At 39.1% G+C, this 576,716-nt stretch overlaps 13 protein-coding genes across 21 annotated transcripts; 7 read left to right on the top strand and 6 right to left on the bottom strand.

Moving 5' to 3' along the window:
- The first annotated feature begins 30,828 nt into the window (after window positions 1-30,828).
- LOC146330147 (uncharacterized) lies at window positions 30,829-35,323 on the top strand. The gene is made up of 3 exons (XM_084713260.1): window positions 30,829-31,253; window positions 31,844-32,176; window positions 33,812-35,323. Exons 1-3 carry the CDS (start codon window positions 31,190-31,192, stop codon window positions 34,186-34,188), a joined length of 774 nt encoding a protein of 257 aa, XP_084569386.1. The 5' UTR covers window positions 30,829-31,189; the 3' UTR covers window positions 34,189-35,323.
- Window positions 35,324-92,836: 57,513 nt separating this feature from the next.
- On the top strand, window positions 92,837-94,494 carry LOC146330146 (GTP-binding protein Rhes-like). Its single transcript, XM_084713251.1, has one exon. It carries the CDS (start codon window positions 93,086-93,088, stop codon window positions 93,710-93,712), a length of 627 nt encoding a protein of 208 aa, XP_084569377.1. The 5' UTR covers window positions 92,837-93,085; the 3' UTR covers window positions 93,713-94,494.
- Window positions 94,495-98,410: 3,916 nt separating this feature from the next.
- LOC146330145 (phosphoribosyl pyrophosphate synthase-associated protein 1-like) lies at window positions 98,411-115,216 on the bottom strand. Of its 2 annotated transcripts, XM_084715633.1 has the most exons (11): window positions 114,635-115,216; window positions 111,629-111,681; window positions 111,391-111,457; window positions 109,376-109,548; window positions 107,779-107,894; window positions 107,553-107,608; window positions 107,145-107,290; window positions 104,786-104,827; window positions 101,365-101,435; window positions 100,524-100,670; window positions 98,411-98,933 (listed from the first exon to the last, which is right to left on the bottom strand). In XM_084715633.1, the coding sequence occupies exons 1-11, from the start codon at window positions 114,790-114,792 to the stop codon at window positions 98,775-98,777; spliced, it is 1,188 nt and encodes a 395-aa protein (XP_084571759.1). In that variant the 5' UTR covers window positions 114,793-115,216; the 3' UTR covers window positions 98,411-98,774. The 2 variants fall into 2 exon arrangements, with proteins under 2 accessions (XP_084571759.1, XP_084571761.1); XM_084715635.1 differs by lacking the exon at window positions 104,786-104,827 and having other exon boundaries at window positions 114,635-115,215.
- A 1,699-nt stretch (window positions 115,217-116,915) lies between these two features.
- LOC146330144 (uncharacterized) lies at window positions 116,916-124,017 on the bottom strand. 2 transcript variants are annotated; one of them, XM_084713242.1, is made up of 7 exons: window positions 123,831-124,017; window positions 122,097-122,219; window positions 121,800-121,941; window positions 120,587-120,695; window positions 119,597-119,687; window positions 118,563-118,748; window positions 116,916-117,244 (listed from the first exon to the last, which is right to left on the bottom strand). In XM_084713242.1, exons 1-7 carry the CDS (start codon window positions 123,865-123,867, stop codon window positions 117,117-117,119), a joined length of 816 nt encoding a protein of 271 aa, XP_084569368.1. In that variant the 5' UTR covers window positions 123,868-124,017; the 3' UTR covers window positions 116,916-117,116. The 2 variants fall into 2 exon arrangements, with proteins under 2 accessions (XP_084569368.1, XP_084569361.1); XM_084713235.1 differs by having other exon boundaries at window positions 118,563-118,751; window positions 123,831-124,016.
- Window positions 124,018-135,060: 11,043 nt separating this feature from the next.
- Window positions 135,061-150,220, bottom strand: pik3r6a (phosphoinositide-3-kinase regulatory subunit 6a). The gene is made up of 6 exons (XM_084715632.1): window positions 149,558-150,220; window positions 143,283-143,403; window positions 141,174-141,247; window positions 140,063-140,177; window positions 136,388-136,458; window positions 135,061-135,999 (listed from the first exon to the last, which is right to left on the bottom strand). The coding sequence occupies exons 1-6, from the start codon at window positions 149,634-149,636 to the stop codon at window positions 135,887-135,889; spliced, it is 573 nt and encodes a 190-aa protein (XP_084571758.1). The 5' UTR covers window positions 149,637-150,220; the 3' UTR covers window positions 135,061-135,886.
- Window positions 150,221-151,039: 819 nt separating this feature from the next.
- pik3r6 (phosphoinositide-3-kinase regulatory subunit 6) lies at window positions 151,040-183,495 on the bottom strand. 4 transcript variants are annotated; one of them, XM_084715630.1, is made up of 22 exons: window positions 183,390-183,450; window positions 172,785-172,871; window positions 168,482-168,566; window positions 168,157-168,261; window positions 167,456-167,547; window positions 167,087-167,155; window positions 166,006-166,138; window positions 165,313-165,382; window positions 165,001-165,199; window positions 162,934-163,081; window positions 161,433-161,519; window positions 158,826-159,069; window positions 158,175-158,465; window positions 157,174-157,273; window positions 156,677-156,799; window positions 155,019-155,126; window positions 154,757-154,859; window positions 154,555-154,616; window positions 154,181-154,271; window positions 154,004-154,065; window positions 152,802-152,908; window positions 151,040-152,413 (listed from the first exon to the last, which is right to left on the bottom strand). In XM_084715630.1, the coding sequence occupies exons 3-22, from the start codon at window positions 168,537-168,539 to the stop codon at window positions 152,257-152,259; spliced, it is 2,409 nt and encodes an 802-aa protein (XP_084571756.1). In that variant the 5' UTR covers window positions 168,540-168,566; window positions 172,785-172,871; window positions 183,390-183,450; the 3' UTR covers window positions 151,040-152,256. The 4 variants fall into 4 exon arrangements, with proteins under 4 accessions (XP_084571756.1, XP_084571754.1, XP_084571757.1 ...); XM_084715628.1 differs by lacking the exon at window positions 172,785-172,871 and having other exon boundaries at window positions 183,390-183,495; XM_084715631.1 differs by lacking the exon at window positions 172,785-172,871 and having other exon boundaries at window positions 168,482-168,568; window positions 183,288-183,428.
- Window positions 183,496-184,097: 602 nt separating this feature from the next.
- On the bottom strand, window positions 184,098-215,558 carry pik3r5 (phosphoinositide-3-kinase, regulatory subunit 5). Of its 2 annotated transcripts, none has more exons than XM_084715627.1 (18): window positions 215,280-215,558; window positions 204,787-204,906; window positions 198,278-198,393; window positions 198,112-198,180; window positions 196,317-196,455; window positions 195,458-195,527; window positions 194,142-194,316; window positions 193,856-194,024; window positions 193,120-193,188; window positions 192,000-192,871; window positions 191,146-191,271; window positions 190,240-190,371; window positions 189,923-190,016; window positions 189,350-189,426; window positions 188,694-188,787; window positions 187,689-187,771; window positions 186,962-187,074; window positions 184,098-185,601 (listed from the first exon to the last, which is right to left on the bottom strand). In XM_084715627.1, exons 2-18 carry the CDS (start codon window positions 204,884-204,886, stop codon window positions 185,451-185,453), a joined length of 2,649 nt encoding a protein of 882 aa, XP_084571753.1. In that variant the 5' UTR covers window positions 204,887-204,906; window positions 215,280-215,558; the 3' UTR covers window positions 184,098-185,450. The 2 variants fall into 2 exon arrangements, with proteins under 2 accessions (XP_084571753.1, XP_084571752.1); XM_084715626.1 differs by having other exon boundaries at window positions 186,962-187,077; window positions 215,280-215,556.
- Window positions 215,559-223,113: 7,555 nt separating this feature from the next.
- Window positions 223,114-304,049, top strand: ntn1a (netrin 1a). 2 transcript variants are annotated; one of them, XM_084715624.1, is made up of 7 exons: window positions 223,119-223,310; window positions 223,463-224,530; window positions 268,461-268,649; window positions 282,299-282,448; window positions 285,978-286,031; window positions 296,929-297,003; window positions 303,633-304,049. In XM_084715624.1, the coding sequence occupies exons 2-7, from the start codon at window positions 223,504-223,506 to the stop codon at window positions 303,959-303,961; spliced, it is 1,824 nt and encodes a 607-aa protein (XP_084571750.1). In that variant the 5' UTR covers window positions 223,119-223,310; window positions 223,463-223,503; the 3' UTR covers window positions 303,962-304,049. The 2 variants fall into 2 exon arrangements, with proteins under 2 accessions (XP_084571751.1, XP_084571750.1); XM_084715625.1 differs by lacking the exon at window positions 282,299-282,448 and having other exon boundaries at window positions 223,114-223,310.
- A 4,591-nt stretch (window positions 304,050-308,640) lies between these two features.
- On the bottom strand, window positions 308,641-362,983 carry stx8 (syntaxin 8). The gene is made up of 8 exons (XM_084715623.1): window positions 362,830-362,983; window positions 361,608-361,707; window positions 361,405-361,499; window positions 361,003-361,113; window positions 356,485-356,612; window positions 353,506-353,598; window positions 320,579-320,680; window positions 308,641-309,297 (listed from the first exon to the last, which is right to left on the bottom strand). The coding sequence occupies exons 1-8, from the start codon at window positions 362,844-362,846 to the stop codon at window positions 309,233-309,235; spliced, it is 711 nt and encodes a 236-aa protein (XP_084571749.1). The 5' UTR covers window positions 362,847-362,983; the 3' UTR covers window positions 308,641-309,232.
- A 3,353-nt stretch (window positions 362,984-366,336) lies between these two features.
- Window positions 366,337-373,155, top strand: LOC146330138 (TBC1 domain family member 24-like). The gene is made up of 11 exons (XM_084715622.1): window positions 366,337-366,791; window positions 366,999-367,207; window positions 367,337-367,598; window positions 367,759-367,875; window positions 368,450-368,866; window positions 368,957-369,196; window positions 370,485-370,640; window positions 371,404-371,467; window positions 371,584-371,682; window positions 372,325-372,622; window positions 372,740-373,155. Exons 1-11 carry the CDS (start codon window positions 366,586-366,588, stop codon window positions 372,913-372,915), a joined length of 2,244 nt encoding a protein of 747 aa, XP_084571748.1. The 5' UTR covers window positions 366,337-366,585; the 3' UTR covers window positions 372,916-373,155.
- Window positions 373,156-374,470: 1,315 nt separating this feature from the next.
- Window positions 374,471-379,920, top strand: LOC146330137 (uncharacterized). Of its 2 annotated transcripts, none has more exons than XM_084715620.1 (3): window positions 374,471-374,538; window positions 376,085-376,142; window positions 377,408-379,920. In XM_084715620.1, exons 2-3 carry the CDS (start codon window positions 376,094-376,096, stop codon window positions 378,526-378,528), a joined length of 1,170 nt encoding a protein of 389 aa, XP_084571746.1. In that variant the 5' UTR covers window positions 374,471-374,538; window positions 376,085-376,093; the 3' UTR covers window positions 378,529-379,920. The 2 variants fall into 2 exon arrangements, with proteins under 2 accessions (XP_084571746.1, XP_084571745.1); XM_084715619.1 differs by lacking the exon at window positions 374,471-374,538 and adding an exon at window positions 374,687-374,824.
- Window positions 379,921-381,071: 1,151 nt separating this feature from the next.
- Window positions 381,072-396,531, top strand: cfap52 (cilia and flagella associated protein 52). The gene is made up of 14 exons (XM_084713230.1): window positions 381,072-381,256; window positions 382,172-382,371; window positions 382,582-382,718; window positions 383,085-383,213; window positions 383,388-383,487; window positions 383,600-383,716; window positions 384,778-384,878; window positions 385,063-385,233; window positions 386,289-386,437; window positions 386,580-386,725; window positions 387,736-387,887; window positions 388,713-388,815; window positions 395,888-395,999; window positions 396,342-396,531. Exons 1-14 carry the CDS (start codon window positions 381,196-381,198, stop codon window positions 396,521-396,523), a joined length of 1,860 nt encoding a protein of 619 aa, XP_084569356.1. The 5' UTR covers window positions 381,072-381,195; the 3' UTR covers window positions 396,524-396,531.
- Window positions 396,532-399,119: 2,588 nt separating this feature from the next.
- usp43a (ubiquitin specific peptidase 43a) lies at window positions 399,120-569,703 on the top strand. Its single transcript, XM_084715618.1, has 16 exons — window positions 399,120-400,641; window positions 416,251-416,421; window positions 455,353-455,462; window positions 476,384-476,476; window positions 481,914-482,049; window positions 486,985-487,132; window positions 509,249-509,417; window positions 515,334-515,445; window positions 523,838-523,941; window positions 532,918-532,995; window positions 533,222-533,351; window positions 542,800-542,919; window positions 550,630-550,879; window positions 556,934-557,092; window positions 567,327-567,488; window positions 567,603-569,703. The coding sequence occupies exons 1-16, from the start codon at window positions 400,027-400,029 to the stop codon at window positions 568,754-568,756; spliced, it is 3,711 nt and encodes a 1,236-aa protein (XP_084571744.1). The 5' UTR covers window positions 399,120-400,026; the 3' UTR covers window positions 568,757-569,703.
- Window positions 569,704-576,716: the final 7,013 nt, after the last annotated feature.

Here is a 576,716-nt window from a genome sequence, read left to right as displayed (position 1 = left end):
TTGTGTTCTGAAACCCACCCTTTTCCAGTAATTTAAAACTAACACTTGTAAATGTACTGTACAATCAGGTTTATTTCAAAAATGTGAAATTTAACCTGTAATAATGTCCTTCAAGCTACATTTACAGATTGTCTGGTCATGAGGGCAGCAGAAACAAGCTGTGAACATAACACTGACAATCTGATCACTAATTAGGTTCATATAGAGGACGTTTGAGCAAGCAGTTACCTATTTACACCATTCAGCCTTCATCTGGTGTTTTTGTTCAACTGACTACAGTCAGTTCATGATGTGTAGATCATGATGATGAGGATGATGATGAAGAAGTAAATGATGTAGATGATGAGGATGATGATAAGGATGACATGGATGATGAGGAGGTTGAAGAGGATGATGATTTGGATGATGAGGAAGAAGTAGTAAATGATGTAGCTGATGAGGAAGATGATGAGGATGACATGGATGATGAGGAGGATGAAGAGGATGATGATTTGGATGATGAGGAAGAAGTAGTAAATGATGTAGATGTTGAGGAAGATGATGAGGATGATGAAGATGATGAGGATGACATGGATGATGAGGAGGATGAAGAGGAGGATGATTTGGATGATGAGGAAGAAGTAAATGATGTAGATGATGTAGATGATGAGGATGGTGATGATAAGGAGGATGATGATGATGTGGATAATGATTATGATCTGGATGATGATGATGATGATGATGATGATGATGATGATGAGGAGGAGGAGGAGGAGGAGGAGGATGATGATAAGGATGGTGTGGATGATGATAAGGATGGTGTGGATGATGATTATGATGTGGATGATGATGATGATGATGATGATGATGATGATGATGATGATTATGATGTGGATGATGATGATGATGATGATGATGATGATGATGATGATGATGAAGATGAGGAGGATGATAAGGATGATAGTAGGATGAAGAGGATGATGATTTGGATGATGAGGAAGAAGTAAATGATGTAGATGATGAGGATGGTGATGATAAGGGTGATGATGATGAGGATGGTGATGGTGATGATAAGGAGGATGATGATGATGTGGATAATGATTATGATCTGGATGATGATGATGATGATGATGATGATGATGATGATGATGATGATGATGAGGAGGAGGAGGAGGAGGAGGATGATAAGGATGGTGTGGATGATGATTATGATGTGGATGATGATGATGATGATGATGATGATGATGATGATGATGATGATGTATAATCCTGTAGTACAAAGAGAAAACTGGACTTTCCTTTACACCGGACCTTTAAATATCAGTCAGTTATGTTAGTGTGTTGCCTCATTCTCAAACATCACATCCATGCACCAACTCCTTCTGCTGTGTCCCAAAGGAAAAAGGATAAGGGTCAGTGACCTATTATCTAATGTTCTTTTCCTCTGTAGTTCCCGTAATCTTTCGCTGTCTGAGAGGACGTGCTTTGGCATTTACTAAGACAGCCCTGCAGCCATTCTTTGTATTGCTTTGGTAATTTAAGGTGACTGATTTGACCAGCCAGCCTTTGGCAAACACTCTTCTCAAACTTCTATTGATTCTGACTATCACCAGGATTTCCTGCTGCTACTGCTGTCAGATGAAAATGTAAAAGTCAGTGGGGAGCATAACCACTACACTAATTTTGAGACATGTTTCAAATGATTGTTAATATAAAGAATCCATATACTTCTGGCATTTGTAAAATATTTCCCTTCAGTGTAGGCTATGAGGCTCTCTTCTTTGTTGTAATCGTAATGACTGGAAACTTCACACCTCTCTTTCCACAATGAGTCCCCTATAAAAATGGTAGCTGATGTTTTTAAATGTAGCATGGTGGGATGCGTGTGTGTTGGATGGAGGGGTTGAAAGGGAGCATTTCTTGTCTTATGCTTGCAGTTTTTTTCCTTTCGTCCGTTTGCATCCTTCATACTTTCCACTCACCTATTCTTTCGACCACCCACCCTCAGGTGTAAACCACTCTCATCTCCAACAAGGACACCATTTAACACTTCAAATCCACAGGACTTGTTGTCGCAGGAACATATTATTGATGTTTGTCAGGGTGTTCTCCTGTGTTGGTGACCTATAAGGAAAAGATAATGGATGACACCTCTTCAGAGCTTGCTCCCACTGGGGAAATGATCCTCAGTTGCTCGGTCATATAGAGGTGTGGGAGCATTGATAGAGGCCATTTTCATCAGCAGTCAAACAGCTCATTTTATGCACTGTCACTAATGGACAGGGCTATCATTTATGAAGGGTAATGCCTTTAAAGGGGACATCAATGAAGGCTAATGATCTGACCGGCACTCTGTTAGAAGCAATCCTTTGTTGGATGAAATTTAGACTCATATCTTTATGGGGTGCTCTCACTGATGAATGCTGAACTTATCAAAGTTATATTGATGGATGAGTATTGTCAAGAATTCTTATTTTCACTGCTTCATTTACAATAGAGATGCATATCTTGCAGCTGAATAAAAAATACTATAGGATTTGATCCCAGAGGTGGGACCAAATTATTGTTTTGCAAGTCATAAATAAGTCTCAAGACTGTTGACTCAAGTTCCAAATCAAGTCCTGAGTCCTAAACTAGTCACAAGTCATAATGTGACAGTGAGTGTCCTGCCTCATTGATTATTTTTTGGGGAATTTTTTGCCTTTTTGCCTTGCCTTTTTTGCCAGCTGAAGATATGACAGGAAAGGGGGTAGAGAGAGAGGAGATGACATGCAGCAAACGGGCTTCAGGTGGGAATTGAACCGGCAGCCGCTGCAGAGGACTGACAGCCTCAATATATGTTGCACACACCCTACCAACTGAACTATAGGGGCCCCCTGCCTCACTGATTTTACTTAGTTATTTAGCTGTTAAGCTAACATTAGCTAGGCATTACATGGTTGTATAAGGAGAACTGGATACAGCATTGAAGACAGGCCTTCTGGCCTTCGTTCGTTCCTATGAGAGCTGCTCAATGGTGCATGAACCTTCTATACTGGAGCTTCAGCATTGTATGGCTCATAGAGACTTCCTTCTGCTGAGCGGCTAACTTTAGTCCTCCATTACTGTGAATGGGGATAAAATTATTTGGTCTTTCATCACATCTAGACTTTACAAATGTTATTGGATTGAATGGATCAAATCCCGAAATTCAAAAAATGTATCTGCCATTTTACAGTTGCTTCTTTCTAAGTGTAAGTCTATGGGGAAAATACATTTTGGGCTGCAGAGTATCATGTGACGTTGTGGGTACACGGTTTAACAACTATCTCAAATTTGCTTCAAAAGCTGGTGCTCTTACTGTGGGCTAGAAGCAATAGCTCACTAACTATATTAACAGCCTGAACTTACAATTCTTTGTGCATCTTCAAATGCCAAGCAAAGTTGGAAGTTGTTGCATCTCTGTCTTAAAGTTTTGCCCCACACATTCTTGTAGTTTTTGAACTACTGATGAAATTAGCTTTAGTATCAGTTTCTCCAACTGGAGCTCGATAACTCAACATTATGGCTATGATTGGATGCTACTGGATTGGTACAAAACGAAGTGGATCTGGGGTGTCAACCTGCTAGTAATGAATAGCGTTAATGTTAGTTGATTCAGGAAATAAATTAAACTTAATTGATTCGTGGCACACTTTTTACATACCATACTCTTTGATCTTTGGGTTTGGTGTACAGTTTCAAGTATTTCCAAGCCAAAAGGCTTAAGTTCAAGGTAGGTTTTTATTGATTTTGTCAGTTCTAAAGTCATCAACTGTGACTTCAGTCCACACCTCTGTTTGATCTGCAACTTCCCTCTGCTTAGCACATCACCTTTCTCTCTTATACCACACAGTTTGGTTTGTGATGATCAGCTCTCCTTTTGAAACACATATGCTTCTCACACCCATCTGGGATGAGCTTCTCCCCTGTGAATTATATATTTTCTCACTGTTGCAAAACTTCAAATATATACATAGATGCTCCCCGTCTCCAATCCTTTCTTCTTTTCTTTATGCAGTTATTTATTTATCAGACGCATATAGGTTTGCGAGCATTTTCCCATACACACTTACACAGTATATTTACTATAGATGCACCATCTCTCCCTCTCATCACTGCCAGATTAAGGTCCCAACAGCCAATTGTAAACAAAAGCATAAATCACTAACGCTTCTCCTCAATTGCCTGACTAAAATTCATGGTTCCCAGCTCCACTAAATCACAGTGGATGAAAGCCCAGGAGAGGCTAGAAGGCTAATACCCCCTGTCCATGAATACCATCGGCAGTGAGGCCAGTCCTCTATGTCTAAACATAGTCAATTTAGAGATGGATGAGTCTAAGCTAAGCAGCCATAGGGGAGAGAAGAAGCCTTTTAAGCCTTCCAAGCTGTTGATAATTATAGTCAAGTCAACTGTATTTGTATAACTCAATATCACAAATCACAAATTTGCCAACCTCTACCCTCAGAGCCTCTATTCTGGTTGAGGAAAAACTCCCCCAAAAAGCCCCATTCCTCTCCCAGGACAGACAGACATGCAATAGATATCTGAACAGAATGGCCAATGGTCCAACACAGAGAAGCCTGAATGAAAAGAGAGGACAAAGAGGAGAACTAGGGAGATGCTCATATACTTGTGGGAAAATAAACGGAGAGTCAGAGAGATGCAGCGGTATTCAGAAGCTTACAGTATTCTCATTGGCCGGATAAGCATTTCTTAAAAGTACTACAGATTTATTGATATTGAGACAGACCCACCTGAAGGATAACAGTAACAGATCGTGCATCAGCATTCTACTCCTAAAGTCTGTAAATGCATCTGAGAAGCATCAGCCCATAGCAGGGACATGGTTTGCCAGAGGGCGGGTTTATGTGCTATGGAGCTATAGATCGATACATTGCATGTTATCCAATTGGTGCCAACGGAACTGGGAGCAGGCGTTGGAGACAGAGAGGCTACTTCATGTCAGCCACGACTGGTCTTCAGGTAAGCTCACTTTAAGCAAATATACATAAAAAATAGCTATTTTATAAATATGACATAAGTTGGGATTTAGCAACATAAACTGTTAAGCCCTGACCGGGTCTGCTAGCACAGGTGAAGAGCCCAGATGCTGACTCCTAACAGGCTAGCTAGCTAGCTTAGCAAAGGTTAGTTGCTTGTAAGTCACAGACCTGACCAGCAAATGTATCAACTAACTTAATTTAGCCATTGCTAGGTAGCCATATTTCTTTCCAGCACAAGAACAATCTCCACCTGGACAACAAATCAGTATTGAATTTGGGACAGGGTCAGGTAACGTTAGTTAGCGTCAGCTGCTAGTAGCTGGTGGCTGCTAACTGGCAGCTAACGAAGGGAAACTCTGGCTCTGCTCCATTTGTAAACATGGCTCGGTGTAACAATTTCTCATAGTTCGGTACTGGTTATGGGCTATTGTTGGTGTGTTTGCACTGTAAGTGAAGTTAATATCCACTTCACGTAGGTGTGTCTGAGTTTAGTGCAGCGTCTCTGGAAAACACAAGAGACTCCAGTTGTTTCTGTCATGTCCCTCTTATCAACTACGGTGGCTCTGTAAGGTCATACAGTGGCCGGGAAAAAAGGCACAGCAACGTTTTCCTTCCTTGGTGTGTCTATTTGTACGTGTTTATTTATGAAGTATGGGTATAGTATTGTATAGTATAAGTTAATTGAACAGCCTGGGCTCATGTGTTTTGTGTATTTTCTCTACCTTGCAGGTTCATAAGTCTGCCAGTATTCCAGACCGTGCTGTCTGTGTGCGTCTCCCAACCGGTCACCTGTATGTTTTTATCTGTTCTGTCTTGTTAGGGTTCTAACCCCGAAGGGGTAGAACCCTTCTAAGATTGTACCGGTTTATTATTATTTTTTGTTGTCTGCCGCTTGAGCTCAAATTCCCGTGAGCTGGAATGAGCCAGAAACCTGAAACTTGGCTCATTGATTGGAAATGATGTGCATCAACTTTTATTAAAATATGAGCCCAGTCGGCCACATGGTGGCGCTGTAATTAAGGCTTAAAAATGACTTTTTGGAGAGGCCACGCCCCTCACACCATAAGTCTGATTGACTTGAAATTTGACACACAGGTCCAGCTCAATGTCCTCTACAAAAAAGCCTCTAGGACCATGAAGGTCCGTCATACTACGTTTTTTGCTAATTTGCATAATTTGAAAAACAGTAAAATGACATAAACTTTTACAATTTTGACTCCATCAACACCAAATTTGGTACAGAGCTTTGGGGGATGACCAGAGACATTTCTATTACAAATGAGCCAGATTGATCAAAAAACACGGCCGCCACGGACCAATGAATCTTCGCTGTGGGCGGAGCTTAGAATTGATTGGCCATAACTCCCACACCCTTTGACCTATCATCACCAAACTTGGTGGATAGGTCCAAAATGAGACTTGGCAGCTGCCTACCAAAGCATTTTGAGCTCAGCCTATAGGGGGCGCTATAAATGCCACACATCTGTATCTCAAAGACCGTTGGATGGAATTTCACCAAATTTGGTATGCATGCTCTAGGGGTGGCTATTAACCAATATCATGAGTGCCATGTTGACAGGTGCAAGTGGGCGTGGCCTATTCGTCATTAACCGTTCGGAAGGACCTACGGACATGAAACTTGGTACATGGACTTTAAATGACATCCAAATATTGCTCAAAAAAATTGGTCCCAATCGGCCTCATGGGGGCGCTATAACATAGAGTTTAAGTTTGAAAGGGTCTGCCCGCCGCACCGCAAGTGCTATTGACTTGAAATTTTACACACACGTCCTCCCGATAATCCTCTACAAAAAAGCCTCTTGCACCATGAATGCCGCCCTTACGGAATTTTTGCTAATTTTAATAATGTTAAAAACAGTAAAATGAATAAACTTTTACAGTTTTGACTCAATCAACACCAAATTTGGTACACGGCTTTGGGGGATGACGAGACACATTTCTATTACAAATGAGCCAGATTGGTCAAAAAACACGGCCGCCACAGACCGATTAATCTTCGCTGTGGGCGGAGCTTAGAATCGATTGGCCATAACTCCCACACCCTTTGACCTATCGTCACCAATATTGGTGGGTAGGTCCACAACGAGACTTGGAAGCACACCCTAAAAAAGATTTTCAGATTGGCACATAGGGGGCGCCGCCGCCATTCCCAGATACTCCCGTTTTTTCCCCAAACCGTTTTCCCATTGAAAATGAATGAGGGAATCTTCAAAGATCACAAAATTCACCTTTTTTCAAACGGTAACTACCGATTCATACTTTCAGCTAGAAACTCTATTCAAACTGGAAAATGTTCAGCAATTCCTTGACTTTTTACATATGATTCAACTTTTCAATACCATTCAAACTTTCCAAAATATTCAGTGTTTTCTGAAACTTGGTTATAATGGAAGTGGATGAGAAAATCCTTCAAACTCACTCATCTTCACCCACGCTTCACCAACTCATACATTCACGTAGAAACTCCATTCCAACTCTGAAACGTTGACATCGCCGTCGACTTTCAGTGACCGATTCGTATTTTCCATATCTCTTTTAGTTTTTCTACACCAGCTGTTTAAAAATCATGAAATTTTCAGCCCTTCTCAGAATTTATAATGGGTGTGTATTGCGTGGAATGTTGCAACTTAGAGTGGGTGATGTCATCGCTAGAGTGCACAGCACCTCTGAAATCATCAAGAAATTTTCTCTTAAACTCGCCATTGCGGCCACATCGTTCACTCTACATACACAAATTGTACACCAAATTGTAGGAAAAGCCGTTCCGGTCGCAGAGGTGCGACCGCTGAAGAAAACGGATTTAGGGTTTTGGCCGCAGGCGGTCTGAAACAACAACAAGTCTGACCGCCTGCCCCATTCGCTCCCATGTTAAGGGAGAGCCCAAATTTCTGGAAGAAAGCAGACCCTTCCAGTTATGTCCATCGTGGCTCTGGCCTCATTTTTCACACCACAGAAATGAAATTTACACCTTTGCAATCCGCATCCCGTCCTCTCGCCGACGGTGTGCTTTTTGTAGCTGTAGCACTTACGGTTTTTCATTAAACAGTTGGAGTTTGAGAGCAACTTTTGGCTCAGTTTCTGCCTTTTCTCGGTGTATTTAAATATGACTGTGCCATTGCCGACCGGCGATTGGCTGAATCGACTCCAGCCGTTCGGCCAATCGTCTGTGTGTCACAGCACAGAGGAACTTTTGGCTCAGTTTCTGCCTTCTCTCTGTGTATTTAAAGTAGACTGTGCCCTTGCCAACCGGCGATTGGCTGAATCGACTCCAGCCGTTCGGCCAATCGTCTGTGTGTCACAGCACAGAGGTATACTTAACTAAAGACATGCTCTCCCTGTCTGAACTTTCACTTACCTTCATTTAGGTCAAATCATAATAGTACACTCACATCTGTGTCTTTAGCCTTACAGCCTCTCTCATACACAACCATTATTATCTCCACATTTCTCCCAAAATGATCATGATCGTGGAACTGTGATTGCTTAAACATTAAAATACCTATTGAAACTTTGAAATACACATCGATAGGTACAATTTCAATGTATGTTTTGATGTTCAAATGGAGTCTCTGTGTGAAAGTATGCCACAAATGTCATTAGCGTGTAGGCTGGCTGAAAAGCCGATTTCAAGAAATGTGTGACTTGGAAAGAGTATGTGTTGCTCGGAGCTTTCGGGGACAGGGTGGGGAACGTCTTGCGCTACGGCAGATGAGGGTCACGCTGGGTGGTGAGGGTCACGGTGGCTGGTTTGGGGCGGAACAGGTTAGAACCCGCAAATTGCCGCTTGCGGCTATATTTTATCTTTGCTATGCTGGAGTTTTTTTGACTATGCAGTCTGAAATAAATGTAAGGTTATTAACTTGAATCGTTCGTGTCTCTTTGTTTTATTCACACACAAAATTAGGAAGCTATTTTGATGGTCAAGCATATTATTTTTTTATTGTCATATTGCCATATTCCTACGTGCTAATATAATATAATACATACTAATTTGGACCATAGATAGTGAGATATTTGCTGATAGAATGATCCGACCTGAATAAATAAAGGTCATAGAAGCTGTAGAGAGACCGCACTGTGCAGCTTTGAACCATCAGCCAAACATCGTCTGGAGAGCATTTTTGACCAAATGCCGATGTCTCGGCGACATCTTCTCAATGAGCAAACGCTCTCCATATGACGTCTCACCGATGCAACTTTATTCATCGTGCCAACGTCGGCAAGACGTGTGTGCACTATCTGGGAAATTGAAAGTGAAGGCAAAGAATGAGTTCTGACAAGTTCAAATTAAAACGCCTCAATAAAGTCAGTCAATCTAATGTTAGCAGGAATGTTATTCCAGAGGAAAGTGTCAAAATATGAAAGTAAAGTACTGCAAATCAGACAGGTATCAAATTATATTTTTGTAAACCATCAGAAGTGCCTTAAAGTCTGATCTGTCATGAATAGGAAGGCAATGAAATGAAAAAAACATGGTGTGATATGGTTGAATTTTCTGGTTTCAGTTACGACTGTAGCTTCAGCATTCTGATCCATTTGAAGATTTTTAGTCTGGACGTAAAGGGTTAGTTTAGACAAAGCTTGAAAAAAATAGATGTAAAATTTGTAAGAAAATAAAATAACTGGAATTCAACATAGTATATTGCACTTCCAATCCTGCAGGAAAAAAAACTAAAAATAACTTACTGGCAGCTCCTTTTGACTAACTTTGGCTAAGGTGTCAAAAAAGAAATCTAGGATTGTGTTTATTGTAACTGATTAATCGAGAGAATAGCAGACAATGCACCCTTGTAATTAAATACTCATTAGTGCCATGAGAGACAGGAAACATCCTGATTTATGTCATTTGTGTTTTAATCTCCTGCAGGCGAGGTGCAACTGAATCCAGGAGACTAGAAAGAACATGAAGCTGGGGCTTACTCTCTGGGTCAGCCTTAACAATAGAAGGTTAAAGGATGTGGGTTTCCGTCCCTCCCATGCAGTGAAGGCCTTTACACACTGGAAGAGTGTGTGTGTACAACCCCAATACGAAAGAAATGGTTGTGTTTACTTTGATAGTGACGAAGGATGTATGGGACACAATCAAATAGCTGACATTCCCAATCTGGGAGGTGCTGGAACAGCAAATTAATCCCTGGATGGAGGCATGTTTACCACTGTGATACATAACCTTTTCTTTTAACAACACTGCATATGTGACTAAAAGAAACACAGGACTAGTATGAAATGGAAAGTAAACATGAGTTATTTGAACTTTGATTAACTTAAGTTTCAGTATGTAGGTGACCCCAACCTCAACCTTCTTCTAAACCTAACCAAGTAGTTTTTGTGCCAGAACCTAACCAAATTGTGACTGTTTTACAATGTAAGTCACATGTGTAATGTCACACAAGTTATGTCACGTGACTTACATAACGTAGTTAAGGTCCAGTAAGTCTGTCACTGCTAGTACTTTCCGCCAGTCATATATGTTGTCTTGCATAGCCAGACCCCTCTTTACAGCACACAGCACATGTTTGCAATTCTTTAAACCAATCGTGAACGACTTGGGTGCCGCTAAGACCAGGATGCAGCGATGTAGCTGCCACCAAAATAGTGTTGAGGCAGAACTTGTTTTGGTGGAACATTTGCACATTGGGACATGAACTCTGGCATTAAAATAGCTACATCACTGGTAACAGTTGTTGGCTTGTTAACGTTATTACCATAAGGATCCCAGGCACTAATTTGCCATTTTCAGTGGGTAGGTTACAGCTCTGAAGTTGTTTGTTGTTTCCCCGGGACTTTGAAAACGTACACACAGATGCCACGTTGCAGCAAGTAAACAATGGCAGGATTTATACCAGCAGTGTGCATCCAGTGAGTCAGACAATTTTGGGAGTAATTAATAATCAACCTTTCTGTCATGTAGGTATGAAGATGTCTTGTATTTTCTCCACCATGACTGCTACTAGTGGTAGCTTGTTACTAAGCAAATTACCTCAAGTACTGTACAATTTTGAGCCACTTTTACTATACTTGAGTATTTCCGTTTTTTGCTGATTTATACTTCAACTACCTGCCTTTTCAGAGGTAAATACTGTAACATTGTACTCCACAACATTTATCCAACACCTTTAGTTAACTTTGCAGATTCTAATAATTAACAAAACATAATTGACAAATAAAGTATGATGTATTATTACTGACAAAAAAGTAGACTTGACTGTATAAAGTAGTTAAAATTACACTCAGGTGGTCACTTAGTAGAGTGCAGATCCCCACCAGGCAACATATGGTGAAGCACCTACTGCAATGCCAGACACAACCAGCAGAGCTTTACAAAGCTCTGCCAACATAAACATGACCCCCACATACGTTCCCCTGAACTGAAACAAGATTTCAACTGCCCCTTGTAGACTGTTAAGAATAGTGAAAATTTAGCTGTAAATGGTCGTATAAAACAAAATTACAGTTTTATTTCTCTACCAACCAGTCAAGTAGCAGTGTACATCCATGTCTATCCAGACTCATATAATGTATGTGTGAAGACTTTGAAGGAATCTAATATGGAATTTTTTTGATCTATAAGTTTGAAGGAATTTAATAAAAGACAATTTTTGCCAAACTGGAAGTTCTCACTATATATGTGTGATTCCAGTGAATAATTTCCAGTGAGAAACATGCTGTCTTCACTTAGCAAGGACTGACAGAGAGCTGAACATTATGATGTCACAGCAAAGTTGACCTTTGACCTTTTACTGCACTACCACAACCTCCTTAAGTACCTTTGACAGGACAGGAAGAATAGAAATAGGGCAGTAGTTATATATCATATCAGATCGTGATTCCCTGATTTGAAAATTAGCGTAACGGCATAATTGCTAAAAACAACTGTTAGTACACAGCTCATTAAAATATAGAATAGGTCCATTTATTTTATACATTCTAGGGCAGAAATTTTACATATTATGCCATTTATATAAAATATTTGTGTAGAGACCTTTCTTCCACCACTGACTACTGCAGATCAGAAACAAATTTTACAGCCTCAGAGCCGCTAGGTTGACTACATATCGTTCCTCCTTGTGGTTTATCTTTTGTTTGCGATTATGTTGCAACTGGGATGCAGATTCACCTTGTTCAAGTCCAGGTGAAGCACTAAAGCTTAATCAAGGGAGCTGCATTATAAGCACCAGCATATGGACATCTGTACTACCTTATTATTAAATAAAAAATATTTTTTCTGCCAGTCAAGGATGGCTCATGAGGGGATGAAATACGTAGACATCCCTCTGTGCTTTGACTGTAATTACCATAATCATTTCCTTTTTATAATTAAGGCGAATACACCCACTTTAAATGGCAGTGAAAGCATTCTGTCTATAAGCACTTCAGTGTGAAGTGGTTGTCTGAGTGTTGTTAATCACACAGAGGGTCATCTTTTTCACTCAGGCAGGTTGAACCACATTTAATCATTCCATCATAAAACACCTTTAGAAGCGAGAAGCTCATCTGGGAGTTGCGCCAAAATAAAGGATATGTTTAGGCCCAGTAATGCTGCAATAACACATCAGCAACTTCAAAGTGCAAGCAAACAGAAGAGACTAATCCTCTGTGTTAGCAAACATTGGCGTCAAGTTTGAGCATGGCCCTACCTTCGCTAAGAAGGTAGGCCAGCTACCCCGTGTGCTGTGAGCCAGATTAGCTTCCTGATTCTGCAAAAAAAACATGCCTCTGATCTCCTCAGAGCTGGTTTCAGAGTGATAAACTCTCCCTCAAACATAAATTTTTCCTGCATCAAAGCTGCTGACATCACCACTGGGCTTACAGGAGACAGGGGAAATGCATCCAAATATTGTATTTTTACCTATTTACAGTCCAAACAAAAGATAACAAGGATCCCTGAGATGGTTGTTGCTTTAGAGATTAGGGAGAATTATGGCTCAGATAAATCTGATTATGCAGGACAGAATGATGTTGAGCTGGACAAGAGCAACAACCTGAATCTGATGAATCCACACTGTGACAGTGACAATGCAGATGGAGCTAATAACAGCAAAATGGAACACAATAAAAACCATATAGGAATTTAGTGGAATCAACTAATTTTTTTCAAGAACTTAATTAAATTATTGTATTATTTATTCATGTTAAACAAACTTAAAATTTCTAGTATTTGTTTTGAAAACACTTAAGAACTGATAACCATGAGTTCTTCTACTTGAAGTCTTGACTTGAAATGATGAGTTGAATGAATGTGGTCTACAGAGTTCAGTCAACTCATTAAATTAAGTTTCTAAAGAGACGATCAGCGTATTGACAGACTTCCTGGTGCGGTGTATTTGAGACCCTTAGACCCTTCATTTTATAGATTGAAGAAATGATGAAAACTTGCTGTGGGTCTCTAATAAGCGTACATTTCATATGTCATGGTTGTTTGTTTTCACAATAATGAAAACACTGTAAAACATGATGAAGTATTGAATTCAGTCCCTACCATTCAATTTTTGTCTTTCACTAAGGTTCATTTAGTGAGAGGCTCATAACTGCATGTCACCGGTACTGAAACTTAGGATTGATGCATCTTGTTACTGATTGGCCTACTGACAGTCAGAATCAATAATGGAGAATAATGTGCCCACTTGTACTCAGGTTTTGTCATTACAACACAGTAATGCAAATAGTGTTGTTTCTACTGATCTGTCAGTTCTAACTTCACAAAATGTTATAAGGATTTCTTGATACAAACAATGCTGTGAAGTAGCAGCACTGGTCTGGAGTTTCTGTCAGTTGAAACTGGTTTTCTAGTCCAGTGTCTCTAGCAGTTATGTGGATGTGTGTCATTATCCCCTTGGTCATGTGATCGCTTGTGTGTATGTGTACATGTGTGATCAATAGACCTGAAGCTCGTATCTTGAAAACTACTGGACCAATCAGACTATGTGTTTTTGTGCACATCCATGACTGTATATTGAAGAATCTTTGTGATTTAGAATTCTTGAAAAAAACTTTTTTAATATCTTCACAGTTGCAACAGCTGTGACCTGAGGCATTGTGTTTTCAGGTCATCCCATTCTTGTGAACACAATATCTCAAGAACTCCCTGAGGGAATTTAGCACAAATGACCACTTTGACTCAAGAATGAACTGATTAGATTTGGATGTAAACTCTAACTGCAAAGCATTAATTCTATTTTCTGACTGCTCTGTTTTGTACAACTATTGACAGCTGACTTCTTTCTCTTCTTAACCACTAGGGGGCACAAGTGATCAACAACTTTATAAGTAGCATAACATGTACCTTACATAAGTGTGTACGTTATACTGCTTGTGGCTAATATAGCCTCAAGCTGCTAGCCTCAGGCAGAGATGAAGAATGAGCTACAGTTGTCTGAGGAGCTCACTTCTTTCTCCACACCTCTTCTTCCTCTCATTTGTCTTTTTCCAACTTGTATCTTAAAGTTTGTGGTCTTCAAAAATGCCTCAAGTGACATCACATAAGGCAACTTAACAGATTTTGTGCAGCCTATATGTGCAGCAACATATTCCCATGGAACTGCAGTTTACAACGACTACCTAACTAATTATGTTTATTTTGGGCTTTACTGAAGGATACTATTATGAGAGCAGCATAGCTCCAGAGGAACAGGACAGTACCTATTGTGTGTGGAGCGTGCAAGTGAGGAAGAGTGAGCAGCAGACCGAGTGAGAGTGACGATGCTGCTCATAGCTGAGCAAAAATTTGCCAATCTGGCAGTAAATGTACAGTATATGTTACAGCATGTTAGTTAATAAAAGCTGCAGCTTCTCAGCAGCAAGAAAAGTGTGATCTGTTATTTCCCAACTGCTGGAAAGTGAGAAAAGCTGTGCAGGAAAGACTAACGTTAAGCTCATGCTAACGGCAATGGTGAACCTTCACGATGTCGGCTCCAGTGAGGTAATATTCCTCTCAGCAGCTTTGTAATCCAGCCTCGAAATGCAGCATGTTGTTGGCAGTCCACTGGCAATCCCATGATGCCTTGGGTTTAGTGTCGACCAATCAGGGGCTGTATTCCTGACTTGTCAACCAATCAGAGGCAGTGTTCCTGAATTGTCAAAATGAAAGCAAAATGAAAATTGCAGTGATGACGCTAATGCACTCAACCCTGCGGTAAGACTCATATGGTTGTGGTAATGCAGTTACTGCAACCATTCTTTTTTTGTGTAAAATTGGTGGAGTTGCCCTTTAACCATGCTGTTGCTGAAAGAATTTTAAAAGCACTGTCATGTCTTTAAGACTCTTCCTATATCAGTGCTGTTGTCTGGCAGTAATATTTGGCTCTCAGGTTCAATCAACCAATCAATCAATCAAGTAATCAAACAATAAAAATGTATTTGTATTGGCCCTTTGATACAGGTTAGTGCAGTAATGAACAAGCTACTACTGAAAAAACAGGAAATGATAAAACACCAAATAATATCTATTGAAACGCAGAACAGCACTTTGCTGTACTAAAGGTATTGCATGTTTTTCATGTTAGTAACAAAATAAAAGATATGTTGTTATTGACATGACGGTTTTTGCTCGTCTCAAATCCCTCAAAGTCCTCTTCCTGCCAGCTGCAGCAGACAGATGCACTACAATCAAGATTATTCAGTTGGATCCTTTTGAAGCCTGTAACAGCCTGTAGATTATGGTGAGATTGATGTATCATGAGTCCACAGATGGCAAAGCACAATACTCCCTAATGTCTCAATGTTCAAGCACTCGCTGCAGCTTTGAAGGTAATTTCTGCTACAGTAAAGTGTAGCTTTATACATCTACATCGATATAATGATAGGCCATTTCTAATGGTGATGTTGAGACCTTTCAAACATGTTAAGAGGAATGACCTTTAAAATTATATGATCCCAGAGCGTGAACCAATTATCTGCATTTATGGCTTTAAAAATCCTCACATTTTTCATTGATCTGATGGGCTCTGTGGATCTTGCCACTGAGAGGTGACATAAAGTTGATGAATTGCATGTCAAACATGGTCAAAAACTATATAGCCTATCAACAATTCACCATTAACCTTTCCTGTCTACATTTTTTTCTGGTCTGTCACTGGTCTGCACTTTTAAGTTTTTGCTCCTTTTCATTGAAAAGGTCGTTTATGACTGCCGGGAATAAAAGCTAATGAATCATTCATGGTATCACCTCATTTTTCTATTGCGTTGATATTTGCACCCAAAATGCATTTAAAGATATGTAGAAAAAAGGAAAAATGATGGCTGATGCCAGATGGCTTTCTGACATGAAGTACAGTATAACTCTAAAGCAGCAGTGAGCAATTATTTTTAAGAAGGTGGGGGGGGGGGGGGGGGGAACATGAAAAATTGACCAGGTTCTCGTAGGCCTGACAAAAATCTGATATAACACACATCACACTGCCTTACTGGCAGCTTCAGTGAAAAATGATTTGCAATCCATTTCTTATTTAATATCATGCATTCAGGATTCAGTCAACTTTTTGCTTTTTACCACTCATTTGTGCCACTCAACTACTGTACAGTGCAGTTGCTATGAGCAGATATTGGCTGCGATATTAGCTTGCATCATACTTTTTAACTGTAATATGTTGGACTGTGACCACCAGTGGACACAGATGCCGCAAAACTCTTAATAATGACTGAATCTCTAATAATGGCATTGTCAGAAGTGTGCAACATAGGTATTGGTAATAGAAATAGATGTCTATTAGCTTATAGCTGGCTAACACAATCATACACTTCGACTGTTGGCTACCCTTCTTAATTGACATGTGATATCATCATGGTCATCACCATATTGTTTTTATTTGCTAGACTCTAACAAATGTGAGTTGTGGTTCTGATCGTGTTTATCTATAAAATTTCTGGAAATGTAAAACCTGGTGCAAAACAAAGCAAAAGATGAGGATAAAGTGTTACATTTGTTCATGCAGTGTCACATATTATTATCTATTATACATGTATGTATTTCATTATTGTGTGAATTCTCATACCCTTTTGTTTGAAACAAGTGTACAACAGGACCCAGTGGGGTTTGCCAGATTCCCTGCCAGCTCAAAATGCTGACAGACACAAAACATCTTTGACATTCTTCCAATTAAATTAGGAGGTATGGGATGTGGTAGTTCTTTTGTATTGAACTGAAAAAAATTTTTCAGATAGTCATTAAAGTGACTTTTTGCTCAGATGTCATTGTATTATACCAGACTGAGTATAGCCTCCAGATCAAACTTCCTAAATTGGCAGGATTCTGATTTCTGTTCAGTCCAAAACTGACCACAATTTCCGTCAAACCCATTTAGAACAGTTTGTCCCATTCCTGCGTACCCTCACTCTGTACCCTCCAACAAACCCTCCAAAAGACATTAACTGTGAGACAGCCATCTTTATGGGTGGAGACTAGGTCGGGTGGTGTGTTTATGAGTGCAGCAAAGCTTCCAGATCTGCTCATAAATGTGATTCATGATTGTGTGTGATGGAGATGTCCTCAAAGTTAAAGGGCTTAAAGGGCACACACACACACTCAGAGATAGCGGGGGGAGAAGGACAGCGGTGGAATCATATCATGTGTTGTTGTGGTCTGTGCAAGGCTGTGAGCAGAAGATTTCAGGCTCATGGACTTACAGAGTTTATTGGCCTGTGCATGCTGGACGTGTGTGTCTTTTCAGTATGTTAGTCTATCTCAATGTATTAAGGCTATTTATTTGCCACACAGGTATGCACAATCAAATGAAAGCTGTAGTCACATCATGCCATACATACATAGCACATAATTAAGGGTAAAATAAAAATAAAAGTAAAAGTAACCGACTGAAGCAGCTTTAGGCAACTCCCATGTTCTGGGAGGTAAACTTACTAATTTTGCCAGAGGAGTCTTTTTGGCTTATATAACAGTGGTTTCCTGATGGAAAAAGCAGTGAAAATACTCTGAATCCAGCACACACTTAAAATGATTGTAATGTTTTTTTTAGGTGGGTCTTTTTTTAAGTGGCTAAAATAACTTGTGCTGCTGATCCTGTCCACAGCAGTGCCAGTGTCCAGAAGATCACATGCTGGTACTTCTCTCTGCTTCTCTATAACTGGGGGTGTGCCGACCGGCATCTACTGTACCTAATACACTGACTATCAATAAATTCTTCATTCAGCTCGACTTCAGATAATCTGAACTATCCCAAGCATCACCGATCTACACACAGAGTCCACCTGCCCTCGAGACTATAGACATCCCAGGGATGATAGACAGTGTGTTTGGGACAAACAGATTTCCCCCCTGATGCCCCTGGGACAGCTGAGCTAGCTAAAGTTGCTTTGCAAATAACCAGTGGTGGACAAAGTACTCAACCCCAGTACTTGAGTCAAAGTCTAGATACTCCTGATCAAATATTACTCAACTACAAGTGAAAGTTGCTCAGTCAAACTTTCACTTGAGTAAAAGTACTGGGGTACTTGGTTTTAACAATACTTACGTATTCAAAAGTACATGTTTTTTAAAAATATTCAAGTATTCAAAAGTACAAATTACAAAGTACATTTTCTAATATCAATACCTGCTGTATTTTTTTCATGATGCATTTACAGAAGCTTGTAACTCTCTGAAACCATCTAATGATGCACTGACCTGCTTGTAGAACCACTCTGCTACACAAAGTCTATAGAAACACCTATAAAAACTTCAGCATAGAAATGCAATCAAAAACAAATTTCATTTTAATGGTGTTTATCCAAGTAATAACTAGAAAAAATTAAATAAACAACATTTTGATTATGGGGTGATTTAAATTCTCTTCTCAATGGTTAAAATTGTTTTTCAGCACAGTTCCAAGAGTTGTAAAAAAAAAAAAAAAAAAAACTTAGTCTAGAGCTCTGATTGGGTCTGGTCTGGCTAGGTGGTCAGAAGATGTCGTGGAGACTTGAGTATAAAACCAAACCCCATTTGAGTGCATTTCTGTCGTAGGTCGTATGTGTCTCAGCAATAAAGCCAAAAAAAAGCTAAGCAGCTCCCAGCCACATCATCTGCATGTACCACTGTTGTTATGGAATGTCAGTCGCTCTTGCCACCTGCCTGTCAGTGTTCATAAAGTTTGAGGATAATGGTCTCTTCTTTGAGTATCTGATCATATGTTTAAGTGTTTCGGGTTCTGAATGATAGTCAGCATATGTGTCTGTTTGTGAGTGTAAGGATATGTCTGCCATCTTGACAGTTCCAGGTGCATCTTCACAGATAGTGTGGTGTCTGCAGATTTAACTGAGTGATTGTATTTGCTGCTGAGCCAAATCCTTTATTTCTGCACTGCATCTACATATTAAATGCTCTTGAACACTTCTGATTTTATGCAAGTATCTGACATATCTGGTCAAAGAGCGTATAAAGGCTATAGTAACAGCATAACTGTACGACAGGTAGATTAGTATTTTTAGAAGCTTGGGGAGTCATCCCATGTGACCTTGAAACTCGGATTTTAACACTATAATTATACATTTTAGAGGAAAGCAGCATCTTCAAAAGTTTTTTTTATTCGTCTACAGATGTTCATCCAGGATGAAATGTGTTTAGATCAAATTTCCCACAGATTGTGGTGGATTTTCCAGCAACTCAACTCTAAACATAGCTCTGCCCTTTTCTTCTGTGCTTTGTGACCTGTAAACTGTTTGTTACTGTATATGGACGTCCATGCCATTAGCAATAAATGTTATGTATAGCCTTGGGGGAGGTCACGGATTGTGCTATAATAGGAGAATTACTTTACCCTGGTTAAACATGTACTTGTTTCAGTAACCCAAGTGATTATTATGATCTGAAAATTTGCTCTCAAGTTTGCAGCAGCTTCATTTCTGGGAAAGTCAGTTTTGGCTAATAAATGTTTAAGGCCACATTCAGTCAGAAGACAGTAGCAGGTGGCAGAAAAGTTGAAGATTCACCTTTTGGAGAAACGCAGCCTGACGTCATGCTGCTGTGGCCAATCACCTAAGCCAGTGCTATTGAGGCAGAGTTCAGGGACCAAATGCTGATTTTCTCCTAGTTGTGTACAACAAGTAAAGACTAAATAAAGCAGATTACATGGTAGAGATTTAATTGTGCATGTTGCAGAAAAAAACTGAAGTTCACTTTTTCCTAAGAATTCAGAGGTTAAATATTAACAAGTGGGTGTCTCTTTTCTGCACCATGTCTTTTTGCATTTTACGTTTTCATTTTGCTCTGATATATAACAATAAGCCAACTTTAGGCTGTCCTGATTCAAGCATACCTGACTTCAGTCACACTTTACGTCTCTCTCATGTTCACTGACTACACCATAAATACAAATTAAATCAAAGTAGACTCTGGAAACATACTTAATGCTTGAAAATCAATATTGAATTAAATTATACTCCACACTGAATAATCATGTCATATTAATGGTAAAAATCAAAGGCAAATTGCCTGTTTTAGCTTGACTGTATAATGATACATGTTCCAGACACAGGTAAACAGAACTGACTTGTGTTGAGGGAAAGTTCCAAATACACACTGCACCACGCACGTTCAACTCAAACTTCAATTTGCATAAAGAAATCTTGCTTCTCACAGCATGTATACACTCAGTGTGACAGGAATGAGAACACTGTTTGCCTCTAGTCTCTTCAAACTCCTTAAAAAAACTCACAACAGCTGAGGCCTACAATCATCGCCCTGCAGAGATCCACTGAGGAGCTCCTGTGACAGTTTGGGAAAATTGGCTCAATTTTATTTGAGTGGCGAGTCACTTGCTACCTGCGTGCAACCACTCCAACAAAGAAACAAATCTTTTGCTCAAACTGCTTCGCTTCTTCACTCGCAAGATTCGGTACAATTTAGTGCCTTGCACTTCTTCTCCTCTCCTCCACTCACTTATGGCTCTCGCCGGAGGAGGGAGGGTGGCATCGATTGCATCCTGCCATTTTCTGGATGTCACTAGTCACCATTAATGGCTGTACTAAGCACTACAACCATGCCGCCGATGGTTGGAATCAGCAGTCAAACATGCTGAGAAGGGAGGGCACGTAGAAAGGCTGAAAGGACAAGGATAAGAGTATAATGTGAATTAATGCTTATTTGAGGGTGTACTTGATAGACCTGCTCAGCAAGCTTTCCTCTTTATGCGTTGCAGCTGTTCTTCAAGGTCTGACTGTAAAGACAGAGTAACACCCTTCAGATTCTTAGTGCAAAAACATTAAAAAGGAAGGAAAAGTTGAAAACTGGCTTTCAACCTGACCCAGAAAATACCATGTTATTTTCGATGCGAGATCACCTGTGTGCTTATGATTCATTGTCCTGTCATCTGGCCCAGATCCTCCATGAAATAAATGTACTCTAAATTTTTCTGTCAAATGAACAGGGATTCCCAAAGAGCTGAGTTTATAGTGAGATGGTATTGCTTTATAAAGTAGTCATAAATCCTAGGTTCTGGCGGGGCTGACCCGAGCCTTTACCCCCCCACCACCCGCCTCAGCAGCCCCAATTCTATTGGCTGTTGTCAGTGCTTGATCATTTGCGCACGCAATGTCAATCAAACATGCCCAGAATCAATTGTATTTGTTGTAGCTGTGTAGTTTACATCATACCAATGTCAACCTGGCGTGCCTTCACCCTTCTACACTTTACACTTGAATATTCAAAGTAATACAATATGTGGATGACACCAGCACTTATGGAAGCAGTGGAAATCAAATTAAAACAGTAGTATTAACTTGCCACTGCATTACATAATATTGTGTTTTTGTATGTTTGCCATTGACATATTGATATATTGATATAAGACAAACAAAAAACAAACAAACAAAAGAAAAATTATTTAAAGCTCTCTTGTGGGCCCTCTGGTGGCCATGGGGGCCCCTAAGTATGTGCTTAATGCCACGGGCCGGCTTTGGTTTCAGGGGTTATTAAACAAAAAAGTTTTCAATCAGTGATTGGTCTGGCACTGCTCATTAGTAAACAGGAGCTATTTTTACAAAAAGAGTGTTTACTGCACAGCTGACCCAGATAAGAAATCTGTATATCTAAAAAGGAGGAATAAATTAATGTTAGATCTCAGCACTGACCCATCTCTATACAGAGAATAGGACCAGGAATTCAAATGAATTAGCAAGAAATAGTGAATGAATGAATGTGTCAAGCCCAAGTCAGATTTATTGTCTCAACAGGTTTTACACGACCCAACCCAAGTAACTGTCTGGGAGAAACTGAAAGAGCCACTGACTGTTTATATACAAAACAATATTATGACTGAGCTTGAGGCAAAACTTTTATTTTGATGATTCATTTCCTGTTCTGGAAAACCCAGAAAACTACTGCATGTGCTCATTCTGTGAGGGTATCGGTAACAAACTAGAGATCTGGGACATTCAGAAGATGCAGAGATGGATACAAAAATACAGAAAAGAAGTTAAATACACTAGTTCACAATGAGCCTGTTGCTGGACCCCAACAAGACATGTCATGTGATTCACCTGCATTTAGTTCACAGCTGGTTACACTAGTTGGTGTACTACACGACTGCTGCACTAATTATTGTGCAGTTTTTATTTTACAGTTTAAACCTGGAGATAAAAATGTATTACGTAGCACATAGGACGTTTTTCTGTCCACCAAAATACAAACTACAAAATACTCAAAAGTAATTAAATACTTATGAAACATCATATACATCCATCTTAAGTTCTAAGCCCTTATACAAACTTTCAAAATATGACTATGGGCCAAGAAGAAGCATAATGTTTATTTATGACTAAAGAAAAACTTGACAGCTGACACTGAGCTGCAACTCAAATTAACCTTCAGGTTCCCAGCTTTCAGATGATCTGTATCACTTATGGCATAATGTTGACCTCTTAAACCCTGCTGCCTCTGAAGTTCCCCTGCCCCCCACCCTAAAAATGACAAATATAAATGTATGGTAGGGATGAGTGGAGTGGAAGAGCTTAAAATGGAATTTCGCAGCAGTATACAACATATTTTAACCGAGATTCGTATTGAACTTTTAGAGTTAAGTGCCAGCACAGCTTAGATTCTTTAAATCTCGTTGAGGCTGAGCTTTAGTGGGGCTTTGGGGGATTTTAGCAGCTAAAGTCTTCAACAGGAATTAGATACACAGGAATTATGAATGCTACTTGTACCAGCATCTTCAGGACTCTGATGCAATGGAAGATCAACAGCACATGTAGTGCAATAATCCTAAAAACAAGTTTCCATTTCTATCATTTAAGAACCTCACAACGTCTGTTTGGTGTAATTTTATTCTAGAAACACCATTTCATTTACACCCACAACTCCATAATTCCTGTTTTCCATTAAAGCCCATCCAAATCATTTTATATTCGGGGTAATTAGAACATAGTCATTGTTTACAATCTCTGAATATTTGGAGCTGATTCATGAAACAGAAGTGACATCTGTCACATAAATCATTCTTTATCTTGAGCTTGGTGACACTGTGACATTATCCAGGCTCTGTGGAAAAAAGTTTTGTCTAAGTGTGACAATTTTTCAGCATGTAAAAAGCATGTAATCCTTTAACTTCACCAATCAGTAAACAGGTGTTGTGAACTTTTCAACTTAATGCAACAAAATCAAAACGGGTGCAGAGTGCAACTCAAACTGCGCATCTCTCTTGAGTGCAGAATTAGTGTCAAACTTTATTTACCAGATGCTTAACATCTCCAGCAGTTTACCAGACCTATTGCAAATCATGTTAAATCCACAGATAAAACTCAGCATTATGGGTAATCTGGTCCTCACAGCAATTAAGTACAGGATAAAACTTGACATGCCATGTAAATAAGCCGCAACACGGCTGTCATGCAGGGCAGGAAGGGCCTGAGAGTTTCACACCATGGTTTTCCTTCCTAGTATGAGATAGTGAACTGAAGTATAACATTTATGTGTATGGATGTGAACACACAAACACACACAGATACTGCAGGTCCCCACGGTGTCAAATGGCTCGAATGCACCAGGTTTATTTGGTGTCATATAGTAACTGTACCTGGGGGCTTATGTACCCTTAACTCACAATATGATTTCAGTTTATATTTATGCGGGCCTTAATGTATAATTGTGATTAATTGCAAGTCGGGTTAATAACAAAAATGATCTATTAGTAATTAGCATGTGAATGGCTGAGATCTGAGAATGCAACTTTGTTTTTATTTTGAGGAAAATTATAAGAAAAATAAGAACATCCCTGAAAGAAAACCTTGATTTGAACTCAAGTAAATGGAAATTTATTATTTATTGTTCATATTAAGCTTTTATTTTTCCATATATGTGGAATGGTACGCTTGTTTCTTGACAAATTTTATATTTTTAATGTTCAGCAGACCTGCTGTGTACTGACTTAACCACTGCAGTCAAGGTTATGCTTGCAAACAATTGGAATACATTTATTGGAAACTACTAATTAACTAATATTATCATTTTAGCACCAACTTACATAGTCCTGTCACATTCTAGCAAATGATTAAGAATTAAGAAATTAAGAAATCATGGACCTGTAAAGTTTGATTAGCTGAATGTATGTCACAGGTAAATTGAAAGCAAACAATGCAGTTATAACTCAAACTGTCTGTTACATATACTGTAACAGCAAGCCAGCATGAACAAGACCAGAACCCTGAAACCAAAGCAGCTAAATGGAATTCAGCCAGGATTCATTTTATTGTTCTTACACCTGTGCTTTCCCTACTGTGACATTCAAAGTGTCTTCTGTGTGAAAAAAGACCTATGCCAGACGTTATCATTCCCCCACTGTCCAGCTCTAACCCTCAGTGTCTCTCGACTTAAGTCATCACCTGACTCCAGTACCCACTTGCACACCTGTTCCATAACACCTTATCAGCTCCCCAGCATACTTATTGTCCACACTCCTGGAAAAAAAACACACAAAAGTGCAAAGGAACAGTCAGAATTCCAAGTAAGAAAGATCCTTCAGCCCAAGTTCACTGACATAAACACACTTGAGGTCACAGCAACATACACATACATTTTATGAAGCGTTTGTTTTGTTAAATATATATTCAGTTTTCCATTTTCATTCAGTTGATTTATGCTTGAAGTCTCTGCGAGCATGCCGTACCAGCCTCCTCTCATCACATTTTAAGTGAGCTGATCTAGTAAATCAGCTGCTGTGGAAACTTGTGAAGTTCAGAAATGTGCCATAAAAACATCACTTTGCTGCAGCCATCCATGATTTCCTGAGCAGATGCACTGGGACACATTTCAGAATACCAAATTGGAACTACTGATTCCCAACTTGCAACAGACTGCAGCACAAACACTGCCTTATTCTGAATTCCAGACAACTCAGAACTTACAAATGTTCAACCTGTGAAAAAGTACAGTGGAAAGTCTTTACACAAGTATCTGTACTTCTGCTTGAGTAAAAAAAGGTGTGTACATTTAATGTGTGAACTTTTGCCATTGTTTTATATTGTTTTGTTGTCACAAAACAATGGCAGCACCCGTGGAGGTGAACATCTGACTGTCCACACTGCTGACAGTTCAGTTGTGTGTTCACTTGCCAAAGAAATTCGCCACACTCACCCACGTTTTGTTAAGTTTTGGTGTTGCCTGTTTTGAAGTGATAAGTAGGAAACTCCTACCTCTGATTCTGATAGGAGCACAACCTTATCCACCACTCTTCCTGTTTAACTTCTTGCCTTGCATTCTTTCATTGTTTTCAATGTTTTGACAGACCACCTGTTGGAAGACACCGTTTTGAATTTTGGACATACCAGTCCGTCTCTAAGTCATGCTTTTGAATCCATTACTTGTAAAACAGAGGCTTCACAGTGATACACTGCAAAACCTGGGGGCAGGTAGTATTCCAGCACAAGAGCTCTGGTTGATAGAAGTCAGGTTACTTACAAAAAGCACATAGAATGGTTAAAGCAGGATGTCAACAACACACTTCTTCCCAGGGCCCTGTATACATAATTAAATGGGTCAAAGGTTGAATTCAAATCAATAAGTGAATTTATTAAACTTTACAAAAGCACAGTTGATAGAAAGAGGAGAGATAAGCTTTTATTGATGTCCAGAGGGGAAATTAAGCTGTTGCCACAGCACAAGGACAGAAGTAAGTACAACTAAGTAGAGAAAGTTATAGAGAGAGCTATGAAATGGTAGCTACAAATGTACAAATTAAGAGAAGATTAATATTTCAGCAGTGCCACTTGCAGGATTTACAATTGGAAATATGAATCAGCCAGTACTGTATGTGACTAAAGTGTTGGTAGACTTGGTTTATCGGGTACATGACGCTGTAATGGGTTGAATGTGCTGGGTGAGATAAGGGTCAAACTATTGAGTCAATATTAGATAAGAGCCAGCCAGTGTGATAAAAACATAAAAAGTTATTGTCAAAAGCCAGGGCAAAGACCAATACCACAGAAATCAGATTTATGTTAATAAAAGAAAAACTTACAACACAATGCAACAACTAACTGGAAGGGTCCAAACAGTGATGGAGATCCACTGATGGCTCTGGGCAGACTGGAGGTTTGCAGGGCTGCAACACTAAAAGCAAAAGTAAAAGTATTCCAGTACCGTTAGTAATTACCTGTTTAAAAAAAGTAGTCAGTAATCTTATCCAAGTATCACAGTATATAAGTAATACATAAGTAATGTAACTTAATTATTTTCCGTTACTTTTGGATTCCGAAATATGTTCAAATTGTTTAGTCTAATATATTTTGTGTTCATATATGTTAGACCAATTGCGGTAATTATCAAGATTTAAATAATTACATTAATTAAATCTCTTCTTCTTCTTTGTTTAGTAGCTATTGACACTCTGGGACTTGTGTTTTTACCCACACACCATCCTGGTCACCAGCATCACCACCTACAGTCCCAACATATTTTTTCAGTAGTAGTAGCATGGACAGGTTAGCGAGCTAACTGGATATCTGTGTAGCTAAAGTTAGTGGCTGGTCTAACCTGTAATGTTTATTTAAATTAGACATCCAATCTTGGATGATGACAAAGCTGAAGGTAAAACTGTCACTGAACTGTGACGTTGTTCCTCTTTTCTGAATTAAGAAAGTAATTAATCCAAATTTTCCTTAAATGTAACTGTAATCTGACTATGATTTTTTTTTACCTTGTTTTTGTATCCTGACACATTCACTATTTGTGCAGATGCATGAAGGCGGCAGGTAGATGACATCAAGAGCTGTGTCTGCTTGGCTTGTGGAAATGACGCTGTTGAGATGAGGCTGCCAGTGATTAAGTTGTTTAGATTCTGTTGAATCTAAACAACATGAATGCTATTTTTTATGCTGTATGTGGGTCATAATTACCAAAGCTGCTGCAGCAAGAAGAGTTCATTTTGCATAAAACATGCATATTATATGTGCATATGTAAAGTAATAACACAGAGACGCTGATGTTGTAATGCTGACAATAATAGATCATGACAGTAATGATATTAATTCTTTTTTCTTCCATATTTTCAGTAAAATTCAAGGAAACTGGTGAGGGCATTTGGAACACTACATGTACCACTATAGAGTATTACTGCATGTACAGTTCTATCATGACAAGGTAAGTCAAAATGAAGTCCTCGCTAGAAAAACTGCAGCATCATTTAAATGTTCAAATCAAATGATATTTATGTTTTACTCAGAATTCGGTGGTTATGTGACTGTGGTCTCCAGGAAGCGATGGCAGGATCAGTATGACATTATTACAGCACTTCAAAACCTCTTAGGGAGGAAGGACAGTGGGGAATTAAAAGTGTCTGAGTCTGTCTCCACAGTTGCTGTTCACATGCATAACCCATTAAAGACGTGGGAGTTTTTTCAAGCCTACATACCTTTGGTTTCTAATGATCCTATAAACTTTTTTGAGAAAAATATTAGAGAAAGAAAAAGATGATTAGGTTATTGTGAGAGATTCTTCAACATGTGAGCCTCAAAATAGATCAGAGATAAAACCATCTAATCCACCTCATCTGTAAATACTCACCACTATCAATTTCCTGGCCCTCCAATGAGTGTTTGGTGACTGGTCTGACATATCCCAGTCCACTCGGTACTAAAGATGGATTACTTCCAAACAGACGCACACAGACAGCTGTGGTCACCACCACGACACCCCATGTTTCTACAGTTAACACTACAGAGTTTACCAACTGCTGCTCAACAGACCAGATAAATTCATGACATTCATGTGTGCACTGTGGTACCATCTCCATATCTGTTGCCTTTCCCCGACAGGTAAGAATCCATTAAACCACAACCCAATTAAACATTTCCTGTCAAATGTCAGTGATTTGTTGCTCTGTGGTTTGAACACAACAATTAAGTATGCTGCTCTATTTGGGCCTTTTCATGTACTAATTGCAAATTTCCTAGCACACACATTCAATTTAAACCGTAGAATTTTCTTATTTTCCTCTTATTGTTTCACTTAAAAACAAATATAGGACAAAAATAAAGAAAAAAACATGTATGAGACCCACTGTTAAAAACAAAGTGCTACAACAAAGTGCTTAACTTAGTGAAATAAACAAATTAGACAGGATATAACATAGTCACTAGTGTCCAAGGTCCCATGGTACACAGTTAGGTGTTAGCTATAATCATGATCACCTCTTACCTTATCCACGTAGTTGTGGCTACCTAAACTTTAAAGAGTAAGCCATCGATTTCACTTCTATAATATGACAGACTCACAATGGATATTTTCTATTAACAATCAAAATCAATGCTGCAGAACCAGAGATGTCTTACATTTCATTTCACACAAGTCTTCTTCTTTGTCAACACCTGCCACCTACATTACCCACAATGCAACTCAACCACCCACAGTTCAGCTGGAGATGCAGATTTATTATAAAAGCAGCCCTACTGTGCCAGTGCAGTGGCCTCATTGAAATAAATGAGGATGTTATATCTTTCATGCAGTGCTGTTTTCTGTCTGTACACGGACAAAAAGAGGTGGCTTCTGTTTGGAGAGTGGAAACGATAGTTATATATGGTAACTCCGGTCCTGTAATCACATCCCGAGCCTGCTAAGTAGGCTGCATGAATAGGATTTATGCATACTGGCACATTCAAATTTGCATGTGTTGTTCATACTCAGCAGTTTTGTGATTACCCTCACCAGGGGGTCCCAGCAACCTGTGAGATCTTCCTTCAATAACTCTTGTAACCACATCTAGGAAATGTAGCTACAATCAGTTTGTCTTCCATTATTTTATGATTAAAAAAAGACTAATAGGAACCAAAGTAAGGTTTACAAAGAAGAAGACACAGAGTAAACAACTCCATGCTTGAATGACTCTTTAAAAAACAACATTGATTTTTATTTTTGCAGCTGAAGTCTGCTCAGAATTGTTCTGCTTTAAGTGTCTGAGATGTCTTTGGCAGCACTGCTCTGCTCCCTGTCTCCCAGAACTCAATTAAGTAAATGACTACCAGTTACTTTGTCTCTGTCACACACTGGACAAGCAGCTCTCTAATTAACACTCATACTGTAAGTGTCCAAATAAGTGCCCTTGGATTCAATACTTATTATGACTGGAAAGTCTTGTTGAGAAACTTGTTAAGTTGTTTTTAAAGGATGAGGCTGGCATCACTTCACAATTTAAAAAATAATCTAATCAAAATAAAGACATTAACCATGAAATAACATGTGGCAACAACAAAAATGAATAATTTTATTATTTGTTTAAATTGATTTTGCTTTCAATCATTTTATATTTTCAGACAAAATATCACCTTTACATGGACATTTTCTTATGATAAAGAAATATAGTTAATGCGACCACACTATAGAACTCTATTACTGACACTGAAGTCCTCATCTTAAACACTGAATCCCCAGCATCCTCAGTGATGTCTGTCTGACATGCAGTTAAGATGCTCTAAGATTAAAATGTTACAGTGGACAGTTTCAAAATAAATTACATTGGTCATGTTCCCTGCAACAATTTCCCTTTTTGGACAGTAGTGTATTGCTGTGCCAGGGAGGCACACGCAAGTGAAAATAGTTGTTAGGATAAATTCAGTGTTGGTTTTAGGCTTATATATATAGCCCTGTCCTGCATTAGAGAAGTCCACAATTACAACAATGTGTGTGTGTGTGTGTGTGTATATATATATATATATATATACACACACATATACAGTTATTGAGGTCACTATCTGGGTGAGAAGGTTGGGTAAGAAAAAGCATCTCTTCTTTATCTCTTCTCTTGAGGAAAAAACTTGGAAACCACCGTGCTAATCAGCTGCAAGAGGAAATATAAAAATCTAAAGAAAAATACCAAAAAAAGGGAGAGGGCACTTTCCTCCATTTGTTATGTGTTGATGTAAGGTGGTGCAATTATGAGTGTGCTCTTGAAAACCACAAACATGAGTCAGTGTTTTCTCACCACTCAGCCTTCAGGTCACTTGCATATATCTGCCACTCGAGAGTTGGTTTCGCTTTTGACCAGTGTGTGTTTCTGTGTCACTCTTCCATGACTTCTTCCAATGAAATGACTAATGAACTTACAGTAAGTGTTTAACTGAGATAGAGTGATCCTTTGGAATATAACAGATAAAAGGGTTTCCGCTTTTGCTGTTGCCATGGATTTTTGAACAATATTCATAATGACCTCATGGGAAAATTCTATATGACAGTTGAATCCCGGGAACTAAAGAGCACATCAAAGGCAGTTGTACAAGTCTCGACTTGACTGGTTCATGAATAGGCCGCCATTCTCTGTCTGCCTGTTGTTCATTTAACTTTCGCTTGCCCTCCCTCTCTCCCTCTCTCTTTCTCTCTCACACACACTCAAAACATGAAACAATTTCTCTTCGCCTGGCTCAGCACACACCCACCACAGTGATAAGCCTTCCTTTGGTTCCTCTATAACTCTGTAATCATTAATGTTTGCACTTAGGGACAAGAAGGAAGGAGAATATATAAAGGCACCATAAGGACAGACTTTGAGTACTGGAGAAAAACCGAGAAGCACCAATCCTCCTGAGGTCAGTTCCTCTCTGATATAAGATGTAAGATGTGGAAATACTGGGGGTAAACCAGCCTGCCAAGATCAAGGTTTCAACCTGCCTGCACCTCCCTGTAATGCGAATGAATTTAAATTTGTTTTAATCTGTTGTTCTCCATGTTACAGTGAAATGTAAAAGAGGTGACAATGGAGCTCACAGCATCGCATACACTTCTCTGGCTTCTAACTGCTCTCACTCTTACAACACAAGGTAGGTGAAATTATTTCAGATGAGTTTGAACTCATTTCTCATATCTTTGCAAACATGTTGCAGAAACGAATGTTCAAAGTTATCTGGGCTATGCAGGAGGAAAAACAACTTTGTCTTTTAAGAGTTGAAAGGACGATCAGGGTGCAACATTATAATAATGTAACAGCGTGACTGTGATGATAATGCTAACTTAAGGGAATGATCGCACTTTATTATACAGCACACTAATAAAACAAGCTGTACTTTGTATTGAATTAGATGAAAACAATTAGTGTGTAAATAAAGACAGCTAGACCCTTATTTGACTTCATTAGAGGGTAATTAGGGACACATTACAACAAAACTGTCCTGTAATCTTAAATGTAGTATTTTCTACAGTGTGGCCCGGATTAGACTTCAATAAATGGTAAAGAGAAACATCTTACAGCATAACTTTACTGCACACTAAAGAATATTATTTTGTACGGTTTGCCCCTTATTAGATTTCATTAGAGGGTAATTAAGGATGCATTTCAACAGAACTGCACTCTGAACTGTATTAGCTTTTGTTTCTATTAAATAACAGTACAATATTTGTTTTTTGTTTACAGAGTTGGTGAAACTAAATGTGAGCCCCAAGATTACCGCAGAATGTGGCAAACAGGTCACCCTAAACTGCAGTGTGTCCTCATCTCAACATCACCTATCAATCAAACATATGGAATGGTCACGAAACACAACACAGTTATGTGTTGTGGACAGCGACGGAAAGGTTAAGAAACAGACAGACAGACAGAGTATGAGTGACTTCCGTTGTGAGTATAAACAGGGACATTTGTCCCTCATCTTTCAACAAGTGCAGCCACTGGAGACTGGAAAATACCTGTGCAAACTACAGTCAACCCGGGGAGCTCCACATGGATATACAACAGTGGAATTACAAGGTCAGAGTCCACATTTACTCAAACCAGAGCCAAGAGGAGGAGCAGAAGTCTAGTTTCCTCTCAGACTAGTTCAATTACATGATGCTTAGAGGTTAAAATGTTTTGTTTTGGTTTGGTTTGGTTTGTTTTTGCCCAATTCTAAGATTGCCTGATGAATTAAATAGCTCTGTAAAGATAAAGATAAAACAAGTTATGCCATGAACGGGAGCAAAACTGATTTCTTTTAACCACTTGGCAACCCAAGGGTTGTCTGTTTTAATGAGTTAAGTCTAATCTATAAAGCATAAAAGGTCTATTGTGTAAGTTTTTATGTTTTTATTTGAGTATTGTAACTACACTGGTCCAAGGAAGTAATGGGCATGCACCACACTGATGTCTTCTTAAGTTTTATTTCCCTCTTTCAGTCCTCCGCAGACACCATGAAAACTAAAAGAATAAAAGACATAAAAAACAAGGTTTGAAATACAAGTCTCTCAACAAATGCCCAGCCTTAGACAGGCCCAACAACAGTCTCTCATGTGATTTTTTCCTGATAGACAGGTCCCAAAAAGTTATTACAGTAACAGAAAATATATTGAATTGACCTTGCAAAGCCACTGAAACAAATATTACAAACAGATACGAAACAAATTAAGCGCAAAATGACAATTACCATGTACACCTCTTGGACCATGCAGAATATGATTATTTTGGGGCTGTATGTATTTCCTCTGCAACTATGTTGGCTCTCTCTGCAGCCATACTGTCTCTGCCCATAATGCAACAGGAGCACCCTCCACCAAAGTCTAGTCATGTGACCTATTACACTATAGATCAAAATATTTTTAAAGGTGGTACATTTTAAATTTCTTTTTAATTAAAGCTACCTTTTTAACACCTATTTCTTACATGTTTAATCCGTTTTTAATGACAGTGAATTTAAACATTAATGAAATTATGTCAGGAAACAAAATAAACATTTCAATTAATTTTCAATGAAAAAATGTCTCATGGAAAGTTACAAGTGTAATCACCTGAAAATTAGAATTGTGCCTTTGTAACCTTAGAAAAAGCTGTTTATATCCAGTCAGGGAGCGGGTCCTTGGGTGGACAGACGATGCTATCTCGCAATGCAATTATTCAATGGTAGCCCACAACAGGCAAACCAAACTCTATGGCCTTTCGCGTTTTGCGTGAGTTTTACAACGACCACAGGTTCTGCTACACGTTTAGAACAAGAAAGTGAAACAAGGTGTTTGCAATCTGCAAGCTCTCCACCAGATGCCACTAAATCCCAAACACGTTGTTTAATTAATGGTTTATTAGCTGTTAAAGACATTAGTTACAACTTAAAGATCCTTATGAATTACTATAATGCCTAATTAGGATGTTTAAAACCTCAATATTCGAACTTGTCAAATCAGTAAAAAGGAGTAAAAAGTACAATTAGTCCTTATAAAAATGCAGTAAGTATTCCAGTATTTAAATAAATGCACTTTGTTACAAGTACGTTCCACCACTGCTCCCTTGTGATTTGTAAAGATTTGATCATGAAAATCAGCGAGGTGTGGTTGATTTTTGATGGTTTCACATGCTAAGTGTCAATGTTTCGTACATAAAGTGCGTTATTGAAGTTTCAAAACTCGTTCCCCTCAGAGTGCTCCGGGACGTTCGAGGGATTCTCAACGGATGATGGTGTTCACACCTGCATCTTCAACCATGTCCACCCAGACGGAGATGTGGTTTGGCTGCATGGCTCCCACAGAGTCTCAGACAAGTCTCCACACAACACTACTAAACAAGTGGACCAAGGTGGTTGGCTGACTATACGAAGTAGCCTGAAGCGGACAAGTTCACGTGTGCCCTACAACTGCTCTTTGAAGGGCGCCACATCTGGTAGATACATTGCAAGCACTTTGGTTAAGACCCCTGGAGTCTTGGGTGCACACGGGTTCAGGAATGGAGTTGGATCTCTGGGACCTGTGAGGACATTTTTATGTATTTCAGTCTTACTTGCTGTCGCACTGAAATAATGGATTTTCCAAAGTAAATCCACAAGTCATGGAGTGTGATAAGAAAAGCAATGATTAGCATTGATTTGGAACAATGAGGTACTGAGATTTGTTTATTTCTTTCAAAATCCAGGTCAACAGCACAGTCAGCTAAGTGAGTCATCTTGCATGTTCCAAAGGTTTATTATTGTTCCTTTGAACTCTTAGCTTAAGTGAACAAGGAAAGTACAGACTGTTGAGTAGCTGATAATCATTTTATTGTATAAACTAACTTCCTTCTTTCGTTTCAGTACATAATCATGGATGAGGGAGATGGGAATATTGGTTTCATTATACTTCTTCAGAAAACAGTGAATACACACACAGAAACACACTCAAGTGTTCAAGAAATCATCTTGACTACTGGTTCAATTCAGACTTGAGCCATATTTTCAGGAGTAAGTATTAACTTCTGAGAGAGTGAGATGAAAATGTCTGTTGACAGGTTTGTCCACGGCCCACATGGGTCTCCGGGACGGTTGTTTATGTGTGACTGTTGTGTAAATGCACATTTTCTGCAAGAGCGCCATGAAAAGAAGATCTGTCTATCTTGAACAGAATGAAAAGATTTCAAAAGTCAAGTGAATTCCCCTTCAGAAACACAGACACCCTTTGTGTGCAAAATGTCAAATAGCTGGGCACCGGAAGTCAAGCAACAACTCTGTAGTTTGTGGGTAAATGCTACCCTCTAGTGGACTAATGTGATCAGTGAGACATGTAGCTGCTGTATTTGACTACTGTTTCAGAAACACTGAACCACACACATCGGGGGTTAAATAGATGAATTTAAAAAATGTTCACTTAAATCTTGTGGTATGTGGTCATGCAAGCAGATTTCCGATGAGCTCAAGTACAATGGAAGTGAAAGGCTTGTGGTGCTCACAGCAGAGCTGTGGATTTAATTCACATGACTTGGAATCAAGTCACAAATCTGATGATTTTAGACACGACTTTACTTGCAACTCAAACTTGCGCTGATGACTTGTGACTTCACTTAGACTTGAGCCTTTTGACTTGAAAATATTTGATACCTTCCCCCCGAGCCCAAGATGAAAAAGTATGTTATTTTAAAGTATGTTAAATAAAAAGACAAAAACTGTGAAATAACAGACAGAAACACAACAACTTACAACTTCATTCAACATTTGAAGTTGCACAAAGCTAATTAGTCTGTAAGTAGTATAGTAAGTAAGTACACATTGGCAGTTTGAATTAAATTAAAGCTCCCAGGCTTGAAATGCACTGGAATGTTATGTTTGTTGAAGACCCTTCTGAGTTTCTCAGATAAACCTGAGACATATGGAATGACAATGTTATTCCGTCTGTCCTTCTTTACATCCTCCACCAAGTGCATTTCAAGCCTGGTAACACCCTCAGACAAAGGTTGGTACACCCTAAAAAGCACACTCCTCATACCGAGAAGAACAATCTGGTGTATGCGGTCCAATGCAGCGAGGAATGCTCCAGCCTTTTCATTGGGGAAACAAAACAAAAACTAAGTATGCGTATGGCACAACACAGACGAGCTAACTCTTCAGGTCAAGACTCGGCTGTCCACCTGCACCTCAAAGAGACAACACACTCTTTTGAAAATAAAAATGTACATATTCTTGACAGAGAAGACAGATGGATTGAAAGAGGAGTAAGGGAAGCCATCTATGTCAAAGTTGAGAAGCCATCCCTGAACAGAGGGGGAGGTCTACGACACCACCTATCCCCAACCTACAATTCCGTCCTTTCATCCCTTCCCAAAAGATTCAATAGTTTAGCCTCTAAAGCTAACAACACAGTCCAGCCACACCTGGCTCCAGGTGCCTCCAACGACCATCGTTAGAACAGAATGGAACACTAACGAGTGGGGCCCCCCCCACGACTGTCGTTGGCTCACTGGGGTTTCACCCCACTCAACCCTAACGACTGTCGTTAGGCCTCACAATAGGGAGTGAAACCATTCCTGGTCTGGAGGCGGCCTCTCTTAGAGGATAAATATTTGAATCCAACTACTGTTCATCAGACTAGAGCTGTCCTATCTAGTCTGATGAGCATGAACTGATGAAGCCTGCTAGGATGAGAGGCGAAACGTCTTCCAAGACAATTTTTACCAGTCCAGTTGCGATCGATTCAATGCCCTAAGATAACTATGACCTGGATGAATGAGAATATTCACAGGGATAATATTAAATATGTTTGATTTTTTTATTTGGTCTGTTATTAATATGGACTATTTTTTTAGTTTGTTTTTTTTTGTTTTGTTTTGTTTTTTGGTCCTGTGAAAGTCACAGTCCTGAGCAAAACTGTCTATTTTAAACCTGACCAGCCATCTGTGTCCCAGGTACAGCAGACTTGAGAAGACAGATACAGATTTCTCGAAGCCCCCTGTCTCTTTCTCTCAAGGTATAGCTCAAAGCGGGAAGAAAAACCCAGCTCAGAGGCCAAAACTCTGCCTTTTTAATGCTTCGGTGCACCCTCTACAGATGGGACATTTGAGAAACCTTTCAAGTCAGAATGGCTCTCTGCTAATGCTGTCACTAAATCGGTGCCACGCAGGGCCAGGTTGAGCTCTCAGCTTTCAGACGCTGCTGCGGCTTAGAGCTCACTGGAGAAACAAATACAAGGTCACCTTGACTATTCCAGCACACAGGGATGCATCCAGGCATCACACACACACACACACACATATCTATATATATACACATACACAACAGTTCAGACATGCTGACAACTGGAATATTATGAGCTGTTTTGTGAAATAATGATCTCTCAAAGGCCTCATTTTGAGAAATATTGCACCTGATATTTTTGTGAAATATTACTACTGACTAATGACAAAATATGATGTAATCTACTCCTACAGACACTTTGCATGGCAAAACTAATCAATATACATAAATGGTCAATAAACTGCTAGGTGATGAGGGAATCATTCAAAATGGCTGTATTTTTTATGTTTTTTTTTAACTGTGTAATTCAGTCACAGCGATTTATGTTAAATCTATTGCAGGCATGTTTTGGATCTGTTTTACAAGTAGTAATGTCTTTTTCCTGCTGGATGAGAAAGAACAGAGAAAGTTTAAATGAATCACTGTAAAATGTTTTGATTGTAAAGAAATTGCATTCACTGAGCTGTAGTTTTATAATTCCACCTCGAAAAGACCACGTTTAGCCTCAATCCTGTTAAAATGAGCACAGTTAGGAACCTTTTTGTTTTGTTTTTGCTTATTGTATGGAATTTTCAAAACCTTTTAGTTGACATAATTGTTTACAAAAAAAATCCAATGAAGTGCTTGCTGCTATAAGTTTCAGAATGAAGCTTTCAAAGGGAAATAAAGAACAATTAATAAAATGAGCTGTGTAGTTTATTCATGTCATGATTAATGCTTCACCTTGTGGCTTAGATTGTACCTCATTTGTATATTGCTTTGCACAAAAGCATTTGCAACATGAAAGAAATGTAAATGCAATTTAAGTACAAAGCCAGAAAAGTTGAGACATTGTATAAAGAGTAACAAAAACCAGAGTGCTTTGCAAATTATTTTTTGACTTGTATTCAATTGATTACAGTCAAAGACAAGATATATAATGTTAAAACTGATAAACTGAGGGCCAGCGCTTTGTGAAAAATTATGTGGGTAGTAGTCCAACAGTTTAAGAACAATGTTTCTTTACACAAAATTGCAAGGAATTCAGGTAAAATAATTGAAAGATTCAGAGAATTTGGTGAAATCTCTGCATGTATAGGGAGCAAGGGTAAAAATTTAATATGGGCCAAACAGTTTTTGCCTATTATTGCATTATGTTTCCATTTATATTTTACACAAAATCACAACTTATTTGTAACTGGGGTTTGTACAGTAGTGTACATACAATAAATAAAGCCAGGGGTGACTATAGATGTGCCAGAAAGTGATATTTATTTTTCAAATCCAAATTTCGGTGCTCCTTCATAAATGTAACCTTGTTGTAATTTAGGCTACTTTAACCCAAAATGAAGCTATACTTCATTCTGGTAGAATAATAAAAAAAAAAAATCTCATCTGAAGTCCCATTTAGTCACCGTTCTTGAGCTTTTGATGACATTACATGGTCTTCTTTATGCAGAGGGAGTTGACTCAGTTGTCATGGGATCAGAATGAACAAATTCATTTTTTGTCTGATATTTTGCTTTAATCCAAGCCACCATGAACAAGAAGTCCTTAAACAGCTCAGAAAAACAAAACATGAACAAAATCCATGGGCCAATGACAATCATCCAATATGATAGAAAGCTCCACAACAGGTACTTAATGGACCTCAAGACGAGACTGTTTTGTGAGCTGATCTTCAGATTATATTCCATTAAAGTAACACTTTCTTGTGCACATCCAAGCTTCCTGGTTTTCACTTATTCCTAAAATAACAAACGGCGTCAGTGTCTCTCTCTGTACTTGCAGTGTTCACATTTTACCACCAGAGGGAACAAGTTACACATTAATGATTCTGGTTTTCAATCTGATACAAAGCTGCAGGGTTCAGAGGGGCCAAATTACTGATGATTGAACTCAGAGAACCTTTTTACCCTGCTTTTCACTGTGTTGCATGATGAAAGTTGGTGTCAGTACAGTTCAGTATATCACAACAGAGCATACTACAGATCAGATGCCTTTGTTTAATATATATATAGATAGAGAAGACTACCTCATCATATATATCCTGTTTTTATCTTGTTTTATTGCTGCTTGTCTTTGAGAGTTACCCACATAATTTTGTTGTATGCCTACAATGACAAATAAAAATGTGTTTATCTAATATGTTCTACAATTAACTGAATAAACACAAACATAAAATATACTTCTCATTTACAAAATGCCTCTATACATAATTATAGGGCAATAAGTGACCAACAGGAGTTTGTTTGTTACCTCTGGTAACAGCGGCCTTGTTGCGCCCTGCTGCCTTGTTACATCATCTCTCAGTGTTTGAAGTTTGCATCTCCACCAAGCACCTCATCTGGGCAAAGTACACAGTGGGGGTTGTTCACTGAGATGTGTGTGTGCGAGCATGTGAGTGTATACAGGGGCTTCAGGTCAAGTTCCCATGGTTACTGAAAGGTGTCTCACTGTGTGCCCCTGGCTTCATTTGTGTGTGTGTGTGTGTTTGTGTGTGTCTGGCCAATTATCCCAGTGGCCTGTGTTATCTCCTCTCAGAGACGTTTACATTATCACCCTGACAGCCTGGTGGTCATTGGTCAGGTGAGCGTCCACAGATGGTTATATCATACTCAAGAGCAGAGGGCGGGGGGGGGGGGGGGGTGGACAGATAAAACAAGACAAGATAAGAGACTGACTGACCGGCAAAGAGCGAGACAGGATGGATAGATAGGACAGAGAAAGAGGGAAGACAGATGGATGCAGGAATGGAAAGTGGAGATAAAAGCCAGATTCTGTCAACAAATGGGGAGATTTATGTGAAGCACTTATAGTCCGTTACCTAACGTGACGGTAAATGGGAGCCAGCTTGCAATTAATTGGCCCGAGAGCTGATGTACACAAGGATCAGTGTTGTTAGTGACAGCTGTATCGCAGTTTCTGTAGACTGCTGTGTTTTGTCTTACCGTCTCTCTGCACTCTTCCAATGATTTTTAGATCTTGCACATGCTGCTCATGCACACTTTATATATATTGTATAAAATGCTTGTCTGAAAACCATAAGAAACATTGATATTAGTTCAAAGCCTGCAGCACTTGATGTTTTCATTCAGGTCAGCATAAGAGCAAAGTCAAATCAAAAGCAGAGATACCACACAATAAAAATATCAACTATGTGTAAATGTCCTGTACTTAAACAAGCTTTACTTAATAAAAAGTGCCTACTTGCATCCAGGTGAGAATATGCACATGGTAGCCCTTAGTTAGGCTATAAGCAGCCATAAATTCACTGTTAGGCTGCAGTTGTTTGTTGTTATTATTTTCAATTGTCAGTCACACTTTGGTTAGGTTTAGGTAACAAAAATACTCAGGTTTAGGAAAGGGTCATGGTTTGTCTCAGCCACATAGGCTATTTTTACCCAGCCGCAAATAGCATTGTTGGCTATGGACACCTGGGTGTTTTTCTCTGCCACACTAGGCTGACACCTGTGTGTTAATAGCCACACTGGTTATCCCACCCTGGGCTAAAATTGCCACATTGGATATTTCCCACCTGGGTGCAAATAACTAACTGATAGTTAACAGCTCAAACTAGCATGTTAGTTATTCATATGTTCCTTATTTGTTCCCTGGTAACCACTCAATTTTTGTGTATCTTATTTAGCAGTGTTCCTGAATAATGTTGCCCCGTAACTATTTGATTAAATAAAGAACTGTTTCATGTTCACCACATCAGCTTGAGATATGTCAATGTTGCATTCAAGTGGCCAAACAGAGTTCACCATGTCTAAAAATATCTCCAGCAACAGTATTCATTAAACGTTATCCCTTCTTTGCGCCATTAACATAGTATAGCAGATCAGAGAGCATCAGTGACTCAGCTGCCAACATCGACTCAATTTAAACTATCTTGATATTCTATTCTGAATTTTTTTGTACAGACTGTGATCACTCCTGAAAGGCTGCTTCATGTAACAGCTGCTCAATTCATCCTCTGCACTCCGTAGCTTTTTGTTTTGTGTGTAGCATGAAGCGACTGCAGCTTGCATCTCACTGCACAACCCCGTGTTGCTGACTGTTAAATAAATGAACCTTGGACCTTTATAGAGATCAATGCATGAACCCAGCAGGGAGAGCTGTACTGCTTTCACATCTACCACCAAGAGGTTACAGCAGGAGAAATACAAGTGTTGAAAACTATGAATAAGAATAAACGTCTATGTATATTTTCTTAAGCTATGCGCTAATACTGATGCCCCGGTTATTCAGAGCAGCTGGAGACCAGAAACAATGACTGCTGTGTGAATGAAAGATACCCAGTTCATCTGAGTACACCGCCTGTAGAAAGCCTCTAGGAAGACAGAATATGAAGTCTTCTGAGCGCCATAACAAGATTTCAAAATATTACAGCTAAGTCTTACCTCCAGGTGAGACAGCTGAGATCCACTTGTTTGACAGACTAAACACAAAAGTTGTTGCAATGTGTCCTCATTTGATCTTTCTATACACACTTAGAAATAAAATGGTTAACAAGAACCATAAAGGGTTCTTCAGCTTTTCCCATAAGAAAAAAAATCTTTTTTGGTTCTTTTCAGAACGGTTTCTCTTGGAACCCCATGAACTCTTCCACCAAATGAAGTCTGGTTCTTAAACCTGTTCTGTTCAAGATCCTTGGAATCTTAACACTATCTGGTGAATCAGCCTGTATTTCCACCAGTTTTGAGTGGAAACATTGCAATCAAGGATGTAATCAATAGAGGGTGTTGCACACTGCACAACTACCCGTAGAAATAAAACCCCTGCTTTTCTTTAGTACCTGCTGGGAACCAACTTTTCCGGTTACGAACCACGTTTTGGTGTAAATGCACAGAACGAAAATTAGGTACCTAGGACCCAACATAAAGTATATACCAAAACAATCTGTTGAAGGTGTCACCCAGAAACCAGAGAGGTTGTAAAGGAAAACCCTTCTGGGGTTTCTATCCAGAATCTTTCCACCTTCTAAGGGTGCTAACAAGAAGCCACCCAGGACCTTTTCATATTCCAAGGGGTTCATCTAGAACCCACTGAGGAGGTTAAACTGAGTACCCTTTTATATTTCAGTACAAAGAACCCTTGATGAAAAAGGTCTGAACTCCTTCTTTTAAAAAAGGGTGGTCCTTGGATGACAAGGGTTCTTCGTGGAACCCTTAGTCTTACAAAGAATGCATGACGAACCCTTTCTTCAAAAAAGGGTTTTTCAGAAGCAAACGGTTCTGGGTAGAACCTCAGCCCTTCTGGAGAATTCTTACTTCTAAGAGTGTTTTCTCTACCTCCTGCATAATTTTTGAACCCTCCAATGTGGACACAAATATGGATGGCATATGGCACCTAAGTCATTCAATGCCTAAGGCCTAGCACCCATGTGTGACAGTACACGTTCTTGTCCATGTTCCTGCCAGTAATCTGTGCGGAAAGCTATACGGTGAAAAAGAACCACTGACTGAATGTTCCAACAGCAGACAGATAAGCAAGATGCCTCAGATAACAGGCATCATAAGGCTTATGTGTTCCTCTACATCTTACATTTAACCTTTCAGGCTTTGTTCTCACAAGGACATTTCACACCTAGCTGGCGCATTCATACAACTCACAGATAGCAGCCAGGCATGTTTGCTTGGTCGTGCGTGTGTGTGTAGGTGCGCGTGTATCGTAAACATAGTATTTCATGTACTTTCATGCACTCCTGGCCTTGGTTGCCCTGGGAGACCACACATTGTAATAATCCTCACCTCTCAAGCTCTAGTTCTCATTAACATAATGCTCTTCAGAAAATCCAAGTCCTGTGCAGGAATATGCAGCCGAGCAGATCTGCAACATACATAGACAACAACATTTAACATTTAAACATCATCATTTAAACATCAACAACATTTAAAAAATTTCATACATTTAGGTTATTTCACAGCAGAATTAAAGCACTGGAGAGTGACAGAATTAGCCGTGTGTCTTCATTAGTCCTCTGTGTTTAGTAACAGAGTGCTGCAGGGATGATGTATTTTTGTAGGCCGATTCGGAAAGTAGCATCGCTCTGGTACTTTTTCAGTGGATTTCAGATTAGTGCAGACATTACACTTTGTGGTGAACAGTAGTTTGATATTTATACATTTTTGTTCCTCACGATAAAGAAAGAGCCATCTTGACATGAAATAGCAAAGGTGTTATAAATTATACTAATTAATGTTCTGTTTGATTCAGATCAGAGTTTTCGTATCATGCATGTTGGAACAGAACCTTAATTAGCATAATTGGTGACACCTGTGTTAAACCTGCTATTATGTTTCAATATGGCTGAAAAAGGCTTATTAGTCTCTTTCTTTTTTCAGTTAGTTGACTGATTAAATTAGATTTGATTGATTAATATTGATTTGATTTGATTCTTAAATGTAACTGCCAGTAATGGTGGGTCTAAAATCATTCCCCACAGTCTGATTTTTTTGTGTGTTCATTTGTTTTTGTTTCTTTCGTTGTTGTTGTTGTTTCTTGTGGTTGTAATTACAGTATAAACAATATGACATGACCATTTGGTATAAGGCATGCTTCATTTCCACTGATATGAAACAACTGACATATCAGTGACTGACACATTTTGGGCTGTAGGTGCCCCTGAATGTCACATGAGTGAACATTTTGATTTGTCATGCCTGGAAAAGCACAGGTGTAATCAATAACATTTATGATTTATGATGCCATTTAGGTGCTGTGGTACCACGTCTGTGTACCAGTTATTACAACTAAACCTACTGTCACAACACTTTTTTTTTTGTTTTGTTTTGTTTTGTTTTTTTTTTTCAGGGAGAGTTTGCAGGAATGATCACATTGACACCTGGGAACTGCTGTGGTTAAGGACCTCACTCGAGGGCATTTCAGTGGTGGTTATGAGGGAGGGACACACACTGTCTTTCACTTTCTCCACACTGATTTATCAGTCCCAAGCTCGCTTCTCTAACCTTTAGGCCACCACTACTATAACTAAGTAATCATCCAAAATAAGTGTGCCCATGAACCATGTCTTCTGGTGAAAATATGTGACAGACTCAAAACCCGCTTAGCATTAGCTTGTAGTATGGATTTTGGACACAGCTCAGAGCTGCCTGGCAGCGACAGTAAGTAGAATGGATGCATCTTTAATGTCATTAGTTACACCTTTACTTTCCTGCTATGCACACAGTCCTGCTTCCAGGATTTGGAAGTTATTTATTACATGTTCCTACACCACACCAGAGTTTACTTTCTGCTGTACTTAATATCTAAACTGTCTTAAAGAAGTTAGATTACATGTAAGCACCTTTCTAAAAGCAGTGAGCCATCATACTACAGAATTAGCAACACATTTGCTACTGAGGCACAAAATATTCCAGGCATGTTCCTGATCTTGAGTCATGGCTCTTTTTGTAAAATTGCATCCCGAGTCTCAAAGCATGAAACGTTCAAGTTCAATCAAACTAATTAGCTTTTCAGTTCCCACTGTAACAGGATGTGATGTGACATTTTTGAACAGAGCTGAGTAATTTTAAGAAAGAAAAGGGGAGCGGGGGTGCTATTCCTGCCTCACAGCTGATTGTAATTCGAGCCTGTTTGTCATTCATCCTGCAGTGTGTAGCATGACTGGATTGGCTGATGGGACATATTATGGACTTCATAAGAAAAGCAATAAATAGTGTTTGAATCACATACCATTTGGGCCCCAAACATACTGAAACCTATGTGCACATTTTGAACCACAGCTATTTAAAGCTGTTTAAAAATGCCAAATGTGCACCAAAAGCATTAGAACACATGTCAAAGTGTCTTGAAGTCTCTACTATGTCTCTTGTCTCAATTTTGGAATGTCAAATGAGCTCAAACAGAGGTTTTAAAATGTTCTAAAAACTTTCTTTGATCATGAAACTTAAATTCACTCTACAATTATCTATTTTTTCTGTGCAGTTAACTACACTGCAGCCTTGAATCTCTGTTAACAGTAACAAACACAAAGATCTGTGTTGTATGCACTCGCCTGACTGTCCAGGCACTGTCTCTGCCTCTTCATCTCCCTGAAGTTCTTGTGTTTTAGCCCCCTTTATTGACTGTGTAGATGCTATGGCTGATTTAACATACAACACTGTTGTGTAAAATGTTCTCAAATTGTTGTAAATTGTTGCCAGTGATTATTAGATATAAGTTATCCTAACAAAAACATGAATATCGTGCACCATTTAGTATGATGTCATTATATAGTCTAACCTTCATCAGTGCTGTAAACTATGACTGACCTCCAGGGTCCCTGAGAAAATGTAAAAAAAATGTTCCTGATTAGAATGCAACTTTTTTCTAAAATACTGTTGGTTCTGCAGGGTTTCAAATCTGATACTTGCAGTGCAGTATAGGAAAATCTATTGACAAGCGTCAAATGAAGCTTCCGATCAATTTGTACTTTAAATCTTAATGTAAGACATGGATGTACAAGCATGACTTTGTGACATGACAGCTACTTTGGAAGCAAACTGTGGCCTAGAATTCAGCTTTGTGAGACTGAAAAATAAAAGCCAGAACACATGGACAGGAAAAATGCAGGGTCCTAGAGTTTCTGTAAACTTCTGTAAACTTGTGAAATTATCAATATTTGCATATCCATAGATAGGTCCTGGATTTTTCATTGAGGGGAAAGGACTAGATGTAATTTTAACAATTTGTGGAAAAACCATAGTCCACACAAATTATTATTCCATGTAGAGATTCTGTGTGGAGAGGATCTTTTCATACAGTACTGAGTTCATTTGTGATTCATACGGTGCACACTCTGAAGAATCTGCTTCCTCTGCTGAATGTGAGTGGACTGGACTGCAAAATAGTAAGATCAAAGATACTATAGACCTCAACACAGAAGTCATTTAAATTATTAAAGATTCTTTAGAATAACACACAGTAGTGTCTTCTGATCTGACAGCTATTTCAGCAAGACAACATAATTTGTTTGTGGTTTCTATTGGCTTCTATTCATTGTTGGAAAAATAAATTGTTTTTATGATGTGACAACACTATGATTAAAGTGTGGTTAGATTTAGGTACAAAAAAAACTTGGTTAGCTTTAGGGGAACATCATGATATGGATTAAAATAGGTACTCTTGCTGGACGCCTGCTGCCTCACTCACACACCTGAATTGTATCGTACCAAATCATTAGCTCTTTAAGAATTTTTAAGATGCATTATATGGTTGAACACGTATCAAGATCCTGTGGGATTACAACCTGCAGCGGTGAGCCGCTCCACCTAGTTAATGTGGATACATTCATTCAGTGCCTTTTTGTTGGATAACGGCTTCGTGTTTACACAAAATAATCCACTTGAAGTGTGATAAATAATTCAGAACATATTTACGCCAGCCTTTCTGTTGTGCGGGACATGCAAGTGAAAATCACGTCTGACTCACTTGTGGTTGAGACAAGGGGTTACCCATGTTTAATGAAGAGCAATGTTGGACAAAGTCATGCTTTTTGTAAAATATGCCACATGGATTGTAGCATATCACATGATATAGCGTTACAAATCCACCTAGCATAAACACACCCAAGTCACTTACTTAGGAACTAGTTAACCCAGTCCTTCTTTTACACTAATATATAATAATTTTAGGATTCAATCTGTGTACCCTGGTCTAAACATAAGGCATATATGGACAGTGATAGGGGAGATGAGACAGGCAAGGGTCGGGCACCAGTAAAAGAAAGGGGGAGAGACAGTGTGGGAATGACAAGCAGCAAAGGACCTTATGTGGGAGTTGAACCCACTGTCACTGTAGAGGACTCACATCTTCAAGCGAACACTTTACCAACTGAGCTATCATGCCACGAAATTCTCTTATTTACAAAACCCAATGTCGACAGATATAGAGGTTAGCACTGAGCGAGCACTGTTTTCAATTAAAGCTCACCATCAAGACAACTAACCACTGTCCAGCCAGTCTTGGAGAGTGGGTGTGATTGACCTTGTTCAGCAAAATGTTGATTGCTGTTATGTCCTTGTTTATACAACTGCATCCTGGAAGTAAACAAGCAGAAAAATAGAAGAGATGGTGTATGGATGGCGCTGGGTGCAAAGACAAGGATTGGAGGGTAAGAAAACATGCATTTGATAAAATAATGGATTGGTCTCATCCTCTGGGAGATAGAGGTACTGTAGATCATTCGGCCATCATTTACATTACCTCATCCTTAAAAAAAAGCTCCAAGGTCACATTAAAAAAAATCAAACATGTAACAGGAAGAAGCACTGGCATCTGCATGGAATTGCAAATAAAGTGGAAATATTGAGAGACTGTCTAGATATTGCTGTGTCCACAGTACTTCATTAGCACATGCAAACCAATTATTCGTTTAAAAATTGACTGCATCTTTCACTTTGCCTTCCTATGGAGCGGGTATTGGTATTTACAGGATCACATCTATGCAATATGAATATCTTATTGAGCCATTCTGAGTAATATGGAATCGATATCTCATCTATCTTTCAGTGTAGTTGCATCTAAACACATGAAACCAAGCTTACAAATGGTGAGCATCTTATCATATATTGATAACAGTAACAAATTTGAGGAGGCGGACTGTGAGATAACAGTCTGGGCCAGACTTAAATCAAGCCCTTTTGAATCATATATGGATCAATACAGTTTCATCTGCTGTTCTTGTTACATAACACTCGGTCTCTGGAGGATTGCAATCCCCTCCAGGTCTTCCATGAATGGGCTGTTGATTAGCTCATGTCAAAAAGTCACCTCTGTCTTTTCTCCATGTGCGTTACTTTCCCTTTTATCTCAATTTTCAGCTTCAAGAAGAAAGGGAAGAATCATGGTAATTTGTGCTCATTCTCAGAGTTTCCTTTCAATCTAACAGGTCTCACCACCTGCCATCAATTCTCTGCATGAGTGGACGGGTCCGTTCACCAAAGGCAAAACTGGTGTCTGATTGACACGGTTCACTGTGCTCAGAGGATAACACTCAAATGGTCCTCATTACTCAGAGACCCCAACAGCTTTACCATATGTTCTACTGCTTCATTTTCCTGCCACTCTGTGTGTGTCTGTCCAGTTATGTAAGCTTGGATTTATGTAACATCTGGTAACCCTGACCATTAAACTGGCAAAGCCCGCTCCGTATCTTCACTTATTCTAGTAATTGAGTGAAGGCTGGAGAAGCATACCTGGCTCTCAAATACCGTATCCATTAGATGCTGCATACTGTTTTCCAAGTACAACAGATGACTTTGAAGTGGCCAAGGGCATTGGAGGAAAGAGAGGTGGAGTTGCTCGGTGACTGGGTCTAATGTGGTTTCCAGTTTTGATGAAAAAGCAGGACAATTGGTGGGTCCCCTTTGAAAAGCAAGAGACCTTTAATGGAGGTGGCTTACTCTTCAAAGGGGATCATCATCTCAAGATGACAGAGCCAATTTAAAGTCCATTCTGAAATTATTCTACGATATTTTGCAGTGGTAGAAGTTTCTTGAGAGTCACTGTGATCATCTCAACTTTATTTTCACTTTCCATCTGGTGGATGACTCACTCCTTGAGTACAAGTTCAAAAGCTCATAAGGAAATGAATTTATAAAAGTCGAAGCAGGGAATGAAGATCCTCTTGGTAATTAGTCTGTGTGTTGTGTTCTGAACTGTTAATTTAATTCCTGCAAATGACAACCACCTAATTAGTGCACAATAATGACACAACAGAAATCAAATGCCATCTGAGTTGTTCGTCGACAGATGGTGCTCGATTTTCACACCTGTAATAAAATGATTCTTATTTACATACTGAATTGTCCACATTCAAAGGCTTAAACAAGCAAAAGTAGGTCTCTGACACAACCGTTAAATGAATACAGTCATTTTAAGGTTTTCAAGATTTAAAAAAAAAAAAGGGATGACTTAAAGGAGAATTGTGTGATTTCCAGTCGCATCTAACATTCAAACCTTAGATTGCAACTGAGAGGATTTACCCCGACACCGCCCCTCTCTCACCAAGAGTATGGTGGCTGTCAGCAGACAAAATGGCGAGCGAAAGCTATCTCACCACAAACTACAATTATGTGTGTAGGATGAATTACCTGTCCAGCAGAAAACAGGTAACCTCGGCGTCACTGTGAAAACGTTTGTCCTCCATCAGCGATTTCCATCGTGTAAACACTATGCCGATGTTGATTCGTGTTTTTGCCGTTTCCTGTGATGCTTGCGTTTACTTTCTTCGCGTCTCCGCTTCTTGGATGACGGGGATTCACTGTCCGCTGCTTTTTGTTCTGGTACAGTGTATGTATGATCCTCCATTTGTCAAAACTGTGCCAGTCAAGGTTCACAATGCTAAATGGTCTGCCAGCAATCACCCGCGTCTATCCTCCCCGTATACTTCCGTGTTTACGCTTCGGCGTCTACGTAAGGTCGCCATGGGCTTCCCAAGACTCACTGTTAGTGCAGTTTGTCTGCTCTGCGCTGCCGTAGACGGCGCAGGATGATGATCTCCGTAAGTCGACTCGACAATATGTAACTATAAATGGCTATTTCCAAAGTAACGGGAACATATAGATTATGAGTTTACGTTGATTGATAATAATAAATAACATACTTATATATAATATATCTCATTTATGTACATAAATTCCTGTAATTATTACACACTGGTCCTTTAATACCACTTTTTCAGGTCCAATACTGATAACATAACCTTGAGTATCTGTAGATACCAATGCAATACCATCTTTTTTACCTCTCCTAAAAAATAATTGAAAAATATATTTGTATAGATGCATTTTGCTTAGCCTAGCTATTTAAAACACATCGTGCTCTATTATAATAATATAATATAAAAAATATTCTCCTCCACACAGTTGACATGATGTTAATGCTGCTGGGTCTCACTCACACTTAAGCTAGTGTTTATACATGCTGCTCATCTATGTTACTCGAGACAAGTCTCTCTGGACTGAAAGTTCAGTCCTCTAAGTGTCTTGGTTTACACATTGATATAATTTTAACTTCATTTTTGAGAATGTAATCAAGTATGGAACGGTTGTACTGGGAACATTACTGTATCATCAAAATCTAAGTTATCACATTTGGTTAAGGCAGCAATGAAAATTATCAGTCAGAAAGATAATTGTAATCTCCTGTCTCTCTTTGACCAGTGTGTACATAAACATGTAAACAGAACCATGTGGGTTGTCCCAGTTGCTCAGCTGATAGAGTGCACCCCAGATGCTGAGGCTGAGTCCTCTGCAGCTAACGTCTTTCAGTATTAGGGATCAATTATTTCTAATGGGTCTAAACATAATGGGAGTTGATTTCAGGATTGATTTTCACCTCCTGACCTTTTTTCTTTTTTGGGGGGGGGCTGAAGAAATGACAGGAAAGGAGTTAGAGAGAGAGGGGATGACATGCAGCATATGGGCTGCAGGCGGAAATCGAACCAGCAGCAGCTGCAGAGGACTAACAGCCTCAAGACATGGTGCGCACGCCCTGCCAACTGAGCTATAGGGGCTACTGACCTTTTTTTCTAAGCAATCAACTTGACACAGGTGAATCTGGTTGAATGCAATGCTTGGTCAATTTTCATTTTGCACAATTCTCACAAGTCACACTACAGATGAGAAAACCAGCAAATGTGTTAATTAAATGTTAATGTAAACAGTGATATTGCAGGTGATTATACATATAAATAAATACACACTCGGTGTTCTGGACAAATCAACAGGAAATCATCTGATGAAAAGACAGTGGGACGAGAGCAAAGACAGCAGGCCAGACAGAATGTTCTTTGCAAGCACATACACAAGACAAACAGTCATTCACGGCACGAGCAAGCACACAAGTAAACAGACACTCATTACAGTGCACACGCAGAAAAAAAATCACCCACACACACACAAACACATATTTAACACCTCCGCTAGACGTTATGTTTCTATTGACATTGCTGTAGCAGGAGGAAATGTGCATCTGTGCAGTCTTTTCATGATGAGCAAACAGTCTGATTTCATTCATACAACCTATTTTTGGGCTAATGTTTACACAGTGCACAGTACAATACACAAATAATAGCCCTCACATTTCTTTTATTTCCCATACAGACACACAAGATGCAAATGCACACCTGCACATGTATACACACATATCTGTCTACCAGACTAAGTATTGATTTGTGGCAGTCAGTTGTTTAATGTACTAAATCTGTCACTGGACATCCTTGCACAACATCATCTGGCCAATGATGTTTTTTTAAGACAAATCTGCACATGTAACAAAGTAGGTCAGTGAACAGAATGATGCATTTGGATCGCATTCACATCCTGTGACAGTTCATGAGTCACCGCTTCACATCCGACACCCATACACAGAGAAAACAAGACACACACACAGCAACCCTTCAACCAATCTGGATTTATGTAAAACTTTACACCAGTTTTTGCATATTTACATGTTTTTCTTGTAGTTTTGGGAAAACTTTGTGGCGATGCAGTACTGTGAGAGAATGTTTGTCCAAAAACCCAAAGTAAGAAGGGAAAGCAAATGTGTGGACACAACACAATAGTAAGTAATTTTACAAAAAAAAAAAAATTATCTATCTATCTATCTATCTATATATATATATATATATATTTAGACATTTTATAGCCAACATCAGTTACAGATGGACAATGGCACTTTGGATGGCTGCCGTGCTGAGAGCTCACCCATAATTCTCTGTTGTGGGAGAGCTTGAAGCCCAAGCATCTCATTGCCAGCAATGACTGCCACACTTCTAATTAGTGTGCATTTGACAACTAAAAGTTTAACAAAGTTCACAAAACCAATAATCATACACATAACAGATTTTCTGATCTATTGTCAATGCTGTTTATTATTGAAAGGAAGACAAAAAAATGTTGTGAAATGCCCCTTTTGTCTACAAAATTGATTAAAATGGTCGACTTGGTAACCAGCCAACTAGAGTGCATATTGATGTTAGCATGTGCACTATTTCCTAATTGGGCAATTGTTTGGCAGCTCATCTAACAAGCTAAAGTGCAAGTCTGTCTGAAATCTGTCCATGCTTGTAGAAAAAAGGAGATATTTCCACTTAAAAGCTAATGTTTATTGAGTGTTGGGGGCTTCTGATTTGTCAGTGAGTGTCATACAGATGATTACTGCTTCATGCAAATGCAGTAAAATGGCTAGAGCACAATTACTCTATAGCCTATTCACAGACAGCAGCCATTTTCATGAGAGAAACAAATTTAACTGATACTTAACACATGACAACTAGTTTCTGAGCTCTACGCAAAAACCATGTCTTTAAATTACACAGATCAAACTTCAGGGTTGTTGATTTGCTTTGAGTCTTTCTGTCTCCTGGCGGCCAAAATTATTTACTGTAGCTTTAAATGATGAAAAAGGGCTTTTACAAAAGAAATCAGGTTTATATGTAAGTATCTTATCTTATTGCACATCTCAAGTTGCCCAAAGGAATAAAAAATCTATTCAAGGAAGAGGTTGTAATGTCTCAAAATGCAGGTTTAGACCCAAAAGAACAACACTTCATTTGGCGCTACAAAAAAGGCAGGAGTAGGAATAGGCTCGACTAAACTATAGAATAGAATAGAATAGAATAGAATAGAATAGAATAGAACAGAACAGAACAGAACAGAATAGGGAATGAGACACAGGTGAGTAGGAAGATGTAGGAGTCAGTTGACCTTTTGCAAAGTCATCTAGGGGACAGGTAATAAAGCTTGATAGAGATGCAGGGTGCTGAGGAAGTGGACGGTGACTAAAAGGAGGGAAAATGAGGTACAATGGACAAGAATAAACATAACTAAGGCAGACTGAGGGTCTCCTTCACAAACAGTGCATACGCACAAAATTGTGCTTAAACCATGTGCATGAATATTTTACTCACAAATCTTCGATTCATCAATATTTTCCTCCCTGAATTTGTTTGTTCTCTTCACACAAATTTAGAACTGCTCCAATTTTTTGTGCCATGGAAAAAAATGGGAAATTTACCCCACTCATTTGCAGGGTCACTCTGGCCCTGTCACTCAGTTTGCAGTGATATATCAGTGAAAGATATAATAGATTGTACAAGATTATATAAATAGTTTGAGAAGCATATATTTCATAATCCTTCAAGTCTTCACATCAGGGAAAAAAGAGTTAAGGAAAAGTCCTTCTCTGACTTTATACAAGATTTAAATTCATTCGTCTGTGAATTAAACGTCAGGTGGAGTTAGAAGTCCTGGTTGCACAAACAAGTAGACAGAGCAAAAAGCCCAATGTCAATATGACCCTTCTGCGCAACACACACACAACAAATCTAAGGTAAATGCCCAGCTAGAGACCGTGCAGCAGAAGGTAAATGAGGCTGAAGAAGTCTAAGGAGGCTGGTCGAGGTTATTCTGACCTCTCTACAAAGAGAAATTTCTGAGATGTGATCAATCAGGCCTAGCTCTCTTTGCAGAAGCCCTGCAGCGCTTTCCAGATGGATTAAGACCTCAGAACTATAGGTCATCATCTCACACACATGCACACACACACACCTAAAGACACACACACACACAACTGATGAGGAGACGCTGCTGTCAAAACCCTAAATCCTCACTCTTATTACCCAGAGTCACAAAAGGTTTTCTGTTTGTGTGACATTTGATATTTATGCTTGATTGATGTTTAAGGACATGCAGACTGATAGGGGGAGTGTGAGTGTTTAAGCCGGTGTTGTCATTTTTAGTTCTATTTTTGTTTCCATGTCTTAGAATTCGGCCACAGTTTGTGAATTATTATAATGGTCTTTTTTTACCAGCAAAAAGCTGCAAATAAATTGGTGATGAGGAACAAGATGATCACATTTCTTTTAACATGGCAGATACATGTAATTGTGTTGTATTTTTCCAGGCAGCTGTTCCTGTTAATGATTTCATAACCTTGGTGACATGTGATGGTGTTAATATATGGGTGGATGTACATATCCTTCCTCTCTTATGGCAAGTAGAGTGGGAACAATTATACAAGCACAGTGTGTACAGTTCTGTGTTTCCCCAGTGGGGAAAAAACATGCATCACAGGTGGACACAGGTCGAAGGAAATCTTACAGGAAACGTAAAGACCTCAGATGTTAGGCTCTTACATAAGCAGAAAATACAGATGTCACTCAGGAGTGCCACAACTGATATATTGCCAATAAACTGTAGAGGCAACCTGTCACAGGCAGTAACATCACACAGTGTGCACAACAAACATTGCACCGACAGGCCTGCCACTCTTTAAAGAAATACTAAAGAAAAAGCATAAAGTATACAGGGTTAGAACATGTTTGCAGTAGAACCTGCCAACATCAAGTAACTACCAAGGGCACCATGATTCCAGCCCAACTGCAGGAAGTGGCCCAAAAATCAAGAGCTTACAGGTCTAGCCTATGGAGCCTTATCTGTGTGTAAACTGATGTTTTGCTGGACTGATGCCAGGCTGCTGCCTCTATTGATTTTATATTCAACGTTTTCTTCTGTATGGCAGAAGAAACCCAGGGCAAAGAGGCAGACAAGTCAATCATGGTAAGATGAAGCAAGAGACAGAGAATTAGATTTACTTTGACACCCTGACTTCCCTGACAGCCAGAATCTCTAAACTGGCAGGATGGCAGGTTGCAAAAGCAAAATAAAGAAACAAGCAAAACGTACCTTGTGAGTCCTGGTTATTGTTGCAATACTTCAGTGGAAATGTAGCTAGGGCTGGAGCTAGTTCTCCTGGTATTTCTGTTACGTTATCCTTGTTATAACTTGCTGATTAATGTATTTTTGTTCATGTTAAGGCTCATGCTGGTTTGGTCATATTGTGAACAACTCCCCCTTGGGAAAAGCTGTTTAACTTCAATTTTTAAAAAAAAAAAGTGATGTAATGACAGAATAGCAGTCATACAAAAATTAAAAACATTGTACAGTTGTGGTCCTGGCTTTTCCCTGTCATTGCTGCTGATGTCGTCCCCTGTGTCGGCTGCAGTGGTCTGTGAGTGTGACTTTCCAGCTGACTAGCGAGCCTCTCCACTCCGAAAGCATTGGAGCACATTTTCAATTTTCCATCATTTCAAACAGTAGATTTCTCCAAAACCAACCAAACTGGATTTTTGTTTAAGTTTACACCACATTTTGCAGGTTTATCTGTTTTTCTTGTTGTTTTGGCCATAGTTTGTGGCAATGCAGCATTGTGTGAAAATGTTGGTCCAAATGGGAGAGGGAGACCAAATGTGTGGACACAACCCAACAGTAAGTAATTTTTACAAAAAAATATGCAAACAGCAGCAGCCAGCATCAGCTACAGATGGACGATGGCACTGTGGACAGCTGCCATGCTGAGAGCTCACCCACAATTCTCTGTTTTGGGAGAGCTTGATGCCCAAGCTTTTCATTGCCAGCACTGACTGCTATGCCTGCAACTGCTGTGCATTTGTCAACTGAAAATGTAACATTTTATGATCTTTTCTAAAATACAAATGGTCACAAAACCCAATAATCATCCACATAAATAATGTAAAACAGATTTTCTGTTTTATTATTGAAAGGAAGACCAAAAAAGTTAGATCAGAAATGCCCCTTTGGTCTCCAACCCAGAAGAGTAACGAGGCACTATGTCAACAATATTGCATTTATAACAAGAAATGCACAGTTTAAGGTTAGCAGTGGAACTAAAGAAAAACTAAATCATCTTTCAGCATAGAGCCTGACTGACTTTTGGTCAAACAAGTCACCAACTTACTATCTAGCCTGCAAATTGGTATCAGCATGTGTGTTTTTTTCCACTTGGACAATTGCTTAGCAGCACATTGGACAAGCCAAATTGCAAGTCAAGAAACCAATCTGTGCTTGTTGACAAAAAAAGAGATATTTCTACTTGGAAGCTAATGTTTGTTGTGGCTCTTAAGTCTGTGTTGTGAAATTCTGACTTGTCAGTTGGTGTCACACAGATGATAGTTAGTGTTAGTGCCTTATGCAAATGCAGTTTAAAGTAAAATGGTTGTTTGCAAAGCACAAACGCATACACTATCTACATGGACTGTTACCCAACAGCACAACTACTGTATAGCCTTTGCTGATGAGAGCAACAAATGTAAGTGATACTTTGACATAAAATAAAATTATAAAATGACACACACTTGACAACAAAATTAGGAGATCTATGCAAAAAGTATGATCAGTATGAGGTCTGTTTGTTTGTTCTGTCACCTAGCAGCTAAAAAAAATACTGCAGCTTTAAGACATGTGAAAAGGCTTTTACAAGGAAAATCATGTATGTATAGCAGCTGGATAGGTCAGTGGTTAACACTGCTGACTACAACATGAAGCACTGAGGGGTTTGAATCCTGAGTAGGGCAATTCAATCTATACAGTGTGGGCCCTTAGGCAAGGCCCTTGGTGCTGTTACTAATTAGCACTAAACACAAAGTAAAGCTGATAGGAATATCATTAGTTTTGTAGGTATTTAGTCATAAAGCAACACATTGGAGTAACTGAAATGTGATCTGATGAGGGCACACAATGAAAAGCCACTTAATCATCAAAGTCATGAGGATACGTCTCCTGGGAACCATGAATGTAAGTACCATGGCAATTCATCCAATAACTGTCATAACATTACTAAAAAACAAAAATATCAACCTGCTGGTAGCGCTAGAGGGAAGGTCAGGGGTGTCAGTAGACTTCATCGCCTGGAAATCATAGATATTTGTACAATATTTCATGCAAATTCATCAGATAATTGTTAAGATATTGAAGTTTGGACCAAAGTTATCAAGTGATCAACCAACCTGTTGCACATTCTGCGGTTAAAAGCTTTTTCTGAGGAAAAACAAGTAATTGAGGATCACTATTTCTCAGTGTCAACACAAAACACTCTGGCAACACAGAGATCTGTCTGAACTTAACAGCTGACATTTCTTTATGCATTCATGTTAGGTTCATTGTGGTGCTGCTATCTGATATTATTGCTGCGATAACCAGAGCAGACTGGCCTCTGTCTCTGGCCAGGTGGACTGTGTTTCACCTCATTATCCCATTTGCCCGTAAATCAGGTTGGTGCAGAGTTGCCATGGAGAGTGATAAATGTAACAGGTATTGATCGAAGTGGTGGATACTGTGTGAGGGTGAGAGAGCAAGAGAGGCGAAAACGGATGAAAAATTAAGTATGGTGGCACTGATCACTCCCCAGAGCTTAGATATGCGGACGCAGTTCTGTACACTTCATTTACACACAAACATGGAAGGAAGGAGGAGAATGAACACACAAATACAGTGTGAAATAGCTGCTGGCAAACATTCTCCTTACCAAGTCCTCCAGTGTCCTCACACATGCTCAATATACAAGATTTCATAGATGCAAGCCAAGGCAATCAACAAGGCACATTTTGCACAAACATCACCATGAATAACACTCTAACAATGAGGTGATTCACACAACTACACAACCATGCAACAACCCTGCACATGCCACTGTACAACTTTTCACCTAATGCATAGAAGGTCTATCACTATTTAGTCAGAGCAAACATAGGAGATCGAAAAATGATTTTTCAGATTTTTCCCCCATAAGTTTGCTGTTGAGACTTTCAGGGAGTCTAAAGTGTCAATCAAGGATCTCTGACACAGCGATTCGTTGTATTTCACACAATGCACAAGTACGCTGCTACAACTCATTAGCTTGGATCATCATAATCATAGATAATCAATCAGAAAAGTTCACCCCTAGAAAGTCATGTAGGCTTCCCTTTGAAACTGCAAAGATGGATGGTGAGGAGTTTACTCACCTGGGTTCTGGTATTAAATCCTTTTATGAGGTTGTGATTGGCAGCACTTTATTGCGGCGTTCAGTCTTCTTTTGTGTACAACAGATGTGACCTTCGAAGCTGATATTTTCAGTCAAGGCCTGTGGATGAAACTGTAAACAGAAAAGCTTCTACACGGTCAACCAGGCAGATAATTGTGTCAGCAAACAAGAGACCTGTGATCAGTTTGTTTGGCCAAGTGTCTCTGCCTCTGTGTGTAATCAGCAGTTCCCATCTTGGTGGAGAAAATGTGCATGGTGTATGGTAATAAGGGACATTAGCATCAAAATGTGCTCTTGCTATGCTTCTTATTCGAGTGGATGTCCTTTCCACTCAGCACGCGTGCCCCTTTCATGATGTGTCCCCTGCATGCTGCTTTGAATCACATGGACTCTTCAGTATGCAGGATGAACTTTAGCCAATGCCTTTAAACCTTCATCTATGGCTTTTAGCTGAAGGAGCTTTGGGCCTTTTGTTTGAAATAACATGATTAGTGATTGCAATCAACAGTGCATCAATGTGCTGTATAGCTGAAATATCAACTCCAACCACCTGCACGTGGACATGGTGCGATCGTGAAAGCGTGTTCTACATACAGAATGCATCTGTGGGGACCTGAACAATATATGATAATTATGTTCACTGAAGAGTATGAATGCATGCAGTGCACACAGTTGCACACAGCAGCGAGATCTACATGTATTAGCATTTCGAGTTCAGTGGGTGAGTTTGAACGCAGCCTCCATTTTCTGCTTCCAAACGATTTTAAAGTCTGAAATAAATATGTTACTCCCCTGACTTCTCTGTCTGCTCCATAACAGACGGCCACACGATAAATCCAGCCAACTCTGAGTGAAGGCTGTACTTCAGCTGAACTGCGCTGATTTTCACCAGAGCCAAGGATGCACCAGATGTTTCATTACAGTTACACAACAATCCCCCAGTTATTCTTTACATTAACACAACAGATCAGCACACTGACTGAATCAATAAGTCATATACTGCAACAGTGGGTGTAGAGGTTGTATAGAGGTGGTAGTTTAAATGTTTCATGTGTGTAGGAAGGTTCATGGGAATGTGTGTGTACTCTATACCTCTGACAATTTGTGTTTCTAATTTGAGGTTGTGAGTAGGTTGGAGTCGTGAGAACCTTATCGAGGCCACCGGGTCATTTCACAGCGGGATGGTCATGAAAGAGTGCAACGCAAAACCAGTCAGACAGACAGTCACTGTGTTTACATGCATATTAATTTTCCACCATTCCCAATATGACAATTGAATTTAAAATTACTCTGATATGAGTTATATAAACAGCATATATAGTTTGGATATTCCTAACTAGGCCTTATTCCAATTGTAGCATTTTCAAAATAAGACATAGAATATTTTGCACGTCAACTGCAGGTACACTTTGCAGTGGTTTAGGGGGCTCACTGAACCCCCTAGTTGCCGTGGCCAAAAATATACTATTTATACTCTCAGGACTCGAGCGATGACCAACATGGACACAAAATGGAAGCCCTTGTTTGTCCACAATGAAACTGCAAGGCCAAATGACCTGAACTGATTTGAAAAAAGGTAACACCAGGGAATGTTGGTTAGATTTGGAGGATATAATCTGTAATGTGAATTAGGACAGAATGGTAATAGATCCACATTCTGTTACCAAGGTTTTTAAAACTATACACCCTAACAAAGCAACAGGGCCAGACAACATATCTGCTTTTCATCTAAAAACATTTGCAGAGGAACTCTCACTGGCTCGGCATCAACTCTTTCAGTTCTCCATAGACACACACTCAGTGCCAGAGCTCTGGAAAAAATACATTGTAATTCCAGTCGCCAAAACGGTGTGTCCACAGGAGGATAATGATTGTGGGCCGGTGGCTCTGTGTTATGAAATCACTGGAGATGCTCATAACAGATGAACTATGTGACGAGGTAGAGCCATCCATAGAGCAGTACCAAGAAACTACAGTATAAGTAACACCATCTCCACAGTACTGCACCTTGCCTTGAAGCATTTAGAAAGTCATGTTGCTGATGCCAGATGGTTTTTATTGATTTTAGTTCTGCTACTAATTTGATCCATCCACACATCCTTTAAAAAATGGCCACTGTCTTTCTTAGTTTACTCATGAATAACTCCAACATGAGCAGCCACAAAACCACAGTGGACAGGTTTGTGGTGTGATGAGCATTAAATGCACATCAGTACACACTGTAGAAATGTTGCGAGACCCCAGATCATTTGGAGACCTGACCTCTGTAGCCACACATGGTTGTGACGTCAAACAGGTCCATCTTAATAATGATCTTAGCTGGTACACACAGGTGGAAAGTGTCTGTGCAAGAATCCATCAGTGCCTCAATTTTCTTTGAAGACTTGAAGAGTTTTTGGTGTCTGTAAGAATATTATGTTGATTTTTTTTTTTAATAGAGTGACAAAAGAGTCAGTTCACGTTATGGTATCAGCAGCAGGTTTGGTCAAGTCTAAACTCTGATTCTCACTTATTATGGGATTGCCCACACTCCTCATCCCGAGGATCTGTTGGAGCAGCACACCTTTAAGCAGTCCAGTAGGATTTTATCCGGTTTCATTTTTTCTTTTTTCTTTTTCATATTACCTATCTGTGTGAGACCTAATTTGCGCAGAGCTTTATCACCATGAGCTAATGTTTTGCACATGTGACCTATTTAATGATTTTATTTATTGTTTTGTAAACTGTAATGCCCGGTTTGATGCAGCATTTTCCATTTGTCCGAGACAAATTTCTCCTAAGTGAGACAAATAAAGCAACCTCAACCATATATCTTTTATAATAACAACACAACAACTGACAGTATCATGATTGGGTACTAAAGGGGCTTACAGCCTTAGTCATACACAAGCATAGATGGGAATTCACGATCTACCATCCACAAAATCAATTAAAGATTCAGAGAATCCAGAGAAATCTCTACACATAGGAGGCAAGGCTGAAAATTAGCATTGAATGCATGTGACCTTTGACCCCTCGAGCAGCACTGCATTAAAAACCTACATCACTGCTCAGGTGCACTGGGAAATTATTGTCAGTTGTTGTCAGTGATTGAAATTGTCATTCCTTAGTGATTATATCAATTTGTTTGATGATTAGTAGTAGTTATAACACTGGCTTCAACACTAGCGATAACACTAGCTGTAGAATGACTTCATCACCTTGAGGAATATCAGAGCAGGTTGTGATGCATAGACATCAATATCAACTGGTTGCTGGTCGGCCTGTGTCAGCTCGATGACGAGCACGGCTCCTCCATGCTGGCAGGGAATACTTCGGTCCTTGGTTAATAGCTATTTCATTCTAGAGATGGATGCATACAAAACTCAAACAAAACAGAAAGAAACCATGGGAACATTAATCACAGTCGCTGGCAGGAAACTCTCTTTAAGTGGCTGATTGCTCTCTCAAAACTGACTCAGACCAATTACAAAATCCAACAGGCATGAAAACAAATCTGTGTCACAACAAAACCTACATAGCCACAAAAACTCTACAGTCCCTTAAATAACTGCTTACTGTATCATATCAGTTAAACGTATGCTCTAAAATCCTCTGCTCCAGTGCTCTTTACATACACCACAGTCTATTAAGTGTCCTTCGCATTAAGACATCATTTAGATAATTTAATTTACATCATTTACAATCATGAAAATGGATTAATAAATGGGGTAAGAATTTCTCATTATATCAATGCTCTGTTGCATCATCTGCATTAATGGTCAATGTGGAGTGCTTTTTATAACGTATGTAATATTAATGATCCTTGATCATCTGGGGCAATCGTATGAAACCATTTACTAATTTAGAGTTATTGTTTGCTGTAATTGTCCATTGTGTCCATTCTGTCCTAATAGTCACAAAGACATCCCCTCCTAAAGCAATTTCAATTTAAGTAACTGGAGATAAAATCCACAGTCTGTGTTCTGTGTAAAAATGCTTTCAGGACTAAAATCAAATGGGTATTTCCCAAAGTTGTAACCTTTTAGAATGAAATACCCTTTAATTTTATTATCTTTTTAAAGTTGAACAAATTCTAGAAGAAGTAATAAGAAATATTTACATCTCTGCAGGAGTCAAATTAATGCTTCTGGATGCTGAAGAATATTAAAAAACGAAACTCAAAATAATTTCCCTATTAATTGAATTCACTTGTAATGGTGGGAAATCTCCTTCTCGTGACCAGCCCCTGGAGAAACGACTACAATGAAATGTATGAATGTGTGAATGAATAGGAAACCCTCTGAAAATGCCATGGAAACCGATCAGTGGGGCTCATTATCTGCCTCAGTGAAAAGATGGAGAAGGAGGCTGGGGGTTGGTTGTTACAAGAGGTAAGAGACAGGATGATGAGGAGGCACAGATGAGCGAATGTGAAAAGGGTGTGGGAAGAAAAGGAAGAGATAGAAAACGGTAAGAGAAAGGCGAGTGAGGGAATGTATGTCATCAATATTCCCTCTGCTTTCCAGACCAGGGAAACAATAAGACATGCTGAACTATCAGATGTGGGGGTTATAATGAGTTTTATACATGGGAGAAATGATTTATCCTGTATGTGTTGTACACATCCAGGATGAATCACAAGTCATTTTGTCACGCAGTGTGTGACCCTTTGAAACGTCCTGTATGGAGAATCATAGGGTCCAGCTGTGGCAGGAGAGATAGCTTTATCATTTATGAAAAGAGATTTATTCATGGGGTAGAAGCTGGATTATTGATTTAGGAACCTGCAGTGCAGTAACTATACTCTGAGCTGTGTTTGGAAAAACATTGCAGTATGATAATAATTCAACTTTCACTACATATCTTCAGCTTTCCCTGATCACTATGCATGTAATACTTTTCATTGCTTCATGAGTCTAATATAACTTTAAGCTTTTTATGGTAACATAAAACTAAATGACTGTGTAAGGTGGAAGGAGTCGCTTGCGGTGACTATTCATCCAAGATTTACCACTCAGCTGATCGCTCACTGATTTCATCGACCTCTTCCTCAGCAGCATCAGGTAGCTTTTTTTTTTTTTAGCATAAAAGAGATTGTACCAACTCTGCCCTGCACCAAATGAAAAACAGACAAAATGATGAACTAACTGAAGAAGCTAAAACTGCTACCAAAGAAGACCCAGGTATGTATCCCTGCAAGGTGTAACCCAGGCATGCATGTGTGCACGAGTGAACCTATAGCTTGTCCGCAGCTAATCTTTCCTACTACTGGACCCATCAGCCTAATTTCATTGGTGGGAATTCATGACTGCATGATAAAGGACCTCTGTGATTCAGAATTTTTGAACACAATATCTCAATATTAATATCCCCAGAACTATGACTGTTAATTGTACCATAAAACATGCCTAAAATTTATATCAAACATTCTGACACAGATTGAAACCAAGACTTTATTAGACTCATCTTGTACAGTGTGACATGCAATGCACTTTAAATATCTTGATAATGTACAGTGTATAGTTTACACATAGTATAGTATACTTTTAGAAGAGTTGTTTATTAGTTTGCAAACTAATCTTAAGGTAATGATGCCTGCCCAAAATTCAAGCTTGTTAACTGGCTAAGTAAGCAGCAGACAAGCTAGTTTGGCATTAGCTACACATCAGGTGTCCAAAGACAAGTCAAAAGGATAGCAGCATCCGATTTGTTGATAAAATGGGACATTTGAATTTCAATTTTCATCAAATGTAGTTTATATATAGCATATTAAGTCATTAACCTGACATGCCAGATGGTTTGTTATATAACCATTTGGGAAGCCGTCCACAGTAACTGTTTAGAAAAGGGCAGGCACTTTTGTAAAAACAACAAAAACAAAAACCCTAGCAGGTGATTGGATGAGCCATCTGTCACCTCTAACACAGGCTAACGTCAGCCAATCAGGTCAGCTCACCAAGCTGAAGCTGGCCAGAAGAAGAACAAAAACACATTTTACACCAAGAAAAGCTTTCAGTGCCATTCTTTGCTCTTCTTTCAATGAAGAAATAGTCTCCAGTTCTGATATAACTGATGCTTTCACAGTATCTACACTCACCTCTTCAGGAGCTGGCATTTTTTGTTCAAGAAGAGTCATTTCCATGGACACTGTTGCCGCACCTGGAACCACGCCCCTAGCTGCCAGTAGTCCCTCCTAACTGCACACTGATTGGCTCAAAAACCACCATAAACTGATGAAGAAAAGGCACAAATTTGTGCAGAAAAAAATCACCAAAATTGAACAGAATTTCCTGAGGGAGGACCCTTAGACCCCCATTTCATATGCATTTTTCCCAGATGCTAAAACAAAACGTACGCCCTTGGCACGTTTTACAATTCATTGAGTTTAAGTCATGGCTGTGGGTGTGTCAGCTTGTGTAGTTGCCAAAAATCCTTTACTGTAGCTTTACAATTGGAATTAAAAGAGAAAGAAGGAGTTCAACTAAGACAATTTTGAAAAGCTGGGTTGGTCATTTGTTCCTTGTAGCTGGTATCCTCTTTCAAATCATAAAATTAAATTAATACAACATTGTCCCACAATATCAAAATCTTCTACACGAATTACATTTATTTTTATTTGCCCTGGGGACAAACCTGTAGAAAGCTATATCAGTTTAATTAATGTAGCAGGTTTGGTTAGTCTCTTCCCCTCACAAGAATTACCTCAATTTCCAGCAAAGACTCCCATTTCAATTCCACACAGAAGCAGGAAAAGGCAATTCCAGAGCTGGCAATTCCAAGTGGAGTACACCATTCATCTTAAAAAAGTGATTGTCGTCCATATCCTATGAACTGTCACATGCACTTGATTGCTTCTTCAATTGCAGGACTTGCACAGTGATACGCTGTGGCTTTTACCCAGTCACTGAGGTACTGTTGAGAAGCTTTTCATCACACAGTTCAGGTTACAGAATTGAGGTAGCATGATCTAATTCAGCTCTTTGTGTTGGCAGGAACCTTTTTCTGCACCAAGGTATGTAGAAGCTCCCACTTGCCCTGATAGATGACCAACTTACAATGCACTTCAACAGACTGTAATACGCTTAAAGATGGAGCACAGAGGGCAGGATGGAGCTGTCAACTGCTGCCTTCCTCCACATCTTTGGGAAGTGTTCAGAGTTTACTGCGTGCACGAGATAGAAGGAGCCTGAATGTGTACAATGAGAGGGAAGATGGAAAGAGCGTGAAACAAAATGAGGAAAAGGCAGAGGGAGAAATGAGAGGACGAGGTGGGGGAAGAGTGGAGGAGAGAGCAGTAATCAGGATTAAGGTAGACAAAGTGTGTGCTGCTTTGTGTGATAACACTGTGCGTGTGTGTGTGTATGAGCACATATAGGAGCTGATTTCTTCAGATATTTTGCTTCTTCTACTCTTTGCAGCGACACACCTGCTGTTCAGCCTATGGGTTTTTTTCAGGATATCAGTAAGAATGCGTAATCTCTCAGTGAGCGAGGTTTAAAGAGGCCCTGCGGGGCAGCTTGTTGTCAAGGACAACATCATGCTCTGCCGTCAAAGCTGATGTGAAGCTCAGTGTGGTAACAGGCAAAGCATTTATAGGATTTACCTCCATCTGGTGCGATTCAATACAACATTTAGTTGTCTGCAGCAACATTTGGAGTGTTGCTATGCATGCAGATACACACTATGTGACACCCACACTTTCACTTTGACCTTCGCAGGTTTTCTCTGCACCTAAAACCCTGATCCTGGATTATCAGTGTTCAGAAGAGCCTTTGCTTAGTAATAGTGGTTATTTGACGACTGTCAGAACCATTTGTAAGCACAGGTCTAAAGATCATTTCAGTGTACTCTTAAAAAAATATAAACACTTTTGTTTTTGCTCCATATTTCACGAGTTGTAGTAAAAGACCTGAGACTTATTCGAAGCAGACAAAACGTTTATTTCTCTCAAACTTGTCCACAAATTTGTTCAAAAAAATCTGTGTGCACACTTATGACATTGGTGACATGTAGAGATGCTGATTAAACAGTATGATGTTGTACATGCGTGCCTTGGACTGGTCACAATAAAAGACTACTCTACAATGTCTCTATATGCCACATCTGTCAGGCGGATGGATTATCTTGACAAAGACCGTGACAAATTTGTGATTTTTTTTTTAGAGAAATAAACCTTTTGTGTGCATAGATAAAATATTGTAAAAAGGATGTCATACTTTTGCAATGTGCCATTCAAAGAATTTACAACCCTGATTCCAAAAAAGTTGGGATATTGTGTAAAAAGTAAATAAAATCAGAATGCAATTATTTGCAACACCCTTTCAACATATATTCAGTTGAATACATTACAAACACAATATATTTAATGTTAAAACTGATCAGCTTTATTTTTCATTGTAAATATACACTCATTCTGACTTTAATGCCTGCAAAATGTTCTACAAAAGTTGGGGCAGGGGCATGTTTACCGCTGTGATACATCACCTTTTCTTTTAACAACACTCAGTGTTTAGGAACTGAGGACACTACTTGTTGAAGTTCTGAAGGCAGTATTTTTTTTTAAATTCCTGCATTATATATGCAAGAATATTAATATGAATGTTGACGTCAGTTGCTCAACACTCCACTGTCGTGTTTTGTACTTCATAATGTGCCGCACATTTTCAGTGGGAAACAGGTCTGGACTGCAGTCGAGTACCTGAACTCTTTTACTGAGAGGCAGACAATTGTAACATGAAGAATCTGTCTTGGCATTGTCTTCAGAAGACCTTTATAATTCATGAAGTACACACAAACAATGCTGTTCCTTTCCAAACAGTTTAACACTAAAATCCAGACTGAATCTTTAAAAGATGGGAGCATGCTGGGCTGTGGAGCCTTAGGGATTTTGTTTCCCACAAATGTTTATAATATGCATTTATGCATAAGTCACTGTTTTATGCGTAATAATGGATTCTGAGTATACAGAGGAATAACAATACTATAGGACTTTGGTGAAACATGCCCAAACTAAAAGGAAACAGATCAAACTCTATATCAATGCAAAAAACAAAACAAAACAAAGGATTATCACTTATCTGTCCGATTTCTTCTGTATTAAGTATTTATCAGACACAAAACAGTCTGCCATTTATCAAAGCACATGTCGTAGCATTAAGCACCAAAAGTGAATACAGCCAGCACAAAGCTGTCATTAACATTCTTTAATGAGATTAGACCAGCACTCCTTAGTCTCTGTACTTCTGGGCATAAAATAATAAGACTGTTTACATTCTGGCTGACACACCTCTGCATGGTATGTGACAACCAGCTTATCCATTTACTATATGTGAGGCTGAGAAACAATCTGATTAGTTTGTGCTGAGTCCTTTGAAAATAAAACACCTGAATAAACATGTTAATAACAGATTCCCTCCCCGGGCTTTATAGTTTCCTTTGTGGAACCTTGATAGGAACATTCTGTACGTATCAAGAAACACTGTGTGGCATCTTTTCTTCTCCAGAGGCTTTAGAGTTGGCCGGGGTTAGACGTTAGACAGCGGCCAAAACACAGAGAGGAACAAACCCTGAAGAGGTGGTGGACACTGATAATTTGACTGACCTGACAGTCCAAAATCTCCATCCTCTCATTTCACTAATGAAATGTTTACAAAGTGAATCCACTGAGGATAATGGGCATCATTCTCTCTGTGCCTCAGAACACACAGACAGTAATGTTAACATCCCTCTGGCTGCTTCTCAACTGTGTGCTTCATACATCAAAGCCCTTAATCAAAAATAATTTTTAACAGACCGTTACCAACGTCGTTGACCTCTTTGGCTAACGATGACTCACAGTTAGTTTGCCCGGGCATAGATCTGAAATGTATTTCAAAGCTCCCATGGGGCATCTATAATACAGCTACAAATTCATCATTTTTGAGACATAACCTTAAAAGATTCAAAACAACTGAGAGTATGAGGTCAGTTGTGTCCTTTCTATCCTGTCTTTCTTTCTTAATTTATGTATTCATTGCTGACTGTGTTTTGTATTGTCTGGAGCAGATATGGTCTTTACGTATTAAATCTGCAATAACAGACTTTTTTGGCCACTTCAGGGCAGCGGGAACTAGCTGTAAACACATCATTAAAATATAATTACCTGGTAAGTTGATAAGGTGAACTCAATAGCAACCAGTTTCTTATTTGAACATCCAACAGCTTTAGAATTAATTTGGAGTAAAGTCTTCTTTGAAAAAAGTAACTCCAATATACATTTTCTTTCAGCTCTGGTTTTGGTCTCTACCAACACCTGCAGGAAATATGTTCCTTTAGTAGCTAATTGCTCCATCATGTTTCATCAGCTGTTTGCTAACTTCACCTGTTTGCATATGTGGTGTTGGACAGGCGGGGGACTGTGGGTTTTTAGAGGTTTTTTCCCCATGAAAACAGAAAACTCCATTGTGTAAAATGATGCTGATTAGAGTTGTGAGACTGAACCAAAATAGTTAAATGACCAGTGTGTAGGATTTCGTGGTATCTAGCAATAAATTTGAGGACTGCAAACCTCATCCTCCCCTTCCACCTATGGGGACTGTGAAACTTGCAAAAGTTGCAAAAGGGAGCCAGTGTTTGCTTTGTCCTTTATGGGCTACTGTAGAAACATGGCAGTGAAACATGGCAACCTCCATAAGAGAGGACCCGCGTCCTCTGTAGATAAAAATGGGTCTTTCTGCGGTAATGAAAACACAACAATTCTTATAAACTGATGAAAACATACATATGATCATGTTCAATTTCTGCCATATTCTGCCAATAAATCCCTGTAAATCTTACACCGTGGAGCTGAAGGGAAGTGTAGATTCAGGTGATAATCTCAACAAATGACCTCTTTCATATTAGACACAATATGCTGATGCATTGTTCATATAAGAATATGTGGAGTTGTGTGTAAGGCTGTTATTTTTCTAAATCATTTTGTAAAAGGGTGCAGAATGAATTCACAATATTCTTTTTTTCTATTTTTATACATTAATTATACTAATTTATGTGTTCATGACACTGTAGGCCTAATGATCTATTTTACAAACATATATTTTTATATAATTTAAAATGAAGAGAATATATTCCATGTCTCCCAAAAACAATGCACACAAAACAATCATATGCAGGTAATGATCTAAGGGAATACTATATGTTTCAATTGTGCAGCATTACAGAATCAGAAAACAAATGTGTTTAACATTTCTGACACATGCTACCCATCTTCTCTGCCTATGAATGTCCCCAGGCAGTGTGAAGCTGTAAAAGAGAGATGGAGAGAGACTTCAATGTAGACTTGAGATATCTGACAGTGTTACACAACCAAATGTGACTTGTTAGCACATGGATGCCCAGCAGGCTGTTTCCCTCTGCTGCGTCTGACAGCTTACCTGTCAGCAGCACTGTGTCGTGTAAAGGGACTAATGCGAAATGAAAACACCACTCGTCTTAAGCACATACACATACAGTATGTGGCTGTGCACGGGCACAAACACACACACAATGTTTTAGAGAAGAAAAAAGTTATATTAGAAGACAGATACAATCTGGAAGATAAGAACTTTTGATTGATTGATTAAGACCCATTTGTTTAACATTTGATTATCAGTGTTGACAGGACAAAGCACGACCCCTTTTCTCAGCCAAGTGACCCACTTCTGTCCCTGTGTGAACACCAGACCAGGTTTTGATGAAAAAGTGAAAAGGGGGGAAAAAAAAGAAAAAGGAAAAAGCCAAGTGTTTGAGGGAGGTGAGGTTTAATTTTTCAACACCTCTCACTTCTCACCCCAAGAAGAATATTTAAGAATTTTTTGATAAGAATAAATACTTAGTTTACCACAAACTTTATTTGTACAGCCCTTAAATGGGATCAGAATGTTCAAGTACAATAGTTGGTGGCTCATCATCACAAGGTTGCTTTTCCTCTGACTTTTATACCTGTCAGGGATCATGTGATCACTTCCATGCTTGCATGCATGCAGGCGTACTACTGGACCAATTTGCCCAATTTTATTTGAGCACATTCATAACTGAATGCTGAAGGACCAACTGCAATTAAAAGTTTTTGAAAAACCTTGAAAAATGTTTCTTTATGGGTCACACCACACCACAGGCATTATGTTTTCAGGTCATCCCATTCTTATGAATGCTATATCTCAAGAACAACTTCACACAAATGGACTAAAGGATGAATGGATCAAGGTCAAGGTCATGGTGACTAAATATGTTTGGTCATAACTCAATCATGCATATGCTAATTATGACCAAATTACACAAAAATATCTAATAGGATGATGAGGTGATGACAATTTATATCCAAAAGGTCAAAGGTCAGCTTCACTGTATCAGCCCAATCAGTCCTCTGTACTCCTCTGTAAAAATAGCGCCTAAGTGAAGACAACGTTTCCCTGGAAAGACATATGTATAAAGTATTATCGACAAGTTGGAGCTAGTTTTAATCTCTCAGAGTACAAGTAATATAGTCCAGTATATATGAGGAGTTGTAAGATGATTGATGGAGGGAGAAAGAAGAAAAAGTTCTGCTTTACAGTTTTGTTGGCCTATTAATTTTCTTAATTTTCTATTAAGTACAATACTTGTTAAATGCACTTTGAGTACTTAGATGTACTTAGATGTAAATGTACTTAGTTACTTACTAACTTAGTCACACAAAGCATCTACAGAGTAGAAAAAGCAAATTTCAGGTTTCTTTTTTCTATAGCTGCCTCTTTGCACCAACACTCAATAATTCTACAAGATGAAATCCGTCATAGAAGAGATGAAACTCGCCTCAGTAGAGCTGAATACAATGCAGTCAGTGCTGTGAGGGAATCTCTATAATCACAGACACGCTATGAATGAGGCTCACACATCAGCTATCTATCTGTAACTCATTTCCATTGAGAAAACAGTCATTGTTTTTCTGGGGTTTGCTGAAAAGCATCTGGGAAATTTAGGAAGTCACAGATGTAAATGAAGCAAATAAAAGATGACACACACACGTGCACACAAACAAACTGAAGGCTTCGTCACACACTGCTAGAATATACTAAATGTCAGAGGCTGATGTAAAGCTGCGTTAAGACTGACCACAGAGTTAAAACTAGATGGTGTTAATGAGTAACAAATCATCAATAAGATATAGATTCTCTTCTTAATGCCTGAGTACAGAAAGGACCCAAGGAGAATAACAGAAACAGCTGGAGTTCCCAGTGCATCTGAAATCAGTCTGTCTGTACTGTCGCTCACACAGTCAGTTTGTGCTGTTAGCTACAGTTCCTACAATGTCTGCACTGTCACATCCGTCTTTGTGGTTAATTAGTCTTCCATTGTTAAAGTGTTGTTGTCACTATATTCATGCTAACGAACACTTCAGCACAATCAGTCAATAGTCCAGTATGTTGTGATTGACGTTGCTACACAACAGAGGCATTTTAATTAAACAAAATGGACCTTCCCAGCAGCGATGACGAGAATTCCAATTTGTGGAATCGGGTTTTCTGGAAAGGCCAACTATTATGCAGCACAATGTATCTGCTAAGAGAAATACACGGTGTACCTAGTTAGTGATTAAATCTCTCAGCTCGTTGTTTCACACAGCCATTAGAGCTGAGTAGATCTGTTGTTTTACTGCTCTGACCTGGTGAACTCTCACAACACCACAGACCCGCATTCAAACAGGACTTTCCCGCAGATTGACGCACATGTGTGTGAACTCATGCACAGCTGTTATATTGATCTGTCACATAATGAGACGAGGGGAAGCATGAGAGAAGGTGGAAGCGTGCCTTGTTTACGCTGATTAACGGGAGCTATTCGCAGCACTCGCTGTGCTCAGTTATTATTATTAATTATTTTTTATTTTTCAATTCATAATGAGCTTGATTAAATATCTCTGACAAGCATGCAGAGGCAGCTCTGTGTATGCAAGAGCCCTGCTGAGTCTGCACTCTTAGAAATAAGGGTTCCAAAAGGGTTCTTCCAGAAGAGCTGAGGTTCTACCCATAGGCATTTACTTCTGAAGAACCCTTTTTTGAAGAAAGGGTTTGTCAAGGGTTCTTTGTAAGACTTTAGGTTCCATTAAGAACCATTTCATCCAAAGAAAGTGTTTTGGAAGAAAGAGTTTCAAGAATCCTTGAAGAACTCTTTGATGAGAGGTTCTTTGTACCAAAATATAAAAGGGTGGGTTCTAGGTAAAACCTGTGGATAAAACCCTTTGAATATAGAAAGGTTCTTGGTAGAACCCCGAGTGTGTTTGTGATAAAACCCCTTGAATATAAAAAGGTTCTCAGGAGAACCCCCAGGTGGCTTCTTCCTTGCACCCAGAAGGTGGAAAGGTTCTGGACATCCAGGGAGCATTCAGGGTGGAGCCATTACACCACAGAAGGGTTCTCTAGCACCTCTTACAGGCAGTTCTGGGTGAAAACGTTCATAGATGGTTCTAGGTGTAAGCCTTTATGTTGGGTTCTAGATAGACCGGTCTGAAAGAGTTCCTTTATAAATGGCTCACCAGGGGTTCTCCCATGGATCATGGAGCATCTTTGTTTCTAAGAGTGTTGGTCGCAGACACAGCGAGGGCTAACAGTCTAAATGAAGGACAGCGAGACAGACAGAGGAAAAGTAAACCCTCTGAATCATGCAGTGAGCATGAAATACAAGCCTGCGAGCCACGAGATGATGTACTTTTGGAGGAAGTTGTCATCTGCAGTATTCTTACTTCCACTGAACTGTATGAGCCAAACTGACGCCTCATACATAAAGAACAAGGGAAGCGCTTGTTAGACGATCTGAAACTCTGTAGTTTCAACAGAATTATTTATTAAAGCTCAACCATGACTCATCTGGGCTGTCCGGTCCCACTAGATAATCTGGTAAAAGTACATTATTACAAATGAAAAAACAGCGCAAAACTGAAAACAGACACTGTAACGGGACATGTTTGTGGAAATGTAGGAACGTGACATATATGCAGGTAATGCAGTTGCATTAGGGCCCACAACCAATTAGGGCCTGTGTGCACAAGCCTTGAATTACTCATTAAACAAATACAGGCCCTAATTCTCATCAGATAACATAATATTGCGATGTTACAGCTCCTTCTTCTTCAAACTGGCTGTGGACAGCATTTAGAGAGCTTATTCAGTCAAGACACTTAGGTCATGGTGCAAGATAGTTGCTGTCATTCACCAAATAAATAACATTACAATAACACAAACACAAACAAGTTTTACATATATGAGCTTATAGTTTATTGACTAATACGCCTATGTCACGTTTCTAAATTAAGTTTAAATGAGGATTAATTGGCGACTTCTTGTTTGAGAATATACAAAGAGCACCTGTGTGGAATTCTGGGTTATTGCAGTTATGGACGTGTGTGATACTACTGCGAAAGAAAATAAACAGAAAGTTAGTGAGTAAAATGTCAAGACAGCAAGTGAGAAATGAGCAACATACAAACACAAAAGTAAGTTTGAGAAGCCAGAATTGAAAGAAGCTGCAGAGAAAGAAAAAGTCGTTTTCAAAATTTGTTTTCTTTCAGAAAGTTTCAGAAAGACGAGCAGCACAGGTTGTTCCCACGGATGTATTAAAGAGAGTGTACCTATGATGTAAGTGGAACTTACGTATCATTTTATTTGACAAATAATCAACCGACATACTCATGTTTCTGTTTATTTGCTAAAGCCAACATGTAGACATGAAGACTGTTATCAATGTGAAGGTGCACCATCACCGAGTTTACTGTATTTGCAGCTGTTTCAAGGTGCGCTGTCACCTGTTAACCTGTGTGTTTTTCATCCATGTAAAGGTGCACTGTCACTAGTTAGTTTTTATATATGAGGGGTTGCTCCGACAGTGATGATGCTTTAATCTGTTATGATGCTCCAACACCAAATTTTGTCAGGCAGACTAGTTTATCACTGTCTTGTCCTATTATGACTCCTCTATATCACTGTGATGCATTTCACTATTGTTGGTCATTTAAAGCTGCATAACTTCATTTCTTTCATTCACTGACATTATGTTATATTATATCTGATTGTGGTGAGCAGGACCTGGTTTGATAATCTTGCATTAAGGCCTGGTGCTGACTCGTTACGCCATTGCATATATATATTTCACATTTACAATCATTTGTTTCATGTTATTTTTATGGTACAACAAAAGTAAAAAAAAAAAAACTACTCAGCCTCAAAAGGTAATGATTGTTTTTAATTGTTGAAATATTTAAATTCTGGACCAAAGTGGTGAACCAAGCAACAGTGCAACTTGAAAGCCACCATCTGATTATTTTAAAAATCAAAACAAACTAAAAACAAATCAATAACTAGCCAATATTCTTTGTGAAGGTTAGATGAATCCATGAAAATAATTTTAGTGGCCAGAGTAGTATAGATTATCAGTTGGTCCATCTATCCATCCATCCATCCGTAACAGAGTTATAGCAACAGAACTACATAGAGTTGACTTAACAGACTAAACCAACTAGCATGCTACATGATAGACGACAACTGATGGGAGGACAGACTAGGACTGGTTGTTTCGTCAGAGGGGTTCATTCAACATGGGTAGCAAAAGTACACAAAGTAGTATCACACGAAAAACTAAAACTTAAAATACCATGATATGTATTTTTTGTTTCAGTAACAGTATTTATTTCAGAAACCTACAGAACTGCCCCAATCTACGGCCAAAAGGCTGGACGTCTACTGTAATGTAAGACACACATTCAAAACACTTACAAACACACAGTGTGAAAGGAATGTAAGTAACAAGTAAACACATTGGAAAAATATGGACATATTAATAGGACAAATTATCATGCTTTGCATCCAGTGATACAATGTTGAGTCATTCTGTCTCCTGCCTAAATAAACAGGAGCATGAGATTAGTGACAGGCATGGAGAGAAACAGATGAAATCCAGTGAGCCAGACGACTTTGATACTCTCTTCTCTAACGTCATCCCAGAGAACTGGGTCAGACAGGTGGCGCAAAGTTTGACGGATTACAATCCGTGATGCCCACTTTGGACAGATGGATGAATGGTAGCACGTGTGCTTGGGTGTATTTAAGTTAAAACAAACAAAAGTAGACTGTGTGAAGTGGTGCTTGTGCAACTCATGCTGTAGATTTTTATTTATCTATACAAGTAGCATCCTGTTTAAGTTTACAGTTAATTTGTGGAATCCTTAGATCAGCTAGGTGGTTTGGCCGTCCCTGTAGTCAACTGCAATGCAATGTGACAACTTGTGTTTTGAGGCATCTGAAAGCTGCTTCACGCCTCTGAAATCTATGGTCAAGAAAAGTAGGTCAAAACATCCCTTTTACCCGCTATTATCGAAGAAAAAATATTCAAACCACACACACATTCAAATATTACAAGCAACATTAAAGTGATTTTATAGACGAATTATAGTAATTGATAAATGATGAATCAAGGAAAAGTTGTGGTGATGATGACTATTTAGATTAGCTTTTTTATCTTTATCTCACAGCTGATGACTGCATGGCTATCAAAATATCCAATGTAGCCTAATGACACCGTGCCCTAGATACGTCTCCATTAGTGACTCCACTAAATGGCATTCAGGCACCAGCGATCACACACAATTAACACAATAATAGCATAATATAAAGTCAGTAAACGCCAGTGCCTCCATAAGGGGCTGTGAAAAATAAAACTAATTTACATGTGGAAAATGAAGCCTGATAAGGGCCCTAGATGACGCATCAATCTGATGTTTTCTGGGTCAGAGCTTCAGATTTGTGTGTGTGTGTGTGTGTGTGTGTGTGTGTGTGTGTGTGTGTGTGTGTGTGTGTGTGTGTGTGTAACTGATCATCTACCTGAGGGCTGATAAAATGTAGGTCACTGATGATAATTTTTTTTAGTTTTCACACACAAAGTTTGTTTGCAATTTTTTACAAATTTCTATAGCGTGTGAGTATATGGCATGTCATGTTCCAGTGCTTAGTGACTAAACAATCTCTTCAGTTGCTGTTCTTCACATGTCATCCAGAACAAAGGCTGCATTGCATTTGAACATCTGATAATTTTAAGGCAGATGCTAATTACACCCTGGCTATTTACACCCTCAGACACACTTCAGTGATGCTGCGGTGAGCGTGGCAGAGGAAAGCAGGGCAGAGCATCTCAGAGACAAGCACCCAGGTACCACTGACATGTAATTTCATACTACTGTCACATCATTGTTACAGGAATCAGACTCCACTCTGCTGCACAAAAGCTCTCTGCCTGACCCATTCATCCATCAACAGTGAAGTTGTTGTTCTGTATAGTTAAAATAAGGTATTTGGGTGTGAATAGCTGAATAGGTGCTATGTGCCTGTTCATACATGGGTACAAACGAATCGTATTGTAACAAGGACGGTGGAAGGACTGAGGAAAAACATGTTAAGAGCACACAGCACCACCTCCATCTCAGCTGATCAGACCGATTATCTGGCCTTTTGAGATTGGCATCAGCTGATGCCTGTACTCACAAGGCCAATAATCAAAAAAATGTCTGCAGACACCTGCAGGCAGCCTTTTCAGTGATGCTGCTGTGGAACAATGTTTTCGCTCCCCTGGGTGTGTGCAGGAGCCCAACACAAATCACCCTGAAGGGGTTTATTTAGCAATAATGACACACTCGCTGTACATTATTCTGCCTATTTCTTGTCTGCTGACTTTAAAAAATCAATACTTTGACACAAAACATTAAATTTTGAAATTGATTTTATTCATTTAAAAATTATTTTTAGAGTATATGATCAGAACTGCATCCACAGCAATGGTCTGCTACTCAGAGATAACAGACATCACTTCTGACATATCATACCTCACTCTCCCTAAAATACCAGTGTACAGAAAAAAAACAATCTATTTTTCTATTTAATTAATTAAAAATAATTCCATATAACACAACACGTTACTGGCTAAGATAACTATGTATATTGGATTGTACTGTGCATGAAATAATTGTCATCAATCATCACGTATCAGCTATCAGCCACCCCGCTCTCTAAATATCTGCATGAGCATCGGCCTTTGAAAAACCTTTATCTGTCAACCACTGTGTGTAATATTCCCCCTGGGTTGCTCAGACGCCTATTCCAGAATAAAGTAAATCTGTTGGTGTCCACGTCCTTGATATACGTCAACGAAGAATGCCATTATAGTGCCATTATTATTACAATGCCATTACACAAAAACACAGATAGGCAGCAGCGGAAATCTTAGCCTCATTTATCGACTTTAGTGTTTTAAATTCACACTGGACTAAAAACCCCACAGTTTCATTCAAATTGAGACTATAATGTCAAGCGTGGGGGGGGGGGGGGCAGCAATTAGCCTTGCAGCACAGTCTGAGAAGAGAAACTCATCTGTACAGCTATGCCCTGAATCTAATCAAAACTGGCAACATTATCTTTATTTAAAAGATAATCCAGCAATATGCCACCCTGAGTGGCTCATTAGCTGTATGCCGGGGGCAAACGAGCCACCAGCTCCTCTCTTCCACATTCAACTTGCTTCACTTTCACTGCACAGGAAGCACTAACAAAAAGTAGCATTTAGGAGTGCAAATATGAAATGAATGTCTAGTATTAGAAGTGAGAAACAAAATAGTCATATTAAGTTACACTTTAAAATGTTGAAAGCACCACAATTTGAATGTGTTTTAGTTTAACCAGGTGTGAAATTTGAAAACGGGGTAAGGAATCAGCATCAAAGAGTAGGAGGTATAATATGTAGGGCAATGATGTGAGGCAATTACACAACACAGTCCTACTCAGTGACTAACAGTGTCACTCCACGCACACTTACACCCACAAGAGGACTCTTCTCCGCATTTGATGGTGGATGACACTTTTGCTAAATATATGAATATATGACACTTTGATCATTTTCTGGATGAGTGAGCAATTTTACTCAGGTTGTTGTTTTTCTGTGAGGAGGGATTATCAAACTTCTGTCCCGTGGACAGATCAAACAGCCAAACAAGGACACGCAGTTTCATCAGTCTGCCTGCTGAGGTCCAATAGCAGAGAGGTTAACTGCGAGTGGGAATGAGTGACCGACTTACGGATAGATGACATCATTAACACTGTAGTAAAATTTCTAGACAGAGGTCAGTCAGACAGACTTTTCCCTTCTCCTTCCTTCTGTCAGTGTCTCTTGGCTCATAACCTTTTATAGGTCTTCCTGCTTCCCTCTATTGTCCTATCAGCTTTAAAATGTGAAAGACAACTGCCTACTTTGGTCCATCCAATTAAGTGAAACTTCCTCTCACTTACCCACATGGGAGCGAATTACTAATCAGCATGCCCTTTATTAATCCAATTATCTGCTCCATCCGCAGTCACAGTCATGATGGCCAAGGGGAGTTACTGTACGTCGCTGTCCTTTTCTGGGTTCCATCCCCCTCAACTAGTTCAAACATGTACACCAAAATCTAACCTTAATTTGATCGATGACACTACATCTGCTGTCTCCCCCGCTGAACTCAACGCCTCAGTCAATTTGCTACACGCTAGAAGCGAAGTCATCAAATCTGCGTCACTTTTAGTTAAAAAAAAAAAAAAAAGATTCTTCTTCTCTGTCTAAGTCTCTGTTCCATGTGATTTAGCTATCCTTTCTGTGTCATATGAGCCAGATTGGTGGATTTGGCACTGATTGGCTGTATTCCCTCGAAACCACGAAAATCACGACAAACTTTCAGATTACTGAGAGACAGATTTAAGATTAATCCTCGTCAAGAAAGGAGCTGTGACTAAGTTTGCACCTGTAGATGCAAATACAACATACAAGACTGCAAATGCACACACACACACACACACATATTTAAACAGTATATTTATGAAGGAAGACTGGCATTAAATTTCCCCCACATTTTCATTTTCATGATGCGAAACCTTGGATCCTTGGAGCTGCTGTTGTGATGAATCCGACAGGATGTGGCATGACTGATCATCAAACTGTCACACTGTTGAGCTCAATGCAGACTGACAAGCCATCTGACTGCTGCTGACTCACACGTGCACACATACATGTAGACTCTCACACAGAAAGTGGTAAAAAGCTGAACCCACTGCCAAAAGCTCTTTACCCGTTTTTGAGACCATAACTGAAAATGATGAAGGTCAGAGATTCTGAGGTTCATGTGTATAAAATGCATAAAACTGTGTGGACTCAAGACTGAAACTCTATTTACAGTAAAACAAACATATGGATTCACATTTATATTATATTTATAAAGCCATAAATTATTCTGTTTTGTAAATGTCATTGTGTAATTGTGTGCACACGCACAAACCTCAGCATTACACTCCTTAACAAGGATACAGGGTGATTTTATTTATCATTTACAACAAGGTTGCAAAATGAGATTATGATGTAGTTCCCTCTTTGACAGATTAATTGGTTGGAAAAAGTCGTGGAAATAAATAAAAATATGTAACAAATTAATTCATATGGAGTGGTGAGGAGGAATTAAGCAGGAGGAGGTGGAAAGAGGGAAGAAGCTGATCTTGACTCTGGTGGTACAGCGGTGGATATTTCTGTATCTCCTGCCTGATAGCAGCAGGTTGAACAGGCTGCGGCTGGCATGGATACTGTCTTTGAGTATCCTCTGAAACCTGCACAGGCACCTCACCTCCTGATATCACTGGTGCTCAGTAGATGGGTACCAATAATGTTCTGGGCATATTACTTCTTTCTAAATACACATCCTCTGATTTTAGTTAGAATTTTCTAACTTGTTATCTCTTAACAGTGTCATCACCAGTGATGTATGTCAAACATCAGCCACCATTCACAGTAATTACAGCACTAAGTGGAAAAAAGTTAATAAACAGCTAATTAAAAGATAAAATAGATGTAGACATAGGCACCATATTGGCATTGGTTTTTATGCCTCTCCAAAGTTGATACTGGACGTTCAGCAGCCCCCCCAATCTTGAGGCAAAGCAGGAAAAAAATGCAGCTGTAAATCTGTCATAGGCTAATGAATTGGCATTTGAAATAACAAATAAAGTAATAACATGTGCTATAATATGAAATAATAAATAATGTGAAATAATTACATTTTACCTTCAAGCCATTATGATACTTTGCCTGCATGACCGCGAGCAGACTCCCACATATCTCCAATTTGTTATGAGACTTATCCGCGTGGCCACAATCCTTCAATTGCCAATCTACTGTGCATGTGTATCATCTTAGCAGACTCCAGACAGCAATATACACAGAACTACTACACATCTGTGGTTGATTCGTTATGAACACATGCAGATGTATTGCTGTAATCCATTGTAATTCTTGTAAAACCCCATTTGCCCTGCAAAGCCTTAAAATGATTTACTCCCTAAAGAAAAGTTAATGTTAAAAGAAACATTAGTGAAGCCTTAATTGACCCACATTCACCTAACTAATTAGTTGTTTTTAATTAAGATATTCATACTCAGTGCCCCTCAGATAGTGTCACTCAAAATGTACAATGGCTTTGCTTCAATGACTCACATCAACAGAAATATTCCACCACCATCAGCTATGGGAGATAGAGATGTTTTGAATGGCTCCTGGTGTCACTTAACATGATTTTCATAGGAAACATAATACTTCTCTGGCCTGTGTGTGAAACATCAGAGTGTAGCTGTGATACTCTGTCCTTACTTTAACCTCTTTTTGCTTTTAGACAGGCACACAGATTCAACAAGCAGGCATGCTGCTTGCACCGTTTCCAGAAACATTTTGGCACCGAGTCACAGTTCTGCCAACAGGTTGATTGTTAAGCAGGATACATTAATCCAGACTTTTGGTGGTGAGTCATACAGTTGAGCTGCCTGCTTTAGTGCTTTTTGCCTGTTTATGACTTCCTGATGATTCTCCATTCCAGTGTGTCCACATTTTAAATGAAGATGAGAGATAACATATACTTAAATATTTGATTACAGCCCTCTATTTTAGCTATTTATGTTTTCAACTGACTATGCTAATGTGATTTGAATGATAATGAGTGTGTCATTCTGCTGAAATTCAATACAGCTTCATTTTCCAGATTGGTCTCTAACAGGACCTGACAGCAGTGACACCAAACAGTTGTAAGTCTGCCTCCTCTTAAAGCATACCCACAGTGGGGTAGGAGGTCAAAGTACACAATTACTCAGTGGTGGACAAAGTACTCAACCCCAGTACTTGAGTCAAAGTATAGATACTCCTGGTCAAATATTACTCAACTACAAGTGAAAGTTGTTCAGTCAAAATTTTACTTGAGTTAAAGTACTAGAGTACTTGCATTTAAATATACTTAAGTATTCAAAAGTACAAATTAAAGTACATTTTCTAATATAAATACATGCTGTATTGTTTTCATGATGCATTTACAGAAGCTTGTAAATCTCTGAAACCATCTAATGATGCACTGACTTGCTTGTAGAATCACTCTGCTACACAAAGCCTATAGAAACACCTATAAAAACTTCAGCATAGAAATACAATCAAAAACAAAAAGGACAGCTGTTGTCATTTTCTGATGTAACTGTATTAAAATCACTGCATAAAATTATATTGAAGCCGACTGTAAGAAGTTCTCCAAGTCTGTTAAATAACTGAGATTTCTTTCTGTCTTCAGAGGCAGTATATACATGAATTATGCTGTATTTTTCACCCCGATAAAAACAATCCAACTTTAAAAGCTACCTGGAATAATGAATAATTAGAATAATATCTTGAGATTTAGTTTTGTCTTTCTCCTGCCAGCCTGTCTCAGTGTGTTGAAACCTGTATTACTCAATGTCAGTAGCACTTACAGTGACACTGGCCATTGGGGAAAAACTTCAGTGTTACCTTTCAGAATGGATCAGTACCATGCATGTAGTCCAAATGGTTCAAGATAGCTTTACTTAGTTTACTATAGGTATGCCTAAAATAATATTCACCACAAGTGTGAAACGTGAAATAATCCCATTTCACTCTTAACCTGTTATTATACTATAGACTCCAGAGAGTAGTATAGAGAGTACATTCAAGCCTTAATGTGGGGTATAAATTGCTTAATTCCTGTAAAACCCCATTTGCCCTGCAAAATATTAAAATAATTTACTCTCTAAAGAAATGGTTCTCATCAGTGACGACTTAGCACCATCAGCTATGGGAGAGTTGTAGATGATCTTAATAATTCAACAACTTTACCGCAGCATTTTTGTCTGGACCCCCATCCTCCAACATGATTTATCACCTGAGCACGTTTCACTGGGAATCAGTATTCTGAAGTTGTAGCTTGTGAAACCCAGCTATTAACATAATGCCCATGAGTCACTTTTCAGGCATGAGGGCTTACATACTGTACATGCACACGTGCAGCTCACATCCAACACCATACATAATTCAGGCACATTAATTTGGGGATTTTCTCGCTGATTGAGAGGACGCTGTTGCTCCATAATGGTATTGCATGTCTGTTATTATTACACCCAGGGGATGTGTGTACTGTGGAAAGGCAGCTGACATATTTGCAGGACAGAGGGATGTTTGTCTCGTACAACTCCCTGTTGATTTATTGTCAGCTTCCTTAACCCTTCTGCTGAGCTGCTCAGGAGGGCCAGTCAATTATGGTGCCATGGGTGTCTCCGCATGGCTTGTGCAGATTTTTTACAGCAGATGCAGGATCACTGTGTTCTCAAATATGTTCAAAATGCACTAGTTTGAAGTTTTTGGCATGGTTTTACTTTGACATTTCATTATTAAATTTTTATATTGCTGTATTTTTGAAGCAACATTGTTGGAGGTAACCACCAAAAAGAAAAAAAAAATACATGTTCAACATGTCTTTTCTCCATCTCACAGATGCCCAGTGAAGCAAGGATTGTGTGCAACAAAATATTATGACATATGTACACTGCAGAGAAAACAATTTTAGCATACCACATTTGAATGTCCAAAATATATAACAGAGCAAGTGAGGCTGAAAAAGTGCAGCCTCAGGAAACAACCCTAATCTGTTCAAGTAAGAGTGTCTTGAAAATCAGGTGATATTGTGCTTTACTGCCCTGAATCACAATACAGTTTAGAAACATGCAAAAGTGGAGCCCTATAAATAAAGAGAAAGATAGCATCTGTGTAACCTGCAGGACACACGATGAACAAGAATATTAAGTGCCTTCTTTTTCCAGTGCTTTTTGTATAATCTCTTTGTGCATATCTTGAATTGATTTGATTCAGTCACACGAGGAGGGAAAGGCAGACGGGGCAAACATCAGTGGTGTGTGACTTGAAGAACATTTTTATTCCAGTGCTTCAGCTTGTGAAATATTTCTGTTTGTAAGCAGCTAATGAGCCGCTAAGGATATATGTTGTTGGATAGAACAGGTGTCATTCTTGATTAAACTGAAAGACAGTATTAGTAAGCAGTAGATGTTTTTTGTTTCACTATTTCTCCACAGTAAAACTATAATAGTGTTTTTATTGATAAACAAATCCAATGAAAAGGCAAACCCAGTGATGTGTTCCTCTCCAAACACTTCCAGTTTGTCTGCCCTGTCTGTGGCACTCAGCCTCTTTCTACTGGTTCCTATTGAAGACACATTTTGTCACAACTGTATAATTTTGTGTTTTTATCTCCTTCAGAGGTTAATGTGTTTGTTCATGTGTGGTACCATCGTATCATATTACCTTTGACCTCAATGAAAATGGCTTCCATGGGTAGACTCCCCTTTACAGACATCACCACTTCATGACATGATTTAAATCCAGCAGTTTTGTGCAAAAAAACATTTTTTCCATACAGTAAATGTGTTATTTTCTCCTATTCTACAAATTGTGTATTTGAATGTTCCTGCATATTGGGGTCCCTAAACACTAGTGGAATTGTGTAAATTGGATATGAATGGAAAGCTGAGTCTCTTGTGAATTCAAGGAGCCCAACAATATTCATGTGTGATACTGTCGGTAGCCATTTCATTCTTCTTTTTTGAAACTTGAACTTGATACTGGCTTCAACTTGAATCAACTCTGTGATAAAATATTAACATTCTGAATAACCACAACTTCCACTGGGATATGCAGAGTCTGAACTATGAATAGGCAACATCGAGTGTATTATGTTCTAAGTAAATAATCTTAAATTTGAGACGTTTTTAATTATCATCATGTTTATTGTTTCATTGTTTCAATGAGGTGAACCCAGTTCACTCCAATATAATACTATTACATTATTCTATACATAGTAAAGTAAACCGAAACTGTGATATACAAAAACTATTTCTCAAAAAATGTTGCATGCATGTTGATGAGATGCTATACTGTACAAAATACTTTATTCCAAACTTCGCAAATCTTTGTTGGTTGCATCTGGCAGCTGTGGTGGCATCGAAGTAGGTACCTGGTGGAGATCTGCACTTTTCTAGTTTGAAAAGATTAAGCACTTTCCTGAGACAGCTGGGTAATTTTTAGCAAAACTTGCACAAACAGAAGTAAATTTGTACACTTTAGTCATTAGCTTTTTTCAGCTGCAGATTAATACACGCTCAGTGCTCCATTGAGTATTTATGACAGCAGGATGGTTTATGTGGGATTATCCATCATAGTGAACAAACATGTCACTGAGTGCAACAGTGTGGATCACTGATGTATGTTCAATAGTTTTTGGGGTTTTTTTTTTTACAACAAATGAGCTCAGAGGAATAAGCTATACTGGGGTCTAGATACACAAAAAAATCTTGTTAGGATAATTTGATTGTTGGTTTTGGTCTTTTCATGGGATTTGTTGATAATAAGAAATATACAGAATATCACCAGACTTATCTTTTAAAATCAGGCCTATTGGGAAAAGCTGTAGTTGATTTACAAAGGAAAGAGGGTCATCAACATCATTTGTCTTGTTGATACCATGATTAGCCAGGCCAAAGTATAAAAATAAATATGAGAATACAGGGCACATGACTTGCAGTAGCATATGTATTTGGCAGGAAACTCTTGACCCAGTGTTTAGTAACCATTATCACTGCATGTCTATCTGCACACTGACAAAGATATGAGGGCACTGATAGAGGTTGTCTAGTAAGACGTGTGATTGACTGTTGACGTACAATATCCTGACAGACATCCTGTCAGTACATCAGTAAGAATTACACTGCGGTATGATCAATCAGGCTGCAAGCTTCACCCCCAAATATAATAACAGTAGCAAAGATGGCTGTTTTATCAGCTACTTAGGATTATGACTTTACTTTCCAAATAAAGCACTTCTCTTCCAACATGTGAAAGGAAAAAATACATAATTTTTCTACTTAAGGAAGTCATGAGATAAATGGAAGGGGAACAAAAGCCAGCTGTGCAACCATAAAGTCAAAACACAACCATAAAGGTGGTATCATTTCTCCCATTATCATTTACTACTCACTATTTACTCACCTACTGTACATATACAACTCAATTTGCTTCAACAAAGTGAGACGATGAGCCAACACAGGCAGACTGGGAGGCCTTTTAGAATACACCCTGGCACCTTATCAACACGGCATTACAGCCGCTGGAGAGAAGATTTTACAGCGGCGACAGTGGGCTGTCATGACATGCATCAGGGTGGGAAAATAACAAACATGGAAAGTATGGGTTGTAGAAGGATATAAAAAATTATTTCCTTTAACCGATCATTGTGTACGACCTGTACTGCTCTAGATTCAGTTCTGACATGCGGTTTTTGATGGACAGGAAGATCTCATGCTCAGAACTACACAAACACAAAATCTACACAGTAGAAAGGATAGATGGTTCTTGAATGTTATATACAGGTTTCACACAGTCATTTATACCTAGTCAGTTGGATTTGCGCAGCAGCACAGCACCACTGCAATGCCAAGCCCAAAAAGTAAAGCCTGGGGCTATTATATGAGCATAAATTGTACTGTAATAATGTACAATGACTATCAGAGATTGTAAGCATCAAGCTATCAGGCAATAGGGCAGCACCGGGGCAGCCAGAGCACCAAGGACAATTCATAGAGTCAGTGTATGAATGTACTCTCTCTAGACAGTGTGGAGGGGAACTGGGATTTCTCCACTGTTTTACTTAAGGTATAAGGCTGAAGAGGGGCTTTCTACATGCTATTGGTGTAATATTTTTATAACACACAGACAGGCATGAAGCAATAGCTTTGTTTTATGAAATGTTGCATGTTTTAGATGTTTCCCTGCTCAAACACACCTGATTCAAATGATGAGCTGGTTATCAGGCTTCAGGCTGTCAGGCTTCATGATGAGCTGATCATCTGAATCAGGTGAACAGGACTGGTAGATATATGGCATCATCAATAGAAATGTCTCATTTCAATCTCAACACATAAATGTATGAAAATATCATATAAAAGTTTTTTTTTAATTTATGCCTTTAAAAAAAGAAACCCAGGTGGGCTGTCCAAATGTTAAGTCGGGCAGGGGAGTCAAAGTACACAACTACTATGTAAACATGTATACTCCTGCAACGTACCGCTACAATGCTGAGATTCTTGTGTTTCGGAGCCGACCATTTTGAGTTACAATCACAGCAGCAGATACAATCAATGTAACAAACAAACAAACAAAAGATTAAAGTAACTCACATTTGAAGACTCATAGTAACACATCAATCAATAATTCTGACAAAAAAATCAATCCAATCCAGTGTTTGTACTCATGCGACATACTGAGATTTCTTGTGTTGTGTGTACAATCAGTGCTACAACCAAACAATTACAAAACTGAGGCAACTTCCCATTAATAATATTCAGACAAAAACAGTCCTGTTACATTTGAAAAGTCCACTCAATCCCATAACATGTTTAGTCAAGAACACAACATTTCCAGTGATAAACACCCACAAACTGCACGAACAAGCCAGCACAAGTTGTAATCCTCCACTTACAACCATCTATGATGGGATTTTTCATGCAGATAAAGGCGACATCTTCATCTCAAGATGGCTCCTGCAGTCTGAACTTTTGATTAACATCTCACTGTCAGTGTACACAATTACTATGTGAACATGTGTACATGTGTCCCTTGATGCCAACCATTTTGAGAAAAAAAATCAGCAGGTGCAATCAGCACCAAAACAAGCAAACAAAGAATTCAAAACCAAAGCAACTCACCATTGAAGCTCCACAGTAATCCACTTATTGATAATATTCCAAAAAAAAGGCCCCTCTTCATTGACAAAGGTCCAGTCGATCCAATCCAGTGGTGTATTTAGTCCAAAACACTGATTTTCCATCAATAAATAACCACAAACTTCACAAAAGACCCTAAAGAAGTTGTAATCCTCCATTTAAATCCAGCTGTCTTCAGTTTGCTTGCAGGTAGGAGCAACATCCTGGTCTCAAGATGGCTGCTGTGGACCGGCCTTTTGATTGACACTCCACTTGAGCCAACAGGAGCTTCCACTGAAAGGAAGAGCCTGCCTCTCTTCTCTCATGTAAAGACAGAGCCAATGGGAACAGACTGTGCAGATGACTGGCACTTCATTTAGCCAATGAAATCCTGAGAATGACAGCATGCAGTTTGTCTTCTGGATTTTGAATCTAGAACAGAGCAATTATGTAAATTTAGATAGTTTGTTGTGAGTTGCTTTTTATATGAAGTGATTTTCCACCATAGCACTCTTTAATACCTTTTACATGCAAGGGAAATAACACTATAATGTATTTGTGCTTCAGGTACTCTGCAGCAGGTATTTTTTTGGAGTTCTCCAAGTGGCCTTTGTTTTGAAAGATGTCTACATATACCCCCAGAAAAAGATGTGCAAATATTCATTTTCTTTGGTATTGCTATCACATTTGAATGTGGGACTAGGTAAGACTAAAGTGTGTGGTCCCATTATGTTTTCACTCTTCTTTTCCTCATGCTAGAGGCACTTTAACTGTTGTGGAAAAACTTCATAGTTTTGCCTTTCAAAAGCAATCAAATCCATGCATGTACTTTACTTTGGGTATGCCTTGGGGGAAAAAATCATTCTATAATAATAATCACCCATTGTCTTAATTTCAATGGCTTATACAGGAACATAATCCTTCTTACCTTCATGTGTGCGTACTTCATGTCCACAGATTGTAATAGAGATAATTTTATCAATGACAACCAAGATCACACAGGGAAGGGAAACTGACATTGTAAAGAACATCTAATGTATTACCAATTTTGGTATTTTGATTAGTTGAAAAAAAGAAAATCATAAAATAAGACCAGCCTAACCAAACTAATCATACAAAACTTGTAGCTTTTGAGTCTAATGGTGTCATTAAATGTTCCTTCTGTACCCACATCACACCATCAGCAGCCCTCCTCTGCCCCTTCTTAAGAACAAATGTAGGGAAAGAATATTCCAGCAGCAGTGAAGGTTAATTCACATGTAGGGGAACATTTATATTTGGCATCTGTCAGATTTCACCTCCATCATCTTGTGGCATCGTCTTGACAGGATGACAGTGCGGTGCTCATGTTTCCCCACAAGAATGTAGATGCAGATGTTCCAGCCCAGGGGCCAAGACACAAGACATTTTTCATCAATATTCAGAGCTAAGGCTATTCCTGCTACATAAAACACAAGGGGCTCATAGCCACAAGGAAATCTATTTCAAATAAAGATGCACAGAAAACTAACAATGATTGACTTTCTTTGTTTGAAAGTCAGATCTCTGACCAGTGTAAGAAAAAATAAATAAATTCCTAAGAGAGGTCTGAATTTTATTTTTCTTGATTACAGCAAAATAGCATGGTGACTGTGTGGTTTTCCAGTATGTGAAGAAATGAGCAGGTACAGACTGAAAGGAGAAACACAAGCAACACGAGGGCAATTAACTAAGAAAAAAGAGGTTCCATGTGCATACAAAAGAACACACACAAAGGAGAATAACACATTCAGTGAAATAGTGTCACGACACAGGTCATGCCTGTTGAATAGGCATTGAAAACCGAACAGCAGAGCAGATAAATGAAGAGAGAACACAACACATACAGCTATTCTTGAATCATGCAAAATGTGTTATGGAAGCCTTGATCAGAAAAAAATACAGCCTGTAAATAATGATATGTAGGTGTAAATGAATACATTGGAATTAACAGCCATGACAATTTTATAATGTGCAATGGTGTACAATAGTGTCTTTTGTTAACACACATCAGGGCTGAACATTTGCTGCAATCCAACAAGTAATGCCATCTGCTCATTATCTTCACCACAGGGCACCATGACCTTAAAGAGAAAAACAAGAAAAATGTCTGAGATATGAGACATAATAAAAGTACACAGGAAAACACTGTGGCCACAGATGGGAAGTCCATTTTTTCATTTAATTTTAAGCTTTTAATGGTGCTGATTTTTAAGGTAAATGGATTTGTTTATTACTTCATTATGTTTTTGGCATTTCTCCAGTTGCTAGTGGAGTATTAGGGTTTGCAGTATATGAGAATAGACCTTTTTCACAGCAGATGTTTTTAGATTGTCATAGCAGGAAAACCACAGTTGTTATAGCGAGCCAGCATGAACAACACTAGGACCTGAAACTGAAGCAACTAAATGGACTTCAGCCATCATTATTTTTTATTAATTAAGCCTGCGCTTTCCTTTAGTGAGAAATGTCTTTTGTGAACAAACGTCTGAAAGGGATTCTTAAAATGTTTTAGTAAAAGTACAATATACTGCTCTGAATCGCAGAGAAATAAAAATATGAAGCAGTATAAAATGGACAGTAGAGCACCGTAGGTCTTGGGTAAATGTACTCAGACCCACAAAGACATTAACTGTATATTGAAATGCATTCTCCAGTATTTTGTCATTTCAGAGCCGTGAGGTGTGACTACTGTTTCTTCACCAGTGCCAGTCTTCGCAGTCAGAACAATCATTAGCACCCCTCACTGTGTGTCAGGACAGTGGAGGCCACAGCTAATATTCCCACAATCAGCTCTGCTCCACTGCCCATCAGGTACCGCAGCCCCCTGCAGAGACAGCGTATGTATGCATATTAAAAGTGTGTGTTGGAGGGACAGGGGTTAGATTTTTCCCTGCGGCTTATCGTGGTTCCACGCTGTTGCCTAACCTAACAAGGCAGGAAGAATCGCAATCTGTGAGACGATGTTACTCTCGAGGGAAATTTAGGAGGATCATGAGTCAGGCTCACTCCTCTTGCACAAACTGTAACAAACCGGAGGCAGGCAGGACTCGTTCTCAGATGCTTACAGGCAACACATCACTTCTAATTGGACACCAAGGACAACTGAAGGTGATTCAAACAGAATCATGTGTCGCCAGGTGTGACTGAACAGATCTGTAAGCTGGTCTCCCGACAATTTGCATAAGGTTAAGGACAGATACGCATTTTTAAATCATTCAGAATTAATGCCACTGGAAGCAGATCATATGGTTTCAGCTCAGGCCTTTGATCTTTTGTGAATTTTCCTTTCATCTTTATTTCCTTGCTTGGTGATAATCACAGTATTGACATTGATGCTGCTGCGTGCAGTCAAGCTTTTTGGTTACCAGAAGTTAACTCTGTAAATGACTGTGTCTGCAACACTTCACACGAAGATGAAGAAAGTGGAGCATTTTACTCGAGGTCTTAGATCCTTGCACCTGCTTTGTGTGTGAGAGAATGAATTTTAAATTAATTCATTTTAAAATACTATTATTTGTGTTTAAAGCACTGAATGGTTTATTAGTCCATAGTCCACTATGTTAACCATACAAACCTCTTAGATTATCTGGTAGGATACAGTTTTTATGCACCTCATATCTTGGTCTGCACCAACTCAGTGCTTGACTCTGCCTTTTATTTGTATTAGTTATTACTGTTATTGTAATTATAATAATAATAATTATTATTATTATAAGAGATTATCACGCTGCAACATGAAGTGATGCCGGTGGATAAATGGCACGACAATGGGCATCAGGATCTCATCACAGTTTGTCTGTGCATTCAAACTGGCATCAATAAAATACACCTGTGTTCGTTTTTCATAGCTTATCCCTGCCCAAACAACTTCCACTACATTGCACTCTGTTCACAACATTGACATTATAAAACCACTCGCCCACACGACACCACACACTGTCTGCCATCTGGTACAGTGTAAACTAGGATTCATCCATTTAGAGAAGTTCCAGGCACTATTGACGGTGAGGACAATGAGCATGCAGATGAGCTTCTTTGGTTTCGAACAGCTTGTCCAGAAAAAAACAACTGTTGCATCAGTTGTCCTGGTGGCTGGTCTAAAATGACCTTGCAGGTAAAGATGACAGATGTGGAGGCCCCGGGCTGACATGGTTACATGTGTTCTGCTGTAGTGAGGCTGGTTAGATGTACTGCCAAAATAAATTCTCAGAAATGACACTGGAGACCTTATGGTAGTAAAGTGAACATTGATTTTGCAGGCAGCAACTCTGGATAGTCCTGCAGTCAGCTGCACACTCCCTCAAAACTTGTGGCATTGTGTTTTGTGATAAAAACTGCACATTTTAGAGTGTCTTTTGTGACCAGCACAAGGCACATCTGTAGATTAATCATGCTATTTAATCAGCATCTTTATGTCTGTCAGGTGGATGGATTCTTTTGGCAAAGAAGAGGCACTCACTAACACAGATTTTAAGAAATCTATACTCCAGGTTTGAGAAGAAAAAGTCTTACATCTTTTACTTCCTCTCTTCCTCTCTTAGAGCCAACAAAAATCCCACAGCAGATACACAAATTACTTTTTACTTTTGTTAACATTGTGAGATAGGGGATGTGGCCTTTAATGACATACATCACAAAATTCAGCAGATGTTTGAAATGTTAAATAGCGACAAAACATAGCTAACTGTACCAGTATGATGACTCCATCACAATAAAGATTACAGGTACCAGTATTCCTCTGGGGTAGCCTCAGCACTCAGGGACAGTGGTTTCATGAGAAGACTGGTACAAGTAACACTGGCGCAACAGTCCTTTTTGTCAAACTAAGATGTAACAATGGAAAGACACAGAATATACACACATATCATGCAACTAAGTTTACTCTTACTCACATCCAAATGTGAACTCTGGAATAAACTCCACTAGAGATACAAAGGAAAAATGTTCCAACTTTACGCTTCACAAGAACAAACAATTATGTTGACAGAGATGTTAACGCATAAAGATTTGCATATTGTAGAAGATCAGATGCTGATATTGTTTTGTTTGTGTTATGTAAAACACTTAGGAATTGCCTTGCTGTTATGTGAATAAATGTGCCTCTTTATCTTATCAAAATTTATAGACAGCTCATTGTAAGTGTGTTAGTACAAGATAATAGGAAACAAGATAATAGGATGTGATGTGTTTTTCAAAACAGGAAACTGACCTTCAGTGTCATCATGGTTAGAATAAACCAATCGATTCAGTGTCTATTTAATGAAATATCACCTTTCATCTCTCCACAAATGTGAGCAGGACATTATGTAGATTTCCATTAACAATACCTTGCAGGCAATTGTTTTCAATCATGGCACATAAAAAAGGGATCTTGGAAGCAAATGTAAATTACATATATTAATTATTCACCTGATATGCCAGTTAGCATTCTCTCTGCCCTCAGATTTTTACTGCAGTCTAATAATCGGCTGCAGAACACGCAAAACATGTTCATAAAAAGAGACGTCAGAGCTTGGATCATCTGAAATTATGACATCTTGCAGTTGAACAAAGGTTTGTTTATTTATGAGATTATCCTGTCTAATAAAGAGGAACCACCGAGCTCATCAATCAACCATGAGAGCAGGATGGATTCCCCCAGCAGCACTCTTTGTACTAAACTCAACAATAGAAATGGATTTCCTTATATTCACCCATATGTCTTTGTTTCCTTGTATTGTTAACGATGGTCAGTGATGTGTTTCCTCTGAAGTACTCTGTGACTGTCTGACATTATAATCAGGACCCTGCTCAAGCATTTTCCACACTCTGCTTGCTGTTAATTCACTTTCAGATATCACCTCCGTTCTCCCCGTGTATGATTTGCATGCTCTGCCATCATTGGTTGCCTGGATGTTACACTCAACAGGCTGCCCTCTGCTGATAGGCTGCTACTGCAGGAGGGCATGGAAGCTCTCTCACCAAAACAGGCATAAAAGGCTGTGTGTGTGTGATCAGACACAGAGGAGCATCCAATAAGCAATTCTGAGGAGCTTTGACAGAGAGCTGCTGGCAGCTTAACCAAAGTGAAAGGTGGAGAAAAATCAAAGAAAGAAGCTCAAGAAGAAGACTCACAAGAAACCGCCAGAGGGGACATTTTAAAGGCAAACTATTCAGAACAGTCAGTGACAGGTGAACACTGAAGTCAGATTTACAGCGACTTAGACAGTTTTGGGGACAGTTTTCTTTGTTCATTTTGGCCAAAAAAAAAATCCCAGCATGTCTCTAGAGGTGAAGGAGAAGACCCATGTGCGTCTGGTGTTTCTGGGGGCAGCAGGAGTGGGCAAGACTGCCCTGATCCAGCGTTTCTTGCAAGACACATTTGAGCCTAAACACCGGCGCACTGTGGAGGAGCTGCACAGCAAGGAGTATGACATCGGTGGAGTCAAGATCACAGTGGAGATCCTGGACACCAGTGGCAGCTACTCTTTCCCCGCCATGCGTAAGCTCTCCATCCAAAACAGCGACGCTTTCGCTCTGGTGTACGCCGTGAACGACCCGGAGTCACTTGAGGCTGTCAAGAGCCTTCGAGATGAGATTCTGGAGATCAAGGAGGACAAGTACACTCCAATTGTAGTGGTGGGGAACAAGGTGGACCGGGAGGAGGAGCGTCAGGTGTCCAACGAGGACGTGCTGTCAACCGTAGAGATGGATTGGAACAACAGTTACCTGGAGGCTTCAGCGAAGGAGAACGCCAATGTGGTGGAGGTGTTCAAGGAGCTGCTGCAGCAGGCGAACCTTCCCAGCAGGCTCAGCCCCGCGCTGCGCAGACGCAGGGAGACCTTTCCAAAAGACACCAACTTTCGGCCGCCCATGAACAAGACCAACAGCTGTATTCTGTCGTAGTGGGAGTCGGGGCAGGAGAGGCGTTGATTTGTTTTGGGAAGTGACAAGAGACGGAGGGTATGTTGTGCAGCTCAGTGCTGAGGGACAAAGAGAAATAGTAGCAATAGGCTGACTAATTTGGGGGGTGAGAAGTGAAGAGCTGCCTGACTGAGAGAAGTGATTCTGGACTAACAGAGACACTTAAGGGTTCACAACTGGGAGGAAAAGAAACTGGAGAGGTGAAATGAGACTGAACTCGAACAGACTACAAGTGGAAAGAAGGAAGAAGCATTAATTACTCCGTTGTTTACTTGTTGTTGCTGCTTATTTGGTGACATGCTGCTGGTGTTTAGATCAATGTATAGCTTTTGGATTTTAAATTTAAATTGTTGACTTGCATCAAGATATTAAGACTGTTGCTAACGGATTGTTTACTGAGAGAAAGTGTGTGTTTATATATGTGGTATGTGCAAAAGTTGTATGTATGTATATGTGTAAAACTGTTTCAATTTAAAAATTCATCTGTAGCACCTGTTTACAATTTTTTGTATTCAACTGCAATTTGCGATTAAGCATGACATCATTCTTATGTTTTTAAAAAGTGGCGAAATGCAAATGTAAACTGTTAATGCACTTTTCATTTTGAAATGACCATTCAAAATGTTTTTAGGTTGTTTTTTATAAATTGTTCTTTTTAATTATTGCATATTCACACAAATGTTATCGTTTTGCTTATTATTTAGCAAATGTAAGTGGAATGTGGTCCTAAATGTGTAATAAAAGACAGAAGCACAAAAAAGCTATATTTTGTTGCGTGAAATAATTGATGTTTATGTAGGTGTATAGACATATTAACTGATGAGAACCAAATTAACTTTTAAGTAGTAAATTATTAAAAGCAAAAAACAAATAATAATACTTACATGAACATCTAAATAACACCTTAAAGGAAATCATGTCAGTGCAGCAATTACAGGTCATTTCTAAACATAAGTGGACAAGTACAACATAAATTATATTCTCAGTCATCCAGGTCACGGCATTTGTAGGATTATTGTAGGCAACTGTACTTGGTTGGGTACTTGAAGACGTTTCACAAACAGATTATAGATTAAGTACATGGAACATGCTGCAAAAATACTATTTTATGACTACAGTATACAGTGCTGTACTGTAAGACTGCGCCATTTTCATTAGATTTATACATGTTACAGTTCTGGGTTCTCACCCGCTGTTCTCCCCTGTCTGTGGGGGTTTCCTCCCGCAGTCCAAACACATGCAGGTTAACAGGTTATCTGGTGACTCAATATTGTCAGTATGTGTGAATGTGAGCGTGATTTTATCTCTATGTATCAGCCCTGTGGCCACGCTCCAAAGGTCAAGCACTTATACATGATGAATGGGTGAATACATACATATGTTTGAAGCTGGAAGAGTTATGATCAACATCCCAGAACAGTGGGGCTACAACCAATAATTATTTTCATTCTCTATTATTTTCTCAATTAATCAATTAGTTGTTCATAAGGTATCAGAAAATTATCAAACATGTCAACGAATGTCTTGTTTTGTCTACTACCAAAAGATATTCAGTCATAGAGTTACAGAGTAGAGAATCCCTGTCATAAAGGGGTAAAGAAACCAGAAAATAGTCACATTTTTTCTTAAAAAATGACAATTAATCCATTTTCACAATAACTGGTGATGAATTTAACAGCTAATTAATAATCAATTGTTAGAGCTCTACAATACAGAATTGTGAGTTATTTATTTATTTTTACACATTTGAGAGTTGTATCCTTAATGGGGTCATACAACCTTTCTAAAGAGGGCAGCACCAAGATCTGCTACTTTCAGGATAATGCTTGTTAGAACAAACAGATTTTTCGAGGTCATGGATATTCGAATGTCCTTTCAGGCAGAAACAGGAAAAATAATAAAATAAAACTGTGAAATATAGAACAGTAAAGAGGCAGTTCATATCCACAGTGGGAAAAGGGAGCACTGCATGGCTCCGATGGCTCTTTATTTATAAATGCAAAGACAGCAAGATCCAGTAAGTCTTGCTTGATATAAAGTTATGCAGACAACCATGAAAAAAAACCCTAGAATAAGGCACTGATCTCCTAATGAAATAATACAAACAGATCTATAGGCCTTCAAACGGGAATGGTGTTATTTTACCAAAAGAAACAGTCCCTAATCTTTTTTTTTCATGGTTCTCTGCATCACTTTATATCAAGACTTCCAGGACTCTATTGTCTTTTTGATGTAATGCATGTTACAGAACACCGGATACTGATTATTTCATGAAAATGTGACAAAATATGCCAACAAAGAATATTCCCTGGTGTTCTGGTTCCTGTTGGTATCCTATAATATTTTCTGATATCTGTCGCCATCTGTTGATGAAGAACGCACATTACACCCACTGAAACTAGGAAGAGCTCAGCCGTACGAACAATGAGGGTTCAACCTAAAGCCTTGAAATTACATATCAAGGAGAAGCCCAGTGGTTTTGTAACATTAATATTCAACTGTCCCACACAAACTTAACCGAAGAACCGCTGATGTTTTGTTCAACATCAGTCTGGAGTGACTGGATTTGACAGTATGTACACAATGAGTTAACTCTCAGAACTGGCAATTCTGAACCATAAACCACTTTAACATGCAAGAAACAGCTGACAAAAACACTTCTATATCTCTGATGAGATAAGTTGAGATCAAGTGTGACATTCCAATTAACAAGGCAAACGCAAAAGTGCCTTGAGGCCTGAGGGGATTACAGTCAAAGTTCAGTCAAATAAACTGAACTGCCCTTGAGTTTAACATAAAATTTGAATACTAAACTCCTGTTTAACCAGTTGATAAAATGGACCATTGTGCAGTTCCTGAAATAGCTGTGCACGGTTCCCCTAAATGCAACCTGCAGAGCAGAGACAGTTGAAATGCTCAGGTCCGAGCCACCCCCCCCCACCCCACCCCCTCCTCTTCCCCCATCACACTCTCCTCCATCAGATTAGACTGAAACAAGTTTCCTGTTTTAATTTGAGGAAGTAGCCGGGTAAACGTTTGCGGGCAGTTCCTCTTTCAGTCCACATTTAAACATTCTTCCGCACTCCACTCTTGTTCATTTGCGAAGGGAGGGAGGCCTAGCAGCTTCAGTCACGCAGGTGTGTAGATCTGTCATCTCATAACACACAGTTCTACTTTTAAGTAGAAACTTTTAAGTTTAAGTAGAGACTTAGATATTTATTTATTTATGAGATGTTTGAAGTTTTCTGGACAGGCATTTTATGTACAGTACCTTTATTGTAGTATTACTTTTATTGGCATTCAAAGGTCAGATTTTAGTTGTAGTGAGAGAGGCCATTCATGTGGTTAGAACTCATTTTTTCAGATGTCTTTGCCCCTGGACTTGGTCAAAGCTCCTCAGCAGATTAAAGCAACTCTGAGGCGTTTAGAACAAGTTCAGGGTCCTGGACAGAACACAGCAAGATTATTAAATAGTGTAATGAAATGTCAGCACTACGTGTAAGCCCTGAACATAAACTAAGTAGTATTTAATCCCATTCAGATTACTGCAATGAAGGTTTTATGGCTTTTCTTTTTCTTCTGTAGCAAAGTAAAAATAACTGTTGAATGTGTCAGATGTATATTTTTAGTCTGAGCTTTTATGGGTCATGGGTCAGTGTGTGAGACGCATTAGTCATAACTCATGATTTGAGTACATAAGAGAACAAACATATTTAGGATTGTATTTAAAATTGGATAGTATCACCTAAAATGTAATTTAAAATGGCAACAGGATGTCTACATCTATCAGCGAATTAAAAGTAAGACTTTTTAATGCCACCATTTAATTAATTAAGGCCAATTTTGTATGTGAAAAAATACATATATTGTAGGTTAAAATTTTAAGTACGGCAAAATGACAATAACTGGTTGAGTTAAAGAACATTTTTTGAAATATGTTTATTATTATTATAAAGACTAACAGGGTAACAAAGGCATTTAAACTAGATTCTTGCACTTGGAGTGCATTTTAGACTGTTTTATAACACCATGACAGCATTCAATAAATCAATATTTAGGCCTTTCCCTAAGGTCTGTTATTAGTCAATGTGAATTTAAGACACTCATACTATTTAAATAATCTGCCGCCCAGGGTAATTTTGACTACCATCTAGTTATTTATAAAAAAGATTATTTACCTTCTGTGTGAGACATGTCACACATGCACAAGGATTTATTGAAAGAGGAACATTGCAACAGTCAAATCCAAGCACCCTGCTTACGTTACACCAAATCTTTTTCCTTCACTCTGCTGTATGACCTGATAAGTGCCGTACTGTATAATATATTGCCACCATAAAATGACACCTCGTTCAGTGCAGAGCTTTTTGGCAGAAGCCTCGTGGTGGGCACTTTAATCTGACTGTAGCTGAAGCCTGCAGTTTGACAAATCATACTTTTCCATGCTTCATAAAGCAGGCAGCCTCAGCTATGACTGAAACTGCTACTGAAAGTTTAGGTTCAGGTGTGAAGCCACTGTACTGCACACATCTGACAGTTCTAGAAATTACACTTAAAATGCAAACTATGTGTGTACCTCATCAACGCCAGCTGTGACACTGTGCTACATACATCAAGTCATTCAAGTTCATCTAAGCACTTGTCAGTTTAAGTCCATGTGGTTCAAAAACAAAACGAAACTTGACTCATCCAAACATAATTTTTATTTGTCAAATTCTGCAGCGTACTGAGAAGCTGCATTTGGTACAGTATGTTGTGCCGTTTGCGTTCAAATGGTAAGAGGCATGTATAAGTTCAGTGTAACAATTTGAATTGTTTGTACAGTCCCACTATGTAACAGAGCAATAAAGCAGAGTTTGGGTTGCTTCATATGTTACATACAGTAAATAAAGTCAATATCTGTCAACATGTCTATCAGCAAAACAAACAGGAACAACAGGTTAAAGCAGAAACTGCAGTGAACTTGATTCTTGGTCACTGGTGTGTGCGCTCGGTAATGTTTGTTTTGTGTGTGCAGGAATGTAAATTTAAAGTGTGTGTTGCCTCAGTCGTCCACAGCGATGTTGCGGAACAGATAGGCCATGGACTCTCCATTGTGGATTCGGCGGATGGCCTCAGCCAGGATCATACTGACATCAACAGTTTTGATCTTTGGACACTGCAGCTTCTGTACCTCATGAGGCACCGTGTTGGTCACCACCACCTGGAGGGACAATACAACAGACAAAGTTAATTCGTTTCAACCTTCTTCCATGACAATGAGGACTTTGCTGCCCTGAGTCTAGGCTCTCAGGCAGCCACTTCTCAAGCTAAAACTGGCAAATTATAAGACCAACTGTGGGGGTTCTTCTTAACCTAACTCTCTGCACCTTTATGAACCTGTAAATCTAATTATGAGCATTTGATTGGTGGAGCTGGGTGAGGTAGTACATACTGGGCCTGGGCGGTAAAACAACTGCAATAGTGTATCGTAAATTGTCACTTTATTAACAGCAATCTGAAAACAGTTCAATAAAATGTACAACAGATTCATTTAAATGCATTAATGCAAATGGTCATGAAATCACATAAAAAATACACCCTGGTTCATAAACAGCCTGTCATATCCCTTGATAATGGAGAATGCAACAAGTGACATGCAAACAGCCAATCACAGGTGTGTCGTTCAGTTGCCCCGTCGACTTTGTGTCACAACAACAGAAACAGCATAGAAAGCAAAAGTGAGCGCAGAAAGTGAGGAAATTGTTAATGAAAAATGACAGGTTAGCTTGCCAGTAATTATATGTAGCAAGGTGAGGCTACTCTTTTACCCATAATATTTATTTTTCACATAAATGTATTTTTGATTGTGTTTGTATTGTTGTGTTAACAGTACAATTGTTTCCAATGTGCCTTGATAAATAAAGTGGTTAAATTCAACCTCTATTAATGATCCTTTATTAATGATGTCATTAAAAATGACCAATAATTACTGTTATCGACTGAAATGAAACAATTTATTGTGACAAATCCTTCAGCTATATTACCCAGCACTAGTCGGTATCTTGGGAATAATCTATGCATGACAAATGCCACATGGAATGATATTATCATATAACTGTGCATGTAAATCATTTATTTAATGTCAAAATCTTCCCTCTCACAATAGGATTTCCCAATAATTAAAGCCATTCTTCACACTGTGTCTTGCCAATTCAGTGGTCAGGAGGCTGAATTCAGGGAAAACAATCCTTTAACCTCTTGAAAGGGTTTATAATAAATTAACACCAACAAAAGTCAAGACATAAGTCTGCAAGCTCATCACACTGTTTAACTTTAAGTCTATCTGTCATCGGGAAAAAAGTGCAAAAAAATGTGGCATTTGTCTTATGACTGATGCTTTTTGAATTTCTTTTTTTTACGTCTTACATGCTTTTTCTTGCTGCACCTCTCCTTGATACATTAATCAAGACACTTGATGAATGGCATGCATAAAGCATCTTACAAAATCAACATGAATCATCACAACTGGCACACAAAACCAACCTCACCCATTGCTTAAGAAAAAGTCAAAAGATATTTGCAGGGGTGATTAATTATATTATTAATTACTTGAGGAAGGCTGATCTGATCTGCAGTATGTAAGTATGCATGTTTACAAAATGTATTAATTAGAGTTGTTTAGTTAAAGTAGTTATAGGTCAACCTTGTTTGATATATTCAAACACATTTGACATAGCCTACATTTTTCATGCATCTTTGACGTCAGTGATAAGATGACACACATAAGTTTGTTATCCACACATGATTTCACCTCATCGATAGCAGACTCCTCTATTAGTCTTGGTGCGTCTGCAGACAGCAGGCCATGTGTAGCCATGATGTAGATCTTGTAGGCTCCCCTCTCCTTCAGGATCTCTGCTGCTGCAACAAAGTCCTCCACATCATCTATGATGTCATCCTGAGAAAGTGACCACAGGGTGAGGCTTTAGAATAAATGTACATAGATTAGGATCGATGGAAAACTGCTGAATGTTTTATAGTCTATGTATATTTATCATGCAAAATAAGCTAGTTTTTTTAACTTCTCTTCTTGTCATTATCTGTGATCTTTAAAAACCTAATATTTCTTCTTACACCCACCAAGTAGCAGTTGTTGCGTGCTCAGAATGACTCTGTGTTACACTGTGCATTTGACAAACAAACACTTTGAACTTGATGGAAAGCTAAATGTCAGCATTTAGTTTTCTATGATTTGGGTCAACATGAAAAGGAAGTGGCATGACTAACGTGTAGTATTCCTGGTGATTACCACAAAAAAATTTTAAAAAATAAAAAAAAACACCAGAAAAATGCTGGGTCTTGCTGTGATATTAAGTGGTAATCTCCACCTTTTGAGAAACATCAGCAGTCAATTTACAGAATCCCACAAATATAAAACATCTAACAAAGGCCACATGGAAAATTATCTGTCACACAAGTTTGTATATAAGCAACCCCCCAACTAAGTTAACTTAATAATTAATATGTAAAACTCTCACTCTACACTGTACAATATCTTTCCAGTACAGACATTGTGTAAGATCCCATGTTTGGATGAGGAATGAATGAATGTTTTAAGTAAAAGTAAACCACATAAAAGCTTGAGGTCTTACAACAATGATGGCGATTCGGCCTCCTACATCTCCGACAACAGTGATTGGTGGCTTCTCCTTTGCCATCATCACTGAAAGAAACAGATGGGGGAATGTTACTTTCCAGAAAATAACTACCGTCTTTGCCGTGAAGCTCAATCGGGAACGGATTCTTGAGGTGAAGCAAAGTTAGAGGAGATTTGGTGAAAAGGGATTTGGTTAAAAACCTGCAAACATCATGCAAGACAGCTCTACCCCAACAAGCTTCCAGCTACCACAGCACCAGTCCAATAACTGCAGGCCTTTGAAGACCATCTGAGGGACAAATTTGTGCTGCCAATAAATCAAAACAAGAGACTTAAGGCTTACATGATGCAGCAACATGTGACTTTTGGTATAGTGGTAGATGGACAAGTGGGTGTAGAACTGAGCCTCTTTTAGAAACCACAGACCAGGATCGATCATTATTTGTAATCAATCAAACACTATTTTAAACAGTTACATTACTGATGTGACTTAAACAATAACTCTTCTCAAAGCTTATCCAAAATTAAAACCTATATAGTGTGACATGTGTGTTCAAATGTTTAAAGTGCTTGAAGGGATTTCAAATTATAATCGATCCAGATATAGGACCCACCGCATCCGAGTTGTATCCCCCCCCCCCCCCCCGGACATACAGAGGCCCTGACCATTAACCAGTTACCTTCTTCAAAACAATAGCAAGGCACATTCAGAAGTCGGTTCCCAAATCCATCACAAGACCATCCAGCAAGGCCTTTGTGCAAAATGTTTGCATGGTCAAGGATTTCCAGGTCAGCAAGGGAGCTGAGAAATTAGAATCTAAATAGTTTTCTCAAAACTAAATAAAGTCAAGCAGTTTCAGAGCCCACAACTCAAAACTTATCGAGCGAAAAGATGCAAATAGAAAACAGGCAGAATTTTGAAAAATATCTTAAATGTCAGGTAAGGAAGGATATTATTTGGCATGATTATGTTCATGTTAAGCAATTATTGAACTACAATCTCTAGTTCATAATTAATAGTCTGACAAGCTACATGTGATTTTATAACCTAAATATAGTAGGAGGGTTAATTAGTTTTAGTCATTATAAATAATGTTGCTCAATTTCAGACTGCTTGGTGTCTCTACTGGGTCTTTACTCTCTGTATTTAACGGCCTGAGGATTTCACATCTGTGGCGATTGAGATAACAAAAGTCATGTCATTCCCATTTCTCTCTCCAGGAATAATTTGTACTTTCACAAGAACCAGAATAATTTCAACTGAGAGGATGTGAGACTGAGGGCTTCCAATAAATATCACTGAGATGTCAGGAAAACAATTTTCATCTAATGATCCAGATATGCCTCAGTGGATCAGGACGGTGCAGCTCCCTGCTATTAAAACAACTTCATGTATTTTCCCTTGGCAAACGTAAATCACAAACAGACACTATGGGTCCTCGACATAGCTGGTTGATCTGCTGTCCTCACATGTAGAGTGGACAAACCTGGGTCAGACCACTGACTGTATAAAGAGATGAACGGCATGACAGCTCCCCAAAACATCTCTATCGGTCATAACCCTCGACCCCTCCATGTTAGTAGATAGGCCATCTAAAAACTCATGGTTTCTGCTATTTTAGGCCATTCTTATCACGTGGATGTACAGCTGCAATTCCAACAAAGCTGGGACACCGCATAAAGCATAAATAAAAACAAGCTGCAAAGATTTTCATTTTTTTGACTGATATTCAATTGAATGCAGTACAAAGGGAAGACATTTCATGTTCAAACAGTTCTTCTTTGTTTTTTGTGAATAGAAAGTGTGAAGTTAAGACTCTACCATGCAAAGCAAAAGCCAGATATCAATAACATTCAGAAATGCTGCCAACTTCTCTGAGCACATCTGAGATGGACTGACGAAAAGTGGAAAAGTGTGCTGTGGACTGACAAGTCTACATTTCAGACTGTTCAGAAATCATGGAGGATGTGTTCACTGGGCTAAGGAGGAAAAGGACCATCCAGATTCTTACCAGCACAAATTTCAAAAGCCAGCATCTATGATGGTTTAGGGGTGTGTTAGTGCCTCGTGCATACAGGATTTAGAGCTACAAGTCTTTTTCATCCCTGCTTATTTCACAAGACAATGTCAGGACACATTCTGCATGTGTTAAAACTGCATGGCTTCGTAGTAAAAGAGTTTTGGTACTAGAATAACCTGTGCGCAGTCCAGACCTGTCTCCCATCGACAATATGTTACTCTGTTTGAACATTAAATATTGTGTCTTTGTACTGTATTCAAACATTACATTTTGTTTTTATTTTACACAACGTCCCAACTTTCCTGGAACTGGGGTTGTATGTTCAAATTTTCATTTTCCCAACCAGTTTGGTTCTTATCCTGATTAGTTTGGTTTTAATTATATATTTGATGCTATAGAAAGCATGTTTCACATCATGACTAACAGCTGAGCTCCGCGACTGTATAGGTGGGACCTCAATACCGCGGACACACCCTGATCACTACTGCACAGACTCTGACTCCAAGTGACGTCACCAGCACCAAGATGGCAGCACTCATGTCTGGGACATTCTGTCTTTTTTTCACACAGTGGGAGGATGTGGATACAAGTAATCAATCTTTATCTCTCTACAGGTCAGAAGTGTTCCAGTTTTTATTTTGTTCATTACACATAATTTAAATGTGTATTCCTGTTATTGAAAAGTCAAAGTGCTGGTTGAGAGAACACAGCTGGGAAAAAGTGATGCATGCCCTAAATTCCTTTAAACCTCAGCGGTGATGTTGGGGTCAGCGTGTGAAATGCCTTACGTCAATAAGGATGCCATCAATATTCAAGACAGCTTTGATTTAGCTCCAGGAAGAAGCCAAAAATAAAATGGGCTGACAGATTTGCTGCACTGGGAGGAGACATAAACCAACTTGAACTTGTGATGCAATGAAATACTGATAGGATAAATAACAACTTTTCCATATTTTATTGTCCATTTAGGCCTATGCTTCTTGATTTGTGGCACTTATATTTTAGATTTTTCTAATTCCTATCTTTTTTGTTACGCACCAAACACCAGAGCAAAGTCCTCATACATGTAAACCTAATTGGCAATAAACCTAATTCTGATATTTAGATTCTACGTGGTGTGGGGCAATTACTCTCCTTTTGCTGCACAAATTGTTTTCAAAAACAGCTGTTTATCACATTTTGTCCAGCTTAGTTTATATTACTGTTAGCAAAGTTATTTAGTTTTGGGGTTTTTCCCTAGGAGGGCACAGAAATATAATTAACAGCAATCCTAGGACCTTTGTCGCTTTAATTCCCAAATATCCAGTCATGAAATGAAGTGGAAGCCCTCAGTAATTCATTCTGTCAATTCATGCAGTCAAGCATAAACAGGAAGGTCAAGCATTATGATCATACTTGGGAGCTCTATCCCAGGGAAAGGGACATGATGTCTGCCGCCTGCGTTTGCAAAAGATAGGATGGTAAAGAAAATATTAATGCACAATTAAGACATACAACAAACAGACAAAACATTACAAAGCAATTAGAAATGTCCAAAACATCCAAATCCCATCATTTTTCTGTGGAGAAGGAGGTTCTAAATCCCCAAGCAGCTGTGTTCAGCGATAAGAAGCGTTTCTGTACCATGAATTGACATTTCACATAATCAGTGCATGTGTAAAGGCAGAGAGGGAGACGGCTGGAATGAGTGTGATTCAGCATCTGCTGGAGAGAAGACAGAGATGGCTGGCATAAAGCACATTTCTGAGCCGGCGAGCAGGAGCAGGAGGATGGTAAATTCAGCTGAAAAAGAGAGCAGACTGGACAAGATGAGATGAGGAGGGAATAAATCTAGCTGAGAAAGAAAAAGGAGCCAATGTCAGTCACTGCCTGCGGTATTTCGCAGCTGGCTACAACAAGGCCTGAGGGAGAGCTGACCTGAAACATGCTGAGAAAACTGTGTGTGTGACTGCAGGGTCGGTATGGCCGTTACTCTTGTCTTAAGCTGACCATTTTAGGCAGCCTTAAGAGAAACTGTGAGCTGAGGTCAGCCCTGCTACTGGTCCTTACTCTGAGGTATTTGGATCTTTTAAGAACAAGACAGAAAATTAAAAGCAAAACAAGCTGTTTGGGAGTTCTTATGTCCAACAAAACTTTGCTTTATGATTTCCGTGTGGCTAAAGACATCAGCAGAATGTACCTTAGCATTCATTCTTCTCACAGTAAGGTAACCACACCAGCGTTGCCATGGACATAGGCTTTGTACGGTGTTCAGGCATACTCCAGTTACATCATTAGCCCAGTGCCTGCACCATCTTACTGTGTTACTTAGTCTAATGATGGATGCTAGAACTATAACCTCATAGCGTCTCCTCCGTACAGCAGCCACAGCCGAGCTGCAGCACAGAGTAGCAGGAGTCAGATTTCATATAGGCTAATCACAGCCTGACATGAGATTACTTGACAACTGGATGTGGTTGTACAAACTGAAATCTATTGGCGAGACAAGAAGTGAAGCATTGTGTTACTGAGGTGTGGCCAGGCATGAAAGTGAGTAATCTGTTGTTCAGTACATTACCATGAAGGCATTAACTTGTGCTATTTGTCAAAACTAAGGCTAACTTGGCTAAACCAAGCTAATCTTGTCATGGAACTAACATTAACAACCCGCATGTGATTGAAGCCACTGTGGCTAGAAGTGGTAGTATTTTTTCATTAAAACCACAAAATTTAATGTAAAAAATAAAATAAAATCTAAAGCCAAATCTCCTCCTTCTTCCTTTTTAACTGGTTAACTACTCACTGGAAATCCACCTGTGAAAATGTAAACAAAGGCTGATTTACGACTGGGTAACACGCTTTAAGAATAACTGTATAGAAATAGCCAATCTTCTCGTTTGCTTACGTAGGTCATATAGAGGTATCGCTATCAAAATGAGACTGTTTCATAACTGGTAAAAACTCAATGTGGTTGCTTAAACTTTAGTGTTACTTCACAACTCATCTGTAGACATCAGCTATAGCTGTTAGGAACAGTGTGAGTTGAACTTAGTGAAGAACCAACAAAGTAAGGGGAAGTTGGGGGGGACTTTAAAGATCAAAGTGCTATAATGGTACAGACACTGAGCGTCATCACTCATATCTTTTCTTGTAAAATGTCCAGTGAAACCAGTAACTTTACTGTTGTAAAGGCTTTGTTACCATTAGGAAAAATTCTTTACCGTGGCAGCTCTACACCACACTTGAAATTCAAGTCAACTAACGCCCTTGTTGGAACCTGAGCTCTCCACATCACACAGCTAAAGCACAACTGTCTGTCTGTTACTAGTTTTATGAAACCTTGACATTACGGAGGTCATTTCAAAGGAAGGATTTCTGCCTGCAAAGGAAATGGCATTAACAATTTATAACATCCCTACAGTTGTATTCCAGTCTACGGCTGTCTTTATGCTAACTTAATGCTTGTGCACAATGAAATTTTAAACAATTACCCTCTTCGGATGAAGGTGAGTATATGGCTTTCATATCTTGCACACATGACCTGCACTATGAAATAAACAGACTGTTCTAACATTCTGGGGAGAAACAGTTTGTGATTGATCAGAGCAAACACAAAAAGCAACCTTGTTTATATTTACCACAATAGCAGTGGACCACACAATCAGTCATAAAACCGATTTGTTCTCAGTAATGTCAAAACAAATATCTATAAATGTCACAAGTTAAAGAAAAAGAGAAACAGAAGCTGGTATGCTTGTATTGTTGTGCATCTTACATGGCAGCTCCAGGCCGGTGTGTCCTGTGGTGGTGCGGGACAAAGGGGGAGAGTGTCGACCGTCTGCCATGTCCGACTCTGAGTGATGGGCCTCCCCGTGCATCACTGCCAACCCGAGTCGCAGCCTCTCAGCGTAGGACTGAGCTCTGAGACGGGCAGACACACAGGCACACATGAGTCAGAAAGACTGACAAAACATACAAACAAATACGCAGGCAAAAAAGAGAGGAAAGAAGCTCCCACAGAAGCTCGAACATACCTACCTACAAAGACATAAATCAGTAACATGAAAAGACAAAATAATAACAGTGTAACACTTTAAAAAGAAATTATGACATTAGCAGAAGGGAAGCACACGTGTAAATCAGAGAATGAAACAAGAGAGCTTGTCGCAGGTTTTCCCGTTACCTCTTGGCAGCTGAAGGGGACTTTGCAACAATGATGGCATTCCTGTAGTCTGGGATCTGAGGACAGAGAAATATTCTTTTCAGGGATGACATATAAAGCAACCTTTGATCTTACATAAAAATAAATATTGCTGAACTATAAATTATTTCCAAAACTCATTCTGTGTGTACACTTGTATGACACTGGGACACCACCCTGTCCACTGCCCAGTGTAATGCTGTCTCACCTCCTCTTGTATGTACTGGATGAGGAATGGAGAAGCTCTCAGGTTGTCAACAGGGAAGCTGAAGAAGCCCTGGATTTCTTTCTGATGCAGGTCCATTGTGATGATGTGAGTCAGTCCTACAACAACACAAGCACGAGATTTAAATAAACATACACAATAAAAATAGCTATAAGTAACGTTGTGCACTATTTAATACCTCCCCTGGTCAGTGCCTCACACATAAATAATGCAATCAGACTGGCACTCTGTGTAATTTATACCCAGCTGCAAGTGGCTGATAACTTTGTTATGTGCTACTAGAGCTTGAGATAAACCTGAAGATGAGATGAAACTAAAAAGACTGATCAAACTACACATAAAGATTGTTTCCACTAGTGGACTGCAATGGGATTGTGCCCCCATGCAAATCTATGGGTGGGAGTGGGTGGTCAAACAGTTCACTGCAGGTTTTAGCAACATATGAGGTGGAAAAGAAGTTTAAAGTGGATTGCGAAGCAAATCTAACATTTGTGAGGCTGCCCCCTTAAAGTCAACTTAACTTTTTGTTGGTGCCAAGAGTCTTGGTCAACCAATTTTCATTTATTTGTTAGTTGCAGGAAAAAAAACCCACCTCAAATTCCATTTGGGAGCTGCACCTTGGAGCAGCGCCTCAGGATTGTTGCAACACAGACCCTTTTTTCTGGCGTACTGCTGCTAACTGTACAGTAGCTGCCATTAGCAAGTTAGCTCATTCGTACAGGGATACAGCCTCTGAGGTCAATGGAGGCCAGCTGACCAGGGGCAAATTTGGTACATGTGGGTTAAGCATGCCTGCACACCTGCTTTGTCCCTGTGGGACAGGAGAAGACAGGATCCATGGTGCTCTATTATTGTGCCCAAGTGAATTACCAGAGTTTTCGTAGGAGTGGACATAAATATTACAGGAGCAGGCTGTAATAGCCAGAAATTAACAAAACATTTCCATAGACTTGCACAGATTTTATAGCCTTTGACAGTCAGGAAGGAGTGTTAACCTTATGACACTACACGACACACTGAATGACTTAAATTTTGACATTAGACAACCTTGTAAATCACACAAGAACGCCAACTGTTAATGTTCTTGTACCAAAACAAACATGGATGGAAAATGACAGCTTGTATTGTTTATACATACCAACATTTTTGCTGAAAAGGCCAAAATGGAGGGGAAAAAAACTAAAGTTTGGATGAGATGTTGGATAGGGAGCCTGCTTAGCCTACAAAGCAATTTGGGGATTAGTGGACCTTACACAACAAAGCTAACTTCAGGTAGACCTGTTTATTTACAGGTATGTTTCCCTCGGACAGCATACAAGGGACATGAGTCACTGATGTCAGTTGCAAATATCTTTATGAGAATAACTGGCAATGACTATATTTGAAGGTTTAAGAATAGAAACGTTACATGTGACAGACTACATGATTGAATCTGCTGGCTATCAACACCGAGTAACCCAGACTGAGGCAGACCAGATCCAACTTGGTTAATCTGACTTTAATCTGTGCATTCATTCAGTGGAAATAAATAATAAATCAATAAGGAAAAATAAAAGAAATCAAAGCACACAGTCTGTACCAGCTTTAGCCAACATGGATGCTAGCAGCTTGCAAACGATGGATCCTCTCTTCCTCATCTTGCACTGCTTGCTGTACGGAAAGTAGGGAATGACCCCAATGATGTTCTTGGCACAGGATGTCTTCAGGGCATAAGCCATGACCAGCAGCTCCATGATGGCGGTGTTGACATCTCTGAGAAACAACACATCAAGTAGACGATATCAGATATCACAACCCACAGAAGCATTGTGCTGGTGCACAATTAGTCTGAGCCTGTGGTTGTCCACAGACGATGCAAAAAGGCACAAAAGGAAAAGCTGATGGGGACTGATGAGTCAGCATCGTAATGTTTGTTCACAATATCATCATGTCATAAACTGCTGTAAATAAAGAAAACAATGTCCTGTTTTCAACCCCATTGTTTTCACATGGCCTGTTATTGGACTCCACCAACCGGCTTTTCCTCTGAGTCCAAAGCCAAAAATAACCTCGAGAGTTAGACTATGGTAATATAATTGAAGCTTGATCGGCTGCAACATAAGAAACACACAGCTAACTGCACAACTAAATATGACCTAGATAGACATTCTGTTCAGGAAAAACTCTTGGAAGTAAGAAAGGATTTGCTGACAGGAAATCTTTATCCCACTGGCTGGAAATCAAAACTGTTACTGCAGTGATATTCTGATGCACGACCATGATGGTTGTTATTTTGATGACTAGGACAGTTTCACTACTTTAGAACGTCGAAGAGCTGGTGGTGTAACAGAACACTGTATGTAGCCATTTTGTCTTTCACGGCTTGTTGAAACCAGAGACCCCAGACAGGCAGGTCGGTCAGTTGCCTACTGGATCTGCACACACTCAATAAAGGAAGCTCCACCCACTGAACTCGAGGTAAATAACTGATTAACGAGAACAAACAGAAGACCCAACTGGTGAAAGTGAAAGTGACATATTAAGTGTTGCCTTTCATTTTTAACATGCTGCAAAGGTAAACTTTATTTGACCTCAAACAGCCCAGGCAAATGGATTCTGCTATGGGATTCTGCAACATGAAAGACACTTAAGATGTGTTTTGACTTGTTGCAGTTAATTTCACAGTAAAAAAAAATGCAGTGTACTGGCACAGCTACTAGGAATGTAATGATTGATATAAATTGTGCAAATGCTTTGCTTGTCACAGACTCTTTGTCATATGGGTGTAATCATAAGAAGATTCTTAAAAGCAGGTTAAAAGTGCTCAGTCTATTACAGTCGTTTGTCATGTAAATGATGCTTTTTCTATGTAAAACTGAGGTGACAGATAAAATAATAAAATAATTCTTGAATATGACAGACATTAGGAAATGGTATTTGCATGTGTAAATTGGTAAATGGAAAAAAAAAGATCCCAAATTCCATAAATAAAACCAGAATGCAATGATTTGCAGAAACCTTCTCAAACTATATTCAGTTGAATACAGTATAAAGAGTTAAAGTTATTTAATGCTGAAACTGATTCATTAAAATAATTATTTAATTATTAACTTCACTGTTTTTTGTTTGTTTGTTTTTTTTTTAATACACACTCATTCTGAATTTAGTGCCTGCAACATGTTTCAAAAACATTTGGACAGGGGCATGTTCACCACTGGAGTTTTTCTTTTAACAACACTTCGCTCTCATTTTAGCTGCTCTGACCTCCATCAACTCCCAAGAGAAATATCAAGGCCTTCAGCTTGCTGGATGTTCAGTTTTCCTCGCCATTAAGTTGCTAACGTTATCAGTTCGACAGTGGGTTTATCAGAGCTTTTATTTATTTTATTTTTTTTGGAAAAAGCTGCCTGCTGCAGCTGGAAATAAGGGTGATGACAACACTGAACTTAATGTTCAAGTTACAGGCTGTAAATTGATAAGGCAAAAAGATGCTCAAAAAAAAAAAACAGTCACAGAGTTGGGTGACAGTTGGGTGACTGGCCATCACATTTCACAGTGATATAATTCTTTGTTAAAATAAAACATTATGGCACCAAGAGTCTCTTTCTGTCTCACCTGGGAATGGTCTGAATGATGAAGATGTCTTGACCACGGACAGACTCTTTCACATCCACTCTAGTTTCTGAAAACAAAAGAAAAAAAGACCAATCATTGTGGGTTCAATAACCGCAAAGTCAAATGAGATGATAGCTCATTATCATTATCTATCTATGGGCTATCATTAGCCCATAGCTCATTTATCCGTGATGTTCCATGTGGAACTGAGGGACTTGGGGATATTCACTAGCCTTACCTGAGTTTGACTCTTGATAAACCACCGACTTGCCCAACTCCACACCCAAGCGTCTGGAGACCAAACAGACCACAGAGTTAAAAACGTAAACTGGTTAACAATGTAAACTTTCTAGCTTGTATTAAACTACTGACTTTATTATAGTGACCAGCAGCTTGTCTACTGTTCAGCCAGGAGAATCAACTAAACAACAAAATGGAGGAAATTACTTGTTGACTGTAAGAAAATAAAACCATGCCAATTTTATAATGAACAATTTACCTAAGTAATCTGAAAAGTTGAAATGTTTAGACAATTGATTAGTCAATCAATACAAAAATCTGTCAATATTTTTGTACTCAATTCATCATATTTTTTCTGCAAAAACACTCTGTAGTTCAAGTTCTCAAATGTGAGGATCTGCTACTTTTGTTTTTATTTATTGTAAATTGTATTTCGAACTGTTGATCAGACAAAAAAAAAAAAAAAATTAGAAGATGTCAGTTTGGACTCAGAGATATTGTGATGGTAAATTTTTTTCCACTTTTTTGACAATTAATACACCAATCGAATGGATTAATTGAAAAAGTAATCATCAGACTGATTAATAATGAAAATAATTGTTATATAACTTGGAAAACTGTGCAACCTGTACCATGCAAACCTTACACAAAATGTATCGTATCCACCATGAAAAGCAGTGAACTAATGTAACTGTTATGGTAATTTATTCATGGGAGTGATTTGGGAGAAAATGCGTAGGGCATTAAGTTTTTTAATTTTTGTTAGGTTCAGCAGTGTAATTTGCAAAAACACTGTAAATCTATTACCAGGTAAGTTGACAGCAATATCAGCATGTAGTACAGAACAGTCCAGTAGCACCAAGTCAAACTCTAAACAAGCCCAGGCATTACGATTAAAGCTGTGCCTTGGGCAGAAAATCATGCTGTTAATTTACAACCAAACTGCCACATAATTGTGGCAATTATGGAAGAATGAACTCGATGGCTCTATAAAACACACCGCAGATGACTGAGGGCTTGGCTTAGTGACAGTGGGAGGCTCTGCTGATACAGGTAGACATTTGTCTAACAAGAGATAAACCCTGTCTGCAGCCTAATAAACTGCTTTTTATTAATCATATTAAGTAAATTACCTGATTCTAAAAAATAAAAATGAGTTCAGTTCTAGGCATATTTACACACAGCCTGGTCAGCACGTGCACCTCAAAGTTTTATTGAGTACAGTATTCATTAGCATTTTCGGTGTCCTCATGTTGTTATTTAACCTTTGCTCCACAAGAAAACTCGACTTGGCTCCAGAATAGCAACATAATCCCCCTAATAATGTTCTGTAATGTTGGCAAACAGTAAAAACTGAGAAAGCTAAGCTGTTTTTCATTGTGTGAGCAATGCAACTTCTATTTGGCTGTCAGTCAAGTCTGCAGGGCTGGGAAAAAACATGGCTGCTCCCTGAGATCAGCAGCCCAACAGCAAGAGAAGAAACTGGTGTTTGCAGAGAACTCAAGTCAGTCAGTCCACTGATAAATCAATCAGTCAGTTAGTCCATCTGTCAATGTATTCATATACTCTACATGATTCTTCCTATTGTTTTAATTGTATGTTCTTAGCTGGTTTCACTAGTTTTACTACTGAGCCAATACCCATTGAAATGCCCCATGAATCACTGTCGGGTTGCCACAGTAACATCCAGTGTACAGTTTGCATGCCCTGCTTACTCCCTTGACAGAGCAGTGTCTGCACAGTAACCTCCTTTGATCACAAATATTCTCCCTGACAGGTCCTCTGAATCTCCCATGCCAAGAGAAAACCCCAGATTAATATCTAATAATCTTCACTGTGCTGCGGATGTGCAAAGTATGCCTTTCATCTCTGTTTAGGCTTTTATAGTAAGTGATGATTAAGGGAAAAAAAAACTTTACAGGTTCAGTAGGGTCAGGTTCAGGTGATCAATACTTTGACAGCTTGACATAATGTCTACTGAAGTTATTAGATTTTTCAACTAATATTAGTTATTAGTTGAAGCAATATTTTCACAGTATTTTGTACCAACATTCAGTGTCTTAAAGTGGAAAAGCCACTGAAATAGCAGCTGGAACATCAAAGAACACTAACCTCTAAAGGTGGTTAAATAGCAGGGTTTACATCACACCGTTAAATACAAAGAAGTGACACCTATCCTAGAACAGTGCATGTGACTGTCTGGGCGATATACAATATTTAGGACAATGCCGGCAAAGCAATATATCAGTCTAACCTACAAAACCTACAAAACCCACATATCAAGAGCTTTGTTTCAAATTGTAAGTGACAAACTCAAAGTATGGTGCATTTAAGATCGGACAAATAATACATGTAATACAGTCTGACCAATATTATTGGTCCGATATTGGCCTAGCACAGCTATATCAGCCTATATTTGTATTGGCCTATATAGAGAGTTTGATATTTATCCAGCTATGTGAGTCCTTATCCATTACTGTGTACATTAGCCAATTAATATCATCTATAATAATAACTGTGTTGTGAAATTATTATGAATTCTTAGGCAAATGTGTTATAAATGCTTAAATATACAGTATAAGATCTTTGACTAACGTTATTAGAAGAACTAGATGAACATTTGAAAAGTCTGAGCTTTTTCTGGTATTTGCCATAAGTAGCAGGTAATTACTGGTTATCGGTATTAGCTGAAAAAAAAAATCATATCACGTGTCCCTAATAAGTTAAAGGTTTGATCATCCCCTCTGCAGTGGTTTACAATAACACTGGGATGAGTTACTTAATGATTGCCACACTAAACTATACAGTGTGTGTCTGTTTTATTGCCTAAGTGAACTTAATTAAATTCAAAACAACACACACCCACTGGCCTCTTGGCACCTGCAGCTGTGACTCCCAGGTCTGACTGTCAGGACTCAGGACGGGCAACAAACACAAGCCTTCAACATGACACGCATTCACTGACATTAACTGTGATGGTAATGTGTAGTTAAACACCACTTACTCTGTGATCTTCTTGGCTAGCTCGGTGCAGGCGGTGGTGGAGTTGGCAGAAAAAACACGGTAGCCACTTCTTGAAATATTCATTTTGGTGTAACCATAGGACAACTTCGGAGACTGAGAGACCAGAGACCTGTGACCCCCAAAACGCCTGATGGGCATGTTTCTGTGGCGTCAACGTGATGTTTGAATACGCTCCCCCCCCCAAAAAAAACGTCCGTTGTTTCCACACTAGAATCTAAACTCTGGATGGTTTACACTTCTACCGTGCATCCTACGTCAAGTAAGAAAATACAGAGCTCACTGGGGCCGTGTAACTCAACACTGTACATAAACTAAAACAACAAAGAGCACATGCTCCACATGAAACGTGGGAGCAATACTCGTGTTGCTGATAGCGAGTCAACAACCTCCTTCACATCGACCAGCAGCTCCACAGAAACCCCGCCGGGTCTACCAATAAATCGACAGCAGATGTGTTTCCATGCGGCTCACTGAGTCTTTATCGTCTCCAGGACGCACACAACCGTTTATGTCATGTACACGAACTGAACTGTCACTAAAACTTGTTGGACACTGCTACGGTGTGATAAATTCAAAACTCCGCCGGTAGCATTCAAATGTAGCTGCTGTAAACTTTGTAGCAATGCGGTCGCAGCAGGAGAAAAAACGCCACGAGCACACGTTCATTGGCTGGACGAGAGGGAGGGAGTGACGGCGAAGAGAACCAATCGGAGACTAGATTGAGGGCGTGAACGACATCATTTTGACCAGTCAGCGCGTGGAATTCCTATGACCTAATATTAAAGCGCAACGACCAAAAAATGGGGTGGGAAAGCTTTTTTGCGTTAGATTTATGGGATCTTGTCTAGAAAGGAACCCCAGACCCGCGAAAGATCTCGCGAGAGAGAATTTTTTCATAAATCTTATTTATTTTATTTTACTTTTTTGCTCCCTAACCCCAACTAAGTATTTTCTCTCTCCAATCCTCCTAAGATTTTAACCACACCATTGTCACTTTACATGTAATTAGTTTGAACAGGTTGCACAACGAAGAAACGGCGCGGTCAAATCTCGCGAGAGTTTCACAAATCAAGGTTTTCCTTTTTCACACCGTTAATTTATGGGCAACAAGCAAAAAACTGTGAAAAAAAAACTGGACTGCAAGAAAATCCTGCATTAATGCAACTATTACAAGGCAAATAACAATAGTAGACTACTCACTGTGCAGAATTGCAGAATAACATATTATATAACATATATAACAACACATAGTTATGATATAACTATGTGTTGTTATATTATATTATATATGTGTTGTTATATAGTTATGATATAACTATGTGTTGTTATATATGTACGTTTAAACCACATAAAAGTAAAAGTATCTCCGCCGCAACATTCAGCCAATATATTAAGTTATCATTAATAATGCACCAACAGAGGTTCTCATTTTATTTCTCTGCTAAGGACCCTTACAAGAATATATACTGGGGACCCTAAGGTGACACAGCCTGTTGTTGTTTTGACACGTCTACTTGGTTACGGGGAAGAACAACAGAAGAGAAATATATTAGAAAGATATTAGAGATGTATTAAAAATATTTGCACCATGTCAACACAGAATACCTGTAACATAACATAATACACACACACACACACACACACACACACACACACACACACACACACACACACACACACACATATATAATAATCTATAGAACAGGGACACACACTTAATGGCTTGTATTATTTGCAGTACAAAAGTGCTTACCAGTCTATATACAGCAGTTTCACAGTCAGTAAAATATAGTTTTATTTCTATTTTAATCAAAAAGTGGCTGAATAAAGCACATGTAAAGTAATTATTATGTTAATGCTACAGGATCATCAAACTTAACGTCAATTGCTTAAATACAGCTTTTTAGTCATACCGCAACTTTTTTTCAACACACAGCTGTTGGTTTCACATGAGGACAAACCAGTACAGCACACCTGGCACACCTGTCTGTTTTGGCTCAGTGGATTACCACACCTAAGACACAGCACCACACCTTTTCTGCATTCTTTCTCAGGTGACACTGGTTATTGCAGCGCTTTTAAATCCTCATGCAGACTGTGGGATCTGTGGGACTGTTGGCATCTACTTGGATCAGCTTGAGCAGCTGGTTTAGGAAAATACTGCAGCTTTTAAACACTTTGAACAGTCAAGGTTAACAGTGGCTGCAAACTCTGCATTACTGCCCGCCATTTCAAACAATCTCATCAGTTCAAACAGTTCATCTCTTTGATCGCATTTTGTTTGGTTATTTTGCCAGGTTAGTGGCCTGCATTTAACAACCAACAACCATTGATCTTTTCACTTCTGTTTCCTTTGTTTCCTTCCTCTTTTTAGAGGAGTCAGCCATGTTTTTGTCCCATTTTTCATGCTTTGACTGTTTTCAAAGATGGTATTGAAATGCAGGTGATACAGTTTTTTTCTGTCAGCCTTTCAGCACCTTCTCTTTTAGCAGGTCCAAGATGACCTGTCTCTCTTGGCTCTCCAGTTCAAATCTCCGTTCCCTCTCTTTTCTCTCAGCTCCCAGACGTTCTCTCTCCAGAGCAATCTTACCTGAGAGTAAAAAAACAGAAATGAAATCTATGAATCAATGCCTGTTGAGGATGATGACAGCATACAAATCAAAATATGCTGTAATTACTTCCTCCTTTATTTTGTTATCAGTTTTAAGATGACTTTGATCAATTTATCTTCAATGATTACACTGATATGTGACATATATGACAGGTACGTGACTGTAATTTCGCTTGGTTCCTCGAAATCTGCCCACATCTCAGATTTTAACACAAAATGGAAAGTTAGAATAACTATCAGGGCATCATTAATTCAAAATTTAATAAAACTGGTTCCACATTACAGCAGTAGGAAGGATTTATTACCCATTTTAGTCATAATTAAACTGGGTTGCACCAGCAAGAATTAATTGAAAAGGTTAGTTCTAATCAGAGTTTAGCAAAAATAAGTTCAAAATGTATAAATCCACATTTAAAATTAAGCTGAGCTCTGTTGCACAATTAAAAACTAATATCTGTTAAATCCAAGTTTAGTGATGTAAACTGCAATTAAAGTGTGAAACCAGTATGGAAATGCTTGCTTACCTAAATTAAATTTAAACAATTAATAAATTTGGGCGCTGTCAGGACTCAGTAAATATAAGAAGGGTGGGACCATTGACTTTCGGCTGCTTTGTACACCTTAACAAAATGTTAGCCTACGTTGTTAGCTAGCTAAAAGGTTAACAAAACATTATATTGTTCGCTAGATAACTAAAAAGTTAGTCTACAGTTAGCTTGATCAGAGAGCAGAACAGAGAAGTTCTCATTTCTCCTTTGAGAAAAACTTGTTAGCTGAGTCAGTGGAGCAATACGACCGAATAACATAAGACTGAAAATAGCATAGTAAGGAAAAAAAGAGACTGCCTGGCAGCAACTGACAGATTCTTTTAAGGGAACTGGAAAATAAATCGGATTGAGTACGTGCCTTAACTCTCTTCCAAACCTTCAATCCATCTCAAAAAGGCAGCCATTTAAAAATGTAAACTTCTTCAAGTGTATGTTTAAGTTAATACTGGATCACAGTTTAAATTGGAGTTTAACGTTTTGGTGCAACAGAATAAAATTTAATATAGAGAAAAAAAATAGAAAACAAAATGAAGCCATTAAGCCATTAATTAAATGGGCTTAAAAATTAATTCTTGTTGGTGCAACCCAGTAACAAAGTTCTGACAACATAATCTGCAACAACTAACATCAGTGGCAATTAATGAAAACCTGCTTTGCGAGATAGAATTATCAACATAAAATGACGCCTAAAAAATATCTTTACCTCCCTGAATTTAAAATGACATTACACTGCTCTCTGAAAATCTTACTCCGTTGGATCTCGAGCTCTTCCCGGCGCAGAGCGAGCTCCTCCTCCCGCAGCCGCTGTTCCGCCTCAGATCGCTTCTCCAGGAAGCTGAGAATCTCAGAGTAAGTCTGGCAGCAGCACTGGCAGGGCCGCTTGGCCATGGGCGCTGCTGAAAGCTCTGCCATTTCCTCGCGGTCGTCTTCAGGTTCTGCTGTGACAATAATGCCATGAAAAAAAAAAATTACAAATTACAAATGAAGCTAGCACAGATCACTACTTGAAGCACACTCCCTTACACATGAGTTTGACCTTGACATTGAGGGTTTGGGTTGAGGGATTTAAGTTATAATCTGGTAAAGTCTGTATTTAGAATAGGACACACTCCCCTGTAGACCTGAAAGAGGCGCTAACTGCTGGGAATCCAAGCTTACTACAGCCTTTATTCTCCTTAAAAGTAAAACAAAACATGCTCCATTTCAAGATTACAGTGGGTTAATGACTGACTCTTAAAAGGCAGATTTTGAATGGTGTATATTATTATAATTTGTCTTATTAGTTGATTGTCTCCGGTCTGTGGGCAATATTTCAACTGTAGTTGTTGCATGAAGATGATTGGGTGCTAATTTCTGTTTAAAGTAACTTAAAGGTTAAATATAGTTTTCATCAATTTAATGTTTATAGCCTGCTGCCACCACAACGCAAACCCAGTGGTGCTAAACTGATCCAGTCTCTTTAAATCTTCCCCACAGTATAAGAGATACAAACCATGTTACTCACTGGATCTAAAAGTATCTAAAATGAGGAGTTAAAAAAAACATGCAGTATCTGTGACACCAGTGTGGATCACAACCCTCATTCTTGGCAGCATTTCTTACTACAGCCACATTATTCACTGAGTCATACTCCATTAGTAAACAAACTTGCTTCTCAGCAGAATGTGCTGAATGAGGATGATGATGACTTCGGAGGCAATAAAGAACAATTTTCTTTTGAACGTTGCGGTGTGTATCAAGTGACAGAGTCTTGTCCTGTCTTGTGTTCTGAATCAGTTGTTACCTGCAGTGGGCGTTTGCGTGATAGTGATGTTGGGTTTGTCCTGCTCTGGTAGAGTTAGTTCTTCTATGGCTCTTTTTCTCAACTCGTCCTCCTACGCGAAAGATGACGGCAAGATTAATGGTCATTTCCACAACCATAACAGCAAAGATAATAAATCAGGGTGAAGAGCAACAGCTGCAACTGCTTTTGTTGTTATAGTAACAGCAATACTCATGTTAAGAGTAGTAATAGCCTGAGTAGTTGTAGCAGCAATAACAGGGGAAGTTTACTTGTGACTGAATGCCACCATGAGGGAGAAAAGGGAAGTGGCCAAAAAAAGTTATATGGAACATAAAAATATCTGCTGAGCTGAACTTCCAATTTCTCCTCTAGCCTCACTTCTCATGAAGTGCTAGAACAGATAATCTATCACCAACAGAGATAGAGGAAAGTTGTGTATCAACTCAAGGTTTAGTGAAATAATAGGTAGCCCTCATAACAATGAGGGCTACCTATTATTGTGGAAATAATTCGACTCTGAATATGAGCTATACCCAAGGGGAGTTGATTAATCAGAATAAAAAGTATTATCTGTGTTATCTCTGGACTTTAACCAAACCCAGCTTTTTTCATGTGAAATGATCAATACTTCTGACCTCTAACAATTTGTTTTGGAAGAAAAAATCACCCTGGTAGAGCTGCTCATGAATATACGTGGATAGAGAGATATGCAACCTGTGACAAGGGGCTGAAATGGACGATTCTTAATTTTAAGGGGTCACAAGTTTAAAAAGTTTGTAACCACTGTTCTATACAATAATCTGTAGTTTTAATATTCATTTTTTTTATCTTAATTGTGAGAAATAATACACTTTAATTTAATCTTTGGCCAAGAACAACGTCTGTCACTCAGGTACCACTGTCACACATAATCATCTCAATTCATTCTTCATTCATTTTTTTGCCGTGGTGGTTTCACATATGTTTACCTGCTTTTCCCTGCTAACCCACCTGGTACTTTGTGCTTTCCCCACTGGCCAGGAGCCCCTTCTCAGCCTCCAGCTCCAAAACCTCATGGAGCAGATCCTCCTTTTGGGCGTACAGCCTCTCTGTTCCAAACCTGAGCACACCAAGAAGCACACACAGATTAAACATGTTTCTTCTCATTGAGGCTGAGCACATCTCCAAGTCACCGCACGCCTGTTCAAAATAAGAGCTCAAATTTGTCTAGCCTGTCTCCTCATATTAAGACCGATAAAAGACTTTGACCATTTTCTATTACTACTTAAATTCAGCTCGTGAGAAATAGCCTCTGTCTCGTCTCAGCCCGAGACTATTTGAACCCAACTGAATAGTCTCACTGCACTGATCTTAAATGTGTCTTGATTAATCAGCTCTTCATATAACAGTGAGATCTAAAAGAAAACTTGGTTGTCTTAACTGAGATCATAAATTTGTCACGGTGGTCAAATTAAAGTCGTGTTGCTTCATATGGAGAAGCCTCTGAGACACCTATAAGTTCAGCAAAAGATCTCCTGCTTCAGTTTTGAAAAAGTTCTACCAACTACTGGTCTTTTGTTGAGATAATTTACTTTTCTTCTTTAGATAAATTTAAATATTTGAATTTATAAACCCCAAAATGTTGTATTTAAAAAAATATAGCATAAACCATTTAATTTTACGGCAACAAAATAGTAACAAATCAGGTTCACAGTTAACTGTGACCAAATTTTTTAAAATTGGTCAAAATTTTAGTTTCTCTAACTTTAACTTTACTCTAAATTTTTCTAAGGAAGAATAGTAAATTAACTCGACTAAAGGTCAGCAGAAAGTTTACATTTGAAAACGTTTGAGTTGGACACAAAACTCAAAAATCTATCAGTATGTTGTAAACCAAATATTCAAAAAATGTGCTGATATTTCATCAACTAAAATATCAAAAACTATGTCTATGGCTCTGTGTCTTTTCCTCTAAATTATGATGGTGGCTCGTCTTCTTGAGGAGAGTATTTAATAGTTGCGGCTCCAGACAGATTTTTTTCCCCCCTTTTTTGGCCAAAAATGTCTCTTTCGATGGTAAAGGTTGCGACCCCTGGTTTAGGAGAAACAGACGAGACTTCATTCTGCTCTAAATAAGAATCTCATTTATTTCCCATAAGACAAAGAAAAGACGACTGTGAAAACAAAATTTTCCTCTGGGTAGTGAGTGAGTGACTGAACCAACCTGCGCAGACTGGGAAAGTCTTGTTTCTTGTAATAGTCGAGCAGCAGCATGGTCCTCTCCCTACACCTCCTGGCATCCACCTCAAAGTTTTCATCTTGGAGGGCTGCAGTGATAATTTCCCCCACACGGGCCCAGATCCGTCCTGACAAAAGACAAGTGATATCACACATGTGAATACAGGTGAAAGGCCATTGGCTAACATGTCTGTGTTGACAGGACTTGACAGGACCACTCAGTGTCCACATGTTTCATGCAGGAACCGCAGCTCTTTCTGTTTCCTTTAAAGTCAGCACTGACCTGGCTCTTTGGAGGCAAAGGGGTTCTGGGCGATAACCTCCCGCAAAAGGATGATGTCATGCCGCGCCGAGAAACGCACCTGACGCTTTCGCGGGGTCGTGGAAGGGCCGGCGAGGGAAAAACCTTAAGTTAAGAAAAGAATACAACTGAGTAGAAAAGACACAGCCGACAAACATGTTGAAACACTATGTGTGTTTTCCTACCAGAATGTTGTCACACGAGCAACGGTTCTAGCTGGTTGTTTTGCTTCCCAGCTCTTAAAAGGACCAGTAGTCGCTGGATAAAACACTTCACATAAGACAATGTTATGTCATACTAATGTTGATACCGGTGATGTATATTTTGCAAGACAAGTGATGAAGTTCAATGTTTCACACAAAACAACTAAACTACAATAAACCTATGACAAATTGCAATGTTCTCGTCTTATAAAATTATCTTTTAAATTGACAAACATCATATGTGTAAGTTGTAACACAGTTGAAACCACATCAAAAAATTGTTTGTTTCTTGCCATTTACTACAGTTCATTTTTTTCCCATGGGGCACACCGAAAGGGGAGGGACTTCGCCTCTCTACAGTAACTAGCAACTAACTACAAACAGGTGGCAGGAAATGCACCATTTATAGTCACATATGTGACCATATGCGGGCAAACAGAATCCCATGGGGTCACCGTTACCATGCACTGTTACCTTGAATAAATGACAGATTTCTCTGTGTTTTTGTTGTTGTTGTTGTTGTTTTGTTCTTATTTAACATGTCTTTCATTTTTATGTTAGTGTTTTTATGTTTTCTTATGTTGTTTAGTGTTTTTTGCAGAAATACAGCATATTATAGATTTAATATTGTGATTAAAATTGTACTGTGGACTTTTTATTGTGATAATATAGTACCTTGAGTGCATGGGATAGTTATAGTCTTTACATCCTTTATCATTATCATTATTACAATGAACCTCTCCATTTTCATGAACACCTTTGCATTTGATTGACTGCACAAGACATCCATTAAAAATAAAGATAAAAAAAATCCACTCACTCAGACTTGCACTTACTCGTGTTGTTCTCTCACTAGACTAGATTATTAGACTCTTGACTAGATTCTTGCTTGTGTTGTATCAGCTCTCAGATGTACGTTGTTTTGGATAAAAGTGTCTGCTAAATGAAACTTGACCACATGTCAAAGAGACAGAGGTGGCTGAACACACTGTAATCTTGGTAACCAAGTGTGTTTATTAGATCAAAAGCACTATACCTCCTGCAAGTGGTATTAAAACTATGTCAGAAGAGTATTTTGGTCTATTATTTTACTCAGTGGATTTTACAGTCTGTTATAATCACTGTCTCCTCGTGTTATATGTGCATGTAACTAATTAGCCATGGGGAACACACTGGGCCTGTACGTGTTTTGGTGCAGAGAGATGACAACAGCAGAACTAAACTGCTGTTTGACAGATGACAGCAGCTCTGTCTCAGCGCACAAGTGCCCGCAGCCGGCAGCCTGCAGCTACACGAATCCACACAGAGACGAGACAAACAGCCTGCTCAACACTGATGGCCGTACAGAGGCTATAACACGTCCAAAGCCGAACCTATGCGTCAGAGGAGGAGGAGGAGCGTTTGTGCGCGAATCGACAAGAAGCATCAAAAACGCCGTGTAGGAGATGTTTATATAAGTGGTGTATATATAAGTGAAAGACGCGTTAGACGTGCAGGTGGTGTCGTATCTCACCGTTGTTGATCGGTACTTCCACCACCACCCGGTCCATGTTTGTGTTCGGTGCATCCGGGAACCGCCTGACGCCGCAGTACACGTCCCCTCACCAGTACAGGTTCCCCACTGACGTGTAACTCAACTTGGCGGAGGATCAGGATCTGGCAGAGCAGAGGTACCGCTCTTCACTCTGAGCTGCGATTACTCAGTTTGTCCACAAGATGTAGCCAGAGAGCTGCTGGTCACTGATCCTGAGGAGAAGAGGTTTCCAACTTCATCTGCTGCTGACTGAGCGAGGCTGCCACGTTATACTGAAACTCCACTGTCCTTTTTACTCACTACATTTATCTGACAGTTTTTGTTACGTACTACTTTATAAATAAAACATTTTTGCATGCAAAACATAAAACATATAAAATATTTGTCTTTAAATTAAACTACCCAACATTTTACAGCTGAAAGAATTAATGAATTAATTGGTTGAGTTGGTTAGTTGAATGACAAAAACTTAGTTGGCAACTTTTTTTACAAGTTATTTTAAATGCAAAACATTCAGTGGTTGCAGCTTCTCGTATGTGAGGATTAGCCTTTCATTTTAATTATTTTACTATTTTTTCACTTTATAATAATTTTGAGGTCTGGACTGTTGTGAAGGTGTCAGTAAAGGTGTTGTTTTGTTTGTTTGTTTGTTTGTTTGTTTGTTTTTTTTTTTTACAAACCAAGCAATTGAATAATCAAGACAATAATCAGTAATAATCAACAACAATAATAAGATTATAACAATAATAAGAAAGCATCAATAATAATTAAAATAATCACTAGTTCCGTAAACAATTACTAAAACAAAGTAGTTGCAGTAAGGGAAGATGAGAGTGACCTTTCTCAGTGACAAGGATGCTTTTATATTATTCTGTTTTATGACCGCATATTCTATAATACTTGTTACAGAGCAGCAAAAAGAATCACATAGTTTTTAACTGGACATCAGATGCTTGCAACCAAAGCGGATTACCCTTTGACTGAAGAGTAAATACTAACCATAGTTTCATTATATATACCTATATACATTTATATATACAATATAGATATTTTTTAGTTTATCTCTCTGCAGGGTTACTGCAGATTTTTACAGAACTGGAATAGACAGAAACCAAAGGTTAACTGGAAATCAATTGTTGTAACCTTTACTTTGGAATATGGTCAGCATGAATATAAAGTTTACACAGTTTGTATCTATTGCACAAGACACACATAAATCTGTCAGTATATCAATTATATTTACTACTCTGTGGTTCAAATTGTCTTAAGGTCATATAATCCAGTTTTACACTGGCATATGTTTAGAATAATCTCAGTTGAAATGAATTTTGTATATGTTGTTGGACGGATAACACTTTATGTTAAGTTCTGACAAAAACACATATCCTGTGCTGGACAACTGTGTGATTTGGTAGTTAACCTACAGTGCTTATCAGTCTGTTAGACATTAAGATCATAGCTGCTCATCATAACTTCTTTCGGCAGCCGAACATAAATGAAGGGGCAAAATCAGGAGTCAGATTATTCCTCTTCTGAGCAATCATTTATTATAAATAAGAAAAAGGTGAAAAGCTAAGAAGACAACAAATAAACAAGGGAAAAGTAGTAATGTTTCTAAGAATAAGAGTCCTCTGGTCATTAAAAAAAACTCACAGAGGTCTGCAGGTGCTCAGACTCTCACATTCATTTCTACTTTGGGATTCTTCTGAGCAAATGCACATTTGCATGACATTGCTGTTGACATAATGAGAGGGAGATAAGCAAGGAAGCAGACCTGGCAACCTGCTACATCGTAATCATTTGATTATTTGGTTAGAGATGCTGGGGGAGTGTTTTGAGGACACATTGGGAGGGAGGGAGGGAGGCAGGGAGGGAGGACAGGAATGGAAGCAGAAAGAGACAAAGCGGGGAGGGAGGACTGACTGGAGGATGAGTCAGAGCTGGGATTTTTTTTGTTTGTTTTTAAAGAGAGGAAATCAGTTTTGTTTCCTACATTGGTGACTTTAGGGGATAGTTAATGAAACATGGCAACCTTCCAAGTAAAGGTGCGAGTATTGCCCACACTCTCATTACTGGTGACTGTGATGTTGAATGTTGCTGTTATTTAGAAACCCCTGGACTATAAAGAGAGACACGGGACATGAATGAGAAACAGTAGGAAACTTTGTTGAACAGAATAATGACTGACAGAGCATGGTAGGGTGAATCAAATTACTTTTATTGGATGTAATCATAGCCTTCATCACCTGCTACACCGGGTATGCAGTACAAATCATCACTGTGGTTGTGTACATGAAGGAAAAGAGAGCAGGCAGGCTCCTCCAGCTGCATGCACACACACAGCAGCTGGTATCCTCACTGCTCCCATGTCACTGGATTGCTAATTAGCCAGGACACACAGTTCTGGTCTGACTAGGATCAAAGAAGTTTTCCCTTAAAGTGCTTCAGAGCAGATCGACCTTCACAAAAGAAATATGAAGAGTTCTTCCTCTTAGCAACAATCTGACAGCCCCAAATTGCTCTTCTCTCCAGGCTTTTGCAGTGTTGAAAAAGCCTAGGTCTGCCCTTGGACATTCTTCTGTGCATCTGCTCTCCTACTTTGCAGCATTATTATTTTGTGGATTGTACTCACTGTGCTCAGCTGTAGTTATTTCAGTATTTTTTTTTTTCATCTGCTATAACAAACAACCTTTATCCACTAAAGACATACTATGCAGGATTTTCAAGAAAAAAAAAACCTCTCCACACTTATGCTCTACTAGAAGTGTCTGGTGATGTCTGTATCTGCCCACTTCCTTTCCTTCTTTTCTCGCTATTTTGCTGTCCGTGGGAAGCTTCACCAACCCCAAAGCATCTGTATCTGACAATCGGAGAATGAGGTTCAGGTGCATTTACAAACAGCACTGACAAACCCAATTTTTTCGACCTGTGATGGAGGTATCAGTAAAATATTTACTGTTTCTTTGACACAATGTAGTCCTTTGAAATGTATTTTCCGAGCTGAAGTAATTGTCTTTGTATGCCCGTTTCATATTAATTAGACTTAAAATTAAGGCTAGTGTCAAATCATTAATAATCTTTCAGAATGTTTTAACAGTTACATTGAGCAATATCTTTATGGAGTTTTGCAGGCAGTGAGACAGGCAGCCACTTAACTCAAGTCCAGAGTGTGTATTTTCAGAGCAGTGGGCTTTTGGATAACAGGCTTAGTTTTACGTAGCCAGACAATTAACATGGTTAACATTTTGGAGGTTGTTGTTTGTGGTGATGTTGAACTACAAAGTCTACTGCTTTTTCTATAGAGGTGTTTCTGTTATTTACCCTACCATAATTGATATAAATGGGGAGAACATAATAATAAAAACATCTGTCAGTAGTGCAATACAACAACAGTGCCACAAACTGCAGCCTTCAAAAGGACCATACAGCTGAATCATTAAATGATGACGAATCAACTGCACCTTCCAGTATAATAGCTGCATATTAAACACAGAGATTCAGGGATTAATTAATTACACTCTGCAACTGAAATTTACATAATACCCACATTAAAATTTCAATGTATTAGATAAAAAGAAAGATTAATTATGTATAGTGTAAATCAATAGTAAATATTGTTAAGTCACAAAAATATGCAGCTACATTTGTTTTAGTTAAGAACAAACTATGAGAAGCAGAAAAACATACAAACAGAGAAAAACGGCTCCCAGAAACAGACACAAAATAACAAAAGAAAGAAATGTATTAAACAAAACATAATATCCATCCATCTGCCCATCCATCTTCAACCGCTTATCCAAAATCGGGTCCCGGGGGTAATAGTTCCAGCAGGGGACCCCAGACATCCCGTTCCCTGGCTACATTAGCCAGCTCTGACTGGGGCATCCCGAGGCGTTCCTAGGCCAGGGGAGGGATATGATCCACCTAGTCCTTGGTCTGCCCCGTGGCCTCCTCCCAGCTGGACATGCCTGGAACACCGACCAGGTGTCATCCTTACAAGATGCCCGAACCACCTCAACTGGCTCCTTTCTATACAAAGGAGCAGCAGCAGCTCTACTCCGAGTTCCTCATGGATGACTGAGCTTCTCATCCTATTCCTACTTGAGATGCCAGCCACCCTTCTGAGAAAACCCATCTCACACTGCATTGTCCCCTCACTAGAGAAGAAGACCCCGGGATACTTTAACTCCCTCACTTGGGGTAAGGACTCATTCCCTACTCGGAGTAGACAATCCACCGCTTTCCTGCTGAGAACCATGGCTTCAGACTTCAGAGGTGCAGATCCTCATCTCAGCCACTTCAGAATCCAGTGAGCGCTGAAGCTCACAGACCGATGATGCCATCAGAACCACATCATCTGCAAAAAGCAGTTTTGAAATCCTCAGGCAACCAAACTGCACACCCCCTTCCCCATTTCTGTGCCTCGATGGGACCCCCAGTCTTCACTGCCACCCAACTGGCAGTGCACCAGACCCCAGCGGTTCCTCCCGCAGATGGTGTAGTTTTTTTTTCGGGCTGTGCCCGGCCAGGCTCCATGGTGTGCCCGGCTACCAGACGCTCACTGTCGGAGTGCTACAGGCAGTAAATCTGGTATAAGGTCTTATCCAGGTTTCTGAAAGCAGGATAAGCTGTTTAAATGTGCAAAACAAAACCAGGATACTCCAAATCCCAATCATAAGTGTGCATGTAAATGCTTTCATTAATTTTTTCCATATTAATCAGACTGCAAGGGATCCGTACTCATGTTGAGTAATGTGGTAATATTTCCTGTGTGCTCATTGCTCTTCAACTGTACATGTGCTGAATGTCAGCAGGCATTAATAAAGACAGCTCAAGAAGAGGACATTATGAAATATTATTGCCAACAATTTTAAGAACAGGAAAAAAAAAAATATCTAGCTCTTCTATTAGAAGTGAGATGCTCCTTATATAAGAAAAGCTAATCAAATATCAGTTTGATCTCACTGAGCCACACATCATCTCAACTTACGCATGAGTATTAATATGTGGTTATTGTGATCATGTCAGTTTCTGGTGTCATATTTTGTCCTTGTGGTATCCATGGTAACCAGTGGAATGACAAGGCATTTCCCAATTGCCCTTTTCATTCAGTCTCACTCTTCCGCATCATTGTTGCAAAGTCACACACACACTGAGCGCTTCAATCAGAGTCAGATTACATAAAACTACAGTTTGGATTCAGCAAGTGTCTTTTTGAAGGACATACCAGCAGACGGAGAAGATGTTTTCTCACATGCAGCTTCCTCCAAACATACCCAGTTAGAAAATAAGCCTTTCTAACCATCAAAACACCCTGCTGCTACTGAAGAGAGTCAAATTCAACATCAAACATTAAAATTGAGCTTTAAATTGAGCTCTGAAAAGATAAAGCAAATGGTTTTGTGATTGATTTGATTTCTTTTTCTTATCTGTGCAGCCAGAAACCCGCATCAGCTGCTTTGTTAATAACAAGCTGAGAACACATCTGCAGCTTACATAGCTTACGTGTTTTTGATAATGGGGGAAAGTGAAGGACTCGAAGGAAATAAACACAGGGACAACGTGCAAACTCACAGAGAAAGACCCTGACCAAACCGGGATTCAAACCCCCCAACTTTCTTGCCATGAGGCAAAAGTGCTAAGCACAGTGCCTCCGTGTCACCACTTAGTATTTTGCTGGTCACCGCCAAAGGTGGAGAAAATGTTTCTTTGTATTTTTTCCATTCCGTTGCGATATCACAAGTAGCCACTGGGACAAATTAGCAGCAAGACTGAGTGGTGGTAGTTTATCCAGCTCTCTTAATGCCTCTCATCCATGAGCAGGTTGCCAGGCAACCATGTAGCAACTTGACATGTTAATTAAGAAGCTTTAGAGGTGTTTTTATGGATGTATTTTTAAACTATGGAGAAAGCCAGGCAGTTTCCTGCTGCTTGCAGTCTTTATGCTAAGCTAAGCTAATTGCTTCCTTGCTTGTTTCAAATATCTGACAGAACCATGAGAGTTTGGCAACGTGATCAAATTTTTCATTTTGAAAACTTTCAACCTGTGAGAAAAGTATAAACATGCTTTTCTTGTAATAATGAGACTGTATCTTGAGACAAGACTTAATTTATTACATTTTCAACTTTAACTAAGAACATTTAAGAACCTTGTACCCTGAACATTATACAGTATTTTTTTTTAAAAAAAGAGGTCCTTATAGTCTTCCCCCAGAAGATTTACAACACATGCAGCCTTGCATTATAATCCAGCACTTTATTTCACGGCACGACTGAATGAAACAAAAAGTGAGAGTGTACCATCACGTCACAGTAACCATAGTAACAAAGCACTGACAGTTACAGTATTTCTCGTTCCCACCCTTGTGTTCACAGGCACGTAGACGGGCACAGGTGCACAATCTGCACACACACACATACACATTGTATCGCTCATTCATTTCTGCACACACACATACACACATTTATACCATCCCCTCTGATACACAGCAAGGTCTGCACAAGGTGTTCAGGATTATGGTGTTTGAATGACAATCCTGCCCTTTCCACGTGTAGCGTTCACAGGGAGCTGCCCTTATGGGACCTCACAGTGTTTTCACTAAGGATGACTCACACTCAAAGATTAGACCCCCTTCTCAGCCCTGTGTGCCCTCCCACTCTTCTCCCTTTTTTCTTCATCTCCCCTGCTTACGGCCACTTCAGCCTCTCTTCTCATATTATTTTTCTCCCTCTGACTCTCTCTCTCCTGCAACACTGCGTCTCTCCTCAGAGGCTTCATGGTCTTGTCCACGTCTCTAAGAATCTACCTCAGAAAATTGTTGAATCCTGTCTAGCCTTGTACAGACCAAAGTTAGAGGATGTAACAACCCCCCCAGCTGGTGTGAACAGCTGGTTCTGTGTCTAAATGTGAAAAGTGAAGAAGAGGAACATGTCAAACACTCAAGATCCCCACGTAAAAAATAATTACCGATTAGAAGAAGGGCAAAGAGCTATATTGGATTTATTCATGATGCAGCTCAGACTTTTCATTTCTGTATCACCTTATTTGCCTCAGATGATAGATCTTGTGTTTCCAAGGTATTTGTATAAGTTAGCACCCGTTCATCAACCATTACTGTTTCTTTTATTAATCTTACACTCTTAGAAATAAGAATCCAAAAAGGATCTTCATGCAGGGCTGAGGTTCTACCGAGAACCATTCGCTTCTAAAGAAAGTGATTAAGGATTTCTTTAAAAATCCTTTTCATCAAGAACCCTTTTTGGAAGAGGAGTTCTTTAGGTAAATCCTTGAAGAACTCTTTCGTCAAGGGTTCATCAAAGCTTCTTGCAGTACAATATAAAAGGGTTCTCAGTGGAACACCCTTGGTGGGTTCTAGGTAAAACAACTGGAATATAAAAGGGTTCTTAATAGAACCCTCTGAGTAGGTTCTAGAAGAAATCCTTGTAAACTGCTGGCCGGGTTCTTCTTAGCACCCTTAGAAGGTGGGAAGGTTCTGGATAGAATCCCCAAAGAGGGTTCTGGGTGCAGTGATTACACCATAGAAGGGTCCTCTGTAGAACTTTGACACATTGTTCCAGTTACAACCTTTTATGTTTGGTTCTAGGTAGAACTCTCTGAAAGGGTTCCAACATTTATAAAAGGTTCCATTTTTAATCTATACAGATTCTTCTTGGAACCCTTTCAACAAGCTCTAACTACAATCCAAAAAAAAAATAAAAAATTGGATAAAGCCTTTCACAGATGGTTCAAGGTATAATCCTTTTTGGGGTTCAAGGTAGAACTTTCTGAAAGGGTTCTAACCTTTATAAAAGGTTCTACTTTATAACTTTTATAGAGGTTCCACTTGGAACCTTTTCGGAGAAGCAAACACAAAAAAAATTCTACAAGGAACCAAAGTGTTCTTCTGTGGGGACAAGCCAGAGAAGCCTTTATGATTCTAGTTATCGATTTTATTTCTAAGAGTGCAGGTTACACAGTGGTTCTGTTGTAGCAGAATGGATTACACGGTCATCAAACTACACACACTGGAACAAATTTCCTCATGAGAGTGACCACCTCTTCAGAAAATACTTACACATACCCATATAAAAAGTCTTTTCCTGATACAGTCTTTTCTTGTTCTTCTACCATGGCTGTTACACACAGTATTTCAGCATTGCTGGCACACATCTAATTCCCCTGTGGACCCCCATGACAGCACCAGACATGGCTGCTGGGTGATATGTGACCCAAAGCCTCTATGACAGTGCTGAGACTGAATATCAAAAGATCTGGCCACTGAACAAAAGAGACAGCTGTGTCCATTTTTATAGGACTAGATAAAAAAAAAACTGGGAGCTTCACTGAGAAATATATAATCCATAATAATTCAAGAGATTTATTAAGAGACTTTCTATTATCTCCCGTAAAAGCTGTAAAATCTCTGATATGTCTACCCTCCAGTCAAGCAGAACAGCCTTGTGTTTACTTAATCTCCAAATGGCTGTTAGTTTATTTAAAAGGGTCTGACAGGGATTCAGAAGCTTAATTATGTTTTTTTTTTGCAATTTATCAATCTAAGTTGGTTTTGTTATCCCCAGAGTGAATCCAAAATATGAAAATCACCACAACTACAAGAGCAATTTTATTCTGCCTCCTGTTTACCTTTTATTAGGTAACTATGAGAGCGCTCGAGTATTTGTTTTGTCACATCGTCTCTCCGATGCATCCAACCCTCCTCATTGTCTCATTGTAAAGATATGGGGTATACAAGGTTGCTATGGCAACTATTCTTCTTGGCAACACAGAGATCTGCTCAGTAGTTTGATTGGCCATCCCTGTGCCCAATGTAAAGGACGCTGATACACCTTCTATAGGTACACACTCAGACCACATTAAATGATAAAATACAGAGTGGTAACAAATGTACTGTGTTTATTCATAGTGGCAGTGGGCTGAAGAGTTTTGCCCCTTGTCAGCAGTTTAATATGAAGCATAAAGTACACACTCAAAACACGTTGAAGTGTGCCTTAGTGGTAGGTATGATCACTGTTTTTGTCATTGGAGTGGTCTTCATGTATATGTTAAAGTAGGTCTAGTGGTCTACAGTGTCCATATCATTTGAGGAGGCACATACAGATGATACACAACTGAGTGCAATAGAATAGTAGTCTTTATGTGCTGTTACCTCAGTTTGCTCATGTGCTTACAGGACACCATATGGACACCCATGTATGTATTAATACTGTAAATGTCCCCACATAACACTGCTATCGCTATCTTTCCCTACCGTAGTGAACTTCTTACCTCCCTCTGTACTGTACTATCTATTCTCATCAGATATATTTCATAAAATACTGAGGCAGGGTGACTGCTTTCTTTACAACACAGTAGACAAAAATGTGAGTAGTTACTAAGGAGTGAGCGAGGAATGAATCAGGAACAATCTGATAATTAATGAATCATTGATGAGTAATTCCTGAATAACCAGGGTCGCTGGAAGTCTGTCACAGCTGTGGGTGCTGAGTATCACTGTATATAATGCCATCATAATAACTGGTGCAGGATATTTAAGTTTTTTTGTATTATTTTGAATGGCCAGGGCAACTTATATCTAATCAGTGTTATTACAGTACAGCAGACCAAAAACATGAACACCAACATACTATATGCCAAAGCAGCCACAGAAACTATAAAATCAACACAGTGCCTGGATGCAAGCAAGAGATGTGACCTATGACCAGTTCATCATAGATATTACTGCAGCACAGTGAGTATAAAGATGTTACAAAGAGGAGACCATGGATCTGTCTGTCTGTTTGTCACTGTTAACAGAGACTCCAGTTTGCAGTGTGGTTCATACACTTTACTGATAAACTACTGAACTGCAGAGTAACTTTTGGCTTCATGATCAAAGCAAGTTTTTATATCAACGTGCATCACACATTTATCAATTAACATTTTTTATAATGGCTGGTTTTAGGGGGTGCTGCAACCCCCTTAGTACCCCTACTTCTCGCAACCATATGGATAATTGTGAACTGAGGACTATATAGAAAATAATGACTAATTGTCAGTTCATATAATAAACTAATCATTACTTAATGATTTCCTAATGCTGTATCTCCCAGTCTGTTCTCTTGTGACTTATCATTATCTTCCAGGGTTTGGTAGTAATGCTATGCACATGAGTAAAAAAGCAGTTAATTTATGGAACAGGTTCCCTTTTAAAAACTGTATTTTGCCATTTATACCTTGGTTACACCTAGTCATCTCTAAATGTGAGGATTCAGCACGGGGGGGTCACTGGGAAATTAGAAGAAAAAAAAGGACCTGTCTTTTGACCATGATTTGATGATGATGGAGCAAAATCCAAAATAAGAGTCTTCCTAACCAGATCTGGCCTTTCTTCTTATTCCAAAATCTTAAAAAAGATAGTTACAAACAGTTCCAGATCTTTTTACAACTTCTTCTTCTAACCTTAAGCAACTGAAGTATGTTGTAACCTACATACTGTAGGTGAGAATGTAGGCAGTTAGCTCGCATTAGCTATGTTATTTTTGATGTGTAAGGTTAATCTTTGATGTTACTGACATGAACTTTTCTTGTAGCTAGTCTTATGCTGGGCTTTTAAGTTGGTGTGCTTTCAAAAAGCAGTTAACGTAACATACTGCCAACTTCAATGTTTGGTCTTTCTCCTGTCCTTGTGGAAGCTAGATAGAGGACTGTATCTTATGTTAGCTAATGTTAGCAAAACACTAGCCAACTAGCTAGCTAATATTAGCAAAATGCTAGCTAATTAGTGAATTGCAGTACACCATAAAAAATATTAAAATGGAAAGTAATCTTTACCTTCAATAATTTATTAACCAGGTACCTTAGTACTTTTACTTTAGTTAGATTCTAAAAAGGTAGTTTTCACTTTTACTTGGGTCTTTTTTAATGTAATAGTAATTGTACTTCTACTTGAGTATAGATTTGAGTACTTTTTACGTTTTCAGTACTCTAGCAACTACTGGCATTTAGTATATAGTTATCAAATCACAGCTATTCAGGAATGACTTATTAATGATTCATTAATTATCAGGTCATTCCTGATTTATTCCCCACTTCCTTGGTACCTACTAATATTAATATTAATATTAATATATATTTTTTTAATAGTATAAATGCACAAACAGCACGGCAGCCCTCAGTGCTCAGTGTGGACATTGTAAATTGTCACTGACCGAAAAACACTGAAATATGAAAAAGTAGACATCAGTCAAAATTAATTAATTATGATTAAAGGAAAATGAAGCGTAATGAAACATCCGCTCTTTCTTCACAAACCACCAATTTTCAAAAGGTCATACCAATTAGGATCTGGAGTCACATCACAGGCAGCTGCATCCTGACAGAGCTGCAGATTAATGTCAGTTTCATTAGTGTTTTTTTTTTCTCTTAATGCTGAGTTCCGGCAGTGCGTCTAGACTGGCCTGCTGACTCCTGCAAAAAGCAGCTACTTTTTAATGAGGAGATGACAGTTATCACGGCTCAGTTAAGTCTTTAAATATAAAACTTGTAGGCGTGTCAATCCAATTAGTGTGTGTACACTATACGTGCCTGACTTGTGCTATGCTGTTTCTGTCCTTCAAATGCTGCCCTCTCTGCCTGAAAAACAGAAATAAATACAGCATGTTAGGTTGTTCCTTCTGGAAACTGTTAATCAGAAGAAGCTGGCTGAGCAGCGATCATTAAAAGAGTAAAAATGAAAACAGGAGTGGCAAGTGAGGCGTGGGATGAAAACGAAATCAGATATGAAAGAAAACAAGACAGATACAACATGAGACTAACTCGGGTCTTGGCATGAAAAACACACCACATGATCTTTGCAACATCCTTTGCTCTCCCACTGGGAAATTCTCAACTTGCGTCTGTAGTGCTCCGTCCACGCTTCAAAGTCTTTCTCGGACTGAAAAGCTGAAACTGGAAATATTGACTCCTGTGGAATGGCCATTTTGGTTTGTGGCCCCTGTGTCAGCCCTGGTGTGGGGCCTGACATTTTGCATCCAGGCTACATGATGGAGCACGTGAAGCCACAGCACTCCTTCAGCAGAGTGAGGCCTGTCTTGGTGAAGGGAGAGGAGGTCTGCTGAGCCCTGGATGGTGGCCGTCTGGTCGATACACCTGAAGCACAGAAAAAAAAAAAAACAGGAGAAGTAAAACACTTTAAAAAGTTGTGGTGTATTGTGTTATGACAACTTCATCTACTTTATCCAAAGTTTGGCTGATTAATGACTCGACTAAGAGGAGCGCAAACAGGGATCTTTTTTTCAAACACGTCTAAAGCATAGCCTCAGTGCTCCCATTTCTATTTTATGGTGAATCAGTCAGTGGGTGTGTGAAGCGTCATCCTTCAAAGCCCTCAGGAGGAAAAATACCTTGAACAAGAAAAACATTTGGAACAAGGAAAATATTTGCCACTACTTATTTCCTCCTCAGTTCTCAGAACTTGCTATTACTTGTTGATACTGTGATGGGGGACAAAGTTGCAGCTCTGGTTATCCTGAAATACCTGTCTTCTTCATATTTCTTGGGAATTTGGACTTCAGGAAATCTGCCATTTCTTTATCTTCTTCCTTCTCCCTGTAGAAATCAATAAAGATTGATTTAAAATATGTTGGAATACAGGAATACATAAAGACTCAAATTTAAAGTGATCATAGCCTTAAAGGGATAGTTTGGATTGTTTGAAGTGGGGACGTATGATGTACTTCTCCATAGTCAGTGCACAATACAGTAGATGGCAGTTGATGCATGCCCAGTTTGGAGAAGCAGCAGGAGTACAGATGTAAGAACTTAATCAATATACTGCTGTGGACGGTTTTAACCACATATATATATATAAAAAAAAAACACTTAAAAAGTCAGTATCAGTTTAGAGGTACTCTATATTTAGAATGTTTCACTGCTTTACCTTCAGACAGCCGTTTCCAGCGGGAAATTGCCGTTATCCAAATATGCCAAACATAAGTCTCTCCAAAGCCGCTAGACTCTGTGGTTAATCTGAACTGACCCTTTACAACACCAAAGTCACACAATAAGAAACAACCTAACAGATCGAGGCAGCAGCAGATCAACTAGGTTAGGTTAGGTTGCAAGGTTAAATTACTGGTTTTGTTAAAGGAGTCTGGTGGCTTTGGTCAGGGCAATATTTTGCATATAATTGCGGTTATCTTTCAGAAAAGGCTGTCTGACAGCATGATATAGTGGTGAAAATATTCTAAATATAGTCTATATGTTTAAAGTGATTTAATCTTTTAGGTGGGGCTTTTTAGGCGGTTAAAATATGTGTTTCTTTGCTTAGCTTCCTACACTTCCAACAACTACTTCCTCAAACTGTGGGCACATTGACCGCCATCTACTGTAGGTTTAAGATCCCAAATCAGAAGTTGGCTAAAACACACCCTGAAGGGAATCCATCGTTACACAGATGTAAAAGTCAAACCTGGTGTCCTTTACAAGCTTTACACTTGCTGGACTTCCCATCTCTTCCACAAGTACTGAATGAACAATTCACCGAGGGCTGAGTTTTACTGAAGTGGAGAGATGAAACACCTTCCCAAGATACCCACTGGATAAGAAACCTAATACAGTTCTTGCTATCGGAAAGGATTAGATTTACTTGGAGAGGTTCTGTGGATAAATTCGATAAATCTGGCAGCCACTGTGTGTCTGCAAAGACATTCTCATACTGGATAAACATATCCCGCATATGTGAATATGTGGACATTAGGATGTATGTAACAGATATATACTGATATCAGTTACAAAGCTAACTGCCATGTCTGTCCTGCTTTGAAAATAAAAACTACAGAATTTTCTGTTGAAGGACAGTCAGGGGTAAAAAAAAAAAAAAGAGACATGGGCCTAACAATAGAAAGATCCCTATATTTATCAGCATTGACAACATGGCCTTGAGCGCCATCACAGCCGCTCCTCCCTGTGATCCATTACCACACTGTTGTTCTCCTGCTTCCTGCCTCTCACCTTCCCAACAGCCCTACAGCCTTTTCTCAGTTGCCAGCACAAAGTGTTGATCACACAAGCGAACAGCGTTTCATACTGTCTAAGAAATGGGGTGGTGAGAGGATTAAACCTAACAAATTCTGTCTACCACATCTGGTTGTGCGCTGTCAAGTCAAATTAGATTACAAACTGAGCATCAAGTTGAAGGGACAGTTCATCCCCAAATCAAAAATACATATTTTTTCCTATCCCTTGTAGTATTATTTATTAATCTAGACTATTTTGATATGAGTTGCTAAGGTTTAGAGATATCAGTTATAAAGATGTCTGCCTTCTCTCCCATATAATGGAACTAGAGGGCACTCTGCTTGCTCAAAGCACCAAAAAATACATTTGAAAAACTCAACAGCAATGTCTCTCTCCAGAAATCATGACCTGGTTATTCAAAATAATCCACAGACCTTGTAGTAAGCAGTTTTTTCATTTTCTTTCTTTACAGTTTCCGACCATATCACTGTGCACTGTTACATCCTACTCTTAGGGCCATTCATGACGTGCTGAGCTGTGCCGAGTCACTTCCACACACATCTCAGTACTTCTGTAGCCTTTAACAGATTCTTTGTGGTTTGTAGTTCTGTGGCTCTCTCTGCTGTTTTACATCCAGGTATCTGCTTTATTTTACTGTTTCATGTTGGTTTTAGCCAAATAACAATTGCGTGAAGTTACAACTGACGAAAAAACACAATTTCTGGATTTTGCTACTTCATAAGAAAAGCTTTTAAATAACAAAAAAGCAGAGAGCTTTCACTGTAAATTTAGAGGAAATTGAAGGTGTTTGTCCACCACTCGACTCAAGATGAGCACGCATCATTTCAGAGGCACTTGAAGCGGACTATTTTCTGCACAGTGATTCGGTTGATGGGTGCAATTGGATACAAAAAAAGCAGTTCCTGCATGACAACTGTGTCTGCGGATTATCTTGAGAAACCAGGCCATGATTTCTGGAAAGAGACATTGCTGTTGAGTTTTTCCACATGTCCAAATGTTTGTTGTTGTTGTCGTTTTTTGTTTGTTTTTCTTTGGTGTTGTGAACATCACAAGCTAGTGCCACCTAGGTCCATTATATTTGAGAGAAGCCAGACATCTCTATGGCTGATATCTCCAAATCTCAGCAACTCACACCAAAAGATGTGAGATGGAAAGATGGATAAATAGCACTTCAGGTACGAGATCAGCAAGTAAACAGAGATCTATTCATTTCCTGTTGATATTATGTTGTGTATCAGTGCTGCAGCAAAATATACCCACTATGGTGAATATCAGCCTGCTCTCATTCCAACTTATCACATGCCAACGTTTTGTTACTGCCCATCGGCATCTCATTCTGAAGCACCTGATACCTTGAAGTGGCTCAATGAGACACTACCAGAAAGTCTCTTTTAACCTTTGGTTAACATGGAGAAATGGTCACAGTTTGGGTAGGTGAAGACACAAAAACTACTTGAGTAGGTTACTATGTTACATTACATTTACATTACATTACATTTTTCACACAAGACATGAGGCTCACTCTCCTGTGTGAAAGTCCTGTTTGTCTGAGCCATACCATGTCAAAAGCAAAATTAATAAGCAGTAAAAACCTGCATTTAACAATGTGCAAAACAACCTTTTTAATATTTTGTAAAGATTTCTGTAGTTTTTTGTATCATGTGTGTGATGACAGTGAAATTGATTTGTTGTGTCTGGAAGGATTAAGACTTTATTTTTATTTTTTTAACCAATGGCAGCTCAACTTGCAGTTCTCACTGACACATGTTGACACATCTTTAATTAAAACGGCTCTCTGCTGTGCGCTCTGCAGTACACTCCTCACAGCGCTGTGCATGTTTCAGTGTTTTAATGGAGCGCAATGGGGCAGCTTTGTGGAAGCATGCATATGGATGACACTGAGCTAAGATACAACTTCAGCAGCAACGGAGACTCCAACCTGAGCCCTATCAGTCACTGTAAGAATGTTAATGAACGATGAAAAGGTGCGATCAAAGATCTGCGCTCCTCTGCATGAAAAAGAATCCCCTTTAGCCTTTTCTGGGAATTTAATGTGTGAACTGCTGGTCGGATTTCATTTTTTCCATTTTTAATTATTAATTCACAGCCTATAGTGTGAGACACCGAAGGACTCCTACCCAGCTGTAATGAGACCATCGAGGCAGAAACCCACCTGAGTCGTTCAAACTCCACATCGTCCACCAGGAAGTCTCTGGTCTCGACCAGCTTGTGGATCTGCTGCAGTAGTTCCTCTTCCTTCTGCCGGTCCTCGTTGGACTTGTCGTTATCTGCAGCACAAGACAATTGAGTATCTAGTGTTTGTTTAGGGTGTGTGATTATTAGTTTCCTTCCTGAGAATTAGATGAGAAGATCAATACCACCCTCATGCTCTGGGCATTAAAGGACCGGTGTGTAAGATTTAGTGACATCTAGTTGTGAGCTTTAAGTTTGCAATCACCTCATTTCTCTGTGTGGGAGAACCTGGCTGAAAAACTTAGGAAACATGTGAAACCATGCAACAATTCTTATTTTTAAGTATACACTAATGAAAACACACTCATAAATATTCTATTCAATTTCTGGTATATTCTGTCAAAATATTCCCTCAAATCTGTGTTTATGTTTGTGTGAGGATTAAAAAAAATGAGATATAACAAGTTAATTGCTGAACTTTAGAGGTGTTGGTAAATTTTTGAACTCTGGAGATGCTAAGCTAAGCTAATCACCTTCTGGCTCCAGCTTCATATTTAATGCAGAGCATGAGAGTGTTAACAATCTTCTCATCTACATCTCAGCTAGAAAACTAATAGTCATATAATAAATTAATGGATGAATTTTCATGTCAAGCTGGCAGAAGTAACAAATACTTTGTTATTGTTTTCAGGTATCTGTATTTTACTTGAATATTTATTTCTCTGACATTTTTTTTGTGCTCCCTGCATTTTAACACAAATATCTGTACTTTCTACTCCTTTTATTTTCAAGACGTTTGTTACTTTAGTTGTAATGCATGCATGTAATGCAATGCAAATTATTGATTCTTTTAATTTTTCAGAGCCTGTACTTTTTCACTTTTACTAGAGTAAAGAAGCTGAATTAATACTTCTTTTTTACTGTCTGTACTTCTATTTGAGTAAAGAATATGTATACTACTGCCATCTCTGAGCAAAGGTAGTCATGAATGTGGGATCTATATTCTCAACTAATTCTTGCAAGAATGTGAATCTCCCTTCAACTTGTTTTTACCCTTTATCCGTCAACATCAGTGTCCAGAGGACTCTTACCTGGTACGGACACTAATTTGTGCAGCTCCTTCTTCAGGCGAGTGATCTCCTTGCACAGCTGAATGTCATCCATCCTGCGCCAGCATGATCAAACACAAGAAACACACAGACACTTACAAGCACTGCACATGCTGCATATCAGCTCACTTGTACTTTAAAGGGTAACGAGGAATGCAATCTTGACTCTACTGTTTGGGAAAATGAAATTCAAACAAAGAAAGCGTGATTTTGGTCTTACAGGCTGTTTCACACAGGAGATGACTTTTCTGAGCAGAAATCCCTGTGACGTCTCTGATAGCTTTCACTCTCTGCCTTTCTGTATCACCGTCTTTCTCTTTCAACGGCCCTTCAAGTCAGTGAATCATTACTGACACTGAGGTGGGGTGGAAGACTCTGTGCCTTCATCTTCTGACGGAGTTAGAGGCCCTCATGTAACCCCAGTATCACAACAACCGAGTCTTTCTTTGAGACACAGACACACACATATACAGGTACTCACAAGGTCAGACACCAAATCTCCCACACTTACACACATTAATCAATGTGCTGCTCGCTGCCACCACTGGGCTTCATCTACCTGTCTTGTAAAGATGCTCTCCACAGATGTGTGGGTGGAGAAATGGCCATGAGGTTTGGAATACAAATGATTCGCTCACTCGAGGTAAACACACCTTGGGGTTTTGTTTGTTTGTGGGCTGCAGGGAGAAAAAAAGGTGCTTCAAACCGTGACTCTCTCTCATCTCCGTCCTGTTCCCTTCCACCTCCTCCTCCTCCTCCTTCTCTCATGCTCCCATTTTATCAGCTTGACTCGCTCTTGCTACTCCTCACACGCCACTCCTCCCAATCCCCCGACTGTCTGAGCAGTATCTTTCAGAGGAGTGGGTGAATAAATATCCATGCATTAGCCTGCATAAAGGAAGCAAAGGTAAAGCCATGGAAATTTTGATGGGTGATGGGGAGAAATGAGGGGAGAGAATAAACGGCAGTGGTGTGTTTCTGATACCAAGGTGTGTCTGGAATTGAAAAATGGCTGAAATAATTTGAACAGCTCTCTCAGGAACAGTGGGAAAGAGAGGGGATGACATGCAGCAAAGGAATGCAGGTTGGTATTGAATCTGGACCACTGTGTTGGGGACATAGCCCTGGACACATGGTCTACCTGGTGAACTACTGAGGTACCCCAAGTTCAGAAACCTGACCTTTAATTATAGTGCAGCAACTCCGTCGGTCAGTATGTTGTTTTATCAACGATGGATATCAGTCTGTTGGTCCAATACTTTGGTTCAGAGTGAAATATTTTTTGCACAAATAGTCATGGTTTCCCTGAGGACAAAATATTTTAATCCAGCACCACAAATAAACCAAAATTATGTCCAGCGTACTAACATTAGCATGTTTACATGGAAACATCAGGGCATTACTTCAGCTCAAAGAAGAGCTGTAGAAACTGTAGAATGTAAAGCTGAGCCTGAGGTGTCCTAAACAACCCCAGTGCCGTCAAGAACACTGGTCAATGAGCGATTCCACAATGACACAGGTTGTGTTCAATGACAATCTTTTGTAATGTCCAGCTGTTTTTATATGTTTGTTTAATTGTTTAATTATGACTAAGGTGTCCCCAAAGGGTTAGACAATGGAGGAGGTTGTATATTAGTGGCATCTAGTGGTGCGCTTGTAAACATCTTGTCACACTCTCCCCTTCCAAGCACATAGGAGAACCTACGATGCCCACAAAGCTTGTGTAAAAAACACTTAAGTCCGTATCTAAAGCCAGTGTTTGGTTTGTCCATTCTGGGCTACTGTAGAAACATGTCGGTCTGCGGCAGACTTCTTGGATGAGGACCTGTACCTTCTTTAGATATAAACAGCTCATTCAAATACAACCTTGTTTTTGGGTGATTAAACACTTATGAAAATATATTAAAAACAACCAAAATTTATGCCAGGATGCAAACTCCAGGCTCCTGAATGAAAGCTTTGCTCGTCCACCACCCTCACCTCCACAGCCACACTTTCCACCTTGTCACATTATTTTCTGCACTGGCTCTGAACTTTGGCAGTGGACTGAGCTGCAGATGGCAACCATGAAACCAAATTAAAGTGACTCACATGTATCTGAGCTCTGACTCCCTCCTGACCAAGACGTCCCTGATCCTCTCGATCTTAAAAAGCTCCCCCTCAATGTCGTCCACGGTGATGGTGGAGTCCGCCATGGATATCACGTCGTCCTCTGACGGAGAGAGAGAAAAAGTAGAACAGATTTTAGTCTCGGTGAATGTTGTAAAAGACCATGTGATAGACAAATATGCAAAATATCTGACAAAAACTCAAATATATTTAAATTCTTTTCTTTATTATAGCGTGTTAAGAGCATGCTAGTTTAACTGACAAATACTATACAGAGACAGGCGACATGCTCAGGAGCTAAAATTATCCAATTCACCGCTGCAGAACAATAACTGCATATGAATGTGCATTCTCAACTGTATAAACAGCTGCAGCAGATGTACTCTCAAATCACTGCTTGTTGAGGTGCAGAGCATCACAGCCAAATTACCATGTGTCAGTGGTTGGCATGACTCAGATGGCTGCTCTGTCTCTCTCTCACACACACACATGCACTCATGTACACACACACACACGCACACACACACACACAAAACTGATTAACTGCATAAACCCAGGTTGGTGGGTCAGCCCAGGAAATTATCCTCCCTCCAGTATAGCTGTCGGTTACAGACTGCAGTCCTGTCTACCTGCCTTGTTCTGCTGTAGAGAGATAGCAGTTTACTGTTCAGTCATTCAGTGTCAATCTTTCAGCACAACATAATCTCCCTGTGCAATCACCACCAGAGCTGAAGTTATTGGTGGGATAATCAATTGGTCAGCTGACAGAAAATTAACCGGCAACAACACTAGGAATACACGATATGGATTTTTTTTTTTTTAGCTGATATAGATAACCAGTAATAACCTGCTTCTCACGACCAACACTGATAAGATAAGTGATCATTTCACATTTAATATTTAAATCTAATTTAATATTTCATAGCTCTGACCAAAACAAATCTAACTGACATCACCTTTACAACAAAAACAAAGAGCATTTCTTACTGTTCAAATGTTTTTCAATTTTTCCTAGTATAGCCCATCAAAAAATGCAGGAAGTACTCAACAGAAAATTAAAGGCTTTTATAGAATCATAAATCTATGACTGCTTAGTCTGGAGATATAACTAAGCAGCCTAACCTTCTCTTTAAGCTGTGGTCAGCTAAAGAAAATCTTGGTCAACTTAAACTCTACCTATTCAAGCAATCAATTGGTCCACGGGGAAAAAAATTTGATGTTACCTCTAGATTAATTAAAGCTGCCACAGTGCACTGAGTGTGTTGCTGGTAGCCTAACAGAGGCTAATCAGAGTTACACAACGCTGGCAAGGAAATTAATTCCTGATGTTTGACCATTTCTTTTTCACACTTAGCTATATTGTTAAATTCAGTGCATGTCTATCGTTTGACCAGAAGGCCTCAGCCGTTACTGGCAGATCACAAACCAGCATTAGACTCATAAATATGATCCTTTTCAATCATCAGTTTTGACCCACGACAGTGTGTGGTGGTGTCTGTATTGGTAAAGACACTGCCCTTTAGTTGCACAGTATTTCCTTATTTTTTCCCATTGTTTTGCTGTATATGGGACTTTGATTTTGTATTATTGACTCTATTCATCAGCTGCTTTCATTATCAGAATATTACATAATAATAATTTATTAACCCGATATTGTGGAGTCCTAATTTATATCATTGTTTTGTCATTTACCAAACAAAAACTCCTTTTATTTCATTGTAAACTGGGTTTTGTTTTGGACATTTGGATATTTTCCACTATTTTCTGCAAACTTACTGCTAAAAAAATTGATTAATTGAAATAAATTGTTAGTTCCAGCTCTAAGTAACATTACTTATGAGTAATTGATGCAATTAATGGCAAATCTACACACAGAAGCAGTTTAATGTGATATAAGGATTCACCTTGCTTGGATCTTGGTGGAAAACACATCTGTAATTACAGGTTATTCTATGTTACAGTTTGCTGTCTGACCATGGTACAACATTAAATGATAATTTAAGACAATTGAATGTTACACAAAACCAAAAACCAAGAGACACAACTTTTTGTTTGTAGGGTCAGAGTAAAATCAAGATAGAAAAAAGTCTACATCAATACTGGTTTCAAGCATAATCAATGGGCAATGAATAATTGAATGTACCTCGCCTCAAATAATTTCACCATACTGTATGTGTATGGGAGCAACAGAATGGTTCATGATTATTTCAACAGACCAATGAGATGATAGTAAGTAATCCCTGTAGAAATGTCTCACACACAGCAGCTGTGCTTTCAAGCAATTAAATAATCACATACTAACTGCATAGAGGATGACTTGGTGAGTAGAAATAATAAACGCAATGTTAAAGTCTGTGTTTCAAATAAAACATACATTTCGTAATGAAAAATCAATCCAAGATCTAACATAAAGAATCTGCTCCAAACAGCTCTGTAATACTTTTTAATGAATCTGTCCCAGGGTCCCTGCAGTATAAAAGGACATCAAAGCGTTACACACAGTTAGCTGCATGAGAGGCAAATACACCAGCACATCAAACATCTCACACCACCAGCTTGTACAGGAGTATCTGTTTTAGTCATGCACATTAAAATATACACAATAGATTTAATTTAACCCAGGATCGAAGCATGGTTGACCTTGCTGAATGTAGATGATCAAAGACCTCCAGTGACTGTCGCGACTGCAACTGAAGGAAATCACCACCGCCTGCTCTCGAATTGTTCCATTTAACAGTCCTGGATAACTGTCAGCTCCCGCAGAGAGCTGCACAACATGTGAACCCAGACAGACACAAGCAGGGAGACACCAATACCACCACCGACAGACTCATCCTGGGGCCCTTAAATGCTCCTTACATACACACACCATTACTTAGTAGAGCTCCAGCATGAAATATCTCTATTCTAGTCACATTTAGCCTTGGGGAAGGTGGGAGCTGACTGGGTTCAAAGTGCTGTGAAGACACATCTTCTGCACTGGCATGAAAAGAGGCAGAATAGACGAGAACTGTATCATAATCATTCAGACTGGGATTGTATGACTGCGGGGTTGTAGTAAAAGCACCCTGGGAAGCATTAACCATGCTTGGTGATAATTACTGGTTTACATTGACTCATAGCCCTGCTGGCATTAATTCTTTGTTTGGGGGCTTGTGACCGCAGTTTGTTTTGTGTGGCAGACAAAAAAGGGACCCTGAGGTACAGGCAAACATCTTTATACACACTGTTACTATGACAAAATGTGGCTGACATCAGTGTAATGTCAATTCAACCTTGACGTCTTAGAGGAGAAAGCACTGAGTGAACTGCACAGTGACTGTTAGACTGTGTTAAGTATCTTTGCTTCCCCATTTGTTTTGAAAATGTTTAAGTTAATTAAAGTGCATTGCATAATAAAGTAGTGAATAATCATTGTCTCTAAGGATGCTAAGTTAAAATATAAAAGATTATTTCCCACTAAAATGTAAGAGGACTGCTTGAAAGCAGCATAATTATGGAGTTAGACCCCGAGGGCGATTAGCCAAGCTTAGCACGAAGACCAGGAGAAGGAAGATTCCTTTCCAAGATTTTTCTTTTCAAGTTTACAACTTTAAAATGACAATTTGCTATTAAGTAGGCCTACAATTTGAATTATTATCCAAACTATTAACAAAGTGGACTTTCTCACTCTCAAATAAAACAGCTGAACAGATGCAGCAAACACTCTTAATTGTCAAGCACAGGTATCATGCATCACTACTGATTAATTGCTGGAACGGAGCCCTCGTTAGTGTTATTAGTTTCACTTGTGCTTTTCTGCTGTGCTCAGATCAGTAAGACAAGTGTGAAAAGGTGATGGTTCTATGATTCTAACAGACTGAGTGGACTATCTGATTCATGACATTATCACAGAACATGTCACTTGCACGGCAGAGGAACACATAACTTGTCATAATGATTCACGTCAAAAACCAAATGTGTGTCTCACAATTCAGAAAGCTTTGACGAGGTAAGTGTGCACATTTTACCTGGACAGGAAGTTGTGTTTAGTTCTAGTTGTCAGCATTGATTCTCTGTGTGGTGTGTTTTTGTGTGTACCTGAGAGTGAGAAACTGAGAGTGAAAGAAAAAGGAAAAGTGTACACACTGTTTGTATTCTCATCTCAGACTGCGCTGTGTTTTCACGCTGCATACTCATTACTTTACAGCTCTCGAGATGTGGTGTGAGATAATTTACCAGCAGTAACACCTAACTTTATAAAGCAGATGATCTGCTGACAAAACATCATATCTCAGCCATCACCACTTAATTAGTCATATACTGGTCAACAAACTTCAGTCACTGAGTTCAGGTGTTTTTTTGTTTTTTTTTAATGAATGAAATGTACGTCCTGAGGGTTGTTAGTATATTCATCCATCATTATAGACAACATGTTTTGCTGCAGAGGCTCTCAAGGACAGGTTATTCTGCCACTGAGCAGTTATGACTCATCACTAGACCTCAGTGAGACGTTCTCGTCTTTACACTTTCTCCCCTTTCTCACTCTCTCGCAGTTTAGCGTTGCTCATCATCTCCTTTTGCTTTTCCTCATTTCACCCCATACCTCCCCTCCTCTGCCCTCTCTTCATCCAAACCCCCGAAAATGCTGCGAATTACATCATGGGCTGAGTTTACAGTCTTTTTACGCCGCCACAATGCGCTTAACGCCTAATGAGGTAGAACAGCATCCTGACAGACAGATCAGCCAGATTAGAGACCAAGAGGCAGAAGAGGAGGAGGAAAAGAGGAGGAGGGCTGAGGAGAAGGGGGTGAGATGAATAAAGACGAGTGAAATCTTCCAGTGAAGAGGAAAAACAGATTGACTATGATTCTGCACAGGTTTCTAAACTTCCCACCTGACTGATCACATGAATGCTACAGATGGTGTGTTAGTATCAACTGATTAACTGTTTCACTTTTCCTTTTTTTTTATTGAATTTCTTTGGGTTTGGAGCTTTTGGTTGGACAAAAATTTATATTTTCCTCTATTTTCCGACATTTTATAGGTCAAATGTTTCAATACATTTATGTTTTTAGGCTGTTCAGCGATATACAATATATATCTCAATATACACAGTGTCTAAAATAATTCTCACATAGTGCAAATAGATGATGATCTTAAAGAATATGATGCAACCCAAACATCTTCTTAAGTATCAAAATGAGCTCAAACAGCTACAGCAGTGAAATGCAACATGCACATAATGCAGCAGTAATATTAATCTGAAAACATAATATATAGTACAGCTGTCACAATACCAGAGTTTTAAACTTCAATACAACATACAACAACGTATAATATTGATAACTCTTTCAAAAAAAAAATGCCCTCTGCACAATATTAGGTAACTTATTTCTTATTTCTTAACTGAAGGCTTCGATGAGTATAGATGTTTTTTGTTTGTTTTTAAATAACTTTGGTACTTATGATACTATAATTAACACACATTGTATCCTTTTAAACACATGATACTGAAAAAGTACTTAAGTATTGTTACCTGGAAAAGTCAACACTTATGCCGTATCCCAATATTACAATATCCAAAACAGTATTGAGTCTCATATATTACTATATATCTATATTATATCAATATACTGGCCAGCCAAATGTATTGTGTTTATTTTGTGAAAGCACAAATAGTCCCCACAATATTGTTGCAATACTGCTAAATATCAATATTAATGTATTTGGCCAAAATTATTGTGATATTTGTTTTTGTCCTTCTTGTCCAGCCCTACTCAATATGCCATAAAGAGCTTCAGTGATTCCTGACCTAATAGTCTATTGAATGCTGCAGAGGGGTTCAATGTCCTGCCAAGTCCCACATGTGGGTCATTATTTATCATTTGAAGTGCGGGACACTGAGTAATGGACCCTCACTGCTCTCTTACACAAGTCTGGACGCACACACACACACACACACACACTAGAAGAACAGACACCTGTGGATTCTTGACATTTTCAGAGCTGCTGGTTGTGATGCAACTGGAAAAATACATTGATTGGTTCTTAACTAGGACAACACAAACCTATGACAGGAATATCAAGGTGATGCAATAGATTATATAAAAAATAGAAACAGATCGAGATAACAATAAATCCACTCATGACAGCACCGAAGACACTGAACTCAATGTAGCAATGACAATAAGAACATCAGTGGAACATCAGGAGAACTGAGAGTAATATATTTCTTAGTGAATAAACCGGCAAGTAATAATAACACTGCAGAAACCTGATTTGTTGGTATCTCTGCTCCATTGTGTGCGCTCCAGTGATCCGTACTGGTGAGGAGGTCCTTGTTTCTTCTCCATGGCTCCAGCAGCTGCTTCTCTCCTCTCTCCAGTGTCAGTGGCTGGGAAACAACTACAGGGGAGGGTCTCGCAGTCTGCCGTATTTCATTGAGTCATCAGCAGGCAGTGACCAACCTGTAGAGGCAGAGAGAGGAAGAGATGCTCCGGTGTGGCAGCCTCCAGCAGCTCTGGCAGGTGCAGGCGTGTGTGTGTGTGTGCAGCACTGAAGAGTCTCCTTGTGTTAACCAATGCTCAAGCTGGTTAGATAGTGACTTGATAGTGCCACCTGGTGGCCATGAGAGGGTTCATTCACCGAGGCAAATCTACTAAAAAAAAAACCCACTTCCTCTGGTATTCAGCTCAGAAACCATGGTTTATTCAGAATAAAAATAATTTCTGAGTTTCAGGTAGATATTTACAGATTTACTCTAAAACACAACCACAGTTTTTACAAAACAAAGTAATTTATTTACAGAATTACATTTGTCTTTAATGGCATCATCTTTACACATATATATGTATATGACATTGAAAATAATGTGCAAAATTTATCATGAATTTCAAACTCACGATTTTGCCCTGCCAGGCCTGCAGACACACACACAAACACATGATTTTATGCTGTGCACCCAATAATAACACATCACTTCCAGTTCCTGAGGCTGCTGACCTTTACTGCCTGAGAGCTCACCTGTGGGAGGGAGTTCATCAGACTGTGTAAGCGAATGATGGATATTATAGCTATAGAATGTGGTTGTGAAGCATAAGAGAAAAAAAAAAACATCACAAAAACAATGCCTTTATCTTTTTCATGACTAACAGCTGATCAATAGTTGTGTTCTTGTTGTATCTTGAACAGCCTTAGAGCCTTTTTTCTTTAAAGGAAGCTTGTCTGTCATTGATTAAATGGACGACCCCTGACTAAGTGATAGATTTCCTGAATATTTCATATTATATTTAAATTGAGATTTATTTTAAGTTTATATAATCTAAACTTTGGAAGTTGAATCAGTAGGATTTGTCAGTTACTGTTTGTAAACTCACCAGAAAGATAGTTTATTTGTTGAGTCTCACTCCCAGGATGTCAAACACAGACAGTTTGGGTTGGTAAAGCATCTAGCACAGCAAAATAATGAGAAAAATAGCGAGATACAGGCAGAGGGCAGGGTCTCTGTGGATGCAGGCATTGCCACACCCTTCTGGTGGGTCACGGCTGAGAGATGATTTTTGTATGAGTCTCTGCACTGTTTTCTGGATAACCCTGCATATTTTGCCTTTAAAAACAACAATGTACACAGAAATGAAGTGGTGGTTGGGAACCAGTGACTTAGAGGATATCATATTATAGCATAATGACATATCAAAAATGACATGTAGTCATAAGTCATATTACTTTACACACAGTAGCTGCACTGTTGCTCCACTCCCACAAAGAAGTGATTTAAAAATGCAGTTTTAGTGCAAAAATGTGCAGTTTATCATCTTCTACTGTAACAAACGGCAACATCAGAGGTGATTTTCAAAGCTTCAGGCTGATACACTTGAATGTGTGCAAGTTTCACTTTGAGTGTCCCCAAGTTCAGCAACTCATCTAGTATATTATCATACATGCAACACAGGATCATGCATGTCTGGTTAATAGTCAGTGGCTCCAAAACAAAGTCAGCAGTCTTTAGTCTGACAGCTACTTTATATGTAGCTCAGTCACTCTGTTCATGATCCATGTGTCTGTCTGTAAAAACACAACAGTCGCTTCTGTTCTGTGGTAATAACAGACATTGCATGTGGCTCTAGCTTCTACACAGAACATAGTGTGGTTCTAGAAACTTTCCACGACATTTCCAATCATTACACACAACACCTTCACCTTGCAGCTTGCATTGCAGCAGCTGCAGGAATAACAAGTTAATTGAATGATTCAGCAAGACAAAGGCAACAATGAGCTGCCATCTGTCATCGTACCAGTCTTTCAACAATCTGCACGCTCCGAAGCTGACAGGCCAGCAGAGTCTGTAAGTCTGTGTGTGTGTGTGTATCTGTGTCTCAAGGAGGCAGAGAAAGGTAGTGTGTCTATGAAGCAGAACAACTGTCACAATCAACCCTTCAAATCCGATTTTTTTCCAGATTGCCTGTGAAGTTTTAGGAATATGTCATGGCATTAGTGATCTAATTGTCAGCAGGCCTGAAATCTTTCATGAAAACAGGCGCTTACTTGATTTTCACTGTCGATCGCTCCAGTATCACAGGCAATATTCTTCTTTGGCTTTATTACAATCTATGTGCAATTACTGATTGTCTTTAAAAAAATGCAAAGTAGTTCACACATGGAGAGTGAATCACTGTTCAGAGTTCAATCAATGTAATAACATTTGGTTCCTGTTACTGTAAAACAAGTCAACTGCTTATTCCATCAGCTGCAAGTCACTCATGTGCTGTATGTGTTGAATCTGATGTGAAGACGTTGGCCTCAACATTCTGGTTTCAGGAGCAGCTCGGTGTGACTCAGAGGTGATGCCTTTTGTCTTTCCATGTTTCATACAGTACTTCTGAATTCTTAGAAGCAAGAACCATCCCTGCCATCGAAACACTCAGTGTGGATGGTTATTTCTCATGATTCTCTTCGGGGTTACACTTCATCATGTCAAGTGATGATGCCAGCAAATGTGTTGATTGGTAGAGGAAGTCCTTTGTTCATGTATTTGCTCAGTCCAGCATCTTTGTCCTCTCCCAGCTTGAATTTGGACCTCATGGTTTTCTGGACGCAATATCCAGGATCAAGACATGGGGAGATCTCGATGCTACAACAAAAAGAGGTACAAAACAGACCCATCAGTTTGAGTTGCACAAAAACTGGGTCTAGATTTACCAATATTAAGATTTAAAAGGTAATATTAGCTATTTGTTCTAAATTTGCAAACTACTCTTGATATAAAGAAAAAGAATCCAGTTGAGAAAGTAATGAAAATCAAGCTGTGACACAAACTAAACCCCAGCAGAATGATTTCAAATACAAATTGCAAGGCTCCACTTTAAAACTGTGGAGGGTCGTTTGATCTGCTGCTGCTTTGATCACAGTGATGCTATCACTGATATATTTTCTAACCAATGAAACGGCAAACCTTTATATGACCTACGATCAGTGGTGTAACAGTCACTTTCAGTAAAGCTGAGTGTGGACTCTCTTACCTCTGCACATCTCTGTAAGTCCTGCGACTGTCTCTGTCCAGAGTAACAGTGAAAGATCGACTCTCCAAAGTGCGAATCTTAATGTTACTGGTCCGAATCTTTGACTCCTGAGAATTCGAAAATAAAAGGATAAAGGGATTATTTACATTCTATGAGTTGTTTTAATATAAACAGCATCTGTCAGGATTACTCACTACATTTTGAGCACTAGGGTTTGTTTTGCTAGTCTGGTCTGGTGCTCAAGGTTTGAGTTTACGCCAGCTGACTGAACTGTCATTTGTCATTTTGTTCGTAAATGCACCAGATGTAAATGCACCAGAATGACACCAGGATGTCAAATACAGACAATTTGCAAATTTAAGTATCCTGAGCACAGCAAAAAAATGTCAACAATACAGATTTACAAGCAAAAGGTGGAGTCATTAACATTAACATTAACCCTTCATTGAAAATTACTGCAGGAAGTACAAACTTAAGAAATTACTGCAGGCCACATAAAATGCAACAGCCACTTAACTCATGGTTAAAACTATAAACCAACACAAAAAATACATTTTTCAACATAAACCACCATATTCTGACCATTACAAACACTAAAAAAGTAAAATATGTATTTTGGAACACAAAACGGGAAACTAGTGAGTAGTAGTGAGTAGTGAGCAGTAGTCACAGCTGAGCAGAAGAACTAAGTTGTTAACTAGCTTATGAAACACACTGCTGAAAAGTTATTAAACAATAATCCCAACCTTTTCCCAATATAACACTCATCTAACCCTGTCACTGACTGCTATGTTAGCGAGGTAGCTAGCCAGCTATAGTTTCAGTGCAGTCAGTGACATAGCAGATGAAAAGGTGACAGGACTTCCTGGTTGCCCTGTTAAGGTTACTGCATTGTGTTGTTAATACAAACTCAACACTTCCAGTACCTGTGTCTAAAGTAGACATAAGTAGACATCGTTTTCCAAACAGGTCTTTTATTGTGAAACATTTACAGGAACATGTTGTGGTAAACATGCAACTCCACTCTATTTCATGGACCATTATGTTCAATTTGGGAGCAGATAAGTCACATATGAAAATTCATGGTAAAACTCAGAGTTTCTAGTCTGGCATTTAGCTTAATATCAAACCGGTATGTAAATTTTTAAACCGGCCCTGCCCTATTATCAGTCAACAGTTTGAGAGGTATTGCCATGACTCACCACAGTGTTGTTTTTAGTTTTTGTTGGCGATTCGTTCAATGTCAGTGTCAAACAGTTCAGATCTATGAGACAAATGTAGAGACAAAAGTCAGCATGAGAGTAGGACACAGTCATAAAATACACAAAAACATAGACTGTATGTATGAAATACTGAGTGTGTTATAGATAATACTGCACCTTCGGTTTCATTGGAAGGAATAGCGCTGATCTGAGCGCCTGATGTCCTGACTGAGAGTCCTTTGTCAATGTCTCGGCCACTTAATGTCACCTGGACACACACACACACACACACACACACACACACACACACACACACACACACACACACACACACACACACACACACACACAGAAATACAAAGCATACAAGCATAAGAGGTTATGCATTCACACAAAGGCAACCCGCACAGAAACAAATCTGATGTGGAATTTCTGAGCAATCCTTCCAGTAACTGATATGGAATTTGGCCACAGTGATACACCCATGGCAGTAATCTCAAAAGGAAACAATGGATCTGAGAAAACTACCTCACCTAAATGTACTAACTTACCTTTCTGTAATTCATCGAGACAACAGCTCCGCATACCTCCGCTGAACTCTTTTTCTGTTTATCTGTTTGAGAAACATGTATGTGGTTAAACTTAGATGTGCACTCACACATGCAAAGCTGTGCACAGAAAAACACAAATAAAAAAAATAAATAAAAAAAAATAAAAAAGGAAAAAAATTCTGTACATGCATGCACAATTCACCTCTAATTGATGCTGAGATCTGTCTGAATTCAGGAAACTCCATTTCTAGATGTGTAAGAAACACATCTTCCACAGGATCCTTAGTCATCACGGTGAATGTGATCTATTAGAAAACAAAACAACTTTTAAAAAACAAACAGACATTTGAAAAATGTGAATTTGAAACGTGGATATTTTTGTGTTAATGGTTTTGGTATAAAGCTGATGCTCCAGATTCTGTTTTTAATGCTCTTGAATGAACATCTACATATAGAACGACTACCTTAACAAAGTAGACGGTGAAGTAGACGGGCTGCTGGCCGGTGCGCACGTAGTAGGAAATTACATCAGACACGAAGGGGTCTTTTGGCCTCCCAGGGTTGGCTTGTTGCTGAGAAGAAAAAAGGATTGTGAAATGAACTGTCTGACTGCATAATGCTCTAACCACAAGCTCATTTTGGTCATACGAAGTGAATATAATGAGTCACTCAAAGGTCAACTGCTTGTCAGGTTATACAATTGCTTTTGGTAACATGCTTCTGTTCGGTAAGGAGCCCAGAGTCACTTTACTAACAGAGATTACTGTTGATGCTCTAAGTTTAAAATTACTTAAAAGCATAATAAGCAACATTTGCATAAACAAACAATGTATGGACTCACATAAACATAATTCCTTTAAATCATCACTTATGACTCACTAGATGCATGTGGTGGTGGCTATAACTGCCTGTATTTTCTTTTTTCTAATTTTCTTGATTTTGCTGCTGTTGAGAGGCTTTACCAACCAAAAATGTCAGCATTTGACGTCCTGTGAATGAGACTCAACAATCGTCTATCTTTCTGGTGCCTTAACAAACGGCTAAGACAAATCCTACTGACTCTACATTTAAAGTTAACGGTTTTGCTATAAATGCATGTTTTTCAATTTAGTCAGTAACTTCAGAAGTTCTAGCAGACAGCTGAGGATGTAAGAATTAGAGAAACATATTTTGAGAAAAAGACACTTTGCTTTGCTGTACAAATAACAGGCCTCAACAACAATTCCCCCTTTGAGTGGGGCAAGTAAAATGCCATATTGGGCTAGTAAATCTAGCAACTCTCTTGCCCAGTGAACAATCAATGCATTGTTTTTTGGTGCAAATTTGAGAGCAAGGCAGATAAAATGGGATCATTTTTTTTCAAAGGCACGTCAAGTTTCGGGAAAATGTTGTTAATAATGAGTCAACAGCATCTCACATGGGAGCGAAGAAGGCTGCCAACAAACCCCTCCTCTGGGGCCGAGCCAGTGCTTTTATAAAACATGAATGCTGAGGCAAGTCATGTAATTGCAAAACTGATTACCACAGCCTATCATGTTTCACTATACACTGCACAGGGGCAAGTAAAAAAAAAAATACTTTGGACAAGTAGATTTCTGACAAAAAATGTTGAGCCTAATTTAATGAGGTTAGGTTTCTTTTTTGTCCCCTCAATTTCTCTAATAAAACAAGGTTCTCATGAATATCGTCTTGTAGTGCTGTATCATCTCCTTATTATTACATTCAACTCATTTTGTTTTCTGTAAGTTCCTTTGCATTTCTTTCCAGTTTCATGGTAATCCTACTTCCTGTTTAAGAATTAGGGTGTCAGTTCAGAGTCGACTTTTTCTTTGTTTAGATCACTGTAGCCGTGGTTTCAGTGAAATCAACATATAGTTTCCTCGCAGTAAAAGATGTTGTGCAACTTCCTGTGCTTCAGGAACAGTCTTGCATTGACTAAATGAGATGCGGTGATGTTATGACATTTTCGAAGAGTGTCATATCATTCACACAAGACCAGGTGCAACACAGAAGAAGAGAATCGAGTCTCCATTAGTCACTCCGACACAAAGACTTTATCTAACATGGCTCTGCTGTGGAAAAAAGCGGTTTTCCTATAGACAAACTGTGAATTGTATCGTACCATCTCAGCCAGTTTGGGGATCATGCAGCCTAGACTCTTAATGTTAGAGTTGTACCACGGGTCCACCATGCTCAAGTAGGAACCAAGAGTGCAGGGATTCCGCTTCAATTGATGGAGGTTTTCCTGGAAAAAGGAACATGAAAGTAGAACCAAAAGTCAAACCAAAACTTGTCATCCAATCCACATCAACAGCAGTGAGCTAAATAAGTTTAAGGTTTTCTTTTACTAGCTACTGTAGGTTTTTAGCTCTACCACCAGAAGAAAAAGCAGCTAAAGTCAGTGTTTTGGAATCTCTTCATTTCACTACTAAGTGTTTCCCATGCAGAGTCACTACATTATTACCTAAAATAAACACACAATGAAAACACTATAATGGGCATTTTGATATACCAATCCTCTGTTACAACAGAAGCTATTTGTCTTGTTATCTCTAGAGGTGAGGTGATTTTCACACACCAGCAGCCTGGTGGTGTGCTGACAGGAGGAAGTTGGCTTACCTTGACAGAGGAGGTGGGGGTTTTATCCCTGCAAACAGGGATGTAGTAAAACTGGAGGTTGACTTTCATTGTAAGAAAAAGCCTCCGCGCTTCCCTTTTCCTGCAAAGACAAACCAAAGATTCATGAGAAACTCACGGTGTGCTGCACACTTGACTGAGCAGTTTGCCAATCATACTCCAACAAAAAGGTTTTGGATTTCAACATTTGACATTTGAAATTGAAGAAGTAGTGATTTTTCAAGTTCTCCAGTCACTGTATTGTTTGTGCTTAAATGGAAGTGTTTCATATAGTATATAAGAAAATTTAGGATGAGATCTTAACATGCCACGCCTAGTTTCCTATTACTATGAGAAAATTAATATCCTGTAAAACTGGCCATCGCTGGTCTCTGAGATTGTGCTCAGTCCCAGTCTGGCCAGCATCTCCAGTCACTTGGTATCGCACATGTACACTCTTAGCAGAGATGAGAATGGAATGATGGACACCCTGTCCACTCATTAGCTTACTTCCATTATTAGCTCCGAAAAACACGATGTAGTGGTTTTGTTGCTGGGTTTGGCTCCTGGCACCCTTGAGTCTGAGTCAGCTAATCAGACAGCTAGCTAACTGAGCTAACTAGCTAACACCAGCTACAGATAGCAGCAGACAGCAGCTAGCCTACATTAGCAACAAGTAAACTATCCACTATCTGTCCTCTGGTAACTCTGTAAGCTAAATCACCTCACAGGACTCTGTCATCAAACTGGCCTTATAACATTTTTTTTTAAGAGGGGAACCTCTTGTTTCCATCCTCTAGTTTCCATCATTTTACTGTTTATTGCTTTAATATTGAGATACTGTGTCTATAAGAAAGACCAACATAAATGATAACACGCAGATCTCAGTTACTACAGTGTAATAGAAGTGTAAAAATCAACTGCAACAACTGAAAGCAATATATTCTATCTGCTCAGTCACACACAAATCTCATCCATCATCTTGTGACAAATGAGTCCCTCACCTGAAGAAGTAGTAGGCCTTGGCCAGGCGGCCCAGTACCCTGTCGTCCCCCATGACCACTATCCTGGCAGTAAAGTGTCTCTGCTGCTTGGAAAAGGAATTCTGCATGGCGCTGCTTCCGGCCCGCCTCTGCAGAGTTGCTCCTCTTCGTCCTCCCCTCCATTCATTTCCTCCTCCTCCTGCGAGGCTTGCGTGGTCCTCCAGGGTGTCCTGCATCAGCACCATACTGTCCTTCACAGATGGTTTCATCTTGATGCCTCCACGCCGTGACAACTTTGATGGATCTGGCTCACTGGGAGAAGGAGAAGGTTTACTGTCATACTCAGAGTCCTTATCATTTTAAAATGATGCAAGACTTGGAAACCAAATCAAGTGATGCAAATGATCCTCTGATGAATGTCACTGCCATAGTTCAGCAAATGACTCTTAGAGTAAGTTTTCCACAGTAAATGTTCTTGGCGAGGATTACTGACCTCATATCATGTGAATTTTAAGTGTCTTCAAGATGATTTACATAGAAAACAGTGGCTCAAAAAATCTAAAAACCTAAGGTATGCTTTCAAAATCGGCTGGCAAATACAGCAAATTAGTACACCAGACGAAACTAGCAGTCAACCTTTAATTAAAGCAAAATACCAGATCTCAGATTTACCTTTTGCATTGTTCCCATGATGCACTCATGCTGGCAGTGTCCAGAGATGACAGCAGTGAGGGATCAGCACTGGGGGGCAAGTCTCTTTCAATGCCACTGTCGTTGGACATGACTGAGAAGCGAGTCATGTCAGACGGCATCAGGTCGCTGGGAGACTCACCCAGTTCAAAGTCCTCCTGCTCCTGGCTGAGGGAGAACTGCTCCGACATGGAGCTGGATCTAAACCACTTAGCCAGCTCTCGCCCTGCAAACGTTATAACATTCATCACATGTGAGTCAGAGGTCGATGCTCACATGCAAATGAAGCATGAACAACACTTAGTACATCTCATGTGTACAGAAACAAAAGCACATGCATAGTTCACATGCAGACATAAACCTCATTAAAAACAGACATGAGTTTTGTGCCATGTCTAACTGTTTTGTTGTGGAGCTGCAGGGTACACATGGCTGATCTTCCTCTGGGAAAGAACTTCAATTCATCCACATGAGAGGAAACTGTTGTAACTAGTATAACATTAACTTTTAATTCAAAGTCTATATTGACGCTGGGATACATTACACCCTGTTTAATCAATTTATTTTATTGAAGTAAGCATTCAAATCCCTTCTAAAACCATTCCTAAAACTAACTGTCTTTAAAAATGTTTTGGGGTCAAAACATCAAAAATAAATTTTGTTTGTTTTCTGATGTTTTTCTTTTTTTAAGTTTATAGGGTTGTTAGAGATGCAAGATGAGTAAGAGCATTACATTTATTATTCACAGCATGCTGGGCACATGTGATAGCAGTTGATGCTGTTTGGCTTCATGATCACACTATTGTCTCACTGTTGATATGAATAAATATGGACACTGATAATTATCTGATGCTATTTGTTCATTGCCACTATAACATGACGGTGCATCATGTGGATGTTCAGGTTTAGTGCGGAGCAGCCAGTTCTTTGATACTGGAGAGTTTTGATGAAAACAGCTTTGGAAATGAATGAACCTGAGGCCACTGATGATGGAAAGAATGAATCAGATCATTTAAAAGCAGACCTGCAGCATGACATTGATGAAGGCAGCTCAAGATACCACCCAAGTAGTGGAACAAGTTAGGACTGATACAGGGGAACCTTACAGCCACAAAAACTGCTTTTACTTTACTGCTATAAACGTGTGAGTCATTTTCCTGGCCAGTTCCAACTTTGGAAGCCAGAATATCACAAAAGCATCACATTTTCCCGGAAAAACTTGGCCATCAGCTGTTGTGACCGTGGCTGCAGAAAAAGCAGGAGGTGCCATGATTTCCCATGGCTGATGGATGCTCTAAAAGGCTTTAGTTTGTCCAGAAATAGAACTGTTTCCGCTGCAGAACTGTCACAAAAACTGAGATTTTGATTACTGTGCTGACTAATTTAGGTTTGGTAGGCGTTGGTACAGTTGGTTCTGTGACAGATTAAGTGCATTATAAATATAAAAATATAAAAAAATATATATAAAAACAAAACTTTTTTCACATTGATAAATTATGCAAAATGTAATAAATAAATACAAAAATATATGCATATATAATGTATATAGATAATTTAATATGAGGTCTGATCTGCATTATATAAGTGCTGGATCACTAAAACCCGAGGTAAGAGGGGTGAAAAACCTCCTGTGTGTCTAAAGGTCATTAAACTCCCATCTGACGAATATATTCACAACCCTGCAGGGACAAAGTGCACACATATGGTCAGCTACTGTCTTGTGATCCCTCAGCATTAAATGCTTGTTAATGCAGCCCTGTATACAGTATAGTACATAGGCAATAATTGCTGTCCTTTATTTACAGTACACAATGCATGATTTAGACAGCAATCTTTATTGATATAGTATGCAGAAGAGGTCATATCTCCTTCATTTAACAATCACATGAAGCTAAAAGTACTTTTCACAGAATATACAACTATGATGATTTATACCTTTACTATACGACATCCTATACTGAGAATATAAAGACCTTACTGTTAGTGTACACGTCTCAGTTGCAGTCAATTTCACAGCTCCACTGATTCAATTTCAATCTGTTCTGGTTAAACCAGTTTGATGCAGTTGGTGATAAACTTTGTTAGAGGAGCAGTCTACTCCTCACACTGTGACACATTCTCTTCTAAATATTAAAATTAGCTTTTCAATGATGTTTGCACATTCAAGCGGCCTCATATTTCCACGTCAGTAATTTCTGACATATTTCAGAATGAATTTCAAAAGGTCTGTGACACCATCAAGCTACACTGAATTTAATTTATGCAAACCATCTAATGAGGCTACTGTTGGTGAAAATTTTCTCTGTGTGATTGTTGAAAACAGTGCAAAATGGCAATGCTCAAGAAAACCCATGATAAAGCATATTTTTGATCCCTACATAAAATATTTTTTGCAAAAATATGAATGTAAAGATAGAAGAATTATTTCCAGTAATTATTTAATTGAATTTTAAGTTTTCTTTTCATTTTATCGCAGGTTTCTTCACTTTATTCATTCCAGTTTTGAGTAAATAAATCCAGTTTCAGCCTAATTCAGTTCAGTTCAGTTGTGGTAACAACTTCCTCAAGACCCCCCACAGTGCAACTCACAGATATCCAGATCTTCCGTCCACAGGTGGAAGCTCATCTCTGGGTTAGGAAGGGGGCAGTCGCACAATGGTCCACTGGACAATGGCTCTGGAACCCACACACACGCACACAAAGAGGAAGAGAGATAGGAAGAGACCAAAACTGTCACAATGACACTCAAAACAAAACACCCCCACAGCTTCCTCTCTGCAACCACCACTGTCTATCTCTGAATCTCCCAGCTGGGATGAGGAGGGAAGAGCAGGTTCATCGGATGGGTTGCTGACATGATAATAAGTGTGGAAGTGTGGATGTCAGTGTGGATGTCATGGAAATAGATATCCGGAAAATCATAAAAATACAGACGACTGACTCGACTGATCTGGCCATGAAGGAAACCGTTAGATGGAGAGGCAAGGCCACATGTTTGATCTGTGCTACAGCTGGCATATCAAGCCTTTGTGAACACTGACAACATGTTCATCACTGACAATCTGTGCTTGAAAAGTACACTGAACACTGCACCACTTTACAGTGAAGTGGCTCAGTAAGAATGAGTATGATCTGGATAAAATAGTCATGAGATAGTCATGAGATAAATTATCTGTATGCCTGTATTATCCGAGATTCTTACAACCCATGCATGAGCAAATGAGAGTCCTGTATCACTCACTAATTGATCAGTTTTTGCAAGCAGCAATTATTTGTGAATTGTGACGCAGCCACTATTTGTGATCTGCTTGTAAACAGTGCTCCCAAATCATCTTTGTGAAACAGACATTGATAATGTGGTAGTTACAGATGTTTGGTTTAATCTAATATTACCATGGCATTTTGCAGCCCTGATTCAGGATTATTACTCACAGAAACTATCACAAGTTTTCTAGGTAAGAAGTCACAGCATGAAATATATAATTTGTGCAGTATTACCTTGAAGCAAAAAGGAATGTACGGAGCATGCAGGGGGATGTATTTCAGAATTATAATATAGAAATGACCAATTCTGACTTTAATTTTAATTGACTTTAATACTTTTCTTGTGATTATAAGGAAACCATGCTGATAGCAGGCTATAATATTATGAAAACATCAGCCTACATTACTTCATTATATAAAATGTCACCCCATTAATGCCAGCATATTGCTGATTTTTAGCTCTAGTACTGCACTGATATAACCATTTTATTGTTAGCAGGTTACCATATTGATACCAAAACATTATTATTCTATCACAATATAGTTTTGCCCCATCACTATCCTTAAATGTATTTCCCCATTATTAACCTTTGCTTTTGTTTTACCCTGTTAGGTAAGTTTCAGTCTAAAATTGTCCAGGTATACCCATTATTAATACCAAACTATTGCCTGGTATTTACACAAATTACTTAATTAATACCTATTTATTATCAAACTATTTGCCTCATCTATTACATAATAAGAGAAACACAAGAACTGCAGGTTCTTGTGGTGAGTCAGAGACACCTCTGTCTTTTTGCTGTATTTCCATTCAGAGAGCTCCTACCTGAGTGTGTGTCTGCGATGATCTCGCTGTACAGCTGCTGTAGACGGCTCTTCAGTGCGCCCCCCTCTCCTCTGCCGCCCTCCTCCACACTCTGCTCAAGAGTCGCTAACACTTCCTGAAAGTACGGCTCAACGTCTTGACCCATGTCCTGTTCCAGTACACACAGACATATATGGGTGAACACACATGCACACAGGAAAACAAACACCTACAGAGCCTGTATTAATAGCAAAGAGGCGAAGGGTCAGTAGCACATGCATGTGTGTCTGTCGTTGCGTGTGTCCTGGTCCTACTGAGGTGTTACTTTAGGATCAGTGCCAGGAGACGTTTCCACCGCCAGACCAAACACAACAGACCTTCATTCAGGATGTTTCACATGACACGTACATACGGGGAAGGGACTCTTAAACTATTTTTATTCCAGGAGAAAAAACTGAAAAAAGTACCACCATCTCCAAAATCCTCACCTGACAATATCAATCCACTAAATCTAACACTCAAGTGTCATTCAGGTAATCTCCTGACATGCTCTACATGTAGTAACCATAGGGGTTATATACATGCTTTCACTGTACACATCCGCTTCCGCCCTTAAGTAGCAGTGGTCAGCATATGTAATTGTGCATTCACATGAGAAACATATGGAATACTGCTAAAATTGCAAAAAGATGTTGCACAATAGTCTGAACCCACAGTTTTGATCTGCATTTTCCCCAGACTGGAGATGACTGACGAGAAGAAAAGAGAAGCAAAGCGGAGTGATATTTTCTGAGCATCTGCAGAATGTAAACTAACCGAGCACACGGTTTTCTGAATAAAACCTGCAATGAAATGCTAATATTTTATCAAACTGTCCAAAAAAAGTTATTCATACTATATGTTTCAGGAAATTAAATTTTCAGCCATAATTTCTGCGACCACAAAGCACTGAATGCCCGGCATGTTATACAGATCATTGTCATTTCTGGTTCTTTAGCTCTTTTCCTCCCAGTATCACAGATCTATACACTTACTGTGTAGATATGGACATATACACATCCTCTACAAAATGAAGCTTGCAGCTTGAAGCCACACTAGTCAGTGAAATAAAAGAAACTTTCTTCTTGCATGATCTACTTCAGGCCATTTCAATTATTTTTAAGAAGGACCAGATTAAAAATAAAAAGGTGAGGAGCAAGGGATGTTTTCATTCTGATCATGATTTCAGTCTGATCTGTAAAGTTAGGATTTTAAATGTCTAAAATAATACACCTGTTTCTTCCCACTTCATTAGTTTTCACAATTAGAAAACAAACATTATGTGCAAAAGTGCAGGGAAAAAACAGCAACTTCTAATTTAATAAAAAACAATGTTGACATCTTTTTTTATTCAGTTTGACTGCTTAACAACAGACATAACCAGTGGATGGGCTGATTAGCCTCTGTCTCATTTGGAGAACTAATTTAATAATAATTTTTTCATATTTATAAATTATCAAAGGGCGGAATTGAGGTCATTAAAGAGCCAAATTTAGCCCACAGGCCACCAATTGAATAGGCCTGGTCTACTTGCTTCCTCAGATTAATTCAGAAATGGATTTCAGGAGCTAATGAGAAATTATCTTCTTCCAGAGCAGCTGCTATGTCAGAAACAAACACTATAAAAACACATCCTTTCAGATGGATTAAGCGTTAATGTTGAGGTCTCAGTGAAGGAGAGCATTAGTCAGTCAGGTCTGATTTATCTTTACTGAAGCAACAACAAGGTGAGTGTAGGCTCAAATTTCAAATGTAAAGTCAAGTCACATTTGATGAAAATGATTAGAAAGTAACAGGAAATTCTGACCCAGGCACCATGCAGAAAATTGCAAGTATTATGTTTACTTTACGCAGCCTTGTCAGTCAAAAGAAAAGTTTACCTAAGAGCAAAATCTGCAGTCAACTGAGCAGAACAGTACTCAGGAAGCAAACAGACCGTGACAATTATAGCAGTCTATCTACTGCAATGACCACAAAAGATAACTAGAGAACTGAAAAGAGTAGGTAATAAATGAGCACAGCCGAACAATTCTGCACAGTCTCACTGACCTTCAGGGCATGAGCCAGTTTCTGCCCGTGGCACTGCTCTGCTCCTAAAGCAGCCTGCATGGAGTGTTGGACCACACTGCGCATGTGATCTAGAGGACCTAGAGATCCACCTGAAGCTGAAGCAGATGCCTCAATATCACCCAGCAGGACTTGTCCCAAAGAACCAGAGAAGACTTCTGGGTCAGCCAGGACGAAGACCCTGCAGGGATTAACACGACACGAAATTAAATAAGCCTTTGTAAATCTCCAGTTCCCTGAAGTGTTTATTACATCCTCAGACATGTGATACAATATTTCATATTTATGACTGACCTCTCCTGAAAGGGATAGTGCTCATTCTTTAGTCTCTGCTCTGCCGTGAGCATCCTCTGGTACATCAGACCTGCAGATCAAACTGGCATTTAACGACAAATCCTCATACAGATAAAGTGAAGCATGGTGAATGGACAGTTCATTTAACATCACTGTAAACATAATGTTTTGGTTTTTTTTTTGAAGTGATGGCCTTCTGCTTGTCATCTGCTCTGATTGGCTGGTAAGGTCTGCAGACAGCTGCCTTCCAGGTTTGTTAGCTTTGGCTACATTTGTTATTTCGTTTGTTGTTTTCAGTTTGGTTTAGCGCAGTGCATGTAGTGTAGTGTTTGTTTGCATTTTTTAATATCATATCTTTACAATTACAAAACATTTGTTGTCTGTCTTTTTGCCCTTTGCTGGAAAAGGCTTAAGACACATACAATATCAGTCCAGTGTCAACAGTATGAGTAATAGATAATTCATGTTTTGCTTGACCTGTCTGAATGACTGGACTTTGTGGGAAATGACAGCCTACAATCACAAAATCATGACAAAAGACCTATAAATATTACAGCCATCATTTTAATCATCATCATCATCTCCAGTTTGTTGAGCCCTATCCAAATTATATGTTGTGTGTACGGGCTGTAAGTGTTGAGTGAGCTTAAAGGTACTTGACTGGACTGAAGTGTCAAGCTGAGAGCTGAATACCTGGAATGGAGCGTTCAGTTTTTATCTGTCTCGTGTAGCTGAGGCCAACGGTGCAGTAGGGATGAGGGTACGTCAGAAGTCTCTTGCAAAAGTCATAAACCCGCTTGTACAGCTCGTCAGGAATGTAGGCTGTCTGGAATATCAATAACCATACACACACAGTACACATGACACACACACACACACACACACACACACACACACACACACACACACACACACACACACACACACACACACACAGGTTAAAACTAATTAACAATTAACTATTTTCCTTTTACAGATAGTGAACGGTAATGACATTCTTGTGCTCAAATATGAGGAAAAACTATATCCACGGGTCTAAATGACGTCTTTTCAGGTGTCCACTTCCTTGTTGACACTGGCTATGGAACAAAAACACATTCTTCCTCTTGTTGGGTACTACTTATAGTAACAATGCCAAAAGTCCCTAAATTTTATGCCTTAGAAACAATACACAAGTGATAAAGACACTTCAGTCTGGGAGATTTATTTGACAAGGCTGTGTAGCTATGCCTGTGGTGTCAGTCAGGCTAACAAGATATATGTGTATCATGTCACACCCTCATTAAGGAATAGATGAAATTGAGACAGTATCAGCTTGATTCCACTGGGTACAGTTGTGCCGCCGAAGCTCCTCTCAGCCTTTGTGGACAGTACTTGTGATTTTGACAGACATATACACCAAGTCTTTTTTTCAAGAATGTCAGACAAAGACACAGCATAAAGACACATAGCCTACTTATCCCATGACAGAATTACAAAAAACAAGGAAAAATTACTAAATCAAGGTAATCTCAGCAAGACAACATAATCATGTGATCAAAATGCTGAAAGTTTCTGAAATGGCAGGGCATGAACCTGTGTGGAAGATGAGTCAAAAGCACACTGCAGATGTGCCCAGTGGAATGAAGAGGTAACATTACTGTTACTTACTTAGTATTCAGTACAACTCTGGAAACTACATGTATGAATTCAATAAACAGTGTTACAAAAAAGTATGTAAAAGAAAGTTAGAGGCAGTTTTTCACAGTGCCATAATGTGGGAAGAGTAAAGTACCTGAATGATGGCATACATCAGTGTGTGGAGCAGAGGAATGATGCATTTGCGAGAGTCCCATCTCTCAGCCTGCAGAGAAAACACATACACACACTATGTCAGGGCATCATTTGACTGAGGGCTGCGGCTGAAAAAAAATAATCAGCTTCTTAAATGCAGTTTTTAATTTTCCTTTTTTTTTTTGGCAATGTTTTAATCATATTTCACAGACCAAACAATACTGATTAATTAAAGACATAAAAATGGTCAGTAAATTGAATTACAATCACTAAATACTGGATTTAGTGGATCTTTTTCTGGATGTACATCAAGATGTCAAAATGTTTTTTTTGGTTAAGTGTTCCTAGTGCCACTGCTGAGACCACGTACCTTCTCCAGCTCTTTTATCAGCACCCACACCAGAGATAAGCTGTTGCCGGGATTGTTCTGAACCTTCTTATGAAGTGTCCATCGCAGCATGCCTGCACAAACAGATGAACACACAGGTCATCGACTGATGCACAATTTCCACACGGCTAACACAAACTTGCAAAATGTGTCACAATTTTCTCCATGACTGTGCTAATCCAAAATATGTCTGATGACTAACAACTGAACAGCCCTCACGCTGACACAGCTCAATATTCCACTGTGTGATTAGCACAAGCAGGCCCGGTGTCATTAAATATCTTCAGGGTGGAAAACTTTACAGGGCGCAATAGTCTTGGATACAGAGAAACAGAGAAAGTCCATTTCGTGACATCTAATCCTCATGGTCAAGTAAATTTCCCTGGTGTAGAAATAATAACATTTATCTCATCTCATCTCTTATATAAATTGAACCATTGTGAATGTGAATGCAAATGACAAACATCATAAAGTTGTTTTTTGTTGATTTTGCCTCTTTTTGAAAACTCTTTACCATAAAGTAAAAACTGGGTAATGTAATCAGATTATGTCGACAGTAAGATTTCATATATTACATGTGAGCAGGGCCAACCAGCAAGACAGACAGAACCACATCAGAGCTGAGAAAAAAAATCTTAATCGCAATAATTCGCTTATTTATTTCAGTGTGTCGTATATTGTACCTTTGTTGAAACAGTCTGGGGGCTGCTGCTTGTCCGTCTCCCTGGGGAGCACAGCCTGGATGCTGCGGTAGAGCTCTGGCTCTGGAACTGTTGGGGAGCAGCCAGCTGACAATAAAGCCAATATGTTGGATGTATAAGACTGAATATAAAAAGGTTCTGCTCAAAAAAAGTACCACTTTCTTTTGAAACACACATGATGCAAAACAATGATGCATTCTACTTTAATTGAGGATAAACCAAGCCAGAGACATGTTACTAAATGACTGTAAATATATATATTCATATATTGAGAACATGTTTAAGTGAACATGTGTGTTGTGTGTACCTGTTGGCTCCATGCTGCACATACTGCTTGACTTATCCCAGGGGGCCTTGTTGGTCATGTCTCACATGCATTGTGGGTCTATCAGCTGTAATCAGAAAAAAGACATGGACAGGAAGTGTCAGTCATGTCCTGTCATGTCTGACGTCCGCAGTGGGTGGACAGCTGTTCACTCTGGTTGAAAGACAGAAACCCACATTTACTGATGCCAGTAAATGTGGGTAAGCAATGACTGTTTTACTTTTTCTTTCCGTCAGCTTACTGACAGTAGAGTGTAAAATTACACACATACATTGAATGGCACTCAAACTCTCTCTGTTCACAGGCAGGCTGACAGTAATATCATCTCCACCTGCAGCAGTGGAGGAAGTATTCAGATCTTTCATTTACGTAAAAGTACTGTACTAATACCACACTGCAAAAGCACTGTTACAAGTAAGACTCTGCATTTAAAATGTTACTTTTAACTACAAGTTAATAAGCACAATCAGGAAAATTTACCTAAACTATTAAAAGTAAAAGGTACTCAATGCAGAAAAATGTCCCCTGTGACTGTTATACAATTATATATCATTAGATTATTATTACTCATGCATTAATGTAAAAGCAGAATTTTAATATCATGCTGCAGTTGGTTGAGGTTGACTATTCTGAACAGGGCTGTTACTAATGATTATTTTCATTATAGAACAATGTGCTGATTATTTTCTCCATAGATTGATTAACTGATTAATTGGTTTGGAAAAAATCTGAAAACAGCAAGAAATGCCATCACAGTTACCCAGAGCACACGAGGACTATTGCTGACTTGGTAAGGGTTGGTACTTTGATGTCCTTTGGTCAGTTTACAGAGAAGCATAATCTTCATCGGAATAACTTTTTCAGATATTTGCAGATACACAGTTTTATCTCTTCTGCCACAAAATTACACCCGTTGGGTTCTCTCTTTCAGCAGTAGAAAAGGTTATTCAAAGTCTTGACACCAAGAAACTTACCACTAGGTTTTATGGGGCTCCATCAATCCCAAATAATGAATGTGTGGGTCAAACCAGATCTCTGTGGGAAGCTGACGTTGGATAATGATAAGTGGGACAGTACCTGGTCATGCTCTTCAGGTTATTTATTTACCAAAAAAGCTAGGGAGTTGCAATTTAAGGTTATATATAGGCTCCAGATTACCCAAGTGAAATGCAACAAGTTTAATCCTTTGCTTTCAAAATACTGCAATAAGTGTTAAATCTCTGAAACTTTGTATTTCCATTGTATCTATGACTGCCCTCTTATTAATGACTTCTGGGTCAAAGTGTGTAAAGAAGTTGATATTAAGACTGAAAAGACTAACTCTTGAACTTGGGTTTTGTATTCTAGGGATACATTCAGCGGCAATAAATGTTAGCCCCTCGTCACTGAAGCTGCTTAATGTGCTTCTTTTTAGTGCAAGGAGATGTGTTCTTCTTCAGTGGGTTTCAGACACTGTCCCTGCACTTTCATATTGGATCCAGAGAACTATGGAACTTATCCCTTTAAACTTCAGGCTCAAGGACCAAGCATTCAAGTTTGTTTGGTTGGCTGTTTATCACAAAATAAAAAAAAAAAACTATATATTGTTTGATTCCTTGCCTTATATTCTTTTTGTGTGGAGAATGTGTTCTGTGTTGAGTTGGAGAACATGTTGGAAAAAAAGGATATATATATCTTCTATGACCCGCCTTGTTTTGTCCAACTAACAAACCAATATTTCAAATAATTAAAAGGAAATGCAGCAAATCCTCACATCTTTTAAGCTGCGACCTTGAGATTCTTTTTTTTTTCTTAACTCAACTCATCATTTCAGCTATACTTGTACATACATATACACCGCAAGAGTCATAATCTATTATGTAACTAGTAGCTAAAGATAAATATAGTAGTGAAGTAAAAAGTAGCATCAGTAGTAGTAGTAGAAGCATTGCATTAATAGAACTAGAATTAGTAAGTGGGTAAATCACATAATAAAGTTTTATCACGATACAATATTATATTGATTCTTTAGACAACCAGAAGTTATTTGCTGATATCACAAAGTCTGCCATGATCCAATTTCAACTCAGTTCAGTTCAGAGGCCTGTGATTGATATCAGGCAATATCATATGTTGTTTGTAGCCATTCACTTACATTTATGTCAACTCTAGAAAAGTAACTAAATCATGATTTGGCAATTTTATGAGTGAACTCTTCCAGACATTAGCGACACGCACACACGCTATGGGAATTTCAAAATAAAGGTGTATCTTAAAGATGACGATCGAAATAGATTTAAATTTTCACTTTGCATTGATATTGATTGATATTAGATCGTCCAACATTAAATCGACATGTCGATCCAGATCGATGCATCATTACATATCTATTAGGTACAGTACTTGAGTAAATGCACTTGGTTACATTTCACCATGTGTTTCTCTGTCTGTCTTTTTGTATTTGTTAGTGAAATATAGTTAATTAACATTTATACCAGTGTAGTCACTGCTGAGGGATCGAATCAAAAGTTTAGTTTCTACCCCCTTACCCCCACCCCACACAAACACACACCTGCACACACTGACTAACACACAGTGATGTTTGAGAGGTCACAGAAGGTACAGTGGTCCCACACAAATCCTCCCCAAAATGTGTTCCTATAAATAACTCCAACCTACTTGTGAAGGGTTGAGTCACCTCTCAAACCTCCACAACACTAAATTTGGAGTAATATTTGGACAAATCTACCTCAATTAAAATCACCTTTAATGCATTAAGGCATAAATGAAATGTGAGATCATCAAAACCACAACAAACACATCACTAATTACCACAGGAAACTGCATTTCCTGCAGCATTTAAACACACAGACCGGAGACTGTTTCTTTTAAATACAGAGTGGTGGATAAGACTTCATTTATTTTCATGCTTTGGTCCTCTTTGGCAAATTCGTAAAAACCTCTACAACTCTGCTCTCAATATACTGATCATAACTCAACCTTATATCACCATTTTTGCATAAATGTAGACCTCGTGAAGTGTAAAAGAAACACCAGAAGTGTCCCACAATATTGTATTTTAAGATTTCTAAGTAACAGAAACAAGATAACAGACTTGAACCGGGTTTCACTTTCTGGGACTGGTTAGTTAACTTGTTAGCCACCAAATAATTGTCTACGCCAAACGTACACCTGTTGCACCACATGAGGCAATAACCAAAAACCATCCTCATCTTTTTCCAATCGCAAACATTTAGCCGTCAAAGCATAAGAGAATATAAACTCACCCTGTTCTGTACAGGCATGGAGCAAACGGTGGTGAAGGTCCACACACTCACACTACGCTCTCTGTACTGAAACTAACAAGTGTGCGACACACACACACGCACACAAAGAGGGAGGGGGAGAGGGAGGGATAGAGTGAGAGAGAGCGACTCATAGTCAAGTGAGGACAGCAACTCATTGCTGAGTGTATTTCCTCTTGTGAGAGGGTACGAGGCAGCGACACGGGACGAACGCTGTGTGTGCGTGTGTGTCAGCAGAGTTGAGGGGGAGGTGAGGAGGAGAATGAGGGGGTGAGAGTGTCTGTATGTGCAGGTGTTGGAATGTGTCAGAGAGTCATAACCTGTTTGATCTGTGTGTTATTTGGCTCAAGGCTGAACACATTTGGATTTATTTCTATTTTTGGACTCCTGATTCATGGCAGAACTAATGATTTTTCTAAACTTTTACTTACAGCATTTTGGTCTCTTTCAATGTCTCTCATTCTCCCTATTTCTCTTTCTCCCTTACACACACACACACACACACACACACACACACACACACACACACACACACACACACACACACACTGCGCTTGGGGTCATTCCACAGCCCGTATGTGTACAATGAAAGGGATTTGTGCGATGTGATTTAGCCTTGATCCCTCTAAAGACAGCAGTACTTTCAGAATCTGCGAGTTAACAGCGCTGCCTCAGCAACTGAACGCTGCCTGTTTGACCACAAGTTTCCGGCTGCCTCTGTACAGTACACTCTTTTGTCTCTCTTTCGGTCTTTCATTCTCTTCCCCCCCATCTTTTCATCCCCCTGTTTACATCTTTAGGCCTCTATTGGGGCTCTGAGAAGCTCTTTTTCTTTTCTTTGTCTTTTTCTTTCATACATACAACACTGACACAAAAACATACCGGACTGAATTGATATACAGCACTCACTATACATGCAGATACACATACATGCAAAAAGCATTCATGTGCAGCATTGACTCTTGCCCACACAAAGCTTCAAACTTAGACTTCGTTTTTACCTTACGAACAGAAACGATTAACACGGTGTAGGGCTTGACACATGCGTAGCATTTCCTCCCTGTCAGAATGAGTGGGCAGATGTCACTCTATATTTAGACACACATACACACACACACACACACACACACACAGACAGAGAGAGAGAGACACTGAAAGAGAGTGAGACAGAAGGAACCAGAATTTAAAAATGTCAAAAATAGACCCACCACATCATTCACAACTTTCCAAATAACTACCCTGGAAAAACCAGTCTGCAGAAAGTTTTCTGCAGAAAGGTAAGCCTCTTAAACAAAACTGCATAATCATACCTCTTTGTTTGTATACATACGTTTGTTTGACTTTTGTTCACATGCTTTTGCACATATTAATCTCATCTAAAAGTTTGCCATTAAGAAATGAACTTGAGTTTTTAACTATTGAAACGGAATCAAATCATCAAACAAAACAAAATTAAATGTGTATACTGAGGCAATAGCAATGTGATTTATTGCACAAAGCAAACATAAAGCTCTTATCACTGCAGCTGCACACAGATAATATAAAATGCCTGTATGCAAAAACACTCTTGCAGAATGCTCTGTTTCAAAGCATGAAGAAAATACAATGTTACAGAGTTGCAAACTAGGGTTGTCCAGTCATGTATCAGTCAGAAATACAAATACAAAACAATATTTTGAGAATCAATACAGTATCACAAAACATAAAATCCAGATACTCAATATGTTCTAAGACACAATACGTCACAATATATTGAATCATAGCCCCTGTATTATGAGACGAATTTTATCACCAGATTGTTGCCAATACTCATCCCTAGTATCAGCATCACATAATTTATTAACCCCAAAACAGGATCCTGCTCCTTCCTGGTAAGGGTGGATATGACCCTAAAATAACCATAATATTCAAACCATAATGCAAAGTACTCTGCAATAAATATATTCTTGATGATGATTGATAATTCAAACCACTGCCAAACTACTAAAGTGGCCTCATTTCTTGGAACTAAGTCCTCCACCGTGATATTGCCATTATCACGATATGATTTTTTTTCATCATAAAAAAACAATATATGCAAATAATAAGATATGGTACACCACTACTTCCCAGCAGTGCCCTGTATGCAAGTCGTGTTCTAAGACATTCTTTCCCTGTCTTTAGTTGTTCATGTTTTAGAAGTGGTTTAACCTGAGCCAGGCCATAAAAAATTATGTCAATCATACCACATCATACAGAGGTTAATATATAGCTGTTAAAAAAAACTGAATCATGATGGTTGTTGGCCGATACATCAAATTCAGGTATGGGACTTGATATTGGAAATGAAAAATTGCTATCGAAACATCTCTACTGCAAACACTGCAGAACATGACGTAAAATGTGAGATCATGGATCCAAACATCACCAACCAGAGTCAATCTACCGACATGTCTTAACTTTTTACCTACCACTGTAGACCTTACAGCAAAATCCCCAGTTGAGATTTTTCAGGAACATCCTCTATTTTCATTTTAACAAACCACGCAACTGGTCAGGTATAACCTTTAACATTCCTCACACGTTTTTCACCACTGAAACCCATTATTTCTTTGGCCATTAGGGCCAGTAAAACCTGTCAAATGACCCAGGTAAGTGCTAATAATTAGGGCACAACCTGAAATACCATTGCAGGTGCCAAGGACACATGCCAGTGAAACAAACTTCCCCTATGACTGTTGACTATTTACGGCTAATGTGAGTCAGTTCCTAATCTAACTTTGAGCTACGTTCCACATCTATCCACACCTTCCCTATGTGGGCAGCTGCCGCCACGCAGCATGGTGGACAGCCCAAGTCTCAAACAATGCCGCTAAACAGAAAACAGGAGCACTAATTTCCGTTCGGGCATGCTGCAGACATCTCAGAAAACAGGAAGGACCTGACAGCAACTTGTGGAAGTGCGTTCATAGAGCATAAGAGTTGTGGTGCTTGGGTGCTGCAGTGGGGGTGGGGTTGTTTGCTTGATTGGAAATCCCCGACTTAGGATAGTATGGGGTCTTATGACACAGATGGGCTTCACCGTCTCTCACCTATTGACCTGGCCAAAGTGGAGGAGTGATGAATCACCTGCAGAGTTTATCTCCCACATAACAAGCAATGCCTGAAAAACAGGCTTATCGAGTTACAGCACTAAAATTTCCTGACAGGGAAATTACTGTGTGGAAGTGAACTGACTGTGTACAATGTGTTCAATGAGCTTATGGCAACAGCAGCATCATGAAATCTTCTTCAAAGTTTTCTTTGTCATGAAGATACCAAATACGACTGCATATGTGGAGAGAAAGATGTAGATACAGCTGAAAAGTTTCTGCCCTTCTCTCTCCATGGAGCAAACAGTCAAATGGCATGTCATCTTTGATTACACTCATGCTAAGGTTCAATTCTAGGAGGAATACACATGCAGAAACACACTCAAAAGTTGCAAATGGAGGTGGGCAATATATCACTATTACATTGATATCTTAATATGAGACTGGAAATCATCTAGGATTTTGGACATTGTTAGACTATATTGTGATAATATATCAATATATCCATCCAATTTTAATTTTTTTTGAAAGCACCAATAGTTATCCCTACAGTATTGTTGTAATGGTCAAAAATATTGTGATTTTTTTTTGTCCATACATACAAACTGGGGTCTAGGGACTTATAGGGGTCCTTGAGTGGGTTGCAGGGTGTCCCCAACAGAAAGGGGAATAAAATATTTGAACTTCCATCACATTTTCTGGAAGCTGAAGAAATAAAGTTGCCTGTTTTGATTGTAATTTACAGTGATCCTAGTTTGATCTTTGACCATTTAAAAAAAAATAGTCAGAAGGGATTTCTTAGGACAAAGTCCACTCAATTTGGTCCTTGGTTTAATGTGCATCTATTGTAGGGGTCCCTGACATGAAAAAGGTTGGGAACCCCTGGTTTAATCTACAGCTATGCATCATATTCTGTACGGTCATCATATGTTTGCACTATTTGGAACTTTACAGCATTTTATTTTATACACACACACACACACACACACACACACACACACACGTTATGACATAGCCTAAGAATATCAAGATATTTTTATACACCATACGGCCCAGCCCTAACTGCAAAGAGACACCTATAACTGACAACATGTAATTGAGAGTGAACACTGGGGGATATCAATCAAAGTGATTTCCTGCATCAACATGCTGGACAATATGAGGAAGTTCTTTTTGACTGGTGCGTGTGTGTGTGTGTGTGTGTGTGTGTGTGTGTGTGTGTGTGTGTGTGCGGGGGGGGGGGGGGGGGGGGGGCTGACTTGCTGGCCCTGAGGAGGAAACAACCAAGGATTGTTTCCTCCTCAGGGCCAGCAAACATTGCATAATAATAATGCTGAAAAACTTCAGCTAACAGGTAAATTTGTCATTAAAAAAACTTAGATTTAAGAGTTGGTGTGCATCAAATCACTGACTCTGAATGGACAGGAGGAAGAATTATGCTGCTGTGGGTAGTGTGCTAAATCCATCAGGCAAGAGGAAGACAGATAGGAAGAGGTAGAGATAGAAAGGGGTTTCCCAAGAGGGTGTGTGTGCGTATGTACGTGTGCGTGTGTGTGTGTGTGTGTGTGTGTGTGTGTGTGTGTGTGTGTGTGTGTGTGTGTGTGTGTGTGGTCCCTTTTGTGGGGCCTTCAATGGTGAGAACTGGGTTAATTGGTCCATTAGGGGTCAGTTTAGGATGTGGCATTTAGATTGGATTTGGCATCATACGTCAGTTTAACAGTTTTGAACAAACACGTTATGCTAAAACACAAATGCAGATCCAAATGGACACAAATTCATATTACTGTGTGGTCACACATGAGCACATACAATTCTGCACAAGATGCATGCAATTTAGTGAACATGTCAAAGTCAAGTCAAATTTTATTTATATAGCCTTATATCACAAATCACAACTTGCCTCAGGATGCTTACATGCAGCTCCCACTGACCTACACATTACTACATCTTATCAGTTTTTCTGGTTTCATTGAGCCTTGCCTCACAATGTATCCTGTACTTATGACCACTTAATGTAGAAGTTTCCATCAGTGTTTTGGAGTAGTGATTACATCTATTATTTACGCATTAAATACTTTGAAGTTTATTCTTATCAAGAATAAATACAACGAACAAAGACAGCATTGTTACCATAGATACAGCTGTGACCTGAAGCAGAGGGCCTGTGGATAGCCAGAGGGCTGTGGGGTAATGCTGAGTATGAATGATTTATTTTTAACTCAAAGTCTTAATAAATAAAAATACATTTTTGTCATAAAGAAGGTAGTGTGTAAGCTATTTAGTCATCTACTGCAGTTGTGACTTTAGTTTGCAACTTCTCGCCATCTTGTAAAGAAAAATTAAGAAAACTTGGGCTGTGAAGTTCTGTTTCACACATTTTGTTCACTTGTTTAGACAGAAATATGCAGATTCCCTCTCACTGCTGTTCTAGAAACTGTTATGGTACAGTTGCCATGTGGTTCCTGTCCTTTTGTGTACCTGTTCAATCAAGTGCAATGCATCTCAGATTTTCTTCATATTTAAGCAACACATTGTAAGTTTCATACAAACTGTAAAGTCACTCTACTTCAGTCAGCACACAGTGAAGCACAGTCCTCTGCAACATTTGAGACATTCTCAGACCAAATATTCTGGATATTCTGCAACTGACGTGTGTGGAAAAACAAACATTGTTTCCAGACATGCTGAGGACAAAGTAAAAAGACAAATGTAAGAATTCCTGTGGATCATCAGTCTCACCACACACCAGACATTATTTAGCTCCTGTGGGCACAATGAGGCAACGCAGCAACATAGCCGTAAACTTTCACAGGAGGTCACTGGGTGTAAAGTGATCCAAACGCTACAAGCACAGGATGTACTAAGTGCGTCACATAAACATGATCAGCAGCACAAATAGATCCACACACACACACTTGGTATGCCATAGCTGTGGCTGCGATGGAGACGTCTTTCCAAGAAGCCCACAGGCACACGACCATGCCAACAAACGTTGCCATTTGTGTTCATATTCCTCACAGGGCAAACAAAAGGGTGGCGTCTTAAATTGAAGAGTCTGTGGCTGTCTGCATTTTGGGAGCTGCAGCATGTGGAATTAAGGGTGTTTTGTAATAACTTTGAAAAAGGTTGTCATTTAAAATCTAAGGTCAGGCTTTCTGGGAAAATGTTGGGTTAGCTAACAAGGACCCAGCACTCAAGACAACGTCTGCCTCAAGAGGAAAATGTTGTCCAGAGCTTTCAAAACAAAGCTCTCAGGTTTGAACTGATGATTGTTTAAATTATTAATGTTATGAGTTATGTGTTAAAGTTTTATATATACACATATATGTGCTTTGTTGATTATTATCCAAATCAAATCAGAATAGAATTAAGAATTAATTGACTTTGAATTAACTGACTTTTCCAATCATTTCAGCTCTATAAAGGTCCTCAACACTGTGCAGATTGTGAATGACTGTTAACACTGGTATGAAGGTTTCTGCTGAGCACTTTGTGTATGAGGCATCGTGTCAAGTAAGAGTTTGAATTAATCAGATCATCTGACTGAGCTGAAATAGTCAAAGCGTCAGTTGTGGTCTACTTGTCTTGTGTCGACACAGCCTACAGACATGGCGAAGTCTGTTTCATTCAAGTGCTGCAAAATACTGTCTCTCTTAAACCCCAAGAGAAAAATGGACTACAAAAGGGTTTGCTGAGTTGTATTCCTCTGCAGCAGGAGAAACTACTCAACAACTCCTTAAAGTCCTTAATGTCAGTTCTTTGTGTTTGCAGCATGATCAACAGACGGTCTGTTCTGGTTTATTCTTCTAAATCACAGTTAAAAACAAATGAATTTTTAAGTCTTAGCTGACTTCCTGGTCAGGTTGGTAAGAGAAAACACTTAGTACTGGCTCAAGTGCCACTGCTCATGTTTGCCAAACTGCTTCTGCGACTTCAGCATTGCAAGCAAAGGCCAAACACTTCTTTGTAGCATACAAGTGTTTCTGATTCTCCAACACAGCTGACCTCATATGGGGTAGTTTCCAAGCATCAGTTTTTAATCTACTCTACAACAAGAGAACAAAGATTATTTAAGTGTTAGGATGCCTTTGGGATACCCCTCCAAACATTGGTTCAAACATTGCTTTTAAGTGGCTGACATTTTGTGGTCGACTAAAAGGTCTTTGTATAGATAGGTCAAAGTCTCATGATCGTGACCCTCATGGGATGGTGATTCGGGATGTCACAAGAACCAGTACTCCCATCAGTCAAAGCCATTCATTCATTCATTGTCCGTAACTGCATATCCTTGATGGGTCAGTCAAAGCCACAATTTTGAAAATATGAAGGTACTTTTTTCCATTGCCATAGGTGCTGGAGATACTGGAGATGCAATTCTGGACATGACAGGGACAGTATAAGCTTTCAAGTGTTGCAGTCTGCTGTTAAATGCCAATGGAAGAAGTAAAATGCCCAGTGGGACTGAACAACAACAACTACATGTGCAACACAGCAACATGTGGAGTTGCAGCAACTGCTCCACTTCAACTCGGTGAAAAGAAATGGTGATATATGGCTTGGGTTGTGAGTTGACCTGCGGGGAAAGGTGGGTTCGAGTCAACCCATCTGTCTCCGTGTTTCTTAAACACACACACTGGCTGCAGTGGTGCACACAGCAGCGCATCTAGAGCGCTCCGTCAGCTCAGCCAACAAAATTGTTAAAATCCTCAAACTGTGGACTCAAAATGAACACAATCAGGAACAATGCATCTGCTTATTTAATAGACTAGATCTTCTCACCACTGTGAGAAACAGTGCACTCTTCATGCCTTTCTGTTCCCAGCTGCATGATCATGCATGCACGACATGACCCTGACAATATGTAAAGGTTGTTCAGCAGAAATCACTTTTGCACTCTCGCATTAGGACATAGGCAACATACTCCCTTGACACTGATTTGCGTCAGACTTAGTAAATATGCCCCTCCAGTGATTCTTCTACCATTCTACGGGGGGTGGCCCTGCCCCCCTTGAAAAAAACAAAATAGTTTATGTTGTGAATTCTTCACGTTCAGACATTTTCTTCAGAGACTTTTATTTTGAATGTATTCTTCTTTTCCTCTTTCCTGTTGCTCAGTCTTCTTTTATGTTTCTGCCTCCGTAGCAGAGCAGAACTCACTGACGATGTGCTGTCAGGCTCATGGAGTACAATAACTGGATTCTCTGTCTGCATGTCATAATGGTACAGTGTCTAGTTGATGTTAACTGTATGTTTTTTGCACTGCTGTAATGTCTGTAAAGGCACATTTCAGTAATTAGCCTGATGACTTTTATTGGTTTTGTTTTTTTACCTTTTCTGTTCTCTTCGTAGTAGAGGGGCTAAAAGCTAGATAAGTCTTGTGTTTAGGGGTGTCTTTGCTTAATTATTTGGCAACGGTTTGGTTTTGCTAATGTGGTGGATTATTTCTTCATCCAAATCCCTGCTGAGCTCCACCCTGTATCCCAAATTTCCATTATCCAGTACTTGTTGCAATCTTGATACATTACTGTTGTTTTTTATTGTCTGTGCCTGCTGCCAACCTAGAACTAACTGGATAGAGGCAGCTGCAAAACAGCAGTATTTCTCAGAAAAGGGCTGTAAATGATATCCCACCTGTGTAAAAAGTTCCCTTGAGCATGAGTAGATCATTTTAACTTGTACATCATGTTACCTATATTTGCTCTAAGAAGTTGAACTAAAAGGAATAAAGCACAGTTTAGTGTTTTCATTATCGTTATTACGTAAGAGTCTTTGGATCAAACCTATGATTACTGTAGGTTTCTGTTCATTTCAGTCCTGTGTTTCATGGTGCACCTGTTCCAGTCATCACCTCAGTTATCCAAAACATGTAGTTTCACAGCATTATCTCACTCCTAGATGTTTGTGTCATCCCAGAAGCTGTATCTGAGTGTTTCACTGTGTGGTCATAAGATATTTTGACATCATGATCACACTGCCAAATGATAGCATTACCACAGCAGACATCCTATTGAACACAGTTTGCTCATCGTGTGTAGTAGAATATGTGATTGTTACTTTGAATTTTACAGTGTTATTTATGTCCTCATATGTTTCAAGTTATTCCTTGAGAACCTTGCTCAGTAATAAATTACCAGCATTCAGCTAAAAGGCTAAATACTTTAAGCCACTATGACATTATTTTCTCCTGGCTCGCCCAATAGTTGGCATCACCAGTTTGATTTTGATCTAGATTATAAAGCTGGGGCTGTATTACAGAAACTTGACAATCCTATTGTAACTGTTTGGTGACCATGGTGTGTTTCCACCTCCATACCCTTAAAGCATTATGTCAAAAGTAAAATTAAATTGAGACTGTTTCATAACCAGTTAAAACTTTTGTAGTACCTTTAAGATATGAAATGTGTATTACACGTTACGCATCCTAACTTCTCCAAATCTTAAATAAACCCTCTTAATTTTCAGATAACTGTAGGATAAGCTGTACTAACTTTTCACTTCCACTTCTCATATTACTTTACTTATTACTTGTATCAAAACTAATTAGTTACACCATTCATCATATTACTATTACTACCTTGTTGGCGGCCTTGTTACGCTGCAGAGTTAAACTGCTGATCCAGTGAACTGCTAACACCCTGAAAGCTTTTGTAGTCAGCTGTTCAGATGTCGTCTGTGGTGGAAACAAAGTCGACCTCTCCTTAAATTAGATTCCATCAACACATATTCTCTCTGGAGGAGCCAAACAAACTTAAAGGAGAAGTGTGTGATTTCCAGCGGCATCTAACGTTCAAACCTTAGATTGCAACTGAGAGGATTTACCCCGACACCGCCCCTCTCTCACCAAGAGTATGGTGGCTGTCAGCAGACAAAATGGCGAGCGAAAGCCATCTCACAACAAACTACAATTATGTGTGTAGGATGAATTACCTGTCCAGCAGAAAACAGGCAACCTCGGCGTCACTGTGAAAACGTTTGTCCTCCATCAGCGATTTCCATCGTGTAAACACTATGCCGATGTTGATTCGTGTTTTTGCCACTTCCTGTCATGCTTGCATTTACTTTCTTCGCGTCTCCGCTTCTTGGATGACGGGGATTCACTGTCCGCTGCTTTTTGTTCTGGTACAGTGTATGTATGATCCTCCATTTATCAAAACTGTGCCAGTCAAGGTTCACAACGCTAAATGGTCTGCCAGCAATCACCCGCGTCTATCCTACCCGTCCACTTCCGTGTTTACGCTGCGGCGTCTACGTAAGGTCGCCATGGGCTTCCCAAGACTCACTGTTAGTGCAGTTTGTCCGCTCTGCGCTGCCGTAGACGGCGCAGGATGATGATCTCCGTAAGTCGACCTGACCGTTTGTAACTATAAATGGCTATTTTTTTCTAAAGTAATGAGAACATATAGATTATGAGTTTACATCGATTGATAATAATAAATAACATAATTATAAATATCTCATTTATGTACATAAATTCCTGTAATTCTTACACACTGGTCCTTTAAAAAACTGTCAGTCCTTCCACCTGTGGAAAGCATGCTTCTCTCTCACTGAGGTCAGAGATAACTCAGTAACTCAGAGTTAGTTAAAATAGTAAGTATAATATAGTTAATTGCAATCTTTTTCACTACTCATACAAATACATTACTGAGGAATATATCACTGCCCAACACTAGTGATAAAGACTGCAGTTAAGGACAATGTTTCCATACTGTGGGTTGTTGCCCTCAAAATGAAATTGCTATTGACTAATTTCATGAACAAAAAACACGACATACAAGTGGACACACACCCAAACAAACACACACTCACATAGACTGGAGCCACCCTGCATCCCATTAACCCCAAGGTGGTGCCAGGAAGCTCGGATGTAAAACAAGGAAGCTTAAGGAAATACAGCTGCGCTCTTAGACTCCCAACAGACACAACAGACAGCCAGGGCTTCAATCAGATCAGGCACTGTTATCAAACCCCTGTTATTATCTCAGGAGAGAAAAAATAAACCCCCGTCTCTCGTGTCTTCCTCTCGTGTCACAGGGCACGATGGAAGTGTTTTTTTATAGCCTGACTCGCACGTAAAAGAGCCCATTGACAAAAATGGATGAGGGGGGAAAGTGGAGCCCCTTTTAGCGGAGACATGTATTATAAGATACTTCAGTCAGGTGCAGTACAGTGAAGCACAGTGTCATATCAATCTGCATCGGCTCATCAGAGCAAAACGTAAACATTAAGACAAATATAAGTCATGAAGAACAGCAAAAACATCTCTCAAATTTAAACAGGTCAACTCAGAACTGAAGAGCAGCGGAGACAAGATGACTGACAGGTTTATGTTAAACAGAATTAAGCTAAATGTGCATCTAGCCACATACACAGAGCAGACTTTCATCGTCCGAAACATTAGTTAGCAACAATTTATAGTCGTCGACATTAACTTTTCCTCCAGTAAGTAGACAGCGACCTTTAAAGAACAAATGTAAAGACGTCTGTAATACTTAAAACATCTAATATTTCACTATTTTTTTTTTTTTAATTTACCCGCAGTTAAGTTGTTCAAACAGCTCCATTCGTCTGCGTTAACGTCCGTCTGTCGGTGACACTTCACTCAGCTCCACTCAACTGACTGACTCAGAGTGTAGTCTTCTGACCACGCCCACCACAGCAAGCGACCAATAGCATATCATGAAGCATCATGTGACCACGCCTACTACAGCAACCGACCAATAAACGAATGCTTTATTATAATATGCCTGCATTTATGAATATGACATCTGTGTTCTTAATATATATGTATGTACTGAATATGTTATGAATTTCATGTAAAGTGATTTGGCAACAACATATTTTGTTCACTCCGGGCTATTTTGATTTTTTTTAGTACTACTTTCCTCATATATGTAATTAATATCAGTCAATATATATATATATACTTAATTGCTAATTTTAAGTAAAGGTCCTGCATTCAAATGCTGTCCAAAGCCAATTAATATTGCTGTATCAGTGAAATGTTCAAGTATCACAAGTAAAAGTACTATATAAAAGTACTATATACGTATATTCTTTGTATGCAAAATCTTTACCAGAATAGTATAGCTGTCACCTTGATGGAAGGGAAAGTAAAATTCTTTAACTTTCATCAATGTACCTGTAATTGCTGTATATCTATATAAAAACAAGTTGTCAATATACACATACACGCTTACATACACATCTTCAAGTATAGACAAATATTAGTTGAAATCAATCTCCAGTTGAAGACATATATTTTATTAAGATTATAAAAACAATATTGCAATTGAAAAATGTCAGGAGAGGGCAGATGTGATTTATCAGAACATAAAAGTACCTAATTCATGAATGTTCAAGTGCCTCGATTCCATAAAAAATATTTATGCGCAGTGCTACTATTTTAGTATCAGTCAGGTGACCAGGATAGTATCCATTTACAGCAACAAAACAGTAAGATTTTTTAAATGTCATAGTTTACAATATACAAAGTGCAATGAATCAGTTACTTTTTTTATACATATATATAAAAGAAGCACCATAATATGAAATTTATATTTTACATCTGTGCCCTTAATTGGTAAAATAAATTTTATCACTCTGAAACCGCAAATATATGGCTTATACATAATTCCCATTACAATTATTACAAGTATACAAGCTCTGTGTTGTTTAAATAACCTGTACTTCAAGTGAAGTCAAAAGGTCAATAGAGCCCCCTGCTGGTCATATTTACAACTCCAGTTAAACTAGACTTCATTAAAACTCCTTAGGAGAAATGTCATCATTAAAAGCCCATGTATAACAGACATAAAACATTATGGTGTAACATTCATGTATAGCATGCAATACAATATTTTACAAACATAATATTTACATATTGTGAAAGTCCATAGTGTCCATTCTCAGATATAGGCACATAGTCCAATAATCACCCCACTGGAGGCATTACATAGTCTGGTCTGGTTGATATGTATAAAAAATTCTCCATGTAGGTTCATCCAGAGAAAAGTTCATCAGCTTCGACTCCAAGATGATCTCTTAATTTTTACATTCCATCTCTCGGTAGGACCCGTGTTGGTGCCTTTTTACCTGAGATCCTGTACTGTAGATTCACCCTGTTTAACCAAATTACATTTTAATGTTACTGTGGTTAAGGTCACTTCTCTGCCAACAGAGAACTGAAACCTATGAAATGAAACTTGAACTGTTTCCATCACAACAGTGAATAATTTCTTTGTGCGGAGAAAACTGGACACTGCATCAATAGAATAACTGTCTCTCAGTCATTCTTTGTCGCTCTGGTTCTTTGTTAAGTGTTTGTATTAATGATCACAGGCCTGCCAGGTCTGCAGTTTTCTGCCCCTTCTGCACAAGGCTGTGTTTCAAACAGCTATGTCCCACTGCTGTTTGAGGTCGCCATCATGTGAACCGGACCCCCATAGCTTCAAGACACCAGGCAGAAATTTAAAAAAAAAGTGTATTTCCTGTGTACTTTCCCTCTGTGGTCAGTGTCTGCTTTCAGAGCATATAAATAACAGTGGACAGAACAGTTTCCTTTTAAACCAACTTTCAAACCAGTGGTCACCAGTCTCATGGAAGAGCCCCACTGAAAGTGACTATGGGCAGGCAGAGGAGCGAGCAGAAGGTGGGGTTGAGAGGCTGGATTTGGGCCGAGGTCTGGGATTTTCTTAGCTTCCAGTCAGTAGAGCCATCAGGTTTATAGCATACTGAGATATCACATCTATATGGGGAAGAGACAGAAACATGGGTGGGATATTAACAACACTTGCAAGGGTTGTGAGTGAATGCTGTAAGTATGTGTAACTTTTTATGTATTTATGTACTCTGTGTTCCCTGAGATGAAACTAGGTTGTGGCTGCAGACCATACATGTGAGAAAAGAAACTGCTGTGAGAATACGAACAGATATAAGAAGTCTGTCTGACGTGTCATCCAGATGAGAAATTATTTATCTGGCATGTGAAACTCCTGAAAGATGATGCTTTAATGTCGCTATAATTGTGTGGAAGAAATAAAAAGAGCAGGGGTAGAGGACTGAACCATTCAAATGATTTATTATTATTTATTAGTTGTTGGTAGTGTACATTCACACACTGTGTATGTCTACCAATTTCAGTTTTATACCATCGTAGTGAGGACATTTCTCATTGTGAGGATATTTTGGTCAGTCCTCACCACTATACGCTGTTTCAAAGGCCTGTTTGAAGGTTAAAACTTGGTTTTGGTTTTGAATCAATTTTAGCTTGGGCTTTAAGGTTGTGGTCTGGCATTTAGTTGTAATGGTTAGTGTGTGGGTTAGGGGCTTGGGAACACTGTAAAAACCCATACAGGAATTTAGTATTTATCTTCAGAACACTTCAGAACACATAAACATGAGTTCCTCTAACTTAAATTCTTTTGACTTAAAGTGATGAGCTGAATAAATGTACTGTACAAAGTTCAATCACTTATTGAATAAATTGGGAAGATGTAGAAGGAAATCAAATTTATTTATGTCAATCAGTATAACTAAAGAGTTGTTGGTTCAACTTGATATCTGAACCTCCCAACCCCCTCCTTCCCAGACTCAGGAAAGCTCTGCCGGCTGCAGGAGCGCAGGACACACACAACATTGTAAACTGACAATAACAGGGGAGGATGAGTCCTACATTGTAAATTGATTAACTGTTTATAACCGTCACTTGCCTGTCAGTGTGAATTTAAGCCCCTTTTCCTGAAAACAAAAGCCCACTGATTCAGAAATACACACTCTGGACTTCATGTAGTGGCCTGTTTCTCTGCCTGCCTGATTGAATTAACATATCGCTCAGTTTGGCCTTTATAAACATGGACAACTTCTACAAGATGATTAAAGATTTTGTAGAACTCTTAGACAGACGCTCACTTACTCGGCTAACATTCAAAATTAATTTTGACACTAATTAACGCGAGACAAGCAAACTAAAACTGGGCCAGAAATTTCTAAGGGAGAGAGACATGTTTAAGTTTAAAACCAGTAGTTTATTTTTATGGTGCATTATGTCAGTGAGTGTCCATAGGAAGATAAAAGTATAGTTGTGTGTGTTTATGTTGACTCCTCACCTGGTGACACTCTGCAGTATTTTTTTCTCATCCTGGTCCAGACATACAGCAAAGGTTGTGTTTCCAGCCCCGCTGACTTGAACCTTGTCCACCTTCACCTCTGTTGTGCTCAGCTGCTACAGAAGGAAGGAACAGAGCAAAACTGAATGCATTTCACCTCGTGGAGAAAAAACAGACGAGAGACGCTAGATGCTCCCCTCAAAACTGTGCTGAAATATATGCACATTTTCATATCACTCGATGTGACGTTCATTGTTATTGCAGCCATTCTTAGTTGCTTTGATGTTTTGAAGTGTTTGTTTTTGTCTCCGAGTTGTAAAGAGAGCCTTCAGCCAAAAATCAATCATTTTAGTAGGTCTACACCACTGAAGTGTGTAATGAATGTTGCAGATCAGAGCCTGAAATATGAACGAGGTTAAGAGATTAAACTGCAGTGTTGAGCAAATAATATTATTGCCAAAACAACACAAGCAAAACAGACGCGAGTCTTGCCTGTGTTGTGGCTTCTTGTTCCGTGAAGCTGTCAGTCTGAAAAGCTGTGTTCTCACTCTGCATATGTGAGATGAGAGATTCAGCTGAGATGAGTCTGAGCTGCTATCAAGAACGTATCGAGGTCTTTGACTTTAAATAGGGTACGTGCTGCAGAGTTGTTTGTGAAAACGTGCTGCTGCGGCGCTTCTTTAACCACAAACCACCGAGACAGACTGATGTTACATCTATAGCTTACCTGGTTGTAGCCCTTCTTGGTTTTGCCGTTCTGTCTCTTCAGAACTTCAGTCATCGTGAGCTGCAGGCACTCCATCTTTGAGTCTGACAGAGATCATTTTAGTTAAATTATGAACACACTTACAAATTTTCTCCTAATGCAGAAAACAAAATATCAGGAAAGTATCAAGGCATTTCCATTTACCCTGAGATGGAACTACAGTCTGAATGATATTAATGAATGATCATCTTTGTTTATATGTTGACTTCCTATTGAAACATATTCCTTTTTGACCATGAGCAATAATTATCAGAGGTGGGACCGAGTCGTGCAAGTCACAAGTAAGCCTCAAGACTCCTTCTACCAAGATGCACCACAGAGAGCCACAAGAGGTCATTCATGCCTGTGGCTAACTGTGTGACTCCCCCTTCCAAAGGTCAGACACTCATTATTCACATGATCACATTGCTATTTATTGATCATTTAGTTCTTCTGCTAAATGAAGAAGAACTAACAGTGCAGTAATTTTGTGCAGTAATTCAACGGTGCAATGTGTTGGTTTACACTGGCATCAATACTGCCTTTATTTATCTATGCTGTAGATTGCAACCGACCAATACATTTATTTATAATAGTCTTACATCTTAACACACTAATTTATAGACGATAACAAAAGATGCAGTTTGACGACATTGTGACATTACCTTATGTGTAGTCAAGTGCATTGACTTCCTTAATCATTCTCTGTGTTTTCTGAGAAGTTATAGCAACTAGAAAGTAACAGCTAAGAGGAAACACAACGAGTGAAGTTACAAGTGACTGGTGTTAAAGTCTATGTCAAGTTGCAAGTCTTTTTTGATTTTCTTAAGTCATGTCTAAAGTAATCAAATGTTTTACTCAGATCTGACATGAGTCCAAGTCATGTGACCCGAGGTAGCACCACTGGTAATTATTACTTCATGCTGAGTCTCTGCATTGTCTCAATCAAGCAGTTAAAAAAAAAAGAAGCTAGGAGCTAAAACTTACCCAGTTCCTCAGGATTCTTGCATGCTTTGGTTAAGTTTATTGAAGTACAGACTTTGTTCTCTCTTTTCCACTGGCTTCTCCCACTAATCACAACCTGAATGGGAGTAGAGGGGAGAATAAGATGATTGCTGTTTTGAAAAAACACTAAAGTACAGGGAAATGAAGCCAACCTTAAAGATTATAAGTACAGCCTAACAACCACACAGCAGATATTTTGAATTTGGAGCAATGTTTCCAAAAGAGGAAATTTACAATTACAATTTACAATTTTATTTAGCAGGCACTTTTATCCAAACGTGATACAACACAAGCAAGAAATGCAACCAATGAAAGATAAGGGACAAATAATCGATTAAGAGCTATTGTATATCAGTAAAAGAGGAACATCATGTTTACGAGTCTTCATGCTTCATATCACAGGAACCACAAACAATAACTTTGTCAGGACAGGGCACGTGCTCATTGCTGTTTAGCAGACTTTGTATTTTATCATGAAGTTTTTGATGTGTCATTTCCTGTGGGAGCAGAAGTGACCATAACTGAAACCAGCTGAATTTGGGTAAAAGCAGAGAACCTGCACTGTCTCCAAAGGGGCAATGGTATGTTTTTCTGCTGACACAAACATGGTTAGTGAATAAAATAAAACTGAATCTTACCCTGTTGTACACCACCTCCAACATCAGAGGCACTGCTTCTCGGTCACCATCAATACCGAACCGTTTACTGGCAGCACCTTCATGAATACAGAAAAAAAAAAAAAAACATTAGTGATCCGTGTCAGAGTAGTTTCAGTTACACTGTTTGACAGAGCACAGAATAACTCTACATTACTGTTAAATGTGACTACTAACTTTAAATTTTATGGAAGGCTGAAATAAATTAACACTTTTTTTTGATATTTGTGTGAACAATATTGTAAGCAGTAGAAAAAAGTCACTACCGGACATGAGGCATGAAGAGCCTTCCCTTGAATTTTTACTTCTCAAAGGAAATAAAAAAAATAAGAAGTGCAAGTGGTGGTGACGAGTGAAACCAAAAAAAAAGTAGAAGTAGACTGAATCATGACATAGAAATAGCAGATGTTCCTCTACCATAAATTTAGTCCAGCCTCGACCTCATAAAAACTGATGATGCATTTCAGCCTGCCCTGAAAATGTGGAGGATTTTATTTATTGTGTCACGGTTGCTAGGATACATGTGTGTGTTTCAAGTGTGTGTGTCATTCTCACCCATGGCCTTGATGGCTCGCGTTCCTGCAGTGTGCCCCAACTCCAGGGAGTGGACGAACACCTCAGTCCTCCTCTCTCCACCAGCTAACGTCAACTGCAACAGCAATGATCCTCAGTTAGTCACTGAATTTTGGAACAATTTGATTAGTTATTACAAAGACCCAGACGACATCAGGGTGCTACTTCTGCTCACAAGGGCGACAAAGTCTGGATACCAGGTCTTCCAGACTCCAGATCACAGAGCAGAACACAAAGGTTTGAAAGGCAGGAATGTACGTAGTGTAGTATAGCTGTGTGTTGGTGTAAAAGTGTCTGACCTCCGCCTGGTAGAGCTGGATCAGAGCCGGCCGGGCAGCATAGCGGCAGTAGTACAGGACCAAGTCGGCCAAAATGGGCAGACGCTGCTCATATGAACTATCATATGACTCTGACTCCGTCTTTGAGGTTTGCTGCAGCAATATAAAACAGTTTCACAGTTAATATGATTATGTAGCAGGATGATTTATGTATAACAAACAAAAACATTAAATTTGTTAGATTTAATTTGTTGAACGGTATTTATGCTTCAGGCTCTATCATTCTGCTAACAGGCTTTAAAAGGGAAACATTGATATTTTCCAACCTGGAATTTTCTTTTTTTCTGTTTTTCATTCTGAGCAACTATGCACTGTCAAATTAAGTCCACTAAAAGTGTTTTGCATTGCCACTGACAGGCTCAGATTATTATTATAAGTGTCCTGAGTGATAAAATGTGGAAAGGATCCCCAGAGATAGATCTTTTTTTTTAAAGAGTAACATCCTTTTTGAAACAGCCATATATCACTCTGTTCAAAACCAGACTCCATTGACAAAAAGAGTATATTTTCCTCTCTGGTCCATCATTGCCTCAATATTCTGCAGGGGGGCGCCAATTTATTTAAGCATTATTGAAACATATTGGCCAGTTAGCTGTATTATTATTCTTCACAGCACTCTTATGTGTCACAATGGATCATTTGCAAGAAACTCTGACATTGGAGGATACAAAGAGAAAAGAGAATAAAAGAAAAAATAGGGTCCAGGTTGAAAAATACCATTTGTAATTCACTATCTTGGTAACAATTCAATATATATTGGTTGAATAATGGACCAAACTAAAGATAATTCATGTTCTTAGCTGGATAAATGACAGACCTTTGGATTAGTTTTAGTTTGGCAGTGTAAAAGTGAGATTGCAATCATACCTGGCAGACGACATTGGGAGGCAAGTTGAGCAGGCTCAGGGTGTTTCTTTCGTACCAGGGGTCCAACATACCAAGCAGATGGGCAATGTCATTTGTACTGTCTCCTATGCCCGTGAGATGAAGATCCTGCTTGAGCAAAGGCAACAATTACAACCAAATTCTCATAAAGGAACCAACTCCAATCACTGACTATGGAGTTAAATGAGTGCCATAGAATGAATAAACCTTTAAAAGAAAAAGAGAAAGAATATAAAGAATATATAAAGAATTCAAAGAGAAAAAAAAAACAAAAAAACAAATATGTCTGTGTAAGTTCGTAATAATCAGTGAAACAATAAATTAATGTGGAAATATTATGACGAGTAAAATATGAAAGAATAATTATAAGCATTTTTATTTATTTGTTCATTTATTTTGTGTATGTATTATATATATATTTAAAAAATATATTCTTATGTATTTTTTGCTTATAAATTACTGTTTTTTATTTATTTATTTATTTACTTACCTGTCATATTATAATGACATTTATTTTTATTTTTTTTTTATCAAATTACTTTTCCCTATTGCTTTTGCTATTCCTTGAAAGCCCACACAGTCAGTCAACTGGCTTTAGGTGGGCCTTCCTGTCTAGGCTGAGTACTTAATTTCTGCACATACTCAAGCAAAAGCAATTGAAAAAAAAAAGAAGGAAAGAGGAAAGATTAAAGAAAGTGAAAATAAATGAAAATGCTTGTGTTTTATATATATGTATATATATATTCTCTTTATAATTCCATACTTGACAGCTTAGTTCATATGAAAAACTTTGTCTTCCAAGTATGAAGCTTGGTTGGGATATTCTAATAACTTACGTTTGACAGGGACGCTCCTTTTAGAGTTCCGGTTTGAATCACCCCTGGTCCTGCTGCTGCTGAGTCCCTCTTCACAGGCACAAAGTAGAACTGCAGCTTGAAGGCCCTGCTGAGACGTGGACATGCGCTCTCCTTCCTCCTCAGGCTATTGTAGGCCCGAGCAACCTTCCCTGCTACATGATCAGCACCGAACACCACCACCCTCAGTGTGGTATTCTTACTGTCCTCATCGCTGCTGAGAATAGGCCTCCGTCGGAAGCAGACATGTCTCAGAGTTTGACTTTGTGGTTGGAGGAGGGGTTCGGGACTACGCAACTTCACTTGCTGTGGCAGAGAGTTGGAGCGCTTCTCTCGCACCACTAAAAGGTCTTTTGTCTCTGCATGTCCTAAGCTCTTAGCCCGGGACAGCGGGCTCTTGGGTTTGATGAAAAGACGGTAGAAGTGCTGACTGAGCCGAGCCGAAGCTTTGTTGACAGACTTCGGTGAACATTTTTCAGCCACCGGAGAGTCGTCAGAATCTTCAAAGAAGTCACTATCAACACCAGACGTGACAGAGAAGAGCGATGGCGCGTAGGACTCTGAGGTTACCGATATGGTGGAGAACATGGAGTCTTTGGAGGCGGTGGACACGGTGGAGATGGTGGAGAAAGTGGAGGCACGATGGCCGTTAGCGATGATAGAGATTGAGGGCAAGTCTACTCCATTTTCCTCATTTTCTTTATCTCCTTCGTCCTCCTCTTCTTCTCCTCCATCAATCGCTGCCACATCCTCTGCCATCCCATCATCATCAGTGTCTTCCTCCTCTTCCTCCTCAGCCTGGTCATTAGTGGCCAGGTCATCAGGGTCATGCTCCAAAAGGGTATTCAAAACATCTTTAGGAATCAAAATAGATAAATATCAATCACATTTAGCACCAAAAAGACACAAAAAGTATAAAAATAAATTCAATATGCTTTGTGCTGGAAATATGGCTTGTAAAACTGGGGATGGATTTCATGGCGCTGAAAAAAGGAGGCAAGACTCCTTCAGAATTGAATGAATTTAGTGGATCTCCATCAGCTCAAAGAAGAAAGATAAGTCCTATATGTGAATCAATAATAGATCGTGCAGAATACTTTACCAAAATTGTCTTTTTCCCAGTGAAACATGTGACACTTGGCAGTAGGTAATGGTAGAGTTTGAAGCATTCCTGAGAGGGACGACAGACGAGAGAACAAAATAAGCTGAAATATCATCATCATGTGATGCATCATGTTATCATGGTTCTGTAGTTTCAAGTGCTGTATAACATTCCTTAACTATTAAATATAACCGGGAGGTTGTGGGTTTTCTGGTTAAAGAGAATTTGCCCCCATGCTAGTAACATTATAAAAGCTGCCACTGTGTGATCTGCTGCCTCCAGAGACACAGAATATGGTAATCAGGGGACACCCAACAAAATCAGATGGAGTTTGGAAAATACTTTTCCAGTCATGATGGTAATTGTGAAATATTTTGACGAGTTTTACTTGTACTGTACTACAATGAAGGCGATGTAGTACCTTGAACAGTACTAGCCCATGTCTATTGCATATTGATGCTGTATGTACTTTCAGGGCATTTCCCCTCTGATCCTGTGTTATGTGCGATCCAAAATCAAATGTCAAGTTTTGATACCAAATCACAGCATGGATTTTCATGGTGTTCCTCAAGGTCATGGTGTCTTGTGGCATTTTGGGGGGATTTTTGTTCACTTTTATCCGTTCTTGAGTGGTCAAAAATGGTTAAATTGTACCCCAAATCTGTATAAAAAATAATATCAACTCAAAAACTGTTGTTCAGCAGCAGCCTTGAGTTCATGAAACCTCTCCACTTACCATCAGACTTTCTTCCATTGGATACTGGGATTCTCATCCTCTCCCTTAGTTGCTCAAGTTCATGGATGACATGACTGCGGCCCTTCAGAGGGTCAGTCATGGCAGCGGCCATCTCTAAGACATCACTCACCCTGGAGAAGATCTCACCCAATTCATTCACAGTTTTTGCCTGCAAAGAGACACATTCCTGTGCTGTTAATCCTGTCTGATACATCTACAGCTGTATATTAATAACAATTGCTTAATAACAATTGTCCAGAGCCTCTGAACCACTCTGACCACATACCTGCAGGGCTGTGTGGATGTGATGTAGAGGGTACTTGGTACCAAGAGTTGACTGGAAGGCATGTTTGATCAGGGTGGTGTAGGTCTCTTTCTGTGAGTGCTGAATGCAACTGAGTTGCTCAGCCACTGAGAGAAAGTCAGCGGGCACCTCGCCTGGGTTCATGAGCAGCACAGTCCTGCAGGCAGGCGGCAGACAGACAATTGTATCACTGTTTAATGTGTGAACATGTATACAAATTCACATGGGAGAGGATGCCATCAGGATTTTATAGTGGTGTTACTGTAGGTTGTGGTCTTTGATGAAGAAGGGAGATGAAAGGGGACTTTCCTACTGTACGTGCTCACAACTAATGTGCTATCAGTCAATTACTCAAGCTCAGTGCTGTTATCTAAACTTTAAATATGTTGCTACAGATCAGATAACATTACTCTGAACTGCTGTCCTGTATGAAAAAAGCAGAAGGTGCAAGAGTGCAAAGATAACAGTCTGAACTGGGCTCAATATAGATTGCCATGAGCACACAGCTGTTCATAACAAGCTTTTCCCAAACTGTATAAACACAGGGTACATTTTGAAACATGAAATTGTTTTGTTTTCCTTTAATTTGTCACCCATCTGTAGAACTCAGTAACAAAACATAATTATGGTTATTCGGTCTGATTTAGTGTAATGAAGAGGTGAAAGAATCACCTGGTATAGAAATATCTGTTACAACAGCTGTAAGGTGATGGAAAAGCTTGAAAATGCACTTTGAAAATACTAGAAAAGTTTTGAATTTGACATTCGCAAAAGTGTATGAGGCCTGAAACTGTGATTTTAGTTAACATGTACAGCTGATTTTGAGGACCTCTGAACAGACAGAGTCTTGGGAACCCCCTGAGATTTCTGGCATCCCCCAAAAGGGGCCCAGGACCCTGGGTTGGGAACCAATGAACTCAACAGTTACATGTCATATAGCGATAGCTACCAGGTTTATAGACTAGTAGCGTCTATTTACTGGCCATATTGATGCTGTGTGGATCTGCAATTTGAAAGACTTTTTTTCAGCAGCTGCACACAGATCCAGAGTCAGACCACCTCTTGAGTAGCTGCCTGCACTTTTTTACCATGGATAGCTTAAAAATACATTTTCAACATTGTTTTTGAAAAAACAAAAACAAAAAGTTGAACACCTAGTAATATTTGTTGATTTAATGTAGGTTATATTTTTTCTATCCATGCGTAATATGAACTTGAGCTGCTTCATTAATTGAATGTGGACACATGCCATATTGATATTCAAAATATGCAAAGATTGTTTCATTGTGTGTACTTACATGGTCTTGGAGTACTGGCTGGAAGTACTGAGGCCCTGCTCTTCTCTCACCAGTCTCTGGAAGGAAATCCCTGTGAAGAAAATAGAAAAATAATTCTATTTTATTTGTTGATGGTTTTTTAACAAAACAACTTGACAAAAACATGGAATGAGAAGATGTAATTACAACAAGTAGGACATCATGTAATACTGTTGGCGACTGAGCACCGGCACTGACTGTGTCCAAAGACTGCAGTCAAAGCACCTGCTAGTGCCTACCAGTGAAATGACTGTATTAGGCTACTATTGTGTTCTGATAATGTCTTAAACATCAATGAAATCATATAAAAACATCTTGGGCCTGTAATTACTGAATTAAAGTAATAACAGTTTGAGCTCAAAGCCAAACTAACACAAGCAACCTTTTTTTTAAGCAACCTAAAACACCAAATCACCATTTAACACTCATTCATTCAATTAATTTAAATGTATTCATTCATGCTGTGTTTTTCGCACTTCCTTTGACCCTTCCTGTAAATTTCACCGCAAGGTACGTGGCTTCTGCTTTTTTGTTTTGTAAATGCTGAAGCTTCATCCGCTTTCAAATAATAATAATAATAATTTCAGGTTAGTATGAAGAAGTCCCCAGTTTAACCAGAAGCCTTATCGTCTTCCCGTCATTGTTGGAGTCGATACTGTTGTTTATGGTGTAAACACTGTCGTCATCCTGACTGCAATTCTTTGACTTGCCACTCGGGGGAGAACTATTACAAAGGTTGAGAGACAACAGAGAGTACTACAGAGACTCAGTGTACAAACACAAACACACGTACACACTGAGTGGCCCTTACTGAAAACAAAAGGATTCCATCTATACATACCTGGGGCCTTGATCTCCAGCTGTAGTGTGGACAGGAGGTTTCTACACACACTGCTGTAAGGCTCAGGCCAGGTGAGGAAGCAGCGAAACACCTCGATAGCTTCCTCCAGCAGCTCTGTGTCTGGAGGGCAGTATGGTGTCTGCAACCAAAGTGAAAATTGAAAGCACCTGTTTGAGGCTTCAGGGGGGGATTGTTTTGCACAGGGCAGAAAATACATCCAATTCAACATGAATGTACTAAATGTATTCAAAGAATGTACTACAGAATTATTTCCAGGGTGTATAGGTGTATCTATAGGCATATAGTGTATATATGTAAATAACTGGCTCGTCATCACTGTTTCGGTGTGGGCCAACCACACTGGGCCCCGTTTCCCAGAGACTTCATAGCACTACGTGCATCTTAAGTTGTATCTTAAGGTCTCCCTTAAGCTTATGGGCTGTTTCCCAACTCTCGGAGACCTTAAAATACAACTTATGACGCACGTAGCGCTCTGGGAAATGGGGCCCTGGTCCGCTGAAGAGAGGAGGTCACCTCACAGCAAGGTATGTGTAATAACTCATCAAATATTTTGTATTAATGATCCTCCTGGTGGATCAGGTATGTCTAAAACCTTTTAAAGTTATGAATTACACATATTTTATTACATTAACTGGCTTTTAGCACTTGAAACGAGGTGTAGCATAACTTTAAAGGACCAGTATGTATGATTTAGTAGCATCCAGTGGTGAAGTTGTTGAACGCAACTAATTGAATACCATTTGCCTCACCTTTCCCTTCCAAGCTTAAAGAAGAAATTATGGTAGCTGCAAAACTCACAAAAAATGTGAAAGTCCCTGCCTAGAGTTTTTGTTTGATTTGTCCGCTCTGGGTTACTACAGAAACATGGTGGTTCAATATGGCTGCCTATCTGGTAAAGGGATCCGGACCCTGTCGATATAAAGGGCTCCTTCTAAGGTAACAAAAATACAATGATTTTTATTACAGATGATTAAACAATAATGAAAACATACTTATCACTATCGTATTACATTTCCTCAATATTCTGTCAGTAGATCCCCATAAATCTTACGCACTGGCCCTTTAATTGATGATACATTAACAACATTAGCGTATGTGACATTCTTCTTGTTTAAAACGTCACATTAACCGAGTTTAGTGTAATAACATGATGTTATTTCATGATCCACATATTACAGGCTTCATGACAAACAACCAATGACACATTTGTCACGTCATTACAAAACCTCAAAGCTGTAACAGTATCAGTTGCTACAGAGCTCAGATTGAACTCTGGAGTTCTCAGTTCCTACTGAAAAAACACAATCAGGACAGTCACAGGAAGAGTACTGCCCTCTCATCAAAGTAATTAGTATAAAAACTGACAAAGAGAATCTTGTTAACATATTGAAGCAAACAAATAGTTTTGGTTTTGGCGGCCCAATGTGTTTTCTATTTTCCAGCAGCTGTCTAACCAGTAATAAACCAATAAATCTAACTTACAATGACAGGATTTTTGTGGATCACCTGATTTTAGGATATGTGCATACAAATAAGCCTGACCGAAAATCAGTCGAAGCAATGTTTAAACCAAATCGTTTTCCTCAGATGTAAATGTATTGCTTTAGTCACAATATATCACCTCAGAAACACGTTACAATGGTTTGAATTGGGGAACTATCTGACCTTTTGATGGAGTTTCCTCTGACACATGTGAAATACTCATGTATCAAACATTGGGTTGACTAAAAGTTAAAGGCTTTGGTAACAATCGGAGGATTGCGACAATTTGTACCTGAAGCAGCGTGGAGGAGAACATGATAGCAAGGGGAGCCACCAGCTCATACTGACACTGCTCCTGAACCTGAACACACACACACGAGACAGAAAGAGAGCAGTGAGACATTTCTACACAACATACACAGTGGACAAAATATTATCTTTGACCTTTGTCCTCTCACCTCTTTGGTCTTTCTGATGATCTGTTGTAAGAGGATGAGGAAGTTCTCAGGGTCCCTCTTCACCATCTCCTCCAGGCTCCAGCGGTTCATCGACTGACCCGCAGAGCACATCAGCACTGAAAAGCAGCACATGCGGATTCATGTTAATACATACAATTTTTTAACATCATATTTGTTTTGTCCTTTTGCCTTTATTGATGGATAGGAGAGGCGAAGATAGACAGAAAAGGTTTGAGACCTCTATAATAAGAACTTTTGTTAGTACATGGGTCACATGGGACAAGTGAGCCACTATGGCGCCCCAGTGCACTAATTCAACATGCACAGAAAGCCACACTGTAAACACAGAAACAGAGACAAAAAGTCGCATGACTGATCTCACCACAGCAATTTTTGTCAGCCCCTGAAAGACTAATCACTGCGTGTGAAAGCAAACACAAAACAATTCTGACGGCGGAAAAGCTCATTTTACTGCAACTCCTAAAGCCGTGATCCATAAATGTGGATGTGAGGGCCACATTGCATGTACTTGTAATGATAGATCAATCAGTGGGTTAAATTAAATTAAAAATAACTTCACCTTTGTCAGAATTAATCACCAGTGTACATGTACAGAGGATATTAAACACTTCACATATGTTTGTTGTCAGGGTCACAGCAGACTTGGAGATAAATTCCATCATTAAGGATATTCAGTAAACAGAGGCACAAGCAGCAGCACCACAAGCCAGGATGATTGAAAAAAAATATCTCTTTGACAAACCAACAAATGATGCTGGGTAACGTCTCACCTGTTGCCAGCTAGTACGAGGGAAGGGTTTTGAAACTTTCTAGAAATACAAACTGAAAGTGCGAATTGTTTGTGTATTTGATTGTCTTCAGTAGGCAATTTGTTAAAGTCTGTGTTTTCTTCCAAAAACATTATACATGCAAGAACATAGTTGCTGATAACATGTGAAAACACTGAAAACTATGTAGTACTGAACTGTGGACTTGGATCAATTGACTACAGTTTCCGTGTTCAGAATTTTTTGGGAGGACCTGAAACATGGGTATGGTGACCAGGTGTCCCACTTTATCACACTTAGAGGTGATATGTGCTGTTCGCAGTGCTGACTCGAGCATAAGGCAGTTGTTTATGCTCTGTGTCTCAGCACAAGGGCAGCGTGTGACAGACACACGCTAGCTGTGCATGAAATAGAAAAGTAAGCAAGTGTCAGAGCTTGTTGTTGGTTACATTGTTGGTGTCATGTTATTGAGCGTTGAAGGAAGCTGTGTGAATAGACAGCTGGAAGGAAATAGGACTGCACAGCATTTATACTGAGATGATGTCCCACACATTTACTGGCTCTAATTCTCAAAGCCAAACCACTAGGATAGATGGGGAATGGGAAAATTGGGGGTCCCCCCAAAGCTATATAGATTTAGCTGGAATATTCTGTAAACTGCTGGAAAGAAAAGGAAATAGAGACTGGGAAAATACTTACCTGTTTTTATCTGTTTATTATGTGTTACCCAGAGGGCAAAGCATGAAGAAATGAGATATTTTTTAATTTAAATAGATATGTCAAAGCTTTAGACCTCTCATTATTGGTAACGTGTCACACATTGTCCCACACAAACATTCTCTTTGTCCCACATTTGGTTTGCTGGAGTTTGGTCACCCTCACCATGGTTCTGTGACATGCCAGAGTCATGATCCTGCAACGCTAATATAAGCCCCACAAATCTCTTAAAGCAAATGTCTCAGTCCAAATCAGCCCAGCAGTTCACTTTATCTTACTTCAGATCCAACAACCCAGCACAAACCAAAAAAAACATCCTGTCACTATCCCCTGGATCTGGTGGCTCAAACATGTCTGGATATGTTGAAGAAAGTTGCTAGACGGAGCGTCCATGTTTCAGGTCGTTTTCAGATTGTAGTGTCTGACAATGAGACAGTGAAGCAGACATGTTCAGTGTTTCAGAACTGTTTATTTTTACATGATTTGGATGCCTAATTCTACATATTTAGCTATTTTTTTAATCATTCAAATTTGGCTACATGCTTAATAACACGTTTCCATGGTGTGACAAACTAAGAACACAGATTTATTGTTGTTGGTACTGTTTACAGTACCTTTAATTTACTTTAAGAGACCAGATCTATGAAAAGACCAGTCCTTTTAAGTAAATCATTTCTTTTCGTTTACCCACCACTAGCAAACAGTCTCTTGAATGACTCATTTGGTTCTCTCCCATGGCTATATAGTTAAGAGAATATTGTAGATCCGCTGCAATTTCAAATCTACTATTTCAGCACCACAGAAAGCGCCATGGATTTATCAATACACACCACAGTTAGGCTACTGATATTTCAGAGCCATGGTCAGGGCCATTCTAACTTACAGAAACCACAGTCAGATAAAGGAAAAATGGGTTGGGCAGACTAACAAGGGGGATGGTATCCTCCTCATAGGCCCTCAAACTGCCAACTGGTTATCACTGCTAAATGTAGATTATGTATATTCTCACAGTTCTGGTCAGCAATGTATTAGTAGTTATGTGCTGTAATAATATAAGTTAATGGTTGTGTGTTTGTGCTCTTAACTTGCAAGCAAAGACTTCTGAGAGAGCTTTTTAAAGTAAAGTTTGTTTAGCTGGTTTACTCATTACTCATAAGTTCCCTTTTCAATAAACATTTGGTCAGAAATGCAGCACCATAATACCTGTGTTAAGACAAGAAATGTGCAAACAGACAAAAACAGACATGGAGATCATTTGAATTTTCCAGCAATCGTCCAAATAGACAAGAAACAAAAACATCAATAGAGTGCTAATTTCCACTCTTTTCTCTTAAAAGACACGAGGGCACCAGTAATTATCTCTTACAATTTCTGGTCCTTCTGCACATTGTTATATGTTGAAGATGCAGTGTAAGACTTTATTTGGCCTCCAGTGGGAAGCACCATTAGCAAGATATTTTGAGGTTTTGGTTTATGAGCATATATATGCAGGAGGAACCAGCCCAAGGTGGAATTTCTGAGTCAAAGTCACCCAATGGGTTTCCTTATGCATATACATTGAGGGCCACTCAATTGTCACATACAATGTACAAAATTGTGCAAGCTTTACCCTGTGATAAAGCATAGAGCACAGCATATGCAGTATCCAATATTCACAGACAGGTAAACACAGATGGGCTGTTCAAGATTTACCACCAAGAGCCTTAATGAAAATACAGACTGGTGCATTGTGCTATGTCACTGTGGAAAAGGCTCAACTCTGATTATATTGTCAAGAACAGGTGTAGTTTCAATATAATACATACAATAGACCACCAGCACAGCTTCTATTTGCACATAATCAGTGAAAATGTTTATTTTACCATGAATGTTTGTCATCTATCAACCTGAAACTTAAGTTCATGTGCTGCATTTCCATTATGAAATCCTACAAATCATTACCTATAGGAAATTAAGTGCATCTAACACAAGCAGATAAACAACGCTGTACAACAAAGTGGGTGTTGGTGCTTGGGTCTTGGATAGGCATGAACCAAATGCAGGTTTGCAGCTACTCGCAGCAGGCCTGCCAACCGTCAGAGCTCGTGCGCTTCAGGGGTGTGTTTTATCACCTTTTGTTCAGTATGTCAGTTAGGATGTTTGTACACTGCCAGGACAGATTTCCTGTTGTGAGAAAACAGAGTTAAGGTATCCTCTCGGAGGAGGTGGTTTGGTACTAAATGTTTCAAAACTAAGGGAAAATTAAGAGATGTGAGACTAGAACTTTGCAGAACTTGGGATAACAAGACTCTCAGATCATTAATGGTCAAGTTAAATACAGTGTGGATTGAAAAACGCTTTTTTTTTTTTTTTTTTACAAAAGATCACTGAAAACTTTTCATTTAAATATAAAAGCATTGGACTATAAAGGAAGGAAATCAAGCTCTGATTACAAATTTTCTATTACAGGGCAAAATGGAAACATGAACTAGAGCAACAGGAGAGAGCTGTGTATTCAGTATCTCAAACCACACCAACCTGAGGTTTATCACACTCACAAAAACAACCGAGGGCGATTGCTGACTCCTCACAAGCACCTTAGTTTCCATGTGATCCCTCGCCCTCAACGACTGTATAAATCTGCGTCTTCAAGGAGCTCAGTTTCCAAGGAAGTAACACATCAGCAGTTGAGTTACACAGATTTTTTTTTCCAACAAAACTTTCAGTTGTTGTATTTCTCTACAGCTCTTTCAGGAGTTTTTACTGCAGAGCTATTATTTTGATTAAAGGTCAGCTCTAGAAATGAAGCTGCAAGTTTCAAATGACTTTGCTGAGATGTAAATTTGATTATCTCTGTTCTTAAGAAGAGAGCAGCTGGCATACAAGTTGACATGAATGTGATGACACTCAAAGACTATACATCCTGGAAATCTACTGAACAGACACTGGAGTCATGAAGGTCCATCCAATGAAAAGGAGTGAAGTCATGAATCATGGTAAACAAACTTGTTTTAAACACCAACAAAGGCCATGACAGTCTGTCAGGGTATAAAATCTAAAAACGTATGTATGCGTCACTCTATCTGTCACTGCTTGACGTGTGGGAGGCTGATGCCTATTTGATTATCAAACGTGTTTTTACACCCTGCACCACGATGCCTCACTCATACACTGCGGTCTGTGCCACCATTTCCTTCCAGCTGTCTATTCACACAACTTCCTTCAACGCCCAATAACATGTTCCCCGGATGATCTGACACCAACAATGTAACCAACAACAAGCTCTGACACTTGCTTACTTTTGTGTTTCATGCACAGCTAGCGTGTGTCTGTCACACGCTGTCCTTGTGCAACTGCCTTATGCTCTTGTCAGCACTGTGAGCAGCACATATCACCTTTAAGTGTGATACATAGAAATACAGGTTTTACCCCACAACTGCTCAGTCGTGAAGTGCCTACAGATGAGCATGCCAGCCAAAAAACATGAACACAATAATTACATTTAATTTTGATTAATTTGACTATAAGGCACATGAGTGCTGGAAGAGCCAGGATTGAACCACCAACCCAACAAGAGACCTTTTCACTGCAGACACTTTGACTTATCATAGCAGGAAATGCACATTAGCTTTAACAATGCCTCAGTTTCCCAGTAAGGTATTCCAGTGGGCCAGTACTCACAGGACCTCCCCTAAACTGAATGCAGCCATCACTTAAGGAGCTATAGCTATATAACTTTTTACAGAATTTAAAACTTTAAAAAAAAAATCACAGAAAGTTTTGAAAGAATTAGAAGAAGAGGAGGAGAAAGAAGAAGAAGAAGAAAAAAAAAATAGCTAGGCCCAGTCTGTCCTGTCTTGTAATACCACTTTGTACCTCAAGGGGCAACATTACATCTCTGTAATGTTCAGTCTGCCCCGAGTTCAACATGAGAGGATGAAAAAGAAGCGCTGCCCCAAGGGCATGAAACCACACTTGGCAATAAGAACTGATAGAAATAAAAGCTGTAATAAAAGGTGTTGTGCTCCGCTGCTGGAGTAAGTAAGGGGATGAAGGTTGATGCTGAATCGTATACTCTAATGTTAGTGATAGTGTTAAAGGGATAGTTCACCCCAGAATGAAAATTTCAATCATTGTCTACTCACTCAAAAACCCGACCCCCAATCAGCATGAGGGTGAGTAGATAATGACTGAATTTTCATTCCTGTTTGCAAAGTTAGCTAACAGAATGAAATACCTGTTATGACAGGGGTGGACACCCATCTTTCTGGTTATATGGTTCCCCAATTTATTTTGAGTATGAATTCAAGTGAAGACAAGTGGTCAGTGTCCACTTTTCCTGCAGTGCCAGAACAAAATTCCTGATTCCTTGATCTAACCTGTTTTACCACCTAAACTACAGCCTGAGCTGCAAACACACACGGTGATTGTTAGTAACTGCTTGTTAGTGGACATGGACCAAAGAACTAGTGATTTTTGCATGACTCCAGATACAGGAGCACATCTATGACATTTTTGAGAATATTTTAACATTTACTGAAATCCAGCATGCACCTCATGATTACCAGCCAATGTTCTTATTCTATTTAAAGCTGATCTGGAAGCAGACACAGGGTATAAACTGCTATTATTAATTAAAATAATTTAGAGAGTGGTGCATATTGGCAGAGCTATGTACTGTCTGACATTTTTTGTTTTTGTCATTTGTGTGTGTTCTGTTTTTAGTACTGAAGAAGTACATGAACGGTGAAAACATTCTTTGACCACATGGGCTTAAAATCACAAGACACAGTCAAACATATTTTGTAATTATGCTAAAAGAAAACAAGCCTGTTCTGTTTTAAGTTCTCATTTATGAAAGGTTTTAACTGAAAAGATACATCACAGTTACACAGAAATTCAATTATCCTCATTATAGCAGTGCAGAAACGTAATTAGTTGTTACGTTCTTCACTGCTACTTGCCCTGACTCCAACCGAATCTCAGCTGTGGTCCTCATCACTAGCTCCTGGAGTCTTGTCTTACCGTTCCAGTGGTGTGCTGCCGTGGGACTTTGTCTCAGCCCGTCCAGGCACCTGTCCAGAGCATGCTGGATCCTGTCCTCCGTGCACGAGGTGTGCTGCATCTTCACCACCCGCTCAGGTTCTGTGGAGGGACGAGAGATAGAGCTGATATTAAGTATCAAAATATGTTACATAACTCCTTCCCCATTCAAGTTTTCTGTGGAATATTATCTCCAAACTCGTTTGTGTGCATGTGATAATGGTCACACATGCACACACACTAACATGCTCCTCTCTTTTCATGGACAGTATGTGTTATCATGTCTATGTTTTGCATGGGAGCAGATCATGCGCTAAGTATGAAAATTAGTGTAGAATATTAGATACACAAACCATAAATTTTCTAGGGGAAGGGAAAGCAAACACGGGCCTGCTTGTTTTGCTGTTTTGTTGCCATAGTTCCTGAAATGTCACATTCAGCACAACACGTACAATTGGATGCCTGTTCTGCCTCATTTAAGACAGTTTCATGAAAAGTCACGAGGACCACATTAGGTATCATGCTCTATGATATATTTAAAAAATCATATAACAACAAACAACCTAACTTTAGCTCCATATCAGTTATTACACACGATGTTAAGTAATTTGTGTGAAATACATGACAGTTATACCGCAGATATATGCCTATTGGCCGTATTTATATGGTCAAAGGAGGATGCATTTGTTTATTGGAGTCATGACATTAAAGCAAACCAAAAAAAAGCCCACTATTTTCACCATATGATTTTTATGGTGGGGTCCTTAGTGAAATATGTAACTCCAGAATGACCACAACATTGTAAGTACATCATATCTTTACCAGTGACTCATCAGGACATGCTGAACTTCAGTTTTATAACTTTCAGTTTGTCATTGCATGTGGCTGCTTTTCTTGTAGCATCTGAGGACAACCCAGGTGTGGCAACTTGTTTCAGTTCTAATATGAACACATCTCATCAGAAGCTATATGCATACTGAGATGCCAGGGAAGTCCCAAGTCAAGCCAAGTAACAAATTTATAAACACTGGCTTTATTTACGGTAGGTAAACAACATTCATGGTGAGTTCAATGACATAGTTTGATAGACCCCAACCAACCAAAACCGAAAGTCAGACGAGACTGCTGTGCAACCCAAGAAAAGTGTTACAATAAAAATAGAAGCTATGTACAGAGACCACTTCTTCATTGGTAACTTTAACATTGCCAGACTTTTGAATTCCCCTGGAAATTGTGTGTGTTTTTGTGGAGGGCTGCTTGCACCCAATACCATCGATCACAGAATAAACTCTGTGAAGAAGCATGCGATGTTCAACAAAATGTGCACATACAGTGTGTTGCTGCCCTGTCACCGTTAAGAAAACCCTGTCAGCTCCTTGAGGTTTCGGAGATGTTTTCTACTGGTGATCGCCACCATCACAATCACTAGTCTTAATCTACTGGTTCTCCATCTTTTGCTAACATTTAGTCTTTTTTGTTTATTTCTCCAGACCTCCACTAGCTTGCTGAGATGAGATCCAGCTGCAAAAGAACTAAGTGACACTACCAAGAATGTAATGTCATCCATAGATTAAACCTTTTTTTAACTTGACAAGGCTAAAAGAAAGAGAAATGTGTCCTTCCAATGGCAATTGGACAGACACAACAGTTAATTCATTTGTTTGTCACACAAGTGGCATGTAAGTTGTTATGTGAAGGGAGGTAAGGCAAATCCTGGCTCACTGACTGACTGTCTCTGGATCAAAACAGGGTAGTGACCTGTGATTGGCTGAAAGGTGTCTATTAAAGATGTCTCTGGACAACAAGATATAAACTTTCCCTGTTAAAAGGGTTTTTGGGGGGAGTTTTTTCTTTCTAGAACAGACCTCTGTCTAAGGACAGTGTGGTGTACACAGCACAGATTGTAAAGTCCCCTGAGGCTGTTTTTGTTTTGTGACTTTGGGCTATATAAATACAATTTGTCCTGACTTAAGTCCGAAATATCAGCATCAGTATAAGAAACATCTGGGTGAGTGGAATATATCAACAAAAACAAAACAAACCCATTTACTTCGTCTCTGAATATACATAAAGGCACATATCTGTGAAACAAAAGGGCATGAGACTTTTGTGTTTTAGACAAATACTGGAATTACAGAGGCGTTCGATGATTATTCATTGCAATGTGGTCAGAAGAGAAGTTACATGATGGTTGGCAACACATTATGTCACCGCTTGATATATTTTAAAGCTTCTCTTTCCTCATATTAGAGTTTTTAATGGAAGTACAGTACATGCAAATGTGCAAATACTGAGAAACATCCAAATTTGAGAAGCAGAAAAAACAGACTTCCCCAAAGAAGACATGGCAAAGGCTTTTTAAAGATTTGTTATTTTAGAACATGAGCACCTCAGCAGTTTTTTGTTTGTCACATATTTAGCCAAATTCTCTGAAACTTATATACTTATCATTATATTAATTCAAGCTTAACACACACACATAATTCATTAGCTTGTTTCAATAAAGAAAATTAAGCATTTTGTGTGTTCGTTAACTGAGTCCTTATAGAGTGAAGTCTGCACACACGCAGGAATGAGCAGTGACATCAAAAGTGCTTTTGCCTGATTACATCTTGTCAAAATTTCCCCAGAGTGTGTGACGAATTTCCCATTTCACATGAAAGCCATAAATAAATGAAAGCTGTAAAAAGAACAGTGTTAATGAATGACTCACTTACATGACTCTTACACACCCACTCACCTAATAACTCTACCTGACACACACACACAAAAAAAGAGAAAATATGCTTTTTCGGCTCTTTCCAAGAGTGAAGCTAGTTAGATCAGAAGATTAATCCCACTCACATGTTTGACTACAGATGCTACAGGCAGCATCAGTAGCCAGTTAACTGTGCATTAGCTTAATTTACTGTAACATAAATACTGGAAACAGCTATCCTGGTTCTGACTGAACCAAATCCATCTAAAAATCACTTCTGAAGCTCACGAACATGTTATATCTTGTTTGTCAAAGTCAGTGGTTCTCAAACAGTTTTTTAAAGAATTTGCCCCCTTTGAAATATCTTTTTCAGTCATGTGCCCCCTGACCAGCGCAAAACATTTTTGGTAGAAGAATATTGCCTATTTAAAGAGGTACAACACAACGCTACCAATAGTGTCAGCTGGTTGAAGTACATCCCATTCAAAATATTCTTCCTTATACTGACTATATTTTGTTGTCTCTGTTTTTGCTTTGTTTTTCATTTCTTCTCTGTTTTCAATTGTAATACAGCTAAAGTTTCAAGCTAAGCTGAACACCTGTTAACAAGACAAGAAAGCTAAAACGAAACCATCAAACTGTTTAAAAGTGTGAAAACCTGAAAATCAACAACACAGCAGAAAATCACAGCCATGGAAATGTGTGATACATGTGTTACACAAACAATTGTCCATGTATTCACACACACACAAGCTTGTTCGCAAGCTTATATACAATAGTGCCACACACGTATACAGTACTGTCACACACATGCAGTATACTGTACAAACATCCAAACACCAACTTTATCATTAACACTTGTAAAGATGTGGGGCAGGAAGCTCATGCAAGCTCAAGTTCAGGAGGCCAGAGGAACGAAGCTCAATTATCCCCCCACCACTTCAGTCTTTTTCCTACAGTTACCTTTCCACAACAATACCAATAGCTGAAGACATAAACACAACCATGTAGGCCTTTTTCTCAGCGGTTTCTCCTCCCCAGAGAGGCATTGTGTCTAAGAGGTGTCCCGAGTCGCACCGACCAGAGGTACAGAGCTGAGCGTGTTGGACACTTGTGCTAAGGGCTCCGGTCATTGTCAGGGTCGGACAGAGCTGGACGAGAGCCCGGTGAGAGTGGAAGGAACTAATAAGTCAGAGCCGTGATGACTCCTGCATCCAGGACGGGGTTCAATGGAGACATGTAAAGGTAATAAAGGAGGTGAAGACCTTATATGAGGTGGCACGATGCAGTGAAAGTGTTGTTCTCGAGTTTATCAGCACCTATAGTAGTGATAATTCTGCTGATGGCTTCAAGTTACTATTTTGGTGTTTGTGTTGGTATGAATCCCCTTTACAGCAGTAGCCTTTTTGCGCTGTTGTTTGAAGACTGAATGATTTATATCACATGTTACACAGGGGGGCTCCAAACAGCTTCAGGGGAACCTCAATGAATGCGAGCAAAGTATATTGTGTCATATCGCATCGTATTGGATCATTTTTATTGTCAAAGAAAAGTTAAAGAAGATTATAAACAAAGATTTATTACACTGATATAAGCCTTTAGTCAAGTAAGAATCCTTTCAAGTCAGCTGTTTATAATTCGTATGAACAATTCAGTAAGAGTAGGCTGGCTGATGGACAGTTAATTTATCTCTGTAAATGTACTATTACAACCAATAAACTACAACCAACACATCTTTACTGTAAATCCATAACTACAAAGCTTTATTAGTGACAAAACATCAAACATTTCATCAGAAAGCTGTGGTAACATGTCAGTGTAAAGTTGTTCACTGACTGGGACTTTTAACAGAAAATTTCAATCCCAGCTCCAGAGTGTCAACATAGTTGTTTACGTAGAATTGCTGGTGGTGTTGCAAATGCATGAGTCTGTGAGGTTTCATAAGAGGATGTATGTAGCACATCCCTAAGAGTCAACAAGGTCACTTCCACTTTTTCATGGGCTGCAACCCACAACAGTCAGACAATAACAAGCAGCGGTTGTGTGACAGAACAATTCGAAACAATCTCCAAAAGTGAAGCAGTTTTACGCAGAGGCACAGAGACAGTCTTGTAGGCCTGTCAGAAGTAGTCCATATATGGTGCAGCATTTTAACCTTCGAGGCCTCTGTCAGTCAAACATGCATGTGAACAAAAACAAACAGGCTAAATTTAAACCAGGAGATCACATGATACAAAATAACATCCACCATCAAATTCTAAAAAGGGATATAGCCTTGTCAGCTAATTGCAACCAAAGTTAGAAACCACTGATTCTGACCGCAACAATCAAAACAATTTAATTATAGACTCGTGTCTGTTCATCTTAGCCTCTCTCTCATCACATTGCCCATAATTGCTCTTGTTATCAATGATGCTGTCACTGTATATATTTCATGTTTACACCTGATGTTTATACTTAATTTTATTTGGTGATTCACTCAGTCTACTGTTAATTCTCCACTTTGGCCACGTTGTGGTTTTAATGTTGTCTCCTGTCTGTCTGTACATTACTGTATTTCTATTTTGTCAATCCTATGTTGTTATCTAGTGATTCTAATGTATGATGGGACCACATTGAAAATGAGATGGTATATCCCTCATGGTTTATCCTAATAAATAAATTTGAATCAAATATCTTTCATGCCACACTATCTTTCACCCGCTGATGTACGTTTCCCTTCAGACTTTTTAGAATTTTTATAAATGGTTAATGTTTTGAACACATTTGAAAACAAAGCATTTTGATCCCTTGTTACTTAACTGTCTAGAACTACAAGTACCAACATTTCCACCTGTGTCTCTCTGTCTCTTTCTCATGCTGTCCTTCTTTTTCCTCTCCTTCCATCTCCTCACAGGCTGCTTCCCATCTCTCCCACTGATCCCATTACCAACTGCTTCCTCACAGGAAGAGAGCTTCCCTGCTCGGCTGAGGAAGCAGGTGCCTCCCTATTGTTGTGGTGTGATCAGACTCTGAGATATACTCCCACAGACCAGGGACAAGAGCTTGTGTGTGTGTTTGCGTATGTACAGTATGTGTGTCTGTCATTTTTACTGAACCCCCCCCCCCGATAGAGTCTGATATTCACATCCAGTCTTCCTCTGCTGGCCCAGTCAAAGAGCTGTAATCCCCCCCTTTCTCTCCACTGACCTACTGGATGTGAACTGGCCTCTTATGGCTTTAGGAAACAACAATGGTCCAACTCCAAAGCTCTCCTGTAACTAAGTGCTTCCCTTTAGTTCAAACAACCGCTACCGGTGAGAACTCGGCAGTCGGATAAACTAAGGCTGGAGCAGAAGGTGGACCGGTGTGATAAATAAAAACACAGCTTTTGTTTCTGCAATTACAAAGCACTAAATTTCACAGATAAGTTTTAAAGAATCTAAACAACGTATACATTCAAACATAATCCATCCCTCTCAACCATCACTTATGCCTGTTTTTATTTATTTTCTCACATTTAGTGTCTTTGGCGTGTTTCTGGTTGTCAGACTTTAACACATGCATGTTGTGAGGTTACATCGCTGTCTGCGTCTCTCTGCCCTGCTCTCTGTCTGTTAGAGGTGCAGAAAAAGATATACATATATGAGAGGATCGCTTTGTGCAGAGCGTTGTGTGGAGGTGGAGGTGTGTTTATTTGTGCTTCAGAATATAACGGCTGCGAAACAGTCAGAAAATAATGTCTTATTTCTCTGATTCACTGCTTGGGACTTGGAAATCACTTTGATGCTTTATTTTGGTTTAGGTTAATTAATTTATTTTTTTCGTGTTTTAGTTGCAATTTATTGTGAATGTAGAATAATTTTCAGCTGAATAAATGAATGAATAAAAAGTCAAAACTCTTGTTTGTCAAGCTGCAGAGGAAGGGCCAATTTTGCATGGTGCATCTACAAACAGTCCTGTGTATTCTACTAGTTCTAGGACACAGTAGCTGACAACAACCTCACATCAAGGTGAGCTTGTTCTGTTGTTTTCAATAATATGTTTGTCATCAGCAGACAAAGTTTGCTAAGTTGTTGTGGAAATGCAAATGTTCAAAAAATGTTTTCAAACACTAAGAAGTTCTTGTTCATGTTAGCATCAAGTGAATTTTGTAACTTAAGAGCCAAAGGTCAAGGATAAACTTTACAGATCTTCTTAATGTGATGTGGAGGTTATTCTTTCATCACAAGCATAACTGTCTTTCTATATTTCTTTGTGTGAAACTCTAAACAGGCCTACAGTATGTGCAACTGCATAGCGATGAATTATGTAGGAAGTATTCACTTTAAAAATAAACTGAGGTCCCACAATCTGCTCTCGTACATCTAACTACAGCACCAAAGCATTGAGGCTGGAGAACAGAGGGGCCCTCTTTATAACCTCTGAGCTTTACTTCCTCAATAACACTGATGAAACTGTGATGAAACCATCATGAATGCAAATTTCAGGTGCTGTAATATCAGGTTATGGCACTTAACTAAACAACAGGGAGCCAGTGGTGGCTGTGCTACACAAACAGGACTGAGTAAGTCTTTGTCTACTCAGTTTTGCACAGAACGACACTGGGGTTTATCACTCAACTAATAATGAGGATGCAGATATGATTTCGAGTAAAAACCCATATCCTGTAACATTTGTTTGAATGCGATATATGTAAAAACATTTTGGGTGCTTTACATCACTGATTTGCAACAACAGATGTGTTGTGCAGGTGCAAAAATGCATATACTCACACACACGGGGGTGTTGACCTCAAAGTATGTGCCGTAAAGGTGAAAATGAAGATTTTACTGATACCACAGCCGTAAGGAGACAAACAGGAAGCAATGTTGAGAATAACACACAGTGTTGCACTTGGATACTGCAATCAACCTCTGCTAGATGTGAAATAAAAAAAAAAACAACAACACACTGTGACAACCTCATTTTCATATCTAATATCTGTGGTAATCAACAAGGGCTGTCAATTATGTGCCACCTCCAACCAATGTCATCAATCTGTGTTCTTTTTCCCCCCCTGTTTTGTTCTGTAATTTCAAGCCTGACACATGACCTATTGTGGCAGTTTTTATTTCTCAACAGGATGAGAGATGACTGTATTCAAAATGATTGCGTAATCGAACAATTTCGAAGAAGAATAGATGATCCACTGCACAGGAAGGGTGCCAGCATGACAGGCAGGATGCAACAACGAGGTGTTTATTACGTTCAATACTTATGATTTTCTGTTGGTACTAAGTAATGGTATTTATTTAAAGATAGAATCAGTACAATTTGTCTGAGCTGTTTTCCCATATCATTTCCAGGACATTTTGGGTGGGTAAAGCATCCCAATCATGGCAAAATAATGAGAAAATAAGAAAATACCAGCAGAGGGCAGGGTCTCTGCAGATACAGACAACACCAGACTTGGAGTGGTTTATAAATGATGATTGAGAGAGATTGTGTTTATATCAGCGTATACATTATTTTTAGGAAAATGTTGCTCATTACATACCAGGCTACCACTGAGAGAGAAAAATGTAGTTTAGTTTAGTTTATAAATGGACATTGTGCAATGACATTAGTCAGACTACAGTAAATCCAGGGGCCTAACGTAGTAAAAGCAGTAAATTGTCATTAAAAACAAGGCAGTAGTGTGGCTATAGAGATGTGTCAAAGCTAAGTGAATCCTGAATACCCAGTCAGCTGGAATATTTAAATATTGGATCTATCTATTGAAATGGCCAGATAAAAAAAAGCAAAAAACTTTGAATAGCTTTGAAAAGAACACATTCAGATATTATTAAGACAATAGTCAGCATTCTGACTAAAAGTCCTGCAATTCTCTTGAAGACTTAATAAACTTATGAAGATTTTAAGTTTCAAAGTGAAGAAAAATCTGTAAGTGAGAAGTGAGCTTGCCTACATAACACCTGAATCTCCAACTGAACGGGTCGGGTTACATTGTGAGCAGAGATGGGAAGTATTTCAGTGACATGTATTTAAAATATGTATGTAATTACTTTTGTGTATTTTCTTATTTGTATTTTGCTTACTTAATACTTGCTTGTATTTGAAATAAATTTTTTAATAAGTCATTATATTCTCAAATTCAATTCTCAGGTTTAAACTGTAGAAAAAACTGGACAACAAGTAGCCTAATCACAGTCTTTGACTAAATGCAAGTGAATGAAGCGACATGTCCCGTCAGGTCCAGCAACACACTCACTGTGAACTACATTTGTGTTTCTCATGATAGCTTGAGGAGAGAAGCTGCTTTGGTCTTTGACGTAAATTTACCCTAAAATGAAAGTATGCGATCAAATGATCAGATATTGCTGCTAGGGCAAGATTACTGCATGACACTAAAATGCAAGAGAAGAAAAGAGCGATTACAAAACACATGTGCATCCCTGAATTTGCAGCCTCAAACCTCCAAGATGTCCTGATTTGACATTTGTGGGAAATTAAAAGAACTCATCTTTCGATGTAGGGTGAGCCCTAGGGAAGTGCACTTCAAGGTCAATTTGACCAAACTGTGTAATTACAACTCACATGATGAACAGTGGCCCAAAAACACTTTTCCCTATAGACTGACATTGCGAAACAAGCATCTGTAAAGGTGTAGGTAAATTATTCTGAGCATCACAACCCCCGCAAAGTGACTCGTTTCACACCACAATTTGCCACCTTCAGTTTTCACTGGTTATGACAGCCTGGATTAAAAGTCAGCTTCATTACAGAAAGCACCTGCACTGCACCTTTAATCCACATGTGGCTGACAAGTGGTTGGTTAATGTAGTAAAAAGGATGTTGAGTTCAGGCGTTGGCTCAGCGCAGTTTCTGTGGGGTGGAGTCCTCAAAGACCACTGAAAGACTGACAGTGTCGTATCAGACTGTACCTAGTCTTCAGAGACAGTTAACAGGATTCTTTGCCTGCATCCCTGGTTGCAGTTTTGCTCCTATCCAGATAAATTAATTACAACTGCATGTAAATGTTCAAATCAATTACACTTCACCTGCTCTGTAAAACCAAACACAGCCACTGAAACTATCCTATGAACCCATATCTCCTTATCATGCAGTTTCAGCTGCTGACACAGATATCTGAGATTAACAGATCACATATGTGTTCCCATTTACAAACACAAACAAAGACATTTAAACCAAGATAAGGTCCAGATGAGTGACACGTGCTTCTGCCTCTCCACTTCCTCAGCATTTATAAAAAAAAACATGAATCATAGCGAGCATCTGAAAAAGCAGAAGTCCCCAAAATGGTATCACAGCAGGGGTCTGTGAGCTCACAGAGGGTGGCTGTCAACACATCACAGCCCTGCTTTTCCCATCACTTTGAGGCTGCCGCTGCCCATCAGCCCCTGAGAGAAAACAAGACGCACCAGAGGCATTCACATTGCAGAGAAGTGAAGTCTGATATTATACAACACATTTACATGAGTCAAAACGAGATAACATGAAAAGTTGACTGTGAAAAAAACAGCTTATAAGACGAGAGTCCAAAAGATCTGAATATACCATCGTAGTAGATAAATAGATGAAGAAATATTCCTATAAATCATCATATTTATGCATATTTAGGCGCAAAAACTTCCAAATTAACAGTCTAGTGTCAGTCATGGAAACAATAAACTCATTGGGCTCATAAAGCTCACAGTCTGTCCTCATCTAAGCACTCAGAGCAGGGAGGAGGTGCCCTTCAAATTAATATCTCATATCATCATCAATAATATCGTCACTGCCTCCGTTGTCTTACCTGCAGTTCACTGTCCAGCATCCATAGCCTCTGTATGTGTCTGAAGAGTCCGAAGAGTCCAAGGCAAAGTGTCTCCAGTTCAGTGTCGCTGCCATTCATTCACCACACACTTCACGGTTTAACAGACAAACCCACATCCTGGGCAGAGCAGTGAAATGAGGGTGAAATCAGCCTCTAGTATCTGGTTGTAGCTCTCTGCCGCCTGCACTCAAAGACGTCTGTGCTCCTCACACACACTGCAGCTCACAAACAGGGCAAACAGGAAGTGTATGAGAGAGGTGCATGTGAGCACAATGAGGGAGGCTGCTGGTGTGCATATAGGTGGGAAGTATAACTGTGTGTGTGTGTGTGTGTGTTCGTGCGTGTGTTTCTGCATGCGTGTTTGAGAGGTTGCATGTGGATTTTGAAGGGATGTTGGCCTCTGAAAGGAAGTCATCTGTTTGACGTGTTTGTTTTCATGCTATTTTCACACTTGTGAGTGAAGTGTCTTTGTTTGTGTGTTTGCTTTGTTCATTATTTTCTTAAGATGGGCAACTATTGGTAGCACTCATTAATTATTTTAAAACAATAAACTTTTAATTTTCTGTGACTTTGACTGTGCATTTCAAAACAGTGCACTTTAAATGATCAATAATTGTCTTCTGATATTTTGAATCCAGTTCAAATAGAAATTTCAAGTCTTAACATGCTGAAGTTCGTAACACAGAATGTTAAGACAAATGGCAAACTATTCCATAATGACGGTTACTTTGATGCAAGTAATTATGTAGCACAGCATATTGCTGACACACCAGAAAAAGAAAAAGAGATCAGTATCATGTTAAAACATGAAAAGTCTTTGTTATAACCAGATATTTCCATGTTATTACAACATGCAAACTCATCATATCATCGTAACGTCATAACTCGTCATAACAAGGAACTTTTCTCTATATAAGAATATAATATTTATCTGGTATTCTGGTGTTACGTGTTGTAACACAATAACTTATATTTTGTAACATCACACTATAAAAATACAAGATAAACTGTTTAATGATATAATATGAGTAAAAAAGTATGTTATCACACTATAAACATCTTGTTACAATGTGAAAAACATCTTTTTAACAAGATTATTAGTAAATTGTTGTAAAAAAGAAATGTTTATTGTTACAAAATGATAGGTTTGTATGTTGTGGTAACAAGAAAATGTGAGCACAATATGAGAATTTTATATATATCAACTTGTGTATAATAACTGAGAATAAAGTGGTCCATTGTTTTTACTTCTACAAAGCCTGCGAGGTCCATATCCCTGTGTCGCTTTCTCTCTCTTCAGCCCCCTCAGTCAGTCAGTCAGGGAAACACTGGCCTTACTTCCCCCTCCTGCTTTGCCTGTCATTTACATTTCATGTATTACTGTATCTGTGAATTCCCCTTCTCTTGAAGAGAGGGAAATATGGTGACAAGCCACACAAAACAGTGGCAGTAAACATTCAACAGTGTGTCAGCTCATGTGGCTCTGGGCAGAGGAATATCTGAACATCTGAATTCAAATCTCATTTGCAATATACCTTTATGTGAATGAATAACAGTTATTTAAACAGTGAAAGCTGGGGAAGGCAGTTTATTTTTTATGTATGTGGGCAAAAGCCCCAAAATAACCTTTCATCACACTGTAATTTGGGTGGTCTAAGAGAAAACTAGACTTTTGCGCCTCTTCCTGCCTCTCTTTGTCAGGCTTTAGAAAATCTAACCTGTAACAGGAGACTTTGGCCAATCACAGGTCAGTAAGATAGTTGGTTGTTGAGTCTTAAATCCAGGTTGTCAAATACTGATGCTTTGTGTTGATAATCACAACCAAAATGTTAGAATTTGACGACCTGAGAATGAGACTGAACAGTCAACTGTCTTTCTCCAAAACTGCTTATTGCACCTTTAATGAAACATATGAAAGAAAGATGATAATCATTTGACATTTTATTATTTGTATATTAAAAACATTGTTTTGCTTCAGTGGAGGTTCAAAGTATTTTTCTGATGTTATTTCTCTTACATGTAAAAAAAACAACCTTTTGATTGTTACATTTGATTATACAACATTGTATTTTAATTTCTTTAAGTATCAGTGGTATATAAAACTGCGAAGTCTAATGATGAAAAGGTTAAAAATTCATTTTAGAATTGATTGATCAGATTGTAGTTACAATCAGATCGTGCAGGATTGATGAAAAATGTAATCTATAAAGTGGTCTTCAGACACATCATTCCTCTACTGCTCTCCCTTGATGATCGCTGTCCCACAGGATGTCAAATAATGTGCTGGACTTCTAACAGATTTAAATCTGCAGCCAGGCAATTTATCCCAGCTGTTCAGAGTTTCCCTAAAAAATGAACATGTTGACAGGAAGATGACAGAATGAAAGCAAACGAGACAAGAGCAAAACCAGGTTGAGCAGCAAGGAAAGATGTAAACATGATCCTGAGCAAAGACACAAATCTGTCCAGGAGCACTAAAAAGAGCAGAAGCTAAACTCTGCTGATCATGTTTATTCTTTTTTCAACTTCTGTTTGTGTACTTTTTTACACCCATCACAGGAAAAACATGTGGCTTTGTACAAAAACATGTTTTCTTGAGGTTTCTTCATGTTTTCTGCTCTCTGGTGGATCATCTGTGTTCTGCAGTGCAAAATCCAACATGGCTGCCTTCATGCAGTAACTCACCTGTTTTTGTGAAGGAAATTAATGCAAATCTTTAAAGATATTATGGTCAGAATAACAGGCACATTGTTAGTAGCACTGAAACAAATAATTACTTAATATAGATCGTTATAGAATTAATTTAAGATTGAAATGTCATCTTAAGCTAAATTCAGAGTGGACACTGAGATATTTATATGCATTTTATATGCGTTTTTATGTAATAATAGTTTATGTAATCTGCTCTCATTATAATCACTTGGAAAACTTGCAAGTAATTGTCTTTTTAATTGATTTACACTAAAACAATGCCTTGGCTATGATAAGCTGTAAATTCTATCGACCAGTTCAGACTATATTGACCAAGCTGTTGTAATGTGCCAAATTCTTCAAAACCAAAGAACAAAATTTGTTTTTGTTTATAAAATAAACATTAATGTGATCACGTAATTTTCATGAATGCCCAACATATCAAATAATAATATCATATCAATAATATCACATGTGCTTCTTCTTTTGATTTTTATCAAAAGGTCCAATTAACACTTCCATTAAAAAAATAGAACTTTCTGGCAAATATTTGATACATCAGGCTTTACAGTTAAAAATCTCTCTTTGACTCAATTTCCTTGTGAACTGTAAATCATTTCCAGATAAGGGAAGTCACTTTGTTTCACAAAATTCAATTGAATGCATATTCTGTGTTGTGACGCAGAAACTAGTGTTTGGTGTGGCTCTGCTGAATTTGCAGCTGTCCAACAGATACCAGGTCTCATTCCTCTTTCCAGCTGGTGAAGTGGGCTGTGTGTGTGTGTGTGTGTGTGTGTGTGTGTGTGTGTGTGTGTGTGTGTGTGTGTGTGTGTGTGTGTGTGTGTGTGTGTGTGTGTGTGTGTGTTTGTGTGTGTGTCCACCACAGATCAGAACTGACCAAGATTAGATAAAGCAGTTTTTATTCTTCTTTCTGTGCCAGAGCAGATGTGAAGCAAATAGCAAATAAACAGTGAAACAGATAAGTAAAGCAAGAGTAACCGCTGCAGGACTGATAATTCTTCACACTGGAGGATGAAATAGCCATGAAAAACATGTTCATCCTGTGTTGTTTACATGAGTGAACCAAATTTGACTGCGCCCACATGGTTGTTTTGCCTACAAATTCTGTACCACTATAAAACCCTTTTTGTAGCTCAGTATTTACATAATGATGTGGCCTTTTGCCCTGGCTTCTTTTTTAACAAAACACAATGTCTGAGACATGTGGCAGTATTTGTAAGTTAATTCTTAAATGATCCTTACTGTACATTCGTCTTCTTCTCAGTTTCATAATAATCATTGAATCCCTTGAAATAAATCCAGCAGTGCTTCTTATTCATTCTTATTAATTTGCGTGGTTTTGGTACTTTGTTTTCCCTCTTTAGATCCCTTGGATTGTTTCTTTATTTTACCTTTTTATCAGGGGATTTTTTTGGGGGGGGAGTAATGCTCTTTTTTCAAGCCCTGATCACATTCTCCCATCAACCTCCCTTGTACTGGTACTATTTTCATGAAGCAGTTCAGTAATTGTTTGTTTTATTTTCATCTTTTTATTGGTCCCACCCTTGAAGAGCACCTGATTTTTTAATTCTTTACATTACAAGACGACTTTTTTGACCCAGTGAAGCGCTGACTTGATAATTTCTTACATGTTACAGCCTACATATATTCACATTGGACTAAATTATTATGAGCTTTTGTGACTTTATTATGAATATTAACAAAGAAAACATTACGACCTTTAAAATCTCAGTACTAAAAGTATCTAAGAATTAAACTCAGAAGTCTGCAGCAGCCTATAGTGGTATTGTATCTACCATTCAGACCAGGAACCACCAATCAGCTTCATGCTCATTAAATAAATAAATGGTGTTATGCCTCCACCGCCTGGGGGAAAAAAACAGACGCGCTCGCTGCACAGACGGGCTGGTATGTTTCTCTACGGCCACGAGATGGCGCTGTTACTTCTGTTGCCAACATTCAACAGGTCCGGGGAGGCAGAAGCTGCGTCGGGATGGAGACACAAATACAGGAGGGATGTATCTTATCTGACAAAATGCGGTTATACTCGGTCTGCCAGTGTTTTATTTTTTTCAAGACCTGATGTTGTTTTCACGTAAGTAGAAGCTTTTAGTGTCATTTCATATCCTAATGGACTCCCAGTGGAGACTGCTGTCCTATGATGATCAGCATAAGTGTGGGGTTTGGTTTTCAGTAACAGTAACCTCATGCTGAAGACAAAAAACTGCGACACACTCATCTAAAAATACCTGAAAACTGTGTCACACAATGCGAAGGGAACTTTTCATTTGTTAGAGTCAATTACGTTGCATTTAAATTAGGAACACTTTGCATTTTAGTGTTTGGGACATTTTATTTTGAAGGGATCCCTTTGCATATTCGAAGATGGACAATATTTAATTATTTTGACAACTAATTTGACTATTTTTATATGATACATATCATCTGGTGTTTTGTGTTTATGGTTTTCAAAGAGACAACTGGTTAACATACCTCACTTTATTTGATTTTATCTTCTAATAACACCAATACGATACTGTTCCTTGATTCGTTTTATTTATGAGTCTTTCGCAGAAAACTTTTTTTCTACGGACCCCCACTCTGAAATGATTTTGTCTTAAGCATCTCCTCTGAGCGATTTTGCTTATTTTTGGAATTGAAGATAAAGTCTTTGTAGTCAATCAGTGATCAAATTAGAATGTTTATAAATTACAATCAATCAAAACGGCAGATCCTATTTCTCCCCTTGTTGTTCCAAACTCAAAATTTTAACACAAACTGTGATAAAAGTTGAAATATTCTTATCCTACTTTTGCTGGGGCCCCCTACAACCCACTCAACGACCTCTGCTGGTCTCTGGACCCCAGTTTGAAAAACACTGGTCTATAGATACAAATTAGAGCCTTGAGGAGACATGACAGCCATGCTTTCATTCAGAATTATAGTATTTATCACCAGGATAAATAAATAAAGAACCAGAATGCAAGCATTAGGAAAGAATTAATAGAGAAATTATAGTAATAATTAGTAGTATTTCCTGGTCCACAACCACAACTTTTAATGTGTTAATTGTGAAAACTGTAATAATAATTAAAATAGTTTTGCTTAATGTGCTAAACTGCATATCCTGGTGATTAGAGTGCATGATCATATCAGGTGTTGTTCAGTGTTGAATCCATGTCATTCATTCCAGTTGTTTCCAATTTTTCAATTTAATTCAGAAGAGCTCTATTGGCATGGGAAATTAATGTTTACATTGCCAAAGCAAGTGAGAAAACAACAACAACAAAACAGTACATTGCCCGAGTAAGTGTGAAATAAAAAACACTAAAGTGTAACACACAGAAGATCAGAAACAGGACAGAAGAAATGTGGTTTTGTTCTTAGAAATATATGTATAATGAGTTCAAGAATGGCTTAAAGAAGAAACTGCATAGTGCTCATAAAGTGCACTTAGTGTGCAAACATGCAAGATGTTTGGTGGGTTCCAGTGTGTTTCCCAGCGTCAACATGCAGGTCTGAAGATGTACAGACAGAGCAAGACTGTGCAAAAATAACTGGATAGTGCAAAAAGTTGTTAACACAGTGTAAAGTTTAAAGACTGATGAAAATAGTTAAAGGGAGCGTTCACCCCAGAATAATAATTTAAAAAAAAAACATATCTCAAGGGGGCAACTCTGTCCAACAACCTGCAGCTGGTGCTCTTGTGTTGTTTGTTGTTTGTCAAGTTTCCTAACTTTCAACCCCTACTCCTGTTAATAAACAGCATTTTACATATTGTTTTAATGTTATTACATGTAATGATTTGTCATTTTATGTTCTTCTGATGTTTTTATATGTAAAGTATTTTATTCTGTGCCATGCACCACTGAGAGAAAAATTTACAGTTTTGCATGTATTAATGAACAATAAAGTTTTTTGAATCTTGAATCTTGATATTTTTCATCTGGTCTGCCCTGCTATTTATGTCTAGATTGTTTTGGTGTGAATTGCAGAGTTTTAGAGATATTGGCTATAGAGATGTCTGCCTTCTCTCTAATATAATGGGACTAAATGGCACTTTGTTTTTGGTTCTCAAATTGCCAAAAAAATATATATATATATTTGAAAAATTAAACAGCAATGTCTCTTTCCAGAAATCATGACTCAGGATAATCCACGGACCTTGTTGTGAGCAGTTTCATGTAAGAACTATTTTCTTTCTCTTTGTCCCTCAAGAATCTGCCAGAATGATTTTCTTTCTCCAATAGAATCTAACAGAACTACTTTTTTTCCCAACCGGAAAAGAAGTAGCGCCCACATGAAACTGCAACAAGGTCTGTGGATTATCTTGGGTAACCGGGTGATGAAATCTGGGAAGAGATGTTGCTGTTGAGCTTTTCAAATGAGGTTTTTTGGCAATTTGAGCACCACAAGCCAAGTGAGATTTAGTTCCATTATACTGGAGGGAAGGCAGACATCTCTACAGCCGTTATCTATAAAACTTGGCAACTCCCACCAAAGAAGTCTACATGAATAAATAGCACTAGGGATGAGAGGAAAAGTATGTATCTTTGATTTTGGATGTGAACTGTCCTTTTAAGTTTCTGTCTTCAGTTGAAACACTACTGTACAAATATTGCAAAAAGCTGCAATAAATATGGAGGAAGATAGTAGAACAATACAATAGTTATAAACTGTACCATAACTGTGTATATTTACAGAGTTCAGGATAATGCAAATGGTCAGTGCAGGAACACACAGGTGACTGACTCTTGGAGTTGTAATCCACTGAAGGTCCTTCCTCTCTCAACAGCTCACAAATCTTGCTGTGTGATATGGAAGATTTTTTTTTAGCATCAGCCATGTTTTCAAAGTCGTTTTGTCTAGCTGTAAATGGGGGTAGTATTTATATCTTTTAGCTGTCTCCTGATGCAGTAATTTGCGCCTCGCCGCGCGTCAATCTTCTGACGCGCCACCAGTGGATGTCGTTGTTCCGCTCGCTCGCATAGTGTCACCCCTCAAGATAAACTGACCTGAAGCTGAGTGCCAAGAAGCGAGATCCCGATCCGAGAGAGAGGGAGGGAGAAAGAGGGGGAGGGAGAGGAGAGAGGGAGGGAGAGAGACTGTGAAAAGACCGGCAGCAGGAGGAGTGGGACTTGCTATAAGGACACTAGCGTCTCTTAAAATCCAGCCGCTTCTCTTATTTTTACGCAGGAGATTTGAAGAAGAAACAAACAACTAAACAGGAGGAGCTGCTGTGGGAGAAAAGTAGACTCACATCGCTGGCATCTTGACATCTTTGTAAATTCTTCTCAGGTAAAGTGAGCTTTTAATTTCACCCAACCTGACATGCATGCTACTTTTTGATTGTTGCCCCAGTGTTTGTTTGACACCCTTTATCCATGGCTGTGTCATCACCAAACTTCACTCACTCTCTCCCTTCCCACACGCTTTCCTTTCTCCTCCAGCGGCAGAGACACTCGGGGGACAGACAGAGACAGGACCTACCATGATAAGGACTCTGGATATTGCGCTCACTGTGCTCCTCGCCGCGTCCCTGTCCTGCAGGAGCGTCCTCGGCGGTTACGGGATGAGCCTGTTCGCGGCGCAGACCTCTCCCCCGGACCCCTGCTACGACGAGCACGGCAACCCGCGACGCTGCATCCCGGACTTCGTCAACTCCGCCTTCGGAAAGGAGGTGAAGGTGTCCAGCACCTGCGGCAGCAAGACGCCCAGCCGCTACTGCGTGGTGACATCTGCGGAGAAAGGAGACGAGAGGACCAGGAACTGTCACACCTGCGACGCCTCGGACCCAAAGAAGTATCACCCTCCCGCCTACCTGACGGACCTCAACAACCCGCACAACCTCACCTGTTGGCAGTCCGAGAACTTCGTCCAGTACCCGCAAAATGTCACCCTCACTCTGTCCCTCGGCAAGAAGTTTGAGGTCACCTATGTGAGCCTTCAGTTCTGCTCGCCTCGACCTGAGTCCATGGTGATTTACAAGTCCATGGACTACGGGAAAACTTGGGTGCCCTTTCAGTTCTACTCGACCCAGTGCAGGAAGATGTACAACAAGCCGAACCGAGCCGTCATCACGAAGCAGAACGAGCAGGAGGCCGTGTGCACGGACTCCCACACAGACATGTATCCTCTGACCGGCGGCCTCATCGCCTTCAGCACGCTGGACGGCCGACCGTCGGCGCACGACTTCGACAACTCGCCGGTGCTGCAGGACTGGGTGACGGCCACCGACATTAAAGTCATCTTCAGCCGGCTGCACACTTTCGGCGACGAGAACGAGGACGACTCGGAGCTGGCCCGGGACTCCTACTTCTACGCCGTGTCGGACCTGCAGGTCGGAGGGAGATGCAAGTGCAACGGGCACGCGTCCCGGTGCGTGAAGGACCGGGACGGGAGTCTCGTGTGTGAGTGCAAACACAACACCGCCGGGCCCGAGTGCGACAGGTGCAAACCTTTCCACTACGACCGACCGTGGCAGAGAGCCACAGCCAGGGAGGCCAACGAGTGTGTCGGTAAGTCCATCACTCAGTCTGTCCTCCAACACGGCTGTCTGTCTGTGATGCTGAGCGGAGCTACTTGAGGAAACATTTTATGTGTGGTTTTTAGACGGAGTGGTGTTTTAACATCAACTGTCGGCTACAGTGCAAATATTTCGTAGTAAAAGAGAGATCAGACTTGTTAGATGGATAAATTCAATGTTAAACCAGTGGAATTTAGTCATATAAAATGATGCGTTTCAATCTAAAACTCATACTACTACTATTAATAATAATGATAAGAAGAAGACAAATAATAATAATAATAATGACAATAATAATAATGTAACAATATATTGTATTTTATGGCTAATCTGAGACTAATTTAACAGCTTCAGTTCATTAATTTCCAACTTTAAAATCCCCTTTAAACAAAACCACAGCAAAGCCGCGTAATTTCCTGATATTGTGTTGTACGTCCACGAGCATAAAATTGGGTTTAAGTCACATACAACATGAAAACGCAATTTGACAGTCCATTTAGCTTGCTGCAGGCCATAATGGAGGCTTTTAAACCACCTCAAATGGAACCACTGAGCCTGATCACCCACAGGAACATTTCTTACAGCGACTCGACTTTATGTCGTTGCAATAAAGCGATGGGTGCCTTTTCATTTACTTGAGGAATCCTGTAACAAACCCACCGCAGGTAATTAAACACATATTTTTATTTTATGGTCACACTGTTATTTTCAATAGCAAAATCAAGCTGAAAGGATGTATCAAATCTCAGCTGTTGTGGCCGAGAATAAAAATAGAAATTGATAGTTTCTACTGTATAAATGATCAGTTTATTACTACACTAGTTTATTTTACTAGTTTATTATTATATTTAAGATAATAAAAATCGTTTTCATAATTTTTAATTTGAATAATGCAATTTGGATCTAGTTTTACTGAATATTTCTCAAATTCTATTTAAATATATTAGGAATAATAACCGTAAAATAGCTTTAATTTGGATATTTATAATTATTATTGTTCACTTACAGTTATGATCAAGGTACAACTGAAAAACAAGCAGAGAAAATGGGCAGTGATGATTTAAATTTGTTCAAATATGAACAGATTTTTTTTTATCCTAAAAAAAAAGAAAGTGTAACAAGGAACAAAAAAAAAGAAGCAAATCGCTGTTCATCTTTCTGCTGCTGCTCTTTGTGTCTGAGAGCCAACATGTTTCTTCAGCTGCTGAGAGATCAAAGTGATCAAAGTTACAGTAGTTTTAGTAGTTGTGTTTTATTAGGCCTGGCACAGACACACATGAACCTGTAGATTACAGATTCTGCTGAATCCAGGATCACTCTCCAGGTTTCTGTCCATTTCAGTCCTGTGTGGTGCATATATTCTTACAAAAAGTTGGATAATTGTACAGATTTATGATTTTACAGAATTATGTTATTCCAAGTAGAGTGAATAGCACAAAATTCTTAAAATATCACACATACCTAAGATGTCCATTTTCCCAAAATGTGCTTTTAGTGTTTCTATTTGATGTTTTATGAAATCTGGAGCCCAGATCTGCATTCACAATCCGCCCTCAGGCTTCATGTGATGTTTGGCTTTTCATCAAATTCCCTCTTGGAATTGTTCTTTTGAATTATTTTTATTATTCATTATTGGACTTAATGTTTGAATTGTGAAAAGCAACAAAGGCAAAAAGATGTTCATGAAAACCTCTGTGTGACTCCACACAGTCAACACAAATCCAAACCTGCATATTTCCTGATGTGCTGCAGGTCTGCAGGGAAAGAGGGTCCTTATTGTTTGACAGTCACGGCGCACGTCAGCCACTTTGACACACAGCAGCTGTTTAAAAGGTTTTTGTGTGCTGGTGTTGTTCATTTCTAAAGCTCTGACATATTCTCTCTGGGAGACTCGAAGGTGGTTGCTAAACCAACAGGCACAGTACATTCTGTACACACTGTGTGACTCTTGAGACACAGCAATGGAACTGAGGCATGAGGTGTTTTTTTTTGTTTTTTTAGCTTAAAATTTTGGTTATTATCAGGTAACCAGTGCCAGACTGCAGCATTTTTTAATTATACAGACTGACTTTGTCTACACCTCATCCAGCCTTTAATATCAGTTATACCTACTTTTCCCTGTTGTAATATTAGATGCATTTTTTAAATGTGGGACACACGCACACAAAGGAAAGAGATATACGTAAGTAATTATACTCAACAGAAATATAAAGGAAACACTTTTGATTTTACTCTCATTTTGGTTTCACATGTTCTGCGGTTGTGGGGCCTGTTGGATGCACTGCCACAGTCTCTGGCAGTGAAATGAATGTTCAGTTCACAAGCAACAGCTCTGGTGGACATTCCTGCAGTCAATATGTCACGATCCCTCGAAACCTGTGACATCTGTGGCATTGTGCTGTGTGATAAAACTGCACGTTTTAGAGTGAAAATAATCCTGCTGTGAATCAGCGTTTCTGTATGTCACAGATCTGTCAGGTGGATGGATTAATTTGGCAAAGGAGAAGAGCTCACAAGCAACGACTTTAAGACAAAATTTGTTAGCAAAATTGTGCACATAAAAGTGTGTTTAGAACGAATGTTAGATCTTTTACTTCAAATTATAAAAAATGGAAACAAAAACAAAAGTGTTGCATTTATATTTTTGTTGTGTCTATATCTCTGTTGGCATCACTAAGGTGAAAATCCCAGAATTCAGACAATTCACAAATATTTTAATATTACATTTGTTATCAAATTTAAAACTAGTAGAGATTTTGAATTTACAGATTTTGAATATCTACAATCTGTGCCTAAACTTATGCAAATTAATTAAGTAGTTCAGTCATATGTTGCACTTTCATTTTTTTAAAAATCTAATACATTTCACACTGGAGTGTTTGTGTGAGCTAAAGCAAATAGTGAGAAGAGAGGAAGAAATAACAGCTTTTTTTTAGGGCAGTGAACAATGAAGGAGATGAACTTAAATGATCGCAATGAAATCTGAGAAGATGTCATTGCACTCCTGTAAATGACAGCACTGAGAGAGACAGCCACTGGACTCTCATAAGGATGCAGTTATCACAGACGTGTAGTAAAAGGTCTGGCACTGTGCACAGATATTCCCCGATCTTTAATTCCCACCAACAAAAAAGAAGGAAAAGAGAAAAAAAAAAATCACAAAAGCACGTTTGAACACAGAGTAGAGGTCTGTCTCTGTGTTTCTCTTGAAGTGCACTTTGCTGATTACTTCCATCAGGACACTCGTGCTCCTGAGTGTGCACCTCGGTCCATTTGGGTTATTGACTCCCCACAGCGAAGAAGAAGCTTCTAATGCAATGAGTTCAAAAGCGAGCACCAAAGACAAAACAGAGACTTGTCTCAGTCTCAGTTTAGAGGTGTTAATGATGAGGTTTGACAGGAGTTCCACTGTGAGAAAATTATAAATCCTCCTGCAAGCTTCACTGGCTAAAAGATAATTTCCTCCACAGAAATCCCGCTCAACTCCGGTAGCAAGGAAGAGGACATTGTTTCAGCTAATTACTGTATGATGAGAAAGGACTGCAGCCAGAGTGTCCCTCCAGAGATAAATTCTCTCAATGCAAATTAACTGTAAATGTCAATTTTTATCCCCTCAAGTTACCCTGTTTTCAGGTTTGTGGAGTTTACTTGATGTGTTTCAATGAAGTAGAAGAAGTGGAGAAAGTGTCTTGAATAATTCAAGGAGATTAGAAAGACAGCTTGAAGGCATGCAGAATGAGGGGACTGCACCACAGAGAGGAGCAGGGACAGAGGGAGGGGCTGGAGATGGAGCAGGATGACAATAGTGAAAATGAAAGAGTAACCCTGAGAGGGGGAGCATGATGAGGAAAGTGTGTGAAGCAGAGGAGCGGGTGGAAAGAAAGAGGCAGTAGAGTGACATTTCCATGGCCTGGAGTGGGCCAGCAGTATTTTGACAATTGTCTTTTTTTTGCAGGTGCCCCTTATTGGGCCAGTGGGAATGTAAAAGCTGTGGGGACAGGACAAAAGTTTTCTTCCTTTCTTCTTTTCAGAATTGTACTGTAACCTATCAGTGACTTGGAGGAGATTCACTGTAGCCTTCTTCCCAGCCTCGCCGCTGTTGCTCCTTTATGCTGTTTTGCACACGAGGAGTCTCCTAATACTAAAGCTCAGTGTCATCTGGATGATTTAAGTAGGTCCGCCGCTTGTTTTGTCTTACTATCTCATAATCTACGCTGCAGAAATCACAGAGTACACTCAAATGTTCCCAGGTGCTGCTCAGAGGCATCTGACTGACAGGAGCAAACATGCGGTGCAAGAAGTTGACATGGTTGATTTGATACCCATTAAAATAATTGAGTTTAAAGCCACAACCACTTGTATTGGCACTCAAAAAATACTTAAAGATGTTTTTATGCCTTCTTGATATGTGGGTGCATTTCCAAGTTTAAAAATAAATCTTGAACAGTTCTGAGTTCCTTGACTAGAGGTGAATTTTACCTCAAACAAAATGTCCAAGCAAACATACGTAAACACTTAAAAACAGCTGTGCCCTTACTGATGTTTGGTGCTGTATTTTTCTCATTTTCATGGATTACTGCCCAAACATTAATGAGGTTTAAGATTATTCCAGAACAACTGCAGTGAAGTTTGATAACAGAACATTTTCCAGCAACAGTCAGTTGCAGGATTTCGTGTACTTTATGTGACAGAAATAAAAAAAAAGAAAGATTTTCTTGCTTACGTTTGTGCACAAAGTTCCAACTCTCATACAATCCCGCACAGAAAATGCAGCACTGTAAAATGTGTCTTAAATAGACCAGGAGACAATGTTGTCATCAGATAAGCAATGGTTGCTGCAATCATAGAGATTCCCCAGTGTGAAATATAGTAGTGATAAACCACTTAATTATGGCCGATAAACAAAAAATGTCTGCAGACACATCCACAGGTAACTTAGCCAGTGTGGCTGCTGTGGAAAGATATTAGCGCTCCTCCTTTTGAGTTTTTGGAAGGTGGTGAAAAAGTTAGTTGTCAGCCACGTACTTTAATGTCCTCAGCCACCACCGTCTTTTCTAACATGTTTCTTCCATCTCATAGGGCAGAAAATCTAATCCAAAACTTACATATTAATCTTATAATGCATAGAATAATGCAGTTTAATGACATCTTTTCTGACTGAATATAACATACACAACACAGAAAAGTGGTCAACTCTGGCGACAAAAATATGAAATAATGGCAGGATATTTTACAGCTTAACAATAAACCTTATTGTCCAAAATCATATCATATCAGGAAACCTTCTCCAATATTTTTAATAATCATAAATAATCTTAATTTAAAAAAACACCAATAGAGCAAGTAAAAGCATATATTAAACTTGAATTATTAAGATGCTGCCTATAAAGCTAGCAAATAAAAACAAGCATGTTATATTATGATTATAAAAAGAAGTTTTCATGTCAGCACATATTGGATAACCTATATGCAGATACCAATATAGAGCGGTGATGGGCCAATATGAGGCCAATAATACTGGTTAACCAATATACCAGTCAGACTGTATTTCTGACATACTGTACCCTGCTTACCCTTAAATACCAGTCACATTCTGAAATCTACAGCCTAATAACCTAATGTATTTTTCTATTTAAATGTATTTTTAACTAATATTAATACATTATAAAAGTTTCACATTTCATGGTAAGAAAGAAAAGACGAGTGATACCCGACGGAAAATATTAGAGGATGGATTTTTCCTTTGAGAGAATTGTTTCTCACTTAGGTGAGGTGTTTACAGTCATCCTGCACATGCCAGATGATTACAATTAAACTGTAATCAAGTCTTAAAAACAGAGGGCATAATCATCTGCATCGTGTGATGACGTGAAGTGATACTTTTCATTTAAAATACGTTGGGTCAGTCGGGGACCAGAGACGTTCTCCAGGCCTCTCCTCAGATGTCTCTAGGCTGTCAGGTTCGTTTGGTACCTTTCAGACGTGACTGAAGGTCTGGTTAATGTTTGAACGCCTTTATAAACCGGCATCCTTCATCTTCAAAGGTGCCGGCAGGATGCATTGTTAGTCCCGACCGCAGCAAACAAAGCTGGGAATAAACTGACTGAGTAGCTTTGCACTTTGCACTGTCTCCTCACCTTCACTTCTTCATCAGTCAGCACTCACCCCTCTCTACACACACCTGTAGTCTGCACACACACACACACACACACACAGTTTTTCCTCAGGTCTTTAGCCGCTAGTTCAGTGAGGAGGGAATGGCCTCTTTCTCACTTCAGGAATCTCTTTCGCCTGAGCTCTTATCAGTGTTTATAACTTGTTTTGTAAACTGCCGCAAAAATAAGTCGCTCATGGCCCAGACGAGGAGCTCACCCTTCTGTTTTAGATTTTCAGACCTGTTGTATCTCTCCAGCAGATAGAAACATGGCCACTGAGCCAGCACATACTGTAAGCAAGGCTGACGTTACAGTATATCAAGTGCTGTAACCACACACAAGAAAAGACAGCCAGGAAAGACACACATGCACACACACACACACACACACACCTACAGTGAGAAGGTAGTAAACTTTCTGCAGCATGTTTTGGGAGACACGGGAGACTCTACAGGTCTGCATGTGTGTGTTGATGTTCCCACTGGCTCATGAATACTGGGCCTGGGTGTCTTTTTGTGGCTGTGTGTTTGTCCATGAGGAGTTATTGTGAGAGGCTTGGCACAGAACTTATCGCTAATTTTGCTGAGAATCTGCATTTGAAACTTAAAGACCTGGAAGTCTAAACTTTGAGACGGCCGTTGAGTGCTGGAGCCCAACAGTACAGACACTGGTAATAAAAATACATACCTGGTTAGATTTATTGCTAAACCTTCACGAATATGATGTGAGAGAATGTGCTGCAACTCTGTCTGATCATGGACATGCAGTCAAGGGTGGACTGAGGATTTTTCTAAATCAGTGGCCGCACTCTACACAGTAGGGACTATGTAGAGTGCAACATGCAAGAAGTCCTACTCAGACAAGATTAGCATTACCTGGGGACCTCGTGTGATTTCTGTCTTGGCCAGGTCTCCCTTGAAAAAGAGATTGTTGATCTCTGTCAGTGCTCTGTTGTCTGAGCCTGTTGAAAGATAGAAAAATATTCCTTACCACATGCTGTCATACATGTTCTCCATCTCATCATCTTTCAGGATTTCGTTCCTCTGATGGAATTGAACTTGCACTTTCAAATTCAGTAGATCCGCAATGATTAATTGATTAGTTGAATAACTAAACTGAATATCTTTGGATTGTGTGCAAAACAAAACACTTAAGGGCATTTTCTGATGCAAATAATTGTTAGTTGCAGCCCTACAATGCAGCCACCATAATTCTCAACTGGGAAAGAGTCAGAAAAAAGGTGCATAGAAAACAAAAATCCTTGCAAAAAAACAAACAAACAAAAAAGAAACCCCCAGATCACAGAGATGCTGATTCATATGGGACTAATATTATCACATGACCTCTGTGTCTGTTGAAATATGGCAGGTAGTTTGTGGTGGAAGATTTACTTTACATATTACACACATAGCAGATTTAAAGGGAAGTAAAATAACAGACGACCTCCACAAATACAAATATTTCATATTCTCCAGGTAATATTAATTCTTTTGCAAATAGTGCTTTAGATATTTATTTCCTGCATTTTGCTGACATTTTAAGCATCTAAGCAACCAGGAAAAAACAACAGCAAAGCAACTTGGGGCTGAATCGTCTGTTATCCAAATGTCATTAACTCTTTCAAAGTTGAGTGCTCTGAAACAAACAGGGACACTCCAAGGGGCAGTTGGATTTCAGCCGTGGCCAGTGCTTATGCCTGTACTGTCATCTTTTTGTTGGTTTTTACCTTGTAAACTGAAAATAGACTCATATAGCTCGGTTGGTGACAGGAGGTAAATTCTGTTCTTGGCTCCTGGACCATCCACAAGATAGTAAACAGGCTTGGATCACAGGAAGACAAGGTAAATCCAATTTTCCACAGTTTTCCACATGGTTATTCTAACGTCTCCAAGACAGATATCAAAATATTTGTATTAAACAATAATGATGATTAAATAAACAGTGGTGGACAAAGCACTCAACCCCAGTACTTGAGTCAAAGTATGAATACTCAAATATTACTCAACTACAAGTGAAAGTTGCTCAGTCAAACTTTTACTTGAGTTAAAGTACTAGAGTACTTGCTTTTAAAAAATACATAAGTTTTCAAAAGTAAAAATTACAAAGTACATTTTCTAATATCAATACCTGCTGTATTGTTTTCATGATGCATTTACAGAAGCTTGTAACTCTCTGAAACCATCTAATGATGCACTGACCTGCTTGTAGAACCACTCTGCTACACAAAGCCTATAGAAACACCTATAAAAACTTCAACATAGAAATACAATCAAAACCAAAAAGGACAACTGTTGTCATTTTCTGATGTAACTGTATTAAAATCACTGCATAAAATTAGATTGAAGTTAACTGTAAGGAGTTCTCCAAGTCTGTTAAATAACTGAGATTTCTTTCTGTCTTCAGGGGCAGTATATACATGAATTATGTTGTATTTTTCATCCCAATTCATCTCAAAAGTACAATGTTTGTCTTTGAAATGTAGTGGAGTGAAAGTCATAAGTTTCCAAAAACAAACAAATACTCAAGTAAAGTACAGATACTCAAAAAATGTACATAAGTACAATACTCAAGTAAATGTACTTCACTACTGTCCACCACTGTAAATAAAGCCATTACATTCAAAGGATTCTCATAAAACTGCTACTTTGAGCACTTCTGCAACCAAAGACCATAAAATCCCAGGAGTGAGATCATTTGTAATCGCAATAATTTAGCCTCAAATGAAAGTAATAGATGTGACAAATAATGCAGATACTGAGTATGTTTAAGCATGGAAGATCTTGAAGCTATTAATGTCAGTGTTTGGCAGCAGCCCTTTTGAGCTGGAATTTTGGAGCTAGTTGTTGCTTGTCATGAGGCCTGTTCAAGAAACAATTCAGATTGAATGGAATTCAGCTTTTCCACAGATAATAAATTCTGACAAGCCTTTGAAGAGTCAAAATGAGTTTATATTAAATATTTCTGAGAAGAATATAAAGATAAGAGGCAGTTAACACACAAAGCAGTAATTATAAAGAGTGTGTCTGTGTTTGTGCTCAGAAGAATACGAGGAAGGCTGCCACCATTCATAAAACTAAAAACTAAATCCAATCTACATCTGTGACTGTGTTTTATTAGAGCGATATCTGCATATTGTTTGGGATTAATCTCAAGTGGAAAAAGATCATTTTCAGTACAGTCCGTTTTATTGCCTTTGACAATGCTCAGGTCGCACTGCTTGGGGTGATGGAATGTGTCCACTTGTCAGAAAAGACAAAATTTCCTCTGAAATTTCACAGCCTGTGTGAGTGTTGTTCAATTCAGGGTCCTTTGGGCAAAGTAAAAAAATTCTGCGGCCGTGGTTTTGTTTCATTGCTTTGGCTGCAACACATAATGCAACACAGATCCCGCTCACAGTGTGAGTCCGCATTTTTAGCTAGTGCCTGTGTGCATGTGTGAGTGCGTGCATGCAGGACTCTGCATGTGTGCTCGTACCAGAAATGGAACCTCGGCCTTGTTTTTGAGAAGCAGTTTGGTCGGAAGCCATATTGCCTCTGAAGGAAAGCCATATTGCGTTACTCTGCTGGCTTCTGGCCTGCACTCACTTCCTCTTGTGCCCCTCACTGGTGCTTGAACTCAACTGGTTTATCAGAACATCCAGCCGGGCCAGGAACTCATGATTGTCACCATCATTATTATCAACATTCTCCCTTTTTGTTCTGATCAGGAATATCAATGCTGTGTTTGGTGAAAACATCCTGTGTGTGTGTGTGTGTGTGTGTGTGTGTGTGTGTGTGTGTGTGTGTGTGTGTGTGTGTGTGTGTGCGTGTGTGTGTTTCTTGCATTTAAAATGTTTCCGTCCAAACTGTGGTGCAATCTTAGAGCAGCTGGTGATAATTGGTTGTTCCCCTGAGATCCAAGTAGAGCTGAGTACTGTTCATGTTTGAACCGATATGGTACCAGTACCCAACAATACAATTTTTGGTTGTATACCCTATATAATAACAAAAAAAATAATAATAATTTCAGTTGTAAAACATAACTCCAAACCCATCCCTACAACTTCCAGCCTGTCAGTCTGTCACAAAGTCTTTTAACGCTGTTGTTTTGATGTTGTTGTTACCACCACTGTGTAATATTTACCCATTAATAGTACGCAATTTGCAAATAGTGGTTTCACACTAAGGTTTCATACATGGTAAAAGATCTCACATACTATTTTAGCATGCTAAATACCATGTTTGTCAGTAATTTTGGAGATAAGCTGAGTGTTGGTAACGCTAGTAAAGATGCTTAGCTAACATTAACCAAAACAGTGAAAAAGCAAAATTATCTACACAATAAATCATCCAGCAAGCTAATTATTCACCTGTAGATTTCAATTAAGATGTCGACCGTACACTTATAGTACTATAGTCTGTCGTTCAGTTGAGGGTTAAACATTAGCACTGGCTATAAAAATGCCAAGGATGATTTTGTTTTTGGCATGAGATCCATTTTTGACTATATGAGTATGGCTGTCCCATATCAGAGAAGCCGACTTGCTCAAGTGAGTAGGGAGAATCCTCACAGTCAGTCCTCACTGCTCGCCACTGTAACTGTGTTTCTTATGGCTACTTCCAACTTTCTCACTCAGTCGACAGATCAACTTTCATTTTGGCTCTGTACCACATGTTCCCAACTTAGTTATGTTCAGCCTGAAACAAAGTTAGCTAACTCGCCATACTGAGGAAGAAAATAATATCACAAATAACAACAGCACGATTGAGAGGAACAGGCTAAAAGTGGCCTGCAGAAAAGAAACGCTTCTGTCACCAATGTAATTGAGTATCTTGGGTTCACCTAACTGGGCAGGTTTAACAACAAAATAATAAATGGAACAAGGAGAAAGTGCAGTGAACAGCAGCAACAGCTTCTTCATATTTTCTCTCCCATTACGGGACACACTACCTCAAATACAGAAGACTTTTAAATCACAATGCTATGATGGTAGAGAGCACAGATCTTTTCTTCTTCTTTCCATCCTTCAAACACAGCAGAAGCAGTTCACATACACACACGTCCATGCTTTGTTTTCACGCTGTCAGGTGTCCTCTGAAGGGAGAACGCTGGGCGTGCTGCACATGTTTTCATCAATCTGATTAATCTTTCTTCAAACCACACACATGAAGTAGGCTTTCTTAACAGCGATGACAGCTGTTTCATTATTTTCATTGGACGATAAGCTCTTTGACAGCAGCGAGGGCTTGATCAGGGTGGGTTGCCTTAGGTGCAAAAAGTTAAATGTCTTACAAATTTACCAAAACAGTGTTTAAACATGACTAGGATGGCTCCCAAACATCTGCAAAAGTGCTGCTAGCTGTTACAGAAAAGGTGTTTGAGGGAAACAAGGGATACAGGCAGCTCCAAGATTTCCACAGACTTACACACACACACACACACACACACACACACACACACACACACACACACACACACTTGTATATATACACACTACTGAACAAGTCGTCCCTCATGGTTAATTCCTGCAGTGACAGACAGACACAAGATGCTCTTCTCAGTGTCTTTGTCTCTGCTGTCTGCCACTTACCTGTTCATGTTTGTGTGTGTGTGCATGCTTGTGTGAGTGTTTCCATGTGTCTCTCTGCTCCACCAGTAGGCCTTGACATTGCACAGCGTATTTGTTTCTGCTGCAGAGCACGTGTGTGTATGTGTGCGTGAGATTGTGCAAGCGTATACCAGTGTGTCTCTTAATCTGCGTTGTCTGCCAGTGGGTTTTTATGCAAACAGTAATTCTGTCCAGGATGTGAGGAGCTATTCAGCGCCTGGGGAGACGTCTGTTAATGAATTAATTGGTGACTTGATGCCATAGTGAAAGCTCATATTAGCCAGGGGAGGATTTGTGTGTGCTGTGGCTTTGGCATTAACCGAGGTATGAGTGTGTGTGTGTGTGTATAACTGTCTGTGTGTGTGTGTGTCTGAGAGAGAGAGGCTGAGCAGAAAAGAGACAGAGGTGTTTGTGTGTAATGGAAAGGTTTGGTTCGAGCGAGTACCAGATGATTAGGGGTAATCAAAGCCCACACCAGACAACATCAGCATGTGTTCACACATTAGACACTCCAGTGCTTCACTCATCGGTTCTATGAATCACAGCCCGCCTGTCTCTTGTATATATCAAACAGCCACATTCACACCACAGAGTAAACGCGTCACACGGGGGTGACAGGACAGTTTACTGGAATTGAACAGTAGAAAATGTTCTGACAGTGTTTTTAGCTCTGTCCCTGGGATTTGTGGATATTTGCGTTCTTGTTTTATTCTTTTTTTGGAAACAACAGCTGGACACAATCTGTACATAAACAACATATAAACATATAAATGTGACAAGGCTAAAACATGATTTACGGCATGCACCGCAGAGTTTGGGTTGCACTAAAGCTTTATCCCCAGAGGAACTGTATAAAATTTAAATATTGTCTTGTGTTTAATGCACAGAAGACACTTTTGCAATCGGCTTTTTGGAGAAAAACAGCTTGCTACTCCAAAATGTTCTTTTTGTAGGAAATGAAAAGCCATGCATCCAGTTGTAAGATACAGTCAGGATTGATATGTAAAGGGGGAAAAAACATATGTTTTCCTTTAGATTTCCATTCTGGTGTGGAAGGTTGGTTTTCGTTTTGGCCACACTGGAAATGTAGGGTCTGTTTATGAGTTATAAGAAATCATTAATAATCTTTTAGATGGAGTAGGTGTTTATAACAGCAAATAAAATTAAGCAATATGTTGATGGAGTCTGAGAAGTAGTGAATCCAGCAGTCACTGAACTTCAACTCCAGAGTTTGTATTTTCAGAGCACTGGACTTTTATTTTAGGGATAACAGGCTTAGTTTTACATTGACACATAGATATAAACAACTGACCAACTTATAATTTATGACTTGTAAACACTTTTCATTGTCAAAGTATATTGTTAGGCTGGTGGAGGTTCAGTGTCCTTGCAGCCTGCAGGCAACTCACGAGAGCTTTGAGTCTGGGGAGGAGGAGGCAGAGGAAATAACTTGGTTCCACTTATTAAACGTATCATCTATGGCTCCAACTCACTACTTGAATGGAAGTACTCATTTCTGAATAATAGGGAGTTGACAAGGAAGAGGTAAAAGGACATGCAGCAAAGGACCACATTCTGAAAAGCAGCAATAGCCTCTGTACACAGGACACATAGTTTACCATCTGAAGTATCACCTCTAGTGAGATAGTTCTGCAGTGGCTCCTGCTGAAGCTGTCTCATTTCTTTTAAAAAGATTCCTCCGCTGATATAGCTTTGCACTCATAAACATTGACAGGCTCACAATGGAGCCTCAGAAGATTTAACACATTCTTCTTCATATATGTAATAGTATGCTCCAAAATGTAAATGGACTTTTATGCAGGGTCCAAACTTAACTGGCCAAAGGGCTAATGAATTTTACCAGCTGCTCAATAGATTACTACTGTATTTTTGACATATTCTTGGTTGCATATTTTACCATCGTTTGACTGGTGGCTAGTCCTGATTTTGGTCCCTGCTCTGATATGTAAAAGCAGTGGAGTTCCCCTTTAAGCCTGCCAGTTGTCACTCAGTCATGCAGTCATCAGGTCTGAAACACATTGGTAGCATGACCCTGATTCATTGCCATGATAGACAAACCAGAGCAGTCTCACTTGTTAACAGGAGGCCATAAAGGACCAGTAAACAGGGTAGGAAAACACCATGAGTGAGTGTCTGTGAGAGTGCCTGGTTCTGTGCATGTGTGTGAGATGATGTATACTTGGGCACTGGCAGCTTTTTAGAGTTGAAACACGGCTAGTGTGTGTGTGTGTGCGTGTGGGTGTGTGTGTGAGTGTGTATGTGAGACCTGATCCTGAGGCCGGGGCCAGGAGTGCTGTAGAGGATCAGGCCTGATGACCTCAGCAGCTCTGTGTGGCAGCGGGTTACTGCACGGTTACCAAGAGGAGGGCGAATGTTTGCAGCCAAAGCAAATACATAATGTGGAGAGAGAGCAAGAAAGGAAGCGAGAAAGAGAGAAAGTGATTTCAAACGAAGGGGAGAACGTCACTCTCCTCTGTGCCCTGAGCTGTGCCTTGGAGTGATTAGTTAATGCAGTATTAATGAGATCAAATGTAAAATTTTCGTGTGCTGCTTTCTTTCTTGTACTTTCAGGTAGAAGAAACACATCACAACAAGCGCTGAAGCTGGTGCAGCATGTGTTGCTACATTACGCTACAATTATCCAAGTCTGTTCACACTTAAAATGAAAGCCTTGGCACAGCTTGTTACAGCTCCTCCGAAATCTCCCTGTAGCTGATAGGGCTGTAACAGCATCAACAACAACAATAAAAAACAGACACTCGTTTATGTGTGCGAGAGAGAAAAATAAAAAAAAAGAAAGAAAGCTTTTGTGTTTGTAGCAGTTTGATTCAAGGTGAAAGTCCTGGCAAAAAAAAGTCTCTCTGGCAACAGTCACGCCGCTCGCCGACAGGACCACCAAGCACGAGCGTGATCGCATCGGGCCTGAAGCAGGGGTCCTTAACACTCACAGCTACAAATGATTAATGGCTGGACGAAGTAACACCCTGACACAGTGGCCTGCTGCGTAGATCAGAGCGCCCCCCGCTGTTTCTGTAGAACACTGCTGTCGTCATCTGAGACAACTGCAACCAGCTGCAACCTGCCTCTGAGGAATAAAGTGTCTGCGGTGGTTAATTATGTCATAAATATTCTGTAGATGCAGATTAAGTTGCAATGGGTAATAGATTTAAGTGAACTGAGCATGCACAGGTTAATCTGTTCTTTCAGCTTTTTTTATGGATCTCTTGTGTATGCTCGCTCTCTCTCAAACACAAACACACACACGCACAGAGTCGGAGAAAGCTCCTGTGACAGATCAAGCAGAGTCAAACAATTTTGCGTCAGACGTGCTCACACACTGCCAGAAAAAAATGTCCCTGGAATTCCTTGTGTGTGTGTGTGTGTGTTGTTGTTGAATAGCTGATGGTGATTTATCACCAATGTCTTTGTCTTTCCCATATAAGTCATGGCACATGCTGTGGATGTGTGTGTCTCTGTGTGTGTGTGTGGCAGCCAGCAGGTCACCAGAGGTTTGTAGCACCCGGTCGTCATGGTTGCCTTATAGTCTCAGTTGTGTTTGTGTGTGTCTGGCTGTGTGTGTGGGCCTGTGATTGTCTATATAACCAGCAGTAATACAGGCAGCTAGGAGTCATACATCAGCTTTTTATCTCTGTTTTTATGGACGGCAGCCTGTTGGACCGAAACAACCTGGTACATCGAGCTGCAGTTGCAGGCAGCAGGTTGACATGGTTGCACAAAGAGACCTCAGTCAGCAGAGGTCAGCACAAAGTTAACAGATTTACAGTAAACCTGAGGAAAGGAGACTTTATAGGCAATGCTTTCTCTTAGACTGATGGATATGATTCTCTTATTAAAGGTAAGAATTTCATGGCTGATTTTGCAGTTGCAGATGATGCTTTCAGTTTTAACAGGTGCTCAAATGCTATTCTGTGTCTGATGCATCCACATATTCCATAATGTTGCAGCCCTACCACCCTCTGTGGACAGGTTCAGCAACAAAAGATATTTTAGCCACTGAAAAAATTCTATATTATTTTAAATGTACACTATACTGAGAATATTTTCAGCACATTACTTTTCTGACTGGAAACCATCCTTATATGAGGCAAAAATCGCTCTCTCCAAACCAACCTAACTCCATAAGCAAAATCAGTGATTTCACCTTGCAGAACACAGGAGGTGCTCATTTTGATGCCTATCAGTTTGGGGTTTTTTTTGTGTTCGATCATTTTTATTGTAGATTAAAATGTCAGAAAATGCTGAAAAATCAGTCAGAGTTTCCCAGAGTCCAAGGTTACATCCTCAAATGTTTTGTTTTGCTCACAACACAAAGATATTCAGTTTACTGAATCAAAAAATATTCACATGTAAGAAGGTGAATTCAGAGAATTTTGACTTTTTCCTAAAAAAAATACTTAAACCAATTATTTGATTATCAAAATAGTTGACAATTAATTTTATCATTATATCGTTTTTTATCATTGCAGCTCTAAGCACAAACTAACAGATCAAGGCAGTGATAGACCAGCAACTTCAATGTTCTTTGAGGTAAAATGACTGATTTTGCATATGGAATTTGGTTGGTTTGGAGACAGTGATATTTGACTTACATAACAGTGGTTTATTGTCAGAAAAGCTGTCCGACTGCAAGGCAAAGTGGTTAAAAACATACTAAATATAGTGTAAACTTAAACTGATATTGATTTTTGAAGTGGACCTTTTTTTGAGTGACTAAAATGCTGTACTGCTGTGGACATTGCACATTGTTCATAGCTTCCTGCACCATTACCCCTACTGCTTCTTCAAAACGGGGGCTTGCTGACCAGCATCTACTGTAGGAAGGACACAGACTATCAATAAGTACCTCATACAGGCCCACTTCAAATAATCCAAACAATGCCTTGAAATACGATGACATTTTCTTGCAAGAAAATAACAACAAAGGCTGCTGTGTGTTTGTGCATGTATTTGTTCAGTTGTGTGAAGTGTAGTGCAGACTTCTGGGAGGATGCGTATAGGGTAAGTTTGCAGGGTCATCTCAATTTGCCAGGGGGTGACCGCGGGTTAATCCATCACTCATTAGCTCTCACAGATAAGACACTCATAGTTGGGTGAGGGGCTGGAAGTCCACACTTTCTCTCTCGCTCAGTTGCCTTACACGAGGACACACAATGTTCTCCGTCTCTGTCTTTCAGAAAAGAAATGGAGAGCATCTGATAGAATAAAAGCCATGCCCTCTCCTCCTCTGCCAAACACTTTTTCTTCCTCATTAACCCCTTTCCCCTGGCTGGCCCTGCTCCCTCCGGTACAATACTGCCAATTAATTAGGCTCGGTGTCCAGCCGAGAGCGGAGAGAAGCTTGGGGAAAAGCACCAGCCTCAGCTGATTTAGAAGAGCCATTATGGAAGGAGAGGGAAGTGAAAGAGAGACTAAAGGGGTGAGTTGACGAGGCAGAGAGATGAGTATGAGGGAGGGTGAGAGGGATAAAGCCAGAGAGAGGTTCTTGACTCAGCATGGTACCAGTAAGTGCTGTTTAAATAGCTTCTGCTGCTGCTGCTGCATTCTGGTGCTTTAGGATGAGGGCTACTCATAATGTGGTGTGTGTGTGTGTGTGTGTGTGTGTGTGTGTGTGTGTGTGTGTGTGTGTGTGTGTGTGTGTGTGTGTGTGCGTGTGTGTGTGTGTTTCAGGGGCTCCTTGGCAGCTGTTGGGCCAGAGTAAGTCATCAGGTTCCTGCGTGAGCCCCCTCTCTGCTTCTAATAACAAAAGGCCCATATCACTGCAGGATGACAAAGCAAACAAATGGGCCTAATTACAGGGGGGTCGATAAGGAAATTATGCGGAAATTGAGTCATTAATGGTAATATTTGTGTTATTAGATGATAGTTCATGGTGAAAATTCATTTCCAAACGGGGCCCCTTTGTGTTTTCTCTGAACCTGTATGACACAGAGAAAAAAAACTTGGCCTCTGCCTCTCCGTCTATCTACTGCTCTCTAACCTCCAGAGACACTCACAGATATTGAAATGATTATGCACCAGGTCTCTGTAGATATCCAGATGTCCATCTGAGGATAAAAAAAGAACCTGGAGAATGCATTTCACCTTCTTTTTCCCCCTCCCTTGGAGCTCCCCTCCCTTGTTTTGGTTGTATTTTTCGGCTCGTGTGTTCTCCTGTGCGGCCAGGACAGGTCGCTGGCTGGAGATGAAAGTTGAGGTGGAGCATGAGCGATAACCGTCAGGAGACGATTCTCCTGTCTCCCGGGGTCTCTGAGGAAGACAGGAAGAGTGGGGTGAAGAAAGAGGTGGATGATAGAGAGATGGAGCCCAGCCAGAGGTAGCCGCCTTGGCCTCATCTTTTCCCTGCTCTGTCAGGGGGCTGTGGGAGGATCAACAGTAGCTAATGCAGACCCTGTTCCTGTCAGTAATTTGTGGCTTTGTAGAATTTTTATCTTCTAATATTTTTCATATTAAGCTCACTCTTGTTCTTGCAGCCCTATGTTGACTTTTGATGGAAAGGTCATTTTTGCCTGGTTTATGGTCCCTCACAACATTTTTCTCTTGTACAAGAAGCACTGACCTTAATTTACAATCTGATCAAATCTTGGTAACATAAGGTATCAGACTCACATCACAGATACGCGTGATGATCCACAATGTGTTTTCCATTTTTATATATAATGCTTAACAGTGTTCAAAATCCACTTTGCCTAAACATGTGGAATTTTAAAGAAAACATGTTTTAACATAGACTGTAGAAACAGACACCTCACTCATGGTGTAACAATAAACCAGTCCAAAAATGCAGACATAAGCCACCATGAACCACTGTGCTCTGAACAAATACATTACACTAACACTAACACTACCAAAAAGTAACATGCATTTTGGAACAGAAAATAGCAAACTTAAACTCACAGCAATGCATCGTGGGAAATGATGCAATTGAGGGTCATCACCTTCAGCTGCACAATGTGAATTTTGCAAGCTCACACAGCGCCACACAACGGATGAAAGATACCATTAACACAAGTTACATTACACAAACTAAACAAGCTTTCTGAATGATGAAAACTGTGAACATGACTCAACATCAACTGACAACTTAACTGAAGTTCAGTTTCAGCCTGATGTTATCTTACTACTACAACTTCTACTACTGATACTACTATTGCTACTACTATGAATAATAACAATGATAAAGAAAAAAAGTTTGTATCTGTGTAATATTAAATCAGCAGATATGCAAATTCAGATATTGGAATGAGATCAGAACTGAAAAAAATGTGGATCAGTGCATCTCTACTACATTTATGTTAAGACTGCAGCTACAAATGCCCATTTTACTTCTGTATGAATGTTTTCTTTTGGAATGAGATCTTTTTCCGATCCTGATTTCTGCCACTTTGGTATGTGGTCCTAGATCAGATACGGGTCTGGTTGCAATCCGTTCTCAGTCTGAACAGTCATATCGGAATTTGTGCCACTTTTACCTCACTCACTTGAGCTTGTGAAGAGGCATTGGCAGATGTAGTTAAAAAGTAGCCAATGATATCCTGAAATTTTGGATGAAATTTGAAGTTTCTGTGAAGCCATTTACATCATGATTGCACCACTGCTGGCTCTAACTCCACATCCACACACACCTCAGAAGTAGTAGTAACAGAAGTAGCAGCCATTGCATTTACAAGATAATGTGGATAATCAAACAAAAAAACACCAGGTCTGAGCATAAATTGGAATTGAGTGGTAAGACAGTGTGAACCTAGCCTGTACTGCATACCAGTTCTTCTTGTAGTTAGGTTAGGGCATTAAAGCACTTTTGTTTAGGTTAGGCAAAGATTGTGGGTTCAGTTAAATGTTAATGAAGTAAATGTGTACTGTCCTTGTCCTTCGAGTCACTTATTTAACCAAGACCACAATCAACCAACCTAAACCAAGTGTAAGTTTCCATCCTGGTGGACGATACAGTCTGTTGTACTATTCTATTTGAAGAAGAGAGAATATGAGCTATGAGCACATATCAGGAAAAACAAATGAAAATGTGTTTGCTGTTGTAAATTACTGCGAGACAGGGTTCACTCTTGGGATTTCAGTGCCCTGGAAATGCAGACATGTACTAACAAGTATTCAGTTTTGTTTCACTTGTTAACATGGGCTTGTCTCACATTTTGTAGAAGTACCAGAAAAAAGGACAAAATCATTAAAAGGAAACAATGTTTGTGCTAAAGACAGTTCCCTGAACAAGCCTTGCATTAGCAGGTGATTTAATAAATTCCCAGTAAGGGGATAAATGTTTGACATTTAATTGTTTGAGTTTAATTATTAGGCAACTTTTTTGCAGTGTTGTTTTTAGCAATGTAAATTTAGTTCTAAAAATATCCAGGTGAGAATTTCTGTGCATCAATTTAAGTTTTTTGAGTCCTTAAACCAAAATTAAGGAATGAATCTTTCAATCAAGGATTCTTCAGAGGACATTGTTATATATTTCATTTCACTTCTTGCCATCTTAGAGCTACAAACAGTCCCGTTAGAGAAGCAGATAACTGATTTGTTACTGATACTTATACTTTACTGGTTTGTATTGATACTTAAAGAAAGTAAAGATCACTAGAATAGTTTGTCTTTAAAGCCTGTGGCCTTTGTCCTGCCTGCCTGCAGTGACAGCCACTGTTTCATTATCCAGGAAACATCGAGCAGCACTGTTTCCACTTTTAGACAGAAAGACAGTATTGAGTTTCTGTGAGCGGTTTCCATAGCGGTGGGCGGGAAATGAAATTAACTCAGAGCCCCAATAACAAACAAGGTCAGTGAAAAAATAAAGAATGAGGTGATTGCAAACAAAGATAGGGAGAAAAAAGAAACAGAAGAGTGGGATTTTAAGGGGAAGAATAACAGTGGCTAGTGTTTGGGTTGCTGCCTCGGTCAGTGACCTCATCGGAAATGACACCTCTCTTGCCAACGCAGAGGATTTCATATTTTAGGCACAACAGTGTAGATTACAGTATAATGGGCATGTTGTTACTGTGTTGACAGGATGGGTGTTTCAGAAACAAGTGTTTCAGAAATATGCAACCATAAAAAGCTGCCACATCTTGACAACGTGATCAGGTTGATCCATATCAAATGTCACAAACAGCCCTCTGTTGGGATTTCACTCATTTATCAACTGCAAAATGTTAAGACAAAAATACTGCAGTAAGAGGTCAAACTATTTTCTGGAGTCATTTTCATTAGATTAAGTTTAAGTGGGCTATTTGATAATTATAGTCAATTTTCCAGGCCCACTGAGCAGTACAATCATCCTGCAGCTGAGAGTCAACCTCCCTCCTGCCAGAGCAAATACAAAGGAATATCTACAGCATCAATAACACATTGGGGGTAATATTATTCTTGACATAAATTACACACCCACTTACATTTCACTGGAAAGCACAGGGTGTTCGTCAGCCAGTCAGCTCACAATGGTCGTAGTATTTGGATGGAAACCTGTGAGCTGACAAAGGAAACAGCCGCAGCCTTTTTTCCTCAGTGCCCTTAAACTGATAATCTGTTCAGCTTTCTGAAATCCTCTTCCTCCACTACGATGCTGCATCTCACAGTTTTTGCAACGTACCATACAGGAAGTAGTGTGACCTTTATATAGAGAGGTGGAAAACAGTGTTGTAGTCAAGACCACCTAAACCGAAGCCAAGTCATGACCAAGATCAGGGTGTATTGAGACTGAGACCAGACCAGGGCTTTGAGGGGTTGAGACCAGGTCAAAACCAGGACCAGACCAGAGCGAGTCCCACACCGCATGACACACTCTCACTCTCAGTCATCACCCATGATCAGGACAAGTGAGTGACAGTGTCTGCATCAGCAGAGACTCTGCCGTCCACCTGTATTTTCTTGTTTTCTGTGATCAGGACACTTTACCAACCAAAAACGTTAGTATTTTAGTCCTATGAATGAGACTCAAGAATCAGCTATCTTTGGCATGTTTGCAAAGAGCAATTAATAAATCCTACTTATTCTAACTGTAAATTATTATTAACTTTCTGTGGTCTTCCAGAATTTTACAAAATTTCTTTTATAGTGATAGGGTTGATTTTTCCTAATATAAGCATTAAATTATGTATTCAATGCATTTATATAATATACTAACAGATAAAAAGATCAGAATCATTCGATAATATATATTAATATATATATATATTGTGTATCAGACAGATGTAATTTTTTGATATATTGAAATGAGTCTCTTCACATTCAATCACCTTTGCCAGATAGCAGTTATCATACTAGATTGTGTCAGTCCTTATTCAGTAATATTGATACAGTATACTACAACGATCAGCTGGACCGAAAGGTAATGCCACTTCCTTCATCCCCATGGGTTTCTATTGTAGCTCAGTAGTATCTAGCTGCTGCAGCCTTCCCCAAAAAGTGTGAACCTTTGGCCCAGCCTTCTCTGAATAAATCCTCATTTGAAATGAGACATAAGACAAGTAGCAAGGTGTTCCACCTCCTGCCTTTAATCTTCTTTGTGAGAGGGGGCATCAATAAATCTTTAGTTCATTACCTTCCCTGTTAGACGAGCGTGGCAGTCTTTCTATTCAGAAAATGCTTCAAACCTCCTGGTTGCTTTCCTTCCCACAAAGATAAAACTTTCTTTGTTCTCTCTTTCTAAGTTTCAACTTGCACTTGCTATTATCTTAAGAATAACAACCATTATCTATTGTCACATTATTAGTGCTGTAAAATTGTGCTTTCATGCAAAACGCAGAGTTTACTCTCAGCGTGTCAGGCGTTTGCTTGCTCTGGCAAAGACCAGTCCTTCCCTCACTAATTGCCTTCTACCGATGGCTAAATTACAACGAGGTTTGGGTTTCTGGATCAGAGGGGTCTCTTTTCCTCCTTCTCCACTTCCCCAACTGTATCCTTCCTGCCTGAGTCACAAGTGTCACATTTGGTTACAGTAGATATGAAGTACTGCGATTTTTGTTTCCCCCTAGAAAAAAAAGAAACAACCTTGAAGGGCTACTGTTCCAACATTGCAATTAGAGCGGTGGATGTATGTAAATGTGTGTATATGTATCAGTGTGCGTGCTTGCTTGTGTGCACAAGGGCACTATGCCACAGCAGACGAGTGCCGTAAATGTGGTTCTGGAGCCAGTACAGTAAAAACATCTCTGCTCCATCAGTGTCAGAAACAATCTGCATGGACCAAACCAGCTGCCACACTGCCTTAATACACAGAAACCTTTCTGCTGTAGCTGCTGCAGGATGGCAGCATGCTCCTGTTTTTACATTCATAAGGAACCAAATCTTTATATTTTTATTTTTTTTATTATTATTGGCAGACTCTTATTCTGAAAATTGGCTGCTTACTTAATAAAATGTGTTGAGTTGAAGTGGATATGTTATAGTAAATACAGTCAAACAAATAGTCAAAACTAAAATAACAAAAATAAGACAATGTATTGCTTTTAACAAAGAAATGTCAAATGGTTTACTAAAATATCAATGCAGAACAACTGAAGCACATGCATACATTGTACTGCATGTGCACTTTTCCGTTGTTTGGAATTTTATTGAGAAAATATGAAATACACTCGTTACAGTATGTATTTATTGCTGTAAAGTCGTGTCATGCCATTGTCTTTTGACATTCAGCTTTTATTATTTTCAAATGAATCATACTGAGACCCCTGAGAAAAAAGAAGCCATGTGTAAATCTATTTACTATTGTCTACTATTTTTATTTACATATTCAATTGCAAATGTGAACTCGGAGTACAGATTTACACACGGCTCGTTTTTCTTAGCTGAGTCTTGAGGGGCTCTAGAATCAGAATCAGAAATGGAACATAATATTCATGAGTAGTCAAGTCAAGTTCATTTCATTTGTATAGTGCCAAATCAGAGTTATATTCATATAGAGCAGGTGTAGACTTCAATAGACAGTAGTTTCTGCCAAAATGACTGTGGTGGGGAAAACTTCCTTTTAGACAGAAACCTTGAGCGGATCCAGACTCTTTTAACCCTCTTTTAAACATCCTAAGTATGTTTTCATTAGTGTATAATCACTTGAAAATAAGAATCATTGTGTTTTTGTTACATTATAATGAGCCTGTAGAGGTGCCCTCTGTAGAAATAAATGGCTCATTATCTTCCTCTTCCATGGAGGCTGCCATGTTTCTACAGTAATCCAGGGTGGGCAAACCAAACCCTAGCTTCTGAAAGGGCCTTTTGCATTTTTTGTGAGTTTCACGGCCACCATAGCTCCTCCTCCATGCTGGAATTGGAGAGTGAGGTGAACTGTTTGCAATCTGCAAGCGAAGAGCTAGATGCTGCTAAACGTTTCACACTGGTCCTTTAAGGTCATAAAAGTGAAATTCTAAACGATTCAGAAATGCTGCAATTGTAGGAGCCAATCAGTTGTGACACATTTTTTTCATGTTAAAAGGGTTTTTTGGGTTTTTTTTTCTTACCTGAATCGAGGGTCTAAGGACAATAGGTGTTGCAGGCTGTATAAATTGTAAAGCCCCCTGAGACAAACTGTGATTTGTGATTTGGGGCTATATAAATAAAATTTGACTTGACTTGTCATTCAGTTGGTCCAAACAAAGTGAACGTGCTTAGAAGTTTAATCACTTAAGAATTTGACATTATGTCCATATCTTTGATTGTGTCTGTGTTTTAAAGAAAATCTTAATTCAGTGCATACCACCTGTTTGTCTGCAGTGAGAAAGCAGACCTAATATCTGTGGAAAGTGATGTCCAGTAATAATCAAAGGTGGCTGTGCGTGGACTGAGTACCTCTTTCTAGTCTTAAAGATGTATTCAGTAGAAGAGGCTAAAATGAGCTGCTCTGAAAAACAAGATGAAATGTGTTTCATTTATATTTATAGCGTCATATTCCTGATGGTCTTGGATTATGACTCACGATAGCTGAGGTTGAAACACAGCAATGACTTCTTTTTAGAGCCCAAAGACAACATGTGCCATAAAAGTGATGCATATGCATGCGCACACTCTTGCCACATTTTGATCCTTTTGATCCTCTCCTTCTCTTTGAAATGTGCTGCGCTGTTTGGCCTCTTTGCTCCTCTGCGCTTACTGTAACTTTCCCCATAGTTTCATAAGGCAAACATATTTATATAAAGCTCATGAATAAATTGAACTCTTAATAGTGAGCCTGAGAGATTATGATGGTCACAAAAGTGCTGATCATTGCTTAATGACTCATCATTCATCATATCCTGCAGCTTGTCACTCACTGGTTGTTCCTTGTCCATCACAGATTCACACTGAGCTGCAAGTTGTTGCACATTGCTTCATCTTGTTCAGCGGTTGTGTATCCTTTATTATCAGCTTTTCTGCCGCAGCCTGGCAGAATCTGTTTCTTTGTGAGCTCATCTCTCCACAAGCTGCTCCGTTCTCTGCCGCCTCTTCCAAGAAAAACGCCCGAGATGTGTCAGATGTAATGCCTGCTGCTGGTTTCACACTCCATTTGTGACCGAACGGACTTTAAAGCCTCAAACATGGGTGGAGAAAACACGGGCTGAACAGTGCAGGACGATGAGGAATTCGGGTTAAAGTTTAAGACTGTGTCGTTTTTTGAAAATGGAAGAGAAGCTGAGGAGAATATAAGAAGAGGAAAATGAAAAAAGGACAATAAATGTGTCACAGAAATGAAGAAACTGTGCTGTGGGGCTTTCAGATTTATGGCTTTCAGAGGCTTCCCGCTCACTCCCTCCTCTGGATGGGAGACTCAGTGGCAAGAAGTCAAAAATGTACAGTGCACACACACACACACACACACACACACACAACACACACAGAACTCTTCAGCTACACTTCCCTCATCATTACCCCGCATGCTGTTGTCTGCATGAAGTCTGCCTTTAAGCCCAGATACAGTAAAGAAGTGCGATATGTACCGGGATGATTAGTGGCCCCAGGTCGTGATTTATTCCGGCTGTCTCTCTGATTGTACATATTCACATCCCAGCATCACTGTCCGTTTACGTGCTCACTTATATAGCTGGATAATCATTCACTGCTCATATAGCAGCACACAGCATGGCATGTTTTTATGTCTTTATTCTTCCAGAAAAGTATGTTTTTTCTGAAATCTGTGTTCTACCTCTCTATCCTGCACGGTACAGCTTCCTTCTACACTGAACTGAAAGAAATGAAATGAAAGTGTGAGCTAGAATCATATAAGTTTCTTTGGCTTGTCCCCATAGTAGAACCCTTTTTGTTTACTTTTTATATAAAGGGTTATACCTAGAACCATCAGTGAAAGGTTCCAGCCTGAACACCCTATGACACGTTCTACAGAGAACCCTACTATGGCGTAATGGTTCCAATCAGAACACTCACCCAGTTTTTTTTTTAACATATAAACCTCTTGTTTTCCAAGGGTTCTACAAAGAACCACATTGTATTCAACAGATAAGGCAAAAAAAATCATCAGCCATCATTTTAACAACATATGTAACAGTTACCAATGTTTACATTGAGAAAACATCTTTTACCACCCACACTTGAGGAAAAGAACTTGAGGAAAAGGGTTCTTTGGATGAAAAGGGTTCTTAAACTGAACCCTTAGTCTTACAAAGAACCCTGGATGAACACTTTCTTCCAAAAAGGTTGCTTCAGAAGCACGTGATTCTGGTTAGAACCTCAGCCCTACAGGAGGGTGTTAAAGGTGACTTCATCAGGCAGTGCATGGATTCAAACCATCTTTTGGTTTTAATTTGTATCATGGGAGTGGGTGAGTTTCTGATTTCAGCCAACTTGCCCTTTGTGTTATGATTGAAATACTATCACTCAACAGGACAGTTTGGAGAAATCCTGCCAAGTGATGCACAAGCGAACACGTGTAAATCCACCACTAAAGTAGCCATTTCCACAATGAAGTCCTGCACTCACAGCCAGGGTTGTTAAGATGATTTTCATTGCAACCTGCCCCCGGACAAGTGTTAACAGTAATTGGCAGGTTGTTAAAGAGCTACTTAAGGTCAGGCAGCTAAATACTGGAACTTCAGTTCATTGTGAGTTTCACCGGGAGGGAAGGACACAGAGCAATGAAGAGCCGTGTCTTTTTTGAGAAAGAAGTCTAGTTGAGATTTATATCTTTTCCATTCCATCTTGCCACTCCTCCTCTCCCCTTTGTCACTAGATTAACTTATGTTTCAGATAATTCAACTCCTCTCCTCTCTGTGTGACTGCCCAACTGAAGCCGTTTGCATGGTTTATAAATTTTATAGAGAAATTTGTCCCGACAGCCAGAGCAGCGCTCACTAATGACATCTACAACACAGATAGCCTGGTTTTCCCCAGTGGAATAAGGAGAGGAGGGTCACAGCCCATTTTGGAGGAGAGGTAACTAAGTAATGGGCACTTGACAAAGGAATGCAGGGTGTGTGTGTGAAGGTCAAAGGTTTCCCACCTGCTTAGCATGGCCATGGTGCTGCGGTTGCTAATGAGCCTGCAATAAAATAGTGTTGAGCAGAGCTTAAATTAAGCATTTACTGCCTAGTGGGGTGAAGCCAGAGTTTCTGTGGACGCAGCTCTTTTTTTTTCTCCGATCACAAGCATCCTGGCATTAGGGATGTAATGATCCTCCAAATGAATGGCTCGACTCGACTCAACTTTTTGTTTTTTGTTTTGTTTTTTGTTTTTTTTTGTTTTGTTTTGGGCAGCAGGGGTTGGGAGGTGGGGTGGGAGTTTGAATAAAAAAAAATCTATAATAATCTATTATAAATACAATATAATAATCTAGTGTGTGCAATTATGATTTAAGGTCGTTTGCAAAGCATTTTCACTCTTAATTTGACAATCAAACCTTTACCTGACAGAGATTACACCATACCAGACAACATATTATCAATTTACTCCAATATATTTGGAATTGTGTAATATTTACCTCTATTTGCAGGAGAATTTAGAGCACAGAAAGTGAAGCTAACAAAACAAGGTCCACTTAGTAGCTTAGTCCTTAAAGTGTTCAGATAAAATCTATCTATCTATCTATCTATCTATCTATCTATCTATCTATCTATCTGTCTATCTGTCTATCTGTCTGTCTGTCTGTCTGTCTGTCTGTCTGTCTGTCTGTAGAGGAAGATCACATGATTTGATTGAAGACTCCTCAATGACAGCTTTGTGAACCTTTTAGTGATATTTTTGCCCTCTGCTCTTTCAAAGGTCAGGAATGAACTTGTAGTCTCACTAAAGGGTGAAGCTGATAGGAAGAAATTTCCAGAAATCTACTTGTATCAATAATTTCCATCATATTTTAGATGTCCAGATCTGCTTTATGCAAAGTGTATTTTATTAAGGAGTGGGAGCCATAAACATTTACCTCAAAGAAAGAAATCCAAGAGAGCATTCCTATCTCATCCCTAATCCAAGACTCATCTGCTTATCCTTAAGGTTGAGTCAGATCATGATGGGAAAACTTTCCGAAGCAAGGTAGGGAGCGCCTTCTCCCACAGGGCTCTTTTTCATACTGTTGGTAAAAAATGAAATAAAAAAGCAAGCAAGAACAAAAGACAAAGACATACAATTATCATGGTTGATGAAGACATCCAGTGTCTTTCTCATGATCACAACAGAGGAAATTCTCTAACTTTTACTGCCTGAGGGGCCAAATTAACTCATCTAATCTTCTAATCATCTAATCTTCAAACACTGTTTATTTTCTCAGCTCACAGCCGCCAATCAGTGTTGGCTAGCTTCATTCTGTGATAATGCGGTGGGTTTAAAATCTTTAGTTAACATTGTTGGAGCAGAGTGATGGCCTTAATTGCACAGGCTGTGGGATTAGTATGAATCACAGTTATATGGAGGAGCGTGAGTGTAAGCCCCGACTCATTGTTTTGCACTGACAGCGCCGGCCTATCCCTGTCAGCCTCAGGGCCAGCAACGCACAGGACGACCTGCCAGGAGTTATGTGAACCCTAAACACTATGGATGTGCCGGTCCCATAGAAACCAAACTCACGGAGTAAATAGACTGGAGGTGATGTTTGACATGAGCAGGGAGAGCTCTTGTTTGGGGAAGATTTGGAGATCAGTCTTGCGTGTTTCCGATGTGCGTCCTCTCCGTGAAAGCCCGAGCAGTGTCTTGCTGATGTGTGAGGGTCTAGGCGGAGGAGACAGGGTTAGGTAATGGCTGGATATAAAACAACAGAGAGCAAAGACTGTGGAGAAATCTTATTATACTTGGCTTTGACAGCCAGGTTGATGGTGCTGCGGCTGCGATCCATTGCGCAATTGATTTACAGCAAATACTTGAGGAGAAGGAGGAATCTCACACTGTGATTATCAGATCAGACACTGAAAACGTCAGCCACTTGTTCCAGTAATCCACCTTTACTTTGAAAAGGAAACATCGCTCCATCAGTCAAACACGTTTACACACCATTCCCACTCATAGCGCTTCAATAAAAAAAAAAAAAAAACTCCTATAAGTGAAAGCAGAGATTTTTGGTCTTCCTGCTGAGGAAACTGTAAATCCAGTTAGTTCCAATCATCAACACGCTCAGGATGGATCTTTTGCTATCATGCCACTGCATCCGTTCACACATGAGGTTCCCCAGATGATACGTCTTTGCCAACGCTGTCAGCTCAGGTTCCCTAAAGACTTACGTGTAATAGAAATGTACAAGATGCATTCACTGTCTCAACAATCTGGCAAACAGAGTACGATCCTGTTAGACTGTATTATGTTGTCACACAGCGGAGCGTTGTTTGGACTCCACCGAAGTTTGCGTGGATCCAAGCATCGCACCGCTCCTAAAGCTGTCAGTCCCTCACGCTATTAAGACAGCTGCTCTTAGTGGGTATTGTTCAGCGGCGATCTGTGGGGACCTGACAGGCCTGAGGAATCTTTTTTCACCCTAAAGAGCCTTTCACTGCTATAGCCCTGAATAGGACCTGCCAATGTCATCCTCCACCCATGGCATTTTTATGGCATAGCTGACATACACACAACGCACTCTGGCCGGGCTTCCTTTATTCCCGCACTGTATGTCAGCTGGTGTTTTCCCATACACATGAAGCGGAGGAGATCTTTTCCAGGCAGCACCACTTTATCTTGGAATTACTCACACAAACACTCACACAGAGACACACACACACACACTCACTCTTAAGAGCGATGGACGCACAAATAAAGACAGATGGGCAGAGAGAATCTCTCACGCAGGTGCACACGCTTTCACGCACACACACCTTCTCACACACACACTGCTCTATACACACACCACTCAGACAAAAGAGCCTTGATTACTCAGCAAATGGATGCACCAGTGATCACAGGCCCTTTTACAAACTGGTCTATTATGCGGTCTCAGCGTGGGGTGGAAGTGTTGCAGGGGCCTGAGGCAGTGTGGCTGTTCAGGGCCGAAGGACTGTGTGTATGTGAGTGCAAGTGTGTGTGTGTGTGTGTGTGAGGCTGAGAAGTGCTCCCATGCTGCGCTGCCTAACGAGAGGGCAGGTCAGCCATTAAATGGGCACTAATGCGGGAAATTGGAGGCCATTAGGCCTTTCTTTGTTGTTGTGCCTCTGTGTGGCTAGTTAGACTCTTGAAAAAGGAAAGGCCTTATTAGCCCCCACATGAAGACAGACAGTGAATATATGGGCCATTTAGCTCAGCATGGAGGAGGCCGGCCTGCTGCTGGAGGCTGCTGCAGAGTGTGAGGACATGTGTGCACGAATGTAACATACATTTGAAATTATGTTAATGTGTCAAAGGCTTTCCAGCCACATTTGGGTTTTCAGTTTGTTTCTAAATGTTTGCAGATCGGCAGGACAGAAGGGAAAATGCTCTTATTAGGAATTTTTATGTAATCTGCTCTACTAGACATAGATAAGCTACTTCGGCCTGTTTTACTCTGCTTTGCTTGGCTTTCTGACATGTTCAGAACAAAACAATGTTTGTCACAGGGTTCAGTGTTGATGGTTGTTTTTACTTGCCCAGTTGGAAAAATTGATGAGAAATTTACTTGCCTAAAGCAAACAGTCTCTATAAAATGTGAAAAGAAAACAGTGAAAAATATCCCAGCCCAATCCCAGTTTCTCATTGTCCAAAGTGACATCTTTAAATGTCTTAAAATCAGTCCAAAATCCAAAGATATTTAGTTTAACATGTTAATAATCAGAAATAGCAGAAAAAGAAACATTACTTTAACGATTAACCAATTGTATTGCAGTTTAAATAAATGAAAGATTTTAACTTTATTTATTAAAGTTTTTCCTGAAATGCATTCACGCTTGCATAATTTTCCAATCTATTCATTTTATGGATTGAAAGCTTATTATGACCTAAAATTATACCTTAAAATGTATTTGATTTAGCATAAACATATGGCTTAGTATCCTTCTTCAGTCCTGTCTCCTAGACATGACATGTATTTACATTTAATTTGCAGCAGGAAATGCATTTTGAGGGAAATGTAATGCTGACCAAATTTTGTTTGTATGATGGAGGCAATGTTGCTAAAGGCAAGTCACAAGTTTTTTTTTGTACTGAGCAGATCAGTTAAATTTTCACTAACATTGTATTTCTTTCTTTCTTTTTTTTTGCTGGCAGTCTCACAATACACTATTCAGTGATAGTGACTACAGCATTACTCAAAAGTTAGCTGCAACTTTAAATATTTAGCCAAAATGACGATCTTTCACTAACCTTTGCCAAAGTGCCCTTCTTGCAGGATTCTGGATGTGAACCCCAGACCGTGGTGTTAAAATCCTGCACTTTGTACACTCATCATCCACCCCAACCTCCTCCTTGTGAATCCAACACGTTATCTAAATGTATTGTTTCGTGGAAACATTGTCTATGAACATTATGTTATCACCACAACGCAATTATGAAAACAATATAGGAATATGCAAATGTAATTTCTAGGAGACAGGGTTTCCTTCTTCAGTCCTGCAGAACCTCTAAAAATTTGTCCTCTTGCAGTTGCAGCAACTAAAAATTAGCAACAGTGCAGTACTGTAAGTGTCAAAAGATGTTTGTGAATACTGCTGCTATTAGAAGGACTTTTTTTATAATTCGTCCATGGAAAGTTACTTTTCTATCTGCCACCCACACAGGATAATAAGAGATTGTAGAAATTACAATTATGTATCTGGAGGATAAGAGAACAAGCATTAAAACATACAGAGAGACAATGAGAACAATTATTCAAATAATATTATAGCAATACATAATAAAACATTTGATTTAATTGTTTTGGTTAATGTGCTTTCAGTAGTTTATTCAGTCTACTTGCAGCAAATATTTGTTTTCCTCTACTTCATCAAAAAAATCATATTTTTATGCATCTGGTACATTTCATCTCTGTACAGTGCTGAGAAGTGACTTCTAGAGGGAGCTGTGTAGATACGAAGCTGTGCTCTGCTCTGCTGGTATTTACTCTACAGTCTACTGTAAATCCGTTGCTTAACATTAACCTTCACTCTGCTGCTAATAGCTTCATGAGGGATCCCTGCTTGCTCTGAGGCACGGCGGTTCTCACAGCTCTTTAATTGCGTCGGTCAGATAATCGGGCTACATTTTATCACCCACCGACAGAAACGTGCTGCTCAGACTCTGTCTGCGCTGGGAATTGCATAATTTGACCAAATATGAGAAAACATCAGAGTGTTAAATTATGAAATAGAGAAAGGAGAAATAAATAAACAGCTTGACTGATGTGAAAAAAGGTCAGACAAGTGTGTCGAGGCTGCAGCCTGACAGGGAAATGGAATCTGTCCACTGGAAATCAGTCCTCACCGCATATTTAATCTGCCTTTGATAACCCTGCAGGACTGATGAATATTCTGTGTGACTTCATCTCAATTAGCCAAGTCTCCTCAAGTCAGGCCTGGGATTTAACAAGCAGCAGGCTGATCTCTTTTCCGTGCCCTGTCCACCTCATCTTTTCTTTTCCCAGCCTTATCTCTCTCTATATTCTCCTTATTCTTTCTCTCATCCTCAGTACAGTAGTGTCTGCGGGGGTTATTAAAAATACAGCGGCTGTGAGACATGGCCTTCTTTGGGAGCAGCTGAGATGCAGAGTTTAGGGTCCAGAGTTGGGGTCATTAGAGACCGAGTGAAGAGGGCTGGAGAGCTCCCAGGGGGCTAAAGTGCTGCAGCTAATTGGCTGCAATAAAGGAATTAAATTAGCCTGATATAATCTCTGCAGTGGGCGCCTCAGCCTCCTTCCTCTCCCCTCTTCCCACTCACCCGCTCTCTCACTCCATCACCGCAGAGTTTCATGGCATTCCCAGGGTGCTCTGACCAGATCCACACACCCAGACAGACGTGTTGACCTTAAACTCCCCATACACTTCATACATCCTCCACGACACCAGCAGAACCTCTCCTTCCCACTCTTTTCTCTGGATGTTTCTCCCACCCTCTGTGCACTCTGCAGTGTCGTGTTTCTGTAAAAAACGGAAAAATGTTAATTGTTCCTTAAATGATCTGAAATTTAGATGGGTTACTTTGTGAGAGGTGTTTTGACATTTTGTTTGGCAATTTCATCATTCATATTTGTTCATGTTGCTATAATAAAAAGCAGTGTTCTGGAGTAACGAACTATGTGTGATTAATCTAGTTAAACTTCATGTTGCTGTAGATTGGTGGCAGTTCAACTCCATTCATATTTGCACAGTGATTCAAATAGTTACATTACTTTTTTTTTCACCATTTTTGTATAGTTAACTTTTGACTAAAGAAACGTTATTGATCATGTGTCGTTTAGTCTCTGTTCATACCATCTTAAAAGGTGCAAGTTGATGTCTTTTAGTTGTTGAGATTGTACAAGTTGTATTTACAAAACCGACAAGTATTTTGTCTCATATGAACTTGCCTCATGCTGCTGCTTCTTGGCCAGGTCCTCATTGTGAATGTGAATTGATTCTCCATTGCGTCAACAGTTACACTGGATGAATAAAGGTAAAATAAACAGTAAAAGAAAAAGCAATAAACAATACGTTAATTTTAGTTACTGTTTGTCCAGATATTTTTTTGTGTAGGTTTAAGTTAAGGCTGGCAATATGAATGTAAATAAAATCTCAACATTTTTACACTATTCAGTGACATACAAAATATTTCTGTAAGCTGAATATTCTCCAATAGTGCAAATAATGATGATCTTATAGAATATCATGCATTAGGGTGCAGGGATATGGAAAAAAAACAATTTTGACCAAATACCATGATATTGATATTGTGATATTGTTACTATTGGTGTTTTCACAAAATATATATAAAAAAATACATTTGATCAATAATCATCAGTCATGGGAATATAGTGACTAAGTGGGTAAAGGCAAATAATAGAGCATCAAGAACAGTCAGGTTCTTAAGATTATACACTTAACTGTAATGCAGCCTCTAAACCCAGAAAAGACACCGCTTAATGCCGTGTAATCTAAGACCTGAGTCATGCCGCATCATCATGATAATATAATAATTGAAGTTTCAGATGTAGTCCAAGAAAGCTAACCTTAATCGAGTGGTATTTTTGTCTTGCATGTGACTTTGTTGTCCTTTTGTTTCATTATAATTTAGTATCACATGTACATTGTCAGTTTGATCATTTCTACTGTTTTTAAGCAGCTTTAGTTTTCGATTTCAATCTATCGTCTGCTGTAGTTCCAGTGCTTCTAGTGTGAAGTAATTGGCAGCCTGCAAAGCAATGCTTTCAAACTAGTTTCCCCAACACTGATAAAAAGTAGGGTTTTCTTTTTGTCACAGAAGCATGAAATTTATTGTCATCACTCGTAGTGTTTTCATCCCATGTTGCAAGTTATATTTTTGTCATGGAGTCCTGTTCAGATCTCAAATTATATGTATTTTTCTGTGTATTTTTTTTAAATGTGGTGGAAACACACCTCATAGCAGCATTTCAGCACAAGGGGCTGATTGCAAATTGAAGGAAAAAGAGCAGACTTTCCATAAAGATAAATTGCATTTAATAATACGTATGTTTATTCTTTCATACAGCAGTTAAACATATTGTGGCAACAAATTCTGAAAGACAAATGATTTGTTTGTTTAAATGGATTAATTGAGCTGGCAATAGCAAATGACAGAAAGTCATAATTTAAAGAGGAACACAAAACACTGAGTTGAGCACTTCATCTATCATCCCAATCCCTCAAATGCCCTCAATTAGCTCTCATTTTATTTGGAAATTCCCGCCTTTCTCATGCCAGTGTCTGAATCAACAAACACAGGCTGAAAAGCAGTATTGTTCTAATTTGTAAGAGGCTGAATAAACAGTGGCCTTGATTTATATCTTGATTTGTAACAGGGAGAAAAATAGACAGAACATCCTGGTAATGGAGTGCCTGTAAATATTTCACATCACTCAGTGTTTTGGTTCAACAGTTATTATGGAGGCTTTAAAAAAATAATTCTTCAGTTGTTTTGGGTGAAACAGTCATTATCAGACAGCAATGGGCAATTATTTCTTCATAGCTAAATTCCATCACATTTTCTTCATTCGTGTGGTCCGACGTCAGTCTAACGAGAGTTAGTTGTCACCGAGGTGATGTTTTTAAATCATCCCTCCCTGAGAAAATATCAACATGGAATTAATCTGGCCACAAAATGATTGTTTGTGATGTCTGCGCTCAAGAAGAAATCCCAGACATTAAAGGAGAATGCCACTGTTGTTTTTTGTCACTTTGTGCCAATTGTTGAAATGTTGGCCCGCTGCAGCACATACAGTAAAACTCTTTCCGGCTGCTCTTTGTTTACAGTCAGCACAGTTATATAAATATCTGAGCTCATTTACCGTCATTCATTCTTAAGAAAGCATTTTTTTATTACAGCAAACATCAAGCCAGAATTAGATCCAAGCCTGCATTATCAGAATTTTTTTTTTTTTTTTTTTTTTTTTTTTTTACTGCTTCTGCATCATGTTGCCTCCTGTCAACGGAGCTGGAGTCTATCTGAGCACATTTACACAAGAAATCAGTAGCGCTGCTACAATTTAGAGACCATTATCACACTTTTTACTCCACATACCAGTTACCTTACAAGATTTTCTATACAAGACACATATACAGTATTTTTAAATATGTAAATAATTTTATTTACCCAGCCCAAAATCACAAATGACAATTTTCCTCTGGCAGCTTTACAATCTGTACAGAGTTCAACAACTTCTGTCCTTATAAAGAAAAACTGGGCTCCCACAGCCAGGGGAACCATACAAATTAAAATTTGAACTACAAAACATACGATGAACTGGTAAAATATGATGAACCATTATAAATTGAACCACCCAACAATATATAAAATAGTTAACCAGTTACAACAGTTAAATACTGCTTAATAACAATCTGAAGATCAGAATCATAATCAGCTTTAATGACCAAGGAAACTGTTATTATTTTTCATTGCTTTCAGTGTAGTTACACAGTAATAGACATACAGCTAAGAACAAGGACAACAAAACTGAACAAATAAAGGTTAAGAATCATAAAGAATACAAAACGGACAAACACAACTAAAATTCTATACAAGTCAAGATATTAACGCTCAGAAGGGGCCATTTTCTGATTTGTGAACTTATTTCTGACAATTCAAGTGCATTTTTTGGTATTACTACTTTAACTTAAAGGATCTTTCACCACTGCTGTTCAATTACTTGACACCTGCGTTAAGAAATGAGAGTCCCTGCCAAGAAATAATCCTTCACAACTGTGGTGCTTTTACAAACCTGTCAGTCAGATTTGTTCCTTTTTATATAAGGAGCCTTCATTATCCCGAACAACAGACAGCTTATCTTGAATACCTGTTTATGTCTCTGAATTACCTCGTTGTTAAGAGGCGCTATCAAATAAACAAGCCTAGTAAATAATACTGAAAAAAGAAGGACTTATGTTGCGGATTGAAAGACTTTTTATGAAAAAGATTTGTAGACATCCACAGCAGAAAAAAGGACAGTAACTTGTTTGAAAGCAGTATTCTCCTTTTCTGTAATCTCTATAAAAACAAACAAAAATTGATCACGCCCAAACTCGATTTCCTTGAATTACTTCATGGTGTTTACTATACCTCTTGTACCTGTGTGTCACATGATCACACACATCAGTTGTGCACACACTGACAGGATCTCTGAAATGAATCCATGTGAGGTTTTGTGTTCGACACAAATTTGATCCTGTGTTTGGCCACGTCAACCAACAAAACCTCCCAAACTTTCCCGGCATGTGTGTTATGTTTCCCCATCGACCCCCAGCGAGTGAGAGACTGCGTGTGCGTGTGTGTGTGTGTGTGTGTGTGTGTGTGTGTAAGGCTGATAGAAAGAGGGGTGCGTTACAGACTGCCATGATTTAATTTAATGCACCATACCGTAGAGGGAGGTATCGAGTTGTTGCAGATATTTTGGGGCACAGTTTATAAAAACATTTGCAAAAATAAGTCATATTGAATTTATACTTACTTAACTTCCTCTTCTAAAACTTTCCCAACATCAACCATGGCAGAAGCAGAGGACACCCAATATTTTTTCATTTTCTCTCGAGGGGGTTTTAGAAGTTAATCTGATTACTTTTGGGAGCGCCTGCAGGATTAAAAGTAAACTGTTCATGTGTAGACTCCCCTCGGTGTTTGTTTAAAAGCAGGAGACAGAATAGCAGAGCTCTTGCCGCTCCCCTGCTTGCAGGCACTGGTGTTGGGTTTTGGTTTTTCTCTCTTGTTTTGGGTTGCCGTCTCCTGAGAGCTGAGGAAAAATGACAGTGAAATCTTTGCCAGACCTCACAAAAAGACTGAAAATCTCTATTTGATGGACAGAGAAGACAATAATGTAGATATAAGAGCCATCCCTTTTAGAGTTTTCTGAGTTTCTGGGTTCTTTTTCCTTCATTCATGTCTTTAAATTCGGGGTGGTGAGCAGCCACAATAATCCAGCCTGTGGATTTAGCGTGAAAGTGGCAGAGATCAGTTGCTTGAGTGTCTCCTTAGAACAAATCAAGGCTGTGACCGACATCACTCAATTACCAGGCTTATCGTTAAGTACGACGAGCTTAACCTCAACCTCCAGCTCTGTTGCTTGAATTTTCCCTCTAATTAGCCGAGGGAAGGCTGCCTCCAGTACGAGACTGAGGTCAGTTGATAGAGGCTGGGAACCACTCAAAGAAACTAATTAGCCGACTTTCCAAAACACACTCAGACGCCTTGCTAAGGGCCCCTATGTTTCCGAGGATGTGCGGGAAACAGCAACGCCCGATAAACAAATCAGTTTCCTGTTAAATTCTGCAGTTGAAACAGCAGCAAGACTGTTTTTTTTTGCCATTTCAGATAGTTGTGGTGCACATTACAGGAGGTGTTGAAAAGCTTTGGGTAAGCTTAGCTTTATCCAGCTAATTCAATTACTCTTGTTTTAAAGGTATCAGTTCACACTGCTCTTTACTGCTCACCTGGGGGTGGTTACAGCCAACCACCAACACACTAATCCAGCCTGAAGCAGTTAATGTGATTGAAAACAGGCCAAACATTTTAGGGTGTCCTATAAGGGAAAAGTAGTCTTTGTTAACACGGATTAGCAAAATAAAATTTCAGCTCATTTCTGCTGACATTTATATATATATATATATATTGCTCATATGAAACCATTTATTGTTCTCATAATAACAAAATGTTGAATAAGCTGGAGAAAAAGAGCACCTGGTGTGCTCGGCATGTTTGCGCGTGTGTGTGTGTGTGTGTTGGTGTGAATGGCAGCAGTAGCTTTTGTTTGCTGTGAAGGTGTGTGAGCTGATTGCTTGGCTGAAATAAAGTACAGCTCAGCTTTTGTGTCTCCATTGAAGGGCAGAAACCCTGAATCCTGCTGGCTGTAAAGAGCAGCCTTGAGGAAAGTTGTGTACGTGTGTGTGTGTGTGCGTGTGTGTGTGTGTGTGTGTGTGCAGCAGTGGTCCTCTTTGCCGTTATTTAGCTCTGTTAACGCAGCCCTCCTGAAAAGAAATGGCAGGTATTTCAGCGACAACAGAGAGCAGCGTTTCCTGAATGCTTAAGTTTCTTTTAGGAAAATGAACCAGCTGAAACCTACACTTCCACTTCAGTATGATGTTGTATCCTTCATATTTGGTAACTAGCTTTAACTAAAATCTCTGCTCTATTCTGATGTGTTTTCAGCCTTTATTGAGCACGATGAATGACCTTAACGGTTATTTGTGGCTGACGTTTTATGTCAGTGTTGTCCAGTTTAATTGTGCCTCACCTATAAAAGAAAAAAGCCCACAGCTGCATTTTCAGTATACTGCAAATGCACATCACAAGAATTTAAACGAAACAGTATCACTGCATCATGGTTGTTATGACAGAGAGGATGTGGAGCTGTTTAAATGAGCAGATGCTGTTGTTTAAAAGTAAAAAATTAAAAAAAAAATTAAAAAATTAAGCCCTTTTTTTTTTTAGCTTTTTCAGGCTTGCTCAGCATGTGTGACAAATACATATTGGTCACATGACTAATCATCACAGGTTCTCCACAGGTAATTTGGACTCTTACCCTTCCTATTCAGTGAGGTATAGAGACAGCTGTACGACAGAGTCACTTGGTTTTTATGGGACTTAATTTTCTAAAAGTTACACTTATGCCAATTCCATGACATGCTTCTTGACATGCAAATTGGTTGTAATATTATTGTCATGTTTTTTTTAAATTGTTCACTTTTGAAAAAATGGTGAAACAAAAAAAAGAAGAAGAAGACTGTGATTATTAGTCATGTGACCCCATACCTATTTATGACTCCTGTGAGTTCTCATGTGATTTTGGTGAGCAAACCCGATGAAGCTACAGGTGAAACACGTTGTTCGTTGCTCCTGGAAAACTGACAGTGAAGTAATGTTTGTGTGTTTGTTTTGATCATGATACTGACTGTGTTTTGACTCAGTTTTTTTCTGCCAGGAGTGAATTTATCAAACTGCTTTTTCCCTTATGACTTGCTGACAGTGTTTCCACAACACAACAAACTGAAAAGTAGAAACAAACTGGCACTGATAATCTTTTTAAAAATTTAATACATGAGAATGTATTTGTGGTTGATGGGAAACCCAACCCAACCTTCTAGTGTGAGCTGTGAAAATCAGTGGACCAATCAACTCTAATGATATTTAAAAATCAATTTATATCATATGATAATAAGTGGTGTCAGATTGTTAAATATGGCACATTAAAATTAGGTAACGTGACAAATATTAATAACACTTTTACTGATGGTTATTTGTAGCAGTTTTTGATGAAAGAACAGTTTGAGGACAGAGATTTACTGAGATATTTGATCATGACTGATAGTGTTATCTAAACACAAGTTGATTGATGGGAATAATGAAAAGGAACTGGTAACTCGACATGAATGGATAACTCTGAGACGTCTGAATGACAAGCGGTTGTTTTATAACACAGCAGGAAACCTGATAAGCTCACGCCTAACCACATATTGGCTTACAAATCTCCAATATTATTTAATTAAATTTGACTTAATTAGCTGATTAGATGATGTAATCTGTGCTCATGAAACACTTGAAACTGTGCCAGCAAAAACAGTGTTTCCTACATTTTTTTTTCCAGTGTAAGGGATATTGTGTGAACAAGTTCACATCATGCTCAGTGTCAGTGAGTTTAGATAAAGTGCCTCTCACTCGTCCCCATTATCTGACATAATACCTGATGAAGCATGACACCGTCAGACACAATGTGGTGTTCTGCCCCACACCTTCACATCCAGCTTGTGTACTGTCACTTCTTCAATATCCAACATGCCTCCCAGGACAGCAGCCTTTTTCTCACCGGGGCAGTGGAGTCCAGCAAGCTAGAATTCCCCTGTCTTCATTTAGAGAGAGTGTGAAACAATCTTTGTAGTGTAACAGAGACGTGTCTGCAGGTCTGAGGTCTGCCGTACCTGTCTCTCCAGTGATACCTGTTACCTGCAGGCAGGCTCAGAGATAGCTTTCACCAATGTGTGGCCTAGAGAGGCTGAACCTGCCCTCGGGCATTTACAGGCTGGATTGACAGCGAGCTTGGGTTTTTCAAGACAGTGACACAGATCGTTTCAGACAGGGCTGGCTCTGGGATTTTGGAGGCCCTAAACAAGATTTTTTTTCACATAACATAGCTACAAAAATTTAACCTGCAAGCTGGCAAGAAAGTAATTAATTTTGCTATTTGGTTCGAAGTGTGAGGAGCGGGCCTAGAATTTCATCATTTTTGGAGCAGGGTGATGGGCTTTGGTGTTGTCAAGTTTTTGAGGGCACAGAGGCCAATTGCCAGAGCAGCAATCAAATAAAACAATGACTTTAAGTCCACATAAATAATTAATTTAACTTTGGGATTAAGGATGATTTTATTTGTCTATACTATAGAGTTTTTAGATACTATAGCAAAATAATGACTTAGTTTGTTATTCATAGATGATTTTTAATAAATCATGTTGGCATACATGGGCTTCCATAGAGAGAGACAGTGCCTGGCTAGCAGCACTGTGAAAATACAGACATTTCATAGGAGACAAGTGTGTATGACATGGATCTAGTTTGTTAACAGAGACTCCAGTCTGCAGTGTAAATCACAGAATTGTAGAGTAACATCAAAGAAAGCTTATATCATGTCATTGACACATCTCCAACGTCCATATTTGCACTCTCTGTTTGTCACGTTCCGTCAAATGAGCACTTTCTCCCTCTCTCTTTTTCTGTCTCTACTGTGAATCTGCATCACACTGATTTCAGAGCTGTGTAAGAATTTAACTGTCTTATCAGTTGATATGTGTGGCTAAAATAAACGGCAGTTCAGTCACTAAAATATCTATGAATGAAAGAACTTTATCCCTCAGATCTCACCAGTTTTGAACAGGCACACACACACACACACACACACACACACACACACACACACACACACACACACACACACACACACACACACACGGCTTGTGGCTATCAGCGGGCTTTAGGGGTTTTCCAGCGGAGCCAGGAAGCAAAGAATCTGCTCTGCTGTATGAAAGACAACAACATGAGTCATGCACAAGTGTAAATCTAGCTGAAGACAACAATGAAAACATCAGATCTGTGTCACTTTAAGGAAAGGAGCCGGTCAGGTGATTCCACAAGACACACAGGAATAAAGATGATCATTTTCACCTGAATTTACTCATTGTTACACACATCTTATTTTCCCAGAATATCTAATGGAACGATCATCATCTTGTGGCATTACGCTAAAGATCTTGATTTTTTCATTTCAGTCATTATACACTGAGGCTTAAGACCAACAGTGTGAAGCAGTGAGCAGAGACACATCACTAATTAAACCCCTGCTGTCCTGCGGGAAAGACAGAAAGCGAAGTCACTACTGATAAGGCACGGAGCTGCTAATGTGTGTGTGTGTGTGTGTGTGTGTGTGTGTGTGTGTGTGTGTGTGTGTGTGTGTGTGTACAGTGTGTGTATTTTAGAAAAGATATTGTAATTAGGTCCTTGGAGTAGAGAGAAGGAGTCTCGGGGGTCCCAAACAGACACACACATCCAGAATCTCACACACACACACACACGCCAGTGAGAAGCGAGGTTGAGGGATGCTGAGGCTGAAGTGAGCGCTGATGTCTACTGCCATTATGATGAAAAGAGCTGTGTGAAGAGGTGGTGCAGGAAAACATGGACAGATGAACCAACCAGGGGACCCCAATTGGACCCAGATAACCCCTGTTTCACATACACATACATATAAAGTACAGTATGTACCCACACACAGTAGAGCCACAAACTGTATCAGAAGTGCTGTTGTTAATAATGCATGAACGTGTCTGTGGTGGTGGTGGTGGTGGTGGAGGACCGGTGTCTCGGACGGCCGGCCTTAATGAAGTTGGGCATGTCTGCCTCACTCCGCTGCCAGAGAGTCATGAATAAACATCAGCCGGCTAATTAAACTCAGCGCCGGCAACTGTACTCATCAGTAAACAAGCGGCAACCAGGGGTCTCGCACACGCTCACATGGGTTTTGCAGGGAACGGAGGAATGGTAATACCAGGCCTTCACTTTCTGCTTAGTACAGTTTGGACTCTTGAGAGCAGGAGAGGACCTTGAAGAAATGAGCAAGAGAAAGAAAAAGGGACTGAGTAGTGGAGAAGTATTAAAGTAGTAGTAAAGCAGTAGTAGAGTAAGAGACAGAAAAAAGACAACTGAGGAGACATACAATAAGGACAGAATGTTTGACCTCATTAACGGATAAATTTAACCTTACCTTCCCTCTGGTGGCTGTGCATCAAGTCAGATTCCTGTCACAAAACCAAAAGATCCTGGAAATAGCAGTAATATACTACATGCAGAGAAAATATGACATGACAGACATAGGATAAGTTGTTTTTCTTCACAGTAAGTCATTAGAAAACTCTCACAAGTGAAATTAACCAAATCATGACTTCAACTGACCACAAATAAACTTGAAAAAGGTGTAAAAATGATGGCAGTTTCCACTGCAGAGGTCATTATGTTTACATGCTGTATGATATCATCACATGTTATCACACATGTGCAGTGTTGAGAAGGTTAATTTTGAATGTAAGAGGTTACAGATCACTAGTTACCCTGGTAAAATGTAATAAGCAATCTAATTATTTTAATTTCTTAATCAAAGAAATGTAACTTATTACTTGATTACTTTTTAATTACCTCTCTAACGAATATTTAGGTCGGCCAATAAAGTTGACAGCCCTGAAAACATATATTTAAACCTGGTAGTGTATTTCTCATAAACAAGCTTTACACTGCACATTAATGTAATGTAATTTAATTAAACGTGACTAGTTACTCCCCAATACTACATGCATGTCGGGAAGTATTATTACATACTGATTTAAAGGCATTATTTTTCATTCATGTCAATTCAGTTCAATAATAAGGATGAGAATTTACTCTAAGGAACAGGACAATATGAAACATGATTGCCTTTGAAGGGACATCCAGAGGATTTTCAGCTCTCAAATACACACATACATACATACCTGCTCTCCTCACCACATGCTTTTTGATCATTTGCACAAACCTGACACCTATTTAACTAGTTTGTTGTCAATAAATTGGCACAAATTCTGCTGTAACCTGTTTTGTTTTTCCCTAATTTAACATTTTCACTTCCCCTTTTATCTCCTCCACAGCCTGTAACTGCAACCTTCATGCTCGAAGGTGTCGTTTCAACATGGAGCTGTACAAACTGTCAGGGAGGAAGAGTGGAGGAGTCTGCCTCAACTGTCGCCACAACACAGCTGGACGCCACTGCCACTACTGCAAAGAGGGCTACTACAGGGACCTGTCCAAACCAATCTCACACAGGAAAGCCTGCAAAGGTACAGTGCTCTTGTCCTGTTTTTGTTTTTTTCTGTGACATCATTTGGCTTTTTTTTAGAAAACTTTAAGACTAATTTTGCAGCAATGAGAGTGGATTTCTCTAAAATTTAAATTGCTCTTCAGGCTAAAATACAAGAGGAAAAAATCTCATGTTTACATACTCACTACTGAGATTATTTAGATCTGATAGGAAACAATTTTAGATGAATTACAGGAAGTGGGGGAAGCCAGCAGTCTTTTCATTCCTGAGCCTGTCTCGCCCTCATCTCCCTCTGTCAGCAGAGATGAGTTGGGGGTCTGTTGGGATTGTGGAGGTCGTGGTGGTATGGGCGGGTCGGGCTGGGTGTTCCCTCAACGACAGCTGAGTTATTTGGCTTCGTTCGAAGGGGAGGAGGGGGATGAGGGGATGACAGGACAAGCAAAACAAACAGAGCTGAGGTGTGAAGTGATCCACCGGTGCAGGTCAAAGACGGATGAGAACGCAGGAAGATCGGTGCTGCAGGACGGAGAGAGAAAAGGAAAGGAGGAGACAATAGTCAGGCTGGCAAGAGAGTGAAAGATGGGAGGGAGGAGGGGAGAGAAGAAGAGGGAGACAAGAGGAACACGCCCCCACGCAGGTGTGCTGGTACTAAGTGCTGGATGAATTGCCTGCCATCAGCCCTCACCATAGCTAATAAGGGTCAAAGAAAGAGAGGAGGAGGAGGAGGAGGAGGAGGAGGAGGGTGATTGAAAAGAGAGAGGGTATGTTTTCTCACCTCTTCTATAGCTGCAGGGAAAGATAACAGGAGCTGAATCCCTGTGCAAACAAGTCCAGAGACACCTCTGAGTCACTCCACATAGATCCAGCTTGCACACACACATACACAGAAATACACATACCTGTTTGAGGGTCTCAGCGCTCGCGTCCAAAAGGCAGCCTGTGAGGAAATATTAGCTGTCTGCTGACAGTTTAAGCCAGAGTTTTCTCATATCATTCAGCAGGGAGTAAATAAACAAACTGACCGATCCGTCAGTTTGACAGAAGGCATGTGTAAAGAGTAAAACATCTGCAAAAGAATCAGACAAGACAACGATTTGTAAAGATGCATTTTATTCAGCTATACTCATGAGTGGGGCTGTGACTAATAATCATTTTCATTATCGACCAATCTGTCGATCATTTTCTCTTTGTTGATTAGTTGTTTGGTTCAGAAAATGGAAAATGTTGATTACTGTTCTCCAAAGTCCAAAGTGGTGTCCTCAAATGTCTTGTTTTGTCCACAACCCAAAGATATTCAGTTTACTGTCAAAGAGACACTGAAAGCAGAGAATTTGGACAATTTTATCTAAAAAAAAAATCCTTATTAAAAAATCCTTAATACTTGACAGCTCATCGATTAATCAACTAATGGCTGTACTTATAATACAGTTGATACCACAAGGGCAACACAGTTGATCAAAATCTTATCAAAATCGCAATATGACAAGTGCACAGTGTTTAGAGGATTACTTTTAAAATGATTTCCACTACTAATAATTGAAAACAAGTCCTGAAATGTAATTTGTAAAACGTTCCATTAGATTACTCAAGTTTAGTAGCACATTCCTGAATACTTTGGATTACCTTTAGAATACTTCAAAATTGTCTTGCTGAGCTCATTTGTCTTAGTCAATCTGAATGCAGTTCGCTTTTGGAAATGACCCCACTTCAGAGATCCTTTCAATAGACCTCACTAGGTCAGATTTAGCAACTCTAGCAACAACAGCACAAACCCCCCACAATTATAACAGGAATCAATAATTCAATAATGAATAATGAAATTGTATTTGCAGCCAGTTAGTGATATGTTTCTGCACTTAGGCTGACAAAACAAAGTAATCCATCCAAGTAATTATTTAAAGACAGTAATTGTATTCAGAATACCACCAATGTAAACTGGAATTATAATGGAATACAGTTACTCATATTTTGTATTTTAAATACTGTGTTCTGTTACTTGTACTCTGTTACTCCCCGACCCTGCAAGCACAAGGATTGGAGACTGAAAATGAAAAAATTGATGCAAAAATGATCATTCCTAGTCATTATGAATCATATAGCAATGGCAATATCTGTCACAATATGATTTATTTTACCATATCAAGCCTTAGGCACCACTGATATAAAAAATGTTTTCAATAGTGGAATGGTGATCCTTCTGTTCCTACTTTTCACCTTTTCCCTTTGCAAAAAGAGCATTTGCCATGATGATATGCTTCATGCTGCCCTGACAAAAACATTTATCAAACTAAATCAAAAGAACATTAAACACGTTGCATTTAGTCTCATTAAATTCCTGGTACACGGTGGCCCTATCAAGCACATCTCATTCTCTGCATGAACATAAATTCATAACAAAAGCTTTCTGACAAATGCATCCATTTATTCACTCCTGCAGCCGCCCATGAGTGATATTCCTTAACTGACATTAACACCTTTCCGTGGCTTTGGGCCCATTCTCCTGTCGTGCAGGAATGCAAACACACATTCATCACTACAGGACGTTGTGTATCATTAACCCCTATCTTCCGCTGTGTCTACCAAGCTAGCTAATTGTGGAGATTTAACCGCTGTCTTGTTTTGTTTTTGGTTTTAGATCTCTTTTCATGTGTCCAAGGCTTGATTCTCACTCATAACCCTATTCTCATAACTCTCTTTCCTGGGGGTTTGTCTCTCTTAACAAGAGAAGTTTGATGCCTCAGGGTCCTGCTGTGCATTTCACCACAAAAAAATAAGATTTGTTAAATCTGTTTACCTGCAGAAAAAAGATACAGTTCACAGTATACAGTAGGCAAATATTAATTTTGAGCATAACAGCATAATAGCTGTTGCAAGTTAGGAAGATGTGTTCCAAAATAGAGTGTTTTATATTCACGTCTAGTAAATAATTCAATAATATTTGAATTAGTGGATTTTTTTTTCAAATGGTGTACACATTTTAGAAGATGGAGACTTTTGCATGTTTAAGCAGCAAGCAAATGACAAATCCAGCATATTTCTGAAGATTACTGACTGCTTTTCATTACTTTTTTATTGCTTACACTGGTGAGTTTGCTCGCCACTGAAATGAGAGAACTTGGAAGCATGCAGGCAAGCAGAAGAGAACAAATCCATGATCGGTTTTGTTATAAAACCAAATTAAAGCATGAAAACATGAGTGAAAACCTCATTTAACGATAAAATGCTTTCACCATAACTAGAAAACAGCCTGCCCACAGTGAGAAAAATCAGCCTTCACTGATGTGGAAATCTGCTCTCATACGATGATGACTAATTTGATGTTTGGAAACTTTAGATAAATGAGTCATGAAGGGAAAGTGAAAACATCAACAAGTCAAAAGCGGTGAAAACTGCACCTGGTGTGGACCTTTGGCATCTGAAGTTAACTGATCATGTTATAGCATAAAGTGTATCTGGATTATGTGGGGCTGGCTCTGTATTTTATGTCTGTGTGTAAACTTCCTTGTTGATAACTAGTGCTACTGGCTGATGGGAACACCTGCATGTTCATCTGCATGGATTCTGGCTCTGTGTAGGCTGATTTTCTCACCTCTTTTGTCTCTGCTAATTTGACGTGTATATGCATCATTCAATCTTATTTTATAATAATTACACTGCAGTGTGTCTTTCAGTTTTATAAAGAATTGAATTAACTGTATTTGCTTCAGCATCACTAGTTTTCCTGTGCTTCTCAAGTTTCAAAAATCTTAAATTCTGTTAACAAAATTTCAGTGAGTTCAGTGAGTAGAAGTTCAATTAAAATCTGCCCAAGGTAGCAGCCGTACAAGATCACAACATGTAAATATGCAACATATCTCCAATGAAACAAGAAAACTCATTTTTTTACGTTTTTCATTATGTCTTTAATTACATCATTTTAATTTTAATTTTAGATATCCTTGTAGATCCATGTCCAAGGTGCCTAATAGGAAAATGCAGTCTTCCCCAGATCTGACTCTGGTACATTAAAAAGCATCCATGAGGAGGAGCGTAGCTTGTAACTATCAGACCTGGAACAGAGAATATTATCTCTATAGATAAAAATAATCCTGTGCTGTTGTCTATCTGAGGTCAATGACCTCCACCAAATCATAAATAATGCAATAATGAGTAAAGGATGTTGCTTTTGTAATGAGACATAGAGATGCATGGCACTGACATTATACAGACCAAGTCCACATTGTTCTACCACAATGCACAAAAATACTGTTTCTCTCAGACCCAGTGTTGATAAATATACAAATATAAGTACATAAGCACAAGCATTTAAAATATAAGGATAAAAACAAAAACCTGAAAAGTACAAATTTACAAGTTAAGCTCAGGATTGGTAGAGACCATAACAAGGCACAGATAAAGAACAAGAACTGTAACGATAATATGAATTAAAATGAGCAATTGTAGTGCAAACAGAGGAACAAATAGTCTGAACAAATGTTGCAAATATATATATATATATATATATATATAGATTTAATTTTCAGACCACTTTAGAATTTATAAGCATGAGTTGTTCTGACTTATAATGAGTTGAATTAATGCAAGAGAAAATGAAATAACGTTGAACTACTTATTTAACTGTTACTTAAGTTCAGTCAACTCACACTTTTAAGGCACCCGGGGAACTCTTGTTTTTAAACTGAACCAGCTTAAAATGATTTAAAGTGCAGTTGCAGCTCTAATTATAATTCTGATTATTATAAATGACTCAACATCAGTCTCGCCATGCACAATTTCACATCAAATTGTCATCAACTTTTAGCCCAACAATACAGCATCAGTTTGCTGTGTTAGTCCCATGCACCCCCAGTGGGATTTCACAACAATTAAATATGATCTATAATAGCATTATTGTTAGAAGATAATTATTGTCCTGTAGGCTCGTAGCAGGAGTTCAGTCATGTCACATACTCATTACATCAGAGTCTCCACACTAGTAAATATTAAATCATCTCACCCACATAAGAAACTGACTTCTGACTCCTTCACATTCTCCACTGCCTCTCAGAAAACTAAAACATAAACACATTTCATCATCATTTATAAAATTGTCAGCTTGCCCAAACGGTTTTGTTCAATTTAATCCATGAAATTTGCCAGAGTTTGTGCACCTCCCACCTCTCCCAGCCCTGTGTAATTATAAGCAAACACTGTCCAAGTTCTACTGAGGTATTCAGTTACATCAAAACAGACTTACAATAAAGGAGCTGTGGTAATTACCCCAAGCTGACAAATGATACAAAGCATGAACTGTTTCTCTTGCCAATTAAAACATTTTTGCAAACTATATTTGGAAAGTTACAGATGAAGCCTTTAAAGACGTGTGTCATTGTATTACATGGTCTCTCTCTCTCCGTTAATAAACTTAAAGTTACCACACACAGCTTTTTCCCTGCGTCAAACACCTATGTGTGTTGTCAAAGTCTCACCCTGCCAAATTCTCTCAGGTTTACCACATCATAACTCAAGATAATTCAATGAAACTCAAACCGCAGAACTAATTTCTGTCCACTCCTCAAGCAGTATGAGCGCTGCACTGAAGTGACAGCAATTAAGAGGTTTGGTTATTTATTGAACTCAGAGAGAGGGAGAGAGCCCTTTTGCCTTGTGGCTTTTGGAAGAGAATGAGCGCAGGTCGGGGAGCACAAGAGTTTGCTTTTATATGCGTAATACAATCCTCCCCGAAAGCAGCTCATTTCCATAGGAGGCCATTAGGAGTAAAAGAGAGCACCAGCTCCTCAACTGAGGAGTGAGCCGTGCCCGGTGGCTACATTTACACACCGAAATTTATAACTTCACCCCTCATTGAGTCAGAGTGTAAACATGGAATATGTTTCAAGCTCTTGTTCGAATCTTTAACTGTTTGAAACCTACGAATAAAACACATTCAGAGTATTTGACAGAGAAATGCCATGAGTTTAACTTAAAAAGGTGAGATTTGAAAAGACCAAGGGATGCAGCACATTGGGTGGTCTTTGAACACTCCTGACATATAACTCGGATTACAAATGTTACTCTACAGTGAAAAGTCTTCAGAGAGTTTAATCAGCCATCTTTTGTCCCCGTTTGGCACCCTGGTACTGACTTTAAAACCCAATTATTTTTTTAAAGATAGAGATTTCTGTAAAGCTACAGTTGGTAACTTGTATAAAAAGAACTTTTTGTCATATTTGTTGAAACTGTCACTATTTCCTGACAGTAATATGCTCTTAGAAATACAGGTTTCAAAAGGGTTCTTCCTGAAGGGCTAAAGTTCAACCCAGAACCATTTGCTTCTGAAGAACAGCCTTCTTGAAGAAAGGGTTTGTCAGGATTTTTTTTTGTTTGTTTGTTTGTTTGTTTGCTTGGAAGATTATGGATTCCAGTCAGAACCATTTTCATGCAAAGAACCCTTTTTTTGAAAAAAAAAAAAAAAAAAAGAGTTCTTCAGTGACTGTTGAAACCCTTGAACCCCAATGGTTCCAAATGGAATTTGTATAAAAGGTTTTTCAAGGAATCAAAAAGAGTTCTCCTTTGGGACATGAACACTTTATGGTTCCGTTAGCATCTTCATTTCTTAGAGTGAAAATGAGACATAATATGTGAAAAAAAAACAGGTTCCTCTGGCCAGGGGCGCCACCAGAAATCTTGGGCCCCCTGAAAGATTAGATAGATAATACTATTAAAATAATATTGATAGCCCTCAAAGGGCCCTTAGAATCGTCCTAACTTTTCCCCCCCTGGCAGCGCCCCTGCCTCTGGCTCTTCCTAGTACTCCTAATGGCATTTGCAAGAATCCACTACGCCTCAACAGTATGCAAGACACACATGTGTGTGGGAGTTAGCTCACTAGCTGGCTAGCTTTGGCTTAACTGGTTTGGGGAAGATTTTATTGCACTTACAATAATGTGAGTTGTCATCAACTCGAGTAACAATACAATAATACAATAATTTGTTTCTCCAGAGGCAAATATCAGTGCTAGTTAGAATGCAAACTGTGATACACACATCTGGCTAGCTTTGGTTCAAATGGTTTGGGGTTGACATCTGTGTATCTTTGGTTTTAGACGGATTGCTTACTTATTACTGTTGTAAAGCTTTTATTGAACTTAGATTACGAGTTTTCATTAACACCTGTGTCTCCTCTCCTCTGCTGTGTGTGTGTGTGTGTGTGTGTGTGTGTGTGTGTGTGTGTGTGTGTGTGTGTGTGTGTGTGAAGCCCTCTGGTGTAAGCACACAGAGCAGAGAAGAGAAGGAGGAGAGAGAGAAATCACAATGGTAAATGGCAGGAAAAGGTAGTAATGGCTTATATATGCTAGTTTTAGATAACTTACAGATTTGGATGAAGCCTTCTGTCTGTACTGTTCTTGTCCATATTTCTGCACATTCTTTCAAAGCTTACATATGAAACGGAGCAGTAGCAGTGTAGCCAGTAGTTCAAGCAAGACGCAACTACAGGACACAATGAAGAAGTTTTAGTAATCCACAAATATTGGAAATGATGCTCGTCATCAGTTACTCAGTGAAATGAATTTAACTGCTGCACAAACCACCACTGTCTATAACGATGCCCCCAGTTTGCCTCTTTCTCAAGAGGTACATTATTATGTACTCCTCTAGGTTTGTTGTTGTTAGAAATGTTTGATTCTTCTTCTTCTTTGGGGTAACTTTTGACTGTAAGCAGTGGTCTAGTGGATGTGTCACTTAAAATGCATGCCAATGTAAAGGATGAGTGGAAGTATGCAGGCAATGACAGTTGCATTGTTTGAAACATGCTATTTTCATATGTAAAGGGGGTGAAAATTATGCTATAAGGCTCTCACATTAAGCTGAAATGGAAAATTTGCACATAAATGAGGTACGCATAAAATATTTCATTTCTTTCAGTGTTAGAATGAAAAAATCTTGAAAATACCATTAGGAGCACTTGGAGGAAACAGATTTTTTCACATATTATCTGTTTCATGTACTGTGACAGTTTCAGCAAATATGACAAATAGTTATTTTTATAGAAGTTTACCAACTGCAGCTTTAAGACTTGTCTTGATGTGGGGTCTATGATATGTTGAATGACAATGATAACTACATGAGAGGTCTTTGCTAAATAATGAGCCCTGCTCCTGATTAGTCCTCCTCAGAGGGCCGTCTAAGCTTAATAAAATCAAGCTTGAGCAGGTTGGAGCTGGTTCTGCGACTGATAGATTTCTGTTCAGGCCTTCACATTCAAATCCGAACATCAACCATCATACAATTACATCGGTCAGTGGGATGATGAGGAACATATTTTGCATACAGGGGGAAATTAGGCTTTGATTGAGGGATGGTCTGTTTCAATCAGAATAACATGCTTAAAAACCCCACTCCCCTCTCCGCAGCATATGTCTTCCATTGACACAGTAGGGTTTTTTTTTATTGACTGCATATAAAATGTTTTCTGCTTGGGATTTGAAAAAATATTGTTTTTCATGACTTCACTTTAAGCTTTGGATGTGCCGATATCGGTGTGTTTTTAATTTAGAACAACGCACATGTGCAGCATTGTGCATCAAACATCATTCACAAAACAAGTCCAACATTTCAGGCTCACTCTGTGGCCAAAAGCATGACTGTACGGGCCGTTGAAGCTTATTATTCTGATCAATAAAACACTAAAGAACACAACAAGCGAGACACACCCTCTATGAGTTAAACACGGCATTTAGAGAGCTGTTTATGTATAGTGCAACAACCCAATAACACTATCTCTTTCTGCCTTCCAAAGATACTTGTGGAGGAGCAGAAACCTAATTGTAATAGAACACAGACTCGGGTAGCTTGGCTTCACTCCAGGGCCAACAAATTATTCTTATTGGCACAGAACACACAAACCAAATGGGGGGAGCGGAGTTCAGACTTCAAACACCAGCTTTATGGTAAACGATTGGCAGAGTTCAAAATTCTCACATTGTGCAATCTCTTTGAAAAAACGCCTTCCACTCTCCCTATTAACCAAGAACATTTTTCATTCTTTTATATGCAACCCCCGACGCCAAGAGCTTCTTTTAGGAATCCTGTCTTCATCCAGAAACATGACAGTTATACAGGACTAATCCCTCAGTTTCAGAGCACAGGTTTTCTTATATACACACATCTACACTCCTTATCATAAACTTCTGTCACTTTTCCTCGCTCCGAGTGCGGAGACAAAAAAAAAGGGCCTCTTGCTCTCTTGTCCCCATATCTCCCCGAGCCATCTGTAGTAGCCATGAAGCAGAGCGCACAGCCACTTAACTGTTAAGTGGACACACACTTAAACCAGAAACTCTCACTCACACCTCCAGAGGAAAGTCGGTCCTCTAAGCCAACAGGTGGGTCATCCAGCGGAGGGAGTCAGGCAATTTGTCATGCAGCCCGGGCAGCGGGTCAGGCAGTCGGTCAGAGGATTGAGGCAGGCTGGAGTGTTTCCCACCTGTAGACCATGTGCTGCTGTGCACTTTGATTTACTGGCAGGCTTGAGGCCGTGAGCCATGGTTACCAGGCAGACGCTCTTAAAAAATATAAACGGAGCTCTCTGAAGCTCCCACCAGAAACGCACTTTGGCCCCCTGCGCCTCAAACTCCTCTGACATGCTCTGAAATTTACAGGCCTGAAGACGTGCTCCACCGGCCTGCACGCTGTTTATTGGGCCTCCTCAGTGTGTGTGTGTGTGTGTGTGTGTGTGTGTGTGTGTGTGTGTGTGCGTGTGTGTGCTGTTCCTCCTCACTGAGCTAGACACAACTAAGCAATGAAAGCGGTGACAGATTGGTCTGATAAAGGTACTAATAGATACACACTTTTAAGGAGGCCTTCTCTTAGTCTGACAAGAGGGTACTGACACACACACTCACACCTACACACACACACACAGAGTGGACAGATAAGAGCAGCAACAGAAGCTGAATCACAGGAAACAGGCAATAGAGATAAAAGCAGAAAAGAGTGTGTGTGTGTGTGTGTGTGTGTGTGTGTGTGTGTGTGTGTGTGTGTGTGTGTGTGTGTGTGTGTGTGAGGAGAGAGCAGACGGCCTGCTGAAACCCCAAAGTATGGACTTTACCCACAGTATACAGCTGTCTAGTAGTACTTCATTTGTTCATAGAGAGAACAGATTCAGGATTACATTACCACTTCACTGCTGCTGTAATGTGGAGCATTTTTTCATATCAATGCTCCAGTTCAAAGTAAAGATAAAGAACACATTGGACTGTAAGTGACGCTTTAGTTGAAAACAATCAAATAACATCTGTCATCAAATAACATCTTGCTGTCAGATTATTTAATCTATAGACCTTTTTCACAGCAGCCATATTGACATGAAAGTAGGTAAACACACGTGTTATTAATGATACTGATTAAAGTTCCCATGAAATGACTAGCAAAATGCTTTCAGTGTGCCTCATGGGTCCTTACTTGGGAAAAAAAAAAAGAAAGGATTAAAAGATTTAAAGATTATTTTACAAGACAAGAACATTGCAATTTGTTATAGGTTTATCGTAGTTTAGTTTATTTTTTTGTGAAACCACTCACCGTCATCACTGTCCTTTGTAATGTTGTCTTACCGGAAGTGTTTTATCCGGCCAGTTTGACAACAGGGAATAGACTACTGAGGTGGTTTTCTTGCTGGGTTTGGCTCCCAGCACCCCACCGCTGAGTCACAGCTAACTGCACTAAGCAGTTAGTGGTTAGCTAAGTTAAGTCTATCTTTCCATCAGGAAAATATGTACACAACCTTGGCATTGTATTTGTTGCCAATCTCAGAGGCTCTTTTCTGTCCTGGTCCAGCTGTGTTGACTGGGAGGCTGCTGTGACCATAACTGTTAGCAGCTGTTGCCTGCCAACAGTTATGGTTAGCTGTTTTACCAACAAGTGAGCTAAAGCTACCTGTCTGCCTGGTAAGTTCTGTAAATAACTAAGCAAGAGTTGAAGCTGCGCAGCCAGAGGACATCAGCAGGGACCCAGAAAATATTTTCTCCATAAAATTCTGCCTACTTTCATCCAAATCAGTGAATAAAGTTATAAAATCGCGCTTTTGTTCAGTATATTTTACTCTGATGCATCATAAGCATGGTTCAAATTATGAGGGAGCAAAGGGGAGCTCGGCTCCCCTGAAAAGGACATGAGCTCCCTGAAAGTTTACTTTGAGACATTTAGGGGGAGTTCTAAAACATTGTTAATTTACAGTGTTACAGATAATATTTTATTTTTATTTTTATTTTCCTTAAACAGCACAAGAAGTCTCCGTATTTGTAGTTAAAAACACACACACACACGTTTGCTTAACAATCTTGAACAAATGTTCACCTTCATTGTTTTGTCATGTGATGTGTGATTCTTCTTATTTGTCTGTGCCCTTAAGGTGATTTTGTATTTTTTTTAATTGTAGGTTTTTAATTGTTTGCACTGATTATTCTTTGATTTTGAAACAGTGACCTAATGTTGTTGATATGTAATGTTTATTAAATGTTATTGACAGTATTAACTGTCTGCAGTAGTAACAGTAAAATGTATTGACTGTGCTGCTGTACACCTCCATGTATACGTGGGCAGGTGACATGTTTTCGTGGTGAAACATAGGGCTCCCCCGAAAACCACTGTGTAACCTGAACCCTGATCATAAGTGAGACAGCACTTCATTTGACACAAATCTAGTGTATGCCCTTTAAGTGCAAGGTGAGTCATCAACAAAACAAATTCTGAAATGCCCTTAAAATTCCCGAAAATATACATTATGATTTTCTGTCACTGTTGGGGCAGATACTGATGTATAGGTGACATATAGCCCAATACATATGTAATAAAAAATACTTAACTGTCAGTTTTGACCTCATGGGAACTTTAAGGTCCCGTTCCATTGAGTGTAACAGGGTCTAATAGCAGCTCCCCGACGGAACATTAATCAGCATCATTGGTAACACGTGTGTTTCCAGCCCTATTTCATGTCAAGCTGGCTGCTGTGAAAAACATCTATTAAATTAATATATAAGAGAAATTTTGGCTTTGATTGTATGCAAAAGCTTCACTATTAATTATTATTAAACTACTATTAGTTTTTGTTGACGTTTGTACATATTAAACACTAATTCCAGTGCAATTGGCTGAAATTAACAGATTGTTTTGAAGCTGTAATTTTGTACAGTGGGCTGAACAGTCTGTGTGGTTAAAAACAAAACAGGCCAAGCCACTAAATACCCCCACAAACCTCATCGTACATAATTCAACTTTTCCTTTGAAGGTTTTCAGACTGACAAGTGACACAACGCAGAAAAAAATCTTAAAGGAGGGGCTGCAAATGAGCAGACCCAACCCGTAGGCTGAGGTCGGCATCACTGGTTTTCCATAGGAAACCGAAAATATAACACTTACAGGATGAGGAATATAGTGGTGAGACTTTAGTGACAAACAGCACTTTTGTCAGAGCAAAGAAGTGAAAATCGTTGATGGATTATCAAGACGTATTCTGGTCTGGATTAGATTGTCAGGATTTACTGTGCGGACTCTTTGGAAGACTATTAATTCAACTACCTCGCCGTCCAGAAATAGATGAAAAGAAACAACTCTCAGACAACTATTATTCAGCACCCATTTCAAACCTGACAGGGGTTTGGCTGTGAAAGAAATTAAGGGCTTGCATTTGGGGGAGAGCAATTGTAAAATGATTACATTCCTGAAGCATATGTGTTCGATAGACCCCCCAAGTTTGGGAGGAAGTGTGACAGACGTTTTTGGGCCGACGTTCAAAGCCCAGCAGAAATCAGAAACAGGCAATTAGGATTATCCTCCATTATTTTATCATTTGGTAAACATGCGCAACCCCTTTCTCTTTACCTCACACATGCAGCTGCAGTCCCACAGTGAACACACACTGGCATACACACCAAGGCCAAACAGCCACATGAAGAACACACACACACACACACACACACACACACACACACATACACACACACACATTTATGATTAAAGATTATGCTGACACTGAATCTTAGCAGCTTTAATTATGGTAGATGTGATAGTTACATGCTAATTAGTGAATTAGCAAACAATGCTGAAATGTCTACAGACTTAAAGGAATAATCAGTAATATATTTACTGCAATAAATCATAAAATTAACATTGATATGTCATATAAGAACACTACAGCAGTGGTGTGCTCCTTTGAAATAGCTATTCCAGCCTGTAATTTGTGTTATTGTTTGCCCCTTTCATGTTAATTAGAGTTCAAATTAATGCTGAATGTTCACTGAATGAGTTAGTGTCTGTTTATGAGTTGAATATGCTAATAGAGTCTGGCAGGCAGTAAGCCAGGCAGCCAACTCTCTTCAACCAAAGATTGTATTTTAAATAGTTTAAATGGATTGAACCTTTGTTACATATTGCTCCTTTAAAGTGTTGCTCTTTTTGTCATGATGCCACATTTGTTCCAAAAATGAGCGCTGTGGCGTCCTCTGTCTCTCTGTGCACGCCTCCACCTGTCTCTCACCACTCTATTATTGTTGCCACCACTGCCGCTGTGTACCCACCTGCACTCTCTATAGATAGATCATGTTTGTATCTCCCCACGTGTGTCTGTCTGTGTGTGTGTGTGTGTGTGTGACCACTCACTGTGCCTCTCTTTCTTCCTCTGTTTCCTCACAGCATGTGATTGCCATCCCGTGGGTGCTGCTGGCAAAACCTGTAACCAAACCACAGGACAATGTCCCTGTAAAGACGGCGTGACTGGTATCACGTGCAACCGCTGTGCTAAAGGCTACCAGCAGAGCCGCTCGCCCATTGCCCCCTGCATAAGTACGTGGAAACCAACCTTTACCACATCTGCCTCACTTGTAGGAGCATTACGGCCTGGCCTCAGGTCGAGTGCACACATTTGAAATACATAACACACTACGCTACACACAAAAACACACACTGTAAGGGCAGACACTCCTACACTGCTTAAATCCTCTCATCCTTTTCTTCAGACAAGTGCTTAGTGTCCGACTGTTGGTTTTCTGACCAGTAAATCTGCAAGCTTAAATAAACACACCATTAAACTGAACCTCAAGGTTACGGCAGCGCAGCCTCCTCGGCTTGTTGGTCTCCATAAATCTGAGTAAAGACTCAGAGCTGTTAACACCAGCATCTCTGAGCCCCAAAGTGTCTGAGATAAAAGAAAGCTTTGGGTTGAATTACAAAATCAATCTTGTTCTCAGCATCCAGTGACCATTTAGAAGCCAAAATACGCCCTTCATGAAAAAAAAAAAAAAAAAAAAGACTAAAGGAAAGCCCGAATTTGTAGACTTCAAGCTGCATGGCGAATGACAATTTGTGGATATTTATTGGCTCTTTTGTCTGTTTAATTCATGTTGCTGCCATGGTAATTAGATACTAGGAATTAAATGCTTATGGGGAATAAATCTGGATATCCATGGCTGAGGTCCCATAAAGGAATAAATTAAATCAACTTATCAGATATCTTTGATTCCAGGGAATGTCAAGTAAGAACTGAGGTGTCAAACATGCAGTGATCCCTGTGAGGTGGAAATAAAGTCCCTCTCTGATGACTGAATCTAGTTTAAATATTAACAGCCCTCCGTTAGATTCAGCGATAGCGCTTGCCAACTTTCACTTATTATATCTTTGATTTCGTGTACACCTTCCAGCACTGTCGGCCATAAATCTGCATGAGTCGATTATGAGAAACAGGCTCATTATTTAAACTGGCACGCGTGGCGGCTGAATGCTGATGGAAGATTACTGATCAACAACATCAGCGAGGGGACCTCTGGGCTTCAGGCGCCATTGTTTTGGCAGCAGTTGTTTTTCTAGTCATTCTATAGACCAATTTGTCATGGGAGAAAGCCTCATTATGTCCAGAAGTCAACAACAGGCACCCCACATCGGTCCACAGATTCTGATTTATGCTGCACATTAGACATAAATGTTCTGTACATTCAATCCCAGCTGAGAAAATCTGATTTTGCTCAATCAAAAGACTTGATTCTTTCTTCTTCCCTTATACACACACAGTCCTCACCTCTGCACAGCTGACACCACCACTGTTGTGCACCTCTTTCCTCAGCGTGTCGACCTCTTTCCTTGCATGTGTCTTTGATACATCTCTGCGGTTTCGCCCTCGTATTCCCCTCCGCTGCTCTGCACAGACTTTTTTGATGAGGCCCCCTCTCTCCCTCATGCCCACAGTAACAAAAAGGCATTATGTGTGTTTTATATCTTCTGTTGCCATCCTGCTCCTTTGGAGATAAGCGGGCCGTTCTTCATGCATGGTTTCTCCGAGTGTCAACTTCCTACCCACGTGTGAGTTCAGCAGAGTATGAAGGAGGGCTGAGAGAATCAAGTCTTTGGACAATCAGACAGCAGCATGGTACAAGGGAGGAAGATGAAACAGAGAAATGATAAGTCAATAATGAAAGATTCATTAAAGATGGTAGACAGTATAAAATAACAATAGACACACTTCATTGAGACATTTAGCAGGATCCAACTGGGAGCCAGCAGGTAGATGAGGTAAATGATGGAACCTTCTCAACAGTGGAGATCGGAAACAAAATTAGGGGCAGAGAGACAATAATAACGTGCAACAAATTTTCCAACCGGAAAGTAGAGGCGGACATCAAGAAGCAATTCCAAATAAGAATTGATTCCAAGATCATTAGTTTTAAGTTTAATTTTTTAATTAATGTTTATTAATGCCTACACAAATTTAACTCGCCAAAGTTTCAAATTAAATCGTGTATGGAAAAGACCCACAGTATACAGACCTGGCTATCCGTCTATGCCCATAGACATGAGTTGAATGCATGCGTGTCTTCCTGTCACCTAATGCATTTGTCTTATCAAAATGCTCAGTTTAGTAAATGTTTCACTACAAAATGCTTTACGTGGATGGGATGCTCAATTGTTACACCAAAGTAACCTAAGTAAACCCCCAAATATTCAAGAAGCCTGAAGAAAAGATCAGCATTGTTATGGTTGTCTGGCTAACTTTAGCTCAGCTCAGTGTTTCCTTTGTTGTTGTTTCCATTTGTCAGTGGTAATAAGCATTTCACACAACCCTGCTGTGAAGAATGCAGAAAGACACTCAAAGAATTGCAATCAAGAATTATTAAGAACTGAAGCCGATCAGAATTTAGTTGAAATCCAAATGATACCCGCTCCCCATATCAGTTCCTGATGCGTTTGCACAAGTTTGTATATCTAAAAATATGCTTCATTCACCAAGTTAGATGTGAAAATATTCTGTCTCTACAGGCTGTTTTTCTCTAGCTTGGTCTTGGGCCCAGTGGGTGTGTACCGTACTGCTGAGTGAGGGTGCACAGCTCAAGTGAGCATCATTAAATTATCAAAATAAAATGACACCCAAAAAAGCTGATATATGGACTGAAATTAATAGACAGATGATATATCAGTTTTTTCATTATATTTTTATATGAATGTCCAGAATCTTAATGGTTTGTAGAATGCAGGAAGAAAGTGAAGAAAGAGAAATTAAAAGGGCCTCAGATGAAAACAACTTTCTCACTGAATGTCACAAAAAGGTCCAATGTGTCAGATTTAAAGGTATTTATTGGAAACAGAATATAGTAAGTATGTTTTCATTAGTGTATAATCTCCTGAAAACAAGAATTGTGTTTTAGAATGAGATGTTTAGATCTCCAGAGGGCACAGGTAATTTTCCATAGAAGTTGCCATGTTTCTACTGTAGCCCAGAATGGACAAATCAAACACTGGCTCTAGAATGGGCCTATATTGTTTTTTAACAAGCTTTACAGTCACCATAGGTTCTTATACTTGCTTTGAAGAGGAGAGTGAGACGAGTATTTTTTTTCCAATCTGCAAAATAACACTAAATTCTGCCCAATGGTCCTGTATATACGTGATACACAGTTTAATTCTAAGATTACACACATTATTGTCACCATATAAAGAACTGTTTCAGCATTTTATGCCTTTATTATGTGAGTAGAGAGAAGAGAGCTAACACAAAATTAAGAGATAGAGAAAGCAAATAAGGGATGTTGGGTTGTCATGGTCTCAAACCCTGGAGCCACGAGTGCACCACAACACATTTTGATCTGATCCATCACACATAACTTTATGTATTCACACTAAAAACTTGTCTGTTGAAAAAGAAAATCACAAAGCCCTTAACACCGATATATCTTTTTATCTCCTTGATCTGTTTGCTTATATCCTTCTTTATCAAATATGCACACTTCACCAACATGCACAAAGACAAACACATGTACTGTATGGATTCACATAATAATTATACTGATCTTTCTTTGTGTTTGTGTCATGTTTGCTCTGGGAGTAGAGATTCCAATTGCACCTCCAACAACCCCGTCCAGCAGTACGGAGGAGCCATCAGGTGAGTACAGCTGAGAGTGAAACATTTATTTTACTTTTTCTTTTATGTGTCTATAAGTGATTACACATGTGTATAAGATCAAATAAAGATGAGGAGAATATTGTGGAAGTATTTATATGGATTATGGGATTTTTCAAACAGTTCCACACCTCGCCACAATATTTTTCCACAAGTGTAAAAAGAGACTGCGGGATAAATTGGTTCCCTCATGCCTTCCCCCTCCTTATTAGGGCTTCATGAATATTAAATCTATTAGCAGCAACCCTGGGATGTGCCTCCTTTAATCTCTCACACTTTCACAATTAATCAGTCTAACTGCGGCACAGTGGGGTGTTGGTCCAGCGTACGGCATGGGGGCCTGGCACTTTGCCTGATTTGATGATTTTTCATCTCTCAGAACTCCCTCTTCAGTCTGAAGCAGAGAAGTGAGGGAAAGACTGATTGACGGTCCGGGATCTTGCAATTTAGCGCACGAGTCTATAGTATTTGTTTCCATTTGTTAACCTGTTGATTCATGTTTCGATCTATGAATCTATCTGGTTGAATTTCAGCTGTTGTAGCTATTTTCAAACAAATGTGAAGCACAAAAGCTTGCATCTTGTGCTTGAAGGGACAGATCAAATCAAAAATCCATATATTTCTTCTGGCCTGTAGCGTTAATTTATCCACCTATGTTTTGGTATGATTTGCAGTTTTGGAGATTTCAAAAAAAAATAAATAAATACAGCAATGTCTCCAAAATCATGCCCCACTTCCTCAAGATAATCCAGACCTTTTTGTGAACAGTTTCATGTAGGAACTTTTTCTCTCAAGAAAGTAGCCCCTGCATGAAACTGCTCACAAACAAATGGCTTTCTTGTTCCACTATATTCAAGAGAAGACAAACATCTCTACAAACAATATCTAAAAATTTCTGGAACTCACACTAAAACAATCTAGATGGATAAATAGCACCACAGATAGGAGGAAAAATCTGTATTCTTGATTTAGGGGTGAACTGCTACTTTATGTTTTTTCTTATTTATTATTTATTTGTGTAGAAATGTGTTACTTGTAATGTAAATAGTCAATTCATCTTTGATCTTTCATGTAAAGTCATATACAGTGACCAGAAAAATTGCCACAAAAAACCTGTAACAATGAAGAAATCTGCAGTAGTTCAGGTCATTTACCAGTTTAACAGACATCACAAACAGTCCATGTCATAGATATTTATGGAATATACATTCACATCTGACAGATTTTGATAATTGAATGGATTGTTTTGCGTGTGATGGCTCCAACAAAGAAAGAAAGTTTGGAAGTTGTGAAGAGTTTTACAAATTCACAGAGAATCATCTCATCAGTTTTGTTCAGCAAGACATGTGCAAGTGTTTATTGTGCAAACTTTAGACAGTTATACTTACTCTTTAGCAAACATTTGCCAAAACGTGCAATTTGCTTGATTGAATGAGAAATTCAAACCTGTTGTAAACAAACAACAAAACAACAAACCAATTGTTCAGAGAGTTGAACTTACTGTTTAAAAAAAAAAAAAATCCTCAGTCGAGATTTGAGCGAAAGCGAATGAGAAAAATTTATCTTTTGGCCTCACAGTGGAAAAAATTGAGTCATCTGGCAGTGCCTGTTTGCTCTGTCTCACCCATGGAGTTTGCAGGAGGCCCACATATATGTGCACATGTGTGTGTGAGAGAGAGAGAGAGAGGCTCCTGCAGCTGTTGTTGGGCCCTCTGAGGTCCCAAACGCTCCCCGGACAGCTTCGATTGACAGCACAGTCAGAATACTGCCGGTCCCCAACCCTCCTCCACCTCTTTTCTTTTCTCTTTCAGCCTGCTTTCGCTCTCCTCCACTTCCTTCGTCTCCCTCTGTTTCACGCTTTGTCTTCACATAACGCTGTGGGTGGTGCTGAGCTAGAATATCTGGAGTTTCTCTGGGCCCCCTTGTCAGGAATCTGTCCACTTTTGGGGTGTAGGAAATTTTCCTCACCTCATTGAAGGATTACTGGATAAGTGAGAGATGGACCTGTATTACTTTGTTACTGTAACTGAATAAATGCAGTGTTGATCAGAGTATTTATTACTTTTATATTTCAGTATTGTAACACTTAAAGATGTTTTGGTCATTTGTTGGGGGGAGGTGTATGAAAATGATACCCTTACCTCTCTCTCTAGTTCACTGTAGTTATGTGAAATCTTTGCCTGTAGCTACATCCTGGTTTAATGCTAATAATCCCATTGATTAAACTGTGTCATTGAACTAATGTAAACACAACCTGAAGGAGACTGTGTAATGGCTCAGACCATGTAGCCGTACAGATAATCTAATCACGACAGAGAGTTCTGGGAATTCCCTCTCATATGTATAATGGGCAGTGAGTGAGTGGTTGAAATCAAGCAGATTGCAAGGTGGAGCACCTTGATGGACATTCTGTGTCAGCCACGTCAGAATCACGAGTAGCCCAGGGTCCCACTGGACCACCCGGGCTGGAGGCCCAGAGGATGCATAGATTACCCTCTGAGCCTCCTCAGAAGGTTCTAAAGCAAACGCACCTCTTGCTTGGCCATGATATCAAACTGTTTTCCACCCCACCACCAATATTACATGTGTTTGAAAATTACTTAATTACCATTATTAGTATTAGTAGTATTACTTGTATGAGAAACAGAGATTAGGCTCAGAAAGATCTTTATTGTCATTATCACAATTATCTGTACTGTTAAGCTTCAGATCCCATTGCTTACAGCTTACTTATTCTTCTTCATCAGCAGTATTTATACCTATCAGCTTCATCAGATATTTGTTAATAAGTTACTATCATTTAACCACCGTCAACATATCTTAATAGTGAGAATGTTAAATTTGGCATATCAAATTAACATATAAGATTACCGGATTCATACATTAACACATTTTCAGCATGCATCATTTTACACTTTACAATAAGGCTTCGTTTTGCCAGTTAAAAATGTTCATTAGCAAGATTAATTTGTAGTAAGCAGTAACTGGATCTTGCCAAATAGTGAGCCCACATCAATGTATGAAAACTGTGTTCTTACTTGTTTATTATTGTTTATTAATGAAGTGTTTGCAAACTAATTAAAACATAATAAGCAATATATACATCAATATCAATGTAGCCTTATTGTAAAATGATACCAAAAAGGGAAAAACAATGGGAAAAAGAAAGACGAGTGAGTAGATGGAGGAGGTGAAGGAAACAGTATGAAGGAATAGAGGAGAAGAAGATGCTGAAGAAATTAAGTTGGATTTGAGAATTAATTAAGACATGTACACAGTTAATTTGGTAATAAATAACATGGAAAAGGGAAAACACGCAAGTGTGTGTGCATGTGACACAAGGGTGGTGTTGGGCTGACAGCTGTGAGGCAGGTGCCTTGTTGCGCCTCAGTTGAACGAAGGAGGGGGGACGTATTTTTGTGTGAGGGAAAATGGAGTGGATATTAATTTGTCTCCTGCAGCAGAGCTCTCCCCCTCTCGACCACACGGAGGGCTGGAATGCATGGAGAATACCTCCGATGGTGTGGCCCAGACAAAACACACATTGTGCTGGTAGGTCACGGATGGTGTGAGTCGCCACTCCCACGGGTCGTGACAGAGACGTCTGCGCAGCAACGAAATGTGGAGGAGATTAACCACTGATGACCTGTGATGGCCGCCCAGGCCTGTCAGGATACACAGGATGTGAAAGTAACTAATGATGATGAGGAGAAGGAGAATTGGAGTGACGATGATGAGGCTCATAAGGGTAACGAGGTTCAGTCATATGTATGTGTGTGTGTGTGTGTGTGTGTGCGCGTTTTGTCTAAGGCTGGAAGTGATCACAATCTGTGGCGGACCCCTCCTTGGATTTTTTGGACATGAGTCTCACTTCACACACCCTGTTCAGTACTCGCCGACTCCGCCACACTTTACAGTCACATCAGTATGGGATCTTTTTTACGCCACCTAACTGTACTGAGAGAAGAAATGAAGAGAAAAGACAGTAAGTAAGTTTTCAGGAAGCGGCACCAAAAGTACAGTCTTAGAAATAACAGTTCAAAAAGGGAACTATTTGCCAAAGAGGAAGTCTTTTTTTGAAGAAAAAGTTCATTGAGGGTTCTTAGTAAGATTATAGGTTCCATTAAGAACCCTTTTTATTCAAAGAACCCTCTTTGGAAGAAAGAGTCCTTGAAAGATAGTACCAAGGGCTTTCTGTACCATAATATAGAAGGGTTCTTGGCAGAATCCCCTTGGTGGATTCTAGGTAAAACTCTTGAAATATAACAGGGTCTTTGGCAGAACCACCTGGGTGGCTTTTAGCTAAAACCTTTGGTATATAAAAGAGTTTTTGGTAGAACCACCTGGGTGGGTTCTAGATGAAGCCCTTGGAATATAAAAGGATTCTCGTCTGAACCCCCTGAGTAAGATCTAGATGAAACCATTGGATAATAAAAGGGTTCTTGGAAAAAAAAAACTCAGGGTGGGATCTTTTGAGCATCCTTAGAAGATGGAAATATTCTGGACAGAATCCACAGAGAGGGTCCAAAATGGAACCTTTACAACACTCTTCTTCAGAACCCCTCATAGCAGGTTCTGGATGAAACTTTTCACAGATGGCTCTAGGTATAACCTTTTATGTTGGATGCTAGGTAGAACCTTCTGAAAGAGATCCAAGGGGAACCTTTATAAAAGGTTCTACCTGGAAACAAAAAGAGGGGACAAGCCAAAGAACCTTTTATGGTTCTCACTGGCACCCTTATTTCTAAGAGCGTAGAACAGCTCAGTATCAACTTCTCATTATCAATGTAAAAGCATTGCATGCAGCTTACTTTTTGGTGCCCAAACAGTTTTTTAATGACATGGAAACTTTGGCAGAGTTATCTCGCCTCTCTGTGTCTGAGCTTTGTGTGATAAGCAACAGGAGTCCCTGCTGACTCATCTGAATCTCATCAGTTACAGTAACCGAGGACGACCCAGCTCATCAGAACCGACTGCACGCCACCCATAAAGTGAAATCTCAAATCGGGTCAAGAACTCTTTAACAGCCTCTTCACTGCCTGTTGTCTCCTGAAAACAATCCACCTTTTACTCTCTGACAACACAATGGGACAAGCGATGGGGGCACTCCTTCTCTTTCTTTTCTTCTTTCTCTCTCCGTCTTTTTCTGGACAGGGTCCAAACTTACGGCTTGGTGCGAGAGCAGAGCAGCACACTGGGCTCCATAATCTAATTACATGCTTTATTTGCTGCAATTTGTTTCTCAATCAGTCTGGTTGAGAGAGAAAAGCCCTCCTCCTGAGCTGTCAGTTACACCTCGTTGTCTCGCTGCTCTGGTACCTACGATACTGCCCTGCCTCTGTGGCCACGTCCACACTGAGCGTCTCATATCTAGGTAGTGAATATCTATTGTGTGTGTAGATCTACTTGATACAGATCGCTGTTCATACCTTGCTTTGATTCGAGAGACCACTTGTCATCAGATTTCAGTTGTGTAGGTACATTTAATTTTAGTGAAATCATCAACTGAAGTAGTGAAGTCATCCTGTGGGGATTGTGCATGTATTTGATTGTCCAACGCAGCACCTTGAGAGATGACATTGCATTTCATTGTGGTAAAAGCTGAGCCAGGTTAGGCTTTTTTGTCAGAGCCTTCTTCTCCCCGGTGGCATCCTGCTGCACCACTGTAGTGGCTTTATTCAAATGAATGAGGCTTAAGAGGGACCCTGAAATCTCTTCATGCAAAAATGATTATGTTGTAGGAAGAACTGAACATCAGTGTTACAGAACCCTGTTGAGTTTTTCCGGACTCAAGGACAAAACACAGCCTGGCAATAATGGCTCTAGACTTTGCATTGTGTACAGATTTCTGGGCTTCAATTATGTCAAAGAATATTTGCTTGATTCGCCTTGATGAAATGTACATTTTTTTTCCACCTCATGCCTTTGTTTAAATCTTTAAATAAACTCTTCCTCCAGTTGAATGTGTTGGATCACTGCCATCATATTTTAGACTCTAGAAATAGTTTGGAAGTTTGAATTTAAACAAGCTCTTTTTTTTTTCTTTTTCATCAGGTGCATTCATATTAGCTTCAATCAGCAATAGTAGTCGTTACTTTTCATTTTACTGTAGCCGTTGTTATTGTCTGAGATTTTATCACAAATATTTTTTAGGTTAAAGTTATGGTTGACCTGATTGCTTCAAAGCTCTAAAGCTTCTAACACTGCCATGATAATTAACATCCATCGAGGACCCAGAACAGTATCTGTGAACCTGAAAGCATTCTTGCAAGGGAGCTCTAAACCTAACCAAGTAGTTTTGGTGCCTAAACCTAACGAAACTGCGATACTTTCACAACGTTAACCATGTGTTACAAAGTCTTTCTGGCAGTGTTTCATACAGATGCTAAAGAGTACCTAGTGCATTAGTATGAGACAGAGCATGTAACAAAACATCGTTGTTCTTTGATAGTAGTAACATGTAACATGTTACCTATGACCTGGATGATATTGAGGGTCAGTAAACAGAAGAGCAGTGCATGTATACAAGCTTGTACAGAGCATTGTCCACCACCACTGTCATATTTTGGGCATGTTTTATTATGTACTACTGTACTACCACCTAACACTGTTACTGAACCTAACATAAGCTTAGTTTTGCTTCTGTCTATGCGCCATGTAAAGCTTTGGCTCAAACTGTACAGTCACTGTAGTCTTGGAGCAGCTTTAGTTAGAAGCTTCCCAAATGAAAACGATTAGCTTAAAGGGCTGTACAGCACTTTGATAGAAGGGCCAAAGGTCCACCTCTCAGTTACGCACTCCTTCAGTGCTCTGAAAGGCAGGAAACAAAGCGCTGTAGTAACTACATCTACTCAGAACACCCAAAGCACATTTTAGCTCAGTGCTACAGGACTGCTCCCACTTCCCCTGCTTGTAACGTGCGCACAAAGGGAACATTTGTCCTCACGGTAGGGGACTGCCTGGCCCTAAATGGGGATCTCGGGGTGCTCTCAGCGGGGCTTGGAGCTGTGTCTCAGGGGTACACTAATGGGGAACGAAAGGCTATCAAAGGAAAGTATCATGATGGCATCAAGGGGGGTTATGAGAAAACAAAGCTTCCTTTCCACAGCTCCCCCTCCATCATTTACATGGTAATCAGGTGCAGCTCATATAGACTCCTCTGTTTCATTTACTTTGCCTATTTTTGTTACTCTCTGTATTTACTACCACCAGATCCAGCTTTGTGGCCTTGCTACTCAGCTTGCTTTGGGTTTTTTTTTTTGCTGATTTGGGGGTTCTTCTTCTTCCCACCCCCCTGATAAACTTCACTCCTGTCTTCTTCTTTTTTTTTGTAAACCTCTCCACCCCTTCGCTCTCTACCAGTATCTATTCTCCCGCCTCCTTCCCTGCATTTTTTCTTGTCCTGGCGTTCCCCTGGCAACCTCATTCAAACAGAGTATAAAGGAGAGTAAAGGCATGGAGTGAAGATCTGTTCACAACAATGAAGTTTGTTCATATTCAGGCTGCCTGAAAGCTGCAATCCTTCTTCCATCACCCCATCACTCTGCTCCACTACCACTCGCTGTCCATCCATCTCTTGCTCTCCTGCCTCCTTCCTCCCTCTTTTTTTTTACTCTACACATTACAACCTGCAGCACTGAAGTGTAAACCAAATCAAGACTCTGGATCCAATTTATGCCAGTTGGGAGACCGCTAAAGGAGAAGAAAAAAGTTTTTTTTTTTTCATGATATGGCCTCATGTCACATTATACTGGCCAGCACTGTAAGTGTTTGGCAGCGTGACAGCGTAGCATGGGGCAATCACTGAAGCTATATACCCTGTGGAGCGCTGGGGCCAGCAGAGTGGAGGGAGGGATATACTGTTGCCTCCTCCTCCTCCTGGTAATCTATCATAAAACCGATGGCAGATCCTCATGGATCTATTTGGACAAAGAACAGGGTTAGTTATAATCTGCAATGCATGTGTGGTCAGCCCTCCACAAAAATTACATCCAATAATTAAAAACACAACCCAGTATGATGAACAGTGTGATGATGTTAAAGAGAAACATGTTTCCTTAAATATAGACACGCTTAATTTACATATCCAGTGCTGGAAGGTAATTAAGAACATTTACTCAAGTCCTGTACTTCAGTACAGATCTTAGGTACTTATACTTCACTTGAGTATTTCCATTTTATGCAATTATATACTACTACGCAACTACATTTCATAAACAAATATTGTACTCTTTCCTCCACTTTACTTTTGCCTGACAGCTTTAGTCACTAGTTATTTTTCAAATTTATAATTTTTCATATCCTTCCTGTTCAGTGATTTATGTCCAGATGTGTTGAATTTGAATGTTGTGTTCCTTTATGACTTAAAAAAATTCTCATACTGCCTAAACTTAACATTTATAGTCAGGGTGCCTCACACCTTTCCAGCCTGCCAACTATTACTTTGCAAAACTGGCCTGTTTTTCTGATGCCATAAAAACTTGACTTTTTATACATGGTGCTCACACCAACAGTGACACTGCCAAAATATGCTGATCTTGCTGAGCTCAATCTTAAATATTAGTAAACTGCAGCAGTAAACTGCAACAGACACATTAATGTAGTACTATTTGTCCAAAAACATCACATATTATAATGCAACACTAACAGGCATAATTTTACTGCAGAATGACTACTTTAATTTTTACACTTTATGCTGATAATACTTTTACTTAAGAAATTATTTGACTGGAGGACTTTTACTTGAAGTGGAGTATTTTCAGTGTGGTATTAGTACTTTTACTTAAAGGATCTGATTACTTCCTCACTGTACATGTCCTCAATACAGAGCTGTCCTTCAGTCCACGTTGTATGTAGTAAGTATCAACCTCATCTTTAGTCCATTTTGAATCAGGGTAGTTTTTCATGTGTTCTCTCACCTCCACCACACATGAAGTACACAAACTTTATTTAAGGCTCTGTTTGATTTCATGCACATAAAATATATATTGAACATTCTTGAGTTAGCAAATATACTGCTGGGCAGTATTTACTGTAGGTTTTTTAAGTGTGATAATCAAATGTATTTTTAATGATAATTTAAAATTCAAAAAGTAATATTAATTGTTGGAAATTTTACTGTGGTTTATCATTAAACTGCTAATTATGTAATACATAGTTGTTATCTAGATGAAAATATTAAACCAAGCTGAAATCACATTTAACTGCATACACGAGTGTATCTGTGTGTGTGTGTGTGTGTGTGTGTGTGTGTGTGTGTGTGTGTGTGTGTGTGTGTGTGTGTGTTAGTGTGTGTGTGTGTGTGTTAGTGTGTGAGCAGCAGAGAGCTGTGAGGCGATTTGGGTGACCCCTCTGCCTGCGTGAGGTATTTATTTGTTCACGGCCCCAGAGTGGACGCCCCCCTCCCCAAAAAAAGGGTCCTCTGCCTAACGCTTCATGGATGGCTAATTTTCCCTTCCTGACCTCCCTTTGTGTGGCATTGACCCCCTTCACACACCCCCCCCCCCCCCCACCCTCCACTCCCCCATAGCTGCCAGCCCTCGGTGCTCTCTCCCCCCTGGCTGCACGGCAATAAATGCAAAAGCTTGACATGGTCCTCGCCGGGGCCTTGAAGTGATCCTGGGGTGATTTTTTTTCAGGAGGTCGGCGGGCTGAGGTGACAAGAGAGGGGACATTTGGAGTGAGGTGGGGCTCGGAGTGGGTGGAGGGTGGTCTGCAGAGTCCCAGCTCATTCCCACAGTCTGACAGGCAGTCAGTGTGTAGATGGCAATTGTATTTCTCCTACACCACTGCCAGCACCATCAGCTCCATTCTAAGCCACCATCACACATGGAGGTTGCAGATGTGGTCAGAGGGTAAACGTGCCTCCACCACAACCAAAAACACACGCCTTTTAATCAATCCTCTTAAAAACAGCTGTCCCGTTAGAAAACACAATCAAACCAAACAGATATGAGTCAACCAGTCAGTAAAAGAGCTGCTGCCAGAGGTGCTGACATGATTATTGTTCTCTAAAGTTGTTTTAAAGGAACCGTTCTTTCCCTCTGTCAGTGACAGGACCCAAAAGGCAGATGTCTGTTTTGCTGGTGTTGTTCCTCTGTCTTTTTTCTTTACTAAGACAGCATTTCAGTGAACAAACATGCACAATACAGAAGTCTGGTCTACTCCCAAAAATGTATGACAGGACAAAAATAAAACACAAGAAGACTTCTCCTAAAGGTGGTGCTAATGCAGCTGTCTAAAGTTTCAGACTTGGATAATTTGTTAATACTCATCTCAGAAAAAGAAAATATTACTTACACTTACATGTCTTACAGTCTGGTAGAAATTATACACCATCTTTAAAATGTAGGGGGGAAAATAACATGAATAAATGTATATTTCACATTGTATTTAACATTGAAGGCAATATTCTCCTGATTTGTTTTTGTTGTTGTTTGTTTGATTGTTTGTGGTAGATGACTTATGGTAAAATTTATCCATTAATGTTCAATGATACTTATTCTTATTAATTACTTGAGCAACTAAGTATACATGACAAAATATGTTTTATTAAATTTTTAATGTAATTGTTCATTTGTAATAAACTGTTAATTCTTGAGTTTTTTGACCAAATATTTTTTTGACAAGATTCTGGGAACAATTTTACAGATTTCTATAATCTTTTTTTTTTAAAGGAGCCATGCATGCTGTGGATTTGCAAACTATACATGGTTGTAGGCCCTCATATTTGTTTTTTCTAAAAATGACTAAAAGTGAGAATGTTTTGAACTCCCCAACAATTAATTATTTATTGACAAAACTATTTTTCCCACATTAGTAAAAATATTTTTTCCCCTCCAGCCCTCTAACTGTATTTTCTCCCTTCTTGTTCCTGCAGACTGCGATTCTTATTGCAAGGCATCTAAAGGCAAACTTAAGATCAACATGAAGAAGTACTGCAAGAAAGATTACGGTGAGTCAACGGGCAACACACAGTCCATTTAATGATGACCTGGATTAACATTCAGTTTTGCAGGAAAGTTTAAAAACATGTGGTCTGATGGAAGAAACAACTGTGTTTCCTCCTTTTTCTCTGACTTGGCTCCGTATGAAAAATACGTTTCTTCTCCTACAGGAAAAAATAGTGTGTTTAAGACTTTTTGGGAGCAGTGGAATCACCTCCAAAATGTGCTGGATTTGTTATTTGGGATAAGCGTATGTTCTTCTTTTGCACCAAGTCCTGGACCCAGAATATATCTCATCCACAGATCCCAGTCCAGCATGTTGCTGGGGAGCTGCTATAGTTTACAGGGGAAGCTTTTCACTGATGGCTTACTCCAGCTTTCTGAGGACAGAGACAAAGGATCAAACAGAAGGCAGCAGATCTTTAAGGAGGAAGAGAGGAGCAGACAAACAGAAGGAGAGAAAGGGCAGGATAAAGATTTAGGCAAAGGTGTGTGTGTGTGTGTGGGGAGGGTTGTCTCCAAACAGGCATTTAAGACCCAGGCGGGCGGACAAAGCAGAGACAGTGTGACGGACAGTGGGTGCTCTCTAAGAGATCCTCATTAAGGCAGCTCACTTCCCCCCACAATCGAAGCGCTTCTCGCTGCATTCCTGTGACCGTCCGTCCGCCACACCATTCAAGGTGTGGATAAGACGTATGACCTCTCCCCTCTTCCCCTCCCTCTGTCCCCTCCCCTGATTGAAGTCAGGCTGCTGAACCGGTCAACCAAGAAGCGGCATCCTGCAGCATACCTCAGCAGCTTGACGGACAGGCCCTGGCTTTGTTCTGCAGGGATTTGGGGGAGTTAGGGGGTCAAGCTTATAGACACCTCCTCTTCCACCAATGCCTACCTTTGCTGCTGATGTTGTGTGAAACCCTCTGAAATATGGATCAGTTCATGCATGAATGTGCCAGCTACATAACATAGCATTTTGGTTTGGTCAAAAGTTACCAGCCTTTCAATATTGGATTAAAATTTTAGTATAAATCTACAGTTGTAGATAACAATCAGTAATTTTATCAGTAAATGTAACGTCTGAGTGATAATGGCGGGCAGCATTTATTTGAGGGTGAAGAAATAAAAACAGACATGAGGATGTGCTGCTGGAGAAACCATCACTCATCACATTACTGAGTACCCTCATGTGTGTACATCTCCAGGAGAGTCTCCCAATTGATTTGGCATGTGTTGTGTGTGTGAAGTGTAGGGAATCTGCTGGTACTGATGGTTGAGATAACAGCAGGCAAAAGACAAATGGAAGTTCCTCTTTTGCACCAATGTTTTTGTGGGTAGATGCAGGATATTTTTATGAGGGGGGGTTAGACAAGAGACGGTGTGAACTTTGAGGATCAGTGGAATTTAATTAAAAAACAGTAGAGAAGGTTTCTTTTCATTGCCTCATTTACCCTTATATGTATATATATATATATATATATATATATATATATATATGTATATATATATATATATATATATATATATATATATATATATATATATATATATACATATATATATATATTATTCATATAAGAACAGCTGATTAGTAGTCTTGCTCTCAAATTAAATACATTTTAAAACATGCTCTGTGATTGATGTTCAGCCTTGTCAGTTTTTAAAGATTTTTATAAGTCAAGTTATTGTTAAATCATTTCATTTAATCCATGTCTCCACTGTCTGTTTTATGTGCCACATCATCCTCTGGGTAATCCACTTTTTCCTCACCTTGCCTTCACCAGGGGGGCTTTGCACTGGCCCTGTACATGAGAACCATTAAGCTCCTTGTCATATGCACCTTTAGTTTGCAGCAGCGTATGCAAGACTCATAACAGAGCAGAACGAGATCTGTGTACAGTATTTACCACACATGAGCTCAGCGAGGCAAATTGAAAAGTCAAACACAATGTGAATCTACAGGATAAGTTGGGAGAGCTGTAGCTTTGGACTGTTTTGAAAAGATCAGCGGGGGAGCTGGGCTCCATGCTGCGCAGGGAAGCGATGCTACAAGCTTCTGCGGTCGATACATACAGACGAACATAAAGAGTCACAGGAGGGAGCGGGGTGCAGGGAGGGGAAAGAAATGTCTGATCCCTGGTACAACTACTCAAGACATTTCAGTGTATAGTGATTGTTGACTAAACTCAAACATAGAGAACAAGTACCTGGGGGCAGCTGGTAGGTGCAAGGTGCTGCCAAAGTCCCCATCAGGTGACACCAGATCAGCCTATAGACACCTAGTCTCAGAGGACACACTGTGCAACTAGGGTGAAAATTATCTACAAACATCAGGAGAAGTAGGATGATAAAGTACACACTAAACAACCAAACAACAACTCAATTTAGTTTTAAAGTGGAGAGGGTATATTAGGTGGCCATTGTTCTAGAAGTAAAAGTAAAAGTCCCATTTTTGTCTTCATTGACTTTGGAGTGCTTCTACAGCATGGAGGGACATGAAATTTTCCCAGCTGAATCATGAGCACAAAGCCAGGTTAGAAAATACAAAAAGACATCATTATCTTTACTCAAAATCCTTCCAACTTCCTTTACTTTTTAGGATGTTATCTAAAATTAGCCTGAAGCCAATGAACACAATACTATCAGAAAATACTGACAACATATCAGCAACACACAGGAATTCTGCATCCTTCAGAATAAAAGTTTATGCTTTGATCCCCACTGAATTCTCCTAAGATATACAATGTCCCGTTCATAAAAGGGAAAAAGAAGCCATTCACAGCTACTGAAACAACATCTCACACATCTCAGGTCATCACAGAAGCGTCACCAGATTTTGAATTGACCCTTGATCATTGGAAACTAAAAGTATAGTCCATAAATCAGATGTGTTTTCTGTTTCCCAAGTCAGGAAGGTTTAGAGGTGCTTTTAGATCTTCACCATCTATAAAGCCTAACTCCCATGGTGGTGATCCAACATGGATAAAAACCTGTTCTTAATACAGGATATAGTCTTAATACCGCCATGATGTTCAGCTCCATTAGCTCCACACTGAAGGTGAAGCCAGTGACCCTGTAACACGGTGGTGCATTTCAATTCCTATAAGTACAGGAGAAGTAATGGAACTTAATAGAGATCTGGTCAATATAATACATATTGATACATGCTGCGTTAGAGGCGACCCAGTCCTTCCTCACTCCCTCTCACTCTCTGAAGACCGTACCAGTTGATTCATCATGTGATATCACTGAGTGTCTTTCCAGCTAACGTCTCTAATAGCCCTACCCTGCTTCCTAATCACATTACAAATCACACTGCTGTGTCAGTAGTAATGGACATAACGCTTGTGGCGCTGTATATCATAGCTGGACCACAGACCAGTCTTTTCCACTGAGGATAAAAACAGCATTTATACCACATGAGTGTACTTTATCAGGATTCACAGTGCATGGGTGCCCATTTATCAAGGTTTAGCAAAGTTTTCAGCGATCTGAGCACTTCTCTTGTTTCTCAATTTATTACTTGCTATTTATAATTTAATTTGAGTTGTCACTGTTATCAGCAGTGTTATCAGCAGCTGATACTAACTTGATGACTTGCAGATTAAGCCAGTGTTGATGCCCACATCAAGCTTGATGCTCCCCAAAACATTTCCTACTGTATTTATTAGTGTCAAAAATAGAAGGAAATCATTGAATGTCATCTATATTTTGTATTTCATAATGTAAGCGCTGTAAAGTCCCAATGAATATCATAAGAATATCCAGGGAAGTCCTGATTAAGTATTTTGGTCCAGACCGTGATCTGAGTCCGTGAACACTGGATATCTGCTAATACAGAGTCTGATCTGATGCTTGTATTTACTTAGATGCTGATTACGGTATATGTTTCTGACACACTAAAAACACAGCTGTAGCTACAACTGTTCACAAACTACTTGATCCATTTCTGCAGGTCCTGGTTCAAAAATATTAAGTTCATAATCTTAAATTATTAATATCATATGAATGAAAGTTTAACCTTGAGAATATGACTCACGAAATTGACATGATGCAATCTGCTATAGATGTTGGGACTGCAAGAATACTGAGTTGACTCTGATTGTCCAGTGGTGTCATAGGCAAGATCTTTGGCTATGCAGCCGCCATGCAACATGACCACAATGTTGGATTTTGATCAGCTTTATATTAGCCAACATGATCTAATAAAATATGCTAATCAGCTCCCTAGACCAATCCATATCAGCTCGATACATCTCTCTCTCTCAGCTTGAGTTTTGTGAGACAGATCTTTTCTCAGAAGCACAGAAATAATATGTTACACAATAAAACTTGGGGTTTCATGAAAACTGTTTAAACAAATCTTTGGAAGCTTAAAAGTGAAGTATTCTGCGTCAGACTTTCTGCAGAGGTAATAAGCAAGACTGAAAGGCTGTGCTTTGAAACTGCTGAAAGAGACGTGGCTTAAGGCCGCGTCACGCATGAAACAAACTAGTTTATATGAAGTGTTGTCCGACATGTCTAAAGACAACACTGTGTATACCCGTTCCAAATGGCCACACGTAAAGCCTCATCAAACAGCCAGTGGTTAAATAGAGAAGGAGTAGACATGATGAAACACACAAGGAGGATAACTTTCTTCTGGTCAGTGTTTCCTCCTCCTGTTTTGGAAAGTTACAAAAATTGTTGGATGCAACCAGAAGTTGGATAGCAACCATATGACAAGAATTTAGTATGAAGCAAACTGATCATGTAAGACCCTTTGTTGTGTGAATAAATCTTTAATATAATAGTTTTTTGGGGGGATACAGAGGCCAAACCAGCCGATCCTCTCAGGAGGTGTTGGAGCTCTGGATACTGTGATATGAAGCCTCTTCGCCACAGTATGGGTCAGCATTCACTGGTGTGATATTAGCTGCCGACGCCACACTTGTGGTTGCTGAGGATGGAGCGTGCTGATGTTTGAACAATGGTCACAGTTGGAAAAACAGCCAGTGTTCATGGAATAAAAAAGACCTTCCACTGTGACACAGATCTTTTACTGTGGTGATGACTCCTCAGTGAGAAGCCGATGCAGCCAGTTGAAGCACAGAGCAAGTTTTCATTAAAATAATAAAAAGCTGCATGTCTTATGCAGGAGAGTGCTGGTTAGGTGACATTCTGCATCTTATTTCATTACCTCAATAAAAACCCAGTGACAGAGAAAAGATAGTGGACTCAACAAGATAGAAATGGTAAGAATGGTGAAAGCTTTTTGCCAGGATCACCATGGTAAGGCATGAAAAAACTGTGGAAAGTTAAAAGTAAATGCACAACATAAAGTTTGGTCCAGAACAAAATATTTCAACAGTCACTGGATGGATTGCTGTTAATTGTTTTTGACATTTATTGGGGATATTCATGATCCCCATAGGATGAATCCGACTGACTTGAATGATCCTCTAACTTTTCCTCTGATGCCACAGTTACATTTTTTTTTTCTTGGCATTTAGCTCAAAGGACCACTGTGCTTAATTGTAGCCTCACAAGCTGCTCACATGGCTGCAGACTCTTATACCCCATTTACACCTGGTATTAAAATGGCATCTGTATTCAGATATGTTATTCAGATAATAATCCAGTTGTGCCTTTTCTGTTTGCACCTGGTATTTTTAATGAGTTCTCGTTATCCTCATTGAGATCAGACCTTTGTCCTCCAGAGCAAAACCTGTGCAGGAGTAACTTGAGGTGGCAGCATATTATTAGCCACAGACTCCCTTTAAAAATTAGTTTCATGAGTTGTTGAGTTAGTTGAAATTTATAAAGTCTGTGGAATTCTACCCATGAAAAAATCTTAAGTATGTGTCCCCTCTTGTAAATTTGGCAAAATTTAATACATTAAGTTATTCCTTCTTTTGTATAAAAATATTTTGTCAGTTTGTTCCAGTATGTTACTGTACTGCTGTGTAGGCTTGGCCTACACTAGATAAAGTACATGCATTATTAACAGAAGATCAGCTTTTTTTCTTACACTATATCAAGTATTTCCCACCAGTATTTCTTTCATTTGTAATGGCACAGAATAAGCATTTGACCACTAATTAGAGGTGTCTCAGCCTTTTCGCTTGGTTGCTCTCTAAATTTGAACAACCTATTTTTTTATGTTGGCTGAACACAAACTTCAGTATCAAATAAACCATAAATAATAAACATCTGTATCATTGTTATGTTGTGTATGGATGTCAGCATGTTGTATGGACTGAAGATCCAAATATAGTGTGATTGAGTTCAAGTTGCGTGCACAGTTTATGTTATGTTCACTGTAATGTAATGTCAGTAATGTTGAACTGGCATTCCTCTGCTTCAATACTTATTTATACTAAAAACAAATACAGCAGAGTGGTCAGGTTTGGGACAAACGTTTCTCTTTTTTACATAGTCTTGCCTAAAACATGACCAATGTGTTTTGACAGTACCCGAAATTATACCTAAAAAATAAGTACATTCTCCAAGATGCTCAGGAATATGTGCTTCTGTTTCTGGGATAGAAAATGTGTTGAGGAAGTAACCTTTGCCACCGAGGTGCTAGATTGCTTGTCAGTTGAATGTAGGAAGTCTCATATTAAGTGATAATGTGTCATCTCTCTTGCTTTCTGCTCTGCAGCTGTCCAGGTGCACATCCTGAAGGCAGACAAGGCCGGCGAGTGGTGGAAGTTCACCGTCAACATCATCTCTGTCTACAAGCAGGGCGAGAGCCGCATCCGCCGCGGGGACCAGTTCCTCTGGGTCCGTGCCAAAGACGTGGCCTGCAAGTGTCCCAAAATCAAGCCTGGGAAGAAGTACCTGCTGCTGGGGAACGATGAGGACTCCCCCGGGCAGAGCGGCGTGGTGGCAGACAAAGGCAGCCTGGTTATCCAGTGGAGGGACACGTGGGCACGCAGGCTTAGGAAGTTCCAGCAGCGCGAGAAGAAAGGCAAGTGCAAGAAGCCATAGGCGGGAAGAGATGGAGGGAATGCCGGAGATAGGAGAGGAATTCAAGAGAAAAGCTGAGCGGGTCATTAAAAAAAAAGAAAAAAAAGAAGAGTGAACGAGAGGCAGACAGAGGACCACGGACAGACAAGAGACTGTTTATGTCGCTGCTTTTTTGTGTAGAAGCATGAAGAGAATTATTTAGGATGATTTGTTTTTCTAGTGAACTTTTGTTGAAGGAGCTCACCTTGCAGATTTGGTTTTATGATTTTATTTTACTTTGAGATTTTGTCTCTCTTGTGGATTTGCCGAATTTGCACCTATTACCAGCATATAAAGTTATTTGTGTTTGTTTTCTTTATCTCAGTATGAAATCATTATATTTTATGTTTTAATTTTATGGACAGTTTCTGCTGGTGCAAAAATGACACAGAAAAAGCCACTTAATTACCACTGCAATTTTGCCTCTGCATGGTTTTCTTATTGTATTCTTAGCTAAGAAGCAAGCTTGTCTTCACTGATCTGATTGAGGCAGTAATATTGAATTGTGCCATAAAAACTATTGTTTGTATGCCACAGAAATGTATTTCACATTTAGCTGTCACTGAGCTGACATTCATTTCCCCTGTTGTACAAATTCAGGTATATCTGCAACTCAACAAACAACAAATCTGTTGTCCTACAATTTTAGCTGTCAGGATATTTAGAATATGCAAGATGAGAACTTAAGATAAAACACAGTGTTGATTAAGGCTTTTGTTTCACTTCCTGTTTGCCCCTTTAGACTTCACTGGTTAAATTTCAGTGGCTCAGTATTTGTACAAAAAGTTTACAAAAGCACGCACATCCAAACATGGTAAATACTAGGTGCTGGACAGAAGTGTATGTCAAGAAAGGAAAATAGAGTCTGCGCATTAGATAATTGCTTCTATTAACAGTTATCACTACACCACATGGTGTATATTATAATCATATTGTAATATATGTTAATAGGAGCTTTATCAAGTCTGCTGACTCTGTTTTTCAGTATTTGTACAAACCTACGCGTGAACGCTTCTCATTCGAGAGTGTAATGTTCAATTCACTAACTGGTGCTGCTCATGGTACTAATGTTTAAAATGATGTGTTTTGGGGGGAGGAAGAATTTCATTTAAAAATCCTTCATTTCACTTTCAGTACTTACAGTAACTGTGATTTATTTTTATTTTGTATTTTATTTTCATTTCACAACAGGAGTTTAACAACTGATTTAAAGGACAAGAGGCCAGCCACAGTGATTGTTATAAAACACTATGAAAAATATTCACAAAATCATGAGTGGTTCTTGGGTAGTGCTAACAGAAATAAATAAAAAATAAATATGGGTTCTTAAAGGTACACTATGCAGGATTTTCCTAAATAACAATGTATAGACTCATATAAACATAATCCCTCGTTATCAACACTTATGACTTCCTAGAAGTGTGTGGTGGTGGCTGTATCTGCAGAAACTCTGCCTGTATTTCCTTATGAATTTGCTGTGCTCAGGATGTTTTCACAACCGAAAGCCTTGATATTTGACTACCTGGGAAGGAGACTCAACAATCAACTATCTTTGTAGTGTGTTTACAAGCAGCAACTGACAAATCCTGCATATTCTACCTTTAAGTGGCTACAAAATAAAATGTCAAATGTTTTAATTCAATTCAAATAAACTTAAGAGACATTATTTACTCGTTCTACCACAAAATGATTAGAGCCGTTGCCCAAGGTAGGTCGTTGTGCAGAGGGGATGCAACATTATTGCTGTGCAGCCGCAATTACTGCACATTCTCAGAGGATACTGAGAAAGACGTGCATATAGTATGTCAAAAGTGCAACAATGCAGATGATTTATCTCTTAAAAATGTATTACTTTACACCAGCACATGAAAAAAGTTTTTAAAATGTGTGAAAATGTATCTTTACAAATTTGCATGAATGAGACAAAGGAAGAAAAATGTCCTCTGCCTCTCGCTAAGATACAATGTGGGCGGCTACCAACCACTAAATCTGAAAAGCTGTATTTTTATGTGGAACAAGATGTTTAATTAAACTCAATCAATGCAGACTGTTTGAAGCAATGAGTATGTGCATAATGAAAAGAAAAAAAAAATTCCTTACCTCGTGCGGTGCAGAGATGAATCCGAGTGCAGGAAAATTTACTGAAAACTGCGTCTTGAAAAACTGCTCAGCAATTTGCTTAAATGTATTTTATAAAATCCACCTCACACTGGCTCGTATTCATCTAGAATAATCCCTACAGTACTATGAGATTGCAGATAAATACCGTTATAGTCTGCACACCCTTTTGCAAACACAATGCATGACTGTACATTCACTAAGAGGACACTGTGCGACCAGTCAGAAGCTGCAGTCTCCCATTGACCTGTCACATTAATTCTCTTCACTTTGACACTTGCGCCGGGAGAAATGGGGTGCATTGCAATCACTTGACGCTGCTTGATTCAAACCACATTGCTCATTTATTTGTATGCAGTTCAGTTTGGATTTCTCTGAGGAATGCGTGGTAAAAGCTCAGGTTGGTAAAAGCCTGTGTATCATAAACTGGAGCTCCTTTCAGTCCATCCCAAAAACACTCTGAGCAACGCGTTTGATGTTGATGGTATTTTTGTTTCTCAAAATCACCTTTAGCACCTTTCAAACTGTCCCACAGCACAAAGAAAAAGGGTTTTAAGATCTTTTCAACACACATGGTCTTAATCTAACAGACTCTCTACTTCCTTTGTTTTAAATTGTTTCTGATTCCACTATCTCAGTATCCTGCTCATCTGTCCAGGAATTTCTGAATGAACTGAAATGCCTCCGAAATGATGACAAATTACAAGGCTTTTTAAACCGCCAGAAATCAAAATCACCTGGCTTCAACTGTAAGATTAAAAGGACAGACGATCTTGTTGCATTTAAGGTTTTGAGTGGGGTTTTTGTCTTTACTGTACAATCAATAAAACGATTGTGACGTCAGTCTGTTGTGATGCTACGTGCTGAGGGCTGCTCCAGCACACTCGCAGTATATCTACATGTTCCTGCCTTTCATTGTTAATCAAACACCATAATATTACATGCCAACGTTTTTCTGTTTGGCGCAATGTAATCTGTAATCACACACCTCTTTAGTCTCTGTAGTCTCATGCTGTAAATTTTACATCTGTCTCCTCCTGAGCAATGGTTTGACAAGCTTCCTGATGAAACGCTACACACGTACCTGTCAAAGCATTGCTTTGTGTTCATACTATGAATTGTAAATGTTGTTTAGTTGTCACCATTGCCAAGACGTTTTGCAATGTTGTTTTACAATGCGTACTAATATATTATGGTTATTATATATGAATATATTTAATGACACAAGACATTGTGGATTTTATTGTCTTTTTCAACTTTTTTTTTACTTGTTTGTGGTTGTTTAGATTGTTGCCATTAAAGAAGGAAATAATAACTACTGAACACACCAACCTGGTAGAACTAAATTCAGATTTTCAGTTGAAATAAACTCTTGTTACATTGAAAAAACAATCTGCCTCTGTTGATTTGAATAGTTGTTGTTGTTGTTTTTTTACTTAGTTATTAAGTTAATATTAAAGTACAGCTGGACAACATATTGATATATAAATATCATGATACTGAGACTCATGGACGTCATGCACCAACATTTTCTTAATTTGTCTTTTATATTTTCTCAGAATTTTCGGTGAAGAGAAAAATTAAGAGAAGTCAACTTCACATGCATAAAACATTCTTCATGTCCAAACCTGCTGTTACCCAGCTCTGCTGAATGACAAATCTGACTTGCTCATAAATTGGATGGGTCGTTATTAGTTTATTAGTTCGGGGGTTTTTTTCTCCAAATGGTTGGTGGTAAAAGAAAAGACATTAAAATTCTGTTTACTATTTTTACCAACTGATTGGAGCTTAAAGGAAAAGCTTTAACGTATTTATTAATGTATTTAGTTACATTTCTAACTTGTCTTAATAACATTTTATTACATTATGTCAGTTTATGGGATCATGGACATTGTGTTGCTTGTTTTGTCCTCAGGTTAACAGTCTAAAACCCCTAAAACACTGACCATAATAATGATATAAAATACGTGAAGAAGGAAATCGATGTGGGAGGACCTGTAAAATATATATATACTTGTATGCCAGTAAAAAAAAATGCCTCAAACTGTTTATTCAGGTCCAAATGTTCTGGAACAACATTCATGGACTGTGAAGATGAGATGTTTTTCTCTTATCTTGGTGAGAGTGCTTTCCACCACTTGTACAATTTTCTGTAGCCCAGGAGAAAAGCAAAAATAAGTGTTGCTCCTGGTTTTATAGGTTGCATTACAGTAAAGTGGTTTCTAGCTGTTCTATTATTTGCATTTATCCACTTAGTTACATATCCACATTGTCACAATATTGATAAATATCAATATCAAGGTATCTGGTCAAAAATATAATGATATTTAATTTTGTCCATATCATCCAGTCAGCTTTTCTCAAGTACAGTAAAAAAAAAAAAAACATAACACAATATTATGCAGATTTCATAATGGAAATGTGGAGGTGGCACTGGTGTGTTTGAGCTTTGTCAAAGTTAGACCCCAGCTAAATATCATGTCGCAAAACAGTGCAGAGTCAGCCCTGAGCATTAACGCAGACAGACAGGAGTCCAGGGACTATTAACTGGAAATGTCATTTATTAGAAATTACAAGCTGAATTGATTTACAAGGGAGGAAAACAGCCATGTTAGTAACACAGCCAAGCTGTTTGTTTTGGCTGAGAGCTATTCTATAAACATTATAAAATCCCAAGACAAATGATAACATTACAGCTGCTACAGTAATGCATGGGTAAATATGAGTGAGTGTGAATATTGCAAAGCTTGCGGAATTACTGCACCCAGTGTGAGCCTCAGCCCGGACCACAGACAGACTCATGAAAGGAAAACTCCTGCTGCCTGCGGGAGGTCCTACTGTTGGGTCAACATAGACCACGGTCCAGGCTAAAAATATTTTTCAAAAGGCTTACATACCTCCAAATAATTTAATTATTTGATACATTGAATGATCCAGACACTTGAACAACTGTTAAAGATGGCAATTTACACATGAGCAATATATTCTATTTTTTTTAAAAAGAAAATATAAATCTGATAAGAGACAGTGTTTAAATGGATGTCTGTACATGAGTGCACTGTGACTGCAAACCAGTGTTCTGCAAACTGTAATCGTACTTCAGCACAGGTCCGTGATCACTGCTGTCATTGTCTGCTACACAGGCCACACAGCGACCACGACGATGGCTATGAGGAGCAGCACAATCACCACCAGCATCCCTGAAAGAGGAAAAACAAGGAGAAAAAAGGAAAGGAAATAAAAAAATTAATTAACAACCATTCTTGTGAACAACAGAAAGAAGGCAGCAAAGATTGACATAATCTAATCACAAGACCACTTTCTACTCTGCTTCATTTTTTCATATGAAACCAACGTTATTTAGTGATGAACTTGTATCTCCTTATGGACATTTAAGGCAAGGCCAAGAGGGTGGGAGAGTTGTTTGTGTTGTCTATTGTGCATTGTACGACTTGAATCTGCCCTTCAATAAAAATGATTCCTTATTCCTCTTATTCCTCCGTTCAACAGAGCTCCATTGCTGTCCAAAAAGATGTGCAAAAACACACTGTCACTTTAGTTTATTTAAAGCAAACAATGGGTGTCATACAAGAACATTTTTGTACTCTAATCTTAAACTTCTCTTATTTTTTTCATATGATGGGCTTGTACATATGTATTTAAGCGCACATGTACCAGTCTTGTAAAATACCATAATGAATTCCCCAATAATACCATATATGGATAGGCTTCTTGGCCCATATATCGGTAAGTGTTCATTCATGAAAATGGCATCAAAGAGTGAAAAAAAGACCTTAATGAGTTTGGATTTTGAAGTCTTGCTCACAGAGATGCATAAAGGAAAGTCTGTAATTTTAACAACGTCAGCACTGGACTTCAGGAATTTCCTAAAGCAAAAGAACGAGTGCTGATAATGCCATGTTACCTGAAGCTTGTACTGTCCCTGAGCTAAAGAAGAAATGGCTAGACATGAAAATACCTTCAAAGAAAAAAAAAGCCTCACCACAACAAGGTGATTGATGAATGTAACAGGAGGAGGGGGTCGAGGGGAAGTTTCAATCACTGAGATGGACAAAAAATACCAATAAAAACAAAATGTCATGATAGCTGTAGATGATTTTTCAACCAAGGATTTTCCTCTAGACCGCAACTTGCAGAGACCTGTATGTGAAGATACAGCCTGACAGTAGGTAATCGCCAATTTAAATTAATGTTGATATCATTAAGTTCTATACAGAGTAATACAGGATAATGGTGACATGATTATGAACCACCGAAAGCACGAACAATGGACACGTGAACATCAGAACTGGACCACGGAGCAATGGAAGAAGGTGGCCAGGTCTGATGAATCACATTTTCTTTTACATCACGTGGATGTCCGGGTGCATGTGTGTCACTTACCTGGGGAACACATGGCACCATGATGCACTATTGGAAGAAGGCACGCCAGTGGAGGCAGTGTGATGCTTTGGGCAATGTTCTGCTGGGAAACCTTGGGTCCTGCCATCCATGTGGATGTTACTTTGACACACACCACCTACCTAAGCATTGTTGCAGACCATGTACACCCTTTCAAACGGTATTCTCTGATGGCTGTGGCCTCTTTCAGCAGGATAATGCGCCATATCACAAAGCAAAAATGGTTCAGGAATGGTTTGAAGAGCACAACAAGTTTGAGGTGTTGACTTGGCCTTCAAATTCCCCAGATCTCAATCCAATCGAGCTTCTGTGGGATGTGCTGGACAAACAAGTCCAATCCATGGAGGTCCCACCTCGCAACTTACAGGACTTAAAGGATCTGCTGCGAACATCTTGGTGTCAGATACCACAGCACACCTTCAGGGGTCTAGTAGAGTCCATGACTTGATGGGTCAGGGTTGTTTTGGCAGCAAAAGGGGGACCAACACAATATTAGGCAGGTGGTCATAATGTTATGCCTGATCGGTGTATATGTGTATAGATTATGCATCTTAGTATTTTTTGAATTTCTAAAATTTAAGAAACTGATAAAATCTTGTGTGTGAAAATGAGATCATTGCAGATTATTTATGCAGGAAAAAAGAAAATTCTAACGCAATTAAAGACGGAAGAAGACTGTTGTGGTTACAATCTGACTTTTTAAATGAGTTTTGTCTTCTTTTTACTTTGCTATAAACTTTTGTATGGAAGCCTATTTCCACCAGTGAGACAAAAAAAAAGACCCTGCATATCATTATAATGAGAAACGTTCTGAAAACAATCACTAAGAATCTTAAAATAATGAAAAACTAATTATTTCCATGAAGTTTCTCATTATTTTGAAATACTAACTCATTATTTCGATAGTTTCTCATCACGTTGGTTTACAGATTGTACTTCTGTGATAAAACCTTTCAGTTCAACAAATTCTCCCCAACTTTATTGTTGAAAATCCAAATGTCAAGCAGCTGAGGAACTACAACCGTGATTTGAGACAGACCCACAGAGGAGGAGGGGCGTGCAGCAGACACAAGGGAATACGCTTGGAAGAGGTAAGAAGCCTACATACCTCACTACTAATTTTCAAAGTCCTTGATCTAACAAAAGTCCCAAGTGTGTATGCCCTCACAGCATATCACCATTTTCCTCTTGATGACTTAATGCAATTTACATGCGTTCAACAGCCACAAAAGCTTTATTGCCACAGATTGCACACTGTGATAGGCATATGTTTCTGATTCGGCCTTGAGAGGATAATCATTGTTTTTCACTGATACTATGGAAGCAGAGAAAAATGTGCAAACGCTCACTCACACTTCATCAAAGTGCTTTACCCCCAGGACCTGAAAATATTACAGTTTTTATTATAGCCACCACCCAGGGTAAAAAAAAAACCTCTCTCTCTTGTAAAATCCACTACAGGTGGAATTTTTATCCTTTGAAAAAAGACGAACTTCTTTTATAATCAAATTTTATTGAATCTGGATCATTTTGAATACTTAACTGGATCTAGTTAGGTTTAGCTAAAGCCACCAAATATCTTAATTACAGGGTATTTCCTGAAATGACATTAGTACTAAAAATGAGTTTTCACTGTTGGACACTCAAAATGAACGGAGCATAAAACGGACAGACCAGTGCTTTTCCTACTATGATATGACAAAGTTAGCCTTTTGCTGTTTAAAAAGACAGGAGATAGCCTATGGGATGAGAAATGAATTACATTTTAATTTTATTACATGTTACCAACTTGAAAATGAATCCAGAGACCAACTGATAAACCGCAGGGGCAATAGTTTGGCCATTATTAGCTTATTAGAGAATTTAAGAATTCAATAGTAGTATAAAAGATGATACTCAATACCTCTTTCAATACAACAACAAAAAGGAAAAAAAAAAGTCATCCTTGGCATACAAAATAGGATTATTTCTTTTTTCTTTCCCATTAACAACCTACACAGTGCTGGTGCAGAAAAATCACTTAACACTGTCTGTTTTTGCTTTTGCTGCAAACAAATTTCAGGAAAAACAACAGACTGAATTGAACTGAGGTCTTGAATGAGATTTAGATCTTTTTTTTAGTAAATTTGGTACTTTTGATACTGTAATTAATGGACATCATGTCATTTTAAACATGTAGTACTGAAAACGTATTGATACTTTTGACCGTATTGCTGATATATCAGTATAGGGGTTTCTATTTGACTTTCAATTCTAAGGTCACAATTTAATTGGTAGACATGACATTGTCAACTATTGTCACACTATGCAGTCTCAATTTGTGTTGTGTGAGGACAAAGGAAATACTTCGCACATCTATTAAACAAGACAGGTGCGTTGGAGAGACAAGACCAAAAAGTTGCAAAAGGACTCCTGCACACTGTCTAACTTGCAATATACATAATAAATATATTAAGTTGTGACGTTTCAGTACTTGACCTTCATCAGGCAATGAAGCCTGCCTGATGAAGGTCTAGTACTGAAAAGTCCCAAATAAGTGATATACTGCAAGTTAAGACAGTGTGCGTGAGTCCTTTTGCAACTTGTTGTATGAGGACAAAAAATACTATAAAAATCGCCAAGTTTCCTTTTGATTTCTCTTATTACCTCATTTTGATTGTTTCTTTTTTTGGTGAAATGACTATTTTATATATTATATATGCAGTATATTCAAGCAGCTCAACTATTCTCTTAAGGGATATAAGAGAGAACTGATGGTTGGTGGCTTTTATCATACGCATCGTAAAAACATGAAAGCCTTAAGGATGTGGTGGTCTGTCCCTCAGTATATTGTACATATACATATGTATATATTATGACCTACATCACCTACCATCCCACACACACATAGGATATGGAAAACTTTCTCCAAGGGCCCACTGTTTCCGCCTTTGAGTATGGCACAGGAGTGAAGATTTCAAACAACTGCATCTCTGGCTGGTCTGAGGGCTGTCGACGGTCCCCTCACTGACTCAAGTTGTCCATTGTTATTTAGCATGCGGCTGGTATTTCCCCAGCCTTTCACTTTGGGTTTACATTTCTCTCATTCTTTGGCTCTCTCCGCCTGCGCTCCCCTCCAAAGCCTAATTGGTCATCTTTCCCACAGGGACAGAGACAGGACGAGATATAAGCCATGCTGAACTAATTGCTTGCGGTGGTAGTGGTGGTGTGGTGGTCTGATGAAATGGAAGGCTGACACTGGTTTCTTTGCCAGGATATGGGGTACGGCTGTAATGGGTCCAGATGTCTTTGCACCACATTTGACTCTTGTCATCTCTTTTGTTTCTTTTAGGTATTTATGGCTGATTGTCTCTTTTGCTACGCAAAGTTAATTCTTTGGGCATGGTGTGTTTCTACTCTATTTGAGGGGAAGGCGTTCATATGCAGGTCCACAGGACATACATGCTAGAAGTTATCACTGGTCTAGACAGGATCTCTCCTTTTGATAACTTACACATGTGAGCATAATATAAATGTCAAAGTAGAAACATGCTCAAACAGTTTTTGTGATGGCTCTTTAAAAGCCTCACGTCAAAGCAAATACACCCACACACATTTCCAGCAATTATCTTTGTTTGGGTGTAAAACATACCAATGCAACACCCAGTCCACGTTAGATTCAGACATCAGAATTTCATTCAGCCTGGTCCAACATCTGTCAGCAACTCCACTTGACAACACCATAGCAACAATGGCAATAAAGGCTGGCTGAGCTGTATAACACACGCATATGTTAGTGTGGAGAAAGGCTCTCACACCCTCTAATGTCATATAACAGTCAGTCACGAAGCCACATTAAAAACCCGCACTGACCCTAACCCTCCTGTTCTCCTCAGACCAGCTCTGTCTGTCTCAGTAACTAAACAAGCTACTCCTGACCCTCCAGAGGCCTCTGGAGACTAATGACAATAATGTCGTTTGCTTGCCAAATAGATTAGGGCTCTGGTGTGACACTGATGCTGAGGGAGATAGTTGGTGTCTGCTGACAGACTGACCACCCAGGAGCTCTGGAGGCCAGAGTCTGGGTTCATCCCATCTAAGCAATTTTCAGACACATCAGTAAGAAAAATCACAGAGAAAACGAATAATTGGCGAGAGCCCTGGACAGACCGAGACAACCTCTGAACCTCCCTTGCTACTCCCACTGTGCCCCCCGCTTATGGTTCAAAGATCTCTTTGGAGCACAAAAGATGAGGATGACCTTTAAACAAAAAAGGGACAAATTTTATGTTAACGGTTAGTGAGATGCTCATTTCCCTCACGGCACAACTGAAGAGGACAACAACTTTTAGGGATTTTTGGCTCCAAATACTAGACACACATCTACACATAAGTATTTCTTAATTACTTCTAACACAATAGCAGAAATAGTGTGGGCATTAGTGCAAAGTAGGGGTGTGTATCTCACTGACTGAGAAGATTTGATACGTATCTCGATACATGTTCAACGATATGATATATTTGATAAATCTTTAAGTGGGCAACGATTCAGTTTGATACGATTCAGCTGTCACAATACAATACGATACAATACAAGACAATGCAATGTGTCAGTCTTTACATTTTGATTCAATTAATGCTACATTTGTAGAGTGATGTTAGTTGCCAAAAAATCTGATAGTTTTACTAAACATAGTAACAGTAGAGACAGAGAGAATGAGACATTACAGTGATGTTTATATCTTATGAGGTTCATGTGTAAATGAGATGAGATAAATGAGAAACTTAAAAACTGTTTAAAATATTAGTATTTTTGCAGTAAGATGATCTGCTGCTCTGTCATATGAAGAGTGTTGTGGTTTTGATTAGTGTGGAGGAACAGTGATGCTCTGTGTCTCTCAGTGACACGACGTCTCTGTAGGTCAGACTCGTGGCTCTGTACTGTGATTTGCAGCAGCGTTTCTCATCTTTCTTAAAAAAACCCAAACTAATTCTACACTTGAGCGTTATGAAAGTTCTTAAAAGTTATGAAAATTCTTCTTTGATAATATTTCTTTTTTTTCATGAACTTATATTACTCTCTTGCAGCCATTTAATTAACTTCACTGGTCTGCCAATAAATTACCTCATTTTGGTGATATAAATGACTTTAAAAAGGTCAGATTCAGCTGGTAGATGAAACCATATGTGCCATGGTGTAATTTTGTGGTGTGAGCACAATAACTAGAATTAAATTGTTCTCACTGAAACCTTCGCAAAAATGAGATGTGAAAATGGTTAAAATATTTATAGATATTTCAGGGCCACTCACTATGAGGAATCTCAGATGTGGAAACATCATTAGCAGGATGTGTTACTTTAAGCAATTCTTTCATCAAGCATGTGAACATATTGTATTTGCAGGTTTCCAACAGCACACTATACCAGAGCAAAAAGAGGAACAAGAGCTGGAGAGAAAGATCTAACTGATGAAGATTAAACTATTAAATGTTTTAAATGTTATAGCTCCTTTTCTAGCAAAATGTATGTTTCCTTGACAACTCCACAACTAAAGACTCGGTGCAGTTACTCGCCCTACATGCTCTTTTCCCAGCACTGTCAGATGCTGCCCCTCACCCACAGTCACTTCAGACATCCCCTCCAGTCCAAACAGTACAAACCTACTTGAGATGCGAGCCGCCTGCAGGATTCATGGAGAAGTGGTCCTCTACAAACTGAGGATTATTTCTGTTGAGAGGAGATGCTCGAGCACTGATGCTGCCTGATGATGATGCCTAAGCTCTGGGGAACTCGCACTACTCTTCAAGAGACCCTTTGGTCCCATGGACTAATCTGCCAAGCTAATCCAACCAAACTCAAAGCCTCCACTCTTCAATTCCCACCAACCTCATCTACAACAAGTGTTAATGACTCTGTGAAAGTGGCAGCATCAGACCAGCAAATAAAAAAAAAAAAAAAAAAAGAATTGATGTTTGAGGCTGGACATCATTTGAAAATCTCTGTGACTACTGCCAATCAGATATTGGTTTCAGCACTAATATAAAGGTTACAGATCTATCTAAAATAAAATATATAATAAAATACAGCCTGAAATTGGTAAAATTATGATTTAATATCTGATTAAAGAACAAGTCCGCATGATTAAGAATCTGACCCCAACCTTTTTAATAGTGGTTGCTATGGACACAATTTGGTACTGAAAAAGTACTAATGTTCAGTTTATGAATGCAGGGAGAGACACTAATATTTCAGACTGGCCATTTAGTGGCCATTTTTGGCGGCCCAAATGCAAATTTATGTAAAAGCAACACAGAAAAGGAAATTTAAGGCAACTTAACACAACCTTCTTTAACTGGGGGCTCTTGTGTTTTCCATTTTTCCAATGAATTGTGATGTGTTTTTCCTGGCGGCATTGTTTGCAATGAAAAAAGAGCTACAATTCTCAGTTAGTTGAGGAAACTGGCAGCATAGACCACAATGAGTTATGTCCTTAGATGTGTCACATTCGTTTTCTTAAACTCCTGTTTCCATTCACTCTTAAATTTTCACTCCTGATTATTTTTTTGATAGTCCGCCTTTTGTGTTTCTGGTTGTTCTGTGAGGGTCACGTTAGCAGCTTAAGAGGACTTAATAAACACATTCTTCAGAAGCCCTGACATATCGGTTGGTAGCCAGTAACGAGCACTGTTCACTGTTTTCATAGAGTGTTGACTTAAAAGGCACAAAGGAAGGGATTTTTGAATGTGCTTGAGCATCCTCAGATTTGGAACAACCTTTTTTGAAATTTCAAAGAAGGTTATTTATGTGTGTATGTTTCATCTTTTATCCTCTTTTTGTGTAATGGTAAAATAACGAGCCATTTCCACTTGGAAACTGCTTTAATGTAGTTAAATTAAGTCTAAATCATGCACATTTAGGAGAAAGATGTCTCTATACACCAGTACTGTACAAGAATCTACGTACCCTACGTTTCACCACAATGGATGTTTCACAACACTACAGGCAGCAGTCATGCACAGTATGCCACAAGAATCACGGCCGTGCAATATGTGGGTCCTTCTCTTTTGTTGAGATGACCCTTCCCATAGCTCGGCTTACTTTCCTCTAGCTTTTAACAGTTTTTTTTGGAGATCTCTGGCGCAGCATGCTCACAAAATTGCTTGACCCAGACTCAAATGTGCAAATATCTGATGATTAATATTGATAATCCCACAGTGAAAAACATTTTTCAAATTTCTGGAAATGTTTCCAGTTTTTAAGCACAGTTCTGCTCTGTAAAAACTAAGTTGCCTCTTTTACAATGCAGCAGCTACAAACAGTTATGTTAACTATGCTTTTGCCTGTCAAAGCCAGACATTTCTAGCTTTACAAGGGCTCGGCTGAGACATAACACCAAACGCCAGCTTTGGATGTGAGGTGGTTTCAAAAATAAATAAAGCCTTAAAGCTAAGGAATTATAAACACGCTGCCATGGAGAAAGAGGGAAAGCCCTCCAAACAATTTGTGGCATGTAGTATTTTCAATTCTTTCTCTGCTTGACACAAAGACAAGTGTCAAACAACTGAGGAGATGAACAGGGGGATGACAGAGAGGAATGGAAAAAAGAAAGAAAGCATTGAGGTGAGAGTGAAGAAGACCATGGGGGAATTTTCCATTCAGAGGTCTGAGACACACACACACACACATTGCAATACATACATGCATGCACAAGAATATACTGTGCAAATCCAGTTTCACACATGTACATAGACACTTGTGCACTCCAAAAATATGCGCATAGATACATGCATATGGACATGCAGGTGCACAGAGGCAAACACACGCTCCCTGAATATTATTCAGCCTGGAACTGAGGAGAAGGAGGAGGGAGTTGGGAAGAATAAGTTAAACAAAAAGAAAGTAAGAAAGAAAGAGTCCTGATTCTAACACAATTTGAGCTCTGGGATCGTCAAACAAACTCGTGCTTGGGCACCATGGGGATACAGACAACAGAATGAAGCATTCTGAGGGCTGACCTTCCTACTGCCTGCTCTCCTTCTGTCCCTGACCGCCTGTTAGCCAGGTCTCCTAGCACTGCAATGCAGCCTTTGCCATAGCAATGCTGTCTGGCGTTTCACTGGGCAAACTGAGCCTGGCCCAAGCTCCCACGTTCATAGATTGGCTTTCGCCAGCTAACACACGTCTCAGGGCAGCCATTTCCCTCTGAAAGTCATGAGCCACCGAGGGAACAAAAGTTAAACAAACTGAAGCAAATTTGTGGTAACAGCGAGGGAAGGCCATACATTCACAAAGCCTCTCAGAGAACAACTCAACTCACCAAAATCTGGAGTTGAGACAACAGTGGCTGATGACTCACGCCATGTAGGAGTCACAGCATGAGCAGCAGGTTACCAGAGCATTAGCAGCAATCTCAGTGTTGCATGTGTGTCTACACACTGTACTGAATTGCAGGTCATGCTTTGGCAGCACACGCACACGTTGCACACATACAACGGAAGAAATTAGACTTGAATCACAAAAATATGATTCACATTTACACACATCAAGTGTGAGTGAAACACAGGCAGGGCATTATTGCACTGATGGATTGATTAAAACAGGAGTGTATCTGTTGTGTTAGATGTACGAGAGGTGAAAAATGCTGCTTAAACGTGTCCTGTGTAGACCACTGCTCAGGCCTTATTTGGAACCCTCAGTCTACTTTTGAGGATTCCTCAAAATGAGACCCCATGTAAAAACGATGGGGCGTTATTATAGAAACTTCCTAGCCTGAAATCCTGTCTTCTCTTAAATAAGGATGACATTTAGAATTTTTGGTATTACAGATTCCTTACTACATGTAGAAAAAAACCTCTTATCTTAAGAGAAGAAAATCTTATCTTAAGAGAAGAATTTAGCTATTACAGATCTGTCCTAACTGAGGACTTTCCTAAGTTAGGATGGCACAGACCTGGCCTTAAATTCAAAATACCTGCCAAAAAGCAGCACTACTGTTGTTAGGTCTGTATGGCAATGACAATGAAAATGAGGAACATGAACACCAAAATATTATGTTTGAAACCATATGTTGACACTCTGAATTCTACTGGGCCATGTATTAATGGGTATATATCGAATATCAAGACAACTAGTTTTGAATTGGCAGCACGGTGGCGCAGTGGTTAGCACTGCTACCTTACAATAATAGGAGGAAATTAGGAGGAAAATTTCCAAAAAAGGTGTGGCATCCTCTCCTCCACTGACTCAATTCATGCATTCGACACATCAAAGGTGAGAATGAATGTCTTTTCTTGTCCATTATAGTAAGCTAGCTAGCTGGCAAGAGACATGCAATGTGACACAATGTGACACAGTCACTGTTGAGGATAAAGGCAGTCTAATGTATATTCTAAACTCAGACACAGGAATAACAGTACCAAGTTCCTAGTCCAAATTGAAGAATCACGTTTACGGTTCTAGTCAGGATTTCTTAAGAAAAGGTATGAGGTCTGAGATAGGATAGAATAGTTCTGTAATAGGAAGAAAATATGATTATTCAGTTTAGATTTTTTTCTGCAATGAGGCCCCGGTTCACCATGTTTGCAGGTGTGATAGACAGAACTAGTCCATTTACGACCTACATCCTCTGTGCCAAGAGGGCCTGTTGTCCCTATCAGCATATATTTTTCTGTTTCATTAAGCAACACTTTTTCTGGAGACAAAAGCCAAGGCAGCAATAATAACAAAATTGTTTGATTTGAAAAGATAATTTTGCATTTCTAAAACAACAGCTGTACACAACATGATTGCCCCTGTATGTCAAATTACATATTGACTGAGAGAAGAGCTATTGTTTTTGTCCAACTGTGTCTCACACCAGCCAGAGTAACTTCCTCTATAAAAGCTCTATAATAGTCTGTTTGACACATGCTCTGTGAACTGCAGAAAGGAAGAAAAAGAAGACCTGATGCTTGGTAATAACTCATATAAACAGATTAAACAGGATTTATTTTCTAGCACGCAGATCAGATAACAGGCCCGCTTTGGTCCCTGAACCTAGAGCAAGACATTCCACAGTAAAGGAAAAAGAGGAAGACTCACCACAGGAGGCTGACTTTGTCTCCACCAGCTTCACCCTTCGTGTCTCGTTACGAATCCTGTCGTCTGTTTTGTCAACAAGATGTGCAAGGTCATCGATGATTTCTATAAGACAAAGAAAGAGAGAGAAAGAGGAGAGGTCAATAAAGTTAATTTCTGTTATGTATTTTGCTTCTATCTAAAAACTTCATGGTGTTTTTTCTTTCATTTTATTACATAAAAGACCTCCCAATATGTTTTGTGTAATAAAAAAAAAATTACCCGAAATGAAAAAGTGACAGTTTCTGGAGGACTCAACATCAGAGCAGTCAACAACTTCAAAAGACAGAGGCAGCCAACGCACAGACACGAGTGATGGTGGTGATGGAGGGAGTGGGCTGTGTGAAAACACTCCCCGCGCTTTCAAATGGTTTCACTACTTCCTGAATCCATTCTGGATTTAATCAGGCCCTTATTGTTCATGAGGTTTAAAGACGTAAGCCCAGGCTTCAGGGACTAGGTCTGGGCGTCCAAAGAAACAAAGCGTGTGTTTTGTGTATGTGTGTGTGTGTTTGGCTCCGTGGCTCTGGCCCTTCAGTAGGAGTTCCTGACTTGAAGGTCGTCCAGATGGAAGCCTGTGCGATTTGTTAGAGTGAGCCACTGTGTTGACATGGCATCTCCAGAGATCTGGCCCAACAACAAAAACAGATAACTGCTGAAATATTTCCAAATGCTTGATTTGTTAAGGTTGGGCATTAAAATATGATTTTGGTCAGAGATATATAATATCAATTTGGAGTTGTGGTTTTGAAATGTAACCCATGACTGACAGTTAATTGAACTACATACAACTTCATCAAAATTGCACGTGTATTGAGGTGGTGTAACACAATAAAATGAACTGAAAACATCCTCTCTTTCAGCTTAGGAACTTGCATCATTCCAACTGTCACAATAACTCAACACTATGAATGAATACATTAAGAAATATGTGAGCAATAATATTTAAAACAACATGGCTCATTACTCTTGTTATGAATCAGGAAATTTATTACGATACAAAAATCAAATTGGCCGTTTCGTCTTAAATACGTGTTTCAGGATGTAGATTTGTGGTCTGTTTTTTATTTCTACTTCAACAGTGATGATAGATCCTGTCCAGGAACCTTTCTAAATTGAAAAAGACAAAGCAAAACAAAAAGAAGTGGCTGAACACAAAAGAGGCCAGTGAAACAGAAACCAAGGCCGAGTCGAAGAAAAGGGAAGTTCTTCACAGACTCGCATCAGCCTCTGATAAATGGACGTTTTACAGGAGTGGGAAGCTAGACTCATCTACAAACCTCAGCTCAGTGCCAAGTTAAACAGACTGTCCTTTCCAGGGAGGGAACAACTTTTTATTGCTGCTGCTATATGGTAAAATAGTAGTCAGTGAGTATAATCTAAGCTTTTCTTGTTTACAAAAAACTCGCCTACGTGACCAAATTCCCACAGGTGAGTGCTCAGGGTCATCTGCAGCATTTTTCTTTGTGAGCACAACGGTCTTCAGCTCTAGCTGCCTTTAAATTGGACTGGTGAGAAAACATGTTTCTTCAACTAGGAGCCATCACCACTTGACAAGACAGTCCGTGTTTCGGCTGACATCAAATAATTAAGTTGCATGAATAATTCGAGGAAGGAAAGTTAAGCATGTCAGCTTGGAGAGCCTGAGTGTGAAGGGGCAAGGACAAGGAGATGGGAGACGTGAGAGCACCGTATATACAGGGTCCCTGGAGACCCCCACATCATCATATAAGCATCAGGCAACAATTTAGAAGGAAGAAACTCTTCCCTTGCTGGCAGGGAAGGGGTGTAGACACTGAACCATTTGTGCCGCGTGCCACTCCAGCTAGTCATAAAGGATGTTTTGGGTTTGCTGGTGCCAAGTTTCTTGATTCAGTTCTGGCTCTGAAATAACATCTCAATTCATTGATGAATTCTCAACCATGCCAAGATGAAGCAGCGCTAGGACATGACCTTTAACTACAGCTGCAACGAAACGCTGAATTAAATTTTCAGAATGGCAGCTCTACAAGGGCCAGGCTTTTCATGTGCATAGTCCTTCAATTCACCCTCTTATCAAGTTATGTTTCTAACAACATAAGTCTCAATTTCCTTTTGTAACTTTCGCTTCCATGTATGACAGCTGCTGGCCCTGGTTTGAATCTGCCAGACCACAAAGAAGGCCCTATTTCAGGCAAGGATTGTTTGTTTAACATGCCATCACAGTGGATAAACTTCCAAAGCCACAGCGTGAGAGAGCATGGCACATGTGCAAACAGGTTAAAATTTTCATTGTCAGTGGTTTTAAGATGCATTCATTTTAGGCGGCAACTAACATTTATTTTCTTTACCGATTAATCTGCCAATTATTTTCATAATTAATCAATTATTCCTTTAGTCTTCAAATGTCACAAATTGAGAAAATGCTCACCACAATTTTTCAGAGCCCAAAGTGACAAATTACTTCTTTTGTCCAATCAACAGTCCAAAACCAAAAGACTCATACTTTACTATCATAAATGACAAAGAAAAGTAGTAAAATCTAACATTTAATTCATTAAGCTGACCCCAGCATATGTTTCCTTTTAATGTACTAATTGATTGAACAACTGATCATTGCAGTACTAATTGATTTATGATTATTTGGTCTCTAAAGCACAATTAACAATGTGCAGCCTTCCTCTAAATCTTAATTTATATTTATTGTACCTTAGATTGTTTGGAAATGAATGGGAATGTGAATTGATTATTGATTTTTGTTTTATGGTCTTATTTTGGAAATCATTGTTGGCAACAGCATTAGTCTTTGGAACCACATGTTCCTAAAAGTCTGCAGTTCATAACAGTATTTCATCTTAATAACTATGTGGCTTTTTACTCATGTTCCTTTCAGAATGCTTTTAACAAAACACAGACAGGGATGTAATAAAATTTCCTTTTTATTTGTTACACAACACCAAAAAAAGTTCAGCAACAAGCTATACACTACAGAAGTATCTCATGTTATCAACAACAACAAAAAAAACCTCAGGCACAAAAAATAATTCCTAAGTGCTCACTATCTCCACAACATCTTGACGAGCCACAATTTTATAAAAAGTTAAGACGTGCATAAGATCTTAAGAGAGAAACTTAAATTTGTCTGCACTGTGGACAGTGACTGGATATATATCAGCATCCTATTGAAGCTGAGTTTTCTTTGCTGTGGAAGAGCTTGACTATGCCCTTTCCTAATAATATCTACTGCACGTACAAAACAATGCCATTGGCAAGCTTTCTTTGGGCCCAGGGACTCGTTACCATAGTCTCTGTTGTGTTCGTTTCACAACAAACGAAAACAAATAGAAATTAGCGAGTGGTTTTCTGAACGGTCATTGTGGAAATGGGAACAATTATAGGGCATCCAAGAGGCAGAGCTATCAATCTAATGACTGGCAACACTTCTCTGCTCCAGGCAATCCCAGCTCAGTTGAACCACAGATAGGGCCTATCACAAATATGCTGCAAGAACCCAACACCTTTGACTTTTTGTCCTTACATGGTGCTGGTACTATATCTCTTTTCATTTTAAGTTCCAGAAGATACTTTCTAACATCAGTGAGACATTCAGCAACATTTTCAGAGAGCTGGACAAAACCATCTTCAAGTGCTGTTGCACAAAATAAGGCTTAAATTCCACACACTGTAGATGGTTTGACTGTAAAACTGATTACAAATAATCAGAGTGTCAAGTCTGAAAACAGAAGATAAATTATCTTGAACTGAATTGAAGTTTAAGTATTACCTCAGTTATTACTTTAGAACTGAATCAACTCTGTCAAGGTTCTAAGGGGGCTTTCACATGAGGGACCAAGGCCTGGATCCAGGTACACTCGACCTCAAAGTCTAGTTTGTTTGATCAGTGTGTACACTGTGTACCGTACCCAGGACAGATTTGTTGATATGTGATCTGTTGATCTTTTCTGGTGTCGAGTACAGTTCCTGTGTATTTGAGTAGGGATTGCATCAGGTGTGAAAACTATCATACCAAATCGAGCTCAGACAAGGTACAAACTATTTTATACTGACTGGGCCACCCAGTTTTTCAGCCTTCAGTGAGTAATTTGCAAGAACACAAAGAAGAGTAAAGTAGCCAGGTCAATAAAAATGTATATCAATCTATAGTTACATCATCTTCATATGTCACTTTTTCTAGAATACTAAGGTAGCACATGCTGCCAGTGAATCTAAACCTGGGGTAACTTCTATATACTTTGCCTGAGAGATACAGGAATGCCAGATCTTTACTTTGTTTTTCTGCAACCAACAGTGCCTTTCATTCACACAAAAAACAATGTACGTAAAACCTGGCCTTTCTGTGTACAGGCACGAGGGCCCTGGAGCACGCACACACAACAATAGGAGACAGATGTTGCTCTCATATGACGTCACCTACTCCTTCATGCTGCTGACTCTCTGTGCAGTCTCAGCACCATTTCATCTCTGTTCCAATACTTTTCAGCTTTAGTATAAATGGCCCCTCTCTGTGGTCATCCTGCTCTCTGGGGGCTAACTAGTTAACAGGTCTGTTTCCATCCCTGCTTTCAGCGTCATCTGGAACCACGACACCTACTATCCACAGGATTGGCTGCTGTGGGTTTGCGCTAAATGATTATTATGTGGCCAAGACACGAACTGGAAGTGGAAGAAAATACTTAAGGGCCACTGAATGAGTTTTTGTCTGAAGTCACTTACAGTTTACGTTGCCACTAGTTCAGGGTGTACACAGGCAGATGTAACATTCCCTTGTAATTTCTGGGTGTTTACAGCATACCCACCCATCAACCTCATAGCTGGACTGAAGGTGTCACACAGACACAATAACCCCACCAGCTGCTGTTTCCTCTTCGCTCAGCTCGTGCAACACAGTGTAAGGGGCTGTAACTCAGTTTCTAGTCCAGAATACTTTAGAGAAAATACAAGAAAGACTGCAGCAATTCCATACAATTACAGTCTGGCTTCCTTATCTGAATTCTGATATTCAACTTATTGCCTAAAATTGGCTCCATCTTGACTTGGCACACTGCAGATTCTGTAAGATTAAGATTCTGTGCAAGATTTTTCAAGTGTAGCATATTCAACATTTCAGTCTCCCCATCACAAGACAATGGTGGATATTGGATCGAAAGTGTTTTCACAACCATCCACCCTGATTCTGCCACTTATCTAGGTCCAGGTCACAGTGGCATCAGGCTAAGCAAGATACCCCATAGATGAAGGAAGAGGTTAAACGCACTGCAACTGACTCTCAATGAACTGCAGGCCTGTCTGGTGCTCTAAAGGTCAGGATACCCTGGTCATAGGAAAGAGAATAGCACCAAAAATACTGGAGCACTAACACGACAAAGTTTTATTAACAGTCTCATAAAAACGTTTTCAACACTAGCTGCACCTTCATCAGATTCAAAAGGCAGCCCGTGTTTCCTTCTTTCAAGCTAATTCTCCAGTTTTTCAATGGGCATCCCAGGGCAGTCGCAGGCCATATGTAATCGCTCAAGTGTGCTCCGGGTCTGTCCCATGGTCTCCTCCCGGTTGGATAAGCCTGGGAGACCTCCACAAGGAGGCTTCCAGGAAGTATCCACATCAGGGACATGAACAATCACATCTGACTCTTTTCAATTCCACTCTGACTTCCTTCTAGACATCTGAGCTCCTAACACCGACTCCAACGGTGACCTCAGCATGCATTTGTGTTCATCTCATTCTGTTGGACATTACTCAAAGCTTGTGACCATACCTGAAGATTGGTCGCAGACGCAAACGTAAATGGCCAACTCTCCACCCTCATTACAATGACACTTCAGTTAATGTTTGCATTACTGCTGATATGGTGCCAATCTGCCTGTTGATATCATGCTCCGTGTTACCCTTACTTGTCAAAAAGACTCCAAGGTAGCTGGAGTTACTGACCAACTGAAGTCCCTTGAAGGAAAACACTCTCCTCTGTCAGCCCAGATCCTTCATCAGAGCTCACAACAATCACAATAACCCACCTCACGGAGCAACTAGTAGACTATTTGATTCAATTTAGGCAACAACAAAACAAGCCAAATCTGAGGTCTCTGAAGATCTGCAGAGCTGTGATACATTAGCCAGACCTAGAAAGGCAGGTGGGGGACAAGGATAATGGAAAAAGCATTGTCAGGCCAAAGCATGGACAAACAGACACAGACTACTCTTTTGAAAGTATGGTGAGTAAGTTGCAGAACACAAGACATACAAAGAAGCAGAGATAAGGAAATGCACAAATCAAGGAGAGAAATACAGTGAGTCTGTGAGCACATAAAGGTAGAGATACAGGAATCCAGAAATATAGAATCCTGTGTTTCCTCTTGTCTTATCTTGATGAGATGCCAAAACCCCAGAGCCATGAAGCACTGCAGCATTTAGGATCCTTACCCATGCTTTTACAGACATTGGATACCACATTGGGTAAATACAACTCAAGCATGAGACCTAAACATTAATTTCAAAGCAAATCATTGAATGATATTATAAAGCCCAATTCAAGTCAGACAGCAAATGTGACACTCACATGTAGGAGCATAGTGATAAGTTTAGGAGACAGTCTATTTTAACGATCAAATTCCTGCATCCCGGATCTATATCCGCCCCAAGCCTCAGAACTGCTGACTCATCTTCAGAGAGGCTATAGCAGTGGTGGTTTTGGTTTGTGTGTGAGTGTGCATGTGGTGGAGGCACTGCCATAAACAGTGACACCCCAGCGTGCCTCCAGGATGTGCTGTATTAACTCTGTGTGTTATTGTAGGACTCATTCCCAGAGCGGGCATGGCGCACAGAGAAAATGCTTGTTTTCTCTCACCGATTTAAACGCAATCTGACTCGGTGGGGCTAATTCTGTTGTGCTTATTCAGGAGATGATTTCTCCTGAGGATTTAGAGAAAGAGGGAAGTAAAAGACAGTTTTTTCACTCAACCCTCCTCTTGTACCCCTTGTTGTAGTGCAGGGGGGCCTAACCACAACTGTTACCAATTGGCCCTGGTGTGACTGACTGTGTATAGAGGATAGTGCTTTGTTGCCAACCAAAACACACACATCTCTGGATGTAACTGGAACTTCACTTGGCACACATAGAGGCACTCAGCATGATGATACAACTCAGGGCAATTATGGTATTTACAAGAAGTTGCACAGTCTTGGAAGACTTTCTTTCAACTTCTTTCTTTTTTCTTCTGCTCTGGGCTGCTTATTGTAAACAAACTCACCCTGAGGGTCTGCGGAGAGTGAGGATTAGGAGTTTCACCAGAAACCTCAGAGTTTTACCAGTTTTTAAAACCCAACAAATCACTTGGATGCCTGCCAAAAAAAGAACTGAAATAAAGACAGAAAAAGAAAGAAATGTGCAATGTCTGTCTATGGAAGATGAGTCTTTGTATAGAAGTAATCCTAAAAATGTGTTTGGCCAAGAACTCATGTTAGACAAGAGGGCACATAAACAAAGCCACTTTCTTTTCCTAACAATACTCAAGCATAACAATAAAAATGTCAGTTTATTTATTCATAATAGGCTCTCTATTATTGTTTAAATATTCACACTGATGATGAAGAGCTAATGACTTGATTTCTGCTGTGCTGTCCAACACCAACAGTTCAGGAAAAGCCACTTCATTTTTCACCCAGGGGCCAACCAGTCTTAATGTGATCCATTAGAATTTAATAGTTATTAAATAAGATTACCCTGAAATGCAATAAGAGTACAATGTACAGAAATAAGCTTGAGGGATATTATTGCTGAGGGAAACACTGTAGGCTGCAAGAAACATGTTGTACATGTAACAAAAATGATGCTGATAACATTTAGCATTTCTTCTTTTAACATGTCTGCATCAAATCCCCAAAAGGGTAACGTCCCAAGATCAGAACAGACTTATGGCAGTGCATATGTATTCCAATTATAAAATGGGTTGCTCACTGCTTTAACTGAGTAATTATATACACCCTATACTCTAACTAAACTTAACTCAATGAAGTTTGTCTTTTGTGGATCTACCTTGTTTTTGTGTCTTTCTGACCAACCGTTTTCACATGTACTTGTAGGGCTTGTGAGGGCATTGTCATATACACATTTCATCCTTCCAACATCTGGCCTTCTCAAGTGCCGGCCACATGTGTACTGATTAGTTTCACTGTTGGACATTATCGGCCCCCGCTGGCCCCAATGAATCTCTGCGTCTCCCCAAATGGACTGACAGGCTCCCCTGGTCAACACGTTGGGGGTAAAATATCCTTTATTGCATCATTAGACATTTTCACCCTCTAGGATAGCTGAGCGATGACAAATGTCTTGTTTTATGCTGCTTGTGCCATGGCCACACATGCCAGTGATTAAAATATATTAGTCTATTGTTTATTCATATTGTGGGGCAACATCCTCTTTCAACGAAAACTTTTTGTTGGCGCTGTCTTTGTCAACCTTGGAATAAATGTAACTTTACTACTTCAGCAGAAGTTATAACCTACTGACAGCTGAAAGAAGGAGCCTTCCATCTCTGAATATCAATTTCAAACAGCCTTGACAATGAATCTGAAGAGTATAAAAGCTGTAAAAGTAGTGACCCTCCATTCTGATCAGCATTACATATGTGGCCTTCACATTTTCAGCCTTAATTCTAACCATTTGTGTGCCAATCTGAAACTGAAACCGGCTGTGTGTCCACAGACAGTTTCACCTCCCTAGCCCTGCTACGTTTACCCCCAGATCCATCATTGCACATGACAGACACCAAAGAATGACCAGCTGATGAATGAATTACTCAAAGTTGAGCCTCCATTTGAAAGAACACACTTCAAAGAAAAGCACATAAATTGAGAAAAATACTCCTCACTAGTTCAGTTTCAGCACGTACAGACCATTGGGTTTGTCCTTGCTAGACTCCAAAGACAAGATCCATGTGAATTATGGAATGCAGTAGACAAAAGTTATGTTGGAGGATGTCACTGGGTTTCTCCTGTACAAATGTAGATGCATGATGCAGACACATATGTTATTCCAAGACATGGCTAGACATGACAGGCTGGGATTGAAAAATGGCCCTGGAACTTTTGCAAGACAGAAGCAAAGCAGTATAATTTCCAGTCATGTGATGCCTACTGCAGGGCTGAGCTCATTACTGTCATAAAAGCAAATTTTATTTTGAAGGGTCAATCTCATTATTTCACTGCACAAACAGCAAGTCAGGAACACAGCCTCTGATTGGAGGCTGAATGATTACAGAAGACAAAAAAAAAGACACTGCAGTTCAAGTCTGGCTTACAACGCTTCTGAAAGTCTTACAACCTCAACAGAGCTGATGCTGTATGCACAAAGGTAATCTTATTGTTGCCCGTCCTGCTCAGCTTATTTCAGGGCTAACCCCTTCACTTTTCCAGCAGTTGTGAAAGAACAGACAAGACATTTCTTGGTCTTGAGACACTGCAGCATTTATTAAATGTAACTTGTACGGTACATTTATTGCCAGATTGACAACTTACCACTAGCCTTTTCCTATGTTCCCCTAGCAGCACTGGCACCCTCAATCTGCTGCTCTCTCTCTCCCCCACTGGCATGCCACACACACTTTATGCACTGCCATATTCGTTAAGGGAATAAAGCTGCACTAATGAGTGCATCCTTCAAAAAAGTGCAATAAAATGCAAATTTTGGAAGTCGTGGTAAAACATTGTTTTTTCACTGTAATCGGTAAAAAACACCCAGTCACAGCCCAATGGTACTGGAAAATACTTGCGTTTGACGTTCTTTTTTCATCATATATTTAGTTCTACATACGCTCTATAGTTCCCCATCCTATGATGCTCCAGTGCTCAGGCAGAATAATTGAATCTATCCTTGACGAGAGGAAATCAGGGCCTTTTCAGGAGCGCTGCATGACTAGAATACCACTCAAGCTTTCTTAAACAACCTGAATAGTTTGAGTCTGCAAAGACTGGAAACGATCAGCACTGTGCACATAAGTAAGTCCTGCTGTCATCTTATGATATCGGCTGAATAAAAACAAAACCTCATCAGCAGAATAAGAGATGACATCAGGACTGTTGGGAATGTGTTGAGCATAATAGATTTCAGTAATGATGGAACTGGGATGTTCAAGACTGCTGGAAACCATCAATGTAATGTGCACAATTGATTAAGATCAAACCCATAATGTCATCTACAGACAAATAAAAACAGTGCCTGGGCAAAAAAAAGGAGTAAGGGCAATGAGGAGAACTCCTTTTCTGCTTTTCAAATTGAAGGAAACCATTTCTGTGGAGCTGCCAGACTCACCAGCATCACTCAACCTGTATGGCCAGACATCAATGAGCAGTGAATGCAATAAACATGAACTGAAGTTACCAGTGGAATATATACAATTAATACACAAGTCACACTACGAAGACCAACAGCAATGAGAAGTCTGATCATTACCAGGCTTTCTGCCATCAACCCTCTTATGGCCAGGTGCCACCGAACAATGTGTGTGTGATGAGCATGAGGGTGCCAGCAGCAGCAGCAGCGTGAGGCAGGGACCACCCTGTCACTGGCACGGCACCTCCAAACCAGCCGCTGTTACACTTCATCACTACCATCACACTTCATTAGCAAGGACACCCAGGAGGGGGTGACATATTGAGAAGAGAAAAAATGAAACGGAATAGGTTTGATTGGATGAGATTCATACTGTAAGACATGAGAACAGTCAAGTGCCTAATGGATTCTGGCACACTTACTCGTTCATCTACTGTACTATCTGTTTACAGGGCTGTCAAAGAAGTGTAACGCTACACATTCACACCCTGACAAAGTTTATCAAAAGTGAAGAACAGTGTGAACACAGTGTGAGTGATTTTCTGGTTGTAAATAATTTGAACAGGTATTCCCCCAGTAGATTTCCACAACTATTCTACAAGTCCACGAACAACTGGTATACTTAATATTTAGTAAACTTAATGATTATACTGTATATTAAAACAATGACAGTTGTGGGTTATTAGGTATTGCATACATACATACATATATATTATATGCAACTCAATACATATTGTAAGATAACTTAAGTTTCCTGCTCCTTTCATCAGGAAGGAAACGAAAGAATGAGTAAGACTTGTTGCTTGTGTGACTACGTCTCGGTATGAAAACACACAGACATCACAGTTTCAACAGTGTGTAGTCTTTCTTATTACTTATCTTCACAGTCTTAAACTTAGACAATTTTACAACAGACACTTTCTTGACATGTAAAATTATCTTTTAAATCGACAAACATCATATGTGTAATTCATGGCATAATTCAAAATGGATCAAAGCAATATCTGTCTCTCACCATTGAATACCGTTGATATTTTTTCCTAAGTATGGTGGCCCAGCAAAATGGTTAGGTACTTTGTCTCTCTATCATCTAAACAGCAGGCTTGGCAGGGTTGTAAGTGGCATGAAAGCCAAAATAACACATGATTTCTGATGGTGACAGTTACTTGAACATGTGCAATGATCTAAAACCTTTACTGCCATTTCTACTGAAGAATCTGCAGGTGTTTTTAAAGAACATTACATATTAGTTTTTTCCCGGTTGTTGACTGAGTTGTAAACAAAGTAAAAAAAAATAATTTCCCGCTAACCGAACAACTGTGTTCTAATTGAAATGATGTGAGTCTAATAACTCAACATCCCCTGTGGTGAGTGGAGCTTCCTGGCAATACGCTGGCTGGCCGACTGACTGACTGACTGAGGAGTTATGGAGAGACTTTGATCTTCATGCCAGACCCTGTTTCACTCATAATGCACTCACACACATGGAGACACATGTGCTCCCATGCACAGACGCTGACACAAACACACGTGTATACACCGCGGGTCTATGAGCATCATACTGACAGGCACACCCTAACAGGCACGCAAATAGAACGAGGCGCACACACACACACACACACTTCCCGGATGTGACACGCTTCCGACAAACATTTGCGTCCCAGACTGAAGAGGAGTCATCTCTACACTGTGAACCCAAAATGCTGCTCAGAGGGAGATTGGGAGCAATAAGAAACCCAGAGCTATATCACATCTCACTGCTCTGATGTGATGTTTTATTGCGGAAAAGTGAGTTCAGGGCCAGCTGGTCTTTATCTGCTGAAGATCAGTGGGGATGCGGAACATGAAACATCACAGAGTTGTTGTTGAGCCTGGAAAATCCTCAGATAAGGTGTGATCAAATCTGGGTTTGTGGCTGTCAGTGGACTTTACTTTGGATCATGCACTGTGCATGAGCGTCATTTTGAGAACTCTTTCAATATGAATCTCAAGTTCAAAGTCCTAATTAGTGGCACTTTTGATAGAGAAGTCTATCAGTAGCTCGAAAACAATAAGTAGCAGTTTATAGAAAGATAAAAACAAGCAGGTCAAATGAGGCTCCTGAAGCATAGTGAAGTATACAAAATGCAAGTGTTATGGTGTCTTTGAATATCACAGCATTCATTAATGACAATGTAGTCTTATGGAGGTATTACAGTGTTGTTTCAGAAGCCTCGAAAGGTTGCAAAGCCATGATATAGTTTTGAGCAAGCAAATTTCACATCAGTGACAATTAATATCACATTGCAAGAGTGTTGCACGAAATATAAAGTCGTATAAATGAGAAGAAGCACAACTTGATGGTGAAGGAAGCGGGGTGCATGGTTGGGTACACCACAGGGAGAGAGGCAGGTCCATTTTTCACAGTGCTGGCAATCCACTGGCCAGTGACACTCTCCTCCCACTGAAGTGTAAGGCGAGTCCCCAAAATACAACAGGTGCAGGAGAGGGACAAAGCTCCATGTTTCAGGACAACTTCAGATAAAGATGAATACAAGTTCATACAAATACAAGCCCTAACTGCTAAGAGCCGTACATTTTACTTGACAATAGTATTAATTTGGGGTGGATGATATAGACGGTACAAAAAGTACACCGGCGTTAATTTGCCCTATGTTATGAATTTTGCCTGCACCGTGCTCACTGGCAGAACCCTCATTTTGCTTGACCCTGAGAAAAGGTTGTCCCGAAAGATTCACTGCAGGATTTGTCGTCATCAGTCTGTGTCAGCTAATCGAATGGAAAAAGGGTGCTTTTTTTGGAAACACAGTTGAGCTAGCACGCTGTGCTTGTGTAAAACATGGCACCGGAGGATGAGAGACTGCCGACAGAGCAGATTAAAGTATTGTTTTCTGTCTTCTTGGAGTTACCTCCACTTGGTTCACTTCACCGTGTCCCCCACAGTCTCTCTGCTGATGTTCTGAGTGTGTTTATGTGTGTTTGAGGAGCTCAGCTGTGACACAGAGAGTAGGGGAGATAAGTTACACCAAAATATTAAAAGAACCAATATGTCAAAGCTTTGCCAGATTTTAAGGTGTGCGGCAAACCAAACTAAGCAGTTATTGTTTTAGCTTGTTTGTAATAATTTGCTCCAGTGAACACAACAAAGAGGAGGTGGAGCGCAACTTCCTTTATACGGACATGGTTTGAGTTTTAAAAAGTCAGACAACAAGCATAAAATGATAATCTACAAATTACAAATCTACAAATAATGTTACACGACAGTGGTTACAAGGGGTGGTAATACTTGATATACTTCAGAAAAGGTTTTGTATACTTTTCTATTTATTATTTAAGTTTTACACCATAAATGTTCATAAAACACCTCTGTAATGTATGTGAAATATGTCTAAGACATAGCCATAAGCCCTACTGGTGCTTTACCGCTTCAAAAGAATTTATATCGAAATTTTAGGAAAAAAGAAAATATCATGACAGACACTTATAGTACATGCTTCAAATTGTCCTGCAATGTAAATTTTAGGCCATACCAGCCTGCCCTTGTAACAGCGATCTCTGTGAGTCTCAACTTTCGGTACCTAGTGCTGATTATAGTTTCTCCTTCTAGAGCAAGAAATATAATGCATAGCATCACTTACCTTTCTGTAGGTAACGCTGTGAACTTTTTACAACCTGAACCAGAAATACTGTGTTTAAATACACAGATGCCAAAAACACATATTTGAATGTAAAATTGACAAAGACAGAGGTGGGAACACTTGGCATACCAGGGTGGCACATGAGATGCACATAATTGCTGAAAATCTTAGTGAGTATGTGGTGGATTTAGGGTAATTGCACACTCCTAGTGGAGGCCAGAACAAATGTTTGGCCAGTAGTGCGGCTGAAACAACTTCCCATCCTGAGAGGAAACAGCCTCCCACATAGCTTGTGGACAGCTTGGAGTGATGCAGGGCACTAAGCAAACAGCAAAAATGTGACGCAACAAGACCGCATGCTCCACTGTGGGCTACATGAGCTGAAAAACATGGCTGGATGCACAGACTGTTAGACACACACAGAGTAAAACCACATGCATACGCAGAGTTGCACACAAACATCAGTGTGAACATGTGAGTGTATTCCTAGTAGCTCAAACACACACAGAGACATAAGACCCATGAATGAAAGACAAACAGAAACACTACAGTACAGATCTCATCATACTGTGGCTATGAAGTCTGACGGTGCATTATAAGCTGCGGCCATTTAAACAGCTGCACCTACAGCTGTCGTGTAATTACCCAGCTCCTCCAGCTGATGAGCGAAAAGGAGGAGGTGCTGATTAGTGGAGGAGAAGACGAAACCTCCTCAGAGGAATTAAACAAATTAACAAATCCTGTGTGAGATCCTGTGACTCCATATTCATCCGCCCTAAACTTGGATCATTCCATCACCATAACACATCTATTCTACGGAAGAGAGAGCACACAGCCATGAATCATTCCAGTTGGTAGGTGTAAACACCAAGAGTTTCACTGAGGAACATAAGTGCTGTGGCGCCACTGCCTCTACTGCCCACTAGTGGGATGATGGGTGGGCTGCACGAGGGAGCACAGAGAGACTCTTGATTTTAACTTCCTCACATTTCATTTAGAGTTCATTAAAGTGAATCATTCACACACTCAACTAGAGCAAGAGTAACAGCTTTTATTATTTTGTATCATTTCTCATCACTGCAAACATTACATTGCCAGTAGTCCAAGAAAAAAGTTTTACAACCATTCGAAATACTTCTTTCAAATGTTTGTTATTTGGGCCAACAAAGACATTTTTTGCAGTAATATAAAACAAAATTAAGAAACAAATGCTGAATGAACACACTAAAAGGCCCCTGCTGAAGAATTGGATATACTGCATGCCTCTTCATTAAAGAGACTGTAACTATAACCAGATTACCTTGGAATACATACAAAAATGGCATTATATTCAGAAACTGTCCAAGAATCAGTCTTATCTCTACATAATTCCAAAAAGAAAACCCAGATCCAACCTGTCTTGAATGTGTAACAAAACAGAAACTAAACAGGAGGCATTAGGCCAAGAGTGAAACAGATGAGAATGATTAGATAACGGATCAAAAGCCTTTTTCAGGGGCACGTTTGTTCGAGCAGCACAGATATGTGCAGTGCCCATAACACATAAAACAAACATCAACATTTTATGCACAAAAAGAGCCCAATAAAGGGTCCCTTATTTAAATTGTGAGGCAAATCTAGGCTCTGAAACAGTTTTTCATCTTTTGTCAAAGGGAGATTCTCATTCTTAGTTTGGCATGTAGATTGTGCCTGATAGCACACATGCAGGGTTATCAGATAACAGATGAAATGGGTGAGACATAAAGCATGTCCCACTTGAAAGGTGACATATTAGTAACACATTTTTGCAGTATGATTAAAGACTTTTAACAGCTTCTAATGGGACATATTTATATAGTATTACTTTGAAGGTCAGGTCCTGTCAAATACCTCTCTGATGTAACAACAATAGACATATGTTATGTCTACAGCAGGGTTGGAGGGTTACTTTAGGAATGTATTACATTGCAGTTACTTATTACCAGTTAAAATATGGTGATTAACCTAATCCAAGTATCACAATATAAAAGTAAAGTCACTGGATTACTGTTAATTACCTTTGAATTACCTAAATACCAAATATTTTGAAATTGTTTGCCCTGATATAATGTTTTATGCTCGTTGTTAAGTTTATTAATAGGCTGTCCGGCTATTCCTTCTTTTGTAATGTGAGAATGCACATTTAGATTAATAGCAGTAATTATAATATTTAATCATACTTTAAGTACATTTTATCATTCCTTTTTAAAAAATCTTCTTTAAAATGTTACCTTGCATGAAAACCTGCATTTGTTTCTGCCTTTGCCCATTCCTGTCTTTGCAATAGCTATAAAAAAAGTTTTTGAGGCCCCAATGAATGACTTCAATTGGCCAAGTCCATCATTGATAGAATACTCTGTCTTTATATCTTATCTGACTTTGTTTTTTGTTTCTTCTGTCTCAACCTTTGTTTTTCTCCCTCGCCCTCCTTCCTTCTCGCCCCCTCACTAAATGCGCAAAGATCTCACACTCTGTTCTTGCCTCACTGTCTTTGCACTGCGCATCTGTAAGATTAGCCCACCCTGCTCTCTACTGCATTCTGCACGTACGTGTGTGTGTGTGTGTGTGTGTCAGCGTGCGTGTGAGGTCCTGCACTGACGTCTACCTCAAACTCCATCCCATCTCAGGCTGGCCAGTGGCCTCTGAGCTCCTCATGCAGATATAAATGTGGCCTGTGTGCCAGTCACAACTTGACAACATGTGCTGGACATGTGGTGTAGACTTGCAGTACAAACACAATGATCTCACACTCAGACAAGGCACTTACACTCTCAAACACACACACACACACACACTCAGAGTGCGGGCTGCTAAAGAACAGATGTATATATGTGCACTTGCACACACACATAAACACATAAAAATGCCCGACAGATGAAGGTGCAATCTTCCCCCTGTGCTTAAATGGGAACCACGTGCTGGCTTTGGGTTGAGGCAGACTTAGTAAAGTAAGTCCTTCCACTCATTATGTGGGATGACCCATGCTACCCTGAGGCTGAGGAGAACGCGAGGCAGCTCTCTGCTCGTCGGCCCTTTGAATGTGGCCTCCAAACCGGAGCGGTTAGCAATTAAATAAACAGAGGAGGAGATTTGTTCCCTCTGTCACTTGCGTTAGCCAAAAGGAACCTGTCGGGCCAAGCCTGAGTCAGTGTAAGGTACCATTAAATGGCAGGGAATCCTTTGCCCAGAGCCAAAGGAACTGGCAGCTGAAATTGCAGAGGTTCCCAACCACCAATACCACCAACACATACGGCTAATGTGCTTCCCGTGGACAATCTGCCTGCAAGAGCTCTCCAGGGAGAAATTACAGCACAGTATCAACATCAGTTTACCGTTAAATTGTACACATACCACACCGACTAGGCAATGCTCCCCCACAAAGAACAACATAGCAGTGGCTTGACTGTTCAAACAAAATGCAGTGAAATCATAACATCCTCATTCTGAGCAGGTAATCCGGTGAGGTAATGCTGACTAGTGGACTGTGAATTATTCATGTAACGACATATACTTCATATTCTTCATGTATTTCTTTCATGTATTTCTACACATTCAGTGTACACAGTGATGGCTAATAGTTAAGTTTCTAGATCTATTTCTATTCTATTTAGTTCTCAACACCTGAGGCTGTGTTTGCACTGGGCTGCTCTCTAGGTGAAAGAAAACCTTCTAAATGATGTTTTCCAAAACAGTGATTTAGACAAACCAGTCTAATATAATAAATAACATATGATTCATACAGCAGCATAACACTGCTCCATTTCACATTATTAAGCTAATAAGGTACAGTAAGATAAAACAAAGTGATATGACCAGAGCAGCAAACTCAGGAGTGTGGTATGGTATACCATATGGCAATGATGTAAGAAAGTAGGAGTAGCTACTGAAACATTACGTGGTACAAGAACTGAGGTTAATATAGCCATGAAAAAAGTTATGTAAAATCCAAGTCACCCAAAGTTGAGTCAGTAATAATTAGTACTACTCTACTCAGCATCCCTGAGAGTGAGCAAATCAATCACTCAATCAATCAATCAGTAAATGTGAGAGTATAAGTGTACGGCCACAGTGGCACATTACGTCACGTCCACCATGGTAACCTCCATTAAATAATAAAAAAAAATAAAAATAAAAAAATATGAAAAAGCTATAGCTGAAACAAATTGTGGAATAATAAGTAGAGGTAATAGTGAGTAAAATGGTCAGTTTGTCAGGACGGCCTGCTCTAGGCACATTTACACATGTGCCATATTCCTTGCATTTCTTAATGATGGATTTAACTGAACTCCAGGGGATGTTTTGAATCCATCCCCTGACTTATACTTTTCAGTAACCTTTTCTCAGAGCTGCTTGGAGTGTTCTTTTGTCTTCATGGTGTAATTGTAGCCAGAAATACTGATTAACTAGTGACTGGAGCTTCCAGACACAGATGTGTTTCTACTACAATCACTTGAGACACATTCACTGCACTCAGGTGATCTCCATTTCACTAATTATGAGACTACTAGTACGAATGGGCTGGATCTCTTTTGAATTAGGTCAGTCACTTTAAAGAGGGTGAATATTTATGCAATCACTTTTTTACATTACATATTTTTAATTAACTGGCATTACTTTGTAGAAATCCATTTTCACTTTGACATTAAAGAGGTTTTTGTTGTTAATTTATGTTATATGTGTTATATGTTGAACGTGATTCCATATAACATAAAAGCAATAGGGGAAGCAAGAGGGGAACAGATCCAAGGGGATGAATACCTTTTTAGTACTGTAATTTATTTAACCTTGTAGATATAAGATTAATGTAATCTGTCATACAGATTTCACAATATATGGTCACAATATTACCATCATATTACAACCCATAATGTGAGCTAAACCTTCTATAATGTCCACTAAGACAGTATTAGAGAGATGGATTACTCAAAGACATGGTAATGAGACCAAACCCATCACAGAACACACACAGCCCGAGAAGTGTTTGTTTCCAAGTGTTGTGTCATCCTCTGCTTTAAAGATGGTGGTGGGAAAGAACCGGTGAAATCATACCTCCCTAGATTTTCTTTCCCTTCCTTATTAGTGTATGCGCTTTCTGGGATAATGCACAATTGATAGTTTGTGAAAAAGCTTGCGACTGCCAGCATGGTGGCTGTGCGTGTTGTGCAGGATGGATGGAGTAGGGAGTGGAAGGGAAACAACCTCGCCCAGTCTCTACACAGGCCTGTTGGTGGACATCTGGATGTGATCCGGGTGTGCAGATGAGCTGAGCAGGACTAACCGCACCTCACTCCTGCATCATGCTGTATACTGGGCTTCTCTAGGTGTCTGCCTCCATTACATTATGACTGCAGTGTGTAGGTAGGGTTGACGCTTAAAGCGATAGTTCACCCTAAAATGAAATTAGCCTCTCAGACTGGATCCGCATGAACATGCCTGAAGCGGGTACACAGGCTCTCGCTCAAGCGGCGCGACACGAGATATACAAGATCTCCCAATACCTTCACATTTGTGTTTACATGCTACCTGGAAGCGACTCAGACAACAGAGAGAGATCTGCTCAGAAATAGTGACTTGTTACATGCACAGTTGACTTCACAAACTTTCGACAAAGAAGAAAATGTCCGAGAACTTCAACATAGAAGAGGAACATCATTTCTTTGCTGCAGCCTCACCGCTTGGTCGAGAGCTTGTGTACCCGCTTCAGGCATGTGCATGTGGATCCAGTCTGAGAGGCTACAGTTGACATTTAGGCTAAAAACATGGTGTAAATGGCATCTTTTTGGATCAAATTTTAATGTCGCAGCTCATAGATACTTGGATTACACCACATGAGCAGTATGGAGACATTTTGTTTTTTTGTGTTATTTTTTTACATTTCAGAACTGGTCACCATTCACCTCAATTGTACTGGATTTGGCTGCAACGCTGTTTTCCACTGAAGCTCCGGGAGTCTTTTGTGAACTGGAGATCTTCACCCATCCTCACATCAGCACAGGAGTCAGTAGATATGGAGTGAAATTTCATTTTTGGGTGAACTATCGCTTTAAACATTTAGACAGACCAACGAGATAAGTCTTCTCCTACTGGCTACTACCACCTGCCATTAGTAAAACAGGTTCTCTTGCAATCTATAATTCTAGATTCAAAACTTAGTAATTCCCTATATCTACAACTGTGTACAACTCTTTATTTTCAATGAGATTTAACATCTTTCTTTTAGCAAAAGAAACAGGTAGTGCAGTGTTTTGGTGGCTCTTACACAGTTATTTGGTTTCTCTATTCTGGCCATTTTTTAAATACAGTACATCCTGCTCACACAATTTTCTCATTATTTCAAGGTACACTAGCCCATAAGGGCAAGATTATGTTTGAATAGAACTAGCAGGGTTCGACATTAACCATGGCCTGCCGAGCTGTGGCCAGATAAAGTTACTCTGTGTCCACCAAGTTATATCCCCATATTGCAGGGCTTAGACAACAAAACGTTACAGTTCCACAAATATACTGACTCCTAGCAACCGATATACCGTTGTTACTGAAATATGAGTTTACTAAACCTACTCAAACTGCTAAGGCAATCCTTACAGAAGGGCAGACTATGAAAAAACATGAACATTGCCATTTTGTTTTTTTCCATAGTCTGAAAGCCAGAGTTTAAGTGACTAGAATATAACACATCTAAGGACATAATGTACTGCTGTGTGTGCTACCAGTTTCCTCAAGTGACGCAGCTGGTTTTTCATCTGTAACAACGTCATGTCTGTCAATGTATGAAACACCACATCACAACTGATGGGAAAAGTGGACAACATAAGTGTCACACTTGAGAAAGGCTGTGCTAAGTTGCGTTAAATTGCCTTTTTGTTGTTTTTACAAATTTACATCTGGGCTAGCAAATTTAGATGCTTTGAGACCCATGGGGCCATTGCCTAAAAATATTAGTGTCTATTACTGACTAATTCAGGCCAATTTTAGCCCTGGTCTTGTTGCCCCTAAATTTTACAGTAGAATCTGGCTGAATTTCTGCCAGAATCTGTTATTCTTTGAGGTTTGAGGAGGGTGATGACACCAGAGTAATCACCTGAATAATCAATGATCTGGTGCTTGGATGTTTAAGTCGATTTCTCGCATCTAAGAAATTTCAGTCTGTTGTCTTGAAATTTGTGCAGTTCCATGGTCCGATTTGCTTCCCAGCAGCTATCAAAGATCTGTTATAAACTGTAGTGAGTTTGTTTTAATAACAGTGATGTGATAAAGTATAGTCTTGAGACTGCTGTGTCTAATGACTCTATTTGACTAGGCAGGAACTCTTCACATCTCCTTTGAAATTGGACTAAAAGCGATTGCGTGCCTTGAAAATTAGATGCCAAAAGCATTTTGAAAATTACTCACAATAAACCTGTCTGCTGTTGCCATTTTTCAAATTTATCTGCTGAAGAAAATATGTCAGCAAAATAAACTGCTTTCTGAATTGTTTCTTACAGCAGTGTGTTGGCACCATTGCTGTGCTGAGTAGGCAATACTTGAGTTGAATAGACTCAAATGAGAGATTTCTCCATTGCCATTTCAAGCTAAAAACACCCCAAAGAAACATCAGCTCCCACAAACATGCAGAGTCAGGATCATTTGATCCATTGAGCTGTGGGGTGAATAGGTCTTAATGTACCATAATATCCCTTACACAACAGTACAGAGAAAGATCCAGAAATGAGTCACAGTGGTCCATAGAATCGTGATAAACTTTGGTGCATTATTCTAAAAAGCAATGACACTGACCATATTCCAATGCACCTTACATCTTCTGCATATTTCTCTGCTTGTTTTAATCGGTCATATATTGAGCAACAAATAACCAGGGTTAACAAAAAGAAATACTGCTTTTGAGCTCACATCTCAAGATGCCATTATCTGCTTCTTAAGCTGCCGCTGATATTATTGGTGCCATAAGAAAAATACAGAAGAGGTGCACACAAAATATAAGAATGCATTGACTGATTTTATAGTCAGAGGAATCTTTTATTTTCAATACCAGAAAACTCTGCATCAATAGTCTTGTGACTTCAGTCCTTACTAAAGACAGTCCACAGTTCACAGGAGTATGAAATTATAAAGACCTGCTAACATCAAATACTTGTTTATTGTAACATTGATGAGTGAGATTTAAACCCTCCACTTAAATACATATAACAACAGCAGCTGTGACTACTGCAACTTTGCCACATTCTCAGACTGCTGCTAAATCCAGCCTGATAGTTGCACTGCTGCCTCCACCATCGCTCTCCTCTACTACTGCCACACATCAGTTGTCTCTTCATGTAGTCTGAGAACTTCTGCCACTGGCTTTTTAATGTGGGGGCCTTTCCTGCTAACAACTGTCACCACCACACATTTGTTCCAGATGGATCGAGATAAATCAAAACCATGAATGGGCAACAAAGCCCACAGCTTGTAGAGCAGGAAGCACGAAGGGGGAAATCTACAGGGTGAAAGTCTACATCATCACTGCATCTATTTAAAATTAATAAATAATCGGAATCGCAGTGCATCTTTAACTAAAAGAAATGTTTGAAGTAGTACAGCCTGAAAATGTAAATCCATAGATTGAATTCCTAATCTTTAAGAGTCTATCTTTATGATCTTGACTGGTCCTGTAAACTGCTGTTGTTTTCTGGCCAAACATACAAGCGCTACCTAGGATATAGGCAAAAGAACGATATTGTTTTGGCTTTGAAATGCTTGACACAAGTAGCAACTGTATTGAAAATGAGTCTTAATGGTTATAAATGTATATGGGGTTACCTTAATAATCAATGCCAGGTTCGACTACTTTGAATTACATTTATTTTAAATAAGAAAAGAGTGTGTGATGAAAAATAAACTGCTTGGCACTGAGCCACACACAAGGAAACGTTCAGACAACCTTTTTATGTATGGATTTTTCGTTCAGTCTAAAGGACTCCCAAAGACTTCCACATTCAGATCAGTCACTGATTATGGTGCATTACATGACCATGAAGAAATTCTACACAATCAAAACCAGTGAGTTTTCTTAAGAACCAGTTCTGCATAGTTTTCTGACATCTATATGAAACTCCAAATGAATTCACATAAAACCAACTAGGGGCATAAGAATACTATTTAAAAGATACAACAGGTTGAATTTCAAGACAGTCAAGAAAACCAAAGTCTAAACCCACACTTTCTGACTGATAAAAGGGAGCATCAATCCACTGTGGGGCACAAAAAAAGGAGTGATTGATGAAATGTCTCGAGGTGTTTTTCGTTCCAAAATGTTAATTTCCTTGCTGCGCCTAAACTGGATTATTCATCACTTGGCGGTGGTTGACCCATGTCCCTCATGTCATTGTTATCCCCCTCTTCTCCACAACTCTATCAGTGTGACACCTACAGGCCTTAGACAGAGATGGATGCCAGGACGGATAGATGGAGAAATAAGGACACAAGGACTCATGATTGATTGTACCCTGGTTAGGATGCATAGCAGAGTAGTCTGGCCTGGTGACTTGTGGTACATCTTCATTTGGCCATCTTTTGTTATTCCATCACACTGCCATCAACGTCTTTTGGGAATCTTTGTTTAAACTAGAGACCTGTGCCCAAACCCGACGGGACTCAGTGGGTTTGGGTCGCGTCAGGCCTTATTTCTCACATATTTCATGGGCTTACATTGGGTGTGGGCTGTAATATTATTATTATTGTTACTGTTATTAGGAGTAGTAGTAGTATTTTTTCATTTGTCTCACCCAATTTTACCGATGACAGTTAAATTCCCCTCATGTACTGTCCCTGTCACAGCCAACTCCTACTGTTTGGTACATAGAGGAAAGCTTGTTAGGTTACATGTTGGACTGTAATTGAGTTTGGGCTGAAATATGCTAATGAGGGATGGGTTTGGGCTTGGGCCTTTTCAGGCTCAACTTTTCAGGACCGATTAATTTTCTATTTTAAACCCTCTTAAACTACTTTAATCTTTAATGATTAGTCAATAAATTTACACAGTTTACTCTATGAGATTCTTAGTAGTCTGTCGTGATTGTAGGTTATAGCCAATCCAGAGTAGGCTTGATTACATATCTGAATCTGATTTAAACACTTTAATACATAACTTCATGTCATTGTCCAAAATCCACAACCTGTTCTATCTGGCAACATCTAAGAAGTGTTAAAAACACAATTTCTGTATGAGTCTTTAATTGGAAACTTAATCCAGAGTTCCCATTCATCTGCAGTGAGAACCAAACTGATGCTTTTATCACATTGATATCTGTAAATAGGTCTCAGAAAGTGGCAAAATACAGACTCTAAGACAAGACCCTCTTAGGAGAATTAAAAAAAAACAAAAACAGAAAGAAAAGAGACAGCATTTTTCAACAATGGCTGAAATAGACAATTAAATTTTCTGATGCTGATTATGATATATTTATACATATATAACACTATTTTAAAGTTTTTATGTCCTTCTGATACCACGAATTTGGATACATTTTAATTTTTGAACTATTAGTTAGACAAAATAGGCAACTGTAATATCCCACAATGGGTTTTGATGAGCCTACATGTTAATGGGCATTTGTCGCAATTTTTTGTATATTTAGAAAAAACAATAACTTTCTGAACTTTTAAAAACACTTAAGAGATAGAATAAAAACAATGCACTACTTGTTGAACCCACTTGTCTTAGTAATGCACATACACTAAAAGATGAAGAGATCTGGCTTACATATCCAAGCTCGAGAATTAAGGCCAAAAGAAAAAAAATCATACATAATTTTGAGAGCCGCCTAAAGTTGGCATTTCTTATGAAAAATGAGACCAAAGAATATTATATTGTGGGTGGGTTATCCCTCCATCATTTATAGTTCTCAATAATTCAAAAAGTCAAACACCAGTCAGCCAATCTGGTGGTCACACAAAATGATGCGGCTCATTGGAAGCTTGACATTCCTCTGATGACAACGCTCTTTTGAACATCACATCACGACTCTCTGCATTTCCATGCCATCTGGAAAACACTACTCACTACTACCAACCTCACTTTCAAACGGAGCGAATCAAACAAACAATAAATCAATCTACAACTTGAACCACTCTGAAATTCTGCCGAGTGCCATCATTAGTATGGTTTATTTGCTCACTGAGCGGTTTCTAAAAGCAGAAGCGAGCAGGGGGTTGAGTTCTCAGGGGCAGCGGCTGATGTCACCGTGCTGCAGCAGTTAAGTGCTTCTCTCCTCTCACTCCACTGTTTATTTGGAAGTCATTAGTGCTGTCCAACTTGGGCCCTGTGCTGACGCAAAATCAAATCAGTGATCTAATTATTAGCCAGAGGTCCATCATAGTACCATAGCCAGTTCTGTTTCTTTAGCGGCTGGCTTACCAACAGAGAGGACACTTGGAAAGTAATACACTTATACCTTAAGATTAATCAGGCTAGTTGACAAAGTGCTTAAAAAACACTCACATTACAAAAGGTCACAAACTGAATCACTGCGTCAGCCATGCGTTCTGTTAAAGGGGTCCATGAATGACACCTTCAATCCAAAAATGGGAATTGCACAAAATGAAAAATACTAAATCACAATTATAAGTATAGCCAGAAGTCTTTTTTTATTGAAGTACCAGCTTTTGCTCTGTACCCATTTTTTGTGAGGGTCCCACTAACAGCAGCAAACATTTTAAACTCATTATAAAGATTCAACTAATAGTAAAAACTGAAAATGCCCTGTGCTATTTTTCTGTACTGTACAACCTCCTGCTGCATTTTCTTTAATAAAGCCAATACACAGCCAATTGTTTCCTTTGTTTATGTTATGTGACAGAGTCATAACAATTACACCAAGACTGATGAAAAAATTAGAAAGTCTTCACAGATGCTCATAGATACTGACACTATTTTGCAACATGCATGCAACAGAATTGGGCAAATGGATAAAATATATCAGCTACTGGTGATTTTGCTACTTTAATGGTCTGCAAGAGGGACAGCTGCTGCTCCACGATGCACTCTGATTCAACGACACAGCACACACCCACTGGGCTGCAGGATGATTGAGAGGAAAAGAGCCTTTAGAGCCGGACTATTTTCAAATCTAACTCAGATTTGTGGATGTATTATTGATTTCTAAGATAGTGAAAAGACAAACCAGCATGGGTTTTGGTGAGTTTTATTTTGTTTGTTTTGTTTATTATCATCACCGCCTGTTACTGCTGTTTCCATTCAACCTAATGCAAATTCAAAAAATATCATACAAAATTAGTTGCTGGGTCTTAACATGTTTGTATATAGGCCTCTGTATTTATTTTGTTTCATATTTTTATCCTATTGCATTCTACATTTAATAGATGATCTGTATATATGTTGTATTTTGAAGGAACTACAACTTTAATTTTGTTGTACAACCCTCTGTTGTATAATGATAATAAATGACCTTGAATCCTTTATAAGAAGTGAATATAATTACTGTGAATAAAGGTTTGAGGTACAAAAATTCAAAGGAGAAGTTGTACATACTATTAATATCTTTTTTGGTATTTACAGTGTTTCGTCCACTTACGGTTCAAGTTCATGAATTACTCTGGATAATGCTAAGTTTGTTAAAGAGCAGAGGCTTACAACTACACAAGATTCAACCTGGACCAAGCTGCTCCTGTGTCATGCAAAGACATCCACTTTTTCTTATCTCTGAGTTTCAGACAAATCACAAGTACACATGTGGTCGGATCTGTAGAAACACCGAAAATAAAATATCTCTTGCATCTATCTAAAATTTGTTCCAGAAGGTCCTGACCCAAATGATGGTCTGTTTCTCCCCAGTACCGGATATACTGTACACACTGTGGTTATTACTGTTCTCAGTAAAGATGAGAGTTGCTTTGCAATACCAAGCAGCCCAGAGAGAGAGAAGGGGGAAAGACAGACAGGACACGGAGAGGCTATGGTTGTGATAGTTAATGTGAGAACACATCTGCTAGAGCCGCCAGAGGTCTGAGGTCTTTCCAGTGGCTTCATTCATTTGAATAGTTTACATGTGGTGAACTCGGAGGAGCAGCTTGAGTTTAGCTGCAAACTCCTGTTGAACTTCAAATACACTGAGAGGTGGTGGGAAATAGATGAATTTATCATTCACTCATTTGAAAATTCCAGCCTAAGAATATAATGTCCAAACAATAAGCAAAGAGATACATCTGAAAATGGATCTGTTGTTTGTTTGAGTGTGTTATTGTGTCTCTGTCTGTCTATATCACATGGTTTTCAATCACAGCATCTGCAGACAGGATCTTCTACAGTACATGTCATATGTCATAGCTGCAGTATCTCACCACCTGTCAAATCCAATTCAGAAGAAGCCCATAAAAAGCTTACAAATGTGGCAGCCTCAAACCCTTGCTGCCCCCTTTCAAAATAAGCAATTTTAACAAGCAGGCCACTGTCTGTCACTCACAAGTACAAGACACTGACATGGTCTGATGTCATTGTTCCAGGCCACAATCTGAGAAACATCAACACTAATAACGTAAAATTAATGGTGATCTTTCTATATACTACTGCTGATGCAAGCCATTTCAGCTGGTATGAACTGGACTATTTTCTGCAACATTTAATTTGGAAATGAAAATATACTAATCTCCAGTAATATAATGTTAGAAATATGAAAATCTGGATGACAGCACATCATTTAACTAATTTTAAAATGCTAACAATCATGACTGAACTTCTCTTTTTGTTATGACTGGCAAGCAAGATGGGAAAATCTTCAGTATGCAACGGATTAATGTTATGAGCCATAAAGCACAGACTGAAATTGAGGTAATCTGTCTACACACTCATTTCTACATTTCAGTCCATTTTGATCCAGTTGAAACAGAGAGCGGACTAAACGAGGGCTTTGGGTTCATCTTTAAACCTCTAAAAAAGGGTCATCTTCCTTGCTGACCTCAGCCGGATTTGTTTCCCGAAAAGGAAATGACTGCAACCTCCACTGCACTTGGGTCATGAGCTAGACTAGAGCAGCCAAACTACAAAGAGCTTAATCTATTTATAGGAAAACACTGCTACAGTACAGTGATCAGGGGTAAAAGGAACCCTACAAGACAGAAAGACAGTCGGACGCCAAGGTTACGCGCCAACTGTCAAGATCAACAAGGAGCTTTGCCATTCCCCTGCTTTATAACTTAAATCCATTTTCCTTGCTGCTCCGAAAACATTAAACTATCCCCTTACTTTTTACACTGTCGATTTTGACATTTAATACAAGTAAGAAATGCAGCACCTACAAAGCTGTCTCATGCAATATTCCAAGTAATTTAAGTACATGGCTGAAAGAAAAACATTCCTCTAATTTTTATTTTTTGAATGCAGAAAACATTAATTCAATGAAACTCAAATGTCTGGTATTAAGAAAAACAGTACTAGGACAAGCCACACTTTAAACATAGTTTGAATCTATGCAGAGTTACTGCTATCATAACAAGGATATAAAACTTAAGAATACAAAAGCTACGTTCCTCACATACTGGATTAACTACCGGGGAGAGCTAGAGTGACGGCTGGGTCTTTAGGGTGGCACAGCCTGAAGGCTTATAACGGAAAAGGTACAACACTCTCTTCATACACATTCTTGAATTATATCACACAATTTTTTTCTATTTTGTAATAAATACTGCTACCATAGCAACAGTACTACTACACTGTAACTTGGTATGCCCAGTGGGAATGGGGAAAGACATTTTTTAATATGGTGAAGTTATGTTGACTCCAGAATCAATATTTACTATCAGCTTGGGACTAAGATTGTTCAAAGCAGGTAAAGAAAACCTAAAAGTGAAGAGCTGAAACAACACACACGAAGACTGAAAGTGAAAACAAAAAGGAGGATGATCACACTGTTCGACAGACAACTTGCAGAGTTAAACACTGACAGAAAAGAAAGAAAGCAACCTGTTGGTTTGCCTGCCAAACAGACTCTTTTCCAGGTCTGTACATTTGCATATTCACAAGGAACTTAAGACTCACTTTGTACTGAATTTCTACACATACTTTTAAAACATAGATGCAACACAGATATAAATACTAAGCTAGTCACTCTGCTTTATCAAATTACTCCTTTATCAATCACACATGTTACAAGTGTACCAGTGTTCATGTTCTTGGTGAACAGTGGATTGAACAAATCAGTTTGCAACTAATGACATTAGGCATGCATGATATGGATTTTTTCAGCAGACAGCGATAACTGGTAATTACCTGCTTCTCATGGCCGATATTGACAAGATAATTTAATCAATTAATCCCACTTTTTTCAAGTTGAAATAACCTGTAGTTTCTGCACACCTGAGGGTAAGAAAGGCTCAGATGTATAGAGCAAAGATGGATGATTTAATATTTCATAGCTCTGACTGAACCAAATCTAACTGACATCAATTTTACAACAAAAAGAAACAACAGTTCTGACTCTTCAAATGTTCATTTAGTTCTACTAATTAAGCACATAAGAAAACGTGAGTTGAGTTGTTTTTGAGCTAGCTCTTATTAAGTGTGAACTTGCACAACACTACTTGGTACTCCACAGAACCCTAAATCAGGCTGAGGGAACACGGGGACTTCACCAGCAGTCACTAGGTCAATTCAAATATTTCTGCAGTTTAAGAATGTACATCTCCATGTATGATATACCCCAATTCTCCACCCTGACAAATACTAAGAAACAAATCTATCCCACATAACTCAGCATGGGAGGATACAGGAGAGATACAGAGATGGAAGAAATAGGAAAGAGGTTATAAAATACAGGACTGCTGAAAAGAGCCAAAGAAGAACAGGGAGTGAGATGAAAGATGGAAGGGCAGCAAAAGGTCCCACAAAGGAAAGAAACACAGGTAGGTAAAGAAAAGCGGTGGAAGGCCCGAGCCCTGAAGGTCCTGTGAATCATTGCCTGGTGTCAGCAGGCCTTATGAACCTGAAGCATGGCTGTAAATTGTGTAGAGAGACGCAGGAGAGACTGTGAGGAGCTCAGACTGGTCCATGAGAAGAATCAACTGTCTGCATGAGCACAGGGATGGGTTACACTGCATGCTCCATGAATATCTCTCGTAATACACAATAGGCAGCAGTGCATATATTTAAGCATTATTATATCATAATACCAAGACAAGCTTTCCTACAAAAAACTGCCGTAAATATGTGCTGGCTTACACAAATTTATAACGTTTGAGTTCAGATCAACACACAGAGCCGATTACAATGCCCACAGGTGGCATATATGTTTGGCAAATACAGAAATTAAGTGTTTGGTTCCTATCAAAAGTATATTTAAGAGTCATGTGGGGTCGAAACATGGGCGTAGTGACAAACCATCGTTCCAGGGCCAAAAAATCATTTGCCCTCTCTCTTATTTGCAGTGGAATTGTTGTAATTCCCAGTTACAGCTCTCCCACCACCCATTCAGGTTCATATTATTGGAAACAATGACATCAAGCTGAAGAAACGAGAAAAAAAAACATGCCAGTCGGAGCATTAGAGCAATGATCCATCTCTAGTTCAATATGGTAACAGGAGGAGAGCGGGCTAAAACAATCAGCTTTCCTTTCTTTTTCTTCCCCTCTCCCATCGGTGTCAACCAAACATCTGCCATTCCTTCCCAGCAAAAGGGAAGGTTGTTTGTTTCCAAGCCAAGATCACTCGGTTATACAACCTCTGGACTTGTTTGGGTATGATTGCTCAGACAGGATATTACAGGATAGCACAACGCCTTCTTTTCCCAACTGGAGTCTGGTCATCGGGGTTGAAACAGACAATAACTGCCTGTACTGTAGGTGTGGGAGACAACACCAGATAAACCGCTTGTTAGGGATTTCCTCTGAGGTTAGCACAAAAATTAAGAACAATAAAGTCTATTCATTTTAGGTGGTGTTAGATTCTTACCATTTGTTTTACTGAGTCTAACAATCCCTCTGTTAAGATTTGGGCTTTATTACGTTTCTAATTGCACGACTCAGAACAGCGGTTTCAACCATACCTCTAATTACTGAAGCCCAGAGACAGCATATTTTAATCTCTTCAACCTTATTCTCTCTCAGAGGCTGTTGAGGTAAAGGTTTTGGTGAAGATACTGGTAACATAAAGTAAAGTTGCTGGTATCATATGAAACTAGAAAAACCTATGGAATTCATTGGATTTTCACCCATTTCAGCTTGTCGGGAAATGCGCTAAATAAGGCTCCAAAGTTAGGTGAGTGAAAACCTTGCATGGTGAATTCCTTGACGTCTCACTTCAAGATATGGGTACCCAAGGGTCTCTCTTTTACAGACATGATCCCTTTACGCTAATTTCAGCCAGTTTTGGACCTGTTCTGTTTCAATATTTCTGCATACCCCAGTAAAAGTATCGGAATTGCATAAATTGGGTCTGACTGGAAAGCTGAGACTCTTGTGGATTCAATGAGCCCAGTTGTATTCATGTATGATGATTTGACCATAGTAGCCATTTCATTGTAGTGAGACTAATTTTTTATACTTGACCTGACTATGAAATGACCTACTGTGATGTCTAGGATAATCACAACCACAAACGAGAGACCTGGGACATTCAGAAGATGTATGTCTTTCCTAAGTATATGGACAATAAGGGAGTTGTAATATCAAATCACAGCAGGAATTTTGTTCCTCAAGGACTGTTGTATTTTGGAGGGATTTTTGACCATTTGTATCAATTTTCAAATGGTAGTTGAGTTATGAGACCTAATAGACCCTGGGAATTAGTCACATACAAAGTTTGAACAGGCGCCTAACCCAAACACAATGTTTTTCACAGATTTATGACTATAAAAACTTGACACATATTGCTGAGCTCCATCTTAAATTGATGTTCAGGTTCCCAGTTTTCAGATGATACATACCATTTCTATGTGGCATCTGCTATACACAAAAATACGGTATGCATGAGTGGGTTGGAAGAGATTAAGTCTAATTTGACCAGCCACGGAGACGGAAACATCAAGTCTAGAGTCTACTTATCCCTACTAAAGTGTCTGTGAAAAAGACACCAATCCCCTGTCTACAGTGTCACTCAGCCCCACAACTCCTTTCCTGCTGCAAACTAAATTGTCCACTCTCCTTTTTTATCGACCTGTAGTTCCTGAACTGTGAAATTTCCTTCCCCCTGTTCATCAGTGGAGAAGCTGACAGACTAATGCATGATCTGGACACACTGTCTGTGTAAACATTAGAGCTAGTACTCACGATTAAATAAAAAAAAATAGGAACACATGTGAACATCCTCTCTGTAAAGTGACACTCTCAGGCCTCGGCCTATTAACTGCTATAGTCTTTTGGGAACGATGCATTAAAGGATCTAATTGTTCATCAGTTGACAGATGATCGTCTGTCTCATGTGCCGCCTGTCTGAGCTTAAAAACAGTCTGGAGCAATGCACTCCAGTCTGCATGTCCCGTTCTACCTGTGATGGAAGCTATTTCTGCCCTGATGAGGGGCATTTAGCCAGAAATAACTCAAAAGAACCATTAGCAGATCTGATTCCAGAACACAAAACTCTTACAGTTTTACCAATGCAGCGTGAACAGAGACGTCACTTTGTTCCGTGGGATGTATGACAAAGGATAACTTAGTAAACATGGTCATGACCTGACTGCTCAGGTCAGTTTCTCTGACAATGGACATTTGAGGGTGTGTGTGTGAATGTGTGTGTGTGCTCAGTCATAACTATGTCAGTGTTGTGGTGGTGTGAGGGAGTATCACTGTCCGGCAAGTTATATGAGGCAACTCGTTCCATTGCGGAACAAGTATGTCTGATTGCTTTCACACTGCCTCATGTAATGTGTCTGGAATCTTTTTGACGAATACAGTATGTACAGATGCACAAGTAAATTAAACTTTACCGTTCTGTTCATCCAGCTCATTGCCAATCTCTTGGCCCATTATCTTCTGTCGGCTAATGACAGCTGCTAGTGCATCCAAGCCTGCGTCCTGGGCTGTGAAGAGAGGGGAGAGAAAATAAGAATCGTGACACACTTAAACATGAGACAAAGAAAGAGACTAACAATGTTGAAGCAGGATTATGCAAAGCCAGACAACAATATGGAAAAAAAGACCAGTATTTTTCCTTTATGTATGAAACAATAGCGCACTCTATATACAAATCTCTCAAAACACAATCAGTGTTAATTTTGTTAAGAAAAAAATACAATAGAATTTCTGTTATGATGACATCTGATCATTCTGCCCTGATGAGTAAAGATGAGATGAAGTAATTGGCTCTGTTCAGGCAGACAGTTATCAGCTGTCTCAATGAAAGCACTAATAAATCCAGCTTTCTTAAAAAGTGTGTGCCTGATCTTCAGTGGCGGCCTGTCAGGTGGAAAGAAAAGAAAGGAAAGATAAGATAAGATAACCTGTGAACATGTTTCTCTTAAAGTGAAACCAAAAGCAAGATGGAGTGTATCATTACCAGTTGGGACAGTATCTTGTGAACTGATGTGCAAAAAAGCACAACCAAGCAAGGCTCTAACATATGGTTCTAGGCAGAAGAGTAACCTTCACTTATCATTTATGTGAGTTGATTTTCCTTTTTAGGACTAAACTGAATGCTTGTATTAAGCTAGCTAAAATTTCAGTGTGGATTCAGGCTGCGTTGCCTGGCACCATTCACATATTGTTAAACTCAATGGAGCCAAACTTACAGTAAACATCTACTCCATTTTCCTTCCTTCCTTCATCTGGATGGCATCTTATGTTGTTCCAAAATATGTATGTGCATCAATAGTGTATTCACAGGCTTTCAAAAGAGGGCTAGAGTCTTTTGTGGATGCACCTTTCATACCTAACCATGATACTATCACCTGTTACCAGTTAACCTGTGCAATATTCCAATCAATTTTCCCAGTCATTTGCTGCCTCTGTCCCAACCTTTGTGGAACATGTTGCAGGCATCACATTCAGAACAAGCATATATTAAGAAAAATCAATAAAGTTTGAACATTAAATATCTTGTTTATGTTCTGTATTCAGTTGGATGTAGGTTGAAAAGGATTTGCATTTTGTTTTGAGCCTATGTTCAGGGTTCAGGGTTGAATGTGATACACATGTACACAGAAATCTATGTCAAATTTAGCAGTGGGGTACAATGAACAATGCTGCAATCCCCTTCGTAAAAGCGTATGTAAGAAGGGAGCAGTTGGACTATTACTGTGCTTGTGATATAATGAGGCAACTATTTGGGAAACAGGAATGACAAGCTGTTGGGGTCCAGCTCACACTGCCACATGTGAGTCATTCAGTACTTTACCCCACTCAGCCTTACTCCTGTTATTATAACTGTGGCAGGCCAAGGTGAAGAGGAAAAACTGTAAAGCTGAAAAGAAGAAAGGAGAAAGAAAGGAAAAGATTTGGCCTCTGTAGGTTTCCAAGTTTGACACGCTCTCTACCACTGGAATTTTTTTATGACCACAGGTTCATACACTCACCATTACTCCACCAGAAATCCCACAGGGGACTAGAAACTTCCATGTGGTTTGGTTTCACTGTCTTAACAAGAATCTCTGATCCCAAACTGACAATAACCAGAACCATAATGGAGACATAGCAATGAAGTGTCACATGGAGTCAGGTGAACTAATGTCTGGGTGTTCAAGTCATGTCAGAGCCATTCATGAAACAGGAAGAAGCAGGCGTGGGCTTACACCTTTTATATGTTCACATACATGAGTATGGCCAATACTAGTTTAATACAAATCATGTCGTTATCTATGAAATGTGCATTCACACAACTATACAACTATCTTTGCACATATTGCCCTAATTTGATGTACAATGAGGGCAAATATGAGTAACAAATATTATCCCAGTGATGCTATTATTCATGCAAAGGACGGTTGCTATACCCATATTTGGACTTGATACAAATCTTATCGAATAGAAATAAAACAGCATACTAGAAAACATGTTTACTTAATCACACGATGGAACATATGTAATTTCATAAATTTACAATTTAATTGCAGGGTTGGCTGTTCAGTCCGTGGCTTCCCCCTTCAGACTGTTAAAGTGTTACTGAGAAAGAAACTGAACCCCAAGTGAATGAGAGGCAAAACTGTTTGCTGTTTGCTTTGTCCATTATGGTAGAGAAATGGTATATGCAGTAAGTGCAGTCCATTTGCCATTATACCATGGTCTGGGTGAATACTTGATACTTGCAGGGTGTCCATTAATTCCTGATAAAAGACACCTGAAAAGAACAGGGAGAAATGGAGCCTCTGAACACCACAAGAAGAAGTACACTGCCCCTCTGAACTTACTGATATTTTGCATTACATAAGCAACCATCTCACGTACCATTCGTTGTTGAACTTGCTACTTCAGGCTGCAGCCAGCAATACATATGGTATTTTTTGTTCATGAAAATCTTGAAAATGATTGGGGAACAATGGCAAGGCTGATGGCTAGCTAATCAAAACAAACTGTCAAATTACATGCATGGTTTATCACCCATATACAATGTTACTGACTGGAATAACGTTAGCTTTCTGGCTCTTGGCTGAGCCAAACTTATATAAACTTTTATAAGGTGAGTGGACTAGAAATATCTCCCACTGCCTAGTTGTTTCTAAGGTTTGTCCTGTTTGTTGGTTAGTCAAACCCCTGGAAGTTTCTGGGGAAACAGAGTTATGACTTGAGAAAAACTCTAGATTTTGATTGCAAATATATATATATATATATATACATGTACACGGCAAGTGACCATGGTATAAGCGAGACCATGCCCTTCAAGGTGTCCATAATCAGGGTGCCCATTGTCCATTATTTCCTGTTAATGGACACATCGTCAGGTAGTATCTCTTACTTCAATCATGTGTAATTACCTTCAATGATTCGTTGTTGCTGTTGTTTGATCTCTCCAAAGGTCAGCCCCTTGGTCTCCTCTGTTTCGTTGACCAGCCAGGGGTTGGATGCTACACCTCGACTACCCCCTGCAGCCATCAACGTCGACCTGTGAAACATCGTCATGACTTCAGTATTTACTCTCCAAAATGTTTCCATCAATAAAAATTTAAAAAAAATTGTTTGGCAAAACTGACTTTTTACCTATCAATCATTCCAGCACACAGGTCTAAAACACTCATCGTGCATCACTGACTTTTAGCTATATAAGTAAACACAGTCTTGGTTGGGATAGGGGTACAATGCACATCTGTGCACCTCCTACAGCAAAACACATCTGTCTAAGGCATGTTCCCTTTTCAATAATGTACTTGTTTGAACATTTTATGACAACAAAAGCCTTTACATCATAGAAAAAAGTATTTATTTACTCATTTCGTCTTTTAAGTGTTTTGAACGATTGAAAAATACCAGGTTAGATATTGTGCAGTGTGTATACAGTACATATTAATCTGTCACAAGACTGCTGGGGAGATTTTTGCTTTGACAAAGTGACAGACTGGAGAGCTCTCCGCTCTGTACTGTACTGTGCTGTGCTAAACACTGCTGTGTGGTTTAAAAGCTATTCTTCTGCTAATAGCTTAAAGCTGTGTTTCAGACCCCCCTGTGGCTTTGGCCTTGTGGTGACGGGTTCAAAATCTCTATGTGAAACTGGATTTACACGTCTGTGTGAGCAAGTCGTCAAGTCCTCTCCTAGCCAAGCCCATGAAAAGTGACCTGGGTAGGGCTGTGACTAACAACTATTATCACTGTCAATTAAACTGGTGATTATTTTCACAATTAAACTATAAAATCTTGTATAAATCTCTCTATAAAATGTCAAAAAAAATGTGAAATGCTCATCACAATTTACCAGATCCCAAAGCAACATGGTCAAATTGCTTATTTTGTCCAACCAACAGTCCAAAACCCAAAGACTTTTCATTTACTATCATGAATGACAAAGTAAAGCAAAAAATCTTCACATTAAAGCAAATGTTTGACATTTTTGCTTGAAATATGACTGAAAAATCAATTATTAAAATAGTTGGGAACTTTATTTGTTTCAAATGACTGATTGATTAATGGACTAATTGTTGTAGCTCTCAACCTGAGCCACATGTTGGCTTATCAGTGACTATAAGAAAATGATATCACTACTACACTACTACTTAACTGTTTTGCTGTGGTTTTGATGTCCATACATAATTACGTCTTTCATTGGTACATTTAAACCTGATTTTTGAAATTCAACACCAAAAGCTTTTTTGGATGTTTTTCTATATGAGTAATGTATAAAACTACTTATATCTCATCCCGACTCCCCGTGTGATGACTACTTCAAGCTGTTTCTGAAGCAGTAAGTTAAGCATAGTAAGACCACTCACAGTGCTGAGGCTGATACTATCAGAATAGTAGGTGAAACAAGGCATTTGCTCTAATCTCTCTGACATCTTTGATTACTCTGAGACTGTGTGCCAGCCCTCCACTTCCTCCATGCAATTGCCCAGTGTGTGAAGATCCAATTAACCAGTTGGCGGAGAGCGCCAAAATCAGTCAGGCACATCTCTTGCACTAGACTGCCGCCATCGGGGCTGGAGCACCCGAGTCCTGACTGAATGACTTGGACAGGCGAGATTTAACTAATTACAACTATTTCCAGTGCAATCAAATACAAAGGAAAGGTTAGAGAATAATGTAGGAAAGGTGGGTCTGAGGGGCAACGGGGTGAACGCAGCCTTCAAATCAAGGCGCCATGTCCTTTTGCTTAGTCTGAAATGGAGATGCTTAGAACGTATTGTTTCAGGGATAGATTAAAGTCCCCTCTCTAACCTCTATCCCCTTTCTTCTACTCAAAGTTCTTACAAAAAAGAAAAAAAGAGCAGCTCAGATTATCCATGCATGGCCAATCCACCCCCTCCCACATTCTGTCCTCAGAGACCACACAGTGGGAACGGGTCCTACCCACAAATCCAAATTACCCACCACATATCACTATTAAAGTTAGGTCTCACTGAGCAAACTAAAAACCATACGACCACATGATTACAGTTCGCCAGACTAATTTATTAGCTAATGTCATTTGAGATTTTTTTAAGGGAGCCTTTTATGTAATTGGGTGTGTGTGGTCTGTAAAAAAAGATGAAAGCCTGTGCAAAGCACCACTAAGTAGATCAATCCCAAAACCAAAGCTTGTGAAAGATATCAGAGAAAGACAGTCTCATATCAAGGCATCAATAAAAGTGGTTCTCTAAATTCTACTTATGTGATAAAGCACTGATGCTTGAATTCACTCTACTGTTATTTTAGTTACTCTTAAAAAAAAAATCGATGGTCACAAAGTAGACTCATTATCATGTACAGTAGGTGTGCGCAAGGTGACGAGTTTAGGTCAAGAGCATGTGGAAGTGTGGGGAAATACAAACCAACACTCATATATTCATCCTTCACAAAAGAGTCAAAGGAATTGCAAATAAACCCCCTTCAGAAGCTGAAAAAGGATCACACACACTCCCATCCCCCAATTTAGAGTAAGCAACTATATAAATACATACAAATACAGGATCCAAGTGTAATTAGTCAGAAAAAGGTTAGAAGAATAACATCAGCAAACTTTTGTATGTTTATTTTACATTCATAAATCATATTCATTCAACTTATTTTCACTCCATATATTTCCCCTTTCCCCTTATTTTTCCATGGCCCCCTGCAGTCAGTCTATGCCCCACGGTTTGAGAACAACCACTTTACAATGTAAAAAAACATGGATGTCTCATATAAAAACACAGACATGATGAAAAACCAGAAGACGTTAACAACATGACACCAGTTCCTCTTCCTGTCCAAACAAATATCACCTGTGCCAGTCTGGGTCAAACATTACACAAAGTATCTGCTGCCTTTCAGGTTTCTAAAGCTGTCACATTGACATAACATCAGATGATGAAGAGGATATAAGCTGTCTCGTCCAGCTCTTTGATTAGCTCCACAAGTACGAGTTATAAACTGTAAACTCACTGCTTCCATACTTGTTCATTGAGAGACACACACACACACACACACATACATTCACATGAATGAGTGTATGTGTCCATTTCATGAGGTGCCAAATGTGTGATCAACAGTGCAAAGCGAACACATCTCCTAATGAAAAAGAATTAGCCATGAAGTTAAGCGCCCTGTCAAAATGGCAGACAGACTAACTTCCTTCCGAGTGATAGCACAGGGAGAGGTCACGGCACATGGGTCACAACGGATGTACAAAGAGTTTCACACAAAATTAGTGACCGGTGACACTTCATCAAAGCAGAGAACAGAACCTACGACCTCTCTGGTCAAGGAAATAGACAAAAGAATGAGGATTCATTATTTTTAATTGGGTGAACCAGCACTAGATATTATTATTTTTTATTTTTTTTTAAAGAAAAGATCTCAGGGGGGGAAATCATAAAATGAAAGGTGGCATGTTGTGAGGAGGATGGGCCCTGAAGCATCATGGGATGATGTTTGGTGCTGCGATTCTGACACTGAATGACATTGACAGACAGAGACTCAGGGTAAAGAAATTTTAACCATTCCTTCAATTACTTAAGCAACAAGCTGCTTGTCCAAGAATATTTTTAAAAATGAGAGTTCTCTCAGAAAAGCTCCACTCAAGAGTGCTTGAGGTAATAATTATGTTGGTATTGGTCAAAATGGTTATTAAATTTGAACATGAAATACTATTTTTTTTTCTTTCTCATCACAGAAATATGTGGTCTACATGTTTGTAATTACTCCCCAATTTCTTTTCTGCAACTTATTTGCTTTGTATTCCTCCCTTAATTATAAGGATGTGGTTTAATGGTGCTTTATTATCACACTCATAATTCTTTTCTCATTTCTTTTCTGTTATGTATTTATTTTTAATAGATTTAGGGCAATACTTATTTTCAATCCCTCTGATGACCAGATGGACCCAGACTGATATGGACATGATGTGATCTTTATGCGATGGCCGACTGATGACATCTCTTTATGCTTCTCTGTCCTCCTGGGACTTTTAGGAATGTAACCCTTACCACAAAGTTACGTACTGATAACATTTATGTTGCATTGCCTCTGGTTACCATTCTGTTCAATTCCTTTGTAAAGTTCTGTTAAAACAAAATTACAAAAATAAAGTATAAAAAAAAAGACCACTTGAAGCAGCAGCACAGCTTTGTAGTTTAAGAACCACCCTTAATACACATAAGGAGCATTTGCTGGTGGAATTTAAGTGAAGTACCACATTGATCATGAATATGATCATATATATGTCGAGACCAAACATTTTAAATTTAGATATAATGGTCTAATTGTCAAAGTGTTGCCACTGTTTGACCCCCCTCTTAACAGCAGAGATTGCATACTGAGATTTGCAAGTCTTTCAAATTTTCTCTAATTTGGGATAAAATCATTTGAATTCGATAATTTAATACCTGGAGGGTTCAGGTTCTCCAGCATCTCCCTTGAAGGTGGCGTTGAGCTGCTTCTCTCTGGTTAGCAGGTCATCAATGAGGTTCTGCCTCCGATCAGCTTCTGATTGCATTCTGATGAAGCCACGTTAAGGTCAAGTGAAAGGTCAACATTACTTTAAAAATAGTCACTGATAGTGGACAGAGGACGCTCCTGACACTTTTCTTCGGGTCAGTTTGGAATTAACCCATGAACACAGAAAGCCTCCTAATAGGAAACACTTTGGACCTTTTTAAAACACTCTAATGCCCTCTATAGGAAGGCAACTGTGACTGCAAGCAAAGGAAACCCTCCAGCCGAAAATGTAATCTGTATCTTATGACTTCCACTGCCTGGAATTCATTCGTTTCCAGAAAAAAGGATACATGTGTCGACTTGATGATGCCCGCAACAACCCGTCTTTAAGCTGGGCAATATTCTGTTTGAGCTTCTGCAGTGATGCCCGCAGAGTCATGTTGATCTGAAAAGACAGAACATATTTACATCAATTGACAGCTAAATAAACTATTTAGTATTTCAGGAGAAATTTGCATGTAATGCCACTTTACTTGTAATTGCAACACCTTACCTTTGCAGGGTTTCCCCCTGTTCTCTGCTGCCTATTTCGTTCATGAATGTTTTCTGCTATTTCGTGTGACAAACGACATGTGGCATCATAATTCTGTAACCTATAGATCAACAAAGGGGTTAAAGATGTCAGTTAAATCATTACTGACTCATGACAGACAACATAGTAAGACCCTCTGTTGAATCATGGGGTTTAAGTGGTAATGAACAAAACCAAAGAATCTAGGGCTGCACAATTAATTAAAATATTATCAAAATCATAATAATAATGTCCAAATCGCACAAGCTGCAATTTATTGATAAAAGAAAATTGAGTGACCACACAGCATTATAATAAAGTACCGTAGTGCTGCAGAAATACCCTTGCCTACACATCTTCTCAAGATGCAAGAAAACGTTTGTTACATAACCCAACACATTTCACATCACCGTGGTCTTAATAGCCTTTTCATTCAAATGCAAATCATATCACACCTGTCATCTGTCAAATAATCTCAATACGATGTTGGGTTTTTTAAATCGTATTGAGCAATGTACGGCTCTAATACATTTACTGGTCCAGGGAGTTGTACAGAAAGAAGACAGTCGTATTTGTCTCCTAATGTGTAACATACAAAAATCTAAAAATTGGATTTCAAGAATACTTTACAAGATAATACAATGCAGAAAATACAAGCTAGTTCATTATGTTCAATTGTCAAACAACCAGAGGGCTCGTGATCGGAGTTTATTGTTGTTGAGCAAATATAATGTCTGAAAGGGTGGATGTAAAAATACCCCGACAGCCTCAAAAGCCTGAGCTGCAATGTTGATATTATTTAATATAGCACTGATGTATTACATTATATTTCACGGTTTTGTGTTAAAGTTTTGTTTAGAGAATAAGCACAAGATTGATTCATCATGTGACTTCATTAGCATTGCCTTTTTCCTCTTTCGATTCTGCTAACACTAACGTTACAAAGCTTCAATCTGAAGATTAGAAAAATTCTTTAAGTGCAGCCATACTACATTTCACAACACATTTGAGCTGATTTTGTAATGTCTTGTTGGAAATGTTTCTGTTATTTGGTTAACGTTGATCTTTACAGGTAAGAACTAACGTTAAGTTAGCTACCACTTTAGCTAGCAGGGCACAGACAGAGGAGCTAACTTTACGTCATTTGTGGTCGTTAATGATACAGTTGACCAGATTTACTGAAGCCGCCCAACACATCACTCACCACGGATCCTGAGACATTGCGATAAAAGTTATTTATGAGCAGAAAATCCACTTATTTTGAACCATCCGGCCAGTAATCACCAGCAAACTGTGTCTTGTTTGGGTTGGACGTCACTACGGCATACAGCGAGGGTCAGTAGAGTCTAAGTCCGCGGATTCAGTTTTGTCCATAAAAAACGCAATAAAACGTGACTGAAATGTGATTTTTATACGCTACCGATATGATTTTATGTTTTGTATTATTTTTTCATAAAATGTACATGACGTTTGCTCAGGTTGCACCTACGAAGATATCCGCCAAGTGGAGGTAAGAAAGTCTGCATTTATTACTACTACTACTATCACTACTACTAAGAAGAAGTGTTTCAGTTTGTCTGAACACAACAGAATAACGTGATGCCAAATCTGAAAACTGTTGTGCTAATCACTATCCGCTAAAATAGAAATTTAATTTAGAAAGAGTGAAATGCCAGAACAAGAATATGGCTGGAGGAAAGCTACTGATTACATGGGAGCTAGTCGCATGTGGTGAATGTATTTTGGTGAATGACTCAGCAGTTTATTATGGCAGTGAGATGGAAAAGCCAGCATGGAAAAAACGCTGCATGATTGAGGAGAAAGGGAGGTTTCAGGAAGAATACTAGAAGAAAGCTACATAGCAAGAAACCCAAGCTCAATCAATCTCAGCTATGTCAAAACAAAAGAAATCATAGACATAGTAAACAAACGTAAGAATAAAACATCTACTGACTGGAACGGAATTGATATGACATTTTTCAAGAAAGTCGATGACAGTATTGCAAACCCACTAACCTACATCTGTAACCTGTCGTTCTCAACTAGTACAATTCCACAAAAAATGAAAACTGCAAAATTTATTCCATCATATAAAGCTGGGGACAAACAAAATTTAACCAACTGTATCATTACTCTGCCAGGTCTCTAAAATATTAGAAAAACTGCTTATTAGGAGGTTGGATCATTTCATTGATAAGTATTATTTATTGTCAGACAGTCATTATGGGTTTAGAGCACACAGATTAACATCAAGTCCATTAATGGAGTTAAGAGAAGAAAGTGCTGGTTGTATTGATAACATGAAGTATGTAGTAGGAGTTTTTCTAGATTTTTTTAAAAAAGCATCTGACACCATAAACCATGACTTGCTCAAAAAACTGGAAAGATATGGCATGAGAGGGGTTGTGTTGGACTGGGTAAAAAGCTATATGGGAAACAGGCAGCAGTTTGCGATTACGTATCAACATGCCTAGACAACTGTCAGGGTCCCACAGGGGTCAGTATCAGGTCCAAAACTGTTTGTTTTGTACATAAATGATATAAGTATGGTGTCCAGAAAATTAAAATGTTTTATTCATGGACAACACCAATGCTATCCATTCTGTGTAAAATCTGCGGCAGCTTTTGGAGGAGGTCATGACAGAGATGAGTAAAGTAAAGCAATGTTTTGGCATAAACAAATTATCTGTAGCCCTCTGACGTCTAAGCCAATTTTTCTGCCTTCAGCCCCCCTGGTCTTTTAGTGTAAAAATGCTTGTAAAACATTCCCTCAATAATGCACAATAAAGATCTGAACACCCTTTTTTCAGGACAACATGAGCTATCAGAATATGTAAGCTGCAGTGATGTCACATGAATGTACAAATAGTTATTTGACCATAAAAAAAACAAAAGAAAAAAACAGGTGGAAATTTAATCTCTCATGTTTATTCAAAACATACAGAAAAACTACTGGAAGAAAGTTTTTTGACATAACTATCTAGTCAACACACAACCAAAACTATTCACATACTTACAAAGTAAGTAGTACTAAGTAATAAGTACTTTCTTTTTTTTTCTTTTTTTCTTTTTTTGTCCATAAAAATTATGAATGCCATGCCTGAAAACAGTTCTTATCAGCAGTGAGACAGAGGGAAAACAGAAGGGACCACAGCTACAATAAGTACTGCTGAACTGCTGGACAGCTCCCTCATGGGGGCTCTGTGAGTCAGGGGGACTGGCTTGTTGTCCTGCAGCAGAGGTGTCAGGCTCTCCAACACTGTAAAACAAATAAAATAAATAAAAAAAAAAACATGAGATTATATATACCAAATCAGCAGGTGTTTTTGCATTAATTTCTCATATCACTAAAACCTGCACACCTATTCTACACACATGCTGTGTGCTGTATGCAAAGCAGAGCAAGAGCTTACACAACCTCACAAAGCAAAACATCTTGTGTTCATGCGGTTTCCTACCCTCCCTGAGAACAACAGCCCCCCACCAGCCACCCCACACCTATGAAACACCTTTGTATTGATTTGTGTCTGCGTGTTTTTTTTTCTTTTAGATATCTGCACAAACACAAAATATACAAATAAATATAGAACTACTCATGTACATGTATTATATTTTTTCACATTCACATCTTCATATCATACATACTGTAAATAAATACAGGCCACTTACTCTTCAGCTGGATCAAGTCTGTCTTGATAAGCTTCACTCATCTGTGAGATTGTTGTTTTCTATCCCTCAAACTGACGCCATGTAAACAACAGTATTTTTTAGATGATTGGTCTTTTTTTTTTTAAAGAAGGTAAGAATACCATGGAAATATATAATAGTCCTTTGTAACTATAGGCTTTGTAACTATATGAATAGTACAGTCTGAATTACAAATGTGTTGTGTAATTGTTTTCATGTCTTACACTGCACTCACAGTACAAGTATTATTTTCATTGTCCCAGCCTTCATGGAAAGTAACACGAAGGAAAGACGGCATGCTGTCTCCACTTAAGGGGGCTGAAGAGTTTGTTTTTCAACTGCGTTGCATGTGGAGCCCACATATGAGATATGTACTCGTAGAGGTTTTATGTTTCATAACCAAACAGTAGTTGTGTTTGGATCAAAACATATATCTATTGTGTAGAATAATAACCAGTGGACAACTTCTTGGAATAGACTCATTTGGCATTTTGATCCTACACATGAAACAGTTTTCAGAGAAAGACGTGATGATCACACTTCTCTTTCTGATGACCTTATTATGAGCAATCTGTAAGACAAGATAAGATAATCCTTTATTAGTCCGACAATGGAGAGATCTGCTGTCTTACAGCGGCAAAATGGATAGAAAAATATATGTGTGTATATAAATAGCAACAATATAAATAGCAACAATTTAAACAAGAGGAAAATTTAAGAAAAATAGGTCTATATAAAATATTGCAAATAACAAACTCAACAGTCGAATTTATACTTGTTGCACATAGGAAATACTGATATTGCACAGTTGAAAAGATACTACACCTGAGTAGATACTGATGTCCCACAGTCATGATAAATTAATAGTAGAGTCAATTTGTTAGTTTTAATAGGTGTAACTGTAAAAATAAACAAAATTCAAGCCGACTGCAATGGCAATGATTACATACATTACAATTAATTACATACATTGCAGTAAGTAGGGTTATTTGAAGGACACTTGGTAAAATCGTATCTTTCCTGTGTTTTGTCATGTAATCTGGAAATTATTACTCATTGTTTGTGATTTCTTTCTTCTTAGAATGAGACACCGTGTGTTGTCATAGTTTAAACACTGGCTGAAATCACCACAAACAAACCCTAGCCACTACAGCTTACTTCACATGGACACAGCCCACAGGCTTATATAAAGCCCTGATCCCAGGGAGACGCACCTCGTCACAGCGGACACGTTACCTTCCAACTTGCATTTCTTTGAAGAATAAGACTTGAGATGCTTGATGTTTCAAGAACTCCGGAGTTCTCCAATTGTGGAAACATGAATTCAGTCTCGATCTGCACATCCTCTGACCAAGACCTCAGCTCTATGGCAGGAGGCAGAAGCAGGCAAAGGTCTCACTCATATTACAGCCCAGAGGACTGTAAGCACTACGGTGTGCAGACCCAGACAGAGGAAAACTATCTAAGACCTCGCTCCAGGTATGTTTTCACTTTAAACTTACAGACCTGTGCCTTTTTTAATCCACATTATGTTAGCTGTCAGACAACTCATATTTATGTAGATTTCTGTTTTAATGTTGTGGTAAAATTCGATAAAGGCAGACCATACGTATCACAAAAAAGTATTAAAAAGGACTGTTAAACATTACTGAATACATAATTAATACTGAATGAACTGCTCCTCAGGTCCTTTTACAGCTATGAGACATCAGAGCTTTACTCTGACCATCATATGGGAAACTCTTCCATGTCCAGTCCACTGAGGACCAGCTCCCTGCTCCAGAATCAAGTGACCAAAAAGGAGAAGAGAGAAGGGGATGGAGCTGGTATTCGACTCGCCTCAAGGAAGTCCAAGTCTAAACCAAACAAGCACTCGCAATCGCGAGAACTTCATGGTACTGAAATCATGTTTTTACATATATTCAGATATTCTGTTTTAAAAAAAAAGGAAATTTTGAATAAATTTACATTGTTAAGGAAAACAGAGTTAAATGTATAATTGTACCTGTTTATATTTTGCTCAGGTAGTAAAGGCAGTCTGAAGTCAGTTCCCATGATAACCATCTCTGAGTTGGACAGCTGGGAAATTTGCTCCAGCTCTGGGATGAAATATGGACAGTTTGTGGACTGGGAGAAGATTGACCCAGAAGCAGCAGAAAGATACCGGCAGATCCTGAAGAGTGACCACCAGCAGCTGAAAACTATGGGCCGAGAAGGATTCTGGGCCATGCCCCACACGCTCAGGGCCAAAGCTTACTATCACATCATCCACAGCATCAACTCCAGGTTAAGATGGACACACTGAATTTCATCAATTTAAAATGTTTAAAAGATATTTTCTGTCATGAAGAAAAATGTGTATGACCTTTGCAAAACCAGTATGTACTTTCCATTTTAAATCCACGTAACCAAACGATCTGAATGTGCACTGATGTTGTATCTGCAGTGGGCCTGTCACTCCAGACAGAGATGTCTACTATGAAGTGGTCAAGGAGCTTTTTGGAGAACAGAAAATCAGCACCCATCCAGTCCCAGAGTACATGGAAGCAGGAGAAATACCCAGGTACTTTTGTGGGATAATGTTGGTTCATGTATCATAGACATGCTGCTGTACTATGCAGATATATTGAAAACTTGTTGTACATAGTAGATGATCCCTAAAAAATATTTTTCAGCAAATGTGTCAATGTGTCACATGCGTGGGCTTACAAACATAAAAAAAAATCCCAAGAGTGGCTGGGTTGTTGAGTAGGAGTGCATAGCTAGACATTAGACATCTGGATGAATATGAGACTATATAAACTTTTTGGCAATACTGTGAAGACTTAACATTTGACCTCTTAAACTAGCAAAATAATAAACCTGAAAATCACAAAGTGAAAGCATGTTTGGTTAATTCTTAGATTAGTTGCCTGTGATGGGGTTTATTTTTGTATGTATTAGAGAAAATACATGATTGATTGGCATTCATGTGCCCACACTGTCTCCAGCATTGCTGCTGTATACCCAATTGTTTTTTTTGTGTTTTTATGTGGGGTATAGTAAAAAAATTGATGTGGGTTTTTCAATTATTGTGCATACACACTGCATTAGATTGGAAGATGAGTGATGTGAGTTGTCGTTCTTGTCTTATCCAGATACTGTCTCAACAAAGCAGGCCTGAACTCAGTTAAAAAGATCCTCCTTTGCCTCGGAAAATACTTCCCAGACATGAACTTCTGCCCCATCCTGCCCGAGCTGGTCTCCCTCATCCTCCACTTCAGCGAGGATGAAGCCGAGTGTTTCTACAGCGTGTCCCGGCTGATCTGTTACAATGACCCCAACAAGCGTTACATCGACCAGACGTTCCTCACCTACCGTGCCTCCTGTATGACCTTTGGAGACCTCGCTAACAGGTGCTGCAGAGGCATCCGTAAGCTGATCGCCAGCTCCCATCAGAACCTCTTTGAGTTCTACTCTGACTGGATTATGTGGATATTTGCTGACCTTCCCTTCACATATGCCATCAGAGTGCTGGATGTTTACCTACTGGAGGGCTACAAGGTCCTCTACAGGTTTGTTGCTGCTGCATTTCCACGTGTAAACAAAAGCTTTCAGTCTGAGAGTGTGATTTCTCATGAGTATATTCACTGATTCTTTTGTAGGGTGGCATTGGCTTTGCTAAGCCTCTACAAAGTATCTGTGTCATCTCGAGTGGCAGACGTGGAGGACTTCAGGACAGATATGAAGAGGTTTGTGCAGAACGTGACTCGACACTGCACAGCTGAGAAGCTTCTGGAGAGGGCCTTCAAGATTACCATGGCCACACGGAGGGAGCTCAACCTCCTGTTCAATGCTAATAAGGACTCCCTCATGCAAAAAGGCGTCAGCATACACCAGAAGAGGTGAGTTAGTACAGACATTGATAGAGAAAAGGCAATAACATAGAAGAAAAGGAATCTGTTTAAAATGGGTTTCTGTTGACCTTTCCTAAGTCCCACCCCTTTTTACCCTGTGCTCCAATAACAGCTGTGCAAGCTTGGTACACAGTGGACCCTCAGTCAACTTAATCTTTCCTGTTTCCTGTAATTAGATATGCCATGTCCAATTATAGCAAAACACTAATTATCTTGCTAGCTAGTGATTGATGTAGATTAATTAGTTCATTATCTACATTTTGCTAACATTAGCTATCAGATGTAACTAGCTAGCTAACTATTGACGTAGACTGCTAGTTAGTAGGCTAGCATTTTGCTAACATTAGCTAATTTAAGTTGTGACTATGTAGCTTATACAGGTCTCCCAGCAACATCTTTTAACAATCTTCAGACTTTGATTTTCTTTGGGGCATAGACAGACCTAGAGAGAGGTGAAGCCACAGAGCGTCCAGTGTGCCCCGTGGGAACTTACCACGGAAAAAATATAAATGGTAGTCTATGGCGAGAGACAAATCATTTTTTGATCCCATTTGAACTGTGCCGTGATTTACACATGTGACATTTCTCAATTTAAAATGATTTTACAAGACAAGAATGTTGCAATTTGTGGATGATTTATCATAGTGTAGTTTAGCTTTGTGCGAAGCTGCGCAGTGAACTACACGTCTCATCTTGCACAATAAACTCCATCAACATGAATATTGCTGCCTCTTTAATGTTAGCTTACCTGAAGTGTTTTATCCAGCGACTCCTGGTGTTTTTATCAACCACGAAGAGAAAGAACAGGTAAGACCTGTTGTTGTGTGACTAAATCCCAGGACGAAAACACTCGGGCTTCATAGCTTCAATGGGTAATGTTAGCTTTAGAAGAAAAGTCACACAATGCCCGGGTGTGTATTCTTTCTAATTCTGTATCTTCATATTCTTACGACAAACAGTGACTTTCTTGACTTGTAAAATTATCTTTTAAACTGACAAACATGGCACGTGTCATTTGTGGCACAATTCAAAAAATAACTTTTCTCTCTCCATTGACTGCAGTTCATCATTTTTCCAAAGTTATGTCACGTGGTGGTTCATCAGAAAGGGTGTGATTTGTGACTGAGGAAGGGTAAATTATGTTTTGCCAAGGACTTTTAATGTGTTGTCTGAGATAAAAATACTATATTGATTGTTCACGCTAAAAAGAAAACTGTTCATATTTATCTAATCTCAGTTTCATGTTCTCATCATAGCTGTTTCTATGTTCCTAAAGGCAGTCAGTTGAGACGGTGGACTTCAGCAACTTCACCTCCAGTGTTGTGACAGGGACTGAGATGAGAGTCGTCTGGGCCTGGATACCTGAGCGCTTTGCCCTTTTCAGTCCCATTAGGCTGTTTAGTACAGCTGAACATGGCAGAAGTCTTGCTTCGTAAGTAACCTTTGTCCACTAATTTAATCCCACTGAGAAACCACGTGGGAGGCAAATAACTAATGAGCTGCTACTTCACAGGCATGAATTATGGATAAAAGTGTTTCTTTCATACATCAAAAGCCTTTGAATCTTTCATTTTTTTCTGTTTATACCTGCTCGATTAAATGAGGTCAGGTGTCACGGATCAATATAATTCTGAGCGCCACGTCTCAGCAGTGAAAAACAGATTCTCCCATCTACTTACGTAACAGAGAGAGGCCCAGTGTTTTCACTATAAACATGTTTGCTTTGAGTGTGACAGTCAGGTGACAGTTCATTGAGGTGGCAAATGTTGTTTATGTAGAAAAAAGCTGAAAGTATAAATTCCTGAGTTTTCAGTGTCTAATGACTGTTAAGTGATCATTTCTAAAATATAAAGGAGAATGCTAAGAATTCAGATTCATTAATCCAACCCTGTCTTTTTGTAATTGTAAAGCCACCACAAAATATATTTGTAATTGCAACGTCTAATTTTCCCCTGACTTCATCCCATCTTGAATAAAACAAACAAAAGCACTTGAGTGAGTTTCAGCCATAATTGTTAAAGTTGTTATCTTGTCTCCCAACTTACAAAATGTTCTCTTCAAATATTATATGGTGCAGATAGGCTTTGTAATATATAAGACGAGGTTTAGTCATCAATGACACTGTCTGGTTGTTTATGTAGCATTTTATTTGCTATTCAAAACAACATGTGAACATGTTTCTTTCTTGCATATAGATTCTATTCACATGTGGAGGGACATGAACCAGCGGTCTTGATGATCAAAACTGTGGATGAAGAGGTAAAAAGAATATTGAGATACACCTGATAATTTGCTTAAATAATGTGCTTTTCCTTTTGATATAAGCTTAGATTTGATTTGTGATGCTAAAATATTGTAATATGTCTCATTCTCAGGTCTTTGGTGCCTTCCTGTCAACAGATCTGATAGAAAGAAGAAAGCATGACTCTGAGGGACTTACATATTTTGGAACTGGGGAAAGTTTTGTGTTTACGGTGAGACATATTCCTGCTACCCTTTTCTCAAATGATACGATGAATGATGATACTGAGATCTCTTTCTCTGCAAAACCAATATCCTGAATCAACTGTCCTCCCACCACCACCAAAGACTAGATGTCTCATAATTTCCTCCAACTAAATCCTGACAAAATAGACGTTCATTTAATTAGACCTGATAACTTTTACACTGCAGTTCATCAGTTTATTGCCTCATTTCACTCATATATCAAATCCACGACTAAGATTCTTGGCATCATCTTTGATCAGTATATGAATTTTTAACATCATGTAACCAAGCTTGTTTAAACCTGTTTTCCTTTGTATCCTGTCTTCTACTGATCTTGAATTATTAATCCACACATTAATTTTCTCCTGTCTAAATTACTGTAACTCCCTCTATGTACTAGTCAGTCTGCTCTAAATCATCTACAGTCCGTTCAGACTGCAGCTGCCAGGTTATTAACCAGAACTAGCTGGCAGGCTCACATGACCCCGGTTCTTGCATCCTTCCACTAGTAAAAGGATTGTGAGGTGACATGTTTGCACTCTGCAAGATCACCACTAGATGCCACTTCCTACATCCTACAAACTGGTCCTTTAAACCGCATGTCAAACAGAAATTGTTTACTCTTTCAGCTTCGTCCCAGCATGGAGCGCTATCAGCAGGCTATGGTCAACATCATGACCAGGAGAGCTTACCCTCAGCAGATTCAGGCCTCCTCTGAGGTGACCATTAATGGCTGCTCCCCCATCACCTCTACCCTAGCCACCACAACTCTGACTTGTCCTGCTGGAACGCCCCAGGACCCCAGCTACCTGACGATCCCCTTCACCGCCCCAGCAGAGGAGCCCATGACTGCCAAAGAGCCAAAGAGACCCAAGGAACAAGAACCCTCCATGTTCATAGCAGGCAGTGACAGTCAGCTCATTATTGGTATGTAAATTAAACATAACGCCAGACGAGTAGAATAGGTCTTTAGAAAAGGTCTAATGTGGTGTCAGCTGACACAGGGCTTGTTAATGCAGTGCTGATGTGTGTGTCGTCTCTTAGGTGGTGATGGGGGCCATGCACTCTGCCTACAGGAAGACCTAGAGGGAGGATTCTCAGAGCCTTGTGACACATTCAAGAGCATCCCACTCTGCAAGGGACATTTCAAGATCCAGGCCCTGGAAGTATGGGGCATCCAGAACTCTATTTCCTTTTCCCACAGTTTTCCCTCTCAGTGAAATAACGGGAGAGCAACCTTGTAACTTTGCATCCCTTGGTAAACCCTGAACCAGTTTAATCTCTTTGTGCTTTTTAATTTGACTTGATTTTTATGTAAATTTCAAATATTTATTTTGTGAAATGGACATTTATGTACATATTGTGAAGCATCTGAGTGAGATTTTACTTGACTTATTGTGTACATATCAAGTCATGTTTTAGCCATTTAGCCTGGGTCCAGACCTTCAAATCTGCCCACTCAATGTCTTGCTGAACTTTACAAGCCCACATATGCACTAGTTCCCATTTCAGAGAAGCTCTAAAAACACAATGAACATATCCACACAAATGCCACACCAGTTGTGAGAGTAAGCACTGTATGTAGTGCGATGCAATTTTGAGTAGGCGTAATGAATTTGGGAGGATAAGTACTGCCCCTTCTAGATTCATCATAATTGATATCAATCACTAAATATTGATTAATTTCAACCAAAGGGTCATATTTAACTATCAGGACTGATTATAACCTGTAAGCATATTACAGAAGCAGAAAAATTACAATTCTGGTTTGTCCTCCCACAAAGTCTACTAATTATCGCTCTTTTTCTGTGTAAACATCTGTTGGTCTTTCTAGGATGAATATACTTACTTCTACATTGTTTTTGTCTTATTATTTTGCAGTTTATTTGATACGCAGTTAAATTTCATGCACCTTTATAATGTGATGATCAGTTGTTTGTTTTCTCAATGTCTAATAACTTATTCATGTGACCTATTGTGAATATGGTATTTTGTTATTATTGTATTTAAGTTAATAGCCTATGTAATGAGATAAAAAGTAAATGACTTTCAGACAGAAAGCAATGTTTTTATTTATTTCTGTTTGAGTTAAAAATGTTGAAATTGTCAACAGATGTAGCCTATTACTAATAACATGTGTAAGCCAGTAAGTATGTCTATGAACCCACAGGCTAAAGTGGTCTGACAGTTATCGATATCCTCTCTACAGTATACACATCATTGCATACAGGATACTTGAAATTTGACAAAAATTAGAGCATAGCAGTGTAGACTCGGAAGAGGGGGTCCTGGTCCAACTGGTCCACCCTACCAAAAATAAATTATTGACCTATTTTGAAAATCTTTGCTGCGTTCCAGTGCTGTTGGAAGGGGCAGATCTAAATGGGGAAATTGTTGATTTTTGTGGTAATAGACGGAAAACTCTTAGTGTGGGTGTTAGAAACAATGTCAACAACGAAAATACTTGTATGTCTGGATTCAGCTGCATGTTAGTGCATGATTTGCATGTGTCAGCTGTATCTGTGGTCATTGTTAAACTTGGTTGACATATTTTTCTTAAAAAAAAAAACAAACTTGGTACATAATGTGTACATTCACCGTAAAAGGCAGCTGGTATGTGACGCACGAACAATAAAATAAAATGTGACAGATATACCATGATCAATGGCAACTCTTCTCTTAAATATTTGAACTTTCAAATTAACGTGGTGCATTTGAAGGTATCATATATGCGAACGGGCATCAACTCGGCCATGTCTAGAAGGGAACCCCAGACCAACGAAAGATCTCGCGAGAGTCATCATTTTACCCCAAACCCATGACCTTTCCCAAATCCTAAACAGGTATTTTCTGTTCCTAAACCTACCCACATTTTAACTACACTGCTGTCACATCCTATAACATAATTATTCGTATAAGGCGCAAAATAAACTAACAATACGTACAAATATCGCGAGAGCTTCGCAAATGAACGGTTTCCCTTGAGAGAATTCATCATATCCACAAGACTGTTGCTACATTGATTAGCAAGCTGCAGTGACTAGCTACCTTCAAATGTGCAGAGGGTTGAATATAAAACGTTGCCGACAAAAGATGTGACAACCATCGGTTTTAAGGATTATTAGAGAGGTGGGACTCAATCTTATATGGCCTGCTTAATCTTACACGGTTTGTTAGCTAACGCGAAAACAATGCTAGCTGTAGCTAAGTTAGCGAGCTAACGCTATCTAGGTCTTACAATGTGCATGTGTATACCAGATGAACAATCATCTACACTCAATTTTTATGGCCACTTTAGCAATAATGTATCTTGCGTTAAACACACAATTGTGTGGCGTCCTTTGTCATAGGACGGAGTCATGCTAAACTCAATTGGAAACCATTTCAGCTTAGTTGCCCTGCCCATTTGCAGATGTTACACACATCATATAATACACGTATGGCATTTTATGAATTAGCTCTAGCTGGCTTCCAATTCGACATGCATTTTGTAACGCTAGCTCAAATCTCGCCTATCAGATTTTCAAAGTTCAGTATTGTCTCTTCTGTTCTCTCCATCCTCCTGTACTCAAGTTACACGTTGCTGATGTGCAGTTGGATGCCTCAATAGGCAGGATTATAAATAGCTGTTTGTATAATCGTATTAATAGTATCCATCCCAACGTGCTATGATGCTATCACCCCCTCCAATGGAGAGAGGTTGGGTATCTGTTCAAGGAGGCCAACCAGTGGTCAGACCAATATTTCATCTAACCATCTAACCTGGTTTAATGTCTCTTGCAGACAGGGCTGGGCTGATAGAACAGCTGAATTGTTCTGCCTCATTTGCTCCTCTGTGGTGTCCTCGTTATCTACTTTAATCATCACCCAACACAACACATTTCTGTTTGTCACCTTGCAGTAAGAATATAGTAGAGTCTAATATGGATTGCAAAGCTATATATGAATGCTAAAAATCACTACTTGATCCATATAACTGAACTCAACTGTGCAAAATATGCTGTATTGTAGCAGGAATTTCTTTAAGTAATTTTCAACATGTTACATTTCTTTCTTTCTTTCTTTCATCACCTCATTGTTGCACATTTCAGTACATGCCAAACCAGGTTTGTAGTCAGTTAGAAAGCATCGCTGTTACATAGTTTGTCCACCAGAGAGCACTGAGAAGTTGGTTTTGAACTGTAACATGTATAGCTCAGTATGTATCTTGGTTACCAAAAGCAAAAAGAAATACCAAGATGTTTGTTTGTGTAAATAATAGTACAATTGGATGATTTATTATTTATATACATAGCTTAAGTGATAAAATTGAATAATTTCTCTATAATACTAAAATAATAGTTTTTCATTTCCTCTGTTTGTGTCTGTTTATGTGTTTTATCAAAATAGGCTGCAATCATGGGCCCAGACACAGCATCTGTCCCTAAAACAGAATCTTCAGACGAAAGTAAGTATTAATGCTTCTTTGTACAATTATATTAATTTGGTGAACACTCAAACACACTATTCCAACACTTAAGTAACAGTTAGAGCACTTATAACAGCAAAATAATTTTTGAGTTGGTATTCATATTCTACAGACTTCACCTTAAAACTTCAACTTAAATTCTTTTGCAGAAACATGATTATATTTGCTAATCTGTGCAAAGGTTGCTGTGATCATCATCAATGCTGTCATCCGACACGTTGCCCCTAAGATTTTTTGCAGCTGCCTGCCGCTAGTTGGGGCTGCGGCACTGTCAGAAGGCAACCCCTCTCACCCAGCGCGTATGCTCCAATCGCCCTGGCAACACCGGATGTTTACATCAGTATAGTTGGACAGATGAATGTAGATTGTGACAGAATAAGCTGATATATATTTACTCGACTGGAGAAACGTGCCCATATTAAGCACATACACAGACATAAACTCGCAAGCGGAGCTGCTGCTGCTGCTGCTACTAGCACTGTTAACGTTCGCCACACTGTGTGTCAGGCTAGCAGCTAACTTTAGCTCTGGATCCTTTATCCGCAGCACTGTGACCCTCTTTGGTCTGAAAAGGTGAAGCGTTTAGTGAGTTGTTGTCATGTTTCGTACAATAATGTGTAAGGTTTGTATTGCACAGCGCAAAGTAGCATGCATTTCAGCGGCATTTAAAGTACAATTTGGCGATTGTAGACTGTGACTAATGGCTTCAAATGGCTCTTAATACACAGTATATTTTTTTGGACAGTGTTTCACATTATAAATTAATACATTCTGCTAAATTTTAACTGCTTTCTGAGTGTTTTCTTAGTGTTAGACTAGTCGACTAGTCTAAATTAAATTTAGCGTATAATCGACTGGGAAATTAGTTGCTAGGAACATCCCTGGTGCAGGCAAGCACGCCTGTAGTGTTGGTGTGCAGCAGTGAGATGGGTCCCCGCTGAAACACTTTCCTGCTGTGCACGTTCCAGACGTTGTTTGGGCTGTTCATCGGTGTGGCGTTATATGAAAAATTCATATCATAATGAAAATAAAGACCAATTTTCGGTACAAACCGGTATACCGCACAGGCCTAGCTGTTAGTCACACTTCACTCTACTTTTCCTTTGTGTGTTCACATTGTTTTAATTGTTACATAGCATTAGTCAATGATAATAAGTAATCATTGTATTCTGCTGAAATTTCTTTCCAGTCAACGTGTTCAGTGAAATATTCAGAAGATATTCTTTGATGTGATTGTTCCTCAGGTCCAGCAGAAGTTGTTGTGAAGGTAAACTCAGACTCAGATTCCAATGATGCTTCAACCTCCACTGAGCTCGAGAACTCCAAACATCCAGAGATCATCATATCAGACAAGTGCTACCCTTGCTCTGTCTGTGGCAAGGTATTTGACAGACCATCAAAGCTAGAGAGGCATAAACCTGTACACACGAGGAAGCCTAAGACACTTCATCAATGTCGGCACTGTGATAAGAGTTTCACGCAACAAGAGAAGCTGATCCGACATGAGAATTGCCACAATAGGACTAACAAGCACCCCTGTCCTGACTGTGGAAAGGTTTTCAACAGGCCTTCAAAGTTAGAGAGACATAAGCGCACACACTCTAAGAAGCCGAAGGTGCCTCATCAGTGCTCATACTGCCTGAAGACGTTCAGTAAACTCAACAAACTTGTTCGTCACAAGCGAATGCACACCGGAGAGAAGCCTTTCACCTGCTCAGTCTGTGGGAAAGGATTCTCAGAGTCAGGCCACTGCAAAGCACACGAAAAGACGCATGAGGAGCAGCCAGAAAAGCCTCACTGCTGCGCTGACTGCGGGATGTGTTTCTTCAAGGCCTCAGAGCTCCGTCGCCACTTCCGCTCCCACACAGGAGAGAAACCTTTCAGATGCACCTTGTGTGAGAGCTGCTTCTCCCGCTCAGAAGGACTTAAAAGACACATGAGGAGCCACACAGGGGAAAGACCATACAAATGCATTATCTGCGGAAAGGGATTTTATTCTCGCCAGGATTTGAATATTCACGGATTGACCCATTCAGGAGAGAAACCACATCTTTGTCCCGTGTGTGGTAAAGGCTTCTCGCAGTTGGGCAACATGAAAGAACATGAACAAAATGTTCATATTAAGTCTGAGAAATATATTTGCAATGAATGTGGGGCAACTTTCACACGGTACAAGTCACTGACAAAACATCAGCGGACACACACAGGAGAAAGGCCCTATTTGTGCCTCACCTGCGGTCGTAGATTTTCATGGAGCCATTCTCTTAGCAGACACAGGAGGACACACGCACACAGACAGATGTCTATGGACACATCTAAAGACATACCAAGCTTTGAAAGACCCTCTGAGAATGCTAGCAGTTGAAAATAGAGGGGGAATCCCAATAGAGAGACATTTCATCTTCAAGCAGTTTTTCTGGAGCCACAGCTAAGCTAAATTGTACTAATTTGTAGTAGCTTGTAGTACATTGAAAACTTATTGTGAAGTTTTGAAGACTCAGCTCGCTGCTTGCTCTGCATGTCCTCAAAATATCTGTCATTGCTCCAGATAAGCTTTTTTTCCACAATATTTTAATTATCAAAGCCAGACATTGCATTTTCTGGCATCTGTGTTTATTGAACTATGTTAGCAGTTGAAATTAATGTTACGTTTAGTATAGGTATGTTCTGTTAATTGGGTGAACACAGATGTGGCTATGTAAGCACACTGCTGTATGTGGAGAAGTTCTGTTTACATCTTCCTTTATGACTGACAATTTCTTTTAGATACTGTGGAAGAATATTTCATACAATGGAATAATTTCCTGTTTGCCAAAATACCTGTTAGAATTGCAGTGCAGGTACCAGAAGGCCTCAAAGTTTTATGTGACATAACCAAACTGGTACTGTATCAAATGTTGACCAAGTCTTTGCATCTGTACGATTAACGGAGATGCCAGACTACAGCCTTGACTAAATGTCTGCTTTCCTGGTAAGTAACATAATCCAATGTAATCTGTTACTTCACTGTAAAAGTATCATAGGAAGCACAACTGTTAAGAGGAGTTGTGCATACCAGTCACACCAGTCCATACCAGTAGCTTGGTGATTTTCTTATTGCAGTTGTTAAAGGACATTTAACTTTCTTTTTGAATTTTGTTTTAAAGTTTTGTTGCCAAAATATACCATTTTGTACTCTTATATCAAGTACTTTTTTTTAAATATACAGTTAAGCCTTCACTGAATGGTCATTGCTATGCTGACTCAGAGTAGAAAAGTGCTGTTACCTTTGTCTCTATGCAGGTGTATTATCCCCTCACTGCTAGTGGGAAACTGCTATGAGGTCACAGACAACAGTGTCACAAAATGTAAGCTTAAATGTTAAACAGTGGTTTAAAGTGGAGCAGCAGTTTTCCTCTGACAAATTAAAATGGTTTAAACTTTATCCTTTTCATATTTTTTATTTCCGTTTTTTCTAATTATGTATAGCATATATATTATGTAGTTACATAAGCCATTTATTTTTTTTGTGATACTGTATACATACATTGTAGCTTACTGTCCATAAACAGATACATTACATAGTTCAGTAGTTGACTGCATAGTAGCAAAAACACCGTGGGCCTCCTGCTCTCTTACAATACATATTAAAGTAATGTGCTCAAATGTATTTTTAGTTGTGCCGATGAAGATGTGAATTGAACCTTAAGCCACACAAGTTTCTCTGATAAGTGATTTCATAGAAAACACAGCCACCAATAAACTGTTTTCATAATAACTTTTGCAAGTAGAGCATTTCTTATGTGTGTAATGTCCATTTTTTGAAGGCTACCAAACAGTTGTGCTGCATGTTGCATGTTGATAAAAACAACAGTTGACTTAGGACACAGTAAAAATAGTGAAAATGCTAAATATTTTAAGATCGCCAGTGGTTGCCTTTACGCATTTATCTCTATCTTTTTATGTGCACCCTCTTTAGTGGGTTCTTATAGGAGCTGGAAATCATTGAAAACACTTCTTCAATTTTAAAGGTAAAATTTGTAGAATTTGCCTGAGCTGTTTGTAAACACAACAGTCTCATTCCCAGGATGTCAAATACTGACGTTTTTGGTGGGTAAAGCATCCTGAGAACAGCAAAATAATGAGAAATATAGGCAGAAGACAGGGTTGAAATTGTAATTGCATTATTTTCATCACAAATTGCACTTTGACTGAATAGTTTGCTTTTTAGATAAAAAAAAAAACAGTCAGAGAGAGCCTTATTGCTTTGCCTTTCACACAAAATGAAGATGACTTTGCTTGAGCCTGGCTTGCTACTCTGTGCATGTGGCTACACTGATCTGTCAGTCTTTGTTGATGTGAGTGATGGAAGAGTGAGTGGGTGCAAAACAGACAACAACATGCTGCTCTTTCAATGAATGAAAAAGACAAGTTTTGTTTTTTTTTTGTTTTTTTACCAAAATCAAAGTTATTTGTCTAGTCAATTTCTATCAGTTCAGACATGTCATATAGGATGCCGAGTCTACTTACAGACAGGTGACACATTATAAAACTTGAAATCTTGATGTTTTTGTCTTTAATTTGTCATCCCTCTGTATAATTCAGTCACAAAACATTTTTGGTTGATTATAGCACAGTTACATTTGATTTAATGTGATGAAGAAATGAATTATTTTGAGCACAAAAATAGAGCATATGAATACGCCATTAACCACAGATGTAAGGTGCTAGAAAAGCTTGACTTGCACCGTCAAAATGCCTGACAAGTTCTTGGATTTGACTTTGGGAAAGGTGTAGGAGCCCTGCTTTTAAGAAATACGAAATTTCCAACAGTGCGTGAAGGATGCGTGACGTCTCACCGACCAATGACAGCAGCTAACAGAACCCAGCTGTTGCTAGGAGACGTTTGTTTGGTGTTGCTAGATGAAGTGTTTGGCCTGTCTGAGAAAGTAACAAGCGGACTTTTTCTTGGCGAAATTTGAATTTATTGACGATAGAAGGCGTATCTTAACATCTCACAGCAGAAAGAGATAATAGGTTTTGTTTTCCAGCCATGGCTCTTGAAACACACGGTGTTCCTGAACTTGAACTGCAGGCTGTTATTGGGTTCAATGGTAAGTTTTCCTGCAAACTGCTCAGTGCCAACTTACGTTAGCAAATGTTAGCTAGCGAACGAACTAACGTTACTTTGTGACAACAAATCAAAAACTTGAAGGAATACTAGCTAGGTTACTTGATAGCACGCTAATGTGAACTTATGAAACACGTGAGAGTTTTTTTCAATTGTTATATGCTAGATGGCGAATTCTTGGTTTTATACCAACATAATATATATTTATACCAATACCAAACTGGTGTTTTAACCCTCATTTTACAAACATTTAGCTAACGTACGTCCCTGGTGAAAACTGCTGAAGAAGAAGCAAGAATTACAACAGAAATATTAACTTATTTCTTCTCAAAACACTATTAGTTATTTAATTAATTTCATCTGAAGGGGGAAAAAACACTATTTTAGGACAGTGGCGGTTAATTTGCATATTGTGTAAAATAAATATAGCAAATGAGCAAATCTGTCTGCTGTCTCCACCCTACACACTTTAAATTAGGACCTGTGGCAAACAGACACTCAATAAATAGTAGTTCCAATTTGCAGAGGCAAAATTAGGTGCTTGGTACTCTAAGAAATCAACATATTTGTATTTTTAAAAAGCACTAATTAAAATAGAAACAGAAAGCAATGGTATGAAGTCATTAGGAATAAATTGATTGACAAAATTGAAATGACAGAATAAACACCTGTGAGATGTGAGCTTTGCTAACTACTTTGTATTTGGTTTGATTAGTTAGATAAAGGTTGCATCTTGTGACTGCAATCTGCTCATCCCCCTTTTAAAACAGTACCATTAATCCATCGTGGTCACAAACATTTAATCTTTTCCAATCATCATCATCAGTCATCATCATTTAATCATTGCCATCCCAAAACGTGTTAGATCTAATGTTCTGCTACACTTTGTTTTTATCAGGACATGTGATTTCTGGCCTGAGGGTCCATCCAGACAGAGAGCACCTGATCTACCCTCTGGGATGCACAGTCATTCTGAAGAAAATCAAAGATGGCAAGCAGGAATTCCTGCGTGGACACACAAACAATGTATCCTGTATTTCGGTGTCGAAAAGTGGATCATATATTGCGTCTGGACAAGTCAACTTTATGGGCTTTAAGGTAGCTGTAGTTACGATACATTATAAAATCCCCCCAATACCATCAATTACCTGATTAATTTGTTTTTGCTTTTGATGCCATGGAACCAAGGAATGAATCATTATATTTTTTTAATTTAAAATATGTGGCCATTTATAGTAAGGAATGGCAAAACTTTTTTTATTTTATTTGTTTGTAAATTTTTTAATTAATACATACATATTTCCCTAGGCTCCAGTAATTATCTGGGACTATGCACAGCGAACAATCCATGCCCAGCTGGTGCTCCACAAGGCTAAGGTAGAGGCACTGACTTTCTCTCCCAATGACAAGTACCTGGTGTCCCTTGGGGGGCAGGATGATGGCAGGTAAACATCACGTTTGGGTAGTGCAGTCCAGAGGAGCTTGTGCTCCCTCCCAGATGATGAGATTGTGTCACATGAGATCAGGAAAACATACATGTGACCAGTTGAAAAGCAGAATAGTAGTAGTAAACCATATTGTGCACTCATTCTATGATATAAGTGTTTCCTACTCACTTGATTATAACTCAATACTCAAACCAATGCCATACCAAAACATTTTATGTAAGGACCAAATATCTCTACATCAATGTATACAAAATTTTTCTGTGTGACTTTCAGAACACAATCTTAAGTACGGTATGTAAATTAATTCTCTTCTACATATTATGTATTTGTTGAGTGTGTGAGGTGTTTCCTGTGTGTTAACAGCATTGTGGTGTGGAATATTGCGACCAAGCAGGCCATCTGTGGGAGTCCAGCTTCACTGAACAGTGCTGGCCACTGCAGCGCTGTGCAGTACTCAAACACCAACAACAATATCTTTGTTTCAGGTGGGAGGTGAGTGGATGGTGTCGACTGGCATTCTGTAAACCAACTACATTATACAAAGGGTTTATCAACAAATTAAATCTTAATCCCTCATTTGAAGACATCTAATTGTTGTTTTTAGTTAATGTACCATTCTTATTATTCTCTGAGAGTATTTTAATGTCATTGGTCTGTTTTGAGCAGTGGAACATTGCGAGTCTGGGAGCTGGACCTTGTCAACAGGAAGATCAGACCCACAGAGTGTCAGACAGGCAAGCTGAAGAGGATCGTAAAGTGTATAGAGGTATGACCTTTTTGGAGTCCAACAGCAAAATTGCTATTGCCAGATCATTGGTGGCACAGTTGCAGTGGTAGTGTTGCTCACAGCTCACAGACCTGTTTATATTATAACACAGATTTCCGAGGATGATCAGTTCATTTACTGCGGCACCACCAGTGGAGACATCATGAAAATCAACCTGAAGACGAGACTTCTGCATGACTGTGGTCCTGTTAAACAAAAATTCAGAATGGTAGGTCAGCGCAACTGTCCTAATTTGGCTTGGTGAAGGCAAATTCAGTGGTTGCTCACCCACATTCTGCTTGGTAGTCAGGGCCCAGTTACACAAAACATTTTAAGTTTTGTCGTTAAATATGCCACTTAAAGCTTAATTTCTTCTCAGCAGGGGGACCTGCTTAGAGTTACATGTAGAGAATACCTTAACATGTTTATTGCAGTGAAAAAGATTTTACAGTGGTAAAATTTTACAGTTTCGATGGAGACTGTTGTTATCACCTCCATCCAAGAGGTCCCAAAAATTCCTACATGTTTGTTCGGGTCAAAAAAGAGATGACAAATTACAGACATAACATCCTTTTGCCATGAGTTATTTATTTATATTTATTTTTTTTGATTAACACATTAAAGCATTTAGGCTATAGATACAAATTAGACTGTGACCATAACTGTAGGTAACTTTAAAGCCTGGTTGCTAACATGAAGCATGAAACCTAAAAGCAGAAACCTAATTTGATATAAAAGAAATATTTTTAACACAATTGATTACTTACATTATTCATTTATCCTTATAAACTCAGTAGCAGTTAGGATCAAATTAGAGGTACCTTCATTTTTTTTTTTACTTGCTAAGGGACAGTTTAACTAATTTTAGGGGATTCCTTAAGTATAAGACCAAGATAAGGATGTTTTGTGCAAGCAATTTAATTTGAAGAAAACCATAATTCTGACTCTAAGGAAAATCTTAACTTGAGGTGTTTTGCGTAAGTGGCCCCTGCTGCTTATATAGAGTGTTCTTGATGGACAGCTCTTATATGCAAGGGCTCAAGTCATGTAATGTATTTAATTTGATCAGAGACTGTATTTCTTTCACATCTTTTATGCATCATGATGTCATTCCTGATAACAGTCTTGTTTGTAGGTATATTCCTTTACTTCTAGAATCTAGAGTCTCTTTTAATTTATAACACTTAGAAGGTCATAGTTTATTCCTGCTGGAACTCAGAATGTAAATTGTAAATAATAACTTTTTAGAACAACATCTTAAAACTCAGTGGTCATGTCTTTTCTGTACAGGGTGTCATCGTCCTCAGGATACTGAAGTCTGGGGACCTGCTTTTAGGCTCTGGATCTGGCACCTTCGCTCTGTGCTCCACGACCAACTTTAAAACTCTTAAGTGAGTCCTTAAATGGTATAATTTAAATAATCTCTGTTAAAATTTGTTTACATTTGGTCATAATACATGATGTTCAAGGTTCATGGCATTACATTAAAATAAATATCCATGTTACCAAAATAAGATAAAACTTTTTTGTACTCATCTCATTATTTTGTACTCATTTCCTCTTATCCCACATCAGGGAGGTCCAGCTGGAAAAGGGTGTGACCTCCATCGCTCTCAGAGGAGAAGGGCAGCAGTTCTTTGTCGGGACAGAGGCTGCCCAGATCTATCGCTTCAGTTATGACGACTTCAAAGCTGAGCTCATTTCAACCAGTCACAACAGCGCTGTCAAGGGCGTAGCCATATTTATGTAAGTGGCAGGCAGACAATTCAAGGAGTCAAAGAGTCAGAGTCATCAGTCAGTTTGTGTTTTAATGGCTTAGAGAACCACCAGAGAGAATAAGATCGCAAATGGCCTTTGTATTTCAGCTTTTGAGTTTGGCAAGAAATATACAACCTCCATCCAAACTCTGTTATGCTGTAAGAGAATCATTTTGCTGGACAGGATGTATAGGAAATTTATCATGCACTGTTTAAAAAAATCAATACAGTTTTTCAGGTTAAGATTTATTGATGAGAATAAGAGCTTCTTGCACAATGCCTATACAGTATAATGGTGTTAGGCCAACTGCCTGTTCAGATCTGTATAGGACTGTTTGAGGTTGTATAAGCACATGTTGTCTGATTCAACATTTTTCAATGTGTTGACACATTTGTCTAACAAATTCAGCAGTGCTTCCCCAGTGTTTTCCAGAGCTTGAAATGAGGCTAAAGTTGTATTTACAATCAGGCAACAGCACACCAAAAAGTGTTGCTGACCTTCACTGTGTGTGTTCACCAGTAGATAGGCAGAGAAAGGCCCAGCTCTCTAATCCCAGTACTAACACCTATGTAATAATAATAATAATGATCATAATAATAATAATATCAGCCAGTATGTCATCTGTGGTACAACAAAACAAATACAACCATGGAATGTTTCTTATGGCCTCTCCTAAAATTATTATGAATATTGCAAGCGATGATTCCTGAACCTCTAGTGTAAGTAGCTGTATGACCTTTTTGGGAAAACAGCTTAAACCCCATTTGTCTCTTACAACGCATGGATTCAGTACCCATTTGTGCTCACCAGAGGGTGACATATGCTTGCCTCATTCATGTTGGCCATTACAAGCTCAGGCAAATAGTATTGGTTTTAGGTGGTCATGGGTGATATTGTACACGAGTAATACAGCTTCATCATATCATTAACATGGATATTTGGTTGAATGACTTTCACTCATTTAGCATTATTTTATGTGGGATGGTCATACCCACATTCACATAACTGTAACTCCATATCTCTTTCTTTTGTTTTTCTACTAGTGGAATATCTGAATTATTTGCAACCTGTTCTGAAGAGGACATCAGGTTGTGGCACATAGACAAACCCAAAGAGCTGCTGCGCATCACTGTACCCAACATGACCTGCAATTCTGTGGACTTCATGGCTGACGGACACAGCATCATCAGTGGTGGGAATCAGGGAGATAGATTTGCAAACAAGACTTTAGAGCTCATTACCACAGAGAATATTCAGTTTTCACTTCAACTAAAATTAAACAATTTCACATATCGATATCAGATTAATCTAAAGTTGATTTCATTGTTTTCTAGCGTGGAATGATGGGAAGATCCGCGTGTTTGCACCGGAAAGTGGTCGACTCATGCTCACCATTGAGGATGCACACAGAATGGGTGTGACAGCCATCGCTGGCACCAGGAACTGTAAGAGGATCGTTAGTGGAGGGGGAACGGGGCAGGTCAGTAGAACAGTGATTAAAATATAATAGACCATTTTCACAGCAGCCATTCTGACATGAAATAGTTTGGTAAACATAGGTGTTACCAAAAATAGTAACTGCTGTTATTGTGCATGTTGGCTCCCAGAAGGGCTTTGCTAGACTAAATGGAATGCGACCTTAATTAGTTTTATTGGTAAAACCTGTGTTTACTCTTCTATTTCCTACAATATGGCTGCCATGAAAAAGGTCCATTGTTAAAGCGATGGTGTAATGTTCAGTGTTCTCATCCAGTCCAGTGAAAACACAAAGAAACACTGAATTTCTCCACAAACCTCATGATAGTGTTACATTTTAGAGATGGAGTGCCCAGTAATTCCTCCAAGATGTCAGCAATTGTGTGCTAGCAAACACCATGTGTGGCGAATGAACAACAGTTGGTTGCACAACTTGCACTGTTTTCTGGAAACTGGATTTTTATTTATTTATTTATTTTTTCAGTTAGGAAGCCGTATACTTAAAAATTAAATGAACATTCTGCTTGGGGTTAGTAAGCTAACCCTGTTACCCAGCCTACTTATGTCATTACAAAACTTGTAAAAGGACCAAACTGATCAGAAGAAGAAAAATATCCTGCTTGATAATCTGTTGCAAATGGCAGCAGCTACATCTAAACTTCTCTAATGGTGTGTTTCTGTTATTTATTGTGGAATTTCTCCTAATCTGATTAAATTGATTCAGAGATGACAATATGTTTGTTTCAAGTGAAGTCGGAAAGGGACGGTTCAGATGATATGAAGTGGGTTTATATGAGGTACTTGTCTCTGGTCAGTGTATTACCTACACCAGATGGTGGTCGACACGCCTGCAGTTTGGAGAAGCAGCAGGAGTACCGGTGTAGAAACTAAGCGGTGAACAGGGTCAGCAGCAAAACATATTTCAGCCACCTAAAAAACTTTGTATCCATTGTGTCATATCTGATGTAAAAAAGATCCTGTGAGGTTGAATGACTTTGGGTTCACCTAATGCAGGTGCGCGTTTGGGAGCTGCGGCCACAGAGCCATCGACTGTTAGAGACCCTGAAAGAGCACAAAGCCTCTGTCACTTGTATCAACATCAAGAGTGATGACAAGGAGTGTGTCACCGCCAGCTCGGATGGTACCTGCGTCATCTGGGACATAGTGTGAGTAGCCCATCTCTCATAGACACATACTATGTGTTTCATCTTTAAAACTTTAGTGTAGTTAGTGCATAAAATGCTCCCTTTTGTGAGCCTACATTTGTTTTCAGTAGTTGTATGAAATACAGTACACACTTGCTAATCATATACAGTACATAGTCACAAAGAGAGAGTGATGCCTTCAGGTCTGAGTTGTAATGAGAGAGAACTGCTGAAGCTGTTATTCTCAGCTGAAGCTGTTCATCAGTGCCTTGCTGGCACAGTAGGAATAAAAAGAAATCCAGTACATTCTTTATGAAGAAAGCTTGAAATCCTTTAATCCCCAGGCTTCTTCTGTGAGGAGAATAAAAAAAACCTTTAAAAACTCTTGACGGTGGTCATGTTTTTTCACCCTCTCTCTTCTTCAATGAACAAGCCTGTGGATTAAAGGCTTCCAGGTGTTCATCAAAAGTAGCATGGATTTCCTTGTTCTGCGTGTTTATGAATAAGCTGATGTTGGAAAAAATATTAGTTAGACAAGAGACTGTAATGAATCTAGATCAGCACCCTGTCCAGCCAGACACATAATCATTTCTGTGTCCACAGAGGACATTGTGCAGGTGTGTGTGCATAATTTATTTCCATGTGAGTGCACAGAACATTTAATTTTGTGTCTGTAATTATCCAGATTGGCTTATGTTTATTTTGTTTGCCTTGAAATTGAAACATTTTATCACATTAAACCACACTGGGGAGTTGCATTACTACACCACTACTACTCAAACCACTACTACACTGGTGAAAGTTACCCTTCTCCTGTATTTTTTTTCCCTTCATTTCCTGCTGCAGGCGGTTTGTGAGTCTTCAAAGGGTGATCGCCAACACACTGTTCCGGGCTGTGTGTTACCACCCAGAGGACTACCACATCATTACCAGTGGCACTGACAGAAAGGTGTGTTTTGGGACACTTTTGCTCAGCAGAAGAGATTTTAAGTATTTCCAGTTGGTGTTTTTTTTTTTTTTTTTTAGAATATGATTCACAGCTGTAACTCAAAATACTAATAGTACATTAAAGTAGTTAAAATTAGCTCAACCTTATATCTAGAACAATAACATGCAACTTACAGCACTAATGGAGCAGTAATATTTATCTAAAACATAAAACAGAAATTTACAATCATGTCATAAAAAATAGTTAAACACTGACAGGGGCAATTTTATTGCAGAATGCGTACTTTTATTTTAGATACTACTTTAGATACTTGAATCCGGGACTTTTACTTTTAGTGGAGTATTTTCACAGTGTGGTGTTAGTCCTTTACTTAGACCTACTACAAGGAACTTTCATTTTGTGTTGTTTATAGTGGCCCCTGTGTACAAAAGTGGTATGAGCATCGCTAACTCGTGTTGTAAATTTCTAGATCTGGATTTGTGTGTATTTGTTTTAAGTAAAAGAAAGAAACGCATTTTACAGTCTATAGCAATTTAGTGATATATTTACTTGTGGCTGTGTAAGATTAATAACTGTAACATGACGATGACAACAGAAAGTATACTTAATCATAGTATCGATCATACTCCTCCTAAGTTACATAATAATATTAATAATAATCTTTATTTATAGAACAGTACATTAAACACATGTTAAAAAGTATTTCACACAAGACAACAATTTAATAACAGGCAGGTCAAACAATTTCAAGCAAATAAGTCAACTAAAACCAGTAAAATAAATAAAACCAGCAAAATGGCAGTCACTTAAAATCAAGTAAAATTAGGAAAGACTGATCAATTTAAAAGGGGTCATGATTTCCTCAGGAAGCTTGTTTCACACATGTAAGTCGACAGCTAACAGATTGTGTTGTTCAGTAATACTAATGTAGTATGAGCCATAACCACCACATATAAATATCATGCTAAAAATAGTGGAACAATTCTCCTCCTGTTTCTTATTAACTGGCTATTGTATCACTGCAAACCTTGCTTGTCAAAAACAGACTCTTCAGGTCTGCATGCTGTGAATCACTTCTTATCTGGAATTTTCTTTTCATTGTTGTTTTCCAGCTGAAACAACAAAAACAACAAGGGCTGATATGGGCAACACATTAGTACAAAACAGTGTTTTCAATTACACAGACAGTGGGTTACATCCCATGAAGTTTGTATTCCATTTTTTTCCAGTATTTTATGTATTGTTCAGGTCGTAGTCTTAAGGAAAAGGCCAGTTCGTCCATACAATTTATTTCATTGACAATTGCAGTCCTTTCATCCTTTGATGGAAAGTTTGCCAGCAGCCACTTCTGACTGACGTTTTCTTGCTTGCAACCAAAAGAACTTATTTATCGTAGGCAATGAGTTTGTCAGGGAAATTGTTTGGTCTGATTTCTGGGGGAGTCAGACCCCCTGACAGGCATTAAGAATATCTAAAAAATAACTAGAATAACTATATAGAAATAGCCATTTGATTGCTTATGTAGGTTATACAGATACATCTGCAACTTTTTCATAAGTTAAAAAAGTCCTTGTAGTAACTTTAATTTATGTTCTAGCCATTATACCCCAATATGCCGTCTGAATGTATGTGTACCTTCAAGATTTGTTTTGGTTGATTAACTCAGCAGTCATGCGTCATAGGAAAAAAAATAATGATTGAAAATCCCTCAGGGTGCAAAGAGACTGGCACTCGACAGTCATAATCTAGATGTCTCATTATGCTATTATTGTTATTATAATCTCCAGTCAGTGTGCATGAGAGAAAAGCCTGCTGTTCAGCTAAGATCAGCCTAGAGGAGCATACTGAAGACTTCCACAATCACACGCACTTGCATGTCCGTAGATTAGTTTGAAAAGCCTGTAATGTGTTTCTCAGCTCAACATAATGAGGCCATTGTATCGGCTGCTAGTCACTGTGACAAAAACACTCAGCCCTTTAAGTCTGTTATTTGGTGGGTAATTTTGATAAACTTGTGTGCGTAAGGTCAGAAGTTCATAGCGGCAGAATGAAATGCTTGTTTCCTTGATTGTGCACTTCATCCACACCCGTTGAACCCGGCCACACACTACAACCCATATTGTTTCCCTCCCCTGCATGCTGAGAGGTGAGGACAAGTTGTGCTAATTAACTCAGTGCTGTGGATGTGCTGAGTGAGCGGAGAGAGAGAGTGAGAAGGAGGGATTCAGGGAAGGGGAGATAGATGGGGGGGGGGGGTGCCGTGGTGTTCGTGCCTTCCTGCGGATGTGCCTGTGCCACCCGAGTGCCAGCCAGATCCACCATCTGCTCATCCCAGGACACAGGCACTCTGTCTAAAAGAACAAATACCATCGCTCTGCTCTGCTCTCTATCTCTCCTCTCTTTACTCCAACCCTTCATCAAATCCCAGCATGCATCTGTGAGGAAATGCACAGAAAGTAAACCCCTCGCAATAGAACTTAGCGAGGGGGTGAAGAGAAAGAGAGTGGCAAAGAGACAAGGGGAGTGGAGGGTCAGAGAGAGGTTTTATTTATGAGAGTATTTTGTCAAGGATGATGATGATGCATTTTTTAATGCACAATAGTGGTGACAATATGATGCTAACTCTCCCTGTTTGTTAAGGAATGTCTTTTTAGGAGGATGGGAATGATTGTTGAGGGCGTTTATTGTGTTGTTTGCAGTTAATGTCGTCATAGTTTTGTTTTCGAAAAGAAGACTGTAGCCTTGATGTACATAATTAAAATGTAAAATACTACTCACACGGCACAATGCGAACTTATCCAATAATGAATATGTGAAGATTTTTAAAAGCATTTTGACTTTATTTGGTGGTGTTGCAGTACAGAGAGGCAAGAAACACAGCAACCACCAGGATGCCCCCATAAGATCTTTTCTCACTGTGTTATTATCACAAAGCAGGGTCACATTGGGATAGTGCCTATAGTGTCATAGTACATTTTTAATGAACAACATTTGAACAAAAGTAGAATATAATTATGCCACTATATGCAGTGAATCTGAAGTATAAAATATTATTTTATGATTGTTTCACAGCAGTTATGTTCTAAAGCACAAATAAACATATCTCCAAAAAAAAATATAAAGCGATATTACATGAGAGGGAGTGCTGTTACAGTTGTGGCTGTTAGACTGCAGGCAGACATTTATCAATTAACTGAAATAAGCAACAACATATTATGATTACTTACATTTAATAATTTATTTGGCTCAGCCAGCATAACTAGCTTCACAACAGGACTGGGCCTGGACTGAAGCCGAGCAACACTTAAACATTTTCCTGCACATTAACATTGCCTCGTGAAGTAGACCTCTTTAGTTGTCTGGATGGATCCATAAAATTGTCTCAAGGCTGTATTCAGCTCAGCCTTCTGAACAGACTGAATGTCCATGTTCATATTGTGAAGACGAGCTGAGTCTGAAAGCAGTTCAAAGAGGAATGTATCCTTTTTTTTTTTGGCTACGCCTACAGCTCATGCATGGCGTCGGGTTATGAGTTATAAGATGGAGATGGTAAGCTTTCGTTTTGGGATTGTCTTCAGTTTTTTTGACCCAGCACAGCACTGTGAAAACTTCCTCACTGAGTTTGTGTGATATAAGTGATTAACATCTAGATACATGCTAAAGTCATGTAACAGATGAAGTTACTAAGCAACTACCAGCTGCTATTGGCAAAACAAATGCTGACAGGGTGATCAGGCTCTGAACTCTTGTCTCTCTTGTCACCTTTTATCAAAGTAAGCAATTGACAGGAATAGATTAAGTAATTACAGAAACTCTAATAAGCCCATAAGCTAGTCATTTTCTACTAAATTACTAAAGAACTAACTGTTGTATAATAAGAAAATACAGGCAGAGGGCAGAGTCTCTGACGCCACCACACACTTCTAGTGAGTCATTAGTGATAGTTTATAATGATTATTTTAATGTTAGTCTATACATAGTTTATTTCTAAGGAAATCCTGCATTTTATGGCTTTAACAAAATATGCTGTCCTGTAATACATAATTACATTGTGTTTCTCATTTTGGATGCATATTTTAAAGGACCCAATAGCACAAGGATTTAATGATGCTGATCTTGTCTGTGGTTGAGGCAACTGCACTCTGGCTGTGAACTCAGGTCCTTCCTGGTTATAAGGTGAACAGCACTAACAGTAGGCCTTGCTTGCCACATGTAATTAATTTCCTGGTGGCCCATGTTGTGGCTGTAGGACACTTTCCCAGGCTGAGGCTGAAGGAACACAGATGGGTCAAAACAACTCACACAGGTGTGAGTCTCTAATAAGCTGAAATGAGATAAGGAAGGAGGGGAGTTGTGACTGTGGCCAGGAGGAAGGAGATGACACGAGGGAGCAAAAGAAGGAGAGTTACAGTAACTTTGGTCATGCTGGGATATACAGCATTTTGATTTGTCATCAGTGGCTTTCTTAGAGGTACTGCTTTGTCTGATGCTTGGTGAAAAGATGCTGATTTCATGTTGGTAATCACATTAGAAGCACACACCTCAGCTGAATGAATGTACATATTCTATACAGCTGCCTTATGTTCTCATTTCATACAGAGTGGAATAAGGAACGATTTAAAAACTTTGCATTTGGTGTTTACCATGAACCGTCCCCCCCCCCCCCCCTCCTCTGGTCATGGCTGCATTTTCCTAAATGTTTTGCAGTTCTGTTTTGTTTGGGGGAAATAATATCAGTGAGCCATTCCATCTGAATTCGCCAATCTGTGTCAGAGAAACACTGTAGTTTGAAGCGGCCCCCACAGAAATGTTCCTTTGGCTTGTAAGGGACAGAGAGAATCACTCTGCAGTTCTGAACCTATAAATAAGATTCTTTTCTTTTTTCTTACAGAGGCTTTTGTTCCTCTTTCATTCCATAATAACCAACAGTATTTGATATGTCTGTGTGAGATTACATTTCCCCTCCTTTAATGCTTTATAGGCTCGATGTTGTGCAGAGAAATGAAATCCTGTCTAAGAGGCTGTTCTTATAAATGTTGGGCTTATTCTCAGCAGCTCTGTGAAACATGAACTTTTCCTTTTACGAGTAGCCAGCCGATGTAATGCTGCATGATTTTATTTAGTTTAGTCCAACAGTAAACGTCTTTAGCAACATTACAATCAGGATTTATAGAGATTTTTCAGTAATTAGATCTTTGGTGTGTAGCGCTTTTAACACTTGATGGACTCTGAAGTGCAATCTGTTTAGCCTGCATTTTACTAACTTTGAAATGACTTCTGGACTTTTAAATACACATAAGGACTGAAATTAGTGCTACTAAATCTTCTGTTAGACGCTCATTCATGCAGGATGACTGAGAAGACTGATTCTAATGATCAAATCCAGCTGGCCCTTCATTTACCGTACCAAACTTTAAAGCTGTAATCAGGTTGGTCATATAAATAACAAGAAAGGACCCTCAGTGGTTCTGTGATGTTTCTGCTGCCTGCGCTATAAATAACTTCAGCTAACAATTGCCTTTTGTGAGACGAGATACTTTGACAGCTGCAAAGCTCTGGGGATGATTAAATCTCATTTAGATCAACAAACATGGCTTCAGTAGATGTGTATGTGAAAGGCAGTAGTGGTACATTTATTTTGTACTTTAGTACTGTTGTTAAATACAAATTTGATGTAATTGTTCTTAACTTGAGTATTTCCATTTTTTGCAAATTAATTTTGCAATCAATACCACCACATCTTGGGGGCAAATATTGTATGTTTTACTTTTCTTACTTCCTTTTTACTCTAGTTCATTTGTCCGACAGCTGTAGTTACTATTTACTTTTCAGATTATGTGTTAATTTTTCATATCCTTCCTGTTCGGTGATAAAATATGATTTTTGATTGGAATTTTTCTGACTGTGTTCCTTCATGGGTTGAGAAAATTCTTTGTAAGCTAAATAAACTATTTTTTAAAAAAAACTTTTAGATTAGCTGGAAAATACATCGTCACAAAAAGAAAACAGGTCTGTTGAGTGAGTTCGTAAAAAGTTGACTTGACCTTATTGTGCTGTACTCTGGTTTAAAAGTGACGTGCCACCGCAGTAATGGCAGCTTGTCTATTTCCTCCTGCAACTCTTTGTCTATATAAAGTGGTTAAACAGACCTTTTTCATGGTAACCATACCGATAGGAAATTGTGGGATAAAAACAGGTTTTAGCAATGATACTAATTAAGGGCCCGTCCTATTAAGTGTCACAGAATAGCGCAATCTGACTTTGATTGAACTGAATAGAACAGGACCTTGATTGGTATCTTTGGTAACATCTGAATTTTTCCTACTAGTTCATGTCAAAATGGCTGCTGTGAAAAACATCTGTTAGCTCAACCTTAAACATCTACAGCAGTAAAATGCAACATGCACATTAATACAACAGTAATATTAAGTAGCAGTCTTGATACAAGCAAACATCTAAAGAACCGCCACGATGCAGAGTTCAAGACGTTTGCTGATGCTTACCTTCTTTTTTTGGACGCATCGTCATCATCAGCGAGAGTCTCGCTGTCCTTAACATCATCCATTAATGACCGCAGCCACTTTGAAAACTGTCCGTAAAATTTCATGTAAGTCCATGTAAAACTGAAATAAATGCAGAGAACACCTGTAGACCACAGCCAGCCGCTGTCCAATAAGTCCTGGCAGGTGTAAACTAGTTGCAAGAATGAGTACTTTTACTTTTTGTTACTTTTAGTAAATTCTTCTGATAATACTTACATACTCATGTATTGCAATTCCACAATACAGTATATGATGATGTAATAGAGCAATAGCACAACAATATAGACATGCAGTCACTTGCATCATCTGTATGGTAAAAAGAAAAAAGATCAAAAGGTTTATGTGTCATTTATGAGACATACTTGATGATTTAAGGGAAGATTTATGAAAGATTTAAAAGACTCATTGTATCTTCCTCCCTCTTAGACACCAGGTCCACCATAAATAATGGAGTTGATGGACAAATATGTGTTATGTACTTCATCTGCAACTCCACTTCAGGGTTTCTGTGTGTTAACTTCCTCCTGCAGGTTTGCTACTGGGACGCGTATGATGGCTCTGTCATCAGAGAGCTGGAGGCCTCGCAGTCTGGAGCCATCAATGGGATGCACATCTCACAGGATGGCAGACACTTTGTGACAGGTAACGGCCCATTACACATCTGCTGCTTCTTATGTTGTTGCTGTGCTCCATTTAGTGATTTTCCTATCAATACAATTCAACGGAAAACAAATGAGTCTAAATCTACCAATTCTCTAAGGGACATGAGCACTCAATATATAGATAGTCATGCTTTTACACTTGTCCTGGTTAACTGCTGATCAAAGCAGCCCTTTAGTTAAAAAACTGTAATATTAAATACTTAGATTTGTCTTAATCTCAGCATTCTTGTGTTATTGTTGAGTGTTTTCGTCTCTTCTACATACTGTACACCACACTCTTACTCTAACTTCTCTCAGGTGACTAACATATTTCTCAATGCAGGTGGAGATGACAAGCTGTTGAAGGTGTGGGACTACATGGAAGGTGAAGTAACCCATGTAGGAATAGCTCACAGTGGCAGTATCACCAGCATCAAGCTCTGCTCCAACAACAGCACCCTAATCAGCTCCAGCGCAGACGGAGCCATTCTCCGATGGAGATTCCCTCACTCTCCTGCCTCTTAATGTGATCTGTGGAGACAGAATTTTTTTAATCTGCTAACACAGCACTCATATTCAAATATGTCCAACATCCTGCCCTAATCTTCCCTCTTAGCAAATGTTCCAATGAGAATTCAACAATCTTACACATTTACATTGCAGAATGGATTTATACTCTGACCAATGAGAATAAATGTAATTTGAAGCATCAGTGAATATGCGAGATTGTTTCCTTTTTTCAGCAGAGAAAATACGACTTCTGTGCAAGTGACGAGATTAGATAGGTAAAGAGACTTCTTAAGCAGTGTAGTGTCTTAAGTGGTAATTCCACACAGGAGATGAATATAGGTGGGAATTCACAGAGCAACACTTTACTTCAATTTAAAATTATACTTCAAGGCACAAGAATGTATCCTTCACATCAAAGTATCAGCATTATGCTTCTTTAGACTTCTTTTTTAGAACAACAGAATTAATAGCATACTACAGACTTTCCCCAATGCAGATGAAAGCTGAATATGTAAAAACAAGGTGATATTATACAGTACATTAAATTTACAGACATGATTCTTGTGTCTGCTGCTATAGAGGTGAGCACGAGGCCCAGACTCTCGGCTGCTTAAGCACACGGCTGCTGTCAGCTAATCTATCAACAGTGAGTCCCTGAAGGATTGTTGTTAAAGAGGGAGGCAACGTGAAACAGAAAGCCTCTCTGACTGTCTCTGATCTGAACCCATTCTCCTCACTATTGTTGAAAATGGCCAATCTAAATAATTAATAACTCACCCCTGCTTCCCTACCCCCCATAAAATAAAATGGCAAACCTGCAGCGGTATAAAGCAAGTCAGCAAAAAAACACCCCTGGATCAGAGAAAGTTGGTGTCTCTGGAAAAGGCACAAGAAGTTTTATTTAGAATTTGTTTACTTGTTACAATGGTGTACCATCTCAACAATGCTGGAAAAAAGAGCATTAGGGAAATTATGGAAATACTGAACGGGACTGTGACTATCTATTTCAATAAATCAGCACATCTGGCCCACTAAATCAAATCTTTAGTACTGGTGAGCTGTGAAATTAAGCTTTAGATGATTAGAATGAGAATATAGCACAAAAAGATGCAGGATCCCCGTTGATAACCAGAACTGCACGTAACGTGTTCTGGCTGATTGGTTCTCTAACATCCATTTTACTTACTTTTGAGGAGCTTCCAGGGTGTAGCAGCAGCATTAACATCTGTGTGAAGACAGCAGCCAGGTTATTTATAGCATGCTGTACATGTGTCTGTAAATGCTGGTGTGTTATAAACAAGGTATTTTGATAGCAGGATAACGCACATGAAGATCCACCATGCAGGTGACATCAGGGGCACATCAGTACAAAAAAGCAGGTCATCTTCTACACATTTATGGACCCTTTTTTAACAGACATAAAGACGTGCACACATACACACAGCAGCAGTATCATGTTACCCCCAAACAAAAGCTCTTAAATGAATTAAACTTGTTTATAGGGATGCAAAATTTGGGATTTTAGCCAAAATCGGATTTATTTTCCAACTCATTTTGGGCAATTTTGGCAATATATGCACAGATTTTTTTCCACCCAATTGCGGAGAACATCAAGCTGTGATGGCCCACTGGCAGATGTAGACATAAAATACAATGCCTTTCAAAATGAGCACATTCGCTGGGCAAAATAAGAAAACTACTAGTTACAGGCCTTTTCCTCTGGTCCCTGTTTCTCTTTGTTCTTTGTAATGATTAGGATGATGGCTCTTAACAGGACACAGTTCACCTTAAAATGAAAAACACATTATTCTTCTGGCTTGTAGTGCTGTTTGTCTTGATTATTTTTGTATGAGTTGTTGAGTTTTGGAGATATTGGCTGCAGAAATTTTGACCTTGTCTTGAATATAATGCAACTAGATGGCACTTGGCCTGTGGTGTGAAGCGCTAGAAGAATACATTAGAACATCTTTAATGCAATGTCTCTTTCCAGATTTCATACCCCAGTTATTCCAGATAATCCACAGATCCTGTTGTGAGCAGTTTCATGTAGGAACTGCTTTCTTTTTATGGTAATAAAAAAATAGTTCCTATATGAGGGTCTGTAGATCATCTTGAGTAATTGGGTCATGATTTTTGGACAAAGACACTGCTTTTGAGTTTTTTACATGTATTTCTGGTGCTTTGAGCACCACAAACCGTGTGCCATCTAGTTTCATTATATTCAAGAGAAGGCAGACATCTCTACAGCTGATGTCTCCACAACTCGAGAATTCACACAAAAACAATCTACACAGATAGACAGCACTACAGGCCAGACCACTGCTATGGACACAGTTCTGTTCATAGACTCCAGAGGAGCAATTAAGTAGCTTTAAAATCAACAAAATTATTTTTTGACTCAATAAAATATTTTTAAATTATTACTATTTTTTACTGAGCTGCCATGTAATAAATGTGATAATGTACAGTAGGTAGGGCATTATTGGAAAATAAACCAAGACAGGAAGGTGCAGGACCCCAATGAATAACAAAGTCTTGTATCACATCATCGCTTAAAGATTTTATCAGCTTATTCTGATGATGTGCCAATAATATTGTACATCCGTATTTGTTTTAGATGTGGCTATTAGTCACACTGGATTTAATGAGTCAATACTCTCACTATGGAGTGATGATAATGCACCACTGAAGGGCTTTCTGTGTCTGATAGTCTTCATTTTTAGGGTCAGGGCTGGAAGTAGGGTCAGGTTGAAGTGTTAGATTCATGAAAGTGGCAGCAGCTGTATAAGATCATCCAACAATAACAATGATGTTGTCTTCTGAGTCCCTCTGAAGATGTTGAAGACAGGTGATGGTGTAATTGGTCCTACAGGGGGCAGTTTAAGGCTACAGTGCTTGACACCTATTAAAGACAACAACTTCCTTGTTCCCTGTGTAATAAACAACTTTTATCCTCTGTGCCAATCCAGCAACAGTGTGGGACTGTGGACAAGGGACTCTGCGCTCATTGTATCAACCTTTCTGTTGTGATAAACTGCCAGTAATCTAATCCAGGTTAATTAAATTCATGTCTGAGGGGCGGGCAGTAGACAGGATCCTCCAAATAGAAAGTTATTCATTGTCGCCCCAAAGACAGGAGAGGAGGGAGGGAGGAATGAATGAGCGAGTCAAAGACCAGCAGCGCACGATCCAGCGCTGAGAGCCATCGATGAGGAAGTGGAACTGAACCTGCGATGTGGAGGGAGGGAAGCAGCTCATCTGTGTAGTTCCTGGACAGAGCGTCACCCAGCAAAACGCGCGGACTGGTGACCATTATCGTACTGGGATTAGCCGGGATGTCAAGGGAATAATGTCAGTAATCATGTGCCTTATTGGCACCGAGTCGGTGCCACCTCAGCGGTAAGTGGAGAGAAGGAGAGAGAAGGAGGGAGAGGAGGAGGAGGGGTAGACAGCCTGGCAGACAGGTGCGACTCCACAGCCTGTTTCATTTTCTCGCGGTCCTAATAAGTAATAGAGCCATGGATACCCGCAAGGAAAACAAGGTAAGAAAAGCCATGAAACCCAAAACGACGAAGCGGAAAGAGAAGAAATACAAGAGCGGGAGGTTCATCAGGAGGAAATCGCTGCGATCTTTTGGGAATTTCATGGGAAGGATCCTTAAAACTTTGGGCACTTTGGCGCACTTTGGCGACGCGGAGCCGCCGGACGCGGAGGACGACGACGGCGGCTTCGGGCAGAGCGCCACGGGGGGCTTCAAAGACGACTGCTCGCAGGTCTCCAGGGAGGGGACCGTGAAGAAGAGCTCCACCGTGTCCTTCTCTCACGGCTCGGTCAAAGACAGGCTGTCGTGGTGCTACGGCGACAAGACCCCCGGGGTGCTGGGACTGAAGAACCACGGCAACACCTGTTTCATGAACGCCGTGGTCCAGTGCCTCAGCAACACGGACCTGCTGGCCGAGTACCTCGGGTTGGAGCAGTACAAGTCGGATATAAGCCTCGGCCACGGCAGGGTGAACGGGGAGCTGAGAGGAGGAGAGGAGCGGCGCCGGGGAGAGGTGACAGAACAGCTGGCGTCGCTGGTTCGAGCGCTGTGGACGCTGGAGTACACGCCACAGCTGTCCGTGGAGTTCAAGGTGAGGATAGGAAGGAGGCGGTGGATATTTGTCTGGCTGATGTCACCGGTTTGTTGTGTTGTTTTTGTTTAGTATGTCTTGATGGCTGTTTATCTCAATGGCTCAGTTTGTGGAGATGAGTAGAAATTCGGTGTTTATTTGTCTTTCTAACAAATTTTCAATATTTTTTTCTTTGGAACCTGAAAATGTGTGTTTTACACTATTTAGCAAGGTGCATCGTTGAAATGCTTTATTCTCACCAGAGCAAACAATGCATCATGGGCCCCTAACCCCCAAGTTACACCTTGTGTCAGTTGGTTTGTGATCATTGGGCATCAGCACAGTAAAACAAAAAACACAAGACCTTGAGGCATTTTAAGTCAAACACAAACTAACAGGAGCAAACCTTCAGCCAAGTGTGATCCAGCAGGGGTACTGCTGGGTTTATGGGAAACATTCGGGATAATTTAAGTTGCAACTCCACAAAATATACAGTTTCCCAGTCCTGTTCCCCAGGGCCCACTGCCCTGTTTCCCTGCTCCAACACACCTGATTCCAATGATCAATCAGTTCGTCATCAAGCCTCTGCAGAAGTCTGATAATGATGCGATCATTTGAACCAGGTGTGTTGGAGCAGGGAAACGACTGGGAAATGCTTTTTTAGTGCTTTTAGACAGAAAATGGAAATGTTTGATATTATATCTTTGATTTGTTTTTGTTGGTAAGTATTCCCCTTTTCGTGCCCGAGAAGCAAAGATATCTTCATTAGAAAATACACGGCACCTGTTGCCCCCTTATATCATACCAGAGTTGTATCCAGCAGTTGGCTTTCTCTTCTATAAAACAACAGCTGGCTACTGTTGTCCAAGTCCAACCACAAATAAACAACACAACATTTAGTGATAGCAAACTGATGCAACACAACATATAAACATGGGCTGTTGCCATTTGTGTATTTCATCTTATTTGCCAGTAGGTCGATTGCAGTCAGCAAGGTGGATGTGTTTGGCTAAAGATGTTCCTAGTTGACTAGTGGTAGTTCAGTCAGGAGAGACTTCATTCTGAGTGCATGAAACATATTTAATTTACATGCACAATCTGGATGAGAAATGTGGAAAGTCTTTGGTGATTAGACCCCCTGGTGACATCATCATGTATAAGGGGGTAGTGAAGATAGCGGCTACATCTGGTTGGTTAAGTGACAAGTGAACACCCATAATCAGCTGATTTAGGGCAAGCAAGAAAGAGAGTATAAGAGAGAGAGAGTTGTGACTGAATGAGGCATAAAGATAGTCTTCCTGATTGAACTTACTCTGACCTTCCTTTAGTTTAACTTAACCCGCACATTTATGATGTTTATTTAATTATTTTAATATATTGTTGATGGGCATGAAATGAGCCATCTGCTAAACGCAACTGGTAAAAGCGGTAATGATTCTGAATGTGTTGGAACAAACAACAAGGAGACTAAACATTTAGTTAATTATCTTTCCACACAGTATAGTGTCACAAAGCTCTCATTGTTCAAATCAAGGAATAAACAACCTCCAACTTAACAAAAACAAATACTCACAGACTTATCAACACAACGGATGATGTAAACTTACAAATGACCTCATTACAAATTTGCTCCTCAACCTTCTTACTGTCCTTACCTGACCCCATCGTATCCTCATCCGCAGAGTCATAGTCCTGGTTGGAGGTGCTGTAAATCATCTTGGAACTGTATACCCTATGGTCAAACAGGCCTCAGTCATTCTTGGAGACTGCGTCCCAGTCTAACAGGGTCCCTATCTGAGCTTACTAGCTACTTGCAGCTATAGCACTGTTAGCAGCAATGCATAGGTGACTTCAGTGTTAAAAGAGAAAAGGTCAAGAAACCCTTCTCACTAACTAGGTAGTAGCCAGGGTGCAGACACACTGCACAGAGAGAGCGGGAAAGAGGGGGTCAATAATGGCTCAACAGGAAATTTGTACCCAGTGGTTCCCATGTGGGTTGCTCCAGCAATGGATTATCATCATCGTGCATTATCTTCAGGACAGATTACTTTTATATATTCTCCCCACAGAATTTCCCCAGATTCAGGCAAAGACTTTATTTGCCTCAGCACACAGCTGTAATAGCTTCAGTGTACCTTGTGCCCTGTCACTCCTCTAAAACAAGCCCAGCAGCACAGCAGGCATATGTCAAGAGGATTCAGTGGGATTTGTAAGCAGAATTGCCAACTATCACAGTCCATACCGGCTAAACAAATATTTGAATGAACACATCAGGTGAGCATTTTATTGAATCCGGGTCAACCTAATTTCCGTGACTAAAGGTGTGCAGGTCGTTTTTGAGTGTATTTCAGTGCGGAGGCCATGTGAAGCAGTAATAATAAAAACAGCCCACTGCTTTTGGTTTTGACGTTTTATTGGTACTTGTTGAACTAGTGGTAGTTTTGTGGTTACTGATTACATGCAGGCTGCAATGGCTCCACTTGACTCACCTGCCGCAACAATAGGGGACTTCAGGTGGTTTGCCTGCATTCCTGCGGGGAGTCAAACATTCCTTTCTTATTTACGTAAACCGGTAAATGTATTTTATAGTAGTGTAGACTACAGACTACATTGCAAAGGACACTAAATCAACAAGTGGTAATACACATACACACAGAAGGCTTCTTGGTGTTGCAGTCAGTCACTCATGGCTGTTATGTGCCAGGCCTGCAGGGCCCCCCAGCCTCCCCTCTGGGCTTACTGGATGACAGTCAACCAGTTCACTCACTGAATAGTAACTGCTCTGTTGCATCAACAGCCTGGGGGGAGTTACAGCGGAGGGAGGGTATGCAACATGCGCACAAAAACACACAATCACACAGGCATGGGGAGACAGCATGGGTGGGATTTCATTTATAATGGAAAAGCTTTATACTCATGACAGTGACTTTGGCTGTAGCTTTCCTCACCCACAACCACAAGTTAGTAATGAATGTATAAAAGAGAGTGCAGTCTAGCCCAAAGCCTCAAGGGAAAGGTAGTGATTAATACAGAAAAAGAGCTTGATGATGTTTTGATGTGAAAAATACAAGGAGTCATGGTTTTGTGGATCATTAATGCTGAGCACCTGCCTGTGTGTAAGATTTACCCAGCAGATTTTAAACTCTCGTCACGTGCAGCTTCACTAACTCGAGCCTCTGTAGACTTTTAAAATAATAAATAGCTTGTGATGGGGAAAAACACAAGGTAACACAAGGGCTTGAAGGATATTTGGGTAAGGATTAAAGGTCTTGAATGTAGAAATCTGAATTTATATTCAGTAAAATTACCTCTTTGAAATTGGCTGCTGGTGTGCAGAGTGACTCCTCTTGATTTCAGGACACAGTACTAAATATAATATGTATAATATAAATATAATAGGAAGTACTTACTGTGGCTTTAGATCAGTTATCTTACTGATATCATATAGGACCGGAATTCATAATAATGATTTTAACTTCATAAAACAATGTAACAGAGAGTTTCCAGCCACTCTGATTTACAAAGTTTCTCGGCTGTTTGGCCAAGAAATGTTGTAGCTAAGCATTAGTTTACCAACTTACCATTCTGCATGTGACTTAAAATGCTGAACAAAGTCGAAATTGCTGTGCACCCATCTGTTATTTTCAATGTGCATGGTTTTCATGCTAATATTTTTTTTTTGTCAACCACTGTGTAGTTGTGTGCATGCAAACAGTTATCTGTGGTATCATTTGTACAACTGGTGCTCGGTAACACTTCTTCTAGTTCTTGCCTCCAACTTGATTGGATTTTGTCAGTTTAGTTCAAATAAAGTGGATCTAAGGAATTTCTGTTGACTTGATGCACTGGTATTTCAGAATTAATTTACGCCTTTCTCATCAAGTCATATAACACTTTCCAGTGGTTAATTTAGCTCGGAAGTGGTTGGAATGCTAGTGTTGTTGTACGGCAGTATAGCTAATGGATTATCAAGTATGTTATCTTGGCTTGAAAAATGGCCTGATGTCGACATGGCTGCTGTGTTAATATGGTCAATGAATAGCATTAATGTTGATTCAGGAGATGTGTGAATTTTTTTTAATCTCTGGGTTCAACTACGTATTTTCAAATCAAAAGGCTCAAGTCCAAGTGAAGTCACAGGTCATTGGTGTTATGGCCCAAATTGAGCTGGCAGTTTCTTTTGATTTTGTTAAGTCGAGTCTAAAGTCATCAAATTTCTGACCCGAGTCTGACTAAAAATCCAAGTCATGTGACTTAAGTCCACATCTCTGGTATGTTATGTCTTAATTGTGTCACAGAATGTGTGATTCAGTCTCAGTTTGTCTCATTCAGGCCCTTTGCATGAAAATGGGTTCAAATGGTGGCTTATAAGAGTCACTGTAATGACCAGCTGATGGGAGAAAATACTATCAGCCCTTGAACGTACTGTCTGAAGTTTCTGTCCTGTGTTTGAATAGAGCTGTTCATTCTTTCTTCTATTTTGCTCTAATACCTCTCATCATAGTAGGTGGCAATAAAAAAGCAACATGTGCTTCACTCCCCTTTTCTCTCATCGTCACATTGACTTGTGTCTGTCTGCTCATCCCTGGGTGAAGCAGGAGAGAGGATGTTTACTGTAGTATGTGCATTCAGCCTGGATAAAGAGGATACCCCCCCTGCTGAGAAGCCTCCATTGGTGTGCACTGACAGGAAGAGAGAAAGAGAAAGTGGAAAGGAGAGACATTGCTGGTAAACAAAACTGTCTTCCCAACTGTGGTCCTCATACGACCCCCAAGTCTGTAATCGGAGCAAGGGACAGAAATCTCTGACAACTGATCGTTATTACCAAATCTGGCCACACTTAAAGTGAGGCAATGGCCGGCAAAGAAATGGAAGAAGAAACTTTTCTCTCAGATAATGGGTCTTGCAGTACTTTTTCTAACTTCTTTTGTGTTGGGATTGACATTAGGAGTGAGTAGGAGTCATGAGCCTGTCAGTAGAAATCACAGTGTCTCAACAGAGGATACCAGATTTTTTTTTCCCCTCTGGAAAAATTTGAACTCTTCTTGGCCTTCTTGGTCAAACCAAAGTACAGTCTTTCATACTGAGCTTTATTCAAACAGTCAAATTAATTCATATTTATCTACTGTGTTAGTCTCAATCTTAAAATCATAATAGATTTCAGGGTGTAAACAACTGAATTGTATGAATCACATGTTGTGGTGGTTGTTATGTCCAGATGTCTTTTTTGTCACTGGGGATTAAAAATAATAAGAAAAGAGAAGGTTCTCATGGGAGACAGTGACTACAGTCACAGGCACTAAATATTTTTTTTTTTTTTGCCCTTACTCTGAAAAAGACAATATTCCTACTATGCTGTTCACATGAATAATGAAAATGAATATTCCACTATTATTCCAGTTTAATTACCTCCTTTGACCTATGTTATCTATCATCCCCAAAGCGTGCCAAAGCCTGTCTAATATCTGTTGATATCCACGTCTTTCATGATGGTGAAAAGTAAGTGTATTTCAACCAGAAATGTGGGCTTTTCTTTTGTGCGTGCATCTCTACCCAAATTGTTTGTGAGTTGGTTTATTTACAATTAGGTTCCACAGACATGCTTAATTGGCTCATTAACTCCTAAAGCACACTTCATTCAAACTTGACAGACAAGCATGTAAAACTGACCAAGATTGTCTTTGTTAGTCTGCCCACTCTTCCAACAATCATCAACTCTGGTTTGGTCAAATTAAAATCCGTAATTCACAGCGTGAAAGAGTGTAAAGAGTCTAACTCTGTCTACCTCTCACTCCTCATTCAGCTGAGTGGCTGTGTAATGTGTCGCTGGATGAGAGTGTGTCACAGACCATTACGTTAGCTAAGTAAAATGACAAATATCAGCCCAAAAATCGGCCAAAAAAGACAACCGGCGATGTGGTTAGCCCATCGTCAATAAGCAATATATTCGTCCAATTGTCCAGCCCTAAATTGAGATGCATATTCCGAATGCGCTGTGTACATTTCCCAAGAATACTCCTAAAACCTGAACAATATCAACATATTCCACATGCCTTAATTGGAAAAGGCTGCATTTGGAATAAGGCCTAATAAAAAATATTCAAACTGAGCATGTGATTTATATGATCCGTATCGAGTTCAGAATGTTGCCATGTTCTGAATAATGGTGGAAAAAAAGTGAGCATGTAAATGCAGTCTTTGTGAGATTCAGATGGGAGTATTCACTGTGCCTTCTGTGGGCATTTATAGCTTCCTTGTTTTCTTCAGATACAGCCTCACCACCTCACCAGCCTTACAGGGCAGCTAAGTCCCTGCAACTCAGCACTTATTTCATTGGTAATGTTACTCACCTGCACGCCCTCATTAGATTCCTACACCATGATACATTTAACTGAAATGTGTTACCAAATGCAGCTATGCTTATAAATGACTGTGATCAGCCAAATTGAAGTGCTATATATATAAAGGTCAAAATTTCCAACTTTAGCTGTAACTGCTTCGTTACACATTTGATGTTGATGAAATCTGGAGGGGTGAAGTGTCCTTTTATTGGCTGGCACAGAAGTTGTCTACATCAATTTAACTTGATGACACAGTCAGCTCTTTCTTTCTACAGTGTTACACTCCCGACCTAAAGGATTTAACAACACAGTAACTACTTTTAGAAGTGGTAGCGAGGAGCCCGGATTCATCTTTTTTTATGCTCGACAGGAGCTGCATCTCAGTGAGGTCAGTGGAACTCAGGCGGGAAGATGAAGCTGGGTGTTTTAAGTAGTCTTGTTTGTTCTGGGAGTGCAGGCAGCGTGTGACAGTGAGGCAGGCCAGTGAGACTGATGGTTTGTTTGTCTTTTCTTGTCTCTGCTCTCCGTCAAGGACCACTCTCATTCTCACTCTTAGTGCTGAAGATGTATATACAGTGTTTGAAGGAAGACACACACATTGCAGTGGGGAAATGCAGCACCTGGACTCTGTGCTGAATGTGCACGGTGGGACTGCCTCTCATTTCAGTTTGATGGCAGCAGTTTTTCAGTGAAGCAGATGGGTGACTTTTTTTTGAGATTTTAGCAGAGGATTTTATTTTCTGTTTTTATGCACGCAATAGATCAGTGTATTTCGTCCTAGAAAGGGTTCCAGAAGAGTTCTTCCTAAAGGGCTGAGGCTCTACCCAGAACCATTTGCTTCTGAAGAAAGGGTTTGTCAAGGGTTCTCTGTAAAAGTAAAAGTTCCATTAAGAACTTTTTTCCCATCCATAGAACCCTTTTTGGAAGAAAATGTTCTTGAAATTATTCCTTGAAGAATTCCATCATCAAGGCTTCTTTGTACCATAAGATAAAGGGGTTCTTGGTAGAACCCTTTAGATAGGGTCTAGATAAAACCCTTTAATACAAAAGGCATTTTAAGCAAAAGAGTTCTTGGGAGATCCTTGAGTGTCCTCTAAATAAACCCTTGGAATATAAAAGACTTGTTAATAGACCCCTTTGGGAACGTTCTAGGCCCTAAAAACTCTAAAACCCTTGGAATATAAAAAGGTTCTCTGTATAACCCCCCTGACTGTGCCTTAGATAAAACCTGTGGAACATAAAAGCTTTCTTGGTAGGACACTCTGGGTGATTCTAGGTAGAACCATTGAAATATAAAAAGGTTCCCTCTAACAGTTAGGGGTGGAACTCTCTGGTTACCTCATGGTTCGATTCGATTATGATTCTGAGGGCAACGATTCGATGATAAAACGATTCTCGATGCATCTTGATGTATGAAAATCTTAAGCTTTAAGCCAGGGGATGCTGATTGTGTTGGATTTATCTGCAGCTGGTCGCGTTCAGCCATCCAAGTAGCATCATTTAGAAGTAAACATGATTCATGTGTTACATTTGGGGATGGGAATCTTGTTGGCTGCCTTTTTATTTTGAAAGAGCTAACTGCATTAATCAATGAATGAATCACTTTGAAAGTGTCTCCAGTGGTGGAGAGCAGCCTCTCTGTTGCACCATTAGCTCTGAGGAAAGACGCTGTCCATCATGTAGAGCTGGCGCAGAGTTTTAGAGGTGAACAGACCAAGCAGAGAGTGATTTTCTTTCCCCCAGCGGTGAAGTTGTGCAATGCCACGGTGTGCATCGCTCAACTGTTCTTGTTTGTTAAAGCTGATCACTGTTCTGCTCCTCACATCTTAATGTCTCTGGGTGATAGTAAAAAGTACACACTTGTTGTGCGTCTCACAAACGCAGTTATTTAGACACTAAATCAAAACATGATTTGGACCCACTGCCTTTTGAGAAGATGAAGTACATGTCTCCTTGTTAACTGCTGATAACTCTCACACTTGTGCACTGTAGATGGACTGCTGCGCTGCTCTTGCAGCTGAGTTCTGCCACTTTTGCTCTGTCAACATGAATTAACAATTAGAAAATCGACTTTTATAAATCGATTCTGAATTTTGCATGTCAGCATCATGATGCATCTATGAATCAATTATTTCCCCCACTCCTAGTAACAGTATGAGTATGTTCAACATAAAACCCTTGGAATCTAAAAATGTTCTTGGTAGAACCCCCCGGTATGTGCTAGATAAAACCCTTCTTTTTACTTCCGTGGAAAGGTACTTGATAGAACCCCTTGGTGAGACCTTCCACAGCTGGTTCCAGGTATAATCCTTTATGTTGGGGTCTAGGTAAAATTTTCTGAAAGTGGAACCTTTGTAAAAGGTTCTCCCAGGAACCAAAAAGGCTTCTGCCATGGGGACAAATGGAGAGCCCTTTATGGTTCTAGCACCTGTATTTCTAATAGTGTGTCTCTGTCTTAGCTGTTGTGGAAGTGATAACGCTTCAAACACTTCATCTCATACCTATAAAACACAAGCAGGACCATTTAAAAGTACTGTTACACAGCCACCATATGCTGTCTGGAAGCAGCAGGCATTCCCATGACTCAGTGAGCTGTCCTCCATTATACCTACACTGCTGTGATAAAAGGCAATAAAGAAACACAAGGAGAAGTGTGTCTGTGCTGTATCTGTGTAAGCGCTACAATATGAGACCATTTTCTAGCAGGTTTATTATACCTCCGTATGATTTATGTACCAAACCTCAACGAGACGGTGTGAGAAACCATGGGAATAAATCAATCTTTACTATTCGGTGGTGTGATACTGCGGTCACTGAATCATGGAAGAGAGTCTGAGGTGGCTTTGATACTTTATGTCAGTGATGGGAAGCACATGGAAATGGTATATAAGCTCTCCATAGCGTGACAGACAATCATCCTACACTCTTCAGTTGTGCACACAGTAGCGTATTTACCGCCTCAGCTGTGAGTATCAATTTCTCAGTTTCAGCAGAGCCCAGGGAGATCCTCCCCTTCTGGGCAGTAAACCATTCAGAGGCGATTATTTCTATCACATCTCATCCCTCCTTATTTTTTACTGATCGCCTGTAAATCCCACGCCGGGGACATCTGCAGACACGCAGGCTTTGTTCAGTCTTGACTTGCTGGCACCTTCATTGAAGGATTTTCCAGGCTTCTCTGCGTCACAGAGAAAATATAGGTCTGATTCCAAGACATAGTATTTAGATTTGTCATCAGAAACACCTGCCCGGTTCTCCGTTGTTCTGGAGGTGAATCCAGTGTGGCCCAGGATGACACAGGAAGTAGCAGGCTGAATTAGGTTGAATTTGGGAAAAGGTGGCAAGGAAGGACAGGCTACACCACTGGAGGCTTTTACATCAGAGAAGTGGGCCTGAATCTCAGTACACTTGACCCGGGTACTTGAAAAGGTGACTTTGAGCACAGTTCATGTGTACTTGGGTTCGGTGTGCATGAGGAATAAATGATTGCAGGCTTTTCTAGACCAAAGCAAAAACATAAAAGATGTAGCGTAGATTATGACTCAAGTGTAGTCAGATACATAAAATCTTAGCACAGTGCGGAAATCATGACCCGGTTATCCCAGATAATTCACAGACTCTGGTGCAAGCAGATTTATGTAGGAACTACTTTCTGTCTGCCATCTGTTAACTGTGTCACTGTGCAGAAGGAAGCCTGCATTTTACTCATGAACGAGAGGCTCGTGACAATGCAGGATGTAAACATTAATGGTGTTCTCTTAGGCTGAGCTGTAACCATTAGTAGAAACTACCTATTTAAATATGTGTTTTTTGGAGCATCAGAAAATGGTTTGAGTTCCAGTGTTGAGAGAAAACATTGTTAACATTGCTAACACCATAACACCCTGTCATCAAACTGGCCTGCGATGGTCTCAGAGGTCCCAGCCTGGCTGTGTTCACTAGAAGGCCTGGTGCTCATTTCACTGACGCTCTCCTCTGGGTCACCCACACCCTGGACCCGAAAACCCCCTCCTCCTGGCAGTCCAAAGCTCCTGTCCTTTCGGTATAAACAAATACCAAAACTCCCCTGCTTCCAGTTAAGCTCAAGTGCCCCACATTGCTAGTGACTTTCAGGTCACAAGAAGAAAGATCCATGTTGCAACCATGCCCAAAATACTTTCTATTTTTTTTGCGACCAACTGTCTAATGAAAAGTCGGTGATTAAGACTCTTCTCAGCTGTGATACGGTAGGTTAGTGTTGTCTGGTTGAAAGAAAACAGTTTGTGCGTGGATTATCTTGAGACACTTGGTTGTTGGTTAGTGTTTTTTTTTTTTTTCTTGAGCAAAACAAGCCGAGTGCCATCTAGTTTCATTATATTGAAGAGAAGGCAGACTAGAAGAATCTAGATGGATAAATAACGCTGCAGGCCAGGGGAAAAATATGTACTTTTGATTTTGGGGTGAACTGTCCCTTAGGATTCAGGTTAAGCAAGTTGTGCTTATGTTTAGATTTAGGGTAAGTGTACAGGAAATGAATGTCAACGCAATGTCCTTTGAAGTGATGGAAACGTGATTGTGTGTGTGTGTGTTTGTGTATGTGTGTGTTTTTGTGTGTATGTGTGTTTTCCAAGGGTAGCTCTGCTGACTGGAGCTCAGCTGGGACTGATTAGCAGAGGGAATGGTTCCTACACGATAGAAAGGAAAGAAAAAGAGAGTTAATAGAAAGAGAGGAAGAAAGAGGACAGCACACCTGTGTGTTTACGGGTGTGTGACACATGAGAAGGATAGATGAAACACAGCGTGAGAGGACAGAGAGAGAGTGGAATAAGTGGAGGCCGTAAGTGATGGCTGCCCTGCGTCCGGTCTGTTCGACAGCAGAGGTGAGCCAGCAACCGCCGAAAAATGAAACTGCAAATGGAGCAGCCAGTAATGACAGATTCTATCCAGCCTCATTCCAGTCACACCTGTGGGGGGGATAGGGGCAGGAAAAAAAAAGTGTGTGCAGCTCCTCTTAAGGTTATGCCCTGTCATAATTTGTCAGCCAAGGAGTCCATGCAGGCAGGCTGGACAGCGATGAGGTGAGGTGGTGTAAATGGGTTTTTTAGGGTGAGAGGAGGAGGGTTATTTGTTTGATGTATGTTTATAGTAAATTCCTGGCCTGCCAGCACTTTGATCCGTCATTGTTTACAGAGCAGGAGGATGGATGTAGGGAGGGCATGAAGGGTAATGGTGTGAGGTGAAGCAAAGGTAGCAAGGCAGGATACTAAAATAGACATCTGGGTGTGGAAGCAGAGGATGTTGCCCTGCCTCCGCTGACCGCTGGGAGGTCATGACCTTGCTGTAGAGACTGCACAGGTTTATGGCTGTCTTTTGTCATTCTCTTATCTTTCTTTAATGCTTTCTGCTTTTTGCTGCTCTCTTTGTTTGTAGAAAAGCTGGTAGTCCTTGATTCTTTTGTTTAGTTCCCTTTTTTGAGACAGAAAAGTAAAGAAATTGTTTGCCCCTTGCCCCGTTAAAAGCAATTGCTTGCCCCCATGAGTCAGACCTTTTGCTTTTATGCTGGGGAACTTTTTATTAGGTCCCAAAAAAACGGTTGTTTTAATATGACCAGAAACCAAACCTAATTAAAGCCCTCAAAAGTCCCTACTGGCTAGTTTAAAAAAAAAAATGCCTTCGAAATCACATCTTTTAACTTCAAAACTCTCAATGTCATCACAGTCACTGCCTTGGTTTGACTCATATTTAAAGGGTAATGAGCAATGTGTGGTGATTAAAAAAAAAAAAAAAACAAGTCTGCTTTTCACAAATCTATGAAAGTTGCTTGGTCTGTCTGCTTTTCCATTTAAAAGCTACGTGCAGCAGAATCACTGAATTAAAGGTGAGCCCATTCAATGACAAACACAGGTGAAGTATTAGTATTAGGGATCATTTTAGACAGTTGAATTTTAAAAGTCATGCTACAAAAATTTGTTAAACGATTAAGGCTAACCTGAGCTGTTTTAAGGTTATACAAAATTGTTTTAATTTGACTGTGCCTTTCTGTTTCTAAATTCAAGGATATTCTCACACAGGTCTTATGGTTTGACTATCTGGTCTGTAATTAAATCCATAGTGTTTTTATAATGGCCTTGAAAATCTTGGGCAAAATGCCAATAAGATACCATCAAGTAAGTAAAACATTGTTTGGTCAGACAGCTCACGCTGTGAAAGTTGCAAAATCTCGGAACTCTTTACCTGATCACTTGAAAACTTTTGAAGTTGTGAATGTAATGTCTTTAAATGTATGCTGTTTTGTTTTTTAGTTAATGTTCATGTTAGCCCAACTAGAGACAGGTGTTGCAAATTAGTGTGTGATAGTTACTTCCAATTGCAGCACTTTTCAAATAAACCACAAATAAATAAATAACCATGCCCCCTAACATAATTTGGCCATTTGGTGGAATAGACCTCCACTTCAATAATTACAGGTGGGAGTTAGGTATCAAAAGTAATCTTTAATTTTCTCACATTTTCCTTGAAAACAAGTAAATAGCCCCAAGTTATGTAAAAATGGAGGCTGCACAGCTTTGTTCCACATGCTCTGATTTAATGAATAAACTGATGAATAAAATCAATAAATGAAATGAAGCTTGCTTCAAGCTGTTAGAGAGAGAATGAAGAGAAATGCCGCCTGGATCCAGCCCATCGGGTCAGACTCAGTCAGGTGTGGGTTGAGAGAATCAGATCTGTCGTCTAGACTGATCAATAGTTCTTACAAAAAGCTCTGCGCTCCCTCAAGTTGACCCTCACGCCCACCTTCATCCTCTCCTTGACTGGCTCTGAAGTGTTTGCTCAACAAACACTTAAGATCCCACCAGAGCTGTGCTCAGGTCATCTTTGAACATTGCTAGTGTTTGCAGAGAGACTCGACATTTCAGCTAACCTGCGATTCTCTTCTTTGTCTCTCCACGCTTCCCTCACCACCTCATTGCTTCTCCTTTCTTCCTTTCATTTCTCCCTTTACAAGAATTCAATTAAAAGAGATTTGATGCTTGGGAATACAACTTTGGCAAATCTTTTTAAGCGTCTTTGAGTGTGAGTGACACATCTCACCAGAGACAACGCTGTATCCACAGATATCAAAGCACACGCATACAAACAGAGGGAGAAAGCAGCAGAGATGAGGCCAGTGGAGAAGTCATCCCCTCGACTTAATGAAGTCATAACCTCTTGATGTCATTGGGTTTCGGTACACAGACTCATCGTAACCTTGGAAACTGTCCGCCTCTCTGCTTGTTTCAGTGATTTTGCCCCTCTTACTTTGTTTGTAGCTTTGAGAAACTGCACTCTTAGAAATAAAAGGCCAACTAGAACCAGGTAGGGTTCTTTAGCTCGGCCTCATATAGGAGAACCCTATTGGTATCTGGTAGAACCTTCTTTAAAGGTTCCACTTGGAACCTAGTAAGAGGGTTCTACCTCGAACTCAACATAAAGGGTAATACCTAGAACCATCTGTGAAAGGTTTACCCAGAACCCCCTATGAGAGGTTCTAAAGGAGAGCCCTTATGTGGTATAATGGTTGTACCCAGAACCCTATCTGAGGATTCTATTGAGAATCTTTCCATCTTGTAAGGGTGCTAAGAAGAACCCACCACAGAAACCTTTTTATTTTCTAAGTGTCTTATCTGGAACAAATCCGGCGTTTTATATTCCAAGGGTTTAATCCAAGGGTTTGTCAAGGCAAACCCTTGGGTTCTTCATACGGAAATTGTTCTGCGAGGAACCTCAGGACTTCAGAAAGAACCCCTCTGGAACCCTTATTTATAAAAGTGTGTGTTGTCTCACTTTTCATCTCTGGGACAATCACAACTGTGCCGTGCTTTTTTGATGAGAAGACAGAAAAACACTCACAAGTCTGTTGAAACTCCGCCAGCATCGCTACTCCACCGCTCCCTCTCTCCATCTGTCCCTCATCCCTCCATCCCCTGTCAGTGCGTCCTCATTGTGATGAAGCTCATTAGCGGGCTGTCTCCGTCAGGTAGGACAGAGGGGGGGCTCCCTCCCGTGTTTATATTTAGACACTGGGATACTGCAGGTATGATGTGGTGATTTTTAATGAGGTGTGGAGCAGAGCCTGCAGCCCGTCAGTCACACGCAGAGATGGAGAGTGATGGAGAGATAGAGGAGTAGCCACCTGGTGAAGTGTTAATGCACGTCGTTAGTTCTGTGTGTCATTTTCTCTGTCTGACTCATAAACTCACAACTCCTTCCTCATAATTGAATTAGACAATCTGGTTGTTTTTTTTTTTCCTCCTAACACCTGTCATGTATTGGATATCCTCTGTATGAGTCATCCTTTGGTGTGCAGTCAATGAATGTGTTAGGAGAACAATTTCTTAAAATATTACTGGGCATCACAAAGGGATTACTGACGTGTCTGATTTTGTTTATGCCAAAAATAGCTAACAGGGTACATTATTTAAACAACCACAGAAGGATGAAAATTAGAGGACAGTCTTACAAAGAAAATTTGATTAAATAATTCCATGTGTTAGTGTTAGTCAAATCATTTTTCTAGATGTCTTCAAAACAAATGAAACTACTGAAAATTTCTTTGGAAAAGAGGAAACTTCTGTCCTCGATGGTGCATTTTAATCTTAATTTAGTCCTGCTGAATGTGACCCCTGGTGACATCACCAGAAAAAAAAATCTGCATAATTTAGACCATTTTGGTCTTATTCTAGTGCCAAAAAGAGTAATTTGCTTTTGCCATATAAATAATGTATATAATAAAAGATTGATACTGAAGCTGTGTACCAATAAAACAGATATCACAGTACTATGCTGTGTTGTTTTTCCCCCAACCCTTCAGGAAACAGTGTTTAAAAGTTTTTGGGGTTTTTTTTGCTGCATGTACCGTCCAAACTGTGTGGTTCACTGTGATGAAGTGCACTCTACCTCTTCACTTTTTCACTGAAAACTTGATTTTTCAGACAACATGAAAAGTGTCTAGTTGTTCTACAGTGCAGCGTTTAAAGAGAATTGTAAAAGACTTCATTACATGATCTTATCGTGCCCAAATAATGTCTGACAGATGTTCTTAAATGAGTCTGCATTATGTGGTGATTAGAGACAGAAATGTCCCCGCTTTTTTCCATCCCTCTAATGAGTGCTCCAAGCTGAACCAACTCTCACTTACAGTACAAATGATGAGTTCCTGTGCTCCATGTGATCATCGTGGCCTCATTTTGTCAGGAAGGATGTCAGTATTTAATGACTTTTGAAATCACCCAAACTGACAGATTAATTATGATGTCTCTCCTCTCCTCAGAGCATAGTGGCCAAGTACGGCTCTCAGTTTCGGGGGAACTCTCAGCACGACGCCCTGGAGTTCCTCCTCTGGCTTTTGGACAGAGTTCATGAAGATGCTAATTCCAGCCTCAACAACAACAGTAACAGCAGCAGCAACAGCAGCAGCGTCAAGACCAAAGCCAACGCCAAGGTGAGTCCGCATCATCAACCAGTAGCTGCCGGCTCTGCAACAGTGAGCCGTTCTTACTGCTGCGGCTTTGACATGGCTTAAAATGCTACATGTGATCAGTGATTAAGCTCCGGGATTAGTTATAATGCAGGTACTGCTGCCTGGCTTGAGTCCTCTCCTCTTTCTGTCTCTCTTTCTGTCTCACACAAACGCACAAAGTTCCTGTGTCTACTGCTTCACTTCACTATATTCTTGACAACTGACAACTTTAATTCATTTACAACCTCACTAGGACTAGGAGAGTAAAATATAGTTTTTAATTAACAGAGATAATTTTATTGCATTATACTTAATAGAGGAGTCAGGAGCACTACAAGAGTAATAACCCATTGTAAAAGTCAAAAGCAGTACTAAACCATCTGAGGGCTTGAAGGTGGCCATTGTCAGGTTTTTCAGCTTAATTTTGGCAGGTTAAAAAAGCTTAGTCCTTATCTGCTAACAGTCAATCTGCTAACAAGGCAACGATTTTTCAGTCCCACACAAGTTTGCGAGTTGACTGGATCCTTCAGCAATCCCAGACATGCTAATCACATCAAACATGATTGATTTTCTGTGTAAGATATTTAATGATGATTTGTAAAGACCTCATTTTCACTGCATAACACGGCTTTTGGTACAGCCGCTTTTCTCTCTTTTGTTTTCTACAGTAAATAATAGCCCCTCATTGTTGACAGGATTCTGCTCATAACAACATTGCATGAAACTGCCATGATGTCGTCTTCAATGCAACACACACAGGAACAAAAAAGAATAAAGGCTGAATGCTGCACGACTCATGAAAAAAACAAAACAAAGCAAAAAAAATCAGGAGCATTTTGTTTAAATCCAGAGCACAGACAATTAGACAACTCTGGTTGTTGTCATTCAAGTGATGTGTCGACAATTCTCTAACCAGTTGGTGGTCTGCTGTGTTTTCACTCCACCTTTACTATCAGCGTGCTTGGAGTCTCAACTGATTTATTACTGATTTATTACCAAAACTTCTGGGCGCTATCCACAACTTTTAAGAGTGGTTCCAAACAAGTTGAGTCAAGCCGATACTAACCAGTGTTTCCCTCACCAGTCTTTTTAAGGCAGCTCATTTGCGTCCCTCTCTGCCCAGTCGTCCTCTTTATTATTGCTATGAGGTTCATGTGGCACAACAACTTGTCTCTCTCTGTATTTCATGAAGTTGCATTGTATTGCATTGCAGAAAATTAAAAAAAAAAAGCACCACTGTGCCGACCTGTTTGTACCACTTGTAAGTCGAGCTCTGAGCCCTGTAGTGGTCCAAAAAAAACTTTGTCAGGGGTCCAACATTGTTTCACATAAACCCCCATATACTTTTTGGTTGAACCTTCTTAGTCAGTCTATACTCTAGATTCATCAATGTTCATCTTGTCACAGACAGCAAAAAAATAAATAAAAAAAATGAAATCTACTGCTCTTTGTCAAGCTCTGTCTGGCACTTTGAAGTTGCACGAAAATCCATCAAATTGTACATTAGTTTTTGTAGACAGTAGAGTGCTAGTGTGATACGACTTCAGGTGTAGAATCATGTTGCGTCTAACTCTGAGACCACTGTTCAATCAGAGCTGTGCATCACTTTGGGATACTGACCTTGTTATCTAAAGCTCAGTAACACAGACCTCATCACTGGTCCACTCTATGGCCATCTTGTTCACTTGTAGTCAAAGAAATCAGTTCACACATATCTATACAAAAGGAGAACCAGTAACATCGCAGATCCCAGTGGAGCTGGTTCTGTCAAGATTCAACACTGCAGCATTCTGAGTGCTGTTGCGGTTCTTCCGCCATCAGTTTAGTCGAACTCCTTTGAGCCTCGGTCTGAACTGAACCTTTGTGTGGGTGACTCTATTCCTGTGAGACGTAAACGGAGAAGCTGTTGAAGTGGCAGGCATCCGTTCCCTGTCTGTCTCTTTGTGTCTTTGTCTCTGTCTCTGATGTGGGATGTTCACCTTGCAACCGTGCACTTGGAGAGGAGCCAGGACTGGATGTGATGTGCTGAGAGGGAATGAAGGGCAGACACATTATGACTGAGTTGATGACTTCTTATCAGAGTTGGACATTAATGCTAGACAAATGTTTGATTTCTTGGACTTTTCAATTTCATCTGTGGCTGTTAAAGGGATAGTTTGGATTATTTGATATAGAGTTGTATGAGGTGATTACCGATAGTCAATATATTACACTACTACAATACAATACCACAATAGATGCCGGTTGGGACACTCCCGGTTTGGAGAAGCAGAGAGGAGTACAAGCACGGAAGCTAAGCAATGTACTCATTTGAACAGGGTCAGTAAAAAAAGGTATTTTAACCACTTAGAAAAGACCCACCAAAAAAATCTATTTTAGTTCAAATGTATGCTATATTTAGAGTATTTTCACCACTTTACCTTGTTGGCAGACAGCCTTTTCTTACAGGAAACTACCATTAATGCACCATATCGCACTCTCCAAACCAACCAAACCAAACTCCACAGGCGAAATCAGTAATTATACTGTGGAGAACATGGCAGTTGCTGGTCTACTACTATCGGTTAGTTTGTTTTTGTTAACTCTCGTGTTCTGCAAGGTAAAATTGCTGATTTCAACCATGGAGTTTAGCAATATTTAACTTATATGAAAACAGTTTTCCATGAGAAAAGGCTGTCTGATCGCAAAGTTAAATAGTAAAAATATTTTACATATAGGATATGCATAAAACTTATATTGATGGACCTTTTTAAGTGGCTAAAATATGTTTTGCTGATTACCCTGTCCATGGCAGTACATTGCTTAGTTGATTAGTTAATTACTTAATTGTAGGGCATGCCGACTGGCATCTGCCGTAAGTGATACACTGACTATTGACATGTACCTCACACAACCCCACTTAAAATAATCTGAATTATCCCTTTAAATTTACATATACAGTATAATACATAATTAAGTGTGTAATTACGACATTGAATACTGGATAAGAAGAGCCGCTGTGATCGACACCCACTGTGACGAACCCCTTGTGTTTAATTACATTTGCTAAGTATCATCCTGTTTCTCCCAGCCGGCCAGGAGTTTGGCTGCAGCACTGCTGGTTCTGCCTCCTCACTGGGCCTCGCTGCCAGCTGACGACCTCCAGTCCTGTTAGTGAATGAATACTGTTATGAGCTGAACTGTCGCCTTGCTGTCACCCAATGCCCAGCACCCCCCTCTCTGACAGCAGCGCTAATAGAGGCAGCCTTTATGCCACATAAACAGCTTAGGGCTGCGGCTCTCATTAGGCTGCCAGTGAATCGTGCTATCATAAAGCCGGCTTTCCTCTGCCGCTGCTATGAGGCAGAGAAGAAGAAAATCACTGGCTTTTTCACACCAGGAGGGAACATGTCTGATTTTCTGAAATGAAATGCTCGTCCGCCTTCCCTGTAAATTGATTTCATTCATGTAGCACAGTACGCTCGTGCTTATATGGCTGATGTAATGTGAAAACCTCGGAGCTCTGGAGATTACATGCTGCTCTATGGGGTTAGAAAATGTTGTGACCTCATCTGTGTACGAAATGTTTCCCAAAACTGGATAAAAACCACAAACACCAAAACAGCCCTACAATATGCACTGCTGTGGACAGGGTCAGCACCAAAAGGTGTTTTACCCACTTAAAAAAATGCCCAGCTAAAAACTCTTTTTCACGTTTTCACTTTAAGTGTATGCTGTATTGAGAATATTTTCACGGGTTTACTTTACCATCAGACAGTCTTTTCTGACAGGAAACCACTGTTATATAGGACAAATATTGGTCTCTCGAAACAAACCAAACTTAGAGTACTTTTACCTTGCAAACCATGGGAGTTTCCAGTCTAATGACCTCAAACAGCCTAACAGTCTTCAATCTGTTAGTTTATTATTTTGTGACTTCGGTGAATCCGAACTATCCTTTAAAACACCAAAGTCACACAATAAGACAAAAAAGCTAACAGATCAATTCAGTGGGAGACCAGCAACTGCTGTGTTATGTGAGGTAAAATGACTGATTTCACTGATTTTGGTTGGTTTGGAGAGCACAATATTTGGCTTGTAGTTGCTGTTTGGTTTCCCAACAGGAAAGACTTAAAATGATATTGCTTTTTTTTAGATGGGCCTTTTTGTAGGTGTCTTGATCCTGTCCGAAATCAGTGTGTTGCTTAGCTTTGGTGCTGGTACTCCTGTCTGCTTCTCCAAACTAGAGGCCTCTGCTGAAGGTATTATACAACTGGTCACCAAATAATCCAAACTGTCACTTTAAACTGGCGGCTGTACTGTAGTTCTTTATTCTTCCATTATAGTCCAGTGCAGTCATGCATACAGTGGGCTGTGCATTTATTTCATACACACAAACCATATCTTAGTTGTCTCAAAGCTGTAACTAATCTGTCTTTATCTTATCTCCTCCTTTGTGATTAGTTTAGACTGTGAGCATTAGGTTTTATTGCAACAAAACACAAAGAGGAACAAAAAGTCCCAGACATTCACTTTACGACTTTACGACACTCATCTCCCTGTACAGCCTGATGTATCTCTGATGTATCTCTTTCATACAGCAGATGTGCATCTGCACTTAAAAAAATATTCTAAATGGAAACATGAATAAAGAGAGAAATAAAACAATAGATCCTTCCACAGAGCCTTAACAAGTCAGATGATAATTAAAGTCCTGTGACAGGACAGACTGATGGTAAGATGGAGAGGTGGCTGAGTTGAACAGTTAATGGTGAGGGAGGCAGTAAAGTGACTTTGATCGCTTTGTCTGTCACCCGAGCCTGGGAAACAGGCATCTAGGATGATACAGGTCATGCTGAGCTGACAGAAACTTAACAATGTCAACACTGTCCCTGTCAATTTCACAGACACTCAGTGAATAGCACCCTGACCTGTAGTTTGTCCTCATTCTTTCCCTGAAGTCCTGGGGCTGGTTGCACAAAACGCCTCAACTTTTTTTCTTAAGGACAGTTAAGGCTTAATTTTTTTCTCAGCCGTAGGATTTACTCATGGTGTTGCACAGAATCCCTCAAAAGTTTTTCTTTGTTAAGGAAAACCTGGAGGCATTTCCTGCATTGACAGATACTTTACAGCAGTAAAACCTGTTATCACCTCCATTCAAGAGTCCAACAACAACCACAACTTGTCTGTTGTCTGTTCTGACTAATTACAGGAATAACTTTTGTCTACAGCTTGTTTGAAATAACTGTTGCTGTTAACTGTTGGTCTATATGGTGGACTGAAGGGTTAAGATAGAGGCAGAGTTTTTTTCCCTCACTTTGGTTGCTAAGGTCTTTTGTGCAACGGTTTATTCAATTTTAATGGATTCTTTTGGTGTAAAATCAAGATAAGGAGAAAACCTTAATTACATAAGTGGACATTTTAAAGAAACCTTAAGGAGAAGACTTAAGGGTGTTGTTTGCCATCGATTTTGTTTTAAGGAAACCTTACCTTGGACTCGGACCTTGGAAAAATCTTAAGGTGTTAAGGTTGTGTGACAGGCTCCTGTGTTTTTTGTATCTACCTCACGTGTTAAAATCTTGTGTATGCATTTTTTGTATGCAGCTGCAACAGACCAAAGCATTTTGTACCTATTTATTCTGTCGAGGACACTGTTGTTTACATGTGTTAAGTTTACTTGAACAATAACATGGCTGTCAGTCTGATAACAACTGATGTAACCTCCATGGAAGAACAGCTCTTTACATTGTGGTGATTTTAGTCTTTCAACCTGTGTCTTACCAACCTCTTTTGACAGCCTCGTGATGTTGTTATTTATTTACATATTGTTTTCCTCATTATTATAAATGTCACAAATCATTCTCCAGAGATATGTTGAAATTCTCAAGGAACAAGTGCAATGAATTATCTTAAAACAAGTGCATATTCATGGTTGGTTGGTCTGCAGCTCAGGGCTTTACATTGATTGTCAGGAAAACAAATAAAACATATGTTGTTTACATACAGTACGCTGTTGTTTTCTGATAAAGACAGATGTGCATCTTTACATCCCTGAGGTATTATAGGGTTGTGAACATAGTTGGACTTTTATTTATTGATTGAGGTTGTCAGTGTTGTCAGTGTAAGTGCTGCAGGTTTCTCCTACAGTGTGAAGTAGAACTGGGCAATATGTCAATACTGTGATATGAGACTGGATAACATCTATATTGTGATACAAGTGTTGTCTTTTCTTGTATTTAGTGATGTAATTTTCTGAACTTGCCAGACTGTTCTAGCTCTTCTATTATGTGCCTTTACCCACTTAGTCATCATGCCCACATTACTGATGATTATCTATCAAAAGACTCATTGTTTTGTGAATATTTCATTTTATCCCATATCACCTTATGCCCATATCACCAGGCCTAGTATAAAGTAGGGATTTAAAAAAAAAAAAAAAAAAAAAAAAATCAAAATTCAAATCAAGTTGTGGATATGGAGAATGATAAACATAGATGTTGTGTGGGGCTACACAATTCATCAAAAATATTATCCAAATCGTAGTACGACCAGATGCAATATCCAAATTGTAGAAGCTGTAAATTTTGATGGAGAAATGTGTACCAACACAGCATTACAGTGAGGTACTGTAGTGCTGCAGAGACACCCTGGCCTACAAATATTGTTCTACAGATGTACAGACCCAAACAAATGTCACGCTATCATGAGTTTAGTGTGGATATTTTAGTGAAAATGAAAATTGTGATGCAAAAAAGATCACACTAAATGTGAATCATATCACAATCATAATATCTGTCAAAATAATTGCTGTGTGTGTGTGTGTGTGTGTGTGTGTGTGTGTGTGTGTGTGTGTGTGTGTGTGTGTGTGTGTGTGAATAGAAAACTATAAATTGTCCCATGTGAGTATAGATGTGAATATCTGTTCACTGGTCCCCTCTGAACTTAGAGGTTTTGAGAATGAGTAAATGGATTCATAGATTTATTTGGATTCCCATTAGCTGGACACACAGAGACAGTTAGTCTTTGATGGTCTCTTCGCAAAGATGAACATGTATCTAACCAGCCAACTGAGGTGGACTTAACATCAGAAGCAAAATAAGGCAACCTAATATAACCAATCACTCACTAAAGCCTCCAAAATGGCCATTGAGTTGAACTTCTCTGACACAGTGGTAACCAAAACTCAATAAGCATCATAAAACTAGGATTTAATGCAAGACGTGTATCTAATAAACTGGGCTGCAACTAATGATTATATCTGTTGCCAATTACTATGTTTTGTGTAGTTGTTTGGTCCATAAAGTGTCAGAAACAAGTTAAAAATGTCGATCAGTGTTTCCAAAAGCCCAACATGACATTCTTAAATGTCTTGTTTTGGCCACAACCTAAAGATATTGAGTTTTACTGTTATAAAGGAGTAAAGAAACAAGAAAATATTTACCTTGTAGAGGCTGGAATCAAACAATTTAAAAAAAAACACTTGCTCAAACTGATTTTTATGATCAAAATAGTTGGTGATTAACTTAGTAGTAGACAATTACTTGATTAATCGGTTATTTGGTGCACCTATAAATCAGTGTATAATCTAATCCTTATTACAAACCTTGTTTGTGCAGCACACCTGATGTACGAGCAGTGTGACCAGTCCGGCAGCTTCACCCAAGTAATATTATGTAACACAAGACTGTGAACACACACGAAGGCAGCTCAGTAATGTTAATCCTTCCTCCAAAGGGACCTCGCTAAACTCGCTTGGTTTCCTTCTCGCCTCACTGGCACCACATCAGCAGCATTCCTTAATGGTGAACAGGAGACCACAGTGAAGTCACAGCTTTGTGCACAAGAATCATCATTCTTCTCTCTCTGTCAGCAACAGACAAACAGGTTTGGCCATAGTTAATCAAATATAAAAGACAACTGTTTAACAAGCGCTGAAAAGATCAGATTAATGTCGTGTCCATGGGCGCACGCGTTGCCAAAGTGGCAACTTTTGTCCTCCAGAAAAGAGGAGGGATAGCTTTAAGTGAAAGCGGCATTTTCTTGACCCAGTGTTACAGTGCAGAACATAGCTGCCGCTGCCTATAAGCCATGGCAGATTACATGATATTAAAGGTCAGAATCACACTTAGATGTGGTGCATTACATTCACCCTCTGGCCTCAGCGGTTCTCAAAATATGAGGAAGATTGTCTAAACCCTCCTGATATGTCTTATGAGAAAAATGTCTTAAACCAACATAGACAAGCTTGGTATTATCAGAGAGAGGCATAAAACTTTCAGTGTTCACTGAGCGAGTACCTGGAGCGGTTACATTTTGCCTCAGGCCCTCCATGAATGGAATTTAGAGAGAGTGCGTTTAAAAACTCATCCATCTTATCCTATGGACAGTAGTGGGACACAAGGCTGGCCAATGCAGCACCAGTGCCAAAGCATTATGAATGCATTATTCCATTTTAAATGTCGATAGTGGTCGGCCTCTCTGCCCCTGGAGGGTTGACTGTAGAGGGAGGGAGAGGAAAAATCCCCTGGCCCCGCAGCCAACTGCATAGATTTTGAAATCGGGTCAGTGGATACGGTAAAGCGAACAAGCCCTCTTATTGACAGGGACAGAAAAAGTGAGTTTGATAGCTCTCCATGAGATTTTGGCTCGTGTTTGCCGGGGAGCTGGAGATCAAATGTCAACGAATGAGATGAATCATTTGACAGGTTGGGTGACAGCGAGAGGCTGATGGGTCCTTGATCTATTGTCTCCCGTTTCTGTGTCAGTCAGCGGGGCAGTAATGCTCTGATATCACATCCACCTCATTGGGTTCAGTCAAAAACATCATTGTGCTTTGTATGAAAATAAAGCTTGAATCATTCGTCTGTGGTTCTGCTTCTTTTAACAAAATCTATGCAAGAATTAACCCGTTTAATCCCAAATTTTTCCCTGCAAAATAAGCGCATGCATTTCATTCCTTAGAACTCCCTAATATGATATGATATGAAATTCATACATATTATGTATGATACATACATAATTTGTATGAATTTTTTCATTTCATGTTGATTATGTTTGTGAAAATGTAGGTTTTATAGTCTGCAACAATTGCTGCTGGTGGGAAACGGCATAGTCTAAATTTACACAAATTCTTCAATTTGACCTCTTTACACATATAAGAAATAAGAATAACACTAACATGTGTAACTTATATTAACTAGGCATGGTTACAAGTGTGTTCAGAACTTTATTAGATACATAAAGATACCACGGCAATGCATACTGAAGGGAAGTAACAATGCCAACAATGCAATTACTGTATTTCACAGTCTCATAAACCAGTTAAATAACCGTAGAGCTAAGAGTGTTTGAACTCTCAAAATAAGAACTGACAATAGTTTACAAAACTAAAATAAATTCGCATTGTGGCAGTAGCTTAGATTGACTTAACATTTACTGATCACTAACATCATGGTCAGAAGATGAGTATACAGTATTATTCAGCAAAAACACAAATCAGTGCAGGTCAGTATTTACTGTGCCTCAAAAACAGTGCAAAAGGTATAAGGGCAGTGCATACTGTAGAGTACTATTAGTGACAAAAATCAAAATATTTATTTCACAGTCTCATGAACCGGTTTCAATAAATTTGACTTATTTAACACAGGAGCAAAGCACAGCTCAAAAGCTTATTGGTTAGAGATTGGTTAAATGAGGGGTCTGCAACCTGAGAATGTATAACGTTATATATATTTAAATATTTTTCATGTTTTATTGTTGTACGTCTATGAAAAAGGTGAGACAGCTCAAAATTTCAAGCCAACATACTACATACATAGTACATCAGTTTTGAGCCCAAGTCAAATTCTTCAGTTTTGAAAAGGTTTTACCAACTACTGATCTTTTGTTGAGATAATTTACTTTTCTTCTTTAGATAAATTTAAATATTTGAATTTTAGAAACCCCAAAATGTTGTATTTAAAAAAAAAATAGTGTAAACCATTATTAACCATAATTTTAGTCAACAAAATAGTAACAAATCAGGTTCCCAGTTAACTGTGACCAAATTTTGAATAACTTTCTTTTTGAGTTGCTCTAACTTTAACTTTTATTATAATTGTCTAAGGAAGAATTGTAAATTATCTCAACTAAAGGTCAGCAGAAAGTTTGTCAAAGTTTGAGTTTGGCACAAACTGTACTAATTTGGTATCGACTCCACTTGGCTAGGGTACATAATAATTCCAGACACCAACACTGCTATCTGGGGTATAAATACAACTCAGAATTAACCACTGCCACAAATCCTTGCATGTATCATGATATCACAATACAGTATTTTTGAGTACTGATACAGTATCACAAAACATAATATTACAATACTTGTATATTGATATTTTCTCATACTTCAAGTTGACAGGTTGTCTTTTACAATGAATATAGACCTCTTGGGTGTGCATAAGACTGTTATTATACTGTCATGAACATTAAGTCTTTATGAATGTTTATGGCTGGTCTGTCAAGTGTCATTCGGTCAGTTATATGAAAGCTATTACAGTGCTAAGGTGGTTTTCTCGCTGGGTTTGGCTTCTTGCACCCTGAGACTGAGTCAACCAGGTTAACTTCATGGCTAACTGAGCCAACTAGCTAAAACCAGCTACAGCTAACAGCAGAGAGCAGTTCGCCAACTTCAGCAACAAGTAAACTAGCTAACTGTTATCAGTCCATCAGCTAACTCTGTAAGCTAACCTTTAATGACATTTTTATGACAAGTACAAATGGTACCTCTTTACTTGTGGTTAAGGAAAATATCAGAACTGCGTGATATGGTACAGAATATCATATTGTGATTATTTAGACAGAACTGGCAATTGTGAAATGTGATACAATTAATGGGAATGATTATTTTTACATCACAATTTTCCTTTTTCACTGACAAAAACTGTTATCAAAAAAATTGCCAGAATCTGCAATTTGGAATTTGCACTTGGCCATTCTGTGATTTTGATAACATTTCAATTAATTGTGTAGCCCTAAAAACATTCATGACACCCTTATAATGGTCTCATGACAGCCAATGCCAAAACCAACCATGTATGAGTGGTTTGATAATTTCAAGTTGACGTGACAGAGACATCTCAAACAATGTTACTTAAAGTGTTGTAACGAGTTACAGTAAAGGCACAAAATGAAGCAATAAATCCTCTGAATTAACTGCAAACTGCAGCTGCTTCAAGTAACTCACTGCTGTTGCAGGACAGTAACACACATTGGTTAAGAAAAAAATCCAAATGTTCCATAAATATTTCAAGTTTAACAACTTATTAAATTTGTTATTTTGCCCAGGAGAGTATAGTTGTTTAAGCAGCTGTTAATATTTTACACATAAATCAGAGCAATTATCAGATTTTAAAAACGGCTTGGAACTCATTCAGAATTGAATGATTTCTGAGTCTTTTAAGTGTTAGTATTTGACTGATTACCAACTGATGCCAGGATCAGACTAGACAGTATTGTTGTCTTTAAATTGTGTCCCAAAAATTAGGCGATCATAGAATCAATAATTCTCGCTGTAACCAATCAGAGCTTGCCTTCTTACACAACTTGAGTGATGTTTGATTGGTAAGCTGCCAGGGACTTTACTGTTTACAGGAACACAGTGTTATGAATGAAAGTCAACCTGAAACCATTCGACGGTTTGTTGTAGTTCAGCTGTCAATGTAGTGATGTCAATACCAAAATTTTGACTTTGATACCAAAATGATACCTGAGACTGAAAAGATATGGGTTTGATACCCGATACCCAACAGATGAGAAACAGAACATCACATGAGACGTTAACCCTGGACATACAGTACAGTGTTACAAAACCATTAGGCCCACAGAGTGTACAAAATACATTTACAATTAAATCTGAACTATTTTATTGTAATTTCATACATATGATAGTAAATTGTTTATCTGTGATGATATTTTTAGATATTGTAGACCTGCCAGGTGTATTATTGTATGAATAGTTCCAACATGACAAACCATGATTCTATCAACAGGCCATTATCAGAGGCATTATATTCACCACAGGCCCTGTTAGGTTTGCTATACTTACAGTGGGATTCAGTGTGCTAGGGGTTAATATTTTTCCTGACAACTTACATCCATCAACATTAGAATTAATATAAGCTTCATATCCAGCTTTAACTTTGTTATATCTGCTGCTTTGCTCTGTGACTGCCAGAATTATGTGATGCCAAGTTTATCGTCTGTGACTTGTCTTCTGAGAATAACAACCTCATGAAAGTTTGTCTGTTTCCACATGAGAACATGTAAAATCACGTTTCCTCTTGAGATCTTGCGAGATTGATTCCTCTGGTACATAATCATAATATAATAATAAGATAGGACCTGGCTGTAGCCTGACACACTTTTGACAATGTGAAAATTTTGTAATAGTTTAGAAAATTGGAATTGGCCAAAATCACGTTTTAGAATGTTTATTCAGCAGCAGAGCATGACTTAAGTTTGGCGTCTAGGCTCCGACTTCATCGCTCCCCGCAGATTAAGTTACATAGAGTTGTAAGGGGAGTGATGAGCAAATTCTTGAAACCCCCTGTTGGAGCCTACAGGTGGATGCTGGGGTGGAGGTGGGGTAAGAAAGAGCAGAATCAGCTAAGAAAATTGCAGTTGGTGCATCTCTAGTCTTAGGGATTTCAGAAAGCTCTAATGTTTTACGTAGATATCAGAATAAGTTGCAGAAATCAAAAATGCAAAAAATGCCTCCGATTACCCGAATTCCCCCTTCACATTGTCTTTGGCTGCATCTGAGAAAGACTTGATGACATTTGACTGAAGACAATTCTTGCCCTCCCCCTGGTGTTAGTGTCACATCCAGGTGAAGCTGTTCTGTCGTGAAGCTTTCAGACGCCGTCCGGTCGCTCACGCCTTTCACCGCTCAGCTCTCTTCCTCTCAGCCTCACACATCAAAGCAGCGTAACCCCTGCCACGGCCACCACCCAGCACCCAGCTGGCAGCCCGATTTTAACAACAAGTGACATTTCTGAGATGCCACAAATTCCTCCTGACAGGGAAGGGGAGCTGAGGTTTTTCTAATGGGGTTACTAACGCAGGAATGGGGGGAAATGTTTGATGTTGGAAAGCATGTTGTTGCTGTGATGACTTCTGATTATAATGAAGGCCTTTCAACACTTATATGACATACAGTGTTGATTGAAAGAGTGATTCTGCGAGTTTTTATATTTTATCAGTATGAAACAGTCTGGACAGAGTGGACAGGGTCAGCTAATCCCCCTGTGCTATCCTACCCCGCTAATAGGATTTACACAGGGGGGGTAGAAACTTTTGATGGAAACCTTTCTGAAATATTTCTCAACATATATTTCTGCCTTCTCTTTCTTTCCACAGCTTCATCCATAATTCACTCAGCCTGTTCAAGTGTCTTTTTTTAAGCCTCTTTCCTGACGTAATGTCTCGATCTATCAGCTAGTGAGGGTTGAATGACTGATGAGTAGGTCTTCTTATCCCCTGTCACCCCCCCCTTCCCTGCAACTCTGTCACACTTGTGCACAGATGAAATTTGGTTTCTTCCATGGGGTTTGTGCTGCCGCTTTGTGTATTGAGATGAAACAATGCTGTTGACTTTGCATTTTTCTTTGCCCTGCGAATGAAGTTGCTCAGCTCTGACAGCTCTTTGGTATTCCTTTGTGTCTCCTCTGAATTGATGCCATCTACACACTGCCTATACACTGGTGCTGCTTGCTAGCAAACCTGCAAATTGAGACACCCTTGCCGCTGTTAAACCTTGATTTAAGCTCCCCAGATTTCTCTGTGCCACATTGTCTCGTCTCTTTAGAAGATTAATTGAACAAATTAAATTAAAGAGACAAAGGTAAAAGATATAAGTTGACAGGGAGTGAGAAGGAGGAAAGGAGTGTTGGCTGTCTTTCGGTATGCTAAGTGCACATCCAGCGCCAAACACTGACAGCAGAGTACAGGATGAAACACTCCTGTTTTCCCAGTTCTTTCATCTCATTTGAGAAACACTGGAAGCAGAAGCAGAAGAAAAGAAGTGTGGGGTTAGAAAGGCCAGACAACATTTTTGTTTTCTTAATTTCTTATTTCTGTACCTTCATTTTTGAGAGTAATAATGGGAGAACGATTTTATGTGAGCGGCGGCTCGGAGATGAGAAAACAGTGTAAAGGTTAACTTATGTATTTTGGAACCTGGATCCATGTTTTAGCGTGGGGAAAATCGGGTCTCATGGGGACAGCATGGATGCCTATGCTGTTTAACTATTGAGTCTTGATCTATACAGATCAACATATCATTAGTTTTGGAGAGAAAAAAAGTGAGAAATTACATTGTGCCTTTGATTTCTGATTTGATTTTGCTCAATTTGATTGATTTTTGATTTAATATTGAAATTGTGACACCCTTAGTCCAGTATTGAGGGAGAGTGCTGCTACCAGCAGAAATCAAACTATAATGTAATCCTTGTGCATCATCAATGTACATCCACTAAAAGTGCTTGTTTGTGCCACTGACAAGCTCAAATGTCTCCCTCAATACTGGACCAATCTTAAAAAGTTGTTGTTATCATTAGTTACTTAGACTCAAAAACTTGGGAAATGGGATCCAGGTTAAAAAATACCAAAGTTACCATTTAAAGCGTGAGAGGCTTTTTTTCAGAGGAGATATACATTTGGAAACACTTCTTTTACAATCAGTTTCGGCCCAGTTAAAAAAAAAAAAACTCCAGTTATGTTTAAACAATATAAAATGCTCTGCAAGAGGCAGTAAATTTTGTCAGATGTTTATTTTGCAAAGTAAGTTAAAATACTTTGTTAAAATGGCATGTAGCTCTACACCTGGCCTTCATCTAGTATTTAAGGAATCATGAATATGCAAACAATATCAGAATGGTAATGTATTTTATGTCAGTGGTCCAAGGACAGGCAACCAGTGAATCGTCACCAGGGTCATGAGTACTCAAGGCTCATTGATGCAAAAGGTTATCCTGCCTGGTTCAGTCCCACAGAGATGTTACTGCAGCAAAAATTGCTGAAAAAGTTAATGCCGGCTATTATAGAAAGGTGTCAGAACACACAGTGCATCGAACCTTGTTGTGTATTTGGCTGCCTAGCTGCAGACTGGTCAAAGTGTTCATGGAGCAATAGAAGAAGCTTGCCTGCTTTTGACTTGGTCTACAAATCCCACAGATCTCAATGTGATCGAGCATCACTGGGATGTGCTGGAACAACAAGTCCGTTCTACAGAGGCCCTACCTCGCAACTTACAGGACTTAGAAGAACTGCTTCTAACATCCTGTGACCAGATACCACAGGACACCCTCAGACGTCTTGTGGAGTCCATGCCTTGATGGGACAGAGGTGTTTGGATGGTACAGGGCGACTTAAGCAATATTAGGCAGGTGGTTTTATGTTTTGGCTCATTAGTATATGTGGTGATGATAATGTGTGGCTGATGATGGACTGAGTTGCAGGTGAGGATTGAAGGAGTCGACCAGGTAACTGCAGGACTGATGAGAAATGGGAAAAGGTGTCTAGATTAGGACAGGAGGGAAAGTCCAAGGGCATCTGGTGGCATGGTGAAGTGGAGTAAAGCACATGTCCTGGGAGAAGTGATGATGTGGCTGTAGAAGAGAGACAGAGGCATTATGTAAAATGCAAAATTTATCATAATCTTGTCTTTGTTGACAGTTCTTCCAGATTGAAAACTGGAAGCAAAGAGCAATGATGCAGCCCAGCCAATGGTATGTTCCTCCAGTTAGAAGAACTGGCAATCATTTATTGCATTGCCCTCTTAAAATAGCATCTATCTAAAGCTGATTAATCCACAGCTTTGCCAGACTACATTAAGTCACACAAAAATATTGGGATGTTGCTGCCAGAGAAATGCCAGGCTTATTGTCCATAAAACTGGTCTGATTCTTGCTGTTCTCTAACCCTGCCTTTAAAGCATCTTCAGCTAAACCTAAACGTCCACACAGCCATTCAAACAAAAAACAGTAGTAGAACAGTGTTGACCCAGTGCAAACAACTGCCAGAAATCTAGATAGACCTGTTTCACCTACAGTAGAAATAACAGAGATCATTCATGACATTTCTAAATAAGAAACACATATTGTTTTTATACCAAAATTAGCACATTTATGCTGTTTTTGTAAATGAGGGCAAACCAGCTACAATAGGCAATTGATGAGTTTTCCTTCCTGTTTTAATTTTGATATGCACTGGAGTCCAGAGGGAAAGACATTTTTAAAAGTCTCTGTGTGCTCTGCTCTGCAAGTTTAGGTTCTCTGCTTGTACTTTCACGTGTCTGCTTTATTTTACTTTATTATGTTCACTTTCAGTTGGATAGGAGTCATGTTTAGTTACAGCTGATGACAACATTTTCTTATTTTGCTGTGTCATAATAAAAGCTTTTAGATAACAAAACACTGGGGGACTTTTATTTTTATTTCCTATAAATTGGAAATGAAATGTAGTAGACCAGCCAAAGACACACCTTCAAGCAGGTAACCCAGATACAAATCCCCACCATGCTGGATGGACATGCAGAGTCAACCTGAGTCAAGCCAAGCGAGCAGATGTGTATGGAAAAGAGCCAAAAGAGTCACAGATGTTAGTGAAGGAGGTGACAAGCTTTGATTGCTAGAAAAGAGACAGAAGTCTGAGTTGTCATGTTTCACTGCTGAGCAGAGGTGCAGCCAGTAAATACCCATGTCTACTGCAGAGTCATTTGACCCAGGAATTAATGCCAATTGTATCCTTTCCCACGACAAAAGGCAGATGTTAGTGGATGTTTTTGTCCAGTGTAAAAGGAACTATAGAGGCAAGTAGAAACAGAGTTTGTGAGCAGAGGGATCTGCAGTAGAGACCCCCAACCAGCCGTGAAGCAGCCCAACAGAGGAGCGCTGTGACTGAAATGCCATGCTGCGGGAGGTTATGAAAAATTAAATATGTCCTCCCAGGGGGCAAAACAGTTGCTCACAGAGATCCATAAGTGGCTGCAACATTAGTCCAGCGATTGATTCATGCTCAGGAGATGACAGCAGGTACATCCTACTGACCACGTCCTGTCCTCTGCACTTCCGTCACATCCTCCTGGTGTCCTCTCTATACAAGTGCGTGTGTGTGTGTGTGTGTGTGTGTGTGTGTGTGTGTGTGTGTGTGTGTGTGTGTGTGTGTGTGTGTGTGTGTGTGTGTGCAGGTTCATGTGTGACAGCGGATGGAAGAGTTTTCAGGATGAGCTTTTAAAACCCTCTCTTGCATGTTTGACAAGAGCAGATGCCCTTGCTTGCTCTCCTTTTCTTAGCTTCCCATCTTACCGAGTAGTGATCTTCTTTTAGGTCAGAATTTCACACACACACACACACACACACACACACACACACAGACATGCATGCAGTCGACTGAAGTACAGTATCTATAGGTGGGCATCAGAGACGCTGCCACCAACATAAAGGTGGACATTCACTGTAAAAGGCTTTTAATGGCTCCTGCTATGTGAATGAAATATTCACGACATTTCTTCAGAAACATTTAATTAAATACATTAATGTTTCAAAGGATGTCCTCCTTTAAATAGTTCAAGAACATCTGAAAGATAAACTTCTGTCTATACCAAGCGAGAGAGACAGAGAGAGGGAATGAAAGTAAAAGTCAGCGAGGAAAGTGGAGAAAGAGCGGAAAGGAGTTTTTAGAGAGGCTCTTCTAATGAAGATTAGGGTGAACTCAGGACTATGGGAAGTTAATGGAAGTTGGACTTGTACTATAAATGCTCCAGGACTCGGCTCTTACATTCTGAGCATAAAAGAGCAGTTTTCTCAAAAAGAGCTCTGCACAAATGTTGAATGTAATTACTTTTATATTCCATAATTTTATATCCTTTTTATTAGGATTGCACTTAAAGAGGTGAAAGTAAATTCTAGGTCTCCTGGTGGATTAAAAGTGTGTTTTTGATAGGAAGGAAAAAAGAAAATCACATTCACTGTTTCAAACAAACATGCATGCTCATTTTACAAAATAAATTAACCTGAATCTTTGTGTTCCTACGTTAATATTGTGGCTAGGATGTTAACTAGCTAGCATGTTTCTGTAATTTCAGCTCTTGTCCTTCATTAGTCCCCCTTGAGGGAAATTAAATTTTTTTCACTTCATTATTAATTATTTTGCACACAAATAGGCTTGTATACACCCATGTACATGCTACTGTGTAGACTATAAAAGATAAGGCTGGTAATATTGAATATTTTTGGTTTTTATCAACAAATTCCCTGAAATTATCGAAAGCAATGGTGCATTCGTCTGTCTCTCAGTACTTTTTTGACTTCCCACCCCTGTTTGGCTCTCAGACCCAAGCCCACTGGTTCCTACTGGAGATGTAAATCTTAGAAAATGGGTCATGAATATATACTTTACTTCTTTAAATAGGCTAAATAATTTCCTGAAACAGTGGGGACTATAGTTCTAAGCAAATGTTAATTGAAATCAAATAAATAGTGTATTTGTTGGGAACTATTTTCAGCAACAGTGTGTATGTGGGAGTGAGTCAAAATAAACTACAGTGCCCACATTCATCATAGTAAAGGGCTGCAGCACTGTGGCTCATTGCTGTGTTTTCAATAGTTTTTGGACAACAATGGAGGCCTGTGGCAAAGAGGAATAAGATAAAGACTTTGGATACACAAACAATTCTTGTCAGTAGAATCAATGGATTTTCTTTTCATTGGATTTGTTGACAATAACAAAAATATAGAATATTACCTGATTTATCCTTTAATGTGATGTAGTGTCAAGTGATTGTTATTTATATAATATATATTGTTTTTTAGAATTTAGGGAAAAATGTAAATCATTCAGTCTGTTATAGTCGTTCTTTACCTTTGAACAATGCACTCCTCAATGACAGAGGTTGTCAGGATATTTTGTTGGACTGGTTTTTAAGCCTCCTTGCTGCTGACAGACATGGCTGAAGGCGTTATTTTTCAGCCCATTATTTTTCAGCGTTATTTCCATCTCGTCATATACCGACAATTTGTCACCGTCCCTCAGTGACTCATCTGCACATGGCACCAGACCTTGATGTAAACCCATCCAGGACTGTTGACATAGCAGAGTCTGCATCTGGAGTAGGGTGGGGTGAATGGATGGAAATGGATGAAAACAAAATGTTACTAAAGTTGTAAGGTAATTCAGTGACACGTGACTTTTGTCATGTGATGAAACCTACCAGACAACCATGAGGTGGTATTTCTAGTTGTACAGAAACAGGTGTAAGTCTAACACTGTATATGGTGATGAATACATTTTTTCTTGTTCCAGTTTTTGCACCTTTCATTTAGTTATTTCCTGAAAAGCGGCCCACATTCATCTCTGCATTGTTAGAATCCCTGATGGCTATTGGATTTACGCAGCAGGTTTTATGATAAGGTAGGACTATTGAAGATTGGATGAAAGGTGTAAAATTAGCTCAGCAGATTCAGGTATGAGATCTCACATGTGGGTTTCGCAGTAATTAAAGTGGAGATAAAGATACCTGGTGGCTAGTAGTCACCCAAACTGTCACCTTGGAGTAAGTCTGAAAGACAGTGAGGAAAATAACCAATCCGCCTCAAATCCTCAGACGGATTTCTTAAACATTTTTCACACTCATTATTCTTTTGTGTGATTGGTGTAGAGGACTGGTCCTGCTGGTGCTGGTGGAAACCGAAAGGATATGTGAACATGCTTTTTGTTGGTCTTATTCAGGTAAACAGCGTCTGTCCTGCAGGTTCATTGTTCAGTATAACTTTCACCACACCCTTCACAAGCTGTTCTTCCTTATACGGTCGTGTCTTCCTGGAGCCCTGCAGGTCTGCGATGCAGTCTGACCTGTTCCTGATACCTGCTCTACATTGTTCCTCATTGTCCTCTGGCCTTTCCTGAAAAGAACATATTTATATCTAACTCAAGTTATTTCATTTCATATTTGGTCAAAAAAAATCCAATAAAGAATGATTAAAAAGACATGTGAAAAGGGCTGGTAAGATGAAAAGACAGGGTTTTGTTTTGTTTGTGTTTTGATTTGAGTGTTAGATTAATCAGCTTGTTATTTGCAGTGTGGCACTTTAGATTGTGTTTGGCTCTGCGTGGGTGTATGTGTGTTTTCCCGTGGTTTTAGTGCAGCTTAAGTGTTAATATGCCAGTGTGGCAGCTTTTGAAACAGAAGATAAAGGATTTAAAAAACAGACACAGACCTTTTGCAGCTCAAACCAGAAACCCTTTACACAATAAAGCAGCATTATTACTTACTTGAATGTTGTATGCAAGGCAATGGCAAAGGCAAAAGCACCCTGGAGGCACCAAGTAAGGCTTTAATAGTGTGTGAGAGAGACAGAGATAAAGAGAAATGAAAGATCACCTTTTCATTCCTTGTGAATTCCTACTAAAGTTTGTTTCAACTCTTATCTTAAAGCATAGAACAAACGGTCTATATTGTAATTTATTGACTCTCAGTATCATATTTGTTTGTTTGTTTTCATATTTATTTTGTCTTATCTTTATGTATTGAATATCTGAAATTTCTTTTACTGAACATGTAGTAGACCACAGCTCATTGCATTAAGTACAATTTTTAAAGCCCAGTGTATAAGATTTTCAGAGGTTTATTGGCAGAAATGGAATATAATATTCTTAAGTATGTTTTCATTTGTGTATAACCACCTGAAAATATCATAAATTGTGTTTTTGTTATCTTAGAATTAACTGTTTATACCTACAGAGGGCATGGGTCCTCTTTTTACAGAGGCTACCAAACATTGGCTGTCGATACAGCCTTTCAAATTTTTTAAGAGTTTCACTGCTGCTGTAGGTTCACCTACACACTGAGACAAGGGGTTTACAATGTGCAGGCTCACTGCTAGTTCAGACATTCTCTGTATTCATTTAACTAGCTGCCAATGCTATAATAACATTATGTTTGCCTATAAACTTAGGGATTTTTCATCATTAAAGCGATAGTTCACCCAAAAATGAAATTTCACTCAATATCTACTCACCCCTGTGTTGATGTGAGGATGGATGAAGATCTCCAGGTCACAAAACACTCCTGGAGCTTCAGCGGAAAACAGTGTTGCAGCCAAATCCAGTACAATTGAAGTGAACGGTGACCAGTTGTAAAAGAAGAACACAAAATATACTGCTTGTGTGGTGTAATCCACCAATCCAGGCGTGCGCACACGGTTCAGGTCTGAGAGGCTACAGTTGACATTTAGGCTAAAAACATGATGTAAATGGCGTCTTTTTGGGTCAAATTTTAATGTCACGGCTTACGGAAACTTGGATCACACCACACAAGCAGTATGGAGACATTTTGTGTTCTTTTTTTACATTTTAAAACTGGTCACTGTTCACTTCAATTGTACTGGATTCGGCTGCAACACTGTTTTCCACTGAAGCTCCAGGAGTGTTTTGTGAACTGGAGATCTTCATCCATCCTCACATCAGCACAGGGTTGAGTAGATATTGAGTGAAATTTCATTTTTGGGTGAACTATTGCTTTAAAGGAAAAAAACGACACTTTTCATGTGGATGTCCACTCAGTGTTGATGATGTAGTCAATTGAAGTAATACATTCCTCAGTGTTTGTTATATTGACAGAAATAGATGAGCTCTCTTGTTGCAAAAAATACTAAATACAACTCACTGAAAACATCTTCGTTCATCTTCACACTTCTCCAGCAATCACTGACTGTTGTTTGGTTTGAAATAAAACCTTAATTCACCACATTAGATGTGAAAATATCACCGGGAGAAGAGCCAGGGGGAGGATGGACATCAGAGAAGCAGCTGGAAGAACAGGCAGGTACAGTCAGAAGATTTTCTAACTCGGTGAACTGAAAGTTTATTTCAACCAAACCAGAGCTGGTGATCATTGGAGCATTTTCCTTTCTGTTTTTTTGCATCTAGAGAACTCAGCTTTTTCTGTCAATATAGCACACACTGAGGAATTTATTGCTCCAGTTGACTACATCATTAACAACTGACCAGACATGCCCATGAAAAGTACCAAATTTTGTCTTTAAGGATGAAAAATCAGTTTGTTGGTGAAGTTTGTTTGGTGTTTGGTATTTTTGTCCTGTTGATTTTGAATGAAGGTGAAAATGCATTGATAAATACTGTTAACACGGTCAAAATTATACTGTGTATCAAGCTAGTAGTGAAAAGGAAAATACCTGATTCAAGGGTGAATAAGCCACTAAGTTTAGAGACAAAGGTAACATTAGCCTTCTATAGTACTGACAGAAAGCAAACAGACATGCAGCTCAATATTTGTCACACTACATTGTTCAAGTAGAGAATAGATGTTACCAGGTTACAAGAGCAATAGATTTCATGACCTGATTCCTCCATTGAAGTGTATTGTGAATTGTGGGGATTTTCAGCGAAGTAGCTCTTCTTGTGTGTTTTATAACATCTCACAAAGAGTTTATGAGGACAATAACCGGTCTTATGAGTGACCACGTTTCAGGTGTAAAGTTCTCATCTTGTTCTTTGGTACAACTGGCACCCTGTCTTTCCCAGAATGCCAAGTACAGAGCTGCTTTTATTCCTGTTAGGACCACTGATAGGCTCTGGCACTGGCCATCTCAGAGCTCAACTCCTATCAAAGCAAGTGCGAGCACCCTTTCAGGACCCGTCTGCTTTAGAGGCTAATGAATTCTCTCCCTTTCATCTTGATTAGTCATATCAATTCGTTTATTTCTCTCAGTCAATATTTGCTTTGGAATAAACACTTTCAGTGTGGAGATGAGAGACACAGTATGTGTGTGTGCGTGAGAGAGAGAGAGAGAGATGGCTGTAGCCTCTGCTGCCAAGCCAGATTTGGCTGTCATAGCTCTGCCAGGGGCTCTTGTCTGAGGCTGCTTAGTTTCTGCTCTGCCTTTGTTTTGGCCCGCCTGGCATCTCCATAGTAACAGCCAGAGAGTGGCGGGTCTGGCTGCACTCGGCACCGCATGAAATGGAGTGGGGACATGCAGTGCTCTTCAGATAGGGACAGGCCGAGATCAGTGAAAGGTACAGTGAAGCTATTCGCTTTTCAATCTTCACAAGTGCAATAACTAAATATCAGTGAAGACAGGATGATCATTTTGTCAGAAGAAAGCAAAGCCGGCCTGGTGAGAGTCAATGCTCCGAACAGAGCTGTTGGAAAGGGGAAGTGATAGCGGAGGCAGGGTTATGAGGCTGAAAGAGCGCAGAGAAAAGCAGAGGATAAGAGGTGGAGGAGGGGGGGGTTAAAAATGTCTGTAGTTTCCACCGTTATCTCCCAGACGGCCTTGTTACCGTAAGCCAGCTTTGAATAGGCCGAATTAGCGGCAGCCGTCCGGAGCTGAAAGAATAGGGGTGAGTCAGCCGCTTTCCTGCACGGACAGCAAATCTTTCATTCCTCCTCTTCTCTGGACTGCTGTGTGGCCCTCTTAGTCAGTCTTCTTTTGCTCTGACAGTGTCTCACCCCCTCTATCTCTCCTCTCTCACTCTCTCTCTGCACATCCTCTTTTTTTAAGGTTGGACTCAAAATGTAAAGAGCCAAAGTGCTGCTTGACTCCAGTGTTCGGTGCATCTGATTCACTTTATTTCTTTTTTTGCATTTGAAGTGAAGACATGATACTAGAGTGTTCTGTATTGTGTGTTGTGTTCTCACAATGAAAGATAAAAATGACTGCAAAATTGAACTACCCTATGAGTTTTACTAAGAATAAACACTGTTTGTTTTTAGGGTTAAAATTACTTGTGGATTAACTGAGTAATCATTCATTAACAGAAAATTAAGTATTTTTGAGCGGTGTAACAATACATAGAGATGGATATGTGTATCAATTTAAAGTTCAAGGATCCAATATGATCAATGCAAAGTGAAAATATTGATCTGTAGCATCATCTTTAAGACATGCCTTTATTTTGGCATGTCTCTGTCTCAAATGTCTCCAAGAGTTCAGTCATAACACCTGTCAGAAAACATGAATGACAAATGTACCTGATTGTGTTAAATGCACATATAATATCATCTGATATCGATCACAGACCCCTAAATTAAATCAAATTGAAATCATATCATGGCAATATATAACTTTAGAATACTGGTGAATATCATATCATTGTCCAAAGAATTTAAAATTTATTTATAAGGATTTATATCATATTGTGATGAAACATCTTATTAAAAGAAATGCATAAAATGTGGAAGGGCTGTTTCAGAAAAGCTTCTATTCACATGATGGATGTCAAATAAAATGTATCAAATGAACGATATCCAGCCCTCGTATTTATTTATTTAAAGCACAAATGTCAAATGTTTACTTCTTCTTTTTCTTCTCAAATGTGAGAATTTGCTGCTTTTATACAGTACATTACTCTGACACTGCCTAAAACGCAGCAGTACATGAGTCTATACACGAGTCCCATACCACATAATTTATTTGCCCAGAAATGGGGTGCTGCTACTTCCCAGCAGCACCCGCATGCCAAACTTGATGGTCAGGGGAGGAGAGAAACACCAGCTCAGGCCAGTGCCGCAAACAAGGCTGACTATACTTAATGATAGACTGATCGGCAGTACCGTGAGCACCTGGTGTACATATATTGAACATAATATCTGTTATTGAAACACACATGCTGTTGTTGCAAAGTTTATTTCCTGATTTGGTTTGTTTTAGTGGGAATCTGTGGCAAAACCTGGAGTGGACTCCTTTTTTGTCCTTCTTTGGTGATTGTGAACTGGAATGGATTGAACTGTTTCAGGTCATGGGGAAAACAAACTGGACTCTTTACTGAGTAGATTGAGATTTTTTTTTACTCACTGGTATTGAATTGGTACTCAGTATTGGTTGATATTGCAACATCTCAGTTTGAGCCCTAATGAAGTTAAATGTGTTTACTAGTTTTCAAATTAAAAGCATCAATATTGTGGTGGTAATTATGACATGAAGTTACAAGTCAAACAAACTATATCTGAGATTTATAGCTGAAGTTGATAGGCTAAGCTCCGGGGTTAGCTAAGAATCTGACGAGATGAATCAAGATGTGCTGACATGGCCACCATACACAAGCTGAACACTTTAGATGCAGCCAGTGATACGTCCTTTTTTCTTCTCATCTCTGTCCTTTACAATATTTCTTCCTCTATTCTCATATTTCTTTTGTCTTTATTGATTTATCCTTTGTGCCTTTCTTCAGTTGCTCTCTCTTCCTCTTTGTCCTCATTCGACCTCTGCCTTGCTGCCTCTACACACCGTTCATTTTAGAAAGGATTAAAGACTTTTATCACAGCTTGATTCACTTTTAGATGCCGTTTAATTAGAAAGTGAGCTGAAATTGACAAATCTCCAGCCCTCGGATGGTGTTGACAAACTCTCAGGTGTATGACGCACACACGCTCACTTCTATTAAAACCTGGCCTGTACTGATACGACTGCTGTTCAGATGCTCTGGTGGCAGGCACCCTCTAAAAAACAATAGTGGATCTGGCTGTCTCCTCAAGCAGCCAGCAGCTATGTCAACATTGGCTCGCCTAATTCGCACGCTCAGTGGGAGACGTCATCTCTTCCTGCAGGAGACCAAAAACATCAAGCTGATACCCGCAGCTTAAAGTGTGGGCTACTTCAGCGCACTTAATACACACACCCACACAACAGGACAAACAAGCTTAAAAAGAGTAACTACACACACAACTACTCTACAAAAACAACACTGAAACGGGATCAAATGAAGGTGAGAAGCAGTACAGTCCTGTCAATTAATTATACATTAGAATTAATTATTAAAATATGGCTGTGAGTGTTTGTGGCTGTATATTTGAAATGAACATTTGATACTGATGCTGCTGCGTGAACTTGTGACATAATAGCTGTAGTGCCATATTGATTACAGACAACAAAAAGCATTATATGTCTCTACCCAGTGCTTTAGCAGTATAATGGCTGATTGGCTGGATAATTGAACTAGTGTCTACACAAGGTGTTCGTACTCTGAAAAACACACAGCAGTTTCCATTGAGGCAGGCACAGAGGTGAATATGTTATTACAGTGTTGGTGTTGATGGCCTTGTGCCAGGTCAAAGTGCGATATTCTGCATTGACTGTTTTCTGTTTCCATACTTTTGTAGTCTTGCATTTTTTATAACAAGGAAGAATGACACTGCTGTTTTAGTTCACTTCTTAAATTGGTTGTTTAAAGTCTGCCTGTGTGCTGTGTGTGGAAAAGTCTGTGGTGCATTCAGTGCTGTTGTAAAGCCTGGAAAAAAAGTAAGAAAAAAACATCTGCTAGTCATTTATTGTTATTCCTTTTTTAGGTTAATGTTCTGATTTTTGTAAATGCAGGTGCCATTTTTTATTTTCAGCTGTTAAAGGAAGAATATTTATCAGTGAACAAGAGTAAAAGGCCAGCAGCATTGGTCTAAGAGCAAAACAGTGAATGAAGTGAGGGAGCTGTGTTAGTAGAGAAATTAAACATTATATTATGATTGTTTTACAGCAGTTATATTCCAAAGCACAAATAGACACACCCACACCTCTGCAAAACGCTGGATTTTGTGTGAATCAAGCCTAAGTGTCTGTTGTCAAGTTTCGTGCTTCATAATGTACCACGCATTTTCAGTGGGGGACAGGTGTGGACTGCAGGCAGGTCACTCTGCTACCCAAACTCTTTCACTACACAGTCATTCTGTTGTAACACATGCAGAATGTGGCATTGAAATGAGCAGGGACGTGTCTGAGTAAGACTTCATCTGGATGTCAGCATGTGGTGTTCCTAAACCTGTGTGTCGCTTTCAGCATTAATGGAGCCTTCATAAATGTGACAGTTCGCCATGATGCCATGGTCCCTAACACACACCCACTGGTAACAGTCATCAGTGGGGTATATTGTACTAGAGGGAGTATTTTTACAGGTTTTTTTCTTTTTTTAGGAAAATCCTGCATACTATGCCTTTAATGCACTAAATACGACATGATGGTACAGTTGCTAAATGTCTGCATTGCCACACTAGACAAGTTTACTTCTACAGCAACAAGATGCATTTGTCAGAGTAGAGTAATTTGTCTCCCTGCAAGAGTACATCATTTATTGTGGTGATCAGCTACTTCATGCAGCAGAAAACATGAGCTGAAGTTGTTAAAACCAATCAGCTCTCTTAAAAAATGGTATTTTATAACTTACGGTCTTGAGCATGATATTAATTAACATTCATCTCAAAATTTCATCCATGAAATTATTAAAGTATGTATGAAAGGTGCCTTTGGATGTTGTCACACTAACTTAAAAACCAATTTGGTTTGGAACAGGCAGACGAGTCCTCAGATACAGCATCTGTGAAGCCACACAGGTGCTATATCTGAGGACTTTGGCGGGCAAGAATTGTGTTTTCAGTCTCAGGACTACCAGAGTCACTGCTGCCTTTGGCTCAGCTCAGGACTCCCAGCTTTCATCATGAAAATTTCTCTAGACCTTCATCATTAGAGCCAGGGGTATGGCTGCGTGAGATTACATGGCTGGTAGCTCTGGCTGAATTTGGCACTTTGGGATCAACAATGCTTTTGCGTCACTGAGGTGAAAACACGTTTGGGAGAGGAACCATGACAGCATCTCAAATTCATTCCCACCCATTCAAGTTTCTGTCATGCTCTGCTGTCACCATTTTGCTTTGTTTCGTAACCATAAGGTGAAGACCATTCAATCGCGGTCTTTTTACAAGAAACAGGCACCATTATGAGCCTGCCTGAATCCACATTTGAAGCTGTATACCTGTGCTTGTGCTTATGAGAGAGAAAGTGAAAGAGAAAGGGAAGAGAAGTGTGTAGGTACATGTGAGTTAATATAGGGAAATGTGTGTATGTGCATGTCTGTGTGAATACTGTGTGTGTGTGTGTGTGTGTGTGTGTGTGTGTGTGTGTGTGTGTGTGTGTGTAGGGATGACTCAGAGCAGTTGCTGGCAGCTAAGGTGAATGTGTTAAGCCCCTTGAGCCAGCCGGTTGATTAGAAATGTGGTTTGAGAAGATAACTGAATCAGCGTCTTTCCTCAGTCAGACACCATTTATTTTTCAGAGATTATTTTTAGTCTCAATAAAAGAATGTTTCTCTCCCCAAATTGCAGCTTAGGTCACTTAGCACACTGACACAGTAGCATTATTAAAAAATTACTTTTCCTTACTGTCATTTTGCAGAAGTGCCTTCAGGTCACTTCAGCTCCGATGTTGAAGCTGCTGCTTTCCAGGTGCCAGCTCACATTGAAATATGAAATTTGTCAGAGTTAAATTTTTAATTCACAGACACCTAGAGTGAAAACAACACTTTTTAGCTGAACAGAGATCGGAGGCTGTTTCAGCTCGGATTCGTGGTGGTTATATTGGATTCCAGCAGTGATCATCATAGTCAAATTTATATCAACATAATGCTAAATACACACAAAACACCTCTGTCTCGATCGTGAGGTTCAGCCATATTATTGCGGGCGGCAGGTGTGCATGCTGGTGTTCATTCAGATGTGCATTGTTGGCCAGTAAAAACACTGATGCACTCACAGTCGTTGAAAATGATGCGGCCATGATTTTAGTGAGCGTCATCACCCTGTTTCCTTTGCAAAATAACATAACCAGACTACGAACTGCAGCATCACTCTGTGAACTGTTTACAGTTCACTCTGCTCAGCATTTCTCTATTTAAACCCATAACATTGCATTCTTTTCGGGGTCTGGTGTCAAGTCCATGAGCGCTCAGACATTTTGAGCCCTTTATGCACACTTTCCAAAAGTATTTCCAGGGAATTACCCACACTTCATAGCATTGTGACATTAGACACAGAGGGAGCCCTGAAGCGTATGAAAAGAAGAATCAACTACAAGAAAGTAAATGTTTACTTGTAAGTGATGCTGTTTTGACAAAAAGTCAAAGAAAGAAGAAAGTCAAAAATGTAAAATTAAGTCCCACAACTGTATGCAACATGTTTTGGCATTATCAAGATAATGATATATTGTAAAGTGCTGTGCCACGCTCACACTCAAGCTTTTACCTTGTGATGTCAACTAAGTCCAGTGGAGTTTAGGCTTCAGGAGCAACATTAGGTTTAGGACTGTCTTTGAAGAAACAGCCTGTTATTCATTTATTGGTCAGAACTGATCGACCTTTCCATTCTCATTAGCTGCCCTGACTTTGATTGGTTAAACATGCTTACCCTATTGAGGAAGCCTCTCTCTTGTATGTGAGCAAACCAACAGAAACCTGCTTGTTAAGCTTAATTTATAAAAGGCATGTTAACTATGAAACACACAATGTGAGCATCTGGATGGACAGAGGAAAAGAGTATTTTCCTGTGATCATGATTTGAAAGTTTCCTCCATGAAAACTGTGTGAATCCATGATAACTGCTGTAAATTCAAGCTGTTTCCAGCTGCAGAGATGGAGCTGCAAACATCTCAGAGGCACCTTTCTGGCCTTCAGCTGTTGTGGTTTCATAGTCAGTTAAATAGCAATAAGGTCATTTTGTTTCCCTGTTGTGATTAATAATCACAGTTATTTGTTTTGGAGAAGAGATAAACCAGTGTGTCAGCCTTATGGTTGCAATCTACAGTCTTTTGGTTATTAGTCAGTCTGTCTTCCTCCAGGCCAACCTGCCTTTCCTGCTTTGTTGTCCTCATGTTTTGCAGCTATAACAACTTGTCCAACCACACACACACACACACACACACACACACACACACACACCAAACACCCACTCTTTCCCATTGTGTTAGTGATTTCAGATTCCTTTCCTTGCTTCGAAACCACTGCTCTCCACATACAAACACACACATTTCCACACACACCTTCAAATATACAACCGCACACAGCAAGCCAAACTCCCACTCACTCCCCAGCATGCTGTAGAGCAGCGCTTCGGTAGCGTCTCACATGAATGCGTGCCATGGGGAATCAGCAGCACTTTGATAACAACATATGTTTTCATGTTGGGAGTGGAGTGTGAAGATCTCTGGAGGGAAGCTGTGCCTTTGCCAGAGGCACGGGGCCAAAGAGATTTACAGTGGCTGCACTGGAGAAATGTTTCACTGATCACACAGAATTGAGTCCCAAACTGAGGTGAGGCCTGTGTGGAGAGATGACTGAGGGCTGAAAGAGAAAAAGATCTCGGGTCACAGTGAAGACAAGTCAACCAAATATCCAGAACTTCCTTGCTGATAAAGGCAGATTTCTGGGAGGAAACTTGCTTGCTGCCATACTGTAAGCAGCATTTGGATTTTTTTTAAGCATTTGACCAAATGATTGAGTATTTTAAATATTTTTTTAACCTCCAGGAAAAAAAAATAAAATAAAGTAACTGTGCATTTCTGGTCATGAATTAGCACACTATCAAAAGAGGGATACATTGTTTTACATCTCTGTGGCCTGTGTGTTTTTTTTCCTAGTTGCAGCATATCTTCACAAAAGCATTTTAATCCTGTCTCACAGGGGAGCACTGGTGGGATAAGATAGCACACTTACTATATATACCACAAACGTGTAATCTTTTCTAAATTTATTTCTGATGGGCTTGTTTTTGCTTGCAGATTGTGTTGCTTACATTTTTTGAGAGTGTCTTAGTGATGTCCTGCAGTGGTGCAGTAGGTAGAGAGACAGGAGGGAGGATGAGAAGACAGCAGTGTAGAAAAGCTGTACAGTACGTGGGGAGATGAGAATGATGCGGCTATGCAGGATCCCAAGACAATCAGAGAAGCAATCTGCTCTTGTTTTTCAGCTTAGCTGTTCGCGTATAATGCTGACCACACTCACACATTCACACACAGGCGCACACAGACAGACACACACACACACACACACACACACACACACCCCACCAGGTGAGTTGTCTGGGATCCAGCAGTGAAGTGAGGTTGGCTAATTGCCAGTAAGTAAATGGCTACTTAAGCACTGCTTTGTTTAGTATCCGCCCTGTATGTGTCACTGATATCATATATTATTATAAATAGAGCCAGGACACTATAGGGACAGATGCCAATACCGATATTAGAGAGTAAAAAAATCCCATATTGATATGCCAGATGATGTTCTGTATTGATATTAAATCCCAACCAATGTATTGATCAACCGATACCATCTGCCCGAGTGTCACAGCTGTATGGGTCTATATCGATATCCGCATATTTGTTGTCTGATATGTGCCGATATGAAAACTTGTTTGTTTGTTTGTTTTAACAGAGCATAATGCAGATTGTTTTTATTTGTTAGCTTTATTTTTTGTATATTAATGCATTTACCATATTCAGGCTTAATATATATTTTTCTCCATTTAAGTTTTTTTTCTAATTCCTAGTTATTTATAATTATTCACAGCCACCATATATGGGTCGAATGCTCTACCAGCTGAGCTACCAGGCTACCAAGTTTAACCACTTTTGAGGGATCGTTGTAAAACGTGTTCAACAACACTTGTACAATCTGTAGACTGAGAAACATGATTTTTTGGCCCTGTAGTTATTACCTTGATTGTTTTATTGTTTCATCAAGTGCTTTTACTTTAGAATGTCACCTTTTATTTAATGCATTACTTGGTGTTTGTTTGTAAGTATGTATCCTCATAAATTTTATCACTTACGTCAAGTATAATTAACTAAACTACTGTACTGACTGCATAACCTCACACAAGAAGGTAATATTTACTTGGGCAATGGGAGTAAATCTGACATTCTTTTGCGTGCTCAGTGAGTGAGGTCAGAGTAGAGTTTGCACTTTTTAAAAAGTGACACCAACCGAACCAGCAGGAGCTGTACAAGGACAACAGACTGACTGTGGTGGTTTTGTCACTTATTTGATTTTTAAAAAATCATGGTTGTGAAGCCACAGGGGTAAGTTATATGCTTAATTAACTTTGTTTATTCCTGTTGGCCTGTCCGCTTCAGTCAGTGTTTGAGTATTGAATATTTTAACATTCGCACTAGTTTATCAGTTTAGCTTGCTAGCTAGTTGTCTTGATGGCACACAGGCTGCTACTTTTTGTGACCAGAATTTCTTTTGGATGTCGTGGTTAAAACTACTGGAAAGTCACTATTATGATGTATGCTTTTTTCTGCTAGCTTTTTTTTTTTTTTTTTGGCCAAATTTGCAAATTCATTTTTAACAGTTCAGATCGTGAATGCAACACTCTGTGTAGCCTTGCAGCACTCAATGTTGTTGTGAAAATGTGTGTGTGCTAGTGGTAACGTTAGAAGTAGTAGTCCTGTAATACAACCTCTAAAAACAATTCTTTCTCAACCCAGAAACGCAAAATTGACAATGAAAACCGTCGGTTTAACCCTGCCTGGACTGACAAATACTTAGTGCCAAACCGATGTGTTTAATTTGTAAGTGCACTGCAAGAAAAAAAGGAAACACTGCATGTTGACCATCGTTGATGAGGTGATAAATGATGAATGCCACACCGCATTTGTTTCAATGTACTGGGTATCAGCTGATACCTAACCAATATATCTGCCTGGTTGTAACTATAAACAGTTAATTGAAATGTTATTGTATGTTGTATTACAGTATGGCCAAGGGCAATACCTGAATTGCAGGAGCTGCAATTTTTTGATAAAGGAAAAATGTGTTATAACATACCATTACAAATAAAGCATGGTGGTGGATTGCGCAGAGATGCTTTGACCTACAAATCATATTCTCCAGACGTAAGGGAATGAGCTTGTTTGGTACAGAACCCAGCGAAAATCACGTTATCATTTTTATGTTTTTTCAGTGAAACCTAAATTAAGAAATGACCGTTTTCACTAAAATCACGACTCATATCACAATTGCAATATCTGTCAAAATAATCACAATATAATAACATATTATAAACTATTAAAGTACCAAGTGGTCTTGTTGCTTCTTATAACATCACCAGTGCAGTCAGAGCTCACTTAGGCTGACTGAAATGCCAGCATGACTTGTCTCTAATGTGACAATGCAGTGTTTGTTGCTGTGCACCCTTGAAGTTTATGTGTGTGCACTCATGTCTGTGTGTTTTTGTGCGTGTTTATGCACAGGCCCCGGTGAGCCTCCCCGCAAGCGTGTGCAAAGAGCGCAATGTTCTCACTGATACACAATACCCATGAGTCCTTGTGGGCTTGCTGCTCCTGTGATGCGATGATGTCGAGCTCTGCTGATGGTGGTGATATGTACCTGTTTGACCTCTCATCGCTCAGAGTGGGAGTGAACAGAAAGGGAGAACAAAAGAGTTGGAGGACGTAATGTTCTTTTCAAAGTGACCTTAGCTCTTTTTTACACTCCAGAAACACCCAGAAAACTTGCTCGGTATGCTCTGAATGGCCTTGCTGCCAAAACTGAAACCTAGCTCATTTTATAGCACCTGTGTAATAATAGAAACAGGGTCAGTATACCAAAGTTACTATCAGCACTCATCACAAATAATATGTTCTTATTCTCAAAGGCATGTGTATCCAAATCCCACAATCCACTGCTACAAGTCCTCTGGGCTCTTGGCCTGGATGTTATATTAGATCAATTCTTTGAACTATAATGGACCAACAGCTGGCTGGCTGGGTAAAAAAATAAATAAAAGTGTCTCTAAACACAAAAGCATGAGCAAAGTGCTATGCAAAAAAGTCAGAAAAAGAGCCTTTCATTTGAGCTCTTGAATATTTCTTTCACTCTTTTCCTCAGCTGCCTGCAGTAGCTACTTTTTATAACCTCCCTGTGTCTGCTCATTGCTCTACTACAGGGTGCCTTTTTATGTTTTGAAAAGTCTGAAACACAGTAATGGGAATTCTAGTCCTTAGAATATCTTAAAATGACTTTAAAATAATTTATAAACTTAATAAGAGTGAATAAAGTTTTATAAAATAGCAGACAGAAGATAAACGTCAGTCATATAACAGCAGTAAAGACAGGTGAACTGACATCACGAAAACCTTCATACCATTTTTGCCAGTATGAGCATGAAATAGGTGTTAAATTGCATGTACAGAAACCCTGTGCTGACTTTTTCTTTCAGAGCTGCTCATCCACAGTTCGAGACCACAGTGTTTAGTTTAGAGAACAAGACAAGTACAGATACATTAGTTGGAGCACGCAGAGCCGTGAAACCAGGGCCGATATTTAAATCTTATAAATCAGTAACACTGCCAAGGGGCATGTGGATGCCACCATTAATTTTGTCCCTAAGCAACAGGAGGCAGTTGAATATGGCCTAAATCTGTTTAGCATTCAGAGTTTTTTGGATTGCACCCTGTGTGACAATTGAACAGCTTAGTGCTTCTGAATATTAGTATTCACTTGTTATTGCTGCGGCCGGCCCCCGCATCTATTTTTGGCAGATGATAGCAGAGCTGGAACAACATTGTGGTGGTATTCGTTATTCCCAGAGTGCTAAATAAAGAGGCACCATACTCTGAGTGCTTTTTCTGTTTCTCCCTGTGTTTTAGCTGTCTGTACCTGCACTGTGCACAGTGTGTTTCTTAAACATATATAGTATGTGTCTCTGGAAGATATTCATGTGTTTGTGTCTGTCCTTCACTGAATGTTACTGTCATTCTTGCTCGGTGAAGTCGTCTGTTCTCAGGTCTGGCTAAGAGGTTGTTGACCTGCTTATGGTGGAAGGTGCCTTTTCAAGTGTTCAGTGGAAAGCCCTGCTTTTGATTAATTATGCATGAAGAATGAAGTATCAGAGCCAAAGTCTTTGTCTCTTACTCATATTCCTTCACTTTGGCACTCATCATAAATGGCTTTCTTTCTTTCTTGGCACTTTGTATCCTCAGCAAAATTAAATGTATAAGGAATAATGTAAAATGTAGGGCTGCAACTAATGATTATTTTCACTATTAATTAATTTGTTGCTAATTTTCCCGATTAATCGATTGGTTGTTTGGTCCATAAATGGTCGGAAAATAGTGAAAAATGTTGATCATTATTAAACAGCACCAAATACAGGATTCTAAGGTCCATATAGCAGAATAATGGACTGTTGCTAATGATGTTGTTCTGATCATAGACTCTGGAGGAGCTATATAATCATGTAAAATTCTAGATTTTTAAGCAAGAGGCTATGTAGTAAGCAGGATAATGCACAGTGAGCAGATCTTAATTGCAAAATAAACCCCTTCAGGATGAATCAAGACCATGCTGTTGGAGTCTGTTTTGCAATAACGACCTGCTCACTGTGCCATTATCCCTTATCTGTTTGACAAAGCCCTAGGCGATGTCCTCAAATGTCTTGTTTTGGCCATTACGTAAAGATGACCAGTTTACTGTAATAGAGGACTGAAGAAACCAGAAAAAAAATATTCACATTTGAATGGTTGAACTGCATCGGAAAAGATTAGAATTTATCTTTGGTGTATCTATTTAAAAATGCACTACAATGTGCACATACTGTACATGCACATTAGACGCTCACATGGTACTTCAAAGAGACATTATGGCAAACGCTTCAGACAAACATAAATGGCTCTGGTGATTAGCCTTTCTCTTTATTTTTAGGTCATGCTGTGAGTGATGAAAAAGTTCCCTGTTCCCACATGTTGATTGGGGGGAACGAGGCCAGGGTTTCCATGGTGATGCTTGTAAGCTAGTCTGTCTCTGAGGGTCTGAGGGATTGTTTTCTATTGTCGTCCAGAGAGGAGATGGAGAAAAGGGGGCGAAATTGAGAGAGAGTCAGCTGCAGCTGGGTTTGTGATGTACAAATGAAAGATGATATAGACATGTGAATAACAGATAATTGTTATTTAAAAAAACATGTTTATTGTTTCTTTTGTCTGACATGTTCACCAGTCCATGCAGAGAGAAATCAAAGAAATTTCTGTCATTTGATTCAGTGTTTGAACATATGTGACTTAATCCAGAGTATTTTTTTTTAAATCCAACACAAAACCATATGCAGTCTACTCTAGACTGAGAAGCTGCATCTCAACTATTCAGAAGAACTTTAGAGGTAATTCTGTTTTTTTATTCTGCCACCCAACTCTCTGCACTCTGAGTGACAGTGAAAGCTCACCAACACAAAATGGAAATTGAAGTCAATTTCAAATCGCCCCGGCTGCATCTCTTGGTCCCTGCTCCCCAGGTGCAGATGAATCCCTTTTCCAATCTCTGCAGCTCACACAGGCCGCCTAAACTGTCCATTACCAGAGATAAGCTGCTCAAGGTTTAGCTCTGAGGCAGAGGCGCCTCCCTCTATTTTGTTCACGCATGCATCACTTTGTTCTATCTTGCTTTAATTCAGCTTTCATCTTACATACAGCGTGAGGACGTGTCGAGATGGATATGCAGTGTTTTTGCAGTTATCACTTGAACAGATGGTTGAGGTGTAAATGTGCAAATGCGGCTCCCAAACACACAGCAGTTGCAGCTGATCTGTATTTTCTGCTCTCTGTTGTGGTGACTCCTGGTGTTTGTCTGTAGACACAGTAGCACTAATTGGAAATCTCGTCTTGTTGTTTCACTTGGAAACACAGTATTCAAAAGATAAAGATATTACTATTACATTCTGCAGTCATAATGAGCTTTAATATTGTGTTTTTATCCACTTACTGGAGACAAACATTAAAGTGATGACAAGTCCTTACCTGAAAATGGGCTGAGGTGGTGGTTTGATAACAAACTGTCATCCAGGCTTTTTTTGGCTTTGTGATTTTACCTCATTATATACTGTGGAATAAACCATCCTTGGAGTTTTCAAAGATGCCAAAAAGCAGCTCATTATTCAGGGTGAATTCAGCAGTGATTGGATTTTGTTTGAACAATAGCTAAGCTTCATCAAAGTTGGATTGTCATTATTTCTGAAGACACGATGCGAGACCAGTGCAGAGGGTCTCATTTCCCCCGAGAAAGTGGAGAGACCAGACCTCATAGGTTTCTCAGTGGACTATGACTGTTTGCTGCTTAATGTTTGAGCTTAAAGTTTAAGTCTGAAACCTCATTTTGACTAAACAGAACAAGTTATGAAGTGTGTCACATCACAAAGTAGCGTAGCAGCAGGTTAATCTCTGGTAATCTGTTTCAGGTAATCATTTCCACAACTCTAAACACTCTGAAGTTTCAGTCTTTTCCCTGTAACCCTTTCCTTAAAATCTTAGTTTAAGTTTTTATTTTCGATTGAGATTGTTGCCCGCAGGCGAATAAAAATCCCGTTTTGGGAAAAACGAAGGATACGCTGGATACGTCAGAGAGTGAGAGAGGAAGCTGACGAATGTGACTAAATGTAATGTGAAAAAACTTTTCTGTGTAGTCAAATAGATCAAACTGCATCTTTTCTTATTGTTTTAATGTGAGAGAGAGAGACCAGGAATTTACATATCGTGCATTTAAGTGAAGATATTTGTGCACAGAGTTCAGTAGAGAAGTTGTGCGACTTTTAGTGAGACATAATGCAAGTAGTAGTGGTGCAATGTATATTATATCTGACTTCATTGACAAAAAAACAGACTCTAGAGAAACCCTAGATCTCACTTATCAGGACTCTGTCTGGTCACAGTGCTGGATAAACAGCTCATCACTCCGCAGAGTGCATGTCTGTGTCTAAATCCGGTTCCTGACAAACTCAACTGTTGTTGCTCTGCACATTTTTATACCCACCTGGAGGGTTGTTGTTCTGCTGCTGCTCCAGTGCCAAAAGAAGAACTGTGCAGGATTTCTCGGAGGTGGAAGGTCCACCTCAATACCCACTGCAGACAATACACTGAAACTCCTGCTTTTTCCTTAACAGATTAAAATAACACACCTTTACATCTTTAATTTCTATAATTAACAATAGTTAGGTAGGTAAAAATAAAAATATAAACACATAAAAAAACAAAAACCTAACACCATGTTGCGTGCCTCCAGAGCAGAACAACACGTGGCAGCAGACCTGGACTGAACTTCTTGTGTGTGTTCAATCAGTTATTACCACCTTGTGCTCACTGGCAGCTTTTATATCAACAATATAAGATAAAGATTCAGCAATCAGTTGCTCTGTTGCCTCGGGTCGTAGTTGTCCATCTTTTATTCATCGCCTTCATTCTTTTATCCTTATATTTGTCTTTGAAGTCTTTCTACCCTCCTGCTGAGTCTCACACAGCATGCAGGGTTTCACAGCCATTTAGTTTAGACTTCAGCGTGACGCGTAGGATGGTTGACATCTCAAATATTTCTGTGACTTCAATCTGTGTTGACTGTTCCACCATTTACCGTTTAGACTTCTTTTTTCTTTTGCGAATCACCTTTTCCCCATTTAATTAGCTCGCACATTATTTGCTCTTTGATTTGCTTCAATCTGTAGAACAAATGAAGAACAACTTTTGTGTAAATTTCCCCTTCCCTTTGTCTCAATTTGTCTCTCTCTTGACATCTACTGTATACTGTATCTGTATGTGTCCATTTTCTCATAGTTTACTGAAGAAGTACATTTTAGTGAGCAAAAATGCTGATTCACAGTATATTGTCTCTAAATACTGCAGGACCAAGGGGCTGGGTTATTCTAGAGTTATCCCCCATTCTGTCCATATCTGCAGTCAAGTCTGGTTAAAACCACTATTCACAGCAGCTGTGCTTGGTGAGGAAGCTAAACTTATTTGTTGGCTCCTGCTAAAGAAAGTTTTTCATTATATGTGATGTCTGATATTAATTTGGGCAAACAGATTAAACACAAATGGGATATACTGCTTGCATGCAGCACCAGTTTGTAATTAAGACTGATGACAACTCATTTGTAAAAGAAAAACTTTCCTACTGCAGTTCTAATTTATATATTGGACATCATATAGGAAACTAAATGTCTTGTTCAATATAATTCTCAAGAAGATGACGGCACGCATCAGCCTGTAAATAATTTTCTTCAAAGTTGAAGTAATACACCTGATGTCCACCAAAGTAATTATTTTTCTCCTTTCTTGTCTCTCTCTTTGTCCGCCACTTTGTCTGCAGGGAACCAGTTCATTAGAGGATCCTTCCAGTCCTAGTCCGAGTTCAGCAATCACACAGCAGTCTCGAGACCGACACAGTTTTGTCCAGGAGCACTTTCAGGCTCAGTACAGGTGAGAAGCAGAGACATGAGCAATATGCTCAGATAGCTTTGATTCACTTCTAACGTGGTGGATCGATCCTCATTTGTTGGCCTTCAGAAAATTATGACTGAAGTATATGATGACCATTCCCATACTCTATTAATGTCTGACATGTTGGTGTACTGTAACAGTTTTTGGACTCATACCATTCATCGCAAAGATTTGGTGCAAAATATAAAAATTCATCCAAAAGACCACATTAAGATACCAAAACCCAGAGGAGCACCAGAGAAAAATTAATGCTGTGATGTGGTGGTTGGATAGTGAGAAATACTATTGCGGAAATTTCTCAGAAACCCCCTTTGTGCCCTTATACCCTTAATGTCAATACAGGAAAGCCATACATCCGTTGAATGCCCCAGGTCTCTAGCTCATGGTTATGTTGTTTCATGAGATTGTGGTTATTGTGACTGAAGTTAAATAGTACAAGAAAACTGGATGGATTCTAATTAATACCTGACTTAAACTCTTGAGAATTTTACTTGAAACACTGATATAAATGAAGATGGACAACATGACAGTTCCCGAAATGTGAAATCAAAATCTCAGTTGACTCCTGTTATCTGGCTGCAGTGTAGGTCATAAAACCTGCCCCTTCTGTGTTAGCAGGGGAAATGGACGGAACATTAAATAAATTTTTACCTAATTTATGGGTGCTATTATTATTAGGTGTTAATTTTTCTGATACGTTTGGAGATGTAATGCATTGAACAGCGCCAGTGAAGACATGTAGTCCACCTTTATTTACAATGAATGCACCAAGAAACATGCAACTTAGAAACTTCATGTCCTCTCTGAATGACGGTTCAGTTTTTTATCAAACTTTTCCACAACTGCTGCTCTCTTTTAATGAACTCACTGTGTTCTCTTAGCATCTGATAGTGGTAATCTCACATGAGCCATATGTATTGCACTCACTAAAGCCTTTGACCTAATAGATCACTATCTTCTTTTAGATAAGCGCCAAGCTGTTTGCCTTTCCCAACATGCACTTTTGTGGTTTAATTCATATCTTCATAACATAAAGCAATGTGTTGCTGTGCAAGGGTGTAAATCATTTGCTAAGTCGGCAAAAAGGTGTGCCTCAAGGTTCTGGACCACTTTTGTTTTCTATTTTTATCAATGATTTGCTATTTTATTTACTCTTTTCTTATTTTAGTGTTCAATTATATGCGATATTATTAAATACACAGTGAAAGCGTCTTATCACAAATGTAATTTTCAGGTACTAAAACAGATTCACAGCTCACTGTGACCAAATGTTGAAACACAATTATTTGGACTTCACAAAACTCAAAGATTAAAGTGTATTTAAGGAAGAAAAGTAAATTATCTCAACTAAAGATTATAGGTTGGCAAAGCTTTTCAATGTTTATTTCAAAGCATAAGAGTTTGAGTTGGCCTCAAAACTCAAAAATCTATTGCAGTCATCTTAACTGTTTTTTGTTTAAGTGATTCTTGCATTTACCACTTGTAAAATTTGTAGCCTAGACACCAAATTTAAAAAAAAAAAAGTATTAATATTTTGTCAACTAAAATGTGCATCATAGCCTGCATCTATGGCTCGGTGCCATTTCCTCTAAATTCTGATGGTGGTTTGTCTTCTTGAGTTTCTGTAGATGCCAAAAAAGTCTTCAGGGCAAAGACAGTTGTGGCTCCAGAGAGATTTCTTTTTTTTTCTTTTTGGCCCAAAATGGCTCTTGTGATGGAAAAGTTTGTAGACCCTTGCTCTGAGGAAATCAAGCAAAAAATGTTTAGTGCTCATTCTGACTAGAATCTTTCACCTGTACATATTTATTTTCTGTCTTCATATGGCTTCTTTAAAAATGGTTTTATTCTCTTATCTTAAACTTTTAAACTTGTGTCTTTATTAAATGATAGTGTCTATCTTAAGGTTGCGGCTCATTGTTGTGTAGTTGCGTTACGCGCTGTTCCTTGTGTTTTGTATTATTTGTTTTCTGTTCTTGTGAGTGTTTGTTTTGGGACCACCTTGGTTTATCCTGGTGTAATGAATTTGACAAAAAAATGACAAACATTTTTGTCAAAAGCATATAACATATGGCTGTTAAAAAGTAGGACAAGAGACAGATTTTGGAAGCTATCTTAAGTTCCTTATTAATTGTGCATTATGCAGGCTAGATTCCTCTGGGCATTATATCTAATGTCCTGAGGTTATGTGTGAATAAACAGACTGTATTAAAAAGAATAGGCACTCAGTACAGGTGAGATTGTATTTTCTCTCCTGCGGATAAGAAGCAGTAGCTTGAGAAAGTAGGTCAGACGGACCTGCGAAGGATTCAGGGGACTCATCTCAGCTTCTGGCTCTCTTTGCTTCATTCACAGTGGAAAGTCAGAAACAGAGGTTCTGTGGTTTAATAGACCCTCTCTAGACCTTTCGGTAACCTTGTTGGCACACTCGGCTGCATACATTTACTTCATCTTTTGCCTTCACTTTTCACTTGACTCCTGAACAATGTAAACTTTATAAAAGATGGTAAATAAGGAGATAAGAAGAAGTTTGAAGAAAATGACGGTCATATTACATTTCAGACTTTAATGTTGGACAATCTGATGATTTTAAGTTTAACTTGGGACTTGGAGGGGGAGAAAAATATATACAAACTTTTAAAGAAAGCCTCATGTAGAAAAAAAGAAAAAATATAACGGGGAGGCTGGCTGAAGACAGAATTTAGCCTTGATAAGACTTGTTTCAGCTCTTTGTTACTCAGCCTGACTAAAGTTTGTGTTTAGCTTTTGTGTATCAGTGTGAGGTTCACTGTCATCAGCAGTTAGGACAGAACTGTATGTTTCCACATTGAGCAAAATATCAGGACAGACAGTACAGATAACTTCGTTCTTGGATTGAAATAACTTGGAGAGGCAACATTTCATCTTTTTGGCAAGGACTTGCTGACCACTCACTCCTGCAATGTAATAGAACAAACTGCCATCTAAACCAGACACAGCAAAGTCTCCCACTCCCACACGGAAAAGAACAGTGAATGTGAGTCTGTCTACGCAAACTTTTGTAATGAACTCCAGCTCAGTGCACGCGCTCTGTTGGCTCAGACTTTCCCATGTGCTGATTGGTCCAGGATAGATATAACAGCCATTGTGTGACACAGGTTGTAGTGACAGTTTTTCCCCTTTAACTCCTTTCTCCTGTTTCTTGTTGCTTTACCACGTGGATTCTGTAAAATAAATCCAAAGAGTGGTCTGGTTCACCGATGCTTTAAATTTATCGCAAAAAAATCAAATCAAAAACAAAGTACAGTTTCTCAGAGTTTTAACTGTGATTAAGCAAATCCCATTCATGGTGTCACCTGCCTTCTTGCCATCATCATCATGTTACCAACTTCAAGGTTAGTGCTGTGAATAAAATATTGATAAATAGTTAGCTAGACCTATACAATTTATTGTTTGTTGTTAAGACTTTTATGCTACTGATTTCTGAAGCACTTTCATATTTATCTGACTGCTGATAGTAATTGATGAAAAAGTAGCCATGTGCAGTAATATAGAAAATTGAGGATGCAATGCATCATGATGCATCGCGATGCATCGTGAAATCGAATTGAATCGAATCATTGACAGGATAATCGTAATCGAATTGAATTGTGAGATCAGTGAAGATGCACAGCCCTAAAAACATGAGACTGATATTGTTTGTGTCTTTATTTGAACAGAGACAATACATTAAAAACATTAGTCCTATGTAAAGCAAGTTATGTATGAATGTTGTTAACATGATCCATTAACATTAACGCTACCAAGCATTAATTGTCTTTAATAATAAATAATAATTAATAATTCATTATACTTATATAGCACTTTTCAGGATACTCAAAGACGCTTGACAAAAAAAAGAGAAGGATAGTAACAAATGTTATTAAATGTAAAATGTTTAAATGTAAATGCAAAAACTGATATTAGTGACCTCAGAGCAAATCATTTTCAGATATTTATTGTAAAGTTTAGGGCAGCTGTGACTGATATCTTATCCATTTTCCAGTTTTAAGGTGGAACTATTGTTTCTGAATTGTAATAGAGTCATTCAATTATTCAGTTATTGAAGGCATTGGATGAACTGATCAGTTGTTGACAGCAGTTGACAGATTTCACCAGCTTGTCGATTTCCCTGGGTGCTCAGCTCCGTGGGAAATTAATGGCCTTTTGGTGAGCCAATTTTGGCCCCCATTCACAGTCAGCACTTAACTCAGGTTGGAGTTCACATTTGCCCTCATCACCAGTCTGCTCTGGTGAAGTCACCCCCACTGTTTCTGAAATTAGGACCAAATTATGTTTCAGATTCATTTCACTTTCTCACTTTCTCACTGTCCTTCTCTTCCCTGTTTGAATGGCTGTACATTTCCATTCCTAGTTTCAAGCAGGCTGCAAATTTATCACGCTTGAACTAAAACATAAGTGACATTTTTAAACAAGCATGAATAACCCATAAACAAAGTGAATGTTTTGCTAGTCCAAAATGTTAAATCCAGATATAAATCACCTTACACTGTAAAAATGAACTGTGAAATTTATGAAAATGGCTGTGGGTGAGAAGTGATCACATCGCTCACAGTCTGAATACAGGGGCAGAATGACAGTCTCCCCGGACAGTAGTCCCGTCATGTTTGGTTCAACGCACATAGCAGATTAGTGTGCGAGCCAATCAATAAAGAGGTCAACCCTTGACACTTGTACTGTATTGACCACTATACTGCGAGGTTAACCAGCCATTCAATCGTAGGATTATCCCATTCCCTCACTAGTGGATGATGGATTGAACGCTTAGAGTCGGGCTGTCCCCATGCAGAGCCGCGTCTCCCATGATGCCCTCAGCCTAATTTAAAATGTGTTGCACTGAATCTTTTCACAGTTGTAGAAGAGGCACTCTGAGAGGTGAAGATGTTCGTTGAAAGCTCAGTCTCTTTTTCTCTGTCTCCTCTTCAGTCTCTTCCTAAGTCTGTCTCACTGCATTCACACAAGCGCACACACACACCCGAGTGTTTATATGACATTATCAGATTAGCTGCCAATTCATTAGCTGATTAGAGTAACAATGCTCTGGGACATTTGCTGAGGCTGGTAGCAACGCTGGAATCAAACTGTGCTGATGTATGGTGATCATATTACTAACAAACATGCACACACTTACAGTACACTAGCTGTGTTTTTACTGTGACTGAAAACTTTTCAAAGTCAAAGTTTTGAAAGTCCCTTAATAATAACTACTCAGGACAGGGACGCTTTAGCAATAAAATGCCTCTGAAGTAGAGGGGGGCAATAAGATAGGACTGTATGAACTGGAGAGAACATTTTGTTCCTGTGCCAGTCTCCAGTCTGGACATCCTCCACTCAGGCTCACTGACTGTCACATCCACTGGTTAACGCATTTCTTCTGAAACAAAACTGCCAAAATAGTTTTCTTTTCTGATACAATGTCAGCCGTCATAATCTTTTTTTAAGTCTTGTCAGCAGCCAGTTGACCTGAGAGAGTGTGTGCTACTGCAGTCTGCTGGAATTTAACAGGAATGTGACTGGATTGTATTTGCATTTGCTGTACATAAAGCTCCAAAACTAATTCCACTAATTCTATATATTATGTCAAGGTATCAAGGTATTATAATAATGTCTTGTTATAGTACACGCAGAGCACCAGTATCCAATACCTTTCAGGTATTGACCAAAATAAAACAGTACCAAGCAGTATTGAAACTTTTGAACCCAGATCTAAAAATAACAGACTGTTTGTATAGTTTTCCTCACAGTCAGTCACCACAAGTGTATTTCAATTTCAGCTAACAGCTTCCAGCTTGAATTAAGTACTCTGTTGGTATCAATATTATTTTAAGGGTATTGGTATTGAGACTGGTATCATAATTTTTTTAAGTGATACCCGCCCCTTTGTCTATGAAACATTGAAGCAAGAATTGAAGGACAGAATAGAATAGAGTAGAATAAAATAGAGTGGAAAAATACTTTAGTGTCTAATTTGTCCTCGCCTACATGTGCCGAAAAACTGCTATTACAAAAAGTGGAACACACACACACACACACACACACACACACACACACACACACACACACACACACACACACACACACTGGTGTTTCCATCATTTCAGAGGACATTACATTCACTTACATTCCATTTATCCGAACCATAACCTAAACCTAATCATACCCTAAAACATCACCTTTAAAATTTAATCATTTACATTATGGGGACCCTACAATCTGAGTGTGTACACAGATTTATGTTCCCACAACAACAAATACACACACACACTGAGTAATTACTCCTCTGATTCACGCCTCACCTTTAAGTAGAAGTTTCTGAGTGCAGTAACTCCTGAGAACTGCAGCTGTTTTCCTCTGGTGTATCTGTGAGTCATTACCAGTTGTAACGTCCCAGCTAACAAGCTTATCATGTAGCTGCAAACCTCTAAATGTGGGACTGTGGGATTCACCTGAGGGGGTTTGAGTAAGACGTGTATAAATATAGAGAGAGAGACGAAGAGAGGAGCAGAATATGTGATTTTTCACTTTAGGGTGCCTGCCTCTTCAGCGTGGCTGTGTGGGTGTGTGTCGCTGGATGAGATGGTTTAAAGAGCAGATATGCTGATGATTTCACATTTCTGTTAAGACATTGCTGATGGCACTCACAGTTCATGTCAATTAGTGAATACATATATAGTCTTGTATAGGGCTGTAACTAATGATTATTTTTTATTTTCAACTATTTTTTAAAGGCCTAGTGTGTAAGATTTAATAGCATCTGGCAGTGAGCTTGCAGATTGCTAACACCTCGTCTCATTCTCATGTTCCAAGTGGGTAGGAGAACTTATGGTGGCCATAAAACGATTAATAACGACGGCCATAAGGTCATATCTAGAGCCAGTGTTTGCTTTGTGTGTTCTGGGCTGCTGTAGAAACATGGTGGCACAACATAGAGGCCTTTGTGAGAGAGGACCTGCTCCCTCTGTATATATGAAGGGTTCATTTTAAAGTAACCAAAACAATTCTTATTTTTAGATAATTATAAAGTAATGGCAACATACTTAAAAATAATATATACAATTTCTGTTATATTAAGCCAATAAATGCTCATAAATCTTACTCATTGACATTTAAAGTAATCACTTAATTGCTCATAAAAAAGTCAGAAATTAATGTCACAATTATGTGGTGACAGGTTTAAATTGCTTGTTTTGTCAAAGCAACATCTAGAATGCAAAATAGTTAGTTTGCAGTGATATCAATCAAAGAAAGGGAGCAAATTATCATATTATCATATTTGAGGAATTGAAATGCGTTGCTTTACTATCTCTATTATGTGCACACTCTAAATGTTATTATTTATAATTTTGTGATACCTTTAATCATGCATTTCTACTTAATACTGTTTATCCTCCTCAGTTTTAAAAGTGTATTTAGTAGGGATGTCCCGATACAACTTTTTCACTTCCAATACGATACCAATATTGCAGCCTTGAGTATTGGCCGATATCGATCCGATACGATATCAGCACAAATCATACATACTTTTATTACTTATTTTGTAGTGTGGAATGTTAGAAAAGGCTTGATCAAGTGATGTTACTCAAACAGAGAACAATAGTCAGCAACAAGATCACCTATGGATAGAAGTGCTGGAGCGGAAAATAGACTGCTTATCGGAGCGCTTATATTGGAGAGTTTAGATGCAGTCCGATAAAATCCGATACTCGTTTTTTTGGCTGATATCGGACCGATATCTGACATCAATATCGGATTGGGACACCCTTACTGATGTGTCCTTTATCATTTTTAAAAAGTTATGATATTAGCTTGTTGTTCCTAATGTATGTGTTCCACTGTGAGTGATGTTCATTATTGTGCATATACATTACTTGATAACTTCAAGAATAGATTAATCACTCAACAAACTCTCCTCCTTTATTTTCCTCCTGTTTTGGAAATACAACAAATAAAAAATGTGTTATTTAACAGTTTCTCACTAAAAGACCTTAAAAAAATAGTTCAGGTTTTTTGAATTGAGGCATGAGGTCCTCTTCCATAGTCAGTGTATGACCTACAGTAGTAGTGGGGTGAGCAGCAAAATGGGTTTTAGCACAATATTTATCTAAAGGTAGCATCAGTAGGATTTGTCTGTTTTACCATATATGCCAAATATTGCTCTCTCCAAAGCAATCAGACTCCTTTGGCAAAAACAGTCATTTTGCCTCACAGAACACGAGAGCTGGCTGTTTACCACTGCCTCTGTCTGTTAGCTTGTGTTATTGTGTGACATCTGTGGGGTTACTTCAGATTCAACAAGGTCCCGCTTATATAATGGTGGTTTCCCATTGGAAAAGGCTGTCTGATGGCAAGAGATAAAAGCAGTCTAAAGTTAAACTGATATTGATTTTAGGTGGCTAAAATAAGTTTTGCTGCTGACCCTGTCCACAACAGGACATTACTGAGCTTCCTACATTGCTACTGCTGTTGGTTCTCCAAACTGTGTGCGTGACAGCATCTACTGTAGGACCTCAAGTACCTCATACAACTCCAAACTAGCCCTTTAATGAAACACTGGCTACTCTACTACGAAACATGTCACATGCTCAAGTTATGCTCTAACTGAAAAACCACCGAATGTTGATTTTTTCCAAACTCTGAGGCAGTATTCTCCCTGGTGTCTCACTCTGATTTAATGAATAATATACAAAGATACCCGGGTAGTCGTGAGTTTGTTTTCTACTTTGGTTTCATCAGGCCTTCTTCAGTGTAAATATGCTTTGTACCCATTTGTATTCTTGTCTCATTAGTTGGTTTCAGTCTGAGCTAGTTTCACTCTGCTGAATCTTCCTCCCTTCATCTCTCCTTTTTCACTCTTTTCCTTTTCTTCTTCCCCTCCTCTTTCGTTTGTGTAATCACTGGGGAATTGGAGTCAGTTTGCCTCTAAATGCAGACTAACAAAGGAGCAATCACTCCCCCATGATCCCACAGTGTCTTATTTCTGTTTCTTTGTTTCTGGCTGCATCTTCGTCTGTCTCCATGTCTATCTGTGTGCGTGTCTCTCTCTGGCCTTCCCTTCTCTCTCTGCCTATATCACTGGGCTGATCTCTCTTTCTTCCCTCTTCTTCCTTCCTGATTCTTTTTATATCTCACAGAGATGGTCCTCAGAGGCATACGGCGGAGTCGTCTGATCTGAATAAATGTTTGCGATTAGAGCCGGGGCTGTCTTGTGGTTTGGGCTGCCAATGTGGGAGTCGGTGCTCAAGTCACTCCGTTGTGCCGCGACGTTTAAATGAGTCTTTGTCAAAGCCTCCCTCCCTCCTCTGTTTGTCACTCTCAGTTTGTGGCATCTATTTTTAATGGCCTGGGAGACACGCGGAAAGCCCCAGCCTCTATCTCCGTCTGAACAAACAAGATAGTTGAGGATGGTTACTGTTTTCCTGTTACACTAGCTTTTATTTGGATGCAGATTTGATGTGACAGCGTTTGGGATAATATGCGGTTTGTATAATAAATGCTGTCAGATAGAAAATCCAGTTTCTCTGATTAATAGAGCTATTGGAACAAAATCAAGTGAAAGCTACATGAAAGTGAACAAATCCCTTTTTTTTTTAACCCCCTGAAAAGTTGAAACAAGATCCATGAACAATTAATGCACAACAAAGCAACAACCTTGTAAAAGCTACTTCTGCAACAAAGCCAACTGATATCTGTCCAGAATGAGATGTTCTCTCCACCAATCATATATTTTTATGCTAGATCCTTTGAAGACTCAATACTTCATAAAAAAAAGAGTGCAAACTTTCTCTCATCTTCAAAGATGGTCCGCAGGGGCTTCACTTTCCTCCAAAGATGCATCCAGGCTGCGATGTGCTGGCGTTGACCTCTCTAAGGCACTGGTCCGGTCATTCCACGCTGCACAGCTAAGTGGCTGCTGAAAATATGGCCAGACATTGACCCTCCTTACTTTGATTTTGACGTTTTCACCACCCACAGTGCTTTCTTCGAGGCCAGCCTCACGCACCACTCTCCCTCCCGCTGATACCACACAGCACCCTGCGGTGCCAGACTTTGAAGTGGGTGCTAGCCAGTTAGTGCAGGGCATTATCAAGTGGAACAAACTCTTTGATCTGTTTTTGCTTTTTGTTTTGCAAAACCAAAAGTCATCTGCGCAGAGTCATTTGCCACCTCACTCTGACTTATACAGCAGTTTACAGTTAAAACACATTAGCAGTACATACTTGGATCCTTGTTAGCACTGGAGCCTAAATGACTGAAAATCTGAAATGCTCAACAGAACAAACACCATCATGTGCTCATTTTCAATTTGACTATAGTCATCAATGTGCAGTCAGGCTACATAATTGAATATAATTGATAATTAAAGATTTTTTTCTCACTCAGAATTGAGCTTTAGGTTGCCTTCACACCTAACCTGTTTTGTTCACTTAAAACAGACCACTGTGTGTTTGCTCAGTTAGTACAGTTCATTTGGGTTAGTGTCAATCAAACCCTTGTTCGGACCAAATAACCACACTGAGTCCACTTGAAAAGGTGGAACTTGGTTTATTTCCAAGTGGACTCTGTAGCAATTTGTTTGAGGTGTGAAAGTAACCCTGAACCATACTGAAGAGAGGGTTGCACTCAGATGTAATAATGTCATCCAACACGCTTGCAAAGTAACCAACCACAGGTTTTTTATGATAGCAGATATTTGACTTTAGTATTTTTAAAAACCAAACTAATAAATCCATCTGCTGAATGTGAAATCTGTTCAGGGAGTGGTCTTATAATATAAGCCATGTATGGACTACATATATTTATGCAAATAATTTAATATCCATCGTATAACTTTTGCACATCAGCATGGATATCTTCCCTAATCAATAGGTTAAAAGCTGTTAAAACTGCTGTCCTTGTATCCTACTCTGTGTACTTTGTCAGTTCATTAAAGTCCATTAAAAAGTGTGACAGAGATCCGACAGTAATAAGCTCCAAATCAAGACTGTACAAAAGGTCTGTGACTGGGCATCTGTATCTGTAACTATTATCTGATGTTTTATAGATCAAACGATGAATCTGTTACAGTAATAGATGAATGGTCAGATTAATAAATCATTTCATTTCATTGCTCATTTCATCTCACAACTGTTTGGGAAACAATAAAAAATCAATGCTACCTTTACCATCACTGGTTTTCCAAACTTTGCTCTTCACTGTATTATCAGAATAAAGAATCATATATTGATCTCTGGGCCATTTTGGGTCACGTTTCAGCAGCTCCCATTCTAGAATAGAAACATATATAAGCATAGAGAACTTATGAGAAAAATAGAAGAAAAATAACAAGTATGAAAAAATGTGTGCATTATAGTGTAACATATAATAAAAATATACAAAAATAAGAAATCTGTTTAAATCTGTGCATCTTACTACAATATTACTAGCAGTGTAAACGAAAATGCCAAGTATTAGAATCTATGCATGCAAAAATAACAAAATATGACTTGAAATCTACAGTATAAATGCAGTATCAATGACAGAGTATTACAGAGTTTAGCACAGTCTGACTCCGTCCAGTGCACAGCCTCCCATCTCCACACTCTCCATCGTCCACACTTCTCCCATGTGTGTGTGTTCCTTGGTGAATATGAATTGTCTGAATCACATTAACCCTGGAGACTGGCCTTATACAAGAATTTATATCCTTAAACTTTTCCTCTCTGGGACCCAAACTGCAAGCTGAACTTCAGGCCTCCAGATTCTTGGCTCATTAAAGCACACTAGTACTTTTTCACGAGTGGCGACCCACCAGAAAATCACCTATGACACCCAGGCCTGTGTGTGTGTGTGTGTGTGTGAGTGGGTGTGCAGCACACAGACACATGCACACACACACACACACTCACATACTGACTGGCTGGAACCGATACCATGGAGGAGTCGCTTGTTTGGAGAATCAGTTTCACCTCACGTAAATGTACTGTGTCCTGCAGCTTCACCCTGAACGTGACAAATACCCTGTGTGTGTGTGTGTGTGTGTGTGTGTGTGTGTGTGTGTGTGTGTGTGTGTGTGTGTGTGTGTGTGTGTGTGTGTGTGTGTGTGAATGAGAGTGAGGAGTTTATGGGGAAGTGAGACTATTCAAGAACTGGAAAGTTATCTGTCATTCATAGCAGCAGCTTCTGTTAAGGTTAGAGAAACTTCTGCCCAAAAAGTTGCCTGTTTGAAAATGTAAAGGAAAAAGTTAATCTAACCTAAAATGTTGAGAGAAGTAGATGACCGGTCGGCTGGTTGGTATACTCAACCCTAGATGAACAATGCCTCCGACGCTTTTGGAAAACAGGGAAAAAATCTGAATGGTAATCCAGGCACTCCAAAAAATAAATCTTAACAACGAGGCAGAAACATGCCAACATGTTTGGACCACTTTAGGCGTTCATCAGGGCACAACCACGACTATAAAGTAACAACAGCCACTTTCTTTCCAAACCCTGCTCTTGACTGCATATAAAGGTATAAATAAGTACAATAGAAATAGCAAAAATAAAAAGTATATACTTTTGTAAGATAAACTGCTATTTCTAGCTGTTCCTACTCATCAAGGAGTGAACAATAGATAAAATATAAAATATGAGCTATGTGCTGCCCGCTCCTGGCATGCTATCTCTCTTCCAATTTTTTCTCCCACCCCTAATTACTACTCATAATTACTGAGAAAGATATAACGAAAGTGTTGAATAATTATAGGTAGTTAAAGGCGTATAATTTTACGTAATAATCCAGCCGCCTATGTGGACGATGGAAGATGCATTTTTTAGTTTAAGCTAAAACAAAAAAGGGGGAAAAAAAAAAAAAAGAAAAACAGACCAGTCTTGCAGTTTTCTGTCATCACCATTGGCAGCTAGGAAGGTGCAGTCATGTGTGCCCAGGTGTTTTCTGTTACTTATTACATGATTTGCCATGAATCCAGTCATTACCTTATTTGTAAGTTATTTGGTCAGTTAGTTTTGACCAGGAAGAAGGAAACTCAGATATAAGAAGGTGGCTTTTAAAACAGAGAGCTGCAATATTAACGCCAAACTTAAGATAGAGAATAACAGTATAAAAGTGAAGGTTTGTATGAGAGTTAACATGGGTGTGTGAGAATGTGTGTGTATAAGTGTGTGAGAGATTCTCAACAGCTCCTTTAGCTGAGTTAATTTCCCCTGACAGGAGGTCTCTACTCGTACTCTCATATAGAAAGAGATGAGTGCCCTCCAATCCAAAGCCAGTGACACATGACTGACTGACTGACTGGCTGACTGACTGACTGACTGACTGACTGACTGACTGACTGACAGGCGAATAGAAGAAATGAACTCTGTAAGCTCTGTCTCTCTCTGTCCCAGGAGCAGCACTGAACTATAGACATGCATGACGTATAATGCGGATTGAAGTTTTCTGTGGTTGTGTTTAGGTGATGTGGCTCATATCTATAGGCAGCGCTTGTATTTTAAAGGGACAGTTCACTCCAAAATCAAGAGTACATATTTTTCCCATGGCCTGTAGTGCTTTTAATTCATCCTGATTGTTTTGTTGTGAGTTGCAGAGTTCTCGGTAGAGATGTCTGTCTTCTCTTCAGTATAATGGTACCAGATGGCACTTGGTTTGTGGTACTCAAAGCACCTTTCTTTCTTCAGTACCTCCTGGAACTGCTTTAGAATCTACTAGAAAGAAAGTAGTTCCTGTTTGAAACTGCTTACAACAGTGTCTGTGGATTATCTTGAGTAAGTGGGACATGATTTTGGAAAGAGACACTGGTTTTAATTTTTCCACATGTAGTTTTTGGAGCTTTGAGCATCACAAGCTCAGTGCTATCTAGTGCTTTTATATTCAACAGAACACAGGCATCACTCTGCAATTCACATCAAAACTATGCAGATGGATAAATAGCACTGCAGGCACTGCATTTTTTTTTTATTTTTGTGTCAACTGTCCCTGATCTCATCTCATAAGTCCCTTTACTTGGTGAGATGACTAATGAAGCATCAAATAAGTTTTGTAAACAAGCTTGATATGTTTAGATGCAAGTCTAGATATTAAATATAGGATAAAAGCTGCCCTAATTTCTTTCTTTCATAAATAATGTAAATAATGCTTTTGTCTCAGGTTTAGACATGTAACTGATAATGGTTGCAGTTACAACTAGTGTGCCAGTCCCTTGTATCGTGCATGGTGGTTCACTGCACACCTAAATGGATTAGAGCCATCAATAGTATCAGGTACACCTGTGATTTTCCTATTTCAGGTTAAAACATTTGCTGTGAGAAAGTGTCCTTTAACAGAAGGCATGCTAAAGCACATGTACTCTCACTTTTGTGGCAATTAAAGTCAGGTTTAAGGACGCTAGTATCCTTTGAGGTGGGGGGACAAATTAAGTTTCCTTGAAGAATAAAAGTAATATTTATTCATATATGAATGCAGGTCACATTTCAAGGAAGCTTTTTACTATGTTTCCAACAGCCGTGGCCAGAGGCATATTATTATCAGATTTGGCACAAATATCTATTTGGACTCAGGGATGAACTGATTAAAGTTTTGTGGTCAAAGGTCAAACTGTGACATTGTGACCTTATATCCATCCTATTCTCATGGATGTCATTTCTCAGGTCCACTTGGACTCAAGAATGAACTGATTAGAATTTAGAGGTCAAAAGTACTTTGGCCTCAAAAAACACCTTTTTGTCCAAGAATTCATATGTTAATTATAACAAATTTTTACACAAATGTCTAATAGGATGAAATGATAAGGTGATGACATTTTATATCTGAAAGGTCAAAGGGCAACTTCACTGTGACATCTGTCTATCAGTCCTCTGTACTCCTCTGTAAAAATACTCTCCGAGTGAAGACAGCATGTTTATAACTTGAAATGATTCATTGGAATTACAGTGATAACTTTCATTTCACCAAAACATGAACTTAATACCATTCCTTCAAAGTCTTTCCTACATGCATCATATGAGTCTGGACAGACATGGATGTCACCTGCAACTTGATGGAGGTATACAACCATGAGGTGGTAATTCTAGTTTAATTTAAGAATCATGGCATCAGATTTTGGAGTATTGATAACTGATCAAACCTTGCAAAACATGACTCTTATATGCACTTTTGCATCTAATGCAGGACAAGCTGGTGGCTGACTCATGAATGTGCTGTGATGCTTTGCCCGTCACAGTCAGCTATATGCTATAAATATGTGTTCTGCATCACATCATTTACAACAAGCCTGGGGGGATTCAGTCCGTTTAAAAAAGTATGTTAACACACATATTTTTTGACTTACCAAAGTATCATCGGTGCATCTGGTGCGGTTGTTTATAGTCTGTTTTTCTTTTCCTGGCTGTAAAACATGTTTCTCATGATAACATCAGCATGAATTCTCAGTGTTAGAAAGGCAAGAGAAACTAGATTAAGTCATCATGATAATCTTGACCTTTGTTTTTAGAGAGTGAATTGTGGGAAGTAATGGTTACTGTTGGTGAGTCTTATTGTCTGGATTCTAGTTCAAGTCTTCAGCAGTTCTCCAATAGTAGTTAACAAATCAAATGAAACTTTTATGAGGGGGAAAATTAACCTAAAATCAACCTTCGTTTCTGTTTAACTATATTTTTCTATTGTTCTGTTTTCTCCAAGTATAAATACCAAAAACAAACTCTGTGAAGCTGTTTTCGGTGTCACCACCTGAGTCCAGGCCTCCATCCATCAATGTCAGCTGACGCTGTTTACACCTTAAATAAGGTCAAGACTGCAGTGACTGAACAATCAGGTTTCTCTGACAAGAACTTTAAAGTTTGGTTGCTGCCAGACCAAAGCTGTGCTCAGAATTGTTTTTGATGGAAATTAAACTTAAAAACAACCTGGAGTAAAACTGTTGTCTATCGCTTGGCAATATTTCTTTAAGCTGTTAATGTATTTACTCAAAAGGTGCAATTAAATATTTTCATATGTGTATAAACTCTGCTTTTTTAACATTTGATAGATTGGACTGTGAACCAAGAACCACTCATTTACCCCAGATTTCAGATTTGCAAAATTGCACATCTGTTGTTACACACACTCTTTATTCACCACCACACTGTTAAATTATTAGTCAACGTCAGTTCGTTTTAACCAAAGAGAATAACCAAAAGTGAACTCGGAAAGGTTGGCTGTTCTATAAGAATATTCTTTCTTTCTTTTTTTTTCATTTAGACTATCAAGAAGGATTCTGTGGGACGTTTAGCATTCTACCTTCACCTTGTAAACAAGACAAGTAAAAGCCTGCATTATATTATAAACACTCTCTGAGCCAATGCATGCTAACTACTCTAACGATTGGTGCCAACACCAGATATCAAGCAAAAGCCAGAGACTATATCAGATTAAGTTACTGTTTGCCTCTGTCTTACCAGACAGCTGCCTGTCTATTACTCATCCATGGTCTTCACACATGTCCATGTAGGTTCAGGAGTACATTCAAGCCTTCAGACTCCCTGAATTCAGCCACCTGTATCTGTCGCAGGTGTCTTCGTTGAGCAGACAGGACAATCTGACGTAGTGCAATGATTTTATCCCGGAGAAAAAAACAAGGAGCGTTCACACTGCAGCCACTTCTGGAGACTGAAATGTTGTCTGAAGAGCACTTTGCTTGAAGAATCTCAGTCACTGAAAGGTCTTTGGCTGATGATTTGAATCTTTGACTTTTAAAGGGCAGCCTTACTGTATTCACAAACCAAATAGCCATTCCCACAGATCTTACTGCTCACCTGTACTTTTGATTAGAGGAAATACTAATACAAATAATTCCAGTAATGAGTTTAGGCAGAAGCAAATCTCCTTCTGTGGGCTATCAGATAAATTTTATTTCTTGCGAACCCTGCAACTCCTCCACACCACAGTGATCGATCACAAACTTTTATACAATAACGTGTCATATACCAACATCCTGGCCTATTTTGCGCAGCATACATTGCATCATCCACCATCGCCTACATCATCCTCTGTATTCTGCTGCAGAGCTTCTCAATTTAGAGTAACAGTATGAAAAATGCTGGAATCGGGCAACGGCTTAATGTTTCGACATGCTGCTGGTGGAGTGTTATTTATTTAGCTCCGAGCAGAATGGAGGGATGCTGAGCAGCTCAACTTTCTTTTTGGTAAATAAGAGCAGCTGCTGCTGTGCTGAGCATGTGTGCGTTTGTGGGTGTGTGGTGCAGCTCCAGGTATCCGGTCTAAACTAAAGGATGATGGTCTTTTGGTGTGACATCTGAACGCGCTGTACACCTGCTCTCTGTCTATCACAAACACACTCACACACACAGACACAAGCAGGAATACTGATCTCTCAAAATACTGTCAGCCTCACATTAAGCTTTTTTGTGATGCTGTGTGTTTTTGTGTGTGTGTGCGTGTGTGGATGGTCCTCCACGCAAATGTGTGAATTTCAGTGTAAATAAGTGCAGAGTTTTGGGTATGCACAACGTAGCGTGTGTTCTGTGTGTGTGCATGAGCGAATACAGCCTGTCAGTCTGCTTTACTGAGTACAAACTGGCATCATTAGCAAGCCTGTGACTGGCTGCCACGGCACACTGGTTACGACACTGACAGCGAGGAAATGTGGAGCTTAAAAACTCTTGTATTATTTCCAGCATATTTGTACATTTGACAAGTTTGTATCTGCACAAACTTGGATACAGTCCAACTGGCAGAAATGATAGTGAGACACCGAGAGATGAAAGTAGCATCTGGCAACACACACACACACACACACACACACACACACACACACACAAATCTGTCAGTGATAAGACAGCATTATGCGGCAACATTGCAATAATTTTCCTTCAACAATCAAATACAAACACCAGCAAGAAATATAAACACAGGTATCAAGAAACTGCTCCAGAGTTTTTGGTGCATCCCAGAACACACATTAAAAACCCATATCCAACAACTAAACTATATACTCTCTTACCTTTTCAACTTTAAACTACTTTTATGTAACTACTCTGGAACGATCCCATTTTAAAAATACTGCAGCTTGTTTAGTGCTTATTATCCTATAAAGGATGATAGCTTTCTTTCTGATGGAGAGAAATGGGTAACATAGCCATGTTTGTCAAGTTGTCTCAAAGAAATAGTTTGAATAGAAAATGTAAATGGTTTCAATCAGTGCTTTAATATTGACTAAAACACAGCCACTGAATTACTTTAAGTGATCTCACATGAATAAAAGGATTATGTTTGTATTCTATGAGAGGATTATGTGGCACTAGAACAAACTGAACATGGTGTTTTCACTTGATTGCCATCTGAGAAAGGCTACATTACAGTTGGGGTTAGGGAAGGACAACAGGTTATTTGAGGCTAGTTTTCGGGCATGGTTTGTTAAGATGAAAGCAAAAGCATTACTCACACCAGGAAACTTGCATCACTGGGAACTTACTGTGGATTTGTAGTCAGAGCTGAATTTTATTGTGTGTGCTTATCCATCCCTGCACTATGCCACTACTGTTTGCTTCCATCTCACAGTCCTTTGAGGGATTCCTGGTAAAACTTGCAGTGAAGACATACTGAGGACGTACTGAAAATGTTTGAGAGCAGGACACACAGATGTTGCCTGATTTGTTATGAAACTGCTGTGTTTCTATAGTAGCAGACAAACCAAACACTGGCTTTCCTGTTTTTTCTAACTTTTGTGACCACAGTAGTTTTTTCAACATGCTTGGAAGGGGAGAGTGAGTTGAGGTGTTTGCAATCTTGAAAAGTTCACCACACTGGCATTTTGGGAAATATGTATATTCACCTCCTTGACAAGAGTTAGATGACAGGATCAAGACCAGTTTTATATTTGTACATTAAATATGCAGCTACAGTCTCCAGCCAGTTAGCTTAGCTAAGCATATAGGGAAATAGGGGAAAACAGCTAGCCTGGGTCTCTCCAGAACCTCTCTACAAAATTTACCCAGAGTTACCTCCAAAGCTCACTAAGTAATATATCACATCTCGTTATTTTTGTAGCGATGTTCCCATACCATTTTATATTTTATTTATTTATTTTTGTCCCAATACCATTTCCGATATCTGAACTTTGCCGATCAGCTGGTACTAAATACCAGTCATATATGTATTATATTATTTATATTATATTTTAAAAGCAAAGCTGTGTTCTACCAAATCCTGTATGAATTTGATATGATTGCCGTCATTGTTGTATGGCCTGGCTCAGGTAAAATGAATTTGGTGTATGAGATGTAATTCCTTTTTTTTTCCCAGGATGGGAAAGGCATGACCCATCCTCCTCTGCCACTGATCATCTTACCCTGTTACTCTTACCCTAACTCTACCCAATCTCACTCCTCATGGCTGAACTTTGCATCAAACCCAAACTAAATGAATGGTGATGAATTGTGCCCAGTTTATGCATCTCACCACTCATCTACTCACCAATACCTGATCCAGCATTTTAGACTATATCAGAGCCATTTCCAATACTTGTATTGTTATCAGAACAATTTAAATGTTTATACTTTTGGACAGAGTCAGTTAGTATTTTCCCTTATTAAGGGAAGTAAATAATTAATTAGTTGTGAAGTTAAGCTAAGTGTAGCTCCTGTAGCTTCATATTTAACACATGAACAACAGTAAAGACATTATCAAAGTCCATTGCAATGTCTCACTGTGGACAACATCCTATGCTAATTGAGTAGACAGCAATCAACCGTAGTAGTATTAACTCACCTGAAAAGCATATTTCTCAAACTGCTAAACTATGTTCCTAAACTGTACTTCTAACAGTGTTTTCCTCTAGATCGTCTTGAGGTCACTGAGTACGAATCTGTCTTTGAAACTTGTCTTTGTTTGGCTGTAGATTTCTGCTGATACCAGCCCATGCTGTAGTTTGGGATCCTCAGTTTTTCTGTCCTCATGTCATCCCTCTCACTCTGATCTGCTCCACTGTCATCGGCTCAAAGACCTTGACAGGTCCTGTCCGTGGCTTTTTCTCCACCGGCTTTCCTTTCTAGTTTTTGTCAACTTGACTGTCCTGCTGCCAACCTTCTGTTCATTTTTTTTTATCTGTCCTCCCACTGAGCCCTGTACTTCGTTGTCTTTCACTTTATCTCTGTCTTTGCTCTTCACTTTTGTTTCCTCTTCCTCCAGCCCTTTCTACCCTCACTACCCTCTCTGCCTAAATAACCCTCCATCTTTCATCCTTTACCTTTCTTCTCTACTTTTCTCCCTTCATAGTGCTCCTCTTCTCTTCACCAGCTCAGCATGCTCTTTCGGATACAACCTTTTTCATTTAGTGCAGTATCTCACCTGCCTAACTAACTGTGTTTTTGTGCAAAAATTCCCACCTCTGTTGCTTTGCTGTCCTTTACTCAACAGCAGATCGAGTCCAGATGGCCTGTTTCAGTTCACTATTGTCCATATGGAGTACTCACATTTAACCACAATGGAGGTTTTAACTGTATGCAGCACAGAAAATAGTAAATTTACACTGCACATTTCGTCCATACTTAAGAGGAAATGAGAGCATTTGGTTCATAGGGATGTTGATATCTGTCGATCCATCTGTCCAACACTGTGTGTGAAGTCATGTGAAGTTGAAAGTGCTTTCTTCTCCAGTGCATGCTGTCTTTGTAATATCTAAAGGATATAAGCTTTGTGACTTCAATGGGCTGATGTGAAAATGCAACACAAATTGAGAGAAGTGGGATGAAAGTGGAAAATGTTACAGAGACTGAAAAATATGTTATAATACTCTTTCATGACTATCAAAACCCAGAATATGCGGTGAGCTGACGTCATATGTCATAAAGAGGATTAACGTTGCTCTCTTTCTCTCTGTGTCTGTCTCCAGGTCTTCTCTGACGTGCCCTCATTGCCTTAAGCAGAGCAACACCTTCGACCCATTTTCATGTATCTCCCTGCCCATCCCCCTGCGACAAACCAGGTGAAGTATAACAAACACGAAGAGTGGTAGAATTTAAGGTATATTCATCAAAACTGCTAACTTAAGCCCTTGTTGCTGTCAGGTATCGCTGATTATGTGACTGTGGGCTGACACACGTTTTTCTTCCCTGTAATTCTATATTTTAAAAAAAAACAAAAAAACTTTATGCTGAATGGCACATTGCTTTCTGTCTTTACAACCTGAACTACAATTCCTCCAGTTGTTACTGTCAAAAATTAACTTATTCCTCCAGTTTTTAGTCATTTTTATGCCTCTGTTTTGGTGAGATCCATGTCTGGATTATTTTTTTGAGTTGTTTGTGCATACATCCCATTCTTGTGAATGCAATATCTCAAGGACACCTTGATGGAATTCAAATTTGGCACAAACATCCACTTTGACTTGAGGGCAAACTGACTAGATTTTGGAGGTCAAAGGTCAAGGTCACAGCAACCTCACAAAACATGCTTTTGGTCCTAATCATTAATTAAAACCTTATGCACAAATGTCTAGGATAAAATGATGAGGTGAGGACCTTTTATATCCAAAAAGGTCAACGTCACTATGGCATCATAATGTCTGACTCTATCAGCCCTCTGTCCTCCTCTATAAAAATAGTCTATAAGTTTCATTTTGCCAAATAATACACTTGATACATTTCATTAAATTCCTTCAAAGTCTTCACTTCATATATTATATGAGTCTTGTCAGACGTGTGTGTAAACTGCAGCTTGACTTTTATCATTAAAAGAATAACTAAAATCATAAACTATGTTTTCACTTCGGTCTCATTATGGTCATTACAGTGATGAGTATACTGTGTATGTTGAGTACATTCTACCATATTCTTTATTTGATAAATCTGCAGGCCCCTGTGCATACGAGTACACACAAAAATGATTAGTCAAACAAAAGCTTTGCTGCTGGGAAGTTGACACTCTGGATGTATGAGGTGGTCATCTGATATCAGTGATATAGATATGATCAAGACCTCCTGATGTAGCAGCATAGTTTGCCTTAGTTGATAAACAGAAAGAGACATACATCAAACACTGACCACAGGAAATGCACTATTAAAGCACACACTTCTAAAGCACACATTTGCACAAATGAACTCTCCACAGCAACAGCGATCGGCCATGGTCATATCATAGTGATAAATGCTGGCCATCAAAAGTCCCTGAGCAAACACTTTCTGTGTTGTTTCCATTTTTAAATGTATGAAAACCTGCATGTCAGCAAAGTCCTGCTGTATGACTTTGGCATATGAAGAAAGAAAGAGAGAAGGAGAACAAGAGAGGAAGAAGAAATGCACCAATGACTTTTCTGATTATGTATTTTTTGAAATACAGAGACTTTGTGGCTGTACTTAAAGTAAAGGTCAACTTATTGTCACATATACAGTCACAGAGTACAATGCTCAGTCAGAATAAGTATTTGCATTTTAACCCCATCTTAGTATTAGGAGCAGTGGTCAGCCACTGTGCAACACCTGGAAACTCCAGATGTGCACCAGCAGCTTGGTTGGGGGATCTGACTGGAGAATTGACCGTCATACATGGGTTTTGATGGGGGTTGAGAAAAACCATGCAAGCGTGTTGAGGACGTGTAAACTCAAATCCCTGTCTGAACTGGGATTCAAACCTGAGCTGTTGCTGTGAGGCGAAAGTGCTAACCACTGTGTCACACCCATGACACACCCAGACAGGTGAATTATTATTTCTAATAATTATTTTTGCCTGAATAAACCTTTTCTCAGGACTTTTGTGGCATGTATAGACTCTAATTGATGCTCCTATTAGTTGTACATGTTAGGGTGGAAAAAATACACCTTTATCATTGTTACTTGTAGATTGAGTCCTGTGAACTCAAGTAATCTCCTCCAAACTCCATAGAAGTCTAATCGGACAGAATAACTGAAAACACCTCTATGGGTGTGCAGAGCCTTTAAAATTAAAGAGTGATGATGGCCAAGGCATACTGGCAACCACAAGGTTGTAGGTTTTGTCGTATATTGTCATGTTTCTCTCTCTGCCCATGTGATCAGTCATGCATAAAATATCTTAAAAAACAACAGTGAACAAATATCAGTTGAATTCCAGTCCCACAATTTCATGATTTGTCTACATTCAGAGTTCAATGAATCCTCCTATCTTCAAGCAAGCAGATGTTGCTTCTCTGCATCCTCTCTGCATGTCTTCCTCAGAGCTAACTCCAAACTCAGTCTTACAGCATGAGCTCTGTGACAGTATGTGGTCTGTCCTTGTAGTGGTCTGAGCCCAGCACAGAGAGGGAAATTCATTCAGGTGCAGTGTGCACTCTGCTGGACCTACACTGACCTGGCACACACACACACATGCACACACACACGCACACACACACGTGCACACACACAGTGGCCTCATTTCTGCAGCAGCATCCCAGCTGAATGTCTGAAAAGTCTGAGGCCCCCAGAGACAGAGCAGGGTCTAGCTGGCAGCGTGGCACCGAGTTCTGGGTGCTGCAGATAATTCCAGTATGGTAGAGAGAAAAGGAGGGCAACAGTATCTCCGACTGTGTTTTCTGCTGATCTAACCTTGCACAGACAGTCTTCCGCAGAATTATTAAAGTTTTTTTTTAAACAATTGAAAACATTCACAAAAGTCTTAAAGGCAAGACCCTGCCATCTGCCTGTGTTTTCTTATTTTGTCATTATCTTGCGGTGCTCAGAAAGCCTTACCAACCCAAAATGTTGGTATTTGGTGTCCTGAGACTCAACAATCAACAACCTTTCTGGTGCATTTATGATCAACTCAGACAAAGCCTACTGATTCTATCTTTAAAGCTTTGCCAAAATGCTTTTTAGCCACTGCAATGTGAATTGAGTGAGTAGGTCTCAGTGGGCCTTAGTAAGGACTTTATGTGTGTACTGTAGGTACAAAAATACAATAGGTCAAACAGGCTACCCAAGGTGTATTTGTTTGTATGCAGTCTGTACCTTTTTTCTGGTTGTTCAAGTGTTGGACTGCATGCACAATATGAAGGTCAAATATTTGAACTGATTTCCATGCATTCTTTGCAGAGGTCTGTTTGTACAATTGTGTACAGAACAAGATGTGAAATGAACTGACAGTCCCTCAAACTCTTTAATCAAATATTTAATAAATTCTGATCCACTCAAACCTCACAAACACATGGAACAGTGCCATGGCATGGAATATAAAATACAGTGGAGCAAAATGAAATGAAATACATTAAATATGCCAATGAACAAATAAATACACTGACTGACACTGAGCTAAACCTCACGCAAACCAACTGCAAACATGTCAAAGGATCATACTGACTTCATATGTTATAGTGGATTCACCACAAATCACGTTATCCATTGGTTGACAATTTTTGGATTACTTCAGAATCAAACACTGAAACAATTGCACCCAATACTAAAAAATTGGATCCAGCCACAAAAATTCAATTCCATAAATGCTCTGCATTTCTTTTTAAACATCATTTGAGTTAATAGAGCATTGTTGGAAAAGTTTCCTAATCTTAAAATTTCCTGGGCTGATTATATTTACTTACATTTTGTAATTTGATTATGTTATCCTGATTACATGTAATCTGTTACTATCCAACCCTGCTCTTTACAGTATTTACATACAGACATGAGAGTGGTATAGATTTCCATCTGACTCAAGAAAGCAAATGAGTGTATTTCTAAGTCTGGTGAGATGGCATTGAGTATTTCTTAAGGAACGGAACAGTTTCCTTGCTGATTTCAGACAGCTTTGGAGAGTAACAGATTACATGTAATGGGATTACATAATCTGGATACAAATAAGGTGACTGTATTCCTTTACATTTACAAATAAAAAATATGTAATCAGATTAAAGATACATTTAGTAGAAATGGGGATTATTAGTGGTATTACAGTTTTAAAATAAGGAATGACTACCATGCACAGTCACACACAGTTGCCAATTTTGATAACTGATGATATGTTTTGAGTCATTTTTTTAATTAAAAACATGTCTAATTTGTCTGATTTCTTTACTCTTCTCTAATAGTAAACTGAGTATTTTGAGTTGTGTACAAAACAAGACATTTATTTTCAGGTGATTACACACTAAAGAAAAATTAGTATTATATTCCATTTTTGCCGTATTCTACCTATAAATCTTACACACTGGTCCTTTAAATCTGTGAAAATTGGAGAGGTTGTTGGTCTGCAGGCTCCAAACCAGCAGGGAGGCTACAAAAAGACCTGCTTTTTAAGATGACATCTCTATTTCCTGTTCCTCTCGAGTGCCATCCCACACCTCTCATCCTGTTTCATTTCACATCTCGGTGTCTCATCTCGGAGAATCTAACAACGTAAATAAAACAGCTGCTCAGATCCTCCGCCGTCTGCCCTGTCAGCCACCCCACTGCTAACACATTACTCACCTGAATAATGCATGATGGGAAACAGGAAGTAGAGGTGTCAGCGATTACACAGTCTTCATCCCAAATGAGAAGGCGTGACCTTACTTTGTCTCCCCGCTCTGTCTTGTCCTCAATGTTCCTGTTTTTTTTTCTTTCTCCGCTACCTCCCTCAACTTTCTGTTCTCTCCCCTTCTCATCAAACACCATCCTGCTTTACAGATCCAATCTGCAACATATTTCTGCTATCCCTCCATCACTTTCATCCCCGCGTCCCTTCCAGGAGGCGTTCAGATTGCTATAAATCAGACATGTCCCAGCACACAGCAGCATCCTGCGGGACCATCACCAATGTGCTGGTTTGGCTCTTCGTATCGAGTCACGCAGAAATCTGCACACACACACGAGGGAAAAAGGAAACGCTATGAGGCAACATCAAAAAATAGTCAATTCACTTCAGATATTGAGTCAGACACAGACAAATCGGATGTTTATGCTCATGAAATTAGATTTTGTACAACAGTATTGTCAGAGGAAATCTTGTCCCCCAACTTATTATCCATTAAACAGCTCAGCAGTGCATTTCAAAGTCTCATTTTATTGAATGTTTTCTTTTGCTGTTTAGCAGCTGAAACACATCAAGACTCAGCTTAGCTCAGTACACCTCTTCAACAAACTGACAACATTTCTATTGCCGCTGGCGTCTCTGAATTCTGCACAATTACATTATTATCTGTCTTTTTTTAGTTTGGTTGATATGTGTGTCTCTAGATGGTGTGTGTGTGTGTGTGTGTGTGTGTGTGTGTGTGTGTGTGCTCATATGTAAATAACTTTGTCACGGTGTGTTTGGAATCTCTAATAATGTGAACATGCAAAATCAGAATTGCAAAACAATTTGGCACTTTGCTCTAGCACGAATGCATCTTCCTCTCTGTCTGCCGACCCCTCCCTGCCTTACACACACAAAGACACACATATATACATTCAGACATGTACAGTTTCTCACCATCCACCCCCTCTTTGCATCTGCAGGTCGATGTGTGTGACGCTGGTGTTCAGTACGAAGGGTCAGAGGTACCTGCGGGTGGGGCTGGCTGTACCTCTCTTTGGTTCTCTGTCCTGCCTGAGGGCCATGGTGGCAGAGGAGGGCAACATCTCCCCAGACCAGGTACACACACGCACACACCCCTTTAGTATTAGTTTTGTAGCCTGACATGTTGGAAAAAAACACCATAAACATTTATTTAGTTCCAAATGAAAACAATATACTGAACCTCACATCCTGTACTCAGTCATTGTTCATGTTATCAGTAACACCTGTGCTTTTCCTCCTATGACAAGTCCAAATGTCTTCTGGTAGAAAGGCCTACCATAAGTATATCTACTTAAAAAAAAAAAAAAAAATAAAAAACTTTTTTTAATCCATATATGCCAAACATTTCAGGGCACCAGCATCGCAAAAGTGAGATTTGCTTTGTTTTATATAATTTCAAATGGAATATATACAATAAATAAATAAATGAAAATAAAAAAGAGTAAAATAAACTAATGAATTAATCAATTATACAAAACAAAGGACAGTTCAATCTGTCATGGTTGTGGTTTTTGTTGATTTCTTGTTTTATTTTGGTAGTCTTGGTTCTCCCTCATGTGTCTAGACTTTAATTTCTGTCTTTGTTCTTTTTCCAGCTCTTTTTGATTGTCATGTCTTTCACCTGTTTGTCCACCTGTGTCCCATTAGTTCTCTGTGTCTTGGTCAGTTCGTGTGTTTCTATGTCAGTCAGCCTGCATCCTCTGTGTCTCCGTCCTGAGTTTTTTCCCCTGGACTGTTTTTTGAGTTTGCCTTTTGTGGATTCCGTTTTTGTTTGACCTTGGATTTCTACCTCCCTTTATCTGTGTAAGCCCTTGTTTCATTTGTTTAATGTAACAATTCAACAAAAGGAGGAGGACCCAAAAGCAGACAACACGAGGGGACCAGCTCAAGAAAGTTTGAATGAAATTAAAGACAGCTTTGGAAGTCATTATTTTAATGTCAACTTTTGTTGACAATAAGTGATTCAGTGGCTCAGCAATGAAATACTGTATAAAAAAACAGATAAAAACAAGAAATCAAACAGAATTCTTTATTATAGCAGGGTAACACTTAAATACACACACACCCTTAGCTAAAATGTCACCAACATGAGAAAGGGTAAAAGAAAAAGGTTCCAGAGGCGTGTGTTCATCTGTCCTCCAGCACATGATGAATACTGCTGGATTCTCTAAACCTGCGTCCAAAGCAGCAGGAAAAAAAGAGATCAGCAAGGACTCAAACGTTCCATGAAATTATCCTGCAGATATCTTAATTAGGCCTATACATATATATATATAATTATCCTTTTTCATGGTTCATACGTGCACTGCTGCGCTATCCATTTTTATAGAACAAATATACTTGTAGGTTAAAGTGTGTTTGTCTCATAAAATCTGTTCTGAAAGTCATCTAAGCAATCCTAATATGTTTTTCCTTCAGTGTTCTTAAGTGGGTGTAATAATGTTCCTGGTTGAGAAAGGGATGAGATGAGTTGTGTCTTCTATGCAGCTGCCTGGAAGTTATGTTTTCCTTTATGGCAGTGTTTGATTTCTATGATTTCCTGAGGGGCAGACATCTTTTCAAATCAGCTAATAGACCATGAATTAGGTGCAGTTACAAAACAATATTTTGAAAATGGAAGGTTTTTAGCATTCTTGTGCAGTTCATGTTCCCTGTTGACTTGTTTTGCAAACTAGCAGAAGATTAATTTCCATTTCTCTGTTTTTTTGATGAGGAAATTCATTTCAGTTCACAGGATGAGATTTTGTTGTTCAGCTGTTGTATCTCCTGCACACCCATGGTCCACCCACACAGGTGTTTTTTCGCAAACTGGGCAGATTAGACCTATTCTCTGGGCTGTGTGCGGGTGTAGACACAGTTTCTCATTAACATCTCCCACACTCGTCCGTTAGTTTGGGTGCATTTGTTTGTAAAACTCCACCTCTGACTAGGAACCTTACTGGTTCTGCTTCTAATTCCTAACTCTACCTGTAACGAAAACAAGTCACAGGACAGAGGATTTCTTTTGTGAAGGGACACACACACACACACACACGCGCACACACTTCAGGAAGCTGTGCTGTGAGATTGTTTGGTGCCTTTCATCTGTGTCCATATCTCCAACCATGTCCAGTTTTTAAAGTATATTTGATTTGAGTACGATAAAAGTGTGTGTGTGTTGGCCCTTCATATAAAACCACGTAGGCTTTGTTCAGACTGCAGGCAAGTCTGATTTATTTCTCAGATCAGATCTGTAAGACAGACTGTCTGCACTGTTACTTGCAGCTTATCAGATCGGATTTGTGTGTCCAGACAAAACTAACCAAGTAACTACGTACCGCTGTCTAACGTGGAAGCATGAGAAATGGAGAGAGCCTGTACAGAAGCCGACACAGTAAAGGTTCTGCTCAGCCGCTACACTTCCATCACTCTGTACTTGTCATTGTACGTTGGCATTGAGTGTCATATTGCGAGTAGGCAAAAGACAGTTCACAATCTGATTTGAGCAGAAAGAGCCAGCTTGAGAGAGATGGGAAGAAATCAGACTGTATTTTACTGTTCAGACTTTTCAAAATCAGTCTGAATATGCCAGAAAGTATTTGGGCTGAAAGTCTTAATAAGGCCTTATACTGCATTCTAGACAAAACGAAACTCAAAAATGACCTCCTACTAGGGTTGCACAATTAATGAACACATTGTTGAAATCCTACTATGGCTAACTGCTAATTATAGAAGCTGAAATGTTTTGATAAAAGAAAAATGTTTGACAAATCAGCATTATAATGAAGTACTGTAATGCTGCAGAGATGCCATAGCCTACAAATCTCATTCTCCAAATGTAATAAAACATATTTGTTCAGTACAGTCTCCACCAAATGTCACATTATTGGGATTTTCTTTTTCTTCAATGAATCTGAAAATTGTTATGCAAAAGTGATCATTCCCACTAACCATGAATCATATCACAATTGCAATATCTCAGTATGTTTTCTTTTACCATACTGAGCAGCCATGCCTTCTAGTAGTGACTCTTACCCGGGCCAAATTCATCTAACCACAACTTCATGAAGACGCAGTTGTTAGTTTCGAGGGAAGTGCGTATTGTAAAGGCTAAACCACCAAGGCTAACTTAAAGGCAATGCTTAGTATAGTTGCCTGTATTTAATTAAAGTACCCTCATATAGTAATGTTTGTGAGTATAAAAGTGCTGTAAAATAAAATATACGTATAAGGGGGTGTGTCACCTCAAGTGTTGTTTGTTTATATATGCATGGAGGCTGCTGACAGTTCAATTATGTGTTCACTTACCAAAGAAGTTTGTAATGGTCAGCTGTAATTTTTTTGTGTACGTTTGGCGTTGTGCACCTGGGAGGTCACAAGCTGGACGTTTCAACTGTGAAATTCGGACCTCTGACTGTGATTGGAGCGTAACATCAGTCATACCATGTTCACTAACCCGCCGAGCCTGTTTTCAGCTTAATTCTCTTACGTCCTTTTTATCTCTTCTCTCCTTCATTCTATTGAAAAACGAATATACTGCATTTGTGTTGGACAATTACAGATGTGCTGAATCAGGGTCATATTGAATCAAGTGTCCCGCACTCCACAAAGTTGTCCTCACATACAAAAATAACACGTTCATTATACCATGCCTGTGTTTAAATCTTCATCCATTATTATAATTTAACTTCTGGTTCAGTCTGTCTTACCATTGACAGTTTAAAATCATAATGCATCACAAGTTAGAAGTGCTGTTTCCATGGTTACCTATAATTAAATAATCCTTCACACAATGTTGGCACTTGAAAATCATTTAACAGGACACCTGCCTGTCAATCACATTGCATTTTATTTTCTCATGTATAATAAAGGTGTAGAATTTAGTAGTGGTAATTTTCCCTATTCATACCTCACATTGGTTTGGTCCACTGCCTACCTATAACCATGGTTGTCTCTTATTACTGCCGAAATATTTAAAATTTTTAAAATACGAATTAAGCAACTAGCAACAAATCTAGTGGCTATGTATATATATATATATATATATATGTAACGTATATATATTTATTTCCATACTTGCTACAATCTCAGTCAGCACTCCCCTGACAGCAACACAGCACCTCCCCCTCTCCCCTCGCAAAGTAGCAGCTTTTACTAAGCTTATGGGGACACTGTGTGTCTGTCAACAGGCAACAGAAGAACAGGCAGACAACACAGAAGGAGAATGAGGTAGTTTGGTAGAGAACATAGTTGTAACAGAGTTTGTAATGACGAGAAGAAGAAGACCCGCTTTGTTTTTTTCACTTTCAACTTTGTGCTGTTGTCCCCACCAGCCGTGGCATGACCCTTGCACTTTAAGGCACATAAAATACAAATAAATAAAAGGAAAACTTCTCAGTTCACTTCAAAAACATACAAGCAGAAAATTCTTTATTTGTTGTTGTTATTTAACTGTCTGAAGATCTCAACTCAAATATGAAACATATCTTTGATAGATAAAAAAAGACATTCTAAAAAAGAAATTTAACTTTCATATAATTCCCTTTGCAGATGTTTATGTTTTGAATTTTTATCTTGATGTATTTCAGTTGTCATGTTGTGATCTCTGATTCTGTACTTGTTTGAGAATTTTTTTTTAGTCTTCTGCAATCTTCTTAATATGGTTTATTTCTAGAGATTTAAAGCAGCAACCTTTTGTTGGTTTACTCTGATATCTTTGATTACAAATATATTTAGTTTTGTTTCCTCTGCATACAGTACCTTTGTTGGTTTATTTCTGTGAGACATCATGCATCTATGCGAGTTATTACAGAGACTCGGCTTTGGCACCATTGTGTCTCAGTGTTGTTGTTTTCCCATTTTCAGTTGAATTATGAATTCGAATAAAATTGTTCTTTGTCCCTTGTGAGTGAATTTGGTTTGCAGTACAAAAAAAAAAAAAGAAATGTGGTTCAGCTCTGCAAAGATTGTTTGAGGCGTACCTGCAGGCACAAGAGTTCACCGTGTCTCTCTCCTGCTCTCTGTCTCCAGGTCATCCTATCAGAGCTGTACTCCACGGGTTTCCAGCGTTCCTTTTCAGATGATGATGATCTGACATCGATTGCTGATAGCGATGTCGTCTACGCCTTTCAGGCTCCTCCCCTCTATAGTCGTGGAGGCTCCAATGCACCGCACTCAGGTAACTCAGGGACTCATTTCCAGCCTCCCTCTGTTCTCTTGATGAATTTTATTCACATTTTTCACTTTCAGTTAGCCCCAGTGTTTCATTAACCGTATTTTTCACAGACAGACATTTTATTTTGGTGAGAAGAGCGACAGCATCTGCAATGTGTCTGATGTTCTTCCTTTTCATTTTGTTTCTTTATGCATGATAGCACCCAAACAAAAATTAAATGCCATGTCTGAATGCCACCCTGGTGCATCACATCATCTTAAGCAAAAAGTTTTCTTGAGTTATGTCTCACTGGGATGAGCTCCTGCAAATGATTAATTAATCTAAAACTCTGTGAAGTTATCAGATTGGCAAACAAGAACTATTTCACTACAGTTTCTGAAGATGACGCCACATATCAGAGTTCTGATTTTTTTTTGTTTTCAGGCTCGTTCTCCCACTCTCTCTTATTTTGTGCATAAGGTGAATAATGACAGAAGAGCTCTGTCTCTGTACATTCACAAAACAGAGTTACAGGAATAAGGTTGAGACAGCCTTACATCATCACCTCCCTTTAAAAGTAAATGACATGAGAATAATGACACACAAACCCTCAGGCTTCTTTGTAAAGCAGACTAGCTGTGATATGTGCTTCACTCTGTAAATGTTTTGGCTGTTCAATATGTAGGCACCTTGTTTTTAAAAGAAAATTGTTTTTCGTACTTATGAAACATTAGCATGAGTCTTCCTAATGGTATGGCTTAGATATATCTAATGGTGTATCAGGGGTATATTAGCTTGGGCGTCAAGATTGAGTCTGAGTTACAGACGAGGGTTATGGAGTTTGAATTACATGGATGTTAGAAGAGATGTCATTGGTTAAATTGTTGGATGTGTGAGATCAGAGTTTTTGGAGCTTGATCCAAAATGGGACCTGAAAATCAGGATAACAGGAGCTCTGCTGCTTTGTGTTTGACTTCTCTGTCTCTTGTGAGTTTAAGAAAGTTCAACTAAATTGCTGCAGTTTCCCCTTTAAATGCCTGTCTTGTGCTGCCAACTTCTAGCAGCAGCGGAGTAAATGTCACATATAGGCCTAATTAAGATTTCTTATATACACATAAGTGTTATCACAGGATATCTGCAGGGCTTGAAAAGTTGAATTCATTTTCCTTCAAGAAGTCCTTAAAAGAGGAAAACCTCTAAAGGTTTAAAGATTAAAAACTCTGTGCTATACTAAAAGTTTGATGGTGGTGACAGTGGATTCTACACACAGGAGGTGGTTCAGAGGTTCAGTCGGCACCATCATGCCTGTAGCAAACACTGTTATTTTTAAATACAGGCTCATCGTCTCATGATGGGCAGGAGTTGATTTTAGCACTTAAATGAGTTTAAATAGATTAATCATTTTAATTGGTTAATCCATCTATTTCCTTCCAATTAATTGGGTCCAGTTTGCATTTGATTAATTATATCATGAAGTTATTTCTTTATGCGATTGGAAATACTGCAATAAATGTGATATAATAATAAATAAGTCTTGGCCATATGCTCCACACTTGTTTTAAATCATTCTTCCATACTGTCGACAGTGTGGTGGGGAAACAGGTATTCAGTTATTCCAAGTTGCATTAAAAAGTTCTTTAAACGTCTTAAATTTAACTTGATGAACCCTGCAGAATATCTATCTGTTTAACCACTTAAGAGAGGAAATACTGTGAATAAGCCAGTTTTTGTCAAGTTTAGTATAATCTGTTTGTGACATCAGCTGGTGAGTGTGTTTTCAAACATGTCAGTTTTCATTTTCAGCTTTTATTAATTCCAGGTACTTACAGAATGAACATCAGCAAAATGCTTTACCTACAAAGTCAGTAAAATGAAAAACAGACCCAACTTTTACAGTATTTTTTTCTGTAGTTTTAATCTTAACTGTAGAAACTGGGGCACTAATGGATATCAATTTTTTCAAGTGTGAACATTTTAACTAAAATAAAAATAAAAACCAGACTTTAGGGAGTAATGAGACTAACTAAATTACAGGAAATATCTTTAGTTTTAGTCTTTGTCAACATGGTCAAACTTGTCAACACACCACCAGCATGAGGAAGCCTGAATGCATACCTTTATTCAGGCTGGTGTGATTCAATTTCCACACACAAAGTGTTTCTATTGTAATACTTATTCTGAACTTTTTAAACATTGCCCTTGACAAATACCCTCCATATTAATTAAAAAAGCTAAAACTAATATTAACCAATAAACTAATAAAAAAACTGAAATAAAACTATATATTTTTAAACAATACAAGCTAACTTGAAATAAGCAAACTCACTCTGCAAAATAATGAAAAGTACAAAACTATAATAACTCTGTAAACATGCAGCAGAATTCTACCTGTCATAAAATGAGTTATAGAATTAATGAGAAAATTATCCCAGAGGTCACAGGTACTTCTGATGGGGTTAATGAAACAAGAATGAGCGTCATCCTCTCACTGTAAATGGATGGAAGTCAAACTTTAAGGTTCACATTCAGCTGGTGGTTCTTCAGCAGAGCTTTTGCCGTGCAGAGGCTGTAGGTCTCTCTCACCACATGAGCAGCACTGCTATTTCTGTAACCGTCCTGTCACTTTTCCTAAACAGAGACCCGTGTTTGAAAGCCACACAGCAATTACTTTAACAGATCAATGTTAATGTCTGAAAGGGGCTTAATTGAGACATATTAGAGCTGTGAGTGTGAGGTCATTAATATCCATCTCTATGGGAAAGTTGCGCTTAGCCTTTTGTCCAGCCGCATGCCGCTGAATGAAGACTTTATGGGGTTTTTTGTTACCCCTGAAGAAGATTGACATCAATTATTCACACGTGTGTTCAAAGTGCTCATGAAAAATTAAGACTGTTCACTTTCTCAACAGGAGGCATTTCTATTGTCACTTCACAGTGTCACAGTACAGAGAGATGGAGCAGACACACACTGTGCTTTCACTCACACAAACACACACACACTCACACTCGCAAATCCACAGTGTAAGTCAAGTAGGTAATGAATCCATTAGAATTACTCTGGAGAGTCTCATAAATACATGGCCCTCTAGAGGAAACTTTGTGCAGGGAACACACACACACACACACACACACACACACACACACACACACACAGAAATCCACTCGTAATGAGTCACACATAAAAGTGCTCATTGGGAAATGTGACTTCCATTCTTGTGAGCACGCTGATGAAAATGATGAATGTTTCCTCACCTCAGAATTATTCAGATCACAGCAGATTCCTGCATATCATAACTCCATTCAATGGGATTCATGTCATGTTTTATCAAGTGTAGCATGTGAATTTACACATTCATTACTGTTGAGAGACCGTAGTGTGGTATTATGGAGATAAAAGATGATGTATGGCAGTATTTTCTGCATAATTTCATCTTAGTGGGGAGGACAGTTGTGGGGAAACACAGGGACAGTTTTTACATAGAGCATCATTAAATTTCATGAAGCATTGGAGGAAAGTAATTTGTTCGGCATATCTATATGGTTTATTTAGGTTTGACTGTGTGGTTTCAGTGTATAAAAACTGCTCTGATAAAAACTTACATCCCCAGCTTTCTGTGGTGTCAGCTGAATAAAAAAACCTAAACTAGAAGAAACCATACTGAGTTGAAGGAACTAAAGTTTTGCTGTGGTTACAGAGTTTATTTAAGGCCACAGTTACTGTAAGCATATTATACTTTATATAATGATACTTTCTGTCATTTATAAACAAAGTAGTCACTCCACAAAATGAGCGTTACTCCAGTCACTTGAGATCAGCTCCCCTCTCCTCCTCCCTCTGGCCCATGACAAAATGTCAAAAATCTAATATAATCTGGTCTACAAAATTATGTTATTTAATTAGTTTTTTCTGTTTTTTTTCATAGTAGGCTTGGATGCATCTATATTTTCATACTTTCATACCCTCCTCTTTTACCAGGGTATAAAGTATTTGTGTAAAACTTGTGTAGAATTACTCAATTTGACTGCATCCCATGATGCTGAAATACTGTAGGTGGAGCTAATTGTCATAACAAAGGAAACAACACACACTTGGGAGCTCTTGTACATTTACAGCATTGTTGCTGTACAGACCGACAATTTCATTACTTTCGCTCCACTTAGCATGCATTCACGTCACTCTGCCACCACAGACAGAAATAATGATAATAATAATAATAATAATAATAATAATTTTATATAGTGCTTTTCAAGCTTGCGCACAAAGTGCTTTCCATATTAAAAGATTTACAGAACAAGAATTAAAAACTTATAGACCCACAAAATTCCCCATCCGTTAAATACAGAATCAGGAGCATAAAAGATCATATAGAAACATTTAAAAGAGCATTTAGAGCAGATAGAAACAAACATTAAATCCTTAAAACAATAAAACATTAATGATAGCAGGCCGTCCGATAGAAGTGAGATTTAAGAAGTCGCTTGAAAGCTGCAGTGGTGTCTGCTGATCTCAGACTAAGGGGAAGGCTGTTCCAGAGCCAAGGGGTCATAACTGAAAATGCACAGTCGCTCTTAGTTTTAAGTCTGGTCTGAATTGTGCTAAGACAACTCTTTCCGATATCTTTGAGATAAAAGGTAGTTTAGAAATTGGCTTTGTTTTTTAGGTCTGTCAGATCCAGTGTGGGCCCTTTAAGAGGCGGCTGAAATGAGGTGCTAAAGCATCCATAGTTTCTTTCAAAAGTTTGGTGGGAAGAGGGTCAAGTGGGCAGCATGACGTGTTCATATGTGACAGTGTTAAGAAGGTCCTGTAATGATATGGGTTTAAAGCAGTTCATTAGCTCCAAGTGAGGGCCAGGAATATCTACAGTTGATGCAGGAGGAGTTAACTGTGCTCTAATGGATTTTATTTTTTCTATGAAAAAGGTGAGGAACCTTTCACACTCGGTGGCGGATGAGGCAGTTGCAGCTGGTTTCTGGGGGCTGACAAGGGTATAAATCGTACTAAATAAAGTGTGAGGATAATGCTGGTTAACATAAATTAGCTGTGATGTCACCATGTCCAAGGTGGATAGGCATAAAGTATTTGTAAGGTTATTTGTGTCTGAATGACATGTCAGAGAGTCTGCTGCCTTGTTATAGAAGGGAATGAATGCACAATTTATTTTAAACATTAGAGCCTCAACACTGGATAAATCACCCACAGCAACAGGGCTACACATAAATTTACTGTTAAAGATTGCAGCCAGACCTCCGCCACGACCACTCACCCTAGGACAAGTACATTATTTAAAACTTAGCTAAGTTCACCAAGCCGCAGCCAGGTTTCTGTTAGAAATAAAAAATCTAAACCACTGGAGGTGATGTAGTCATTTAATATGAAAGTTTTGCCTGAGAGTGACCGTATATTAAACAAAGCACATTTAGCAGGTTGTACGTCTTGACTAGCTGGTTTAATGTATCTTAGATTTAGTAAATTTGCACTGCTGGTTTTTAGCTGCTTGGGTCTGGGTCTAATTAGTGCTGATATTTTGAAAGAGCTATGCCAGGACTTAAGGGTATAATGCTATGTGAGACATATGAGGTGACGTGGAATAGCTGATTCTTTGGTGGTACTGGGGGTTCTGGGGTCGTCGAGGGGTCATGTTCACTGCAAGTCATTTGAGTATGGTTTAAAATAGCATGTTATATGTTTCCTGTCAAGATACGGGCACCCAGACTACTGGGATGTAACCCATCACAACCATAAAAGGAGGGGCGTTTCCAGAAGAGGTTGAAATTATCAATAAATATAAAATTGCGCACACTATACGCTGACTGCAGCCAGGTGTGGAGACTTAAAATTCTGCTAAAATGTTCAGTGGCTTTTCTCAGGGCGGGGATTGGCCCAGAAATTGATACTTTTTTCCCCACATTCTTGCAGTATGTTTAAAAAGGCAGATAAAATCCTGTTCCAGTAATTCAGTTGAGCGATGGCGAATATCATTTACTCCAACAAGAATAACTACGTTTTGTGCAGAGTAGTTATTCACAATGCCTAGGATCTTTACTGTGATGTATTTGACTTGAGCACCAGAGAAAGAGAGTTTTAGTGTTTTTATTCTTTATCTGTCTCACTATCGAGTCGCCAATTATGAGTGAGGATGCGGGCGGGTGCGATAGCGGGGCTCGGCCTGAGGAGGCGGAGGGGCGTGTTAAGGTGCGCCGATTCTGAGGGGAAACGGTGGGGGATACTGTTGCGCGTCCACGGGCAGGATTGGCCATAGCTTGGCCAGGCCCTGTAACCTTTCCATCCTTAGGCGGTGATCTTGGAGTGCTTCCCACCGGCTACAGGAAATCAGTCTGCCATTCGCCCTCTCTCCCGCTCACTGAAGTTTCACACTCATGATACGCTCCTTTGACCACTCAGTAGTCTGCAGAGTTTGCTGGCTTACCTTTAACACTGGCACTAAATCCAAAATACTCCTCAACAGAGACAGAGGCATTTTTCTTTTTTTATAAATAGTTACTTAGCTGCACACTACAGTACAACATTTATAGAAAGAGGAGCGTGTTTATAGGATGGTGTCGAAAAACGGACCATTTCTTAATACCCTGGTATAACATCATACCTTTATACCACCGAGGCTAATTTTATAGCAATTTAAACTTGAATACAAATAAAAAAAAACAACAAAAACAAAAAACAAAAGCGTGGGAGTTTTGGAGAGACTATTATGTATCATGTATTCATACGTTTTACACTTTTTGGACATAAAGTAGCAGAGGTTAAATATATTGTGCCAGGTAGGAAATAGGGAGTGACTGCTTACACAGAAAATATGTGTTCACACAAGCCTGATCAATGTTTCTGTATATTCTGGGGACAAGTTGTCCGAGTTGGTCCTAATCACATATGTCAGGTAGAGTAGAGGTCTCTTTCTCAGACTAAACAACCCTTCAGCTACAGTACTGCTACTGTCCATCATGTAGTTTGTTTTTGCAGCTTCTGTGAAAAAGTAAAGTCCTGCTGCTGCCATGACGGATGACTGCAGAGAAAGCCATTTGAACCAAAAATATAATGCAGAATACACAACTCAGTTTTTTTCTTTTACTCTTTTGAGTTTTTATGACATATCCAATTGTTTGTGATGTTACTTTAAAAGTTTGAAACACATTTATGAACTTCCTTTTGATTAATGTCTTTTGGTTTATTTTGGCTTCATAATCCTGCTGAAAAAAACATGCATGCATATTGCTGTCTTTTTGCAAGTTTCAGTTTAAGTAGAAAACAAGGGAGTATGTGAGGCAGTGAACTCATCTTGTCTTTTTTTCCCTGTGATTTATTCTCTCACTGGGCCGTAGCAGCAGTATCAGTAGAAACCTGTTCAGTGGGGAATCAGTAGAAAAAAAAAATCAACAATATTCTTTCCTATGTGCTCATTGGAGACACCAAGTTTTCATCTACAGTGTTAGCAGTGGTAGATAATAATATGATAATGTATCACTTGGGAATAGGCTGCATGTCTTTCATTGTGTTAACTTCTCGTATTACTGTCTCATATTATTTTTTAATTTGAAATACAAATGTGTTCATCACATGATGAAATGTACCCCACATAGATATGCCACCCCAATAAAGGAGGTTCAGTTTGCAATTTGCAGACAGTATGAATGAAAAACTGTGGAATGACATGTGAAGATGGCTAATTTACCTCAGGTACTGATGTTTTTCAAAATCTTATGAAAATCAGTTTATGTATGTAAAATTAGATTTGAGTGGTAGTTATAATTACAACAGAGAACAAATCTTTTTCCAAGATGATTTACACAAACATTAAACTAACAGTGTACCAGCTCAACAACCCATTAACACTCGTTTTATTAACTGTTTTTTTATTATTCTTTTGAGGTGTTGATTTTTTTTTAATACTAGAAAAAGAAGATGACTGGTTGCTCTGAATACTCAACTGCTGATCAAAAATGTGTTTGATGCCCTTGGAAAAAGTGGGAAAAAGGATAAACAGGAAGGCAATTCAGGCACTCCAAAATAGAAGAAAAACAAGGAAGGAAATATTAAGGAAATAAAGAATATTAAACAGCCTTCATTGCAGGGACAAAGACCTAGGGTGATCAAAACATAATGACTTTTTAAATTTTTTAGTCACTACAATGAAGGCTTTTTATACATTATTTTTCCTTCCTCTCTTACTTTTTAAATATATTTTTGAGTACTTGAATTGCCTTCCTGTTTATCCTTTTTTTAAAAAAACTTTGTTGAATCATGCAATATAGTTTTTTTAGCAGTTCATAAAAAGATAGCTCATAGCCAAGTGACTAATAAATTAGCTGAGAAAGAAAAAAAAAGGGCACAAAATAAATAAGAACAACAAAATAAACCGCAACATAACATATGTTGTATCTTTTAAGCTGAAAGGGACAGTAATTATTCACTGGTTATTTACTCTACATTGTAACTTCATATATTTTTTCATTTTTTTGTGTATCATTATTTCTCCATCGTTCGTTTTCATATAGGCCTGATTGAAGATCTCTTGTTAAATTGGAAATTTTGTCATCTTACCATCAACCGCTAGGCACGCATGAAAACTGAAGTAGTTGCCCAGTCTAATATTTAGCATTGTCACATATACAATACAAATCATCAAATTTGACTGTAGTCAGTAGAGCTGGGCAATATTTTCCAAGCACCCATCGTCAGCCCATCCATCGGCGAGTGGCAATAATCTTTGTCCCCCTCCCACCTCCTTGCGTTCTCTTCAGTCTCAGCTGGGAGATGTGTGCAAGCGGTGAATTCACTGTGTTACGCATGCTGCGTATGTTCACTAAGTCCAAAAGACAAATTAAACTCACAAAGTATCTAGAAATGACATGTTCTCACACTTATTTTCCATTTAAACTGAGAAATAGAACTGTACACCTTCTGAATTCAAGTTTCTCTCTTTTACCGAACTAAGACAACCTTGATCGGCTTGTTAACTCCTTGGAAAACACACTTAATTCAAACTCGACAGAAAAACATGTAAAACTCACCAAAACTGTCTTTGTTAGTCTGTCCACTCTTTCAGCAATCACCAGCTCTGGTTTGGTCAAAATAAATCCTTAATTCACTGTGTGAAAAGAGTGTAAAGAGTCTGATTCTGCAGGCTGTTTTCCTCTCACTCGTCACCCAGCTCAGCTCACTCGTGGTCGGCTGAGTGGGTGTGAACTTCGCCACTGGATGAAAGTGCAGTGCAGAGCAGAGGCTGTCACTCTTACATCAACAAAATAAAATGACAAATATCGCCCTAAAAATCGGTCAAAAAAAGCAATCAGCAATGGATTCAGCCCATCGTTGATAGACGATATATTCGTCCATTTGCCAAACCCTAGCAGTCAAGACAGAAGTGGCAAAAACAAAATGTGTGTAATTTGCAATAAACTGGCAAGTAAAACAGGGAATTTAACCCTAATGTATTCTCAGAGGTTAGATCAGCATGAGGCAAAGAATGAATTTTCCAGTCTGAAAGCAGGCAGCTGTCTCATACTGATGTCCTCCCAGGACTGTCTTCGTCAAGCCACCTCAGCATGAAATTTTTTCAGTCACTTGACAGTTGTAAAGTGACATTTAAACAGTAGAAACAAGATGCATTGCAAAACTCTGCTCAGAAATGTACTCCATTTACTGTCCTCTTCAGACTGAGAGAGACAAAGCTGAAAATGTGCTTTAACAGCAAGAGAGGACAGGAAGAACTGAAGCAGGAATAAGGCAAATTACCACACAGCAGAACTTGGGCATGCAGTAAGAAGTTCAGATGGTGATTTTCTACTGTGATGTGGGCTTCATCATCACACCTCCCTGCTTACTCCCCTCCTCCTTTTCCTCTCTGATCCTGAAAATGATATTTTTGCCACCATGTTATTGCTGCTCCTGCAGTGGAGGATACAAAAGAGGCTGCTGCTGAAACGTGTTCTTCACAAGCGAGAGGGCTTTTCAGATTCAAGGGACTGACCTCACTGTAACAACTAACAAGAGCAACAATAGCACTAGTAGCAATAACACAAAAATGCAGGCTCATATTGACCATCTGTTACTCAAATTGGCCCTAAAATATCATGTTCACCCCAACACACTTGCATTTTATAACAAACATAGTAGTGCTATTTTCAGTCTGAACAAAATGTAAACAAGAATATAGTCAGACATGCTAGTGGCTCTGTGAGGCTGTTTGTCGGTGCTAAATATTAGCATGCTCACAGTGATAATCCTAATATACTGATGCTGAAGTTCTCCATCAAAAATGTTACCTCTTTGCTTGTTATCACTAAACATAAAGTACACCTGAGGCTCATGGGAATGTTATTAGGTTTTGAGCCTTGGATGAATTTAATTTTTACCTGCTGGTAACACAAGAGGAAAAGTTAAACACAATATATGACTGTAAGTGCCAGAAGGGAGTCTCTCTCGCAGCAAAACAACAACAAAAGACATAGTCTTTGATGACATTGTGAAGTAGTATGGCCTCATGGGAGTTGTCTTCCAAATTAAATAACCACCAGTCCAGATGAAAAATCTGATATGGTAGAACTCATATTCATGGACGAGGTAATGTATGTTTACTCAAGTTTGCTGACTTCTTTCGTCATTCTCTGACATATCCGACGTATCCCATGTCTTCATGGGCATTACTGCGACTGGCTGCAAGTAAGAAACAGACCGTTACCTTGGATAAAAATGACAGATTTGACTATGGTTGGAATAATGCAAGCACACAGCTCAACAAATTATATAATATAGGTCTAGCATTTTTTGGCATTTTAATACAATAATGTTACATTTTATACTTTTAATATGTCATTATTATAATTTATCCTGAAGGGAACATGAATGTAGCATGGCAGTACATCCCATAGCTGTCGAAAGGCTTGGCTGGTATCCATTACTTCAAGTCTTCATACCGTCTTGACATTTTGCGGGGTATATGGTATTTGGCAGTATTTGTCTTAAACTTGTGTTAACTGGCTCAACTACAATGTAGCAGCACTATTCCCACAGATGAGAAACAATGTACACATGTGCAGGAGCTCTACTTGAGTCTTAAGAAGCTGTGGCCTTTATTCACTGACAAACTCAAAGCTGTAAAATCACAGCAATGTCTCTTTACAAGAGAACTTCACTGCTCACCTTTACCTCTGCTCAGCACACACTCACCATCACTCTGTGATGGTAGACAATAATTAGTCTGCCCCTTGTCCTCTGTAATGCCCATTAAAGTTTCACACTCACAAGGCAATGCTACTCTGACCAGTCATTAGTCTGCAGTGTGTTATCTTGCCTTTATCATTGGGACTGAATTAAAAATAATCTAAAACAGGGGCAGAGGCATTTTTCTTCTGTTTAACTTATTAGTCCTGTCACTTTAACCCAAGATGCCATGTTTCTTCATCTAATGAAAGCCGCGTATGTCTGCTCAGCTTTGCTGCTGCAAAGAGACTGACCCCTGCAGATGTAAGCTGCACACTACAATACAGCATCTCCCTATCAGTTTAATAGAAAGAGTTATGTCTTTGCTTATGATGGTATTGAAAATCACACCATTAGGATTTCTTAATAACCTGGTATACCCTTTATACCGCCCTCATACCGCCCGAGCCTGCAGTAGCTGTCAAGACATTTCACTTTAAATCTTAAATCTGAAAACCGTGGTTGCACTAGGAAAGGTCAAGGGGTCAATAAAGTTAGATGGACTAACTGTCTGGGAACCACAAATATATGTTTCAAATTTTAAGGCAATCCCTCCAAGATATTTCACTAAAAGACAAAAATGTCAACCTTTTTGTGGTACTGGAGGAAAAGTCAGGGCATCACCAAAGTCACTAAGATTCATTGTCTGTAGTCCACGAGTGTCTCAACTGAAATGTCATAGCAGCGCATGTAACACTTGAGATATTTCTGGATCAAAGTGGCTGACTGATAGACCGACTCCTTTCTAACTGTCTAACAGTCAGTTGTGTTTGCAGGTATAAGAGCTTTGATATTACAATGGTCTGCTTAACTGAAATATATTAATTAAGCATTGTTGTAGGAGTCAGATTTGTTTTGAATTTACTGATTTATTTATTTCACCAGAGAAGGCATTGAGAAGTTTATCTATGAACGTGTCTGAACACTGAACATACCAGCTGTGAAGGCAGAAGCAGTACAACATTCATATTTGACTCTTGGCAAATAAATTTTCCAAATGCCCTCTACTTGCCCCTGACTTTGTTTTGCCTCCTCCTCCACATCGGTTGCTGGTATAAGAAATAATGTGATAATGGGAAAGAGAAGGAGAGGAGGAAGAAGGGAACACTTTGGGATCCCAGTGTGTTCTGCGTGGGTGCATGGCAGGGACTGATATGAAACAATGAATAATGAGTAGTAATTCATTTAATAGCATGATGTAAAGCATAGAGAATATAAACCTCAGCGTCGATTAAAGTAACTGACATGTTTTATAGTCAGTTGTGCTGCATAGGGTTTATTGTACGCAGGGAATTCCTGTGTCGTCATAACCTGCTGTGCATGTTAGTGTGTGGGAGCCGGACTGCCCCGACTTTATCAGTAAGCGTTCTTGGGGATATTGAATCAGCATAGCTCCCAGGTACAATAATGAGGTTTCACATTTAGAGGAAAAGGCAGCAGGAGGTCTCATGATGGAAAACACTGAAAAATCAATTAGGTCCAGAGCACCACAATAGCATCCTATTTCACCCCCAACAATCCAGGCAATTTGCACATAAATAGAGTGATAAAGCTCTGTAATGCTGCACAAAGAAAAAGACTTTCTGCTGAATAGGAGCTCAGGGAAGCTTAGCGTGCTAACTTTTTGTGATGTTCACTTGGTGCCCTTGAAATTAAAAAAAGTGAAGGCCAGGCTCAGCCACGTGTCTCCAGGATAATGGAGAAGTCAGTCAAGATTTGAGCAGAGGCCAACTGGGCTAAGGAAGACAGAGTGTGTGTGTGTGTGTGTTGACTCGCACAAACAGCATCTACATTCTGAGACAGATTCAGTAATCGAGTCTCTCTTTCAATCTCTCCCCTCCTTCTCTCCTCCACACACTTACTGTACAGCGTGGCACCACAAACAGCACTCCAGCAGGTTATTGAGTGTTCAGGTCGTGTCACGGTGAACCGCAGAGCTGAGGGTAAGCCACTGTGTCATTCCCATCAACCCACTGTGGGCTGAGAGTGAGGGATTTCGATACTACTCTGTGGTGTTTATCAGGGCAGTCACATCCTTCAATCACTTACTTACAGCGAAGGTATTAGTTCTGCACGAGGGAACACTCACCCACACACACACACAATCATCATTTATGTGGTCAGCACAACAGACAAATCACTTCCCACAATCACACTGTCAGTATCTTTAAGTGTAACTCTTGTGAGGATCAGGACATTAGGAAGATAATAGAATGGATGCAATATGTAGATCACACATTGTATTACGTAAAGGAGTTGGGATAAAATTTTTTTTGCCAATTTTGCCTTTAATAACTTGCCATGTTTTTATTTATCAGAAAGATTTTGTTTTGGCCGTTTTTCACCTTTTAAGCTGATATGATGGACATGGATCAGAAACAGTCCTTGTCTGCTTGTTACCTGTGAGTGACAGTTACCTTGTTGAACTGCTGTTGCTCGCACACATGTGATGTCCCCATACAGACAGAATTTCTGCTGCGGTGCTGTTACTGCCAGCCCTATCTTTCTGCATTGAGTTTGCAGAAGAGTTTTGAAGAGAAGAAAAGAGATGTAACCCAAAAGCACAGTGAGACACGGTGAGAGGGAGAAAAAAAGAGAAAAGAGAGCGCGCACTGGAAAATACCTGCCCCTCAGACAATATTTTCATGTCTGTGACATATTCTACAGACTACACATGTCATGCAGAAAAAATAGGCATGACCCTGACTTTCTAGATGATGCATGGTAGAGCTGCACTGCTCACATGGGCTACTCTAGCTGGTCAATATAGGTGCTGAAATAAAAACCAACAGGTTCTGGGAAGTATCTGGCTATTTTCTGCTTAATGTTCCACTGTGTTCACCAGTAAAGTTGCAGGTCAGACAGCTAAACGATAAGCTAAAACACAGTATAAAGCTCCATGAAGCCGAGGGGAGCAGCAGGTTCTGGTGAGAGTTCTCCACAGGATCATCATCATTACTAGAAGCAGCTCCTTTCACATTATGATTCTATATGTTGTAAAAACAATCAGTTGTAGTTAATTAAATGTGTTGTCTTGGAGCAGAAAGGGACCGAGACCTATTTTCAGTGAAAACTGAAAATAATGAATTCATATTATACAATACTATATCACTATTTTATATGTGATGGCAAGATTGTTCCACATGTTCCACATTAAACACGCTGCCATGTTTGCTCATGAACTTGTACACAACTTGAGTCACACTGAGACAAAGACATCACACATGCAATTTCAACCCTGCAGAGTACACTTCCCATGCAGTTCCATTAAGGCAATTACAGGTTGCCTAAAGCAAACTCGGTGCAGAAAAGCAAAAGATATTCCAGGAACATTCACAGGGGAACTATTGCCCCTCCAGTAGATTTCATCATTTAAAATAACCTGAAGAGAATGAAGGCAGAAAGAAATTTGGTGTGTCTACACTCGGCGCTCTGATCATCATGACTGCCTCTAGAACGTGTTCTCAAATCATCCGGGAAATAACAGCTATACTCAGCTCAGCTGCCTAATGTGGAACAGCACAAATGGTGTGCAAATGCCCGTGTGAGCGTTGACTTGAAAGCTTCCTCTGCCCAATGTTCAATAACTGTTCAAGTGAACCAGTCAGCAAGGCAGAAGACACAGGATACCCCAATTCATCCATGGCACACAAATGCTCAGGACTGTCAAAATGACATAAACACTTTGTTCACCTTTTTTGTCATTTGTTTATTTATGAGTGCATTTTACTAAAATGTATAAAGCTGATGCAGCCTAATTAATGACAATTTCACTAACTAACAGACTAAATCTTTTCAGGCAGCCATCAAATTGATATCATGATTGATTTATTATTATTATTATTTACAAGCCATGTGTGCATTTTTCTGATGTACTCTTTCTTTCCCTCCCTCTCTCTCCCTCATTCTCTCTCTCTCTGAATAATAGTAAACAAAAATCATGCTGCTTTCTGGTTATTTTTTTCTTCTCTTTACAACTTTTCTGAAAACTCAGTTCAGACAGATATTGGGCTGGCAGGTGCAGCGTTGCAGCAGAAATGCCGTCTCTGTGATGACACAACACGTGTATGAGTTACAGCAGTTGAGTGAGGTGGCTATCACACACATGTGCACTGTGTATTGTAGGTGACAAGATGCCACCACTTATTCTTGTCTCTACCTGTTTGTCATTATTCTTAACATGCAGTCATTTGCTAAATAATGCTTAGAAATTGGTTATTTCTTTGTGAACTCTTTATGACACCATAGAATATATAAACATTAGAAGTTTAGGTGTATAGCTTCATGTTTACTCCTCTTTCTTTGTAAAAAGTCAGTGTGAATTTCCCCCCCGGTCTGCACCAAATGAACCAAACTGCAGATATGAAAAACCCTTCAAAGTAATTACTTAAGTTCAGTTAACTTACAGCTGTAAGTTGAACCAGCCAAATATTTACTGTCTGTGTTAAAAGTTTTGTGTGCAAGCTGTTTATGCTGTTTACTTAAAGATTGATGAGAGAACCGAGTAAGAGAACATCTACAGTGGATGAAGTTTCTTAAGAGGTCTGCTGTTCTTATGGCTGTGATGACCAGAGCCCTCTTCTGCCATCTATCATGTTGTCCTCAGCTTCTCATTTAAGGACTGCAAGCTAAACCTTTATTTACAGTTGTTTTGCTCATAATAAAGCATGTTTACCATTTTTATCTTCTTTATGCACATATATAAGCAACTAAAATGTTAAGTACTATTGTGTAGACTGAGTATGGCATGTTGCTGAACTAATATTTGAGACATGATGTAACTAGATGCAAAATACCCAGACCAAGTTCAACGATCGCAGCTTTGTTTATCTTGTGTTGTTTTCCTGTAATATGAGCAGGCAACAGGGGCTACTGTGGCTACTGTTGACAGAATATTGTGCCTTCTTATAACAAAACAGGATGACAAAAAGAGCAGAGCAGTAGGAAGACGAGCTGGTTGTAGCTGAGGGATACTGCAAGAAGAAGAAGTAAGAAGGCAGCATCAGGTGTATTTAGTTCCTCCCCTGCTGCCTCCCTAATCCGTTATTTCGCTGTTGGCAGAGAGCTCAGGTGCTTTGCTGTCAACAGGGGCGTTTGTGGTCAGATGGCTGTTTGCTGCCACGACCTCTGATTCGTCCAGTCCCGTAGCCACCTGGGTATTTTTAGTCAGGTGTGTGGATTGCACTGACAGGGGTCACTCATTTGGTCTTGGACCACTTGGGAGGAGTGTCAGTTCCAGTCAGTATGTGGCCAAAATCCTCTCTGAGTTTTTTTTTTTTTTTTTTTTGCTGCTTTTTCTCTGTTACACAACTCATTTTCTATTTTTACACATCAGTGGCAAACAAACAGAACTGTTTGGGAAAATAAGATATCAGTGTTGAAAGACTTTTGCCTCTGGTGAAAGAGCAAAATTATCTTCTTAACATAAGGCGTAAGGCTTTTGTGTGATTGGATTCCTGCAGAGCAACACAACCATCAAGAGCACAGCTCTAACTGATGCAGATGCCCATTGTCTATAAATATTAACAGAGACACTGCACACTTATTCAACAGCTCCAAGTCAGAATCACTGGTGCCTTACCATCATTTAGCAGATACTCTCCTTGCAATTCTCACAAGAATAAAGTTGCATTTCAGGGCATAGTTAAGGTGTCTTTGATTAGCAAAAGTCCCCAAGATAAAAAAAAAAAAAGTATGAAAGCTTACTGTAGTCCTAACTGTGTTTAGATATAAGAATCAGTTGTAAGCATAAGTGCTGACTTGGGTTGAACATTGGCGGGGACAAAAATGTGATGTGGTGAGGAGTAGCTGTTAATATTGAGACATTTTCTATGCTGGGAACTGAAGCACACTATTGTATCCTGGGAAATGCACTGTTTTTAAGGTATAATTTTGGAGACCATCAAAGCAAATTGGTCAATTTCATGCAGCACTGTAACAAGGAGAAATGTGGTTGCCAAACCTGACAGGTGATATCAATAACTTGTGAGGCAGAAGAATGCCATTCTGACATTAATGGAAGTGATATTTTACAATTCTTCATTATATAAACAAATGAAATTCATTAAAGCAAGTCAATTGGTGTTTTTAAAGTCATGATATTAAGCTGAGACAGATTACACATTCTGTTCACATTCACTGCTGCGAGGGCCGGCACCTTGCGTACCGCAATAAAGTTAGCGCAGTAATTACAAAGTTAAAAAGCTAAGCTCTCAAAGGCTCTTGCTGACTTGGCGTGAGATTTCTGATGGATTCTTCCAGAGATTTTTGCCATCTTCCTTCAGTGAGAGGCTTTTCATCAAAGCCAGCTGTTTAAGGTAAAGCCATCCGATGCTGCCGTCTCTGCCAGTGGTTGATCTTTTTAGGTATTTCCACACAAAGCTGGTGACAGACATCTTGTTATGTTAGTTTAATTCAGATGGGAGAGCCACAAGTTACTGCACTAACTGCATTAACAGCCTGAAGATATGAAACATGCTCAAAATCTTCCGTTGTGGTAGTTATAACTGATTTTATTCTCCCTTCCTGACCCCCTCTATGAGGCTGAGGGCTCATTCAGCCCAAACAGTCAGACAGTTGAGAGTTTGGGGAGAAAGAATGAGAAAACAGATAGTGGCAGTGATAAACAGAGTGCCAGGGAGAGAAGGGAGTGTAAGATAATACAGAAGGAAGAAATGGAGGACAGCAGCGAGGGAAGAGTGCCAGAGGAGGTGTAGTATCCTCTTCAGGGCTAAGCTGTTTAATCAACGCCGCCGTACTCACCACCTCCAACCTCAAGAGCCTCTTCTTGTCCCTCTGTCTCTCACTACATCCGCTCTTTCAGTGCATCTGCCTCTTTCTCCCTCAGTTCGCTCGCATTCACGTCATTCTCAATGTTTATCTTTTAATTAGAAAAAGCAGATTATAAGCAAATTCTCGCAGCAACCGTGTCATTGTCACAATAACAACAACAAACGCTTCTATATCAGGCTAATTGATCATGAAATCTGTAGGATTATGAGATGATGTGTGGCTTTACACTTTACTGCAAGTGTTCTTCCTCATTGTAGTTGTGTTGTCTGTGGACATTTCCTTTTAGTCACTTGGGAATTATTTTTTTTAAATTAGCAGTGACTACTCTTTCCTTTTGCCTTCTCACTCTATACTTTTCTATCCACTCTGGTCTCTGTTCTCTTTCACTCCTCCCTCCCTCTGTCTTTTTCCACCCCACTAACACCTCCCCCCATCTCTGGCTGTCCTCTGTCCATCTCAGGGAGGAAGTGAAGAGGAGGTGAGAATGAGAGTCTGGCAGGAGGTTCTCCCAGCGCACCCGGGACATGTGGGCGAAATCACGCTACTCACCATGCATGATATATTACTTTCTGATTTTGAAACTACCCACTGCTAAATACTGCTGCTGTTAAAACAGGGCTGATTTTTTTATATGCCATTCAACACACTACCCTAGACGTTCTGTTTATATATTAGCCTACATAATAAAGAAACATTTTCATATTAAATGTTTCTGCAGTGTTGACAGACAAAATACATGGTTTGTACAGAGTTTGGAAAATGCTTAATTTTAACTATTATGCTGTCAAGGTTAGGAATAGGCTTGAATCTGAATAAACTCCTGAAAAATGCTGGATTTTTAACACTATGGCCACTGTTGATCCATTGATCTGAAAACAAGCAAGCATTTAATAATTATGACCAAAACATACAATCAAAGTTAATATGAACCAAAGGAAAAACAACAGTTTGGCAATATACATTGATTGCTTTTGATATAAAAGCATTTGCAGTTGTATTTATTGTAACTTAGATGTGACAATAAAGGCTTCAAGATGGTGGAAATTTTAAGTTTAATAGGCTTGAAAGTGCTTGAAAATAGTTTAAATTTTCCTCTTAAAAAGCTGAACATTATATTATTGATATTTCATTGTTTTTCCCTGTAATATCCACTCTTGTGAAACAGTATCTTCTTATAGCAGCAGAAGATACTGTACATAACAGCTAGATATGTTTTGGCACTAATAGCACTTTAAGGTTGGGGAAAGATTTGCTCTCAGTTGAATATTGAAAAAGTTAAAAAAGAAAAGCCGCTCAACCTCATTCAACATTTATGTTGAATATAATCTTGATTCAAACCTCACTGGCAAAACAAATGATATAGTCATGTTAATTTTATTTATATATACCAGAATCACAAATCACAATTTGCCTCAAGGTGCTTTACAATCTACACAACATATGACACTTTTGATGTGAATAAAAACTCAAAAAAGTAAACACTATTTCAAGAAGTCATGCTTGTGTTGTTATGTGCAGAATAATATAAAGAATAACCATTATCCCTGCTTCAAGGGCTGTGCCCTTTCTGCTTCTTTTACTACTTACAAGAGGTTTTGTCTAATCTTTTAAATTGATGTCATTTAATAACACTTTCCAGTAAGGTACATGAAATTCTGTGTAGTTACTAAGGAACAAATCATTCAAAATTACAGCAAGGGTCGGCTTAAAATGTAACAAGAAATTTATAGGTGCTTTAATAAATAATTGGAGGGTTATTGGCTGGATAACATGCTACACAGTTTGTGTTGAAACAAAATTGTCTGGTCTTTTACTTTTCAGCCTCCCAAGTGAAAAACAGAGTAAAAGGTGACAGAGAGGATAGAGGGAGGGGTGACAAGACAAAAAGATGGAGATGAATTGTCCATCTAAAGGGCAGGCAATATGCATAAAATGTCACATTGGTTTGCTCCTGTCTGCCAAGAAAGAAAAACGCCTCCGTGTGATTTAGTAGCAGTTTAGACAAACATTAGTCAATGCTTTTTTCCATTTTCTCAGCTTGTTTTAACAATCAGCACTTGTATTCAATTTTTTTAAGAAAAAGGTTTATTTACTTTTTGAAATTGCAGTTATTTAGCAAAAAAATGTGGCCTCTGTCATTGTCTGACAAGAATTGCTTTCACACGATTCCTTTGTGTCTTGAACGGAGCTTGGAGTGTGTGTGTCTGTGCGTGTTTGTGTGTTAATGATCTGTCTGCTTGCTTTTGTGGAAGCTTTACATCTTAGCTTTACATCTGTTCACACTTACTTGGCTGCATGTGTGTTTAGGTTTGTTTTGTGTGTGTGTAATGTTGGAAGGTGGCAGTGATTAATTGCATGGTAGAGTCTGAACAAGCATTGTTTAATTAAATCCTCTGATAATGTCAAAGTTTATGTTTCCTGGGAGACAAGAGGTTGGGCCTCCTGCATCCCTTTAGCTATTTCCCACTATTAATCACATCATGTGTGTGTGTGTGTGGTAGGAGATGTAATTGGTCTTACAGCTCCTTCGGGTAAATAAAAATCAAGGGGCAATTCTGTTATACTGGAAATTTTCTTAAAATGTTTTGAGTGTAAACCTGTCACATATTAGATGTTGCTCTTTGCATAGCAGTTTCTCATCAAGGTGTCCAGAGTTGTTTCCATTTGAGACCTGCCTCCCAGCTCGATAGAAAAAGCTTTTGATTGCAGTAACACTTTTGTAGAATATGTACTGTCTGAATTTCTTTCGGGTACATAAGAAACCTGAACTTTACTAGAACTTAAGCATTAAAATGTCCTGAAAAAAGAAATCTTCCATTTTTCTCAGAAGTCAAAAGGTTTTTTGGGGAGATGCTTTCCTTACATAAATTGAAAGCCTGAGGACAGATTGTCTTACACTGTACAGATTGTAAAGCCCCCAAATAACGTTTCTTCCTTTTGTCAACTAATACTCTGCCCTTTTATTCACCTCCTTAACCTCCATGTTAGACACATTGATTCTTATTGCAAAGCAAATGGATGGAAGTACTAAATAACAGCACTGAGACACCTGGACACCAGTTTAAAATGACAAGACCAAACTAAAATGATTTCAGGCTGATTGAGAAATCTGAACGACATACAGGAAATAATGACTATATACACTCATTTTTACAGTACATTAAAGAAGTTTAGCCTTGTTTGGCTTGTTATGAACATACAGTATGTATAAATAATTACATATTTAATATCCATAATTTCTGCTTTAAATAGAATTAGATTTTTGTCAATTGTAAGGATGTGTACTGGTCCATGACTGGTCATATTGCAATTGTTTTGAAGGATATTGTGATTACAATTTGGGCTGGGCAAAAACTAATTGAGAATTTATAGTGTGTTACTATAATTTAGATAAAATGTTTATATCAAGATATGTACTGTATATCGTGACATAGGCTAAAAATATTGAGATTATATTTGTAAACCATATCGCCAGCGCTAATTGCAATATCACAATAAAGAAAATTAACAAATTAACACACATTAACAAATGTGTGTGTGTGTGTGTGTGTGTGTGTGTGTGTGTGTGTGTGTGTGTGTGATGACATTTATTGGGGTCTGTACCAAACATTTTTTCTTACATCTGGAGGAAGACATTTGTAGGCCAGGACATCTCCACAGCTCTACACCATGTTCATTATAACGCTGTTTTGTCACACATTTTTACTTGATCAAAAAACTGCAGCTTCTGTCATTTGTAATATTGCATTTGGACATATTGTGATTTCAATAGTATTTTGATGAATTGTGCAGCCTTAAATCGGAGAATTGATAAGTATTGGTACTGACGAGCAATATCAATATCAGCACTGGTTCAATAAAATTCTGTTCATAGTAAGTCGTTCCACTCCTTGTTTATTTTCACAACAGCAGTGAAAAGTGTTGTTTTGAATGATTACATAACTGATTTTTCAGGTACTTGAGAAAACTTCTCTGAACTGTGAACATAAGGTTGACAAGTGCAATTTGTTTCATAATGGCTGCCAGCATATAAAAAAACAAACAAACCGTGTGTGATTGCACCCCCACTGTTTATACATTAGTCTTTATTAACCAGCTTTCCGCCCCTCTGCTCTGCTCTGCTCTGTTCAGGGTATCACCATAGCCTTCCCTCCTCCCCCTACACCTCCACGGCTGGACCTGATGGTCAGAGGTTACCTCCGTCTGGCACCCTCTCCTCTGAATACCTGAACCAGGGCGGCTCCACAAAGGTCCTTCTCCTCATCTGTAACACTGCAGGATCCGGGCAGCAGGCTGTCAGGTGAGATTGATTTTCAAGTTCACTAACAAAGACCGCAACATATGTGTGGAGTGAAAGGTCATTCATTTGAATTGTCGAGGGGATTCGGGAAGGACGAGATGAGGGTTGTGTATGTGGGGATGACAGGGGTCGAGGAGAGGGATGAAGGGTGGGTTAGGTTTGTTGTTTGGCAGGAAACATGGGGCCGAGACTCAGGGTAGGACATGTCTGATTGAGCTTCAGTGAGCTTTGGTGCTTCGTCATTCCTCATCCTCCTTAGAAGTAAAGAAGTAATAACCCTAACATGCATGTCTGTGATGGTGTGAGGTAACTGGAGCAAACATGGGCAGAACTCCCCTCGGAAGGGATCTACGACTGCTGAAGACCTGGGACCTTCTTGCTGTGGGACCGCAGGTTGACCACCGAGCTGCTGTGCTGCTCACTGAGAAGGAAGAGAGCAGGAGAAGAATGGGGTTTTGGGGGTGACAGTTGTGAGAACTGAGAAAGTTCTCATCAAAAGTTACTATAAGGGGTGTGTATAAGACTGTCATGACACTATCATAACCATGTCATGACACCTGTCATTAACATGAAGAAGTACATGCAGATTTAAATGTTTTGATTTTCTTCTTTTATGGCCAGCATTTTGTATATAAATGTTTATGCCTGTTGTCATTAAGTGACATTAAGTCAATTTTGTCATTTAAATGCAAAGTGGATGTTTGTCATCAACCCAACAAAATCAAAACTTGACATTAACCAAGACAGAAATGTCTTCACCTACTTTAGCAAGTGTCATTCAGTCAATGGACAGCTGACGATGTTTGACAACTTGATATTAACCAAGTCAATAATGTCTTTGTTATGACTCGACATTATCAAACTTAAAGAAACTGTTTTATGAAACTGATTTTACTGGTTTTAACATTCATTAAAATATTCATATCATTAATATCATAAGACCATCATAAATGTGTCATGGATATTTTCCTTTATGTGAAGAAAAGGTTTTTTTCCATTTTGGAATTGTTATAAGGATGTCATTAAGGTTTATTACACTGTCAAATTGTTTTGTAACAGTGTCATGAATAATTTCCTTGGCCTCAACTAACATGTTACATTTTGGATTTGTCGTAAAGATGTCATTAAATGTTATATGACAACAGTGACTTACAGGGTTAGCTGATGGACAGATAGTGGTTAGCTAGTTACCTGTTGCTAAAGCATGCAAAGACATTTTTGTCTTGCTTAATGTAAAGTTGTCATAACAGTGACATTGTTGGCTTGATTAATGTCAAACAATGTCAACTTAAATGTAAAGTCAGCACTTAATTACAACAGTCATAAAGATTTAGACAGACAGTGTCATGACAGTCTTATACACACCCCAGGATTATACAGGTATGAACAGGTGATTGGATTAGAGACACAGGTAATTGGGTTTATGACAGAATGTGGCGTGTTCTTGTTCCTGAACCTGAACCTTAGTCATTATACCTTCACTTGTTTTGTTTTGCTATTATTCCCCTGATATCATGTACTCGGTTTATTCATCGTATAGTTAAGGCTGAATCTTGTGATAAGCTTCTCCTAAGCACACAGCTGCAGCAGACTCAGTTATCTCAGTTTTCTTTTATGAGGTTGCTCTTGTGGATGTGTAATCTTACATTTGTGAGACAGTTTATTAGATCTTGTTCAAGTACCGCTCTGCAGAGACATCTCAAATAGAATACCTCGTTTATTTCTTTCCCCTTTCATCATCCAATGCTGTCTCAATGTCAACATCCAATTTTTGTTTGACTTTGACCCGTATAGATTGCATGAATGCCACTGTCTAAACTGCTTTTATTAAGCTTGTGCAGGTTGAACTTCCATTCAGCTGGAGGCTGACAGTGTAGAAACCTGACATGGAGCTCAGGATGGACCGGACATGTGCTCAAACTGAAGCACATAGCCTGTGAAAGTTGAGGTTTAATCGGCTGCCATATGCTACTGTAACGAGGGTAGGCAGCATCATTAAGTTGTTTAGCACCTAGAATACATCTTATGTACAACAATAACACAGTTGGACCAAACAGTGGAAGCAGCAGTAATCCAGCTGCAGCTGGATGGAGACTTTTTGTTGTCGCTGTGTTGCTTTGTTATGGATAAATGTCCCACAGCGGCTAAATATTGTTGCAAATAAGAGAAGAAAATGCTCTGATTACATCTTCCTCATCAGTAATGATATTGTCACTGTAGGCATCATCACACACACAGTTAGAATCAAGTATGTCAAACTACTATAACCATATTATGTTGTGATTCTGAGGGCCCTGTGGACAAAAGCAGTAGTGTTTCTATCGTATACCCACAAAATATATATTGTCAAAAATAAAATGATCTAAGTAAAAATCTCCTCTTGCTTCTTTTTAACTGACTTGCATACTGCTCGCTGTAACTTTGCCTGGAAAAATGTAAACAGGCTTGTTCCATCGGTTTTAACAGAGAATCCAACCCAGTGGCAGCCACTAATATAGAAATCATCAATTTTCTTGCATATGGTCTTATGTTGGTCATAATGCAGCATAAGTATTGAGACTATTTCATAACCAGTTAAATACTCCTTACTGTTCATTTAACAAAGCTGTGTAATAAATAAGCATATGTTTGTGTAAAGCACCCCAAATAGAATAGATTTGTTTGTTTCTATAGAGTTTTGTTTCAGGGGCAGGGTCTCGATGATATCCTGCCCTATTTGTGTTGTTTTACAAAGCTGGAAAGGAAAATACAAAAAGAGGAAAATATTCAGACTTGTCAAAGATAACACATTTTCAGTCTGGTTAAAAGTGAGCGAGGAATTATGCACCCGATCCAAGTTAATGCATCATTATTTGCAGCTACTTGAAAAATTAATCCACAGCATTACAAATGATTATACAGCTGATGCAGGGCAGACGTATGACAGTGCAGTTGAGCTTACAGTGATTCTCTATACTACTTATAATACTTCATGTTACTGAAAACGCCAACGTTAGATTATTTACTCCATTTACATTTACTCCAGCACACACCTGAATAATCAGTGATGTAAAAATGTCCTTCAGTGGATGAATTTGAGACCCAATAAATAATCTGAGGTGGAGGGTATATTTCTGTAAACATACTGTATTCTCTACACTTTTTTTGTTTATGTTTTGCTGTGCATGTATTTCACTTTGTGCACAGTGACTGGGCCACTCAGTTCCCGCTGGGTTTTTCAGAGGCACATTCATGATGCACACATAATGTTATTTATCCTAGCAGCACTCTGTCAGGTGTGTTTCAGGGATTGCAGTTAAATTTACTGTATCTGTCACTGTAATGTATCTGAACACATTATGAGACTTAATGTGCTTTATTTAGAGCATTATACTAATGGAAGCACTCACTTGACCAAGGGTTGACAGTAATCCTCTGATACTTAGGGGTTTATTGTGTACAAAGAAAATATTCCCATTATCAGAGCTCTTAAGTTGTGAGGAGGGCTCAGATTTCCCTACAGGGATCAACAAAGTCTAACCTATTATTGACACAAGGAAGGAAGGATTCCTATTTCTCTTCAGTTATCCAGTTTCAGTTGTTATGTGGAGTTGGATTTTCTTGCCCTTGTTAAAGCTCAGCATGGTCTTCTGCTGCTGAGTACACAGTGCTTGTGCCTGTGAACACAGAAAACAGACATTTCTATTAAAGGCCTAATAATGTCAGAATGTGACATTTGAGGATTTGTTGTCAGGCCACAGGACTTGTGTGCTTTTGTACATTGTGATAAACATCTTGAGTCTCTCCATGTACTGTAGCCATCAATCACCATAATTAAAGGACAGTTTTTAGTTTATTTAGTCTAATCTATTTTGGTACAACTGAAGTTGCTACCGTACTATTTTAATTAGAATCGCCATTCCAAAAAATTTGGGTCACTGTAAAAAAAAACTTTGCTTCTGTTCATTTCAGATGAGCGTGGGCCCGAGATAAGTCGTCAGTGTTTCTGGATGATGTTGATGTATGGTTTTCACTTTGTGTGATAGCGTCTTAACTTGCAGTGACAAACTTAGTTTACAGACAACAGTTTTCCAAAGCGTCCCCAAGCCCATGTAGTATCTCTTATATAAACATGTTGGTTTTTAATGTAGTGCTGCCTGAGGGGTCAAAGTTTATGATGTTGGTTTCCAGCCTTGCCCTGTATGTGCAGAGTCTCCCAGATTTTCTAAATATTTTAATGATATTATGGATTGTAGACGGTGAAATCCATAAATTCCTTGAAATTATTTGTTGAGAAATTTTGTTCTTAAACTGTTCGACTGTTTGCCCACACAGTTTTTCACAAAGTGGTGAACCTCTCCCCCTCCATGCTTGTGAACAACTGAGGCGTTCAAGGATGCCACTTTCAAGCCTTATCATGATACTATCATCTGTTAGTAAATCTGTTAACCTGTCGAATGATCCAAGCAGGTGCTTTCTTTTGTCTGCCCCTGTTCCAGCTTTTTTAAAACGTGTTGCAGGCATCAAATTTATAAAAAAAAAGAACCAAAATTGATCAGTTCAAACATTGAATATCTTGGATTTGTACTGCATTCAGTTGAATACAAGTTGAAAAGTTGTTGTGAATCTTTGCATTCTGTTTTTTATTTACATTATACACAACATCTCAACTTTTGGGACATGTATTGTTATCCAAGGGAACTAAACATGGCCAAAATATTTGGATACCAAAGCAAAATATATGGACACCTGAAAAGTATGTAGCCAGAGTGGCATGGCTCACAGTCAGCATCCCAATGTCTCCCAACTGTGTCTGACGAGGTTGTGGTCAGGGTTCTGTACGGGCATGTTCTCTGGTTCCAAACTTAGAAAAGCATTTCTTCACAGACCCTGCTTTGTGCACTGGGCCGTTGTCATGTTGGAGTAGGTAAAGGGCTTTTTTCCAACTGTTGCCAGAATACTAGAAGCACACTTTTCTTTGACATAATATCATTGTATGCTGCAGCACTGAGATTTCCCTTAAGTGAAACTCATGAGGCTAGCCAGACTATTGGAGCTATTGTCCTGAGAGACAACAAACAGCACCATAAATTACAGTCAAAATGATCGTAAAATTGAATCAGCACCGCTAAAGCATTATAACATTCATGAAGGATTCATTACTGAGATGCTGTTTTAAGCTTCATTAGTTTTAGCTAGCTGTACTTAATAATCTGGTAATTAAACATATGTGTGATGGGTAAGTGCATTCATATAAACAAAAAAACCTGGAACTTTAACGTTGAGTTTTATATGTCTAGGTAATTTGTGAGAGATCTTGAAATATTTGACAAACATGATTGCCTCTATAATAGCCTCTAATAGAGCCGCTGCTGTGCAGTCAGGGGGAGCACAAGCCTCGAGTTAAACTAGACATAGAGAACCCATTATGAGGCTTTTATGCATTGATTATATACTGTTTTTCAGTTTTATTCATCCCTGTGGACCTCACATAATGTGGCATCAAACTGTCAGTACAGGGCACAAGGCACTGACAGCAAAGGCTTGATGCACTTGACACCTGACAGTTTGACAGATGCGGGGATGACACAGTAAGCTGCAGTGACCTTTATAGTGGCACTTTCTCTATTTTCAATAAGCTCAACCTTCATGGAAATTAATTTCTGAAGTTTTGCAGTGTGGATGACTTTCTAAGTTAATCGGTCCTAAAGAAAATCCTGAAGAATTTATTCATTTTCACAGTGCAACAACAAAATACTGCCAAGCCATTTTTGTTTTTTAACTATTTGTTTTAAAAGCACATGTTTCTAAGAATATTCATTAATTAACTTTTGTGTAGACAGTGTTCAATCAATAAACATATGGAAATAGACATATTGCTATACCTGTATGTCCTTAGTCATTTTTTCCCTTTTCGATTCCTCTCCTCCCCTTCAGGTTTGGACCTCCATTTCTCATGCGTGAGGACAGGAGTATCTCCTGGGACCAGTTGCAGCAGAGCATCCTCAGCAAGCTCTATTATCTGATGCTGAATGGATCCCAGGCTCAGGTAATGTCCCACACTCCCAATAACCAATAACATGTCACCCACTCTATTCTGTGCCCCAGACCCTTCAACCCAGGGGGGCCCTGGACCACCAACAGTCAGTGGACCAAATTAAAATAGCAGTGCAGAGCAGACAATAGTTAGAAGTGTGATCAGTTTTCATTAAGGTTGGATTCTGTGCTTTAAATTAAGTTGTTTCCGTTGTCTGTGCACAATTGTCTGAGTCACATGTTGTAAAATGAAAGAAAAAGGCTAAACTTCTTCAATATTAGAAAAACATTTTTACATACATTTTAGGTGTTCTTGTCTTTTATGAAAAAGAGGTCTCTGATGTAGCAAACAGCTGTTTGCACTCCCATGACTCTATAATACACCCACACAGATCTGATGTAACCTTCCTCACATTAGTGCATGAAACAAACAGAAGTGTCATATTTCATCATGTTTTCTACATTGTTGTTCACTGTTTGAGACTCAACTGCTCTTTTAATTATGACATTGTTTCCTCTAATGGTTATCTGACTAAAGAATTGGCACCATCTACTTTTCTTGATAACCCAACTCTTAGTAATCACATAAACGGTAGTGGATAGAAACAAGTATTCATTTTTGTTGTCTTTGGTTTTTACATTTGGTTGGAAACACAGCTAATGTGTCAAATGTTTGCTTTTCATGATTTTGATGATTTTTTAGGATGAGCTTGTTGCTCTTCTGAGACTATGAAATAGATTTCCTGTTTATCATGCTGAGTGAATAATTGTTATGTTTGCTGCTGATGAAGATAGTTTGAGAAACTATTTATGGTGGATCATTATTATCATCATCATTATTAATTGCCTGTTGTAGTCCTGGAACATTGGTTTATCGTGCTGTGAAACAAAAAGTTCCTTCTTTCCTCAAACGCTTTCAAACCAACAAGGATGATGTTGTGTACAGCTGCAGAAATACTTTGACATTGGAGCTGATTAACAGAACTTAAATTTAGTTGTTGTATTCTGAGTTCAACAATCGATTCACTTCAGTTTAAGACAATATGCTTTGTTGGCATGAATGTCTAGTGAACAATATTTGCCACAGTGTTAAGGAGAATAAAAAACAATAGAGAAAATTATATGCACAATATAACTATAAAATACAATGACATAAATATACATGACTTTTATACTGATACACACATAGCATCACTAGCACAGTGACTTACACATATCATTTACTACAATAAAAATGAATTAAGTAGTAATAGATATTAAAAGATTGTATTATCATTATCATTTTTCACTTTTCTTTACCTCCTGCTCTGTATCTGCTGAACCACTCGCATCAGGGAAAATAAAAATTAAATTTGCAACACGGAAAACTGCTTTTAATAATAATAAAAAAAAATCATTTAGATGAACCATATTTGAAAAGAGTGCATCTCAGGACATTATATTCACACACACAGACACACACACACACACACACACACACACACACACACACACACACACACACACACACACACACACACACACACACACACACATATACAGTCTAAAGCTTTTATGGGAGAGTAATAATGGTTTTACTTGCTGAGCATATGTTTAATTATACCTAGTCAAAGCCTGATAACACAAATTTTTACCATTACAGAAAAAGGTCTATAATTTCCAAGAATGAGTGATGATAAAAAGATTTTAATTATGTTGTATTAATTTGAAATGTGTACTATTGCTGCAAGAGTGGACACATCACTGCAACATTCTTTAGTTAAAATTCACACATTATATCCTGTCCTTCTGAAGTGTTTTGTTTTGCAGACAGCCAGTCTTGCATGTTAAATCCACCTCTATGTTCACCTCTCAAAGAGAGAAAAGCAAAGCTTTGACGATGTTCACTGACAGTCACATCACCACTTCAGTTTCGGCTGTTTCTCCACGGACACTTCAAGTGATGTGTTCACCAGAAACCCTAAACCACAGCTCTACCCTCTCGCACACACACACAGACATGCACACACACAAACACACACAAACATATATACATACACACTCTCATGCACCTACACTGTCCCCACGGCTGGTCGCCGAGTTGCTATGGGCAACACCATGGTGACAGGCAATATTTGAGGTGGCCTTATCCAGAGTGAGCAGCTCTAAGCTTATAAGAAAAGAACTGAAGAGGAAGAGAAAGACAAATATCACACTGTTGTTTACTGAGCACTATCTCAGTTTGTTTGTCACCTCCACAACTGACCAGATGCAAAGTCTTTGAGCCTCCTTTTGCCTTTGTCTCCTTTACTTAATTAAAATGATCACCAGGGACTTGTAGTTGTAGACTGTACAGATATTTTTTAGCAGAAACGAACACTAATATCTCAATAATGCAGGGTTCCAATTTTTGCTTTTTTCTTACTTTAAAAGGAAAAATAACAAAAATATGTCCTTTGTTCTTCTGTAAAACTACTTGTAAGCTGTTATCACTGTGTTATATCGGCATCTACAATGAGCATAACTATGCTGTTTCTATTCCTCATTGCCCTGACAGGCAGTCGGTGTAAGTACTTTGCATTATCTTGATCGCCCCTGCTTCTTCATTACAAGGTGTTTTGGCACCACCTAGTGTTGTGTTCAGCCAGCTACAACTCGTACAAGGGTATGAAGAAAGGACAACCTTAAGTCTCCAGCTCTTCTTTCCCAGCCCAGATGTTCTGTACAAAAATGAATATCAAACAGTGATCAGTAGTGTTACAGCAGAGGTCTTCTCTCGCAAATATGTTTTTCAGTGGTTACACACATTTTTCACACCCTTTTTCTAAATAGTTGACACAGATCTCATAGAAACACCCACAACTCTATAAGTAACCTGTGTTAAATAAAAGCAAAGTGTCTCTCAATCTCAAACACACCTGAGTGTGACAGTTTTATCATGTGCAATCCTTATTCATTTATGAAAGAGGCCGCCTCTTTGTTGAGTTTCAAGCATGGAAAAATATGACACTGTAAACACTTTAAACACTGTGAATCAGTATTTCTGAGTTTGTGTTGAACTCGTCATTTGGTTCTTTGGTGAAGACAGAATGCATTACAAAAGCTGTGCTTAGTGCAGAACCTTCATGTCAATGACAGACCTGCCCACAAAAAAAACTGTCTTAGAAAATGTCAACAAGACTTCTCAAAAAATCATAAAAGCAGCAGGTGCAGAGTGCAGCAGGTTTTGTTACTGTATCTCAAGAAAAATCATCTTTGGAGAAAAGATTACAGTTTATTCTGTGATACACTTGGTTGCTTTTTTCTTTGCACATTATACATGCAACTGTAAATGTAAAGTATCAACAAATGGCACAGACATATAGCATAAATTAAGGTTGAACCAGTTCATATTGATAGTTGTGTTTTGTATTTAGTGGTGTAGAACCATAACCAGACAGACCACTTACAGTTTTAGAGGGGATACAAATTCTCTCAAGTCTTTTACTAAATATTGAGTCAATCTGAGTTCTGAAGGTTTTTGTTATCTTTGTGGAGTTATTTATCAACTGTCAGAGCTCTAATTTTGGGTGTGGATTGTGGAGTGATTAACAATAAAAATAGATTTAAAAATGTCCCTCCTGATGTTTTTTGCATCTACCCAAGGATTGCTTTAATTATCCTCATCATTTGTGTCTGAAATATCTTTTCATTAAGACTCGTGTAGTAAGTGTAGCATCACCTCTGTTTTCTTTTAAACCAGACACTTTGTATTTATTCGCTCCCCAGCAGTTTGGACAGGATACAAACATCCAGTAGAAACTAATTAATGCTTAACTCATTCATTCAAAACTGGACCTCTTCTAATGTATAATTTCTCATTAGCATGGAGTGTCCTGTCTGCTCTTCTTCATTAAAGTCCAGTAGATAAATAAGACCTTCTGAATGTATGTTTGCTTGCTTTGCTGCTTTAGGCTTCTATCACCCAACCAATTTATATCTCTTTATGCTCGGCTGCCATTCCTATTCTCCACTGACAGCCTGCTCAGAATGAAAGTATTAGCAACCTGATTCTGCTCTCTGCTCCTTAATAAATCAGCTGTCGTGCATTTGCTGCTGACACGGGAAAGAAGTTACAATCAGTGGTGAACAGTAATGAAGTACATTTACTTGGTTACTGTACTGTACTTTTTTGAGTATCTGTACTTTACTTGAGTATTTGTTTTTTTGTTTTTTTTTTTGGAAACTTCTACATTTCTAGGAAGGTTGTTGTTAATTTTTGACTGAGCACATCGCTGAAGTCAGCTGTTGCTGTTTTTTCTTTTCTAAAATGCAGTTGGTCACATGCTGTGTTCCTCACAGAAAGAAACCAATCACAGTAGCTCCTCTCAGATGGGACTGATGTAAAAGCAGAAATATGTCCAGGCGCACTAACAAGCACAAACAAGCTCTCCCTCTTTCATTCAAACAAAAAGTGGTAATGGTGACGGCAGGAGAAAGACAAAATTAAATCTCAAGATGTTATTATAATTATTCATTATTCCAGGTAGCTTTTAAAGTTGGATTGTTTTTATCAGGGTGAAAAATACAGAATAATTCATGTACATACTGCCTCTGAAGACAGAAAGAAATCTCAGTTATTTAACAGACTTGGAGAAATCCTTACAGTTATCTTCAATCTAATGTTATGATGTGATTTTAATACAATTACATCAGAAATTGACAATAACTTTCCTTTTTGTTTTTGATTGTATTTCTATGTTGAAGTTTTTATAGGTGTTTCTATGGGTTTTGTGTAGCAGAGTGGTTTTACAAGCAAGTCAGTGCATCATTAGATGGTTTCAGAGAGTTACAAGCGTCTGTGAATGCATCATGAAAACAATACAGCATGTATTGATATTAGAAAATGTAATTTGTAATTTGTACTTTTGAATACTTAAGTATTTTTAAAAACAAGAACTCTAGTACCTTAACTCAAGTAAAAATTTGACTGATTAACTTTCACTTGTAGTTGAGTAGTATTTGACCAGGAGTGTCTATTCTTTGACTCAAGTACTGCAGCTGAGTACTTTGTCCACCACTGGTTATAATACATCTACTGTATAAATGCATTTTCAATATTTGAGTGAGGAGGCAGCAACACTAGTTGCCAGATATAAACAAAGGAAGATGTGTGTTTTGATAAGTATCGATCCTGCTGGATTCAGCCTCAGAGAACTGTTGTCTTTACACACATGCTTAATTTCAAAACCCTCGAAATGCTGAAAGTGTCTTGAACAGGTGTGTGTATTATTGTGTTCACCCCGTTTATATCAATCGGGGTAGAATAAATAATAAAACACTTCTCTTTATAATGTCATACAGTTCAACAGTACCACAGACGACACTTTTAGCTTTATATTCCTAATAAACTGGCAACTGAGCATAAACTATGTTAATTGTAAAAATAATTTAAGTTGGAACTAACCAAAGCTTAAATCAAGTACACTCACTACGTTATCCACATTTGAAACACAATTCAAAATATACTAATGTATAAACAGTAATGGACTTGGTTGAGTGAACACCTTTCTGCCAACATTGAAAAATTCTTCATCAATATTTTCCTGTGTTGGGATTCCTTTTAATGATTTATGCATAAAAACTACACAGCACGTGCTTTATTTAAAGACCCTAAAACAGATTTGCCACTACTCATTTTATGTGAGAGATTTATGTATTCTGTGCTCTACTTACTGGTTGAAGTGGGTGGGGAAAACATGGTGTCACAGACACCTAGTGTGTCGATCAGAATTCAGCAAAACTGAACTCAAATGTTGTCGGGTTGTTTGCTGATGTAACCAGCATTGTCAAACGGATGAAACGACACCTACGCAGTCCTGACGAATCAGACGAGCTGAGCTCTTAAACCCCTAAAGTCTTAATAAATAATTACAAACATGTTTTTTTTCTCCCTTAGATTAACTTTGATTGTTGCACATTTAATCAATGAATATTTAGCTATTTCTAACTGTAACTGTTTTTAAGCAGGAAAAAGCATGTTTTCAGGGGCTTTAAGCATGATTTTTTTTTTTACCAAATGACATTAAACCTAAATCCTTGATATTATTTTGCATTATTTTTAAGATCTGTGTAGTGTTATCTTACCACTATCATAATTTTGCTAACTAGCTAAAGTACACGGCTGCTATATTAAGATACCAGCTGTACTGTCTGTGTTATGTTCTTCCCATCAGAACATCACAGTGATGTCTTGCATCATTTCCTCTTTCTTGATCTAAGTAATGAGCTGTTCCACAGAATGCGGGGGTGTTATTTATTCTAGTAGCGTTCACCTTGGTCTGTCCTCAGAGAAACCGCTGTGATATTGACAGTAATGGGTAGCTGTCTCTGTACAAATGCGTGCACTCACAGTGTGTTCTTTGCCTGTCTTACTGTAGAGTTCAGAAATGTTTTGTACTGCAGTACGTTAAGTATGAACATGTTCACACACACAAACTCAATTTCCTATTGCTGGGCAAGTATGAGGAAGTGTGTGTAGTTCAGTTTTGATTGTTTCAAACATGCTACAGTAAAAGTATTTATTGATTTATAAGGCGTTGAGTTGTGACTGCACACTGCATGCTTATCAACTTGCTGCTCAAGTGTGCTGGTTAAAAATCAGTGTTTCTATTGGATTTCATTTTGTTTTGTCAGATTGCTAAAGCCAAACAAGCTTTCTTGTTATATCTATAATTCTTTAAATCAAAATAGTAACACCACACAATTTGAAATTCATCACTGAAAGAGTCTTTGTAAAAGGCTGATGGCGTTTGAAGTAGAAGTCCTTACAGGTCCAAAAATTCGTGCCAGGACCCAAAAAAACTGAAAATGTGCTACCTGTCACCTTGACAGACCGTTCTATTATTATAAGGCTGAGACTTGGACCCTTGTGGAACCAAGAAGTGTGTAAGCAGACCGACCCAGCTGGCATCAGTTTCACAGCTGACTGCTTTTAAGAAGTTAAAGTTCATTAACAAGTTGTTAAAACTAAAGTTTGTGTCTTATCTAATGTAACGCTAGTAGACTTCTCCCTTGTGCCTGGCTGTGCTGAAGATAATCCATCCTCCTACTAAGAAAGATGGTAAAATGCATCCAGGATTCCTGTTGTTCCTCTCTTGCTGATTGAAACAGGACTGATAATCTACTTTACTTCAGTTCAATCAGGAGAGACTTCATTCTGAGTAAACAAAATATATTCAGTTTCCGTGCACAATCAAGGTGACAAATGTCTGCCATCATGACATCATCTGTTATAAAGGGGAGGCTGTGATTAGTATAATAAACCTTTGATGGAGTCTAGACACTGATGGTGGTGCAGGGATGGCTGAAGATCTGGACGTGATGAGGAGTTCACATCTGATGAGCTTAACCTGAGCTCGCTGCAGAAGTTTGGTCTTGGTGCAACAGCGGTAGTTGTAGTAATCTAGATGATTGATAATTATGATTGAACATTTGCAACAATTCCACACTGAAATGACTGCGTGCAGCAGCAGACAGGAGAATGGATTTTAATTTTGACAGCAACAACATGATTGTAGTCAGCTGATTAAGAGAAAGTGGTAAGGGAGAGACAAAGAGTGAGAGAGTTTTGAATGAATCAGACACAAGGATAGTCTTCCTGATTGAACTTACACTGAGCTTCATATTAAAAGTCAAGTTGCTGTTGTAGATGACAAATGTGAAAAGTTTGTATTTCACATGATTAGGGTTGCTAATTGTGTGCATTTTCCTAAACAGATAGTTGAAAACAAAATTGATTTATCATTGATGATTAATAAGAGACAAAAACATGTTTTTTTCTCTTTTGTTTTTCATTTGTTTTTCATTTTTTTCTTTTTTTTTATCCCATTCTCAATTCAAGGTCTCTTATTCAACAAATGACTCTATTCTGCAAATTACTCTAAAATGAGGCGCAATGACTATGGACTAATTATTAATTAATTCATTTTTAATCAGTTAAATTCTTAAGATTTAAAGAGATGAATCGATTAATGATTAATATCCTTAAACATAATAAGATAACTGTGAGATAACTGACCTGACTGAATAATAATAACTATTGTTCGTTCGTGACCACGGCTGCTACCATTAGCATTGCTAATTCACTATGATTAGTACCTACTGTGATGCTGCTGACCTCTGCCCTCTGACACTTCATTTACACCAATTTGTGGCCTCAGATTCTCTTTGTAGTCGCTTGCAGTTGCTGCATGTTTCAAGTTACAAAACACACTCACAACATTTCAGTAAAGATCACTGCTGTCTGATTACAGCTGGCTCTTCTCTCATCCCGTCTGATATTACACATAATGATAAAACAAACTGGGGAGCTGTTTGAAGTTTGAAGTGTGGTAGCCGCTCTTTAAGGATACAGCTGTAATAATGTGTGTATGTCTCTCCTGCAGAACGCTGGGCTGCTGTTTAAGATCAGAGTGGTGGGGGGATCTGCAGCCTACAGTTACCTGTCCCCACAGGACAGCAGGCCACTGTACCACCCTGCAGTTGACAGGTAGGATCCACACACACACACACACACACACACACACACTCAGATACACACTCATACACATGTCAATACTGTACACTGTCTATATCAATTACAAATAGCAGTAAACACACAAACAAATAACTATATCAGCCAGTTAAGGCTGAAATTGAAATGACAGACAGGTTTTCTAGGATGTTAGACAAAAAGCTGCAATTCCTTTCAGAAGCAAATGGGATTTGAGAGGATTACACGGAAGATATCAGTGTGACAGGGTGAAGATAAGGCCTTTATTACTTGCGTGATAAAGAGAATCAAGGTGTCACCATGCAGCTGAGGAGCTTAGGATAAATCTCTGCCGTTGTTCTGCTGAGCTGAAGTGAAGGTCAGGCTTCCACAAAGGATCCAGAAAAATGAGCTCGTCTTCTGGCTTAGATTAGACACTCAGCAGGGGTGTGTGTGTGTGTGTCTTTTGCATGTTTTTCTCTTCCCTCTGAAACATGCTTGTCAGATCACACATATGCTTGTCAATGCTTTATTTTATTTATTCATTTATTTAATGTTTATTTGCAAAAGAACAAGTATATAGCATTCAGTTATTATTTACAGCTGGAGATAGTTTACAAGAACCACCACTAGATGGACCTGTAAAAGAGAAATATGTTCTATATTTTCTGCACTATATCATAAAATGACCATGATACATCATCAGAGATTAAAGAAACATGTGAAGTTGAAAGAGATTCAAGATTCAGTAATTTATTACAATAAAACATTGATGTTGGTGTGTTCTCGAAACAGCCATACACTTCAACAATACAAAACAGATACTCTGTTGTACACATCAACAGATAAATAAAACAACAGCGTAAAGTACTTTATCAAAGTAGATAAAAAGATTGAGTCTGTCAGAGCAGATCAAACAGATTTACTCTGTCAAAAAACAAATTTACTTTGTTAAAGTAGACAGAATAGATTTACTCTAACAGAGTAGATAAAACTTATGTGTCTTCTCAGAGTAGATAAAACAGATTCACTCTTATCTTAACACTCTGAACATTAACTCACTGAACATTAAAAACTGGCCCCTCTGCCATATACAACATATTTTTTTTATATTATCTATATTATATTATATATTTTTTTTGAAGATATCGGCCATAAAGATCTCTTAAATTATTCTCTGCAATATAAAAGGACTAAATGACACTCAGCTCACCAAAAACATACATTTGTAAAATTCAAAAATAGCGTCTCTTTCAAAAGCCATGACCCAATTACCTACCCTGTTATTCAAGATAATCCACAGACATAGTTGTGAGCAGTTTCTAGTTGTAAAGAAAGTTGTTCCAGTAGAGTTTATGGTAGTTAAGGTAGGTTATACTGCAAGAAAGTAATTCCAATATGAAACTGCTCACCACAAGGTTTATGGATTATCTTGAGTAACTGGGTCCCAACTTTTTGAAAGAGACACTGATTTTGAATTTTTCAAATGTATTTTTTTGGTTCTTTCACCACCACAAGCTGAGTTTCCCATTACATTGGAGAGAAGGCAGAAATCTCTTAAAGACTATCTCCAAAACTCTGCAACTCAAACTGAAAAAATCTAGATGGATAAATAGCACAACAGGCCAGAGGAAAAATATATATTTTTGTTTTTGGGGTGAAATCTCCCTTTAAATATTAGTAGTCATTTCATGAGCCATAAGAAATAATTAAAAAGCTTTTAGGACAAGTAGATGTTTATAACAGTTTAAAAGTCTGGAAAGTAGTAAGGCAGGCAGTCACTGAACTCCAGAGCAGTGGGCTTTTGTTTTTGGGATAACAGACTTAACTTTTACATCTGACTGTTATAAAAAATTCAAATTAGCAGGGTTAAAATTTGCAGCAATATATGAATTGTGATAGAATTTCTAACGTTTGTCTGAGCTGTTTGTAAATGCATGAGAAAGATGGTGGATTGTTGTGTCTCAATTCAAGGACAACAAATACAGAAGTTTTGGGTTGGTGAAGGGTCCTGAGGAAAATAAAATACAGGCAGAGGGCAGGGTCATAGATACAGTGACCACCACACACCTCTAGTGGGCCGTTAGTGATGACTGAAAGGTGTTATGTTTTTGAGTCTATACATTGTATTTTTTGAGGGGAGGGTTGCATATTATGCCTTTAAGATGTAGGAGTCGTCATCTCGTGTAGGTTGAGTATCACAGACAACCTGCCTGACCTTCGAACGTGGCGAGGAGGGGCAGGAGGGGGAACAGTTCTAACATATTTTGAATTTGGACTGCAGTACCCATTTTAAACACTTGCTGTTATTTCTCCTAACAAAGAATCAATCAAATTACCTTGAAACTCAAAGACAAACACCAGGTAATTCATGACTACATGAACAACAACAACTTGAGTTTAAAATGAACCCAGTCATGATCTGTTTTAAGTTTTGTGCATGAGGAGGAGCATCTCCAGAGCTTGGTTTTTTACCAGGTTCATTATATACTTTCATGCCTTTCTTTTGTAGCATAGAGGCATAGTGATTCAGCTGACCTTCATCAATCTTTCTGACTTATCTTGGCATGCTTTATGCTGAACATATGCTCTCACCCCTATTTTTGTTGAGGCTTTGCCTGGTAAATACTGTCGAGACTTTGTCCTTGGCTCACAGACGTCATACTGCATTTTCCTTTGTTGCTTTTTGTGTCAAAACTTTCTTAACATTTTCTTTCAGCATGCTCAGGGGTCAGTCTAAATCATAACAAGATATTGTCCCATTTAGTTTCACAAGTGAGTAGATTTGTGGTTGACTATCCAAAGACTGCAGAAACACTTTGATGCAACTCCACCATGGACCACCTCTCTGCCCTTTAAGTGGTATTTTCATCATGACAGCTCAAAGAAAGTGTCAGTCAATGGATTAAATGACATGTTCATTTGCAAAAAACAGACATCTCTGTTTCTATTCATTGTCTTAAATCATGTTTTTGTTTTTAGTGCACTCCAGGGAATCAATCAAACAGGTGTTGTCGACAAAGCTTACTTTTTTTTTAGCTTTACTTTTTTATTATAGTGTACCAAGGAGACTGTCAATCAAACTGGTGACAGTCTTTTTGCAAATGAGCACCTCATATGTTTTGCCATTTCTTGTCTAGTCTAGTGTCCTGCTGGCCAAAAAGGGGGAAATGATTCTCTTCGACTGATGCTTTCACCAGTTCATTTTTTATGCTGCACTAGTATGAACTGCCTCCAGGTGATAGCCATATGCTCACAATCTAAAGCCCGCAATCAGAATCAGAATCAATGTGTACACAAAGAGGGTGACTCCAGTTTTAAATTGTTCTGAATGTACACACATTTCTAAGAACAATTTACACAAAGATAGAAATAGACATACAGCTAAAAGCTGAACAAAGTTTAAAAAAAAAAGAAGAAAAAAGTACTTGGCCTGCATAAAATAGGTGGAAAAGTGAGTGTAAAGTGTTGTGCAGAATAATGAATGTTGAATGGGTGTTTGTTAGCCTGTGGGCCTTATTTGTACGGTCTGTAGACTTTTTCAAGGCTTGCTGCTGCTGTTTGCTTGACAAAGAGTTTTACATTTTTGTTTTAACACTTCTAGTGGGTTTCGACCAAAAGTGGGTTAAGATTAAAAAATGGATTTGAAATGCTAAACTATCTGATATTAGACTTTTATTAAACATGTCTAAGCAAAGGACAGAACATCCACCTCAAGTCAAAGCAGAGGAGCAGGTTGGACTTTTATCATCTGATCTGAGAGCAGCTCTGTCTACCATCACCCCCAGACACTGAAACTCTGGTCAGGAGTACAGCACATCCCCAGCTATCTCATTAGCTTCCACAAATGCCTGGTGAAAATGAAAACAGCCCGTTTTGTAGGTGTTATTTATTTTGGGTGTAAACAAAGTTATACAGTTACAATGTTAATTTTCTTCATATTCAGCAGCTCAGAATTGTGATGTTCAAGTTTATTATGAATGTGCTCCGACTACAGGGATGAAAAGTTTAGTAGTAGTAATAGTGGTTTATGTTAAAACAAAGGTCATGATGACATTGAAAATTAAATTGCTTGGATATAAATATCAGTCATGATTTAATGACTCTGGGAAAATCCCAAATCTTGATTCACTGAGCCTCCGTGGAAACAGTTTGGAGCCCCGCTGGGGAGGCCTGCCTCCCAGTTTGAAAACCTCTGATATAAAAGATAAAAGTTAAAATACTTGATCTCATATGTTGTAAACTTTATGCAATCCACAGCTTAATGTTTTGAGAGAATAATTTAAACATTCTGCTTTACAAATCATTCAGTACTTGCATGTTATAATGCACTTCTGTGGCAATACCTCATACATTTAGAGGTCCAGACTCAGACATACAGAGGTCTACAAACTTCATTTGTTTTAGTATAATGATATTCTTCTATTCTTTAAATGCTTGCTCAGCTCACTGTGTAATCACCTTGTTACTAAATAATTTGTCTGCAGGTTGTTGTTATGTCTGCAGCGGTCTATAATTATTCTAGTGACAAACTCCAGTGTTTAATTGACCAGCTGTTATGTGTTAGCAGCAGTCTGGCCAACCAAAGCTGCTACTGAAGCTCTGTGAGTTGGAGTTCATTTCATTTCTAGGCGTCACACACAGAGCTCCCTTTCAATTAAAGCGGTCAAATAGAACTGTTAAATCAGGAAAAATAATCACACTGCCCATCACACTCTATCAGAGTAAATTCATTAACAAAAAGTAAAAATCTGAAATTAATTTTCTGATTCAGTTTTGAAATTCAATAATTAATTTATCATTTAGAGACAGTATAACTTCATATAATTTTTTATTAGTAATTTAATTGTCTTTCATATATTACTTATAATTAAACATTATGAAGTCAATTTATAAAATCAACAAGTGGAACACTCCAGTCTGTGGCTCAGTCACTTGCCTCAGTATTTATTATAATGCTTGACACACAAAAAAATACCCTCTTCAATTTCAACAACTTCATGAGTGCTTGAGAAGACACAAGAGTGTTTTACAATGGTTGAAGTGATTCTGTGGGAGAGATCAGTGGAACAGGTGCTTTGTGCATCCTGCAAAGATGAAGTTCCTCATTCAGATTAGAGTCGTCACAATACCAGAATTTTTAACTTTTTTTTTTTTTTATTCACAACCTGCACACATTGCTGAGACAGAAAAAGTCCCTGAACACTGGCAGGACAGTGAAGATTGAACTGAACTCTGGTCTTGATTGAGAGTTTAGATCTTTTTTTTTTTCAGAGCTTCAGTACTTTTCATACTAGAATTAACAGACATTGTCAGTAGCTGAAGGTTGTCATGATGGCCTCCATACATGCATTCATGATGTGACCTGGTGCACGGCAGTTATAATAGTTATGAAGCGCACAGTGATTTTTGTGTACACGTGTCCCTACTGGAAGAGCTCCTCAAACAAATTCATTTTGCATCCAGGAAGCACTCCTCCGCAAACGTTTTTTATTTGTTCAGCTTGTCAGTCTTGACAGTTTTTATGCATTATTTCATTAAATGATCAAATAGAGAACTGACATTTGACAACATCAACATATTACTCAGAAATTGTCATTGCATACATGTAATTGACAAATATACCAAAGAAAATAAGATGTTATTCATTTAATTGATTTGAAATAGCATAGTTTTTTTTTAACACTTTATTTATAATTTGTAGTTTATGTAGAGTAAACATAATTTGATTATAGATTGCTACTGATTATTTCACAAAAAGAAAAAAATGAATTGCATGTATAGCAAATGGCACCAGTGTCAATTTAATGCAAGTTTTTCTTTGATCACTGGTGCATGTTGAGAGGGCAATCTGAATCACTTGCAAGGGCTTGTTTTCTGTCCAAGACATTTTATGAGGGCCCCCCTACACCACTGACCACAGTGCAACTGCAATGCCTGCACTGTCTACAGTAGTTACTTCACAGGCCCAATGATTCATTCAGATTCATTTAATGAACATTGATTCACATTGCTTTTCTGTCAAGGTAATGAAGTAGACTTATGCTACATCCTATAATCCTTTCCAAAAAGAAACCAATGGAATATGCACAATTTGAATCATTTAACTAAACATTTGATTATTAGGCTCTGAACTGCTAATTCTTGAGCACAGTTTTAATATTTTGGACTTTTTGGTTATTCACAGACAATGCATTGCTTTGGTCCAAGTGTCACCACCTTACTTTCTATATACCTACATTTTGTGTGCAAACAAAAAGGACGACAGTGGTGCACTAATCCACAACTCCAATAACTCTTTCCATTCTAGTACCAGTATTCATATTTATGCTTTTAATGTTGTTGCCTCTGCCCGTCACCCGACACAAACTCCCTGTCTTTCTACATTGCCATCCTAGCTTGTCCCCCTGCAGCCTACTCACAGTTCCTAGACAAAATATCTCTCAGACCTCATGACCTGTGCTGAGCCCATCTTTATAATGGATGATTTTAATATTCCTTTTAATCAAACATCCAACTCATTAATCTGAGCCTTCACAACAATCACTGATACATTTACATAAGCTGTCTTTGACCCCACACACACCACACTCACACTATCAACTTACTTTTACTATGTGGTCTTTCCATCACTGAGTTTTCAGTCTCCTCCACTGCACCTTCATTATCCGATCACTCTCTGATTTAATGTAACATCTACATGCTGCCCATTTCTCATAACTGAATTCGTCATGTTTCCTCTAATTTTTCTAACTTACTTGAGGGATACCTGTGTTTGCATTTTTGTGCTCTTATCTTTAGAAAGTAACTTTGAAAGAGGTGTGTGCTCCTGTTGCCACATCTCTGTTACGGTGTTAGCCTTTAGGATTAAGGAATAACTGTTTCTATCATACTTATATCTTTGTACTTTTGTAGATGTAACTCAGAGGTCTGAAATGTGCAGATTACATGGTGTTGGAGGTGTGGCACTTGGACACTGACTGGGGCTACTCCCACCAATGGCTACTCAGCCAATGGACTCAGTGTAACCAATTAACAACTGCTAATTTGTGCAGCTGGTTTGGATTTGCTATTTAATGCCTGCCCCATGTCTGTGTTCAGTCTGACTCTGATGAAGAAACGATAATGTCACAACATTGGTCCGTTTGCACCTTTAAAGCATAAACTGATCAGCTGTGGTCCAGCCCTTTTTGTGCCTTTGACTTTGATGTCCTCAAGCTGAGAGGCACCTGATTTCATTTTACATTTTTGCTGAAATATGTGCAGAGAACTCATTTTCTCTTACCCTCCCACTCTCCCTGACTACAGTTAAGAATCTAGGACTAATATTCGATCCCAGTCTTACATTTCAGACACACATTAATTATATCACACAAACTGCCTTCACCCGACATTGTAAAATAGCCCAAATCAAAATCAGACGCAGAAATTCTTGTACATGCCTTCATTACATCTAGATTAGACTACTGTAATGCACTTTTCTCCAGCCTATAGAGCAACTCCAATTAATCTATATCACAGTCACCAGAGTCCTGTTGTCTCAGAGTATGGGTGTCTCTGCACTGGCTACCGACTCATGCTAGATGATGATGTCAAAATCCTGCTTCTCACCTATAAGGCTTTAAACGGACTGCCCCCCTCCTTCGATGGCGGTTACTTAACTATTCCTTGATTTCATAAGAACTCTTTTGATTGTTTAGCCTTTGTCCACTGAGCCCCACTCCACTGGAATAAACTGTAGTAGTACAGTAGTAGTAGTTATTTCTACTAGAAAGAAAGTACTTCTGATAGATTCTACTGTAGAAAGAAAATAGTTCAGGTAGTCCCATTACATTAGAGAGAATGCAGACATCTATGACTGATATTGCCAAAGCTTGGCAACTCACACCAAAGCAATCTAGATGGATAAACAGCTCTAACACCAGAGGAGAAATATGTATTTTTGATTTTTGGGTGAACTGTCCCTTTTAAGATCTCTGTTTTTGTCTGTGTACTTTTGTATGTAACATTGTGTAATATGTTGTCTGTTTTTCTGACTTGTAACGTGTACAGAGACTCTTTGGGTGATGACTTTGATTGTTCAACTGTATCTATAAATGCTCCTCTCTTTCTCCATTTCTGAGAATGTAGTTGAGACTTAAATGAGTGTTGCAGTAATGATTGGATCTGGATTAAGGATGTCAAACATATCAGCACCTGTTTTTGTCAATACCAACTGTTTAAAACTGTATCCAGGGCCATAAATATACATTATTTCAGTTCAATTTTAGTTTATTTAGTCAGTGATATATCCGATTTTGTTGTGTGTTCCTTTTCATAATCAGTTTTGCTTCAGTAATTGTTTGTTGCGTTCTTTAACTTTTCTAGATTGCATCATGTTCTGTAAGCCTGGCATCTAGTGTTAAAGCTCCGTATGTCCATGTTTATGCATCAAACATGTTTTAGGATAGAATCAAGCTGCTTACTGTCATAATAAGTCAGCATATGTCTTTCCTAGAATCTCAAGACTGCCTCCATCCAGAAAACAGATGCTTTGCAAAATCAGATGGAATTGAATTGGTGCCCTTAGCGTCCAGCGATTGTTAAGTTTACCTTGGCCCTCTATTAGTGTGGTTTGGCTGTTGAATACTGATGGTGCTTTATCTGATTCAGTGATTCAGTCTTCCCTCCAGAGATCAAAGCAGTGAAGCGAAAGCTCTGCAATATGCACACAACATCCTTTACCTTGCCAAATTCTCTCTGAACTTCAGATGTTAGCATATTAATCTGCTAAATTGAAGCACCAACAAACAATTCAAACCATAATACACATAGCATTTATTTAACACAACTGTATAAAATAAAAACATAAATGTCTCCTTTATAATACTGGGCAACTATTCTGCAATCCATATTGATTATGGCTAAACGATTTTGAAAAGCTGTGTAATTGCGATTATTTTGATTTACATCTAAAAACTGGGATTTTATAGTTTTCCTCTTGCTGTATTGTAGAGCTCTGAAGTTCTGTGGCCCTGGAGGACCTCCGCACGTGAAGCTCGTCATTGAGTGGGAGCACAAGACTAAAGAATGGTAAGCATTGTGCAGAAACCATTTAATGTCTCCTATATATAAACACACTGCTGCAAAAGTTATCCTGAGCATCATTTTACAATTTGCATTTCAAGACCCAGAGCACACAGTGATTCAGATCATGTCAGTCAACGGACAAAAAAAGACATACTCCCACTGATCCAAACAGGGTAAATACAATACTGCAGGTGGATGGAACAATTAACCCTGCCTGTGTGTGATTCAGTCTTTTTGGCAGCATCCAGGAGGAGGTGGTGAAGGATGCAGAGAGTGTGAGGAACCAGCAGCAGCAGCACCTGCAGCAACATAGCTGTACCTTGGATGAGTGCTTCCAGCTATATACCAAAGAAGAACAGGTGAGACTGAAAGCAACACAACTACCAAGTAAACAACTCTTCATCCTCTTTTTGTTTGTCTTCTTTTTCTTTCAGCTGATTCCAACCTTAATAAAAAATAAAAGTAGCCCGCCATGGCCTCAGCATGTGCAAAAAAAATGGCATAATTTGTCTCCAGCAATGAACGATTGAATTATTTATGTACAATAATTTCTTTCTCTGCCATTAATTTCAGAGTGTCCCTTTTTGTCTCCCTCCTCTATCCTGTCCATCTCTTATCCATGCTTAGCCTGCCTGGGAAAAAGACAAATCTGTCAAACTGTTTTCATTTGCTCTTATAGTAGTTGTTCAGCTTTGCTCAACTACAAGTGAAAGTTGCTCAGTCAAAATTTTACTTGAGTTAAAGTACTAGAGTACTTGGTTTTAAAAATACTTAAGTATTCAAAAGTACAATTTACAAAGTACATTTTCTAATATCAATACATGCTGTATTGTTTTCATGATGCATTTACAGAAGCTTGTAAATCTCTGAAACCATCTAATGATGCACTGACCTGCTTGTAGAACCACTCTGCTACACAAAGTCTATAGAAACACCTATAAAAACTTCAGCATAGAAATGCAATCAAAAACAAAAGGGACATCTGTTGTCATTTTTTGATGTAACTGTATTAAAATCACATCATAACATTAGATTGAAGCCAACTGTAAGGAGTTCTCCAAGTCTGTTAAATAACTGAGATTTCTTTCTGTCCTCAGAGGCAGTATATACATGAATTATGTGGTATTTTTCACCCCGATAAAAACAATCCAACTTTAAAAGCTGCCTGGAAACATTTCTCTTTTTCTAATTATAATAACATCTTGAGATTTAATTTTGTCTTTCTCCTGCCGTCACCATTACCGCTTTTTGTTTGAATGAAAGAGGGAGAGCTTGTTTGTGCTTGTTAGTGCGCCTGGATGATGTATTTCCACTTTTACATCAGTCCCATTTGAGAGGAGCTCAAAAGTACAATATTTGTCTTTGAAATGTAGTGGAGTGAAAGTCAGAAGTTTCCAAAAAAAACAAATACTCAAGTAAAGTACAGATACTCAAAAAATGTACTTAAGTACAGTACTCAAGTGAATGTTCAGTCACATCTTAAAATTATTCACTTATGTTATACGTATTTAAGACTTTTAAAATTTTAAATTTTAGGCCTTTAAATCTAAGATCGTGCAAAAAAAAAAAAAAAAAAAAAAAAGCCCTGTTATTGAAGGGCTCAGATGATGACATCAGTCATGTCTGTTGTCTGTAGAACTAGCTCAGTCCAAATCATCTTCAACCTCTATTTATAAACTTCTGAACCAGTGACATCATCATGACATTACAGGAGAAGCTTATAGCCGGCCAATAGGAATCCAGCTGTGACATCATCGACGTCACAGCTTAGATTTAAAGGCCTAAAATTTAAATTTTTAAAAGTCTTAAATACATAGGGATTTTAGATACAAGGTCATAAATAACGTTCAGCCACATCTTAAAATTATTCACTTGTTGTGGAGGAGAGGTCAGGTCCAATATAATTCAGATAGGACTGCCATAAAACCTGTGGCTTTACCTCACTGATGATGTAAGTCATTGGTTGTCAACCTGAGGTCCAGGCCCAATAATAACAGCAGCTTTTCCTGAGGTTAGAAAATATGATAATGTACTTCAAAAAGGTTGCTGAAGTTTGAAGGTGGATTTATTTAATTTTCTGTTATTAGTACTATAACTGTTAGGAAGTGTTCATTTATTTTCAAACTAGCTGTTTGTCATTGTTAGTAGAGAGTCCAGTCTGCAGTGTAAATCACAGAATATTTACATAACATCACCAAAGAAATGATTTGCATAGAAAGTTTATATCACATTAACACTTCTGTTCCTATTCACACACTCCCTTTCTCTCTCACTTTCTCACACACTCAGTCTGTCACTGCTTCAAATCTGTATCACACTTAAATAGCCTGGTTTTCCAGTGGGTCATTACAGCTGGAAAATCTAACCCACCGCGGGTTATGTGTGCAGCGTTTCACTTGATGTTGCACAATCAAATTCTCAAGAAGACACTGGTGTCTAGAAACTGCAATAATAGGAGAGAGGCAGAAGAGAAAATCAGCTGGGGCAGGGCAAGCGAGGCATCGGGACCACTCTGGCCGCAGGGCAGATCATTTTTTGAGGAGCATAAGGCGAAACTGAGGGGGCATGGTGGCCATGAAGTTCTTGCCCTGAGGACAACATTGATTATGTCTGTCAAATATTTTAAAACTTAACTGCAAATCTTAGTTGAGTAGAGACTGACTCTAAAAAACCACCAAAAACCACCAAAAACTTTTAGCTTCTCATTCAACCTGCATGTATAACATTATGTACAAATAATGAGTGATTCAGTGGCGAGCCGACACTTGTTCTGTTGATGTCCTGGATGAGGCAGAGAAGATGATTTCACTTTGGTTCACTATGGGAAAAGGAAACACATTTCACAAATGTGCGTTACTTGTAACACGCTGTCGGGAAATGTGAGACGAATAATTCTACAAACCAATAAGAACAAAAATTCAATTTGATAGACGATGATATTACCTGAGAGGATAGTCGATAAACAGCAGCCACCTTGGAGATGTATAAAAAACAGGGAAGTGGGGAGCTCAACTTGCGTCACAACTACACAGTGAGTTTATTGACTGTGAAAACGTCACCAATTTCCAACTGAAATGAGCCAGTGGAGAGGAAGAGCGGCGCAATAAGTAACTGCTGCACAACAGGGAAGGCTCAAGTACTGTGTGTTGGCTGCTTCACATCCAGCGTTTATCAGCCAAAGTGAAGGCAGGCTGCCAGTCAAATCGAACAAACAGCTGCTCATCAGTTAATAGCATATGTATTCCCCTGATGAAATTCTCCTCTGGGCTCAGTTTAATTTGGTTTCATCAAAAAAAAGATGACTGGAGGTGTGAATGTTAAGACCTTACTGATGATTCCTCCCAAGTTTCAATTTTTTTTGGCAGGATTTGTGCACCACTTTGATTGAAGAACTTGTTAGATAATACACACAGCCTGAGGGTAACTATCAAATTAAAATGAAAGGACACCAGTTAACACTATGACCTACTAAAATATCACGTTATGTCTCCATCAGCATAAGACAAATTGGACTACAATAACAAGATAAAGTTGGTGTTAGTTTTGGCCCTTTCGTAGGATTTCCTGCAAACTAGAAAGAGAGACAATAATCCCCACCTTATCCTTCAGTCACATCTCAGATGGCAAATTTCACCCAAAGACATGATATTAACCATTTGCATAACATGCCCTCTTTAAGTCAGATGAAAAAGAGTCTGTGATTTGTACTGGGCTGTTTTCAAAAAGAAAGAATGATGTGAATGTTAAAATAGTGACAGCAGGAGGAGCGTTCTGCTCCACATCCAAGCATTCATTCTGTCCTAATCTTAGCATCTGTCCCCCATTCAGTCTGCGCTCAGCACTGAAGAGAGAGCTCAAGGTGGATCCACTCATCTATTTGATTTTGGGAGAAAAAAAAAAGCCTTTGAGAAAAATATGTCTCTTGACATCCCTCCTCTACAGGATGATTTAGATATTTGAAATCATGTTTCTGTGTCACTTTGCCTCATATGTAGTGGTGTTAATTTTGACAAGAAAATTCACTTTAGTTCTTACTGGAAGTTGTAGTCAGTTAAAGTCACTTTATTTGTATTTTGTTTAGCTTCAGTCAGGATTTAGACATGTAATTTCAGTGAGTGTTTTAGTGCTAATTTTGTCAGACAATTTGATGATTCTGTCATGGATTTTGCTGCGGGGTTATTTCGTCCTGGCTGTGAAAATTGAAATGGAAAGTAATGAGAAGTAGTTACAGACACATTCTTTCACATAAAAATGAATGCGTAAGTCATTATAGAGCTGCAACCTACGAAGATTTTCATTCTTGATTAATCTGTGAATCTGTTTTGTTAAGTAATTGCTCAGTTGTTTAATCAGTAAAATGGCAGAAAGTGGTGAAAAATGTCAATCAGTGTTTCACAAAGGCCAAAATTATGTCCTCAAATGCCCAAAGATATTCAGTTTCCTGTCATAGTAGAATAAAGAAACTGGAAAATATTCAATTTTAAGTGACTGGAATCAGAGAATTTGGACTTTTTCTGCTTAAAAAATTACTCACACTGAGTAAACTCAAATTGATTCTGAAAATAGCAATAGTAATAATTCATAATCAATTCATCGCTGCAGCTCTTAGTTATAATGCGTCATTATTGGTTTTCAGATACCGATAATATTTATCACCAGATAAAACACACTTTTTATATGTCACTGAAGGCCTCTGCTAATTTGATCATTAGAGTAGTACTCAGTAGAACTGTGTTTTAATAAATCACCGGTCAAAATGTGTAAACTACATCATTAAAACAGACAAGCGTCATGTTTATTCACTTTATGGAGCTCAGATTAATACTGACTTATGTTAAATGTTCACTGAATAAGTTAGTGTCTTTATGAGTCATAATAAATCATAAATGATCTTTAGAAGGAGAGATGTTGTTCTGTGAGCTTGGTTCTATTCACATCAACTTACGTAACTGATATTGACTTTTGCAGACACTGTAGGATGGTGTGTTTTCAGGTGTCTTTTCAAACTGGTTGTTTTCTCAGCACATCTTAAATCCTCAAGGTGCTCCATCCTCACTGGGAATAATACTCTGTCTTTTATTTGATTTGAATAGAAGAGAAAAGCCTCCACAGGTCGTCTGTCCTTTCTTTTCTGTCTTTTCTTTACCCCTGTCAGGTTGTTAGTGAAGATGAAGCACACACTTTTCATTTTCCGTCATATTTATTAGTGCTTTATTAGATGGCTGATAACTGTGATCTAACTTAGGTTGTCCCCCTCAATATTTCGTCTCCTCTTTACTTGTGAGTGCACTATGAACAGAGATTTTGTTGTAATTTTTGCTGTCGATATTCTTTTCATTTACGTTGTCACCACAGTTTTATCATGGAATAATGACTGTCAACAAATTGTCCAAATTTTCATTGACATCTTTGCACCCACAAAGCTCAGTTCACATCTATTGACTCCATTTGTATTCCTAGAAAACCCATAAGGGAAGCTGAGTGAGACTTCAGTATGCTACTTCCTCCACCCCCCCCCCCACCCTTTGTTGTATAAGAATCTGCATTATGTGTTTGGATACAATTAACTGGTTTCCAATCAGACTTGAGAACTGAGCGCTGAGGAAAAATGTAGAGCAAAACTCTTCCAAGTTTTCATTCTTCTTTTGCATCATGGTTATCTGCCTTGTTACCAGTCACAAGTCAGACAAGGAAAAATGTCAGACTGCATGTCAGTGAATAGAAAAGGACAGTCTTCACCTCATTTAATGAACGTTGCCATTTTTCGATGGCAGCTTTGTGTCCGACCCAATCTCCAGCATTCTCTTGGCTCTCCTGGATCTTATCCCACACATTAGCTGGCGGTCCAAAGAAACATCATTGTTGGGCAAACGTCATATCTCTGTTTCAATGCTGTTGGTCACCTGTTTTACAAACATTCAACCACTGAAAAGTATTAAAAACAGTTGCTAACTTTGACTCAGTTAGTTTAAAAAAACAGTGTTTTTTTTGTTTCTTTCTTTCCCCCACATTTCTTGAAAAGTAACAGTTTGGGACATACAAAGTTTCTGCCTGCCACTGACAATATTAGATACCTTTTGAAATGATTTTGTCTCTACACTCAATCTCTACACTTTTCCCCTGACTGAGATTTGGCCAAAGCTTTCCCAGCTACAGCTTTTCTCCCCCTGGCTAAGCTCCTGTTCAGACCTGGTATTACTGTGCATCCTGGGTGATCCGATCACAAGTGGACAGCTCTAAGTACAGGTGTGAATGCACTCAGGGTGCATTTGAGATCCAATCACTCAGACCACATTCGGAGCTGTACTGAGTTGCATGTTACCACATTCTTTTAGCAGCATGCGCAAGTAGGAGAGAGGCGCTGTGGTGTACTGAGACACACACTTTTACTTGCTCTTGTGATGTGAAAACACCAGATTTACTACACATAACAAGGGTTGTGGTAGGCAACTGGACCTGATAGAGTTCTTGAATATGTTTCGCCTCTCATCCAAGAAGCTTCTTGGATGAGAATGACATCTGAAGAACTGAACTGAAGAGGCTTCTTGGAGAGAGAACTCTATCAAATCCATCCAACCCTTGCAACGAATACCATGACCTGGATGACTGAGAATCTTCACAGACAGATTTCCACACAGTCAGAAGAAGTAAAAGCATGTGTCTTGCACATAGTTCAGTAAGAAAATCCCAGCACACAATGGAGCTTAATCTCCTGCCTCCTAAGCTTAATCTCCTGCCTGGGCCGCTGCCAGCACAAGTCAAATATGAGGCTGGCGGGCTGGTAGAGGAGTTTAGTAAATGACCACATGGGTAGGAACGGACCTTCAGCTGACAAAACAGCACTTGTGTTTATTTGCATACAGAGCGGAGAAGTGAGATCTGATCACAAGTGGTCACTTGTGATCCGACTGCCAGGTGTGAACTCAGAGCTGTCCATTTGTGATTGGATCTCCCAGGATGTATGTTAATACCAGGACTGAACAGGCGCTATGACTCAAGATTGGAGGCTGGTTAAACATAAATACAAGCCTCGCACTTACAGTTTTTCTCAATTGTTTAAACAATTTTCCTGAATTTTCCTAAAGCTCAATTTCTCAAAACTCTGAATACAAAACTAAAAAGAAATGCAAAATGAAACACCACACTCAAAACTATGTTCTCCCTTCTCAAAACTGATTCCATCAAAAACGATACACACAGCTGTCATATGAATATCTGTTAAAGCATCAGGTAAAACACTGATGTGGTAAATTTAAAACACCACCATCATAATACTGTGTGTTTTACCTTCATGAGGTCATGTTATGTTTTAATGAAACACGTGAAATTGTGTAGAAATTGTTTCCTTTTTAAAGTTTAAGGTTTTTTGCCCCAAAATAGGTTGCAGTTTTGTGTTACATGTAGTATAATTCTCCTGTCGTCACCATTACCACTTTTTGTTTGAATGAAAGAGGGAGAGCTCGCTTGTGCTTGTTAGTGCGCCTGGACGTATTTCTGCTTTTACATCAGTCCCATTTGAGAGGAGCTACTGTGATTGGTTTCTTTCTGTGAGGAACACAGCATGTGACCAATTGCATTTAAGAAAAGAAAAAACAGCAACAGTTGACTTCAAAGCTGTGCTTAGTCGAAAAGTAACAACAACCTTCCTGGAAATGTAGTGGAGTCAAAAGTACAATATTTGTTTTTGAAATGTAGTGGAGTGAAAGTAATAAGTTTCTAAAAAACAAATACTCAAGTAAAGTACAGATACTCAAAAAATGTACTTAAGTACAGTACTCAAGTAAATGTACTTCATTACTGTCCACCACTGTTCATAGCTGATATTGCAATTGTGTGTTGTGTTTTGATAAAATGAGCCCTGTTTTTTAAAATTGTGCTTAAGCAATCATAAAAAACTGTAAAAAGAAATACTGGCTCGCCTTTCCCTTCCTTCTCCTCCTCCCCTCTGTTCTTTGTGCTGCTCCATCGTTCCCCAAAACGGCAGCAGTCACCTGAGGCCTCCATTATGCACTGACACATGATTGGTGTGTTTTGCCAGTTGAGTTTGAGCAGGTGAGACATGAGTGAGACCAGCTGTTAATTAGGGTATGACATTTTGAAGGCCAGAGTTTTCCAGGTGAACAAAGTGTGCTGAATGATGTGATCTGTGTTTAGACTTTTCCAAAAATGTTTTCTAATTTCTATTTGACTGAAAACAAATGAATTGTGCTTCGAGTTCAGCAGTCTTGGTGTCTTGTTGTTTATACATGAGCTTTGACTTTTTACACTCGTGTGCATAGATATGGTTTTTGTGTGCATACATTTGAGAAAAACTGCAGTGTATATCATGGTTGAATGATCACAGCCAAAAAAACTGAGAGCTGAAACAGGGTAGAAAAGCACAACGGTTCAGGTCTGATGTTTACTGATGAATAATAAAATTTAATATCTTACAATCAGATAAAAATGCCAGGATCAATTATTTCTTTGATTGTCTTTTAACTGTGACAGTGGAGCTGGGCCTTTGTGCACAATGAATCTACTCTGCTTAAAAAGAAATGTTTGACTTTAATTTGATTTAATATAATTAAACAATTAGTTAGACTGTGAGTCAGTTAGACATGCTATAATCAAATACATCTTTAGTGGGAGGAACTACAGAAAAGACACGAGTGAGGGGAAACCAGTCACTGCTGCCCACAGCACAGCAGACATCTTTATTCAACAGTCGCTTTTCTCATCAAGAACGTAACAGAACAAGTTTTCATTTTGATTACTGATTACTATCTGATGATTACTATAGTAGAGTCGCAGAGTTTCCTGCACTAATTAGGTTTTGTTAAGTTACGCACCAACATGAGACAAGACTCAGGCTGTGGTCCTACCCAGAATCATTTGCTTCTGAAGAACCCTTATTTGAGGAAAGGGATTGTCAAGGTTTCTTTGTAAGACTAAGGGTTCCAGGCATCTTTATTTCTAAGTGTGAAGGCAATTTAATTTCTTTATCTTAGAATCTAAATCTCTTGTACAGCACTTTTGGGAGAGAGGTTTGAAGTTTTTAAAGGGAGACAATGAGTCCCTGCAGCCCCTGTCCGTAACCATAGAAACAGAAAATGTTTTAAAGTTTTACCATGACTGCCAGTAGGCAGGTGTAGATTGGGATTAGCTGACAAATGATTAGCATGATTTTGCTATTAAGTAGAGCTATAATGACTGGGATGATTTTATTTTAATAGAATAATCTTTGTGCAGTCACTATTTACTCCTCTGAGCAGCATAAGGAGCAAACACTGAGCTAAACTCAATTCTCCGTGGTCCCCCTTAAACTTAATCATCCAGATCCCCTAAGTCTGCAGCAGAGATCCTCTAAAACCACAAAGCCAGCAGAGACAGAGGCAGCAAACACTTAATGAGCTACATTTCACATTTTTTGTATGCTTTCTGTTGTGGTGAAGCAGAAGCAACTCCACTCTGAAAAAATCTGCGAAAAGCCATGTGCCTGAAGGACCTTTTTTTCTTTTTTTTTTTTGAGGATGAAAGGAGATGTTTAGATAATTGAAATATTCGGCCTAGAGCAAGGACAAATGGTATGAAAAGAACCTTCCTGAAATTGTGAAATGGTGAAAAAAGAGCTGACACATTCCAACTTCACAGGTTTTGATCAGTTAGTGAAAAATAGATTGATAACACCTGCTACAGTCTGGATTAAACATGTCCCGTTACATGATGAAATGACCACAAACATGAATAAGCATGTTACATTTATGATAACGAGTTTAGTTTCATTTGTATAACCATTTAATTGATTTATTCACTTACTGATTCCAGCTTGCCCCAGATGATGCCTGGAAGTGTCCCCACTGTAAGCAGCTTCAGCAGGGCATGGTGAAGATGAGCCTGTGGACCCTTCCTGACATACTCATCCTCCATCTGAAGCGCTTCCGACAGGTACGCGAGCTCCATGGGGCCTCTGGTCAAGTATTCTGGTTACACTGTCATTGAATCATTTAATTAGTTGCATTAGTCTATATTTTTTGTGTAAATGGCCACTCATAGTGACTGGTACCCCCGGTATTATGAGGGCTGCAGTTCCCCTCAGCTGAGTCATGTTTGCATTTGAGTTGGTGGGTAGATGGGTGCGTTGGTGGGATCTCAATACTGCAGTTGCAAACCTGAGCAATACTCTGCAGACTCTGGCTCCAAATGACAGCACCAGCACAAGATGGCAGCGAAGGAGTGGAGACATGTCATCCATTTTTATTTATTTATTTTATTAAAACACCATGTTGAGTACATTGACAGCACCAAACAGCAAACAGACAAAATTAGAGACTACTTAGGGAACATAGTTTAATATTTAGCAGCTAATGAGCCACATATTTCCCTCAGGAGTTGGTGGAAACCACAACAGAGCTATAAAGGAGAGGCAATATTTATGAGGGGAGCAAGGACAACTCCAGATGAATGATAAATGTTTTTCTGCTGGTTGTATGTCAAAAGGCAATTGTTTGTTAACACACCGTCCATTCTCCACTTCACAAATTAATAATATGGCATTTTGTATTCACAGCTTGTTTTCATTGCCCCTGTGTGGCCAAAAAATCAATTAATGCAGCTAAAGATGCAGCAAAAAGTCTTCCTTTTGAAAGTGAAACTTTAGAATTGTATCAGTTCTTTCTGTATGTGATCAGAATCAAAATGAGCAACAACTGATTCAATTCATTATCTAACTGGATTGAAGAAAATGATCTCATTGATTGCTGCATCAAATTTTCTACAGGGAATAAGGATTCGGGCTATTACAATTTGAGATGACATAATTGCCAAGGTACAGCTATTACTGACTCAACAAGAAGCTGAAAGACTAATTCATGCTTTCATCTCAAGCAGATTGCACTATTGTCATGCACTTTTTACTGGTCTTCCAAACAAGTCCACTGAGAGGCTACACCTAATGCAGTTTTAGCCACATTGCACCGGCTCCCTGAATCCACCAGAATGATTTTAAAGTGCCTCTGCTCGTAAACAAAGCACTCAACAGTCTAGGACCATCCTTCATCAGAGATTCTCTGTTTTATGTTCCCTCACTAATTCTCAGATCCTCCACTGCCGGCTTTCTATCCAGAACGTCGACAGAAAGAACAAACAAAAAATCGGAGATGCAGCTTTTTTCAGCTATGCTCCCAAATTTTGGAACAGCCTACCCAAACATATCAGAGAGGCAGGCTCTGTTGAGATTTTTAAACAGCAGTTAAGGACACACCTAAACCCAGCCTTTCTACAGTAGTAGGAAGGCTAATTTAGCATAGTTTAGCATAGTTTCCCACAGGTTGCTTTTAATTACCCTTGTATGCTGTTTTTAGTAGATTTAGTTAATATCATTGTTGTTGTTAAGGAAGGACTGAGATTAGTGCTGAGCGAGACTGCATTAGGGACAGAAAAGTACCACAGTGCACAGTTAGACATTCTGAGTACACAGAAAAATCAATAAAATGCTCCACCTGAATTTGAGTTTTGTTAGCCAGTCCTCTTTCTAGCCTCCCTGCTTCAGTTTTTTTAAGTGGGGGTGAGTTGCATCATACTCTCTGATCCTTTTTTCTAAAAATCTAAAGTGACACCCTTGACCTCAATGCATTATGGAAGATGTGTCAGTCACAGGAGACCACCAACGTTCAGCATTACTGTGAAGCTTATCTAAACCCAGCATCTTGCCTCTGCAAAGCTTTTTTAACAAATACATTAACCTCTTCAGCTCGGGAGATTAGAGAGAGAATCAATCCTATATGTCTCCCACCACCAGTGGTAACAAGTTTGTGCCTGAGCAAACACACTAAGTGGTGTTTTATGAAGGTTTATTGAAAGGCAGGACATAAATGACTGCAGCTGAGAACAGCTGAGAAAAATTAGAGGGTGCTGCACAAACTAAACACTGGGTCACTCTCATATCACCAACCTGTTGGTGTATGTCTCTGGGGAGAGAGAGCTCCTGTCACACTGAAAGAAGATAAATAGCACAAGGGCTAATTAGTATTTACTTGCAGCATGACAGCCACGGCTGCTTCCCACTCAAGACGCTCACTTAAAATGCATCTCACTGTGTTGCCTCTTCTGCAGACAACATGACTCCAATGTTCAGGATTTGTCCTCACTGCTCTGCTGTAAACACCAGGTCAGGACTCTCCCGTCCCTGGTGAGATACTGTCTGAGGTTTTGTATCAGTACCTCTCAAATGATCAAATTGTACCTCAGTCAAGCAATCAACTTCGAAGTGAGCCTCCCCAACTTTAACAACCCCCCATTGTTCCCCTCAAACAAGCGTGTGTTCTGAGACTGAACTAATAATACTTTAATAATACTTTTAATAATACTTTAAATTAGTTTCATGTTCGTCTTCAGCTGTATATGAGGAGTTAATGCCGTGAAAACCCAACATTTTCACTATGTTGCGCAATAAAAGCTTTTCAAAACAATAATTCAATAATTCACTCACACAGTCACACACACATTTATGCACCTGGAGAACAGCCATCAGGAGCAATTTGGGATTCAGTATTTTGCCCAAAGACACTTAAGCAAGAGGACTGGAGGAGCTGGGGATCAAACCACCAATCTTCCAATTAGTGGGAAAACCCACCCTGTCTCCTGAGCCACAGTCACACTCACTGACATGAGCATGTTAGCATTGTCATTGTGAGCACATTGCCAGTCTAGTGTTAGCATTTATTTCAAAGCACCGCTGTGCCTCATACGGCTTCACGGAGCTACAAGCATGGCTGTAGGCTGAATGCAAATTCAACGACAATTAGTTTATACATATTGTTGATGAACCGCATGTGGTTTGAAATTGGGACACCCCCAGTGACTCAAGGAATCCCTTCTTTACCAAAGACATTTTGTCATAGTCGGAAAACCTACGCTGTAAATAATTATGAATTAATCCGCTCAGCTGCGTTTGAGCGTCCTGGTTGTGCTTCCTGGCTGACTGTCACACTGTCATGACTTGCTGGGACACTTGACTAGAAAAGCCCTGTCATTAATATTATGAGTAACGGGTGTTTTTCCTACTGTGACAAGTCAACATGTCTGCTGTGAAAAAGGCTATTTCAAACTACTTTGCAATTCATAAACGTCAACAACAGTAACACCCCTCCATCTGTAATACACAGTCACATAGAGTCACATTTGGGCGTCTCATTGTTTGAGACAAACGGAAGCATTCCCAGGGGACTCATTAGTATTCTCACACAAACCTGATATCATGCACAGACCAAAACATTTTCATACCCATATTATAATACTGGAATTGTTTTGGTGTTGCTGCTGCTGTTATTGCCATTGGGAAAAGTTCTGGTTCATGCCGGCACTTCTGTCTTTATTATGATCCCCACTGGCACCAACATAAGCATTCTTCCTGTGGTCCACACACATAAAATCAATGTGGTAATGTGGTAAATTAATTTGCAACCAAAGAACTTCAGTATCAGTAGGCATTAAATTGTTAATACCACATGACAATACTTCTGTTGTCTCATTCATTTTATTTCTTAGACTACAAATATTACACGTGCAAATTTAAACTCTTTCCTTGGTAACTGTGTTAAAATCAAGATGGTGTTTTAAATTGTATCTTGTTTTCCCTTCCTTTCAATTTGAGCGCCAAAAATAAACATACACATACAAATACACATACACATACACATACACATACACATACATACAAACAAACACATTTAACACATTCAGCATACACACAATCACATACACAACCCCACACTCAAACACTCACAGTTTACCATACGTGTGTCCTACTCACTACACCTCATGAGAAGAACGTAGTGCTCACAATATTAAAATAATAATCACTATTAGAACTACATCCAGGTTACATTTCACTGAGGAAAATTTCTGATTAAATTTTGTACTTAGAGGAGTAATGGACACTGTGAAACAGTAATGTAAACAGTAAATAAACACAGATTAAATTAAATTAAACTTCACCGTGTGTAGAGGAGACATTGGGCCATATCATTGTCAGAGCTGGTTATGCAGGTCAGCAAGGATAGGACCCAAACACAGAAAGAGGAGGCAGTCAGATGTCTTTAATCGTTTATTGATAGCAGACAGGCAGGGAGGCGGGTACCTGTCCAGGTAAACATTCAGATAAGATGCAGCCATGTCTAAAGGATCCCCAGATCCACAAAAGATCTTGGAAGAGTAATTATTTTAAACCAAACCATAATATTTCCCTAATCCTAAACAGTTTTTTTCTGTCCTCAAGCCTACCCAGGTCTTAACTGCAGCATTTTCACATTATAAAACAGAATTAGTTTGTGTCAGGTGCACAGTGAAGAAGCAACACATAAAACTGTCATGAGAGTTTCAAAAATCAAATGTTGTTGTTGTAACAGGCACTCAAATACAAAAGCCTAAAGCAAGAAGCCAACAGACTAATAAGTGTTTACTACTAGAGCGTGTTTGGGAATGGGCTGGTGAAATATCTGTAGGGCTGACGAGGAAATGAAATGCAGGTGAGGAAGCAGGCAGGGACGTCAGGGCAGGATGAAATGGAGTGAGAACAGAAAAGGTCAGAGGGCATCTGGTGGACGGCTCAAGCATGGCAGGCCTGGAGAGTTGTGGGAAAGTATATTTCCTGGGGAGTGACTGTATCATAAATAGTGGATGGAGCCTCTGGGTCTGAAAAGTGAAGTCAATAATAATATATAAGTCTGTTAAACCTCCATTCTTTGTAATGGTTGGGGGGGGAGACACATTTACTTTTATACTTTTCACTTGATTCATGACCTCAATAAACAGTTTCCTAATGAGTTTATGGTCACAATCCCTAGCTAAAAGTATTCTTAACAGCATCATGCTCATTTTGCAAATCATGGTCCTATTGAGAATAAGCAGCAGCTTGCACAAGTCCCAGAGCAGAGTAAGTGAGTCAAGGCAACAGCGAGCTGAAAGCTTTCTCAGTCCGAGTGAGAGTGAGCGAACTTTTCAAAACTTGACACAGACATCACTCACTGCAGTATATATAATGTGAAATGCAAAGCTGGCAAGGGCAACGTGTCTCACTTAACACAAAATACAGCTCATCTAAAAGCTAAAGAGTACACAGTAGAAAAGAACTGTAGTTACTGTGAGGGATTTGGCTTTCAGGGCCTGAAAGCCAACTCCCTCACAGTAAGTACAGCTAACATCAGCATGCATATATCACATATGATTCCTCCGAGACTGGAGAGATTTTATGTGGTGTGTAAAGTGCTATAAATAAATATCAGAATATTCTAAACAGATAACAGTGTTGAAATTGAATTGACGTTTTGACGATTGAAATGACCTTTTTTGTTATTACAGAAAATTCACAGAAACAAGGTATCATTGGGTACCAGTACTAAATTCCGGGTACTGGTATCAGTACCACATCAGTTCCGATGTGAACGGTACTCATCCCTGGTGCTGATGAACAATGAATCAGGATTCTGTCACTGCATTGCCTATTTCTTGCCCCAATTTTTTTAAGTAACACACATTAGTGTACTGTTTATCTGTAATGTGAGAAAGTTTGTGCCCTGCAGGATAACTGAGCCTCCCAAAACCTGAGATCAAACAGTCAAACAAGGCAGCGTTGATCAATTCTGGATCATGATTCTGTTACTACATTGTCTGTTTCTCACTTAAAATGTTTTCAGAAACATATTTTAGTGCTCTGTTGAGCTCTGGCCAGGCAGGTGGGACGACTCCAAACCAAGCACAGTCCAGGTCGCAGTACGTCACTAAACAGCTCCACACTCCTCTCGGTCAAAACGGCAGGCCACAGCCAGTGGGTGACGTTAACGGTTTATCTGTGAGAAGTGAGCGGGGGATGGAGACAAAGACAGAAAGACAGAGCAATGCAGAGGGCAAGAGTGTGGAGGACGACTGAGGCAGAAATTGTGGCAAACAATCTTGATAATGTTGAGTAGGTTAAGGTTATGTAGGTACTCATTTTAGCATTTATGATTGTAAGAATAAAGTAAATTGACCTGAGTGTCCTCTCAGCAGTAACATTCATATCTGCAAACCCACACAATTAATGTTCTGTTGGGGTCTCTATCCTTTATTATAATGTTTTAGATTATATATTGACTGTTGTCTCATGACACTGTTAACAGCTTAACACTTTCTCCTGTGTGTGAAGGTCACTGAGTCTTCTCCACAGATTTCACACATGAAGTTCTGTTTACTCGTCATGAGGACTACAGCTCAGTCTGAGAAAATTGTTGTTTAACATCTTCTGTGGCACAACTTTGAAAAAAAACAGCTCTGCTTTGGTGTGAGATACATAAAGTCTGTATTACAAATTGGAGGTATTTGAAAGATGTGGACGAGTAGAAGGCAGTGACAGTAAGACTCTACTGACTTGCATTATGGGTTATGATTCACCCAGGTTTAGGATTACCAGGTGGGGTTTCTGTGGGTCTTTAAGGTTTCTGCTGATTTTGATCATTCTCTTATCAATCAGTCTCTTTTGAGTCCCAAGGGCATTTCATATTCTGTTTAATATATAGTAGCCAACATTATTCCTACTGTTTGAAAGAACATCCTATTCTTTACTTAAGGAATATAGTACTTTCTGATCCGTGTTTGATCCATGCAAGTACTTTTGTTTCTCTTTCTATAATCACTGCCCATCAAAATATCTGTGCATGTCACAACAAGAAGACAGTCCAACTTTTATAGAAGTATTTTATTTCAACACTGACACTGTCTGAAGATGTGTCTCAAGTTTAGCCCGCACAACATCTGGCCCTTTATCCCCCTGGCACATCACAGTCGACACACAAAAAAAACTGTAGCCACGTAGGTACAGTCCAGCTATACCTCCACCTTTGTTGGCCTCATTTTGCCTCTCTTCACTGATGGTGGTCTCACAAGCAGGTGGCACCGTGTTGAGACCCGAGCCCAGCGACGTCCCAAGAGTCAAACTCCAGCCAGACCCACACTGTGGTTTCCGTCCTCTATCAAATGTGATTTTTCACAGCCTTGGCATTAGAATTCAGTCAATCACTCTATTGGACTCTGTGCCAAAGACTAGTGTTGCACAGGAGGTGGCGGTGAGCTGCACAACAAAGCTTCTGTGGTCATGGGGGTGTGCAGGCTCTTCTCTTAGTAAACTTGGCAGTTTCAGGAAGACACTGGTTCTTCAATAGGGAAAAGTAATTTGAATTACTACAAAATTCATACTGAGTGACACTGTGCAGAAAAGTGCAGCCACACTTCTCTAAGTGGCTTCAAAATTTCTCACATGTCTGGTAACTTTTAATAACACCCAGAAATTCATGTGCAATGTTTTTTTCATCTTTTTCTAATGTGACCTAAAAGCAAAAATCCTGCTGCGATAGGGTAGTGGTCAAAGATTGGCAAAGATGCTTCAAAGGTTCAGCCCATAAGTCCCTGTGCAGCAGGTTTTCTACCCCATGAATCTTTGATGAGATGCAATTTCAAAAATAGTTCATTTTTATTAGTGTTCTATATTAATAACATTAACATTAATGTGGTAGCTGTTGAATCAATTCAGTGTTGAATTTATTTAAAATTTATCATATAAAATGTGTTATTCTTCATGCCTGCACATATTTTTACTGTATAAATGAATACGAAATGTTGAAACAGGTAGGCGAGCGGAGGAACAAGCTGTCCACCTTGGTGCGCTTCCCCCTGACTGGTTTGGACATGGCCCCCCACGTGGTGAAGAGGAGTCAGAGTATGAGGAATCTGAACTTAGGGGCCTGGCCACCTTCCTGGAAACAGCCCTCAGGCCAACACCACCAACCAGCCGACATGATCCTCCCCCACGACTATCTGTACGACCTCTACGCTGTGTGCAACCATCATGGTGGAATGCATGGAGGACATTATACTGGTAAGGAGTTTGATGGTACAGTGCCTTTTTTTTACTCCATGATCCAAGTCTACTAAAGGGATAGTTCACTCAAAAAAGAAAATTCAGTCATTATCTATTCACCCTCATGCTGATTGAAGGTCAGATTTAATTTTGTAGTCCACAAAACACTGCTGGAGTTTCACAAGAAAACAGCGTTATAGAACCTCCCAAACAATGGAAGTGAATGGTGACCAGTTTTCAGATGTAAAAAACAGCAGAATAAAAACATAAAAGGTCTCCTAGAACCCCAACATGCCAAGTTGACTAAAAAAATGTTATTCACGCCATGTTTTTAGCCTTTTTAGCCTTTTCACTGCAGATTCTTAGCTTGGAACCACATTCACATGCTGGATGTGTGTGATATGATGGTGTGCAAATGGCATGTTGGGACTTTAGGAGACCTGTATGAAGGCTTTTATTATTATTTTTTTTTTGATCCCCTTCACTTTCATTGCTTGGGAGATTCTGCAGCACTGTTTTCCTGTGAAACTCCAGCAGTGTTTTGTGGACTAACAAAATAAACCTGACTCTCAATCGGCATGAGGGTGAATGGATAATGACTGAATTTTCATTTTTGGGTGAACTGTCCCTTTAAGGGTTTCCTTAAACACTGTCAAATGAATGAGCATGTGCTAAAACAATTTTAAATACTTGATAAGTTGACTTCAAATATATTCAGATGGAACAATTTTATTTTATGCTAATCAGACTTGCTATAAATTTAAAAGAAATTTCAGTCCCTGTCTATAATTAGTTAATTTGTATGTGCAAAGACCTCTGTCTGCTGCCCTTTATCAGTTTTGAATGGTCATATCAGCTTAATTTTAACACATCTAGACCATAACAGTTCATTATTTTGAAGGTTTTTCTTAATAACCCAACACATTTTGCAATTGAGATATTTGGAAGGAAAGACAGGAGGATGAATGGATGTAATTATGTTGTGATTAGGTTTTAATAGCAAAATTGAAGAAAACAACAGCATCTTGCAACAGAAAACAGAAAGAACAGAGAAAATCTGGTATTTAGGTACCGACACAGGGAACAAGATGTTGTTCCATCCCTGTCCTGCCCTAGAGTGTCAAAGTACACACAGTCTCTGCGAGGGATAAACGAGGGATGAATAAAAGTTAATCTTATCTTAAAGTCAGTAGCATAGACATCATTTGAATTCAAGTGGAAATTTCTAAGTTGTGTATGAGCCATGGGCACAGTTCAAGTTCTTTTCTGTCATAAGCACAATAATTTAAGAGAAGCAGTCACTGACAATGAAATTCTTTTTTTCAGGCTCACTTATACATAATGCTCAGACAGTACAATGTATTTATTTTTTTAAAATATTCATACAAGTAAAAGTGAGAATGTACTCATAAAATAGTGCTGGTGGTGAATTATAGAAATGAAATAGGATATACCTCCAGATGACCTTCAGAATGAACCTGTTCCTGAGCCTGATGGTACAGGGCCAGATGCTTCAGTACCGTCTGCCAGAACTGGCAGAACCGTTTGTAGCTGGGGTGATTAGGGTCTCTGATGACCCCGTTGGCCTTCTTCCTACACTGCTGGTCGCCGTGGTCTTCCATGGATGGCAGATTCATCCTGGACATGTGCTGACCGTTTTTCACAACAATATGTAATGCTCTGAGGGTAGTGCAACTGCCATAGCAGGCTCTGATGCAAGATACTCTCAACTGTGTGCCTGTGGAAGTTGCAGACTATCCTGGAGTCCATGTTGAGCCTTGGCAGCCGGCAAAGAAAGAAGAGCCATTGTCTCGCTGTCTTTGTGATGGTGTTGGTGTGTTCAGGTCAGGTCAGACACTGCTGACCCTCTCCACTATAGTCCCATTGATGGTGATGGGCCATGTTATTCTCTTGCTGCCTATTGTCCACAATCAGCTCTTTTGTGATGATGGTGTTTAGTTGAAGGTTGTTGTCCTGGCAAAAAGACCTCGGGCTCTGAACTCATCTCTGTAGGCCTGATCACTGATTACAAGGCCAATGATGATTATGTCATCAGTAAACTTGATGATAATGCTGGAGCTGTGGGTAGCCACACAGCCATGCACCTAAACAAGCAGTCCTGAGGTGTGCCAGTGTTGATAGTCAGGATGGAGGATGTAGTGCTACTTATCCGCAGAGCCTGGGGTCCAGTCTTGGTTTAGGATCCGGTCCCACAGTGTGATGTCGAGCCCTATGTCTCTTGGTGTCATGTTTGGAGGAGACAGTGGTACTGAATGCTGAACTTACGTCAACGAACAGCATTCTCACGTATGTGTTCTCCAGGTTGGACAAGGCAGTGTGGAGGGCAAGGGAGATAGCATTGTACTGGGTTGATCTGCACTGGATTCAGTGAGTTGGTGAGTAAGGAGGTAATAAGTCCTTATACTCCACTTTGCCCCTGGTCTGTATTATCTTTTAGCACTGCTTATACCTCTCTGAAGCCCATGCCTGGATTTTCTATACTTCTCAAAATCATCCGAGTCTGTGCTTTAAGTTAACTCAGGGCCTGTAAGTCAGTAATCCTTAGTACAGCATCATCAGTACATGTGATGATGTAGCTAGTGACTATGTAAGTGTATATGTTTATGTTGTCCTGATTGACACACTTTCTCTAGTGCTAAATCAGTGATAAAGAGCTGAGTCTGATTTGTTGGACTGCCACTGAATGGTCTACATCATCTGTGACCCTTGTTCAATTTTTGCAGAAGCAGAACTAATTTATGTTCTACTGCATCAACAACAAAACCGGTCTGAAGTAGAGGAAACCATTGTTATTTTTTTCCACTCTGGTGATACCTCCAGCAAAACATAGGCTAATAAATTTAATTGGCTATAACTTACTGATTATTAAACCTTATTTTTGAAATTATGGAAACACATGTTTTGACCCCTTTTAATAAGTGGTTTAAAGACCTTTTTTTTATTATTACATCTCATGGTCTTTATCAGCAGATGGATTTTGCTTAGTTGTCATGGAGATTGTGGTAGCTCCAGAGGGACCTGCATGAAAAAGTGATAAATTGCCTCACATCATTTGAGTCGGCGTTGTTTGGAGCTAAAGACCACAAATTTGAAAATGAAAAACATTGTTGTGGAGTTATAAAGGAGAGACATTATGAAGCCACTGTAACCCGCTTCTCACCTTTGCTAGAGGCTAGCACACCAGAATCTCCGACCAAACTGTAGACAGTTTAGTTGCATTGAGGGTAATGTGAGCACCGAGTTTTGTCATGCAGGAAAAAATAATGCACAGACTTTGCTCTGTCTACTTTCAGCTTCAGGACCAAGTAAATATCCTGCTGGAGTGAGAAACGCCAGTCAAGGACACTTTCTTTTAACACTCTTTTATCATTACACAGTTCTGTCCCACCAGCTGTTATTTTAAGCTCGAATCTAAGGCTTGTCCATTTGGATACAGCTGGGTCTCTAATGACCTCTAGATAAGTGGCTCCCTAATGCTGTTCTGTGAGAGTGCAGGTGTGCTGTAGAATTTTGTGACAGCCATACATTAATACTGAAGTATAGTACAACTATATAAGAAGATAAGAATGGATTTTTAATTGACTGTCAGCACTTGTGAGTGAGTGCAAGCACTAATTTTCTAATACAGAGACAAATTCTACACCATAAACAAACCTTCCTTCAAGGTGAACTCCAGTTGTTGTCTTAATGCCAGATGGCAGGCAGGGAGTACTTTGTGTTTACTTTCAGACATGAAGAGAAAGGTTTGAGTGCTATTTGCTGCATGTGGACTACATCGAGAAGTATGACTGTATTTCAATCAGGAATCCTCAGCAACAACACTCTCTTCAGTTTGATTACAGTGAGCGAGAAAGCAGCAGCATGGGCCTGTGCCTTAGATAGATTCAGATCTCTGTGAGCTACACCAAAAACCCAAATTGTCCCATCCTTTGAAGTGCCAAAAATGAATGAAAATGTGCTGCTGAGCCTTGATTGCATCCTTAACAGGTTCAGTGATCAAGTTCTGGGTAGAACTGGGGAAGCCTGCTCCTGACTATGTCTAACACATGTGGGGTTTGTTTGAATGATTGCAGTGGACGATTTCCAGGTCTCATCCAAGATGGTCAAGAGGGTGAGGCCACCAGCAATAAAACATTGTAAATATGAGAGGGAGAGAGAGAGAGCGAGAGAGAGAGAGAGTGAGAGAGAGAGAGAGAGCAAGAGAGAGAGAGAGAGCAAGAGAGAGAGCGAGAGCGAGTGAGAGAGAGAGAGAGAGAGAGAGAGAGCGAGAGAGAGAGCGAGAGAGAGAGTGAGAGAAAGAGCGAGAGAGAGAGCAAGAGAGAGAGAGAGAGCGAGAGCGAGTGAGAGAGAGAGAGAGAGAGAGAGAGCGAGAGAGAGAGCGAGAGAAAGAGCGAGAGAGCGAGAGAGGGGTGTGCTCAATAAGGCCATCCTGAATACAGTCCTTAAACCAGCTGACAGGGGTTTGAGAAGGGAATGAATTGTTTCTGATTTGGAGTACCTGAATAAGTGAGATTGTGGAATGCCAAAAATCCTCTGACTATCTGGGTAAAACACATGAAAATATAGACGTTCATTAAACTCTGGTATCTCCCAATACCCACATCAGCAGTAATTGCAAGTGGTCACTAAGCCCCTGCTTCTGTGATATATTTCCAGTAATTGCCAGTAGTGCCCAAGTGGCTGTTAAGACTGCCGGTATGAGGATGATTTTCAGACCACACTGGGACACATTTTGTCTACCTTTTGCTCACGATATGTTAACTTAATTGAACAGTCTTTCAGAAGTAGATGGGCAATGAGCCAATGATGACATGAAAAAATATATCAGTAAAATACACATCCAGGAGCCTGAAGGAGTAAAGAAACAGAACAAAGTGAAATGAACTGATGGTTTCTATGTGAGGAAGGTCTGTCTCAAAATAAATACAAAAGAAAGCTTCTATATGAATGTTAATACACAGGTGACAAGTTCAGGTGCCTGGAAACACAGATGAGGCAAGACCAGGTCTGTAATTGGAGGGAGTAGTTGTTAAAGACACAGCACTGAGGCTAATGTGTAGAAGACTTGTTGGAAGAGATCTAGAAAATGGATTAAATTGCCAAGACAGTTTGTTTACACAGTTGTGCCCTGTCTCTGGGTCTTTTGCGGCATTTGATGTGTGAGCCCTATGCAAAACATGTCCACAGTGGGGTGATGCATCATTTACCATAAATACAAATACATTATTATTCCTGCAGGTGTTATGGGCTGACAGATGGACAAATGAACAAACAGCAATTCTCTATGCTGAAACATTCCCTAGGGATTATGTGTGTGTAGTTAGTGGAAAGTTCTCTTTGTAGGTGCAATATATCTACACTGTTTACATGATACCATATCTATGCCATTTTATAATAAGCTTCAACCACTTTCTCTTTTCTTTTTTTTTTTCTTTTTTATTTAAAGCAGATTGAGTTAACAACAAAACCCATGGCGAGAGGACAACCAGCTATGAATGTGTCACACCAATTATTTCCTGCATAACCAAAGCCTAATACTGTAGCCTATATTAACAGCAGAAATGTTGTCCAAAATTAATTAAACATCACATACAGGGCCATATATTTGGGCTTGAGCCATACATTCCTTAATGAGTGCACTTAGTTTTGTTTATTCTGACAGGATTCAGCTGCAGCATTATCAGTCTCTAGGGAACAGCTCCTTCTGTCAGGCAGCACTTCTTTGTTTACATGGCTTTGCTAGTTCAACAAGCTGAAATAAACTTGCCACACTCATTGCATTAAAGGAAAATGCCACTGGAATTCTAAAGTAAAGCTCTCCTATTTGTTTTTATGAGTTTTTGGACAGCAGTCTAGTCCCATAGCATGAGATAATAAGCTATATGAGGCTGCAGCAACATCGTTGGTTCGGTCTCTTCAGGATTTGCTGATAATGAAAAAAAAAAAAAAAATCAGACGTCAGCCTTACCCTTTATGTTCTGCAAGACTTGATGTGAACACATATATCAGGGTCAGGTGTCCATTGTTTATCCTTGTCTTTTTCTAATGCAGCTTACTGTAGGAACTCAGTGGATGGACAGTGGTATAGTTACGATGACAGCAGCGTTGACTTGGTGCCAGAGGAAGAAGTATGTACCAGAGGAGCCTACATCCTTTTCTACCAGAGACGCAACACCATTCCTCCATGGTCGGCCAGTTGCTCCGTCAGAGGTATGCTATCAAATGACTAGCAAACAGGAAAACATAAATAATTAAATGGATAAAAAATATTTATGGAATATGGAAGTGCCTGTTAGTACAACAAAAATGTTACAATTAATGGGTTTGCTTAAAACATAGGTATTAAGGAGTAACTTGTACAACTCAAGGGGAGGGAATAAAGTGGTTTGCACCCAAAGAACTGCAAACTACTATTTGGTTTGTTGCAGTTTAGTCTGGCCCTGGTCACCCCTGGCATTAACATGCATCTGAATTGATCCAACCACAAGTGGACCGCTTCAAGTACTTCAGTTCACACCTTACATTAGAATGTACCTCCATATGCATCTCAAGTGACCACTTGTGATAGAATCTCACTTCCCCGCTCTATATGCAAATAAACATATATATCATTTGTGTTTACAAAGACCAAATGCATCAGTGTTTTTAAACTGCAGTCCAACAGTAGTAGCTAAGCCACAAGGACGGATGGACTTAATGTTTCATACACAAAGAACATAATTTATAACATTTGCCAAATTTGAAAGAAGGCCCAGGTAATTAAGAATTTGTTTTACACAGCATTTCATAATGTTTATGCAGTTCCTCTTAACTCAACAGCTCACCAAATAATCCCTCTCGATCATCACCCATAACCCATCAGAAGTGTTGCGGCGCCTGCATCTGCAGAGACCCCTGTCTCCCCCCTTAGCCTCTTATTTTGTCATTATTTTGATGTGCTCGGGACACTTGACCAACCCAAAACATTAGTATTTGACATCTTGGGAACAAGGCTCTTTCAAGTTGTTTTTACATACAGCAACTTATTCTACCTTCAATTAATTTGGTGTAAATGGTGAATTCAGTTGAAACTTTGTGTTCAAACAGCTGCTTAAAAACTGACAGGTAAGGCACACTTTAGACAGGAGTAGCAACTGGTATAGTAATCTCACAACAAACTTTTTTTTTTTTACAAGGAAAGAAACGACTCAACTGTAACTGAATGATTACTAGGTCAGTAGTGAAATCAGTTGAAGGAGAGAGTGAATTCGTAAAATCTACTGCGCATCTTCAAGATTCAATATTGTGCAGACACAGGTGAATTCAAATACATGTGACACAGCCTTTCATCTCATGTACTACTCGTGTCCTGATTTTAAGAGATTCACTGGCAGAGGGATGAAAGAGTTTTTATTCATATTCAGAAATGTTTTCCTTTTCTAAATTGGAACCCTGGATACATGGACTTGAATATAGTCTTCTCAAAGAGCATTTGGAGGGATAGATGCTCTCTCAGCCCCATTGCTTTCATTGTTGTATGAACCAGTCCATAATACATGCATACCCTCTGTCACAGCATGATAAAACAACATCATTACCCTCTGGCAAACCCCAAAACACTGTGAGGCTGCTCAAGAAGTAGCGACTGTTGGATCCTAGTGCATACAGAATTTGCATGAATACCCCATGACAGATCGCAGTCAGCGCTGCCCTTAACTAAAGAATTTCCAAGTTGACTAGTTAATTTTATTATTTTTAATGTATATTACACATCTTTGTAGCTATGATTAGCACCCAGTGAACCACCATGGAAGGTCAGCAAACCATCCTGGAAGGAAGTCCAAGAGGTGGTGAAGAAGGCCAGAACAGGATCTCCCCCCAGCCCAAATGCTATATCCTACAAAGTGTACAGGAAATGCCCAATGCTCCTCCAAAGGCTGTGTATGCTGTTCCAGAGGATCTGGAAAAGGGGCACCATTCCATCATGCTGGAAGAAGGTGGAGGGCTGCTTTGTGCCACAGGAAGAGGACTCTTCAACCATAAGCCAATTCAGATCAATCTCAGTCTTAAATGTAGAAGGCAAAATCATCTTTTCAGTACTGGCTAAAAGGATTACCTCATACATGATTGACAGCAGATTAGGAAGGATGAAGAGCAGGGGCTGTGGAGCTGGCATCCCAGTGAACATGGACCAAATGGGACCTCCCCAAGAGGAACAGGGGGGATCTATGTAAGTTGGAACGCTTCTAATCTCCCTTCTGCTGCGATCAGTGTATAACATGCTCCGAACCCAGACAAATTTGCTCAGGTGGGGCATGAGAGAAGATCCACTTTACAAACTTCCTGCGCACATCCTGTCAGGGTGTAAAACAGCACTCCCACTTAACATGCATTAAAGCGTAAAATAAGAAGGACCTAACCTCATGAAAAACAGAAATAGAAATAACTATTTCATATTTCTTAGTTACAATTATTCTGACTAAAAGGCAAACAAACCCATCAATAAAATACAACGGAAGTCATTAATTAATGCCCAGAAATTATAAACTTGTACTGAAAAATGCATCAAAAGCTCCCGTATATTTTTTCTTTTTCGACTTTTGTGGTAATATGCACCCAGTCCAGGGATGCAGCCACACATTTACTCAGCCAGCTGCTATGGAATATAGGGTCAGCACTCGACATGGACCACTATTGTTAACCACATCACTACCTACTTTGTAAATGCTGGTTTTCAGGGCCTTCTCGTGGATTCCTGCCATCCTGATTTTCCTCCTTTGTGAGTTGCTATGATACTGGAGCCTTTTGAACCTCCAAGCAAGTTTAGAGTCACAATACACTGACAAAGACTGGACTGATCATTACCTGGTTACATAAAGGGAACCATAATATTCCAAAGCAAATTTCTACTTTGTGCACTAACTCTAACAATCCATCCATAGCATAACATCTTAAATCACTTTTAATAATAAAGCAGTTGATAAAACTACATATTGACAAATTGGAACAAAACTCATCATCATGTTGTTATACATATTCAGGAGCATTGTGAGAGCTCCCATAGTCAGACTCTGGAGGACATAGTTTATTTTCTGCTTTTAAATCAGAATATAGCTCTTATCTCACCATATCTCTAATGTTCACATGCATTTCTCCAAAATAAAACTTTTTACAAATACTTTCTGCTCACTGTGGTTACATTAGCAGCCACTATAGGTGCCTCCTCTACAGGGCAGATGGAGCTCTTATCTTTTTGTCCCTGTGCAATTTTGTCATTGGGAACCAAGATTTTTAGCTTCAGTGAGGAAAAATACTCTTCCAGAAATTATGTAATGAGAAGCACTCAAACACATTCATTAATAATGATCCAGCAATGTCAAACACCTACATAAAGGCACAGCGGGGAGAGCTCTTAATGTAGAGAAAGTTTAAATGTCTGATACCATTAAATGCTTTTCTACATCTGCTGGGTTCACATTTCAAAGCCTCATTACAATATTTTCCCCTCTGACAATCACAAAGACAGTAGAATCTGCTAACAGCTCCACACAGAGAGCTGATACAACAATCACTGATGCAATTTTTTTTTTTATGTAACAGGTGCTCAAGTCATTTTTTTGCAAATCCATGGAAAGTATGCCTCTCTCCCTCTCCCTTATCCTCCATCCTTCATTTAGCTTTTTGGATAGCAGCTGACCTGCCGCACATACAAGTCATAGAAAAGTCTACCCAGGTCAAAAAGTAACTTTCTAACTCTCAGTTACTTGAAATAGTAACTGTAACGTAATTACTTTTTCAGAAATTGTAATCCTTTACACTACTCTTTACTGGAAGAAGTAATAATATTACATATTACTAACATTACTTACTGTAGTAATATATAAATGCCCAACACTGAGTCCTAAGTCTTAAGTCTCTGAGGCAGAGTCTAAGTCAAGTTTTAATTCCCTAAGCTCAAGTGCAAGTCAAATCTCAGGTCTTTGAGGGTCAAATCCAAGTCGCATCTCAAGTCTCTAAAGGTTGTCATGAATGTTCTGTCATCTGCTGCATACCATTTCAGTCGATTATAACTCTGGATAATTTTATTTAAGGAATTCCAAACATTTATCATATTATCACTTCTTTGTCTATAGCAAACAGTATCAGCGTTGATTATTTGTTGAGGAAATAATTACTTTAAACAGGATAATGTAATGCATTGTGAAATTATGGATCACAGAACTCCATATGAGTCCAATCCCCCGACATCAATTGATCTGACAAAACACTCAGTACAGAGTGAGCCATAGAAAAATGGGAAATATCCCACATATAAAAGTGAATGAAAGAGGAGGGAAAAGACGGTGAAGCTGAAATCATTCTTTCATGCAATACCATGAAATTGTTTCACATTCATGGCAAAGCTGGTACTCTATGTAAACAAGTGTGCCAAACAAACACTTGCTCATCTTTTCCAAATATTCAGCTAAAGTCAGTCTAATCAAGTTAACCTCCTTTTGCTGGGAGAAGGAAATATGGGCCCACCTTTTGGCAGCCAATTTGCAAAGAATGTGTAATCCCTTATAAATATCCAAATGTTTCCGATATAGGATGATTCAGGTGGAAAAGCTTGACAAAGCATATACTACACCAGCAAAATGTTCAAAAAAATAGATGATCTCAGATAAATGCTGTCATGGCTTCAGTAAAAGAGGCACTGTGATACACTGTCTGTAGGAATGCTCTGTATGGAACTCCGCTGGATAATAAATGCCCTTAGGTCCTCCAGGTTGATGTTCCCAAATGTCCTAAACTGTGTATACCAGGGGACATTAAGTTTCACATTACCTTACAAAGTGACTCACCTATCTGAGTCTATTTCAGGTGCCTGATAAAGTTTGACGTAGTTAGTCCAGCATCCTTTATTTTCACACCGCAGACTTTGCATTTGAAATCTTGAGTCTCAAGTCTCTGTGTGTGTGACTCAAGTGCAACTTGAATCTCCATCTCTGACGTGACACTGTTGTCTGCTTATTGCTGTGCTTCCATACCCAGAGTTTGCAGGCTACACTCTTCACATCAAGTGAAAGAAAAATATGGTATTGATTTCTCAGCATCAAAGAGAAACTTGGAACAAATTTGAAAGGAAATGTTAAAAACCACCATCCATTTTGTGCAGGGTCGCATGTGGGCTGGAGCCTCCACTTTGGCATTCAGCGTATTACTGTGTATTGACTGCTGTATATATATAGACCTAAAGTCAGTAATTTCAGTCAAAAGTAGCAAGGAATAACATGACGACAACACATAGCTGTGAGCTTTTGTAGAGTTATTAAGTGAGGAATGTAGAATTTTCTGCTCAATAGCAAATCAGTGTACATTATAGTAAAGGTCAGTAAATGTCTAACATTATTAACTTTCTAAAGTCACAAACTACCAGTCTTAAAGCTGCCCTTTCAACACCAGTAAAACCTTTGTTTCTTTTTCAATATGTCCAGGGTAGATTCCACCTTCTGTCAGTCACATACAGTATAGCAAAGCCAAGTTTTTGGTTTCACACAATTTCATATAATTATGTCTTCCAATTGCTGTCCTTTTTAAACTAAGTCAAGTCTAGTCAAATTTAATTTATATAGTCCCGTATTACAATTCAAATCAGCCACAATTTGACTCATGGGGTTTTACACTCTGTACAGTGTACAACACCCTCTGTTCTTACACCCTCGATTCAGGTAAGAAAGAACCTTGTAACAAGGGGGAAAATGGACACAATCTCAAAGAGAGCCACAGAGGAGACATCCCTCTCCCAGGATAGACAGACATGCAATAGATGTCACATGTACACAAACACTAAATTGCATTGTAGTGACAAATTAATAACATGTTCTATGATTGATATGATCTGATTGTGAGTGGTTTGTCACTTGATATGTAGCTCAACAGGGTTATGACTTGCTTTCAAAATTTTAAATAATTATGGTCAGTATTGTTGGCAGACTCGTATTTGTCACCTTTCTCTTTTTTCTCTTTTTCCTCTTCCTCCCCTTCATCCTCCACTTCTTCCTCTTCCTCCTTAAAATGCCCGGCCACAGCGCAGCAGCTCTAATTGTCTATTTCTTTTCCATATGGGCTATGTTACTGTACAGTGCATGTCAGAAAGGGCACTATTTTAAACTGTCAAAAATTGCACATTTTTTGTCCACAACTGCACTTTCCCTCATGCAGTTTGTATATCATGTCTACATTTAAAATGTCAAGTGCTGTAGATCATCCATAATAATAATACTTTGCCATCCCGTTTGTTTTTGCTATCTGCTCCCACTTCTGCAGCTGACTGCAGTTGTGTAAAATCAAAGTCTCCAGGTGTGAACTATGAAAGTGTTTACTCTGCACAAGTCAATCAGGCCTGAAAACACATCACAGACACACCATGGCTCACATTAGTTTGTATGTGTCTATGTCCTTGGGATCAAGCAAGAGCGCTGTGGGAGCAAATTTTTTTCTTTTAAAACTCAAACTATTGGTTATTTTCTTAATTTGTTATTTGTGCAGCTTTATTTTCCAGTCTAGCATCCATTTTCTGTAATGTCAAATACTCTTAAAACATATTTTTATTACGTTTTGATGGATTTATGAGTCACTTTTTCTCATTTGTTGACTTGATGGGACCATGAAAGCCTTGAAACCCCATTTCCTCCATTATCTACCGACTGTGGGCAATCGGGTCCTGCGTGAACACAGTTTTGTCTACCAAATTTAGAGCAGTTATTTCACATTTATTTTTTTCATTGCTTCTTTTCATGCTGGTTTGAGATGGATGAGGGTCAGTCAGTTGACATATTGACAACCAGATTTTAGCAACATTCGACACAAAGTATGATGACAGTTGTCATCACATGCTCTCACTGTCCTGATGAAGCAGATTAACTGAGCTTTTTGGCTAAACTTGTCATGAATACCAATAAATAAAAGATGTTTTTAAGATTTTTCTAGACATTTTAACTTTGATGCCTATTAAGTCATATATATTTAACATTATAGAGAAATACTGAATAAAAAAATCAACATCTTGGGTGCTCTAAATAATATATGCAGGCCCACTGAATGCTGAATTTCTGTAAAATTATATATATACTTGGTATATATTATTGATTTCTTACAACAAAACATTACATCTGAAATGTTCTACATATTGTCTCCGTAAAATGCCCATGCATTGTTATAAACTGCTTTAGGATTAAAAATTTACTCCATAATTACTGAATTTGTAGCTTGACTAAGTGTGACTCGCATTCTAAAATGATTTATTACACCTCAATCAATCAACAGACTTTTCAGATGCAGGTTTTCTATTAATATATTTTCTCAGAAAATGTCCCAAAGGGCTGATGCTGTTTATACTTCTAAAAATACAGTGTGCAAATAAAGTGAAAACCATTCTTATTTATTAAAACAAACAAACAAACAAACAAAATAAACTGTGCCATACTAAACATTTGTGGTTGAAACATTTCACACATTTCTGCAGCTCAAAGATCTATTTTTAGACCCCTCTTTATTTGGCTTTTCCTGAGGATGTGAGTCACAGATGGAAATAAAAGTCAAGTCAAAACTGTTCATGGGTGAAAGAAGGGACAGGCATGAGGAATCAGTGAAAATACTGCCGCTTCGGATGTTCTAAATGAAGTCCCTAATTGGCTTGTGAAAGGTTTAACATAACGTAAGCCATACTTAACATTAGAGCCGTAGTCCGTAGTATTAGCCGACTTTGTGGGAAAATTGACTCTTCCACTCCTAAGCCTAAAATAACCTCAGCTAAAATGCACTTGGAAGGGAAAGAAGACAATGAGAAAGACAATTTCCTTTGCCTTACAATAGGCCTGCAGAAATATTTGATTTAAACAAAAATGTAAGATAACATGGTCGGTACTATATTTCTGTTTCAGGGACCATCTCTGTTATTAGTGATATTGTTTCTATGGCAGCCTGCTACTTTTATAGTCCCATCTGATTATTTGCAGTGGTTAATCAAAAAAGGAAGGGTTCTTCCTATCCGGTAAAAGACTAACACATGCATTTGTTTTTCTTCCCCCTACTGTGAGCCTTCTCCTCCCTCTCCATTTGGAGGTCATAGACAAAAATGATGCATTCAAGGGACTGGAACATTTCAATGGTGAAAATCAATCGATTCAAGGTTTCGGGTTGGAGTGCAGAGGATGATGACAGGATACACAAATAACAAGAACAAAAGCATTGTCTTTTCACATGTAGTCTTGCGCTCACAAACCCAACACTGGAGAAAGGTCTGGCTGAACCCATTATCAATGTGAAATAAGGGTGAAAATGCTTAGACCTGAGGGGGATGGGGTTGCTGCATTGGAAGTTCTTGTTGTTGCTGTTTCACATGGGAACAGGGACTTTGAAAATGGTGACACGCTGATAGCAGAATACTTCACACTTTGAAGAAGAACAAACTATTAGTGGGCTCAATATAGGACATACAAACACACTGTTATTGTTTGTCATCATAACACAATTGTGCTGCAAAAGGTGTGAAAAGGTGCTGGCAGATACATGTTGGAAGACACTTTCCACCAGTATATTTACTCAAGCGCTGCACGTAAAAGCACACTATGCAGGATTTTCTAATGTATAGACTACAATGTAGATCCATCTAAAAATAGTTCCTCTCAATCATGACATACTATGATCCACTGGAAGTGTGTGGTTGTGTCAGTATCTGCAAACACCTGCCTTCTGCCTTCATTTTCTTATTTTGTCATATTATTTTTCTTATTTTGTCATACTCAGCCAGTAACAGCAAGTAGGTTGTGAGGTCCGGACTGTTAAGGCTGCACGATATGTTTAAAAAATAAATTACATTGCGATTATTTTGACAGATATTGCCATAGCGATGTGATTCACAGTTAGTGGGATTTATCATTTTTTCATTACCATTTTCTTTTTCACTGAATGAACCGTTAAAATTATGATGTGACATTTGCTGGGGCCTGATTGCTGTCTGTGAGAGCTGCAAAGAGATACACACACATATACACGAACGGGCAGAGCAGACTGAGAACAGTGACAGATGGAAAGTTTGCTTTGACTATATTCACAAAAAAATCGTCATTGTGCAGAAGTGTGGGTGTCTTATTTGTGCTTTAAACATAACCACTAAGAAACAATCAGAAAAGCCTGTTTTATTTCTCTGATCTACTGCTTCGTTATGAATGAGGCCGCTCCCACGTCAGTCACTCTCCAGCGCTTTCTATCAATGCTGCTCTCTCTGTCTAATGCATGAGTAATAATCATTTCTGCCTTGTAACTTAAGACAGGATGTACAGTCACGTTTAGGTCCTGTTTAGCAGATTATAAATCATAACCAGCAGCATCACATCAGGAGGCACAGTCCCATCCAGGCATCTTCTGTTTGTGATTCAGTTCTGTTCAGCAGACTGTAAATCACAACCAGCAGCATAACCACAGGAGGAGACGTCACATCTAGGCATCTTCTGTTTATGACTCACTCCTGTTTAGTGAAAGTAGATCACAGGCAGCTTTGGATGGTCACTTAGGGGCTGTTTTGAATGTTACTGATGGAGTTTGGTGGACCGAACAGTATGATTTTGATTTTAAATTAAGTTGAAGAAAGTTTTGTGCCATCCAACAGTTGTTTAGACAGTCTAACACAGCAGCTAGACTTCTTGGGTTATCCACACTCAGAAGGTACAGTATATCTGTGTGTTATCTGCGTAGCAATGGAACAAGACACGGTGAATAATATGTCCAAGCAGAAGCATGTAAAAAGAAAAGGAAATTGGACCTAAGATTGAACCTTGCGGTACACCACACGCAATGGAAGATGTGTAATTGCCTATGGTGACCCCAAAACTTCTATCCAAAAGTAGGAAAAAAACAAAGTGCAGTTCCCATGATGCCAACCCAGGTTCTGAGACGGTCAATTAAAATGTCATGATCTACAATGTCAAAGGCTGCGCTCAGGTTTAAAAGGATTAAAATTGCGTTATCTCCCCTGTCAGCTGCTAGAAGGTCATTAGTTGCCTACAACCTGAGTTGTTAATAATCAATAAAATACTGGGTCCAACTGTGTTGATAACCTCCTTAAGAAATTTTGTTGGAACAATATCAAAACTGCACATTGATGATTTTATGTGGGAAATAATTTCAGATAAAACAACAGTGAAACTTGTTCAGAATTGCTAAAATGACTATGAATTTCCCTACTTGCATGTAAAACATGGTCTGGGGGTGTGATCTTATTAGTAAAAAAAGAAGAAGAGGAAGAAGAATGCATGGAATTATGATGCTGTATTTGGTTCTTCTTCACTGAATATTCATAATTCATTTGTAAACTGTCCATCCTGAGTCCAACAAAGTTAAAGGAGTGCAATGCTAGTGAAGTAATGTTTTATGGTTTATAATCCTCCTCTGATCCCTCTCTTCCCCCCTGTGTGTCTCACAGGATCCACAAGTTCATCAATGTCAGACCACTGGCTAATCCGACTGACAGGGGACAGTAAGAGAGGCAGTCTGGTCTCTCGTTCCTCCACCACCTGTCCATCTTCCATACCTGACTCGCCTGAGTCTCCAGTCTTCCTTGACAATGGCTCTAAAGATGAGAAAGGTACAAGGGGCCACACCCTGGATTTGTTCTCATTAGTCTAGTTGCTTCCTCTGTGTGAGGGCCTTGCATTTAAATGTAAAAACTAAAACATTTGTCTCTCTGCTTAATTGTTAGGGGGTTTTGAGAGCAGGCCGTTTATCAGGGGTCTTCAGGGACGGAGCGTGAGCATGAGGGCCCCGAGCAAGACCAAGGACACCCTGAGCAAAGTACTTCCCCTGCGCTGGTCCTTTGGTTCAAAGGACAGACGAAAACCTGACCCAGTGCCTCCATCTGTAGAAGATCCTGCCCCTGTGGAGTTGGTACAGTACTTGGAATCAGGCCGGCGGCCCCGATGCACGAAGGATCCGATAGTGACATTGATGAGTGAACCTCGCAGCGCAAAGGAGGCTTCTGAGGGCCGGGCTGCAACAAATGTCCGATCCGCCAGTGTTGGGAGCATAAGTTGTGTGGGTAAGGCAGGAGATGAGTCTCCACAAGTCCCGGAGGGCCAGAGGAGGCCCTCAGATAAGACATCCAGCTTGAGACGCAGCAAAGGGAGCCAGATGAGAGATGAGCGCGCCGTGCATATCAGCAATAGCTCTAGCAGCAACACCCTCACCAGGAGGAAGGAAGCACGGAAGCAGAGCTCCTCCATAGCTTCTCAGGATCCTGAGACAAAAAGGAGTTCCAGTGCTGGAGTTCAGCCCAGTTACAGCACTCCCAGCCTTCATGATGGGACTCTGAGAAGACAAAAAGGGGACAGTGCTGATAGGGAACACCACGGTACATATGAAGGAAACTTGAAGAGTAAGAAAGGAGAATTGCCCAAGAGTCATGAAGGACTGCTCTCCTTCTTCAAAGGCAATTTCCTGAAGAAGGATAAGGAAGGATCAAAGAAGTCCAAGGAGGGTGAGTCGGTGAAAGGAGGAGGTGAGGAAGGCGGCAGGAGGACCCTCTCGAGGCTGTCACTATCTAATGGGGCAGCAGGAGGAGGAGCTGGGGTGGAAGGTGGCAAGTCTAATGGCTCAGGTCATCTGCGTGATGAGCTGGCAAACGGGAAGGTTGGACGAACTTCAGCTGACATCAAACGCTCCCAGAGCTCCTCCAACATCCCCACCAAAGCGGAGCAGAGCATGCGTAGGACAGTATCTTTGCATCGCAATGGGACGTCCACAGCACCATCACGCAGCCTGACAACAGACAAACCATCTTATGGCACCCTGCAGAGGACTCGATACAGCACAACCTCGCTGGGACGCAAAAAGACAGTCCCAGAGTCCAGCTTCTGACATAGAGATATTTAACACATCCACACACACACAAAGCCTTCTATCTGTTATATGTTATAGAGTGAATGACGTCCAATCTCTGAGATCAAAGCAATAGCGCCTAAGCCTTTTTGTTGCCAGAAAATGACTTGGCTCAAGTGGTTTGCACCATGGTGTTGAAAGACATAGAGCAAATGGATGGTCCTTTAATGCTGGGATTTGCAGAATGAAAAGATCCTATCCATCAAACAGCAGAGGGAGTCCATTTTTATTCTGTTTTTTAAGACTTACAAGTGCCTGAGCAACGAATATGCAGTTTAGACCAATGAGTTTGTCTGTTTAGCACTGGAAGCACGAAACCGCTTACACACACATGCACATACAAGCATAATATCCACATTTGTGTCTTATTACTGTAGTGTGAGTGCTGGAATTTGTCACTCCATTTTGAATTCGTATGGCCGTTCGCTTACAATCAAGACACACTGATTGTGTTTATTTATAAGAATGTAATGTGTTCACTTGATTGACACTGGTGCTCTGAGGCTGCAGTTTCTGACTAACATCAATTGTTCATCCTGAATCCCTTGTTTAATTTTTATTCAAACTATAGGACAGCTTTAAACACAAAGCAGTGTTTTTATGAAGCATTAATTTGTGTCCCAGGCAGCAAATGTTGTTCATTCCGAGTTAAACCTGCTTTGGAAATGTCATGACCTTAACCGCAATGATTCACTGCGTACAGGCGGTGTTCTGTAGAGTCACTGACCTGCGTTTCTTAATCATTATTTGGCTGAAAAACAATGAATCCCTATTAGGACCATTAGCGCTTCATTGCTGAACCTAACAAACCCCCCTGAGGTGGAAGGTAATTTAGAAAACACGCTAGTCTGCTGTGAAGTGTAATATTAATTTCCACTCACATAAAATGTTTTACATATTTTATAATTCATTAATTAATCAATGAATGAATTCCATGTTTTTTTCTACTTATCTGATCACTTTATTTTTCTGAGTTTATGATTTCCTTTCCAGAACTTTATCAACTGTCCCACAGTTAATACATTTGCACTTGGCTGTGGGTTATATGAAGGTCAAGATCACAATTACCACAGCAAGCGAGTGGGATTTAGCCTCCTGACTCAAAACGCTGTTCTACTGAATTTGTGGTTATTGGAAAAATTCTCCTTCAGTGATTTTTGACATATTTTGTTGAATGTGTGCCAAAAGTGGCAACTCTAAGAAATTACTCCTAGCTCTTTGATTGTGACGAACTGTCGCCAGAACCAGACATTCAGTAATGTTGTTTTTTTCCAATCAATCTTCACAACAACAGATCCAGAAATATTGCAGCCTAACAGTATCATATACCAGATCTCACCAGTTAATCAGAAAGAGAAATATTCCAAAAATTGTGCTAATGGTGGAGGGTTTTTCAGTGTTTTAAGGTATGTTTTTTGGTCCTGTAATCATGCTGCAGTTCATTCCAAGTTGCAAGTCAATATTTCATAGTCTGTATTGCAGATTTCCAATGGAAAAGTGAGACACCTGCAGCTGAACTACAGCAAACATCCACAGCAGCTGATTTAATGCTGATAGAAACTTCTATCAAGCACAAATCAACTGAATGGAACTGGCAACTACAAAGTTTAGCAACACAAACACCACATATAGTTAAATTGTTGAAAAGATAATTCTGCTTTCATAGCGTGTGCTGCCTTATTACTGTGATGGGTTGAAGAATCGTGCCCAAGTGTCACGACTTGAATGATCGTTCCTTTGCACTTTTCCGTGTTGGAGTTTGTATCTTCCAATGGATTGCAGCATCATTCCTATTACAAACAATCTAATCTGTAGAAGTTTTAAAATGCCTAAATTAGAAAAAAAAAAAAAAAAACATACAGTGAAATACAGTACACATTCTTGTATGTATTTCCTTTAATGTTTATTTACCGTGAGCTAACACAAACTAACACTAATTAACTGTCAAAACTTAGTTTGTTAGTCTTACTTACTTAGTCTGTTTGTACACTTTTTGCAGCACAGTTCATCCCTTAAAACTGCAGACAGTCAATCAAAAATGTAACTAAATGTTCAATCAATAGTAGTGTCCCCCCAACAACAAACCTTTTGAATGTAAAAGACTTGGACAGTTAATTGTTTTTAATTTTTGCATGGAAAATGTGTTTCTTTCTTTTCTTTCTTTTTTTTTTTTTTTTTTTAAAGATCATTAGTTTCCTCATGAAAATACTTTGCGTTTAGTGGTTGCAGGTCTGTGCTGCTCTCTGATGGACAACACTAAAATAAAATACAGCTCTTTACCTTTTTCTTTTCTTTTACTTTTTGTTGTAATTTGATTTTAATGTGGCATGGAAAGTTTATGTCCCAATGAAAAATCACCCCCCCAAAACAAAAAGCTAAATAAAATAAATATATAAAATATAATTAACAAATGTTTTTGATTATGATACAGTAAATGTAAACATAAAAGGAAGTACATATTACATATAGCTTATTTTATTTCACTCTGTCTTAGTTTTATATGTTTTAATGTAGGCATTTTTAAAGCTTCCACAATAACCAGTTCCTTTGTGAATCTGGCATAATGAAGGTTTGCTGTGTCTTTTCACAGCATAGAGTATTATGATGATTATGATGGTGTTTATGTTCTGTGAATTTATACTCTCTGTAAGATTTATTTTGAACATTATGGGAGAATATGCAAGAATGTTTCATGTAATTTTTTTTTTTGCCTAATTTTACCACTGTACCTTTATCCCAGTATGACCTTGTTTCACATTTAAATGTTTGGTTGTCACTTGTATGAAATCCACAGTACAATTACACACTTATACTTGGCCACTGTGCAGCTTCTGCCAAAGCCACTGGGAGTGAAGTGCTTCTCTAAAAGTCTCTTACATCACTGATGGATGAAAGTAGAGCATTGATTTCATTTTTCATGGCCCAGATGTCCCCAGACACAGAATCCAAATGAGCAGCATTCTCTGCTTCAAATTCTGGTCATACTGTAAAAGAATAACGGGCCAGATAGATCATTTGCTGCTACAATAATGTTTAGAAGTCATATGTGAACAGACATTTCCTATGATGCCTTCTCAGGCTCTACACATGTATTGCCCTACGTTGAGATTTGCACAGTGCTGAAATTTAATTTGCACTTTACACATGCGGGAATGTTTTTTATGTAAATGCCACTACTGCTAATGACTAACAAGACATTCTCATTGAATTATGGTTGGAAAATGGTGGTTAGAAAAAGCCAGTCATCCCTTTAACAGTTTACTCACAGGATTAGGTGCAAAATGAAAATAGCAAGGACTATGAAATAACAAGCAGCCTCAGATACAGCTGTGTAGAAGTGAACAGTCAGTATGTTCTGTTCACCCTGATAATCCAATTTGTTATTGAATTTGTGGGATGCAGAAGACATTACATAACCTCCACCTTTTGCGTAGCCCCCTCTATGTATGAAGAATCACAATGAATGTACAGCCTCTGTTCGTCATCTTCTGAGTTTTGCGGCCTTCAGCTGCTTAAATAGAGAAATTAAGTCCTGTCAATGGCCTTTTACTATTCAGAATTTGTAAATATTATTTCTCTTAACCTTTAAATCTGGAAACCAACACTATCTATGGAATATCTCAAGAATTTGTAGTGTACATCCAAAGGACTATGAATACTGGATTCACAGTGGATACACTTTAGTGCACAAAGTGAATTCTGCTTTTTCTTTAATTAAGTTACGTTTAATTGACTGACATTGGAGCTTTGCATTAATGTGTCAACCCACATTAAAGAGAGAGAGTTTTCTTGTTTGTGATTAATTAAAGGTGAGAGGGAAGCAGAGGTTTATTCATGTCAGCTGAGCCCTTTCAGATCTCGTAATTACAGCATCCACATTAAAATATGAGTAAGGCATGCTTTTATTGTTTTCAAAACCATCATAATCAGCCTCAGACATCTTAACTGACTCTGTTTAAATATGAAGTAACATTAAGAAACCCTGCAGAAACAAAGCCAAGTTCAGTGTTCACTGTATTTTGTTTAGAGCTTGCCATGATTGTCTCTTCAATGTCACATTAAAGATGCTAGATGAAAAGTTCAAAGAAACACAAATACATCATTTTTATATGGAAGGAGCATGTAAGGTTTGACTGTATAATGGAAGCCAGTTTTCTATGCAGAGCATCAGTATGTAGCTCACTGTTTCATTTACACACAAACACTTGAATTAACATATTCTGTTTATGGGATGGACACAAGCTTCTGTTTCATATGAATGATGACTATAGATCACTTTGTTTCCAAGTATATGACCAAGAAAATTACTTTTTCTCAGAATGCAATCATATTTTTTTGTGTGTGTCAGGTGATGTCTTGGATTGTTTCTTTCCCAACTAAATCACTCTACTTTAGCTCCCCTAGTCTAGTTGCGCTGTTATATTTTACAAGCCAGTTCAGGGAAACTCAGTGACCAAGTCAGTGACCAAATTTTCAACAACATTAAGAGTGGCCAGAAAATCGAAATTAACATGCAAATCTTTAATATTCAGAGTAGCTGTTTGGATTCTGTTTGCCTCTAGCTTTACTCTCAGCAACCACATTGTACAAAATCTTTCAACAACAGTGCCATGATACTCTATTACAGCCCATTATTCCAAAACCAGAAAGGTCCAAAAATACACTCTCTGTGCAGCAGTACATTAACTCTAACCCCCAGGGGCTTCAGACTGAGTATGTCCTAGTCATATTTTATAGTTAGTATTGCAGATTTCTCTTGGACTCCGCAAACTATTAAATTTGCAACAAAAAAAAAACAAAACTGCAAAACAACTGCCGATGGACTCCCTATTAACGTTGGGTAGTTGGATGAATCCATCAGTTATGCCTGTTTCTGTGTTCCAAAATTTTGTGCTCCACCCTGCTAATGCCAAAACTGCAAAAACAACTGCAGGGAGAGTGTCGGAGCAATAGGCATTTGCCTTTGGGATAAGGGTCTGTTGGACGATTGGCTTTCAGTCCAATGGGACATTTTTTGGAATAATGGGCTGATGGAACAATGGGCAGTCCCCTCAAAAACACCCATAAATCTTCTTAAAAAACTAAGAGCATTGTAATCCAATGGTTGTGACTCAATTCACAGAGCACAATGGACTATTTTTCATAGTTATGTAATGTGTGTCAATTTTTATCCTCACGTTGACACGTACTTAATTGTGTTGCAGGCATTAGTTGTGCTTTAATTAATGGTACTGGTACATTATCCATCTGTTTTTGAGCTCTATGGGGAAAAGGCTTTTTTTCCCAAAATATTTTTATTTGAAGTGTTAAAGTCAACTACTGAAACAGTGTATTGACTTGTAACACTCATAGGAACACACATTTATTTTCACTGTCACATTCAGTAAGATGTAATTTTCTGAGCCTGTTTTAAATGTCTAAGCAATAATAGTTGAATGTTTTAATTTTTAGTATTGGTCTTTTGTTCTTTTCAGTTTTTTTACTCTGAAGTCCTGTTGAATGTGTGCATGGAAAGATTTAAGATTGAAGAAGCCATGCACAGTAGATTTCTGTTCTCCAAATAAAAGCTCAAAAAAAACCAGGGGAAAAATATGGAGTTAAAGTTGAAATAAAGAATGTCTAATGTAGGGAAAATAAACGAGTTGCTGTTGCTGCTGATGCTATCACGCTGATATTTATTTTATTTTATTTACAATTAAATCCCCAATTATTTTTAATTATTGATAAAAAAAAAAGCAAACTTTTTGTCAGCTTCTGAAGGGGGGCATACTGAAAAACGTTTGAGAACCACTTCTGTAGCAGCAGGAGATTTGTGCTCTTAACAGCCAAGCTCCCGCGAACTAACAGTGACAAGAGGACAGCAGCTGTTTCTGCATTCATATGGCCACTCTTTTGTGTTGTTCACACTTAAATTCTGGTCAACACTTTAATGCATGAAAAACCTACTCTGCCCACAGCTTTTTTGACAGTCAAGTGAGAAACTCACCTCGAAACTTAATAATAGTAATAGTGTAATAGCTTCTTCAGCTTCTGAATGAGAACACACGTGCTTTTTACAAATCATTATAGATGCTGGCCAAAGCTCACGATTTCCATCTGTTCAGAACTTTTTCCTGAGTGCTGCTACCTACATGCAGTTTAAAACACCAGGCCCAGGTGCAGTCAGTCTTTCAGAAGTGGCACATAATCACTGGCAAATTCAGTTGTAGTTCGTTTTCTTTTCCTGAGGACAAAGCAGTCAAGAACAGAATTTGGAATTTATTTGAGTAATCAATGTTATGACATAATGGGGGACTTTAAATAGGGACCCAAGGTCTGTATTGCATTAAAGTTAGTTTTGGGTTTTCTTTGCATGGCTCAATCCAGTTGTGGCCACATATACACAATGTTTACTCTGCCAAACTGAGCACTGATGTTGAGTGTTAACACATTTTTATGAAATTTGGGTTGAACATGTTTTTATATGCAATTTTTCTACATTTTATAAAGAAAAATGTGTGTATATATTTGTGGAGACACAACCAGAGCTGTATGTGGGTGTGTGTATGTGAAAAAGAGTGAATAAATAAGCTTATTGTTGCTGACATTTGATCTGTGGGGTGAAGTGATTTGGGAATAAAATGCCAAGATATCTAACTGAACTCACACACAACATATTCCATGTTTTGCATATGGGTGTCACAAGTATGCTTTCACTGTAACAACAATGGTTTCTGCCTGAATTATCCTCTGTACATGATGATATATTGTTTTATTTTTCAGTACAATAAATAAAAAGGCATTATTTATGACTGTGGTCTTCGGTCAACCCCTTTTAGATACATGATTGTACATTTTTGTTTAATAAAAAGCTTAGTAATTTATTATTGTCAATCTCAAATATATTTGTTAAAATGAATGGCTTGTCACCCATAACAATATTAATTCTTGTGTTATTGTCTGATCACTTTGTCTTAATTTCTAAGCATGAAAGAGATTAGGGCCATAGACTCATCATTGTTTAAATCAGACTTTCACAGAGATGAGCATATTCATACACAATCCCTGTTAGTTATACCAGCTAGATCATCGCTGAAAAAATAATGGAAAAGATGGGTAGAAAACCTGACGATGTGCAGATTTTCTTCATCATCTATACAATAATTTGAATATCTTTTGGGTTTAGACTTAATTTAGTTTGTGACAAGCAATTTTATGAAGCGCCTTTGGGCTTTATGAAAATGTGATGGCCATTTTTTTTTTTTTTTTATCAGCCACTTTGCAGCTGTTTATTTTGCCTTTGTTTTTCACAGAGGAGACTGCAGTCCCCAAACCAGTTCATTTTCAATTTAATATCTGTTATCTCCTACTTAATTTTTACTGCCCATAGTTGCCCTAATAGAATTAATTAATTGTCTCTAGGAGCCACCTAAGAACAAAGGAACAAATGGAACCCACTAAATCTGAACATACAGCGTCTCTATCACCTCGAGGCAGCAGGTGATTTGAGGCAGGATCCCGTTAACAAAGTGATCAAAATGCTACCATCCCCCCTTCTTCATCCCCTAGTGGCAGACAGAGTGCAGAAACAGAGGGGTTGTGTAGTTGAATATGTTAGTCTTGTTTAGTCTTGACTTGTTTGTGACAGAATCTATAACGTCTGACTATGGTTCTGAAAGATCAGCAGGCTAACTGAGCTTTGAAATCCATGGTGCTGTCCATGGTGCTGAAGTAGCAGAGAAATTTGTAGTTTTGTTTTTTACTCTCAGCCTTTCAGTTTAAACTATAAATCATAAATACTCATTTCTGTAGTATAGTGTAGCCTATATAGTCTGAGTACTGTTACCTGTATGATTAAAATAACAATTTGCAATGTGTAGTCGTGGCAGAGAGAGAGGACACACTGCTGCCTGCCTCTAGTATCAGGGTATTAAGGTCATCATTACACAACACAGGGTCG

The sequence above is a fragment of the Lutjanus erythropterus genome, chromosome 3 (assembly GCF_056507025.1).
Source record: "Lutjanus erythropterus isolate fLutEry1 chromosome 3, fLutEry1.hap2, whole genome shotgun sequence".
In the NCBI taxonomy this organism is placed as follows: Eukaryota; Metazoa; Chordata; class Actinopteri; order Lutjaniformes; family Lutjanidae; genus Lutjanus; species Lutjanus erythropterus.
Note: the sequence above shows the minus strand (reverse complement) of the source record. Positions and strands in the feature narration are given on the sequence as shown.

Coding starts and splice junctions, on each gene's coding strand:
- pik3r6a (XM_084715632.1), bottom strand. CDS start 149,636: ATGGAGAAGAAACAAGGACCTCCTCACCAGTACGGATCACTGGAGCGC. Junction 143,404..149,557: donor CAGAGATACCAACAAATCAG/GTTTCTGCAGTG, acceptor TCTCTCCGTCAG/AGGACGACGTGATATCCATG. Junction 141,248..143,282: donor GAGTCAGAGCTCAGATACAT/GTGAGTCACTTT, acceptor ATGCTGGCGCAG/GATGGATGACATTCAGCTGT.
- LOC146330137 (XM_084715620.1), top strand. CDS start 376,094: ATGGGCCCAGACACAGCATCTGTCCCTAAAACAGAATCTTCAGACGAA. Junction 376,143..377,407: donor AACAGAATCTTCAGACGAAA/GTAAGTATTAAT, acceptor ATTGTTCCTCAG/GTCCAGCAGAAGTTGTTGTG.
- pik3r5 (XM_084715626.1), bottom strand. CDS start 204,886: ATGCAGCACACCTCGTGCACGGAGGACAGGATCCAGCATGCTCTGGAC. Junction 190,017..190,239: donor TCCAGCTCTACCAGGCGGAG/GTCAGACACTTT, acceptor TTGCTGTTGCAG/TTGACGTTAGCTGGTGGAGA. Junction 189,427..189,922: donor GCGAGCCATCAAGGCCATGG/GTGAGAATGACA, acceptor GTATTCATGAAG/GTGCTGCCAGTAAACGGTTC.
- LOC146330147 (XM_084713260.1), top strand. CDS start 31,190: ATGGAGCTCACAGCATCGCATACACTTCTCTGGCTTCTAACTGCTCTC. Junction 31,254..31,843: donor TCTCACTCTTACAACACAAG/GTAGGTGAAATT, acceptor TTTTGTTTACAG/AGTTGGTGAAACTAAATGTG. Junction 32,177..33,811: donor TACAACAGTGGAATTACAAG/GTCAGAGTCCAC, acceptor CGTTCCCCTCAG/AGTGCTCCGGGACGTTCGAG.
- LOC146330146 (XM_084713251.1), top strand. CDS start 93,086: ATGTCTCTAGAGGTGAAGGAGAAGACCCATGTGCGTCTGGTGTTTCTG.
- cfap52 (XM_084713230.1), top strand. CDS start 381,196: ATGGCTCTTGAAACACACGGTGTTCCTGAACTTGAACTGCAGGCTGTT. Junction 384,879..385,062: donor ACCAACTTTAAAACTCTTAA/GTGAGTCCTTAA, acceptor ATCCCACATCAG/GGAGGTCCAGCTGGAAAAGG. Junction 386,438..386,579: donor CGGACACAGCATCATCAGTG/GTGGGAATCAGG, acceptor ATTGTTTTCTAG/CGTGGAATGATGGGAAGATC.
- LOC146330145 (XM_084715633.1), bottom strand. CDS start 114,792: ATGCCCATCAGGCGTTTTGGGGGTCACAGGTCTCTGGTCTCTCAGTCT. Junction 111,458..111,628: donor TTATCAAGAGTCAAACTCAG/GTAAGGCTAGTG, acceptor TTTTGTTTTCAG/AAACTAGAGTGGATGTGAAA. Junction 98,934..100,523: donor AGGAGTCTGCTATCGATGAG/GTGAAATCATGT, acceptor TTGTCCCTCCAG/GTGGTGGTGACCAACACGGT.
- pik3r6 (XM_084715628.1), bottom strand. CDS start 168,539: ATGACCAACAAGGCCCCCTGGGATAAGTCAAGCAGTATGTGCAGCATG. Junction 165,200..165,312: donor CACTATCCCTTTCAGGAGAG/GTCAGTCATAAA, acceptor TAATCCCTGCAG/GGTCTTCGTCCTGGCTGACC. Junction 152,414..152,801: donor ACTTACAGAGATGTGCAGAG/GTAAGAGAGTCC, acceptor TTTTTGTTGTAG/CATCGAGATCTCCCCATGTC.
- ntn1a (XM_084715624.1), top strand. CDS start 223,504: ATGATAAGGACTCTGGATATTGCGCTCACTGTGCTCCTCGCCGCGTCC. Junction 282,449..285,977: donor GCCCATTGCCCCCTGCATAA/GTACGTGGAAAC, acceptor CTCTGGGAGTAG/AGATTCCAATTGCACCTCCA. Junction 297,004..303,632: donor GTACTGCAAGAAAGATTACG/GTGAGTCAACGG, acceptor TCTGCTCTGCAG/CTGTCCAGGTGCACATCCTG.
- usp43a (XM_084715618.1), top strand. CDS start 400,027: ATGGATACCCGCAAGGAAAACAAGGTAAGAAAAGCCATGAAACCCAAA. Junction 487,133..509,248: donor CTCCAATGCACCGCACTCAG/GTAACTCAGGGA, acceptor TGCTCTGTTCAG/GGTATCACCATAGCCTTCCC. Junction 557,093..567,326: donor GGCCAGTTGCTCCGTCAGAG/GTATGCTATCAA, acceptor TGTGTCTCACAG/GATCCACAAGTTCATCAATG.
- LOC146330138 (XM_084715622.1), top strand. CDS start 366,586: ATGCTTGATGTTTCAAGAACTCCGGAGTTCTCCAATTGTGGAAACATG. Junction 370,641..371,403: donor CATGGCAGAAGTCTTGCTTC/GTAAGTAACCTT, acceptor TCTTGCATATAG/ATTCTATTCACATGTGGAGG. Junction 371,468..371,583: donor TCAAAACTGTGGATGAAGAG/GTAAAAAGAATA, acceptor TCTCATTCTCAG/GTCTTTGGTGCCTTCCTGTC.
- stx8 (XM_084715623.1), bottom strand. Junction 353,599..356,484: donor GCAACAACGAATCATTGAAG/GTAATTACACAT, acceptor CTCTCTTCACAG/CCCAGGACGCAGGCTTGGAT. Junction 320,681..353,505: donor TGAGCTGGATGAACAGAACG/GTAAAGTTTAAT, acceptor TTTGTCTTATAG/AAATCATCGATGACCTTGCA.
- LOC146330144 (XM_084713235.1), bottom strand. CDS start 123,867: ATGGACCGGGTGGTGGTGGAAGTACCGATCAACAACG. Junction 119,688..120,586: donor GGGAAAGCACAAAGTACCAG/GTGGGTTAGCAG, acceptor TCTTTCGCGTAG/GAGGACGAGTTGAGAAAAAG. Junction 118,752..119,596: donor CACGCAAACGCCCACTGCAG/GTAACAACTGAT, acceptor TTATTGTCACAG/CAGAACCTGAAGACGACCGC.